Below are 572577 nucleotides of genomic sequence, written 5' to 3'. Positions count from 1 at the left end.
TCGCAACAAAAAAGCATGCAAAACTGACCGTGAGAGGCCTGGTCACAATTGTGGTGAAGGTGTTATTTACACATTGCAGTTGTCTTGTGGCCATTAGTACGTACATTGGGCATACATGCATATGCGTAAACAGCAGGTTAAAGGAACATGAATACAATGTTAATGAGAGCGAACAGGACCACCTAAGCCTGCACTGTTTTCAGTGTGGGACCCAATCTAGGCGATGGTGCCGTCCAAAACTGCGTCCCTTGTTTGAACAAAGTCAAATTATCATTGACCGCCACAAAGACGAGCAGGTTAGGAAGATTATCAAGGCTATGAATATTGCCCGTGCAGGTAACAATGACGTGTATGAGCTTGGCATCAATGGCACTATCAAAAAAAAAAACTCGAGTTCTGTCGAAAGGCTGAGTTGTATCAGTATGTATCAGCCGCGAATCCTATATTGTTCGTTTGTTGATTCTTCAAAGCTGCTGGCATGCCGCTTTATCGCTTTTTTTATGATGCGAGACGCGACCAGATTAATCTCGATTGATCGCATCCAGGCGGAGCCGATTCTACGCTGTTCCAGAATGTTCTAGTAACTTTGCACGCTTTATCTCGAAAGTTCACGGTCAGCTATAAATTGAGCACGGCCGAGACTGGCGGGTATTCTGTTGCCACAAAGATGAGCAGATTAGGGAGATTATCGAGGCTATGAATACTGTCCATGCAGATAATACAAGTGTGTGAGCGTGGCATCACTGGCATTATCAGGTAAAAAAATTCAGGGGGCACTTTGGCTCTCTAAAGTGCTGCAAGGCGAAAGCGTTTCCTGGCGCAGTGTTTATTTATTTATTTATTTTATTTATTTTTATTTTTCATATATATCTTTTTTTATTTTTGCTCCTTTTATTAATTTTGTTTTTATTTTCATATCTTATTTTTATTTGTTCTTGTTTATTTTCTTATTTTCATTTTTTATTTTTCCTTCAGTTTATTCCCTTTATGTTATTTATGAAACCCATGCATTCACTAGATGCGCCTTTGCCGCCGCGGTGGCTCAGTGGCTATGGTGCTCGGCTGCTGACCCAAAGGACGCGGGTTCGATCCCGGCCGCGGCGGCTGGAATTTCTTTGGAGGAGAAATTCTAGACGCCCGTGTACTGTGCGATGTCAGTGCACGTTAAAGAACCCCAGGTGGTCGAAATTTCCGGAGCCCTCCACTACGGCGTCTCTCATGGCCTTAGTCGCTTTGGGACGTTAAACCCCATAAACTAAACCAAACCAGATGCGCCTTTATTCATGCTCGAACCTTGAGCCTTCGTGGCGGAGTGGTAGCGTCTCCGCTTCAAATGCCAAAGGCTCTGGTTCGATTCCCACCCTCGGCGCAGTTTCTTTTTAACGTGCACTGACATCGCACAGCACACGGGCGCCTCTTGCGTTTCGCCTCCATCGAAACGCGGCCGCCGCGGTCGGGTTCGAACCCGGGTACTCCGGCTCGGAGTACCGAGGTCGGGTTCGAACCCGGGTACTCCGAGCCGGAGTACCCGAACCCGGCTACTCCGAGCCGGAGCGTTTCGATGGAGGCGAAACGCAAGAGGCGCCCGTGTGCTGTGCGATGTCAGTGCACGTTAAAGATCCCCAGGTGGTCTAAAATTATGCCGGAGACCTCCACTACGGCAACCCTTTCTCTCTTCTTTCACTCCCACCTTCTTCCCTTTCCTTACGGCGCGGTTCAGGTGTCCGCCGAGATATGTGAGACAGATACTGCGCCATTTCCTTTCCTCAAAAACCAATTTACCTCTTTGTCTTTCTTCTTTCACTCCCACTGCTTCCCTTCCTGTACGGTGCGGTTCAGGTGTCCACCGCGACGGTTGCTAGGCAGCGGCTCTTGCAACCTCAACAACAACAGCGCGATTCAGGCGTCCACTGACCCAGGGAGCCAGTTATGAACGCTTCCTTTCCTTAAAATTATCGGAGTGTAAAAGGGGCCGTAGTGAAGAAAATGACAATTCTATTTGAGGACAGGAAATTACCGAGGAGGTTGCGCTGCTGCGCGGAGGCGACGCCACACTTGGCACGATTCCAGCGCAAGGGCGGACACCCAACACCTTGGGACACCGCGAGCATGGACGGACTCCGCGAGCATGAACGGACGCCGCGAGCATGGACGGACACCGCGAGCATGAGCCATTAAAGGCTTTCGCCTTAAAATAAGCAGTTGATTGACATGACAGCGCTCGGGCACTCGAGGACTCGAACTCGAGTACAGTCGTCGTGTGTTCCTTCTTTGTCCCGTCTTGTTACCCGCTGCTTTACCATTCACTTTATAATTTAAAAAAACAGACATTAAGTATTATAGCTGTCCATATAAATAAATGCGATTCGATGTTTATGCTCCAAAAGGAAAAAAAAGGCACGCAAAACTGTGTGCAAAACAAAATCACTCACATGGTCAATGCAAGCCGTCGTAAGTCAAGCACAGCCAGAGTCGAGCCAGGAGTCGGTGTGTACGGTGTGTACGCCCACACAGCTACAGAGCGAAACCGCAGAACTGCAACTTTTGGGACCATGACTACGTTGGATATTCGGTTGAAGAAAGTGAACAAGGTGTATCACGAAGGTGTAAGTGAGCACAAAATTGGTGCATACCTCAATGGTTTGCTGCACAATCTTGGCCTTCTGCCCTACTTAGTTATCGCGGAGTTGTGATCGTCCGCTGCCTTCTCGAAAAAGTGCGACAGGACCGTCTATCCGCCGCCAAGTGCATGTGCGACGCGATTTTAGGGGCACAATTACTGAAAGCATTTCAAGACATATTGAGATGTAGCCTACCTGATAACGGGAACACGAAGATATAGTAATATATACGCCAGCTCTCTGCGTGATCTTCCACAGATCATATCGTTCGCGGCTTTTCAGAGAGCTAGCGTATTTTTCAATTTTTTCTTCTTTAATTGCTCCTCAGATAATGTGGAGGCCAAGGATAAGAGCCTGACGAGGTCCTTTAAAGTTGCAAAATAGTTCCTGTGCCTTATTGGTCGAGCCTCAGAGTAGGTTTCATTTACGGTTTTATGACTGCTCTGTATTTTATATGTTTTTGTTCTGCACGCTAGTTATTATGGCCCGGCTTCCGAGAGACACAGCGCGTGTTCAGGCGACGGGAGCATGATTGTTTCGGTGTGTTCTTCTCACCTGCACTAGGTGCATGCCCCGTCAGTGTACAACAAATGCATTAAAACGGAGTGGAAACGTGGCGACACTGGCAATGTTTTCATTGTTTCGAAAGACTGAACTCTTCTTGCTGTTGCGTAAATGCTTGTACACCAGCGCAAAAACCGCAAGCACCAGCGGGTGGGTAATACGTAATTATGTTGTTCATTTGAGTAACCGGAATATACAGTGTAGACAATGGATCAGAAAAACACGGGACTAACAGTGTACCAATTCTATTCTACTTATGCAGGTATTTAACGAACAGATAACAGAAAAGGCTAGCCAAGACATGCAGTACAAAGAGTTGCTAGAAGTCAGACTGATTATTCTCTGAATTATTGCACTTTTAAAATCTTGTTCGCATCAGTTCTAAAAAGCTGTTCATATGACACGATACTGTTTCATATTGTTCAGTACCGTAACCGTCATGTTAGCGATTTTGATTGGCTAGTGAGTTAACTTTCAAAGTCACGAACAAGGACCTAAAAGCAGGTTTGTGAATCTGTTGTCTGATCATCAGGATGGCTGTCATTGTGATCAAGTAAAGTGACAGTGGAAAACCTTCTCAGTTAAAGTGACGTGTGAACTATTTACCTTTTATTCTTACTAGTTTCATGTGTAATTAGAACACTATTGCTCTTTAGTAGATTGTTCCCTGTGTTGAACCTCCGCTTTTGTTCATGTTTGAATGTGTTCGAGCTCAGGCCTGTGTGTTTGTTGAGTGTTGTTTTCATGCTTCATGTCTGTATTGTGATAAGGTTGGCGCTACCCTTTACTCCAGGAGATTGTGGCTGGTGTGGTGGTGGTGGAGAGCAAAACTGAAGTCAAGCATGAAGGCCTCACACTGTGGCTGGAAGGCAGTGCCAGCATGCAGCTCAGTGCCAAGAACGTGGGCATCTTTGAAGCCTTTTACTCGTCCGCCAAGCCTGTGCAGCTCATTGGCTACTCGCTTGAGATTGCCAAGGCTGGCCGCCTGCCCGCTGGCCGCACAGAGCTGCCCTTTGAGCTTCCCTTGAAACCTCGGCCTGGCCGGACTCTGTACGAGACCTACCACGGGGTCTTCATCAACATCCAGGTTACCTGTTACTGTCATTGCGCCGTCTTGTGCCCATTTTCTAAGTTAAATTCCTCAAGGGTCTCATTTCTCAAAGCAGCAACTAGTTGACTGAAGTGTATGTAGTACTCAGCTGCAACAGAGTGTGCTGCTGAACCAGCTGCCAAGGTAGTGAAGCACACATCGCCATCAAAACCCGATGAATTGAGGGGCTGTACTCCTTGCTTCATGTCCTCTAACACTGCAGATGTGTCTGTGATATCAGCTTTCTGTATATCGTAATGAGCCCCTGGTTTCCTTACTCTTATATGCTTAACAGTCTCAAATGCCTGCCATTTCTGAAGCAAATTATCTGTTGTAAGAGCAACTCGGATGCACTCAAAAGCAGCAACCAAAAATGGTTTATTGTGCTTGCTAATGAGCAAAAATATTTGAGATGTATTTTATCAGGACGATGATGATGGTGATTATTCAAAGTAAATAGTTTTCTTCTTGAGTGCGATGTGCTTTGACCCGGAGAAACAGCTTATGGAGCGGCAGCAAAATTGGAGCTTTCTGTACCCATGATTGCAGATGTTGCAACTAGTCCAACTGTATCACTGCACTTTTGGATTTGCTTGTGGACTTATTAATATGCCGTCATCTGATATGCTTGGTCAAAGTGTGTTGAATTTCGAGTGCGAGTAAGAAAGTTGAGCAGTTATCATTCATTTCATTCATTTTGTTTGTTCATACTATTAGCCCTGCTCAAGGGCTCTTAGAACAGTGTATGTTCAATTACGGCACAAAAATCAACAAGAAAATGTAGCAAACATTGAAACCAGCATTAAATTCCATACAAACAGTGTTCACTACTTATACAGAAAAAAACACTCCGATGGAAATCAAGTGGAAAATAAAACATTGCATAGCTTATCAATAAATTCTCTAAGTGACCGAAATGTGACAACAGAGTTTGGTAGCAGGCTCCATTCTAAATGGTTCTCGGGAAAAAACTAAATTTAAGGCGACCATTTTAAGCAGTCGCACGTACTGAGCTGCGGTTCAAAGAAGTGTGCAGGGAACCTAGTGGTGATATTTTAGTTTTTTTTTTTTTTTTTCATTTTTCAATACACCAACTGTAGTAAATGCATTGTATGCATTCATTATCAGGCGATTAATAATGCATTGTTGCTGTTTATATCTGTTACCAAGATTGCTTGCCTGCCATTCAAGTTGTGCGCTTACTTGAAGCTTTTCTCTTGCAGTACCTGTTGCGGTGTGAGATGAAACGGTCGCTGCTCAGCAAGGATGTCCAGAAGACACTTGAATTCATCGTCGAGCTGCAGGTTAGCATCCCTGCTCTTTCTCCCAGTCTTTCTTCTTTAATTTTTTGTACATGTTTCTAGGAAAAGCTTGTTGCTGCTAAAATATAAATAAGATAAATCAAAGAAGCTATATTATAGAGTATTAAGGCGGTGCATCTTGTCTTTGTACTGTAATTGTGCACAAGCAAATAACCTCATGACACTGTCCGACCTGATAGCGCCTACTGCACCGTGGTGCTTCTCGTGGTCCTTGCTTTCTCTATGGCTTTGAACTGTGTACATTGTCATATTATGTTGTGTTGTATTCTGCTGTATGGTACCGTATTTTCCGGTGTATAAGACGCACCCTTGTATAAGACGCACCCGCCATATATGAAGGCTCTCATTGAAAAAGTTGGTATATAAGACGCACCCGTGTATAAGACGCACCCCAATTTACCCACTTAGTCTAGTGAGGGTTAATTAAACACGCTTGCTCGACCATCGCGAAATGAACCATGGATGGACTCCTCTGATCGCATAAAAGCTCCGTAGCTCCGTAGGCCCGCAGCCCGATTTCCGTTTTCGGTAGCATACTCGACCGCATATAATTTGAACTTTGCGGTGTAGCTCTTGCGCAACTTCGGTGGCATACTATAGTAAGACCGAGCACGACAGGTGTAGGTAGTGGAAAACACACGCCGAAGTCACCAACACAGACGTAATACGTACACGGTTGCGAAGTTGCAAAGAATGACTAAAAAATAACGCCGGCTTGGCTTGTTTTGACAATGGCGAGAAGCGCGACTGTCGCCATCTTTTGGAATTTCACATTACTTTTGCTTGCGCCTCCGAAACGACCGTGTGTGATTCTAGAAGTCGTCATCCCCGCCGTTTCATGATAAAGTTCATCTAAAAAAAGTTGCGCACGGCGGTCCCCGTATTGAAGTATTAACCGTGTTACTACCGCATCATTGGTAGTGATATTTTTTCGGTGAAAAAAGCTTGAGCACGAACCTGAGTAATTTCTGAATTCGCGAAAAAAAAATGAAAAATTCGCATATAAGACGCACCCTTGTATAGGACGCACCAGCAAGATTTTTGACAAAAAACTGCGTCTTATACACCGGAAAATACGGTATTTTGGTTCTATGCAGGAGGGTGCTGAGAAAGCAACGCCAGTGCCAGTTAACATCAACATCACACCAGAGTCTTTGCAGAATGTCCGAGATGTGAGTGTTGGGACTGCTTTGCCCCAGCAGTGTGTGTTGTTGCCTTGGTGAAAGCGGAAGCATGAACCAGTGGAGGAGAGAGCGCGGCTTGACAATGTCCTGTAGTGGTATTAGTCATGTCAGCCTGTGCCTTTTGTACTGTTTTGTTCTTTGGTGTTCTGTGTTCTTTTCACTTTCACACCGACGCATTGGGCTATATACTGTGCCTCTGTTTCGGCTTTGGGCATGCTCTTGATATCAAGCTGTAGAATTTCTTTAGCAGTCACCATTATGTCACCTTGAAAATTACACTAGGAACAATTTTGAGTGCTCAATGCAAGTTTTGTGTTGAAGGAAAGGGAAAGTCGTAGTTATGAAGGTGTATGTACTACTTCACATAATAAATAGCAAATTTGCCTGGAAGCCTGTCATGCGTAATTTGAAATTGTTTAAACAAGAACCTGGGTGCAAGGAAGATTAATTAACCCAAGTTAATTACTTTATTTTGCTGCTGTTCTTTTTGCTTTGGTCCTCATCAAATATTTCAAAGGATCAGGTGGTGATAAGCATTGCCGAATGCGACTGTGCAGCATTCCCGAGTCCCGCGTTTCCTGATCAAGGGGCGCATTGACAGTACCTGCTGCTGCATCACCAAGCCCTTCACTGGAGTGGTGAGAGCCATCTCTTCTTCACATCGTCTTATCTTCAGCAGATGAAACATACAGAGTTGGTCCTTATTCATTACAATAATCCACCTTCTTGAACTGTGTTCACTCTTCCTAAGAGCAGTACAGAAAATGCTAACAGTAATGTGATTCGCAAGAAATTTTCATTACTGGGAAGTGCAAGAATGCATCACGGAACAAAACTTCAATTTGATACGACAGGAAATGCAAGTAGCGAACTGGCTGTTTGTTTAGTACTTCGAGGTTTTTCTGGGCCTTGTTGCCCAGGTACCAGTTCCATACTCAGTGAAACGGCCATGTCTTTGCATTTTTTGCGTTATTTTGCAACTTTTTTAGGCCGCCTGCCATGGTGAGAATGGAGGAATAGACAATCGGAGAGAGAGAGACAGAACATTTACGCACTGCTGCCATGGTCTTTGGAGTCTATGTGGGTGGAGTGCCTAGTCTAGGTCTCTTGCGGCGGCTGCGGAAGGTGGCTGGCACAGGAAGACCCCGGAGGGTGGCTAGCAGCGTAACATGTCATCTTCCAGCTGTGGCAGTGGCCATGTGAAGAGCTGCTGTCAAATTTCGTGTTACCGACTATCGTAATCTTCCGTCCATTTTTTTTCATGCTGGTTAAGTTTTGTGCAGTTATAAGTTACAAGGCATCACTTAGTACTCTGGTTGCTTGGTGATGTGAGTGCACAACTAGAGAATATCATTTCTTCATTGAGGGTAGCTTTCTTTTTCACCTGGATCCCTCATGTTCACTACTCATGCGTTTCTTGCCACCAGCTGTCAGTGGAGAGCTGTGACTCGGCCATCCGGTCCATTGAGCTCCAGCTGGTGCGGGTGGAGACGTGCGGCTGCGCTGAAGGCTATGCCCGTGATGGTTCGTATCTCAGGTTTGATGGCAGGGCTTTAAATTTCACTAAAGCACACCTTGCACCTTCAAAGCATAGTTTGTACCGTATTTTCTGGTGTATAAGACGCGGCTTTTATTCAAAAATCTTGCTGGTGCGTCCTATACAGGGGTGCATCTTATATGCGAATTTTTCGGCTTTTTTTTTTTTGTGGCGAGTTCAGAAATTACTCAGGTTCATGTTCAAGCTTTTTTCATCGGAAAAATATCGCTACCAATAGCGTGGTTGTAAACGGCTATAATACGGGGACCGCCATGCGCAACTTTTTTCGGTGAACTTTATCATGAAACAGCGGGGATGATGACTTCCGGGATCATAAACACGCGGCCGTTTCAGAGCCCCAAGCAAAAGTAATGTGAAATGCCAAAAGATGGCGACAATCACGCTTTTTGCTATTGTCAAGACAAGCCGGCATTTTTTTTTAGTCTCCCTTTGCAACTTTGTTTGCTCTATGTATGTGGTACGTACATTGTGCAAAGAGAATGTTTCAGCTGCATTGCCTCCAGAAATGGGCAAACTTTTTGATAGCGCATCTGAAGATGAAGACTTCGAAGGTTTTAAGTAAAAATAAAATGTTATGGACATAAGGAGAGTTCTTTCGTATCTTTATTTTTTTTGCTAAAACATGGGCGGGTATCAATCACTTAGCGTTGCTTAAGAACTCACAGGTACGGTGCATTTCATGATGGTCACACAAGCATGTTTAATTAAGCCTCGCTAGCCTAACTGGGTAAATTGGGGTGCGTCTTATACACGGGTGCGTCTTATATACCAACTTTTTCAATGACAGCCTGCATATATGGCAGGTGCGTCTTATACAAGGGTGCGTCTTATACACCGGAAAATACGGTAGGTTTATTTTGACATTTTTGCTGACATGCACGCTCACAGTACCTTAGTCAGATGTGAGTCGTGTGCGTGTTTGTGTCACTCTGAAATGAGAGACTGTTTGTTCACCCTTTGTTCATGTAGGGAAAAGAAAAAGGACTGCATGACATTGGCTGTAGATTCATGATCTCCACTTAGATATCCTTGGCGTCTTGAGCCAAGTGATGCACTATTGTAGCTGTTAAGGGTACAATGAACACAAATTTAATTTCAACAGTATCGATAGATTACTGCATTGTAATGACAGCGACGCTAATTTTACTGAAAGCAGAACTTTTATAAGCTGACGCAAACAATGGTGCATCAAGACAGTTTTTTGTGTGGGGGCCACAGAACGAAGGCTAAACCAACTTCCAAATGATGGTCATGGAGTCCTTTTCGCTCTTGATGTCACAAATTTAAATCGAGTGGTCGGAAAATTGTAATTTCAATTCCCTCAGCAACAAATGCCTCCTTTTATGTTGTACAGTTATCAATACACCAAGAAATTGGCACAGAATCAATTTTTACTGTTAGCAAACGTGAGCGGAAGTGTGATGTTGTCATTTGTGTGTCTTTAATGAAGCAGTGCATTTTTTTTTTCAGTGCATACTATAGCAGCTTTCAAGACTTAGCTGACATCACTGGACACATTGTAAATGCAATCAGAGGAGTGTAATAGTAGCTATTAGAATTAATATATTAATTAAAATTTCTGCGACACAGTGAATGAAACTATCACAAGGAGCAGGCACTAAATATTCATCTACATAGCGAAATATATTCGTGGACAGACCATTCAGATAAGGTCAATGTTTTCATCGATTTGACTGAGAGAAATGATCATTTCACTTACTTCATTATAGATATTTTAAAGGTTTTCAAACAGCATGGACAAGGTCTAAACTTCACTTTTAATTACGAGATCATAGTTCCCTACAGCTTTTAGGCTTTTTGCCTCATTTTCATACTAAACATGTCTGTTGGCACTACCACCCTGGGTCAACCAAACCATTACTTAACTTCCGTCTTGGCCACATGAAAGTCATAAAAAATGCAATAGGTGTCTCTTGTCAGCACTTGGTTCTTTTAAGGTCATGTAAGGACCACATGCGTGCAAGCTTTCTAGAGCAAATGGCTAGACTTACCAGTGCTGGCTATCCGGTATCGGTGGTTAGCGATGAGTGATCAGTAGCAGATGTGATAAACTTCTACGTTGGATGAAAGGTTAAGATGCCAAGAAGCTATTGTCGCCTGCCAACAAAAATTCATTGTTCTGCCTTACCTACATTGTTTTTTGCGTGGGTTGCTTAATGTTGCTAATATCAATGGTCATGTCTGCTTCTATAAAGGTGTCCAATTCATGAGGATTGCTTCTGTAAGAGGAGATGCTTTACAGAGTTCAAGCTGCTGTAACATCAAACATAAATCTAGGTTAGTTCTGTGCAGCACAGAAGTAATCCATGAGATTCCACTTTCTTGTAGAAAATACTATGTTTACCAGTCTGGCCATCATTTTTCTAAACACTGTGCAAAGTGCAAATGCCAACTGGTCTTCAGCGAAACTCTCATGATTAACAAGGGACTTGGCCAGCACACGAGGGAAATTATCGAAGCCTCCTTCATAACTAAGGGTGGTGACAGCTGCGTGAGTGATAACTATCACTTTGACCAAAAGAGAGCTTGCGTATTTTGATACAGCAGAGAAGTTCTGTCTTGTAAGCTTTTTTGGTGTTATTTTTTTAATCTTATTGCACATGTGTTCTTACCCAAATTTTTTGGTGGCACGTTCTTTTAAGCTGCATATTTTATTGCCTTCACAGGAAGGAAACTAGTTGTAAGACAGTCCTCATGTGTGGGCTCTTCCTTGCATCTTTTTTCGCGCTGAATTCTAGCTGTGAAGCCACTCCAGTTCGTCCAGTTCAGCATCCTCTTGCAGTATCTTATGATAGGCAGTGGTTAGTTCCGAAGAACCGTTCGCTGTGGCTTCCATGCAAAGCAGGCTAGGCATAGTAACTCCTAGCAGGTATACTCCGTTTCATACATAGCTGTCAACGCAGCCAAGGCTACGGCGCCTGTTCGCGCTCCTCGTCCGCATCGTAATGTAGTGCGTCGAAAGTGAAAAGAGTAATGAACTCAAAATTAAAGTAAATGTTGGTTGATATTGCAGTATAATGATAATGGTGTTTTATTTTGCAAAAAGATTGCTTTTTCTTTAATGTTCTTCAAAACAGAGTGCCTTAGTTTTCTGGGTTTTTTTCGGCTCCTCCTGTATCAGGTTTTCGCAGCTAAGCCGGCCGGCGATGTCGTCTGCTTTCGTCTTTCGGTTTCCGAGTATGCGAAAATGGCACCGCTATCGCCTACTCGCTTGTTTTCTTCGCCCACTGCGGCTTCAAAAACATCTCCTGCTCGCCTGTTCTCCAAGCTGAAGTCTCCGAAAATTTCGAAAGACTCCAAGCATGTTATTGTCAACGTTTACTCTAGCGTAAGGAAGCGCTTCCCGGAGAAGAATGTGCGTGAAGTTCTCGAAACTGTGGGCGAGATGACCGGGGTGAGCCCTCGGACAGTTGCGAGGTTCAAGAAGGAAGGTTTCGCTACTGGAATAAGATCACCGCAAAAACGACCTAGCAAGGTGACCATATCTAGCTCTTGCAATGTTAATTATGACAGCTTTGCAGTCAACGCCATCCGACTCAAGTTACATCGTATGTATGCCGTACACTACAGTGCCTTTTCCCTTCGAGACAAGTAAACAGTGCTGTGTTTTTCAAAGTAGGTATTAGAGTTCGACAGTTTCGAGTTTTTACCTAATGAATCTTTTAAGAAAAATAAAAAATAATAATAAAAAAATCACCCGAGCCGGGAGTCGAACCAAAGGCCCTTTGTAAAATGAACACACAGGCGCGCACTTCGTACCACTCAGCCACGATGCGAGGCAGACGGATACATTTTGCTTGTTTTTTGCAGCGGACTACTTCCGTACCTTTGGCAGCGTTGACAGCTGTGTATGAAACGGAGTATAGTGTGCTTCCTGCCCGTCAGCAGGAGGCTTGTCACTGCAACAAGCGCTGCACTAATGTGGATGAAATGTAGTGTTACTTCTAGGTTGCGGATTAGCTTGTCTACTGCAATTTGTTATTTATCGATATATCGAACTGTTTTGCAATCCCCGCATTGTTCCATATGTCTGGGTTCAACTGTAGTACTATGAAATGGTTGCAACCAGCCTTTACTAAAGAAAGACGCATAGCAATGTATAAAGTGTGCAGCTCATTACTAGCAACAAGATAATAGCCAAAACTGACTCGTACAGTGGGCAGTTAGATGATTTAATGCACCTGTGTAGCACATAATTCAAGATATTTGTTTTTACTTGCTCATAATATAAAGGAACATTTTTACCTGCTAGAAATAATTCAGTCGCTGCTGCATGCAGTGGTACCTAGTACAGATCACTGTTGACAGTAACTACTAATTGTATTATAAATATATGAAGCATCACTCGTAGAGTTTTTAATGAGAGTGGATATTGTTCCACATTGCAATCACTGGGATGCTGAGCAGCTTTTACATGATCATAATTAGCATCTACTAAATCTAGTATTAGTCCCTGATATGCATCCTGGCACTCATCATGTCTCTGTAGAAATGTGTCATTGCTCCCAATAAAAGTGCTTTATCGCAGGGAGGCCAGGTTGTAGCAGTGGGAGGGCATCGCTCTTCTGAAGGGCACACTTGCCGTGATTTCGCATGCAGCCACGGAGATCCAGAACATCCAGATTGGGGAGGGTGATGTGTGCCGGGGCATCGACATCCCAATCTACATGGTCTTTCCCAGGCTGTTCACCTGCCCCACGCTCATCACCAACAATTTCAAAATCGGTGAGTGCATTGTTGCCTGCCAGTGGCCCTGTATTCCTGTCTCAAGAGCACATTCAGCATTCATTAAGCCACTGAGTGTAGTGGGCCACTTACATGTAAAACCATACAGTAGTTTTTTATATGCACTACAATACTGTGTATTGCCATTATTAGCCACTTGCAGCAAGAACTTTAGGGTTGCCGTCGTTAGCTATTTCTTATGTAGATTGCGCCATTCCAAGGGGAAATTTCCATCTTGCAGTAGCCACTGCTCAAGTTAGTAAATTTTAGCTTTACATGCTGTTCACTTGTTTTCTGAATTTTAGAAGCAGTGCATTATGGAAAAAATGGTGGAATTATTTGCTTACTGGAGCTGCTACTGTCATATTTGTCATCGATTTGCATAATGCAGATCTGTAGGGACAAGAACAGTCGAAACAAAAAATGAAGTGTAGGAGTTTTAATCTGGGCATTTTTTTGTTAGGGCAGTGATTGAAGGAAAAGTTATCCTAATCTGCATAGTGCAGTTTGAGACTCTGCTTTTATCTGCACTTGTTCGGCCACCTGTGGTACTCACGTGCTTTTGCTATACCCACAGTTCAAATCGGTACGAACTAATCCATTTGCCATGTCGTCATTCCTGTGCTTTTTTTCTCCTTTTTTTTTTTCACCTTTACAGAGTTCGAAGTCAACATTGTGGTGGTGTTTGAAGATGACCATCTGATGACAGAAAATTACCCAATAAAGCTCACAAGGTTTTAAGGTGAAAAAGCTTGTTTGTAATAGCTGATGATGGACTGGGTCTTGGATGATTCTTCTGGAGGATTCTACCAGACACCAGAGAGATCGACAGTTGATTTTTAAGGGACCATAATTTTTCTGGCACGATGGAAAGCTTGGTGTCCAATTGCCTTGTTCCTTAATAGTTGAATTAGAACTGTAGTAACAAATTTCTAAGAATAATTCTTCTATAAATAAAGACATTTGTATGGGTCTCACTGGTGGAAGCGATGATCAGCAAACACAGTGGTGATGGCATTGCCAGTAAAAGTGACAAACTGGAAACAACTGGAAGGACTTGTAGGTCTGCCTCGAGGAAAAGTCATTTCTACGGATGAATTAAAGGGACAGTGAGGAGAGCACTACTGACATTTTTTTTATAGCAAAATACGATAGTTCGGCATGTCATGGCTTTGTTGCCACTTGGCCAGCAGCGAAAGATGCATTTATTTCTAAGAAATTTGGATTCGAAGTTGAAAAAGTTTTTCCCGCCGCTCTGATTCAAACTTGGGATTCTCCTATGACGACACAGGACTAAGTGACGTGAAACATGACGTGAACATGAGGTAACGCAGACTCCGTGATTTCTGGAGGCCAGCAGTGCGGCCCAGCAGCAGCCGAAACGAAAGCTACCGCCGGCCGCACGTTGAAGGCATGTATCGGCTATTGCGGCCGTCGCTACAGTCGCTTCGCTTACGTTTGCACTGGCATTTTGCCAGCGTTACGATGGATCTCGTTCTCGAAGTCGTCAACGAAGTTCTCGCAAATAGACACCTTTAGCATACCGTGTACCTTGTTACCGCTAGCGGAATACCGGGAGCCCCCCTAACGCCGGCGAGCAGGCGCTGATTGGCCCTGATGCTTCAGGCGCGCGCGTAGCTGCCGGGCACGTGGCGCCATCTGGCGACGTCAAGAAGATTTGCGCATGCATTGGCTGCGCCTCAGTGATTTGTGGCTTCTCGGGTCCTAGCGTTGCTGGAGCGATTGGTTCTAGCAACACTGCTTTGTCCTATGACGTCATCACGCTTGTACTTGCGAGTTTGGCCTGTGGCGGCGATACCTGTATTTTGGTTCTTGCTCTTTTCTACGTTACAAGAGCTTTGTTGTCAGTATGAGTGGTGTTTTTGTAATCAGGAGCTGGTATTCTGTCGATACAAGCGAACTTCAATTTCTCCTCAGTGTCCCTTTAACCTTTTCTGTCAAACAAGCCAATTCAGATATGAAGTTTACTCTGCCCAGCATTTCTGTGGTGGGCGAACTGGCGCAACACCAGTTTTCTCCATATGCACTGACTTGACTTGCACCCTGTTCACACTTCTCCTTCACCTCTCATAATTCCTAGCATGCTTGAAGGTTTGTTTCAAGGCTTCAGAAGAAGGCTTCAACACAGACATGCGATTTGTTTTCTCATTTTTACTTTGCTGCACTACCAACATCCAAACGTACAACTTGGGTGTGCGAGCACACTCATGGCAAAGAGCAACAGCAAGTTGGTCCAACAGCAGGTTGTCGTCTTGCAAAAACTTCTGGTTTCTCTGTAATGAAATTGTTTGATTGGTCGAGAGGGCTGTGACGCCATCAGCACCTCCAAATTTGAAAATCTGGACTAGAATCTTTGAATACCTTTCATGGAATTATAATATGGGATTATATTAACTAGACGTACTCTACCACATTAATCTGTTTAATCCACAAACTAATCCTCCAATTAATTCACGTACAAATTCCCACTAATCCGCATTAATCCATTTTCTGGGGTTGGCCTACTTCCACAATTTGGGAGGTCCTTTGGAATATTTGGTGGTATGCCAACTTCCAAATGCAATCGCATTTTTTTTTAATAATTTGGTTAAGAAGGCTCCAAGTTTTTATTTTTCTTCCTTTTTCCTCCTTTATTGCTTATTTTTCTCATTCTCTTTTTCTTCCTTTTCTTCTTTCTTTGCATCCAGGCAGCCTTGCTTGAGATGCAGTGATTTGTGCACTCAGAATTACGCCTCATTCCTTTTTATGGAATTCAGTTTTTTTTTTTTAAGTTTTACATTCTAATAAAACTCTGCGGATGACCTCTTGCAGAGGTGTGGCTGATCAAGTGCCCGCAAACGTGTTGCAGATAGCAGTTAACGCAGGGCAACTAGTATAAGGCAGGAAAAAAGTTTGAGGAGGGTCAGCAGACCGAAGGTTAATCGAAGTGCTGCTACGGCCTTATATCATCATCTTTGCCATGGAAAAAAACTTGCTCTGTCGTGGTACCTTGAATGTGAGCTGCTACACATCCTACAAGCAGCAGCAAACAGTAATGCAGCCTCTATACTTGAAATCTTGAACTGTGAGTCACCAGCTGCTCCTGTATTTTTTGGCATTCTCTCGAAACACTATGGTTGAGTTCACAGTGGTTCAGCCAGCACCTGCTATACTATGTACATTTCTTTTGACTGCATAGATCAGTCGCACATTGCATAGATCTCAGAGGACTAGTAAGGCATCCATATGAGATGTGGACATGCAAGTGATTATTGAATCAGTTGAAATAATTTCCTTTTGGCCCTCAGCGCTTCGCCGATTGGCGCCTGACAGGACCCGCAAGTTGAACCTCTCGTGTCTGCCATCCTTCTCCCGTGCTTTCAGTAAAGCTTATTTGCTTGCAGCCTCTTGACCCTTTGTGCAACAGCAGAACATGTGTCCAACTTGCTTCTAGTGCCGGCAAATGGAAAACTATGTACCTACACATCATATTTTTGCTTGTGGAATACTACCGAACTTTCAAGCAAGCCATTCACTGTGTTTTTATATTTCAGTATTATGTCTCCTTGGTTTTCTGTGTGTTTTTATAAGTGCGGGTGTACCCCATCCTGGTGAGGAAAAAATGTTTAAAAAAATGTATAGCTTTTGAGCCTTTTCTTCATAATCTTCGTAAAACTTCATATACAAGTTGTCTACCACGTCCAAAAGGCTGAGGTAAGGATACCACATGCGAGATCCTTTTACGAAGTCATTGGTACAACTGTGTACATCTTTCTTTTTATTATATATATAAAACCAGAAGTCGAAACGGCTAGAAAGTGATATCATTAAATTCTTAAGAGCATTCTGAGTGCAGTTTCATCATTATATGCATGATGCATGCACACAGCTTGCCTTTTATAAAGGGATAAAATTGGCCCTCTACGGGTGGAGCAGAACGGTAGGTCTTAAAATAGGCATGCAGAAAAGCAAAGTTATGTTCAATAGTCTCACAAGGGAACGGCAGTTCACTATTGGTAGCGAGGTGCCGGAAGTGGTTAGGGAATATGGTTAGGTAATGCATGGCAGGAATAGCAGCAGGTAGTGGCTTCTGATCTGGATCATGAAAGGGAAATAACTAGAACAACAATAGGTTGGAGCGCATATGGCAGGTTCTCTCAGATCATGAATGGCAGTTTACCAATATCCCTCAAGAGAAAAGTCTACAGCAGCTGCATCTTACCGGTACTCGGCTATGGGGCAGAAACGTAAAGGCTCATGAAAAGGTTTCAGCATAAGTTAAGGACAACGCAGCGAGTGATGGAAAGAAAAATGTTAAGAGACTGGAAGCGGGCAGAGTGGGTGAGCGAACAAGCGCAGGTTAATGACGGCATAGTCGAAATCAAGAGGAAGAAATGGGCTTGGGCGTGGCATGTAATGCGAAGGCAAGATATCTGCCGGTCATTACGTGTAATGGAGTGGATTCCAAGCAAAGACAAGTGTAGCAGGGGGCGGCAGAAAGTTAGGTGGGTGAATGAGATTAAGAAGTTTGCTGGGTTATGGTGGCCGCAGCTTGCAAAGAACAGGGTTAATTGGAGAGACATGGTAGAGGCCTTTGCCCTGCAGCCTGATTATGATGATGAAGTGGTATGTCATTTTAGGACGCTGTCCTTGCGCCTGTTTAATGTGCGTTGCTTATAACAGCTGTTTGACTGTGTGGAACAAAACACTGAATTCCTCTGCGTAGCTCTCATTTCCGAGTAACAATCCTCCTTACTTCTCTCCGACATTTGAGATGGGCCCCTACCTTTCTTGACCATCAGTGCCAGCGCCTGAATGGTACTATTTTCTAGTCGAGGTCATTTTACCGGTACAGTTCTTCCTAATCGCAGTAATTGCTCGCGTTTCTGAGGGGTGCGAAGGAGGTAAACTTTATTGAAGAAGAGATTCTAGGCGCAGGTTCTGGTGGTGTTCTCCCCACGGTGGGCGCCTCTTCTAGGCCGGACGCCAGGCAGCGACAATGTCGTTCGGCATTTCGGCGACCTCTTCGGCCCGCTCCGTGACTCGAGTTGAACCTCCGGTCCGAGCTGAGCAGCGCGGCCTCCCACTGCGATTGGGTAGAGAGCTGCAGACTCTTCGATGGCTTGTCTTGATTACATGAGTATAGAATGTGTGGTGTGTCTGCCTTTTGGTGCCTGCAGAAAGAACAGACGGAGCTGAACTGCTCTGGGAACCATGCATTTGGAGTGGCCATGTATGGATTAAAGAAAGTGAATTGATTGCAAAACATTTTATTCGCCTGAAAGAGCATGGTTAGAGGTCGCGTTATGTGGTCGAGAGTACATAGCTCACGACGATAAGTCGCGAATTGGGGTGACGCGTCCCCGACGGCTGGAGGGGAACACTCTCCTGTGCAGGTAGGTAGAAAACAAACCAATGAAACAAATATTCAGGGGGCACTTTGACTCTCTAAAAAGCTGCAAGGCGAAAGCGTTTCCTGGCGCACTGTTTTTATTTACTTTTTATTTTTCATATATTGTTTTCTTTTATTTTTGCTCCTTTTATTTCTAGTTTTTTATTTTTATTTTCATATCTTATTTTTATTTTGTTTTGATTCTTGTTTATTTACTTATTTTTATTTTTTAGTTTTCCTGTTCTTTACTTTATTCTTTTTATTTTATTTATGAAACCCATGCATTCACTAGATGCGCCTTTATTCATGCTCGAACCTTGAGCCTTCGTGGCGGAGTGGTAGCGTCTCCGCTTCAAATGCCAAAGGCCCTGGTTCGATTCCCACCCTCGCGCAGTTCCTTTTTAAGCAGTGACGCCGAAAGGCGGACAAATCAGCCGACACGGCTGCCGACGCGTCTGCTAACGACAGTATGAGAAAGGCTTTCGCCTTAAAACAAAACGAAGCCGTGTTTATACTATAAAAGAAGCTAGCCAATAAAGAAAACGAAAACACCAAGAAAAACACACATTATAGATACGCGTAAAACACTAAAGGCAAAAAGGAGAGTTTTCACCGGATACAAAGCGTCGGAGCGGGAATATGCCTTGCAGGCAGCCGCAGGCAGCACAGACGCGGGTTGACTACTTGCGATGCGTCGCTGCCATTGCGTCCAGGGAAGCGCGGTGGAGCACCAGGAGATGAACGGAGTTGAACACGGGAAACGCTCTGATGAACTGACAGCCGCCCCCAAGAACTTGGCAGCTGCAGCAGGAAAACCGTAGCATTAAGTCCCGTCGACGGCGTTCCAAAACATGTAGCCTATCCAAGGAAGCCTCGGCAGCACCTCAATCCATCTGCTGCCACTTCCGAACTCGAAAGGGACGCAGTAGGCATGCGTCATTGATTCAAGGGAAGTCCACGGCAGCACAGACGCGAAGTCTGACGGCTGCCACCTCCACGCTTGAATGACCGCACCACTTGTGTTGCGGTGTCTTCCTCTATACCTCGGTTTGCTGACCTCTCCGGTCCTCGTGCCTGCCTCGCGCACACCATTCGCACGCGCGCACACGCGCAACGCGGGGCTGGCACGCACGGCGCTCCACTGTCCGACGCACCACTGCCGACACGCCGCGTTCCAAAAATCCCTCGATGGTTTGGTGTGCACATCTCCACCGCCAAAACGTTCTGGGGTCAGAGCTAGCCAGCACCGTCTCCCACCGCTCGAGAGAAGGAGTGGTAACTAGATCACCTGGAGGAGGCTCTATTTCGCAATCCTAGAGGACATGATCGTAGTTGGCTCGTTGGCCGCAGTGTTTACTGTTCGGGTTGTATAAATCCGTATATGCATGTGCGCGAGGAGTGAGTATCGATCTCGTCTATATCGACGCCATGTAACCACTTGTTTTTTAGTCAGGCTTTTGTCCGGAGGGGGGGAAGTTCACCTTTCTGGTTTAAAATTATTGGTGAGATCATATGTGATTGTGGAATCCTTCATGAAATTCAGGGAGCCAGACTCATCCACTGCCCGGTCGACGAAACCTTGGGTTTATTGTGTGCTGCCGCGTTCCTCGGATTCCCCGAATGGGCTGGGACCCATATCAGTTCGGAATAACTTGGTGAGAATTTGGTGACGTTAAGGATTCTAAAGGGGATGTTTTAGTCGCTGAGAATGACGTCCGCTCTCTAGGGTATGCGCTAGGGCCTCAGATGATTTCGTTTTGATTGTTGCCGAGACGATGTGGTCACCATTACCAAGGCATTCGTATGTTTGTATTCTGCCACATCTACATAAATTGTTCCAGTGCACTGTCCGTATTTATTATGTAAGACTTTGGTTCGTAAACAGGTCGATTTGATCACTTTTAAAAAAACGCGCTCCTTGTGTGATATGTGACGTCATTGATGCGTCGAGCAGAGCGGCTGTAAACTTTTCTTGTAACCTCAATTTTTCACATTTCAACGCAGAAAGTACGTCGAAATTCAGAATTTATTAATTGCTGAGCCGCCTATTCTCTCCTGCCACTTTAACAACTTCCGTTACACTTTCGATATGCTGTGGGAGTGGGATGCCAGTCAGCTTCCGCTGGGTTTCCCTCCAGCTTTGCTGCGTCTGTAGATTGGCGTTGTGCTTGTGTTGTGATGTTGCTCGTTGTGGCTGTTCTGCTGGTGTCATGAACCTTGCCACATTCCTTCGTTTAGCATTCTCGTGCCGTCTTCGCCTTTTGATGGGTTCTGCATGTAAACTCCAATAAGTCACGGTACGCTCTCTGGACGATCACGTGACTACGGCGACGGCTATCACTGGACTGTTTTTGTGTACAAACCATGCGGCGTGAGGAAAGCCCTCATTACTGGAGTCGACAGCTAGTGACCTGCTGAATCATACAGCTTAGGCCGCGCCAACTACGCTTGAAGCTGAAGTCGCACAGTGTTTATATTTGTGTGCATTTGAAATTTATGACGATGAATAAGCAGGTGTAATTACAGTGATGGATACCAGTTTACTAGGTAAGTGTTGGCCAACACTTTTGTTTGTTGGGTGTGTTGCACGCACTTGCGATATACGCTTACTTATTGCGCCGCGAATGATATAAATCAGCTGTGGGAGCAAAGCATGTGAAAGCACAATGTCCAACGAAAATTTTCGTTCCACAATGTTATCGCTGCTGTTGTCCTACGTACTATCGCGTCTTCGGTGTAATTTGTGTCCACTGTGGGTACGCAGTGCGGATTCCTTTAATGCAGCGTTCTCGGGCTGTGCTAATAATGTATACCCAGGCCTTTTCGTTGGTTAATCAGCAGTAGTTGTCTTTCGCAATGCTTTGTTCTTTACTGAACGAGGTGATTATTTCCTGTGCATTTCAGCGCTCAGTAGCACGTATAGAAGAGCAGAATAGCTCGCAGTATTGTGCTACACCTGTACGGTAGGTCTAGTCGTTAACTGCATCCACTGCGTGACCTGTTGTGCGAGACATATGGCTGAGCCCTCCAGAGCATGCTTTAGCGTGTTTTGACTGCTGTCAAGCCGAAGAGTTTTGTTTGCGTCCTAATCAGGTTTAGCCTTGTCGGAGGCCTTGTGTCTGTGTTGTGTTGTGTTTGTGTGCGTGTGTGTGTGTGTGTAATCAAAGGAGAGGGAAAAAATTGTAGAAGTTTCATATCAGGAGCAAACATTCAGTGAGGGAGGGTTTTTCTTACGTACATACTATCAGCAATGAATGAAATGCGAACAAGACGGTTCAGACACAAACAGAAAAATGAGAAAATTTTTGAATGGGGAAGCTAAATGCAAGCGCAGGTTCAGTTCACTTCTAAACCGCGAAGACTGTCATTCAGAAGTGTTAATCAACCTAACTTGTGTTTCCTGTCAAGGAACTTATATGTTCGTTCTTTTATGTTAGCATTTGATTTCTGTTGTTCGTTTCATTTGTTGCTGATAGTGCACTTGTTTCTGCACACGTATATATAAATCCTTGCAGCAGACCAGTACATGAAGACAGCAAAATATAAATATGGTAAAGGACGGTGAAAAGCAATCATCATCAAAAGAAAGATGGCAGAAAGCCCTCAATGAGCCTACCACGCCAGAAAAAGTAGTTATTTGTCTGCCAAATTAATAGAAGTGCTCACACATCACCCGTGCATGCTATTACTGCTGCTTTGATTATGTTCAGATCCCAGTTCCAGGTCATGCTGAGATTGTGCTTCATTTATGTACTTGCGGTCTTGATGTCTACCGCTACCATTTCTGGTGGTAATTAATTTTTATGGCTCAAAAAGGGCGGCTTAGGCAAAGCATGTCATGACACAAGGTGTTTTGCTTTACACAAGGTGGAGCCGCCGCGGTGTCTCAGTGGTTATGGTACTCGGCCGCTGACCCGAAAGACGCGGGTTCAAACCTGGCCACGGCGGTTGAATTTCGATGGAGGCGAAATTCTAGAGGATCGTGTACTGTGGGATGTCAGTGCATGTCAAAGAACCGCAGGTGGTCGAAATTTCCGGAACCCTTCACTACGGCGTCTCCCATAGTCTGTTGCATTGGGACGTTAAACCCCATAAAACATACCAAACCAAACCAAGTACTCATTTTCCAAGCATTTCACCCCAAAAAAGTCTAGCACTAGGTCAAGGGATAGCTTGTGCCCGATGGAAACTGATGGGCAGCCGGTAGTACTGGGGATTCACTCTCAGTTCCGACATGCCCCAAAGGCGCATTCGCAAAGAATCCTAATCTTAACTATGGCTACTCCATCAGAACAAATGATCCAGAATCATAGTAGAACTGCTTTAGTATCAGGGAGGCTGGCTATTGCTGTGATTGGCCGCAGTTACTTTTGCAGCTAACTTTTTTTCACTTCTGTAAGCCTAGGAAGAATTAAGGAGGGTGTCTTGTCTGCAGCTAAATTTTGGACTGGATGCGGAGCTCTACACTGTACTCGAAAATAAGGGAATGAGCATCATCTTGAACAAAAACTGCTTTAATTAACTTCTTTCTCATTAAGAACCAACTTCACTTTTTAAACTTGAGCCCAACTGGGCAAGAAAAAGCAAACAGCTCAGTGCATAATTTACGGGTTTCCATGTAATGACTGCCAAGCTATGTTCGCTTCAGTGGAAAAAATTTAGTGCAAGTGACTGAAAACCAGCTGGATGGAAAAATTAAAAGAATTATTTGTAAGCGGTGACTTCCACTGAACCTTCTACACGACGGAGGAATGGGGAAGGCATGGCATTCATGTTATTGGTGTTTTCGTGAACCGCAGTGCCGTGATTGGAGATTATTTAGCACCAGTCATCAACCAACCCCAAGAAGTCTCAGTAGTTGTCGATCTGATGTACTCAGACTCGCAACTACCGGAGGCTCTTACTTGCCTCGTGGTATGTTCAGCAGCTTCAAAGCAGCAGAATCAGGCAGCACCAATTTTAAAGTAATTGTTCTGCAGTAATAAGGAATTGCTGCAGTAGGTTCAGTGCTTACCAAAGAAAATGAAATGAAAATGCAGTACTAAAGCAGATGCTGATGAGGTGACCGCCAGCAAACAACAGTCACCATAATCAGCTCAGTTATGCATACTGCAGGACTGGGGCCTCTCCCGTTAATCTCAAATCAGCCCTATCCTGCACCAGCTGTGGACACCCTATCCCCACAGAATTTCTCATATCATCTGCCCACCTTATTCTTAGAGCCAGCGAAAAGCGTCATAATGTCTTTCACTTCCATGAGAGATGCATTGGCAAGTCTTTGCAGACATTTCCCGCTGACATTGATTCATCGCACACATTCATAGAATGCGGCTGGCTACATTATGCCACTATTTCATTTCCATTGAAATGACTTCCATAGTTTGTTTGGCTGAAGACATTTGATTTTGCACTTGAGACTGAAAGGGCACTTCGAGAGCTGTCAGAATGGCCATCCGAAATTGAGTGAGTCGACCTACACACACAGCCGCCATATTTGCGGGGTGACTTTTTCTCTTGTAAGCGCAGGGTGAGGAGGAGAGGCAAGTAGTGTAGATTGCCAGGTGTAAATGCTCATGATCTATCATATAGGAAGGGCACAAACGCTTCTGTAACGTGATTAGTTTTGGCGTACACTGTTCGTCACATAGTGTGCTGCCTCTAGGTCCTATATTAACAATGAAGCCATATTGTACACCCCCCCTATTGTCTACTGGCTGTTTATTGTCACTGTCCTGTAGTAGAAAGAACGGTCACCTTTTATAAACACCTGTCTTGGAGGCCGTGTCTGTGTTGTGCATGTCTTACTCAGTTGCGTACATAGAAAAATAGGAAGAAACGTATGGTCGTTGGATAATGCTGTATCAATCAGTTAACATCTGACCCAACCATTGTTTTGTTTCTTCTCATTGCATGTACACAATGGTTTTATGCGTAGCTATTGTTTGCTGCTTTTGTCATATCGACTCGCTCTCTGCTGTGGGTTTTGACTTATGGGATGTGTGAATAATAGCAGCTTATAGCAAATGTAGAAAAATTTGGAAAAACCTATGGGGATTAGCAAAATTATAAATGTAGTCTGTAGTAGCATTTTCTTTGCATTGCCAGTAATTCACATTTTTATGTTTGAAGACTGCGTTTTTCTAAGCCTGCAGTGTAAAATGTGAACCTTGTGTGTATGTTGATGCCTGACGCTGTGCATAATTTTATTTTTATTTTTTCAGGTTTTGACTCTATAGATTCACTTTCTAGCCATCATGCCAGCAATGGCCTTAGAGCGGCTAATTCGGACAACTCTCAAACATGCTCAAAGAAGTACAGGTACGTTATGTTGGCACAGCAGTCAGTTTTCTTGTTTTTTACTAACTTCAGGATAACATTTAGTGTCAAAGGGCTCGTAAAAGTATTTGTGGGATACCGGCCAAGTATCAGAATAACGTGCTTTTCGGCATTTTAGTGACTGAATACTTTGGGCTGTTGTGCAAAGAAGTTGCGTGGGAACTCATGGCTCAAGTCTTTATCTTAAAGAAACAAGCTTGGCTTCAAGCACATATCTGGGTGATAAAAAATACTGATCAAGAAAGTTCGCAGGGAGGCAGCAAAGCGCGTTAATCAAAGCACAAGCTTACAGTAATGTCTGACTCTGCGGATTCTACCTGAATGCTAGGAAATCGTTATATACCAGACAATGTCTGCAAATGTGGATTTAATATAAGTCTGCTCAAGTCTGAAAAAAATCTTGTGTGACCCATTCTATAATCACTTCCAAGAGGTCTGCTGATGATGTTTTATGCACTAAATAATTTTCCCTTTTTCCAGACCTAGTTGGTACTTCAAGGGGATAAGGTTTGCAAATATGCTATTTGGCTTCCAGGTTGCTTATACAAGCTCTCTCCCGTCACTACAGAGCAGTAATGAATTTTCGTGGAGTAAATTTTGCACAAGAGGTGGCTACACAATATGTCTGGGTACGCTAAGAATGGTGGTAAAATGTGGCCGACAGTTGTATCTTGGTTTGTAACTCTCTGTGCACTTTCCAAATTGCTCTTTGTTGTGGTAGTAATACCTGTGGCCCTTTGTTGTTGCATGTTCTTTTACTGATTCTTCAGTGAGGAGTGGTTCTCACTGTTTGAGAGAGGAGAGATCTCAAGAAGGCTGAAAGAGAGGGCTCTCAGACTGGAACTTGCAGATTGCAGATTCAGGAGCATATGTTGGAAGGCAAGTGGCGTCAGTATGGTTGCATGTCTTGCTGAGAATTTTTATGCCTCCTTGCAGTTGTTGCATGTACGTAAAATTTCAAGAGGAGTCAGACCCAGAAACCGACATGAACAGTTATTACTTAGATGACTCGGAACACAAAACTGTACTTTTAGCACTGTCGTGGACCTGAATGGAAAAAGGAATGTTGCAGAATGTTTGCTGTGGCGCATGAAAGTGAGGAATTATGAGCAATTGAAAATATATTTGAAAAAGATTTCTCTGTGCTGTTTTGTGCCTTGCTATGATGTTTCACTTGATTTCTCAATTCAACAAGCATCATTATTTTTTTATCCTCTTTGGTGTGAAACATGACCAGAATAACTTACATTTTAAAATGTTTTCCAAAAAGCCCTTTTTTCTTCCCTAGGAACAGCATGAAAGATTGTGCTCATTTTTAAGGCGGAAACCTTTAATGCCTCATCGTTGTAAGCAGGAGTTGTCGACAGAAATGTCACGCTTTTCAATTAGCCGAAATGGCCGTGGCGTCACGGTGTGCGAATTTCAAACGGGGCAAATTGTACTTTGGCTAGTAACCATGCAACCAATTAAAGGGATCGTATAGTGATGCTCCAAGTAAGTGGGACCGAGTTTAGTTAATTGATCAATCACCCAATTAGCCTAATTAACCTTTCTTGTCAGGCCAGGTAAATAAATAAAACCGAGTAAGCAATTGGTCAAGTTCGGGAATCGAACCCCGGTCTTCGGAGTGCGAGACGAGCGTGCTAACCACTCCTCCATGCCAGCTCGATGGTTTGGAACGAACAAAGGCGCATCTAGTGAATACGGTGGGTGACTTCCTTCACTCCCATCTTCCTCCCTTCCCCTTACAGCGAGGTTTAGGTGTCCACCGAGATATGAGAGACATACATTTCCTTTCCTCAAAAGCCAATTTACCGATGAGCAAGGTGTAGAACCGAACGGGGGATGGAGTTCTATGGACTCCCTGGCAGCGTTGCAAGACGCTGTTGTGTTTCACTCTCAGAGGCGAAGCCTAACATCTTAACAACGCATCAGTGACACAAATAGCAACACCACGCTTAAGGCTTTCGCCTCACTGCACTTTAGGTTAACAAAGTGCCCCCCTGAATTTTTACCATATACTATTCATGAAAATTTCTGGAAGGCTAAAATTACTTGCCTTAATCATGTTCCTAATTGGTGGCACAGAGCATAGTATTGTGATTGTGAGTAAGTTTGAGGCACACAATCTGGAAGTGTGTCTCTTCTCATCAAGCTGTCTTTTGGGGAAGCAAGTATGCCTGCATTACTTTTTTACGTCTCATCACAAGGCTTTTCACAGCACCAACATAATGCTGTGGTTTTTCCAAGGTTATTGCTTTGAAAATTTTGATTTGTTCATTTTGGGCTGGATCACCTAAAGGTGGAGTTCCACAGGATTCAAGGAGTGAAAATAGGTTGAAACAAGATGGACTTCATTATGCAACTAGGCTGTGGGCTCTCCTTGATTCTTCCGAGTCTCAGCCGCCGCGGTGGCTCAGTGGCTATGGTGCTCGGCTGCTGACCCGAAAGACGCGGGTTCGATCCCGGCCGCGGCGGCTGGAATTTCTTTGGAGGAGAAATTCTAGAGGCCCGTGTACTGTGCGATGTCAGTGCACGTTAAAGAACCCCAGGTGGTCGAAATTTCCGGAGCCCTTCACTACGGCGTCTCTCATAGCCTCAGTCGCTTTGGGACGTTAAACCCCATAAAACCAAACCAATCTTCCGAGTCTCACGAAAGAGGGCTGTGAGTGGCATGGTCAAATCAGTGGCTTGAACATTTTAAACTCATTGAAAGACATTTGGAACATTTGAAAAATATTAAGTGGTGGAATCAAAGAGCAGTGAATGCATGACAGGCCTTATAGACACACATTCCTTGTGGCCTCAAATCTGGTGTGGCCAAGTTCCTACGCATGGCAGCATGTAGCAGTACATTAGGCATTACCCGCTGCCTGGTGCTGTTCACGTATTCATGCTCTCAATAATGAGACAGATGGTCAGTTCTGTTGGCGAGAAGCTTTCTACAAGGACTGAATCAGGGTTTTTTTTTTTTTTTTTTAAACACTGCAGGTATTTTTAGAATGCCTTCCAGACTCCAGGAGTGACTGGATCATTGCAACCAGGGCTATGAGGCACAAGTATGAGTCAATGCTTGCCAAGGTAGGTCAGTCTTACTGGTGGTGTTGCGTTGTTTTTTCTTTGTGTATGTGTGCGAAATCTCACAGACATGACGCAAAGTTTTGTGTCACCTTGTCACAGACCCGGATGTTTAGCTGTTCAGCTTATTCTCCTGTGACAGGTGGAGGTAAAGTGAAAATAGGAATAGTTAACTAAAAAAAACATTGAATAGCGTATTCAAGAAACAAAGTGAGATATGCGCTTCTTGGGAAGATTGAGTCTTGGCCTTCTTGACCCTCGTTCGTTAGTGATGAAAAATCCTCGGACGGTGGCCATAGTGGTCATAGACCTGCCAAGAACTGTTTAGCCTCCTGAGGTCATTGTGCCTGGGTGCTAGGTTGTGGCTTTGCACTGCACACATTCTTATTTGGGATCCTTCATCTTTAATTCGCTCCTGTGTTATCCTGTCCCTTTATATCCCATTCTCCTTTTTTCCGCCATTTAGGGTAGTGAACTGGAACCATCTTCTCCTCAACCTCTTCGCCTTTCCTTTGCCCTTCCTTCCTTTCTCTCTCTCTCTGCCCGTGATATCGTGCTCATTGTCCATGTCTTTTTTGCATACAGGTTTTGAGTGAGTGATGCTGGTGTATGTACAGTCGCGAGCAAAAAATATTAGCACAGATCACTGGCGATCAGAATTCGTATATCTCACTACGCGGCGCTGCGGTACACAGACCTGCTTATCGGGCCGTTTCCATGTTTTGCAGCCTAGGGGGGGGGGGACGGCAGGAAGTAAGCTTTATCAAGTGCGCACCGCCCAAGCGTTGAAGTGCCGACCCTACATGACTGTGCATGCTGCATTTATTTTGGCTCTGTTATCAAGCAAAGATGGCTTCTTTCTATTACTGTTTTTTTTATGTCCGCGATGGTTTGTCAAAAGGAACTGGCGGGAACAATAGCTGATAGCGCTACTTTTAGCCAGTAATTTTGCTGGTCCATGGCAGTCCACTGAACCCCCCCTAATACTGTAGAATGGGAACGGCCCGGCACTCTCGTTATCAGCCTCTTCGCCACCGGCAGCGCCACGCATTGTCATTCCGGCGCTCTGGTGTTCCGTCTCGTGTGCTAATTTTTTTTACCCGCGACTGTACACCAGCTTTAATTTTAGTTTTTGTGGTTTGCATAACTGGACCTACCAGCTATCAAAAAGTATAGCCGCTCCAAAAATGGAAAAATATTTTTAACTTGTGGTTAAGTTGTGGTCTTTGACATTACTTGTCACATATGAAATAATGTCGGACTTCCATCTCATTTTTATTGCTTTGTGCTTGCTGTGGTTTTATACTAGCTCATTTCTTGGCTTTATTTGTCATCTAATTTATGTTTGTGCAGCTTGTGTCATGATTTGTTCTGTCTCCAAGATTTAATTTTCTGCTATGCTGTGCTGAAATTCTGTTTTAGGATGGTAGTGTCACTGAACAAAAATAATGATGTAAAAAAAAAAAAGGAACAGCTGTGCATATATTCTGGATCCGTGTTGTGGTAAGGCTAGGCTTTTTGTTGCTGGTGAAGCCTAGGGATGCTTTTTTGTCTCAGCAGTGCAGCGTCACAACAGCTGCCTGCTCGGTCCATATCTTATCTCTGTCAGTGCAGCACAAGCAGAGGTTGAAAAACATGCTTGAGGAGAGAGCATTCACTTGCGTTCTTGTTTCATAGACATGTCACAATCCAAGGGTTGAAGTGGAGGACCTTGATCTGGCTTACAACAACCCCCTGTCACAAGAGGAAAGAAGCCCTTGGAACAGATACTTTGAGGACAGCGAGCTGCGAATAATGATCAAGCAGGATGTGATAAGGACGTGCGTTCATGCTTGCTGTGCTTTCTCATCATTCTGCTTCTTTTTCATAATTATTATAATATTGTGTGAACCAGTTGCAAACCAGCACACCTGTAGTCCTGAATTGTTACTGTCTGTTCTACTGCATTAAAAAATTGTGCTGTCTGGGTGGTATCTTACCCATTGTTCATTGCTTAAAAAAGTTTCTGTTCATTGCAGGATGTAACTAACGAACCTGTAATAGAAAGGAAATCTGGAAATCTTTATAAGCATTCATTTCATCTCTTTTTAATACTCATCTTTTTTAGTACCTCTTAATGCTGTGATGCTATGGACATGTCTGCAGTTTACATCTCGACTGCATGCTCGAATCCACATTTCTGCCACACATTCTCATGCATCAGCTTTCACTGGTCTCTCTCAAGAGGCTTTGTAATAGACTAATTGTAATGTTTTTTTTTCAAGAACAGTAATAAATTAGTATGTTGCTTTGTAATCCAGTTAGTTTGATTTTCTGAATATAGTTTTAGGCCTGTCTAACTTTCAAGGAAAACTTGAGGTTAATTTTACTGCCAGTAGTGAGAACTGTACTTGCAGCTCATGCAAGGTTCCGTGCTTGGTAAAAACGGCCGTCTTTGTTTTCGCAGGTTTCCAGAGATAGAGTTTTTCCAGACTTCAGATGTCCAGGCGATGATGGTGAACGTATTGTTCTACTACGCGAGGCAGCACCCTCAAATTTCATACCGGCAGGTTTGTACCGGCTCCAAAGGGATTATCAGTGGTTGGGATTTCTGTGGAATTGAATAAAAATCCAGAATGAACACTAACTGTCAGTCAGGTTTGTGCAAACTGACACTATTTTTTTTTTTTTTCAATTTTTAACTTTTCTAGAAGTGAAGTTTAGCACAGAATTGATTCTGGGATATAAATTTGGTGCTCTGTGCGGTAGCCTCATTTGCCGAGGTGTGTTTTTTGCAGGTTTTGCAGAGCAAATTCAGTGAAACTGAGACAGATCATTTAGTGTAACTCATTATTTTGCTTGTCAGCATGTCTATGAAAGACCCACTATATGGCAGGTTTGGAGCAGTGCCAATAAACTGGCACTGTGCATATTGGGAACTTGATATATTGCACAGTTTAGATACAGAGAGGTTGGAAGTGTGAAGTCTATAATGCCATAATATGCGATGAGTTAGTTTTATTGATCAATACCAAGGTGGCGCCAAGATACCAACTGCAAAGTTTTGTAGTGTAGTGCTAAGCAGCAAGATTCTTTTTTTCTTTTCCCTTGGCCATTTGCAACTCTTTGAGATCTCGGTGTGACATTCGAGTGCTTTGTTTCTTTCTCGAAGGGCATGCATGAACTCCTGGCACCCATCATCTTCGTGCTGCACAATGACCAGCAGGCATTTCTGCATGCCTTGGAGCTGGACTATATTAGGTAAGTGCATGTTTCATGCTCATCATGTTGTAGTTGAAGGAAAGATTAATTTTGTGACTTGCAGTGATGGTTCGAGCATTAGGACAAGGCATGGCTTTTGAATTGGTAGTGTTGAAGGTGCATTTAGAATGCTCTTTCTTTCTGTGTATTCAATAAGACATGCTTTGAGGTCCAATCAGCTGATCATTTGTACTTGAGACCATTAGAAATGTCTTGGCATTGAGATGTAGTACTTGGTTTAGGGTTCCATTTTTAGTGTGATCAAATTAACCTTATCTGATTGTTGTTTTCTGCCGTAAAACATAAATTTGAGCTACTTGGTATGTCATATTTGTAGAAACAGTGCGAAAGACATTGACAAGCATATAGACGGGACGAGAGCTGTCCCATCTACGTGCTTGTATATTTCTTTCATGCTGTTTCTACAGATATGTTTCTACAAATTATTTTTTGCTGTTGGATTGCTCTCTTTGTCTGTTGTGTTAAAAGAATAGAGAAGCCATAGTTTAAGGGCACAAAAAGCTTGCCAAATGATTGCTGTGTGTCCCAGAGGCACACAGGTAAATATCAAAGGCGAGCAATCCATCGAACAGATTTATTTCGATTTTAAAGTGCATATGCACAATCAAGCTTGACTGACTTTCAGAGCCTGTTACAAGTTGCATCAGTGTGGTAGAGGAAATAGCGTTTAGAAAAGACTTCTTTTTTTATTTATTTATTCAGGAACACCCCGCATTGCTCGGAGCGCATTAACAAGGGAGTTCCAGCCTTGAAAGGAACAAACCTTCATTAGTACTGCACACTTGGCTACCAGACAGTCAGATCCACTCTGTTACGATTCACACAAGAAATTAGTTAGCATAAAGATTCATCTTTTTCTGATATTCTCTGATATTGAAGTCATGATCTGTTTGTTTATATATGTAATGCAATCGGTTTAAGTAAATGTTTTTGGTGATACTTTTGTTGTGAAATGATCAGAATAACAATTTCAGATGGGGTTTTCTTCTATGTGAGCAGGGTGCTTTCTGTTCCAACTCACTTTTTACTTTAATGCAACTTTCTCCTCGCTGATACCACCTTAGGATGAACCTTACTGCTCTATTCTGTATTTGCTCATTTCGCTCAGTTAGGGTTTTCTGGGATATGTCCCAAAACAGCATGCATACTCCAGAATCGCTCGAACGAAGGAAACATAGGCAGGTGCTCTTTTTTCTTCTCTTTTTGTGTTAAGAGGTGCAGATTTCAGGTTCCACTGAATGTAGTTTTGCGCTCTATCTGCCTTTACGACTGCAGCATTTACATGGGCATTTCATGAGCAATCAGCCTACTGTGGACGCAGTTCATAAAAGGTGTGATAACGTAAAGTAAAACGGATTTCCTGTCACTTTTTTGCATGATTAATGGTGACACTATCGCACAAGGGAGATGCACAAGCGATGGCTGTGATGTGCTTCTGCACTTCATTCCACTATGCCTAGCCCAGTTGTCAGTGTATCGCAGCTTTCCACCTGTTGTCTTCTCGCATATCTGAGCCATATTATCAAGAAGCATTTTTAATCATTGTGACAGAGTTTTCCTCTTTCGTGTACTGAGCATATCTGAGGCTATAACAGGTGCACGATAACCACTGCTTGCGTGCTCATTGTTTGAGATGCTTGATATCTTTAAAATCATTGATTTATCAAGGTGTTGCTATTGTTCTGTCTGTTTTTTAATGTAATTGATATCGGTATGGATTGTTCTTTTTCTACTTGTAGGGAGTTCCCAGACTCATTAAGGTAAGTGCCCTCCAAAGCCTCAATCCCATGTAATGTTGCTGTGTGGGTGCTGCTTTTTTTTTTTTTTATATATCCTATTCCAAAATTTTTTTCCAGGGATGACATAAGGGAGCTTCTGAACCCCGACTACACGGAACATGATGCATTGTAAGAATCCCTTTTTTATTATTTATCCCATTGTTAGGTACAATAACATAATTTCAAGTGGTGTCTATTCTCTCTTGAAAAACACTGGAAGATCAAATGCCATGCAAGGAATGGAGCATTAGGGCTACAAAACATGCTCCAAGAGATATATGTTGCAGCTGTTTGCATATATGTTATATGCTATGGCTGCAGTGATCAGAATTTTGTTTCTGTTTTTCTTAGTTTTCCAACATCTGTTGCAGTTCAACCTCATGCATAGTGCTACTTCAGAAGACAGAAAACAAGTAATTAGAATCTTGGCCTGAATGTGGCATTGGAAAGTTTGTGACAGGATGGTAACGGTGCTATCACCTGACACCTTTTACTTTCCAATTGCAATGGCAGTACATGTGGTACAGCTGTGATTAGATTTCCATATAACAAAATAGCAACTTAGTCTCGTATAGATTTGAGAAATTTTTTTTTTAATTTTCTTTATCACCACGTGGCACCTCATGCGCATTTCATTACAGAAAACTGTACAGTTCAACTTTTGTTGCAAAGTTCATAGGTAACCCTGTCATAAGAATGCATCCATTGCAAAACTGCGGCATTTCAGGCAGCATTCAAAGAGTTTTTGTCATTTTTACACAGAGCCAACAGGTGGCACATGGTGTAATTTTTTTTATGAAAGGCCGTAGCAGTCATGGAAGAACTGCATACTAATTAGCACTCGGCACTTTAAAAATCAAATGTGAGAGGAAATCACACCATCAAATCTCTTGCATTGTTGTTTCTCTGGAAAAAATGAAAGTGCCTGCCCAGTGCAGTTTTACTGGCAGTGCCAGTGGTAATTATGGAATCATTTTTTTACAGCTGGAAACCATTTGAAGGTGAATAAGTTTAGGCTTAGGCTACATGAATGAATTGTAGCTTGTATATTAGAGAGAAGGGGGAAATTGGATTTGTTTAGTGGCGCATCCTTTTTTTGTTGCATCCTGTGCGGGCTCTTTTTTTTCGGGAAAGTGGCTGACTGTTGCCCTAGGAAAGACTCCTAGTCGGCCTTGGTCAGCTCTCAACCAGTTATCATCACATAGACCCCAGACTCTACTAGCTTCTTACAACCTGCACTTTTTACTGGGACATAAGTGTGCAAATATGATTGGCAAAAGATAAGCTGGACTCTCTTTGAAAGCAAAGATTAAAGTTAGCCTCAGGCGAACAGATTTGCGAGAGCATATATCATAACAGCTCCACGCCATCACTCTGGGATCTTGGTGGTCCGAGGTCAAATTTTCGTTTTCAAGCTTCCAGTTGAATCATAGGAATTTTGAAGCTCTGGTTGGCGAATTACTGGTTAATTTCAATTGTGTGTTTATTCAGGTAAAGCTTTTGTATTTCCTGGCACAATGGTTTTGTGGAGGGAGAAACTTTGTGCTTTTCCTTTTCTTTTTCAGCTTCTTGTTCAGTCAAGTCATGGATGCAGTTGAATCTTGGTACTCCTGGAATGAAAATTACGTGAAAGTAAGTCGTGGGGACTTTCTCAGGGTTGAAAGCATTACTTTTCAAAATTTTGTTTTGCAATTGAGGCTAATGTTTCCTTTTCACTGATGCAGTTGCACATAGTAAAGGACACAAATTTATGACTTGAAGTTTACCTGGGGGCTGCTTGTGCTACTGTGTCATTTTAAGCCTGTGCAGATTAATATGGCAATAGCTTTGTTTCATTCGTAGTGATGGTAGTGAGCGGTAGTATAATTCCTATTTGCAGCTGCAGTCTGAAAGTGATGCTTCGAACAAAACTGCTGTACACAGATGTTCTGAGAACATGTTCTTTGTTAGTTCACTGTGATTGCTGCTGTCCCAGCAGCCATTTATCCGGAAGATGATTTTAACTTTGAACGTTAAAGTGAAATTTTTCAGTAAATAAGAGTCATCTTTTAGCCGTCATTAGCTATGCATAACACTGAAAGTCATATTTGCTGCCGTGATAATCAGCAGCAGCAGCAGCAGGTTTTATCCATTGTAGGACAAAGACCAGGGCTGCATACTCGGCGTTTAACCTGCAGTGTGCATTCTTGCTCAAGCCATGCAGATGTCCATGTTCGAACTAGCCATCTGTGACTCGGTTTAAAATAAACAGATCTAGATGTTACGCTGATTGATGTAATTGGTGGTACTTTGTGCATGAAAAAGCATCACTGAAAGCATTTGTGCGAGAGACCAATACAGGTGATCCAGATCTGTACGGCTTTTATCAACAAGGGAGGCACTGCAGCAGGCAGCATATACTATAATGTAGTTTGTCATCCTAGCAAAAAGTCAAGACGTAAAAATTGGCTCGTGTAGGATAGGATGCATGTAATGTAGAGAACAAATAACTGATGGCCTGATAGGCTAACACAGTGAAGCAAAACGCAAAGGCAAAATGTAGGTGTGGGCACTAGAGAGTTTTGTAAGGACATGAGATCTTGGAAATTCGCTACGGTAGTGTGCCCATGGCTGACATGCGAAAGAGCTAATTAGAGGTCATTGAAAGGGGCCTTTTCTCTCCCTGCAGTGGATGTAGTCAGGCTGATGATGGTGACAGCACAAACAAGTACTTGTGCTGAAACATAAATTGACTTTGTCTTGTTGTTTCGTGTACCTGTGCAGCTTGACCAGTTCAGCTTCATGCCGTTTGCCAAGACAAGCACGCTGGGCTTGCACAACGGCCTCGGTGTGAAGCTGTGCCGAATCAACCAGGCAATGCTGAAGGCACATGACCTTGCCATCTATACGCACCTGGAGAACATGGAGATCCCGCTGCATGTCTTCGGAATGTACGTTACGAAGTGAAGCTTATGATCAGTGGAAGTTGCATGAATTAACTCTGCAAGAACTGTGTCTGTACATTTTGGGGGCACGGTGCGTAATGTGCGACCCCTTCCCATGGATCTGTGGCAGAATGTTAGGGATTATAAATATCAGTTAATTTGAAGATTCTAGGGGGCCCTAAATGCTACCTGCATATTTGACCTGATAAATAACTTGCTCAAGTCCCATCCTATGGGGCTTCGAACTGGGGGAGACATGTGTTGGTCCTGTATTGCTTTAGTGATTTTTAGTTCCCAAGTCTGCTGCTGAAATTAATGATTCTGTTTCCAGCTTGCTACTATATGGTATGCTTATGCACCCTGCGGATTCGTCAGTTCCGGCTTACTTTGGCCTAACTAACTAACAGGGCCTGCATGTTGTGGTACGCTCATATTGCACGCTTAAGTCAAATCAGAGGATGCCAGAATGCAACATGGCAGTGCACAGTACCTTTTCCTTGCCTTAGACATTCTTACCATATCCTTTCACTGCTTCAGGCGAAGGAGAATGGCAGATTTCCGGGAGGAGAATGATCTGTCATTTTTTCTTGGTAACCTTTGCTCTCCATTGCAGACGCTGGCTCCGACTGTTGTTTGGGCGAGAATTCATCCTTCCTGAGCTGCTCATCCTGTGGGACGCCATTTTTGCCGACAGCTTGGCCTTCAACTTGGTTGACTACATATTTGTCTCCATGCTCATCTGCATTCGAAAACCTCGTAAGCAAGTTTATTGCGCTCGTGAAATATGGCAGACAGTTGGCTATGTAGGTCGTTGAAGAGTTCAGCTTGATTTGGTTGGTTGGTTCCGACTTTCCAAAGTTAGTCGAGCAGCAGTCTCTCGTCCTACATATGTTATCTACATTAGTTCAATAAATTCATCTCTAAGCATCCGTGAGCACAACCTCAAATATGTTGGTATATTTTAGTAAAAGAAAATAGCACATTGTCTGCAGGCTCTGAACTTGTCCCTAGATCTGTGCAAGTTGTCTTTTAAATAGATAAAAAAATCAACCAGGTGCCTTAATTCATGTAAAAATTATTCAGTAATTGTGTCAGGAGGGCTACATTAAAAATGTGGTTATTTCCTATGCTTTTTCTGCGCCTTCCATACCTCCACCATGAGAGGTGGCTCAGAGTCGTACTCACAGCCACTCACATTCACACTCGTCCAGTCACAACCACAGCTGCTCACTCACACTCACACTCATGTCCACCACTCTCACATCCACTCACTCGCACTCACACTCACGTCCACTCACAGATGTGAGAGTGAGTGAGTCGATATGAGTGCACTCATGAGTGAGTATGCCGACCTCTGGCACCTTCTCAAACATGCAAGCTTGAATGCAAAGTAGAACTTCACCGAACAGCACTACATTGCTGAATTTGCTCAGATCTGCATGTTTCACATCTCATATTTCATGCTTGATTGAGCTGTCCAGGTCTCGCTTTCATCATATATGAGCTGGGGCAAAATGTATGCTAGCTGCAGCGTTAACAAAACACAAGTCTGTTGGTCTTAGTAGCACACTGCCCCACAAGAAAAACTGAAAAGTTTTCTAATCGATCGCAGTGCTGAACTCCGACTACGCCAAGTGCCTGAGCTACTTGATGAAGTATCCTGCAGGTCGGAATGTCACCTACATTCTACAGTTGGCTCTTCACTTAAAGGACCCAAGGGTACGTTTACTGCACGCTTTTCTTCTCCTTTCCGACCAAGTGACCTTTTCTGTGACCTGTGAACATGATTAGAAACAAAAGCGCCAAGAGTTGCCTGCCAATGGAAGAGTCGATTGGAAAAAAAGATAGTTTGCACAGGTAGTTCATCAAATATAGTTGTTATTATGTTGTTGGCATGGCTGGAAAGGTTTTGCATTGCGAAATGACAAGTCTCCAAACTAAAATGTGACCGTATTGATTTTTTTTGTGTGTGTGTGTTTTGCTCATGTTTACACAGTGTCAGTCTAATAGGTGGGCCTTTCAAGTTGCCCTCCTCATTTTGAGTGGTGCGGAGATCATTAGTTGCATGTACCGTATTTACTCACATAATAGGCGCACTCGCATAATAGGCGCACTCGCATAATAGGCGCACCCCTAGTTTGGGCGCGAAAAATCTGATTTTTTTTATTTCCGCGCATAAAAGGCGCACCCCTAACTTGGCACTGTGATCAATACTGTATTTACACGATTGCAAGCCGACACCTCGCCACCCCCCGCTCCCCAATCTTTATTTTAACAAAGTTTTCGCTGAACTGACTACTAGTCCTCACTAGTGCTGCTGCGGACCCACAGCACGTACAACGACATCGCGTAGAACAGCCGCACACAGTTTTCAGGGATGCTCACTTTAAACGTCTGTTTGGAAAGCTTCATCTCTAGCCGGAAACGTTCCCGACTTAGGCCCGCGAAAACCTCTGCGCTTGGAGTGCGTACGAAAATTTAGGGACGCCTCAGTCGCAACTGCCGCACTTCTCGGTCACGTCGTATTTTCCGACCTGCCGCACGCTAGCCGTGTTCGAGAGCAAACTCCCAGCCGTGTAGCTGTTAAGGTGCTTGGCCGTCGAGCTAAAACAGCAACGCTCCGCGGCAAAGCCATAAACCACGATGAACTATCGCGCTACCGCAGATCCCGGCACTTGACAGCAACAAAAAACAAAACAAAAAAAAACGAGCTGGAGATGCTGATGGCGATATAGACCAGAATCCAGAGCCGCTCCTGGGCGCGGCCATTTTCCGCCGACTGGTGCGCCGCGGTGCGGGCGTTTCTTTGGGGACTGCGGGGCTGCGGCAGCTCCGCGGCCGCGCCTGCATATAGCCGCGCTTCGGGCGCTAAAAACACATTGCCGAGCATACTTCCGCAGCGTGGCTGTGTTGCAGGAAGTATTCACGCTATCAAAGGGAGCACATTGATGCGTTTTAATGACATTTAGTTTGACATTCACGTGAATTGAGCTGACGCTTAGAACGCGCTCGTGCTTATATCGCTACCGTCTTGGTGCTCCACTGCAAAAAAAAAAAAAAACGTTTTGTTTGATATCAAGTATTAGGTGTGCGGCTAGCATGCAGTTCCAATTTCTATGCACTCTTAACCCTTCGGCCATAAAGTGCCACGCACAAACAGGGCTTTCTTGTCGCATGCATGGTGCGCCAGTTTATCAACAAATTACCGCTCTGAGCTTAACTGAGTCGCAGCGCCAACAAAAAACAAAATTTCTCATGGTTTCTGCAACCTGGTGCATAAAAACGTACTTTTGCTCAAATTATCAAAGCTTGAATAGATATTAGCAGCGAATCCAGATTTCACGAATTCTGAGGTCCGATGTCGCGTTCATCGGTAGCTCTCGCCACGTGTGACAGCATTGCGTAGGCGTTTGGCTAAGTGTGAATGAATGTAAATCGCACATATTTTCCTATGATTAAGCTAGATAGCAAAAGCAGAGAGACACTACGGTAAACCCTTTATCCCCCCCCCCCCCCCCCTCTTGATCCCTATGACATGCGTGCGGAAAGAGCAACTGAAATCGGTAGCGGTCGTGCTTACAATCCTGTGCATGAAATGTGTTTAATGGGAACTAGAGCAAGCTCAGTGAAAGGAGGTACCGTATTTACTCGCATAATAGGCGCACTTTTTTTCCAGAAAATCCGGCTCAAAGTTCGGGGTGCGCCTATTACGCGGGGTAAAATTTCCGGAAATTTTTCGACTCGCAAAATTGAACACACCGCGTAAACGCACTCGTGTACGGGCCGCACCCCGTTTTCCCGAAGAAAATGTTAAAAAAAAAAGATCCGTGTAAGGGTTGCACCGAAACTTTCCACGACACACGCGGGAATAGCCTTAGGAATGCACGCGCCGAGGCCTCCGCGATCGGCTCCGGCTGCGCGCAACGGGCGCTTGATCGCGGAGGCCACACACGCGGGCAGGAGCTTCCAGACGCCGCCCAGGAGGGCGCCCAAGGCCAAGCTTATCATCATCATCATCGCGTTCCTCCGCCGCGAGCTTTCGCTATCTATATCGCCATCAGCATCTCCAGCTCGTTTTTTTTTTTTGTTGCTTTCAAGTGCCGGGATTTGCGGTAGCGCGATAGTTATCGTGGTTTATGGCTTTGCCGCGGAGAGCGTTGATGTTTTAGCTCGACGGGCAAGCACCTTAACAGCTACATGGCTGGGAGTTTGCTCTCGAACGCGGCAAGCGTGCGGCAGGTCGGAAAATACGACGTGGCCGAGAAGTGCGGCAGTTCAGCAAAAACTTTGTTAAAATAAAGATTGGGGAGCGGGGGGGTGGCGAGGCGTCGGCTTGCAATCGTGTAAATACAGTATTGATCACAGTGCCAAGTTCGGGGTGCGCCTATTATGCGCGGAAATAAAAAAATCTGATTTTTCGCGCCCTAACTAGGGGTGCGCCTATTATGCGAGTGCGCCTATTACGCGAGTAAATACGGTAATCGAAAACACGCGCTTTGTCGGGACACCTTCAGTCTGCAGCTCGCCTATCCAGGTACTACACCACTGAATCAAATCAATAAATCCACATTCCTGTGCCTAAAATTATCATAGATGATAAAGCACGTAAAAGACGGCAACAAACGACACGCCAGCGCAGAAATCTGCTTAGAAGTGCCGGTTTCCAGTCCGTACGCTACCTGGCCGACTACTCCGCGGGAAAAATCCTTGCTGTTCGCAATACTATTCCAGAATTTCCCTGAGCAGCGCCGCCGCACCAGCGGCTCGGTGGAGCAGCGTCGCCGCTGCGGTGCCAGCGTTTAGAATCCTGAGCCAGCAGAATATCATCATTGAAAAACGTAGCGCGAAAAACGAGACACAGAAAAGGTGAAGATAGGACGCGAGCGCTAATCATCAATATCATGGTGGGCACAAACAACGAGACAGATGCGCACTGCCTCGCCGCACTTGCATCCAAATAAACGGAAAAAAAAACTCGGCGATGTCACGTTAACGACTAATTGCGCGCAAGATAACCGCAGTACTGTCTAGTAGAGGGAAAATGTGAGTAGTGACGCACAGCACACACCCTCATACGTTATGATGAAGCACTACAACAACAGAAGCGAACACGTAAACATGCATTCTACGCGCGGCGCCGGTGCGTCCCGCAGTCCATCGGGCCGCGCGCGGCCGATAGATGGCGGCTGGTGTCGAGAGTAGGGGCGCGCCAGCAGCCTGCGTGTGAGGGTAAAAGAATTCCTACCCTCGACACCAGTAGCCATCTGTCGGCGCGCGCGGCCCGAGGGACTGCGGGACGCGCCGGCGCCGCGCGTAGAACGCATGTTTACGTGTTCACTTCTGCCGTTGTTGTGCTCTATCAGCTAACGTATGAGGGTGTGTGCTGTGCGTCACTACTCACATTTTCCCTCTTCCAGTCAGTACTGCGGTTATCTTGCGCGCAGTTACTCGTTAACGTGACGTTGAGGGTAGTCGACCAGGTAGTGTACCGGTTGCCTTCTAAGCAGATTTCGCTGTCGTGCCGATTGTTGTCGCCTTTTACGTGCGCTATCATCTATGATAATTTTATGCATCAGAATGAAGATCTATTGATTTGACTCAGTGGAGTAGTAACTGGGTAGGCGAGCTGCAGACTGAAGGTTGTCCCGACGGAGCGCGTGTTTTCGATCACCAGTACGTGTTCGGCATCTTTGCGCTGAGCTTGCTCTTGTTCCCATTAAACACATTTCATGCACAGGATTGTAAGCACGACCGCTACCAATTTCAGCTGTTTTTTCCGCACGCATGTCAGAGGGATCTGGGGGGGGGGGGGGGGGGGGGGGGTAAAGGTTTATCTATAGTACCTTTATGCTGTTGGTATCGACCTTAGTTTTGTTTGGTTAATTAAGGTTTTACGCCCCAAAGCGACTCAGGCTATGAGGGACGCCGTAGTGAAGGGCTCCGGAAATTTCGACCACCTGGGGTTCTTTAACGTGCACTGACATCGCACAGTACACGGGCCTCTAGAATTTTGCCTCCATCGATATTCGGCCGCCACGGTCGGGATCGAATCCGCGCCTTTCGGGCCAGCAGCCGAGAGCCGTAACCACTGAGCCACCGCGGCGGGGCGGTATCTACCTTAATCATAGAAAAATATGCGCGATTTCATTACATTTTCCACACTTAGCCAAACGGCTACGCAACGCTCTCACACGCGGCGAGAGCTCCTAAATAAAATAACGCGACTTCGGACCTCAGAGTTCGTGAAAGCTGGATTAGCTGCTCATATCTATTCAAGCTTTGATAAATTAAGCGAAAGTACGTTTTTATGCACCAGGTTGCATAAACCATGACAAAATTTGTTTTCTGTTGGCGCTGCGACTCAGTTGAGCTCACAGTGGTAATTTGTTGATAAACTGCCGCACCACGCACGCTACAATAAAGCCCTGTTTGTCGAAGGGGTGGCTTCATGGCCGGCAGGAAGGAATAAGAGCGCATGGGAATTGGAACTGCATGCTAGCCGCACACCTAATGCTTGATATTGAACAAAAAGTTTCTTTGCGGCGGAGCACCAAGACGGAAGCGATATAAGCACGAGCGCGTTCAAAGCGCCGGCTCAATTGACCTGAATGTCAAAATAAATGTCATAAAAACGCGTCAATGTTATCGCTTTGATAACGTAAATACTTCTTGCAACACAGCCACGCTGCGGAAGTATGCTCGTCAATGTTTTTTTAGCGCCCGAAGCGCGGCTATATGCAGGCGCGGCCGCGGAGCTGCCGCAGCCCCGCAGTCCCCAGAGAAACGCCCGCACCGCGGCGCGCCAGTTGGCGCAAAATGGCCGCGCCCAGGAGCGGCTCAAAATTCTGGTCTATAGATAGCGAAAGCTCGCGGCGGCGGAAGAAAACGTTGATGATGATGATAAGCTCTACCTCGGGCGCCCTCCGTGGGTGGCGTCTGGAAGCTCCTGTGCGCTCCACGATCACGCGCCCGTTGCGCGCAGCCGGAGCCGATCGCAGAGGCCTCGGCGCGTGCATTAAGTTTCGGTGCGGCCCTTACACGGATCTTTTTTTTTAATATTTTCTTCGGGAAAACGGGGTGCGGCCCGTACACGAGTGCGTTTACGCGGTGTGTTCAATTTTGAGAGTCGAAAAATTTCCGGAAATTTTACCCCGCGTAATAGGCGCACCCCGAACTTTGAGCCGGATTTTCTGGAAAAAAAGTGCGCCTATTATGCGAGTAAATACGGTAACTATCTCTTATAAGGTTTACATTTTTTGATAAATTCACTTGGTCTGTTACATAGAGAAATACAGTCGATCATTTACTATATACCGAACTAGAAGGGGATTGCGAAATATAGTTCAGTGTATCGATAATTTGATTTTAAAAAATTGTAACAGATAAGGTTATCAGTTACCCAGAAGCACGAATACGTTTGCACCAATGCTAGTGGCACACTTCCTAAAGCAGAACGTTGAGCCAGTTGGTGTAGCAACATACCGTAAAAACCCGCGTATAATACGAGGTTTTCTCCCATAATTAGCGTCCTAAATTTCCGCCTCGTACTATTTGCGGATCCGAACAAAAATTTTCAAAGTTGCTCGAAGTTTTGGTTTCGTTTTTGCGGCGTGGCTACGGCTTGGCTTCGCTATTGGCGCGTGGCTACGGCTTGGCTTCGTTACTCTCGACAAACGACGTCACGACGTCGTTTCTTTGTTTATCCGTTGGGTGCGCCGGGGGGTTGCGGTGCCCCGTATTATATTCGGGTTCGTATTATATGCGGGTTTTTACGGTATTCAGGAAAACTTTGTGCAGATTCACACAAGATGGGAGGGAGAAACCCCTGACTGTTTCATGCTTTCTCTGTTCAGCTCACTTCATGCATAATGCATATATATGCTGTATTTGCGATGAAGGAGGGCAAAAAGTTGGGCGTGTTGGAATAGATTCATAATGGATGCTAAAGCGCAATAAGGCAAGCACACAGAAGAAAAACCGCACACGACAAGCGCTTGTCCTGTGTGGCCCTTGTTCCATGTGCTTGTCTTTTTTTGTGCTTTAGTATCCATTATGAATCTATTTGTGATTATCCTCACACCACAATGTCATTTTATTTTTTGTTTTCATGTAACAGTATTTCGATACGCATAGCATGCATGCTCACATATGTTTTTTTTTTTTTCGGAGGCACTTCTGTTAAGATTAACTTCTGATCAGACGAACAAATTTTCTGATTCCTTCAAGTTCACCTTGTCTTAAAGGGATTCTACAGTATTTGGGATTGACTGTGTGAGCAGTTAGTTGACCACTGTTATTGAGTCTGCACCTGCAGGTTACACAGCCACTGGGGCATGTGCGGACGCAGTGGGGGACCAGAAGGGAGGGATGATAGTTAGAAGAGGTCACTGAAAACTGAAAGGGACTGATGGACCTTTAACTGCCTTTTCATGGCTGCTAAGCCGCTGTCTCGTGTGCTGATGCTAGTAACACTTCCCTACATGGCTAGATTCTAAGCACACTTTTCAAGTTTTCACTTAGCTGTGTAGGTTGGGTATGTAAACTAGACCCTAGTTAATATTCACTCCACTTTTGTAAGTCTTGCGGATTTCAATCATGCTAGTTGCATGAAGGCAAAAACGTAACCAGTTTTCGTTTGCCCAACCCAGAAATAAAAATGTAGGCAAGCACGTGTTCGCGTAATATGTCCGTCAAGCTCATAATTTTCTCGGCACTTTATTTTCTGTTTGAAAAAAGCACTATACTACTACTGCTGCTGGTAAGGCCGCAGCTGATTTCTATGCCTGCTGGCGTTACTTTTTTTTTTATTACTCATTGAAATATGTGCTCAATATGTTCTGTATGCATTTGATGTCTTACTCTTGTGTGTTTCAGAAATACTTGAAGCCTGTCGAACAAGAGTTTGATGTGTACAGCCCTAGCTTGGTCACAAAAATATCTGGAAGGGGTCTAGTGGCATCAGAAGCTACGAGGTCCTTTGGAAGGTAAGACGCTCGAAAGGAACTTTCGTATGTTTGACCTGAGGTCTTTTCAGCATCTCTGTTTTGTGTTTTTTCTCGCCTTGTTAAAAATTTTGACCAATGCTTATATACCTGGAAACAATAACTATTGTCAAAAAAAGTTTAAGCTTGACATGCATGTGTCCCCAGTTGTGTACCCAGTTGCCAAGTGATTTCAGTGAATGAAGAAACGCGGGGGTCGAGGTCAGTCTGGAGGTTTTTATTACAGCATGACCTCACAGACAAGGTCTAAGTTCACTGCATTAAACTACACTTTTTCTGCCATTTCTTTGCTTTCTGTAGGTCCTCAGGTCGACCCACCACATTAGGAATCCAGGCACCAAGTTCAAGAGCCAACAGTGAACCGACAACCTTAGAGTCTGGATCTGAAGTTTCTGACGGTGAGGGTAAGATGTTGTTAAAAAAATTATGAAAAAGAAGGATTAAGAGCTGGCATGTCTTCTTCAAAACATTATCTTTGCAATTCTGCTTTATATTGCACCATCGGATTTTTGAAAGTTTCTTGTGAAATGTGCCACATCGTATAAGGGGTATGCATTAAACCCACAGTCGGCGCCATTTTGGTTTACGTGGAGCATGGGAAAAAACTGTTTCCATGTCTAATCGGCTTATCAACATTCATTCTAGCCGGTATTGCTGAAGCCTCGAAAATGGCCCTCGTGACCTCTTGCTACTGCTGTTCACTGCCTGCGCTACACATGAGTTCGTAATTAATGTGAACATTTGGATGAGTTAGTGTGAGCCTATTGTGGAAAGTACAGAAAAGAACTTGAACAAAACAAGATGTGCACTACTCTAAACCAAATTTGTATTGAAGTAGAGTAATGGATTGATACTTAGGATGCCAGCTGTGAGAGTTTCTGTTTACTCAACCCTGTGGTAGGTAAATGAAAGCACACTGCACCTTTACCATTTCATTAGTTTCTGATGTTAGGCCTATGCTAGGCTAACTAACAAAGCAAACTGGCACTTTCCCGCTACGCTTGATTGCACATCATACAGTAGAACCCCACTATAGTAAACCCGGATGCGGTAAAGACTCAGATATATTAAACTGAAACTGTGGTCCCATTACGACTGCCATAGACTGAATATTTTTTTGGTTATAGTAAAACTTTTTTCAATGAAACATCTGTAGTGCGGAATAGCTGACTGCAGAGACTTACTTCGTATGGAATGATTGCAAAGTGTAGGATCGCAAGGCCAACATTCGGAGGTCAAAATTCAGAGGCAAATGGATAATGGATACCGAAGGAAATAAAACGGCACTTTTATATCCATGGCGAGGTATACGCTTCGTTAAAGGAAACATACTTATTTGACTTGGCGTTTCGATCGGAAGGCCAATCTTCAAGAGACACTCTTGAAGAAGATCAGTCTTCCAATCGAAATGTCGAGTCAAATAAGTATGTTTCCTTTAATGAAGCGTATACTTCGCTACATACTCCTTTAAGGGGGGATACTGGTCTTGAAAAGAAAATTTTATTAATTTAGTCATAGTTATTAAATTTTCAGGGCACATGTATTTTTGTGCGCTGATTCTAGATATGTCATTTAATTTCATGTAAAACAATTCCTTGAGCACTTATGCACTTTTTATGCAAGTATTTCGCAGAGATTTTTGAAGAAAATTTGCTGCAAGAAACTCGCTGAAATGTATGCCATTGGGCTCTCTTGACACCAAGGAATACAATAAGGGTAAAATTATCATCCTGGCTCTCATAGAACTTGAGTAATAGGGTACTGAAGCTGCCACTTCAGAAACAGGAATACACACTTTCCTTCTAATTTCTGAAGTGACAACTTCAAAACTCTATAACTCAAGTTCTATGATAGGCAGGAAGACAATTTCACCCTTATTGCATTCCTTGGTGTCAGGAGAACCCAATGGCATACATTTCAGCGAGTCTCCCGCAGCAAATTTTCTTCAAAGCTCTCAGCAAAATGCTAGCATAAAAAGTGCATAAGTGCTCAAGGAATTGTTTTACATAAAATTAAATGACATATTTAGAATCAGCACACAAAAATACATATTCCCTGAAGATTTCGTAACTGTGACTTCATTAATAAAAATTGTTTTTTCAAGACCAGTGTCCTCCCTTAAGCAGTCAAGTACTTAATGCTCTCGCAACCTATATATATATATATTTGTGTGTGCATGCATGCGCGTACGCACAAAGACAGACAGAGACACACAGACAGACAGAGAGAGATGGTTTCACCATCAAGCTCGAAAACCGCGAGGTGAAGCAAACACACGAGATGTTCCCATGAACATCTCGAGTGTTAAAAAGCCTCCTGTTATTTCAACTTCATATAATTCAAATCAGTTTTAATTCCCCCTTTTAGTTCGAAATCGAGAGTTGACTTTAGCTGTTACGAACGGTTGCATTGGGCATTAAAAGGCTAGCACTAAAAGCTGAAACTCCAATGAGGAAATTGTGCTGTTTACATCTTCTCTGATGGTCTTGGGAATGTTGTATTTTTTTACGCAGTGAAATTTGCTGCTTTTTTTGTTCTTGGTCTGAGTCACAAACCTCCGCACTCTGTTCACGTCTTCCTTGCCCTGTTGCAGAGGAGAGTGTGGCATCCAGAGGAGGCAAGGGACGCACACTGCAGCACCGGTCTCAGCCAAAGGCCAACAACCAGGTGTGGTCGTTTCGGGGCATCAAGAAAAATCCAATCACCCAGAGTCTCAACTTGCTGGCTGGCAATGGCGGCAGCGCTGGCGATCAGCACGCCAAAGAGATGGTGCAGCTCAACTCTGCTGTCGTCCCGCGTCATGGCAGCCTAGAGGGGAGTGAAGTCCCGCCCTGGCAAAGACACGACTCCCCGGTGGAATCTCAGGTAGTTCTCACTGGTTACTTAGTGCCGACACAAGTTTTAAGTGCGAAAGAATTTGCCAACGATTAACCACGCCTGTGTAACGCCACATCAGTAACAGCTGGCTACGCTGGTGAATGCACCGTTTGTAGTGTTACACGGGGCTGTCCTCACTGCTCAGAGGTGCATTGATGCAAGCAGTAGTTACTGCCGCTGCACACAAAAAGTGCCACAGAACCGTAGCGTGGCGAATGGCACCACTCACCTCTGCTTCGCATTGCTCCTCCATGTTATGCCCACGCCAGCCGGGACAGCTGTCGCTGTGAAAGGTAGCCAAACTCATTGGTACACACCAGACTCAGAAGAATTGGTACACTTCTGTACTCGGAAGAATTGTCTATTATGACTACTGGTCTGTTTTCTGAGTGCTATATGCCCTCCTTTCTTTTTTTTCTCTCACTCTTTATTCTTTCTTAGTTTCCTGGCTCACAAGAACTGCGTAGTTGACAGGGACAACAGGGGCTCTGTGCATTGGCTGGGTCTGGGGCCCCATGCTGTCGATATGTTATCAGGAAGCATGGGCAGTATATAATGCATAAAGAAGTTTCTGGTCTCATTGATTATAATAGAATAATCTATAATGTTCACATCTGTGCTGCAGCACACCCAATTATACAAGCAAGCTATGAAGTGACTGCGTAACTGTCTTATAGCCTGTATTTTATTTGACAATGTACAGAAGGTCCTTTGTAGTCCTCAGCTTTGAGTCTTGCCCTTGAGCTCTATCCTTTCTCTTATGCCGAGCACATTGAAGCAGCGCTGTTTTACACCTGCAGAAAATGCCGGCCGAAGAGGTGCAGCTGCTGCGCAAGCAGGTCTGCGACATGCAGCAGGTGATGGAATCGTGCTGCCGCCAAATGAGCGCCCACCTGGCACTGCTCCAGGAGTCGGTGCTGCTGCAGAAGCTGGAGAGGGAAGACGAAGTCATGCTGGCCATCGCACGTCTCAAGAGGGTCAGCACTCATGCATTCTGTCTCTGTGCCTCTCTCTCTCTCTCTTTTTTTTAAATGCAGTAGCACTACTAGGCACATTTTCCAGTTTTGGACATACATACATATGTGTCTGAAGCCAGCTTCGTGGCAAGTGGCTGATCTGCCCACCGTGTTGTGGGCAGCCTGCCATGTGTGTACACCTGGCATGCCTGGATGAAGGGTACACATGGGTGAAGGCCTTCAAAGTAAAGACCTTTAGGTCTAAGGCCTTTGTGGTAAAATACCTTCTGGGTGAGGGCCTTTGTGGTAAAGGCCTTTAGGCCAAATGCCTTCAAGACGTAAGGACCTTAGGTGCCCACTTCAACTAGTACTACTTACTACTGCATGATATTTCATGCTTGCCGTGCTAAACTCTCTTCTATTTTTCTTCTTTTCGAGTTTGCTGACATTCTTCCTGGTGTGAAAAATTCTGTTTTGCAAACATTTTTTTCTGACACGTGTAGCATAGACATCGTGCAGTAATAGTAAACGGTAGTCTTTAAATGCTGAGTAGGGAATTTAAAATCAATGCTATATATAAACTGCGGATTACACTCACTAGACTAAAAGGGGCAGATTTTACACCGTAAACGAATCAAGTTCTCTTAAAACTAACTTGCGGATATTGTAAGTGCGAAGGGTGCCCCACGTTTCTGGGGCTTTTAGTTCAAGGTTTAGAAGAAGGTGGCCTATGCATGATAGATTCAGACACATGAGATAGGTGAAATCTCTCACTGCATTCAACTTGTGCACTTTCTTAGGAGAGCATTGCCATTTGCTGCATATGCACCTTGTGGATAGGGGGTGCATTCTTTATGTTAGCACATTCATCGTGCGAGTAAATACTGTACATGATTCAATAGTCTAGTCAGTTCAAGCATACAGCTAGACAAGCCAGTCAATTCAATCACATCAAGGCTGTGCTTCGGAGTAGACCGGGGTGCTGTGTCCCTCCAGCATGCCATTCCCTGAACAAACAGAAATATGTGTGAGCCTATAGCTTATCTGCGCTCCTTTGCCTGCTTCCTTCCTGTCAGGCTAAAGAAGCTGCTGCAAAATTATAAAATGCAGTTGGTCAAACCAGCCCTGTTAGTGGCATTAACCAGAGGAAAAAATAGACGTGAGTTAGCTGGAGTAATCATTGACAGCGGTTACAAAAGTTAGCCGGGTGAGCCAACTAAGTCTTTGGCTACTAAGGGGCAAATTTAGTGCCAAAATTCTTCGATGTGCATTGGACAAGTGTTGAGAAGCAGGTTCATCAAGGCCTAAGGGATGTTGCCACAAAATTCATATTTGGCTTCCTCCCTTTCTGCTCAGATTTTCTCTGAGGGAGCTTAATTTTCAAACTGGGGAGTTTAAAGAAAGTAGCATGATCCTAGTTTTGCCCCTGTGCCCTTTCAGGTGCGGGACACCCTCAAAGGTGCCGTCGAGTGCATCGATGCTGGCCAAGAAGAGGACGAAGCTCAGGCTGAGTATGTGACTGAGGGCTGGACGCTGCTGTCCACTGACGACCCCTCTGGGCTGCTGGACCAGCAGCAGCAGGAACAGCAGCAGTCCAGTGTACGGGACGTTGATGGAGATTCGCTCGTTTCTTGGGACAGCCAGGAAAAGGTGAGGGAAGCTGACAGTGGCCACCACGCCCTCGAGGCCAAGAAGAAGCTCTTCCAGGCTCTGGTGGGGCAGAACAGCCAGAAGGCACCGATGGCTGCAGACAGGCAGGAAGAGGCCAGCACAGTGCCTGCAAAACTGCCCTCGCTGAGCTGATGGGGCGCGCTGCCTTTGTTGCGTGGAGCCAGTCCGCTTGTGAGGGGTGGTGTGCCTCTGTCAGCAGTTGTGCAAGTGAGGTTGTGACCCTTTGAAGCGCGATCTGGATGTTCCCTTTTCAAGGTGTAAACTAGAATCAGGATAGAAGGGTGGAGATCATGACATGTGCTTCAGCTAATCCAAAACTCTCTGAATCAGCCGGGCACAGCCTTCTTTCAGCTTCAGATAATGCAACCCGAGGTTATGTCTGCTTTGTGCATCTAAACAGAAGAGTGGTGTCATCTCTTGGTATGACAATTCATGCGTCCCAATGTGCTAATTGGCGAGGAGATTTACTTGGAAATGGAGGGCAGGCCACTGCTGATAAGGTATAGGGTGGGGTGCTCTGTGCTTGCGGAAGGCAGTGGCAGTTGGCACTTAACAAACAGGTACGCTCCGTGTCATTGCCAGAAACGACAAGCCTGTCTCTCGTATTTGACAACTCCAGCAAAAAGTGTGGCTGTTTCTTAATTTCTTCGTCGAAACGAAAAGCCTTGGTGGGCTACGACATGCATGCAAAGCATGTAGCACCGTAAAACTGGGAAAATTTTTTCTTGTTCAGTCAAGCATCGCTGGTGTAGCGTTGCTCATGAAGGTGATTTGTGCACAAGTAGGTCAGTGCTGCTAAAAGGACAAATATTTTGCATGTTTGTGCATGCTTCTTGTGACAATTAGTATGCATGACTCGCAGAAGTTTTGTTGAACATTGGTGGTGGGTTTGGGTATGCACAAAGCCTTTGGCAAAGCTGCCCATGTTCAACTGTGGCATGACTTGCAGAGCACTCTCGCTTTTCATTCGACTTCGCTCAGGTGCAACCTTGCCTCCTCCCGATTCGCAGGTCTGCTCTCCTGCTGGAAGAACCAAAGACCGTTGACGCTCTTTGCTCGGCCCCATTTTTGAATCCTGCGAATCTCTCGCGCCCCCCCCTTTTTTTTTACGATTCTTGCCACCGCCCAGTTCTTTGCGTATTTTAGAGTTCACTCTGCAGCTTTGTTTGAGCATCAAGAGTGCCTTTGTTTCCGTGTGACGGCTTTGAGTACTTTCATCGTCAGTCAGTTTTTTTTTCAGCATCAGGGGCTCATTTCGTGGTTCGAAAATTTCCTGCCTTGAAGTGGGAACAGTTTCAGCGATTAAAATATGCTAATTGTTAAAAGGTGCTATTTTTAAGGGGGGACCCTGGTCTCGAAAAAATGTTTTTATTAATCTAGATATAGTAATGAAATTTTCAGGCCACATGTGTTTTTGTGTGCTGATTTTAGATATGTCATTTAATTTTGTGTAAAACAATTTCTTGAGCACTTATGCAATTTTTATGCAAGTCTTTTGGAGAGAGCATATAAGAAAATTCGCTGCAGGAAACTCGCTGAAATGCATGCCATTGGGCTCTCTTGACACCAAAGAATGCAATAAGGGTAAAATTATCATCCTGGCTATCATAGAACTTGAGTTATAGGGTGTTGAAGCTGCCACTTCAGAAACAGGAATACACACTTTCCTTCTCATAGGCAGGAAGACATTTTCACCCTTATTGTATTCCTTGGTATCAAGAGAACATAATGGCATACATTTCAGCGAGTTTCCCACAGCAAATTTTCTTCAAAACTCTCCACAAAATATTAGCATAAAAAGTGCATAAGTGCTCAAGGAATTGTTTTACATGGAATTAAATGACATATTTAGAATCAGCACACAAAAATACATATTCCCTGAAGATTTCATAACTGTGGCTTCATTAATAAAAATTTTTTTTTCAAGACCAGTGTCCCCCCTTAAAATATGCTAACCTTCTGCTAAACCGTTAAAAGGTGCTATTTTTAAGAAAAGCAAGAGACAGGCAGAGCAGCATTGATAAACATGGCTGCTTTTAAGGGCCAATGCTAGGCCGTTTTTTGCTCTGTGTTTGTATTTCTAAAGTCTAATAACAGTCACCAGGTAAATGTGCAAGTATAACACAAGTGTTTGATATGCTACTAACGCTGTTGGGAGTGAAAGACGGTATGTCTTTCTGCAGCTGTTGGGTTGCAGGAAATGCTGGTTTCTGGTAGGACTGTTATTAGTGACTGTTTTTTTTATTAGCGGTTGGTTAGCGAATGTATTAGAACTTGTAAAACATATCTGGAGGCATGTGATTATCTCTGCTTTTGTTTTGTTCATAACTGCCCTGTAAGTAGCGTAGAATTTATGCACCGTCTTTCAATCCAGTTTTACTTTTTTTAAACATGCAATATTTTGCATCTTATAGAATGACTGTCTTGGATTCAGTTGTCAAAGCATCGCAGATTGGTTCCAGGAATTCAAAGCTACGTCATATGCGTATTATTTTTTTTTTTACATTACCTATGCTCTTATGGTGCGGCCTTGTGCGCGCACGGAAATAATGCCTCTTCGTTAAATTCGTAATTATGTGCATTTCTCAAAAAAAAAAAAATGAAGTAAGTGCTTTCCATAAATCTCAAGTGCAGATCCCTTAAAGGGTTGCACATAAAAGAAGGTAACCGTTAGCATTACTGTTTGTTCAACTTACCCCTTACTGCTTGCAGCGTTTAATAGTTTTCACACATTTTTGTGCTAATGATTAACTATACGATTCTTTATTTAAATGCTGCTTTCCTCTAGGTGGACACTGCTTTGAGCATGACGGTAGTTTGCAAGACTGCTAGGGTGTGAATTTCTTAATGGTGAAGTGCCTTTTTTTATTATTATTATTCTTGCTCCTGTCTGCTCATACTTGTTCATGCAGGGGTTGCGTAAACACATGAAACGTTTTATTTCTGTCCCTCGGAGCCTTCAATAAACTCGGATCAAAGGTTCGGGACCTTTCAACACTGCTTGCGTGCTTACATGGCACTGGGAAGCTATCTGGTCGCTTTTGCTCACGCTGTCGAAGTGGCTTATATGATCGTGTATTCTGGCTGCAGGTAGCAACTAATATGTTATAAATCAAAGTCTGCATTTGATTCTTGATTGAAGTTGGGTGATTGGATCTGTGTTCGTATACACTACATGCTCATTCGTGACGTAGACTTCGTAGACTTGCAAATGGAGTGGTACATGCTTTACTCAGAAGATGTTAGTGCTCTGTCTCTGCTTAGATTTGCTCTTGGTAGTTCCTGAACGCTGCACTTCAAAGCTTTTGCTGTGGGACACAATGCTGGGCTGGCAAGTGTGCCGAACTGTAGTGAAGGATGTTCAAAGTCTGGAAACGGCTGGTTACGTTTTTCCACATCTTTCTGCTGTTGTGTTCTTGTTCTCTTTGCGTTCCTTCTTCTACTTCGTTAAGAGAGAGTGATATTACAACTATGTACTATAAAGTTCCTTTACTCACATGCTAGATTGCTATAATTGAGCAGTGCTCTGTTTAAAGCACTGCATGTTTTGTTATGAGCTGTATGATTTTGACCAGTATTCCATTTTTTTGCTGCTGTTGCTGTACGGGTGCATAAACAACAGCTGCAATCTCACCAGCAGTATGTGGCCACAAGTTATTTTTTTGCTTTCTTGACAGTTGAAAGTTATGGATTGTATTGATGTGGGCCTATGTACAAATGGTGTGGGTGTGCATGTGCACGCTTATATGGAATGTGCATACTCTGCTGCTGACTCAACCTTTAACTCTATCCAGCCTAGGTGAATAAAATGTATAAACAGTTGGCATGCAGTTTCTTTTTCTGTGCTTACGCATCCTGTCCTCACACTGCAGCCTTGTTGCTGCGTTCTCTGCAGAGATGTGATGCTGCGGGTGAACCATGTTTTTATTAGTTGACATGAATGTGTTTGCAGCCGTACTGCTGCTCCTGGTGTGGTATATACATATCTGTACAGGCCTCGTTTGCTTCACTGGAGCAGCACTAGAGGACCGGCCTGCCGACTATGAATGCCGCTATTGATAAGGCGGCCAGCAGCGGCAGCTGCAGGCAGCCATCTGCCGACTTGGGAACTCCGCTGCCCGTGCGGTTCAGCGTCCGTTCTGGCTGTAGTGCAGCGGGGCTCGGCTTCGGTGTTTCCACTGGTGTCTCTTGTGCTATTGAGTTTTCTGAGACGACCTCCTCTTCCTCCTCCTCCTCAAGTTCAGTTTCTTCTTCCTCTTCTTCTTCTTCATCATCTTCATCGTCTTCCTGGGTTACTTCTGCTTGTGTTATATTCTTCTGCTCGGCAGGATCCCTGCAAGTTGTAGGGGTGGGTGCAAGCATATGGAGAGTTAATGGAGCATAGCAAAGTGTTGCAGTACCTGTTGCAGACAAATGATAGACATCACTTGGCATATGGGTTTGATGTTTGGCACACATTTCACTGGCATTTTTGTAGCTGTCAGTTCGTGAAAAATGCAGTAGCTGTTGCTCTCCGTATTGAGATTTTGGCATTGATATCATTTCTATAGCTTCACTGCCCAGTTGCTTTACTGACAAGACAAGCTTTTTATCTTTCAGGTGCAACACATCAACTACTGATGGCAAGCCGTGGGCTTAGTGGCCTCAAATTTTCTTCATAGGGCTTGCTCATGCAGATAGTAACCTATGGGTTCCTTGTGGAGTTTGAAACTCTTAAACTCTTAGCACTCTATCCAGACTCTAGGCACATCCATGCAGCTCGGTAATTGTGGGACAGGAGTTTAGATGATATTCATTCTGCTTTAGCGCATTTATTTTCCTATTGTACTTCCTTTTCTGCATCGGCGTTGTGTGCACTTGGTCATAGTGGCATTTATCTGTTAAGACCATTGAGCAGCATCTCAGTAATGTCACTGCTACAGGCCAAACTGCATTTAGGCACCGGAGCTGGAATTTGAATAGTAGATGGCATTTGATATGTCAGATGTATTTACTACACCTGCATAGAGCTCTCACTGAACGCCTGTGGATAATGTTGAGCATATGCCTGCCAGAAAGTAAAAGGGCTATCCCCATGCCTCGGAGCCTTTGCTGTATGCATGGCGTAGCCGTTTAATATGGAATAGGTGTCAGGTATAGGTTGTGTAAAACCAAAGCTGAATCCTACGCGGGCGCTTAGTCGAAGTCGTAGATGTCCTCGTCATCGTGTCCTTCGCTCTCGCCAGGTGTCAGAGTGAGCCGAATTTTGAGCGAGACAAGCACACACATGGTGGTCATCAGCGTCCTGGTAGTCTCTCTCCCCGAAGACGCGTGTTGGCCGTCCCGGTTGCAGCTGCTAAGGAGAAGGACGTCATGCGTTAGTGGCACATACTGCCGACCGCTGCCACCGGTTGGTCTCTAATTTGTACTAGTGTGTGTTTTCCAATAAGGGTTTGGGTGCAGCACTGTTTACTGTGACTTTCATATATTTGGGCCAACAAGATTCAAAAACGTGCGAAGTGCTTGCGGTGTCGCGTGAAGAGACTGTGATAGTGTATGCTGGTGACCTTCCTCTGTATTTTTCGGGATGGACTACTGTTATGTTTTCAATGACTGTACAGTGATGCACTATAGCTGCATCACCTTTGTGCTACTTGTGTCACCCCTGCAGCTAGCTAGGAACTGCTGGTCCTATATATCGCCGCAACGCTTTGGACAACTCGGTCGCATTCACACGGTTGATGCGCCTTCGCAGGTGCACATCCTCAATAAGCAACATGCATTGTTCAGACAGCTCTGCGACTGTCTTCTGCTCAACTCTGGCGAAGACTGCTGCTTGAACTGCCACAAATGCAGGACATTATAGCCTGATTCATAGAGTTTCGCCTGCATGCCCTGTCTTAATTCGTACGGTATAAATGCCTGCCAGCAAAACACAAAGCAGACTAGAACCGGTGTCATTATCTGTGTACATGGTGTGTACCTCTTGATGAGGAAGCGCCTCCAGACTTCGCAGACCTCTCGCCTTGGTCCCAGCCCTGTCGTGTGGCCATTCACCTTCAAGTTCACGAATTCTGGATGGGCGGACGTGTAGCGCGGCCAGCTGGCGTTGGAGAGTGGCACCGTGGGCGTCCTGGGGGAAACGAGCAAGATCAGCGGGTGCCAGTGCCATACACTTTTGAAGACTAACGGCTCTAGTCTTCATTTCATGTGTGCGCATTTCTTGCTTAACTTGCAGCACTGTGGGTCATGAAAATATTCTTGGCTGAACGGCACCACGGTCAGCTGCCGTCAAAGTGCCATTTACAATTGTAGTTCAATGCAGCTATTCAGAAATTGCTCAGCCAATTTCTTATATGGTTAGGAACTAATTTATCGTGCAGCTTAACGCGTCGTCTAATATCTGCATCTTAGCCAAACTCCAGTTCTGTTCGCAATTACATTAGCAGTCCTCTGGTGACTAATGCTTGCTGTCATGAAGCTTCAGACCATCACCTGAGGCCACTTCTTCAGGCAACCCGTAATTAGCGGCATTTGAAGCCTTTAAATAAGCCACAGGACTTGGCTGCCCCGGCTGCTCCCCAGCTTCAGGAGTTCTTGAATTGCTCTTATTATGTACTAGGCGAGCACACAGCGTGGCTCTCGAGTTCACCGCATACGACTGCTTGGGCATGTTGGAATGGTAAAGTTACCGGTTTTGGTGCAAAAAAATATGTCTGCCTTATTGGTCACCAAAAAGACATGTGCTCTTGAGCCTATGTGTTGGCACCTGTATGCTGGCCTTTGCGCTGGAATTCTGAGTAGTTTTCTATGAGAAACGCTGATGTGCACAAAACACATTGGCTCATGGAAGTAAGTCCCTGTAGAAACTGCTTTACACGATCACTACGCTTCTTAGCGATGCAAAGGCGGCTGGAAACAAAGAAAAACGTGCGCAGCAAACTTATTCACACTCTTTGGGGTGCTTTATTTGATGCCGCACCCGCACGCCCATCACACCCTTACGCTCCTAAAAAGGCATTTCATCCACAACAGAACACCCTTACAATGGATGATGTTCTTACTATAAACACCTATTTCGCTCATGATGTCTTGAGAGGAGCAAAATTTTACTTGCCATTATTGGGATTCATGCATTCAAAAAAAATAAAACGTGGCGTGACCTGTGTACTCCACATGCCAATTTCCATGTGCCCATTGGCACAAAGTACCCTAAACGCGCACCCGTATGCGTGCCTACTCCTATATGGGGCCCCGACTAGGCTCCACCTTCCTTCATCTCCACTGCCGCCAAATGCAACTTTTGGCGTACTAATCAATGTACGTGGCCATAACTGCTCATTCAAAGTGGCTCGGGACAATATTAGTTCCGTTTTATTTGGGGTCGTGTGCGGCACATTAGTATTCATTACAAACTCGATTGAAGGCGCCGCACTTCCCGCGCTACTTGTCGTTATTGTATGCTGGCAACTGTGGGGCCCCGTTTCACGACTGGGCCATAGAGTAACATAAAAGTAAAGAGCGGACACTCGGGCCCTTTCGCAGCGGAGTTCGGCGCTTCCCCGTTTCCGCCAGATGGCACTGAACGTGCAAATAAAAAAAAAAGAAAAAGAGTATGGTTCACTGCCGTAGTAGGTTCACTGCCGCTTGCCAAGCGCACGCGATGCGTGGCATAGGCCCATCTCCATGGACACATCCGAGGCGCACCAGCGCAGCGCCTACGCGTACCAGCGTACGCCGCAGCCGGACTGCGCATGCGCGACGCGCCGACGCGAGCCGGCGCTGGCGCTTGGCAAATATCTGTCCATGTCAGACATGTTTTCCTTCATGGAGGTATGTTTTCCTTCCTCCATGCGCGAATATGGTACGGCCCTTCGCCGCGCCGTTTGCTTCGCCAAGCCCAGCTGAACGCGGTAGCCGCGACAGGCCATCGAGTTGCATGTGTTTTTCGACGCTTGTCGCGGTGCGGCGCTGGGCGCGTAAGCGCTGCGCTGGTGCGCCTCCGATGTGTCCATGGAGATGGGCCTTTCTTTGCGGCTTGTGGGTGACGTGTTCGCCGCGGCGTCCAGGCAAGCGATCAAAGCCAAACGCTTTTGACGAGCGTTGCACGTCGAAACCTGGATAATCGTTGCGTGCTCCGTAATCGTCACGCTGGTGGCCGGCTGCTCAGCTGGGCAGTATGACACCGCCTCCTCCGCGAGAGTGGAGAACGCACAAGACGCAATGAAAGTAGAGCCTACAAGGTTCCTGTTGACTTCTATCATCTCTGAGGCCAGTGCGTTTCCCCGGGTCCGCTAGGTGCGCTGTGCACAAAAGTCGGCCGCTGGGGCCTACGGGAGTGTCCGCTCTTTACTTCTATATTACTCTATGACTGGGCGTCTTGCATAGGCTTTCCGGGCCTCCATGTTCCGGGCTCGTTCAGCCCGCTGTTACGAAGTCACGAAAGCTCGGCAATTTGCTCGCGCTCTTTTTTTTCGCGTGCAACTCACCGCAAACGCCTATTCCCGTCTCCGTTATTGCAACTGTTCAATGTTTTCACTTACTATGCCCTTTGGCGGTATTATGCGCGTCCTTTTTATTGACAGAAACAGTGAAGGTTCACTGATGGCTAACTTGGTCTACTAGTCTACCAGACTTTTAACTTATTTCTTCGACCCCCTCCCTTCCCCCCTTTGATATCCTGTTTCTCGCAACTTCATCACAGTTCACTAGAAGTGACGAGCTCAATGCAACGGCTTCCGTAAACATACGTACCGTTCTCCCCTGTTCTACGCCCTCTATTCTCGGTTCTACTTTCCACAGAGAGCCAGCGGACATCACCCATAAAACTCATTGTATTATGCCATCATCAACCTTCATTCGCACTTTTCCTTTCCTCCCCTTCCCTTTCCCCAGTGTGGAGTAGCAGGCCAGGGCCATGTTACCACCGGCCGACCTTTCCTCCTTTCCTCTGATTAAAATTTCTTTCTCTCAGTGCCGCCGTGCCAACGCAACAGGGCACGCTGTTGGTGCGGCGGCTCAGTAAACGAGATCAAAAATTCGCCCGCCTCCACTGAAACTCGGTGAAAATCTACGCTACGAATGAGCCGTGACCGCATCGGCGCTTCTGTTCGCCTCGGAGCCTGCGGCCGTGCTCGATCTTGGCGGTGCCACGGTCATCGCGATAGTGAGCGCGGGCAGCCTAATTCGCCCGGCGTAGCGTTTCAGTTCCTATTGCGAAATGAGTCGCTATCCTTCACCTTGCAACTGTTGCGCGTGTTTACTTTTGTCGGTGCGCGAACTGGATTTATCTTATGTATTCCCTATCGCAACTTGTTGACAGTGCAGCGAAAGCTACGAGCGCGAGGCGACCGCTTACAGACGGTGTGGTTAGCTCGTGAACGGGGGAGAACGGTACTTTTACGGAAGCCGTTGCGTTTAGCTCGTCACTTCTAGTGAAATGGGATGAAGTTGCAAGAAAGATGAGATCAAGGGGGTCGGGAAATACGTTGAAAGACTGGTAGACCAAGTTAGCCGTCAGTACACCTTCACTATTGTTATTAAGATTGGGTGATGTTAGTGGAGGTTACATTAATTCCTTAGTTATACGAGGTGATGTTCGATTAAGGCATTGGGAATCCACTTGAGGAACCATGAAAAACAGCCAATTCCATATCACCTAGATTTCGCCTAGATGTTTTCCTACTGACTGGTCTCCATATTCTTGTATTCGTATACTTGGACTCATTCCCGGGAGAGTTGGAAGCTTTTCTGCACAGGCGACACTATTCGGTGTGCGCTGTATGGTTTCGCATCTGACGATGGCCTAGCGCGATTTCGCTTGTCCTATTGTAATGCCATTATAGCTGGTTAAATCTTGAGCACACATTGCAGTGCCAAGTTCAACGGTGTAATAGACTTCGGGTGAAGGAGGGTAGTACAGTATATACAGTCGAACATCATTATAACGAAATAATGGTCAAAACGAAGGAATGACGATTCCCCTTGGAAGACCTGTCAACACGGGCTTAATTTTATCAGCGTTAGTTGGTTTTCGTCGTCGAATAGTAAGGCTGAGCAATAACAGGAAGTCCGCGTATGAGAGTCTGTCGGACTGGTTGGTTGGTTGGCCTCAAATAAAATGGCATATACCCACTACGGGGGAGTGGCCAAGACACAGGCGGTGAACTGCTGGAAAGAGGAGCATTTGTAGAGGAAAAGGAGTAGTAATAAGGTATAGGCTGACAGAGTGGACGACGCAACGACAGGGGTCCTGTTAGCTGGGAGATCGAAGACGGGACGATGGCTTTGTCTCTTTTGGACTGTTAGTTTATTTATATTGTATGAATAGAAACTCGGGCAGGACGGAAAATAAAATTCTGAAGGTGTAAGTTTATACGTACGGGAGACAAGGTCAACTAAAGCTGTGCACATATGGTATGCAAATGCTCCTTTTCGTGCTGGCGCACGCATTTGCGCCTTAAACAAATTCGTTTTTCGACGGTCTGCCTTGTCAGATACCCTTTTCTGATTAGACATTGTGACCCTAGTCAAACTACGAAAGAGCTAACAGGAGCGTTTCGTGCAGAGAGGCGACTTACGCATTACCCGTTCTGCGCGCTGAGCGTAAGGTCGGTTACCCCACCCGCAGTTATAAAGAAGAGAGTGTGCATTGGGTTATGGAGTTGTGATCTCTTCCAGTAAATGCTTAGTGGTATTAAGTGCGCTGTGCTGTCTCTTTTCATCCCTGTCTATATTCCTCGCGCTGAAGCTTCAAGATCTACCCGTACCGACATGCCCATCAGTCATCTTTGGTTACCCTGTCTTGGCGAAGGCGGCGATGGAGGCGACCATGGCCCGCATGAAGCGCTCCTCCTGCTCCGTGTACTCGACGGCCTCGTAGGTTGCACGTTCCGGCAGCACGGCGTCCGTGTAGCGGCTCGGGTCCTTGAAGAAAGGCAGAGAGCCCAGGACGTAGGGCACGTCGTCGCCGTGCGACGCGCCGAACGAGGCCGGCCAGAAGCTGTACGAGGGCCGGTGCGCGAACACGTAGCGGTACACGGGCAGCCCCTGGTCTGCCGCCATCTCGGCGAAGAAGTTGGAGGCGCACACGAAGAGACCGTCGCCTGCCGCATCTCTGAGTGTGTTCAGCACCTCTGTTTTGTCGACGCTGCTGTCGTCCTGGTCGTCTGGGAAGTACACCTTTGTCACCTCCTTGGACTGGCTGCTGGACACCTGCGCATGGCGTACGCGAGGTATTACAGCCAAAACTGACTTCAAAGCTGCCTTAGGAAGGAGTGAAAGAAGGGAGAGAGAAAGAGGGGCCTTATTCGGAGTCTGCGTGTTAATTTCAACCACATGGGATTATTTGACGGGTCTATTGAGATCGCACAGTACTCGGTTGCCTTTGTGCTCTGCGAAAATTACTTATGTGAGGAAAGGAGCATCATGCGCAGCAATTCAGCAGCACCGTGAGGGAAAATAAGAAAGATATACCCAGGGAGGCTAGGGTGTGTTACAACGACAGAAAAAGCGCACAAATTGTCTCACGCTGAACACCGGATCCGCTCTGGAAGCGATAAGACAGCTGAGTGAGCAGGAAAGCAAAGCGAACCGTAGTCCTATAATATCCTCCGTCGGTCCCTGAAGCGGCGAACCGCGGCAACATGCGACCTCTGCGCAAGTGAGTGAGTAAAAACTTCATTGACGAAAGAGTAGAGTGGTGGTCAGTATAGGTGATGTCCAGATCATGCAGGTCTCGAATTGCACAGGCCCATTGGACAGCCTTGAGTGTCTCGTCGCTGGCCCTTATTGAGAGCCACGCGTCAGGTGAGGGAGCAGTCATGACATCGGGGGGTGCAGGATGTGCTTTACAGTCTCAGATTATGTGGTCAAAAATAGCTTTTTCGCTGCACAAGCGGCAGTTCGGGCTAGAGATTTTAGTAAATACGTGCGAGTACACATTTGGGTTGGTGAAGGATCAGTCTGAAGTATTCTCCACGCTACCTGCTACTCCCTCGAGAGGAAATGGTGCGGCGGCGGGAAAACTGAGCAGGCAAACTGCTGTTAAATAGGCTAGCCACAGTATGAATCGCAGCGTTGCAGCACGGAAACGTCGGGGGAAAAAGCCTCGACCACTGTGTCTTTCTTTGTTCGAAGTGCAGACTATCAGTTCGGGAAGGCGAGAATGAAGGAATGGGGGAGGGTGAGAGAAGGGGAGGGCTCCGGATTGTCCACGTAGTGTTCAACGGGCACTGACATCGCACACCATTCGGGCATTTTTGGGATTCGATCCCGCAACTTCGTGCTTACAAACCGAACGTCACAGTGGCGGGTTGATGCTCAAAGTAAAGAGCTGTTGCTAGGTCGTGGGATCCCAAATGTAGTTCTATGGTTTATAGAACATTATGAATCACTGTGGCGCCAAAGTCGTCTCCTTCGATGCCCCGTTTTGGTCGCCAGGAACAGCGTGCAGTGACCACGAAAGGGGCGTCTATTTGCAAGCTATAGCAGTTTTGGCCAGTTCTTCCTCAGTATTAAGGCGCCAGCACACTTGGAATAAAGAACTCGGAAGCGGCACCGCAGAAAAGGAAACCGTAAAAAAAAACAAAAAAAAAAAACAAGATAGTCGAGGACAGTTTGGTTGGCAAACTGATTTCAAGACGAGGTCGTCTTCGGAAGAAACTGAATCGTTAGAGTGCCCAATGTGCGCCAAATTATTCTAGAGTCAGAGGCTTATGGTACGCGTCAAGGTAACGCTCTCGCAATTGGCGCGGTCTTCTTACCTTGAGCAGGGCGCTGAGGATCAGCGTGCAGGTGGTGCGGTGATCGATGTCGACGTAACTTCGTATGTTCGGCGCCAGGTGGAAGGCGTTGTACATGAAGAGGGAGCCCTCGTCCTCCATGGTTCCGACCATGATCTCCGTGCTGCGAATCTTGTTCCGCCAGGTGCTGACGTACGAGCAGTCGTTGGGCAGGTACTCGTCACCGCTAATGGGCGCGTAGATGGTCTTGCGCGGGTCCACGCCGTTCACCAGCTGCAGGAATTCCTCCTTGTCCACGCGGCGAAGGCAGTCCATGACTTCGGCCAAGTCTGTGGGCTTCCAGCTAGCGCAGCCCACGTGTCGCGCTAGACTCATGACGCTGTCAACGCCTTTGGACGCTATGGTGAAGACGACGTTAATCGGGCTCCCGCTCAACAGGATGATTCTCTTGCAGAGACCCTCACTGTACGGTGAAATTGTGTGGATAGCCGCCGAAATGGCGCCGGCGCTCTGGCCCAGGAGTGTCACCTGATTCGGATCACCGCCGAAGAACCGGATGTTCCTCTGGACCCATTTGAGGAGCACATTCTGATCCCACAAACCCAAATTACCTGGAACGTCCTTCGTGCCCGCGGAGAGGAACCCGAACACATTGAGCCTGTAGTTGAAGCTCACGAAGACTACGTTTGAGAGTGCAACGAAGTTCGCTCCGTCGTGGAAAAAGATGGCGGAGTCTCCCCACTGGAATGCTCCGCCGTGTATGAATATCACAACGGGTAAGTTCGCTTTGCAGGAGACTGTGCCGTTGCAAGCGGCGGTCGGTCTCCATACGTTCAGGTAGAGGCAGTCCTCCGAGTTGACCTCGTAGTAGAGCGTCAAGTTGTCGGTGTGGAAGTGGTTCGTCTGAGCGCATGGCGGAGGCTTGGTCGTCGCCATGAAAGTCCCGTTCCAGGACCCCACCGGCACGGGTTTGCGGAAGCGCAGGCCTCCCACAGGAGGCTCGGCGTACGGGATGCCGTAGAAAGCGTCTACTTGCCGCCCGCTCACATTCAGTGTCTGTCCGGAGACGAGTCCGTTCTCCGTGCGTACGATTGGTGCATCCTCCGGAAGCGCCTTCAACGTGGACGACACTAAGAGTAGCGAGAAGAGTCTAGCGGCTTGTGCCGCGCTGTCGAGGGCGTTCATCGCTCCCTGCCACCCAGCCTGCCGGTTCGTTGTGCTTCCTTGACTGCGCGTGTCTGTGTTTGGGTGCCAAGAAAGACGCGGGACCGTCTATAACCGCGCGCACTCGCCACTTTCTTGGCTCCGGTCTCGGGAAGCCTGACCGTGGGCGGCTGCTTTTCCGGGCAGCCTTCACCCGGAACTGGGTGGGAGAGGCGGTTTTACGTAACTCCGGGATCTCCCGGTGGCGCATACCGTTTAGCGCGAGTTTCTGCATAGATTGTGGTCGGCAGCAGCGGGTCAGTAGCGGGCGATGAGCGGTGGGGTGTTTGCCAAGTTGTTTGGTTATTTGTGCGCATATCTTTTCATCCGGTTGTGCGGCGGGCTACGCGATTAACAAAAGCAGGTAATCGTTATCGGTTCGCTCGATCGATTTCCCCTGAATACTAGTCGATCGGATGATGTAGTTACGGGCCTGTTTCTTTATCTTGAGAGATCTATTGGAAGGTTTGCCGTAAAAATGAAAAGCTGAAATGAAACGAAGCACAGTGCGAGTGCGCACGGTTTTAGAAAAAATGGGTCTCCTAAGTAACATGCATGCACGGCGCAAAGACGGAACGACATGGAAGCTAATGGCAAGTACGACTTGGCTGAAGTCAATGTTTGCTGTGCGGGGTCTCGCCGCAGTGTCAGCAGGGCTGATTGTTTGCGAGGAATCGCTGGCCCAGGCGTCATAGTTGTGGCTCACCAATTTGTGTGTGTGTGTGTTTGGGGGGGGGGGGGGGGGGATGAGGAAGAGATATCTGTGGGGGAGGGCTCCAGATTAATTTCCGCCGCCTGAGATTCTTGAATATGCATGACATCTGCACAGGACTCCGGAGTTTTACATCTCGCCGTTATCGAAATGCGGCTGCCCTGACCTGGATTCGAATTGCAAAGTGGGCAAAGGAATGAATCTTAAAAAGAATCGTTACTCAATAGTTATAGCCCTGGCTTCGTGGCTGCATCAGGCCGAGCAAGGTGAAGTTAATTTGTTTCTGTTTTTGTGCGCAAAGTATAGGACGCCATTGGTCACATTATTGCCGAAGTGAACTTCACATGTTGGTTGGTTGGTTTATGGGGTTTAACGTCCCAAAGCGACTAAGGCTGTGAGAGACGCCGTAGTGGAGGACTGCAGAAATTTCGACCACCTGTGGTTCTTTAACGTGCACTGACATCGCACAGTACACGGGCCTCTGGAATTTCTCCTCCAAAGAAATTCAACCGCCGCGGCCGGGATCGAACCCGCGTCTTTCGGGTCAGCAGCCGAACACCATAACTACTGAGCCACCGCGGCGGCTGGAACTTCACATGTCTTTGAATGCGCTGACCGCTGCGTTTGGCGGTGAGGCAGTCGGCTGCCAGAAGTAGCTAACGTGAACAGCCGGCGCGGCATTGTCAGTATGTCATTTGCACCTTTAGTTGTCGCTTGTATATTCTACGCTTCCCGTAGTTTTTATTTTTCGCGCGAATACACTTGAACCCGCCTCAGCAGATCAGTAAGGGTTAAGCAAAGCGTTTACTGTACCGAGAGTTTTACTGTATAGGAGGTGTCACCTGTCCAGGCAGCAATGTATTTCATCAGCCCATCAGCAAACATCAAACTGGTTACAGTATTTTGTTTCGTTAGTGTCTTGCCTTTTTCGTCCTCAGCAAGCACAGATTGCATGTCATTTTCTGATGCTACATGTTCAGAGCTCTCTTAGCAGTGGCCTGCGGCAGCGCTTCCCATTTCGACAGCCGTACTCGCAACATCCATACGCCGCTGTAAGCTGTTTGACTGGGACGGCCACACCTAGCGAGTAAGTTTTCACAGCACACGACAAGCGCCAGGAAGAGGCACGGGAAAGGAGCTACTAATACCAGGTTCATTTATTGGAAGAAACTCGTTTCGGAGCTCTCTGCTGCGCGTCTAACATATAGCCTGTGGACAGTTTTAGGACGTTAAACCCCACTTACCATATACCATAAGCAGGCAGCAACAACTTGATAGTTGCAGTAGAACGTCCCAGGTGGTCTAAAGGGCCGTAAAAACGATGAAATGAAAGTATGCTCAACAGGGGGATGGCCTAAGAGAGCTAAAGTGTAAAGACAATGCATTAAAAAGATAAAATAATGATTTAATCTTTGTTTTATATATATTTAACTGCATCCTAACTGCGTACAGAGCATAACAAAGGCGTTCCATAGATATCCAATTAACCCTTTCTTGCGCTTGCCGCGGCCACCGTATTTCAGTAGATTTCGTAATCTCATTCCTCCAAGATTGGATGTAAACGCGGCTAGATGTACAGGCGCGGACAAAAGTAAACGGAGCACGCAACTGTCTTCGAATATTTTTCACGCGTCACCTAATTGAAATTTCCAGCAGCGGTACTCACATACTGGTAGCGGAGGTTGATGGGCTTTCTTGTAGACAAACAACGCTTCTTCATTACCAATGCAGAAAGCGTGAAACTCAATAGCGGGCTCCGTTTACTTATGGCCGCGCCTGTACACGACGTACAGTCTTTGTCAAAGTTTAGAGCCCAGGGGGTTTACTTCTTAGCCTTGCAGTGGGACTCCTGAAGTATTCTGGGAAGTCCTACCCATTGAAGGAGGCAGAACCAGAAATCTTCTTACCCAGCGGAAATTTGGAGCGCTGTAGATGAATCACGAACCACACAGTAAGGCTCAGAAGCAAACCCCCTGGGCTCCAAACTTTTGACAAAGGCTGTACCTCATGGAGATAAAGAAATGACTTCGTAAAATGCGCCAGAAGACTTTTATTCATCATCGTATAGCGTCTAGCCCGGTTTTAGGTCCAATTTTAATGGAAATCCGAAAAGAAAGCATTCATAAGCTCGTTGCGTAACACCATACGGTTTCCTTGAGATCTACTCATGAAACCGGGCTAGATTGCCGTGTACACTTTAACGTCTAAAGGCAGAAGAACGAGTGCGGCGAACATCATCTTTAAGCAGCTATTTACGGAGCAGCATTTTCGCTTTTCTGATACTCAAAGCACGTAAAAAAGACAAAAAAAAAAACAAACGCGTATGCATAAGGATGCGACCAGAACACAGGATAACAGCGAAATACTCGGACAAAGCAGTCGAACTAACCATCAAGGATTAAAGTACTGGCCAGTGGAATATTTTAAGAACTGAATTGAATTGAAGCTAAATTGAAAGAACTGGGCCTCAGGCTCTTCAGAACGTTCTCACGTTTACTGACGATAGCTTCGACGTGGAAGGTATCACAGCCTGTTCCTTAGCCCGAAGTTGACGTGAACGTAGAATTTCATTGAGCATTAAGACATTTGTTCACGGAACATTGATTACTTAATAAACGAACCTTGAACCTTGAATTTGGTTACTCTGAATTCGGTGCATTTCATTTCAACGGCCAGCGTCCAGCGATAAAATGGTGCCAGACAGTACGCGTATGTTAGCCATGGAATTAAGCCATCGCAAGCACAACAATGGTCGGTGTTTAGGAGAACGAGAGGCTCGTGTAGTGTCTGTGCGCGGGTGTGACTTAATTCCGAATAAAATGTACCTCTTTCATCATTGAGCACTGCATCCCAGAATTTCTGAAAAAAAGGGCTCATTATGTGGGAGTTTCGCTAGCAACACGATCTCTTCAGAGAACAGTGGCGCTGATGGGCTCGCGGCTCTAGTGTTCCTGTATATGATACAAGAACACTACGCGGCTCAGCCCCGCAGCTCGGTCAGAATAGCACGGTGCTCGGAATACAAAGGTCGACTGTTCGACTGCTGGCTTGGCTAACATTGCGTTGTTTTCTTAGCTTTGATACCTGATGACTAGTGATGAGCGAGCCATATGTTGGGACAAGATCTTGAGAGACTCCCTAGGCCTTGCGAAAAGAGAGCTGCCGTTACCTGGTTACACGGACTATACTCACATCTGTTATGCTGCCTTTCCAGCTTAGAACTTGCGGAGTCTTACCGTAACTATACCGTAACCTAATGGCCTTCCGCTAGCACCTGCGAAGGAGCGCGAGGGGTTGGACACGGTAAGGTGAAGCAGCTGCAGAGCGATGCGAGGGACGCTGCACCACGTGGACCGTACAGCGGCGAGAGGATTCGAAGGGTGGGGAGGGCGAAAAGAAGCAGCTTGGAGCATTGTGGCATGCGCCGATTGCGCGATGATCACGTGAGCGGCTGCTTGGGCGACCCCGATGGAGTTGTAAGCGAGCGAGGGAGGGAGCGGGGATTAGAGAACTCTGCGCGCCGAGCTGCCATGTCTGTAGTGAGTCCTCCTCTCCTTAGCGTTGTTAGACGGTTGTGTGTGCGCGTTTTCGTACAGGCTGTGTTGGGTACAAAAACCGAGAAAGGACTCTAGTGTGGAGTAAATTGCGGATGTAATTTACTCCACACTAGAGCCACTTGAGCCAAAGGTGGCTGCCAGTTTTTTCTTTGATGGATTCGAATTGTTTTTATTGTTATGTTTACCTCCGTTTGTTTGGTCGGTCAAATGTTTAGGGGAATCCCCCAAGGTGGAGTAGATTTGTAATAAGGGAGTAATTACTCATTGACATCCACCCGAGCGCAGCTTTCTCAGAAACTTGGTAGTTAAAGAAAAAATTCGTCCTGGTCCGGGGTTCGAACCCGGGACCACCGCTTCACCGGAGCAGTCGCTCTACCAATTGAGCTAACCGGGACGGCAAGCTTATGGTAGGGCGAGAGCGAATTGATCAATAACCCGTTTGTTTGCAGCATGTCAAATTTTTAGGCTTTAAGTAGAGTTCAATTTAATATTCCTAAAGAGTTCCTTCTGTACATATCTCTGCTTTACCTATCTCCGGGCCATGTCCCTTAACCTTAATCTTCCGATTGTTTAGACAGGCCCGTTTCATATTGGAGTTCAGCTGAGTATGCAGTAAAGTTTGTTATTATTATTATTATTATTATTATTATTATTATTATTATTATTATTATTATTATTATTATTATTATTATTATTATTATTATTATAAGTAGTATTTGTTGCAGGACTAGTAGTATTACCCACTGCAATTATCCCGCACGGAGCAGAAAGCTGTTTGCTTTTTTTTAGCCAAGAAACTTGCGACTGAGCGAAAAATATCGTGGCGTTGAACATGACGTCACGAAACTGGCTCCATGATTCGACCTGCCGCGTGTGACAAGACAACTGCGATTTTTTCTCTTGTTGTTTCGGCTTTTTTGTTTTTTACTCTCCGCTGTTCGTTAACCAATTTAAAAGGCTGGCACAGGACACTAAAATATGTCGTTTTGTAGTTTGAAGTTTCCGCCATTTTCACCCTTAACATGCAAAGCCGTGTCTTCGGAGAGCCTGCGCATTTTGTATCGCTGAAACTAAATTTATCGATCTGGGCTGTCATTTTTCGGAGTTTGTAGTCGTTAACCTCTACCTACGAAAATTTCGTGCTATAGAAACGTAACCGCCTCGAATTTCAAGGGCTCGCAGCGCTCGCAGTAAGCCGGTGAGCTGTTAGTTAAACATTTGCGCATGCAACACCCTTGCCCACTTCTCGTGTGGAGGTTCTATTCTTCTTGCCGTGGCAGCCGGATCTCTGGCGGTGTTCTTTAGCTGTTTTGTAGCTGGCGGCGCTTTCAGCTGTTCTGGAAGACAAAGCGAAGAAGAAAAAGGCATGCAATCAGTAGGCTTTGTCATGGCGTCCCATGAACTGTGCAATGGAAACGGAGACAATGATCAGTCGAAAGAACGAAACCGTGTACTAATCCAATAACTTTCGCGCTTCTCAGGGCCGCACCCACTCCATATGCTTAGGCTTGCACACAAAGAGGAACTAGACGGTCATATGCTTTATCTGTTAGCATTGCCAGGGAGATCATTGAGGCTTTCTTTGTCGCCAACACACGGGAAGGTTGTGCCAGTACGCCTTCAATAGCGATGTCACAGCGTCAGATGGCGCTTGGTGGAAAACAGCTCACTCAGTTGTTGAAACAACTAAGCGACACGCGTGCGCACTGATGGCTCCCATCTCCTTTAATATGCCCATTTGCTGTCATCATTATTGCCAGCCTTAAAGTCCACGGCGGGACATACGCCTTTCCCAATGGCAAGTGTCCTGAGGCAGCTGCTGCTAACACGCGAATTTCCTAATCTCGCCGCTCCACTTGATACTCTGTTGTTCCGGACTCGCGTCCCCACTGTGTACGCTCTGCAAGTCTGGCAGGCTACTGGATGTCTGTCCCGCGCCTTATCTGTCGGGCCCTATTGTCACTTCGTCCTCTTGAATCCGCCTGGAATATCATGCTCTCGTGTGATCCTCTTTTGCTCTCTTATCTATGCTGATCGCTTTCTATAGCCTAAAGTTACGCCTACCACGCTCTTTTCTATTGCAGTGAGCTTATTACTTGGTCATAACTGTTGCCAATTGAAGTTTCGGACTTTTTGCAGAGGTTGCTTTAAACGGATCTTGAGACAACTTTTTTACTTTTTTGTTCTGAGTAAAATGCAATAGCTTGGCCACGCATGATTCTATGGACGCGTGTTCTTCTACAACAGGCGCTCGCACTGCTAAGAAACTTGGGCTTATAAAGTCGTAATGTCTTTCCCCTCATCCTTGTGAACTTAGAGTGACGTCGAGGTTCCTGGGTTTGCTTTAATTTTCCATGTTTAACTCCATTTCCTTCATTGAGCGACAGAAGTGTACCATTGGTTACGGAATAAAAGTTACCTTAAGATTTAACCTTGTAATGCTTCGTTTTTTTTTTTTTATGTTGATGAACAACAGAGAAGATAACTGCTGAAATTACCACAGATTAGGTGTACAAACCTTCTAACATTAACGGAAACTGCCTGTTTGGGCGGTACCTGTCCTTCACTGTTTATTAGCTGATAAAAGTCCCATTTTCAGTTAAGATAGCTTATCTGTCTCTAAAAATGGGTAATTCATCGGCCTCTAGGTCAACTTAAATTTTTCTTTAGGGGCCCCTAAATCTGTCTTGCAGTTTTTAAAGCAATTATGGCTGAAAATTCTACGAATAAGCCGGTTTAGTCCAACAACCTCACTAAACAAACGCCGGTCAATGCACAAGGTTTCCGTAAGACATAGCTTACCGTGGGCAGCCCATCCTAGAGATTCAGATGGTCCCTAATGACGATTCACAGTGGTAGGATGCGAACAGATGAGAGCCTACCAAGGCAGGGCCTGCCCTAGCCTTTCGCTGAGAACGGCCGCGAAGGTAATCGAACTCAGAGTCATGGCCTATCACAGAGGCTGACTGTGACCGCAAGCTATACGTGGACGGTTGTCTCTCTCGAAACCTTTCATTGCCATCAGTACAACGTTTCCTTTCCACTGGCGTTTTTGCCTTTGTGCGTGAAAACGTGGCTTGAAATGACCTTGGCCTCCTAAAGCACTCAGCCAAGTAGGGCAGCAGCGGCCTTGCATTGCGTAGCTTACGTCAAGATAAAGGCCATAGGGTTGGGAGCCGCTCTTTCCAGATTAACCACCGTCTGCTCTCACTCCATTAGTCAATAGCGGGGGCTTATCCGTCGAGTATCTGGCCCATTTCTGCTCGGCGATCACGCTTTCGATCGGGCTGTTCGAGCGATGCCCGGCGATATCCAACACGCTTCTTGTGCTGTCTGAACGTCGTCCAAGTAGGCTACGACCTATTTGGCACGACGACTCGTTCTTTCAGTCGTTCTTCTGTTTCTTCCGGCCTGCTGTTTTTCAGTCCAGCGGCTTTACATTTGCGCCCTCCGATTCTTGTCACCGGTGTATCGGCGCTTTCCGCAAATCTTCAAGTTCGATATATTTGCGCTCGGATCAGGGATATCTTTGTGCGCCGGCGCATATTCTTAGTTATTGCTAGCTAGCGAATCGCGGCCTCAAATGAACAGTTCCGAGTGGCTCGCAAGGTGCGGAGGCAAAATCACCTTTTTTTGATACCTATAGCTAACGAAGCATTCAATGTAAGCCAAAACAGGATAAAATGCGTGTAACTGCAGCACTTATTTCCTAAAATGAACGGCTAGCGCGCGCGGAGGTTGACTGTGGCCGACGTCCTTTTGTAGTTAGTCTCCCAGTGAGTAATGGTTAATCCTCTGAAGGAGTAATGATTGTGACAACGGAGTCACTACGAAACCACTGAACCCTATGGTACTTTCAGTCGTTTCATGCTTGCAGTGTTGAGCGGCAAACCCCTAATTATGCGTGATTTTGCACCACGTGGGCAAACTCTTCGTTTATTTGGTGTCACCTGTGCATTGTATAGAGAAAATTCGTACCACCAATCCTTAATGTAGTCTGTCGTTGGCGGATGCCCTGTAAGTAAACATGCACACAGGGTAGTGTATTCGAGGGTTGCTTTTAAAGTCGGAGAAGGAAGGATAGAGCAGGACATTAGAGACGCCATTTCTACCTGAGCCCGCATTTGCTTCTTCGTTTATGCTAAGGTTGATCAGCGCGGAGGCGTGGCCTGAAACGCACCCTGTCTTGGAGGTAATTGGCGGTGGGAGGGCGAGATATACGTCAGCGGCGACGTCATTTTTGTGACCTACATGGCAGGCGCAGTCACCTTATTTGCTGGCAGCAAGAGTGACTTTAACCTTTTTTTTTTTAATGAGTTTCAACTAGGTCAGAATCGAAAACCTCTCGGAGAGGCTGTTACTTTCAAAGTCCTTTTCATGCGAGAGAGTCACCGCGGCGGAGCCTCTAAGGTTACTTTTCCTGCGACAGTGTTCCATTGCCGGGTGTTTCATACCGTGATCTATGGACAGCTTTGCACAACTCAGTTGTACTCATTTCGTGCTCGATGTTTTCGGTGAGTGGCTCCTCCGTAAAGAGTGCGCGGAGGTTCCTTGGAAGCGCTTCCTGACCGTTTCAACACCCGAAGGGAACGTGTACCCACGATCTGCGACTGCATGGATATGTGGAGTGTATGACGTCCACACCGGTGCATGTAAAGACCGCTTAAGAACATGGCTACTTAGACCTTTGTTTCACTCTGCCGAAAGTGCTCGCGGATGACAGTGGGATCACAGGGGCGACTCATGGGGAAACTTGGATGTGCTTTGCAATGCAACGCTCTTCATTTTGACATCCGGACTTTATTTAAGGAACGAGGAACACTCGGAGAATCTGTAAGACATTTTATGGCTTAGCGGCCGATAAAGTCGGAATTGAAAATAATTTGTTCCTTGTAGATATATGCTGTTCGCATGGTGAGCTCAAGGTCGCTGGATCGAATCCTGACGGCGGCGGCGGCTGCGTATCGATGGAGGCGAACTGCAAACACGACGGTGCGCTGTGCTATGTCAGTTGTCAAAGTCAATACGGAGCCCTCCACTTCGGCGTCTCTCGTAGCCTGTGTACAGCTTCGGGACGTTAAAAATCACGTACACTTTCATACTAATATGCTAATGCTTAATATTTTTGCTTTCATTTGTGTAGGTTACTGTTTTAGTCGATGATTACGTGTGCAAATGATAGCGCAAAGAGGTCGTGTGTTAAATTTCAAACGCATTTAGCTCACGGAGTAGAAAACAATGAACCAGTGGCTGTTAGGCTAAGCAGCACCAAGAAGCCAACTTATTAAAAAATTAATGATGCAGTTTATTCCTCTTCATTCTAACGAAGCTCAATGAATCTAACATCAGTTTCGCAAAAAAATATGCAAAAAAAAACGTGTCGGGAAAAGCATTTTTCTACTTGTAGTCGAAACCTGTGAAACAACTTTTTCAGACCATAGCATGCTCTTGCGCAATGTGATCACTTCTCCTAACTCGATCTGGACTGCCTGTCTAAACAGGAAGAATTATTACAAATATGAATGATACCACGGTCCGAATTCGTACTGTAGTGCTTGGGATGCTTCCCCCCCCTCCTGTCTAAGTGGATTAAGGCAGCGGACTCCCTTGACCGGGGTGACCACGGTGGCAGCGGCGAAGGTCGAAGACCGGCGAAGGCCGAAGATGCGGCGAGGGCTGGCGAAGGCGGAAGCAGCGGCGGAAGCAGCGGCGACGATAGCGGCGTCAGGTGGCCGAGTCTACCCTCGGGTCGCCGGACGACGGAGTGGTACTACGCAAAGTCAAGCTGTTGCCGTTAATTGAAACACGGCTGTGTCCTCGACAGATGTCTCGTGTTTTGGACATCCGGCGGGGAAGTACGAGGACCTTCATTCGCTTGCTGGTAGACTGCGGGAAATTCATTTCCAGCAGTGTTTGATTACTCAGCCTCTACTCCTTCCCATCGACCGAGCTGCGAGAGAGCGGGACAGACCAGCACCGCCCTTGCCGTGGGTGGTACCAACAGTGTGATGGGACGCCGTTCTTCGAACCTTATTCCCCAGTCAGGGATCTGGGGAATACGAAGCCTATTTAACGGGGTGTATTTTTGTGACCGAGGCACTCCCGTTGACGAAGAAGGTCCCTTACACTGAGTTAGTTAGTTATATGGGGTTTTATGGCGCATAAGCAACTATGGCTATCATGCGCCAAGCACAACCCTTCCACTGAGAGTCACTCTCAGTTGCTCCTTTTGTAAATTATGTAAATAGCCTGTATAAAGTTTTCCTTTCCCTGTTCTCTTCTCGTAACCCCGTCTCCCGCATTCCTTGTCTCTTCTCCGGCCTGACCAAGCTGACGCGATCCTAATAGTACCGAATTCACTCGGCAAGCTACAACAGTAAGGAATCTGGGCTGGTGGAGCCGGTGTCGGTTTTAGTCGTCATGTTGAGAATTGCATATTATTGCTTCTATTTTTGGCACCCAGAAATCATAAAATTCAATTGACACAATCGTTGGGTCTCGTCCCTTTTTCTGTCCGCCTTGTGTTTGAAGGCTGCGTTGGCAACTCGCCGTTCTGCCGCAGAAAGTCTCTTCTTGGCGACGCCGTATTGGTCATCAGCCTTGTTGTTGTATGCGTGCCACAAAACTCAGTCTCTTGTCCTTCCAGGTCATGTGATACAGCTTCCGACCTATGAGACCAGAGCGTTGTAGTGTTGGCCTGCTGTCCAATAACAATATGTGGGCCATAGCGCCTTAAACCACTCGACAGTGGTCTTAAGTCTTTCTCACACATGATATAAGTATATTACAACGCCTCTGCGCAGAAGAGAGTCTCTGTCTCTATACACAGGCTATTTTAAAAGCGACCAACGAAACGACGTCGCAGCAGCCGTCATGCTGTCGAACCAAAAGCACTTCGAGAAGGTGCACGTTTCTATAATTCGCTATAGAAATCTGTTCTGGCTTGCACCGTAGAAGCTATGCGTGGTTCACCATCATGGCGCCCATCACTCACGTCAGGGGCAAGCTACTTATTGTGGAGGTCTAAGGAATAATTTAGACCATCCGGGGTTCCTTTACGTGCGGTGACAGCACGTGGGCGTTTTTGCATTTCGCCTACGTTTTATGTGGCTGCCGCGATCTTGAACTCGGTAGCCGAGCGCCAGAGCCACTCAGCCAGCACTGCGGATCACTTCTGGGATAGGTGGGCGCACTGACAACACGCAGGAGTGGTAAAAGGGGGCAGAAAGCAAAAGTGGTGCCGCCTATCGAATGATTCAAAGACGAAGGGTATATGCAAATTGTCATCATCATCATCTGCATACATCACCTTTCATGTCTCTACGTTTGCTCTGCGTTGACCTCCTTGGTTCTGTAGTATACGTCAATGTGCTCCGCAGCAGTAGTGCTGTAGCCGGATGATGAAGCCGTATGAAAGAATGGAGAGCTAGAAAGCGTCATGAAGATTTGGAACGCTTCGCGGGGTTGACGCCGCAGCAGAGAAGAGCTCGACTGTGTCGACAACGGGAGTTTCGTGAAGCCGCGCTCAAAGGCGGCTAAGGTGGCCGAAAAGGTGCATCTAAGCTGGATCCTGGGAAGTGGGTGAATGCGACTGCATGTCAAGCGGCTCAATAGGCGAAGGCGCCTGAGCCCACTTCTGAAGCACAAGAGAAGCTGGCGAAAGCGACGGCACTTTAAGCAGCGAAATCAGCGACGGAGGCCGAGCGGCGTGCTGCACAGTTCAGAAGGATGCGAGAATTTCATTCGTACGTTCTCTGTCAAGGTGATGCCATAATTGCGTGCCCGGTCAAGCGCACGCCCGTTTTTACATTTTGGCTCCGTCGAAATGGGACCGCCGAGGCTGAGATTCGATCCTACGACCTTGGACTACAGCCGAATGCGATGACTCCGTGCAGTCCCCGATGCCGCAAACGTATTTGTTCCTGGCAACAGTACTGCTATTCGCGCCGCGATCCTCGACACCAGCTGCCTATCCGTTCCGCAGTTTCAGTCTCTGCAGCTCACTGAGTGAGCGGACTTGCAAAATACACCCGAGGCTACAACGCGACGACCAGCTCCTCAATCACACGCAGGCGACAAAATGCTTGTTGGCAGGTAATTAGCCTTGCACGCCTTACTAAAACCGTGCAACGATGTGGGAGCCGTTGTCAGCTAATGAGGGTCCATAGAGCAGCTAGTACGTATATGAGAACGGCTCCCATTTGGCTGGCGTACAGTTGCATTGATATACCTGTTATTTGCCTCGTATCAGCGCTGGGTAACCACGAATAGTTCTTTCACGAACTGCTTTGCGAATTCAGGTCCACGAATAGCTACAGTGTGCTATGGATACCATATCACTGCACGCTATTCTAGCGATGTAAAACATAACTGGGGACGTAATTTGGACACACATTATTAAACAGTCCAGCTACCATGGCCGGTTTTGTTCTTTTTGCTCCATCGTGACGTTAATGCGATACATATCTGCGCGTGGATCGCACAGGAGATAAACGCACTCTGGCACGTGCTCACTTCCTTATATTCGCGTACGCAAGAAAAACAAGAGGAACGTTGCCGGCCATCGCGTGATGCTCGGTGTGGGGGAAAGGCAAATGTGGTTCAAGGTGGGGCGGATCTCCCTGGCGCTGTAAACATCGCTGGCTCGCATATGAGTCGGCAGTGAGCGCTGCGGGAGCTCTTTTCCTGGCAACATTACGTACACCGGCGTAACTCCAGCACCCCCCCCCCCCCCCCCCCCGCCACACACACACACACCTCCCCGCAAACCCCTTCGCGGCCTTCACGAATGGTAATGTTTTTACTCTGCTCCCTTGTCTTTCACTGAGAACGGGGTCAATAACGTACACCTTCGAAAGCCAAGTTTGTGATAAGAGGAAACCGAGAAATGCGGGTCTGCAGTGTATACGTATTTGGTACTAAAATTTCAGAAGAGCGGAACTGCGAACTTTGGAAGTCAGCGTTTTTGTTGGGTCCTTTCCTGTACCTGCTTACATTGAGCTGTTGGGTTTTTTGCGGGAAATTCCCTCGGCATTAAGATAACGCTCTTGGCTTACGTTCACCCCTTATATAGGCTTTGATCAGTGACAATATAGGAATAGGTGCTGCCCAGGGTGCGTTTCTGCAGTACGAACACCCAGCAAGTGCTTCACGTTGCCAAACTCTGTGGCGGTCTACGTGCACCTAACAGTATTTTTTACTTGATAAGCTTATTGTTCAATTGTGGTTCGTTTGCTTGCTTTTCAGAAGTTGGGGTTGTAGGAAATGTTTGAATCAGAATTTTCTAGAGCATTGAGAGAAGCACCAAAAATCGATTTACGCAACAGCTGTCTCTAATACCAAGCTTCATTTGCGGCGTTTTCAAACCGGGCGTTCTCATCGCCCACGTTTTATATTCGCGCGTTGTTCTGAGCGTTTCTTTATTTTCTCCTTTTTTGCTAAAAAAAGAAGGTCCTGTTCCGAAAACGGCACCGTTCGGGGTTTCTGGTTATACTGTCCAGTTGTCAAATTGAAAGTTCTCATGAGTCTTTCAGTGAATAAAGGTGGAAATAATTAAACTGAACTAATGCTCTATTTAACTGTGAAATTCAGCTTAAGTGCATAAGCTGAACTATACAGCAATGCTGCTTGAGGTTTGTTGCAACACCCAGTCCGTTTTGCAGCACTTCCCATGTAGCACAAATTTGGCTATGAAGTGAATCCCCCTGCAGGTCCAATGTGGGTAGCCCATGTGAGCCCCGGCGGTACCAACGTGGGGTTTGCAACGAGGGCCCCGGTCGGCCCACAGTGGGCTGCCCACATGCGCCCTTAGTAGGTCCCATTTGGAACCGATGCAGGTAGGCCTTGTGGGGCTGGCCCTATTCGTCCCACATCGCTTGATGTCAGTAGCCCACCGAGCTCCCCCATCGGTCCTATTTTGGTGAGATGTGGGTAGCCCCTGAGGGTGAGCGTTAAGTTTTCATCTCAGTAAGCCCCTCCAAAATCGGTGTGGGACCGATGCGGGTTCTAAATGGGCAAGCCCAATTGGGGCCAGCCCACATGGTGCCCACAAGGAGCCGATGTAGATGCTTTAGGGGCAGACCCACCCCAAACGCCTCCAATGTACCCTCAAGGCATAATATCATGCACTAATTTTTTTCAATGTCAGCCTGACCTAAGCTACCCGTCGAAATTTTCTTTGTACACAGGGGGGCAAATGGGCAATGTGGGCTGCCCACAATGAGTCCTTGTTGCACCTTGTCCAGGCAACGCACATTATTGTTGGGCGTTGCGCACGATTTTCGGAAATCATATTCATGTGATACCCAACTTGTCTGCTTCACTAACAAGCTTCACCTTATTTTAAACTGCGCGTCAGAGGCTGACTGTATTTTCCTCGACTTCTCTAAGCTTTCGACAAGGTATGTCATCGTTTATTACTTTTTGAACTAAACCAACAGAACATTTATCATAACGTTTTGAAATTGATCGAATACTTTCTTCACAACCGGTCACAGTTTGTTTCTGCTAACCACTACGATCCACGTTTCAATGATGTCTATTCGGGTCTGCCTCAAGGGCCAGTCATTGGACCGCTTCTCTTTCTCATTTACATCAATGATCTTCCTTCCAAAGTAACATCTAACATTTATCTGTTCGCTGATGACTGCGTTGTTTTTCGCGGAATAAAATCACCCGATGATGCTAACCTTCTTCAAAGCGACCTTACGTATATTTCTGCTTGGTTTAATGATTGGCTCATGGACCTAAACACTGACAAATGTAAAGTTATGCGAGTATCCCGACACGCTAATACTCCTTCCAGGTACTACTTAAATAACGTCCCCTAGAAGCTGTCACTGCATATGAATACTTGGGTGTCCACATTACTGCAGAGCTCTCCTGGTCTCATCACATCGAGTATATTATTAACAGTGCTAACCGCATGCTGGGATTAATACGCCGAAACTTTACGAAAGCCCCGTCTTCTCTTAAATTATTGCTTTATAAAACGCTAATGCGTTCAAAACTGGAATATGCTGCTGCTGTTTGGGATCCCCACCACGAAAAACTAATTACTTCTCTGGGGATGGTCCAAAATAATGCCGCGCGTTTTATTTTATCTAACTTTAATCGTGGCGCGAGCGTAACCAGCGTGAATACTTACCTTTCTTTACAGCCTTTAGCATGTAGCAGAAAAATAATTCGTCTCAGTCTTCTACATAAATTGTACCATCATTCCATTCTACGGAACGCACTCATTGCTCCTCCCCACTGCGTTTCAAGCCGCACCGATCATCGCCACAAGGTTGGAATTTCAACATTTAACACTTCATCAGCATTTCAGTCCTTCTTGCCTCGTGCTTCACGTGAATGGAATCACCTTCCAGCAAAAATCGTCGATATCAAAGATAACCAGCATTTTCGCAATGCATTAGCTAACATTGTATAAATAGCAGAAAAATTTTGAAACTTATTTTTTTTGTCTATGTGTTTCTTTTTTTGTATTTTTGTAACCACACCTCTCTTTAATGCCTATGGCGCTGGGGGTTCAATAATAATCAAATGAAAAAGATAAAGGAGGGCGTGAAGGAAGAAAGGAAGGAAGGGGTGCCGTAGTGTAGGGCTCCGGAATAATTTCGGCCACCTGGGGATTTTTAGCGTGCGCTGACATCGCACAGCACACGGGCGCCTTCTGCGATCCGCCTCCATCGAAATGCGGCCGCCGCGGTCGAAACCGAACCCGGGTAGCCCGGCTCAGCAGCCGATCGCTCTAACCACTGAGCCATCGCGCCGAGTCCGATGTGGGCTAGATGTAGGAATGTGGCATGATGTAGCTCTAGCAACACCGATATGGGAGCCATATAGAATCAACAGGGGCAAGCCCAATTTGGGCTGGTCCACGTATTACCCACAGGGGGGGGGGGGGGGGGCGAAGTAGGTGCTACAGCGGCCCCAGCCGCACTTATCCATGTGGGACCCACTATAGGGTTCCCCATTGTGTGCTACTTGGGTTGCATTAATATTACGTAAAACACCTTCAGTATCCGTGTCAAGTGCTCGCGGAGTAAAAACGAAGGGACAAAAATGAGAACGAACAAGACATAAATAAAAATAATAAAGGTTGCATTCCGGTCTCGCATAACTCTTTATGGTCCCCAAATGCGTAATATCACCTTGTAGCGGCGCTCATGCAACCCAGTGGGCCTACGTCTCGTTGATACTGTACAAGCTCGAACTCTTGGATTTCGAAGTGTTCAAATTCCCAGTTTACGCTGGTGATACCCCGCTTGGTTTCTGCAACGTACAATGTAGCATTTATCTTTTCCAATGGGTTTTAAAAATGCATTTTGTAGTTATGTTGCGAACTTGCGGTGAAGCAGAACGCGGCGTCTTTCAGTTACACTGCCAATGATGAAACTCAACACGCAGTTTCCTTCTACAGCCGACGCATTGCTGGAATTTCACTTCCTCAGAGTCTTGCGGCAGCGTGGTGGGGAAAAAAAAAAAAAAACGTGCTCAATGACTCGTTCATTATTGTTGCAAATGATGGTCAGATGTGGCTTCGGCTGTTTAGATTGCGTTACGTTGCACACGGGCTTCAGAGACGTGTTACGTACTTGAGAAGCGTGAGCGCAGTCGTCTGAAAGAGCGATGGCTGCCAGACTTGCTTTCGCGTCTTTTGTGCTGCCCTTATAAGCCCTCACAAGCAGGCTATGCCTGTAGTTGTTGGCACGCTGTGAGAACGTTAGTTATGAAAGCATAGAAACGGACGACACTGCAACCACGACTGGCATCGGCTGTTTACACAAAACGTGGTGAAACACCACCGTAGCAGCAGCAGTAGCCGCTGCCGCCGCCGCTGCCGCCACTGGCCTATGAGAGGACACCGGCGGCCCATCGCGGCATCGAACACTGATACCCACGGGCTCCTACATGCCTAGCAGAGGGTCATTGCAAAACGGCACGTGCTAACCTCGGAGTAGTTGAGGGTTGTCTTGCCCACCTATTTTTTTTTTTTCAAGGGAGAAATCTGTCTTTCGTCGCCGTACCCTTTCCGGCAGTTATCTGGTAACCTATAGAGTCCTCGAAAGGCGTCTGTTAACGGCCCATTAGGCAAAAATAAAGAAATCGTTAGAACGATACTATCTTTAAAAACAAGTGTATTGTGACGTAGCAGTCGATTGAGACTAAGATAAGTAGGCGCTGAATCTAAATATATCAAAGGTTAAACCGTCTGCGATCGCTACAAGATACCTTAAGATGCGCGTCCAGGACAAGTGCAGACCGTTCATATAAGGGCATCGGGCAGCATTCTGCGCAGGTTGAAGGCCGTTTGGGACACAAGCCGCAGGGTAGTGCTTGAGGCGTTGGGCTATGACCGCAGGGGTGGGCAAATTCCTTCTTTTTCGCCTTTCGTCCCTCACCCTCGCCAATAAACCTTTGCCCCCCTCACGCTAATTTTGTACAATTCTATGGCCCTCCTCGCCCTCACCCTCACTTATCGGCCCTCCCTCGCACTCACCAATCAGCAGTCAGCGGCTCTAAGCTTAGCACTCCGAAGCTCTCAGTAGCCAAGAATGGACCCAAGAAATAACAGAGAAGTGCTGCGCTGATGCTGCTGGTACGTACTCCCGGCAGCGGCTAAAATGAACTTTGATTGGAGCATGACGTGGTTTATGCAGAAAGCGTACTGGCACTAAAAGACGGAGACAACACGCACGAGACAGGACTGGCGCCAACTTCCAGCGAAGTTTATTCATGAAAAAAAAAAAAAAACACTTAATAACAACACGAGGAGGCGAAAAGATAAAGCAAAACAGATACAAGGGGTGATTTAACAAAGGCACACGTGCCTGCTAAATAAAGAGAAGATCGCATGCATAGGCGAACTGTCATTTCGGGACGAAACCGGTATTAGCTGTGACGATTTCTTAACACTTTTAGAATTTTACCTTTCATCGACTGAAGTTTCTTTTTAACCATCAGTTTTATATTCAGCGCGATGGAGTTTGTGTATCTATATTGAGTGACATATATATATCGTGTGTTGAAAAACGTGTTAGTGACCGGCTTTTATTGACTTCTAACGTTGTCAGGGTATTCAGATATGTGGATGACTACCTAATTGTGCTAACCGAACACGTGGGTTCTGAACCAAGCGCCATCCTTGAAGACATTTTCACCATTTTCATCAGTGAATCTAAGGCTCTTCTTTTCACGCAAGAAGTTCCCCACAACAATAGCTTGCAGTTTCTCGACTTGAGACTTGTGTTTAACCAGGACAGACATGTTTGTTGGTCCTACAACCCCAGATCGTGCAAAGAGCTACTGTTGCCTTTGAGTAGTGCACATTCCAAGCTTATCAAGCGGGCAATAGTTGCGACATGCCTGAATGCAGCATTGGAAAAATCTTGTGAGCATGGGATGGCACAGAGCTTTGATGAGCAAACTAACTCATTCACCAAGCCGGGTGCCCAAAACAACTCATCACGAGTATTAGCGAGAACCTGGTCAAGAAGCGCAAGCGGACGTCGAAGGGTGAGCAGGGTAAAAAAGAAAAAAAAGAACAAGGATAACGAAAAACAACCGACGGTGGTGATCCCCTATATTTATCTGCTTTCGCACAATCTGAAGAAAGTGGCCAACAGGTATAAGATGGTGTTTTCTGCTCCTTGCAAGCTGTCGCGCGTTTGCACCCTGAACAAAGTAAGAATGGTTATAGGCAGTGCAAGAAGAATCACCAAATCCGCACCACTGAATACACGGCTGATGTTGTGTACGTTGTGCCTCTAAGCTGCGGTCAGGAATATATCGGCCAGACAAGTCAGTTTTAATGAAAGAGTGAGGCAGCACAAAATTGCTATAAAAAATGGTTATGGCATCCACATGGCCACTCTCTGCAAAAGCTGCAAATGCCATCCCGGTTCTGAAAACACTAGATTCGTTGCAAGGTCTAAAGACAGATTAGAGCGTGAAATAATAGAAGCGTATTACATCAAGCAGAGGGGCCATATCTGCATAAGCAAGCCATGTGTGTCGCCGTCAGATGAAAAGATTAGTTTTCTTAGTGGGTCTTTGTCAGCGTTTTAATCATTGCTCTGGTCCTTTTGGCACGTGTGCCTTTGTTAAATCACCCCTTGTATCTGTTTTGCTTTATCTTTTTGCCTGCTCGTGTGGTTATTAAGCGGCTTTTTCCATGAATAACCTTAGTTCGAAGTTTGCGCCATTCCTTTCCTGTGTGTGTTGTCTCCGTCTTTTAGCGCAAGTAGGCTTTTTGCGTAAACCATGTCATGCTACAACCAACTTAGCTCAAATCAAAGTCTTGCTGTGCTGGGAGAATCGGGGCCCTGAAGAACGCAGAAGACTTTTTCGCGACGACCTTTCGGAGTACCCCAGAGCCCCTCTTCCCGCAGATGGATCTCGAAGGTACACGTGGCGGCCGCTGCCTGACGCTCGATGCGTGACAATTAAGTCTGTAGTGCCCTGCGTATCTGCCTTCGTAACGCTGGTATCGTAAAATACAAAATAATCTTCAGCAGAGCTAGCAGAGACAGCCTTAGTGATATTGGCAATGAACACACAGAAGATAATGGAGGCAATGATTTTTGTAATTCGTCTAAGCAGCAACTTGCGCGTGTATGCAGTCCCTAGGAAGAAACCCCAGAGGCTTTGGACGGCAGGCGGTGTGTGCAGTTACCTGTAAGTTTTGGTGCTCGTTGCAACTTATACCCCTGTCAAGCGGGCAAGTTAAAGGGGCTGCGAAACACTGCCTGGGGGAATACCGGCTATACTTCAGGTGGGTTCTTTATGTCACACAGATGCTGGCTTAAAAATAATTACAGGAATCGATGCACAGGAACGGGAGTTATTCAGTGTAGAAATTTCAAAATACAAGCAAACAAAACGCTGCCCTCAACTCGATTTTGGCGGGGCTTCCCACTCCTATTTCGCTCTCCCAATGACGGCACCTGGCGCAACCAATCAAAACAGCCAGCCAGAGCACGTCGCGGAAGTTTGTACTCCATGGTTGCCTGCTCTCTGTGAGACTGGCAGCGTTGTTTCCATGCCAGAGCGCCCCTGGTGGTGTATTTTTATTTTACTTGCTTTGCAGGGCTTTTATCTAAGGCAAACAAATTGTTTTTGTTGATCTAATATAAAACGCAGACAGGTGACAAAATGTGTCTCTATTTATTCACACAATTTGCAGTATATTTACTGTTTGTCCGGTCATCAAGCTCGCGCCAGGTGATGTCATATCCGCTGCTAAAAACCCGCCACTGTGTGGCGACACCATCAGAGCCATGAAGTAGTTTTTGGGAGGACATTAAAATATTAAAAAAACGGAATGTACGCGGTATTACCGACGCTAATAGCACCATTATAACTCACTGTATGCAATCAACAGGCAAAACAGTTAACTAAGATTGTGTTTCTGGGCCCCTTTAAGTGCACTCACGGGGAGTGCGCTTCGGCATCCCGAGTGACACTTTGGGCAACGCGGTGCTAAACGGGAAAGCAAAGTGCACTCATCGTAAAAAAAAAAATGGCGACAGAAAATGAGCGGAATTTCTGAACAGGACGATGGAAAAGAAAGAAAGGCTCATAATATTTGATTGGTTAACGTGATAGCGCAAATAAAACTACGTTCAACAGTTTTTAGCGATGAAAAAAATGAAAATAGAAGAAAAGCCAAGACCAGCCAAGACGATCCAGAATTTCGACAACAAACAAGATGGCGGCGGGCAGCGATCACAGAGTTAATCACGTTTACTCACGTTTACTTGTTTTGTTGCTTCGCTTGTAGCTATAACCAAGGAACTTTTTTTCTGAAAACAGTGTTATAGCACATAAAATAAAGTTGTAAGTACTTTTTATGCGCTATAAATTTTGTACCATTGGAACCGCTGGCGTCGAGGCTACGCACTCGACCAGCAAAGTGTGGTCCGTGAACGCACTCTCAGCGGAGTGCACTCTTCCGCGAGTGACACTCCACTTGCGTCGTTTAGATGCGCCAAAGTGTACTTACGGCGAAGTACAGGGGTATTATCCTTCCAAGTCCGGCGGCGCGGGGGAAAAAAATGCAGCACTCAATTTTCTATGCGCGCCCCTCAGAGAGAAACATACTTACGTTGTGTTTCTCTATGCGCCCCTTATTAAGGCTATCTTGTGGCATGACTAAAGACATAGTAGGAGATCCGGAATTCAAGCGAAGCCGCCGCGGTGGCTCAGTGGCTATGGTGCTCGGCTGCTGGCCCGAAAGACGCGGGTTCGATCCCGGCCGCGGCGGTTGAATTTCTTTGGAGGAGAAATTCGAGGCCCGTGTACTGTGCGATGTCAGTGCACGTTAAAGAACCCCAGGTGGTCGAAATTTCCGGAGCCCTCCACTACGGCGTCTCTCATAGCCTTAGTCGCTTTGGGACGTTAAACCCCATAAACCAACCAACCAATTCAAGCGCAACAGAGACAGTAGAGAAGAAAGGAGAACGACAGCACATGCGTTTCACACAGTCCCGCGTGAATTGATAGGGGCGCACCAAATTAGAAAGATAAGTTTTTAGACATGTTATAGTTTCCGCTTATTCACCTGTGTCCCCTCTTTTGCCGCCTTCTAGGTCGCGCGCATGAGCAGTCGCCTGTTGTTTCCGCCCTCCCGCAGGCTATTCAAGCAGCTGTTTGATGTTGCAGGCAGAGCATGTCCCGTCGTTCTCCGTTCTGTGTGCTGTCTTTGTTGCGCTTGAATTTTGGAAGCTGTGCACCAACTTGCCCCGCTAAGTGCATGTTTTACTGGCAGCAGGAGATGACTCACAAAGAGAGGGGACTGCTGAGGGGGATGCGTCTCCCGACATTTTGTCATTTAGACTGCGAGACTGGCACGTCTTGCTTTGTGGAAGCGCGCAGCTTGCGCATTTCTTCGCTTGTGTTCTCCGCTAGGTTTGCTCGGAAAGACCTGCGAAGTAAAGTTATGCTTTTCCTTCGGTCTGTTCTCTTGTTTGTTTGTTTTTTTCATGCAAGCTACAGCCTTTCTTACAAAACTAAAGTCGATTCCTTTGTGTCGACCGCTAATCGAATCGTAAGACTTGATTACCATCCTTACCTAAACAACATATTCGCAGCAAAAAATCTCAAGCATTGTTTAAAAGGTAATGCATTCAAAAAGGACAGTTTTCACTATAATAACGGAACAAGAAGTAAGATCATGAAGCGCAGATTCGTCAGACAAAGTTCGCATTTGTAGACTGGTCGGATGTTTCGCTTTTTTTCATTCGGCGTGAAATCATCTGTAATAAAAAATTTCGAAAAATGGCCAACTTAGACGGGGTTTCAAGAAAGCTATCATCGGTGATTTCCTTTAAAGTATTCCTGAAAGATCTTTAGTAGCAAGTAACCCTAGATAAACAGAAAATGTTCCAATGTATTGTTTTGAACAATAAAATTAAAAGTCTAATTCAGACCATAGTTCCTTCAGTTACCATAACTAGTTAAAAGAGTAACGTTCGCGATAAAATTCGTTTAAAAGATCGTTTAGCGCTTATGCGTGCGCATAAACGAAATAACCGTAAACTAGATAAATAAAAAAGGTAACTATAGTCGGCTACTGCGCGAGAACGAAGCCACAGGTGCGCCTGAATGGAGGCCCCCCAGCTAATTTCTCCGACCGATTTTGATGACATCGCGGTTAATCCGATTGAGCCGTCCAACTGAAGGCATGTGGTTGAGTGCTGGCATATTGGAATCGCCACAGATAACACCTTGTAAGCATGTTTTTGTTTGTTAGCCCCGTTTTTATTACGTTCAGCGTTAATAAGTTTCATATTTCGTGCAATTTCTCCAGGTCTCGCTAATGCGAAAAAAAAAAACAAATCTTCTGTCCTTCCTAACTTGAATGTCATAATGGTATTTTGTTGTTTAGTTATTTCCAGTATTGTTTAATTAATACGTTTCTCTATTTGTCCTTTACTGAATCTTACACTCCCGCTGACTCCCCGTAGAAGTTAATATTTATGCATTTAATACAGCGACTCTTTCGAAAGTGAATATGAATATCTCGGTGTGAAAAGGCACTTCTAACCTGTCAGTTAATTTAAACTGAAGTACACGCCGGAGCGGGCTCAGATATTACTTCCTAGTGTTTCTTTGCCCAGGGCGTTGGCAGCGAGCATTAGCCCACTAGTGGGCAGTGTTGTACGGTCACCCGCCGCAGCGGTGAAGGGACGAGACTCCTCCGCTAAGCGCTCTCACGTTCCCACTCCGTTTATGCTGCACAGGCACTTTGGTCAGCGCGCGCCATGTTTAATTCGATTTAGACAATGCTTATATTGCCTACACCACCACTTTGGAGTGGAATCAGCTCTGGACTAGTTTACGGTCCTGTGCGGAGTGATTCGTTGTGGAAATGCGACATGAATGGCTCCACTTTATTTGGTATTACAGCTCACCGAAACGGAGTCATGCGAAGTTATGCATGGTGCCAGAAATGGGACATGGCCTCAAACAAAGAAAAAACAAAATTCTTTCGCGTGACACGTAAAAAAAAAATGACCACAGGTATCATCTCGGGCAACACCACTGCAGGAAGTTTCCAGTTTTAAATACCGAGGTGTAACATTAACAAACAATCTGTCCTGGAATTCACACGTGGAAAATATCTGTTCGTCCACCTTTAGCAAACTATGTTTTTTAAGAAATAAACTTTCCAAAGCCACCGCTCAGGTTAAACTTCTCGCGTTTAACTCACTAATCAGGCCTAAGCTCGAATATGCATGCGTGGTGTGGGATCCTTATACTAATACCAATACATTAAGAAAATTGAAAGAATCCAATGAAAAGCCGTAAGATTTATAAGTTCTAAATTTTCACCTTTTGATTCTCTGTCTGAGCTAATGAAATCTAACCGTATACAACCTCTTGAGGCAAGACCAAAAAATATTCGACGAGAATTTCTTTCCTTGCTCATAAATAACAAATTGGCGCTTTTTTTGGCGTTTTTTGCTACACGCATCACGCGTCACCGTCATCCCGGTTCACTTATCCCGCGAAGCTACTAGGCAGAGCAACGGGCCCGTCTTTTTCTTTCTGTTTACTTCAGTCCGTCCCCAGCAGTACCCAGCTCTGATCCTCCCTAGAATTCTCCGTCCCTAGGAACATTTGTTTGTGTTGTTTCTCCAGTTTAAATAAATATTCTTGATACGACTGCAATACAAAACTTATGCATTTTATAATCAAGTTTTTTTATGTTCTTGTTTCTATATGAAATGAATTTGTTGGCGCGTTGGTATTACTTGTATCCCATCACCTGACTACTTTGGTTTCGCAGGCGCAGGCGGTCACGCTGTCAACGGTCGTGAGCTCCGTGAGCCCTGAATGCTGTCCAGCGTACCTGCTCTTTTAGATAGTTTTCTAGCTGTTGCGTTCATTGGTGTACTGTAGAGTAATTTTATTGTCTTGTTTTGGCGTCGTTGTATCGCTGCTTCATTGCGCTTTCTGACCTTAACTCGAGTTTACCGTTGTCTGTTCATGTCTGTTACCCGAGGCTACTAACATCACCTCGGCTACATAAGGACAATGGGTTAGGACATCGCCGTTAATTGCGCTTGCGGGGCTCGGGGATTTTTTTCTCGCTGTTGCGCTAATTTCACCTTTCCCCGTACTTTGCTAGAACTGACACTTTCAAATTTTCCTTCTTCCCGCGTACCATCAGTAGACACCCTACCATCAGCGAGTGGAATTCTCTGACACGATGAATATCAGCGCATAGTCATCCTGCATGCCTTTTTATTTTTAGTTTTTCTTTTTATTTTTACTTGTTGCCCTCCTATCTGTAATATCTAATGTGTATTTGTTCTGCTTGGATCTGTAACATGATGTGCAGTATGAAATAAATAAATCAAATAAAACAACGGCCCTTATGGTACCTGACATGCCGGAGAGAGAGAGAGAGAGAGAGAGAGAGAGAGAGATGACTTTATTCTCACTGACATGGACCTCGGGGCAGGGTATCAGTCAGAGGGAGGGTCTGTAGTAGCATAGAGCTAATGTAGTAGGACTGTGACCACGGTGGAAGATATATAGGTGAGTACACAGCGGCCCGCGCCGCTCTCAGATAAAGTGCCCTAGTTTCCAGAAGTGCCACGAGATGGCTGTTCGCTCGGCGGCCCGGGACGTAGTGAGAGGCAATGCTTTTCTATGGGGAATGCGCGTTTTGTGAATGCCATTTTCCCGAAACCTGTTGCCGATGAAAAGAAGAAAACCCTTTTGCCGCTTTATTTCAGTACCGCTTCGTCGCCAAGAGCAGTTTTATGAAGCAGCGGCTTCGCGCTGTTTTAGTTGAAGGCGAAGAAGGCGATGAGTTCTGGCGGGTTTTTTGAACCTGCTTCAAGAATAAGTGCCGGTGCCCTGATAGCCGAGCATGTAACCATCGCTCGTCTTTTTTGTTCGCTTGACCTTTGGCTCGTTGGCTCGTGCATTAGTTGGCCCGTTCATTCGTTCGCCTGCTGCGCGCGCTGCTCGTTAATTCGCTAGTTAGTTCGTTTCTTAAATCATTGTAGTATTTGCTATAGCTTTCGTGCGCGCAGCTCGTTCGTACTTCCATGCGCTTGCTTATTATAACGTTCGTTTACTCAGTCGTTTGCTTGCTCTTGATTTGTCCGCTCATTTGGATGTGTTTTGTTCGACTTTCTCCAGATAGCGCACTCAAGCACGCACATGTTTTACGGCATGCTTTTAGCAGTCCCCTTTATTTAATTTACGCTCACTAAAAGCGCAACAACTATGTTTCCAGAGCGCCTAGTGCAAAATAACCATGACTAAATTGTTGGGTGATATGCTCCTCACTACAATTGCAACATCAAGCGCAACATTAAACTTCTCCTCACTGCGCTGTAAGGCGTATGGAATGATTAACCTTAACAGTATTAACACGCCAATTATAAATTAATCTGGTCTTCGCTTGTGCCACTCATGCGGGTGCTGTCAAACTTTGACTGTGCCACAGTTTGAACTGAAACGAGATCAATGAATGAATTTCAGTTACTTTTTGCTACACATTTCATTCGCACCGCACTTTATTGCGCGTCACTTTTCCGTTACTGAATTTTGCTTGTCTTGCCTTTGCAACCCATGCCACTAACTCGTCGCACTGCATTTAAGTATTTTTTCTTATACTTACAAAGGCAATGAAATCGCTAACACCTTATTGGCCGATGCTTGTGGACGGCAACTCCGAAAGACTTTTTTTCGTAATCATGAGCGATTGCTAACAATGTAAGGGATCAGAACAGTTACATTGTACAGTTTACGAAATCGTTTGCTCATTGTCGCTCAGTAAGTAGTGGTTTCAGTGAGTTTAAGCAAAACATTGAAAATAAAACACCGTGATTGCACTGAAAGATGCTGATGCACTGAAAGCCACTCTTGCAGTTTTCAACAAAGCACTTGCGGCCCATTGCTGCAGTTTACCGACCACCACCGTGGACCGCTCTCAGCTTGCTTAAAGTGCCACGGCGATGCTGCTGGTGACAGCGCAAGTTCATGCCATGCGAACAGCTCTTGCGACGGAAACGAACCGTGCGATAACTGCATGGTTGCTATCGCAACGAGATAGTTCATTTATGTTTTCTTTCTTCGGGCGAAATTTCACCGCTTCATCGACGCTGGCGCTGCGATCAGCGTCCCGGTTCGGATGACGCAAAAGTACTTGATGCAGGGCTTGTTGGTTCATGCTACAAAATATTTTCACGGCGCAAAAAGGCACACCACAGGAAAAGACAGAAAGAAATGGACAGAAAGAGCGCCAACTACCAGTTTATTGCGGAAAACAGCTTCTTTTATACGCCAGTACATTATCATTACAGGAAAACAACATAGTCACGATTTATCTAAAGGCCAGTTCATTATCACACCCAGCACAAGTCACATATTTCAGAACATGAAAAGCCTAATACATAGCTTGCACCGACGTAACATCCGGTGGCCGTCGGCTGCTAGTCGGCCATGCTGCCGAACCACCGCCAGACCGCCTCTAGCTTACCGCTGCCTATGTTAGCTCGCATCGTGTTGGTTCTCGTCCATCCGTAGATTCGGTATGGTTTTGTGTCCCACCCTTGGCTTCTCCGACCGTAGCGACAGGTCCAGGTGAAACAAGAAGCCGATTAACACGAACTTCATCTGCATTCGTCAGATAATCGCAGGCATGCAAGTGCGAGCGCTCGATCACTCACTAGGAATCTGCGCGAGCTGTGGCTGGCTCGCATTACGCGCGACAATTTGGACCCCGATAACTCAAATTTACTTGTGTGCGGAGCGCACTTCGTGACAGGTAAGAGGCTTGCGTTGTCAACTAAATGTTTGCAAAAACGTGGGAAGCAATGGTTACACCCTGAAGTGAATGTTGTTCTTTTGATTGACCCCATATCCGATTTGTCTGACAACACAAACCCAGACTGGGTCCCGCGTCGCTGCATCCTAGCTACCGCACTACGCAAGCCGGTTCGGATCGCCACGACCGCAGCGAGCAATCACGGCAGAGAAAGCGGCACGCGGAGGCCGAGCTTTTCGTCTCGTAGGCGCATCGCAGACAGGCTTCTCACCTACCTACTGTAGAAATCGTTGTGTGCCTCCATTGATTAGAAGGCTTTCATTTCTTCCAATTTCACAAAGCTGGAAAGAGTACACGATATCCCCCTGGGTCACTTCAGGGGCACACCAACGCCCATCGTCGCGTCGACTCCCGGTCGCAGCGTGTACGGACCTATATCGTCGCAAATTTTCACTTTGTGTGCGTAGCGTACGCGCGCCGATCGAATAAGTTCAGAGCAGTAGCCTGCGCTGATTGGTTCATTCGTCTGTGGAGTAGGCATCGCGCCCGAAAGATGAGAAAATGATCCAAAGCGTCCGAGGAGTGGTCGGGCGTCGCAGGGCGTACGGGCGGAGACGGCCGAATGGTTCGGCAGCATGGCCGCAAGCGCTTGATGGAGGCGGAAGTGACGTCACGTGCAAGCTATGTATATCTAATATGACAATCTACACATGTCCGTCTAAAAAATCCAGTTCCCGGGCGCTGAGCTTTACCGACGAAGTGCTAATGCACGTGGCCCCAACTTTCTCTACGTGATAAGCCTCGACAATCTCTCTTTCAACGCACTCTCTGCCTTTTCCGATAAACTCCGTCCTTTCCAGCACAGGTGCACATCCTTTACACTCTCTGCAGTGATCTGGGAGGTTCCCCCACGCCCTGTTTATTATCGTCCTTTTGTGCTCGCCAGCTCTTTCGTTGAAACACCGGCCAGTCTGGTACTTTATCTAGTACTTTATCTGGTCGCTTGCGGCCAGTGCGCCGCCCGCACAGTGACTCTGACATGCCAGTAGGCTATCACATTGTCCTTATTCGAACCGCGCGCCTAAGCAGTCGAAGCGGAGCTCACAGTCGATTGGTGCTGCTCTCTTTTGACCATGACAACAACAACCTGTGCCAATACGTGGCCTCCTCGGCGCGCTGTTGCGGGAGCCGATCGCGGAGGCCACGGGCAATAATCACCTGACAAAAACACATTCGTCGCATGGGACACGGCATGGACAGCATGGACTCTGGTCTGTCGTCAAGAGGAGGCGTATCACAAGGAACACATTGAATGCATACTCGCCACCATGTGGGCTGTTGTATCATTGGCCTTGACTGGAGTTGGGCAACATCCTCGAACGAGGAGCCCGTGCTGCTCGTACCGCTTCTCTAGGGCGTCTGTCCTGTCGGCAGTGTCGTCTTCATTTACGACAACATGGTCACTTTAACACTCACAGACCATATCGGATACCGAGAAGCAGCGTTTTGTGCTGTGTTCTTAATCACGGTTCTTTACATGTGAGTACCCACTTCTCTAATTAGCCTGTGCAGATGTTGTAAAGTCTAGTTGGTTCTCGTAAACAGTGTTAATTTCGCGCCCTTGTTTCTGAGTATGAAGTTGAAAACAGGGACGTATGATAGACATCGCTTCAGAAAGTTCCGAGGCTGGTGGGGGCCGGGTTTAAAAAAATTCCTATGCAAAATCTACTACCCCATTCGAGCTGAAATAACGTTCACAGAGTATCAAAATGTGGTCTACGTTATCTGATAAGTGATTCAACATCGGTACTTGCCTAGATTTTCCGTAACGGACAGAAAACTGCTCTCAGCGGCGTGCACAACTTTCGCAGAAGCGAGTCGAGAAGCTACGTTGACTGGTGCGCCATCTGTCGAGTGGCAACCGCCATCTGCGGCAAGGCCGTTGGCGCGCATGCTTCCAAGGTGCGGATCGTCTGCTCGTTGAAAATAGCTGTGCCGCTCTATACGTGACCAGCCAAACCAGGCGCAGCCAGGGCTATTGCTTTCGCAACTTACCGGGCTTGAACAAGCTAAGCTTCTGCCATTTTTTTTTTTTTTTGAGGGAAGAAAATGGCGCAGTATCTGTCTCGCATATCTCGGCGGACACCTGATCCGCACGGTTAGGGAAGGGAGGAAGGTGGGAGTGAAAGAAGAAAGAGAGAAAGAGGTGCCATAGTGGAGGTCTCCGGAATAATTTCGACCACCTGGGGATCTTTAACGTGCACTGACATCGCACAGCACACGGGCGCCTCTTGCGTTTAATTCGCCTACATCAAAACGCTCGGTAGACGAGCGCCTTACCTCTGAGCCACCGCGGCGGGCCCATACTCAGATCCCTCGTTCCTTTTTGGATGAACCCCTGGTGTGAAATGCCGCATCAGATTTTGAACAGCACCATTACTTGTCATAGCATGTACGGTCCGTGGTTTGATACCCTTTTTACCTAAAGTAATTAAGTCTGGTTTAGTTATGTTAGGTTTGCTGTCACAGAACTCTTAGTGGCAGTTGCCGTTATTTCTGAACACAACTTCAAGTGCGGCTAATTAATTTTTTTTTTTTTAGAATGCCTTGCGCTCCACCCAGGCGAAACTATTTTGCTAGAGTTCTGTCCAAATATATACTTGTGCATACCCAGGTGAAAATATTTCCCAGCTCAACTGGTTTATGGAACAATTTCCAGTTTGTTCCAGTTGGAACCAAGTGGAACCCAGTTGGTTCCAACTGGAACCTTCTGGAAATTGTTCCATAAACCATTTGGGCTGGGAGAGATTTTCGCCATAGCTTCACAAAATGTGCAAGTATCTGTTCCTTCATGGTTTTATTTTGGTTTGGTTTGTTGTCATTAGGGAATTTAAGTGACAGTCACTGTTTCATGTGGACCTAACTGAGAGTGATTTTTGTTACACCTGGATGGAATTTCAGCAGCAATTGTTGCATCTGGACGGAACTCTAGCCACAGCTAAACTAGTTTAATGTTGTGTTTGGGTCATCTTGAAGCTTACATATGAGCCGCTAATTTGAATAAATGTTTCATTTTTCTCAAGGACCGATGTTTTTTTTGGCTGTGGTGTATCAAAGACTGAGTAGCTTGCAGCTTATCAAAAAGCGATGTAAATATGAACTGCTCAATAATCATCTTGACAAAGTTACTTTCACAGTTGTGCGATAAATGGTTGTAGTCGTGCTCAAAATTGTTCCGGGCAGAGGGTATAAACCTATAGGTCAGTGAAAAGAAAGAGTGGTTGTCACAGATGTTCACAGGTCTTTCCACTAGAGGGGGCTGACATTCATCTTGAAGTCTCCTGGGTAGCAGGGAACAAGAGGTGACAAACTTCGCGCCTCCCTCCCTGATGACTGTTGGCGGGGCCACTGCTCCCTTTATACCTCCGTTCACGGTAATGTCGTTGTCGTTAATGTAGCATGCACCATTTCATCTCCTTTTCAGTAAGCATCTTCGCAGATACAAGGATTACTGGAAAAAGCAAAATGTTCCTCATGAGGAGTTTGACCTTTTCTGGAAACCAATGTCAAGACTTCTTAATAAGGTATGCATACGCCATATTAATTCATTATGAATGCACCTTTTCTCCTCAAAAGTTTGCAGTTTAGAGGTTGCAATCATTACTGTGAGTAATTGATAGTTTGGCTACCAAATAGCAAGTGCGTCTATTTTGGTAGTGCAACTCCCCATTTTCATCATGCACTTTACACTTCTGTTTAATGACATTCATTTTTCAAGACAGTGGAATTAAGTCTGGAGAAAGAAAAATACATTGACCATTTCACCAAAGGAGTGCCTTGTATGTACCTGCCTTCTATCCAGAACTTTACACAATACATTAAAAGTAACTGATTACTTATAATCAATTACATTATTTTGTTACTTTATGATTAATCGATTACATTTTGAAATGGTAGCATTCTGGGTAATTCAATTACTTTTTATGTAATTGATTACTGGTAATCAGTTACTTTTTCCAAAACAAGTAGCAACCAATGGTACAGCTTTGAGAACCTGAACTGATGATAAACACTGCTGCTAGCGAGGATATTTCTTTCATGCCAGAGCGACACCAGACTGGCTCCTGAGAAGCATCACGCCGTGATCATATCCAGAGCACAACTGGACCCTCGCCGTCTTGCACGGCAGTTCTCGTCCTAAGAAATGTCGTGTGACCGCTATGTGGGGACCTCCTATCCTCTCAGATGGTGCCGCAACTTACCTCCCACTACACCCAGCTCAGAGGCTTCCACACAAAGCATGGTGCAACAGTGAAGCATGGCGCTTCATAGAGGACTTGCACACTAGTATCAAAACATTGCGCTACTACAAGCTGGTGCTAACAGTGTTCAAACATTATAAATACCACTCTTCCCTCCAGCACGTACATTGAGAAAGTGTTCATTGTAACTGCTGATCTCTACACAAGGAAACGTGGTAAATTAGTGACAACTTCAAAAAACAACTCTGTTAAAAAGATCTGCAACAAATTATCAAGCAAGCTGCTATAGTTCATTGAAGTCTGAGTAAATTTGTGTTATGGCAATAAAATTTGGAAGGAAAATAACACAATAGTAGTTGATTACCCTTCTGTAATTGTCCACTTACTTTTCTGGGGCTGTAATTGACAGCTGTAGTTTGCTACATTTCAGATGGATTAATTGTAATTGTAATTGGTTGCTTATTTCCTGTAACATGTGCAAGACTGCTGCTATCCTACCACTTTCTCTTAGATTTTTCTATGTGCATGCCTTGGCAGTATCATTACTCACCGAACTTTTGATAAATAGTAGCGCTTTATGTTCACAAAAGTTCATGTCAGCAGTTTGAAATGAGCTAGCACTCAAGGGTAGTTAATTGCATTCTTGCAGTCTGTTTTCCTTCATTTTTCAGCCAATTCACGAAATCGATATGGATAGACAAAAGAAATACGGAAAGGTTTTTGGGTGAGTAAGGTTACGACACATATTTACTTATCTCAGTATGTGTGAAAACATAAGAAACACTAAAAAAATATAGCTGGTGTGCACCTAAATTACATCTAAATATACACTTCTGTGTGGTATATAGCCACTCATGCTGGTGCATATTTCTAAGGTGACAACGATTTTTACGGTTTATCGCAGTGCCTTTGAAGGACCGATGCCTACGCTCATTGTTACTGATCCTGATTTGGTGAAACTTGTGCTGGTGAAGCATTTCCAAAGCTTTCCCAATAGAAGAGTAAGTACTTGATACGATTGTAAGCAGCAAGACATTTTTCAGCTGCTGCGCAAAATTCCTCCAAGAATGTTTGCATGGCAACAGAAAAATGTTCTATGTGTGCTGACATAGAAAACGTTACGAAGAAAGATGGAATGCATCGTTTTCTTTTGGAAGAAGTTTCTTTGCCAGGTGAAATTCCGAAAAATTCTGTTAAAATATTTTTTTTTCATTACCTTCAGTTTATTATTTCTAATATGGTGTAAAAGCCAAGTTTGTTTCTTTATTTTGGGAAATGCACTGGAAGGGGTTTTTAATAGCTTTATTTATTAGCTTATATTATTAGCTTCTCTTTCCTATTTTAGAGACATGCTATACGATTGGAGTTCAATTTCTTGCATTTCACTGTGACCTTGAATTGTCTAGTGCAAGAAAAGCCATGTCATTTGTTAGCAATGATTAACAAACCAAAGAGAACCTGAAGTTCGACATTTCAAGAAATGTCATTAATGCACACACGTTTTCAGCACTGACTAGCCCAACAAGAAATTTTGGTCAAACAGTGTAAATGTACTGCCTTTCATTGAGGAACCTCAGGTTGTCTGTTCTTCTTTCCAAACTTGCACTTTTTACTTTCCCGATGACTTCATGACTTTTTTATTACAGCTTGTGAAACTGAATGACCCAATTTTGGACAATATGATGAGTCTTGTTGCTGCAGATCGTTGGAGGAAAATACGTCCTGCCGCCAGTCCAGCATTCACCACTGGCAAGCTTCGTAAGGTAGCTAACCCTTGCAAACAGCACAGGTTAGATTGTGCTCACAGTTAGCTTTCACTTGGCTATGCTTTCACCTCAGATGAACGAGCTCATTCAAGACTGTGCTGGAGTCTCGATACAACACCTGCTTCAGGCTGCTAAAGATGAAAACGAGGTGAATGCCAAAGAGTAAGTGTTTTGATGGTTTCCTTATTTGATAGTATTTGTCTTTGTAAATAGTTCTATTGAAACGTTGCAATATTCTTGCTTCTACAGGTTCTTTGGGCATTATACCCTGGATGTCATTGCAAGGTGTGTCTTTGGGACGAAATTGGACTCCCACTCAGACCAGGCAAACCAGTTTGTTTCCAAAGCACGATCAGCATTCACTTTGAAGCCCACATTACCTGTTCTCTTCACTTGTGAGTTCACTTATCACTAATGCCCGGGTCAGTGGACACAAAACAAATATAAACTGTATTGTGTTGTCTTCCAGTTTTCATCATTGGACTGTTTCCGTTTTTGGCAAAGCTGCTGAGACTGCGTGCCTTCGGCTCAGATGCCTTTGCATTTTTTAAAAATGTTTGTTTAGATATAATTGAAAAAAGGAAGCGGTCTTCCACGGTGAGTGTTGGTTAACGCCATACATTTATCAGTATGTACTGTGTGAAATCATTCGATGGTTATCTTCACTTTGTCATTTCACTGCTGTGTGTTTTACATTTGGATGCATCTAGTTAATCCTTGACTGCTGTGGATTGAAGAATATTTTTGGAATTTGCAGGCATATAATTCAACGATACTGCGACTTAATGATGTAAAACTTTGCATATGCAGTGATAATGCTTGTATACTTCACTTACTGCTGTGTCCGCTTGTGTCAACGAGCCTAACTATTGTCCTAACCATTGAGCTCCCACATAAGTTTTTTAGTCTGAATTGCCTTAATTTTGTAATGAACGTCTAATTTCTGGTAGTAAAGCTAGCAGTGATGTATACCTATAGATAGTGACTGTTGTGTTCTTTTGCAGAGCATAATTTACAGGATCGGACTTATGTTGCAGTAACTGCATTTCAATGGGGTTTGAATGAAAAAACTCCGACACATTGAAGTAATGGTGCTAAGTAAAAGTACTCAAATGGAACCTTTCATTTTACCATGCCTTTAAGCCAGGTATAGCTATGCTGCATGAAAATACATTTTGTTGGATATAGTTGGGGGCTGTGGTTGCTTTTGAAACAGTGTGGTTGTTGGTGGTTTGTGAGAAAAAAATTTAAAATATTTTATTTGGGCAGTAAATTATTCTCACTTGTTAACAGCATGTGGATTTTTGGGCACAAATGAAATCGAATGTTCCTAGCGCTAGGCTTCCAGTTTCTGTTGCTCAACTCTAAGAACCTGAATTTTGAAAAAGAAATCTTTAGTGCACTTTTACAAGTCCTTTTAACAGAGCAATATGTTACCTTTGTTCACTGCAGAAGCATCAAGATTTCTTGCAGCTGATGGTTGATGCTCAAGATGGCAGACTCCAGGCTGGTCCTGAGGGACCAGAAGATGCTGAAGACAAGCTGTTTAATTTGGGCACAAAACAAGCAACTGAACAAACTGCTGATTCCAAAGGTGAGCAATCTGTCTAACCAGGAAGATTGCAAAATTGCTTTTCAATGCTTGGTTTCGTCTTTTACATTAAGTTCGGTTATGTGAGTGCAGTGATGCTGCACCTCCTTGGTCAACATAAATGCAGCTGTGCTATTTGCACTCGTGCGGGCATTATTGGCACAGCAAGAGGATTTGTGACATTAGTGCGGTCTTTAAGTCAGAAGTCCTTTTGTTTTTTCATTATTATCATTGTCAGCTCAGTTGCATCCCCTTCAGGACGAAGGCCTCTCCCATGGACCTCCAATCAGCCCTGTCCCATGCCAGCTGTAGCCACCGTATCCCTTCAGATTTCTTGCCCTCCCCGCCAGACTCTACCATCCCTTGCTACGTTCACCTTCCCTTGGTATCCACTCCGTCACCCAAGTAGACTCTTGGTCATCTGTTCACTGTATTATACGGCCTGTCCTTGTCGGACCTTTCTTCTTGACTTTAGCTAAGATATCATTAACCTGTATTTGTTCCCTAACCCTTAATGCCCTCTTCCTGCATCTTAATGTCACCCCTGTAATTTTTCTCTATATAGTAGTTTATTTATTTATTTATTTATTTAACAATACTGTCAACCCTCGTGTGAGGGTCCTTACAGAGAGGGTATAAAAATTTCATAGAAAAACAGCACTATTCACAAGCATTGAATACATCAGCATGACACGGTACATCATTCAGTCAAGCATCAAATGGCACTTTCAAGCAGGTGGTTATCCAGAGATCGTTCGAATGCATGCACATCACTCTGTTCCACAACACTCATTGGCAAATCATTCCACATTTCAACTGCATGAGGGAAGAAGGAATGTTTGAAAGTTTCACTACGGGCGTTGTAAGGCTGAATTATCCGACCATGATTTGTTCTAGAACTGCGTTTGCCTGGTGCTTGTATGTATGTTTCCTTCTGAATATTTATCTGTCCTTGGAGCATCTGGAACAATAACTTCAGCCGATTTTTTTGTCGTCGTGTTTCTAATAAATCCAGGTTACAGAAAGAGAGCATATCCGCAACTGAGTCTGTCCTTCGATATCGGCAGCAAATAAAGCGTACTGCGTACCTCATATAGGGTTCACTTCCAAATTCTTTCAACGTACACTTCTGAAAACTTTCAACAGCACTCGCTAAAAGTTAGGTAAATTGCTTTAAACAACCCTGCTCGTTTTTGCCCTGCCAGTTGGAGTAAAAATTTCTGGGCAGTTGGTGCCTGCAGCAGTTTGTGCTTGTGTGTATTCACTCTTTCTGATTGCTCTTATCACACAGCACTCACAGAAGATGAAGCCCTGTCCCAATGCGTCGTGTTCTTCATTGCCGGCCAAGACACAACTTCCTCTGTGATTGCGCTCACTGCCTACCTGTTGGCTGTGCACCCAGACATTCAGCAAAGACTCAGGGAGGAAGTGGACGACTGGGTTAAAAAACATGTGAGTCTTTGTCAAGAGAAAAAGAATGATGGACGATTTGGCATGGTTAGGACATGTGTGAGTTAGGTGCGCTAGCACTTTGATTTTCTCTGCGGTTTCCGTTCGAGGCCCGGTTTTCAAAGTAAAGCAGGCTTCAGACAAAGATTGGCAAAATCAGTAAGTTAGGGCCTTAGCACTAGCACACTAAAACTAGAGGTGACACTTAAGCTTCGCCTTAAGGACATGACGTGATAGTGGTAATGGGTTATGACGCTCATATATGCGGAATCGGTCATTCTCTACTTTACATTCATGGATGGCGGCAAGTACATATGCCACTTCTAGTGCAGTGGTGCAGCGGTTAAATGACGTGCCACTGCCCTGCAATGGTAGGGCTTGTGAGATGCAGTTTGCTCTTCCCAAGTCATTGGCAACCAACCAATGACGCGCGCTGCCAGACACAGTGGTGAAATTGTTGAGTGCCGAATGGATCCGGAGAAGATGCACTTTCACTTTCACTTGCTAATCTATTCCAGATCCTGATTAGCTCCCGCTAGCCTCATTTGTGCACAGAGAGTTCTTCGTGAGGCTGCCTATAATACACGCAAACCTGCTGCTGTTGTCTGAGAAATTAATCCTTTCCTCTTGTGGTTCCTTTTTACTCTCCTTATTTTGTTGTCAGCGGTTGTTTGTTAACTCCGGATGCGGTAACTATGCAAAACAGTGTCGTACTGATAGATTGCGGTGAATCCTCACTCCACTACCAGTGCAGTGGTGCAGCAGTTAACCCTTTGAGGGTCGAATTATTTTGAAGAAAACTTTCCCAGGTGGTCAAATTACTTTATTGCGGATCTTGAATCTACAAAATGTATATAATCGAGAATAAATAGTAAAAAAAAATTAGGAACAGTACTTTGGTGACAGCATCACTCACAACTGGAAAATGTTCAATAGAATAGAATAGCAACGGCGATAAGCAAGCTAAGAGCAGCACCAATAAAGATAGAAATCAGCTTTCGCCGCCTCTGCAAAACAGTGCCCACAAAGAGAAAACACGTTTCGCGCGACTCCGTTGCGATCCCGCGGCGGAATCGAAACCGCGTAGGCGCGTTGCCACAGAGGGCGAGAATACCTCGCGAGAAACGGTGATAAGCAAGCTAAGAGCAGCGCCAATAAAGATAGAAATCAACTTCGGCAGCCCCTGCAAGATAGTGCTGACAAAAAGAAAACTCAAATTTCGCGCGACTCCGTTGCGATCACACGGCGAAACCAAAGCTACAAAAGGGGTGTTGCCGCAGTCTGTGCCGCCGTGCTAAAGCTAGACATAAGTTCTGCTTATCTCCGTAAGAAGGCAGCACAAAATTCAAACACTTCTTGTAAGTCCTAAGAGGTGGCAGCACCCCCCAGTGAGCACGCATTGTTCTTTTGGCGCAAAATTTCAAACGGAAGATCGAAACCGTACCCGTACGGCAAAGACCTTGCGGGACAGAAAACCGCCGCCGTACAGATACGGCAAAAACCTTCAAAGGGTTAAGCTATGTGCCAGTGCACCTCCAGGTGACTGTTTCATACACAGTCGTTGATGGGGCTTGTGAGGCCCGTGTCGCTCTTCCCAGTCTGTGTGGAGAAGAAATAGCTCCTGCAAGCCTCATTTTTGCAGCGATAATTCTTCGGGAGGGCGTCTATTTTGCACATAAGCCTGCTGTTGTCCCAGCCATTTTCTTTTTGGTCATTTTTATTTTTGCTGAGTCATCCTTAGTTCTGTGTGTCTCTCTCCTTCCCCTATAAGTGGAAAGGTGGAGGGGGACGATTGGCAGGGGGCAAGTGTAGAGAAGGACGTATCCCCAAATGCACTGTGTCAAACAAAGTGTTCAGCTCTGTATTTTTCAGGGTCTCACTTGAAACAGAAGAAAGGCCGTGTGCCTACAAGCTATATCAAGATGTGAAGATGTTTAATCAGTTCACTCTCATTGTTTTCTTTCTTCAAGGGAGAAGAGCCCAGCCTTGATGATATTTCCAAGTTGAAATACCTTCACTGTGTCATATCGGAGAGTTTGAGGCTCTACCCACCAGCTATATTGTAAGTGCATTATGTTTTACGCAGTTTTTATGCACCAGTGCACAAGTATTAGTGAACGCGTGCATTGTGGACACATTTTTGTGGCATCTAAGTGGGCATTCAGTTTGCATAAAGTGCACCATGCACAAAGTAGTGAGAACAATCTACCTTGTGTAAGTCGTCTGTGCTTATGGAGAAGGTCTCGTGACCAACCTTTTAACATTTTTATTCAGGTGGGTTGTTTGGGCTTATATTTTTTTAAGGCGCAGGTTTTTCAAAGTGCATCCGGAGATAAATCAGGATAGAAGTGCTACCTTCCTTGGAGCTTTTGTTCAGTAGGAGATGGGGCAAGAACGGCTCTGCTGATGTTTGAGACACATTTTAGGTCACCTTCCAATTGTGTTTTGGGTCTTTTTGGGTTAAGGCATGCGTTACGGTTGCATCATGTTAAGATACCTGTGGGCGGTGAAAATGCGAGCTAGATCGGAGCAGTGGGTAAAAATGCGAGCTAGATCGGAGCAATGGTACACAGCCAAAGTTCTTTGTGAAAATGTGTAGCAGCGCATTTGACAAGTGAGCCAGATTTCATGAATAGATTGACCACTCACAGTGATTCTCCCTTTGTCTTTGTAGCATAGTGTAGTCTGCTTCAGTCTTAGCACTTCATTTCATGGAAGCTTGCTTGAATATATTGAGAAAAAAATCATAGCTTATTGTTGGCTTTAACCCTCAAGAAATAGTTTGCCAGTAGTTCCTTTACTGCAGTGCTAAACAGCAAATTAAGAGCTTCATTGTGACGTTCCCTAGTCACTTAAGGATGACTTGTGCACGTGCATGATGAGGTTGCCACTTCATAAATATCCTTTGTGACAGTAACACACCAATGGTTATTTCAGTAGCTGTCAAAAAATTCTGGCTGGAAAACAAATACCACTAGCCCAAAATTCATTATGGAGCCCAGCTTTGTAAACGTTTACTGTGAAAGCAGTGCTAGTACTTGCCCTGGAAACCTGCTGGGGTGGTGGCACATCATTTAATCGCTGCACCTTTGCCTCTGGGCTGCACCAGTAGTAGCATGAGGGCTCCCTGTGATCTATGAATGTGACACTTTTTAAATTAATTTTGCCAAAAAGCAAACAGTGGTCGAGCAGGAATTCAACCGCTGCCCTTTTACTCATGAGTCAGGCACGCAGGTACACCGCTTAGGAGCATTCGTTCAATGTAAACTAAAATAAAGTGAAGCAGTACTTGTGTGGAAGGGATCTCAAGTGCTTTCACATTGAACTCATCAGGGCAGCGCGGTCGCAAGTTTTGTTTTATTCAGTTTTTTTTTCTTATCAAGGGAATAAAGTGACTAAGGTTTTAGAATTCGTGGTACAGTGAAAGTGTTTGTGATTTTTTTGTCTATTACTATTTTTCAAAAAGTGTTGATAGGACAGCCTGTGAAGACTTCACGCTTGGTGACACTGGGTTCAAGGTCCCGAAAAACTGTGTTGTGCGGGTTCCAGTTTATGCAATGCATCATGATCCTGAATACTTTGAGGACCCCGAGAAGTTTGACCCTGAAAGGTAAGTTACTGAAATGCACATAGTACAGCTGTCATGCTCTCAGTACTGGAGATAGCAATATCTCAACTCATTTTTTAGAACTGTCATCATAGCTGTGCTTGATTTTAAGACAGCTGGCATATGGCTGAAAACATGAAAAAAAAAGGGGGGGGGGGGGGGGCACAATTCACTTAAATGGCCGTATATTGCACTGATTCGCTGGAGCTATTCGTACAATTTTAACGAGTCAGGAAGGAATAAAAACAGAAATAAAAGCAATAAAAGCTTTTTTTTTTGCAATTCAATTCATTTCTTTATTATTATCATTTCTTCAACACAATACATAACATCACGCATTGAGTTTTGGTTTTTTATATGAGAACTATTGCTAGCATAAGATGGTAGCTCTTTATTTACATAAAACATGGACTGGATGAAATAATTCTCTCTGTTCGAGTCATGCTGGCTAGTGTCAAGATAACCGTGAACTTACCTGCTTTTACTTTTGTTCAGCGTGTTAGTGTTTTTTTCTCTTAACAACTAGCCTTGCTGTAAATTCTGATCAAATTACAGGTTCAGTGAAGAGAATGTTGGCTTGATTCGACCGTATTCTTACCTGCCATTTGGGGCTGGGCCAAGGAACTGCATCGGAATGAGATTTGCCCTGCAGGTTGTGAAGCTCGGCATGTTCCATGTCATTCGCAGTGTTGAGCTGCTTCGGACACCAAACACACAGGTCAGCAACACGTACTACTGCAGCTGTGTTTTTCTGTGCAAAATGGCCTAGTTTGAGTCATTAATGCAGATGGAATTGAAGGCCTGCGTCAGTTGCATCTGCGGTCTGTACACTGCTGCCTTAGCAATCTACATATAAGGACAGTTTCAGCATGAAACTTCTTTGTACTGTGCAGACAAGGGAGAGGCCTTTGTCCTGTCACATAGAGCGTAGTCAGGCTAATGATGATGATGCTGGTACCTAGAAAGGTTGCAAAAAAGAAATAAGTTCTCAACCATTCTAGGGGTGAAGGAATATCCCTGGTGAAAATCATTCCCAGCCCAAGTTGTTTATGGAACAATTTCCAGCTGGTTCCAGTTGGAACCAACTGGAACCCTGATGGTTCCAACTGGAAACCACTGGAAATTGTTCCATAAACCAGTTGGGCTGGAAAAGATTTTCGTGTTGCTTACGACTGACAGAGCGTTGCACGCAGTTGAGAAAGAGAATGCAGAATTGAGGAAGTGTGTTGCAAGGCCCCTTTGAGGAACACGTTAACCCATTTGCATTTGTATGGCAAAGGAACTGCATGTTGTTCAGTGTACACTGTTCTTTTTTTTTTTCACATAATTATGTCTAGTGCCATGTCTGCGTTATACTTTATACATTATATACTTCTGTTTTTTGGTTTCCTTTGTGAATTGTGATAGTGAGAGGCATCAGATAGGCAGCAACAAAAATTGTGAGAGTTTGCACAAGTAGATAAGGCATCGATTGTTGTGAGTCACCAGCGAGAGCCTGTGCTTTGTAAGGAATTGCACTAGAAGCTGGTCTTGTCAGTTTAGAGCTGTATGAATATCTGACTGACACATCATTCCTTATGCCTATGCACTAAGTGCCTGTGCACGAATTTGTGTGCAGTCTTTAGCTTTGCAATCTGGTTCTGGAGAATTGGCATATTGGCTCGCTCTTAATTTGTTGTTTTTTTTATTGTTTTTTAGTTTTTTGAATTGTTGAAAGTGCACATCTTTCTTGAAACCACTTCATTCTTTTATTTTATGCAACTGCATCTTTTCCTATATGCATTTACAGGTGCCCCTGAAGATCGTTAGAAGCCTTGGGCTGCTAAATACCGAGGATATAATCATCGGCGTGCGAAAAAGGAGGTTGTAAACTTGGTGATAGACGCAAGCAGCCTATACGATTTAAATTTGGAATTGTATGATTGAGTATGATTGAGCTATATCTTACCGGTACTCACCTATGGGGCGGAAATGGGGAGGCGAACAAAGAGGATTCAGCTTAAGTTAAGAACAGCGCAGCGAGTCATGGAAAGAAAAATGATACTAGGTGTAACGCTAAGAGATCGGAAGCGGGTGGAGTGGCTGAGGGAACAAACGCGGGTTAATGACATCCTAGTTGAAATCAAGAGGAAGAAATGGGCTTGGGCAGGGCATGTAATGCGAAGGCAGGATAACCGCTGGTCCTTAAGGGTAACGGAGTGGATTCCAAGAGAAAGCAAACGTAGCAGGGGACGGCAGAAAGTTAGGTGGGCGGATGAGATTAAGAAGTTTGCGGGGATACAGTGGCGGCAACTGACAAAGGACAGGGTTAATTAGAGAGACATGGGAGAAGCCTTTGCCCTGCGGTGGGCATAGTCAGGCTGATGATGATGATGATTGAGATCAGGCAATGCACAGTGGTAGATTTGCATATTGATGATTGACGACATCTGAAACCTTCTTTGTAGAGCTTGCCTGCTGTATACCAAAGCTGACTACCTCCCTTCTTTTTTCAACATTTTCTCCTTCCCACCTTAAAGTGCAAAACTGCTTGCCTTCCCCTTGAAGCGCCCGCAGTGCATGTTTAAACGGCCCCATAGCCAATCTGCTCTCAAGTATACTTTTGGTGAAACATCTACTTTCAAATCATCTCCATTGCCTCATGCTATTTTATTTTTGAATGATCTTCGCGATGCCATCTTCTTCTTCACTGATCATGAAGTTTTTTGTAGCACTTGTACGCACATCATGCTTAAGGTCCCTTACTTTCTGCAGCGAAAAATTTTTATTCTGTGAATTCAGAACAAAGAATCTGATATTTCAAGGCGGTGGGCTGGCATCATTGCATGCTTTTTGTTTTAGACATTGCTGAGATACCTACTCCAAATGTACATCAATTTAAATAAAAGATGGTTGTTGCAACCAAACGTGTAGTAATGCTTGTTAGACATTATTTCATTTGAATAATGACACTTGTTTGACATAATACCCCCACAGCAACTGAATAATCTCTCGGATGGTACCCCAGGACACAATGCTGCACCTGCTGTACCGACTGTCTGCAAGTGGGACTCAGCCCTACGAAAGTTGGGAACCTGATTGTAGCTAACTTTCGTTCTGGAGCAGCTCAGTACCGCGACAAGAGGAATCCCATAGAGAAAAGATGCTGAGCAATAGCATCACTCCAAACGAAAAACGTTTTCTTGCCGCTGCTAGTAATACTATTTCCAAAAGGGGCCAGTATCCCATAGATACTGTCGCACTAGTCATCACGCTTGATGCACAAGCTTTTTTGAGCAGATAGGAAAACAAGTTTGTTGAGGCGTCTGCAGAACTTCATTCATTATATATCAGATTTTTACTTTCAATAGAGTTCAGATGCTTGGCATGTTTGTACGAAGAACATTTTCCTCACCTCACTTATGTTATGCGTGGAACCAAGGTGCGAATATAATGTGGATTTTTTTTCCCCCGGCTCTTGCCTGCCACTAGGAGAGGCCAGTTTTTCATTAAAAAAACTCGACGCAAAGCAAACAGCGCGCATTGTGAGGAGCGGGTGGCAGTAAGTGTGGAAGGACGGAAGCACGCGCCCTTGACTAAGAGAAAGCACTGAAAGAGTTCTGAGGAGTTGGAGAAGGAAAGAAGAATGAACAGGCGCGGTAGTGGCAGTACAGAACAAGCAGCGTCGGCACGGCATTGACAATGGCTGCTACTGCGTGGGAGGCAGCGTGTGTTAAACGGCAACTGCAGAAGTTATATAATTTGACGAGCTTAAAGGGGTGTGAAAGCTGCAGCTAAAGCAAGGGAAGTCCTGTTCAGTTGGGATAGCATTTTAAATGGTGACGTAATCACCAATTATAATCGCGACGACATTCAAGGTTCTCTGCAGCGCACAGCATCAAGTGGGGTGCGCTTGATGACGTCGTCTACAGTACCGGTATATTTTCAATGCATAAACGCGTGTTTTTAAGGAAAAAAAAAAACCAAAGCCATTGCAGGCCAAGCCCGCCGAGCGTTGTTTGACAGCATCTAACGACGTACGGCTATGTGGCTGAGGCAGCGGAAATTTGAAATCTTGCCGTCCATGCATGATGACGCCACACAGAGCTTCTCCGCACTCCTCCTGTGCTGTGAGGAGAAGCCGAGAATTCAATCGTCGATTACGTCACCGTTTGAAACGCTGGCGCAGGAAAAACTTCGCATGATTTAACTCCCTGTTGATTTGAATCCTTGAATATCGCGGAATTCTCAAAAAGTGATGCAGCTACCGCGATGCCTCTCTGGTTTATGGCGCTAGGCTGCTGACCCGAAAGACGCGGGTTCGATCCCGGCCGCGGCGGTCGCATTTCGATGGAGGCGAAATTGTAGTGGCCCGTGTACTGTGCGATGTCAGTGCACGTTAAAGAACCCCAGGGGGTCGAAATTTCCGAAGCCCTTCACTACGGCGTCTCTCAGAGCCTGAGTCGTTTTGGGACAAACTGCCATTAACAAAACCTGAACCAACCCAAAAAGTAGCACAGCTGCCCTTAATTTTCGTTATTTTACAGGACAACGTAATGAGGGTCCCGACCTGCAGAAAATCCGGCGTTAGCGTTGTTGAGACCGAAAAATCTGGTTTGGTCGTAAAGGTGGTTACGTCACACCTGGGGCGGCGGATTTGAAAACCGATTAAACGCTAAAAAACGTAATTAGAAGCTCGAAACTTGACTTTAATGTCATTAGGACTTCTAAGTATATAATTAAAATGAACTGCGCTGAAAAGAAGAATGGAGAAACTTGTAGTCGAATCTGTGACCTATGGGCTGCCAGGCAGAAACGCTACCGCTACACCACGCAGCATTTCTTTTATTTAGACTTTTTATTTTTATTTAGTGCTTTATGTGTAAAACGTGTGGCCTTTCATATATTGACTGTGGTTGTAAAAGGAAACTGTCTGCGTGGGCAACAGTAACCGCTGTCGCGTCATACCTCTAATGGCGGAGCTTAATCCTGCGTGGCGTAGCGGTAGCGTGTCTGACTTGCAACCATGGAGTTATTATAACTTGCAACCCTAGGGTGAGGAGCTTTCAATGCGCTGCTGATGTGGCTGGCGCCACCTATGGGAGCATCTTATAACACCTTTTCGACGAGTCCGGATTTGTTCCGTCACGCCGACAGCAACGCTGATACTTCTGCGTAAAAATTTTCAGCCTAATCCGCGCTGCATTCAGATTACCCCACTGCAGGAATGCAGTGGGGTAATCCCAGCGATGGCAAGAAAAATATGGCGACGTCATCAAGCGACCGTATGGCGCATACAGCAAGCCGAGCACCGCCGCTTCAGACAATCGTATACACGTCATTCGTCTGCATATACCCACCAATGGCCGACCTACATGTGTCGCCATTCATTTGGTGACATATGCAACGAAATTGTGACGCAACAGTTTGTCGTACAGCGTTCCGGGTGGTGTCATACGATTTCTGGTTGCAAATATGGCTTACATGTGCTAGTCAAATTGGAGGCTAGCTTGCGACAGGGATTCGAACCGATCACATATACACCTTCAATGCATGCCTTCCCAGGCTTCCACAGTGGTGTAGCTCTGGCTAAACCTGGAGGATTGCGAAAGCAACGAGGAGAGAGAGAGGCGATGGAGAGCGCGCGGCAGCGGCGGCGGCCCCGGCACGCTAGCTATGCGTCGCTACTGCGTATGCGCAACTGGCGAGCGCGGCGGCGGCACCTCTGATCCGCGCAGCGACGGCGGCGGCGCACCAGCTGTGCGCCGTGTGACGTCACTGCTCCTCGCGCATGTGCAGTATGGCCTTGCCTCAGCTCCGCGAAATGGCTCGGCGACTCGCGTAGTGTTGCTTTCGCAACGAAAAAAACTGATCGCCTGAAATAATCATTTCGCAAACCGCAACCAACCGTCTACATCTTGCGTCCATGGCATTCTTTCGCATTCCCACACGTAAGCAGTCTGGAGTGTGTCTGCCGCATTTGTTTCCCGCAGTAATGCTCCCCGCCTCCGCCGTCATTTGTCTCAGCCCCTCCCGATAAAACCACATGGCTACGAGCCAGTCGTGTTTTATCGAAGGCAGAAATCAATTACTCGACAACCGAAAAAGAATGCCTCGCAGTAATTTGGGCGATCACAAAGTTCCGACCCTATCTGTACGGACGCCCATTCCAGGTGGTCACAGACCATCACTCCCTGTGTTGGTTGACCAATCTAAGGGACCCTGCAGGCCGACTTGCGCGGTGGGCTCTCAGACTGCAAGAATTCGACGTTATGATCGTCTACAAATCTGGTCGCCGACACACTGATGCTGACTGCCTGTCCCGCGCTCCCGTCGAATCTGCGCCTACTGATACGGACGACTTTGACATCTTCCTAGGTACTCTAAGTCCTGTAGATCTGGCTGCGCGGCAGCGACTCGACCCCGAACTTCGCGCCGTGATCTCACATTTGGAGGGTCAAGGAGGCGTAGTTCCACGTCCTTTTGTGCGCGTACTGCCTCATTTATGCCTCCGAGACAACATTCTTTATAAGAAGAACTTTGCCGAGAGCCCGAGGTCATGGCTTTTGGTTGTGCCCACTGATCTACGCGACGAAATTATGGAAGCGTCTCATGATGACCCCTCCTCAGGACATTTCGGGTTCAGTCGAACGCTCGCGCGAATACGGTCGAAGTATTATTGGCCACAACTTGACAAGACAGTTCGCCATTACACAAGAACCTGCCGCGAGTGTCAACGGCGCAAGACCCCACCCATGAAGCCTGCGGGACTCCTTCACCCCATCACACCACCGCTCAGTCCGTTCCAGCAAATTGGTATGGACCTACTCGGACCTTTTCCTCAGTCGCGATCGGGGAACCGCTGGATCGCAGTTGCGACGGACTACCTTACGAGGTATGCCGAATCACGTGCTCTGCCGTCATCAACGGCTTCGGATGTGGCAAAGTTTTTCGTCGAGTCAGTTGTTCTTCGGCACGGTGCCCCAGAGGTCCTTATCACTGATCGTGGTGCCGCGTTTGTGTCCGAACTTCTTTCCCAGATACTGAGCTTAAGCCATACCGCTCACCGCAAAACTACCGCATACCACCCGCAAACAAACGGGCTGACCGAGCGCCTTAACAAGACCTTGGCTGACATGCTCTCAATGTATGTAGACATCGAGCACCGCACCTGGGACGAGGTGTTACCTTACGTCACTTTTGCGTATAACACCGCGGTTCAAGAAACTACCGGATTTTCACCATTTCGCCTGGTGCACGGCAGGGAAGTCACTACCATGCTCGACGCTATGCTGCCCCACCAGCCTGACGTCTACACTCACGCCGATGCTCAACTCGTCGCCCAACATGCGGAAGAAGCCCGACAGCTGGCCCGCCTTCGCATCCAAGCCCGCCAGCAAGTCGATGCTCGGCAATACAACCAAGGCCATCGGGATGTTCAATTCAATCCTGGTGATCGCGTGTGGGTGTGGACTCCAATTCGACGCCGTGGCCTTAGCGAAAAGCTGCTCAAAAGGTACTTTGGCCCGTACGAAGTGATTCGCCGTATTGGCGAGTTAAATTACGAAGTGCTGCCGATAGTAACGCGTGCGTCCCGCCGCCCGCCTGCCTCCGAGGTTGTTCACGTCGCTCGCCTCAAACCGTACTGTGACCGCTCGGAGCACGTGGCCTAACTCTTCGCGCCTTACGCGTTTTTCAGCGTTAATTTTGCTTCTCTGCGCATCGGGACGATGCGCCTTTCGGGAGGAGAGCAATGTCATGTGTGTTATTTTCAACTTAACGTCATCTTCAACCAGCGGGGAGCCGATCGCCGGCAAAGAGGAAGAGGCTCGGTGGGAAATCGTTCGTGAGCCCGGCCGCGACCGCTTGGACTGCTTGGACTGTCCCTGGCGCCTACTCTCCTGTGGTCTCTAGCGTCCCCACGACCCGCGTCGTTTGAAAGACCCGTGACAATATAACGTGTACATGCATGCTTAGAATCGCCTTTATCGGCGTCTCGGCGCAAGCATGTTTTAAAATTTGCCCCTTGTTTCGTGTACTCGTGCACTGAAAAAGTAAAAAGCGTCGAAGGCAGCTAACGGTCCCCTTCGAAGTAAACGACCGTGAAGCGAGGTAAATTATGTAACCTCGGCAAGGCAACAGTCCATGCGAGAACCCTTCCGTGCACAGATTTTTACCACCTCGAAAAAACAATGAGAAGCCATCTTGTGGCTTGCTGTAACCCACAAACCTGCAATGCCTTCTTTTTTTTAGGGCCGCAGTACTTGTTTCGTTTATGATTTCTTCGTTAACAAGGCAAACCTATACATGCAAGCACATAAAAAGCGGCTTTGTGAGGAGCGCATGAAAAAGGTTGGTATGTTGACAACTCCACAAATGTATGCACTATACTTCCTGACCACAGCGCACGCTAGAGAAGTATATCTTAAATCTGTCATTTTTCTGGGCATTTCAAACCGATATTTGCTGTGTCGTTAACACACGCACTCCATCGATAACGCAAGCATGCGTATAGCAATAGTCAAATGTCAATGTTGACTTGCAGCCTAAAAGCGAACGCTAATTGTGTACCTATAGACCGGTAAAGTGTAATAGAGTTGCATTGATTGGTGAACGCTTCTTAAGGTGCAAAGAGCGACACGAAAATAGAATTAACAGATTGAACAAATCACCCCAACAGATCACAGAGCGTGCAGTTAATTTAGAAAGTTCTAAGCTGCAGGTCACACACCACACACGAAAAAAAACCTTAAATTTGTGCCTTTTCTTCACCGTCGAACCGAATATCTTTCAACACATGTTTGCTTGTATCGAAAACCTGAAAAACAATTGATAGGTTCGCTGTCTTCATACGTCATCACAGTCGAACGGTCCAGTTTCTTCGCATAAACAACAAATAAACTGCAAGTTGGCGCCGACAGGCAAGCTGCTACAAAGGGCAGTTGCTCCCCTTGAAGGAGGACTTCGTGTGGCACTCGAAAGCTACGCTGAACTCTTCCATGCTGTACAGAGGCAGGAGGCAGCTCTCTCTGCCAGTCTGGTCGTTAAAGCCAGTGCAGAACAGCAGGCAGAACCGAGTGAAGAAAGTTCTCATAGCCTCATTCCACTGAGAGTCGAACACGTTGTTTTGCGTGACAGCCTCAAAACTCTGGCGCATGGCTTGGAATGCGAGCCGAAGGCTCAGCGCCTTGGTCATCGTGGCGTCTATTTCGTTCTCATCGGCTTCCGGCATGCGGCTACGGAAGCCTAGCTCCCAGCGGAGTTGGAGCAGGCAGCCGATTGTGTCGTTGGAACGCTCGGGTTCCAGGTCACTCCACCAAGGTTCTCGGCGTCCGTCTGCCGTAGTGTGGGCAGCAGTCGAGCCGAAAGCCACCACAATTGCATTCGCCAGACGGGCGCCCACTGTGCCGTAATTGAAGTAGGCGGGAACGCGCTGCGAATAGAAGAGATGCGACGTCTGGTATACGCTGGGCACGACGACTGCCCGGAAAGAAGGAACGTATAGCATCTCGTTTTTATATTCCTTCTTCTCCAGCAACAAATCCTCTGTCGAAGGCGGGTTGCTCATTCGAAAGGCGTGATCTGCCATCACGCCCTTGAGAAACACGCCAATGAACGAGGTGCCGCCACCAGCGTAAATGCCCCCGGCGTCATCGATATCAGTTGCTGCACTGGCGATACGCGGCTGGCTGTGGGCACTGATCAGTGCAGTCTTGGCGACTTCTTCAGCAGCCTTCAAGTTACCGCCGTCGCTGGTCCAGGACATGACAGGACTCTCAGTCAGCGCCTTTTTGATGGAAACAAACATTTCGTCGAGAGCTCGGTATTTACTCGTCGGAATCAGCACCTCAGCCACGATGTGTGGCCACGAATAGGTCGTGCAAACCTTTGTCATAACCAGACAATATTCGGGCACTGCAAAGTACGATCTTATCTGTGGCTTCAAATACTCAACTAATATGATTTGCGTCTCCAAGTTGGCCACAAGGTATTCAACCGCGTTCTGAAAGAGAGACGCCACTAGGACTCCAAGCGCTTCCCTAACGAGGGTCATACCGCGGGCGATGATGATGTCGATCATTCGGACGCGAGTGAGCTTCGGCACCACCTTGTTCACGGCGATGATCCAGTCGATAGCTGTGAGGCCCGGAATGGTGCCTCGGACAAAACTGTCGAGCGACCCTCGTTCCTCGACCAGGCCTTCGCTCGTGCCCGGCGTCAATGCTTCGCTGACATTCAGGTCGATGCCGAGGACTGTTTCCGTAGACGGGCCGAAGGCGTCGCGCGTGATCTTCGGGAAATCTTCGGCGGTGACTGTGGGGTGGAGTTTCTGTCGTATTGACGCGCCAGACGAGATCTGCAGCAGCGCTCGGCCTTTCTCGCGCACGAAGCGGACGGAGAAGACAGTGCTGAAGCCCACCTCTAGCGACAAACGTATCAGAAACTGAAGCACTTCGTTCCAGTTTTCGGCCCTGCGTAGGCTGGTGAACCTGATGATCTCGTCGGCGGCTCGTATCGTGTCATCGAGGCGCGTGTTGGAAGCGGCGTATTTGTAGCAGCTCTGGTAGACTGCCCTGGCATGCTTTACCTGCATGCGTGAAGGTGAAACGAAGCGGTAATTTATTCATTTGTCAATGCTGTAAAAAATTTGAGGTTCATCAGGGTGTGAGAAAGAACATGTGTACTACATACACTTAAAAACATGTACACACGTTATAGCGGAAGAGCTGCTATCAGACACGTATCAAAGTAGGGGAGAAATATGGCATTTACACCCCCCCCCTCCCCCCTGGTACGCTTGGCAGTGCTCTTTTTGCTGCTCATGTACCGCCCAGCACACCCCCTTCCCTAGCTCGATGCGAAAAGTTACCTTGGGACCTACCAATCAAAAGAGTGCGCTTTGTACACATGCCTGTAATATTCAGCAAATTTAGGCTTGATGCACTGCTTATAGCAACGAACACAGAAAGCATCATATGACGAATATTTTAACAGTATTCTGCATAACTAAACAGCGTCATAATTTTCTGAGCGAGTGGACCTGTCTAATTACACCAACGCGGCAGCCTGCTTCCATTTTTATAATGCCACCGGACGGTGGCAAAACCTCTACGGCCGAATTTGAGCAAGCAATTCGTCGTTTTCTTCCTTTTTTTTTTTTTTGCTGCAACTACCTCTATACCTTCTCAGGTCCACCGTGTAAACAACCCTGGAAGCTTTCGCTGGGCCGTGCTCCACGGACCACGTAGATGTACGCTCGGTTTTCACTAATCTGCGATTGCGTGCGCCTTTGGAACACGCCGTGTGACACTGTCCTGCGCTCCTTCGATGGAACTTCTTTGAATTTCACTGTCCTCTTATAACATGGTATAAAATGGTTACGGAAGTAATTCCACAACTGAACTGAATTGACTTGTTTATTGAAGTAATTATACCAGGCAGAATCCATTCAAACGTCCTTCACGAGCGCTAATAGATGGAGTCAAACAGCACAACATTTTGGTCATGCGTACGCAGACAAGAAGAAAAACATACATTGTTTCAGAACCAAGAGGAGCATGTTATGACTCGCGATGAATCATGCAATAGAATGGTGCAACATACTGTGTTCCCGTGAGTTGCGCGTATACGCCTAGGGCGCTCAGCACAGCAACAAGCCCAACACGTTACTGTAAACTTCTCCCGCAGGTGCATTACCAAAACGATACATCGTGGGTCCTCACCTGAGCAGACGCGTCAACACTGCTCGCAACAAGAAGGCTGCTGTTGAGGCGCGCTGTAGCTTCCTCGACCATCTCTTGCAGGAAGGAGGTCTTTTTGTAGGTCCAGGAGCTGCATACGCGCTCGTAGAAGTCTTCGCACGCGTCGTACCTGGTCAGTCAGCGGAGAGAAAAGAAAAGTTATAATAATGAGGAAGGGGCGGGGTAATGAATCTCTAGGGAACTACAACGCAGCAGGGAACGGCAGGCATGTGTAGGTACATGAGGCTGGGAAATCTGCGTGGATAGCAAGGGCGTCCGCAGAACTTTTTCCAGAGAAAGGGGGGGGGGCACCCGATGTCCGTGGATGGGGGAGGTGGTAGGTTTGCAGTTGTTTTCTACTAGGGCATAAATAATATCCGTAATTCTAGGAGGGGGCGGGGGGGGGGGGGGGGCAACCGCTTCCCCTTGGCCCCCCTTCCGGACGCCCATGGTGGATAGATGGCCGCAAGTGGCGCAGGCAGGACGGGCTTATTGGGGACCAGCGGGACAATGCCTTGGTCCGGGCACGTACCCATGAAACGCTCGGTACATGAATAATCTCTGCCCTCTTTGCATAATGAGAAGCATAAATTTCCCCAGCAGACACCGAGGTATTTTTTCCCCTGCGCAGCTGCTTTTTTTGCCGTGTTCACAGCGCTGCTTCACCGGGAATACCCCGAATACTGCCTTCGTTAGCGTTATACCTGTCGGCAGCTAATTAGGCGATGCTCACTATTCCGGGTATGGACTAGGCATACCTCAAATCAGTAATTATTGATTATCGTCCAATTAAAGTAGTGATGTGACTAAAAGCATGCTGCACAGCTTGCTGAAAATCTCTCCACTTTAAAAAGAAAAATTGCTGTCGCCGCGGGCTCGACCCGGGAGCGACATCTTGCCCGGAGCATTTTCTCTGGGAGGTCGGGCTGAACGGTGAAAGGCTGGACTTGGTAAAGGTCAGTTTATTGCATTGGGGACATAGGTACGGTGTAGAATGAGACCTCATCTGCCGGGACGGGAGAGAGCCCGCTCATAAGGATTCTTGGGTTTGGGCCATGTTTACAGTAGGGCTGCCGTGCTCGCATGATGAAGATGTCGCTGCTAATGCGCCAGGGAACACAGGAAGTAGCATGGGGGGGTGGGAGGTGAGGGGGTACCTTCCACCTGTACCTTCAAAACTAACCAGGGCGACTGACAGATGACCGGCTGAGACCCAGTGGATTAACGACGTGAAGCAGGAACAACGATAGTCCCATGTATTCAGGGGAATTCCCCTCAGCGGAATAATTTCATTTAAGGGAGCGATTGCCTATTAGAAGCAGGGGTACTCATGTCTCCTTTGCAAAGCTACTGGCCTCGACAGGTGGTGGTGCCTGGTTCGAGATTTCTACAAGGGGAAATCTTTTTGATGCGAAGATTCTGAAAAGGCTGAGGAGCTTTTGGATCGATTTAGTGGAAAAGACCAGCGCCATATACAGTGATAGGACTAGCAAGATTCCGCATGTCGCTTTCGTGAAGTGCATGCGCGTATGCGCTCCTATCCTATTAGACAAGTTGAAAAAGGATTCGTTGTTGCAGAGAACCAAATTTTTTCCGTCCCTTGTGCCTTATACGCCCTGCTGCTGCATTTTCACTTCTCTTTGTCCGAAGATTTTTGTCCTCCCGTCCGTCCACACAACTTGAAAATTCGAGAAATAAAACGCTTGTGAAAGCAATAGATTTGAGAGGGATTCGAACCCACGCCTTTTAAGTGCCAGCACGGCGAGCGACAACGCGGCATGCTGAGACCGCTGGCGCCGACACGAGCGAACAGTGCTATAGTACTACTTTCACCTGGTATGCAGTTCGTATAAGCTTATTCCAAGCGGCATCCGCTCACGTAATAGCTTGCAATTAGTGCAACGAGTAACAGCGTTGCTAAAAACGGCGCTCAATTCTTAGGCAGCGAAGCACAAGGAGGAAAGCAAAAAAGTTATTAAAGGATACCGTACGAGGGATAAATGTTATTTGCTTATTAATGCATAATATCCTCAAGAGATATGCTTGGTCCAAAGCTATAGCATCCCCGTTCCTTACATCCGCCAGGTGACCCCACCTGGAGCGCGTGACGCTATTGGAAAGTAAACGAGAAAAAAAATTACCTGCGCCGAGGCGCCAAAAACAAGCGAAAATTCTAAGAAAGCATGTCATACTCTTACGTCATCGCTGCTGCCACGTGGGTACTTACCAGTGACATTACGAAAAGAATGCACAAAGGTTTCTTTGTAACAACATCCCTTGTGTTGGTCTTTGTGAACGCAAGAAGTTAAAAGACTGAACAGCACGCATGTCTTCCTGCAGTGCGGTAATCTAAGCGTAGCTCGGATTTCGCATCTTTTTTTTTCTGTCTGGTATGATATGGCATGTAGTATGGTATGGTATGGTATGGTATGGTATGGTATGGTATGGTACGGTACGGTACGGTACGGTACGGTACGGTACGGTACGGTACGGCACGGTATGATATGGTATGTGGAGTTTTGAGTCTCGAAGCTGCACTTGAGTTATTAAGATGACGTAATGAATTAAATAAATAGATTATGATATATCGAAGCTTGTTTGGATTAAACAATTTCTAGCCCATGGCTCCTAGGTATACTGTAGTTTCTCGTCGTAAGTGATAAAATTCTAGAACAGCACATCCATGTTCTTTAATGACTATCGACCATGGACTTATACAGCTGCTAGCACCTAGTCGGTGCTTCCTCAGTAGACTAACGGCAGTGAACGCCGTCATAAAAAAAGCCAATGAACACGTGATGTGGTTCAACGGCAAAGCTTCCGCGCTGATCCCATTGTTGACTTCAGTGCCTGCCGCCTATAGTGCATGCCCGAAAGGCGTGGCGTACTTGATGTTGATGAGTCCGTTGAGGTAGCGCTTGGCGCTGAGGCACTCGTCGGTGCAGGCGGAGGTGACGGGGTCCTTCTTGCGGACGAACAGCGCGTACAGGAGGCCCGCGAACACCAGCACCAAGACAAACAGCAGCGTGCCGACGGCGATGTCTGCGGCGCCCTGGTGCTTCGCGTTCATCTCGCTTTGAGAGGCCAACCTCATGAGAGGACTTCCTGCGAAGAGATTGCCAGAAAACTTACACTTCTAACTCGGCAGCGTGAGGTATCCTTTTATACTTTGTTGCATTTTCGTATCCCCATTTTCTCTTTTCCTCCATTCGCATTAACCCTTTTTATTGCGAAAGCAATACTACGCCAGGTCTAACAGCTCGTCGCGTGGTCCATGGCCCGTGGACCCCCTGCTTTCAAAAACGAGTTGGCCAACAGGAGTCGCACATTCTCTACCGGTGGCTGTGATAGGAACAGCCACCTGCCAGTGCAGTGGTGCATCATTTAACCTCTGCGCCACTGGGATGGTAGTGGTACGAAGACTCGCCGCATCTATGAATGCTAAGTAGAGAATGAACACCGGCTTTCGCACATCTGCTCCGTTTAGCTACGTTAAACCCCTACCAATTTTTTGTTCTTCGCCCGCCTTCATCGACTTTTCTGGTGCCTTATTTTTATTATGATTTTTATTATTATGTTTATGATCTGGTGGTACGAAACGTTCTCTTTAGCCTGCTGAAACCCCGTCTGTCCATCTTGTCATTCAAAGTAGCGGTGTCAACCACGGAGAGCTTTCTCCATTGCTGAGGCTCCTCACACACCACTTTTATATGTTCACAGCCAAATCGGTGACGCTTAGCTACCTTCCGACTCCGACTGCAAATCGACAGAAAACTGCGATTAAATAGCGGTGGGTACAATAATGGAGCCCTATAGCTGAATCACCTTTTTTTTCAGACCACGAGAAACGCCAAGCCTGATATCAGTAGGGCGGCTTAGGACGGCCTTAGCCTACAGAAAAAATTTTTCCCGAACAAGAGCGCAGAAATACAATGAAAATATTAGTTTTTACCGCTTCCCTCACCTCCAATTACCTCCTCCATTTTCCTCGATTTGCGTCTCCAGGATCGACGCTCAGGCAACCAAACCCGCGTCTGGTCATCATTACCTGAGTGCAGTGCTCTCGGCTTTCACCATTATCCTGGCGCTGGCGTAAGTGCACACGAATGCCGCCATTAATATCACATGGCGGCTGCTCCGAGAACAGAATAAAAAAGCCAGCTCTAATCAACGAGAATGGCTTGGTTTGTTGTGCTTGCAAGTGCGCTACTTGGTGCGTAGAATGAAGTGCATTGGCTGAGACTTTCTTTGCTACACATGCTCTTCTTGATTAATTAATTAAATTAACTCTTCCGGCGCAGAACTAGTTCCAAGCCACATTGACAAGTTCCCCAATGCTCTATAGCTCCGTGAAATGCAGTTACATTGCAACTTGCTGAGTGATAAGCACCACGATGGCTTTTACGAAAAAGCTAAATGCACGCTTTTGTCTTTAAAAGATACATAAAACAGAAAATTCAGGCTCTATCTCATTTGCACCCGGATATTCGTGAGGTGCGCCAAACAAACGAAGTGAGGAACGCCTGACTGTTTAGTGTAAATTGATGTCACGTTTCCTAGAAACATTTCTGTTAGAAAAATGTATGTGTGTCGCTACAGCATCTGCATCTGCAGTATTCATGCCTGTTAGCCTTCAAGACCTACTGACGAACCTGCTTCAAACTGCACGCGGCAGTCCACAGATCTATGACCCTTGTCCATTGCTCTTAGTCCATTCGCTCATAGTTTCTTGAAAGTTAGTAACGCACTGGCGTAAGTTTTTGGCTCCACCATGCGTCGTGTACAGCTATGCTGCGTTTGCAGTGAAAACTGCAATGATACTTTAGCCAGCTGCCCACCCGCGGCCAGCAGACACTCTCTACCTCACTTTGAGCGAGCCTCCTCTCCTTCCATTCCCTCCTCGAAATTTTTCTCTCCCGCTCCTCGTCGAGTAGGCTCGGCAAGGCAAAATCACCCCTTCCTTCTCCGGTGTAAGCCGGAGGCGTGGTGTCTGTGGAGTGCGTCACAGGGCGACGTCATGGCCCCGCCTTCAATAGAATTCTTTTCTTGGTTTTTGCATTTTCTCCGCACACTGAACGATCGAGAGGCGCGATCGGCTCGACCACCTAGACTTGTTAGCGAGCGCATCCTTTCATACATCTGTTTGTCATTCCCAGTTAACGAGCCACCTTTTCATTTTCTTTTAGGCGTCCCCACCGTTTCACGAGCGGAGGGGCGGAAGTCGGTTGTGTTCGAAACACACGGCGAAGCGCGGACCCGGCAACCGCCCGTTTGCTTTTCTCCATGCGTGTTTGTGTTCTGTGTGTTTGTGTCTTTTCTCCGCTCCAAAGCATATGTCATTCATTGGAGTCAAGGCGTACGCAAGATGCACGAAAGATAAGCGGTATGTGTGCGGAGCGGTAAAGTGGGCGAGCGAGGGAAAGGCTCTGCTGCACTACTAATTAAAACCTTGTTTTGGGGGGCTCGCATAGAAGAAAAGAAACTGAGAAGGGAGCGCGCACGCAGAGCGTCTCGTGACGGGATCACGGCGGGGGGGGGGGAGGGGGGGGGGGCGAGCCAACTCCCTCAGTTTTACTGTTTTTTTACTTTTTATGGCTAGGGTTCAAGGCTGTCGCCGCACGCTCCCTCCGCAGTTTTTTTTTTTTTTTGTTCCTTCATGCGGGTTTGTAGGCATGAGCCAGAACAGAAGGCGCTGCGGAAAGCGTTGTGCAGACGACGCGACGCCAAGGCTACGCCCAACCTTCTCCCGTCAGTAAGAACGATGCACCAATGGAGTGCCTTTAGCGAAAGTAGCCCCCCTTGACGTCAGCGGGGTGCAGAGTAGTGGGCCGGGCCCGTTTTTGAAGGAAGGAAAGAACGAACTGGCTTTGATTTGAATTTTCGCAGCTTTTCGGGGCGCGCATGGCTCTAGTATTTTGCAGAGGTTATCTTCGATGCCTCATCTATGCAGTGGGCTTGTTTTTCAGAAATGTCCGGACCCTGGTCAGTGGCCCTTTAAGGCTGCTTATACCCTTACAAAAATTGCTTTTGTGATTCTTTAGAAAGTCTTTCAAACTTACTCATTAAAATGTAATGAGTTTCTTTTAGATCTGTATGGAATTTTTGTCCAGAGTTTCAATAACTAATTGGCCACCGCATTGTTATAGGAACACGGCTAACGTCCTTTAAAAGAAAAACTGTAATGAGTTGCTTTAGAAACTCCTTGAGGAGTCTCTTTAGAAACCCTTTTGAGCGCACTCATTTCATTGTAATGTGCTGCTTTTGAATCTGAATAGAATTTGGCTACAGTGTTTCAATAACTAATTGGCCACCGCATTGCTATAGAAATGTGGCTAATGTCCTTTAAAAGAAATTCTGTAATCACTTGCTTTAGAAACTCCTTGAGAAATTGTTTAGAAATTCTTTTGAGTGTACTCATTTCATTGTAATGTGCTGCTTTTGAATTTGTATAGAATTTGGGTACAGTGTTTCAATAACTAATTGGCCACCGCATTGTTATAGGAACATGGCTAACATCCTTTAAAAGAAATACTGTAACAACTTTCTTTTGAAACTAGTTATATGAATTTTACGTAAATCCATTGGAATGCATTTATTTCATTGCAATGTGATGCTTTTGACACTGTATAAGATCTGAGTAATGAGTTCCAATAACTAATTGGCCACCACATTCCTATAGAAGCCCAGCATGTACAATGTAACATAAATGATGTAACCACTGATTGCTGTAAGCATGCAAGAAATCATACAGAGCAACAGCACACGACATACAATCAACTAACTTTATTTCACTTAGGAACTTTTACAGCAGCTTATGGAATTGAACGTTTGCAGCTCCTGGCGAGCCTTAGTAATTAGTAGCATTTATGATGAAACTGATAGGAGACATGGCACACGAACAGTACGAGCACATTTTATTTTGAGACAATCAAGTAATTTTAGATTCATTTTCTGCGCCACATGTGCAACGAAGAACACACCTCAAAGAGAGTATGTTTTCACGAAAAAACAGTGGAGTAGCGACTCAAACAAATACTGCCTATCCTTCTACCTTCAACAGCTCTGAGTATATGTCTGCCTTAATTTTATTCACTTATGCCCTACATAAGGTACACAATGCTAGTCGGAGCCACAGCAAAAGGCTAGCTGCATGTTCATTCTGTGAGAATTAAAAGTTAGAAAGCACTGTATACCTTATGTAGTATTCTGAAAGGATATCATTTACAGCTGTCCCAAGGATTGCGTGCACAGCAGAGTGAACATGATGGAGTCACAATTGTTTTGAAGAGGACACGTGAGATCTACTTTCCAGAATTAAACTGCCTCTTGTTAAAACAGTACACGCACCTAATTTTGGTGGCATGCTTTCTTCTCCACAGTAATGTGGAAGACACTACTACGCATGGATCACCGGGTGGTATTCAGCTGCAAACTATAAATAATTTATAATTGAATTTTTCTCTCATGCTGTTACGGTTTCAACATCCGAACAACGACTGTAACGTTAACGTGCCCTTATAGGTCACATGAGGCATGAAAAAACAGCAAATTGCTGCTTATTCATTTGTTGTCATTCCGGCTGTTGAGACTGCTTGGCTTTAGCATTGTAGCAAATTAAAAGGACAAAGCAGTGATTATATCAGTTTCTTCATGTCTCCTAGACCTGTAAGCACACTTTGATGTCACAGTGATCGTTCGGCTGTTGAAACCGAAACAGCATGAGAAAGAAATTGAACTGTAAATTATTTAGCGGGCATACTAGAATACCACATAATAATCCATGCCTTACGAATCATTACAAAGCAGAAAACATGCACCCAAAAGTTAGGTGTCTGTGCTCCTTTGAGCAGGAATAAATTCTTAATTCAAGCAAGACGCGAAGTACAAGAATGACAAAACAAAGTACATTATTCATTTCTACTCTACATGACTAAAAATCATCCCATGAGGATGCAAATTTCAAGGAGTACTTTATGTCTGATACTGAGCAATAATGAATCAGATAGCCATCCTGCATATTACCGTTTGCTACAAGGACGCGCCTTTGTTGGCATTTTAATTCAGACTGGTTTGCACTACTCGCTATTAACCACAAAAAAGCTGTACATCAAATCTCTGACTGTGCCAACAAAAGAACTGGTTTCTTTCATTACATATATGTAACTTGTGTTTTCCTACATTGCTTCACATGTACAGTCAGGCCGGAATGAAACGCGAACACGCATATGTCATACATTTCTGCTTTGCAGCGAGATATTTCTTTACAACCTATTTTCGATTATGCATTTCAGTAGGCCCTTTGCCCAGGCACATGAATCAGGCTAGCTGTACACTTCAGCTGAAAGTAGGCAGGTAAAATATCTTCTTTTCTTGACATGCTCTGTTCGCGTTTCATTCCGGCCTGACTGTACAAATTGATCCAACCATAGGGAATACAGGGCGGCCAGAATAGGATGCTTGACAGTTGGCTGCTCAATAATCCTTGTTAGGTGACAACATAAGCTGTGAATGTCATCTGTTACAGCCCCCTTTCTTCACTCAACTGCTGCTGTCCACAGGCAACTAATACTGTACCTATGCATATGCTTTCCTGAGCTGAGTTTAAGTGTTGCCTGGATTCACAATGGTCAGCTTGCCCAACAATCTAAGAGACCATCATAAGCAGGCTGCAAAATTCACTGCTAAAGAAAGCTATGATATGCTGCAGTAATCAAGTGAACTGAACAAAAAGAAAAATGAGAAGAAAAGCTGTATTCGGTTTAGAGGAGAAACAAAACAAATATTTCGAAAACCAATCTATTTCATTCCTTTGTAGTAAATAGTAAGGAGGATAAATGTGCTGGGATATTAACAACCAACTGAAAGCACACATTTAAAATATGCAAATGCTTGATACAAGATCTGACTTCCTAACTATGCTGGTATAGACATATTTAGCTTAGAATTCATATCTTTTAATTGAGTGCATTATTCTGAAAATAAAAATTGGTCAAAAGGAGGCACTGTTGGTTCATATCGGCACTTCCATCTATTCTTTGGATGTGATCTTCATTGTGCATATCCCACAGTACAATAATTCAATTGCATAGATACCAGCATTTCCATTCATAAACTGTGCTGATCACTTGCAGTAAGCCAATGATGTGACATGGCCGGTAGATTATTAGGTGCATCATTGTTGTCTGTGCAGAGACGAGGAGGTGTCAGGTAGGCACCACCCATGCTTGCCAGTCTGAAGTACCCAGATGTCTGCGTATAGGCCAAAGAAAAAAAAATCAGTCAGTGAGACCTAGCACACAACTGCTTTCACACTAATGCAAACAAAAGCATCAATCAGATCAGAATCTACAAGCAGTAGTACTCTAGTGATCTAGCTTTGAAGAGTACTAACAGCACAATACAGAAAGTATATGATTTCAAAATAAATGGCATGTACACTTCGAAAAGAACTATAAACACCACCCAGCTGTGACTGATACTGCTGCCAGACTAGAACATTTCATAAGAATGAATAACCATTACATTAGCCTGTAACAGTATTCATCTAATACATATTTATTGCCACTATAATGCAGTGACAATCACAATCACTTTTTTTAGAGAACTAATTCACCTGTCTTCTGTGTTTTACAAGTGACTGATTAATTGCAGTAAGTAAATTAGGTGCAGTGAAAACTGAGAACAGCTGTAACTCAACCTCAGTAGCTCACAGGCAGCACAAAGCGTCTACATCTGAGTCTCTGGGAATGGCTACTCAAACACAGTAATTGCACTCACTAAACATCTGACAAGATGGTGATGCCGACGACCCCCTCGTTAAGCAAAGGGATGGATTCTGATCCTGCTGCATTTAGAAAACTTTTCACTTCCCTGCTCCACTAATGCTGGATTGACACTGCTGAAATAGTTGTAGAAAGATATTAAGTGCGTTAACAATGTCACATAACTATTTTAAACTGCTAGCCAGTATAATCCATTGCATCCATATAAATGACTCCATTCAGTTACATAAATTAAAAACACGATATCTCTAGCACTCTGGTAGCGAGATCAATAAAGCTATATTCCAGTTGCTGCAGAAAAGCAGTGAGATTACAGCCAGGCAAATGAATCAGCACCAATACCACAGACATAACAAAACACAATATAAAATAATAAGCTTTTTACGGCATGACACTACGGTGCAAGTGGGAACATCTCGGCCAAATCCAAGTCTCAGTACTTCTCTCTTTGATAAACTCTGGAGAAACCGCATGCGTCACCATAAATTCCTTCGAAATAAAATTATTTCAAAGCATAGTCGAAAACATCATGCGCAGTTTGCGATGGTACAGCCGTAACTGTGCAATTCACCAGTACGAAGTATGCTTGAAATGCCAAAAAAAAAAACCAAAGTCAGTGCCCACAAACACTCTCTATGAGCGAATAACGCCGGAAAGAGATTACCAAAAGTTATTTTCGCGGCGAAACTCATCCGCAACATTCCTCTTGCATTTGACGTGCGCAACTCTAGTCGGTTGTAGCTACATCGTCATTCCACTTCTAGGCACTGAACGGCCTGAGTACTGTGAGCATTTGTAACGTGGACTCGGCAGACCATGTTTTGTTCAGCTTGGAATTATACCCTGTACACACGCACACATACAAGCACGAAAAAACTAAACGCCGGGAACTACTGCCACTGAGAAGCATACGTCGTTCCAACACAGTGCTTTCCGCTCGTTGGTCCCAATCATCGCAATAATGAGCACAACGATATCATGAGAGTAAAAACATGCAACTGTACTCCATGTCACAACTTCGTCGCTGCGGAGAGGAAGTTATAGGCGCGAAGCGACGGTTTCCGTGGCTGTGTGACAGGTTCGCGGTCACGTGCAAACAGCGCACTTGCGGAAGCCGTTGCATCGAACTCAAACTTCTACTGCACTCCGAAGAAGTTGTCAGACAACACCCAGCAGATTTTACAGCACTTCACGCACCCCAGTACAACATTTTGGCAGATAATTTCAAGAACTGTACTCACATTCGTAAGCAATCACACAAGGTCGTTCGTTCTTCCACGTTGATGCCGGCATTGTCACGGCGTGGTGCAGGGCGCAATACGACGTCCAATATCTTGAGAAGAACTTCAGGTGCTTCAGAAGGTCTTTCGAAGCGCGCAGGTCACGCACTAGTTTTGTAGCACATTCGAAAACCACAGCACGAAAACACCACACAAGGCGCAACAGCAACAAAAAAAAACTACGCCCGAAACGCCACCCGGCCGGCCGGCAACAAAAGGAAAATGGCGCCGCTGCTGACGACTTTGGGATTGGACTGGATTGGCTTCGGTGTGACTTTTTTTTATTTTTTGCCGCTGCTCGTGGTCGGAGTTTCGGTTTCTGTTTCCTTGGGAGAGCCGGTAACTCTGTGGTGCGAAATTCATTCTGTGTGGCAGGACTCATAATTAGAAGTGATGGCATTTCTACCAACGTGGTTCTAGACGCATCTCCCTCCCTTGAGAAGGCAACGCCTGGTTCAGCGTCCTTGAGTCGAGGATCGACTATTAGACTGCGCGGTAGGCGTCCGCATGAAGCGCGCGCACATCTGCTCGGACTAGAAAAGCCAGCATTGCACGTAACATATAGTTAATATGCACCTAACGACTAAATACTCAAGGTGGGGCCATGCCAGCATGGTAAAGGAATTTTCGTCACACAGTGAAGTTGAATTGTAGGCCTGATAGCTGGTCTGTTGCAAAATGTGGGAAGCGCTTAAAACCAACGATATTTATTAATTTATGTCTACAGATACTAGCGAAGATAAAAAAAAAAGCACGTTAGGAACATAATCTTAATAATGGGCCTGTTTACTGTAGCGGCTGCCCGTCTCAACTACAGGTTTACTCTTTTGCAAAACTCGCGAAGTCAGCCTCTCTTTACAGCGGAAGGGGTCTTTACCATTGAGGTCATTTTTTTTAAGAGGGGGGGGGGGGTGGCAGAAATCGGGTGCAGCGCTGGAGAAATATATTGTCCGAAAAATGTCGCGCGCCTCTTGTGCACGCTTCTGCCTTGTGTTGTTGCGGCGATAAAGGAATTAGGCGCAACTCTGTCAAGCCGTCAAATGAACCGTCACCACGCTGCAGTCGCGACGGAACGGTGAAACGCAGCTTTGCCAGGCCTCAGTGCTGCACCCAACTCCCGACCCTCGCGAGCCGCAACGCCATGGTAAAAGTGTTTTTGCGATGCTGGAAAGGTGACTTACGAAGTTTTGGAGAGGTTCTGCTAATACTGCACCGAATTACTGTCGCACAGTGCGTCGTGTGCTTGGTCGGCAAACATTGCTCGTGGTAGAGCACGTGCGCAGCGTTTATGCTATAGACAGGACGCTACGGGAAGAAGGCCCATTTTTTCGCCAAAAAAAAGGAAACAACTGGTGCAGACACAAATCAACAAGAACTCGAAAAAAGGCGAATGCAATGACAACGATGTACAAGGCTACTCCTATTCATGCTCATTAGTCAGTAGTGAGAGCTGATCGTATTTTGTCTTTCAATGAGGAAAAAAATATTCGTTACAGGTATTTGTACGCTTTGTTGATCCAGTTTCTGGAGATTTCGAGTGATCGTAACGGCGGTGAGGTTGTTTTTTTACTCAAGAAAGCAAACGAATACATTGCCGCTGTGTTCTGCCAAATTTTTCTTGAGATCGGTCGTCGATTCAGAGGTGCTGCCGCTGTGTTCTGCCAAATTTTTCTTGAGATCGGTCGTCGATTCAGAGGTGCCTTTCGAAAATTTAATGTTATATGCTTGCGTTGAATTATTTCTAGCTTGCTGATGTGCAGTTTGATTTAAAGTTTTACCGCCTTTTAGAGCGAATTGATATAGTGAAAACTGCGAACAATATCTATAAAATTTGGCTTAAGAAGTCTTACGAAGAGAATGCAACAGATTCTGTTTTGACTGCGAAAGGAACGAATTCATTTAGCGAAGGCACGAAACAAGCTCTAAAAAATTTGACTCATTTTGAAGCGATACCAAGCCATTTCTATAGAAGTTATTTTGACTGCCAACGAAGCGAGTTCATATAGCGAAGGCACAAAACAAGCTCTGTAAAATTGGACTCATTATAAAGTCTTACGGAGGAAATTCTATTTAATTTGTTTTGACTGCGAAAGGAGCGAGTTCATATAGCGAAGGCACAAAACAAGATCTATAAAATTCGACTCATTATAAAGTCTTACGGAGGAAATTCTATTTAATTTGTTTTGACTGCGAAAGGAGCGAGTTCATATAGCGAAGGCACAAAACAAGATCTATAAAATTCGACTCATTATAAAGTCTTACGGAGGAAATTCTATTGAATTTGTTTTGAACGCGAACGGTGCGACTTCATATAGTGAAGGCACGAAAGAAGTTCTATAAAATTTGGCTCATTATGATGTCTTACTGAGGAAATTCTATTGAATTTGTTTTGACTGTGAACGGAGCGAGTTCATATAGCGAAGGCACAAAACACGATCTATAAAATTCGACTCATTATAAAGTCTTACGGAGGAAATTCTATTGAATTTGTTTTGACTGCGAACGGAGCGAGTTCATATAGTGAGGGCACGAAAGAAATACTATAAAATTTGACTCATTATGAACTCTTATAGAACCAATTCTAAAGAATCTCTGTTGACTGCATACAGAGCAAAATCTTATAGTTAGGTCTCGTTAAAGAGTAAATAGACTACTTAATGAGCTGACTCGATAGACAGCGAGTTTCTATAGAGATCCTTTAGAATCATTAGGCTCTCCATACATGTTCAAAAGAAACTCGACATCCATTTTTGTAAGGGTATCCTGTCTTCTTCATTTGTGCCTTTTCTATTAGCACAGTCCTCCACACCCCATATTGGTTTTCTTTTTTTCCTTTTTTACTTGTGAGTACTTTGCCAATACAGGCATGATTTTTTAAAGCAGGAATTATCTGATACAGGGGGGGGGGGGGGGGGTATGTCCTGTTGACCTCGTTGTGGGCTGATCTCCAGCATGCATAACGCATGACATTTGCACCGTGGACCCTAATACTACAAGGTCAGGTTAAAATGCTGATTCCCTTTCACAGGCGTTCCTGCAGAGACCCATTTCATGCAATCTTCTCGCCTAGCTCTCTGTGCTTCATAGAAACCTAAGTGTTGCAAAGCGTGACTTACGACTTCTTTTTCTGAACAGCTTCGATGCGGTGAAGTCTATCGCCTTCTTTGCCTTGGTAGCATCGCGCGTTGATTGGACGACAATTGCGGGGCGTCGGCTAAGCGTGGACAGTGCTCTCCTCGAGTGGCCGGAATTACGCCCCACGTCCTCCCTCCCGCGGTCCTTATCCGGCGTGCCCGGTGCGGTGGCTTCAAGATCCTTGCCCATAGAGGCGCTGCCAGATATCTTCCCGCTCGCTTCCTTGGCACCACGTGGCCTCTCCGAATGGTTCACGACGCTTGTCTCGGCTGTCTCGTCGCTCCGATGGTCGACTCCGAGTTGTCCTTCCGGATCATCCTCGGACTCCGTTTGTTCTTCGCTTTGCTTTGGAAGGGCGACGCGTACAACGCTGAGCTGGCGGCATTTTCCACTCAGGCTTCCACAACATTGCGGGTTCGGATAGGCGCTCCTCAATGCGGACGTTTCGGACCTCGTTGTTGTTGGTTTTGTCCAAGCAGATGGCGTCGACGACCAGGAAGAACTGCGTTCGCTCGTTGAGGTATTTGCCGCCTTCTGACTAGGCTTGCGGGTCTTCTTCTGCGTCGGCAAATCGGAGGATTCGAGCGCTACATCAAGACCGCGCTTGCCTGGTAGTTTTCTCGGCGCGTCTAACTCAAGCCTCGGGGCGTGGACGCGTACGAGTTCCTCGCAGCTGCCAAGTGCCTGAAGACCACGCACCAGCTGCCTAGACAGCTTGGTTTTGCAGGGCTGGCGGACACGTCGGACCTTGCGAGCGGCTTCCATCATGGGATCTTCTTCTTCGTCGTCGTCTTTCGCGATTGGTGGGGCATTAGCCTGGCCAATGGAGCGAACTAACTCGGTCGTAAACAAGACACGCGAATGTCATAAAAGAGAAGAAATTCAAAATGCAGACTGTAAAGTACCGCAAATCAAATCGGCCACCGTTTCATGTTTCTTGTTCGGTTTATTTTTCATCTGTCTAATTTCAATCTTACCTTTGATCTGTTTCTTGCGATGCCAGACTAGCACAACTCAGTCGCGCCTTTTTATGTTCTTCTCTATTAATCGGTGTTTTCTTGCTGATTCTTCCTTTTTAATATTGTGTTTGAGAATATTCCGCACGCAAAAAAAAAAAAAAACGCGAACCGAGTTGACGCGACCGTATCGCTCCAGAAAGCAAAATAAGTCTTCCTCATATGTCACATAGTACAAAGTGAAGAAGCCGAAAACCAGGCAAAAAATTATCTCCATTTATAGTCTCTAAATGTATCAAAGATGCCTTGGGCCCCGGTTTCAAGTTGTCAAAAATGGCTAGCGGTAACTTGCTCCTAGAGATGCGTGACAAATTTCAAGAATCTAAACTTCCAACCATTGTGCCATTTTGGGGCATTCGCGTCTCCCATTACGCCCAGAGCCCGCGGTGCAATCTCCGAAATTGATTTTCTGCATCTCACCGAGGAGGAAATGTAGAATGGTCTGTTGCGGCCAAAGTTGCATGGACAGGATCGGATCAGGAACGGGGCGACAGAAGACGGAGTAGCGAGAGCCTGAAGGTGTTGAAGAAGGCTGTATAGTTTGTTTTACATATTTACAGCATATTAATTGCCAAAGGCTGCCAGTTAGTCATACAAACAGTGCTGAAAATATAAATGTTGGTGAGTACACATATAATACCCATATGAGGTTTCCTTTTGATGTCAGCTGTACGTCTCAGAGCGGGCTTATGGAAAGTGAATAAAAGAAAAAAATACAAGTACAACCGTATATATAGTATACATTTTTTCCCTCAAATCACAAAATAGTACTCTGTACCATATTAACATGCGTAATAAACTTGATCGCATATTGAATGCATCCTCGACTTTGGCTGTAAAAAAGTATGATTTTTTTTCCTTTGCGTTACAAACGCCCTCCTTTCCTTTCGTGCGTAGTCTGCTGATGATGACAGTGAATCCAAGCAGGCGCCCCTTTTTTAAACGCCGAAACAACTACGCAATCTACAAAGCGCTGCTTCTCGAATGTCAAAAGCACATACCTCATCTATACGGGTGTGTGCTGCAGGTGAAGGTCAGAACAAGGTGTTTTGTTGGCATTTCTTTATTATATCCTTCCTTATTTTGATTCTTTGGACCTTGCTCATATTTTGTTAGGCGAACCCTGTTATGATCGGGGAGCGACCTCAAGCTCGAGTGGATTTCCACGCGAACTCTCCGGTCGACTGACGTAAGTCTTCTTGTTCTTATTCTTCTGATTGTTCTTCTTGCTGCTATTCTTCTTGTTCTTCCTGCGATCTTTGGTCTGCGAGACGGCCCCGCTAACCGCATAAGCCACGAAGGCTCGTTGGTTCAAGCTGAATCAAGGTGGACCTAGTGCACTTCGTTGTGGTCTTTGACTTAATGAAGTGTTTTAGAGATATGTACTGAAGTGTACTTGAGTAATTGTAGGTATTGTAATTAGGAATAACGGAACTGTGTGAAATTGAAAGCTGTCACGTTCTACTCGTAAAGGCGAGGCTTCCCCCGTAACCGGGGAGAAAGGGGGGGGGGGGGGGCACGTAAACAATGAAATAAAGTTGTACAATGCTTAGTGCTGCTTTGTTGTTCATGATTAGTGCAAAGTTTGCCGTGGAGAGCAGCCTCTGACCATACACACAATCGACGAATTGGCTGCGTTTGTTCTCGGCTCGCGTGCGGCTTTTTCCGCCTTTCACGAGGCTGGTCGGGCTATCGTACAGAGAACATATAACACCAACGAAGGCTGTTAGCGCCGTTCACTGTGGCTTAAAAGCTGGTACGGGAACATCCCGAGTGTCCTGAGCTGTAGTCAGCTGTGCAAGTAGTCACAGGCGGCCAGACTTGTATGCGAGGACTTTAAATTTCGTGCCGCGAGCTGATTTCTGATGGTTTAAATGCGGGGCCTGCTATTTAGCTCGCAGATCCCGCGCTGTGGTTCAACAGTGTATAGTTACCACGTATGGCTTGCTCTAGGCGACTGTTTGGCACCCATTCCGAGAGTCCCTCCTCTAGCAAGCCGGAGAGAAGCGAAGCAGAGCACATTGGAAAAAATCGAGGGTCTCCTGCTGGTACCTGACTTCATTCCTAGCACCTCCTGCTGTTCACGCGAATGATCTGACGGTCGAGCAATGTTCTGGTGGATTTTCACATCAAAGGAGGTATATCGTCGGTGCTATGTAAAATATCGCCCGCTAGAGTCGAGAACGGAGTGCTTGATTCGCACGCGCTCGGAGAAGAAAATGCGGCTGGCAGAGAACATCATCAACGCCACCATCATCATCATCGGCCTGATTATGTCCAGTGTAGGAAAAAGGCCTCTGGCCTACAGTTAATTCTGTCCTGAAACTTCCTAACACCATCTGTCCACCTGAGCCTTCCCGCCGCTGCTACATTCAAGGTGCACATTAAATGAGCATGAAGATTTTTGAAATGCATGGTGACGAATATGGCAATAAACATCTTAGAATCCCCCCCCCCCCCGTAACCCCTTGGGGATTTAGGACAATTAATATATCTAGTTTTCTTTCTAGATATAATTACGTTAGCGGCGTCAAATCAAGACTGCACCGCATAGACAGGATAAAATTAGCTCTGTCCCTGTGTACAACCCACTCATGTCAGAGCAACTGCGTACGTTCGTCCTTGCTGATACCGGAAGTGTACATTCGTTAGGCGGGAGACTCAATTAAAAAATAAAATTGACCATCCCACACTGCCTACCGACAGCAGGCAAGTGTTGTGTGAGGTTTTGAAAATAACAAAAACAAAATGCCTTTGCACCTGCAATGAAGAATGAAATGTGAATTCTTATTTATTTATTCACACTGTTAGCGAACGCCAAGGCTGAAGTTGCCGTTATATACGGTATTGTGCGTTTTTATCGGGAATATTTTCAAAACTTTTCCCGCCTCAACCGCTAGGTCGCTTGCGGTGAAACTGCACACAAATCTTGCGTATTATGGTAACTTTTGTGTCGCAGCAAGTTTTACAACGGTACTTATACCCGTGCCACACGCGCACAAGAAATGGCAGTAAATGCTTAAGGCCTCAAGTTTGTTAATGCCATTATTTACGGAGTTGGTGCTACACGTCCACATTTATCGAAAGTGACAATGACGATAACGCTTGCAAGGTAGTCAAAAGTTTCATCTGAATATAAACATTCCTAATGACCACAATATATCGGGATGTTGTTCAAATGCAATGTAAAAACGATTTTTCAGAAAATACGGCTGTTCCTGCTTTACAAATCGAAAAAGTAGCCATAAACTCGCATGTCAGCACATAAGCCGAGAGTACCCGTCTATAAGGCTGGTTAAAATGGCGCTCTTCGCATCGAAAATGAGGTATAGATGCCTCATCTGACTGAAAGTAAAAAATTAACCATTTCATACTCAATAGGAAGTTGTTACTAACAAAGCTGCATGCTTTTCTGCGTGTGGAATGCGAACGAGAGTACGCATTGCGCGGGCGAATGAGTTGTGGCGAACTCAGTAGGTCGCGAATGGCAGTAAGTCTAATGCCATTAAATTTATATGTGTGGCACCGCACGAATGCCATTAAAACTTAAGGCAGTAAGCACTTAATGCCATTAAATCTGTCCGTGTGGCACGGGTATTACTTAGTTGAGCCGCGCATGATGCGAAAACGTAGTCGTCTGCGCAGAGATCGGTGAACCAAAACCCACAAACGCAGTTTTTTCGCTGAAGGGCGACAGTGGCGCCATCTCTTTTCTGCAGTTTAAAGCGTCACGACCGCCGAGGTGAGCGTTGCAAACAATATCCTTTGAATGGTAAAGACTCGTTAAATCAGTTGTTATGATATTTTTTTCTGCACAGTTAGCCGAAAATGTTGGAAGCGCTACAGTTGAAACGGACGCAAATGCCGAAACGGCATATTCAAAGGGTCCGCGCATCTTGCAACGTTCGCCTCGGCGCCTTGTCGTGACGCTTTCCACTGCAGGAAACAGATAACGCCACTGTCGCCCTTCAGCGAAAAAACTGCGTTTGCGGGTTTTGGTTCACCGATCTCTGCGCAGACAATTACGTTTTCGCATCATGCACTGCTCAACTAAGTAAGTACCGTTGTAAAACTTACTATGATACAATAGTTACCATAATACGCAAGCGCTGTGTGCAGTTTCACCGCAAACGAGCTAGCGGTTGAGGCGGTAAAAATTTTGAAAATATTCACGGTAAAAACACACAATACTGTATATCTAAAAAAATACAAACAATAATAAGCGACACTGCAGCTGTGCATAAGCTTTTCGCATGGTTAAACAGTGCGTTGCATACCAATAAGAACAAAAAGACACTATCAAAATGCGAAAAACCTTATTCACACCTGCCAAAAATATCAAGATTGCGAACGTCACCGTAGTACTCAAAATACTGGTTGAAGTAATTGAAAACAATTTAAAACGGATGGAGTAACAGCAACCGACACAGAAAACCAAAATAGCAATATGTGAAATGATGAGAAAATAAAATTCTAATAATTTGCAAATCTTTTATAAGAGCCTTTTGAAAAGCTTGTATATCAGCACACCCTACGGTATACTTTGTTGAGGTTTATGGTTTATAATTGTCTAACGTCCCAAAGCGACTCCGGCTATGAGGGACACCGTAGTGAAGGGCTCCGGAAATTTCGACCACCTGGGGTTCTCTAACGTGCACTGACACCGCACAGTACACGGGCCTCTAGAATTTCGTCTCCCTCGAAATTCGACCACCGCGGTCGGGATTGGTGTTCCATGCCTCGAACCAAAAATAAGTCTTTGAAAGATTCTGTTTTAAAATTCAGTGGTGTTATGTGCTTCAAATGTTTCGTTCTGGTGGTAGAAGGACCCTTAATGTAATGTATCTTTGTAAATCGACCTTATAATCACCGTTCAAAACATGAAAAAAGAACTGAAGACTATTAAGTTGCCTTTTCCGCTTCAGCGTCATGAATCGAGCTTTACTTCTAAGTTAGTCAGTGACTTAGTTCTCGCATACTTGTTGAAAACAAACATCAAGGGCTTATTTTGTACCCCCACACATTTCAGTATATTTTCTTGTGTGCGGCCCCCAAATGTGACTTGCGTAAGTCATCACTGGAAGTACAATATTTTTATGCTCTTATTTTTACCCCTGAGACGCTGCTCTCGTAGCCACAGTAAGCGTATGCTAAGCCAACATGGCAGCATTTTTATTCGCCTGGTGCTTACCTGTGTTCCCATTGTTTGTCCACAAGAGATGAGATAAGTGGAATGTTCAGTGAATTTAACCGTCGCTCTACGATCCGATAAAACCATCCTGTCTTGATTACCTCCATATTTCTTCAACCATAACTGAACTAAGTGAAAAGGACTTATGCAAGCGCCTTCTTTTGATGGACAACGTATGCAAAGCCAACATTTCTCTCCATGTTAGGCTGGAACAACGCCCCATGAAATCACCTACGGCCAGCTCCCAAAATTAACTAAAACATTGTGCACCTTGAAGACTCTTCTTACCGTCGCTTACTGTTCGATTCGGCAAACAGCTTGCCACTGCAACAGCAAGAGACTCTCAAAAGAGCTCTCCGTGCATACAAGACACAGAAGCACCACTTAGAGCTCCCAAGTCGCAGATGAGATTTGGTTACTGAAAGGATCTCGGCCGCCGGGACGAAAGGTTCTTGGAATTCGGGGCGCCGTACGCCACCACTGACAGCACTTTGCGTATATGCACGGCGGCTTTTGAAGGAGGCTCAGACGGACAGAGACAAGAAGCATCCCTGTGCACGTGTCACGCCAGAGCAAAAGGGTCCGCCGTCCAGTCTGAGGACGCGGTGATAGGCTGTCCAGATCCGAAGCCGTGTCTGAGTGTGGCGGAGAGGTGCAGCAGAAGAGCTGAAGGCGGCGAAAAGAAAAATGGAGCAAGTAGACATTATCGGATCATCCATTTCGACACGCTGACTACACCAGAGGCACAGGTAACTCAGCGCACTCGTATAGCGCTCGCACATCCATTTCTACTCATCCAGCACAGGGCGTCGGCGAGCTAAACCAAGATCGAGTATGTTTGCTTCTAATAATGCTTTTCTAATAATGCGCCAAACCATTTTTGATAACTATTGTTTGCATTTTGGGATGCTACTTGTGTGGAACATTTATATGTTACCTGCTGCCCTACTATGTAGGGGCCGAGGGGCACGTCAAGCCACAATTTCTGGCTTTTTTCCCTCGGCCCTCACCACGTGTACATGAGAAAACTAATTGAAATTGAAATTGAAACATGTCCAATGTCGGACTCCTCGCAGAAAGGCTTGAAGCAGTCGGGTAAGGACGAATCGGCTATTTTAGTAAGATCTACATTTTGTTGGACGACCTACTCTTGTGGCACTCTTGGCACGCGGCAGCAACGCAGCAGAGAGTAGACGCGCAGTGAGTCAGCATCTCGTCAGTGGGTAATCCGGATCCTTGTGCAGCAAGCTCATGCCTGTTGGCAGCCCCACTGACAAGCGAGAATCTGGAGGTTGTTTTTTTTGTTTTTTGCTCCTATTGCTAAGCCGAATTTCGAAGCTTGACGAGCATTTCAGGAATAAATAAATAAATAAATTATTAAATAAATAAGTCCAGTCGTATGCTCGCACTAAGAAAATGTCCTCATACAATGGACACGTTCGAGAGTGAGATTGTATGGGCCAATCGGTATCGCTTCTCAGCGAAATTATCATGCACAGCGAATGCCTGCGTCACCGTCCTGTGCTCTTTTAAGCGACAGCACACCCGGTTAAAAGCTACGTTCGTTTTTTGTACGCGGAATGTCTGGGAGCATTGCAATCGCGGCGTGGAAGCGGCCATGTCATGTGGTATTTTCTTTTAATTCGCGGGCATCTGGAGTGAGCGGAGAAAGCTAATACGTAAAGGACAGAAAGCTAGAAACTGTTCAACCGCATGTTTTGCTGCTCGTTCAACAACTTTTCAATTGAGGTTTTTGCCCAACTTCGTTGCTCGCAGAGTTGGTAAATTAACATTCACTAATTATGCAATTAAGCCGGATACAGAAAATATATATATATATATATATATATATATATATATATATATATATATATATATATATATATATATATAATGGTTTTAAAATATGACTGAGCAATCTAAGATGACGCGACCAAATTCATGTGGTAGGCTATTGTGTAGAGCAAGTCACACTATTTTGCGGCATAGTAATATATATATATAAATATAAATATATTGTCACGTGCTTCAGAAGGAGTTCCACTAGAGTGCGACGCTCGGTTGTGGGAAGAGCCTGATTAACCATAGTCTTAACTTGGGTCTCCATATCTCTTTTCACGTGCTGCTCACTGACAGAGTTGGTTAACGTCGCGACGGAACCTGACACACCTTCCTCGAAACGGGCGAGTTTGAGGCCCCGGGGCAACACAGCTGGCTCTTCAGAGTGGTTCACTGTCCACAGCTCGGTACGGCCTCCCACCACGGGAACGACGCAACGAGGCACGACGATACTCTTCTTAGAGCAGGCGAGTGTCGTAGGCTCTGCCACAGCTTCAAAAGATTCGCACTGATTGTGAACAGAGGAAACCCGCACGAATGCTGCGGAGAAAGCTGGTACAATAGTGTCTTCTTCCACCGCAAATGCTCCAAAATCCGGTGTCGAGTTATCCACAAGAGCTGAAAGTAGTGAAGAATTCAAAGAAATTTCTCCCGTACGACAGTCTAAAGTTGCACCACACTCTTGCAGAAAATCAATCCCAAGAATCACATCATGCGTTGACCGTGGTAGCACTGCGAATTCTGTTCTAAACGTTAGACCACCAATAACAACATCCGAAGCACACACACCAAGTGGAACCAAAGGTTCACCACCGACACCACGGAATAACGCTGCACGGTCACCACTAAACATCACTTTCCTACCTAAACGGTTCTTAAACCTCAAACTCATAACGGATACGGTAGCACCAGTGTCCACAAGAGCCATTGTTTTCACACCATCAATAAACACTTCCAGTTTGTTCTTCAACATAAACACGGGCAGAGGTATATTGGACGTCATCGACTCGCCGGCGGCCTCACCTCCATCGGCCGCGCCTCCTAGTTTCCCGGAGGCGGAGGGGATGCACGACGTCGAGGAGAAGGTGACCGCCGTTGGCGCTGAGGTGGCGGCGTCACACTGCGGTCAGATGCAGGTGATGAACTCCGCAAAGTGCTCGGACGGTACGGGTCCCAAGCGGACGTTGGGGGTCGCTGCTGCGCGGTGTGCAGTTGTCCGTAAGTAGGCGCCGGGGGTTGGCAGTCTTGAGAAGTCGGGAAACGACGGCGGCAATATCTAGCGATATGCCCTGCAATACCACACCGGTAGCACAAAGGTTGAGAGCGCCAGCGACCGCCATAAAAGTCCTGGCGAACAAAGTCGCGACGTTGGCTGGAGCCAGGATCTCGCTGCTGACGAACCACGTCTTCTGGGTAAGTGGGCCTCCTTTCCGTCGGCTGGTGGCCATAACGTTGGGCAATGTTCCGATCTTCCATGGGCAAAGTGCCGTTAGGTTGAGCCCACGGAGTCGACAGGGCGGCAACATCGTCCTCCGGTGCAGAACTGTGCCGCGGATATTCTGTGCGGCAGAAGGTGTCCCGGGATCTTGACAATTCCTCGCGCACAATCTCTCGAATCATATCAGCCATAGAATTTGGAGGACAGGCTTCAACACTGGCTATAGAGGTGACATTGGCCAATCTTCCGAATTTAGGGGTGATTCGACGCAGCTTAAGAGCTTCAAATGTTCTGCAATGTTTTATAACGTCAGCGGTGGTGCTCAGGCTCTCTTTACTAATCAGGAAATTGTAAACATCTTCCGCAATTCCTTTTAGAAGGTGGCCGACTTTATCTTCTTCAAGCATACTGGAGTTAACTAGCTTGCATAACTTTAAGATGGCTTCGATGTATGCCGTGCAAGTTTCTCCGGGTACTTGCGCGCGGTGAAGCAATGTCTGTTCCGCACGCTTCTTCTTAGCCGATTCATCCCCAAAATTTTTCTTGACCTCGGTCGTAAATGTAGCCCATGAACTCAGTGTATCCTCATGATTGTCGAACCAGTCAAGGGCCGTGGCGGCAAGGAAAAACACTACGTTAGCCAGTTTAGTAGCAGCGTTCCAGCGATTGTATTTGCTCACCCGCTCGTAGTGTTTCAGCCACTCGTCAACGTCCTCTTCAGGTTTACCAAAAAAAGTTGAAGCACGTGTTCGTGTTCGACTTTGCCAAAGACGATTCTACACCACCGCCTACCAGTCGTATTCATCACACGATCAACACCGGCTCCGCACCTCCTATACGCCAGAAACCCTATCGAGTCTCAGCCACTGAACGTAAGTTAATAGATGACCAAGTTCAAGAGATGCTAAAGCGAGGCATAATTCGAGAGTCTTCCAGTCCTTGGGCAGCTCCAGTTATCCTTGTTAAGAAAAAAGATGGCACATGGAGGTTCTGTGTTGACTACCGTCGCTTAAATACGGCCACGAAGAAGGACGTCTACCCGCTTCCACGTATAGATGACGCAATTGATTGTCTGCACTCCGCTTCGTACTTTTCTTCTATTGATTTGAGATCCGGCTACTGGCAAATCCCCATGCACGCTGCAGATAGGGAAAAAACGGCATTCATAACACCAGACGGACTTTACGAGTTTAACGTCATGCCTTTCGGATTATGTAATGCACCTGCAACATTCGAGCGGTTCATGGATACAATCCTGCGTGGCCTCAAGTGGCAAATTTGTTTATGTTATTTGGACGACGTTGTAATTTTTGGCAAAACGTTTAGTGAGCACAACAGCCGCCTGGATATTGTGCTTGATTGCATGGAACGAGCTGGCCTTATCCTCAATTCCAAGAAATGTCATTTTGGGAACCGCGAAACAATTGTTCTTGGTCATTTAGTTGATAAAGAAGGTGTTCGACCAGATCCAAAGAAAATTGAAGCTGTCAAAAGTTTTACGGTGCCTCAATCAGTGAAAGAGCTGCAGAGTTTTTTAGGGCTCTGCTCGTACTTTCGACGCTTTATAGCTAGGTTTGCGGACATCGCTTACCCACTCACGTGTTTGCTGCATAAAGATGCACCGTTCCATTGGACCAGCGAATGTGACGCAGCTTTCCGACATCTGAAATTTCTTTTGACCTCGGGCCCCATCCTACGCCACTTCTGCCCATCTGCACCAATTGAAGTGCACACTGATGCAAGTGGTATCGGTATCGGCGCTGTACTTATACAACGCCATGGTCACGATCAGCACGTGGTAGCATATGCCAGCCGTTCATTGGGTAAGAGCGAAAGAAATTACACGGTTACTGAGCAAGAATGTCTCGCCGTTGTTTTCGCTGTCCAGCGCTTCCGCTCCTATCTGTACGGGAATGCTTTCACCGTCGTAACCGACCACCACTCGCTTTGCTGGCTAGTGAGTCTTCGTGACCCCTGTGGCCGGCTTGCTCGATGGGCTTTGCGCCTACAAGAATTTAATTTCACTGTGGTGCATAAAAGCGGCCGTAAACACTCAGATGCCGATTGTCTTTCCCGCTTGCCGCTTCAAACGACTGATGACGACGCAGACAACTTTGATGAATACTTGGCGTCACTTTCACAAGCCTTCCCCGATCTTGAAGTTTTCCGAACTGAGCAACGCAAAGACCAAACATTAACCTCTTTGTTTGATGCCGCTCAAGATTCTGTAAAGAATACTTTTTGCATTCGCGACGGTTTGCTTTATAAGAAGAATTTCGCTTCTGGAGGAGCACGCATGCTTCTTGTCGTACCCGAAAACCTACGCATCACAGTTCTTGAAATGATGCACGACGACGCCACGTCTGGGCACTTGGGAGTGACACGCACACTCCACCGCACGCAACAACGATTTTACTGGCCTAACATACGTTCAACCATCCAGCACTATGTAGCCAGCTGTGTGCAATGCCAGCGCTTTAAGCTGCCGACTTCAAGTCCACCGGGCAAACTGCGGCCAATCACACCTCCAACAGCCCCGTTTGAGCAAGTTGGCATTGACCTCCTTGGACCTTTCCCACGGTCCTCGAAAGGAAATCGATGGATTCTTGTGTGCGTAGACCACTTAACCCGTTATTGTGAGACAGCCGCGATACCAGCTGCTACTGCGTCTGAAGTATCTAACTTCTTACTTCGATTCGTCATTCTTCGGCACGGCCCTCCTGCAGTTCTCATTAGCGACCGTGGACGCCAATTTACAGCGGACGTTGTTGAAGAACTTCTCCGCCTCAGCAGCTGCAGTTTTCGCCACTCCACGCCATATCATCCCCAAACGAACGGGGTGGTAGAACGCACTAATCGGACGCTCACCACCATGCTCGCTATGTACGTCGCTGCAGATCATAAGGACTGGGATGGCGTCCTCCCGTTCATTACTCATGCATACAACACAGCGCAACATGAGACAACAGGCTACAGCCCCTTTTACCTGCTCTATGCTCGCTCACCTCGCTGCGGCCTTGACACCATTCTACCATTTTTCATCCACGACGAACCTTCTCTTGCGACCACACTCTGCAGAGCTGAAGAAGCTCGCCAGCTTGCCCGCGTTCGAATTTTATCTTCTCAAGAGCGTTCCAAGAACCGCTACGACGTCCAACACCAAGAAGTTTCTTATGTTCCTGGTGACATTGTGTGGTTGTGGACCCCTCTACGCAAGCGTGGTCTGTGTCAGAAACTGCTGTCCCACTACACTGGACCGTTTGTTGTGTTGGAGTGCGTAAGTGACGTTAATTACGTTATATCACGACTAACTGCTAGTGGTCGACGGTCACGCCAGTCTCAGGTGGTGCATGTAGCCCGTCTCAAGCGATTCCATCCCAGACGGTCTACGTAACTCGCCCGACGGGCTCCGTCTGCGAGGAGGGAAATGTCACGTGCTTCCACAGAATCTCGACGGAAGAAGCAGAAGATGAAGGACTGACCGGCAGGGAGAAAGGAAGAAAAAGAGCTGAGGGACGCTGGTAGGCTGCCTGCTTCCATCCTGCTCCGACCGATCCCCTCTGTGAATAAACCCCCGTGCGTGCTAAGCACGTAACAATATATATATATATATATATATATATATATATATATATATATATATATATATATATATATATATATATATATATATATATATATATATATATATTACTATGCCGCAAAAAGTTTTTTAAAAATTAGTGATCACCTTCCTCTTCGAAAAGATCGGTTCTCCGATTGAAACATCGAGTCCAATATATATATATATATATATATATATATATATATATATATATATATATGACAGAAGCCAACAGCCACAAAAACCAAGGGGCACAGGGGATTTTTTTTTATTAATTTATTTATTTTGTGGTGTTCATCAATTTAGAATATTACTGAATATGTTATAGCTTAAAGCTAATTGATTAGAAAAGCAGAAGAAAAAACAACCACATGCCGCCGGTGGGATCCGAACCCACGACCTCCGAATTACGCGTCCGGTGCTCTACCTCTGAGCTACGGCGACGGCTGTCAAATTTTCTGCTTTCGGGGGTATTTATGTTTACAAGTAACCTAACCTTGAGAGTGTTCATCAGCGCCACCCACGTTCATAAGCGGCGGACGTAGAACGTCCGGAGTTACCGCAGGTGGGACGTAGAACGTCATCGAACGGAGAGGGTGGAAGCTGTGTGAGAACCCTCTTATGCTTCCTATGGCATCATAGAACGTCATCGAACGGAGAGGGTGGAATAGAACGTCATCGAACGGAGAGGGTGGAATAGAACGTCATCGAACGGAGAGGGTGGACGTTCTACGTCACACCTGCGGTAACTCCGGACGTTCTACGTCCGCCGCTTATGAACGTGGGTGGCGCTGATGAACACTCTCAAGGTTAGGTTACTTGTAAACATAAATACCCCCGAAAGCAGAAAATTTGACAGCCGTCGCCGTAGCTCAGAGGTAGAGCACCGGACGCGCAATTCGGAGGTCGTGGGTTCGGATCCCACCGGCGGCATGTGGTTGTTTTTTCTTCTGCTTTTCTAATCAATTAGCTTTAAGCGATAACATATTCAGTAATATTCTAAATTGATCAACACCACAAAATAAATAAATTAATAAAAAAAAATCCCCTGTGCCCCTTGGTTTTTGTGGCTGTTGGCTTCTGTCATATTTATAACGAGCCCCTCATTCCCCTTCCCTTGTTTGCTTAATTGCTTAGCGAGGGCCTCGGTTCCGGCAGCCTTGATGCCATAGGAAGCATAAGAGGGTTCTCACACAGCTTCCACCCTCTCCGTTCGATGACGTTCTACGTCACACCTGCGGTAACTCCGGACGTTCTACGTCCGCCGCTTATGAACGTGGGTGGCGCTGATGAACACTCTCAAGGTTAGGTTACTTGTAAACAGAAATACCCCCGAAAGCAGAAAATTTGACAGCCGTCGCCGTAGCTCAGAGGTAGAGCACCGGACGCGTAATTCGGAGGTCGTGGGTTCGGATCCCACCGGCGGCATGTAGTTGTTTTTTCTTCTGCTTTTCTAATCAATTAGCTTTAAGCGATAACATATTCAGTAATATTCTAAATTGATCAACACCACAAAATAAATAAATTAATAAAAAAAAATCCCCTGTGCCCCTTGGTTTTTGTGGCTGTTGGCTTCTGTCATATTTATAACGAGCCCCTCATTCCCCTTCCCATATATATATATATATATATATTGGACTCGATGTTTCAATCGGAGAACCGATCTTTTCGAAGAGGGAGGTGATCACGCAGGCGCATTATGCTAAACAAACAGTAAAGTGATACACTAAATTTTAATACCTAACTTTTTAACTATTACAGATTGGCGTCTGATGGCAATTAAACATTTGCAACTGGCCGTTAGTAATAGCCATATCAGTTATTAGAATATCTAAAACGCGATTAATGTCGGTGCTGTTGCTCTACAAAATTTGGCTATCTCGACTATAGTTAGGAGCACTGGAGGGCTATAGTTGCTTTGCCTGCATGCTTCGAAAGCGAAAGCGCATGTATTTCGGCACGATGTAGCCAGAAGTTGGGCGGGAGACGCCGCTCTAAACCGGATGCCGTTCGCCGGTATGATCTCCCCGGTATCTCTCCGGTGCCGGAAGAGGGCGCGCGGTGGCGACACCGTCCGCTAAAGTTGCGAATAGGTACTTCATTTAGGGCGGAAAAGCCTCTCGTTGTAGTCTGAAGGCTGCACGGGCCGGCACACCGGGGTAACAAGAAATCAACAGTGCAAGAGCGCTGCCAAATGAAATTAAAAATTAAATTCCAGTGCTCATGTAGATGGAAAATCGGTGCTAACAGTGCCTCTAGCAAACCGCGCTCGGTTCACTGCAACAGGAACCGTAAGCACAAACGTGCCGAGGCCTAGCGGCAGCGCCGTGCGCCGCGGACAGATAAATAATGGGCACATCGCGGATGGCTTAAAACAATTTCTCCTTCAACATTTCTCTCTTGTATGACTCGAAGGCTTGCCGCTTGCTGCTACCGCTGTAACTTTAAAAAAACCCTAATTAATTAACGAATTACTTCATTTCTATTTTGTTTCATTTTAGCTGTTTTATACTGGTTACAGAAACCGGTACCGAAAAATTCATTCATTCATTCATTCATTCATTCATTCATTCATTCATTCATTCATTCATTCATTCATTCATTCAACTTTACTGTTCTAACATGGCCGGGGAAAGATACGCAAGCAGGAAGCCAGAGCAGGGTCGAAAGTCAGCCTTTATTGAAGGCCACCTCTGCTTATTTAGCCCTTATTACGGCGGCCTATGTCATGACCATGTGCTTGAACTGATAACAGATATCACATTACTCGTTTCTTACTGAAAAAAAGAATTTTCATTTTCTATTCACTCCTCTTCCTGATGTGTACTATGTATCTCTCGGGTGGCTTTCGCACACGGGTGCTTCGTGACTGGTTGCCCGTAGGAGTAGGCTCCTCATCAGTGATTGGGTAGGGCGCGGTCTTGTTAAGCTCCGGATTCCCTCTTCCTTCCACTGTTGATATGTCTTGCGGCGGTCTTGTTGGTAGCGCCTGAGGGTTTGTTCGTTCTTTGACCCTTCACTCTGGTGAAGTTGCCCGCGTGGGTTCGAGTTCCATCCTCGTCACCAGTTCTATCGTGACCGGGCAGAGACGCGTACGCAGGAAGCCAGGGATAGAATGAAAGTGAACCTCTATTCAAGAACGCCTATGCTTATACAGCACGTATCAGGGTGGTCTTACGTCAAGATCACGTTCTTCATCTGATGCGTATATCACAGTTGCCACACTCCGGGTCACGGAGTCCGTTGAATGTGTGCCTACACAGCTTTGACGTATTAGTCTGCTTCCTGACTGTACTATAGCAACTACGTGGAGCCGGCCTTGTATAGACGTGATTCTTGAAAATGAAATGCACAGTGAGGTCTACTTTTAACTTTTCATTGCATTTTATCGACCATATAAGCACGCCTAACTGTACACACAATCTACTAACGGCGACTTATGTATCGCAAAAAGAGCTCTCATTGAATGTTGCATCTCACTTGCGGCACAAAGGCTATTAGTCTGACTACCACAAGTATATCAGTTCGTTTGTTAGGCAAGGAACTTTTCTTCTTGATTCAAGTAAAGCAGCTTAGTGCAACACTATTTTTTCAGTGCGACTTCACGACATAACATAACGGGATAAAAAGTAGCTGGCTCCCAAGCAGGACGCCGCAGTCTAAATATTTAAATCACTTCTAAAAACAAACAATAAGATAAAGTAAAAAAAAATTCTACCATGCCCTTCCTGAAGTGGTTCGAAAGCAAGAGCACTGCAGAGGAGTTCGTACAGAGAGAAAGTACCGGTTATTGAAAAGAAGAAATACGCAGTCACTTTCTTGCAGTATGTTCTCTCGCTAAATGATACTTCGATGGAGAGCGACGTGGGAAGCATGCACCTTGCGAGACGTGCGCGTCGTGTCTTCGCAGTTTCTTCCGGCGCCAGACAGATGGCGCGTTTTCCTCGCCCGAAACGCGGCAAGTGGAAGGCGAGGCGAGCTGCCGTCCCGGTTCGCGCAACGGGCCGAGGCGCGAAGGGAGGAGCAGCGAGGCACGGGCCGATCAGTGCCGTGCTCGGAGCGTCTCCTCAGACGCGCGATCGCCAGCGCGGGAGTGACGAAGGTGTCAGCCTGCTTTCTGCCGGTCGTGTCGCCGCCGCTACGCGTGCGATGATAAGAGCAGCGACAGCTACGTTTCGACGTTGCCGTCGGCGGCGGTGTTGGTGTTGAGTGTGCGCGGTATTCGGTCTACTCTCTGTGTGTGTCTGCGTGTGCCTGTGGAGCGAGTGAGGAGTGAGTGAGGAGTGCGGAGTATACATACGCGCTGTCCACCCAGCCCGCAACGCTTGGTGCACTGTCGCGTTGAGTGTCCCCGGGATAACAAGAGACGTCGGACGCTGTCACATCGATGGCCGACTCCTGACCCGAGCTGTTGTTGTCGAGGGGAGACAGGCGGGAAGTCGTCACCATGCAGAGCTCTACAGGTGGGTTCACCCTGCGGGAGATCTGGAGCAGAGCAGACTCCGCAAATTTTTCTTAAAAAAAAAAGAAAAACGCGTTAACGTTAGCTCGCGGACCAACTTTACCAACCGAATGTGTATAATTCGTCGCCGCGTTAATTCGTAAACTTGCATGTGTCTTCGAGGACACCTGACGACGGAGTTACCGAAATCATCGCCTGGAGATCTGAGGCTTCATGGCGTCATGGAGACCAGTTCGGGACACCCGGCGATGACCACACACCTGGATAATGGCCTGGCAATTCGAGGCAAAGTTAATGCATTAATGTGTTTGCTCGGGTGTCGTGGATTCGTAATTAGCTGCTACGAGGAATTCCGAAAACAAACGCTGCGTAGATGAGAGATAGCGCGTGTGAAGTTTTGCTCGCTTAGAAAGCAGAGAGCAAGTGGAATCGGATTCTACCGTTGTATTCGTCTCTAGGTGATTTTCTTTATATCGCCGCCGCCAGCTCCGTCTCACAAGCTGTCCATGCTACGTGGGTTGTCAGCATTGGTCCCGTTTCCTCTTTGGTCTGAAACCAAGTCCGCCACATCAGGTTACAAAGAACTGCTAAAAGTCGCTTGCCAAAAGTCATTTTTCGCAGCATCCTAAGATGACAAAAAGTGTTTCTCTAACAAGTTGTGTATTTTTGTATAGCAGGTGTCTGTGCAGTGCTGTGAATTGTGTTGCGTTTTCATGCTCTCTTGTATGCTCGAAGAGGCTTGTTCATTCTTGCGCATTTATGCATTTTTCCCTTAATTTTTCCTTCCTGTAATGACCCTCAAATGAGGGTTGGCAGTATTCATAAATAAATAAAGTAAAAATAAAAAAGGTGCACGTGCTGCAACCAGCTTATTATAGAGTACACATTCATCAGGGACTCCGGAAATTCTCTTTGAAGGGGTTGTCAGGACTTCAAGTTTGTTTTTGTCATTCATTCATTCATTCATTCATTCATTCATTCATTCATTCATTCATTCATTCATTCATTCATTCATTCATTCATTTCATCTTTCGTTTGCATATTGCATTTTGTATTTTTTGTTTATATTTGCTCACAAGCTCTTCACAGCAGTGGTTGTTGTATAAAAACTTGAAAATGACAACTTTATAAAGGTGTACAAACAAAGAGTGATCGGCGTAGTCTGTTTTAATTCGGCTCATCATGCTCATGAACGGGGGTCAGACAATCAACAACTTCTCCTGGGACATGATTAGTTAATGTTACTCAGAATAAATGCTTTACGACTGACTACGAAACCAATCCAGCTCAGCCCCAAGGTGTTTTACGTTATTAACGTCCTAGAATTGTAGCGTCTGTCAGAAATCCGATCTGAGTGCCAGCGGTTGGAGACGACTCAGGGGGGGGTAACTTTTTCCTCTGTAGAAATGTTAGGAGGCCCCGCGCACTCACCCTCCCGTTCCGGAGCCCCCGGCATCCATGCAGCGAAGTTGAACATCGAGGCACCCCGGCTTCTTTAGGTCAGCGGCGCTTGCTTTGGTGGCGTGTACTGCAGCGTTGCAGTGTCTTAGAACATTTCGACCAGGATGACGTCAGGGAAACTGAATAAACACAAGCACTGCCGAAGGCGTGCCATCACGCAGTGGTCTATTTTTCTTTGGTTGCTAGGTTCATGATTCAAACTCCTTTATTAACTTAAGCAATCTCAAAGCTGTAGGTGTCAGCCTGTCAGCTAGCGACCTTCAGCAATGCTTGATTTATCAGTACACATTGCGGCCCGTGATTTAATGATATACAGCAGTACAGGACAGACACTATACTGTCCGTGGTGCGAATAGCCAAAAAATAAACGAAGCGTAGAAAACACGGCGTAAAACAGGGCGTAAAGCAACAACAACAAAAAAAGCAAGCTACCTGAGGTGGAATGGCTTCCAAAAATAATCAACAGCTCCGTTTGGTATGCACGTGTTCCGCTGCAGAGCCCAAGGTCATGGGAGCTAGTGCCGGCCACGGCGGCTGCATTATGATAGAGACGATATATGCGAAAGCGCCCCTGCTGTGCCGGTGCAGGTTGTAAAAAGACCAAGTGATCGCACGGCGTCTACCTCATAATCCACGCGCAGCTTCGGGACGTTACACCCCACATACCGATCCGCGTTCACTGGCGTGTTTACAGTGTTGGAACACGGCGACGGTTTTTAAAACACAACACAAAGTTAAAACAGGTCGCGAACGGCGCGCGTGTCGGAATCTGCGAAAGTAAACGTAAAGGCTGCAGTACATAGCACCTGCACACTTTTTTTCCTTGTATTGCGTACTTGCACCGCTTCTTAACTGAAGCAGCGATGTTTTTTGGCGGCGCACGAAGTTCCTCTTATTTTTTTTTTTTTGGTGCCAAACATACGGTTCGTTTCCACCACACATCTTGTAGTGCACCGTGGTCTTTCGCTGTGCGTTAGAAAACTTGCGGCAGATAAGTGTATAATTCCTAATTTCAGATGTTTTATTGCACTTGCACTAAGTCTTCCAATCTCAAAAAATAAAGTGATCTGTTTAGGTGTCTGAAGACAGCTAGGCCTGCAGAAATCAAATAAATATGGCCGCGACTGCGAAGCGCATGGGTTTCGAACCCGCGGCGGCGGCAACAGATCAGCTTCGCTGGCCAGTGCACGATAGCACTACGTTATCGCTGCAACCGATCTCCTTTCGTGTGTAACTGCCACTCTCTCGCGCTGTGCATTGCATGTTGTCCGTCACAAACTTCCAGCCGTGCCCAGTGGATCCAGAACACACTATCGCAGTGCCCTCATTAGGTTCATTAATCCGTACCAAAATTGTACGGCGCGCTACCGCTAAGGTCCCCAGTCACCGATTTCGCCGATCTTTGTCTGAAGCCTGACCATGGAACCATAGCCTCGAACCGAAAGCGAAAGGAAGCGCGACTTTCTAGCGCACATACTATTGCACATAGGGCGCATACTAATGCACATAGCGCACATACTAGGTAGCCGGCGCCTTCTGCGCATTGCAACAAACAACCCTATAACATAATGATAATAGCAACACTAATAATAAACAGCCGTCAAGAGAGGGAACATCTAAAACCATTTCACGGCTGCAGATGCACGCGCGAAACGAAAATTGCGTTTCGACTTTGTTTTCTGCACGAGCGAAAAGCAAAAACTCGCCACCTAAATTGACGGCGTAACAGCGTACTCCTTGAGGTCTTCAGTAAACGTACGACAGAAGGCAACCAATTGCGATAAGGAGCAAAGCACTTCACAGAAAGCCCCCCTTATTTTCTTCAGCACAAAATAGTATCAAAGGCACAATGGCACATTTGACGTCACGCATGACGCAAAGCTAAGGGCAGTGATGAACGCCAGAATGATAGCACCGTTATCTCAAGAGCCCCCGAGTCACCAACTTCTATTCACGCTCTGCGGAGAACTCCCGTAAGAAGTGGTCATCGAGACGGCGCGTGCGAATGCTGAATGCACAGCCCTAGCAGCGAAGGGTGTCTTGGGCAGTGAGCCACTGATAAAAGTAATCGGACAGTAATGTTGCCCTCTTCTTGGCGCTTATCGGTTGCATTCTTCGATTCCTATTGTTGAAGAAACCAGGTTGGTATTCTTCGCCCGCCTGCCGCAGTTCTCGGCAGCGTCCGTCTGGTAAGATTCTTCGAACGAGTTGAAAGAGTTCGCGCGCTGCCTGCTCGATCAGTACTGGAATCACGGCACGAAACGAAACTCGTGAAACATTCATGGCACGCTAGTTTGGATCTGGCGCTGCAGCTTGTCCGGATTTCGTTATCTAGAGTGCCACCGTGCGCAAGCGCCAAAGGGCGAATGATCGGCGATGTAGAAAGAAACTGCGCCTATTCTCGGAAACATCGAAAGAGAGGCTCACCGATTTGGTAATGCCTCGATGTTGACGCGCGCATTATTTATTCGGACGTTTTCGGGATCGAAGATGAGGATCGCATAACAAAGTGCATATCTAAAAGGTTGGTTGGTTTATTGGGGTTTAACGTCCCAAAGCGACTGAGGCTATGAGAGACGCCGCAGTGAAGGTCTCCGGAAATTTCGACCACCTGGGGTTCTTTAACGTGCACTGACATCGCACAGCACACGGGCCTCTAGAATTTCGCCTTCAAGAAATTCAGCCGCCGCGGCCGGGATCGAACCCGCATCTTTCGGGTCAGCAGCCGAGCGCCGTAACCACTGAGCCACCGCGGCGGGGCATATCTAAAAGGAAAGTTACGCTGTGGATAGCCGAGCAGAGAGAAAAGCACAAGTGTGAGAAATGCGAAAGTGGTCAGTCAGTACGTGGTGACACCGTTGCCATTAGCGGTTTTTGTGTTTTCGTGTCCTTTAGAATGCGCTACTCCTGTACTGCGAGCGGTGGAATATATATATATATATATATATTTTTTTTTTTTTTCAGAGTTGATACGTTTTCACACCTAAACAGTCTATCTTGCCTAGGAATTACACAGTTCGATGCACAGTGCAAACACGGAACGTAAAGGAACGGAAGGCATCCGAACATTCCCCACATTCTTGTAGCTCCCCTTCCTTTGATATGCATTCGCCATGCTCTGAACTTTTTGTGTACCCGCCTGCAGGGCACTGGACTTCTCCGCAAACTTTATAGCTTTTCGGCATTACCCTTTGACATATATTCACTCTAATTCAATGACCGCATATTGTTACTCGTTTTTAATTATTTTGCTCAACTATTTTCCACTTCCTTCTGTTTCCAGCGCTGTTCGAACGCCGGCTAAATTCTCTACAATTCATTAAAGAGCTTCTCCCTCTCTCACTCTCTCTCGCCCGACTCTCTTTTATCTTTTAGTTACTTGCCCGACATTTTTGAATGGGTTTCATGAGTCTGACCAGCAGAAAGCGACGGGATACATCTCGAGTGTGCTCAAGACCTGAATTTCTCGGGCATGAGGGAAAGCTGCAGGTACCCCTGGAACGAGCGGCACAAACCTACAATCTATTGCAAAATACACTGCAGCCGACCACGAAGCTGAGATGTTTCTGGAAATTAAACTTTCCCATTCCCCTGGCTAATAAAGTAATGATTAGTTTAGTCACTGTTGAACATGAAGACAAATCGCTGATTCTATGGCGAAAAGTTAACTTAAACCGAGATGAGACAGGTGCTTTTTCCAACACATCAGAATGTTTTTTTTTTGTCAAAAAGTAATTAAGTTCGTTGTTTTACTTTATGACAGTTGTTTTGCTAAAAAACTGACACAATGAGGTCCGTTATCTTGGAAACCTAATGGTGAAATGTATAGTAATTTTTAGCGGAATTTAGCGTCAACACTGCGTCTTTGCTGTTTATGAGTTGTCAATAGCGTACGATGGCCCTTACGCCGCACTGTTTACTCGGCTAAACCGACACCCTTCACGTCCACTCTTACACGTCGATTATGGCGAGGAATGCTTAGGCTGCAGACTTCGACATGCGCACGCTAGTCAATGATTGCGTTTTCTTCATTATCTTCCTTTCTTAATGCTAATTCCTGACAATGCTTGAGTCAGCGCTAAATGGAGTCCCGAAGCAAGCGCACTCGGAATAGGCAGTTGCAAGGCGACGTTGATCCACGAACTTTAAACCTATCAAACTTCTAAGTTGTTTTCCATTGGGTATCCGCATCCTTGCTACCTTCAGGCCGCCGTGGTAGCACAGTGCCTATAGCGCTCGGCTGCCGACTCGAAAGACGCGGGTTCTATCCCGGCCGCGGCGGTTGGATTTTGTTGGAGGCGAAATCCCAGAGGCCCGTGTACTTTGCGATGTCAGTGCACGTTAAAAAAACCCAGGGGGTCGAAATTTACGGTGCGAGCCCTTCAATACGGCGTCCCTCATAGCCTGAGTCGCTTTGGGACCTTAAACACCCATGAACCTTATTACCTTCGTTTTCACGTGGCATTGGGAGGAGAGAAGCTTTTCGTTTTTCTCTTTCTGTTAAGTGCAAACACTTTTTGTCGGCGAGCAGAAGCAATGCATCTTTGAAGCTGTGGAGATCGGTTTGGTTGGTTTATTGTTGTTTAACGTCCCAAAGCGACTCGGGCTATGAGGGACGCCGTATTGAAGGGCTCCGGATAATTTAGACCACCTGGGGTTCTTTAACGTGCACTGACATCGCACAGTACATGGGCCTCTAGAATTTCGCTTCCATCGAAACTCGACAGATCGTAAGCACGCTCCGTTCCGTTTTACGTATTCCCGTGGTGCATTGAGCCTACTAAATGGAATTCCCACGTTCCGCGTCAGCTCGCTGCCTTATGCAATACACTCGTTTGGCGTTAATTAAGCTCCCAGGCTCGGAAAAATTCCCGCAGAGCTCCCAGCCGGGCCAGAAATTGATTGCGACGGGCAACCAACTCATTCCCCCATGAGTCGCTAAGTGCGTTTCACGCGGTGCTGCGAGGCGTCAGTGCGCTGCAGCTCTTTGCTATGATGGCTGCACTGATTTCAGGCAGCATAAAGGGGAGTGCGCCGCTCGAAGTAAAAGTTACCACGTAGAACAGGGGCAAAGAACGGTCGCTATCAGAAATCCGCTTCTTTCAGCCGAGGCAACCTGTTTCGACAAGGAAATCCGGCGCGTGACGCCTGACCGAGAGAGAGAGTGACCATGTAGGCTTCTTGGTACTCTTACGAATCGCTGACGCTAACTGGGAGGGGGACAGGATATGTGTACTGTGAAACTGGACGGGAGTTGGAAGGTCTTTGACCCTGTCTGCGCAGCTCGTCGCTCTGCTATCGCACTGAAACTAGGGGCGCGCGACGACGACAACGTGGTTCAGGATTCGCAGTGCAAGCCTAAATTTTTGGCTCGCGGGTTGAATTTCGCTGTGGTTGCTAATTTGGCGAGTAAAAAAGAAAGGCAAGAAAGATTGAGACTTTTCTCCCGCCGTTGGAGCGAAGAAGCGGCAGGGTGGCTCTATACCGCTCATCCGCCCTCATTGCACCTGTACGCGGTCACTTTCAGGCGCGCCTCAGCCACGCGGTCATACGTGAGGATGATGTGAGGTGACACATCGTAGGGAGCGCCCTCTCTCTGATCCACATTTCCTGCACAGCTGGGCCCTACCTGGACACAGTTCCTGGTCATCAGAGAAGTGTAGCGGAGGCAGGCTGCTAGGCATAGGCGTATTACAACAGTTCTATGCCCGATGTATTCCTTTTCGCCCTTCGCTGGCTGAAGCACTGCTATGCTCACGTTTTCATCGGTGATGATGATGATGGTGGTGGATTTTCATGGCGCAAGGGCATGACGGTCAAAGTGCGCCATGGCACAGCGTATTTGTTTTTCTACTCAAGGTTGGGTCGAAGACCCCTTTTTCCCAAGCATTTTACCCCAAATAAGCCGAGCATCAGACCAGGGGAAAGCTTACACCCGTTGTGTCACCGGTGGGTACCCGGCGGCACTGGGGATCGAACCTCGCACCTCTCGCATGCTAGGCGGATGCTCAGAAAACTCGGCCGCCGTTGCAGTCCGTTGTCATCGGGGCCAGCCTTCTGGCACAGCGGATGATTGCAGTGGAATGGAATAGGGTAAAATATTTGTACGCTATACAGGACCCTGATTTTATTCCTCCTGAAAAAAAAAAAAACAGCGCAAAGAGACAACGGACGCTGAAAGAACTACCCCACAAACGCTGGGATGGAAAATTCGCAGTGATGAAAGAGCTCATGGTACTGAAATTGAGAAATACCGGCACTTGAGCTAGTTGGTTCAGCATCGTGGAAAGCGCTTGTGGTGTCTATTCTTCCTGCGTTCGTTGCTTTTTGCTCTATTTTTTTTAAGATGCTTTACCAATTATCTCAAATGTCACTATTACTTATGGTTCTATTATCGAGCGCCTTTTATTAATTCACGTTGGTCCGATCGTCCCAGCAAATAACTTTATTTCATTTTTCTTACACTAAGCAAAACTTAATTCGTTCATCTTGTCTAGTTTTCATTTTTTTTTTTGCCTCCAAGGGTCACCCTTGCTCTCATGTTATTTTCAATTGCAGTTTGTTATCTTTCGGTCGCGTGCAAACACAGCAGATGTTACTCATGTCTTCCCGCCCACTTTTCGAACGTATATATATGTTGCTCCACAATAAAATAATCAGTTGAAGTCAGCGCTGTATCGTCTTGCCTTTCTTTGTCCGTGTCTTGGGAGTGCGCTGTGTTTTTCCTCAAGATCTTTCCACCAAAAGGTCTGTTTCTGACATGTTGGCACTCTTGTTCAGTTACGACTACTACTTCTCCTGTTAGTACAATGAAGTCTATTAAGGTGGCAGCTTGGGCTTGTTGGTAACACATGTCAACAAAAATAGCGACAAGCAAGGAGAATGAAAAGGCAGCGCAAAAAGGAAAGTAAAAGCTTTGGCGTTACCACAAATCTGAAACAGATAATGTCAATCCTTTCCAGCCCCTCGGAACGAATAATGTCTTGCACAAAAGATACAACATTCACGACAAGTTTCAAGAGCGTATAAAAAAAAAGTCCTAATGTGCAAGGCGATGATAATAAAACTCTATACACGCATCCAAGACCTATGCAACCATGACAGGTAGTACAGTATACAGACCCCTCTTTATGTGTGTGCGTTAACTGATTCCGTCCGCCTTGCAAGAATGACCTAATCGGCCTGGACTTGCTTGCCTTTTTTTCCTTAACCCCGCTCACAACAGCACTGCTAAAAGCGCTGGGTAGGGACACGGTGGTTGAACAAGGCAGGGTGAGCTCGGCGTTGCCATGGCAACATCATATTCAATTATGTCTCCCCCCCCCCCCCCAAACTTGGATCGCGGCGGCGGATGTCAATTAAGACGGTGCCCTTTTCCAGCATCAGACACAGGAACCGCAAAAGTGCGCCAGTCAATTACATTGCGGAAGGCATTCCCGTCTCCGCTGTGTTTGCAGCGAAAATGGCATTGTCTACAGATTGAGGCTGAGGTAAAACAGCGTCTTTGGCAATTCCTGTACGTCAAAAAAAAAAAAAAAAAAAGAAACTGTTCCGAAACTTAAACCTCTCAATATCTTTTAAACAGATCTTTTTCTTGCTCATTTTATCAATCGCCTGCTAGCGATATGTACCAACATCCCCACGATTAATTTTCTCGATACCGTTAAACGCGCGCCTTTCAGAAAACGAGGGAAAAGTTGCTTTCTACCGCAGTGTTGCGCGCGATTCAAAATGGCGCCAAAGCGCAGAGTGATTCCTCGCCTGTGGAGTCACAGTATGAGAATCTAAGGAGTGAGTGCATTGCAGATTGCTATGTTTTCAAAGGCTGACCTTACAGTTCCTGTAGAAATCTGTAAACAGGAACCGCTGCGTTCTAAACTAAATTACAAAGTCAAAGCGGAGTGAAGAACTATGCTATCTGCAGGCTGTTCACAACATAGGCAGCCTTCTCTAGAAAGGAAGTGCTTCCCGTCTCTTCAGAAACAGGAAACAGCTCTGACATTGTATATTTATTTCAGCTTTCCCCTCGGTCTTTCTTTGCCTCTCAAGCCGATCCAGCGGCCGTGTTTGACCGGAAGCATTCGACTTGGATGTGTAAATAGCATTTTATTTATACGACAACGTGGCTAATTATCGTTCAATAACGCATCAGGCCAAAGCTACGTTCCTTTGGACACGTCACAGAGCAGAACTCTGGATTAATTTCAGTCACAGTGGTTTCTATGACATGCCCCGAAATCTTAGCAAACGTTTTTTTTTTTTTCGCATTTTATCTCCGTCGAAATGGGGTCGCTACCGCCAGGATCGAACCGACGAGCTCGTGCTCAGCAATCCAGCCTCATGACGGAATCATGACGTAATCATGACGTAAGGAAGGCTTGCTTGCGTGTGCTTGCGTGTGCTTGCGTGTGCGAGCAAGTACAAATGCTAACACATGCACGCGCGCCACGATTTGATGGGCTACCTCGAAAAAATTAGAACGAACGAGACAAAGCTAGACAAAAAGCTGAGGTGCCACCTTGTGTGAGGCGGAAATAACGAGAAGGTGCGATCTCGCTAAGGCAAGGCGCACTGCGTAGCCAAAAGCAACCGCTCCTCCACAAACTACTAAGTGAACGTCCTTTTCGTACTCGCACCTGTATAGTTGAATCACTTGCCCGTAGTGGTGCGTACTGCTGCTGCGTCACTCCTCAAGCAACGTCCGGGCCCATGAATAGCACTTATTAAATGGCTGCGCAGTTCTCTCGTTTATTAAGCAGCGCTAAGTATAGCACCCGTCTGCTTCTCTTTAAACTAGTAGCTCGAAATTCTGTACCAGTTCCGGTTATCGTGGCAATTATGTGGGGCGGCCACCTCCTCCGACGCAGTGTTCGACTCACTGAAGTGTCATGCCTGAACGCTGGAGATAGCCTACACTCTTGGGACTTCCCGAAGCGTGAGCACTACGCATCTCAGCCGTCGGTATTCACCAGCTGCGCCGAAGGCGCCTAGCGTGCGTAGAATGTTAAACAGGCCAATGCGTCGTTTTTCTTTTCACTCGGATTTTACGGCCATCTTGCCTTTGCCCCAGCTCGCCGCGTGCCAGAGTTGGACTGGCGCCACGCTGAGTGCCGGTAAATAGCTGCGTTCCAATTGCGAGTTCATGGAAACAAAGTCCTGCTCCGGCAGTTGCACGCGTCCCTTGCATATTAGGCTTCGCCAATCGAGTCTGCGTTTACGTCGAAATTTAATGCGCTACCGGATGTGTTGCAGACTAATTTGAAATGCAAACTGAACGGGGTTTATGATCTGATATGAAAACGCTCTCGAGCGACGACGTGTGTGTCTCGCTTGACAAGTAACTTGTGGATCATCACACGCTCTTGAGAAACGTAGCATTTATGTTCTTGAGATAGAATTAAGCGGGTGAACTGCAAAATGCTGGCTTTTATTCAGGACAGTACATCAGGACACAACTGCTGGACATCATATCTACGAAGGAAGCTTTGCTGCAATGGATACTTAGTTTCAGGCAGCACCTCACAGTGCCGCTTTGTGTTTTGTCCAAAGTTTCACACAGGACGGACGCTTCGGTTGTTGACCTGATAGCAGGAGTCAAATTAGAGTGAATCTGAGACAGGTACCTTGAACTCGGATGCTTTCGAAATGAAAGAAGAGATGAAAAGATGAAGACGCCCTTCACGCTGTCTTGACATATAGTCGTCTGCGCAACGAAGTCGAGGAGGCGTGTGAACGCACCCCAAGTTTAATTTGAAACCTCTCAGTTTGTTTTCTCAGAATCGTCGGCGCTGGGTTCCCCAGGCAGCGACGTATTCTGAGAAAATATAGAGCATGGGTGCGCGAAAAATTTTACGAACCTGCTCCGTCCATCCGCGCTCCTCCGACATGTTTGCTTTGCGGAACGTTTGTTCACGTTTGTGGCACGTTTGTTCAGAAACGCTGGGCCTTTGTCGGCGAGCGGTAAAAAGGAGAAGTTGAATTTACAACGACCTCATTGCTGTGTGCTTGCGATCGAGACTAAATGAGAGTGGGAGAATGTTGAACTTTTGTAATAAAAGCGAGCCTCAAAATAGTGTTTGGTGTTGACTTTTGATGGTTCAAGTGAGAGGTCTTGCATCTAGCGATGGACCTTGAAACTAGTGATGGATCTTGTAATCGCAGAACAAACCGCAGTACCACGAAATTTTAACTCCTTCACATAAATTCTAGTGATTCAGTCACCAGTTCATTTAAAGCGCAATGTTTTCGATGTAGTACCCAGTACCGTAGAAGGAAAATCCTCTTTTAAAAAGCCGCTGTTCTTGGAAAATTTCTCGCCTTGTTTTCTGATCAAACGTCGATCATTAAGGCATCCGTGTAAAACTGATTTCTACCAGGAATTCAACAGTTCGACGTCTCCGAGACCGTGTAGGCCCCTACACAAACACTAAGATCGCGGAATCCACGAAAGAGTTTGATTTCTTAGCTGCCTAAAGGCGCGGCATGACATCAAGGGATGCACTGGGAAGGCCGCATAGGGGGCTCACAAAGCGCACACTTCAGTTTATGACTACACGCCGAAACTGCCAGGAGATTAAAGTTATTCGCAGCATCTGCGTTCTGAAAACTTATGCAAGCACTGTTGCGTACACGGTATATGAAAAGTTATCAGATCGCGAGGTCTACTTTTTATCGGGATAGTCTGTCACTTAAGACTGAAGCTACAAAAGAGTCGAAATTTCCGGAGCCCTCCACTATGGCGTCTCTCATACCCTTAGTCGCTTTGGGACGTTAAACCCCATAAACCATGAACCATAAACCACAAAAGAGTTCAGAAGTGAGAATTATTCTTCTTCTACTCCTTACAGAGAATTTGAGGCTCAACGTTATCATGATTGCCTAATTACAGGACCAAAATGTAGACATGACCTGGGAACGTTTGGAGCGACCTGTACATGTGACTGGCCGAGAAACGCTGGGTGTGAACATTTAAACCTGGTTTATGTGACGTAATTTGATCATGGATACTAAAAGTGTGCCTCTAATATTAGCACATATTATGCTAATATTCCAGAGTGAGCGCTTTATACGGGACATCTAGAGATACGGAGACTGTGTTATTGGAAGACGTCTGAAAGGCTGTTGTGTTTTTTATACGCGTGCCTAATTTCATTGGTAAAGAGGAGCAGCTTTTCTTAACAACCCCAAAGACGACGAAGACAACAACAACGAGAATAGTTCCGCATAAAAGTATCTTCTCACTCATTAGGCTGGACGACGACAAATTTCGTGATTGAGTGCGCTACGATCGCGTTGCTTCGCGTACAGGCCGCATAAGGCAGAAAGAAAGAAAAATGATTCCCGCTCGGGCTATAGGAAATGGCGCATGAGGGCGCGTTCTGTTTGTCGTCGGATGTTGGTGCTGCTCTCGTGAATGACCCGCGGCAACGGTGGACGCCGCGAGCTCGCCACGGTATCCCTAGATTGGGCCTCAGATTTATGGCTGTGGTCGCCTTCGATTAGCGACAACGCCCGACCCTGCTCTGACCTTTGCCTCAGTGGCTTTCACTTTCGAATAAGCTGCAGCTGACCTCTCGGAATGCACACACCGCTTATCTCGGCCTCGTGCTGGCTATGCGAGCCGTCCGCGGACGTCGGTTTTGTCCAATGGCAGTGCTTGTCTAAAGTGACTTTTAGCGCGAATCGAAAACGAGAACGTCGTTGCTGGAGCATTTATATCCTTGTCATGATTAGACAATCTGTAGGCGTCTTGTTTAGACAATCATATTTAGTCAAACAGATATTGTTCGTTTTTTGACCTCTCTCACTTGGCGTGTCTTTGTCACGTGCGACTTTGGCATCGTAAAAGACGCGTGTGCAAGCTTCGCTCGAACAAGACGGGTTCCGGTTGAAGTTTATTTTCTTGAGATAAATGACACGTAGTACGTGTATACATTATTGATCATACAAAGAGAGGTCCGAGAACAATATTCTGTAATGGAACCTCATAATAAAATTGTTCAACTAATGACATTTGTTGGCAGTAGGAACCGCGACAGCGATGCTTTTAAGTATATGAGGTAAATATTAAGATATATTTGATCAAAAATACGTATTGAAACATAAAAGAGATGCAACCAACAGGGGAAACGCAACGAAACAAGTAGACAAACAAAAAGAACTAAAAACGTAGCATAGTAGCAGTCAGAAATAAACGTATTAAGTTGGCGTTTATTAAATGACGATGAAGGCGAAGCTATTTTGCGTCGCTTTCAACGTTATTTCTTTCTCCTACGCACTTTGTTGGTACTGACACCGATAATTGCGGCCTGGTCCTTTTCGCCTGTAATTTAAAGATGACAGATTAAAAATAGCACGTTAAATGAGAAACGTGAACCAGATTCAAATCCTGTCCATATGTTTGTAGATCGCGAACTACTGCCGGGAGAACGACGGCTCCTGAGCGCGCTTGAAACGCTTGAAGCGAGTTCAAGTAGCCTATCTCCGTGTGTACTGAGCAGCATCGACTATCTGCGCCGCCCACTCCGATAACGATGTCGTTCAAACTTTGGCCTTAGACCAGAAGCTCAACGAAAAAAAAAACAGGTCTCTCTTTCCGCGGGATTCGCGTCAGGAGTCGCGCTTTAGCTTTGTGTGTTGTTGTTGTGTTGGGTTTAATGGCACATAGGCATCTAAGGCCATCATGCGCCAAACACAAGGTAATAGGGAATGTTTTCTGTGTGATTTAATAAAAATGTGGTGTAAAGGGCCTAAAAATTTTAACTAGCTAGTAATAACAGACAAAACGAGATTTAAGAATGGCTAATGGTAAAAGCTTGCTTTAAAAAAAGGTCAGGCAACCTCAGCGGCCATCCTTGGCTGGCCAAGGATGTCGAGGATCCCAACCAATCAAATAAAAGCCTCAGCCTTCTTCTCAGGAATTAGAAAGCGGCTGAGGTGTATGATGCAATAAAGCGAGCCAGTGGTTCAATGTTTACAGTTTTTCGAGTAAGCCTGCTTCTTTTAAAAAGTTAAAAATAGAAGGTATGTTAACAATGGCATTATCATGTAAGAGCAGTGTTGGATGGAAAGGAATGCATTCTTTATAAAATTGACTGAAGTACTTTCTTCTTAGTTTTTCAAGTTTAACACAAGAGATTAAAATATGGTTAACCGTAAGTTCGTCTCCGCATTCTTCGCAAACAGGTTTGTCTTGTTTGGTCAGTAGAAAGTTGTGCGTAAGGTGCGTGTGTCCAATACGTAAACGACATAAAATAACTTCAAAGAAGCGTTCCTGATGAGCCTTCTCCGGTTCTTTATGTTCTTTGTTTTGCAGCAGATGCCACTATCGATGACTACTACTAATACAACGCTCCTGGTGTGCATGCAGATTTCTTTCTCCCCATTCCTTTCTGAGGTTATGACATATCGCCATTTACTTCGCAGTTTTGATCGAGGAGCTCATTTTAGTCTTGACCTCACAACTTTGAGTTGAACGGCGGGAAAACTTTGGACAATTTGTAAATCCAGTTTCATCAACAATCAGTGCATCGTTTGCTGCTGAACAGGCGTGGACATAGCCACAGAGAACCAAACGATCGGTTTTTACTGAGAACACAAATCGTATGGAGCTGTCCCAAGTGACCCTTTAAGTTTTTATTGTAACCTTGCCTTATTTCCGATTCACTTTGTTTGTATTGTGGTTAGAGTTGAAATGTAGTGGCATGGATGACTCGACTAATGGCTATGGCGTTAAGCTGCTGAACACAAGTTCGCCGCTTGGATCCCTGCCGCGGCGGCCTCGTTTGAATGGAAGGCACATTTAAAAGCATTTCTGCGCTGAGATTTTGGTGCCTGTCAAATCAGCACAGGTTGTCGAAATAAGCCTGCAGCCCTGCACTACTGCGTGCATAATTTCAAACATTCTTGTTCTGGAACGAGGAAATCAGTCAGTTTGGCAATCAATTAGTCAGCTGATTAATGGCGAGGGCAAACGTTAACAGATCCTCGTGTGCAGAAGGTGCAATCAGGCTGAAAAGGTAATCGCGAGAACAAAAAACAAAACGAACAAAGGGAGAAAATGAACCGATAACATATGTATACAATCGAGGACAAAAGAAACTAACTCCCCAATTCACCGATATCTATACTCGGAGTGCATCGTCACGTGGCGCCTGTATGCCTGTATGTAGTGCGGCACGGTCCAGAACTTAGAGGAGGGGGGGGGGGGGGGGGGGTTACTTTTGACACCTACAGTAAGTACAGGTGTGGATAAAGTAAACGGGGCATGCTATTGCGTTCCAGCTGCAACCATGCCTTCCATATAGGAAATAAAGAAACATTGTTCACGATAAAGCCACTAGCATCCACTACCAGTATGCACATACCTTAGCTGGCAATTTCAATAAGGCAAAGCACGGAAAATATTAGAAGCCAATAGCGTATTGCGTTTACTTTCGTCCGCACCTGTGCATCGGCTGAAAGTCCGGTATTTGTGCGCTGGAAACCTGAAACGGAAAAAAAGAAAAGATTTAAAGCTTATAGAGTTATGCCTAGCACCACTTCACCTTGCGGTCTACTTGCCCCGGAAGCCGTAATAAACGCAGAGGGCAGGGTCACCTAGTAAAGCGCTGACACAGAAGTATTACGAGAGAGCGCATCGTATAGTTCGCACCCCGCAGGTAATTTTCTTCGTACTAAGCCTCACCTAAGGAACGCAAGTGGCAAGTAAATTTAGCTGAACATAAAATTTTAGTTATAAAGCTTTCAGAACTTAGGTGGTACTTTTCTACATCTCTCTGCTGTCGACTTCCTCGGAGTCCACGGACTCAACCTAGAGTTTTCGATCAACATTGTTCCTGAGGCGCACTCCGCTGAGTATAAAATCGAATTACTTACGACTCACCGACTTCTCACGTCCCCGGGAAACTGTATTATTCCCCTTGACCCCACTTAAACTTTTCTTTTTCTATTCGAAACGTGGAGGGGTATGGGGAGTAAAGGGGAAGCAAGCAAGACTGCCGCGCGCAGAAGTATTTACGGAGGTAATAACGGAGTCACCAGGCAGCCTACAGTTCAATTCGTTTTCGTTTTCAAGCTAGACCAAAACAAAATAAAATGAAAGGATCGGAAAAGAGGAGCCGCAGTGCATTGCTGGCGTGCAAGTACATTATTGCTTTTGCCGGGCGTTCTCGGTGATTGGGGCTCATAAAGTGACCGTCGTGCCCTGTCGTCTTTCCGCATGCGGCTTTATGGCCGCCGCAGTGACCGCGTAGCGAAGCGCATCCGTCGTGGTGAGGAATAAAGCCGGGCTCCCGACAGTCCTGCCCTCTGTGGTGATATACAGTAAGAAAGCGGCTCAATGCCGTGATCGCGGGATCACTGAGCGACCCATCTCAAACATCATTCAAAATAGGGTACGTGGCGCTTGATAGAGTCTCTTCTTATGGCCGACGTTCACGGGCAGAGGTTCGCGAAGCCTAAATGCCGTATCACTTGGGTAAAAAAAAAAAAAAAAAGGCGCAGAAATATGGCTTGGCAATATGCGGAAAACGGAGACTTTCTGGTTTAGGTGGTTTATTGGGGTTTAACGTCCCGAAGCAACTCAGGCTATGAGGGACGCCGTAGTGAAGGGCTCCGGAAATTTCGACCACCTGGGGTTCTTTAACGCACAGTACACGAACCTCTAGAATTTCGCCTCCATCGAAATGCGACCTCCGCGGCCGGGATCGATCTCGGGCGCGGCGGTCACATGTGCATACTCTTATTACGTCATAAAATTTGTAGTAAACTGTTTTCTCTGTAAAGTTGAAGCCCACTTAGCAGAAGATGGTAAGGCTGGAGAGCTTGCCAGGTGGTTAAACCAAGCGAGTCAAAGATACGGCTTGCCATGTACTAGGCAGCGTATGCAACTTATCTGCTTCGCCGATTCTACAGCATGTGGTCCACACCCAGCAGCCAAACAGTTAATTGGGTAGTTGGTGTGCGCCTGCCTTCGTGAACGGGGGGCAATGGACTCCTGAGCATACCGACACCGTGCGTGTTAAGATCCCTTCGCAACGCGTGACAGCGGTAGGAAGTGCGTGTAACTCCTCGCAACCTTTTTTTTACCTAACATGAGTGTATGAACAGCCTTGAGCAACGCTAACACAAAATAACCTTGTGAATGCTCTAACGCCTGTTAATGCATTTGTTCTGTTTTTAGTTTTCCTCCTTTCGCTGGGTTCGAGAGGGGTGGGGGGTGGGGGGGTGGGGGGGTGGGGGGCTCGCGCGCTGCTCTCATAAACAAGTCCGTCTGAAGACGGACTGATTCTCGGGACTAAAATAAATGCGAGTTTTTTTTAAGCGGCTTTCCCCGTCTGAGATGCAGACCGAGTAGCTCTTCTGCTGAGATCAGCTTGTCTGCGCGGCTAGGTTGCTTGCCTGTCGCTCTGACGGCTCGAGAACCCGTGTGAGAACGCGGAAGAAGTAATTATAGCGCCCCCAGATCAGTTCTACTCAAAAACGTAAACATTCGATTCATGCATCGTTCTTCTTACGAAGAAGACGTTTGTGTAAGCAGTTTTTTTTTTTTTTTACTATCAGCGACCGTGATTAACGGTTGACCGAACCTCATCATACGATGCGTTAGAGAAGACGTTTCGGCAAAAAAAAAAAAAAAAAAAAATCACATTTGAAACGGCGCGAAGAATGAAGTAGTGTTAACTGTTCACGGGCAGCCCTAATGTGAAGACAGAGTAAATGTGAACCATGCGTGAAATTGAAGCCAATTTAAGGAAACCCAATCCACGGCATGGATGTAAGTATAGCACGCTGCGAAAACATTAATCGGACGTGTCTTTTCTTAGGCACGGTGTTTATGCCGAAAAAACACGTGATGAAAAGCATTGGCACTAACACGAGTAGCTCCCGAAGAAGAACGCTGGGAGAATTTCCTGAAGCGATTTTCTAGACGTACCAGCATTTACAAACGAGTGCTGAATAAACGGGTGAGTCACTGGTTGCTCAGCGTCATTTATAATGTGCCGTTTTATTATAGTTCAATTTTGCTTAAAAGAAATACAAACAGCTCGTCATCGAGCATCGGTTTTAAAAGCAGGTACTGGTTGGATACCACCACCTAATTCATCATCATCATCAGCCTGACTGCGCCCACTGCAGGGCAAAGGCCTCTCCATATCTTTCCAATTAACCCAGTCCTTTCCCAGTTGCGGCCATCCTGTCCCCACCAACTTCTTAATCTCATCCGTCCACCTAACCTTCTGCCGCCCCCTGCTACGCTCGCCTTGTCTTGGAATCCACCCAATTACCCTAAGGACCAGCGGTTATCTTGCTTTCGCATTACATGCCCTGCCCAAGCCCACTTCTTCTTCTAGATTTTGACTAGGATGTCATTAAACCGCGTTCGTTTCCTCACCCACTCCGCCCGCTTCCGATCTCTTAACTTTACACCTATCATTTTTCTTTTCATAGCTCCCTGCGTGGTCCTCAACTTAAGCTGAACTTTTTTCGTTAGCCTGCACGTTTCTGCCCCAGAAGTGAGTACCGGTAAGATACATTTGTTGTGTACTTTTCTCTTGAGGGATATAGGTAAACTGCCATTCATGATCTGGGAGACTCGACCTGCCATATGTGCTCCACCTAATTATGAGAACGCAAACATCGATGTCTATTGCGTCCCTCGGATCAAATTTGAAATCCAGTGTGACGTAGTCAGTGAACCCACTCTTACGTTAATCTGTGGATGCTCTTTCTGTATCGCTCGGACTCCGTTCTCCACGCCTCATTTCGCTTCTGCAGATACAGTTGGGTTCGCATCTGCATGGTCTGGCTACTGTTGCGATACTGCAGCAATAAAGTGAAGAGAGTTGGCATGCTCTGTACCTGCGTGCTGCACTGCCATATAGCAGAGTGTACGGGCGCGCCTGATCGGGCGCGTTGCGTATGCTATCGCTTCTGCTCCCGCTGTAAAATCCATTGGGCTGACTTTTTTTTTTGTCTTTGCTCTTCTCGCTTGACTAGCTGTCAATAAAACATTCGAGTTTGCTACCCGCGAAATGTCTTATCCCTGCGCCTGCACAACTACAGTTGCAAGACGTGTTCAATGGCAACTGTAACTGCTGCGTTTGACTAGGTCAGTGGGGCAGTTCTTTTTTTTTTCTCTTGATCAGCCTAGGCACCCCGAAGATGTTGCGTATGCTGCTCCGTTTGGAAAAGGTTTCGCTCGGCTTATGACATTTCGGGTCAACTGCTTCTATAAGAGGTCAAAACGCGCGATGCAGATGTGTAGGGTGGGCTCTCGTAGAGGCAGAAGGCCTTGAAAGCTTGGGTTATCTCTTTGCGACGTATGAGTTTCAATGGCTGAAGCTTCTGTGAAGGAGGGGCACTGACATTTCCCCGCCGTTTCGTCTACCTTCTGCTTTTTAAGCCCTGTGCTTTGTACACGTTGTACTTCGTGTTCTGTCGCTCTGCCGAGCATTTCACACACGTTCGCGTTCACGTAATACTAGAGGGCGACTTGGTCGTTGCCTTGTGTTACGTCAATGTGTGCGTACACCTTAGAGGGGTGCTGGCTTAGAACAAAGTTTTGTTACTGTAGTGGGGCCTATCAACTCGAAAGTGCCCTCGGTTCAGACTTATCTGTTAGCTGATCCGTGTCGTTTAGAGCCTAAGCATATTGCGCAGCACTGTTCCTGGATAAAAAGCACAGAACGAGAAAACGATGTCTGGAGCGTGGAGTCTCTCGAATCAATAAGAAATGGAGAGAAATAAAGCGTGATAAAGTAGTATTGTACTGTTACAGACATCTTCCTGAATGATGGTATGTGCTAACGTATGTTGGCCTTTGATGGCGGCCCATAAACTTTAGTCAAAGTTTCAGAGGTGATTTTGACTGGCCCAGTTTCCTTTAATTTGGCACCACCAAAACAATGTGCTTCCATGTAGTGTATGGCCTCGATTTTGGTAGAATTCGCATGTGCCATGGTCCCATGTTCAGCTCGGGCAGCTAGCGTCGTGCGCCCAGTGCAGCCGCGAAAAAGGCCAAGCATCGAAGAAACCAGAGGCTCACGCTATTGTGGAAAGTAGCGAAACGAAGGTCCACGAAGTTTCGGACGGCGTCAGTCTGACAGAAGGCTCAGGATTACGGGCGCCTCCGAGGGCGGTGACCTCGATTTCCCTAAATCCCAACTGGGAGAAAAGCCGGCTCTTTCGCGGCGAGATTTTCGATGCGCGTTTTTTGGATGCTCGTAAAGCTGACTTTTACGGCTGTGCGGAATGATTAATGACTTATTGGCTGCGATTCCACGCTTTACGAGCGTAAATAACGGCCACGTCTGGGCTTCTGGTGAATGGTAACTATAGCATGCTGTGGGCGGCCGCATGCGACCTACATCCTCTCGGACGCCTTGGCCGTTTGTTTACAAGCCTCCTGCAAACAATGAAGTTCGGTGTTGTTTCCCAATCGAAAAATGGGCAGTGAAGTTATTACCCTTCTCCTTCCTTTTATTTCCCGCCCTTTTCAACAATAATGAAACACTGTTTAGTCACTTTACTTTTCACAGCCTTTTTAATAATAAAAATAGTAATCATGATACAAATATTAAAAACTCTTTGGCGATCCTCGATGTATCGGTTGAATGCGTTAGCATGTTCCGTTCATATGTCTTTATTTCGTTATATCCGAGGTTGACACACTGAAGTTCTTTATATCCGAGGTTATACACCCAAATTTGTTATATTCAACGTGACATACTAAGGTTAGTTATATCCGATGTAGTGTACTAACATTCGTTATATCCGAGTTAGCCACGTCTGACGGCGGTCACTGCTACCGCTTGCACTTACCCCTGTAATGCTAACGCATTAATGTTAATAATAATATCAATGCCTATTAGCAATAATATGTGGCAGCCCACACGCATATAATAATACCGAAGTAGGTCCCAAAATTCAGGGATGTAGTTGGACCTCCTGTTAGTGAATATATTACAGAAATAAAAGTATATCGGCAGAGCAAATGTAACTAAAAAGGTAACATACATGCAAAATCAAAAGAGTACAAGAGGAAAAACGTGCCACCAAATGTGCACAACTCACAACGCAACCTGTAATCTACAAAGCTCCGCCCTCCCCACTGTCGCCGCTTGAGCATTGAGATATTATCCGTATTATGTGTTCCGCTCTCCATTTATTGTCTGCAAACGAGATAGGGGTAACTTGCCCAAAACCTACGGAGTGGCACCGTCATGCCACAGTCGCACGAAGCGAAATAGCATAAACAAGGGAGCTGAATACGGAGCATTGGAACGCGCCGACTGGAATATAGCTCTCCCATTGAAAGCAAATAACTATAAGCGGAGAGCATGGGTGCCATTGCTGTCTGCAGTTCAGAGACCCGACCGTCGCATGCGACTCCAATAAGCAAAACTGAAAGTAGTTCGGACGGCGCGAAAACAACAAAGACAAAGGAGACACGAACACAACAGGACGGGCGCCAACTTGCAACTGAAGTTTATTGCACCAGACCCCTACATTTTATGCATCACCCCAGCCATATCTCGCAAGCCTATCACACAACAAAACGAAATTGTCATCAAAAGTCCTAACACCGGAAGTAGGCGCAACTATTACAGACAGATATGCGTTCTGCACTATACACATGATAACATTTTCCTTATTTTATAAGTCTCAAGATAAGAAGAGCGCGCAACCCACATGAAAGCAATTCATTCCCAAAATAAATACACACGCTTGAACAAGGCAACCAGAGCGCAAACTCAACAATCCTGATTTAACACAAATTGTGATAAAGAAAGAAAGACCAACAACAAACGCGGAAAATTTTTGGTGGACATGAAACTTAAACCTTCGGGGAAACCTCCCAGCGTCAAAGAACTATTTCTAGCGTCAAAATCATTGAGAAAACCTCCCAGCGTCAAAGAGAAACGTTAAAATCTAAAGACAGCCTTCGAGAAAAGCCACCTCAGCGTCACTAATTGAAATTGAAGGCCTACTCACGCATGCGCTTCCCGCTTTCTTAATAAAAAATGCCTCCACTACTTCCCGCTCAAATCTGTCTTTACCGCTCTTCAAAAAAACTGTTTTGCTCAATTCCGGACTACACCCTTTGCAAGTCTTGCAGTGGTCAGCAAGGAAACTTCCATGTTGTTGGCGCACATTCCGCATGTGTTCGCTGGCACGTTCATTAAAACATTCATTAAAAGCTGGCACGTTCGTGTCTCCTTTGTCTTTGTTGTTTTCGCGCCGTCCGAACTACTTTCAAGATATGAACCAACTAGCCCAAATCAAAGTACTTCTTAAGCAAAACTGGCTGAAATTGGGCGTCAGATGGCAGATCGTGTTTGCCAGTGCGCACCGCTGGTCCGCACACTACTACCGCATTTGCTCGGCGTAACCTGCTTGCTAGAGTAGGGGAACGCTGAGCATGTTTTCAGTGACGGAGTCTGAACCTTCTGCTACTTATACACTACTGCTACTTACTGCTTACTGCCACTTAGGCGTGTATAATATGCCTTCTAGCCCTCCTGTGCATTGTTTGAAAAGCGCAAAAACCTCTTAGTCTTCCTTTTTTTTCTCGCAGTCGAGCATGATTATATTACTTTGCTACACTCATAAATTATACATTTTTTTTCTTCTCTTTCAGAGCTCAAGACAAGCGTTCGACGCTTGTTATATATTGTTGCGCTGAGCCTACAAGCATGGCAATGTCAAGGTAAGTTCCTCGTATCTATTGCCAGTTGTCAACGGGATGTATATGATTGTAAAAGTTAATCAGGCGGCGCTTTTCGCTTTTAACAAATTGCTGTCAGATGAAATCGAAAAGGTCCACAAAATACTAGCAGAACTCGAACAGTACTCAAGGGTCATTAATATGGAAATAAAGGGAGTTCTTGTGACTAAAGACGAGGATGTTAGAAAAGTTCTGGCGAGCATCGGTGATGTCAATGAGTTTCCTATCAACTCCGCTGACCTTGACCTCGTCCATCGTGTTGCCACCAAAACGAAGAATGAAAAAAAAAAAACAATCACTGATCGCTCATTGTGTCGAGGAAAGAAAAAAAGAAAGAAAAATACAGCTAACCCCTCTCCCCGGGATCGCGCACCTGTTCTTTATATATTTATTCTTTCCATGATGTCTCGATAGGGGGTCCCAACTTTGCTTTCCACAATAGCTATCTTTGCTGCTGGTTTTGTTTGCCTACGAAGTGCTCCGAATAGTCCAATATGACGGTTTTATTGTCCTTGTTCTACTTGCTGCCAAGATTTCCTCACATCTTGAGTGATAACGTTGATTAAAGGCAGCGAATCCGGGATCGGTTGCAACGCGGGAATGCTTTATTCATTCCAGCAAAAAAAAAATGGAATGCGTACTGCGCGTGATTACGAATCGGATCAAACCTAATCGGAGCAAATCATGTGCGTGAATAAAGTCGTTGCAACAATAACGAACACTGCACACAAGTAACTTGCAATAGTTTCCCGGCAAGCGATGTGACTAGTCGTTATAATGGTCATTATAGTGTTACGAACTAAACGCAGTAGAATACTGAAAATTAACAAAAAACAAGAACACACTTTCGTCAGGTCTTCAGGAAACGGAAGCGAACGCGTTGTTTAACGCGTGGACGGACAGACGTATAACGACGTCCTGAGCGAAGCGGAGGAAGGACACTTCGGATTAAAAAAAAATAATAATAACGACTGGCCGAGAAACTAGATAACTTAGGGCGATGGACGCACACAGCAAGAGCTTTTGGTATAAGAAGCGCTGGGCAGTGATGCCCTAATCCTTGCCGTCGTAGAGTCCTTATCCTCCTGCTTGCTTTTTAGACGACAGCCTATTCGTTGTTCCGCCGGGGCTCATTACACGACCGGATATTTGGTCGTTTGGGCCCAGTGTGGCGTGCTCGAGCTCCTTAAGCCCTGACCTTTCCTATACCTATTCCGACTTTCTTTGGACAACGCTTACTCGGCTCGAGCAATCGGAGTGTCACCTTTGGTATTAGTTCGTAAAAGCCTCTGCGCATGCTCCTAGTGTGGAAACTATCTTGGGTCCGAACTTTCGTTCTTACAGCTGTGCCTGTGCTGCATATTCGCAGGAGACATGCGCTAGAGTTCAAAGGGACAGTGAGGAGAAACTGAAGGTGGATGTGAGACTGTAAAGGATTTTCAGAAGTTGGTTGTACAACAGTTGTAATAAGAGGTATGGCTATAAAATTTGCATAAAATCTCAAAGTTAGTCGCAGCTTGCATTAGAGCACAAAACTAGACTAAACTCTTGTCCAGAATTTTTTGTTTTTTTTTTGTACTACTGTACCTTTTTCTTTAAATCTAATATCCACAGATTGCTGAAATTTTTGTACGAGAGTAGCAACCAATGCTTTGCACAGCAGGTACAAAAATGGTATTCTTGAAACAAAAAACTACATCTATTATGTTTTTTTCTTTGCCGGTGCAATGAAGTTTCCACCGATGAGGGCTTTTTTTTAGCCAGAAAAATACACAAGAGCTTGGCTGTTAATTCTGGCACTAGTTATACAAATGGCATTGATTAACATCTCTGAAAAATGTTGTTTGCTTATGCCTCATAGTTCCCAAGGAAAAGTTGCACAAACATCCAAAAGTATTTTGAGAAAAAAACGCCAGTAAAGTCTCTGAAAACCGTTTCATTCATCAAAACTTCCCCTGACCGAAGAGCTACAGAAGGAGCCTTAGTGGCTGAAAAGTATACTAAGAACAAGTCCAAATTCCAAAAAACAGCCAGAGCTTGTGTTTCTGATAAAAAAGCTTTAAAGCAACGAATTTTTGCAGATATCCGAAACGAAGAAGCCATGTCGAGACGCACTCACTTTTCCGGTCTGCGTGACGACAAGAAAAGAGGACCAAAATCATTTTAGAAGTCGCGAACACTCAAGCGTAAAATGTTTTCTGAAAGACGAAGAAACTCTCTTTCAGATGATCCCAAAATCTCAATATTGAATTCTTTGGCAAAACAAAGCCTCACCCCACCTGGAGTTGACCAGTATACGAGGGGGTACCCAAAAGAAACCGGACTAAATTTTTTGGTCGGCAAAGCTTCTGTGGTACCGCGTTTTGCCACTAGGAGCGCATAGAACGAACATTCCAGAGTCAGTAAGCCGAGTGCCGTCGTTGAAGGAGGTCTGACTAGCTTAGGCAGAGTTTTAGAGTGACGACTGTTTTGTGTGAATGTCGTTTTTGCAATGGCTGATTTTCGTGAACAGCGTGCGCCGGTGAAATTCTGATTTTTGCTCGGAAAAAGTTGAATGGAAACTTCTGAAATATTACGACGTACAAGGACGATGCTATGGGGACAACTCATGTGGCCCTGAATCGAATCCTGAATCAAAGCAACAATCATGCAAATGGAAAACTTCAAATTCACCTCGCTTCAAGAAAGCTCGTCAGGTGAAACCAAACCTCAAAACAATGCTGATTTGTTTATTCGACCTGAGAGGAGTCGTCCATTGAGAATTTGTTCCGCAGGGTCAGACAGTTAGCCAGGCTTTCTGCTTGGATGTTTTGAAAAGATTGGGCAACAGTGTGCGGTGGAAGCGGCCAGATTTGTGGCGGTCGGGTGACTGGTTTTTCCATCATGGCAATGCCCCTGCTCACACAGCCATGTCTCTACGACAATTTTGGACCAAAAATGGCATAACCCCTATTGCTCAACCCTCATACTCTCCCGACCTTGCCCCGTGCTACTTTCTTTGTGTCCTAGAATGAAAAAATAGGTGAATGGAAACCGTTTCGCAGATGTTGCTGAGGTGAAGAAAAAAACGACGGAGGCACTGTGAAGCATCACAAAAGATGAATTTAAACAATGTTTTGAAAAATGGAATGAAAGATTCGACAAGCGTATCATTGCAAGTGGGGAATACTTTGAAGGACATTGAAGGTCTGTGCTTAAAATGTGAACGAATAAGTTCAAACAAAAATAAGTCCGGTTTCTTTTGGGTACCCCCTCGTAGATAGATAACAGCGTTCTAATCGCAAAAAGAACTCTTACCGAAAATTGATCTTTATACGATAGAAAAGGCCAAAATAAATAATAAATATATAAAGGTGCCGCCGTCACCGGCTGACTTCCCAAGTATACTGCGGTGCGTCGAGACAGTTTTTCCGGCGCGGACCATTTTACTGTTTGCAGCATGATTGAGCGCACGTGCGTGGTAGATTGTGCAGCGCATGCGAAGTAGATGCCTGTATAAAATCCGGCAGTCAGAACGCTGCTGGCATAGCACTGTCGAAATATGGCTGTGCTGAAAAAGGCAACGTGAAAAAGTGCACTACTGTTCATTTCGAAACGGGGGATCGCGGAGTCCTACTTGGCGAGGACGTCTCGAGTTTGAATAGAAAAGCGACAAAAACTTAGAAATCAAATTTTCCGAGCATTACATGTGTCTTTTGTTTCCGGACAAACATCAAAGTGCCCAGAAAGAGCGGTTGAATCGATAGTTTTGAAAACAACAATTCAAGTTAGCCTGCAGTGTCTCATCTGTCGGTGTGTTTCATCTGTACTTCTTTCTCTGAACAGGCTAGACTTCCTTGAAGATTCTCTAGCGCCACTAAACGCTACATTAGAATCAAAGATGATATTTAATGCTTTCTTTTTTTGTGATTCGGTTGCAACGCGAGACCACGGGTATTTTTTTTTTTTTACACCCATGGCAGCTGCAGCTTCTTTCTTGTCAGAGTACTTTTGACGTGTTGTTATTCTTATGCAACGCGTCTTCGCGTTTGTAATGTTATCAGCTTACTTACTTAGTTTAATGTCGTTGATGCGGCAGTGTTGGATCAAGGGACTTTAGTAAACTTATTTCATCCTCATGAAGGCAAAACTAAAACTGCTTGCATCAAATTGACTGGCGACATTTTTTTCCCCGCGGTAATTTCCCTCATGTTGAAGAGCATGCGAGCGTAAATTATGTTTACAGAGTCATAACCTTTGGCACAGTCCTGTGTCGTGGCTCATCAAAGCATGTGACGTCACACACAACGTGCGCACGGTAGGTTGCGGAGCGTAGGACAACGCAGCACGCCAAAAATTTTTAGACGTCCCAGGAAGGCAAAGCTAATTAAAGTTCTGTGTGTCCTCTGGATTAGCTGCCTCTAAGATTTAGTTTCTCTTTTTTTGCGCATACAACCACTGCATGCAAATTTTGCGCGTGCGAAGACAAAGGCGGATGTTTCATCCGGGCCGCAGATTCTTCTTCCTGAGATGTTTTTTTCCAGCAGGCATCACCAGGTTTCTGGGAATGAACTTCTACTGCAGAACCTACAATCGCCAGCGATATGGCTGAAGAGGTGCTTCAGGAATCTATTCGGGTTTTTTTCGCAGATTTCGTTTCGTGGCGACAACCAACCCTCAGAGCAATGCCTTCCCAGTACGGACTTGACAGCGTGCCGCGGTGATATCAGCGGATCCAAAACGTTTTCACATTCAGCGTGGGTGTGAACACGTTAGCACAGATGTGAGAGTGCTTTACTGCTTGGTCAACTACTGCCCGCCAGCCGCGGCTTTTTTTTTTGCAGAATTCAGATTTCTCTGCAAAAACCTAACTTGACCAGATTCCCTGAACTTTCGCTTGTGTAAGCATCGGCAAATGTTTCCCCGTGAAAACACTAGAAACAGACACCTATTGAAACGATTTCTCGTTTATCGAAGCTTTGGCCTGCTACCAAAACCACATTTCTTTCAAAGGCGACCTTTTGCAAAAAAAAAAAAAAAAAATATCTCAGAGGAAAGCATCTCAGGACGTTGATGCAACTTTTTAGTGCGTAGGCGCGAATTTAACATGTAATATATAAAAATACTGCGTGCAATTTCCGTCGGTGCTGTACTTGCATGCACGGGTAGCAATAGTACTGAGGAATCTTAGAACTTAGTGTGAGAGAAGCGCAAGAAGCAGGCTGGGATTACCACGTGTATCTTGTAGCGAAGGCGAATTCCCGGAGGACGTGAATGTCAGTGGTAGAAAGCTAAACACAATAAAAAAGCAATGGTAGGTTCGACGCCTGGATACGTGAAACCGTATACGTATCAATAAGCTAAAAGGGTTGTGTTGAGGTTGTGCAATTCTCGTCTCCCACGCTGGCGGCGTATCGGCAGGGCGAAAGGTTGCAAATCTGTTTGCCAAGCATTCCGAAAAGGAGTGAGCTTACTATTACGCAGAGTACAAAGTCTCACTTGTTACAGCAACGGCTTCGTAATCTACCCATTGCTTTTTTCGCCAACAAAGTTATTCGAGATTTCGTTTTGTGGTCAAATTCCCAAATATTTCTCGGACACTGTTTAATGGGTTTGACAGAAGCATTGTTGATAACCAAAGGCGCATACTTATGGTATTGCTAGTGAGGCTGCTGGTAATGAGCATAAGTGGTTTTTGCTTTATTTATACATGCTAACGATACACGCCAAATTTCCACAAAGAGATTATATCCAAACAACTCTCTAAGCAAGAATACCTTTTGATGTTCGAATTTCGTCAATGGACGGCGTTCGTTGACTTTTGAAAACACTGTCTTAATAGCGAAAATTTGGTTAGCTACAGTGGTGTCTGTCACCTTTCTCGAGGCAATCGCAATTACCAGAAATTCTAGTCAATTGCCTTCTGCACTTTTGTTATTCAGTTCTCTAGCTATTGTTTTCCATTCGCATGACCGACTTTCTTAGGGTTTTCACGCTCCCTGAGGTTGTGAAAACTTCTTCAGGCCTTCCATGCACGCGTTGTCAGATGTAATGTCGCAGATGTATTTTTTTTTTCTTTTTAGCACATTTGCCGGCTCAGTGAAAGTGCCACTTGAGTCACGAAGGGACATAAGTCAGTCGTCACTGGCTACGGGGAGACGGTGGTATGGATACAGAGCGGACATTTCATTCAATTTTGTTTCACACGTATTCTCTGAGCCGACTCGCAGATTCCGGCGAAAACGAGAGCTGGTCGTCGCTTGTTCCAATGACGACGCGCGAAAAGAATGCACATTAAGCTGAATTTGAATAGAATTGTCATAGTTTCATGGCCTGCAGTTACTTTCCCGTAACGCCCTCGTATCAGTCGCCTCGCGCTCACAGTCAGAAGCCGCAATCGAAACGCCAAGGAAGATAAGCTGTGATCGATATTCGAACGTTTCTCTTCGGGCGTGTTCCTTGATTCGCGTGACGTGTATTGTGCTCGTGTAACGCGTCCGTTTTAGGGCATACGCTTGTTCTGTACACGTTTAGACGCAGCAAACGGCATTCACCACGGATTCGCTCAAGGTCAGTTTCGCCATTGTGCCGCTGCGCGCCAGTTTTCGATTATAGGTAGAGCAAAAAAAGATTTTAGTCGCGAACTGCCTCGCGCGCATTGTCTCAAGCACTTTTTTTTTGTCCCGGGTTTGAATGCCTTCCCTATTCTTCTCTAGAAGACGTTGTGAGTAAAAGCGAGGGTGGGTCGCGGCTCTGAACTCTGTATTATGGTTTATTGTTGCATGCCGCGTCACGTGCTGGGTTCTTTGTCTCGGCCCAGCCTCCCTGGACTCGTATTTGTACCAGGTGTTTCAGGGAAGCCCGCCACTTACTTTTAAAACCAGGATTTCGGAGATAGAGAAAGCTTTTTTTAGCGTCATAGTAATGCCAGTGTTGGTGGACGTCAAAAAACATGCGAATCATGTTAGCTAGCAAAGTGATTAACTGTTACCAATATGTACGTGATTGCCATATCAACCTTTTAGTGCTGAATGTTCCGAGTAGAAAGTTGCGGAAATCGACTCGTTATTTTGTACCGCGGATTTTAACGAGGTGTGGAAGTTCAAAACCCTGCGCGTATGTGCCCGAAATCGTTAATGAAGTGCCTGATGAATTTCGGAAGTGACCTCTTTGCACAACCTGAAGATACACTTGAAAGCTCTATGTTGATCTTTTTGTTTATCACGAAGATGCACTTGATTCTGTTTTTATATGTTTCCTTTTTCCGTAGCCTTTAACTTGGTGCTCGATTCGCCAATTCTGTATTCATTTAGCTTTAGTTGCACTTTGTAGCGACTAGTGTTTTCCATTGTTTCCCTGCCAATTTGTCGCTTTGCTTTGACTCCGGCAAGCCTCTTGTTGGCTTTGACGGGCCTGATCCTCATTTGCACTGTATACAAAGCTGCAATAAAGATTATTATTATTATTATTATTATTATTATTATTATTATTATTATTATTATTATTATTATTATTATTATTATTATTATTATTATTATTATTATTATTACTACTACTACTACTTTGATAGCGACCTCTCATGGCATAGTCACATGGCTTACGTTTGTGGCAGATTGCGTAGAACGGCATGGTTACTGTTTACAGTTAAATCTTTCCTTCCTTTATCGGTAAAAAAGACAATCATGCATGCACTTGCATACAGTGTTATAAAATATGGCATCACAGTGTTTGCGCACTCTTCGCACTCTTCGCAAAGAGTCAGGGCTTGCCTAAAGTTGCCTCAGAGCTGCAGTCAGCGAACTTCTAGCAAACATTTCTGCTCAAAGTTGTCAACTTGTCGAAAAACTGTCAAAGGTAAAAAAAAAAAAAAAACTGAGAACCCTATGAAAAGCCTATATCTCCATTCAGTGACTATACAGACTCGGAAGTGCGTTTTTGTGGGGGTGAAATCATTCGTCCTGGAACAAGTCCACTACACCCTCACCAACTTTACTTATTACTTGCTCAACCGTGCCCCGTTATAGTTCTACAGAAGTACATAACATGCTGTCAGACCGTAGACAGTACACTATTTACCTACTCTTCGTGGTATACTTAATGTGCAGTTTCTTCTATTTTGAACCGTTCTTAGACGTTTTGATTATCTTTATTGACTTAAAGACGCTGCTGCCTTCTTTGAACGGTTTCCATTCGAGGAGTTAAAAATCAGTACACCGAAAATGAAAGGGCCTGCCTGAAGCCGCGCACGAAACGAGAAAATTTTGTGGCACCGATCACTTAATTCATGGACCACGGCTTCATTTCAATAGTCCATGAAAGGGCAATGCTCGGAACGGTTGTGCTAATGCAAGCTATATTAAACGCCAAAGGACAAACAGTTTTGATATCGTAGGCTGCGGGATGGTGAAAGGCTAAAGCAGTAGCGCAGAGCAATACTCTGTAAAGGTTTCCAAGTATGAGAGGTTTTTTTTGGCGGTGAAAGAATGTAGAAAAATCTCCTAAAAGGAAGTAACTATATGGACGCGCTGAAATTAAAGGGTAAGGGGAAGAGGAGGGCTCGGTTTCCCTTGACTCTCCCCCTTACCACGCCAACTTCCTAGCGCCGCGACCTTTCCTCCCCTGACTCTACTTTCTACTGTACTCCTCGGTATGCAGCGTGGGAAACTAGCGTGTCAGCATAATACCGCTCGTCCTCACGTAATCCAGGGCTTAGCGCATCGAACGGCGTGCAGAAGAGAACGATGGCGAAACACGACAGAAAATGCCTCGGCTGTGCTTCATATGTAGGAAGCGAGGCCTGGCAGACACGCGCTCTCTGCAGCTCTAATATTCATTCTCTTCAAAACCTTTCTTTACACTTTCTTTACTCTTCTTCATTCTTTTTTTTTTATTACTGCTTCTTTCATCGCATAGCTTGATCGCTAAGCAAACCGCCTCAGGGCGGTTTTTCTTCACTTCCTTGTATACGTATTTCCCAACTGCAACCGGGCCCGCACTTCAACAGAAAAAAAAAGAAATGAGGGGAGCTTTGACGCACCTACTAACGTAAGCCATCAATTATTGAGCCAGATGAGGCGGTTAGCCGAACAGAACCAGGAAGAAGCAAGCTTCGGTAACGAAGTCCACGAATGAAGTTTCGTTGGCCTCTAAATGCCGTAACAGCACGCGTCTTTTTTTTTTTTTACGTATGTACAGTCGTGTACAAAAGCTTACGGCACGCGAGTTCGTGGAAGAGGTGTTTATTTCCGCGTTCAGCCAGCCAGCTGGTATTTGTTCCAGCTTATAGCACATGCATTTTACTTCTTGCTTACAGGCTTCTAAGTGTATTGGTTTGCCTGGCCGAGCGGAAATATACATTTTTCTCCGTTAACCCGCATCCCCGAAACTTTTTCGTGGTGGCTTTTTCCCGGGCAAATATATATATATATATATATATATATATATATATATATATATCACATAAATCCTCTCTGGAGCCGTCAGGGTTTATAAGCATGCTGAAAATTAAAAAAAAAAAGTGGTATTGCAATTTTATGGTAGTCTGCATTTAGAGAGAGAAAGTGGTGTGGTGAGGAAAGGAAAATTGACTGGCGCACGTGACTTCACTGAGCTAAGTGGTATCACCGCAACTGCGCCAGGCTGGTGGGGTAGGGAAGATGGGGATAAAAGAAGAGAAAGGGCAAGCGAAGATTAGGGAGACAGAGAATTGCGGCGCGTGGATGACCGGGGAGAAGAAGTTAGGGGAAAGAGAGAGAGAGAGAGAGAAGGGATTAGGGGATGATGGATTTAAAGAGTAGAAAAGTGGAAGATGGGGAAATAGGAAGAAGGCAGAGGAGGGGGGGAAGGGGGGATGGCAGCGGTTCTGTGCCACGAATACGATATATTGCAAGCTAAACTGTTTTCGGAACTTCCTAGAAAGGAAGCTTTGAAAGGGAAAAAAAATATTCCTGCGAAGTGAGCTCAACGGTTGCCACGATTTTCCAGAGTCGCCCCATATTACCTCTGCTCAGTTTGCTGGGGAAATTGAATTCTCTGGATTAGACGTGTTTTGTATTAGATTAGCATCGCTCGCTTTCTGTCATTTTCCCTGCGTTACCATTTTACTTACTCTTTACTTTCATAATGGTTATGTTACTTTCTTTCTCAACGGGGGAAAAAATAACTTGTTCCATTTGAACGGCTCCTTTCGTTCGTGATAAACTCGCGTTTCCCGCAGAGCTTACTACGTGTGGTTGGTTCAGCGCCTTCGCTTTTGAATTATTAAAGGAAACCTAATCACTGCGTGAACGCAGAGCGCAGGAAGAACGAAGGGGGGGGGGGGAGGGTCGTAATAAAATGGGGCTTTGAGTCTCCTCTGAATTACTAACACTTTAACACCCAATAATGAAAAAGTCTTGCCTGAATAATCGATAACCCTGAAGAAGACAAGCGCACGACGCGAAGATAGGTCGTACTTTTTTTTTTCCTTAGAGGGGGTGGGGGGGGTGGGCTTAAGCATGACGAAAAAACAAATTAGAAAAGAAAGGCGTATCGTCCGTGTCTTCCCCCTTTTTATCTGTCTCGCCGTAACTCATTGCTCAATTCGCAAGCGGGGCGTCTTCTTACACATCGTCGCGGCACCGCCGGCATATCATAGTCCAGCTCCTCCTGTGGGACAAGTTCTGTCACTTCAGCGGGTGTGAATTTATTTGTAAATCGAGAAATAAGTTTCGAGCAGGCTAGCCTAAGAAAAAGAGAAGTTACGTGCTGTCTATGGAAAGACAAAAATGAAAGTGGCATAAGTATCTGTTGTGATAAGAGCAGCAACTCGGCTGAGTGTGCAAGTCGGACTCTGTAACGCGAGCCAACGGAGGCATTTGAGTTATATAATAAAGCGTCAGACTGTAAACTCTGCGCGGATGGTACTTGAAACGACGCGCCTGCCATGGGAAAACAATGCAGCTGCTTGTCAGCTGAGAAGAGTGTAGAATATTCAGGTCCCTAACTCCCGTCAGAAAGTCTACTATTCCATTACAGTGACTTACGGAACGTTGCTTTCTAATTTGCACTCTGTATGTCAGGTCACAAGGCTTATTTTATTTTTTTTTATTTGGGCCGCCCACCTAGCTGCTGTCTTGTCGTTGCAGTTTTTGGGCATGTTTTTAAGGCTTGTCTACAACAAAGTTCTGAACGCTTGTACGAAACAATGGCGCGAGAGTCATATTCGACTCGCTTAAGAGTCCTGTTTCGCCGATATTCGCTCTGAAGCATTCCGTTCATTCTGGCATGAATCAACATGTTACGCCAAAGCTGAAAAGCAGACTTGCGTTTTTCACACATTTTACGCGTTACTACCCACGCACGGCAAACTTCCCTTTTTAAAGCACTTGTTGCAGTCTGTTCAATACTTCTCGCTGTCACTAAAGTAAACACATGTGGACGTGGCGCCGGTTAATTTTAATGATATCAAGTGACTGGCTCTAAGGAGGGGAAGGCAGCGCTTTCTTCTGCAGAAGTGTGATGCATGCCCTTTAACTGCGCCATAATGACGTCCAGGCAGCGCCGATTGCGCCATCTGGCGACGAACGAGCCTGAATAAACAGCCCCTGTCGACGCTCATCCGTCCTTATAACGAGGCTGATTGCGTGACGGGCTTACCAGGCCGTCATTTGCGGCCGCGTCGTTCCCTGCGCTTGACGAAGAAAATCGCTAGGATCGTGAAGGCTGTAATTAAGTCCGTCCGGAAAACTAAGCTCGGATTCGCTTCGCCTTCTCCGCTGGATGGATCAGGCGGCTTACGAGCCAAAGTCCCGAAGCCCGTGGTCCTGGCCCACACGCGCTCAGCGTGGGAGCCCAGACCGGGTGTGCGTGACGCCTTGAGCGGCATCTCGTGTTGCTTGTTATTCCTTGTGCATGACTGCTGCAGCGGCGTACTGTGCAGAACGGCGATCGACAAGCGCATGCAATCGCACATGGTCTGCTTTCGTTGGTGGATCTGTCATAAGGAAACCTTGAAAGGGGAGTGTTTAGCACAGGTGTGCCTTTAACGGCTGCGTTGAAGAATTAAAATCTTCGTGATGCCCTTAGAATACTAGGTGCGTACCTATGTGCGTTATTACAGCAACGCAAGCAAATATTTGGCGCGAACATGGTCTCGATGTTCACCAGTAACCTATTCTCTAGAACCGCTCTTTCGTTCTCTGAACCCGTAAACCTATGGTCGAGCCTAACTTCAGGGCTAGACGAATTGTTTTTTTCCTTTTTTTTTGCTGCGCATCTTAGGTTAAATAACCTTGCGGAAACTAACCCGCATGGTGAGCATCTGGGGGGAGACGCGTGCTTAAGCTACTTCCGCAAGGGCCACGCTCCTCGAACAAATGGTGCAGTGAGGTTGGACACGTTCTTTCTCTTGACTGGACCGACGCGCTGCGCGACACCGTGGAAACATATGAACGAAAGAGCCTACGCCCTTGCGACTGCCGGTTATTTATTAACAGTCAGCTCATCATACGGTATCATATAAGCGCCTACCTTGCGCTTTGCTCCGAAGCCTGGAAAGGGTGGCGTTGCCACGTGACACCGTTGCTGGCTCATAGTAACAAAGGAAACAACGCGTGTGCCCAAAACAGTTTCCTAACTACCCCGACGCCACTGGTCGTATGAGATCTCCATTGCTAAGCAAGCGTTGACAGTGGCCTGAAAAGTGCTCTCTCAAAGCATAAGTAGTCAAATGACCATGACCTTGCATCTATGTTTGAAGCCTTCCTTCACGACGTATCTTGTGACCGAGTTCGCGCTCATCAAAGCGCTGGTAGTTGCTTCCGGAGGAGAGCGAATGGGCAGCACAGCCAGTTTGATACTGAGCTGGTACGCCAATCGGGCAGACAAGCGACGGATTCGAAATAGCGCAGCCAAGTTGCCATGGGCGAGGCAGCGCGCCTACGGCAACGATTGTCAGAGCTGCGCAATACACGGCAGGCCCGGGTCCCTCTGTGGACACGATCCCGAAACGCGAGGGCGAGACGAGGGAGACCCGCCGCTGGGACCAATAACGGGAGCATAACGGGAGGAAATGTACCGCGCGTACAGTACCGTTTACTCGCCTCGGAGGAAACGCGAGCCGAGGAGACGGAGTGTGCTTACTGCCTGCCGCGCAGGAGCCGATGTGATCCGCTTTATTTCCGCCAGCCTCACTGTTGTGAGAGGAAACCGTTCTGTGTTTTCTGTGCGTGCGTAAGTCTATTGCAACTATGTGAGCATGTACTTCTGTGTTCTCTGCGCGCCTACTTTCATTATCAGGCAGCGCAGTTATCGCATGCTTGTCGAAATGTTTGTACGAGTATTTCGCAAGAATCACGCAGCGTTTTGTGTTACATTATGGAGCCTATATCGGCTAGCACAGAATAAATGAAGGTGAAAGAGTGGCGCTCCTACTGGAAAAAAACAAATATGAAACGCGAGAATAAAGGATGCTAGGAATAGTGAAGAAACCATGAAGGAAATCGCGCGAATTTGGTTTGGTTTGGTTTGGTTTATTCGGTTTAACGTCCCAAAGCAACTTAGGCTATGAGAGACGCCGTAGTGAAGGGCTCCGGAAATTTCGACCACCTGGGGTTCTTTAACGTGCACTGACATCGCACAGCACACGGGCCTCTAGAATTTCGCCTTCAAGAAATTCAGCCGCCGCGGCCGGGATCGAACCCGCGTCTTTCGGGTCAGCAGCCGAGCGCCGTAACCACTGAGCCACCGCGGCGGGGTAAATCGCGCGAATTTGTGGGTTTCCGAAAAATTTCCGTGTTTGGCCCTCTGGCCCAGAGGTGAATGAAGAAGTGAATAAAATGAAGACGATCGGGAAAATAACGTGAGATAAATATAGCATGAAATGTGAAAACATAAGCGCTATTTCTCCCATCAAAACTTAATTTACAGAAATTAAATAGTAGTTCAAGCAAATTGTATGGTTACCGCTCAAGCGTGCACATGAAGGGCTGTTCGTTCGTAGTAATTTTTTATTCATACTTTCCTCTTTTTTGTTATTTGTCGGTCTCGCATTTGATACCAGAGCCTACGAATGACTTTGTTGGATACTGTCAGCACTTACCTTACAGTTTGTTAGACCTCTGGTAGGGGTGCGATAAAACGATTTGCGAAAAAATCGTTACAAATACGGTCGCAGAAATACAAATAAAAAAACATTGCTTTCAGGGGTGTGATTGCTGCGTTCCCGGTTCTTTCAACGCGCAAACAAGTATAGAAAATGAACACAGTAAACACAGTAGAGGAGGAGGAAAATATTCCCGAATTGTTGCGCATCAAAAGACAAGTAAGAGATGGAGGCACATAAATGGACACACAGTTGATGCACCACAACTCAGAAACATGAACCAACAAGCCCAAGGGTCGAAGTTACTGAGAAAAATATGTGGGCTGTGCTTTGAACTATCCATGAAAATCAGGGTTCGAATACAATACTTGTTCCGTTGAGGATATTTAGTCAGAGGTGCCTGAAAACAAGCCGCCACAACCTGGCGTACCAAACCGGCGTGCACTCCAAAGCGATCCACGACTGCGAGATGCAGCTAGAAAGCGTCGACTCGGCGCAACTTTCCTTTTGACTTGTGTACACTAGCTGAGGCTTCTCGCGACCCCGCGTTGTTGTGGCGGCTAGCGAGGCCGTCTGCGGTCGGCCGGGCGGCGGCGTAAATCATGCATATTCGTTATCTGCCATGTGACGAGGTGGCTGCGTCTCGCGACCAGCAATTACGCCGAATGAGCGGCTGTCTCAGGACTTGCATCACACCCAGACGTCTTTGTGCCCTTTTCCGCGACGCGACATGTTGATGCCTAATTTAGGGAGGCGAGGAAAAATTTTCTATCACGCGAAAAAGCTCAGCCTCGCCGATGGATATGCGCGTCGTCATGTAATACCTCCCAGTGTTAATATTCTGTGCTGCATACACACACGCACCCGTTCTCGTATTGCTCCGGTGCCTTCCGTGGCTGAGGGTTATGAATGACGTTATGAAAGGGTTATTAGCGTTGAACTTGTCTGACCTTCTGGGAGAGGGAAGGGCGCGCGCGGGGGGCTGAATTTCTCATAAGCGGAGGTGTTGCGCACTCTGTTGGCTCGAGGTATTGACTGTGCGGATGGCAAATAAATGAGAGGAAACGAAAGCCATTCCTATAATTGGTGGTCGAATGGGGAGTGCAGCGCAGGATTAGAAGTTCAAGGCCACTTTTTTTGTTTGCCTCGCAGTTATTTCATAGCAGACGACCAAAACAGTGCAAGTAACAATGGTTCGCTTTTATCCACCCGGAAAATTGCGCCGACGAAGCAAAAAAAAAAAGGCAAAGAGATCCATTCTTTCATTCTTCCGGAACGAAGGCCGAAATGGCGGAGAATTTACGCGTTCTTATAAACGCCCTGAGCCCCTCGACACGTTTGGGCTATGCTCGTCGTGTAGACGTATACACATGGCTGAATGGAGCCCTGATCTCCACCCCGAAGCCAGCTCGCATATATAAACACGAGCATGGGTGAGGCGTAGTTCGAAATTCTCGTCAGCGCTGTCGTGTTTGTCTGAAAACGGTGCGGCGTATCAAAGTAAAAAAGGAGTTAGAAGCTACTCACGTGAAGTGACAAAGGAACCACGCAGGAGCGCAGCGAATCCGACTGCGTGAAAGCCGTATCGTTGTTTTTTAAACTTTGTTTAGGATTACTTACCGAGTTCAATTGATCAGTGACCTAGTTTTTGTTGTTATGATGCGCCCCGACCAGACGGGCTTCTGTGATTTTGTAAACAGCGTGGAGAACAGATTCGGCAGAGTGAACTTTCTCGTTTAAAGAGCACAGCAACAGTTCAAACGTTTACGTTTCAGAACGTCAAATACTAGATCCATTTCCTTTACTTTGTTCCCTTTTATTGAGGTTGAGTGTTTCGAAAACGTCATGAAGCGTTTGCCCTGGAAAGGGCGACTTTTATATTCTTGCTCAGCGCCGGTTGAGATCCGTGCTGGGCAGCTGACACAAGGAAAGCCGTATGTCAGGTTAGGCTTTGCCTGTGGCAGAAATCCTCTCTTTCTGTCTGCCCGGTTCAGCATCAGCGATGTTCGCAACAGGAACAATAAAATAGAATGCATGGCGAACGATGGCCGAAACTGTAGCGCGGTCGATGGGGGAACTCGGGCGGAAAACATGGCACGTGTATAAGCGCTCCCGTAGTGACCTGTCAAGCGCTCCTGGCTCTGGGGGACGTCACGAGTGGTTCTCTCAGCGACGTGTCTGTAGTGTTTGCTTTCACATTCACGGGTCCATTGCGAGGGGAAAAGGCGGGCTAACTCAGACGTCATCTATGCACTTCTCCTCCGTCTTCTTGCTTGCGCTGTTGTTGAGGCGCCTCGGTTTTGCTCTGTTGTCGGTGCCTCCTTTTTCACACGCCTCCTCCGACGCAAAGCTCGCGCTGCTTTTCTGTCAGCGCGGGCGATTCGGCCTATACGTCTTGCGTACGTGCAGCAGCTGCAAAGGGCGCAGCTGGATGTGGAAGAAACAGTTCCTACGTCCATCTCTTGGTGCGTGCGCATTGCGGTATTTGCGCGTTTCTTCTCGGCACCTTTGCAGTGGAACAAACGCGAAAAGCCCGTCTGTCTTCGTGGTTCTTCTGCTTGTTCGCGCATGCGCCGCTTGCTTCTTTATACTCGGATATACCCGAGTTTGTGAGCTTGCTGTGCGCTGATATTTCTGTGAAAGATTGACTTACGCTACTTCTATATACTTTTCTCGTGGTTTCGGTAACGTTAGTTTCGATGACAATCGAGTTCAGAAGAAAAAGCGGTGCGAAAAAAAAAAACAGACGTATCATGTGTTACAGAGTAATGCATAAACAAGAACAGATAATTACCGCTGGGTGTTCAGTTGCAGTCATTTTATATAGTTCGAAACACATTACCTGTACGCGTTCGGTGTCATATATCGAAAAGCGGTTATAATAGGTGGATATTAGGGACAGCGTTTAGGCTCGTCTACGACGAAAGGGATGTCGATTCGTCTGGCGCATTGTCCTCGTTTTACGACTGCAAAAGCGCCTGCCGCCTGCGATAACTTTTACAGATGTGTATCAGGGTGCTGAGGTCGGCTTCGTCTCTATTGTAGTTAAGTGCTCATCCTTCTTGTGCGATGTATGCGCGTGATAGCTTGTGAATTCAAGTCTGTTGGGTCAGCGAGAGAACGGCCTCCACGACCTCCTCTAGCTTATCTACATCGTCATCTTATACCACATGGCAAGTCCTCGAAAAAAATTTAAAAAATCTGTGCTGGTCGTAATGGTTTGATTTTTTATTGCTTTTATGCGATATTTTAAACTAGGTTGCTCAATAATCCAACTCATCCATACTTTAACGCAAAGTCTTTGGTGAGCTTCCGTTACCTTCGACCCTCGCGTGAGTAAGCCCTGTGTACACAACGAACTCCCTTTAAAATAGGGTAAATAAAATAGGGCAGATAGAAACAAGTAAGGAATATCAAGTAACGGTGAAGACACCTGAAAATTATCAGTGTGTAAACGGGACACTCCAGCTCATCTGATTTTGTATTAAGCTCGTCTTCCCAGGTAATGGGGTGTTTGATGTCATCTAAGATAACAGTGCGCTGTCTGCTTCCAACTGACCGAGCCCCGTCGTCGTTCATGCGCAGGCCACCTGAACCGGAGCAACTGCAACGACCTGTGGGTGCACCACAAGGTTCGCACGTCGGGCACCTACCAGATCGACGTGGACGGCGAGGGTCCCCTGAGGCCCATCTGGGTCGACTGCGAGATGGGAGACGGCCGCGAGCTGTTCCAGGTGCTCACCATCGTGCACCACAACCTGGAGGAGACGCTGCAGGTGCGCGGCAAGGAGCCGCCGGGCTCCTACTCGCGCAACGTCACCTACGGGGACGCCAGCGAGCGCCACCTGACGCGCCTCATCGACAGCATGTTCTCCTGCCAGCAGCTCGTCCGCTGGGACTGCAAGGGCGCCATGTTCGGATTCTGGTACCCGCCCGGGCTCGACAGCTGGTGCGTACACCCAACACCGTCCACCAGAGGTCTGAGATTAGCGCTTCTGAGCGACTGAGGGATAAAGGAAGGGATAGGGTTTCGATGGTTAAGCGCCAAGCAGGGAATCCTATGGCCTGCCTCCTGTGGTAATGTTGAGGTTTATTGATGACCGTGAAGGGGTACGTTCCAAACCACCAGTGGCCCCATTTTACATTACAGGTCGGCAGCTTGGAGCCAGGTTTTGCACAGATTCCTTAGCGTGAATCTTCATACATAACCGCCGTTGACTAATATCCATCCGTAACTGCACGTGAATGTCACCCCTTATAGGAGTTACTACAGTCGCGGCTATGGCGTGAATCCAGGCTGCCACTGACTTGACCTTCACGTCGTCGCTCGCGTAAAGGCCCGTTGGCAACCCCGTGCAGGTGGGTGGGCCGCAACTGGCAGGACCAGTTCTACTGGGGCGGTGCGGAGACGGACAGCCGCAGCTGCGGCTGCCACCCGTACTGCCTGCGCACCCGGCGAAACTCGACGTGCAACTGCGACGCCAACATCAAGCAGGTGTGGCTGGAGGACGCTGGCCTCCTGCTGGACGCCCGGCGGCTGCCCGTGCTGCAGCTGCGCTTCGGCGACACCGGCGAGGCCAACGAGGCCGGCAAGCACACGCTCGGGCCGCTCGTCTGCCGCGCCAAGGGACACGTGGGTGAGCGGATTGATTGATTGATTGATTGATTGATTGATTGATTGATTGATTGATTGATTGATTGATTGATTGATTGATTGATTGATTGATTGATTGATTGATTGATTGATTGATTGATTGATTGGTTGATTGATTGATTGATTGACACGAAAACCACCGGACAGTGGGCAAAAAGTCTACGTACGGAAACATCGACAAAAGGTTTATGGTTTATTCGGGTTTGACGTCCCAAAGCGACTAGGCTATCATGGACGCCGTAGTGAAGGGCTTCGGAAATTTTGACCACTGGGGGTTCTTTAACGTGCTCTGACATCGCACAGTGCACGGGCCTCTATAATTTCGCCTCCACCGAAATTCGACCGCTGCGGCCGGGATCAAACCCGCGTCTTTCGGGTCAGCAGCCGAGCGCCATAACCGCTGAGCCACCACGGCGGCATCAAGCATAAAAGAGATATACAAAATGTTTAAAACGTATTCATATTTTATGCCACCTTTTTTTTACAGCGTTAATCTCCCGATGGAAATATTCAATAGAAGCTTGCATGGGGCAAATAAGAACTGTACGCGGAAGCTCCCATCCTTCTGCAACTTAAATCTATACAGATGTGATTTGTAGCTAATCGACAGCACAAACTTATTCTCTTTTAAACTGTTGTTCTGATTATTAAATGCCTGGAGTAGATTATAAGAGAAAGAACCGCCTCCACACCTTGTCCTTGTAGCTCTGTTGTGAAAGTTTGCATCATAACTCGCGAACTAACTACAGCCAGGAATGAAAACAAAACTTGCTTTGAACTAGCTCTGAAACTTACTTTGAGCATAGCTTCTGTACTTTTTTGTGAAGTTAATCCGCCCCACCTAATCTGGTTCCAGTTTAATACGGGTGTGTCTTCTTTCTGCACTTGCAAGAGGAGCATCCCTTTAAGTGGGCTAAACAGCTCTCCTTATCCTAATAAGGTTTTTCTCTTTTGTTATTTTTTGTTACTTTGACTATCTCTCCTTTCCGATTAAATACTTCCTTAGAAATTACGTCACTAAGAGTTGATTTTGACGTTTTGCAGGTGTTAAGTTAGAGCCTTACCCTTGTGTCCTGCTATCAACGAGATTAACTATCGTTGTTTTGTATTCATTTAGGAACTGAAATCTTCATGCTTACATTTAGCGGCTTCTTAAGACCCTAACTTCGTTTTAATAGCAACGTGTTTGTGTGTCTTTTATTAATGATTGACACTGGTTATCTCGGACACCCTCATAAAGATACGAAGGAGCGGCCTTGGCTCGGAGCTGTATTGCGGAACGTCCGTGACGCCGTGGTATCTTATTTTGTCTCTGCTCGTCGCGCTCTGACGAGGACAAAAATTGGACCTCCCGCTGAGGCCGGAAATTGAGCCCGTGACATAGAATCGGAGGCCTAACTCCGCGAGTGTTGTTTCAGCAAGGTAAAACCGCTTCCTATCCTTCCTATACACCGCCTCACTAAAACCATGCAGTGCTGAGTAAAGCATATCCGCTGTCCGCTATCGGGGACCGAATTCAGACAGCATTTCGCATGCGACAGCAGGCCGTGATTGGCTGATGCCGGTAGGCTAGCCACTTGTGATCGTCAGCGCTACGGCACCTAAGGAGAGTCTAATCAGAAACCGGTTTCAGTCGCAACAGGCTTTGTGAATCCGGCGTCTGATTGGCTGACAGTTGGAGTATATCTTGCACAATGCAGCACGGTTTAGTGAAACTGTACGTTTAATGTGTTCAGACACGGGGCAGGGGGCAGGGCAGGGGAGGGGGGCGAATACCTCCAGCTGCACTGCTCATAGCTGAAAGCGTTTCTCTTGCACTGTCAGCGGGTGCAAACGTGACGGATACGCGTGGCCATTACACAAGCCTATACAAAAGGCAACACTTCCTCAGTGCTTCGTCAAGGTACGTAGCTATAGCGCTGGCACTACTGGCGTCTGCTCCTTTACATATGTCTTCTATAGCATCTTTCTCGGCGTCCGGAACTGGAAATGCGCACCCCCGCTAGTTCAACATCTGCGCCTGTCGCAAACCCCGTCCATCTTATACGGGGGCGGCACTGTGAAGCCCGCTGAACCCGCGCACATTTCTTTTCTGCTCGCGCGCCGCATCCCGAACCTTGCGTTCAGGCCATCGATCTTAGTGGGGCACAAAAGAGGCGTCCTGTCCATCGCCGTTTTTTGCTGCGGCGACCTCTATATCGTGTTTGCCGCCGGGGTCTGCGGATATGAATTCCACGAATCTGGCCCGCTCGCTCTGTTGGGTACCGCTCGGCACTCTCCGAGGGCACGCTGGATCGGCGACATAGCGCCCTCTTGCGCCCGTCGAGCGCGGAACGGCTAACGGAGCGGAACTGTTCGCGCGTGCTCGAGAGCGTGTATGCGTGGTCTTGTATGCGCAGATCGGATCATTAATAAACACGCCCAGAGAGAGGCACGTAGCAGCATGCAAGAAATGGTCCTCGTTGTGCTCCTATTCGTGTTGTTCTCCTTGGTAGACGGGAGCACTTAGTGGGGCTGGAATCGGCGTGGGTGTACGCTTGCGACCTACGCATACAATTTCTTTGAACATGTCAAGTGTATCGCGATGCCTATGAAAACGGCGATAATGGGATTTTCGTAAGAAAGATCATATCATAAAATGCGGGCCAGAAAAAACCGTTGTCTACGGTGCAGACAATCCTCTGATCGTTTTTCTAGGGATAGGAGGCACACTGGTGCGACTGAAGGAAGCAAGATGTGATCAAGTACGGTAAAGGCACAGGTCGGGCTATAGGTAGAAAAGGCTATTATATCGGAGACACTCTGAAGATTGCACGTCGAGAATCTTAGGACTCCGTGGGGGATAATTCTCAACGGCTTTCCCTAACGGCTTGAGGACATTAGAGCGGTCTTCCAATTTTTTTCTTCTTCTTCACCTCTTTATAATGGCACATACCTACGTGGGGGGATTGGCCAAGGTGTAGTGGTATACATAAGAAAATTTCCAATTTTCTATACGAGGAGCACTTCGTCTTTCTCTAATTCTTGGTTCTTGAAGACATCTGGGCGCATTTATACGTGTAAGCGTACACTGTCCACGTAACATTCTTTGTACGAAGTTGCAGGTACCCGTATTATGATGGTGCATACTTGCTTCGCACTCAAGGACCGAAATCATTTTTCCTTACGCCCCGAACTCGAACATACGTTACAGGGATTATGGAGTCCGGAGTAAAGCTAGCTTTAAAAAGTAAAACGCATGCTTTGCACTCATAATTTGGGAGTACTCGTCGAGTGCGAGATAGGAAATTGTTCGCTTTCGTATTGCTTCTGCTTTTCCTGTCGCCATGATGCTGGCAACATCTATGGACCTGGTAATATGCCCTAGATCTTTTCGTCGTCGCTGAAGAAACAATGGCCCCCGATAAGTGGGCGGCCTGAATCTTAATACATATCATTTCAAATGTCGGCAGAGTCTCGTCGTATTTTTTTTTTTGTAAGCTCTTATGTGCGTTTTGTTCCCTTTCTACTCATTCTGAACAAAGGTGAACACTACTCCATATCGATCAATACATAGCAATTATTTCTACAACTCTTTCGTAGGGGGAGGAGGCGGGCCTGGTAAACGTGCGGGGCGGCGCGCCCCCTCCACCTTTCTCTGTCGATGTCAAGCTGCTCCAGAGAATGTCTTATGTGCAGTATATAGAGCCCAAGGAGTTAGCGTCCAAGTCATGTAGTGTTGCTCTTCAGCACACTTGGCAGTCCTAAGCTTGGGAGGATTGAGGACTTAAGTTCCTCCCACCTTCGTGATATTAGGGACCGTGAGCATGCAGGTGGAGCCGCGCTGCAGGGCACAGAAGCAAACTCCTTGGGCTGTATAGACAAAGACTGTACATTGGATGCGATTCAACTGTAGTATACGATCACCTTAAACCCCGAACGAAAGCAGCCCAACAAGACACGCATTGCGTATGCCGAGTCTCTGGTTTGTTAAATAACACTGGTACTAAATATTGCAATTATAGCACTGTGCTTTATGAAGCGAATGATTCTACAAAAATAAAGCGCTTTTGTGGGGCAGTTGTGAAGCATTATGAAAACAAGCTTGCTGTGCGCGCGCGAGCACGTGTGTGCCGTTGTGTGTCTGTTATTTTAGGTTTTCTTTTTTTTTTTTTTTCAATGTGCAGCATGTTATTGTACAAAGCAAAACGCACCCTGTCGAAAAAGCCCACTGAACCGTATCAAAAAAAAACAACGAAATGTTTTGTAGTTTTGTTGCAACGACAATTTTTTTAAAGTATTTTTGTGTGTTAATGTAGTTTTTTTCTTGAATACTTTTCTCTACTCTGTAGCTCTTTAGTGATTTTCTGCTGTAACTACTTAGAATTCTGTTGTTACTACAAGTTTTTGGTAAAAAGGATTACAGAAAACGTGACTGACTATTCCAGTCTGCTACCCTGTTGTTTTGTTCGCCTCCTCGTCACTTTTGTTCCTTTGTCTTCATTATATGAGTCGATTCCCAGTGGAAAGAAACGACTGATTCGTGCCCAAAATTACAACAAAAAGTTTTGTCGTTCACTTATAACGACAGATTTTTCTGTAGTATTGCAGTACATTTGTGTATTAGTGTAGTATTTTTCTGTATTTTATCGCTACGGCAAGGAACAGCGCAATACTACATACCATTCCATCATCGCTACAAAAATTGCTTTTTTTTTTACGACAACTTCAGTCCCAAAATACTGCAAAACATCTGTTGTGATGACAGAAAATTTTCTGCTCTGTTTTTCGAATTGGAGTTACATTGTTCGAACCACAGTGCACCAGAAGAAGACACAGCGATGAACGGCGCACAAACTCCCTTTGCTAAGTTTATGGCCTTAATGGCATAAAATGGCTTCGCGGATTATTTTCCGGCTTGACCCGGGGGGCCTAGGTCTGCAGCTGGAATGCCTAATAATCCGGGAACAATAAGGGATGAGCTTGTGGCGGAAGAGAAGACGGTCTATAGGTTCGTGCCTTATAGCGTACTTTGGGCAGAGGGGCAGCTCTTTCGTGTATCCTGATTTACGGACGCCATTACGACGTCGGCAAACTGTGCGCTAAGGAGCTATTTGGAGTGCCTGTCACGTCTGCGCGGTACAGATGGTTTCTATCGCCATTTTCAAAATGTGAGACTGGATCACGAGGTTGGGGAGCGGAGCCTATCAGTAACTTGCTTCGGCCAGGAAGCCAGTGCGCCCAGTGTCAAATGCACGTTTGTCACGGCCGCAGTTCTTGTCGGTCACATATCTGGCGCAGTTGGAGGACACGCCACATTTCAGCCCTTTTTCTAGGAGAACGGGAAAGGCTTACGATATGAAAACTTTTTGTGTCGTCTGCTTAATAGGGCGTGCTTGAATGTGGCGCAGGTCGGGGCTAATTGGAGGTCAGTAGGAAGGGTCATTGCCTTTCGTGGGCCTAACCTCGCTGCTGCTGATGATGATGATGACGATGATAATAACTGTGGGTGGGATGATGATAATTTTTTTAGTATATAGGAGTGTAAGTCAAGACTAATGAGTCTTTGAAGAATCCTCAGATCATTAGTTCCCTTGTCCATCGTAATTATTAATTCGCTCGATAAAGTACAATTTCTAAGAGTGAAAACGGCATGCCGGTAAGATTCGCAATGAGAATAGATTGTAGTTACCGCGACACCATGTTTTCATGAAAAGTAAACGGGTCGTTGCTTTTGTTCATAGCACGCGTCACTCTTTAAAGTACACGACAATGCATCATGGTGATGGTGATGATGATGATGGCCAAATGATTTTCTGTTTTCCTAATCAAAATAAAAAAAACTCTCCGCGTAAAGTGTGCCTACTTGCGAAAACAAGGTTTTCTAGTCCTTGCAAAACGAAGCAAGCCACACGGAAGTATTGGTGTTGACGAAATAAAATTTCGCTTGCAACGTTACAGGGGTACACGCTTTAATGCAGCACTGTCCTACTTTCACGTTAACGAAGAACTGTGTTGTGCCCCCCGCTTTTCTGTGTCCACCGCTGTGCCCACTGCTGTGCCGTGCCGTGCTCACTGCCGTATCATGCCCACTGCCGTATCGTGGCCACTGGCGCTACAGCTTCATAACGGCGGGATTCAGCTGTACGGCTTTACCGCAGGCACGTTTACGCCAGCATTGCATCTGTCGTTTAATAATGCGCACGCACTCGGCCAGTGCAATACTATTCGATTGGACACCGCAGACGTGTTCCGGGGCAGCTTCGTGGCGCCGGTGACGATCACGAGCTCTGGCTACCCGTCGTCGTACCCGCCGCCGTTCCACCGCTACCTGTGGACGGTGACGGTGGAGGCCGGCGGCGCGATGGAGCTGGTGTTCCTCGAGTACGACGTGCTCCACTGGGGCGCGTACACCGCGGTGCCCGGGTGCCGCAGCGTGGTGCGCGTCTCCGCGTGGCGCGAGTCCGACGGCCGCCTGTTCGGCATCGACCGCCAGGACACGGCGCCGCCCTACTTCATCACCGACGGCTCGCACACGCGCATCAACCTGACGCTCACTACCTGCAACCAGATCATGAAGAAGCAGCTCACCAAGAGGGGGTTCATGGCCGAATTCCGGAGGGCCGGTGGGTGCGCATTTCATTCATCCACTGCTTGGTCAATCACCTGGCCAGTTTATTAATTGCCTGATTGGTTAGTTCAGTGATAAGGGAGTAATTACTCACTGGCATCCACCCGAGCGCAGCCATACGGCTACAAAGGAAATATATACAGCTTTCTCAGAAACTTCGCAGGTAACGAAAAATTCGTCCTGGTCCGGGGTTCGAACCCAGGACCACCGCTTCACCGGAGCAGTCGCTCTACCAATTGAGCTAACCGGGATCGCAAGCTTATGGTAGGGCGAGAGCGAATTGATCAATAACTCGAAGTGGGAACAGTGTTGGCCAAATGTTTTAGGGGAATCCCCCAAGGTGGAGTAGATTTGTAATAAGGGAGTAATTACTCACTGACATCCACCCGAGCGCAGCCATACAGCTACAAAGGAAAGCTAAACAGCTTTCTCAGGAACTTCGTAGTTTAAGAAAAATTCACACATATACACGAAAACAAGTTCATAGTTGCACTGCTGCAATATGTGATTTCTGAATATTTCAATCACTGAGGACTGAGTTATTGTACCCTTTAATAACAGAGCGCGCGAAGCGTTGTATTTTATTAGCAGCTCTGTTTTAAACGGCTACTTTCAGCCAGCACCGTACAATTCTTTCTTTCTGTTTTGCTTACGCTGGCGAGAAGAGAGATGGCTGTCCTTTTTTTTACTTTTTTTTCTTAGCGAGTGCGTTTGTAGTGACGATTTTCTCGCTGTGTCCTCGAGCGAGTTTTGTGCTCTACACGCTCTGTCGGAGATATCGGCGATAACTCCGCCGTGGCGCTGTCCCTTGTTTGCGTCTGCGTATCACCGGTCGCTGCCTTCGGCCACTGCACTTGGCTCCATGGAGGATTTTGTCCTCGATATGCCGGGGGCGGTGTATTGAAGACAGAGCCCGCTCGTGAACAGCGCATGTTATACATTTTCTGTCAGGTTAAGTATAGCAGCAGGATCGAACAATGAGGCTGTAGGTTTTTTCCGCCATTGTATCGCTGCGAGATCGCTTGCGACGTATTGAGCACGCGTGTGTGCATTGGCGTCTGCGCAGTCGTGTACGTAAGCGGAAAAGCGCGAGCAGTTAGAACATGATGGATGCCAATTTACCAACACCTGCTATCCAGTTACTCGATAGTGCCTGTTGCCGGGCTAGTTCGTGGTCGTTCATGATGGCTGCATGGCGCCAAAAATTAAAACAAACACCGACAGAAGAATGGGATAAGTCGCCTCCCGTCTTTCTGTTCATTTTAATCACTTTTGCGGCACTGTTCTTTCATGAACAAACAGCAACGTCAGCTTAAAATCTAGCTTCTAGAAAGAGCAAACTCGGCGACGATGAACGCGAAGCGCGCCTGTCTGCTACGAGACTGAACACAAAGAATCGGAACTGAACCGTTGCTTGCTCAGCAACAGTCGGCCCACAGTGGACCGAGGTCCCTTTTTCTAAATAAAGTACTGAGTGTGAAGCAAATGCGTCGCATTAGCGCCCTTGAGCGTGAACGTGAGAGAGGAACATGTGGTGTTAAGCGACTTCTCTCGATTCCCTATTCGTTTACGTTGATGGTGTTTTTTTTTTCTATACTTATTAGTCCTTATTAACCAAAACCTGCGGAATTCTCTGGAGCAGAGAGCGTCGTATGAATGCCCTTTTTGTGTAGGTCTTTAAAGAACGTCAGTGTCATGAGGCCAGTCATAACTCTTGAGTTCTGTCTCCAAAACCTAAAGGAAGCTTTAATGAAGTTTCATCTCACTTAGAACCTTCAAGCTCTCGACATCGCGTTAAATATCGGAACGCCGTCGGCGACGTTCTACCCTGGGAACAGTTGTTTTGGAAATTTAACACAGTCGCCGGCTGCCTCCGCTGTTAGCGCCCTCGTTCAAGGGCAGTCTGCGATTCCCATCTTGTTTGTGCCTCAAGCATTGTTATCTTGTTGTTGCTGTTTTTTTGCTTTATTTCTTGGCCTTTTTTTTTTTAAGTAGTGCGGCCAGATTATAAATGATTCATCAAGGTGGCTGGCTCTTGCAGAGTGCGCTGGATGCGAGGCCGGCTTCGGAGTCAACGGCTCACAAACGGTCTGCAATGCTCCGTGCGGCGTCATCTCTTCGTACGGGTATGCACACGACGAGGCCATGTTTTTGTTGCCTTTTCTTTTTTCTCTTGGATACGGCAGCCACTTAACGGACGGGCGAGGAGCCTCACGTGGGCTTCCCGCGAGAGGACAATGGTGTCTACCAATCAGCTGCATTTATCTCGCCGATCAGAGACAGCCTTCGCTGTGTGCACTTCGGCAGACGCCGAGATTACTAAGGCAAACAGCCCCGTCCTCTTTCAACCTCGCACACTCCAGATTTCCGTTCGCTGTTTCCAACAACAACAACGACTGCAAAGACGCCTAAATAATGCTTTAGCCTTGCTTACACCTCACCACCTCGAAGCTTTTGCACAAACTAACGAAGGCAAGGCCTTCTTCTTGCACTCGGGTAGTGAAGCCTTATGCCTCTACATCTAACAAAAAGGACAGACGAAAAAAACAATGTGCTGTGGAAGCAGCTATCAGGTAGCGAAAAACCTCTCTCTCCTGTTCTCGCCTATGTGGAGCCTACAACAAGTAGAACGTACACGCACCGCTGAAATAGAGCCCTACTACGATGTAACGTAAACAACACGCCTGTGCTTGGAAGCAAATATACCCTCACGCGTACTGCCGACCTAGTTCTCCATTCAAATCAACAGCTTGCAAAGTCAATGTGCGAATTGCTGGCCTTGCTGGGCTTCCGGTTAAGGAACAATCGGCTCGTCTTTTATATTTGAACTTGCCTACACTGACGGATCACAGCAGGCTGCAATCTTCACCTTTCATGCAATGATATAAAAGAATGTTAGCTCTTTCTACGTACTGACACTTTGGCTCATTGTTCGAGATATAATATCCGCAGATAAACAAAGGAAACTTGCAAGAATCCTTACCGCATGCACTGCAGCACTGCGGTGGATGAAAAAGGTGTGTAAGAGCATGGTCTGTCACGAGAGTTTGAATTAATCCTAAACAGAACTGCAGCTACAACGCATGATTTTAATATAGCAACCTTCAATGCTAAATACTTTCTGTGAAGATTGCAGTACCGTATAAATGTACCTTAAATACAGGCTGATCTCACTGACCCTCAAAAGAGTCGCACTCAGGTACACACGTATAGCCCTCTATTAGGTAGAAAGAGAAACTAACATATGCGCAGTAGGTCACTGGTGACAATATTGCGTTCCATACGAACAGCTGGTTATAGCAGTGCTGCCAGCGCTACTTTTAATGCACGCCGCTTAAGCAGCCAAGAGTTGCATCGAGTGCATGGCTGCGGGCAGAAATCCGACACAATAGTGCAGACCTCGACGACGCTTTCGCAGTGCCTCGGCTTGCAGTTACCCCGCAACTCGAGATCGTTGTCGTGCAAAGCAGCCATCCATCGTGCGCAGGTACCCGTACCCGCCAGTCTCCTACGAACCCGCGGGTCCCTACGACCACACGTGGATCTTGCGCGTGTCGCTCGGACGTGTGGTCCGGCTGCAGTTCAATGACTTCGACGTGGCCCCCAGCCCGGGCTCGCGCACTTGCGGCGCCGACTGGGGTCTGGTGTCCATCTACAGCGGCGACAACACCAGCGACACGTCCAGCCTGGTGGGCGCCTACTGCAACCTCAATCGTCAAGGCGTCGTCTTCTCCGAGACCAACGTCATGAGTGTCGTCTTCCACGAGCGCTTCCGCAAGATCGGCAATTCCAGGGGATTCCATGCCACCTACCGGGAGTTCCTGCCTTCGCTGGCGCCAAAGAAAGGTTCGCACTGGATAGCTGTCGCGCAAGACTTATCTATAAATGCTCCTGAGACTCAATGAGAAAAGCATCCCGAGTCGTTACATATACGACGTACTCGCTCTGCGGAGAATTTAGGAAATAGCTTAGTGCGTAACCTATAACAAGGGTTCGGTACTTCCGCGCCCGGTGCACGCTGCAGCGAGACGCGCGTGACATTGCTGCCTTTCTTCCGGCGCGCAGGCGACCCCTCGCGGCTGCGAAACGTCGCGCAGGGCAAGCCCGCGCAGCAGAACACCACGTACGAGCACTACGAAGCGCAGCTGGCGGTGGACGGCAACGAGAATCCCTCGTTCTCGGCCGGCTCCTGCGTCTCCACCGAGGTCATCAAGGACCCCTGGTGGCAGGTGAACCTGCAGAAAGAGCACCTGGTGCACGCCGTCGAGATACACAACATCCTCGAGAACGGGCCGCCGGTGCGTTCCCTCTCTCTGCTTGGTACAGTCGCGTTCAGCATTACCTGCAACGCGCCGGCGGTTACCACACTGTGGCACGCGCCTTATGCCGAACGAGTGCCTCCTGATGCACGAAGCATGCCTGGACACTGCACGAAATCCCATTCTTTAGGAATAATGCAAAAGCACAACTTTTCAGCGCTGTCATGCCCGTGCATTGTCATGATGAGGGCTCCGGCTCGACCATGTATGACATGCCCTAGGTCATGCTCAGCGACTGTATTATCATCACGACGTGGAAGGATGGAAGATTATTATTATTATTGTTATTGTTATTATTATTATTATTATTTTTTTTTTTTTTTTCGAAACCCTTAGAGTTGTCGTCACATCAAAACCCCGCCGATGTCCGGTGTCACAAAATTCGCTGATTGGTCGAAAGAGGTCACGTCACCTTGTGACGTCATCGTAGCCTGTATACCATGGGAGGTGGTAATTAAATTTATGATTGTTCTGGAGAGCTCACGTGACTTTGTGACGTCATCATAACCTTTCCACCGTGTTGTGAGCAACCTAGTTTATAGACAGCAACCGAGCTCATAATTGAAATCAGAAGTCTAGGAAATACTGCGATATATGCAAATGTCGCCACCGTCGCAGCATAGCGGATACCTGCTACTGCAGCCAGCACTCCGAATATGGCAGTAGTCAGGCTGATGATGATGATGATGGACTGACAATAGCAAAGAAACTGACACACACACACACGCTGAAGCTACAACGGATGCTGCGACAAAGGTGAAATTTGATGCTATCGCATTCCAATCTTGAGGTGACGTAAGCGTCCTCATAGTTTTTTAATATTTTGCTGATTTTTAATGCTCAAATAGCGTGCCGCAGTTTGCACTTAACAAAGAGCTTAACAACGCCCATCATAGCCTCAAACAAGGCGTACGCATAGAAAGAAAAATTGCGACATAGTGCGGCGGAGTTCAAGATTTCTCTACACTTCGCCGAAGAGAAGTAATAGAGGTGGCGAAAGCGCATGGAAAGGCCCATAGGCTTTGAGCCGGACACACAAAGCGTAACAGAGAGATAATCGATTTTATAAGCAGATGTAAAGGACATGTTATAATTCCTGAGCTTTTTCATACCCCAGGATTTAGGTCTATTTGCACTGAAACGTTTCTAGCGCCGCTCATGCTTGTTTCTACAAGACGTTACCAGAGAAGTGAAAGCTGTTGCACTCTATGAGACAAAAAACTTGATCGGAACGCTGCAGTTGTGCTCTGTCGCTGATGTTGTGTCTTGATATATAAAACGTGGACGAAGGCAATGCTACGTGGACGAAGGCAATGCTACGAAAAAGAAAGGAAATGTCTCTCTTCCGATTTCCTCCCACTGTCGAGTTCTTTTTTTTTTTTTCATTGACATGTATTAAGGAAACGAATTCGAAAAACATCTGCTAATATGCCGCCAGTCGCGAAAAATTTCGACGAACGCAGAGAATGACTCACCGAGAGCGAGAGAGAAAGAAAGGATTAATTAGTTTTCCGTTCCTGCTAGCGGCATTGATCAAAGCGTAAAAAAATAATAATACCTGAATGCAAAAAATGCATACCGAGCTTCACAAAAGCGCCAGTCACGGAGAAATAGAGGAGAATGTCTTATCCGGACACACGCCGGAAACAGGCGGCCAAAATCAATATGCTTCAGTCATTCCAAGAGGGCCCTCCTATACCGTATACCGGAGGAGTGTCGACTAAACGAAGCACAGCTTTCATTTATCCCCCGTTGTAGCCGTGTGCCCAAGAAAACTTCCCTCCCCTTATAAAAATGGTCTCTAGACAGTCTATAGACTTCTTATTGACTCTGTTGACTCCTTATGGATATTGCTTTTTGTCTATTCATAGTGTAGACTGTCTATAGACAAAAGTCAACTAAAAGTGTATGGCCATAAATTTATAGATTGTTTATAGACTGTCTTTGGCATTTGTATTGCTTATAGACTTTTGTCTATAGACACTCTATAAACTGTCTAAAACTTTTTTGTAAGGGTCGGCTCGATGCGTGTCGCAGGATTCGCCGACAGCGTGGCCACCCGGCGCGTACGCCCTGCCGATGCCGGTGTCGGGCTGTCCCACTTCCTCGGGCTTCGCGTGGTACACGGGGTGCCGCTTCCACGACATCTTCTACGACGTCATCGAGGACGACAAGATACGCCACTGGAGCGACGGCATGAAGCTCGAAGGTGCGCGAAGCCGGGCCTCTCTCTACGCTGTGCGGGCGCTTCTACGAACTTCGCGCGTGTGCGATGAGCGAGCGGGGTGTGTTCGTTCCTGTTTATTTACGTTTTAATGCGTTAGCATTCGAGCCCACACTGGAGCAAATTCTGACCTGCTGTCGTCCGTTTTAAGCCTCGGGGGAGAACTGTTGTCTGAAATGTATGCAGAAAAATATTATTATTATTATTATTATTATTATTAGTAGTAGTAGTAGTAGTAGTAGTAGTGGCAGTAGTAATGGTAATTAGTACTCAGTAGTAGTAATTAGTAGCAGTAACGAGTAATCATTAGTAGTAACTGGTCGCAGTAATGGATGAAAATAGCGATACTAATGGTTAGCGAGAGCCAGTAAGTTAGTGACGGTTAGTGATAATTAGTAATAGCTGGTTACATTTACTAAAAGTTTGCGGTAGTGATAGTAAAATATGTGTGATGCTCACGCATTTCTGCCGCATCAATTACATTAATTATCCCCATAATTCTTTAGTATTATAGTGTCCAAAGAGCGATGTGGGACGAGACTGAATCAGAAGAGAACGCCAAAAGAGCTTTATGAAAAGAAAGGAAGAGATTGGTCGGCCGCATGTCGCTGTAGCCTGATAAGAAAGACAAAACGTGTGCACGTAAACTGAACGCTGAAACTATTTTCTTTTTTTGTTCGCACAGTATCATTACTGACTCACAAGTTATGAGCACGCAACAGGAATCGACACGATAGTGCAAAGATGCTAGTACTGCGGCACATTGATGGCGGTTGTAGGCTGATAGGACAATGATAGAGCAATTCCGTCGTCTAGATGTGGTGTGGAAGAAACGCAGACACAGAGCTTCACTATCCTTGTAAACCTCTAACGAATCCGTGTTTGGGGCCACAAGTTGCACACAGAACACGGGCCCTGTCAAGCTGTGGTGCGCTACCGAAAGCGCTGGACACCTTAGTTAGCTTGAAATCACTTTAGCACTGTTGTACATGTAGCCCCAGACCTTTAACTATTTATGCACCGGCCTAACTTAAGCCTCATAACAAGACACAAATAAAGAAAAGAAGGTGCTGTTTTTGTTGTCTGTCCATCGCATGTGAGCAGTTGTCTATTCTGAGCCGATAAGAAACAAAGAGCCGTTAATGCGCCCTGTGCCTTTCTCGTTCTGCATCGCCCCGTCTGTGTTTTTGCGCCGTTAAAAGGCTACATGCAGTAACTAGCCTAGCAGTACGCCTTAACCATCTCAATCCTATCCACGTGCCGCATAATTCTGGGGCGACTGCAAAAGAAGCCAGAATTAAGCGGTGGTCGACGCAGCCTAAGCACACCGCCATCCGTTTATAAAGCTGAATCGGAAACCTGCTGGCGACGCGTTCTGTATTGGAGGGAGGGTCAGCGGGCTGTAATTTCCGCGACTGCTGAATTCTAACGTGTTTTGATCAGTTCGAGGCTTTGCCGAGAAGAAAGGTCTCTGAAGATCTGTCAAGCATTTCCGTCAGTAGGAGCGCGCGTGTTATTGAAAATAAGCAACTTCCGGAAACGAAGGGAAGCCACGTTTCATCACGACTGACTTCGGAAATTCGCCACGTGTGCGTGAAGCTAACAGATGTAGAAACAGGACGGAAGCCCGAAGCACCCATGTAGCGTTCGTCGGTGTATCACTGGATTATGTACTGACGTCGTTTGAATAGGACGGAAAGACGTCAAAGCTGCCAGTGCCCTATAACAGTAACACCAATATCGTCCTCATAGCGACATCAGAACGTCTCTTTGGCATTAAAACTCTGGGATTACAAACACTGCTCGCTTTGTTTTATCAGAGCTTGAAATGGAGGCGTAAAATGCGCAAAGCGTGCTTGCCCTCTACAGAACATCACATTCAGAAATATACCGTTCTGCGTTTTGAGCATTTCTTCAGCGAAACCTGCATTAGCTCTATAGAAAAGGCAGCTTGGGCTTGAAGGCACGTCGGGACGGCCGCTCAAGAACACGTGTTTGCGCGACTGGTCACAGCTGTCATTCACCGTTATTTCTGCTTTCCGGGTCCATAGTTGTATTTTCATAGGGTTGATATTCAGGCCATCCCATTCGCGTTTCCGACCCACTGTAGAGTTTCGCCCTATCTAATCTCCTCGCCGTTGCGTATCCCGCGTTCCCTACGCTTCTCCGCAGGAGGCCTGCAGGAGGACGGTGGTGTCAAGCAGTGCTTCTGCGTGAAGAAGGAAGACGCGCCACCCAACAGCAACGCCACTGCGTGGCCGCCGGGGAACTACTGCATCCTGCAGGTTGGCCAGCCATCCTTGCCGAGAATGAATGAATGAATGAATGAATGAATGAATGAATGAATGAATGAATGAATGAATGAATGAATGAATGAATGAATGAATGAATGAATGAATGAATGAATGAATGAATGAATGAATGAATGAATGAATCGATCGCGCTCTCTTGCACCAGAGGGCGACTATGCGTCGACTGTGCGCTATACGATGGTGGCTCTATACGAGGGAAGGAAATACGCGTACAGTTTAGGCGCCCTGTGGTGCAGGAAACGTCGGCGTGATTCCTCGTACAGTAGCACGAGCACGTGTATAGCGCTAACGCATACATCGAGCATTCCATATTCGCCTGATAGAGGCCCTTAGATGCCGTCAGCTGAGAAAATTGCAACGTGAAAAAAATGAACTAGAAATGGGGCGAAACTGTCTGGGGAATTTCTCAGCATGCAAAAGAGGAGTTTGAACGGAAAAAATATAGGGCTGTCTTGAACGCCAGAGAAATCTTTCTGCAAAGTCAGAGGTTGTAACAAAGGCTTTGCTGCTAAAGGCTGTGAGTGTTTTATTTTTATTTATTTCATTACAATGACCCTAATAAAGTGCATATAGCTGTGTAAACTTGTGCCAGCAGTTACAACCGGTTGAATTGTAGTGTTCCGCGGAAAGGTATTCACGTCTGCCTCACAACAGCCACCGTTCATGCCCTGAGGCATGCGGTTTGAGCAAGGTTTGAGAACCCTGACGATAGCTCTTTTGTCAGTTTACGTCAAAGAGCGCCAATTGGATGAGATTAATCAGGAGCCTTCAGAACGGCGCCTCTTTAGCGTTCTTTTAAACTCTTCTTTCGTCCCTTCCCTCAAGGATAAGTTCCAAGGTTTACCATGAGTGAGACAGTTGCTGCGATCGTCGTTTCCTCATAATCACACGACATCACACATTGCCTGCGTGAGGTGGAGTGCGGTGTGGTATTTGTATATTCGCATTTGTCTGCTATCTCTACGTGAACTTTAGATTTCTCACTACTCGAGCGGTTTCAGACTGTCCGCGAATCTGGCAAAGGTATACCCTGCGGCCTCGTTACAGCGCCTCCTCGAGCGCTTGTGACCGTCTCGGGGCCTGAAACCATAATCCTGAACGCGCATGCGCAGGTGGGCGACACGTGTCCCGAGGGCTTCCAGGGTGGCGGCTACGTCACCTGGATCGACCGGCGGCCCTCAGACCCGGAGGCGCGCAATCGCGCTGAGGGCACGCTGCCGCGGGGCCGCTACACGCCGCACAACACGACGCTGTACTTCTGCTGCCGCAGCGACGGCAGCGTGGACGTCGCCGTGCGCCTGCCCACCGACCTGCCCTTTTACCTTCTGCAGTGCGTATACACTAGCCATTGTTTTGTTTATCTCGCTTCGCCCCTGTATAGGCCGCCCCTGCATGGGAGTAAGGGAACGCTTGGTTTGGGAAATGCACGTAAACAGAAAGGAGTAAAAAAGGAGTAAACTGTCCTCCAGTGCACACCTTTTTTATCAAAGGATGTGTGCTAGAAGATACCTTACGCCCTTTTCACTATCATATATTCGTATTCGTGTTTACAGTACACGGAAGTACCTGTACCTGCTGAATGTCTTTTGTATGGTTTCCATGTGCGCTCTTTGTTGTTTTAGGAAGTTTTCCTAGTGTTGCGCATGGCGCCGTACGCAGTCGGTGTGTATTCCGACCTTTCCTTATTTGGTCTCCGCACAGCCTGCAGAGATCCTTCACGCCTCGAATGAAAAGTCCGCAAAGCGTGAGGAATCCACCTGTGATCCCATGAGAGACGCACAGAAGACAGGCAGATTTAATGGAATCGTCCCACGCAGCATTTCACTTACGGTTGTTCTTATCGATCTCGAAATAAATTTCTCAGCAAGAGTATTATAGTACTACGGCCCTAGTCCTCTCTGCTATAGCGAAAGGCTTGATCTGGTTGCTCAAAATATGCTGTCTTGCAAAAGGTTACAGTCCAAAGTGCCGTTCGGATGAAGGCGCGGGTGAACAGTTCACTTTTCGCAAGATAGGCCACCTCTTTAAGGACTTCATTTGTAAAGTATGCGTCACCTTTAAAGATCCTTTAACACAACTACTGGTGCAGGTTAAAAAAAGGAACAAAGAGCGGAATTAAAAGATCGGTTGGTGATAACCGCCACTAACTATTCCAAAATCTAATGCTGAAGGCTAAAAAAGGACGGAGATGCACACGTCACCCGTCGCCATTAGCGCCACCTCCTGCTCGTTGCAGGTACGACGCAGGGGCGTGCCAGAAGGTGCAGGGCATGTCCGTGTTCGAACAGTCCTTCCACTTCATGGAGGACGAGTTGGGAGCCCGTATGACGGCCGAAGCGGACCTGCACGGAGGCGTGCACAAGTTCCGCGAGGGACACCCGCGCGTCGACTCCACGCTGTTCGACCGAGGCCTCGTGCTCTACTACTGCTACTACGACGTAGGTCCGTATTCCCCTTAGCCTACTGCGGGGCCAGTGTCGGTGTGCCTCTTGGACCTTCCACATAGAGCCTGATTGCGGGCTTGTCATAAAACTCCAAACCAGGGTCCACCTCATATTTCTAGGTACCTGATCGCACCTATCCTCACAAAATGGGGAACGGAGCAGGTCTAAACGAAATAAGACGAGCAGCCTTTTCGTGCCTGTGCACGTTTATGTATTGCAAGGCTGTACGTTCGTCCAAATATTGTTCAAACCAAGATAAAGCGACCATTCAGGCACCAAGCGCTTGTGAATAGGTTTCGAGCAAGAGGCAAGCTAGCCGCATTCAGCTATTTCGCTTTAGTTTGCTGCATTTGCTACGACTTTCAGATACGTAACCGTGCCCGCGGGCACGCATTAGCAGTGATTTCGTTCCCACTTCGAGTTACTGATCAATTCGCTCTCGCTCTACCATTAGCTTGCCGTCCCGGTTAGCTCAATTGGTAGAGTGACTGCTCCGGTGAAGCGGTGGTACCGGGTTCGAACCCCGGACCAGGACGAATTTTTCTTTAACTACGAAGTTTCTGAGAAAGCTGTTTCCTTTGTAGCCGTATGGCTGCGCTCGGGTGGATGTCAATGAGTAATTACTCCCTTATTACAAATCTACTCCACCTTGGGGGATTCCCCTAAAAATTTGACCAATTAATGAATATCTATATACATGAGATACCTAACCTGTATATCTTCAGAGCTCTTGGTGCCCTTCTACTCCACCTTGGGGGATTCCCCTAAAAATTTGACCAATTAATGAATATCTATATACATGAGATACCTAACCTGTATATCTTCAGAGCTCTTGGTGCCCTTCGCTCCGTGCACTAAACACACGATTAGTTTACCGTGGGATGATATGTAGCGCTGTAAGTCGCTGATCGTTACCAGCTAGAACATGCCTATAAATATCGGAGCAATCAGTGACGCCGACCTATCGGGCGCAGCCGAGAGTCTGCGCGGCTTCCGCGTGATGGTGGACAACACGGGCCTGGTGTCCACTTTCGACCGGTACTACGACGAGAAGAACTACGGCATCCCTCACGCCATCGAGGAGGACTTCCTGCACGCGTTCACGTGCGCCATCTACCCCATCACAAAGCCAAATTTCCGCGTACTGCGCCTCAACTGCAGCCAGCCTGTGCTCGGACAGTACGTGACGCTACAGATATTCGGCCGACAGGACACACTGAGATTCTGCGAGTTCAAGGTGTTCGCCGAAGGTGAGTGCTTCCCCTCCTGTCCTACTCCCCCTTCTGGGAATGTAATCCAAGTATCATTTAAGAAGATCAACGGATCTATGAAAAGGATCAGATGAAAATTTGCCCATTAGACAATCAGGTCACATATTCCAAACAGGTCACATATTCTTTCTTTTTTGAAGTTACGAAGGCATCCACGATGTTCTGAAGGGCTCACGTTAATATCAGGACCGTTCCCTTCATTGCAACAACATGCAGTTATATTCGTGTCCCAGTGGAAGAACGCTTTGCTCGTGAAAACCAGCGCTTCCGGATGCCTTCATTGACGTGCGAGTGTGTCAAAATTCACCCCTTCTCTCCTGGCTCCTTCCCTGCGCTGTGGCCGCATTGTCGGGGCGTACAGAGTCCTGCGGCCAACCCCTGGGCATGGCCTCGGAGGAGATATTCGACACGCAGCTGCACGCCTCGTCGGTGGACGACTCGGGTCACTACCACTTCACCAACGCGCGGCTCAACGCCGAGCACGGCTGGTGCGCATCGCCCGCCGACAACCAGAAGTACATACAGGTATACTCCCCATACCCTTGTGGACACCTCGACGAGGCAGATGTTTCTCTCATGACCACAGCTGTACCAGAAGAATTCATCTCAACAACTGCTAGACGGTTTACAAAATTTTGCAGCGAAAACTGTATATGTGACTCTTAATGAAACAAATGACGAAACTCCACTGTCGGAGCTGCCACAGTATAGTACGAGGGGGTACCCAAAAGAAACCGTACTTATTTTTGTTTGAACTTACTTGTTCATATTTTAAGCACAAACCTTCAATCTTCTTCAAAGTATTCTCCTCTTGCAATGATACGCTTGTCGAATCTTTCATTCCATTTCTCAAAACATTGTTTAAATTCATCTTTTGTGATGCTTGACAGTGCCTCCGTCGTTTTTTTCTTCACCTCAGCAACATCAGCGAAACGCTTTCCATTCACCTGTCTTTTCATTCTAGGAAACAAAGAAAGTAGCACGGGGCAAGGTCGGGTGAGCATGAGGGTTGAGGAACAGGGGTTATGCCATTTTTGGTCCAAAATTGTCTTAGAGACAGGGCTGTGTGAGCAGGGGCATTGCCATGATGAAAAAACCAGTCACCCGACTGCCACAAATCAGGCCGCTTCCACCGCACACTGTCGCCCAATCTTTTCAAAACATCCAAGTAGAAAGCCTGTTTAACTGTCTGACCCTGCGGAACAAATTCTGAATGGACGACTCCTCTCACATCGAAAAAACAAATCAGCATTGTTTTGAGGTTTGGTTTTACCTGACGAGCTTTCTTGAGGCGAGGTGAATCTGAAGTTTTCCGTTGGCATGATTGTTGCTTTGATTCAGGATTTGATTCAGGAACACTTGAGTTGTCCCCATAGCATCGTCCTTGTACGTCTTTCTTAATGTTTCAAGAGTTTCTATTCCACTTTTTCTGAGAAAAAAATCAGAATTTCACCGGCGTACGCTGTTCACGAAAATCAGCCATTGCAAAAACGACATTCACACAAAACAGTCGTCACTCTAAAACTCTGCCTAAACTAGTCTGACCACCTTCAGCGACGGCACTCGGCTAATTGACTCTGGAATGTTCGTTCTATACGCTCCTAGTGGCAAAACGCGGTACCACTGAAGCTTTGCCGACCAAAAAATTTGGTTCGGATTCTTTTGGTTACCCCCTCGTACGCTGTATGTAGTGTGTGTCTTTAGAACGACAGACAACTCTGTCGAGGCACGCAGTCTGTCGCGCGGCAACTCTCTCTGTCGTACAACAGGACCTGCGACAGGAACCTGTCGCGCGACAAACCTGCGGCAGGCACCTTCTTCGCTTGGCAAAATACAGGAAAGGTGTCTGTCGTGCAACAGAACCTACTGCAAACACCTTTGTCGCGCAAAAGAACCCACGACACGAACCTCTGTCGCAGGGCACAATGCACGACAGGAAAGCTTGCCTCGCGACACAAAATTCTGTTGCGCGACAGAAAATTCTGTCTTACGTTTTGATCGTATTAATACATCGCAAGCGAAAACATCTGCCTGGAGTGGAGTTCGGCACAAGTACCTATGTCGCGTCGACCAAATTGATCCCAAAATGTTTGCGAGTTTTTCCCTGTGAGCCAAGCAGATACGGAGTCCGTAATATTTTAAAACGATGAATTTGGTTACAGTAACGACGAAATAGGCCCTAAAACATATCAGGTAATGCAACGCCAGGGCCTTCTCTTTTTTATTCTTGCATTAGGTTTGGTACAGCAACAATACAATCAGCTTTTTTTCCACGTTGGCTGGGAAAAAAATAGCGTAACGTAACATGACATAACGTAGCGGTTACTGGGCGGTAACGTAATCGTGCCTCATTTGTGTCCACCGAAGCGCCGTGTACAGATTATCGCTGTCACCGGCGCAAAATGCTTCCAAGAAACTACCGCCGAGCAAATTACGTCGTCTTCAGTGTCTCCGTGTAATTTCCTTCCCTCGGACGCTTGAAAACGAAGATGCGAGGCGAGCTTCGCATTTGTTTTGCAAGCTCCCGGCACGAACTTCTTGCGCGAGAAGAAAATGCTGCAGTTAATGCACGCGTGTGCATGTGTGTGCGTATATGCGTGCGTTTGTGTGTATGTGTTTCTGGCGGTTGAGCCGCTATGCATAGTAGCAGATTTCGCTTTACGAAGATGGCCTTTTATGATTACGTAAGATTCCCTCCACAATCTCGTCGTCAGAAATAATGGAAGAAAAGTCCGCAGTGGGAGGACCACTTTAATTTATTTATTCGTGAATATTGCGACTTTTTATATTTAGCATGTTTAATTTGTAAGTTTATTTTATGAGGGGTTTAACGTCCCAAAGCGACTCAGGCTATGAGAGGCGGCGTAGTGAAGGACTCCGGAAATTCCGACCACCTGGGGTTCCTTAACGTGCACTGACATCGCACAGTACACGGGCCTCTAGAATTTCGCCTCCATCGCAATTCAACCGCCGCTGCCGGGATCGAACCCGCGTCTTTCCGTTCAGCAGCCGAGCGCCATAACCATGAGCCAACGCGGCGGCCCGCAGACAGGTTTGACGCGTTGGTTTGAATATGCAAAGTGCTGATGGCAGCAACATGAACATTTCAGACATCACACAACGTACAGACTAAATTGGGCAGCAATTCTGAGCAAAAGAGCTCTCGAAATGAAACTAAACGAGCAGCGTTGTAAGAGCAAAACAAAGCTGTAAAAACGATGCGTTCTAGTTTCATGAAGCGTTTCGGACAAGCACATCATTGCGCCAAGCTCGCCGCAGAACATTAATTTTCTCCGGGCTGAGTCTTGTCCATTTGCTGCTAATGATGAAAGGTGTTGCAAGGCACATTCGGCGATTTCGTGCGTAGCAGCATTTCGCAACGCTCTACGCTCCGTCCGTGCTTACGCGTAATCTCCTGTAATTTATCTGATTGTTTGCTTGCTCCCTTCTGATAAAAACAAGATGCGAAGGTATACGGCTGGTTGCCCTCTCTCTTTCCCTGTGTCTCCACTCCTAAATGCGTTGTACGAAGAAGCGTCTTTTGTTCTTCTTTTGTCGCGCAGATCGACCTGCAGAACCACACGCACATCACGGGCGTCGTCCTGCAGGGCATGAACACGCCCGTCAAGAGCGGCTACATCATGGCCTTCCACCTGACCTTCAGCAACGACAGCATCTACTGGACGTCCGAGGAGCAGCCCGTGGGACACAGGAAGGTGGGGAGGGGGGGACTGCTGAGAACCTCTGGCCTGGTGTACAGACGTGTACGGTGTCGGAGGGGACACTCATTTCTTTCTCAATTACACATATTTACTTGCACCTCTGCATCGAACTCGACATACAATTTTTGAAAGAATCATGTCGCCAGATGAAAAGTACAGAGGAAATAAGCTGTAGTGGCGTTCATTCCTGTATAATGTTACAAGAGTTACATCCTGAGATGCATAAGTGAGGTGCAGGATTTGGAAGAAAGACTGTGTTGGGTACAGGAGGTGTGTTCAGTCACATGGCTCATTAACGTGACCAATGGATCATGTGACCTGCCGATGTGACTTGTAACAATAGGTCACGTGACCTTGCTAAGCGGTGACATCATGGCATGCGGACGACAGCCACGTGAGGAGGTTCTGGCTGCACCAGCTGCTGGTGTAAAGGAAAAATTTGTGTTCTTTACTGTTACTTGGGGAGTAGTCGCTTAGTACGAGCTGTAACAACGCTTCGACCTCTGGCGGTGGCTTCTGAAAGGAAAGATGGCTAACGGTGGTTGTTTCTGGATCGGCTGTTTACAGACTGCATTCTCAGGATGCATGAAAATTGAGTTAGACTGGTTAGGTCACTAAATGGGCAGGGTCTTTCGACGCGGGTTTCTCGACAAGGGCGGAGCGCGGGCTTTCATAACAGCTTGTAAGCATGTGAGTTACATTAGGTAACAGTAGCGAGCCGGGATGTTTTCGGTGAGTTCTTCGCGTACTCCTCTTCATTCATGCAGGTAGGCGCGATGTCGGTGTCGCCAGCCGAATTGCCTTCCGGTTGTGCAGCGTCTGTGCATAGTCAGGGCACATTTGCCACGACGTAGCTTTCAGAGGCTGAAAATATGAGCACATTCGCATCACCGAATTGCGTAGCGCAATACACGCGACCGCCACACCACCTGAGGATAAAGCTTCTGATGCTGCTGGTTAAGCGGATGCAATAGCAATCTTAATTTCTCACGCGATGGGAAGAACAAGCCGCACTTGTGTTAAATACATATAGTGAACAGTAAGATTGTATGCAGCGCAGTTCCTTCCTCCACGCCACACCCGACATGCTCCATTCCCCGTGGCAGGTGTACGAGTGTCGCCAGTGCGAGCTGTCGACGTTCAACGCGGACCAGGCGGTGCGCTACAACCTGCTGCGTGGAATCGTCACGCGCTACGTCAAGCTGCAGGTGCTTCGCTGGAAGAGGGCGCCATGTCTTCGCCTAGAGCTCGTCGGGTGCCGCTCGCAGGGTGAGCTTCACCTCCACGCCGCACCTTTTCCTTGGAACACTCTTGGAGCCCTTCAGCTCGCAGGTCGAAGGTAGACTTACCAAACGACTGACCGTGAGATTCGGTGCATGCCGGAAACTCGGTTAACAACGTATCTATGGAATTTTAAACCCTCAAGCTGCAGTGTAAGGCTATATACTTCACAAGCGAATCCGGCCTTTTACGACCCATGGAACTCCGGCTGCCGGCCGTGGCTAGGTAAACTGGTACCGAGCTTCTATGACAGACTTGCGCTCACCCCTCCTTTATCTCCATCACTGTCTGCCATTAAGACCTCTCTTCATTCCTTTTCTCAAAGCCAAGCGGGCTGTATAGGGTAAAGTAATCTGCGTCAAGGCAACCTTCCTTGCTTTCAAAAGGCTAAGTTTTCTTTCGTTTATTCTTCATTTTCTGCCCCTCTATCTACAAAAAGACAGCCTGTAAGAACCACCTCGCTCGCCAAGACATGCGGCAGTTTAGTCCGAGACGCTCAAAACGTCGTTCTTTTCAGTGTAATGGCCGCAATCTGGAGGTTCAAACTGAATGAGGCGTTGTTCTTGAAATAGGACTCCTCTTCCATTATTCCGCCACTCGGCGAGAGTGAGAAGTGCGCAGCTTTTGCAGCGGCGGCGATAGCTTGCAACTCTGTTTTTTCTTTTTTCACCATGTTTGTTTTCAGCTGTAAAACGTTATCGAAAGAAGTCGTTCGGAGTAGCGTTGGTTCGGGCAACATGCTGCGGCGCGGAACTTCTCATGCTTTCCAAGTGTGTTTTCTGAAGTTCACGGAAAATATTCCGCTAAGCAGCGGATTCTTGTTCTTCAGTCGTTGACATGGTGTTTATAAAGCTCATCACATAGCTTGTCAGCGAAAGTGTTGTGATGTGTGCAGAGTCTTTAAGGCGCTTAATGGGGGGTCACACAATACCATTTCGTAAGGCGTTCGAGGCTTACTCGACCGCTCGGGAGAAAAAAAAATTGTGGTAAAAAAAAAGTTGATGAGAACATGAAGAGAGCCTAGGAAGTGAGTAAAAGCTGCATCGATCTGCCTGCGGCCAGCTTTTGGAGATCGTTGTTACCTTTGAAATTGAGTAAAAAAAAACATGCCGCACCCTTGTCGCGAGTGAACAGGGTACAGGCAAACCTCTGGCCGGTCAGCTAGCGCACTGACATTATTAATTAAGCGCGGCCCTCGGACGCATGTAGTGACCGGATGTGATAGTTAGCCACAGCAAACTGTTTGCTTGCGTGACCGTCGCAGATTATATTGAACTAGAGGAAGTCCCGGGTGGAGGCGAGGATCGCGGAGAACGCCGCGCGAGCGAGGCGTAAAGAAAAAATGCAACCCGCCGCGCCTTGAGGCCTTGCCTGTCCGGTTCAAGGCTAACTTGCACTGCCGCCGCCCGTCGCGGCCGTGAAAAAAGAGACAGCTGCCGGATGCTCTTGCAAGGCGTGAGCGGAGGCGCGGCACTTTTTTATTGCTTGGTGCAGCGTGTCGTCTCTGAAGTAACGCTTATAGACACTCCGAGTTACATTGACCGTTCGCCGAGCGAGCCATGTCCACGGAGTCGTCACATGGATTCATTTTTACGGGTGGTGGCATTCAGCTTGCGCAAAATGTCTGCTCAGAGAAGGACGCAGAGCGAGAGAGTGGTCGCCCGCTAACTTACCGATTTTTGAGACGCTGAAAGCCGATTTTATGTTTCCTGAGGGAATTGGCTTGCCTGACCATTTTCGCGCTCTGAAACCTCCGCCTGCTATGAGGCTTAATGCGCTCCTGCTCCAGTGTGCGCGCATTTAAATGCCATCGGCATTTTAAAAATTGCTGAACTCCTAGAGAGCCGATGGTTAGTTTCTCTTCTCGATACCTTTTCAGTGGTGCTTATTATAAACTTTTACCTGCGTAAATAAATCACTGATGACCCTCTCATCGATCTCTAATGCGTCCGGCTCAAGCAGTTAAGAATCATGGCTGCCAGACTAATTAATAAGTCTACTGCCACTTTAACGACTCATATTACTATAACTCTACCCGTTACGTACATGTCTTGCCCACTTATAATCACGGGTGCTAGGGACACATGGCACACTTTGCAGCTATGGCGCTTATTCTGCCACTGAGAACACATCCAGTCGGGGGCAGGCAGTAATAGAATCGCGCACCTAAAAGCCGTGGAGTGCAGTGCGCACATTAAACTATTCTCGTCGTTAGCTGCATCTCCGTGAACGTGCGGCACCTCTAGCTCTGGTGGAGGCCTGATTTTATTTTGATATTAGCCCGTACTAAGGTTGAGATGCACATTTAAGCGCTTTTAATTTTCAACGAGAAAAGGAACTATGGTGGAAACCTGCTTATCCGGCTGGTTGACAAAGGTCAAGGGCTATTTGAAGGTGGCATGTGCAGCAGCGTTCAGAGCTAAGTACAACAGCTTCCAGTCGAGTACGCAATCTTGTTGCCATTGGAAATGAAAGCAGAGAATATGGATATTTAAGTGCAACAGTTGTGCAGCACATAATAAAAAAAAAGTGTGAGTAACAATACGAAACAACCGAAAACAGAATGAGCAACAGCAAGAATAGAAGATGATGTATAAGCTCTGGACAGCTGGTAATAATCTTCGATAGCTTGGAGTTGATTCATAAGCGCTGGACTGTCCGCTTTCATCCCATTCACCTTTCGTCCTCATGTCCCACTTCGGACTCCATCTTTACTGTCGTGCCCGTCCGCTGGCACCCTCGCAGTGAACTGTGGCGCCGTGCTGGAGGCTCCCGAGGGCTCGATCGCGTCGCCCAACCACCCGTTCTACTACGGCCAGGACAAGAGCTGCCGGTGGAAGATCCTGCCGCCGCCGGGGAAGCACGTCTGGCTCAGCTTCATCATCTTCGACCTGGCCCAGAGGGAGGCCTCGTCCCGAGCCGGACAGTGCCAGGTGTGCCAGCGCGCTAACTCCCACTCTGTGTTATAGCCCTGTGTGCTTGGCGGAATTATCTCCAATGTGGAGCGGATTTCAAACAAGAAGTTAGTTGTAATTAGAGTCCATCTCTGAGCATCTAATAGTTTCGGGGTTCAAAACAACTTTGTAACGGGGTGGTCGCATTATCAAAAGATAGTTTGGTTTGGTTTATTGGGGTTTAACGTCCCAAAGCAACTCAGGCTATGAGGGACGCCGTAGTGAAGGGCTCCGGAAATTTTGACCACCTGGGGTTCTTTAATAAGCACTGACATCGCACAGTACACGGGCTTCTGGAATTTCGCTTTCATCGAAATCCAGCCACCGCGGCCGGTATGGAACCCGCGTCTTTCGGGTCAGCAGCCAAGCGCCGCAACCACTGAGCCACCGCGACGGGGCTCTTACCTGACCAAAAGAGCGTAAGAGAGCCGGGAGCCAAGCTTCGAGCGCATAAGAACATTCCAGGTTTGGCGGTGATTTTCATGTATCCACCAACTCGGGAGACTGTGCGGTTAAAAAAGATGCGTCTCTGGCGCCGTGTTTTTAGGTAGAATCGAGGCGAACGAATCCGAAAAATATGGAGCCTTCCGTCGCAGACCAGCAGCTCTCAAAGACTGGCATAAACGAAGAGCCACGCACAAGAATAAAAAATACCGCGATAACACGGCGTTTACTTTCCATCTGTGATCGCCTCGCGATGTTCAGCCAGCCGTCCCAGCGAGTAACTCGGTGATATGTCATGCAACGAAGCGTTCGATCACAGGAAACGAACCGTTCGTTTCAATTCGCCATGCGCCTCGAGAAAAGGGTTGAGTCTGAAAAAAAAAGTGGCACCAACGCGGAGCGTATACGACGTCTGGAAAAACTCTCCCCATCAAGGTTCTGCGTCAGCGGCAAATTGTATGGCAGGCTGGTGGTTTTACAGCGCATGGGGTATAACTCGCTCACGTTCACTCCTCAGCACACATACACGCGCACAAGATGCGGCGCTAGATAAACTGGACCTTCCTGTTCGCCGCGAGGTCGAGTTTATCTGGGTCTCCTAGAGCAATATACGCAATGACCCTTCCTTTTGTGTTCGCTCTGTCGTCCCTCCTTCGGCTCCCAGGCACATCGTCTACCTAATGTCCACTGCCCGACAAAGGAAGGCGTCCCCGCAGACGACAAAAGTGGAGAATTGCGCGGTCTTATATTGCTGTCTGGACGAAATGCGGAAGAACTGCGTATGCACTCCGAGTGGTCGTGCTTTCTTTTTTGCGAACGATGAAGTGTGCGCTAAGGTGCCGGCTTTATTTCACAGCAGTAACGGCAGCGGAAACGTGCAGCGGAAAAAAACGTCGCGTTTCGTGAAAACGCTTAGAGTTTTTCAATGCGGAACAATGAAGACAACCCTATGGCTTTCGGCTATTCTGCGCCGTCAGAAGCAAGGACAGAATAACTGCACAACTGACGTCGGCGTATCGGATGTTTATCTTTTTTACGCGCTTTAAACCAGTCTTCGAGAGACCTATAACTCAGCAACTATATAAATTTCTTTAAGGCATCATCAACGAGATGAAAATGTTTCACCTTTTCATCTGGCGTGCAGTTGAATAGTTTTTTCTTACGTACCATAAAAATTTCAAACGCCTTTTTGTGGAGTTCCTCGCGCTATACTTTTGAAGAGATTATGAATTTATTTTTCTTATTTATTTATTACTTAACTGCGTCGACATGCAGGGCACTACAAAAAGAGGGGATTTTCAAGTGTTAATGTCTGAAAAAGAACAAATTAATCAAAGCATGGAACAAATCGCTTTTCAAGGAAGTATAAACGATGCTTGACGGCAAACTGTTCCAACATCGGAGAGTGCGAACAAAAAATAATAATAACATTAACGTGCGTCCCTAAAAGAAAATTCCTTTCATCTTCGAATGGTGGTGCAGCCGATTCGGTATGTAATTTGGCGGCTGAAGATATCTTTCATTGTTTATGCCGGTTCTGAAGTAGCAAAAGCTCTGAAAGAATTTTAATCTAAGATTTCTTCTGTGGTCTCTTAGCTCTTCCCGTTTCATACCCAGCCATTCTGGACAAAAGCATTTTTGAGCAGGAAACCGTTTATGAACGCGATTTTTTCATATAATGAAAGATTTCAATATAACCATCAATACATCCACGAATCACCGGACGGCAGTCTTACATTTTTTTTTTTTCCTAATAACGTTTTTGCTATCGTCAGGAACGTTCCCCATTGGTTTTCTAGGGCAGTCTTGACTCTTCGATGCGATCGATGCAAACACTTTAAAAGAAAGAATTTGCTACATATGAGAAGAATGGACCATTACCGTCAATATTTCTGTAACAGTTTCTTACAATTTTTTCATTTTCAAAATTTTTATCGCAGAAAATTGGACATGCGGTTTGCGTTTGCTCTTAGTCATGCCGAGTTCCTGGCTCTAATTTCGTGCTAAAAATCTTACTGGCCCGATCTGAATTTTTTCCTCATTTTGTTATAAGCAGTAGTGTTGTATGCAGCTGCCAACAAACGCTTCTATACTCAAGTATTGAACGCACGTGGTCAAAATACACCTGTTTTTTTTTTTAATACTTAGCGAACGACCAAAATTCCGCCATAAGAAAGTCTAAACCCATGCTGCCTTCTTCCCAATGAAATTAACGCGCTTATTCCATCACAGGAAAGAAGCAAAAAAGGCGCCAAAGTATTTAAATTCCGTGCGTGTACTTAAAGTGATACCATTAATTCTATTCCTATGCAAACGGTTTCGGTGCTTTCTTGTAAAAGTGACGTAAACACTTTATATTTATTTGCAGCTCCCAACGTGTACACCAGTCAGCTATGGTGTCCAAATTGCGTTCGTACTTCGTGCTTCTTTTTTCCCCTCCTGTCACAGCGGCATGGGAGGCTGCATCGTGTAAAATAACTAAATTAAATAAAGAAAGACTGCGTTTCAAGCAAACGCACATTGACAGTTCCCCTGCGCTCCCCATCACCTTCATTTTCGCGCGCTAACAAGATTTCCTTTTCCTTGCGCTGTCGCCTTTGTTCCTCTTTTCCTTCCATGAACTTCAATGGACCAGCGTAGCATCCAGTTTCCAAGCCAGTTCAAAGCCTTCCTTGTCACTGTCGTGTTTTAAGCCAAGTGATTACTCAATCTTCGTTCGGATGCCCTCGCCGCTGTTGTGGCGCTCTTTCTGCAACTTTCATCTCTTTTCTTTTCTTTTTTCTTCGGAGGGAGCAGGACCAGCTCCTGCTGTACCCGGGCCGTGACCTGAACAGCAACTGCTCGGACTCCATCCTGTCGCCGAACGGCCAGACTTTCCCCAAGGAGATCATCTCCAACGGCCCCATGGAGATACACCTCAAGACCTGCTTCCGCTACTCGCTCAGCAGGTTCAGCGGCTTCTACGCCACGTACAAGTTCACCGGTACGCTTCGCAGCACGCCATTTCACTTTGAGCGTCTTGGCGGTTTGACGCGCTGCGCTGTGCCGTCTGCCTCCATACATGAAGGCACATTGATAGATTACGGTAATCGATGTTATTTCCATTAGTCTTGTGCCGTTGCCTAGCAATCCGAGTTGCTACCCGAGCTTACCAGGGTTACTCGGGTAAGCTCGGGTAAGCTTCGGTAGTAACTCGGGTAAGCTCGGGTAGTAACATGGGTAAGCTCGGGTAAATTCCGAGGAGCGTCGCGCGTGCTGCGCGAGAGGCTGCTCGAGAAGAGCAGCATGGGCTGCACAAGCCCTACCGGTGGCTGTGATAGAAACACCCAGCTGCCAGTGCAGTGGTGCACCACTTAACCGCTGCGCCACTGCGCTGGTAGTGGTATGAGGACTCCCCACCATCTATGAATGTTAAGTGGAGAATGAGCAATTCTACATGTATGGGCATTAACCCACTAAAGATATCGTGTCATGCCCTTAAAGTGGAGCTTAAGTCTCCCCTGAAACTGAAGAATGAACCTCTGGTTTCGGTCGTCTACTCTGTTTAACTATGTTAAACACGTATCAATTTTTTAGCGAGATGCACAGATATACCTCGGTGCGCGGTTGACTATGCAGCAAGCGTTGCTTTGTCTAAAAACGCGTGTTATTAGACTGTTGTGCACTTCTCCAAAGTTTGGCAAATTCTATGAATTCCGGTCTCTGGAGGTCATTTGCCAAACTGGCACTCAGTGTGGTCACACGCGTTTAGCTTCCCTTGATCGCTGACGGCACAGGGGGGATGATGTCATGGAGGTGACTGTATTCTCTGTCAGACTGCCCCGGCTGCGGCATGGGCGACTACCACTGCTCGGCGCTGCACGTGTGCGACGCGCACTGCGGCCACATCTTCTCCATCGACTACCCCAAGCCGTACGTGAACAACCACCGGTGCGCGTGGCTCATCGTGGCGCCGCCGTCGCACTACATCAACGTCACTTTCGAGGACTTCGACCTGCCCAGCGCCGAGCACTGCGCCACCGACTACCTCGAGTTCTACGACGGCCGGGACCAGGAGCAGGAGAACCTTATAGGCGAGTGCAGTGCATTTGGTGCAATCCGCGGCCGCTTGCGGTGCAGATGCATGGCTTCTGTGGTGGTGGTGGTTGTGGTGGAAAGCTATTATTATTATGAATAAAAGAAATAAAGCCGGTGGAGCGTGGAGCCCCTATTCCAGGGCCCCAGCTGCCCGGTCTGCCCGGACGGTTAGCCCTAGTAAAAATGGTCTGTAGGCTGTTTATAGACTTCTTATAGACTCTATTGACTTCTTATGGATATTTCCTTTTGTCTGTTCATAGTGTACAGACTGCCTATAGACAAAAGTATACTGAAATTTTATGGCCACAAATCTGTAGACTGTTTATACACTTTCTATAGGATTTGTATTGTCTTTATACTAATCAATAGGAGTTGTCTTTAGAAACGCTGTAAACTTTATTAACAAAAGTGTATGGACAGTCCATAGACTGTGGAGAGAAATTTTTGAAGGGGACACCCACCAGCTCACGCTGGGAGGCCAGACCCGAGAGGCCAGTTCCTGCATCCACCGATCCTGGAAGGGATAGTGGTGGGGTGGGGGCCTGGGGCTCTCCCAGGTGGTATGAAATAGGATGGGTGGGCTGCTACACAATGTGCAGGTGGCGGGTACAAGGTGGGATGGACCTTGCAGGGGATTGATATGGAGAGTATGGTGTTTGGCTGTGCATCCTGAATGACCGCATGCATTGCACTGCGGGGATGTCTTACAGACCAGCTTATTCTGCAAGAGCGCGCTTAGCTAGCGCAGCCAAGTTCAGTGATATATGTCAGAATTTCTTCTTAACAGCACAGCGTTTTTATGATAATCGGCCCGTCAACGGAAGCGGGGACAGTCTGTACGAGGTATGTGTCACTAGTCGGCACATGCGCATCTATTAATTATAGCAGTAATTACTGTTATCGTTAATTATGACGTCTGTTCATCTGCTCTTGTACCCGCCGTGGTGGCTCGTGTAGTTGTGGTGCTCGGCTGCTGACCGACAGACGCGGGTTCGATCTCGGCCGCTGCGGTCGCATTTCGATGGAGGCAAAATATTAGAGGCCCGTGTGCTGTACGAACCCCAGGTGTTCGAAATTATCTGGACCCCCCCCCCCCCCCCCCCCCGTGCCAGAGTCGGTGGCACCTAATTGTACATCGATTCAGATGCTTTAATTATTTAATAAGCATGGAAGAGTGTAACAACGCATTTGGCGACCATAATTCGTTCGAGATTTAGGCACAAACCATGTGAAATCAGCACGGGTGGTGTACTTCAGTTCGGGACGTTAAACCCCATAAATCCATCTGCTCTTGCGCTGTAAATTCTGTTGAAACTGATTACCTTGACACGGATTACGTTGTTTCATAAGCCACTCACGGATAGTGTTTATATGGAGCACGCGCGACCTTAATCTGTAGATTATAACGCTGCCGGATTTTGTTAATTTTTTACAAGCTCTGCACCGCTAAATGATAGGGCGCTAACGCTGAAATATTTCATGGGAAAACAAAACAAAAAGATAGAGGGCGTGACGTGTCATATAAAATTGAAGTCGCGCATCGTTCTTGGCGTCGTCCCTTTCTCTGCCTCCGTTCATTATTCATATATTTCGAGGGATATGCTTCCTAATGCGAAAAACCTTTCAAGAAAAAAGAAAAGAGTATTTTTTTTTGTTGCTAGTTCCTTTCCGCCTTTTGGGTCGGATGTCAGTGATGAATTTCTCGCGGATAAAATAGGAATAAAATATTTCCCTAATCCCGGTGGTCGTGTTCTTCCGGGTGCCGTCGCTTTAGAATCTCCTCAGAGCTTTCCAGGCAGCGAAAAACTAATTCAGTTTCTCTGCCGTTTCGTTCAGCTCTTGTGTACTGAGCGCATTGGCAAGCCCTTTCTGGCATTCCAGAAGACGTCCATGGTAGCGTAATGGAGGACGAATGCAGGACGAATACTTTTTTTTTTTTCGGTGGCAGGAAGGGTGTGGGGGGAGGCTATTTGCAAGTCGGAGAAGATTTCGTCGCCATTTGTTGTCTGCTTCTTGTATGTGTGCTTTTTTTTATTTGTTTTGTGTATGAGTTCAGACAAGTTCCAACCATCTCCGCAGTGCCGACTCGGAAAAGCCGAAACGGCGGCGGGATTCAATTCAGTACGCGCCCATGTACCATTTATGCTGGCAGTAGCCACGTGTAATGAGCATAAGACGTTAACTGCAGGCGTTAACCCGTTAACTCTTACGGATAACGTCGTCTGCGAGTAACGCGACGCAGTCATGCGGTACTTGTGCTTATCTCTGCCGTATGTGACCTCCTTGCATAATGTTTACAATCGCTGTATACTTAACCCAAAGCAAAAAATATCCGGTGTCAGTTCAAACTGCCGTAACTTCTCCTATTCGCGTGGAGGTTTATGAAACAACATGCTAGGAACATTCGTGACAGGGACAACGTCGTCTTACGTACTTTTTTTTTATCTGATAGTGATCGGTGAGATTTGAACAAGAGCTATCGATGCAGCAGCTCTGAGGTCAGTCAATGCACCTACCTTAACTATGCCGCTTTATGAAAGTGTGTCGGGTGCGGAAGCAACAATTCTCTTTTTGAGTTCACATCGTTTTCTTTATTTGATACTGCCTGTAAGCCGGTGAACGCTGAACAACTGACGAGTGAATTGCTCGTAGTACATACCAGTACAGCGCTACTAAGTTGTGGAAGATGTCGTGTAGTTTAGCAGAAACCGCAGAAATAATATATTATAGAACACATAAAGAAAGGAGATAAAGGCGGTTGAATAGAAATAGCAGCCCTATTTTTTTTAAAAATGCGCAGGTGATCACATGATGTGGAGCGATAAATTTGTATTAGCAGTATTGGCTGTGTTGGACTTAGGTGGGTGGAGGCTCGTAGGTGGGAGATAGGTTTTTACCGATGCGTGCCCGCAGGTGCACCCGCCGGAGCATTCCGCTCCGATCCGCTAGGGGCGCTGGGAGGTGACCGCTGACAAAAAATAATAATAAAGAAAAGCTGAGCATGGTGGCAATTGCCACCACCCCGTTTCAAAGGGGGCGCTCCTATCCATCCATCCATCCATCCATTCACACGGAGATACTGACTGCGGCTATTTGCAGAAATAGGACTGCTGCTAGCTCAATTAAAATAAAATGTCCAGAGTTCCAAATGCCTGCCGGCCAACGTATATATCCTACAATGCAGCTCTGCAAACACGTGCCAACATGCTCAAAGTGACATGCCTCGTCCTTAGAACAGCATTGCTTTACCGGGCCTGATGAACACTCAAGTGAAGTGATGCAGTGCGTAACAATGAGTACCTGCTAGGAATTCCACTGCAACTCGTAATTAGCGGGGTCATTCTTTTATTAAAGCTTTCCTACCGTGCAGCTCTAATTCATGAAAAAAAAAATTGGCAGTGGCTTAGCTCAGCTATGCCAGGTTATACGTAGCGAGAGGTACGGTATATCTCTCCTTGGCCGGAGGCCAGCGGCGTCTGTTCCGCGGTCGGCGCGCCGCGCCGGCTGCTGCGCGGATCTGACGCCAGTCGGCTCCTCGCGCATGCGCAGAACTGGTGACCGACAGCCACAGCGAAACGGCGAGACTGCGGGTAATGTAGCTCTCGCTAGAAAGAATAAACTTCATTCTCTCGTCACTACAGCTTACAGACTGTCTCAAAACTGTATTGTTCTTTGCCGTTATCGCAAAACCTCTTTAGTGGGCGTAGCCGGTATGCATAGTAGGCCGCGCGCGCGCTTTCTCATACCGGCCCCCCGCCTGTGCTGCCCCACAGGCCGCTACTGCAACAACTCGATGCCCCCACGCAACGTGGTCTCCAGCTGGAACACGCTCTCCATCGTGTTCTCCACCGACGGCAAGGGCGCCGGGCGCGGGTTTGCCTTGTCTTACAAGTCGCTCAGCTTCCAGCTGCCGCCGGACCTGAACCAGCTGTACTTCGACAGTGAGTACGGCATCGCAACATTTCAAGACAGACGCGACAAAATAATTTTTTCTCCAGCGTTGTTCGACAATTAATGAATAACATAACCAAGCATCATGAGTTATGTCAGACTTCACTCTAACTGCTAGCGATTGCACCAATATATAAGTACATTGTTTCTTGTGCGGTGTTTTTTTTTTTTTTGCATAACAGTATGAGTTTATACGAATACATGGACACGTGAACACTTGCACTGAGCCTTGTAATAATAATTACTTTACCTGTTTTTATCAGCTCCAAAGAAATGTAAAAACCACTCTGCGAACAAAGTGGCAAAGCAACAAAAGCCTTCCAGATCAATCACATGCCCATTTCTTGGTCAGTCTGTGTACCAATCTCATCGGGAAACGGGTGGAACGCGGCAGTATTTAGTAACGACATACTACGCCCATGATAACAGCAATGCCGATTATCCCAAAGAAAATGTCATATGCCGATATCACCGTACAAAGAAACACATGTTGGCCCAAGGTTTCACAGCGCAGCAGCGCAGATGTAAATCTGCCTCAATCAAGCGAGTGCATTTTCCCTTTTTGGGGTAGACCCCCAGGAGTGCCCTCAGCAGTGGAAGTTCTACCAGGACCACTGCTACAACATGTACGAGGAGCCGGACCCGCTGCAGTGGTACGAGGCCGAGACCAAGTGCGCCGAATGGGGCAAGGGCCGCTCGGGCCACCTGGTGAGCATCCTGGACGAGCGCGAGATGGCCATCATCCACTACTTCCTCACCGACATCTGGAAGGCGCACCGAAAGTCGCTCTACATCGGTGCGTACTCAGGAGCGCCCTTTACAAAAGCTACACTAGATGTGGGTCCATTCCGGCGTAATTTTGTTGTAGCCCACTCTGTGGCAGCTGTACGTCTACACTCACCACTTCCCCTCTCCCCACCGTCTTCTACCCTTGGGCTTCTAGTGGGGAGGCGAGATGAGTCAGTGCATGCTCAGTTTTTTTTATTAGTATATCTTAACCTTGTACGGCTGTAAAAGTGTTCTCAAATTTCCAGTGAACCTTTTTTAAGACGCACGCATGCAAATAATTCTATATGGACCCAACATTCATCAGCCGCTCAGAGACGCAAACTGATTTCTTGGGACGAGAGTGCAGGCAAACCTTAGCATAGCTCGCCGTGGTGTCGAACGACACGAAAATTGTAAATCAGCACCCTGTGCAGTAGACAGCTGGCAGTGATCGTTTTCGCATCGAGTTTTTCCGATATTTCACGATAGACGCTGTTTCCTATCTTTGCAGCCGGCAATGGCGTCGCTGGAAAGCTTCGTTTTTGCCTTTTAGCGTGGTGCCTCTCTGTGACGCCCTCTTGCGTTTTGTTTTTTCTTCTTTGTCTGCAGGTCTAACCGACGCCGCGGGCGAAGGTTTCTACCGCTGGAGCGACGGTAACCCCATGAGTTATTCAGACTGGTATGTTAGGTACGGCCATTTTGCATGTACACACAGTGCATGCCACACATCTCTCTCCCCATCTCTCCTCTCGTGCACGCGCGCGAACGGGTCCCGCCGCCCAACCGCGGTGAGACGACGTCTGCTCTCTCTGCATATTTTGGCTTCCGCCACTCGAAATATTCTTCTCCGATGTGGCTTAGGACACAAATTTCCCGTTTGCTTTCGTTTCTGCTCACGTTCACACAAAAGGAAATGTGTTTAGTACTGTTGTTTTCATGGCAGTAAGTATATGTCAACTATCCAAGCTTCTTACCGGAGTACAGGAGGGCGTACCAGGATGGTAAAGAGCACCCTCGAACGCTGCAACCAGTGACAGTGTTGGTCATATATTTAGCGGAATCCCACAAGGTGGCGTAAACTTGTAATAAGGGAGTAATTACTCATTGGCATCCACCCAGATGTGTCAAATATTTAGGGGACTCCCACAAGGTGGAGTAGATTTGTAATAAGGGAGTAATTACTCATTGGCATCCACCCAGGTGTGTCAAATATTTAGGGTACTCCCACAAGGTGGAGTAGATTTCTAATGAGGGAGTAATTACTCATTGGCATCAGCCCAAGTGTGTCAACTATTCAGAACCCCACAAGGTATAGTAGATTAATAATAAGGGAGTAAGTACTCATTGGCATTCACCCAAGCGCGTGAAATATTTAGGATAACACAAGGTGGGGTAGATTTGTAATAGGGGAGTAATTACTCGTCACTTGCCCAAGTGTGTCAGATATTTAGAGCCCCAAAAGGTGGAGCAGATTTGTAATGAGGTAGTAATTACTCATTGGCATGCACCCAGGTGTGCAAAATATTTAGGGGACTCCCACAAGGTGGAGAAGATTTGTAATAAGGGAGTAATTACTCATCCACCCAGCTGTGCCAACTATTCAGAACCCCACAAGGTGGAGTAGATTTATTATAATGGAGCAATCACTCATTGGCATCCACCCAAGTGTGTGAAATATTTAGGAGAACACTTGGTGGAGTAGATTTGTAGTAATTGAGTAATAACTCATTGGCATCTGCCCAAGTGTGTCAGATATTTAGACCCTCAAAAGGTCGAGTAGGTTTGTATTAAGGGAGCAATTACTCATTGGCATTCACCCAAGTGTGTCCGCCGCGCCCACTGTTGCGCCACCGCGCTGAGCACCGACCGTGTACTGTAATTACCAAAGCTTCTACCTTAGCGAAAACTGGTGCTTAGGCTTAGCTTGAGTGAAATGTGCGGGAACGAAATCAGGGAATATTTTTTTCCGGCTGCTTATTCACGATGTTCTCTATTTCAAGTCCCGATGAATACGCTGCTTTAAACATCCTAGCATGGAAGATCAAAACAAAATTCACTTTGGATATAGTAACTTGAGATTGACTTTGGATCAAACTAAGCTCATCCTAAGTTCGGTCCGCAGTGAACATCATTTGGTATATCATTCAGTTTTCTACTTTTCTCTAACATACTTGGCCTCTTTGCGCTAAATATCTATCAGCTCTGACTAAACTGTTTGGTTTTCCAGTCCATTCGCACTGAATCCGGTTCGGCTGTTGCTTATTCTACTTTTATAATGGACATTAGAATTCACTATCAAGACAAACATACTGAATTAATACCAGGGCACCATTACTAGTGCAGTAAGTGCTCTAAAATGAAATTAATGAAGTTACCCACGTGATGTTTGCGGCATCCTGCAGACGTTTACAGCACAAATCATACAGTCTAGGTTTGCAGCTACAACCCACAGTGAAAATTAACTTACCTTGCACAGCACAGTTCTTATTTTAACGTCACAGCCTTGGAAGTTCATTTCACGAGAAAAGCCGGCGTACGTCCGTCTGTGCCACGAAAAAGCAGGCGGTGGACCTGCCCACCCTGCCCACCGGGTTGTGGGCAACCTGCCTACCATAGCAGGTGATAATAAAATTAATTCAAATAAATTCAATGCAATTGGCCACCTCCCTGCCTTGCCACTACGCATTAGCTTATTGGTAGAGATATAGACAGCATCCCGAAGTACTATCTGTGCCAAATCGAGCCTTATGGGAACTCGTGAAGAGAAACATGGGCCCCACAAGCCCCACTGGTGGCTGTGTTTGAAACAGCCCCCTACCGGGCCGCCAGTGTCGCAATTGTTTAACCGCTGCACCACTGCTCCAGTAGTGGTATGAGGACTCAGCGATCTGTGAATCTGTGAAAGAGAAGGAGTACTTGCACGGGAGGAATATCTAATACTACCGCATTGTATATTCTTAAGGGTAGGTTGAGCGTCGTCCAGGTTTTTTTTTTTTTTATACTAAACTAGCCAGTTAATCTGATGAATGTGGGCAGGTGCAGCTGCACGCATGAGAGAGAAGATAAACCTACGGCTAGAGCTTACTAGCTGCCGAGAACGCAGCTAAGACCACAATACACATGTATAACAGTGGCAGCACTTCAGCGAAATAACGCAACAGTTTCCCGAAGCCTGGAAGCAGCAGTCTGCGACAGGCGTACCGCTAGTCGCTGCAATGAAGAAAATTCGGCAGACACACTTAAGACTACTTACGCGGGAGAATTCTGAAGCATTACAGTGCTGAGTCATGATGCTTTGCAGAATGATTATGAGTCAGACTACGGCTACGAATCATGATTTTCATAGGTTATAGTACGTTAGGCTGCATTATTCATAACTATACGTGCTTGCTTGTATGTGTTGTGACAACGTACACCGGTGTATACTTCACCCGAATTTCGTGCCGTGGACGGTGGCGGACGGCTTTTGTTCAACAGTCTAGCAAGGGAACAGCAGTTCACCATTGGTAGCCAGGTGCTGGAAGTAGTAAGAGAATATGTCTATTTAAGGCAGGTAGTGACAGCTGATCCGGATCATGAGAGGGAAATAACTAGAAGAATAAGAATGGGGTGGATCGCATAAGGCAGGTTCTCTCAGATCATGAATGGCAGTTTACCAATATCCCTCAAAAAAAAAAAAAAAATACAACAGCTGTATCTTACTGGTACTCACCTATGGGGCAGAAACGTGGAGGCTAACAAAGAGGGTTCAGCTTAAGTTAAGGACAACGCAGAGAGCTATGGAAAGAAAAATGATAGGGGTAACGTTAAGAGATCGGAATCGGGCCGAGTGGGTGAGAGAACAAACGCGCGTTAATGATATCCTAGTTGAAATCAAGAGGAAGAAGTGGGCTTGGGCAGGGCATGTAATGCGAAGGCAAGATAACCGCTGGTCCTTAAGGGTAACGGAGTAGATTCCAAGAGAAGGCAAGCGTAACAGGGGGCGGCAGAAAGTTAGGTGGGCGGATGAGATTAAGAAATTTGTGGGAATACGGTGGCCGCAACTGGCGAAGGACAGGGTTAATTGGAGAGACATAGGAGAGGCCTTTTCCCTGCAGTGGGCGTAGTCAGGCTGCTGCTGATGATGATGATGATTTCGCATTTAAACAGAACACAACGCTCACGTAAAACTCAGCTCTTCCGTGGCAGTAATTATGCGCTCAGCGAACCCTCGGCGCACTTCCGAGTCGTCAAGCGTCAGCGCGGGAGCGCCATCTCGAGATGACGATTCCGCGCTGACCACGTGACACAGGTCGTGAGACACTAAAGCCGCTTTCGTCGTCCGGCGTCGCGCTTGGACGCGTCGTCTCGCAGGGCGTACGCGGGCCACGGCCTGTCCTCGCAGCCCGACTGGGTGGCGTACGAGGACTGCACCATGCTTCGCGTGGACAGCGGCCACTCGACCGCCCACTGGCACGACATCCCTTGCTCGCTGGGCAAGCACTCGTTGGGCCCTCTGGGACGCGCGGCCGCCGCCGAAGCTGGGGGCTCCGCGTCGCTGGGCGGGTGGCGCGCGCTCGACGAGCTGCCCATCACCACCATCAGCGCCTACATCTGCAAGATGAGCAGCCATAAGGCCGGTGCGCTTCGCCTTCCTCCCGCCTCCTCTCCTTTTTCACGTATCCCCGATCTGTACACTGTCCTACACGCTCCCAAAGAGACTTCGAAGGAAGAACAGCAAAATGAGCGATAATTGCGATTAAGTGCTGATCAGCACAACCGCATGGGCACGAAAAAATTTGCACTTTTTCGAATATTTTTATTGTTTACGATAAATCTTCAGACCAGCGCAAGTTTTTCTTGTTTATTTTCACCAGCTAAGGTTTGGTTTGGTTTGGTTTATGGGGTTTAACGTCCCAAAGCGACTCAGGCTATGAGAGACGCCGTAGTGGAGGGCTCCGGAAATTTCGACCACCTGGGGTTCTTTAACGTGCACTGACATCGCACAGTACACGGGTCTCTAGGTTTCAAAGCTCTGCAGCTTTCTAATGTAACCAAGTAAATTCTGCGACGTGGCACTTAATTAACTTTTCATCTCTAGGTACGCGCTTAGATCGTCTAGTTTTCTTCATTTTTTTTTCGGCAGAGAACTTCAACCCGTGTATTGAGAACTGATTGTCTCCAGAGGTCTGGTTCGAGAGCTCGAGTTCCGGTGTATTAGCTTCGTACCACAACGGCTGCTTGTGCCACGCGGGAATTCGGTTGTCAAGGGTGGGCCGAGTCACTAGCTTCTTTGAGTTCGGAATCAGAACCGGACAGGCTGGGATAGAAGCAGAGCGACAAACGCTGGGGTTCCTAAAAGGATGACTATCTCTCTGTGTGCTCAGCCTTTGGGGCATGTCCGAGAACGCTTAGTCCTTCAGAGCGGCTTTCCCACAACCCGGCGTGCTCTTTCCGGAGGTTGCCGAAGCTTCCTTCTAGACCGAGCGGATCCTTCGACGACACGTGTTTCATGCGTATAATGTACACCGTGTGACTTGTCTTTGCAGACAACGCCCCTGGTCCCCCTCCACTGTACCGACACATGAAGATGTACGTGAGCGAGGTGCATGTGGCGCCGGAGAAGTACTTCGTGTGCCGCAACAAGGAGGTCATCTCGGTCGTCAATGTCTGCGACGGGGTCTACGACTGCCGCGACAAGTCGGACGAGAGCGACTGCGGTACGCTTTCGGCGCACGGACAAAACAATGAGTGCCTTGTCTTGCCTAAAATCAATAATTTATTTTGTCGTCCTATCGTGACGCCCGAGTCCTCTTAGTGCAGAGGCCACCATAAGACAAGAGGCCGTTCAACAGATCGTTTGTTATCTATGTTGGTTTTATTGGCGCATAAGCATATAAAGTAATCATGCGTAAAAAAAAAGGACTAAACGTCCCGGCATGCACTCTGCAAAGCACATCTTAACGCTTCTCTCTGTTTCTTGTCCACAAACATGACTTTTCTGCCGTAGGATTCATATGGCACCACAGTATAGCTGGTATCTCCTATCGCTGATGAATACTGCTTGTAGATTTATCTGGAAATCTTACTATTTCTAGTGCTGGCACAAATGAAAATGCAACTAAAGGACGAAACCAGTGGCGTTAGAAAAAAAATACAGGTATAATAAAGTTGTCGTAAGCATATCTTTGACCGTTTAGTGCTGAAAATGCTTGCATAACAGCAAATTATGGACCGTACAGGCGCGGCCATAAGTAAACGGAGCACGCTGTTGCGTTCTAAGTGCAATCACGTTTTCTCCATTGGTAATGAAGAAGCTTTGTTTGTCCACAAGAAAGCCCACCAACCTCCGCTACCAGCATGCGAGTACCGCTGCTGGAAAAATTCGCTTAGGTGATGCGTTAAAAATATTCGAAGACAGTTGCGTGCTCCGTTTACTTTTGTCCGCGCCTGTACCTAGTGTAATAAAGAAGTTCCTACAAGGCGCTGCGTCGCGAACAACTAGCGGTGCAGTCCAGATCCAAACCAGCGGCGGCGATCAGTCCGGAGCACACATGAGCGTTGGAGCGGTCAGCGCTTGTCGTCGTCCTGTTTCTTAAGCGCCAGCCACTGAAGGTTCCGGAGTCGAAGGCCTTTCTTACACTAGACATTTTGTGCTATGAAAACGTCAAAGCCGAAGCGCAGATTCTTAAAAATGCGATTGCAAGCAAACTGCTTCTTCTGATCTTCCCTCCAGCATTTATTTCACAGTAATGTGTGAATAATCTTGAGAAGAGCGCGTTATCTAGTTTTTCACTGTGTTTTAAAATCTGGAAGAATTGGAGTGGTTTGTTTTAGGTACACCTCAATTGGAACTTTTCATAAGCTTTGAAATAATACGTTAATGTAAGGTTACCTGGAATCATACAAATTTAAGCCACACATTGCGTCATTCCCTAGACGTTTCTAGTTTTCACGTACCTTTCGTTGCCAGTTGTGAAAGCATCGAGCATATGCAAGAATAGCAACTTTACCACATTTGAATGTAGTTTACTTTCGCTAAACTCACAGCATTTCGTCTGAATTTTCGGAAGGGCCAACGAGCTTTGTCGCTTTGTTTTTATCTCCCCCTTCTTTTGCTGCTCAAATAGGAGTGACCTGCCCGGACGGCAGTTTTCGCTGTGCAAGCGGAAAGTGCGTTTCCATAGGCGCTTTCTGCGACTTCAAGGACGACTGCGGTGACTCTTCGGACGAAAGCCAGTGCGGTGAGATGTCGGCATGTTGTTTGGCAGAAATCTTTGCAGTTCTTGGTGGGGCTAGTTTTACCTTTTTGTTTAGTTCGGATAAAACAATACAAAGCTCCTGCTTGCTTATCTTTTATCCTTGAAACTTGCATATTTCTCTTCATGTCACCGTTATGCAACTCAATCATCCTCGCTCTCTGTCGATTCGACCAGCGACAAACCGGAATCTTCTCACATTTCGAAACAAATGTTGAAACTCCGTTTTCCTTTGATGTTTACCCTGTGTGTCCTTTGTATGTAATTCTCTTAAGCCCGCTTTCCGAGACAAAAACCTGACACCTCTCGCTTGTTTATGGCCGGCGGCGGCTCCCCTCGGGCGACGGGACTCTGGGAACCCGAGGGGAGACGGGCCAAAGGTTGAAACAGGCGGAGAGCTGCTCCATCTAGACGGGCTATGGAAAAGGACAGAACGAGCGGGGAGTCCCAACGATGAGCTCGAGCTCTTGCTCCCCTCCTAACGAACAGTTTCATTGTTTCTTGTTTCTTGCAATAAACGAAGTTACATAAACGATAAGAGTCTACTGTCTTCAACGGAGAGCTAAATCAGTTCAGTTTCTACAACAAATGTTTAAGAACCGAGAAAATCACAGTATATGCTTCTAAAATAAAAAGTATCTATAACATCTTTTCTTTCCCAAATAAATAAATAAATAAATAAATAAATAAATAAATGTTGCAGGAACCAACGCTAGAGCTTAATAATGTGATGCGCATGGTACACAGCATAACCAAACATTGTATAATTGTTATTCATTGGTGTATTAAGCTCTTCACGCATACGTAAGAAATATCCCAACAGCTACGAACGTGCTGACTAATTTCAATATTTTAACATGGAGATATTAAAATTGCGATGCTTAGCACGGAGACTGAAGTCAAACCGCTCCTTTCTTCGCTCTGGTTTGTCCTGTAGACTACATCGAGTGCAACAGAACTGAATTCCGGTGCAAGAACGGCCAGTGCATCTCTATGGCTCACAGATGCGACCTGCTGTCGGACTGCCACGACAATTCAGACGAGCTGGACTGTCTCGGTGAGTGCGCCGATGGCTCGCTCGCCACGCTTGTGAATAGGTTCTCCGCCGCGCTAACCAGGTGCTGATGCTCACAGTCGAGCATTGACCTCACCCCTTAATCACAAGTTAATTGAATCCATAATTAAATCCTTAATTAAACCCAAGAAGCGCTGTGGTACTCTGTCCTTACTATAGTCATTGGGCAACACTGGTGCAGCGAAATGCATTTTGAGAGCAAAGTAATGGGCGTTATGAACGAAGTAAATGGATGTGCCTATCACGTCATCTAACTTTATTATTCTTCTGTAAAGAATGCTTTTCCGCGTGCCCATACAAGGTAGGGAGAAGCCCACTTCCTGGTGAAGGCGGCGTACACATCACAGCGTTTTACTGCGGAGGAAGTTACAATGCAGGTAGAGCTGCAAGAAAGGCCACCTAGCGTTTATAAAAGCCCTGCATGGTCACTGAGGCCGGAAGGAAAGTCTCAATCGGCAGCGTATCATTCCACTACTGCACAAATGAAAGTTTTATGGCTATTATTAATTATGTTGTTACGGGGATTGGTTTATTTACAAGATGAGCTGGAAAATGGGTGAGAACAGGGAACGGCCAGCGTGAGGCTAACCACAGCCCGAGTTGTTGTTGTTAGCCTTACAAAAGAAGGTACGTACCCACACTGGGGGATCGGCCAAGAAACGGGAGGCAGAGGTTGCTATTCACCTGTACATAATAGAGGCAAAAGAAACGCATGCGGGAGAACAACACCGGTGAATTCTGCCTGAAGTAGGGCAGGGACTGAAAAGATTATGATTATGACGATGATGATGATGATGATGAAAGGCATAAGAGTTCTAGCGCTTCAACCTAGTTCTCTTCTACCCTGCGCACAGTGCCCGCAACGCAGCGTACTCGGCGTAACAATATTTATCTTGATTGTAGCAACCAGCGCCGAGACAGGGACGAAAAAAATTTGGACAACACACATGTTCATTGGTATTTATCACTTCTTCATTCTAAATTGATTTTTATAAACCTTGGCGCTTTTTTTATTTACAGTCTATAAGCGTCGCTTTTGAAAACACTGTATGCACATAAATGAAGCAAATGCTGACGCCAAGGCTAGAAGGGGCTCCTGGAATTTCATATGAGTAAACTTGCGATCGTGCAATAGTAGTCAATAGCAGTTTCCTTTCTGGTCATCTTCCTAAATTGAAGTTACTTCAAGTGTGCTGCAGCAGTGCCAGGACTTTTTCTCTTAGCGGTAGTGGCAGTTTTGGGAACTCTCCTTCGGATACTTTTTTCCTTTAAACTTTTTCCTTTGAACTGAGATTCCTTAGCATTGCTGAGCCTTGTCGCAGGTTCTACCACATCTAGATCTTAACAGAAGCTTTTGTTTGATGTCATAGAAATAAATACGCGTGTGCCCTCAGTCGAGCGCTAGGCAGGTTGCGCTCGACGCACGTTTCACAACCTTTTCGTTAAGGAATTTTTTATTACTTTGCTGCCGGCATTGGAATTAAATATTCCTTGGCCGATATTCGCCATTCTCTTTTAAGTGCTCAATTTGGTGCGCGCGGGCATTATCAGAAAACTTCTCTGCATTTAGTGGTACTAAGTTACCGCGCTTGTGTACGCGGAAAGAAATAGCATCTGCGAGACATTTTTTGCATTGATCGTAGTTATTGCCTGCCCGACGATACTATGTGACAGTTTGCAAACAAACTGTGGATTAACTTATTATACAGCAGATACATTGATTAGAATGATCTGTTGCCGCTATAGAATTATTATAATTTTAAATTTATCCCCAGTTTTGGGCTTCTTTTTTCTATTCAGCGCAGATTTCGTCCTTGCGCTTGATATCCTAGTCGGCAGAAAGTTTGCGTGGAAATTCCAAGTCATCAGGCTTGTATATAACCATCACGGTTCTGCTTTTTTCTCTCTTTCTCTTCCTCTCCTTTTTTTTTCGCCACTTCCAGGACAGTGCAACGTTAATGTGACATTCCAGTGCTACGACGGCACTTGCATTCCCAAGAACGCCGTCTGCGATGGCCACCGAGACTGCCCGGGAAAATACCACGAGGACGAGCAGGACGGATGCCGTGGGTGCATTCCGTTTGTTTTTGCATGTTTCATAGCTTGCTTGCTTCCCTGCTTATTCCTTGCTGCCTAGCTTCCTTTCTGATTGTATCTTTATACTTGCTTTGTTGTGTGTGCGCGCGCGTGTGTATGAGAGAGATTAACGGCGATTAGCACAAAATATTTCACGCGCTTATAGTGACAAAACGCGCTCTCCTATATGGCAGTACTGAATAAACGATGTTCCACTTATTTGTTTACTTTCTTTTCAGACTTGGTGAAAGAAGAAGACCGACAGGGCCTTGAGGAAGAGAAGAAGAAATGCGACAACAAACGTGCGTTATTGTGTCTTTATATAATAACGACACATTATTATGTAACGGCTAGCTGTCACTTTCACGCTTTAACACTCGTGAAAGCTAATAAACAAAGTCTGCTTCCTGTTATAGCCGACACAGCTAATGTTAATGTGCACCGTTCATCCGTTAGCGGATCGAGCTTATTAAGGTGAAACGCTTTTAGGTGCAGTCTCCAGAGCCCAGTCCACGCGCTGCAAGGCAGTCACCGTTCGCTTATTCTTCACTGAACTGAGAGAAACTTTGAATGCTGAATTAAAGAAGCCTCAACATTGGTACACGTAAAGCAGAGTGAAGGCCAAAGCCTCTTAATAAAAGCTACAGTATAAATGCACCGACGTTGAACGTTGTTTCCAAACGTATAAGAAATTTCTACAATCTGATGCTTTCGGGCGCTGAAGGAAATACAAGCGGCGAAGTGAAATTCCCCCTTTTCTCAAAATCATCATAATCAGCCTGACTACTCCCACTGCAGGGCAAAGGCCTCTCCCATGTCTCTCCAATTAAACCTGTCCTTTTCCGGTTTCGGCCACCGTATCCCCGCAAACTTCTTAATCTCATCCGCCCACCTAACTTTCTGCCGCCCTCTGCTACGTTGGCCTTCTCTTATAATCTACTCCGTTACCCATAAGGACAAGCGGTTATCTCGCCTTCGCATTACATGCCCTGCCCAAGCCCATTTCTTCCTCTTGATTTCGACTAGGATGTCATTAACCCGCGTTTGTTCCCTCTCCCACTCTGCCCGCTTCCGATCTCTTAACGTTACACCTATCATTTTTCTTTCCATAGCTCGCTGCGTTGTCCTTAACTGCGTTGTCCTTGTTAGCCTCCACTTTTGTGCTCCCTCTTGATTTCCTCCCTCTTCTTTTTCCGCAGCGCGCAAGACGTGCGAGGACCTGTTCGTGCAGGACGGCATCCGCCACAGCGGCCACTACCTGATCGACGCGGACGGCGCCGAGGGCCCCATCTTGCCGTTCCGCGTGCACTGCATCATGGGCAGCACGGTGGAGGACGTGCGCACGCTGGTGCACCACGACTCCGAGCAGAGGATCTACGTCCGCTCGGGCGTCGAGGGCGCCTACGCGCGCCCCATCACCTACGACGTGGGCTGGCTGCAGATGCGCGCGCTGATCGGCGTCTCGCAGCGCTGCAGGCAGTACGTCAAGTGGGAGTGCAGCGGCGTGGGCGCGGGCTTCGGCTACTCGGACGCCGAGCGGGGCCCCCTCTCCTGGTGGGAGAGCGTGGACGGCGAGCCGCAGTTCTACTGGGGCGGCGCCTCCCAGAACCTCACGTGCGCCTGCTACCCGGAGTGCTTCGGGCCCGACCAGCGCTGCAACTGCGACTCGGTCAGCGAGTTCCACTGGCTCGAGGACCAGGGGTACATCTCGGACAAGGAGAAGCTGCCCATCCGAAAGGCACGCACGTCTTCTTCGGTCGCACTCGCGGTGTCGTTTTTCAAGGTCGGGTCCGCGATTTGCGCAACAGGCTAATAGCGCAGGTCCTACCAACCGCTTTCACCTTACATGACATGGCAGTCTCTATTGCATCGGGGTGGTGAAGTGGTTTGGTCTCTTTCGTATAGCTTCCTCAACAATTCCAGTAGACCGAAATGAAAACGCTGGTTCCGTTAATAACTAGAATTGTGTTTGTTTGTTTTTTAAAAAAAAGCGCTACCATTTCCTGAGAGTGGCCCAGAAACACTTTCTAAGGATTACTTGGCTCATGGGTGGCGTCCACGGAAAGTGTGGACAGAAAGTGTAAGCAGAAAGTTTTAACAGAAAAACACCAGAGTTACTCGGTAACTGGTAGTAACTCGGTAGAGCACTGGGCTATCGTCGCAGCAAATCACGCCTTGTGTTAAACTGCAACTCACGCTGGCGCTGTGCATTGCATTATGTCGTCTTCATCAACTATCAAACCGATATTCGCGCTTTGAGCAATGTGGCGGTATTGACAGAGAGATGTGCGGTGCATGCCATGGCATGGACAACGTTCTGGCAGAAACACAGCACTAGAGCAATGCGCTTTGTCGTTGACTACATTGGTGCAGAAACGCGGCAATGGAGCATAGGCCGCCGGCGCACATTGCGTAAATTGGCACTGACGGTGATAAAGTTGAAGACGCGCATACTGGATCACTAGGTCAGTAGACACTTCAGTCGCGCTTTCAGGTACGTGGCGGTGGTGTCCACCTGCAAGAAACTGTGATTTCGCTCAATATTTCGTGCTTTTCTATGCTAAAACTCGATCCATTTTCGTTTCTGGCAAACGTAAAGTGATTACCGCGGCTCAAGCGTGCGGCTCGTCGCGTTCGCTTGACCTGCTTTCTCGACCACTCTGCCTTCGCTTGACACCTGTCATCCGCGGAGCTGACGGAAACAGCTAATGGCTGCCATCTGCCCATCATGGTGGGCTAAGAGTATAAATGGAGTTATATTAGTGCGGATAAAAGAGCGACGGGTATGAGCTAGCCGAGGGAGGTTACAAACAGTGTTCGGAGCGATAGTGGATAGTGCTTTTCTGTGCGTAGAGCATCTATATTTCCTTTAGATAATCAGTTTCATGTGGTCAGTATTTTATGGCCCATTTATTATAAAGCGTATCTGAGATAATAAGTGGCTGCCGCATACAATCAAGAAGTTACAATGAAAACATGTGGCGTAGTGGTAGAGCTTCTCGATCGTCTGTCGCAGCCGCTTTTTTTTTGTAGCGAAAGCTACACAGGGCTAGTCAGCGGCGCATTTCGGGCGGTCTTCGCAAGCCAGTATTGCGTATACGCTGTAACCATGGCAACCGTTTGTCATGGCTGTTATGCAACTATGGCAACCTTGGAAACCATGGCAACCGGTTGCCATGATTGTTAAGCGCCGAGCATGTTATCCTCGGCGCCTAACGTACCTTTTGCTATGTATATCCTGGCCTAGCTGAGCTAAGCCACAGCAATTTTTTTTAGTCCCATCAGCCGTCTTTCAGCATGGTGCTCTGCTGTCCTACTGAAAAAACACTTAGACAGACAAATATTCCGCCCTGTGTTCCCGACAGAATAGGTTTGATTGCTGTTATTTTTAACAAAATTGTGCCTTAATGGGGCAGCAATTGCAAAAAAAAAAAAGAAAACGGCATTTTTGTCTCACTTTATCTGCTCAGAGCACTAGGCGATAATATGGTAAAACCTCTAACGCTGAGCAGTATATCCCTCCACTTATGAATTCGGTCAAGAACCGATTAGGTTCAAAGTGGAAAAATGTTATGTGTAGGGAGCAAACACGGTATATAAGGTGAACCGAAATATTGAAAATTTGAAGTTCGCACTAATTGATTGCTTCTTTATCTTATTATTTTTATCAGTAATGGACGTTCTTAATATCGCTTCTTAATACAAACCCGTTTCATATTCGTACGCTTGTAAACTCTGTTCGTAACCGTTTCACGTAAGAGTATGCATGCAATTCTCTGCAGCTGCGCTTCGGCAACACTTACAAGACTGGTCAGGCTGGCTACCACACCATCGGCCCCCTGGAATGCTTCAAGCAAGGCATGCGTATTTTCTTGACTGTATTACGTCGCAGGAGATTATATTAGGAGAAAATAAAATGGCATGCATGCTATATGCGTAACTGTATCTTACTCGATTAAGAATCGATGTGTGCCGATAACATAATAGTGATGTGATAAATTACCCGAGCCTGGCCTCGCCCTCAAGCCGCGTTCATGACGCGCGATCTCTCGCAGTCTCATCGATGGAGGAATGCGATTCCTCGCAGAACTACTTGCGCTGCAGGACGGGCCACTTCGTCAACATCAGCACCAAGTGCCTCTACGGCTTCGACCAGTTCGGCTTCCAGGCTGGCTGCCGGGACGTGTCCCACCTGCGGGGATGCGGTTGGTGGAACTGTGTTGTTTATCTTTCTGACACCTATGTTGGCGGCGGCGCAAAAAAAAAAAAAAAGAAAACACAAGTCGCATTTGTGTTTCCTTGGAGTATTGCCAAGGTGACTTGCAAAAAAGCACATCATTCTACAAGTGGCTTATTACCTGTAAAAGTCCCGCAGAAGTTTCTTTTATTTGTGATAGCTTTCTGTAATATGTGCTTTCTTCTACAACCCCAGCGGTTCATCCTTGAGAGATAACCGCGAACAACCTTTGGCAATTGCTCCACTAGAACATTGTGCGCCAAGCTCTCCGTCCTCTCACCATGCAGGTGCAGTCATGGAGAAAAGTTTGCGTGATGCGGAATCCCCGCTGAAAAAAAAAAAAGAAAAAATTCTGCATTACCTCGACAGCCAGTCAGCTGGTATTTATTCTAACGAATCCCGGTGTGGATGAAGTACGCATGTATCCTAATGTATCTATGCTTTTCATTGACCTGCTTCGGCTGACCGGGCAGAAATAATTTTTTTTTTTATCACGGATCCGCATCCCTCAAACTTTTTATCCATGTACTACAAGCAGAGCGAAAGAGAACACTGCCTAAGAACCGAGTTTTTTCTTACTTCTTCGTCCAACCCTAATAAAGCACTGCCGAGACATCCGTTTAGAGCAGAACCACTAAGAAAGAAGAAATAAGTAAGTGTGTGCTTCTCGCTCATGCTTCTGGAGTGTTCGTTGGCTGCATACCGGTAAGGTGTTCCCCTTGGTGTTGCTTTCATTTGCACTGGCTTCGGCACAATAGGGAAGTTTTCTCTTCTAGCTCGAATCGACTCTGGTTGACGGTGTATTTTTTTCGCCGGTGTGTTGCAGACAACGTGATCTGCCCGGAGGACTACGTCAAGTGCACGAATTCGTACTGCATTCCGTCACACTTCCTGTGCGATGGAAAGTGGGACTGCATTGGCGGCGAAGACGAGATCGAGTGCAGTGAGTATACACGACGCGAATTCAGAGGTTCACAGGCGCCGCTCGTTTATTTGTATAGAGTATAGAAGATGCGGTCATGTACTATACTTTTTCAAGTCCCTAATGACGCAGTATACATAGAGCATTTTTACTTGCAAACGATGAGTGTGTATCGCTAGCAGCAAGCTTGAAAACCCTACCGGTGGTAATGGCTTCAACTTTCCGGAACTGCCAGAGAGATTTAGTTGCAGGAAGCAGCCCACTGACCCCAGTCTTACCAGTGCTTCTAAGAGTAGGTGAGAACGAGAGTGGCAGAAAGAGCTTGAATTTACCTGTCATTTCTTGGAAAAGAACAACAACAAAAAGAGCTACTGTGTAATGGCAGCGACTACGTAAATTTGATAAGCGTACCCAGCGGTCGGTTGGCTGCTATCCTGGTCGGACGTATGCCTGCAACTGCGTCTGCAGTGCTCTCGGGGAATCTCGTTCTCAATAGCCCTCCGCTGCTCAGTGCTTACAATCTTCGCTACAAACCGTACAAGGTACACCTTCGTTGAGACTTTTTCGCGTACTTTTCGTTTTTCTCCTTTCCTTCAGAATCCGCGTCACCGAAGCCTTTTTCTTTCTCTCTCTCTCTCTCTCTCTCTCTTTTCCCTCCTTGGCAGACAAGTACACGTGCCCGGGTCGCTACAAGTGCCGCAACCAGAGTTCCTGTGTGGCCCTACACCAGCTCTGCGACGGAACCCGCCAGTGCAAGCACGGCGACGACGAGCACCTGTGTGGTACGCGCCTCGCAACTTGGCTTCAGCGTTCGCTGGCTTCATGGCTTCAGCGTCCGTGCACCATGCACCTGCTTGCTTCTCATTCAGTGCGCTCTCTGACGAAAGCGCCACACCCGGGGAAAACGTCCTGTCACCCCGTATGCGCAAAACCACTCAGAACCTGTTCCTCGAATTTTTCCTTCCTCCCACCGGCAGTCATTTCGGGCTCGGTTTTCCGCGCAGAACGTGCTGTCTCTATAGCTTCCTGCAGACCCAGCAGATACCGCAGGCTTCACTAAACGTATTGCAGTCCGCTGCGCAGCTTTGTAGATGGTTCTGGGGATCGCTGTCTGCACATCGAATTTGTAGTGAAACATCGCAACGTCGCCAGGCCACAGGAAGAGAAAGGACGAGACGCAGCACGTAGTGCCGTTGCTCGGTTGCACTGCAAATTATGTCTGACCGACGTACCCGTCAGCTCATGTTGTGCACATCGAAGTTGGGCAGTTAACGACGGTTGCCTTCGTTACAAGTACAGTGTAAAGTCTGTTGTTTAATCATCATCATCACGCTGATTACGCCCACTGCAAAGCAAAGGCCTCTCCCGTGTCCCTCCAATTAACCCTGTCCTTTGCCAGCTGTAGCCACCGTATCCCCGCAAACTTCTTAATCTCATCCGCCCACCTAACTTTTTGGCGCCCCCTGCTACGCTTGCCTTCTCTTGATATTGCCTTCGCATTAGATGCCCTGCCCAAGCCCATTTCGTCATCTTTATTCCGTTGTTTCAAGAGCAATAAAAATCAAGCGAGACAAGCAGAGTTGTATCCGGTTGCTTGTCCTGCGCTAATGCAGGAGGTACAGGAAAAAGAAAATTAAATTACAATAAAAACAGGTTTCATATAATGCGCATTTCAACATAATAGTAAAGATATGCCTTGCCATTGCCGTTTTTTTCACAGACCTGAAATGTCCGTCAGCATGCGAGTGCAGAGGTCATTTTGTCAAATGCATCGAGAAGAACTTGATCGCGCTACCAGACGACCTGTCTCACCTCGTGAGGAAACTGTAAGTCGTGTTCGCCACACTGAATGCCGTTTTGAGGCACCAAAGACCGAGATAAATAAGGTAGGTTTTTGTTTTTCAGGAACTTCAGTTTCAATCGCCTCGATATCCTGAAGTCCAATTTCTCGCCTTTCAAGAGACTAGGCGAATTGTAAGTAAGAATAGATTAACGTTATCGTGATTATCGCAAAGAAAGATCGGGTTACAGCTCACTGAATGCCTGCATATCTTGGCGCATACACAGGATACTGCAGTACAACGGGCTCACAGTTCTGCCGTCCAACAAGTTCATCGAGTTGAAAAACCTGTACCTCCTGTAAGTTCCGGCTCTCTTCGCTTTTCTAGTTTTTATTGCCACATACGGCGTTAAGCTTATAGCAGTTCATTTTCTTTGATATTCCAGGGACTTGAGGAATAACAGAATTGTGCAGATAGAAACTGCCGCTTTTGCTGGCCTGAAGAACGTGAGATTTCTGTGAGTTCTGAATGTGATACCTGTCACTAGTCACGCACTATGGTTAACAAGTTTTCATGCTTGTATTTTCGCCCTTAGTTTTTTCAATCTTTGTCTGTTTGTTGCCTCTTTCTTTTTCTATCACGGTTTTTTTTTTCTCGGAAATAACTGAAGCATTTTCAGAAGTCATTTTCTTTGCGCATTTCAATCTTCCGTTCACAAATCTACGTTTCACATGCAGGCACTTGGAGAACAACCCAATTCTGTCGGAGGTTAAAGCTGGCGCATTTGTTGGCTTGAACAAACTGACATTCTTGTAAGTACCCCAACTTCCGTGAAGGATATGAGCTCATTCCGTAAATTGCGAAGTGAGATGACATTATGGCTCTTGTAACGCTCATTTTACTGCCCAGGCTGAGAGTCCTGTCTTTTCTTCGTTTTCTTGTGTTTAAGCGCCTTTTACGATCTCAGGACGTGCGCATGCTTTGAACAGGATGACGTCAAAGAACACCACGCATCATGTCGGTCTTCAAGCCTGAAATTTAGGGGCATAAAATTTTACGTTCCCGCCACAGCTGTATGTATTGATATAGAACGAGTAAAGTGGACAAAAATGTTTATGCAGCCTGAGCTGGTTATATTGGTTCCGTGAGGCGAAAAACACAAGGGCAGGACCCAAAGAGCAACATGAACCGACGTTTTTGCATGTCGTTCTTTATATCTCTTCCTTGTGTGTTTCGCGCCGTGTAGCCAGTATGACAGTAGACCAACCAGCCCGAACCATCCTTCTCTTGCAAAAGAACAGAAGAATATATACGCTTTATGTTCTTCCTAAGCCCTCGTAATAGCGGGCGCCCTTGAGTGTACGTGCGTTAGCACGAAGAAAACATTTATGTGGGTAGAATTATTGTCGTCCGTACATGCAATGCCATTTTTGTTGCACAGACTACTTTGAACTTGAAGGCATTGCAAACAGAGAAGAAAGTGGGGCGTAGTAGACCAAATATTAAGTGTCCCAGTAATTGTACGAGCAAATCGCGATTTACTACAGTGATCGAATGCTCCCGTTTTCGGCGCCCGAGCATGATTCAACAGAATTCGCCGTTCGCGAAATGCGACGCATCTCGTGATGCTTTTAATGCAGTTTGACCTGTATATTCTGGCTCTTGCCAGCGGCGCATCGCATAATTTTCTGAAGAGGCAAAGAGTTACATTTGATGTAAACAATATTTCGTTAATTTTTTATTAATCAAATCAGTTTATCGTGCACATGCGTAACAAGGGTAAGCATACACATTATTTTGCAAGATAGGGTCTCACTGGGATTTCAGATTATGAACTACAAAAACAAAATACAATTGCAGCAACAGGGTGTCTCTAGTTTTTGTTTTTTTAAGCGATATTGATTGCCTCAAGGCTTAAATCGGTATGTAATGATGGATGACGAGGATGCTTAAATAAATGAGAAAAGGTTCGCTGATCTAATGAAATCGAGGAGTGAACGATGTACATATGACGTTTAGAAATATTGGTGTTTTGCAAGGAAAGCCATGAAAAAAAAAATTCGGGACCTTCTTCACCACATTCTTACACAAGAAAATGTGATGACATTAAGGTTGCCTGCTGTCGTATCTACAGTGAGTGTCTAATGTTTTTGCGATTTTCAAGCCAAAACTATGGTTGGATACGTGCCTGCCGATGAGGCTTTTAATGATGACGCATGAAAAACTGCTAAAAGGAGAAATGCTAATGTTGTAGCTTTATGTCCCCGTGACGTAGAGTATCAACGATATGTTTCCTTTCTTTTTACACTCTACGTCGGACCAGAAACCTAAGCGGCATGGCTCTCTCGGGGCTCAAGAAAAACACCTTCGTCGGTCTAGACCAAGTGACGACGCTGTGAGTTTGTGGTGAATTTGTTTGCTTGCTGGCTTGTCCTTTGTCGCCTTTTACTAGGTTTAGTGCGACGAGAACTTAGCATGCACTTCACGCCGGCGTTGCTTAGCGCCGCGGACGTGAACTCAGAGTGCTTTGATTTTCAGGAATTTACGAAACAACAAGCTGCAGTACGTGGAAGACGGGGCGTTTCAGGGACTAAAAAGCGTGACCAGCCTGTAAGTCTCGCGGGCGTATCGGGGCCTCGAAACCGCCATCAGCGTGCTCTCTTCAATCTTTGCAGCGACATACAAGGCAACGACATCCAGCATTTCTCTCACGAGATGTTTCATGGTCTGCACTCTCTGGAGTCCCTGTGAGTGGAAGTAGCATTTTGTGTCCTTTTTGCCAAATTTCAAAGCATAGGGCGAAAACAGTGATCTTGTAAACTCACAGAATATTCGGTTGTAGCTGGTGTAACGGCTTACCCCCACTTCGCTAAACGCAATATCTTCGATTAACTGGAGGGCCACACGCGCCAAGGCAAACTAGACAGTTTTAACATAGCAGAGATGTGCATTTTTGGTAAAAACACTTAAGGTCATATGTTTTGCCTTTCAGCCGTGTATTGGAGTGCTTATGACGCCTCTCAATCTCGACACACCCCCTCCCCGTAAAAGGAGAACCTTTGTACAGCCCTTTCAGGACCTTGTAATCGTTAGAGGTGCCATAAGTATTCCGCTCTAAAGCTCAAATGTAAACCTCGTCGTCCGGGGAATTTGATCGAAGCTGCATGTACTTTCGCTCACTTACGTATGACCTGCCGGGCGCCTGCTGCGCATACGTAGTATGTGCGCAGCCATACTTGACTTTTTCTACGGAGCACTCATCGCAGCCCCAGAAACCCGCTAGCAACCGCTTCCTTTCAAGTTGCGAAAGAGGGGGTGCAGGGAAAAGCGCAGAGGAAACGGGAAAGTGTTTTCTGAAAGCCGCCAACGCAGGCCTCAGTGTGTGCTTCCCGCTGTAAGCCACTCGATCCTCGGCGACGGACGCACGCAGGTTCAGCGACTCGTTCAAGTTCTGCTGCCTGGCGTCTCCGCAAGTGTCCTTCGACTACTGCCTGCCGCCGGCGGACGAGATCTCGTCGTGCGAGGACCTCATGAGCAGCCCCGTGCAGCGCTCCTTCCTCTGGGTGCTGGGCGTGGTGGCGCTGCTGGGAAACCTGTTCGTCATCGCGTGGCGCCTCAAGACCAAGAACTCGAACCCGGTCAGCTCGACGCTCATCCTGTCTCTGGGCTGCGCCGACCTGCTCATGGGCGTCTACCTCATCGTCATCGCCAGCGTGGACATCTACTACCGCGGCCGATACATCCAGAACTCGGACGTGTGGCGCGCCAGCGCCCTCTGCAAGCTGTGCGGCTTCCTCTCGACGGTGTCCAGCGAAAGCTCCATCTTCACCCTCGTGCTCATCACGGCCGACCGGCTCATCTGCATCTCCTTCCCCTTCTCCATGGTGCGCTTCGGCCTGAGGCGCACCTACCAGCTCATCGCGGCCGCGTGGGCCACGGCCATCGCCATCGCGGCGCTACCGCTCGTCATCCAGCCTTACTTCCAGGTGAGCATTCCATTTCTCATAGTTTTCTCGAGAAGTGGGTATAGGCCTTTCACAAAGACCTGCACATTATAGGCTTAGCGAGGACCAGGTAACTCGCGTAGCGCTTCATGTCACAATTAAACAAGACTAAAAGCACGCTCCTGGCGATTGACATGGTTAAGGAAGCTTATACTGTGCTTCAAGGCACAACGCTATAAAACAACATGCTTATTTCTACCACAATACCCCACAGCCGTTGTTGTCGCTATTGAACAAAGATATGAACGCCGGCCAGCTGAACTAAAGAGATGACGTTGGAACTCCCAGCAAGAGAGCTTTTTTGTTGTGAACAAAGCCCCCGCGCTGGGAACCGAAACATCATCTCAAATCAGCTGGTCGGCGTCCGTGTTTCTTCCAACGTATCCATCAGTTCAAACGGGATCCCATCATACCCTCAACTTCATCAATCGTTGTTTTCATGCACATTGCGGTTTCCGCAAATTCCCGATTAATTCTTCGAGCGTAAGAGACACGGTTGAGATTTTTTTTTTATTTGATCGACATGACATTCTCACGTTGTCTGCTTCCAATTGTCCCAGGGCGAGTTTTACGCGCGCTCGGGCGTGTGCCTGGCGCTGCACATCACGAACCAGAAGCCATCCGGCTGGGAGTACTCTGTGGCCGTGTTCTTCTGCGTCAACTTCTTCGCCTTCGCAAGCATCGTGGCCGCCTACGCCTACATGTACCTTAGCATCCGGCGCTCCAAGACGGCCGTCAAGCGCCACTCTGCAAGACCGCCCCAGGCGGACAGCTTGGTCGGTCGACAGATGGCGCTCATCATCTTCACCAACTCGCTCTGCTGGTTCCCCATGATCGTCATGGGGCTCATGGCCATGTCCGGCGTCCGGATACCCGGTAACGCGTCCCATACGCCGTTCCTTCTACACCAAGGGTCAGTTAAAACTGGGATAGATTCTGGAGTCTCGCACATAGCAGCGCCGGCCTGAAAAAGCTTAGCTCAAAGAATCCACTGAAGGTCCCTTTAAGCAAGTGTATCAGCTATATAAGTATGTGATACGAGTACATAAGTATATGATACAGCCAGCGATGGTGTTGAGGTAGAGCATCCGCCTCGCATGCAAGAGGACCAGGGTTCGAATCACGGTGAATTCCGGTTCCAATCGCGGTGCATGCTGGTAATGCAGCGGAGGGTGCTGAGAATCTCTGGCTCTGGACAGGCCGCCATTAAAAACTGAACCTGGCAACGTTTAACGCTCGAGGACAGGGTTACTTGGAGAGATATGGAGGCCTTTATACTGCAGTGGGCGTAATCAGGCTGAAGATGATGAACTAAAATGTCTATAGCTTGTCCTTTCTTTTTTGTTTACTCGCGGTAAGCCTTCTTTCTTTCAAGAGCGAGATCGTCTTTCAAGACGATCTCGCTCTCTGTGTACTACGGTCGCATTGTTCACCTTCTGGACTGCAGGCTGCTCTTTTCTGAGAGGTTCTTCCACCATGCTTTAGAAGTGCCAGAAAAAGGTTGAGGGGATTATAGGCTAGACTAACGAGAAACGGGGCTTCAAGTTAGCCCTGATATTCGCCTCTGGTGACGAAGGGGTCATACGGTTCGCCCAACCTGACTTGTGCGTCTCACTTTGCCAGAATGATGTCATGATCATCGCTAGAAGCCTATTTCCACTGAAGGACAGATTCCTCTCCTATATCCCTCCAATTAACCTAGGATGATGTACAGGGTCGTCCACTCTTGGGTGAACACGCTTGTGCTCGACCGCGCTCTTCGGAGCGCCAGTGTTCTCGACACGGTCGCGCATGGAAGCGAAGTGACGCAGTATAAGAGGGACCTGGAAGTGGTGTTTCGCGTGTCCTGCCTTTTAACTTTGATGAGCGGCTTGGACGGACGCACTGGCGCTCCAGTGAGCACTGCCAAGCACTCGCGTGTTCACCCTAAGAGTGGGCGACACTGTACTTAAGTGCAAATCGATACAGTGCAGACAACACGAGAGTCTTAACCTTTAACTGCCATGCCCTTAGCATGGCTCGCACAGAAGCAGCTACAGAAGTGTATTTCTCCCATAACTTGCGTTCCTCTTTGACCTTATCGAAACAGGCGTTTCATTAGCGTTTCCCCACCACGTGACTTTCTGAAAGTCACATGACTCGCCTTGCAGCTCGACCAACTACCGAGAAGACTGCGAAAAGTTCTGCACCGAATCCAGGCACTAAAAGAAAACGTTTTAGTAACCAGTAGTGACTGAATTAAAATGCGTTTACTTATTCTCTTTTGCTGCGAACGCACTCCGATGGCGTATATACCCAGGGCCCTTCGTTTTCGGGTAAAAGTCGATTTTACCCCATTCTTGCACCCCGAACTTATTTCTTAAAAATCGGGTTATACCTGATTTTTCCCTAAAATGAGCCTTCTGGGCAATGTTGGTTTTCCATTTCATAGAGCTGAAGACATCGCAAGAAAAATTTGTGGTTATCTAGTGGTTATTCCAGAGAGATGTGTTAGGTCAACTGGACACCTTAAACTTCTTTTAAAGCTCGTTTTCATTATGCGGATGGATTTGAGGATAAATTAGAAAAGGGCGATTTGGAAGCTAGAGGGCAAAATATGGCTACCGACAAGACGTCTTGTCACAATTGTACTAAGCGCTGCCCGCGCTATTGACACCTTGATCCAAGGACCTTGCGGGTTTAATATGGTTGTTCTGGTGTTTACGTACTGTAAGGTGTTTACGTACTGTTTACGTACTGCCATGCCGGTCTTGCTCAGATGCGGAAGCGCTCCGTAGGAGATTTGTAACGTAGTCCAAGAAATATTTATTTATCTATGTATTTATTAGTTACCTGCATCGCCCCGCAGGGCATTACAGCAGGGGGTACAACAGACTTCATTAGAGGTATAAAACAATTATTGCAGTGCATGGAAAAATGCATCATTAGATGTGATTACAATGCTCGATGGCAAACTGTTCCAGTCGCGAACAGTTCTTACAAAAAAATAATAACGCAAGACGTCACCCTTGCAAGAAAATTCCCTGGCCTTCAAGCAGTGGTCCAGTCGCTTTGAGATATAATGAGGTGCCTGTATATATTAGATTAGGGAAAAAAAAACGTGGCAAACAATTTTTAGTGAAGCGCGCGATTTCTATGTTGCACGTGACAAAACGAGCAAAATATAGGTCACCTTATGCCTAGCAGGAAAACTAACTGTTATGATAAACTCTCTTGTGCTCAAAAATGCCACACAAAACAATGAACAGTGGATTTTTTTTCTTGAATAACCCGGTTTGTACCCCAATTTCTAGCTCGAAAATTGTCGCCATATTTGTGCCCCCCTCTCTCAAATCCTGGAGAAAATAAAACTCGAAAACGAAGGGCCCTATACAGTGGTACACCCTGTCCGATCGCCGCCTATGATCGACGCAGGAGAGGCGTACGCGTGGACGGCCGTGTTCGTGCTGCCGGCCAACTCGGCGGCCAACCCGCTCATCTACACCATCGCCTCGCTCCGGTTCCGGCTGTTCCTGCTGCGCATCGGCCTGGCGAGGAAGAAGCACTCACTCTCCTTCAGCAAAGCGCTCACACGTGAGTCGGATCGCCTGGTGCACTTCGTTCGCCGCTTCAGAGGCAAACCGCGGGTGTTTGCGTTAGATTCGATATTCAATGTCTAGCTCATTTCTGCCACCAGTGCGCCAATTAGGTATACTCACTCATCTCTTATTCCTCTCTTTTCTAAAGTATGAATTAAGCAGACAGTTACAGTTCTGACTCAGCACTGCACCTGCTACCTGGATCATGCTGGTTGCGGAAATACCCCACTGACCACGATTTCAAAAACACTCCAGGAAAACTCGCACTGCATGATTTTTCAACCCTTATAAAAATGGTCTATCGACAGTCTATAGACTTCTTGTAGACTCTATTGCCTTCATATAGATATTTATTTTTGTGTATTCATATTCTATAGACAGTCTACTAAAAGTGTATGGCCATAAACCTATAGAGTGTCTATAGACAGTCTGTACCATTTGTATTCCCTTTAGGCTGTTCTCCAGGATTTGTTTATAGAGAGTCTATAGACTTTATTGCAGAAGTCTACAGCGCCTGAAAGCAAGGACCTCATCATCGTTCACTGCTCGATTTCATTAGATCAGCGAAACTTTTCTCACTGATTTAACATCCTCATCTATCATTACATACCGTCTTATGCCCTGAGGCAATCAACATCGCATTAAAAAAAAAGTCTAGAGTATACCTAAAACATTTTGTTAGGGAAGGGCAACAAGGTGGTTAGATAGTGGATAATAAAGGGTTTTGTGGATTTTCGCGTCATTTACGAGCAAGCTGCCTGCTACATACGAGTATACTTGGCATTGCGCGAGCCTGCACACTTCGGATGTGGATGGCCGAATCTTCCATCGGAACCGGTATCGCTGAAGAGTTTCGTTCGGGACCATCGTGCCAGTGCCCATCCCGGCGTCAAAATTTAAGCGGTCAACAATCCACGATGCACAAAGCACTGCAGATGACAGGCGGTCTTGATCTTGACCTTGATCTTGAATATTCTTGATCTTGTATATTCTATTTTACTAATCAAAAGTGGAAAGGAACAGAAAAAAAGACGAAAGTGCTTCTTTCATTTATAAAGGCGATTCCCAACTGCTTAAGTTTGTTAAATCGACTGTTGGCCCCTTTTGTTTGTTCGCTCAGAGGTACTCCACAACTTTTTTTGACGGTACAGTTGCTTTGTCTGTGACGTTTTCCGTCTACCCCGACCACTGCAAGAGAAATGGGTGGCACAGGGGAAACGCATAGTCGGCAGCCAATGATGTGGGTCAATGAGCTACGCCTTTTTCATCACCTTCCCGAAAAGTGCGATCGTGAATGTGCTTTCTTCTTCTCTGGTACAGGGAAGCCAGCCAGTAGTAGCCTTTCATTATCACTGACGCAGCATGTGCTAGCCATCGTGACAAGCCCTGCCCATTCCAAGGCCGAGGGACTACGGGCCTGCTCCGTGACCCCGAATGGCGTATTCTCAATGGCGGGAAGGTGGACAGGACAATGATGCTCATTCTCATTGATCAGATGGTACGGCGATGACGCCAGGAGCCGTTACCATCATAAAGCCTACCTAATATCGCCCTGTCGCGCTGCTCAAACGCGAGTCCGAGTCAACAAGAGCTCATCAAGGTGGTAACTATATGGGCTGGGAAGTAGACGATGACGGCACTGATAGCTGCTGTCAACTTCTTTTGTCTTTGCCGTTAGCGCTGTTCGCGCTGATGGAGGAATGGAATTAATTAATGATAAATCCCTTTTTGACAGTGCCCTCTTCATCTCTTTACTGTTTGCTCTTCACCGCAGACACGAGCAACGGAGTCGCCCGGCGGGACCACGACCGGGCGGGGCACACATTCCGCGCCCCGCACGGCTACGTGCCGCTCATGCACTTCCTGCGCTCCGAGCCCCGCGTGACGCCTCACCAGCTGCTGCAGGTCGCCGTGGGCGTGTGCGAGGTGCTGTGCGAGCTGCACGCGCAGAACTACGCGCTCGGGGGCATCAACATTGACTGTGTCTTCGTCACCGCCGGGGTAAATGCGCTTCGCCACTCACGCACGAATGGGAAGCGACGCCATGCTTTGCTGGTTCGCAAGCGCCGGAGGGAGCAGTTGGCTTGCCCCAACAGAACGAGCAGTGTCACGTTAAGATCTGATGAGAATTCGCGATTGTGACCCAGGCTGTTTCCAAGCGGTCAGCTGTTCCTCTTCCGCAGGCGCACATGCATCAAAACTCTGGCGCGCTCCCGAAATTCATACTCAGTCGCCGGTAATGGTCTTGAACGCAGAATATGTCGAGGACCAACCACATTTGAAGCATGAAATGCTTTTAGCTCCCGTTGACGGCGCGCCGTCGGTGACCCTGGCGCCGAAACGGAAAGAGAACATGGCGGCAAACGGAAGGCCGAAGGAAGAACACGGAGGTGAACCTATGTGAACTTTAGCGTAACTTTCAGTCCCCCCCCCCCCCGGTTCCTACGTGCTGCGCTGCCGCCGGAGCAGCACATGCGTGAGCAACAGCGTCTCTAGAATTTGCTACGACGGTTACTACGCGTACGTGGGCCGCGCAGCTTGTCGCAGCGTTGGATTGAAAAGATTTCTGTTACACTTAAGCTTCGCATTTAAGAGTATCAGGCAATAGCGTTGATGGCTCCCTTCAGCGGTTTCTCGTCGCGTACAGTCACTATTCTTTGTTGACATTCACATATTTATCATAACACAGTTTCCACATTATTGTCTTTGAACTCTTCCACATTGGAATTTCTGCACAGGAGAATAGGATATGAGCATAGTTGGTTGATTGGTTGGTAAACATTTATTAAAACAGTCAAGGGGCCGAAGGCCTGGATCTAGGGGTCGGCCAAGACTCCTTGGAATCTGGCAGCCTCTAGAGCGAGACCGATAAGCGCTCGTTGGTCGTCCAGGGTAGAGCTGCGTAGACGAGCCTCCCAGGTATGTTGTGTGGGTGTTGGCATGTGTTGTCGTGGACAAGTCCAGACCATATGAGGTCTGCTGGGATATTGCAGTGTTTACACATCGGCATATACCGTTCAGTAAATATATTATGGAATCTTTTGGGATTGGGGAAAGTGTCCGTCTGGAGTTGGCGCCATATGACGGCCTCTGTCTTTGTAAGTTCTTGGTGCGGACCTGGATAGAGTTGGCGAGAAAGACGATAGTGCTGGAGCAGGTCGCGTGAAGTGATTACGGTGTCCTTCCTGACCAAGGCGGGCATGTTGGGGCGGGGTGATAAGCTGCTCGGAAAGTGAGCCCTCGAGCTAGCTCATGTGCTCCCTCATCACCCTTGAGATCCATGTGGGCTGGAGCCCATATCAGGAGGGTCAGGTGTTTAGGAGGATTTGATATGAGTACGCGAAACGCTTCGACTGAAATACGGCCATGAGTAAAATTAAGAATGGCGCGCTCTGAGTCACTTATGACTCTAGCTTTAGAAGTGGAGAGCGCGAGAGCAACAGCTACTTCCTCCGCTGTAGTCATATGTGAAGTACGTACGGAGCAGGAGGCATGAAGAGTCATACTCTCATCTGTGGCAACCGCTGTTGCAGTAGTCCGAGTAGGATGGCCTGCCGCCTCTGTGTCGGCCAGCATATCGCTGCTGGAGTGACGCGGCCCGAGCTTCTCTGCGATCTTGATGAGTTGGATGCATATTGCGGGGGAGAGGGGAGTATTAATATTGGCCCTGATGGAAGGTGGGAGATTGACCACCGGCTATTTCCGCCACCCTTGGGCTCTGCGATGTCAGTGCACGTTAAAGACCCCAGGTGGTCGAAATTATTCTGGAGACCTCCACGACGGCACCTCTTTCTTCTTTCACTCCAGACTTCATCCCATCCCTTAGGGCGCAATTCGGGTGTCCACCGAGATATGTGCGAAAGATACTGCGCCAATTCCCTTTCCTCAAAAATCAATTTACCAATTTATTTTTACAAGAGCAGCTGTCGTTTACTTGGTACCCAACAGCAGGTCATGGAACGCTGTCTACGCGCCGCAGCCGTACCGCACTGCGCTTGTGGATAGAGCGCGAGATCTCTCCATGAGCTGTCGACCGTTAACGGTCAGCAACAGTGATTGATTGATAACATTATCCCAAAAGGGAAAGGGGCAGCCAATATTAGAGTCCCAGCAGTGTCTTCTCCCAAGGCTCCTGCAAGTTGCAACTTCTGTAAGTTTAGGTCAATAGGTCTAACTTTCGAGTGCGTTTGACATCTGCGGAGGCTCCATCCAATTTTTTCTTTGTAAAAATAGACTCTGTGGCCCTTTCTGGCTATGTTGAAGCTTATAAGGCAGAAACAACCAAATTTACTGCTGCAAAAATTGCATTCAAAAATAACTGTCATCAAAAACTCCATGACCACTATTTTTAAGTGAACTGCGATGCAGTCTAGCCTCTGGAATCTGCGCACTGCAAGTAAACTTGCCACAGTCTACTTGCAAAATCGGCTGGTGATGACACTTTCTTTTCTAGCTTATGAAAGCCATTTTCAGTGAAAGCAACATCTGTTGTTTGAATGTAGTGCTTTATCGATACAATTACAAATAGTGCTCAGTGCCCTTTCAAGGTACTAACAGCATAAAATGCCATCTTTACTCGTGTAATGAACCAACTTTTCCAGAAAAGTTGACATCACTTTTGGGTATGCAGAGGAAAAAAAAATTTTTTTTAGTCTAAATTTCATACCATACGCCCGCTCACCCGCCAATCCTGCATCAAAAGCACATGATCAGCCACGTCCATGTCGCCGGTGCTTCAAAAATTGTTCACTGTATCACATCGCAATCTCACAATAGGTTTGGTTTGGTTTATGGTGTTTAACGTCCCAAAGCGACTAAGGCTATGAGAGACGCTGTAGTGGAGGGCTCCGGAAATTTCGACCACCTGGGGTTCTTTTACGTGCACTGACATCGCACAGTACACGGGTCTCTAGAATTTCTCCTCCAAAGAAATTCAGCCGCCGCGGCCGGGATCGAACCCGCGTCTTTCGGGTCAGCAGCCAAGCACCATAACCACTGAGCCACCGCGGCGGCGCAATCTCACAATACTGTGGTGGTCCACAGCACTGGCCAATCGTGGAAAGACAAACCAACACACTCTGCGTGTGTACTGGCCCTGAAGGTTAGGAGCACTTTTTTTTTTATCAGAGGTTAAAGCTCACAGCATGGTTAATAGTGTGTAATGCAAATGCTTAAGCGTTAGCTGTGGTGCAACAGCGGTTAGGCACTCCCATCTTGCCAAATCGCTGGGGGTCTGAAGGTCCTCTAGACCTTCATAGCATTTCTGTGTAGCATTTCTTTTATAGCAATCTGCCAAGTTTGCCGAGCATGCCACCCCTGCACGAGCTCCCTTAACACCATGATGCTATCGGCACGCAACATTTTGGCCCGCTGTGAAGGTCTGCACTGCAGACAGTAGGAAAATGAGGAATGCACCAAGACGAGTAAATGCTTCTCAAAAAAAAAAAAAATTTCTCAATGATAAAAGTGGAAGGGTGGGTTCATTAAGCAAGCAAGCACGGTATTTTCTAGGGAGCATACATGATCTGCAATACCATAAATGCTTTTGGGTAAAGTTTGCTACTAATGAACTATATTCCAGAATCTCCTTACTTGTAGCCTTGTTTAGCAGCAGAGAGAATCCCACCAGCTGTCAAAGGTGCTGAACAACTCCGATGCCTTTGCCTCTATTCCATCCTGCCCGACATCCATGCTCAAATCCCCGCATTCAACAATATCTTCCATAACTGTGCCCTTGAGCATGGGGCACCAGTGACCCATAGATATTGTGTGGCATTTCTAAGCTACCAGTCCTCTCTCCAACTAATTATGCTATCAGTTATACAGCCTAATTAGTCAGCTTTCATATTGGAGAGAGTTATCAACTTTGCAGTGAAGCAGTTGTGGTGCGGGACTAAGAGCGCTGTACGCATTTTTTTTTTTTTTGGCACGCATGGCAAACTACTCAGCCCTATGGCTGATAACTGGACCCTCTTGCAAACGACCTCTTCTCTAGGCTTTTTTGGCCTTTTGCTTTTGTAATGCCAATAGCAGCAGTGAACCTCTGGATTGTTTGACTCGTTAATTTCTGTGAAGTAATAAAGTGAGCATAAAACATTTTCTCACAGTAAGATGTTTTTAAAACAGACTGCAGAGTGAAATAGGCTACAATTACAGTATGTTGATACTTGAAACTAAGTGCCTGAAGAAGAGGTGGAGGCAATCAAAGAACCAAACAGTTCTGCAGAATCATTTAAGAATGCCTGCTTTAGACACTGCAGTCTCCATCTACAATAGATGCCTCAATTGTGCAGGACGGTGAGAAGTTGCACGTCTACCTACCAGACATCAATGCCTACCGCATTGACTCGAACAGCTACAGCAACCATGAAACAGCAGCTGACATGGAAGAGTTCGGAGGCCTTGTAAAGAAGATGCTCCGTGCCTACCACGTGTCACAACGCACGAGAGAGTCATCAAGCCAGTGACAAATCGCACCACACCATCATTGTACATCAAGTCATGAGACACCAGCCCCTTGTTGCTTTGTACAGTTTTAATAAAAGAAAGTTTCTTAGGCATGTGCATACTCTCCAGTAACAATGGGTAATAAACAGTGTGCATGAGGATAACATGGAGCAAAAAAAAAAAAAAGTCTGCTCACCCACGTTTTAGTACAATGCAAATACGGTTTACTCCAATTAAAAAATACCAGACTCAGGCCCATAGAGTCTGCACACTACTCCATAGGTCCAAATAAATAGGGTGGAGTTTCAACATAAGATCAGAGTGCAGCAGCTAAATATATTACAACTAACTCATGTTCAGACAAAGGCTCACACATACACAAAAAAAAATGGTACTGGCCTATCGAGATGTGCGAAGGAGTTTCTCACATCAGAGACACTGCACAGCGTCCAACATGTTCACAAGCCCGCCTGCTCAGCCACGGTTAACACAAGCCCAGCCGGGGCATGCTGGGGGGGAGGGGAGGACAAGAAGGGGTTGGCATGTTCCTTTGAAAAGGCTGTCCACAAAGTCTCTCTCGCCAAAGGCTTCCTTCCACAGCTGCCCCTCTAATGCGTCTGGCACTGCACACCACCACGTGGATGGAAGTGGTCATCGTCTTCTTCGTAGGCCTCCCGGTGCTGACGGTGGCGCCGTGCCTCCTGCTCAGGATCCAGGTCTTGCAGGATCACCTGGGAGGGGAGGCACAATGCAAGCACAGTTAGAGCCAAAGCTCCTAACGCACAAAAAAGCACAAAAGAGCCAAAGCCAAAGCTACCCAGCATCACTACACATGTGCCTGTTTGCAGCCCACTGCTTGGGCACACTGAAACAAATGTGCCAAGTGCAGGGCCAACTTTACGCAGAGGCTAACTTGAAAGAGGGCCATCATTTTCTTTCGTGCACATATGAAGTTTGTATAGAGGGTGGAGATAGTAAAACTCCTGCACTTATGGGTTCGTTAGCTACATGGTAGCACCCTTCCAATTACTCTGAATGAATGGCAATAAGCACCTTCCCACTACACTCAAGCCCCGATACATCGAACTGATATTTCAAATTATTGGCAATATGAAACGCAGACTACCTTGAATATTGTGCAAAAGGATAGGAAAGTCACGTTGTACATGGAACTAATTCCACCGGTCTACCGAGATACTAAACGACATGCCGTGCCCCTGCAAGTGGGACTTCAAATGGCGCTCTTAGACCACTTTTCACGCATGGAGACAGGTCGGCTTTGTGGCCTTGAGACCCTGCTAGCAGCAGTTGTTTCTAGGTGAACATGGTATATGTGCCTGCAGGTGCCCTTCAGTTTCTTGCACTCATTTCGCACGCCACACCACTGTCTTGTGGCGAAGCCAACCTGGCAAACGCGTTGCAAAAACAGAACTTGTCTTAACTTTGGTGAGAGTTTTGTTCAGAAGTGTACTGGTCACCGATGCGAAGCAGGTTAGGCTGGCAACACCTAGCAAGTGGTGCAGTGTCAGCACACCGGCGGGAGACACTTTGCTACAATAAGCGCATCACTATCTCCGGTGCAATGTGCAAGGGCATATAAAGGCCGCACCCGTGTACAGCCCTGTTTTCCCGAAGGAAATATCGAAAAAAAAAAAAATCCATGTAAGGGCCGCACCCAAACTTTCCACAACCTACACAGGAATAGCCTTCTAAATGCGTGCGCGTGCAAAGGAGCTTCCAGGTGCCACCCACAGATGGCACCCGACGCCATGGGTCATCATAGTCTTCAACGTTTTCCTCAGTCGCGAGCTCCCGCTATCCATATCAGCATCAGTATCACCAGCTACAGCTTTTTGTGGCTATCAAAGGCTGATGGGCAAGCATCTCAATAGCTTTACGGCTGGGAGTTTGCTCTCGAGATCAGGAAGCATGCGGCGAGAAGGAAATTCGCTACGGCTGAGAAGTGCGTCAGACGATGGTGCAACCAAAAGGATGCATTGAGGAACACAAGCTGCAAAAAGCACGCTTTCAGAGGTAAGCCGTGAAATTTTCTGAACTGGAAAAAGAGCTGCTTCCTATGTGATGGAAGTGCAGAACAAAGGCTACGCGTTGACAGCGGACATGCTGCGCGACCTCTTGTGGGATGAGCATGCACCAGAGCACAGCACCAGCTTGGAGTCTGAAGGCTCCACGCATGACGCTCATTCCCCGATTGGCATGTCTATACTTAAGAAAAAATTTTTCGCACGTCGCGTGTACAGGCCGCACCTCGAAAACTGGCCCTGGAACTTGGGAAAAAAAGAAAAGAATGTGGCCCTTACACGCATTTATACAGTATACTTGCTCCTATGCTGCAGATAAGGTCATCTGTGTCATTTTTCACATATCGGATTATTGACACACGAAACTATTTTGGAATCCTCTTCAGAGTGACACATCGGGGGTTCAACCACACCAGAATTCATTTGCAGCACAAGGTGCACAACTGCCATAATCCATGCTGTTTAAGGGGGGACACTGGTCTTGAAAAGAAAATTTTATTAATTCAGTCATAATTATGAAATTTTCAGGGCACATGTATTTTTGTGCGCTGATTTTAGATATGTCATTTAATTTCATGTAAAACAATTCCTTGAGCACTTATGCACTTTTTATGCAAGTATTTTGCAGAGAGTTTTGAAGAAAATTTGCTGCAGGAAACTCGCTGAAATGTATGCCATTGGGTTCTCTTGACACCAAAGAATACAATAAGGGTAAAATTATCATCCTGGCTCTCATAGAACATGAGTTATAGGGTACTGAAGCTGCCACTTCAGAAACAGGAATACACACTTTCCTTCTCATTTCTGAAGCGACAACTTCAAAACTCTATAAGTTAAGTTCTATGATAGGCAGGAAGACAATTTCACCCTTATTGTATTCCTTGGTGTCAAGAGAACCCAATGGCATACATTTCAGCGAGTTTCCTGCAGCAAATTTTCTTCAAAACTCTCTGCAAAATACTTGCATAAAAAGTGCATAAGTGCTCAAGGAATTGTTTAACATGAAATTAAATGACATATTTAGAATCGGCACACAAAAATACATATTCCCTGAAGATTTCGTAACTGTGACTTCATTAATAAAAATTTCTTTTTCAAGACCAGTGTCCCCCCTTAAGGGCACAGGGTAAGGTAAAATTAGAAAAAAATTGTTTTTTTTCCTTTTGCAATTTGAGAAGTTCAATTCATTCTACATATGTTCCATGAGCATACTTTCCTCAGGAAGCCATATTTCGGGCTGAAAAATGCTTTTTCCGAAACCAACCACGCCCCCTTTCCTGATACCCTCCACATTTATCGCCAATTTTTTCAACCAAAAAGTCCACCACCTCGTCTCGAGCGCTACAGTTTTTCATCATGAGCAACCAACTCGCCCAAACATCCACCCTGATTTCAAAGCTTGTCTGAAATCAGCTACATATAGAAAATTGTTTGGCAACTATTGTTCAGCTGTCTTTTTTAGCCAAAACAATTCTGAGACGGTGCGCACGTTTTTTGCACGTTTCTGCAACCTTCATGCAGCTGCGTCCGAGTGCTTTCCCTTCCGATGAGTATTGTACTTTGTGCCGGTGTAGGTTGTTGTTGATAAGTTGAGATGCCCAGGGCAGAGAAGGCCATCGTCAGGCGTGAATTTCTCGGCGACCGTTACACTCATCGTGAAAAAGCAAAAGGATGTCCACGACCTAATGAGAGGCCGAACGCCCAACGCGCCAGCTCCTCGTCACCGAAGCTTTCAAGATTTTTTGCGTGCTTCGAGGAAGAGCATGTGCCACAGAGCGCCACCAAATATGCCTTAATGGACATAGACGGCATTTGTGCCGCAATTACACAGAGTTGTGTGTGTAGACAGTGCGGTGGAAGTGTTGAGCTCATCGAAATTGTGGCAAAGCGCGCGTGTTTGTTAGGTTTCGGACCCTAAGGATGGTAGCACTGGACGCTGTTATTTCATTTAATGATAGTAGCATTGCCCGGGACAATGTTTTGAAGGCGTGTGGATTGAAGCCAGGGCGCAACCCCATCAAGTGGCTGAGGGAAGCTTTGCTTGCACTTTGCTCACCGAGCAACATAACAGCTCACAAAAGAGGCCCGGCAAGCAAAGCGACAAGCCCAAAGGGAAAAAATTGACTGCGACATTGACTACGAAGCAGGGGGCTATTAAGGGGAGACGCGGGTCTTAGAACAGTCAAAAATGGTCAAAAAATCGATTTTGAGCAAAACTCATTTTCGGAAAGTTTAACCTTTCGAGCACCTATTCTCAAATTATTAACGCTAAATTCGGCCGGGAAATGCGATAAAATCTGCTTTCAATATACCAAGGCAGCCACGAAATGCCCTCAAAAGGGCGAAATTTGTTCGAACTTCCCGCGCGCGCCACGGACGCAGCAGCCAGCCGATCGCCGCCATCTTGGGCTTGATTTGAAGCTGTTTTCTTTGTGCGCGATTCGCGACTTCTCAAAATGGCGTCGCTCAAGCCAAACGGCTGCCCTGGCCGGTTTTCCGAAGGCCGTTTCCGGGTCGCTGATTGGCTCGCGCACGGCGCGCTTTTCAAGCGCGCCGTTCCGCGCCTGCCATTGGCTGGCGTGACCGGCGCGTGACCGGCGCGTCATTTTTTTTTTCTTTCTCTTTTGCGTTCGCTGCCGTGGCTGCCGCTTCGTGCGCGTCTGCTTTTGCGCTTGTTTTTTCTCTTCGCGCCGCATTTCTGCTTTGTGCCTGGAGTTTTTCCATGCGAGCGAGATGACGGGAGACAGCCGACTTAAACCGTGCACGCAACGAGCTTTTGGAAGCCGTAAGAAGCGAGCGTGGAACAAAAAGCCGAAGGCGTCGGCCACATGTGCGCCGTCGGGACCTGCGTTGGAGCCGGTGCCGGACTCGCTCGATCTGCCGGGAACGTCAGCCACGCTGCTAGCTGATGACACCGCGGGACCAAGTTCCACCACGAACTGCATCCCGGATCACGGTACAGTTCGTGTTGATGCCGCGTACTACTCAGCGGCGGAGCAGGCGCAGCTTGCTGAGCGATCGGCGCACGCGAAGTCCGCGCTGTCGGAAAAGTCAGCGACCCAGCGCAAGTTCGAACTTCTTGGTGTCAGCGCGGAGTGCCAGACCGGTGATGCTGGTACTGAGTTTGTGATTGTGGATATGAAAGTTTTGAACAACTTTTTCGCGCAATCGAAGTGCGGAACCTGCGGCACTGCAAGTCTGACTTTGAGCAAGGCATCAGACAAGGAGTACGGCTTAGCTGTAAAGCTCCAGCTCGTCTGCGGCAGTTGCAACTTCGAGAAGAAGCAGTTTTCTTCCCCACGAGTAAGTGGAACTGCCAACATTACTCCCTTCGAAGTAAACATGAGGGCCATGAAGGGCATACAGACGATAGGCAAAGGCGTGACTGCCCTTGCCGACTTTTGCGCCTCTATGAACCTGTCGCACCGAGGTCTGCACCACAAGACCTTTCAGGGACACCTGAAAACTTTCGTGAAAGCCTGCGAGAGCACAGCGACTGCAAGCGAAGCTGCCAGTGTGGCAGTCATCAAGGATCTATATAGAGATTTCTTGAACCCAGTTGGGAATATTGACGTTATTTTTGATGGCTCTTGGATGACCCGAGGTCGTAGCTCCCACATAAGTGTGGGCTGCATTGTTGAGCTCTACACTGGTCTGGTGATCGACCACGTTGTTTATTCAAACTTTTGCCTCGGATGTGCCGTGGGACCACAGCCACAAGATGATGGGTACTGTGACTGGCTCGCCACCCACGAGTGCCAGCGAAACATTGACTGCAACTCTGGCCGCATGGAAGTGGAGGCTGCGCTGACCATGTTTCAGAGGTCTCTGGCTAAGCATGGTCTGCGCTACACGACCGTCCTCTCTGATGGAGACAGCCGTACTTTTCATGCTTTATCAGAAGCAGAAGTGTATGGCTTCATAAAGGTTGAAAAGAAAGATTGTATCAACCACGTCCATAAGCGAATGGGGACTGCTCTGCGGAACCTGGTTGACAAAAAGAAGGCTCAAGGTGAGTCTCTTGGTGGAAGAGGCCGGCTGACACAGGACAAGATCAAGAAGATCACAAACTACTACGGCTATGCCCTGAGGAGCAACAGCAATGATGTTCCAGGCATGAAGAAGGCAGTGGACGCTATACTCCTACACATGATGTCTACAGATGATGTCCCAAACCATTCCAAGTGCCCTGAGGGTGCTGACTCTTGGTGCAAGTTTAATAGAGCCTTGGCCAATGGTGAGCTTCCACCTCCACACAAGAGTGCCCTCCCGGCTTGTGTTGGGGCTGCTCTGGAGCCAGTGTTTGCAAGGCTCAGCGATGAGAACTTGTTGGCACGCTGCAGTGAGGGAAGGACGCAGAATGCGAGTGAAAGCCTACACTCTCTCATTTGGACACAAGCTTCCAAGAATGGGAATGCTTCATTGAAAAGTGTGAAGCGGGCCGCTGCTGAGGCTGTTGCCATCTATAACCAAGGAAGGAGGGCAACCAATCAGTCCATCACTGCAAGTCTGGGCTACACTGCTGGTGGCTGCCTTGTTCGGCGAAGCCTAGAGAAAGACGCCCTGCGTTTGCGCAAGGCAAATGGGTCTCATCAAAAGAGCACTGATATGAAAGAGACTCTGACAAGGCGGCACAAAACAGGAGCAACTAAAGATTATAGTCCTGGACTGCTATAGAGACGTTCTGCAGAGGCACAGGACAGCGTGCTGCCTAACATCCAGGTGGTTCTTCTCGAAGACAGAGCAGACGTGCTGAACGTCACACCCAACGGTCCTTCTCAGGACCACCTAACTGCTTGCCATGGTGGGGGCTCGGATCTCCTTGGCTCCGGACTGCTGGGTCTCTCAAAAAACAGTTTTCAGGGTTCAAAATATTGTCTTTAGAGCTCAACACCGCAGCCCTACACTCCATTGTCTCGTAAAAAAAATTTCTCATGAAGTTATCGGTAGATTTTTTTTAAACTTCATCACGCTTACACCTTTGACATTTTTTTTATTAATGTTTCCTTGGATGGAATAAGACGCTTTTTGTTTTGCTTTGTAGAGAAATAGATAGGGAACATCTAAATAAAATCCGTTGTTGAAGATTCCTCACAAAATTTTCTGTAGTCAGTGTCAAAACTTTAAATGCGATTTTCTCAGCTTCACGTTTTTTGCCAATGTCACTAGCCTTACGGAACTTTTCATTATGTTTTTGTGGTCCAATTTTAATAAATTTTACACCGTTGAATTCAGAAAGAATTGAACTGTGGAGCTATGCTATTTCTATGTTTCTAAGTCGAACATATCAAATTTTGCAGACAATAATACCAGCTAATTATATTCCAGAATTGTGATGCATCGACATAATTGAATATTTTTATATGATGATGTACCTTAATAACAATATAAATAGCATAGCTCCACATGGCAGATCTTTGGCTACAGCTACATTTCAATCAGAACCAAAAAATATTGAGGGAAAGTATCTTAATGACCCGTAAGAAATTACCTAATTAGGCTTCAGTTATTTTCCCATAAGTTGAGAACTAATTGAGATAGGCAGAAACTAATTACATTTTTGAAAACAGGAGGAAGAAATACATATGCACACCTAATTTCATTACAATATCTCTAATAATAAAAATTTTCATTTTAAGACCAGTGTCTCCCCTTAAGCCAATTACTATTAATGTGTTTGTGCGAATAAAAAATTGTTTTTCAGATCTTTCTTCACTATAGCCTCAATTATCTCAGAACTGTGTTTTTTCTTACAAAGGTACCATTATTTCCAATGTCTCTCAAGACAGACAGCTGATTTTCTTTTGAAACCATCTACATAACTGTTGGCAACTACTGAACTAGAATTAACAAATTTCCCTCAGGATTTTTTCCATTATGAATTTTCAAATGCCCTAAGAAAGCCGAAATTTATGTACTACAGGTAGAAATTTCATTAAAAATCAAACTTCTAACACATTTCAATGCTTCTAGTTCAGTAAAAAGTGTAGGAAAATTGGAACAAAATGATATATATATTATAACGGTACTCCTATTAGTTTTTGAGAAACTTGTACCTGAACATGGCCTAAAATGCATGGGAAGTATAGGGCTTACCCTGTGCCCTTAAGGCTGGAAGCCTAGCAGCAAACAAACAAGGCAGTCATGCCACTGTTGCAAAACAACGCGTGCATCACACCATTGGCAATCTGCTAGATCGCTCACCTCCTCTGCATTGTCAGGAATCATGCACTCCTGCCTGGGCGGTAGCAATGCCTCAAGCCTGCCAACGATGGCTGGGTCGATGCGCTCGGGGAAGTTCACCACAAAGTGGATGATGAGCTTCCCCTTCTCGAAGGGGCTGCGGTACTGAGGCATGCCCTCATTGAGGATACACTTGATGGAACCGTTCTTGATGACCTCTCCTGCAAGGGACAATGTGTGACCATCAGACACGCAATATGCACAGATCAGCACTCATCAAAATTAAGCAAAGTTATGCTTCTCAGCACACGAACGCATTGCCTTGTCAACAGTGCCAGCTTCATTTGTCTGCAGTGGTAGCAGCTGGCATAGGATGCGAGTGCCTCTATGCCACGAGCTTCATGTGAATAACTTTCTCAACAACGAACTGATGTATTAGACAGAGTTTAAGCTAAAAGTCATTTGCAAGGAAAGTAAACAGAAAACCTAAACAATAAAAACTGCACAATCTGGAACAACAACAATACCCTGAAACAACAATGCATCTTTTTAAGTCCGATTACATGTCGGCACTTGACACTATGCACACGAAACAATTAATAATCGCTCTTTTTCCTTGAAAAGTAGTGAACCCGGCCCAGTCAAATGGCACCATACCTGGTAGGTTAGTGATGACCAAAGTGCGGTTGTCTAGTGTGGTGATGGTCTTCTGGAAGCCACACAGGGCCTCTGTCAGGGTCAGGTCCATGCGCATCATCAGGTCTGTGCGGTTGCGCTTGAACACCTCGTGCTCCCGCTCGTCAAGCACAACGATGATGTCACCAGGCTCCAGGCCAGGCTCTTGGTCACCCTCACCGCTGAAGGTGATCTTCTGCCCATCCTCCATGCCTGGTGAAAGGGATGGCCATACGAGCAAGCAACACTGAGCCAAACAAGCACAGCACGAGGACACAGAAATGCACCACCAGTAAGCAATACAAGAGACTCTCTCCAACCTGCACACTGGGGACAAGGAATGAAGGTGTTCACACTGTCTAGTGGAGTTCTGGCTAGGGAATCCAGCAGCTTAGCCGGCAGCAAGCTGCAAGCTCACTTCTTGACTCCAGCAGACTTCATACTTCGAACAGTTACCGTATTTTCCGGTGTATAAAACGCACCCTTGTATAAGACGCACCCTCCATATCTGAAGGCTCTCATTGAAAAAGTTGGTATATAAGACGTACCCGTGTATAAGACGCACCCCAATTTACCCACTTAGTCTAGTGAGGGTTAATTAAACACGCTTGCTCGACCATCGCGAAATAAACCATGGATGGACTCATCTGATCGCATAAAAGCTCCTTAGCTCCGTAGGCCCGCAGCCAGATTTCCGTTTTCGGTAGCATACTCGACCGCAGATAATTTGAACTTTGCGGTGTAGCTCTTTTGCGCAACTTCGGTGGCATACTGTAGTAAGACCGAGCACGACAGGTGTAGGTAGGAGAAAACACACGCCGAAGTCACCAGCACAGACGTAATACGTACACGGTTGCGAAGTTGCAAAGAATGACTAAAAAAGAACGCCGGCTTGGCTTGTTTTGACAATGGCGAGAAGCGCGACTGTCGCCATCTTTTGGAATTTCACATTACTTTTGCTTGCTCCTCCGAAACAACCGCGTGTTTGCGATTCTGGAAGTTGTCATCCCCGCCGTTTCATGATAAAGTTCACCTAAAAAAAGTTGCGCACGGCGGTCCCCGTATTGAAGTATTAACCGTGTTACTACCGCATCATTGGTAGTGATAGTTTTTCGGTGAAAAAAGCTTGAGCATGAATGTGAGTAATTTCTGAACTCAAAAAAAAAAAAAAAAAAAAACGAAAAATTCGCATATAAGACGCACCCTTGTATAGGACGCACCACCAAGATTTTTTACAAAAAACCGCGTCTTATACACCGGAAAATACGGTAGTATGAATAAAAAAGTAGAGGAGGGCGTGAGCTTTCAAGGAGGGCACAGCCACTTTCAAGGGCGTACAGCCCGACAGATCTACCAGAGTTTAGCAGTGGGCGCGGTTATCACCAGCCACTTCTTTGCCCCAGGAAACGGTCAAGCACTGAAGTGACCTCGCAGAGTGCAGCACTTCAGCACTGCATCGTACAGGCGGGGCAGCCTGCTCTGAAATCATCATCATCATCATTTACTGACCCTTAAGGGGGGACACTGGTCTTTGAGACCAAAAAATGACCAAAGAAACGGTTTTCAAAAAATGACATTTGTGGAATTTATAGCTATCATTTTCCAACTGTACCACTTTTTTCCTTTAAGAAGTCATCATTTTGACCGTAATATTAAATTCAGATCGTGTGGGCTGAATTTATGCAGGCGCTGACAACTTAACAGCATGAAAATTTTGGACATCTGGCTATCTTAGTACGTCGATATCTCAACATCTAGGACAGATAGAGATGTTGTATTAGTTGCTAAGGGAAGCTGAAGGCACAGTGTGTGCAATAATCGAAGCAGATTTGTTCAATCACACTTCAAAAATTTATAATTTTGCGAAGTTTACCGATGCACTACATTCACACCTTGAACACTGATATTCCAAGTGCTGTAAAATTACTAATGAGGGTAAAACGGAAAAACTGCTTTGATTATTGCACTCTTTACTCACCATACTATGCAGCCGTGGATTAAAAATGATTTTTTATAGAGCAGTTTTTTTTGCAGCGAGGTACTAATGAATGACTAATTAAAATTAATTATCTTGGGAACCAACTAATTTATGAGAAAGATAATTGCATTGTTGAAATCAGTATAAAAAACTGAGCAAGATAGTACAGTTTTATTAGGATTGGGCTAAAAATAAGGAAAATAGGTCTAAGACCAGTGTCCCCCGCCCCTGGGTGGTGGGGCATTACATAAGGGGGAGGCGTTACATAACAAAAATACACCAGGTCACAATCAGTGCTATATACATGTACTGGCAGGATACAAAGAAAAATGCGCACCTTTGTCGATGTGCACCTCGATGATCTTGCGCTCGCGCACCACCTTCTTGGCGTTGCAGTTCTTGCAGCGGTCCTTGGGGTTGATGCGCTCCCCCTCGCCCATGCACTCCTGGCAGGTGGTCTGGATGTGCTGCACCATGCCGGGCACCAGCTGCTGGATGCGCACATTCATGCCCGTGCCCCGGCAGCTGGGGCACCGCTCCACCGCCCCCTTCTTGCCGCCCCGACCTGCACACACGCACAGAGGCGGCTGAGAGGGCAGGACTTGAAACGGGAGGATGGAAAACATACTTTGGTACAGCGCAACGCAAGTGAGGGGGCCCATTTGGAGGCCACAAGAAGCTGAGTAGCTCAACAAAAGTGAGTAAACGATAGCTGAAATCGAGGACAAAATGGACATGGACAGGGCATATGTCGCAGAGAACTTAAGCGGATTTCAGGGTAATACTGCGAATTGAAGGGAAATTCCTTTTATCCCAAGATTTGCGGGTGGCTCTTCAAGGGAGTGGTCCTATTTGCACACTGTATTGCTCAAACTTTTCCATCTATAAAATTGAGTTTTTCATGGTTCTTTTTTTTTTTTTTACAGAAAACTTCTTAGTGAAGGGGGCACAAAGGGAACGTCCCCTGCCTAAATGTGCCCTTGCCGAACTGTAGACAAAGGGGGGGGGGGGGTTAAGAGTCAGGTTGTCAATGGACGAGATTGGGAAAGAAACGAGAACGCGGCGGCTGCACGCTCCGCTGTTCGAATTTCTTTCCTGCATGCTTTTACCTGGGTGGTATGAAAAAGACTGCAGAGTTGTCCTAGAAGATATCATGGATGAGTCTAGCATCTTTTTCCTATCACCAAAGTAAAAGCGCGATCAAAAGCAATTCAAACAGTGGAGGGTGTAAGCGCTGCATTGCTCACGTTTCTTTCCATCGTGATAGTACACCTTACACCAGAGTACACTGCTGCCTTCATGCTTGTGATAAAAAAAAAGGTTGGGGGAAGGGAAGGGAAGGGAAGGAAAAAAATAGCCCACCTTCACACTTATCGCAGATGGTGCACCTCTGCACAGAGAGCTTCCTGGTGGCACCATTGTAGAGTTCCTCGAGGGAAACACCCAACTGGTGCACAGTGTTCTTGCCCCTGTTCTCACGCCGCCGGCCCATGCCCCCACCAAAGAACATGTCAAACAAGTCCATGGGCGCAGAGAACCCGCCTCCACCAGTGCCCACCCCTTCCTTGATTGCCTGCTCCCCACCCTGGTCATAGATGCGCCGCTTGTCCGGATTGGCAAGCACTTCATAGGCCTGAGAGATCTGCTTGAACTGAAAATAAAAGCAAGCAAAGCATACATAAGTAAATGCACAATCTTTATGCTAGCGCGCTTCCTCAAACCTGCCACAGGATAGCTGTATGCAAATCAAATCAGGTTGGCCCCAACTATGCGACGTATTTGGAACACACAATACCTTTAAAACCGTCTGAAGTTAGAGTACAAAAAATTTCTTTCACGCTTATTGCAATCTTTTAAGCTGCAATATTTTTGAAGTACCCCAAGATGGCGGCCTGTAACCTCATCCAGAAGCTGCCACCATGTCATCTGACCACAGAGACATACACTGCGTGCCACTTTTATGTGCAAAGAGCGATTGCACAATGAAAAAGCACAGCTGCTTAACCGCCTTAAATCAAATTTCCCCAAATATCATGCAGTTGTCCACGCACACAGCTGGCAGCAAGCCTAGAGAGGACCCAGTTTAAATTAACTGCCAGTGTAAGCACCGCCAAGGAGGTAAAGCGCAAAAAAAGACCTCACTACCAGAACTGCACGCCAAAAAGTGCCGAAAGTCGTGCGCTCTCGCAAGCGCTACTGTGCCAATGCGCAGCGTTGGGCACAGCGGCGTCATAGGTTGCATTGTCTGCCGAGCATGTGCAAGCCAAATAAAGGGGGGGGGGGGGGGGGGGGGGGGGCCTTCTCGACCGGCTTAAAAAAATTTGACGCAACAGCCTCTCCCAAATTCGTTCCTTCCTCCATGGCACCATCAACTTCAAATCCACATTGGTGCCTCCAGCATTACTGGTAAAACTTGAAGGAAGACTGTGGACATCTTGTTGGGATTCAAATGAACCAATGTCAACACGTTCGCACTTGAAATTTCAAGTTCGACCCAAAAAAGTTATCCGCTTAACATTATAGCTGCAGTGACATCAATGTCCATTAGTGACTGCGACATTGCAACTAGCGTGGAAAGCACAAGGACAGCGACAAAAGGAACCGACGGGACAGCACGCTAGACTTGTTTTAATGCACACATAACAGATTTTTACACTTCTATTCGGCGCATGCTCAGGAGACTGTACCCCCGCCCCCTTCTCTTTATCACGAAGCAGGTTGTCATAACAAAGAGCAAACATTTAAACCAAATTGACGCGCATTGGCCGCACATTGCCGGAAATGCATAGTAAAAACAACAGGCGGTAATGAAGAAAAATGCGTTTAGCCACACGAGAGTGCTGAGGCAGCTTCATAGGCAGGGTGATAGGGAGATATTTGAAGCATTTTGCATTGATAAGGCAGGGGACAAGTGCGTGAGCACACCCTCAGTAGCCCTCAGGAAAAAAAGAGAATCTATCTGTCAAAAAACTTGCAGGTCAATTTGGTTTAAATGTTTACTCTTTGTTATGACAACCTGCTTCGTGATAAAGAGAAGGGAGCGGGGGTGCAGTCTCCTGAGCATGCGCCGAATAGAAGTGTAAAAATCTGTTATGTGTGCATTAAAACATCAGTTGAAGTCTGGCGTGCTGTCCCGTCGGTTCCTTTTGTCGCTGTCCTTGTGCTTTCCACGCTAGTTGCAATGTCGCAGTCACTAACGAATTCACACCAACTAGCCCAACTGTCTTCCATGATCAATGTCCATTACTGTCTCGGAGAAAAACATCTTAGATATTCTTCTGAGAGCAAGGACAAGACAATACAGCATGGCTGAGATAAAGCACATAACGTGTCACATGTTGCTCACAAGCATGAGGCTAGTATTGCAGCATGCTTAAAAAGAAAAAGGCTTCCATATAGGACACAAATGCTACATAGTTCTGTATTTAGAACTATGAAAGAAGATAAGCCTTGCATGACTGGTATAGGCACTTTCATTCAGTGCATGAAAGGGAGAAGCGCTGAAAAAATTATACACGCAATAAATGCTTCAACTAAAGGATACCAGTAGGTTATTAATACCACAATAGACGTTGCTGGCCTGGGTAATGAACAAAAGAATTGCACGCACACCAACACCTATTTAGATACACTAATTAAAGTTGAAAAGACCACTCTGGTCACCAGGGCACTAATGCCACAACAGTTGGCAAAGTGCTACATACGAGGTGGTTGCCAGAGTTCTCACAGAATGACACCGCCACCTCCTATCACGTGCCTCAGCTAATTATCAACTTCACAGCGGCAACTTAAATGCAATTTCGCTTTCAACAATGACGAAAAAAAATGGTCACAAGCAGGAGGCTATGAAGAGTGCGATGCGACGCTAACGTGCGTCCCCCGACTACAAACCTACCCCTCGCCTATGCACGGATTATTTACTCGTTCTCTGCAATGAAACTCACCCGTATGAATTTGGCAGCTATACAAAGTTAACAGCTACCATGGTAACCGCCTCATCGTGCCACTCTTCAATGCGCCCGGGTAACATAAGGCAGTGGATAGCTAATGCGTGCACTTAGTGGAGACAACGCATGAGGAAAAGAAAAGGGCCTTGGAGATGCTACCCGTCGGTCGTTAGCCGAACATGACCTGCCGAAAACGTGGCAGTGAACTCTAGATATCTGACAACGGTGACACCGCGAGCCATCTCGCTTTTTCGGAGATAACACGACAGCCGATTTCCGAGCAGCGTCTACTTTAAACGCTAATGGGTGCTGTTGGAGGCCACCACAATGCCCTAGCACAATAAGCACATCCCCCCCATGAGATTTCTTCAATCGAAGTAGGCATAGCCAGCGGTATTCGCACGGCCCGCCTCACATGGTAGCAGACAAATTGCGCAAGCAAAGCGTATGCGCTGCCGATTTCGGGAATCGTGATAGCACGAGTGCATGATGCATGAGGATACCAAGGCCGTGCGCAGACTTACCCGTTCTCCTTCCGCTGGATTCTTATCCGGGTGATATTTTAATGCTAGTTTTCGGTACGCTCTCTTCAGCTCATCTTGCGAGCAGTTGGGTTTCACGCCGAGCACATCGTAGTAGCCGGTTTCCTTGACCATTGTAACGGTACCTAGACACAAAGAAAACGGGTCGCTTTAATACAAGAACCGAGCCGCGACCTCGTGGTTAACAACGAGCCCATGGTGACACAGGAAAGAAATACCCAAAGCCGGCATAACGCACTCGGCACAGAAGCGCTGTACAAATAATGTTCAATAAGTATTGCCCCACACCCACATCTCAAATTACTAGCTGACCCCACATATTACAAATAAATGAAGCACCCGTGAATGCTCTCGCGTCTCGTCTGGTTTGGCGACGCAGACAAATATCGCTGCTAAATTCCCAGATAAAGGCGTAACAAGAGCCCGAAATCCAATTCTACATCGCTGTAGCAATACTCACTTTATATTATTCTATGCGAAGTGGTGTCCACTGGTCACACACGAACGTTTTACAGCAGAAATCAGCAACGCGACTGCAAGCGGCCTCGCAGCAATGAATGACGAATCCTGACGGAAGAAGTCTAGAAAGTTCCAGACGGTCTGGACAAGCCTTGTCTTATATGAGAGATGTGCGCATGCGCACCACTGCGTCACAGCAGCAGCTGATCACGTGCCTTGTGACGTTTAAATATAAAAAAAAAATTGAACATAACATTGTTTTTTTTTTTTGTCCTTTGTAAACACAAACGAAGTATAAATTTGCAGTAAACTGTACATGCATACTAATACTATGGTAGCGAATCTTGATCTAAAGCATTATGAGTTATCGATGCATTTTTGTGCTGCTTTGTCCGCTCGTGCTTGCATTCACTGCGGTCCTTTTATTGCGCATGCATTCCTGCCACGGCGCGTTTGTGATCTCGCGGCCTGCTTGAATCGCTCCGTGTAGGAAAAATTGTCCTGACGCGTTGTGAACGCGGGCCTTTTTTCTCTCGAAATGTCCGTTGAATATGCGTTGAAAGCTCCGCCTCGAATGCACGGAAAACACCCTGCACAGTCGGCTTCAGTGCCCACGTTTCGAACTCTCTACAAAGAACAGTGCGACAACTTATATGTGTGCAGTCGACGCGCGCTGTTATCGAAAATTCCCGATGATGCATCACTCGATCTTTCTGTGGATATAATACGGGCTGATGAGTGGAAGCCGGTCTTGCAGGCGTTGCGCTTGGACAGAAGCCTAGAGGCTATCTCATTCAGGTCGTCTTTTCTGAGCAACTACCCCGAGCTTATTGGTATGTGTTATTCCAAGCCGATGTTTTTGTGACTTCAGTTCGGAGCCGTTTGCACCGTGGCATGTTGGACTCATCACCTGAGCGGAAATTTCACTTGGCAATTCGTAACTGACCAAGCGCGAAACGAGCAGAGGCGCAAACAAAAAGGAAATTGAACATACCTTCGGTGCAAACAGTTTTATTTTTAGTTATCGAAGCGCACTGTGATGTATGACCGAGATTGCTGCATCATGTTACTGTACTATGGGCTAGAATCATCTTAAAACTTATCTGCGCCGTGGTTTTTCGCGTATCAAATATTCTACACTAATTTATACTTGCAGTTCATTCCTGAGGAACGAAAACGTACATCGCAATGCTCGCCATGGAAAACAAGTAAAGAACATGACAGCATTGATTCAGTCTTCGAGGTCATAGTATTTGTTATTGTCTGTCTTGAGAAATGTTGAATTCACAGCCTTGAAAGCCTCGATGTTTAAAACATTCAACATGGCTAACATAGCAGAAACATACCACTTCTGAACAACTGTTTTACAACATTCAACACAGTTAACAAGGCAGAAACATATCCCTTCCGAACAACTGCCAGGCTGAAATTAAAAACTCCAGAGGTTCAATAATATGCCATGAGGTCTGGTGCCTGCTTTGTAAAGAATCGTTAGTCCACTTGCCTTCTCTGGACACTTTTCAGTGTTCATATCACTTGTTGCTACAGCTACAGTGGCGTGAATTAGTAGTTGAATTCAAGAAGTGATAATGGTGGCTGTTACCATAATTCATCGACTGTTAAATGTCATTCTTACTAAAAAGAGTTAGCTGAATAGGCATTTGAGAGTGACACTGCTTGCATATGTGAACTCAGCCTTAACACTATCAAATCTCGCCTGTACAAGGTACAGTTTCTTTTGAAATGTGCAGAAGTCTGAAAAAGCTTGTGTAGAAAGGTACCTGGTCACAAATGCAAAATGAATGTAGAATCAGATTTTTGTTTTTAATGGATGGCTCTGTTTCTCGGTAGCTCTGGTAAGGCTCCGGTGTGTGTCCGGTGCTTGTCTGGCAAGCATAACTGCTTTGAAGTGCTTCAGAACTTGTTGACTTGCTTGCAGCGACTTATCATGACGGGAATGGGTCAAAAGAAGTATAACTGAGACCTTGAAAATTGTGCTCAATCACAATGTGGATATGGGAGAACCCTACCGAAATTGCATAATGAATCATCGGGCAAGCTTGGAATTCTTTGTCCGGAATCCTGGCATGCTCCGTATAAAAATCTGACATTATGAAATAACGTTCAGCAAGGCAGAAATTTGGGCGAGTTGGTACGTATTCATGATATTGTTCACAGCGCAACAATAACGGGAAAAAACGAAAGACGAAAGAGTAACACAAACAAGCGCTGACTATCAACTAGTTTTTATTGAAGAACAAAAGGGGTATATATAGAAACACTTATCAAGCACACAGGCGTTTTCTGGAAGGCACGTGGGAGTTCAGATATCTCAACTCCCTCTCGGATAAGGCAATCGAAGGGCTGCTGATACATAGACTGCCTTTCTGATGAATATAAAAGGCCTCCATTATCTCTCGTGTGACCTTATTTGTTCTTCAATAAAAACTAGTTGATAGTCAGTGCTTGTTTGTGTTACTCTTCCGTCTTTCGTTTTTTCCCGTTATTGTTGCGCTGTGAACAATATCATGACACTATGAAAATTTATCCCCCAGTGTATTTTGCTTGCTTTGCTTTGTCTCCACTCAGTCACATTACAGATGATTTTGTCATTCTCTGTGCAGCTGATGTTGGCCGTTTGCAACTAGTGCAGAAAATGCAACAGATCATCCATGTGCCGCCACTTTTCACACCAGAGAGCTTGAAGGCATTTTGCTCTGTCCTGTCGGAGCACTTGAAGAACAATGCCAGGCTTCGATCCCTAGAGCTAATTGGGTTTCCTTTCTCGCTGGCTCATCTGCAGGACCTATCACTGGTACGGTGCCATCAGTCTGAATTATGCCGCAGCTTTTTTTACCTAGTTCAATGCTTCTCAGTTTAGCCAAGATATTTTACCATCTCTTGCAGACGTTGCTTGCCATGTCTGTCATCTGTTCATATATGCATGTGAACAGATGGCATACATTTAGACAGTTTGACCTGCATTATAACGAGCTATACAAGTTAAGCTACTTTAGTTTTTTTTCTTTTGAACACTACGTTTTTGTAAGGCTGCTCGAGTACCTAAGATTTCAGGTCTAAATCTAGTATTTGTTATTATTCAGTTTGAGAACTTGAACTTGAGCGTCTGAATTTCCTCTTGTATGATTTCCTCTTGTATGAGTATGATCAAGATGTTGGGGGAGCGGAAACCACCTTCACATGGGCCTGCATTTTTTTTTTTTTTATAGATACAGTTACAGATACAAATACCAAGCTTTCTTAGGCATGTATGACTGCTTTGTTCTGGGTTGGCAATCTTGAATCAGCTTTAAAGAAAGCAATCCAAATGGTGTGAACTCCAGATTCATAACAGTGAGGTGAAAGTTGTAAGTCCCAATACCATGTGCTCATTTGTGGAATACTACATTTACTTGCAGCACCTTTATGTGAAAAAAATTCAATATAAATAACATCCGTGCAATACAGTTGGCATATGTAACGTAGGCGCTGTATATTGCTGCACTTCTTTTGTCAAGGTCAGGAATCCCACTGTCCCCACCGTGGTGGCTCAGTGGTTATGGTGCTCGGCTGCTGACCTCAAAGATGCAGGCTCGATCTCGCCCGCGGCAGTCAATTTCGATGGAGGCGAAATTCTAGAGGCCCGTGTACTGTGCGGTGTCAGTGCACGTTAAAGAACCCCAGGTGGCCGAAATTTCCGGAGCCCTTCACTATGGCGTCTCTCACAGCTTGAATCACTTTGGGACATTAAACCCCATACACCACCAAACACCAGGAATCCCGCTGTGTGCTACGTGAATATAGAAACTGACTTCACTGAGAAAAACAACTTTAAGAACATGAATAACTGTCTTATATGGCAGCAGCCCATTGAGGCAAGTGACCTTCTTTTCTCTTCTTTCTAACAGGGCATCCAGGCTTCGACTTCCCTTACATCCCTCAGTTTTGATGGCAGTTCTCTCGGAAGGCAAAGTCTGGAAGGTGAGGTGTGATTGTAGGGAAAAAGAAAATTACAAAGAAGAGCAGCACCGGTGGCAGATTCACTCTCCTCAAATCTAATTACGGTTGTATGCTTGCCACAGACATTATTTCTGTGATAATTGTTCCAGCTTCAAATGGATCACTTGTACAAGTATCCCATCACTTGCTTATACTCTCGTTAATTGGACAGTGATCAAACGCTTAAATGCGTGCAGTTGCTCACTCTTTTACTTCTACCTGCTGTGGTGACTCAGTGGCCCTGGCCATTGGCTGCTGGTCCCAAGGTCACGGTATCAAATCCCGGCCACAACGGCTGTATGTCGATTGAGGCTGCCCATGTGTGTGTCGTTTTGGTACATTAAACCCTACATGCCACCATTGTTTTTTTACTCCTGTATGTACTGTGTATGTACTTAAGGGGAAGCCAGTCAAACAGATGAAGCACGACAAAAAAGGAATGCATAGAGCGATGACTGGACTAATTAACTGTGCTTTATTGAAAATATATCCCCAGGCAGGCAAGATTAACAGGTCATGCCAGCAGCCAGCAGTTGTCACCCGACTATGAAGGCAGGAAGATAGACAGCAAATCTATCGCCAGTGATTGGCGATAGATTACTGATTATCTCCCCTCTGTCAGTGTTAACAGGGCAGGCAAAGCACAGGCCTGTTAACTTTGCTGCCGGACTTATTTTCTTCGATAAAGCACTGTTGATAGTCCAGTCATTGTGTGCATTCCTTTCTTCTTGTCTTTTGTCTGTTTGACTGGTACCAATAGCTCAGATTTCAACTCTCCTACTGTGTGTGTATTCTGCTGTGTGTATAATATGTAAATAGTGTCTAGTTCCTATCTCCTTTGCCTCCACTTCAGGCCTTTTTTTTCTTTCTTGTCTATCACTCTATCTCTTTTAATTCCACCGGCCGCTGTTCATGTGACTGTCCGGAATGTGGAAGTTTCTGTGGTTAAATCTTCCTTTTTACCTTCTTGCTCTTCAAAAAGAAACCGCTGCCATCACAGCAGCGCAAATGGCATGAAGTTTCATGCTGAAGGCACTGGCATTCTTCTTTGCTACTGTTGCAAAGCAATAGCATGATGCAGTGGTCTTGTAGACCATCTTATTTCATCTCCTGCAGTGTTTCAACAAAGGTCTGGCATTGGTGAAAGCTAGATATACTTATTTTTCACTTGTCTTCGAATGGCAAGAATTCCTCGGAACACACTTCTTTTGTACCCCCACCCTCTTGCAGCATTGTGCCATGCCCTTCGGGAGAAGGAGAGTGTCCGCCAGCTCAGCCTTTGTGACTGCCGCCTGGGTAGCAACGAGGTCAAGCTGCTGGCCTGGCTTCTGCAGCAGCAGAGCTTGGGCCGCCAGGGAGCACTGTGGCAAGGTGTGCTGCGACAGAGGGCGCTGCCGCTTGACTCACTTCGTGGGCTGCGGCGGCTGAGCCTGTGTCGGAACCCTCTTGGAGACCAGGGCGTCTGTACATTAGTTGAAGCACTGGTGGACAACTTCTGCCTTCAAGGTACGTGGCTAGGTATTGTAACTCATGACGTAAATGTGAGGTCGTAGGAGGCAGGCCTCTCACTTATACCACTTACTTTGTAATGTCAGAAAAGTATCACACGCTGACCAAACATCAAAACAGAAAGAGACGTTTTGGCCCCGCTGCGAGGGCCCCACTATGGACACATTCCTGACGGTACATATTTCCATCAAACCCTCGATTACTTAGTAATAGTTTCATCTTCTTTACGGCAATCCAAGAAAGCACAGAAGGAGAAATAGCGCTCTCTGGTATGATACAGTTGCATCACAGATTCCTTAAGCAGTGTGGAGCCAGCCACTAGCTAGCAACACCTGAAATGTATGACAGTTATCTGAGCTGCACCTGTCATGCGTTTTTTTTTTTTTTTTTTCGCATTTATTTAACATTCTCAAGTTTGCACAGAAACTTTTCAGTGTGCCTTGTCGTCCATCTTGTGATATCTCCCATAATGAACTACATTGCATGACTTGCAGTTGACCATTGGCCACCGTTGCAACCATCTTCTCTGCCCCCACTTCCTTTTTGTGTGGCATCATCTGGTTGCCTGCGCACACTTGCACCAGTTCGCCGCGGTGGCTCAGTGGTTACGGCGCTCGGCTGCTGACCCGAAAGACGCGGGTTCAATCCCGGCCGCGGCGGCTGAATTTCTTGAAGGCGAAATTCTAGAGGCCCGTGTGCTGTGCGATGTCAGTGCACGTTAAAGAACCCCAGGTGGTCGAAATTTCCGGAGCCCTTCACTACTGCGTCTCTCATAGCCTCAGTCGCTTTGGGACGTTAAACCCCAATAAACCAAACCAAACCAATCGAATTAGTGATATTCAACTGCAGAGCAGTCTGAAACAGGAAACTGTCCATGAAATGCTGAAACTGTTCGCAAGTTTTTCAAGCCAGTGATTTCGTCCAGGGAGCGTCGACTTACGCTGCTCTAACCTGTGCTCCAGAGTCTGTCCTCTTCTTTTCTTCCTTTTCTCTTTTTTCACGAGGATTAATTCCAACCGAGCTGGTTGGAGGCCATTCATCTGTGAGAGGCTGAGTAGGAAGTATGCTTACCGCAAATTTTTGTCCTCCTGACAGCACTTGACCTTCAGTGCTGCAACGTCGGCAGTGCTGGTGCCAGAGCCTTGCTCGATCTTCTGGCCAACAATGTTGTACTGGAGGTGGTTGACATCCGGCAAAACCCGAATGTTGGTAAGGTCCCAATATTCAGTATTGCTGGTAGTCAGTAGGCAGAAGTCAGTGTGCTGTGTTCTGTATTTAGGAACCAGCATTCAGCAGCACAGTTCATTCTCCTGTACATGCATCTGTGCACATGTTTGTGAAAAGTAGTTTCTGATCATTGCTTAGAAACACATGGGCCAAAGACGGTGCATTATTACAGAAACTAGGCTCGCTGACATAAATAGGAACTGATTCAGGCATGACTGGCACTGAAATATGACATCATGAAAACTTGGGCATGAACGGCTGCAGAAGCTGAAAATGTCCTTTGTGCAGGGCCTATTTATGTGGTGAGTCAGTTTCACCTTAAGTTGTGTTTTATTTAGTGTCAGATAATTCATGGTTCTGATAGCTGCTAGGATTTTGAATTAATACAAGTCTGCTGTACCAAATTTTTCTTTCCATGGCCCCTCCTAGGGGGTGTCTAGTGCAACAGGAGTGGTTGTTTTTTTATGGAGGCATTTTCCACTTGCAGCATCTTTCTTTTATTTTTCCTCAGTGTTAGACTAATCAGGAAATTAAAGTTATCAGATATGCCACAGGACAAGAGCATCATATGTACCTGGGTGTAGTAGAGGCGAAAATCGGTGAATTGCTCAGATCTTACCTATTGTGCTTCCTGTTTTTAGTGTAGATTACCGAACAGTCTACAGCTTAGATCACTTCACTGTATTTCGCGAAAGAGCACGCACTAAAGTGATTTACACTGAAATACACTGCAGTGTATATGACGAGACTGTAATGCGCAGTAAAATACCTTATGTGTGTGTATTCCTATTGCTGGGTCCTTTCAAGCATTGAAGGGATGCAGTTTACAACTACATTTCATGTTGAGGAAACTCGAACTGAGCCTTGTGTCTCAATGTTGCACCTCCTTTTGTAGAAAGTGACCTTGCCAAGAACTTAGCTGAGAAGGTGGCATCAAATCGACATGGAAGACACTGTGAGGTGAGTGTGCTGTGCTGCCTCGCTGCTTGATTGCAAAGTGAGTTGCAGAGAACATTATGATGAGATGGAGAGGCCTTTGTTTCAGTAAACTGCATTATACAATGAAACCTTGTTCATACGGACCCAATTCATACAATTTCCCGGCTCTGAAAATTGCGGGCAAAACAAGTGTCCCATAAGTTATAAGGGAGTAATTACTCATTGACGTCCACCCGAGCGCAGCCATACGGCTACAAAGGAAACTTTCTCAGAAACTTCGTAGTTAAATAAAAATTCGTCCTGGTCCGGGGTTCGAACCCAGGACCACCGCTTCACCGGAGCAGTCGCTCTACCAATTGAGCTAACCAGGACGGCAAGCTTATGGTAGGGCGAGAGCGAATTGAACAACAACTCGAAGTGGGAACAGTTTTGACCAAATGTTTAGGGGAATGCCCCAAGGGGAATGCCCCACCTTGGGGCATTCCCCTAAACATTTGGTCAACCCATAAGTTACACTTTCTTTTTTTTTTTTTCAGTTAATATGTTCCTGAATAACTCAATTTCTCAGCTACTACGTTCAAAACTTCAGCAAATTCTGGTCGTATAATATGTTCGGTTGTCAACTGCACCTGCGAGTGGGCCAAACTCGGAAGCATGCAAGATGAAAAGCTGTAATGGAGTGGCAGTCACCCACCTTTGGTGCTTCCCTGCAATGCCTAGCTCCATAAAAAAATGAAATCAAATGCATTTAAAGGATGAGGACATTTAAAAGGAGATTTCAGCTGAAAGCTATTGCTTCGCATTGCCTAAGGGCAACGGGGCAAAGCGTCTGAGAAATACATCGATGTGCTTACATATGAGCGTACTGGGTCTGGGGAATAGAGCATGGAGAGCCAGTCAGCTGTTGCGATGGCTTCCTTACAATGCATTAATGAGAGGGGATGAAGCATCCAAAACTGGCGAGGAAGAGATTTCAGCTACTTGTACTATTGCTGCTGACCGACTGGATTTGTTGAGAAGTGTTTTCCGCGCTTAAGGCAATGCCGCACGGACTGAATTCTGCGAGTGCCAAGAAAGGAACTGTACAGACCTTGTCCAGAAATAAATGATTTTGTACTTCACTCAGCAGTTACATTGTTCAGAATTAGGTGGTTTGGACAATGTTTTCCTGGATAATACATTTGTCCCCATACTCTTTTTGAAATGTATCGGTGAGGTTTGTGGGGTTTAAATTGGGGGAGATAAATCCGTTCTCCCCGTTTAAGCGCGGCTGACACAGTTCAAAACCGCGCTTACCCCACCCCGTGGTCGCATACGCTACCGAGCGCACGCCGACCACGGCGGGCCGTGCTCTGCGAGAACAAAGGAACGACACACTGGCTGACACAAACAAGGCATTTATTGCTATAACAACAATAACGCCAGCTAGCAACAAAATACACTGAGGAATCGAGGATGTCCGACTCACCAGCACGGTTACGAGCGAACGTTCGCCCACGGTAGAGCAAAGGGATAAACTCCGAGGCCCGACGGGACGAGCTCGGCGGGAGCAAGTTCCGACCAAGAGGCGCCCGCGGCGAAGAGCGGAGTGGCGCGCGGAAACGTCCGCTTACGTTCCCGGTGCTGAGCAGAAGAGAGCCAGCTATCCCTCGCGCGCGCACAGCAAAACGCCATCCGTGGCGCTGGTGTCGCTGCGACGCGAGCACCCTCCCCTGTTAGTTAAAAGTAACCGAACCGAGAGGAGTGCTTTTCGGGGGGAGCTAACAACAGTGGGGTGTGCAATGCGGGAAAGCGAACGCAGGGGACGAAGGCGTCCCCACAGGTTTTACTGTATATCATCATTACCTTCTGCACATGCATAGTTTCACAGCAGCATAAAAATGAAATCAAATGCATCTAAAGGATGTTAACATTGAAAAGGAGATTTCAGTTGAAGGCTCTTCATTATCTGCTTTATCATCCCAGGGGCAGCATGCGTACCATGGAGCTGCATAAGCTCTGTTCCCCCAGTTTCACATCATTGTTGTCATTCATTTGCATGCCCCATTCCACAGAAAAAAGAACAGCAGCTACATATGCATGTTGCTGGCTTGGGGGCATGGCTACTCTGCCCTGGTCTCTGCCCTCTGGTGAAGGACACCTTGGGCAGTCAAATAATTCCAGCTGGGAGTCCCAAGCCAGACTGTTACGAGCACCAACTTCCCCTTGGCCACTAAACTGCCCAGTCGTTCATAGAATACTGTGGCTGTTTGTTCAGTGACAGTGTCAGTCATGCGTAGTATCATCATTGTGTTAATCACTTTGCAACCAACTAACGGTGATCAGTCTTCATACCCTGTAAGTAAGCAGCTGTTTTTTTTTTCATTGAGGCATTTATCAGCATTTGCATACCACTGATGTTGTGGAGACTTTGGGAGCTTATTTATGCCTGCTTTCTCTTTAACACTGCACATACAGCAAATCCTTTGCCAGCGGTTTTCAGCTAACAAGCTGAGAATCTGTTCTGTGTGTGCAGTATGACCTGCTTCCTCTGGGTAAGAGCCAGCCAGTGCACGAACAGCCAGCCACTCACCACCGAAGAAGCCAATCAGTGGGGCGACCTGTGGAGGCAAGTGATCGGTTGGTTCATTGGGTTTCAACGTCCCAAAGCGACTCAGGCTACGAGGGAAGCTGTAGTGAAGGGCTGCAGGAATTTCGACCAGCTGGGGTTCTTTAACGTGCACTGACGTCGCAAGTGAGCACGAGTCCTTGTTCCAAATGCTTTCGCCAGAGTGCTTTTGGCTGTGGCAAGAAGTTGCGTATATCTTGAGGGCAAGATCTGCATCGTATGTCTGCATGTGTTATACCTAGGAGCAAGCATTCTCAGACACTGTGAAGAGGGCGAAAGTTTCACAATTGACTACTCGCTTAGTGAATGTGCTTGCATAATAAATAAACACATTTCCTGATTCTTCAGTAAAACTCGGAAAAATTTTAATTTACCGCAGTGTAAATTTTATCCTATGGAATTAATGTAGCTTCCTAGCTAACCTAACAGTTTTTTTTTTTTTTTTTGCTAAAACTGCATTTAATATGCAAGTAGTAAATATGATGCATATTCTTAATTGGAGAGGTAGGGCTGACATGGGCACTCGCCAGTTGATTTTTCAGGTTGTGAACAGACAGACACCTTGAATAATATTCAGACAGCTTTATGGAACTATCCGTAATGCCGCGCAGTTATCAGAGGGTTTCATTTTTCTCGGACAGCTTGATTATTTTCACTTTTTTTTCCCCGTCTCCTACAAATCCGAAAAATTGGTCAGTGACTGTGTTGCCCATTTTTTTTTTTTTTTTTCCTGAAGGAAAGCAGAAATTCTTGGAGTTTCTCATTTGCACTTGCCATGAGCAACAAGTTTGGCCGTTATTTTCTTTTTTTTTTCATGCTTCCGTTTGAATTGTCCGTTTTCTCTATTTGTGTTTATTTTTACGTATGCTTATGCGTTCCGTCCTCCGTCAGGCGAAGACTACACAGGGCAAATGGAAGCGCCGCTCGTCATCTCTGGGCAGGGCTGCCAACTCAAAGACACGCAAAGCTGGCGCTAGGTCTCCATCTCCGGACAGATCAAATAAACCGTGCCGTCCCTCTCGTGAACAGGCCGGAAGACAAGCCTTGAAACATGTTGAGGTGAGTCCATTTTGCAGTTCACTTGGCTATGACCAGTTTGTGCCTGAGTGTAGGGAGGTAAACAGCAAGCCGAATAATGTGAAGTCCTGAGTATTAGCCTTGCAGTATGTCTGTCTGGAGTAAAAAGGAAAAAAGGATTCACATTGACCATGCCTGAGATGCAGCACAGGTCCTGTACATCGAAATTGAAGTGTAAGAGGAAAGGGTGATATGATTCGGTGATAGGATGTGCAGCAGTAGTAGCGTTGTCCAGAGAACAAAGCAAATTTGTCTTAACGAGACTCTAAAGGCACCTTGAAGTTGGCCCATATTGATTGATTACTGCGTTCTAATGATGAAGAGGCTACTTTCACTGCAAATAAAGCTTTTGTGAACTACAAAAGGTTGAAAAATGAAATACTGGTATGGCCACCATTGGCGACTTTCACATGCAAACTGAGGTGATGGCAAGTGATTATTGTTTGCAAAGGGGAACGCTAATGTTGTGAATTGTGCAACGCAATGGCAAACTTTGTATATTAACATCTCAGTTTTGCAGAAGCCAGTTGCTGAAAGGTGAACAGTGTATGCCTTGGTTTTATCATAATCCAGAAAGTAACACCAAACTGGAGTGCTTTTCTAAACTCTCTCTTTGCCTGTTCATTTTTGTGCTACCAAAGGAGGATCTTCGTCAATGCAAGGAAAATTTGAGGAAAGAGCAAGAAGTGAGGCAAGCTGCTGAACGGAAACTCCTTGAGGTTAGTTTTGAATCGTTATAAGCTGTATTAACTTTGAGCACATAATTGCTGTGGTTGTAATGGTTTTTTATATGGCACTTGGTTTAACAATGAAGGTGGGACACTGGTCATAAACGAAAAGTTGTGGAAAAACCGATTTTTCAGTTTTGTCACAGTCAGATTCACGAGGTTCTTTTCCACTCACAAGTGAATTTTGGTGGTCGATACTCGCATAATTTTCGAAAAATTGGCGGATTAATGTGCCTTTGCGGTGCAGAGACTCGCAAAAATGCGTTAAACTACACTTATTCTCTGTGTCTGCAAATTTTGAAACCAGCTGCCGTAGTACATTCTTTGGTCTTGTTTGAAAGAGCAGTTCTTTGGTTGTCAGTTGCGCCAGTGCAGAACTCCATGTGCTGCTTAAAAGCCGAGAAAAATGCCGAAATTAAAAAAAACGCGACATGGCCTTGCAGTTGGCTTCTTGGTGTCACGTAACAAATCCAGCACTTTTTATCCTGCTTCCTTGAGCTTCCCGCCACTCCCGGTCGCCACCATTCTGAAAAATTATCAGCGTGTACACTTGCCGATTTGAACCTGGTTCCCGCAGCATTGATAAATCCACAAAAAATAGGTAGCAGCATGAAGGAAAATTATATGTGGTCATTGGTGCCGATGACGAGCGATAGTGTAGCTCATATTGGACCCTGTACCATGGCCTCATGTGCAGCTACACTATCGCTCATGACGAGCGATAGTGTAGCTCATATCGGACCCTGTACCATGGCCTCATGTGCAGCTACACTATCACTCATGACGAGCGATAGTGTAGCTCATATCGGACCCTGTACCATGGCCTCATGTACATTAGTAATGGGCAGCATCGAGCATGGATCTTTGCAGCTTTCACCAGCGGTGCTTGAAAAGCTGACGGTTTATTGGCAGCACACATGAGCGAACGAGAGGTGTGGACAGTACGCCAATCAAGCGCGACGACATGGATTGGGTGATGCAGGCCGTCAGCAGTGGCTGCTGTTGATAGTATTGGGGGTTGTTGATGTTGTCAGTGATGTGTGAAACCTTCAGAAAGACGGCTTGGCTGATTTTGTGTGGAGGTGCCTTTGACTAGGAATGCGGCACCGAGGTTAAATTTTGGCTTCAATACAGTAACCGCGAAACTTAATTATAATTATATATGTAATTATTGGAAATATCTTAAAATCAAATGCATATTTGAAATCAGCCCGAAAAACTGCATAAGGCTGTGCAGTTTCATGAAGTCTGTTCATAAACAAGGAAGTTAGCATTAATCGAAGCGGTATGTAGCTTTAAAGATGTACTGAGAAAGATCAGCACCAGCTCGTGGCATCTGACGAGAAGCACGCAGGTTCTGAAAAGTTCTGCCAGGCCAGGAAAAAGAAGCTCGTTGAGGAATACATCTGTGATTATGTGTCCTGTGGATTTTAGTGCCAGATAAGCTTGCTTTTATGCCTTAATTTGCCAGAAATAAATTGAAAATATGTTTCGAAACTTCGAGGATGCTTTCTTTTTTTTACCATGTTATGTGCTGCTGCCCACAGTATCTCTTGATCTAACGGTCGGATTTGGGTAACTTTTGTGCATATGAAAGCGTGCACATTCTTCTATGCAAAAAGATGAAAAAAAAAAACAGTTTCATTGTAGACATTTAATTAATTTAGCACCTTAACTTAGGAATATTTCGGTCAATTTTGAAGCATTATAGAAAAGGTTGTAATCTTTACACTAGAGCTGTTAAAGTTAAGGTGATGGTATGGTCGCTGTCTATGGTTAATGAACAATGCATAAGCATCAGATTTTTGCCAGTCTTTGATTTGGAAATTGTAAAAAACTAGGCTGCAGTAATTTGCCATAAAATAATAAAAAAATCTGGGATGCCAAAATACACTAGACAAGAAAATTAACAAATTTGGTCGAAGACCAGTATGTCTCCCTAGTTGTCTGTAGTCGCGATTATGTACAAAGACATCGTTCTATGTGGCCTTGCAGCTCTTTGAGGAAAACCGACAGCTGCGTTCTCAGCAGTGCAAGAATTGCACGCAGCCTGGGTATTCGCTGGTTCCAGATTCTCTGCTGAAAGAGATAGAGAACATCTTTATCAAATTCCATCAATTCCTGGCTGCTGAACCCACCACAAGGAGGTTAGTTCATTTCTTATGTGATAGGAAAGGTCTTCATGTTGTTTTAAGGGCCGAAGGCCAGCAGTGATTTTTTGCACCTCATGCCTATATTCTTGCTTGTATCATGCATGTATCCAAGACAGGAAAAGGAGCAACCATTTGTTTTGTCTTCCTTTTTATCTGTTTCCATCCTAGAAATTATACAGAGACTGTCCAGAAGGCTCCAGAGCAGCCCAAGAATGCTGTTCCACACAGTTCAGCACCGGGACAGCTGCATCAAGCCCCACCAAAGGATACAAGTGTCCATGCTGGTTCGACTGATGTGCGCGATTCCACAAAAGATCGTGCCAAGGACCCAGGTGCACAAGTTCACATGCTGTCCACACACGGTTCAGCATCCATGCAAGCAACCGCTACATCGAAACCGCCCGTGCCTTTTGATAAGAAGCTGCTTCAAAACTTTGTTCAAAGCAAAGCCAAGAAAATAATCTCCGAGATAAAAAGTAGGAGCACTAGTATGGCTGAACCAAGTCTGACAGGTGCCTCATTTGTTGCTCAGAATCACAGCAATGAGAGCTACAAGAAAATCTCTACACCAATCGCATCAATGATAAACCCTGGTGCCTCGCAGGTCCCTAGACCAAGCAGAGAGTTGAGTGACTCACTAGCTGACTTGTCTCCACTGGAGTCTTCGAAACGCCTCTCAGAGATACTTGGCATTGATCAAGTGCCTTCCAAGCTCGTACAAAGCAAGCTGGATTCAGCAGAGTTTTTCCCTTTGGAGAGCGAAAGTGGTTCGACAAAATACAAGTCTGACTTTACGAGCAGCGCATCAATGGCATCAGCCTTTTCAGAAGCAGAAAAAAGAGGGCCTGTAACGAAAAATTATATACCCTCTAGCTCAGCCTCAAAGCCTGGAAAAGGTCAGTCACAGAAACGTGACTCGAAGTCATCTACCCAAACCTCAAAGTCCTCCCACAACACCACCCTGGTATCCTCTATCCAGGAGGAGTTAGCATCAAATAGTTCTGTTCCATCGAGTTACAAACGCCAGCCAGGAGCTTCAGGTGCTGCACAGCATGCCACCAACAGTGGCGTGAAAAAGCTCTCTGAGGCGCAGCAAGACCACCAGCTGTCTCTCTCTGACGCAATATCTCTGTCCCTTTCACAAATGCCGAGCAGGTCTTTCGACATGGACACAGCCGACATCACACTCAGCAGCATCCGCAGTCTTGGGAAGTACAGGGACAGGTCAAAGAGCTCGGCCAGAGACTTATCGCAGCGGCATAGCACTCCAACACTTTCCCACAGTGCTCAGCAAGGCATGTTTGATGTTATCGCAACGCCATCCAACGTCAGTTTGTCCCAAAACCAGTCTGAAGTGTCAACACCTTCCACTCCAGACACCATGACTCCACCTCAGTTGGCTGGAAGTGATTTTGATGGGTTTTAGAGTATTTCTTGCTCACAGATCAGTGACTTATGCATGAACTGTATCTCCCTGCACAAAGGCATCGTGCTTCCCTTTTTCTCTGGAGACTTCAGTGAGAGATACATGCGTCATCATTCCATAGCTGATAATGATGTACAAATGACAGGATACTCTGTGGCTGCCTTTAAACTCAAAGACCTGTCTCATTTTTATGTTTAATTTATCTTGTTTGGTGACAGTTAGAGATGTCATCTTAACTCTGAAGGCGTGTAAAAATATGCGTGTTTCTTGCTTGTATAAATATGTGCATGGAAAGCATCTGAGCTAGTGCGTTTTATTACTAAATCACTTCAACAGTGTGCAAGTGAATTTATTTGCCATCTGTGCAGGTTTTGGTATGCCAAATGAGATTTCATAAGTGCACATGCACTTTGGCTTTCTGTTTGTCAGCATTTTCCAGTCGCACAAATGTTTAATCGGATTGCTTCTAGTGGATTGTTTCTCCATTATAAATGCAATCCATCACTTTCACGAGGACCTGCCATGTGTCATTTGTCATAACCATATTGCTGCAATGGCAACCCTTTGTTTGGGCTGTATATAAATTTTGTGTTTGTCTGAATATTTATTTTTAGATACTACATAAACATTTAAAAGTTCCCCTTCTTTGTCACTTTCTTGTTCACAGTTCCATATGTGTGTGCTTGCTATAACACCACAGAAGGTATGCTTTCCTCTCTCCTTCCCTTTCTCTCTCTCTTTCGCGCACCTTTTTTTTTTTTTGGTAACTGGTAGGTGAGAGTTCCGAGCATTACACACTTGTTGATGGGCCTTGTGGGCAGTTTGGTCATTTTTTCTTTATGAGTCGTAGGTAACATTACGGCTTTCCTGTGGGCCGCATTCGTGCTTTGGCTGCTTTGTGTATAGGTATACGCATGCATGCGGTAGAGCACGCGTAATAAAGTTTACTGTGTGGCGTATTATTGAGTGCAGATGTCTGCTCGAATGCACCACAGTCTTTGGATTCATTTGGATCAAAATTCTTTGGAGAGAGAAACTGAGAACAAGGTTGCACGTAACCAGCTCCGCAAGCTTTGCACGTCGGCAAATGCGAAGACATGCAACCTGTTTAATTGTTTATAATTGTTTATATTCCTTATGACCTCGAGCCTACCAGAAGCTTGGCAGAACACTAACGTTACCTTAATTCATAAGCAAGGAGACATCAAGGCCTTGAAAAATTACTGACCAATCAGCTTACTGTCTGTTGCCTACAAGGTATTCGCTAAGGTAATCACAAATAAAATCGGGACAACCTTAGAATTCAATAAGCCAAATTATCAGGCAGACTTTCGTTAAGGATACTCGACAATAGACCATATTTACACTATCAGTCAGATGATATAAAAATGCGCAGGATATAATCAACCTCTGTATACAGTGTTCATTGATTACGAGAAAGCATTGGATTCAGTTAAAACCTTATTAGTTATGCAGGCATTGTGGGATCGGGATTGGAAGAGTCTTATGTGAAGATACTGGAAGATATCTATAACGACTGCACAGCTACCTTAGCACTTCATAAAGTCGACGATAAAATTCCAATAAGGAAGGGTGTCGGGCAGGGAGACACGATCTCACCAATGCTATTCACCGCCTGTTTACAGCAGGTGTTCCAAGGCCTGGATTGGGAACAGTTGGGGATAAGAGTTAATGGAGAATACGTAAGTAATTTGCAATTCGCTGGTGACATTGCCTTGCTAAGTCACTCAGGAGATGAACTGCAAAACATGATCAATGAGTTACACAGGCAGAGCAGAATGGTAGGTCTTAAAATTAACATGCAGAAAACCAAAGTAATGTTCATCAGTCTAGCAAGGAAACAGCAGTTCACAATTGGATGTGGAGTGCTGGAAGTGGTAAGGGAATACATCTACTTAGGGCAGGTGATGGCCACTGATCCGGTTCATTAGAAGGAAATAAGTAGAAAAATAAGAATGGGGTCGAATGCATGTCATAGATTCTCTCAGATCATGAATCGCAGTTTGCCAATAACCCTCAAGAGAAAAGTATACAATGGCTATATCTTACGGTACTCGCCTACGGGGCAGAAACTTGGAGGCTAACAAAAAGGGTTCAGCTTAAGTTGAGGACGACATAGCGAGCTATAGAAAGAAAAATTATTGGTGTAATGTTAAGAGATCGGAAGCGGGCGGAGTGGGTGAGAGAACAAACGTGGGTTAATGACATCCTAGTTGAAATCAAGAGGAAGTAGTGGGCTTGGGCAGGGCATGTAATGCGAAGGCAAGATAACCGCTGGTCCTTAAGGGTAACGGAGTGGATTCCAAGAGAAGGCAAGCATAGCAGGAGGCGGCAGAAAGTTAGGTGGGCGGATGAGGTTAAGAAGTTTGCGCGGATACGGTGGCCATAGCTGGCAAAGGACAGATTTCATTGGAGAGACATGGGAGAGGCCTTCTCCCTGCAGTGGGCGTTGTCAGGCTGATGATGAAAGCCAGGAAGCTTCCATCCTTATGTCTGATTATCATCAAGATAGGAAGGCCAGCTGGTTACTGTCACAAGAAGGCAGTGACAAAGTAACAGTGTAAAGTCAACGAATGAAACTTTAATGCGAGCGTGTGGCCTTCGAGCATCCTTGTAGCATGATGAAGCGGACATGTAGTGGAAAACCCTTGGAAACATGCGAAAGCTTTAAAGCCCCTAAACATGACACTGCACTATAGATGAAGATGCTGTTGAGGACGGAGGGGCCCTGGAGTTGGGTGGGTTGTTCAGAACCGCAGGTCCTGGCTCCGAAGACGATGGCAAACTCCATTAAGGAGGAAACTGTACAGAAGGTTTATTTTACGTATCTACAGTCGAGATGGGAGTGCTCTGGTCACCAAAAAAACATCCCGTTAAATAAGGTTCGTATTCCCCAGATCCCTGACTGTGGAATAAAGTTCGAAGGACACTGTCCAGTCGGATGAGCAGTTGAGGACGCTGGTGGTACCACCCACAGCAGGGACGGTGCTGTGCTCTCTCGCTGTCTCGCAGCTCGGCGCATGAGATCAAACATTGCGCATGAGTCATCTAACATTGATGGGTCACTTTGATCACTGCGCCAAGTGTTCTGCTCGTTGCCTCCCAGCAGTTGAACGAACGTCGTCAATACTTTCCCGCCGGATGTCCGAAGCACGAGACCTCTGTCGAGGATACAGCCGCCTTTCAATTAGCAGCAACAACTCGACCTTGCGCAGCCCCACCCTGTTGTCTGGCGACCTGGGGGTAGACTCAGCCACTGGACGCTGCTGCCGCATCTTGATTCACGATGACTCACGTCTGGAAGTAATTCTTCCCAGGCCCGTGTACTCCGATCATAACAGCGCTCAGAGTAGCTTTGGTGTCGTTTCACGCAGTGACCGTTAAACACAACCCCTCCGAGACAAAAAGTAGTCCGCTGCTAAAGCTTTTCTTGTTAACTAACCATCAGGTAACCATCGGACGAAATTACAAGCTCAAGATTTTGATGCCTCTGGTTTACATGGTGTAGTCAAACATGTAAAAATAGGCTGGAGTTTAACGTGGCTTTGTACGAGCGAAAGCTCTGTTAAGCATGGTCTCCACTGTCTCAAATCAAATGTCAAGGTAAGGTATCCAATGATCATAATCATATGATCACGTGCCATACCACCACACAGTTAAGTTTGGTGTGCCCTTGTGAGGCATTGAAGGTCATTGAGTCGTCCACGTCAAAATCGTAAGTTGTACTCCGAGGAGTAGAGCTCTCGCTCTAAAAAGCTGATTTCGTTTACTGTTGTGATTTTTCAGCGGTGTACAGGACGCCGCTTTGCCGTGCACCTTTACCCATTGTTATCAACTGCTTTTTTTTTTTTTTTTAAGAAGGCGGGAATGGTTGTACCTGGTTGTACCACACTGTTTTAATGCTCGGCTGCAAAGGCGAAAAATCTCGCCCTACTCTAATGAGGTCAACTGCAAAAGCTAAAAATTTATTCGTTTGTTTTTGCTTGCCTCTCATATTTTCTGCAGCTGAACGAAAAACCACGTTCTTCAGTGCAGCTGTTGCTTTTCAGTGAGAAAAGCTTGAGATGTGAAGCAGTACTTGGCATCATCTTAATTTCACCTTGAAAGTTGCAAACAGGAGCATTAATGTACGTTAACCCAGGCATCGGAAAACCTCCTCTTCTGTGATACGCGCATCCTTTGTGCAAGCATTGGTTTCAGCACGTGCTCGATACGAAACTGCGGACCGGCTATTGCCGCACCTGCTCCTTCGCATGACGCCCGATCAGGTGCAATCCCCTAAGCGGTAAAGTGTTCAGAGTAGAAAAAAAAAAGTTTCAGTTTATGTAAATTCCAATCCTAGCTAGCGTTAAGCGCAAAAGCTACAGACTCCTCGATTATGTGTCGCACAAGAACGGGACAGTGTCATCATCAGTGTTGATGGATTGGATTAGGCAACTCCAGTACGGCCTGGAGTTTCATCTCTCTTCGGCCGCGTTGTTTTCTAAACTGCGCTTTCAAAATCCGTCTTCATGTGCGTTCTCGGCGTTTTTGGAGTGCGCCGGTCTGGTCGGCCGACTGGCCCAGCGGCGCCTGTAGCCTGCTGCATCCTGGGTGAGTGTTTGTCGCACGACGTCATATGGACTTCTGGGTTGACGAAGTCTCCTGCTGTGCGGGGCCCAGTGAGTAATCCTTGACCATCAAAAACTGCGTAAACTAAATACCGCTCTTACTTGCTTTATTTGCTCTGATCCTGGGTGCGAAAGGAAAAACAAGCGATCATATCTCTTAACTGTGTGCACACTGGAGCTGCTGATACAAGGTTAGCGCCTTCGCTGTTGGTGATATTGGTGTCACCCATATTGCTGTTGTGCCTCGCAGCTTGGAAAGGACACTATATAGTTTGTCCAAAGAAAAGGCTGCACGCATCTACGGTCCCACAAAGTCATGGTAATAATCGGTCGACGCCATTGATCGGAGGGCATCCTTAGGGGGACATCTGTCACCTAGTTCCCGAGTTCTATCAACGCCTTGTAGCTCCCTTCTCTTACTGTGTCCGGTACGCGTACACTGGGCTGCCTCGTCAGCAGTTAACATTCCGGATCATGTCACGTACGTTTTGCTCAGTGCCTGAAAACTACAGAGGTAAAAATTGGTGCATGTCTTGAGAAAACCGGGACGCGACCTCTGCACCTTTTCTCAACAAAAACAATGTATTTTGTCATCTGCGTTTACCTTTTGGAAACGTTTTCTGACGGAAAAACGCAGGTATCGAGGCGCATGCGTGCTTTCTGTGAGGAGCTTCGTAGTATACGAGAAATTTGTTTTCTTTAACGTGCACCAAAATAATCACCAGCCGAGCGTTCTTTGCATTTCATCCGCCTCACCTCCTCCCTTTAAAGGACTATAGACTCCAAACTTTTGCTTGCGTATTTTCTTTTTCCAAACGATGCGTTAGACATTCGTATACATGGAGCACCCTGTGATATTCGTGTACGACCGCTGAATAATTTATTGTTGTGTCCCCTTATTGCTTTTGAGTGTGTGCGCCCCCGCATCCTCCTCCTAACGACCACTCGCATCCTCCTCCTAACGACCACTCGCATCCTCCTCCTAACGACCACTTGCCCTTCGTCGCACGCTGTCGCCAGATGCCCCCCCCATGGTGCGCCCCCGTGCGCCCCCGCATCCTCCTCCTGTTTTGGGAAGCCACTCCCTCCCGTGGACGCTTCTCCGCTCCCTCCTTTCTTCGGGCGGCCAGTTCGGCTCCTGCCTCGGTCGACGCTGGTCGCACCCTCATCGGCTTTAAATAAACGAAGTCTTAAAGTACCGTGTGCGTCTTTCGCTGCATTCAACACAGCGACCGGACACGACAGTGGCGACGAGAAAGTGGATTCGACCCGCGCTACGCAACGCTATTGACAAGCCATGGCTACGCGAGGGTTTCCCAATCAGATACCAGAGTTCAACGGCTCATCGTGGTCATCGTGGGTTGGACGCCTTCAGTTCTACTTTGAAGCTAACAACATCACAGACCCAGCCTTGAAGAGGGCCAACCTGCTGACGCTGTGCGGGGAGCAGACCTACGATACTGTCTGCGCCCTTATTCAGCCAAGCACACCAGCGGCAGTGTCTTACGACGACATCGTAAAAGCGCTGCAAAAGCACTACGACCCAAGGCCATCCGAGGTCTACAGCCGGGCTCGCTTCCAACGACGAGATCAACTGGGAGGAGAAACTGTGAGCGCCTACGTAGCCGCGCTCAAGAAGCTCGCTGCCGACTGCAATTTTGGAACGCTGTCGACAACAGCTACCGGGCAGGAGGGAGACGCAGCTTCTTCTGCTAACACCACCATGCTTCCCTTGGACGTGATGTTACGCGACAGATTTGTGTGCGGACTGAGTGACGAGTCACTGCAGCAGCGCCTGTTCGCTGAGAAGGACCTCACATTCAGCAAAGCTTACGACATCGCCGTTCGAGCGGAGAGCGCCGGTCACCAGCAGAGAGGGATTCGCCGGAACACCGAGCCGGTACACCAGACAAGCAACCAGGTGCGCAAGCCTTCTGTTGTTGTAAAATCGGTCAAAAAGGCACAACGCTGCTGGCGGTGTGACGACCAACACAACCCCCAGGGATGTCGATTCCAGTCAGCCACGTGTAATTTTTGCCACAAGCGAGGGCATATCGAAAGAGCATGCATTACGAAACGGAGACTTGCCAAGATAAAGTCACCTTCCCAGCCTAATCACAGCGTCAACGCCTCAGAGAATACGCCGCTATCTGATCTCCATGGAACAACCCAAGCAACCACAGATATCCGTCGGACGTACGAGCTAGATCCGAACGTCCTTTGCCGAGATCGGACGTCCATCGGACATACGAACACAATCCGATTTCGGATATCCGTATTCATACATCCGCCGGACGTACAGACACTATCCGCTTTTGTATATCCGCATTGGAGACAAGGTGTACGTCCGAGGGATGTACGGTGGAGTATATTCTCCGGATATGAGTATAGAATTTTTTTCTAATTTTTCACACAGAAAAGTCGCGCCGTTCGAGTATGTATACTGTAGAGTTCGCTTTTTTAACCTAGAAAATTTTATTCGCGAAGGAAATTTTGTCAGTTTTATTGGCTAGTGGGCGAGAAATTGCGTTAATATCTGCATATTTGCTTTGGAGAAATTATTTCCATGAGCTACAGGGTTTGACTTGAGGACTTTTGTAAATTCGCGCAATTCCCTAGTCATATACTTGCAGTGCAAGGGCCACTGCTGAACTAAATTTATTTAAGGGTAGGAGCGAGTGCTACACAAAATTACAGTAAATCAATTACTAATTTACATCTAGAAAACATCTAAAAATCAGTAGCGACATCGTGTCCGCCGTTGTAAATCGCGATTGAAACCACTTGTATATTCAAAACTCCCGCCGAACTCCGCTATCATCATCATCCTAAATGCAGCTTGCAGTCAGCCCAATCCAATCCATCAGCCACAGAGTGCAGCGGCATAATGGCGGCGTTGCTAGTTTGGTGCGTAGCGTGGTGCCCCTTTTGAGCTCTGTTACTAGAATGTGTGGCTTTTTTTAGTCTGCGGACGAAAGTGGTGTGTAACTTGAACAATCCGAAGGATGCGGCAAGTGCCTGAAGCCATCCTGGAACGCTGGAATATCGTACTACACCGACTTTGGATGAAAGAAGGCCTAGTGTGATTGCCTACGGCATGGCCTACGGAGGTAAGTGCAGTACACTGCTTGGGAATTACTTTTATGACAATGGAGCAAGATCTGTAACATTCTCTCGCGGGAGAGTTGGAGTTATGTTATGGCTATACTGTGGTGTGGGCTACAGATGGGTTGAGACTTGTGCTACGTCTCTTGCCTCTTTGTGCCGTTGTGGTCTTCATTAACTTGAATAGCATTGACGAAGTTGCCGAACATTCTTGAAGTTATCATGTTCTCTTGCAATTTGGCACAGGCATAATCTTTTTGTTAGCAGTCCTGACACTGGTTATTGCTTGAGTCTAGGGAAAGGAGAGCAGAACTTCTCTGAAATTAGAGACTGCATGTAACAGGTGGGTTGTAGGGCGCGTGCCATCATGAAAAATGCTCAATTTCCTAGCTCTTGGCCCCTTTCAAGCATAGAATACCTTCTGGTGTCAAGGATGATGACTATGTCGGTGCGTCTCTCACCTCTGTGTTATTTTGGGCTTTATTAACGTGAATACCAATAACAAAGTTGCCAAGCATTTTTGAATTTATCATGGTCTACTGAGATTTGGCGTCGGCTTGATTCCTAACCTTTTTCTTTTCATTTTTTGCAGAAAGCTGTTCGCTTCCGCTTCATCATGGAAGTAGGAAGATGGATGTGCGCTCGAAGTTTTACGTCTTATTGAGGAGTTACACACTTCACAGTAACTCAGGCCTGTGCTGATGTACAATCACAATAAAATATTCTCGCTGTACTTTCAGTTGCGTTTTCATTTTATTGCTCCGCGGACACGATGAAAGTATGCATGTGCCATATATGCAAACATCCGAGAAAGATCCGGGAACGGACGTCCGAAATCGATGTCCGTTGGCCAGACAAACATGTCCCTTTGGACGCCTACAGGACGGCCGACGGACGTCCACCGGCTGTTCGCGGACGTCCGCCGGCCGTCCGGAACATCCGAAACGGACGGCCAACGGCCGGCCGATGGATATCTGTGGTTGCTTGGGAACATCAGCAACACCATCTGTGTTGTACGACCTGAACACCATGAATCTCGGCACGCGACCGAAGATTTTTACAGAAGTAAGCGTACATCACCAGCTGATTAAGTTCGAGGTGGACTCCGGCGCAGCCTGTACTCTGATCAGTGAGGACACGTTCCGAACTTCATGGCCATCTGACGCACCCGCCCTGCAACAAGACGACACGCACCTGCGAACGTGGTCAGGACAGAATCTGCCACTATTGGGCTCTGCCAACGTGCAGGTTAACTACAACGGCCAGACCCATACGCTACCTCTGCTTGTTGTGAAGGGCACAGGATCAAGCCTTCTAGGGAGAAACTGGTTTTCTCCACTAGGCGTGATGATATGCGGCATACACCAGACGCCGAGCCAGAACATGGTTGAGCAACTGCAAGAGAAATACGAAAGAGTATTCTCGGAAGAGATTCCAGGAAACGAAGGGCCCCCGGTCACACTGGAGTTGTTGGACAACGCGCAACCCAAATTTCTGAAGGCCAGGCCGGTGCCGTTTGCTCTCCGAGATTCAGTTGAAAAAGAGTTGGACAAACTGGAGCAGCAAGGTGTCATCGAGCCGACGCAGCATTCAGAATGGGCCACACCACTTGTCGTAGTTCGCAAGAAGAACGGAACCATACGCCTCTGCGGAGACTACCGGAGCACCGTCAATCTTGCGACTAAAGCGTCCTCTTACCCGCTACCGACACCTGAAGAAGTATTCAGTGTACTGCGTGGCGCAAGAGTCTTCAGCACATTGGACCTCACCCAGGCGTATCAGCAGCTGAAGGTGAGCGAGTCAACTGCTGAATTATTGGCAATTAACACACTGAAAGGCTTGTACAAAGTCAAGCGACTGCCTTTTGGCGTAGCTGCAGCCCCGGCCATATTTCAAAAATTCATGGAGACAGTGCTTCAGGGCATCCCAGGAGTTTGTGTCTACCTTGACGATGTCATCATCAGTGGCACTTCCACTGAAGAGCATGCAGTGCGCCTAGAGCTCGTTCTCGAAAGGCTAGCAAACGCTAATTTGTGCATAAGCAAATCGAAGTGCTGTTTTGCGGTGCCAGAGGTGCAATTTCTGGGACACCGAATTAATGCGGAAGGCATTCACCCTACCGAGGACAAAGTGCGAGCGATCACAGAAGCACGAGCTCCAACAAACAAGCAGGAGCTACAGGCTTTTCTCGGACTCTTGACGTTCTACGACCGGTTCTTGGAACAAAGAGCTACCGTGGCCAACGACTTATACCAACTCCTTCGGAAAGATGTGACATGGACATGGTCGCCACGCCATCAGCGGTCATTCGATGCCCTGAAAGACCTGATTCGAAGATGTACACGGTCGTCCACTTCTAGTTTGAACACGGCTCCGGGCGGCCGGCGCTCCGCGCAGCGCCTCTCTCGGTCGCCTGGGTAACTAGCGCGCAGGCGCACTGGAATCCATAGGCGCGGCTTTCGCCGCGTCGTCTGCTACAGCGCGCCAGCGTCGCCGGGTTAATCTCGCCTTGCAGTGAAGAGCACTTTCGCACTGAGCGCGCAATGCGCCCGGATGATTACTGTTTCCGACGCAGCAGCTTAGAAGCACAGCACCTGCGCGTGGTCGAGAGATTCATCCCCAGTGGCTACGGCTTTTCCTTATCGTTCCTTCTTGCAATCAACACGTATCATTAAGCTGATACGGTGAAAGACATCGTCCAAGTGGGAGTTTAAGCGGTTTACTCTGAGGCCACCACCATTACTTAGCTGCAATATTTTACCATTTGAAGCTATTCGTCCACAGCAGCCAGAATAAGTTGGCGGCCCACGGGTGCTTTCATCCACTCAAATTGCCATTCTGCAATGTCGGTACTATATCTATGGCGCACTACCGTGGAGGGATATTAATACAAAACCAGTAGGAACACCAGCACTGCAGGGTAGGAATCGTGAAAAAGAATGAACGAATGAAAAACATGGCAATGTTTTGCTGATATGCCCAGAAGCGGGGTTGCATATGAGCAGCAACCAAGGCCTGTGTAGAGACCATTGACAATCATTTCCAGACGAGTGCATCGGTGTGCGAAATGTTCAGGCGTTACTTTAACAAATTCCGGAAAATCCCTAGCAACTTAGCCCCTTCTGTGTTAAGCTAAAGAACCGAATAAGAAAATTTCCCCTAACCTGCACCTGTATTGCCAGTTAACAATTTAGCACTGGCAACGTACTGCAGTGCGGCACTTGAGCGGATGAAAGCACCCGTGAGCCGCCGGCCTTTTCTGGCTGCTGTGGACGAATAGCTTCAAATGATAAAATATTGCAGCTAATAATGGTGATGGCCTCAGAGTAAACCGCTTAAACTCCCACTTGGACGATGTCTTTCACCGTATCAGCTTAATGATACGTGTTGATTGCAAGAAGGAACGATAAGGAAAAGCCCTAGCCACCGGGGATGAAGCTCTCGACGATGCGCAGGTGCTGTGCTTCTAAGCTGCTGCGTCGAAAACAGTAATCATCCGGGCGCATTCCGCGCTCAGTGCGAAAGTGCTCTTCACTGCAAGGCGAGATTAACCCGGCGACGCTGGCGCGCTGTAGCAGACGACGCGGTGAAAGCCACGCCTATGGATACCACTGAGCCTGCGCGCTAGTTACCCAGGCGACCGAGAGAGGCGCTGCGCGGAGCGCCGGCCGCCCGGAGCCGTGTTCAAACTAGAAGTGGACGACCGGTACAGTCCTCCGCCACTACGACGAAAGGAAGCCTCTGCTTTTGGCTTGCGACGCATCACCGTACGGAGTCGGCGCGGTTCTATCGCAAACTGACGAGCAAGGAAGGGAAGCTCCCATCGCCTTCGCCTCACGTACGTTGTCGCAAGCAGAACGCAACTACGCGCAACTTGACAAAGAAGGGCTAGCCATCGTCTACGCGGCGACACATTTTCACCAGTACATTGCCGGCCGGAAGGTGACCTTTATAACCGATCACCGACCGCTATTGGGCATTCTGGGACCACAAAGGCCTATGCCACCAACTTTGTCTCCGCGAATGACACGTTGGTGCATCAAACTCTCAGCGTACGACTACGCTCTGGTCTACCGCAATGGGAGTAAACATCAAAACGCCGATGCGCTAAGCCGTCTGCCACTAGACGCAACTGTTGACGAACCATTTCCACCAGGAGACGTTCTGATGTTCGAAGCACTGCCAGAACCTCCGCTTACAGCAGGCACAGTTGCAGCATCTACGCAGAAGTGCGCAGCTCTCCGGCTTGTTTACACAGCTGTTCAACAAGGCAACGTGCATACACTCAAAGGGGACAACTTCGACGCTTACCGCAGGCGAGCTACAGAGTTGAGCACCCATCGCGGCTGCATCATATTTAGGTCCCGAGTTGTGATGCCGAGAGAACTACGCGCACAAGCTATGTCTCTCATCCACGCCGGACATCGGGGCATCGTTGCAATGAAAAAGTGTGCCAGAAGCTACATGTGGTGGCCTGGCATTGACAACGACATCGAAACAGTGGTGCGAGAATGCAAGCCTTGCCAGAGCAGCCGGAGCGCCCCGCCGAAAGCTCCTGTCCCAGAATGGGAAAAGCCAGACACACCATGGCACACACTGCACATTGATTTTGCAGGACCAATTGAGGGCTGCACTTTCCTTGTGGTCGTAGATGCCTACACAAAGTGGCTTGAGATAAGGCAAATGGGACAGACGACTTCGGCAGCAGTCATTGACAACCTCCGATCACTATTTGCAACGTTCGGCCTGCCGCGCAAGGTAGTGTCGGACAACGGAACACCGTTTGTGTCTGCGGAGATCCTCAAGTTTTATCGCGACAACGGGATCTCATCAGTTACATCGGCCCCCTACCACCCAGCGACAAACGGACAAGCCGAGCGCTACGTAGCCGAGCTAAAACGCGCCCTTGAAAGAGATCAGACAGGCTCGCTGCAGCGCCGCCTTGCGCGCTTTCTCTTCAAGCAGCACACGACGGTTCAGAGCACAACAGGCGAGACCCCCTCGAAAATGATGTTCGAGCGTGAAATGCGAACCCAGCTCACAGCCATCCTCCCCGAGCCAAAGGCAGAGACGTTCCGGGAAGAAAAAGCAATTCCGCGCTGCGGCACGCTTAATGAGGGGCAGCGCGTCCTCGCCCGACAGTTTCTGAAAAAGCCACGCTGGGAGGAAGCTACAATTGTCAGACGCATAGGCCTGCGCTCTTGGCTCGTCAACATACATGGCACAGTAGCACGCCGACATCTCAACCAGCTGCGTAGATTTACGACGCCGTCTGAGAGCTGTCCGCCAGCGGAGAGAGCACGTGCACCATCTTCCCACATAGCCTGGCACCTCTTCCCGGAAGAAGAGACTTCGCCCAGGACAGACCTAGGAGACACAGCGAACAACAGCCAGCCTACAAGTGTTTCTCCCCCGAGCGCACAAAGCCAGCGCGCCTCCACGCGTGAGCGCCGACCCCCTGCACGATGCCAGGCAACTTTCTAAGGGGGAAGGAAGTGTTGTGTCCCCTTATTGCTTTTGTGTGTGTGCGCCCCCGCATCCTCCTCCTAACGACCACTCGCATCCTCCTCCTAACGACCACTCGCATCCTCCTCCTAACGACCACTTGCCCTTCGTCGCACGCTGTCGCCAGATGCCCCCCCATGGTGCGCCCCCGTGCGCCCCCGCATCCTCCTCCTGTTTTGGGAAGCCACTCCCTCCCGTGGACGCTTCTCCGCTCCCTCCTTTCTTCGGGCGGCCAGTTCGGCTCCTGCCTCGGTCGACGCTGGTCGCACCCTCATCGGCTTTAAATAAACGAAGTCTTAAAGTACCGTGTGCGTCTTTCGCTGCATTCAACACAGCGACCGGACACGACATTTATAATTGAATTTCTTCTTGACGCTGTTTCGGTTTCATCAGTCGAACGATGACTGTGATGCGTAGTTGGTGTTTAGGTCACAACAAGCATAAAAAAATTCAGGGGGGCACTTTGTTGATCTAAAGTGCGGTGAGGCGAAAGCCCGGTGTTGCTGCTTGTGTCACTGATGGAACGCGACTGCGTCTTGCAACGCTGCCAGGGAGTCCACAGAACGCCATCGCCCGTTCGGCTGTATGCCTTGCTCGTCGGTAAATTGGTTTTTGAGGAAAGGAAATGTATCTGCCTCGCATATCTCGATGGACACCTGAACCGTGCCGTAAGGGAAGGGAGGAAGATGGGAGTGAACGAAGACACCGTATTCACTAGACGCGCCTTTGTTTGTTCATTCCAAACCATCGAGCTGGCATGGCGTAGTGTTTAGCGTCCTCGTCTCGCACTCCGGAGGCCCTGGTTCGATTTCTCAACTCGACCAATTTCCTGCTCGGTTTTATTTATTTATCTGGTCTTACTATAAAGGTTAATTGGGCTATTTGGTTAATTAACGAATTAACTAAACTCAGTCCCACTTACTGGAGCATCACTATACCACCCCTTTAACTGGTTTCATGGTTACTAGCCAAAGTGCAATTCGCCCCATTTGATATTCGCGCACTGTGACGTCATGACCATTTCGACAAATTGAAAAGCGTAACATTTCTGTCGACAACTCCTGCTTACAACGATGAGGCATTAAAGGCTTTCGCCTTAATAAAATTAGGTGTCTATAGTCCTTTAAAGGGACCCTGAAATGTTCCAACTTAACTTGCTGAAAACTTAGTTTGGCCAAGCTAAGTTTTCTGTGACCATTAAAATACCAGTTGAAAGAGCGTCTTCAAAACTCCCGAACCTCGCTCCATTGCTGAATCTTCACGGCCAACAAACGAGATGGCGCCACCGGTGCGATCGCCGACAGAGTGGCTTAATTTCCTTCGTCGTCGCCGCAGACGATGTGAATATCCGACTTATTCTGTTCGAATCAGGTAAGTACCCCAAGCAAACGTGGTATAAAACAATTCTGCCGACCAAATGCCACTTCTCTGCGAAATTTCAGCTCGAACAATGCGCCCGTTTAGCTGGGAGAAGCATTCTACCGCGCGCGTTTATTTGCGCAACATGCGATACATCGAGAATTCAGAGTCGGCCACCAATGGCTGTCGCTGGCCCTTTGGTTCCGCCGCAGCCGGTCGCTGAGCGGAGGCAGGCGGTCGTAAGAAAGGGGCCAAGGGGGCCGCGCGGCCGTTCCGACGGGTTCCACCATGAGCACGAGCAGCGACACGTCCTCCGAGACGACGTCCAGCTCGACGTCGGACTACTTCGACTCTACGAGCACCACGTCGACGTCCTTCTCGGACCAGGAGGACGGCTCCTTGCTGGTGGCCGCTGCGCGGTTCGTCAACCGCAGCTTGCTAAGCAACAACCGACCGCCGAGGCGCGTGCGCCAGGGGCCCGACCCGGATGCCAGCCTCACCGTGCTGGAGGCTAGCGCACTTTCTACCCACTACTTTGTTCTTTTTAGTTCTCCCGATCTCAAGCAGTGAAAAGCGGGAGGTTTCTAAAGAGAACACCGCAGACACAGAAGGACGAATGGAGTAGACAAGACAGGCGCTGCATGGCTGCATACTCCGTTCTTTCTACCTGCGCCGTTCCCTTTAGAAATGGCGCACTAACTAGCTTAACTTTGCTTTCCGTTTTAGTTCCTTTATTGTACAGCAAAGCAGTTTGTTTGTTTGTTTGTTTGTTTTTTGTTTTGTTGCTCCGGAAGCGAGTCGCCACACTTTGGAATTCTTTGGCGGTTATAGGGACAACCGTTAGCACTCATGTTGTAGATAAATCGCAAACCGCTTATAGTCGTATTCGCTAAATTAAAATATTCGCTCCATTAGTGAAGTATAATAGACACGCTCCTATATAGCTTCCGGCAGGCTGTATCAGTGACGACATAAGAGAGGCAGGGTAGCCTCAGGATCAATGAAAGCGACAACGACAGGCCTCCATTAGAATCGCGCGACAGACCGCATCGCTGTTTTTAGTCCTGCCGCCGCAGTTAGTCTCGGAGGGGTCACGCGACACTTTGGCCGCGGATCAAAGCAGCTGTCTATCGATCGGCCGGTCATGCGGGTCCATTCTAATGAGAGATAGCACCCCCCACCCCACTTTCCCCCACGCATCGTGAAGTAAAAAGAAAAAAAAAAGTTATGACATGCAAAAGGTCGCATTGTGAGGGGAATAAATGCAAATGTGCAAATTGCGCAAATGGCGCTGCTGATGCGGGGATATAAACGCAGTACTAATTGGGCGGGTAATTGAAGCTAGGCGCCAACCGGGCAGGCCCCGAATCACGCGGTTCCCCGCAGCGCAGTGCGCCTTAACATGAGGGCATACTTCGCCGGTACTGGTAATTTCAAATAGCTTTTTTTTTTCGCGCACAATTCAGCAATGGAACTTAATTCCTAGAGAACCCATTGAACTCATTCTTAATAGAAATTAATGCCACATGATTTTATGTATTTTGTGGTGCTTACAGTGTATCGCTTCCATTTCTTTCATGTTACTGTAACTGTGTTCATTTGCGGTACTCTGCCGTGCTTCATGTGCATTCTTTTTTTATTGTTTGTTTTTGCATAAGTGTATTGATGATTTGTTTAGCCCACTCATACAATAGCCCCATTAGGGGCTGCAGTATGTATAAATAAATAAACAATTTTGACAGGATGGTTACTACTGGTTAATGCGAGATTCAGCGGCAGCTGTTAAGGCATTTATATTTGCGATATATATGACGTGGTAGAGAATATGAAAGCAATCTCACACCTGTATAGTTCTAGGGCGCTGTTTTTAGTTTTCCACACATTAGGCTGGTTCACATGCAAGCGACTGAGCGATTCAGCGGTGCGCCACAGCGAAAATTTCCAACTTGTTGCAACCTCATCGCTCATCGCAGCGATGACTCATAAAAGGTTTTTCCGCCGCGGCGGCAGGACTCGCTAGCATTTTCGCTTGCATGTGAAACAGGCTCTATAGTAGTTTTCGTCTAGGTCTTCTCACCAGTCCGCCGCTCTCAGGGCATCGACGCCAACGATCCTCTCCTCGGGCGGCGCGTTTTGCAGCAGCTGCCGCAGATCGACTGTGCCACATTCCTCCGTTCTCACCGTACCCTCCCTCCCCGTCCACGGTAACCCTCTTCGTCGTTCCAGGGTAACTACCTCCCTGGTGGTTTCCGTGACAACCACTGGCCGGTTGCGCCTTCTTACGCTCTCACCATACGCTCCCCCCTTCCAGGGTAACCATCCTCCGGTTGGAGGTTCCTTCGCTCTCGCCCCATAGTCTTCCTTCCGTGGTAACCACCTTCCGGTTGCACCTGCCTAAGCTGTCACCATAAAGCTTCCTTCTATGGTAACTCTCCTCGTCTTTCCACGGTTACTACCTTCCAGGCGAAGTTCTAGAGGCCCGTGTACTGTGCGGTGTCAGTGCACGTTAAAGAACCCCAGGTGGTCGAAATTTCCGGAGCCTTTCACTACGGCGTCCTTCATAGCCTCCAACAGGAAAATGGCGCAAAAGACGTGGACAAAAGAGACAAACACGACAGGACCAGCGCCAACTTACAACTGAATTTTATTTCGCACCAAACCCGCCTTTATGTAGGCCAACACGCCCTAGCATCCGTGTAATCACGCACAGGCAGTAGAAAGGATAACTGTAAGATATCTAGCACATGAAGCGCAATAGCAACCACGTAACATACTATCATGGCTAAAAAAAAAAAAAAAAAAAAAAAAAACCCAACAAAAGTATAGCAAACAACACTAAAACGGTCATGACCAAGCAACTCTTCAACACCAAAAACGATACACACTCATGAGTGATACCAGATGACCAACAAGAAACGTGGAAAAAAGGTGAAGAATGAAGCGTTAAGACCAAAACAGTGTCAAAGGTAAAAAAAGGTTGAAATGGATGAAGAGTGCAAACCTTAAAAATTGGAAACCAAAAACCAGCAGCCACATGAAAGATGACCGATGACCAACCAGAAAAAAGATGGACGCGAAGCTGAGACCAAAGTCGGCGTCAAAAGTATAAAAACGAGAAAAAAATTGGAAACGAACAACCAGCAGCCATACGAATGATAACCGATGACCAACAAGAAACATGAAAAAGGATGAATGCGGAGCTCAGACCAAGGTCAGCGTCAAAGGTGTGAAAAAAAGGTGTAAAAAACGAGAACAAAAACCTGCGCAAAAACCGCACATCGTCAAAGAAATCGTCAAAAATTGCAACCAATGCCAAAGGAAAGCGTGCACAACAAAACAAAACGAAGCGCCTACAGAAAACTTTCTAGAAAAGTGTACTCCTCGTTGCTAAGCGTAATGGATGGCTTGCTGACGCATCTGCTCCCTTCTTTCCTGATGTAAAAGGCTTCGACCACCTCTCTCTCAAATCTGTCCTTCCCACTCCTCAAAAAAATAGTTTTCTCGAACTCCGGACGGCAACCCCTGCAGGCTTTGCAATGATCCACTAGAAAGCTTCCTTCGTTATTACGCAGATTCCGGCAGTGCTCGCTGGCTCGCTCATTAAAACATCGACCGGTTTGGCCAATGTAGCTGAGCCCGCAACTTAATGGAATCTGGTAAACAACCCGCGTCCTGCACCGTGTGAACTTGTTTTGATGTTTCACAGTACAAGCCGGTTGTTTTTTCCCGTTAGTCATTGCGCAAAGCTTAGAAAGTTTGCAGGGGGCTGAGAATGCGACCTGAACGTTATGTCTGCCTGCTACTTTTTTAAGGTTGTGTGAAACCTTGTGGATATACGGTATTACTGCCACACGGTTGCGTGAAACCGGATCTTTGCTTTTAGGACCTTGCTTCAGCTTCTGCAGTATGGCTTCACACACGGAAGTAACCATACAAGAGGGGTATCCTGCTACTTTTAACCGCTGAACTTGAGCACTGAAACTGGACGAGACCATATGGGGGCATGATTTGTTCAAAGACGCTTGCAAGGAGTTCGAAACAATTGCCCGCTTCACAAGCTTCGAATGAGCACTGTCAAAGGGGAGCAAACCTTTCTTTGAACGCGGATTATACATCCAACACAAGCCATCTTTGCAAAACCGTATTCTAAGGTCCAAGAACTGAAGTTCGCCATTTGTCGGGACCTCCTTAGTAAAACTGAGGCCTTGGCTGTGTTCTGAAAACACGGACATAGTCCTTGCGACCGCAGCGTCTAGCTCATGCTCAGAAGTGTCTTTAAGAATAACTAAGAAATCGTCAACATACCTATGTACAGAGACTACGTGCGGATCAACAAGGTGGCATCTGATGTCAGCTCCTACAATGGAGAGAAAAATATCACAAAGGGCGGGAGCTACAGACGAGCCAATGCATATTCCCTTCTTCTGAACAAAGAATTTTCCATCAAACAAAACAGCAGTCGAACTTAGGTAAAATTCTAACAAAGAAATGAAATTGTCAACGCTTACTCCTGCTGCATTTTGAAAAGGGACTTCGCCGGTGGACTGGATGGTTTCCCTGACAGCCTTTAAAAGTCCTTGATGGGGAACGGAATAAAACAGCTCTTCAATGTCGATGGAAAACCCTGTGTAGTGCTTCTTCATAGCCTCAGTCGCTTTGGGACGTTAAACCCCCCATAAATCAATCAAACTACTACCTTCCGGGTGGTCTCCGTGGCAACCACCGACCAGTTGAGCCTTCTTATGCTCTCAACGTACCCCCACCCTTCTTAGGTAACCATCCTCCGGTTGGAGATTCCTTCGCTATCGCCACGTCGTCGTCCTTCCGCGGTAACCACCCTCTGGTTGCACCTTTCTACGCTGTCGCCATAAAGCCTCCTTCCATGGTAACTTTCCTTGTCTTTCCACGGTTACTATTTTCCGGGTCGTTTCCGTGGCAACCACCGACTGGTTGCGCCTTCTTATGCTCTCACCATACCCTCACCCTTCTTAGGTAACCATCCTCCGGTTGGAGATTCCTTCGCTATCGCCACATCGTCGTCCTTCCGCGGTAACCTTCCTAAGCTGTCACCATAAAGCCTCCTTCCATGGTAACTTTCCTCGTCCTTCCAGGGTAACTGTCTCCCTGGTGGCTTCCGTGGCAACCATATGCCGGTTGCGCCTTCTTACGCTCTCGCATGCGCTCCTCCTTCCACAGCAAGAATCCTCCAGTTGGGGATTCCTCCGCTCTCTAGGTACCCTCCCCCTTCGACGATAACCATCCTCCTGATGGTTCCTGTGGTAACCACCCACTGGTTACGCATTTCTCCGCTCACGTCATACCTTCGTCCTCGCATGGTAACCACCTCCCGAGTGTTTCCTATGGCAACGCACCCACTGCTTACGCCAGCGACTACGACGTACTACGACATACTTCTACTACTATGGCGCGAAACCCATGAACGGGCGTTTAACAGCTATCGCTGTAAAGTAAATAAATAAATAAATCCGCCGTTCAGAGATCTCAGATGGCGAGCAGAACCTTGGCCAACCTTGCCTGGTTACTGACGTCATCTAGGCGCCGTCGCGAACGAATGCGAATTTCTTTTTTATTTCTCTTTTTAAAGCTCTAGCTGTGAAATAAATTCTTTCTCATTGCAGGAGTCATCTATTTACGAACGCTCAAGGAATTCTTAGCCTAACGTACACACCGTGTAAACGTACGCCGTTTACGTAATGCCGCGTCGTCTATGCGTGTGCCGCAGGCTCTCGAAGATGAGGACGAAGACGAAGAAAGCTCCGGGACGCCCAAGGAGAAGTGCAGCATCTGCCTGATGTCATACCGCCAGACGGACACGCTCAAGTATTGACGCCTCGCTGTGTACCCTTAATCGATCACTCGGGATGAACGTGTAATTAGGAAAAAAAATTGTTACGAGGCATTGATGCTGTGTATAACGTATTCTCGCGCCACACAGGCAACAATAGGTAACACACTCGAGCAGGGCTTGCGCAGTTACATACGGGCAGGGTGGCGTGATGGGGCTCGTACGTTTGATTTCGGCCAATCCAATCGTCACGTACTCCTGGCCCAGTGCTGCTTCGTTCAGAACAAATGAGTTCCACTGACTGCAGACGGAAGCATATCAGAAACAGTAGTGTTATCATATCTTGATAACACTACTGTGTGCTACTTATCGCGACGGTGAGCTGGGCAACTGCAATGGGTTTTTGTTAGCATAATCCGATAGGTGGGCTTTTAGTCACTCTGTTGAAGTTTGTTCGGTGTCAGAGTTGTCATATTTTCCCTGCTACTCTGATTCAAACTCGCCACGTTGGTGACATGGCGTCGGCGTTCGTGGATTTGTTTCGTTTTGAACGCTTAGATTTTGTTTTTGTTTTTGCCGTCCTTGTGCAATAAAAGTGCAATAGTAGCTGCGAAACAGAAGTTACCAGGGGCGCGTAATCTTTCATTTTCTTCTCCGTGCAACAAAAAGAATTTAACAACGATTGCGATTGTCGGTAATACGAATAAACAAGAGAGCCGAGTAGGGATATTTCGTTGACACGTGTGGTATTTTGCCTTTGGCCGGCGATTGAAGCTTGACGCATATACACGAAACTAGATCAAGTCACTACCCTCTGTCTGTTGGACATTAAAAGTTTTCCTATCCTATCCTATCCGCCAACTACGCGAACGACACTTGTAGGGTGCTATCTGTTCAGTCGGAGCCACTCCCCCTTGCGCTTCGTCATTCCTCCTCTCCATATTCTTGCCTTCGCTTCTCTCGTCATCCTCTGAGTCTTCAATGACGGTCGTCGCTCAGGATGAACCACAGACAAGTGCAAGTGCACTGTAGAAGAACGGCGGCTGAGAAAAATCAAATGTCTCGCGTTGTTGCGTTTGTGTACTTCACGCGGCTGGGCCTCTTGATATTCGTGTCGACGTGCTTTTGCAGATGCGCAAATATGGCAGGGTACATACATCAGTACTATATCAGTAAGCTGTTGTATGTGTTAGGTGTGGATCCCATAAGCTTTTGCTGTGCAATCAGAGCTAAAGCTCCTCTATTTTTTTAAAGGTAGCGACAACTACACGCCCCACTCTCGTGGGTTCCTGAGAACAGCGCTTGCAGGCGACACGTGACCATTTTGCCATCGCACTCCGCCTCAAGGGCCGAGAGTTATCGCGGCAGCTGCATCAAACTGCTGGCCACTTTTGAAAAATGAGGGCCTTTGATCCGAGCCGCTTTCTTCGCGCCTGCCGCCTCGCCGTTACCCTCCTCCTCACTGTTCTCCCGCTTTCCTCTTCATGGTCATCCGGTCACATCACCACACAACGCCTCTCAACCCAGAAACGGTCGGCCCATTACCAGCCGCGCTGTAAAGACTCCCTTGACGCTACCAAAGGAGTAGAGAGACCAAATTTTTGTTGTGTTATTTCTTTGGAATGATGCGCAAGATGACATAAAAGGTGCACTGAAAAGAAATCTGAACTCGTATTTTTACCGCTGGAACTTGATCTACACGCTCCGAGCGCTCTTAGAAACTTCGAATTAATGCCCTGTGCCGCCGATTTCCCTAATTTAAATCTGATTAAACATCCCGGCTCCCGCCTTTTTTTTTCTCAAAAATTCCCTGCAGACGGTGGGAGGAGTCAACCAACCTTTCAACCAGTCCCGCGGCGGCTTGCTGCTCTGCCATCGGCGAAGTGATACGTAGTGATCGGCGAAAGCAAAGAGTCCACGCGTATTTTTATTTCCGTGGGCCTAATTTGCAGCTATGTAGTCTCTGACTCGATCTATTTATTCACGGAAACCTAAAAAACAAAATAAAAGCGAAATCAAAGCCTGCACGCGACTCCCTGAAAGGTACTCCAAGCGTTGGTTGACTCCTCCCACCGTTAGCGGGGAATTCAGAAAAAAAAAGCGGGAGCCGGACGTTAATCGTATTTAAATTAAGGAAATCGGCCGCACAGGGCAATAATTCTGAGTTTCTAAGAATGCTCGGAACGCGTAGATCGAGTTCCCGCGGCACAGATTCCTCTTCAGTCGCCTTATGGAACCCACCTGAGCACGGTAAATAGCTTGGAATTCATTTTTTTTTCTTACGTTGTTTCGATTTCAGCAGAAAACATTCAATTGAGGCATTCAGATTTGGGGATGCATTAGCGGTTTGTTCACTTGCTGTCATTACAGCTCTTGAAGAAGGCCGGTGTAAGATGAGAATGGAATTTAACCCTTACCGGACACTTTTTTTTTTCTCAGAAATTGTACTAAAATGGTCATTTATTTCCCGTGCTGCCATCTGTCGGCAAATCAAGTTTTTTCGACGAGTGCCAGCAAAGCTGGACTCATCATGAGCCATAAATTACTGAGTAATGGGACTTGCGCTTGTGGTGTGGGTCGTTTTGTCCACTTCTATATTGTCTCCTGAGCACGTACATTCCGTCATGACCAACCAACTGCCCGCTAGGTTGCTCTTATATCGCGTTAAAAAATCCGGGCATTCCGTTTCAAAGGGGGTACTCCTAACTTTCGTCCATCCATCCAACCATCGATCCGTCCGTCCGTCCGGTAGTCCTCTTCGATCACTTTCAGCGCGTGGAAACGGTATGGTGGGGTGGCTACCCCTCCATACCATAGACGGGTCGGCTGCGGGGCTTTCGGCACCTACTGGCAACGCTGCCGCTGTGAAACCGCGTGACGACGTGCACGTATTATAGGCTCTGCTTGAGGGTGCCCTTCGTTCTCTTGCACTCATTTTCCACGCCACATCGGTGTCATGCGGTGAAGCCAGCCTAACTAACGACGGCCCTCGCGTGGCGTGGTTCGTTGAGGAGTCGTTGAGGTGTCCAAGTGTGCCTAAATTTTAATGAGCGGTAATTACGCTTGGTAACATGATTAGAAATCTTATATTAGGCAGTGACTGGCTCCAAAGCGCCCTCCGCAGCGGCTTCGGTGCGAAAGACCTCGCAACGAGCGGTTGGCTGCCAGTACACCGGCGGGAGGCACGTCGCTGCATCAAGCGCGTCAATGGCGTAGATGCAACGCATTATCGCTTTTAAGTTACAAAAAGCCTTATCTGTAGCCATTTTTTGTACATGTCGAATTCTCGATATATCGAACTATTTCGGGATTCTATTTGAGTTCGATATATCCGCGGGTTCAATGTAGTCAAACATTAAAGAGGTGATATGGTTATTTGTGGCAATTTGTTAGCGGAAGAATGCAGGCTACCGTTGACCATGGCTCTTCGTTACCAAACTGCTGTGTTTTAAAGTTCTATCCTGATGTAAGTGTCGCTGCGGCGGAACAATTGCCAGCAGAATAATCTAGTGGCGAATCCCGCCTGTAGGTTCACACAACCTCCATTCAACTTTCAACCCAGTTAACCTTGTCTCAGCTCGACTGTGACCTCATGGCCATCGTTTGGTGGCTGGAACCGAAACAGTTTGTGAGAAAATTATTAAGCGGACGCAGACAAATTCCACGTGGTGATCGCTGCATAGCAACGTTGTTCGTTCGGTGGAAGTACTCATTGCCCCCCCCCCCCCCCCCCCCCCCTCCTTTTGTGGCGCGAAATATGACTTCCGTGCTCTGAAGGAGAGTTTTCTTCGTTTTGTTTTGCTCATTATCATCGCCATAATGCTTACTCTAGTACAGGATACAAATTTTTTTAATAAAGACCGGAAGTTGGTAACAGTGGGCCATATGGTGCTCGGCGTCTTGCATTACTCCGCTGGCCAATCACAACGATGAACAGGCCCGTGTGCTGTGCGATGTCAGTGTACGTTAAAGAACCCCAGGTGGTCGAAATTTCCGGAGCCCTCCACTACGGCGTCCCTCACAGCCTGAGTTGCTTTGGGACGTTAAACCCCAATAAACCAAACCAAACCAAAATAAGCTTTTTAATGTTTGTCTGTATCAAACAAACCAAAGGCATCGAAATTCTTGAACTTATGATTTCGTCTCGTGATAGCTTCTTATTTACGTAGGTTACGAGAAATGCTCAACAACGGTGTACCTTTTGTCTCGAAGGGATTCTGTTCGGCGGTCCCGAATGTGGGCGGAGCTTCACTGCAGACTTAACATGCATCCGACTGTAACACTACCAGTAAATTGTTCGGAGTTGCTGGTAACTTCCTCATTCGGCAACGCGTTTTGCTGCAACATTCAGACATGCGTTTAGCCGCGTTGCCGCGAGTTTTTATTGCTGAGTGGTGTCAGGCAGTGGATATGTTTAATTGTAGTGTATTTTTTGTTGTTGTCATGCTAGGTCTTTAAAGACTATAATCGATCTGGCCTTACCCGGTCCTGACCTTTGGATGCCTGTCGAATGAAGTGTGCGTATTAGTATGTCTGAATTGTCCGAAAATAGGTTAGCAGTTACGCTGTCACGCTACTAACCAGCCGAAATCATTGTCAGCCTCCGGAACTCAGGCTGTATGACTAGCTCAAACACTTCCCCAAATATTTTCGCGACACTAACAGCCTTAATAAGTTCATTTTCTTTGCAACTATACAGTAACTATCACCATTACCTGCAACGCGTCGATGACAACTATGAATTTGCGTTGGCAGCGCGAAAACTCGTGCAACAGTACAGTGCGGTGGCACTAGTTCTAATCATTAAGCCAACAGCCATGGAAACCAAGGAGCATAGGGGATGCCTTTTCTGTAGTTTTTATCAATGGGAGATTAATAAAAGCAGAAAAAAAACAGCCACATGCCGCCGGTGGGATCCGAACCGACGACCTCCGAATTTCGAGTCCGGTATACGTGCTTTTTAATTCGGATCCCACCGGCGGCATGTGGTTGTTCTTTTCTAATTTTATTAATCTCCCATTGATAAAAACTACAAAAAAAGACATCCCCTATGCTTCTTGGTTTCGGTGGCGGTTGGCTTTTGTCATCTATGTCACACGAGCACCTTTTTTCATTCCCTTGTCGTCTGAATAGTTCTAATCTTGGTCCATCATGTCGGTCCTCCAGGAGCGTGATGCCTTGTGTAATGCAATCTCAACGTACACAGCCCGTCCATGCGACTTGTTCGCGTTACCACAATCTCGATCTTTTATATTTCTGATAAAAAATACGGGCGGTCCCGACTTATGCTTGCCGACGCTGAAAACGGTCACGGACACAGTTAGGGGAAAGCAAAAACATCTCATGAGCGCCTCATCTGTGATGGCTATGAATGGCGTCATAGCGGCCGCCATGTTAGTGAACCATAACCTCACATATCGCCTGCTGCTGGTATATGTGCCCCAATGGAAACTCTGCGCGGTCAACCACATTGTGCCCCTGACGTCACGTGCAAGCAATGCATGAATATCAGCTGCAACCGTTGTGTTAGCCCGTTATACATGCTCAAAATGTGAGCTACGTAAGGTTCCGCCGCGTATAATTCCCCGCAATTGTTCAGCCGAGGCGCGTGTAGAGGATGCCACCTTCGGCGATACTCATAGATAATAACGTACACGCGCAGGCAGCTGGCCTGCGGTCACGTGTTCCACGACAGCTGCGTGTCGCAGTGGCTCCAGTGGAACAACATCTGCCCCGTGTGCCGTACGCGCCTGGTCACCCCTCCGTCGTCTCCGCGGAGGCGTCGCCGCCGAAGGAGGGCCGCCGCTCGACAGGCGGCGCCACCGGCGGCGCAGCACTGAACTTGTGCGCTCTCACCGTGGCCTCCGCGATATAGAAGCGCCGGCGGAGCCAATCTCGGAGGTCACGCTCTCACCTTGATCGAACAAGGTGTTATCGATGCTGAGCGCTGGGCACATCTACCACCAATCCACGACGCTGTAGACTGTGTTTTGGCCCATGCTGCGCCCCCAGGACTCAAACTGTATACACTCCAGGAGGACTGGCGCGTGCGACTGAGACAAAATGAAAAAATATGGTATTTCTGCACTGCAGTATGCACTCAGTTGCCTTGTTTCCTCGTCTTCACGCCTGGTACGTCGGATAGATCCAAGCCAAACGCGACTTTCTGAATATTGAAACCATGCTGTCTGTCCGCGCCAAGACGGCCTGTAGTGCATCAAATTTTGTGACCTCGCTTATTGGATGGAGTCGAATACGACAAACTAACATCGCCTTTTATCCAAGTGCATGTGGGAGTAGAGCAAAGGTGACGTTTTTACTAATAACTCGTGACTGACGTCAACATATGCATTTGACAACGGACTGCGGCAGGCACGCGCTCGAGGGACATGCAGAGTTCCCAAAAGCTAGCGGTTGTTGCAACCCTGACGCCATGTGTGCGCAAGTTGTCACGGCTTGCAGTTATACCGTAATCCAGCAAGTCTTTGATTTGAGCTAGTTGGTTGTGGCATGACATGGTTTACGCAAAAAGCGTACAGCGCTAAAAGTTAGCCAGACAGGTCAGTGCTGAAAGAGTGAGGCAGCACAAGATTGCTATAAAAGATGGCTATGGCAGCCACGTGCACTCACTGCAAAAGCTGCAAATGCCGTCCCGGTTTTGAAAACATTAAATTCATTGCAAGGTCTAAAGACAGATTAGAGGGTGAAATAATAGAAGCATATTACATCAAGCAGATAGGCCGTATCTGCATAAGCAAGCCATCTGTGCCCAGTCAAAAAAAAAACAAACAAATTGGAACCAATTGGAAATTCCCATTGTTTTGGACACCCGACCAATTGGACCCAACTGGACTAGCCAATTGTACCCACTAGACCAGGCAGTTATTTCACCCTGAAAATATTCACAAAATATGTTATGTTCATTGAGAGAGGTAGCTAAATGTTTGTAAATATTACGCCCTAGAATCTTGGATAAATATTTCTACAACTTAACATATTATAGTGTGCAAACAAAAGGAAAACTGATATATGAGGACTGCAGGGAGATGCTGTGCCTAGTGCCAGTCAACATTTTTCTACAGAATTTTAATTAACATGCTTTTATGGAAATCAAAGCCAACAGACACGCATACATCACACTCAAGAAACACTGCACATTCAGGCACTAGTGGCATATATTAGCTCAATATGTACATCCAGAGAACACACTTCTGCTCCAACTTATATACCCAATTTATGAGGCTCTCATGCTCAGTGGCGCTTGCCCACTGAGCGCAGTTATTTAATTTAATTTCAGCTGCAGTGGTGATGCAGATGATGAATACAATTTAGTAGGTTAAGCTGCTGATAGCTCTTATTATAAGAACCATATTAGTTCTACCTTGTTTGTCAAATATGCAAACATTCATTGGAGAAATTGGGTGCAGTTGGGCGGTCCGTTGGATGCAATGGGTAAGACCAATTGGGCTCACTAATTGGAAACAACTGGTCCAATTGGATAGTCCATTTGGACCATCCAATTGGAACAGCATTCCAATTGGAGCCAATTGGAAACAACTGGATCCTTTTGGAACCAGTTGGAAATCCATTTGGTTCCAATGCTTTCTTTTTTTGTCTGGGTGTCGCTGTCAGATGAAGAGATTAATTTTCTTAGTGGGTCTTTGTCAGTGTTATAATCATTGCTTTGGTCCTTTTGACATGTGTGTCTTTGTTAAATCACCCCTTGTATCTGTTATGCTTTTTTCTGTTATCTTTTGCCTGCTTGTGTGGTTATAAGTGGTTTTTCCATGAATAAACTTAGTTTGAAGTTGGCGCCAGTCCTGTCTTGTGTGTGTATTGTCTCCGTCTTTTAGCACCTGTACGCTTTTTGCGTAAACCATGCCATACCGTAATCGTTCGCCTCGCGCACCGATGCCGCCCTATATCGCGTGTTGCGCAAATAAACGCGCGCGGTAGAATGCTTCTCCCAGCTAAACGGGCGCATTGTTCGAGCTGAAATTTCGCAGAGAAGTGGCATCTGGTCGGCAGAATTGTTTTATACCACGTTTGCTTGGGGTACTTACCTGATTCGAACAAAATAATCCGGATAGTCACATCGTCTGCGGCGACGACGAAGGAAATCAAGCTGTTCTGTCGGCGATCACACCGGTGGCGCCATCTCGTTTGTTGGCCGTGAAGATTCAGCAATGGAGCGAGGTTCGGGAGGTTTGAAGACGCTCTTTCAACTGATCTTTTAATGGTCACAGAAAACTTAACTTGCTGAATTTAGTTTGGCCAAGCTAAGTTTTCTGTGACCATTAAAAAACCAGTTGAAAGAGTGTCTCCAAACCTCCCGAGACCCCTCCTTTGCCGAATCTTCACCACCAACACGCGAGATGGCGCCACCTGTGCGATCGTGACAGAGCGGCTTCGCCGCAGACGATGTGAATATCCGACTTATTCTGTTCGAATCAGGTAAGTTCGAATCAGGTAAAGACATAACATCTTATTATAAGGATAGGCACCGCGTGTACCCAGCCCCTGCAAAGGGACTGGGGAAAGCAAACGAACGCGTTCTACTTAGACTATTCACTAATACAATGCTGTGCCCGGCAGTATTAAAACATTTCGATCCCGCGTTCACTGGCAGGTGCAAACACTGTGGCGAGGTGGCTGACACCTACCACATGGTTTGGGCTTGCCAGCGCAACTCAGCTCTCCCCCCCCACCCCAACCCTACCAGAGAGGAATGGGAGGCGGCCCTGCTTGGCTGCTCGGACCTTCAGGCCCAAAAGGCTTTGGTCAAGAGGGCTAAGCTGGCGGCTTCGACCAATGGGGTCCCGGAATAGGGACTCCACCCATTGCGGGGCTCTTTAAGAAAGCCTCACCTCTTTTATTAAATAAAGGCTTTTCATCATCATCATCCACTTCTCTGCGAAATTTCAGCTCGAACAATGCGCCCGTTTAGCTGGGAGAAGCATTCTACCGCGCGCGTTTATTTGCGCAACACGCGATAGAGAAAGCGAGCTGTTAAATCGCTGTTTGTTGCCCTTTCCAACACGCGCACTTGCTGCCGCAGGGAGAGGACGCTTCTTGGTACGCAAACGTGGCCTTACTCGGATATTTTCAAAAGCCAAGAAATGCGCCTCAAGAAACTGCGCGCGCATATCTGTGCTTAGCATCTGCGATTTGTTCAGGCCATTTCACATTTTCCCCGTCATCTCGGTCAAGTTTCTGCACGTCTGGTTTTTTCGATAATCTCAGACGGCCGTTTTGTTACACTTATTATGAAGAAAATCCACGACAAATCACGCGCAGTAAAAGCTGGAATCAGTTTACGTTTCCGGCTGTGACATCCCCTGAAGAATATGCGATAAAAAATTACCGACGATTACGTTACTTCCTAATGCGAAATTTGAGCGCAGCAAATAAGCTGTTTCACCTTTTCGATAGATTGAGGCAAAGAAATCGAGCAACACATGTATGCGCTGTCACAGAATTTTTTTTTTATTTTTCACACGTATTCCTTTAACAAAGACTCCACTAACAGTTCTTGACAGTCATGAAGGAAGCTTTGTGGTCGGAGAAATAGACTGATATATGTTCGACTTGGTACACCAATGCTTGATTCTCAAAGACGAGATCTATACAAGTGCCTCGCGAGGTTGTCACAGCCGTGGGACGCGTTACGAGCGAGAGGAACGGGATGTTCTCCCGCATAAGTGTTAGGAAATTGCTGTTTGTCTTTATGTCAACATTAAAGTCCCCCACTACTAACATCGGTGTGGATCGATGGACGGTTAATGCGAGTTGCAGGAAGTTCACGACGTCTTTCGTGAGTGCGGTAGGGGCGAAGTAGGCAGCTACTACCAGCAAGCCGTTGGGCAACTTTGCGGCGCACAGTTCGCCAACTTCATGTGACGTGGCAAACATTTCGACTGGTATTGCAGAGAGACCTGTGCGCAAGTAGATAGCGACTCCCGCCGCTCTGTTGTGGTCTCTGCGAGCACCAGAGCAGTATAGGAAATCTATGATTTCGAGAGGCTCTTCGGGATCCATCCAGGTTTCAGCAAAGCAATGTACAGAGGAATGGCGCAGAATGTGATCGTGGTGTACGTCCTTGGCATGTGCGGCAAGGGAGCGTACGTTATGAATGTGGTTGTGAATGATGAATCAAGTGCTGCCAGCGAATGACGCGTCCATTGGCTGTCTGCGTGTGTTACTGATGTGTGGTTAACATGTTAAGCTTCGCCTGTAAGAGTGGAACGCGACAGCGTCTTGCAACGCTGCCAGGGAGTCCACAGAACGCCATCGCCAATTCGGCTGTACGCCTTGCTGGACGGTAATTTTTTTTTTGAGGAAAGGAAATGTATCTCTCTCGCATATCTGGGGGGACACCTGCACATCGCCGTAAGGGAAAGGGGGAAGATGGGAGTGAACGAAGACGCCGTATTAGCTAGACGCGCCTTTGTTCATTCCAAACCATTCAGCTGGCATTACGGAGTGGCTAGCGTGCTCGTATCTCACTCCGGAGACCCTGGTTCGATTCCCCAACTCGACCAATTTCGTTCTCGGTTTTATTGATTTATGCGGTCTAACTAGAAAGGTTAATTAGGCTATTTCATATTTATATTATTGCATTTCTATCCATCGTGTTCTGTCATTAACCTGTCAATTGTTGGAACTGTCTAGGATGTTCGACACAACGTATATGAAACGAGCAACGTCTTACTGAATGGGGAAGTGCGTGGTGGTGGAGGGAACGCGGCTTCGTACTTATCTGTTTTTTTCAGCAGCGTCTTCTTCCGCGGACGCTGTTGTCGCTGCGGCGCGCGTCTTTTCTTCTGACCTCTTCATTCTCCTCTATATTAATTAGGCTAATTTATTAATTAAGCAATTAACTAAACTCAGTCCAACTTAGTTGCAGCATCACTATACGATCCCTTTGATTGGTTGCATGGTTACTAGCCAAAGTACAATTGGCCCCATTTGAAATTCGCGCACTGTGACGTCACGAGCATTTCGACCAATTGAAAAGCGTGACATTGGGGGCGGAGCTGGTTACGAGGCCGACGCCGACGCCGACGCAAAACCCAGGAACGGACGCCAAAGAGCTGCGCTCTAAAAGCGAGGCGCACTTGAAGCGACGCCTTTTCTGACGACCTCAGTGTTCGAGACAGAGAGCATAAACAGATAATGCCTCCAGCCTGCAGACCTTGCTAAAGCACCGCGGACACGCTGCTTCGAAATGCGGGGAAATTTTGCGAACGCTCGCGACATGTACCGCAAGTCCGTAACGGGTTGCGGCGGTCTAGGCGACGCGCTACCTGCTGCGAAAAAAAAAAAGAAAATGTAGAAAGGCGCAGGGATGGTTTCCGAGAACGACGACAGGTGCCGCCACCGTTGTTCAGGAGAGGAAAGTGCGCATCGGAACGATTGCGTCCGCCTAAAAACGTCGCCTGCTGGAATGACCCTGCGATCTGCTCAGTTGCACAGTACAGTGAAACGAAATACAGCGGACGTGGCGATAGAAGCAGCGTTGCGCGCGTTACGCACCTCCTCACGTGCTGGCCCTCTGCAGTGAAACGGAGAAATCGAAACTTGTCACTGCAATTGCGGCTTCTGAGCAGCGTTCGTGACAATAAATTAACATAATAATAACTGCACAGCTGTGACATGTGTGTTTTCTGCAAATAAAACATACTGTATTGTAGAATTGTTTTGTCGGCAACATGAATAATAAGGAAGTATAAACAAAAACAGGGGGGTGCGCGTGCTTGACAGAATGGCTAGAACAGCCGCCACGCCATCGTCTGCCGCCAAAGGCGTTGTTTGAATCCGTTCTAGGCTAAATCTTGGCAAGGGCATTTTCTCTGCTTTCATGGACTGGAATCGACGAGTTTAGTGTTTTTTTCTGCGCGAAAATAACGCTGTGGCAAAATTTTAGCACCTGTGGGGAAGCAGCGGGGAGGGTAGGCGGCGCTGTTGGGGGCGAGCGGCGGTGAAAGGAAGAGCCTCGAGAACTCCGCCAATGGGGATAGCGTTTCTAGGAGGGGGACCCAAGCAAATGACGCCATACGCCGTAGAGAAATTTTTTTGTTGTCTGCGAGCTTGAGATTCAGGAAAATGTCCGCCATTCCTAGTGTTCACTAATGTTTTGTGCGCGTTGAGCGCGAGTCCGTGCAGCGAATGTGGATGTGATACCAGGGGTCGTGAAGATGGTGTTCTATTCGTCGTGGCGCTGCGGCGAGGCCAGGCCCCGGGGTTATTCGATATGCGGTGCTTTGTGGTTCGCTTCGTCGTAGGCATCGAGCGCTGGATGGCAACCTAACTGCGGTTGAAAGGGACGTGTCTGTCACGTGGTTGGCGTTTTTCTTTGTTTGCCCTTCCCGGCGGATCTGGTTTGTAGCTCGCGTCCGCACCTGGATGTGGAAAACCGCTGGATGTGCTTTCTGGATGTTCGTCGGCCCACACCTGTGAGATGGAACCGATCTGGAACGGGTGAGTCCGCAAGAAGGCCCGCCGCGGCGGCGCTCCGTCGAGCCTCTCGCCCCGTGGTGCGCCGGCGGCTCGCGTCTTTCGTTTGGGGCGACCCGGTGGTGCGTGTTGCCGCCCGAACCTCGCGTGTGCGGGCCCCGCGGCGCGCGACCCCGCAGGATTGATCGCGCCGGGGACCGCATGGGATCGCCGCCTGCATGTTGTCGCCGGTGCCGTTCAGGATATGTTGCATAGCAGCGATGGCCCCCGCCCTGACGGAAGCGGCTAGCCAAGCGGAGAGCTTCAGTCTGCCCCACTCGCCGGCTTCGTCGAGCGTGTGCGGCCACCCCGTTTCGCCGCCTTCCGAGCGGCTCGTGCACAAGGTGCGCAGTGGAAAGTTCAGAGACCACCACCTCTGGGACAGCGTGAGCCTCGCGGCGCTCGCCAATGTCAAGCTGCTCCGGCTGCGCGAGCAGGCGCCGGCCCACTGCGCCGCCCATGCCGCGGCGGCCATGAACCGCGTCATGGGCCTCACCAACGGCAGCGCGGCCGCGCCGCTGCTGCCGGGAGAAGACCGCGCCGAGCCGGCCACGCCGCCGCCGGCCCGGGTGCCGCCGCGGCCCCACGAGCTCCAGGACGACGCGGCGACGCCGAGCGAGCCCGGACGCCAGCCGGGCAGCCTCGAGCTGCTGGAGCTGACGCGGACGCGGCGCGGTCTGCTCGAGCGGCGTGCCGAACGACTCGAGAGGCGGCTTCGGCGGCTGCAGCTGCGGCAGGCGGTCCAGCACTCCGCCGGCCAGATGGCCGCCTTCTTCGAGCATCAGCAGACCTCGCTGGGCCTGCCCTGCCTGATGCCTCAGAGGCTGCTGCACCGCAAGCTGCGCGACAGCGCCGACATCAAGGCCGAGCTTCTGCTGCAGAGCGAGGACGTGAAGAACCTGTCGACCGCCGCGCTCGTCAGCCTGGTGCGCAAGCTCGAAGAGTCCCACGGCAGCGCGCCCACGGACCTGCGGCTGAGCGCCGAGGACCGGGTCGAAGGGGACCGCGTCTCCGGAACCCTGCGCGCGACGCTCGCGCACCAGGAGCGCGCCATCGACTCCGACGCCACCGAAAGCAGCTCGGGCGGCGAGAGCGGCGACGACGAGCTGCCGCCGACGCCCTACGCGGCCCGGAACCTTCCCCCCCTGCATGGATTGCCGCCACAGCAGCCGTTACCGACGAACACAGCGGAAAACAGCCCGGCGTTACCCGCCGCGACGCCAACGACGCCGGGAGGCACCTCCGTCGAGCGCAAGCCGTCCATGTGAGTACTGGGTTCTTCCTATCCTTTGTGTGCCCGGCGCTTTCGCCGTTGCGATCGGCGCTCCGCGCGAAGCTAACCGCCGACTTTTGCATTGAGGGCTGTGTGTCGCCTGATGCCACTGCTCAGTTTTTATCGAGAGCCTCATGCGCCTTGGTTTCACCTTCGCTACATGACGCTGTTTCAAAACGACTGTGTTACGTAAACACGATCTCTTTGGATTTGTATCTGTGCTTGGCAGTGTTTTCGGCCCGTCTCTGTAATGATGGGGATTTCATTTTCATGTTGTTCGTGGAACGACACGGCTTCTCTTTATCGCGGGCCTTGGGAGGGCAGCTGTTTACTGCGCTCTGCGAAGCAGATCGATCAGCCAAGTGAGCCGGCAGCGGTTGGTTTGCAAGCATATGCTACCCAAATTGTGGATCGTTCTCGGGAACTTGCGCACGCTGGAAACGCGTGCGCATATTGCCACTGCGTCAGTTTTTCTTTAAAAGTACCGCGCAAATCTCCTGTGTTTCACGGTGAAATTTATTTGGGTCCTGTATTTTCGTCACCCGCCGCGAAACGGGTTTCAACGCACATTTCCGCGTGACATTAAAATAATAAAAGCTGTCCTGGGCAGGTCTTAAATAACATTGACGTCATTTTGTGGTGACCTGCGTGACGTGAAGGCTAAAGCTTAAATATTCGCACTCGTTTTCTCGCTTCGAAGAATTGGCGGGACGGCGTCAGTATGCGAAGGATCTTTTGCGCAGTCGTTGCATGCTCGCTCTCTGGGTCGCCGTTGAAGGTTAGCGGAGGTGAGCGGCGGCGGGCGCCTTTTGTGTCGTCCTTGCCGGCCGGCCTGCTTTTTGTTTTTTTGTACTTTCGGATTTTTTTTTTCTTCCTGGTGTAGCCGCCGCTTCCTCAAAAAAATGTTTCCGGCTGCTATGGTTGGGCGCAGGAATTTTCGTCGTGCTTTTTTCTTGGCATTAGGTTTTGCGATGACGCGTATGTCGGGGCACACGTAAAGAAACATGATCGCCGGTGGTCTTGTGAACGGGAATCGCGAATTGTTTCCCGATGAACGCACTTCTGAGGGCTGTGTCGTTTTCTACGACGTTTACAGGCGGTTTTGACCTTCAGCGATGTTGTTTTAGAGGCGCGGTACGTTTTGCGCTGTTGGCCACAAGCGGAATCCCATTTGTGAGTCACTGGCATAAGTTATTGGTCGTTTTCTTTTTCTGAAAAATTTGTTGCCAAGCCATATTTGCGTCATCGTCTTGAACCCAGGCTGAAATTTAGCCGGGATCCGTGCATTTAAGTTCATGTAACAATGAATTTCTGGCATAGCAAAAATTATATGTATAAATACATAAGGGTCAAATGCACATAATTTTGTAATAATTAAAATCTCTTCTAGTACCGACACTACAAAAGGGGGTGTGGCATTTCTTACGAAGCTACTCATTGTGTGTTGTGCCTGGGTTGTGTGATGTAACAGGCCGCATGGCCGTCGATATTCACTCGTGTTTGCTGAAGGATAAAATTTTGAGCTGGCTTTTGGTCACTTCAGACAAGTAATGACCCAAACTCTGTTACACTCGGCAGTTTATCCAATCAATGCGTACACGACAGGTTTTATGGCAGTATCTGTAACATCATAAGATGTCTATTGTTTCTTTAAAACCTGGTTTCAGTTTCTTGTTGTTTTTTTTGTCATCTTTTTCAACACTTGCTTTGTATTTAGAGAAACTCTTTTGTACTGAGGCAATTGGACTTTAAGGAATTTGATATGATTATCAACTCAAACTGTTCAAGAACCCTCGGAATAGACCTTTAAATGTTAAAACCTTATTCTGTGTGAACTATACGGTAGTTCTTTTTTTCTAAATATCTTACTATAATATGTCAACTCAGTTCTCACTGTCATGGCAGTTAATATCGCACATCTGCCTGCAACCTCAGCCACCGCAATGGCTCAGTAGTTAAAGCATTGGGCTGCTAATCCGAAAGACATGGCGGCCGCATTTCGAAGCCAAAATGCTAGGGGCTTGTGTACTGTGCGATGTCAGTGCATGTTGATGAACCTTGAGCTCATCACTACGGCGTTCCTCATAGGCTGAGTCGCTTTGGAACATAAAACCGATACAACCAAACCAAACCAATCCTCGCTACAGCCCACATTAAAAAAATACGGCACACTGATCATTGGTGATTGACATCGTAAGGCATGCGCTCAGCCTGGCTGATAACATAATGGCGAACACAACATGCTGACGTATGTTTCTCCGCTGTGAATCCGTGTTACCGATGGAGCCTAAAGGCATATTTCAAGCAGAGAGAGTGAAGATTCCAAAAATGAGCCTTTTGTCAATATTGAAAAGATGGACCTGCTTTGCACTAACACCCTAAATAATGCCGATCATGACTGGTTGTAAGAGAGTGTAATTTTTGTGTAATTTTTTCTGTTCATTGGGAAGGAAAAACATACTTGCCAAAGAAATTTCAAAAAAACATATTTTGCTGCCCATGTGACTTGCAGACTGCACTTAGTCTCTGCAGATGATTATGTACTGAGTGCGGACAGTCTAATTAAAGCTTGTTTTTCAACAAGTATCGAGCCCTGACGACTGTATGCCGGGTGTGTGCGATAATGAAAGTTACGGTATATGGCTGTGAATGATTGAGTTTATGAAAACAATAGTCTGGAATCTAACACGGAAGAATGAGAGTAAGCATGTTAGTCCGGTGTTTTGGGCTGTGTGGTTGTGTGATGATTCAATGGTGTTAGCTAGAATGATTGCTGTGGTTACCAAATCGCTGATGCATATTCGAGTTTTGGCTTGTGAAGGGCTCAGTAAGGTAATAAATTTTATGGAGAAGGGAGCTAGCTTTAAATTGCGGCGAAGAAAGTGAAATCACCAGTTTGTGTCGTTGGCAGCACGCATGTGATCAGATCAAAAAAGGTTTCGTAATCACGTGTCCTTAGTCTACTCTCTGCCTGCCCGTTTTACATTTCCCTTTGCTTGGAGTCTTTTCTGTTGCTCTAACTCATGGTTGGTTATCTTTTCTTTGTATCACCATGTCCTGCTCATTTTCAAGGTAGACCAAACACCTCGTGTAGAAGGAAGGAGTTTGAAATCTCAAAGCTGCCACAAATCTTCACTCATTAAAAGAGGGGGTGGGATGTCGGAATTGTGTACAACCAGGCAAGGGTTCTGCATGGTCTTGATGAACAGTGCCGAGGTACCAGTGTGTCTCTCCTAGACAGAGTGAAGCATTGAAGCAAAAATGCGTCCCCTTACCAGAACTGTATTAAAGCTACCCAGGCGTAGTAGTAGTTTTCCATTTTTCATTTTAATCTAGCTGATAAACTTCTGGTGCTTCATGCGACTAATTCACATGCAATGCATTTCAGCCCTCATAGGCATGCTCCTTGCTTTCATATTCGTGGATAGTATGTATTGTTAATGTTGGGCAACAGTGGTGAGGTACTTTCCTCAGTGCCTTGGATTTCTTCCCTCTTTCCACTGAACCAGCTTATCACATCGAGGATGCCTGATGTTGAGCATTTCAGTACAATAGGGCTTGCGAACTTACTCTGGAGTGCTGAGAAATGATGATGATGATGGTGGTGGATTTTTATAGCACAAGGGCATCTGTGGCCAAAGAATGCCATGGCACAAGGTATTTTTGTCTTCTCAAGGTGGGGTCAAGGACCCATTTCCAAAGCATTTCACCCTAAGGAAGCCGAGCACCAGGCCAGGGGAAAGCTTGTACCCATTATATCGCCAGTGGGTACCTAGCGGCACTGGGGATCAAACCCCGCACTTCCCGCATGCGAGGCGGATGCTCAAACGACTAGGCCACCGCTGCGGTCCAAAGTGCTCAGAAGTGCTGAGAAATGACTAGACATATTGCCATTAAAGGGACATCAACGACAAATAGAAGTTGGCCTCTGCTGATAGCTTACCGTGTTCTGATGACAAAGAGGGTACTTCCTCTGAAAACTGTGCATCCATGCGCCTTTCTGGCAGTGCTCGTATCCCTCATAAGTAAGGCACTGACCAGCCTTGTGACTATCATCGAGCTCTCGGCCATCAGGTCCCATTTGCTGTGCTGCAGTTCAAGGCGTGTAAAGTATTGTGAATAGCTTCCGCTATGCACTCCTCTCTCCACGTGTTTCTTCCTCCTCACTCTGTCCCTCCTTTCTCCTTTACCACCAGTATTCTGGTGCCAGCCCTGAGGTTGGCAGTTATAGTGCGACCGGCTCCTTTCGGTTTCTTTGTCACCATCCATTTTTTGCGTTCAAGCTGAGGTGTGTCAGGACATTAATTGTGTGGATCTGTCAGACGAGGCCGCACTGCCATTCACTTGCATGCAGTGAACATGCAGTGTTTCTTGGTCTGGGTGTCCGGAGTTCTAATCAAGTGTCAGAAAATTTTTGAATTAAACTCTCTGGCCGATAAATGCATTTTTTCCTGCCAGACATAATGTGCGTAGCTAGAAAAAGGCACGAGATCAATTTTTGTTAGCAACAAAATTGGGAAGAAGTTTCCATCAGCGGCCCGTTAACAACAAAGTTACAGGCCACAACACAAAATGTACTGAACACCTAATGGAATTGCTAATAATGGCTATACATGCTTGTGTGGTGAGATCTGCAGCCCTGTTCTGAATTTTTGATGTTTGCATGTTTTCTTTTTCAGATGATGCGTTAGACATTAGTATACATGGATCATACCATGGTGTTAGCCTACGACTGCTGCATAATTTATAATTGAATTTTTCTTTGGTGCTGTTTCGGTGTCGTTTTCATCAGCCGAGCGATGGCTGTGACGTGTAGTTGGTGCTTAGGTTACTTGAGGTATGTGAAAGAATGGCAGTATAACTGCTGATAATGGTGGCTCAGTAGCTATGGCGCTCGGTTGCTGACTGGAAAGACGCGGGTTCGATCCCAGCCGCGGCGTTCGAATTTCGATGAAGGCGAAATTCTAGAGGCCCACGTGTACTGTGCGATGTCAGTGCATGTTAAAGAACCCCAGGTGGTCGAAAATTTCACAGCCCTTCACTACGGCCCTCATAGCCAGAGTAGCCTTGGAATGCTAAACCCCGATAATCCATGGATCAAGTTTATTCTATTCACTTATAGCAAAGGGGAAAAATGAATGCTTGAGGGTGTCAGTTGGTGTATGTGCATGCTTATGCTGCTATTTCCTTGACTAAGAAATAAACGCCTATTTATATTTTCTTGTGCAACAATTGGTGCAAAAACTTACCGGATATTCTGTCACTATCGATGATAGTGATGGCAGGCCATATGATGCTGCAAGTTTGGTAGGGAGTCAGTAGGTTTGTATTTGTTATGGATGAACCTCAGTGTTTTTTGTTGCACTCTCCCAAGCAGAGTGATGTTGGAGATAGATTGTGGGAACCGAACAGTGCTTGCATATTCTAAAATCGGTCTAACAAGGGTAGTGTGGGCAAAAGCTTTCATACTTTGTAATCTTGTAATCGATCATTTAATCTATCTTGTAAGGAAGAGCAGCGCAAGGTTGCCGAGATGACATAAGCGATGTGTGCATCCAATCAAAGGTCAGACGTTAGAGTTAAGCCTTAATTTTAACGTCATTAAGCTCGTCCTTCGCGAACAGCATTAAAGGTTAAGGCTTTGTGCACTGAATATTTTTTTTTTCGGCGTGTCATGGATGTCGCACCTGGCCTTGACCTGTTGACCTGTGGGCAATGTTTACCTTTCCCGTGAGGACCGGCGTTTTCTTTTTTTTTTTTTTTTTTGTCGTCGCGTTCATGTCAGCAGCGTGCGTTCAAAAATCTCGCTTCGGAATGCCATTTATTGCGCGAGGGTAGCGTGTTGTCGCTCGTTGTGCGGGGGGCGGCGATGTGTTTCTCGTTCGCCGTTCTCGAAACGCGGCCCTTTCTTGTCCCAATCCGCTTCATGTTTCCTTCGCGTCAGTTTTTTTCTTTTTTTCTTTCTCGCTGCTGGGCGTCGCGAGGTGTGGGACGACGCGTCGGGTTCTTCCCATTCCAGGCGGCTATTGATCAAGCGGCAGACGGCGCATTGTGCCGACGACGGAGCGACCGCCTTTTGTCTGAGCGCATTGATTACTGCGCGAGCCCCGCCGCTTCCCGAGCGCGCTCGCTGGGTGCTCGCTTCGTCGCAATTGCCGCAGCCGGTGTTTGGTTACGCGTTCTTATTTCTTTTGTCCTCCGGGTGCCCTCCCTAATTGCGCCAGGAAGGCCGGCGGCGTGCGCGTTAGATGCAGTCGAGCCCCGCACGTCCCAGAGGGTTTCAGGCACTGTTGGATAACTTTTTTTTTTTACTTTTTTTTTAAGCTGACGTTGACCCTGAATGCCCCTTGTCAGCCCTTTCCGGTGTTTGTCTTCAATCAACGTTTCTGGCTTCTCCTGCGTTGAGACCCACCCCCGTGTTGTATCGCTGGTTCCAGGATCCGTTCACGGGCGCATGATGGAAAATGAAAGTATTTCGTCCTAGGTGGATTATTGGCTCGGGTTATGGGGAATGTTTTGCACGCTGCAGCGGTGCTCTCTCTCCTCCCGTCCCCTGCCCCGCCCAACCCAACCCCTGCTTCATCCGTACATGTTTACATTTACAAAGTGTCGATCAGAGCTGTCGCCCTTGTCGATTGAAAGACGAGCTAAGGCGTCCGTTGAAGGTCGACCTACTAGGTGGTGTGTGTGTGTGTGGGGGGGGGGGGGGGGGGGGGTTGGAGTCTAAGTGCATCCCCGCAAAATTACGCAGTTGTGTGGCGTTTTGTTTCTGCGCAAACGAATTTCAAAGGCCAATGTCATGAACGCAGTTTATTCGATCTGTACGGGCAACACTTCGTTTTCGACGCCAAGAGCATTAATCGCGAGGTTTTGCACCTGGCTCTACAACGGCTATGCCTCCCCCCTCCCACCGCTGTCATCTGTTATTTTGTAGAGTGATTTGTCGTAAAGGAGAGGGAACTGTAAAAGAGAAGGGAGATGCGAGTATAAGCTTAAATTGTTGGAAAAAAAGAAATGTTGTCCTCTAAAGAAAACAAAGAAGAAACTTGATGCTTTGCTAGCGTTAACTTTCGTTAGGACGCGGCCCCCATGTTGCGCGATTGCGCCATAAGGATCTTCAGCAGTCATGGGAATTTTCCGTGTCGCACGAGCCTCTCGACGTGCGTTTCCTGCCCGTGCGCGAAGCGATGCTGCGCCTATCTACGCAGCAGCGGCGAATGGTTTTGCTTTTGCCGGTCGCCGCCCGGGAGCCCAGTGAGCCCCTTTCCGCCGATCTTGCGTTGCGCGTAGTTGATGTCAGGACGGCGCGAAAGGAATAAGTACGAGAGAAGCACAAGAACACAACAGGGCAGGCGCCAACTTGCAGCTGAGGTTTATTCGCCCGAGCATGCATGCGCGTGCGTGCTCGCGTTTCGCGTCGGCCAGCGCAGCTTAATCGCTCGTCACGTCGCGGTGACCGACCAACAGCGAGAGGCATGAGCTTTCTGACGTCACAGATAGCTTCAGAATTCGGCGGGCCTGTGCTACTAGAGCAGGACAAGGGGAAATAGCACGGCCTGCAGCGAGGCTCACTCATTAGGTTGCGTAAGTAACAGCATCATTTTTACTGGGTATTCCGCAGCTACGTGTTGTCTTTGAGCGACCTTTGCGTTGTCCTGTCATTTTATAATGGGCGAGGTCTTTGGCGAAAGTGCCCAAGTTATTTTTGATGAGTTTGTGCGAAGGGAGGGACGTGTGGTTGAAATGGGTTATACAAGCACTGCTGACCCAATTGGATGGCTGTTGAGTGTGACGTCCCTTTCAATCATTTCTGTAGAGTGACTTTTGGCTTCAACTTTGAGAGAGGGGGGTGTGCTTATCCGTGGTTGCGATTTTTCCCATTGACCCCCGCGGTGGCTGCGGTGTTAGGTTCCTGAGCAAGTCCGCCGGCTCGATTTCGGTAGCGGCATCCTCATTCTGATGGGAGGCGAGGTGCAAAAAACAACCGCAGAGTGAGACTTGGGTGCATGTTTAAGAATCTCACCTGATCAAAATTAATCGGGATACCTTTACTATGGCGTGTTTCATTTGCATGTGTTGCTTTGGCACGTAAACATCCGTTGGTCGTTAAAATTTTTGATAGATCTGTGGAGACGAATCGTGGGCACCAGTCATCGTCAGGTCTCCACAAATATATTCGGCTGGACGCGCTCAGCCAGGCTGGGATGGAACTGCGCCGGACATGCAGTTAAGCAGCCATGAAAATCCAGTCTGCGCGTGCTTGGCAGGCGTACTGGGACAGTCGTCGTCTTCGGCTGCCGGACCACGATGACACGCTACAGATCTAACTGGGGAGGAAGGGTTGGCGTGCTAGAAAAGAAGTTGCTGAGAAGGGTAAGAGGTTAATTCACAATGCGGTTGGTTGTGCAGTTGAGGCTGCTGTTTTGTCGGGTTAGGTTAGGTGTGGTTGTAAGCGGATCAGTTTTCGCTGTTGCGTTCCGCGTCTCAAAACGCAGCTGTTTCACAATCGGGCTGCGTCAGCTACACTGAAATTTCAGCTCGCGTGTCGTGCTGGGAAACGCCAGTGGAATTTGTGCCGTCCTGGAACCTCGCTCCGAGATGCTATCGCACTTGCGCGTTGGAATTAAGTGTGCACGATATAATGGGCGGAGGAAACGCACTGGGACGAATGGCTTCTGCCTGAACGGAACCTGCACGCAGTTGATACCGCCGGAGCTGAGCCGCACTTGTGACTATAAGATTTCGGGGCCTATCGATCGGAAAGGGACCTGACGCAATTCTCCGAGACGTTGCTGTTCGAGTGTCCAGCCCCATGAACGTTTCCCGGCTGCTCTTGTCAAGTCTCTCTTTATGACCGCCGCGAGCTCAAAGGTTCTCTTCTTGCCTTGGCTTTGTGCCAAGCGCGCCGCATCCCTCGCTCATTGAGCGCGCCGTGTCTCAACGGCCGTGCGACGACTCCCTCCGGAGACCCTTTTTTCCACTGCGCCCGTTTTTATAGCTTTTTTTTTCTTTCGTCCTTTCACTCCACTCTTGGCGACCACAGTTGCCGTAAAGACCCGCGTATTATTCCCCAACAATAATGCGAGAAGTTAACTTTTCGATTTTATATCCCGGAAAATTCCTAAACAGAAAAAAAGAAGATATCGCGCGTATGTGGTTTATTTTCGCTGCTCGTGCTTCACGTAGGCCTCTCCGAAACATGTTGGCAGTCCGCTGTGTGTAGCTTTTCCTTGGAAGCCCGCACTGACGCAATGGCGTGAAAACCTTCACTGTGGCTGACTCACGAGTGTGTGATCCGCACTCGGAACCTCCGACGTGAAACAGCTGGATGGGGCGTTGTCAGCCGCGCTTTCGCCGTCGTCTTTTGTTCTGCGCTAAGTTCTGGGGGCGCTTTTTTTTTTTTTGTCTTCCTTTTTTCATCCCCCATCGCGGTGTTCACGATTTGTTAGAAATGGCGCCGCCGTCGCCTTCCTGTGGATCCGATCTTGGAGCTCGAGTTGAGAGCGCGCTACCTACCCTCTCCCGGAGGCCTGTTAAATTCTATTGTGCCGGCCGAAGGTTGAAATTTGTTATTTCATCTGGGGGAACACGTTTTTGTTTCTAGCCTTCACTGTAGTGTGCGGAGAACCTCTGTAGTAAGGAGACTGTACATTCCTTCCACGTTTCGGGTTGCCTACGCGAGTACGTTGTTGGAGACGGAGGGGCAGTTAAGTTGGCTGACTTGTTCAGCCCCGCAGGTCCCGGCTCCGAAGGACGATGTCAAACTCTGTTATGAAGGAGACTGTACTGTAGGTTTATTTATACATATTTACAGTCGAGAAAGGAGTGTCTCGGTCACGAAACAAATCCTGTTAAATACGCTTCGTCCCAGATCCCTGACTGGGGAATAAAGTTCGGAAAACGATGTCCAGTCAGGTGGACAGTTGTGGACACCTGTGGTTCCACCCACGGCCGGGGGCTGTGCTGATGCTCGCTCGCAGCTCGGTCGATGGAAAGCGGTAGAGACAGACTGAGTCATCAAACACTCATGTGTCAATTTGACCACTGCGGCAAGTGTTCTGTTCGTTGCCTCCGTGGGAAAGGAATTTCCCGTAGTCTTCCAGCAGGAGAATGAACTTCCTCGTTCTCCCCCGCCGGATGTCCGGAACACGAGACCTCTGTCGAGGACTCACAGCCGTCTTTCAATTAACAGGGACAGCTTGACCTTTCGCGATATCACTCCTTCCGTCGACCCGAGGGCAGACTCGGCCACTTGACGCCGCTGCTGCTGCAGTCGTCGCCAGTCCTCGCCGCATCTTTGCTTCATGATGACTCATGTCTGCTAGGAATTCCTCCGAGTTTGCCAATCTTAACAACGTACAGGGCACAGGGAGCATGGAAAGAGGCGCTTCTTCGGCGTGTATTTAACAATTACTCCGCTGGTATGACCGAGAAGCCCATTACTACATCACTACAGTGTCCCTCATAGTCATAGCCCCCATGTATCGCTTCTGGCTGTTGAACCCAATTCATAAAAAGCACGCCTCTATGACCTGCGGTTTCAGAACGCAATATTTCCCAACTCCAATTTCCGCACGACTGTTTTTGTTATCCGCGTGATCTTTGGGTGTAGTTTTTGTAGCGTAGATCTCCATTCACTGCTTCTTTTTCCTTGTGACAGCTATCGGCAGTGGTTACGTGAAATTTTGTTCCGTTTGTACGCTGCACAGTTTACGTTGCCAAAGTACCGGCAGGACATTTAGCTCCTCTTCTTTGGCGCACTGATTCCCATAACTTGAAAGAACTCGAACAGGCCAAGCAGTCGAGGCCATGCATAAAAACTCTATGCCGTATTTTGTGTACAGGTAATCTCGTGACTCTGCCGCCAAACACATTTTACACAAATATCGTACGTACGAAAACGTGGTTTAGTGCATTCACTCTCTAATGTATAGCGCAACCGTTGCACAGCACGGTAAGAAGCTCTGCACAGCTTTTAACTGCGTAGCGGCGATCAAGCGGGAAAAAGAAAGTTGCATGGACAGGCGACCAACTGATCACAGCCCCGTAACGTATCTTCTCGCGAAGTTAGAATGCGGGTTTTGCTTCGTCCAGCCGTGGGTTTTGCACCGCTTATGCTCCGTCGCTTCAATGCTCAACTAGTGTGCGATATATTTGCCCGGAAGCGAAAGGGGAATGGTCGAAGAAAAGGCGAAAAAAAAAAGATGCGACCCGTCCTCTAGCCTCTAGGAATTAATGAGTGGTCGTCGACGTGTTCATCCGTATATATTTTTTTTTGTTTTTTTTTTATCCACGCGAAGACGGAGTAACTCCTTCGTCCTCTAGGCATACACCTCTAATCCCCGACAGGCTCCATCAGCTGCTCCGATTTTGGTTGGTTGGCCCGTACAGGGATAGTTGTCGGAATTGGGAGGTCAAAGATTAGGTTGTCGACACGGCCACCTGTGCATGGCTCTTTAGTTGCTTTATTTGCTTTATACCCTTGCTCTGCAGCCATGACCGTGTATGCGTGTGAGCTTTGCCGGAGCTTGGCTGCATACCTGGTCGTCGTCGCTCGTAGTAAGCGTTTCAGGCTTTGCGTTAAGCCTGCGCGGTCGTAGCGCCGCGTTTAAATGGGGCCCTCTGTACCGCGGCTTCCGGTGCCTCGACTCGACTCGAGTCGAGCCGCGGCGCATTGCAGCGTCGCGATTCCGCGAAAATCGAATCTCCTCTTGCGAGCGCTGGGCCAGTGCAAACAGGAAGCGCCGCCGAGGGTGAGGAGGAGTCCTTCCTCTCTGCTTCCTCCTCGCCTCCGGAGGAAGGAGTAGCGCGCGCAAGCTGCAACGATGGAGAGGGATTGCCTAATCTTTTTTGTAGTGCTTCCGCGGCGCCAGGTGGCGGCACAGTCCGACTTGGCGGCGCGTTTTCTTTTTATTTTCGTTTCTGCCGCGCCCTTTGTATTCCTCAGCCCCCGCTAACGTCAGCCAACCCGCACTCATTCGTCGTACTGTGCGGTCGCCTCTTAGCGTGAAGGAGAGCACAGGTTGCGGACAGAGTAGGTTTTGTCATATCACTACACAATGGGTTTTAGCGCTTGCTTCCAAGATTCTAGCGTGGTTTGGGAAACGTTGACCTCAGCCGGAAGGGAAAGGACTAAGAACTAATCACTCCCTTTTCATTGAAACTGGGACCCGTCCGCGTGTTTCGACATCCCTGGACACCTTTCTTGAGGAGCTGTGGCGTCTATTCGGTTGTATTTCTTTTTTTATTGCCCATTACAACGTATTGCTTCGCACAGCTTATCAACTTTGTCGTAAGAAGGTCATCACCCGCTGTGAAGAGAACTGCATGACGAAGTGCATGGGCACGGTTGCTTCACAGTGTTTTCCGTCTTAGCAACGATTGGTTTAGGTGAAATCTGCATACCTGACATCCGTGAAAGTAACCTTTCGCTCTTTGCTGGCTCCGTTTTATGGCGTTGTGTTATTATGTAGCCCCTTTAAGGTTCGGCAGTTCGTCCCTTTCGTCGGATCGCCTCTGGCCATATGCCTAGCATGTGGTGACTGAACTGCCCTGATGCGCGGCACGGGAGGTCGCGAAGTGCTTGCACGCCTGAGTGGCTCGAGAACCGAAGGCTGAGGCTGATGGTAGAGCACAGCGGAGACCGGCTTCTGAGCATGCGCAGTAGGTGCCCCGCTACTCTGTTACGTGTCCGCAACGTCTGAACATGGACGACTCTGCTGTTTATTTATTTATTTATTTATTTACAAATACTGCAGGCCCTTCTCGGTCCCATGCAGGAGTGGATACAAAGGAGACAATACAGGGGAAGACGATTCCTCCGGTCTCCAGTCTCGTACTCTCCTATCCGTCCATATGATTGAGCGCCTCCAGTGGTGGGTCCTATCGCTGCCCCAACGGTGCTGCCCCTTTGCTTCCGATGCTCGGAGCCGGAGGGAAAACCGGTTTGCGGTGCGCCACGCCGCCTCGACCAATGTGTCTGCACCCGGATCATCGCGGCGTCTCTGTTGCGAAGGCCTGCTGCATGCGCGGTTGTTCTCCCACCTCGGGCTGCTTTCGGTTCATTAGCTGCGGCGGCGTCGAGAAGCGGCACGCGCCAGGCCGCTGTCGGCGCGCGGCGTGTCCGCGCCTAATTTTTCTTTCTTTTTTGTTCTGGCCGAAACCTCCCCTCATCGTAGCGCGCGCGCGCGCGTGTGTGCAAATTGATCTCAGACGGGCGAGTACGCGGTAGCACCCGAGTCCTCTTTGTCTTCTCTCGCAACGCCGCTTGGAGGAGCGGTGCGTCATCGGATGTTGCTATTTGCCCGCGCTCGCGAATGCGGCTTGCTCGAGTTTAGTGGCGTGGTGACTTTTCCTCGCAGGGCGTCAGCATTTTCTGTCCTCTTCCGTTTCTGACCTCTAGGAGCATCACTCCACGGCAGATCGGAACGTGCCGTTTTTGGAGAGGTTTTTCTCCACCGGTTGCATTTCACCCACTGCGCTCGATGTCCGTGGTGCCGCATACGCGCTTCAGATTTCGTCCTCTGTATCGAGTTCGTGTCTGCTGCATTCGGCGGCGCCTGCAGGCTTGGTGCTAGGTACTGCACTCCGATACGGGAGGAGGGTAGTCGCACTAAGCAGCTGAAATGAACTTGCTTCTTCTCGAGATGCACCGTGCAACGATGACGTTTAGTTACGCTCCCTTTGTGTTAGCCCCCTGCCGCGGTGTTTTTAGGGAGCGCGCGATGGAAAATGTGGAAAGGCGCTTATTTTTATTTATTTAGGAAAGGAAATGGCGCAGTATCTGTCTCACATATCTCGGCGGACACCTGAACCGCACCGTGAAGGAAGGGTGGAAGGCTAGGGTGAAAGAAGAAAGAGAGAAAGAGGTGCCGGAATTGAGGGCTCCGGAACAATTTCGACCACCTGGGGATCGTTGACGTGTACTGACATCGCACAGCACACGGGCGCCTTTTGCGTTTCGCCTCCATTGAAACGCGGCCGCCGCGGTCGAGTTAGGACCCGGGTACTCCAGCTCGATAGACGAGCGCCTTAACCACTGAGGGTCCGAGCCCTTTTGTAATGGGCGCCTTAGAGTCGGGACTCGCGAAGGCCCCTGCCGGGGCCAGACAGCGATGGCAGGCGACCTCTGGGTGTTGCCACCGTTTCGAGCACTAGCGGGGTATGCGCTGAGGCTTCAGGCCTGCCGATTGGTGGCTCCTCTCCTGGGCGCACACACTAGGGTGCCGCGATGTCCGCACGCCCCCGCAACGCTGGCCATCGTGGCACCCTAGCGCTCACGAAATCAGTTCTAGGGGCTGGTTAAAACCGAGATGGAGAAAAAAAGAAAATGTCCGGCTCTTTCTTGCTTATAGTTCATGTCCCTGGCGCTGTGCGCTTTTCCATATGGCGCCGTACCAGCTCGCCCAGTGGTCTGTCTTGTGCGGACAAGGAAAGTGCGGTTGTGGGGCGCCCCGGGCTAGTGACACGTGCGCCCATGCTGGCGCGTTGTTTGCCGCGGCGGATGGTCATTTTCGCGGTCCATGCGCGGTTCCGGGCCGCTGGAAGCCGGTGCGGGGCGGACAGCGTGTGTGCGTGTTTTTCTTATTGCCTGCGGCTCCGTGTTACGCAAGGAGGGTACTGTGCGGTTTTCAGATTGGCTGCTGCGGCGGCCCGCGGGGAAACGGAGAAGAGACAATGGAGTCGTTCGCGGGAACACGTACTACGCGGCTGTCGGCCGGCTCTCTTCCTGCTTCTGCCGCGGTGGCGCGTTTCGTAAGCGCGGGCGTTTTGCCTGTTCCGCCCCGGCTGCTGCTGCTCTCCTTGGCGGCGCAGGGTCGTGACCGACAGCGGACGTATTTATGGAACGCTCTCGTGGCAGCAACGTGCTGCTGCCTGCGGGCCTCGATTGGAGTGCCGCCCGAGGGAGAACATTGAATTGCTGCGGAATGTGCTAGCTAGCGCGTTAGACAAGCGACGAAGAATAGTTTAACGTAATTGTTGATTTAAAAAAAAAAGACATCGGGCTAGACCCGGAAAGACAAGTTGGTCTTTTTTTTTTTTTTTTAAACATTTCTGTTGCCTGCGGTGTCGACAGCGCCGCTGCGTAGCGTAAATCGAGGAAAGAGGCGAAACAGTTGGACTTATCGCCTTACAAAGCTTCATTTTCGCGACAAACCGGCCAGAGGAGATTGAGATTACCGCGGATTCGCGATGTTTTCCGCCGGGTCTCCAACAAGCGGGGCGGGTAACGAAGCAAGGACGCACTGCGGCTTGCCTATGCTTTCGTAACGAGTAGACTCCTCTTCTCAACCCTCTACTTGCACCTGCGCAAACACGGTGATTACCAACTGGAGGTTATCCACCGGAAAGTCATCAAGCGGGCTCTCGATCTCCCGGTCGCCACGTCCAACCAGAGACGTCTGTCTTTGGGCGTGGTGAACACATTCCGGGAGCTTCGAGAAGCCCACTTAGTCAAACAATACACGCGTCTTGCACAGACCACGTCCGGTCGCCGCCTCTTGGACTGGCTACACATAAAACACGACTACCACATTGAGGAAAGGGAGAGTGCCAGAACCCTGGAGACGCGCCCTCCGGGTCCGACCCCTTCCCCGCAACATGTCCAGAGAAGACCATAGCGGTCGTTGCCAGGCGCGCGCAACAGCGTTGGCGCGATACTGTAGTAACCAACAACACGTGTATTACGGGGACGTTGCCGGCCCACACCACGGGGGGTGGTACACGCCGCAGTCGTACACAACACAAACACAGTTAACGGGCTCATTTTCAAAGCCTACAGCGCAACACACGCGGAGGAGATTACCATTGCTCTGGCTCTCGCTAATCCCAAGTCGAAACACATCATCACCGACTCGCGAGGGGCCTGTCGGTACTATGAGCTGGGCTGGACTCCCGCGCTTGCCTGGCGCATACTGCAATATAGCTGCCGATGCGAAGATCGAACTCCACGCAACCTGATTTTGGCCCCCGGTCACCAGGGACTCCAGGGAAACGAACAGGCCGATCAGGTCGCCCGCGCATTCTCTCCTCGGGCTATCTCCCTGTCCTTGGAAGGGTACTCCCAATCAGACAATCTGGCCCTTACATTCAAACAAATCACCGATTACTACAAGGAGGAGCACCGGCGATACCCGGCCCCTTGTAAGGGTCTGGATCGCGCTGACGAGCGCCTCCTCATCAAAACTCCTCATCAAACGCTAACACTGTACTCTGCCCGGCGGTGCTTAAACATTTCAATACATCCTTTGATGGCGCGTGCCAGTTCTGTGGGGAGGTGGCTGACACCTTCCACATGGTTTGGGCGTGTCAATCAAACCTATCTATCCCCCCCGACCCCACCAGAGAGGACTGGGAGGCGGCCCTGCTCGACTTTCAAGACCTAAAAACCCAAAAGGCCTTGGTTCAACGGACGCGGGCGGCGTTGCTTGCCAATGGGGCCCCGGAATAGGGGCTCCACCTAGTATTGTGAGGGGAAATGGTCAGTAGGGTCCTACCCCAATCACCTTTCTGTAAAAATTTAATTGACGATAAATGTTTTTCATCATCGCCACCACCACCACCATCGAGGCGTATCCGGGCTCCGTGAGGGACACCGCAGTGTAGGAGCGTCGCCTCTGGCACTCGAGGTTCTTTTTGACTGGCCCCGAAATGTCGACGCGATAGCGCGTTCACATTTCGCCTGCGCTGAATTAAGGCGGGATTGAAGGGGCGAACTCGCCCTCAAGAAGCAAACGCGGGCACCGGGCCTCCGCGGCGGGGTTCCATTTCTTCGCTTCGAGAGTCCGGCGCAACGAGTCAGGCCCTTGAGGCAAACGGTGGTGGCTGCTGTCGGTCGGCCGAAGGAGCGCATTTTCCACTCGTCGGGTGGCTCACGTGCGTGCAAGTTTATCCCTTGCGGCACACTGCCTTTTGGATCTCGCATCCCGGCGCTTGGAGCGTGACTGTTTGCTCCAGCAGCAGATTCTTATTTCACGACCGTACGGGGTTGAACAGTCGTGCTCACGGCGGCTACTGGAGCCGGTCGTAATCGAGTTACGGCTGCAATCACCCGACTGACTGGTCGGCGGTCGGTTTCCGTCGGCAAGCCCCTAAGTGGCCGCCAAGAATCTTGTAGACCACAGGGCCCCCTTTCATCGGGAAGCCCGAAGCAATCTCGGGGAAGCTCGTGATCGGGGATGGTTATCTTTTCGCCGATTGCGGTATTATATCGTGGGGGACTACTGCAGCGTGTGCCGACGGGCGGCCTTCGGCTGGCGGGCCGTCGTACCGCGCTCCTCGATTTCTTGATCGCCGTTTAGGTTAACGCCACTGCGTGCGTCCGTGCTGTAGCGTCATTACGTCCGCGGGCGAAAGCTAAGCGGAAGCTGGGTGCGAACGTTGGCACGTGCTGCCTTTTCAGGCCCTTCGCAATCGTTTTGTTGCGAAACTTTTACTGCAGGGTGATGTATACAAACATGTGGGCTGTCCGGATACGACGTACAGATTGACGTAATCATCTCTAAAAATGAAAAAAAAAAGTTTCATAGCCTTACCTCCGTGCATTCTACAGTAGTTATATGTGCAGCCTAATTGTGGCTGTGCGATTTAGTAGACCTCTGATTCGCAAGCAATATGCTTTGGATGTCAAAAAAGGAATGACGGGCGGTTTAGCGTGGTTAGGCCAATGCGAATTAGGTGCGCCTGCACTTAGGTTTTCGCTTCAGTTTCGGTTCAGGGCTCAGTTTTAAGAGGGCAGTGCGGTAGCGATGTGTGTTCTGTATCCATTGCGCACGGATGGTAGTTGACGAAGACGACGACATAGTAAGGAGAGTGCGATAGACCGGCATTTAAACAGGCGGGATTTTCGGCTGCGTCGGTGACGTAGTGGTCTACCGATGTATTCGCGCCGCCGCGGTTTCGAAACCCACTCGATGCCATAGTGTTTTGCCGTAAAGCCTGCTGGCAGGTTGCCCACCTACTTTAGTAAATTGGGCGTCTCCCATAGGCTTCAGACAAACATCGGTGAAATGTGAAGATTGGGGGATTTAGTGCTACCTCACAGATAATTAAATATTTTCGACGGAAACGGCTTCGTCAACTTCGACGGTGGGTGTACGTGCAAGTAGCGGCTGTGCTGGAGAAGCGCTGTAGCTGAATTCCCTCACTTGGGCTTTATGTAGGCCAGGAGTGGATCACCTAGCTGGGTACAGTGAACACGAAATCGAGTTCGCGTTTACCCGGGGGCTTGGCTGTTTCCCAGCTTTTGATTTCACTCGTATGACGACTCTTTTTATTTTGAGGTCTCGAGCTCGGGTACCTGGGCAACCGTGATTCCATTCGCTGCATGAAGATTCACTCAAAACCGTTACGGCGTTCCAGCTGAGAGCGCCCAGTGCATTTTAACTCTTCCACTGTCCACGACTCCTTGTCCAGGCGCCCCGCTGTTTTTCGCAGAACAACAGCAGGTTAATGTCGAACCTGAACGAATAATCCTGCTTTGACAGGCTCGACCTGACAGCCGTGCTACGGCGTGGAGTACGCGTTCTCCCGCGGGCGTCGTCGTGTGATCGCAAGCAGCGGGCCGTCGCAGTGCAGTGCGCGGCCGTGTTCTGTGCTGCGGCTCGCTGCCGCCGGCGACCCGGTTTCCGCTGGCGTGAGAGTGGCCGCGCTTCGTGTGCGTGCTGCTCGCCGCTGGCTATCTGCGCGTCAGAGGGGGGAGGAGAGATGATGGGCGGAGGGAACCGAAAGCTTCTTTTCGCCGGGCGAGGGGGTGGGTTGCCGCCGGCCTCGAGTCGATTTGGCCGCTCAGATCGATAGCGAGAGACCAGGCCAGCGAAGGAGCCACTCGAGCGGGTGGCGGGAGGGATGCCGGCAGCAGCAGCCAGGGGCGCCCACCGAGGCCCGCACCTCGCGTGCTGTCCGTCGTGGCCCCCGGCTCGAGCCGCGCTCTGGCAAACCGGAGCTCCTCCATGCGAATACGGGCTGGCGCAGTTGCTTGTTTCGGCGAGGCCGGTCGTTTTCCGTGCGGTTGTTAGTCTGGCCGGTTGGCGTGGCTTCGTATCGATCTTCGGCTTTGTGTCTGCGTACGTCTCCGTAACCGGAACTGGAGGGAGCGTGTGAAAGCTTGCGGCATTTGGCGCCTTCGGCCACCGCTCGGTGTTCTTGTAACGGCCCCCTGCCGTCTCTCGGTCGCCATTGGAGTCGGTTCTGATGGTGCCGTCTTCCTACATCAGCTTAGATCCTCGCCCTTACGGGGGTGTTAGCTTGCCGGTGTCGTTTGTGAGGTTGCATCTACCCCTGTTCGGTCTGTTTCAAAGGCCGTGGTCGTAGTTCTTCAGTAGTAGTTTTTAGCATACCGGAGACGTATTAGTGTAGACGTATACCTGTTTACCGTACGCCGGCCGCGCTCGTGCAGTGACCCCGCCTGGCCGCATCCGTGCCACTGCGCATGCGTAGGAGGCGTCCCGTAAACCGGACGCTTATACGTCTCCGGTATGCTAAAAGAGTCCGTGTGCACCAATGAAGTACTTAAGTTCTCCTGTGCGCTTTAGTGACCTCGGATGCATAATGACGTTTCCAACTCTCTGCTGTCCCTCGTGACGGGTTTTGAACGTTGTTGGAAAGAGGGAGAGAAAAAAAAAAAACCTCTGCAGTTCAGTGTGTATGGAAACTCGAGAGCGCGTCACCCATCTTCTTGTTTAGAGCAGTAGCTGACGTCAGGCGCACTAATAGACGCGTTTACCTTCTTTCCGCTGCTCCCATTGCGCACTCGCAAGCGTTTCTGGCGTGTGTGCCTCTGCTTAGCTCGGAACGTAGGCCACGTACCTATCGTGCTCCCTTTCATATCGCACCGGATGCGAGCGTAAACAAATTTGGGAAGTTAAATGCTGATGTTTGATGCAGTTAGGTGAACAGGCTACTGCCGGAGACGAGGGAAAAGACATCGGGGTATTGGGGTAGGTTTTGCTGTGTAGTAGTGTAATTGTAAACCAGCAAAAGTCTGGAGGTTTCGTCAGCAGTTTGTTCTGGAATCGACAGAGAAAGTGAGGACAGAGCTGACTGTAGTGTTCCGTTGCCTTCAAAGTTTGCCGCTGGGCTGGTCGCCTGCAGTAAGTATGTACTACGTGTTACTAAGTGTAAAAAAAAATAACAAAACATTGTGGTATTTAACATTCCGAAGCGGCACATGGGCCATGAGGGACGCGCCGCAGTAGAATGCCTGGGATTAATTTATGCCACCTGGGGTTTTTTTTTAACGTGCGCTGAGATAGCACAGCACCCGGGCGGCGTTTTTGTTCCACCTCTGTAGATAAGCAGCAGCTGCGGCCGGATCAGTAGCCGAGCGCTCTAACCACCGAGCCACCCGCGGAATAGGACTGAGCGCGATAGGCAGTGGGTTACTTGGGCTGCAGCAAACTTCAGGTCCTTTTTTCTTTTCTTGCCGCCCCTTTAGTCCATCGGCTGTCGGCTCGACACGCATTGTTCGTGTTTTGGAACGGTAGAGTTTCCAGGTGTCGTCGTAACTTCCGGCGGCGCATGCACCCATTATCTGTGCAAGGTTTTTGCGTTCCGCGAACGGTAGTCAGCGGTGCAGATCGTGCCGCCTCCAGCGACTGACCCTTAGCCTCGGGAAGCGTGCGTGGATATACTCGGAACCGGACACTCGACCTTGCGTGGACGGAGACCAGTATGGAGGAATCAACGCCCCTTAGCAACCGCCGCGCCGAGTTGTGCAACGCGCGTTTTCTGAGGCGGAAAGAACCGCGGAAAAACGACCGCTACGAGCAGCGTTTGCCGATGTGATTGTTTTTAGTGGAGAACTGAAGCAGCCAGGTCTTCGAAATAATTCCTTGAAACCTTGCATCCGCTTGCGGAGAGGCCGTGGAAGGGGGGAGCACAGAATCATTGCCCCTGCCTTTAGGATGGCGAAATGAGTTTTTTTTTCTTCTTTTTATGCAGCCTTCATAAACCGACCAAGGAAACCAGGATTCCTGCAGTCTTCCACCCATAAATGTCATTGTTTCCTCGCTAAAGCTGCTTTGTTCTAATCTGACGAAACCGCGGGGTAATGGGTGAAATGTCATTCATGTTTCGAAAGTGCTTCAGCCTAACCATTTTTTTTACTCTTTCTTTCTTTCTTTCTTTCTTTCTTTCTTTCTTTCTTTCTTTCTTTCTTTCTTTCTTTCTTTCTTTCTTTCTTTCTTTCTTTCTTTCTTTCTTTCTTTCTTTCCACTCATCACCGCAACCAGTACGCGGACAGCCGACTCCCTTGACGATCGTCGCTTAGTGAAGAACTCATCTGGGTGGTAGAGCTGTGTTCAGTGTACTACAGAGTCAACCACTCCTAGCCTGAACACTCTAGTGGTGCGGCTGCGCTCTTCGGATGCCTAGTGCGTCGTATACAGCCACGCATCGAAGCGAAGTGGCGTAGGCGTCGAAGGACCTACACCTGGTGCTTTTCGCCCTCTGCCATTTCGCTTTGATGCGCACCTGAAGCGGACGACACACTGGCGCTCTGAAGAGGAGCCATGCCGTTGCATATAGAGTACAAACGAGATGCAGTACTTAATGAGACGTTATACGCTACTGCATGCCCAATAAATTCGAGTGTGTGAGCCGACATGCACATGTCATCGTCGTGTAACGAGCGTTTGGGCGGGTTTGTACCGCTTTAAAGTGTATCACGGCCGCTGTACCGCAGACCGCACTTCTGGGTAAGTCTCCCGCGTGTATCGGCAAGCCTGTTACTCTCCGTTATGTGTGCGCAGCAGCACGACTGTATCATTACCTTGTGGCCGTTACTTCTACGAAATTATAACATTCGTGCTTGTATCCGTCGTGGCCGAGGCGGTGTGACATTTGCGTTCCGACTTTTCGCGTTGCCAGTAATATCGGCTTGGTAGGCGGCATTTGGCCTGCACTTCTGAGACAGGGGTCGAGGAGGGTTTTCCTTGTCGAAAGGAAAAAAACAAAGTGGGCTATCGCCGCTGCTGTCATTATCGCTGAAAGCGTCGACGCCGTGTGTGCCGCTCGCTGGCTTGTTGTAGATACGTGGAGCTTATCTCGTCCGCCCCATCCACTTGTCGACCAACTGGCGAAGGTGTTGACCCCGTTTTTGCTTTCGCCGCGCGGCCGCCGCTGCAGCGGGGATTCCTTTTTCCTCGGCCGGGATTTGATCTCCCGATCTTCGCCTAATGCCGCGTAGGAGTTTCTAGGGGGCCTGGGACGACCTTTTCGAGAAAAATCGCTCCGAGTGCGTGAATAATAAAAAGAGCGCATGAGATGGAGTGGGAGCGAACGTGTGGCGCCGCGTATCCCGCGTGGCCGCCGCCAAAAAACTTCCGGTTTTCGTTTCGGAATCTTGGTATTATTGTAAGAATGGCGTTTTGCGAGCTGGCGGTAGCCCCCTGCCGATTTGCCGAAGAAGATGCGGGTGTCTATTGGAGACCGACATTTTCCTTTTTTTTTTCCTCTACATTTTGACCGGCTTCGATTTCTCAGGCATTCAGTGCGAAGTCGGGAGCTGATGGCGACGCGCAGACCTCCATTCGTTTCTCTCTGCTCTTTAAGCAGGAGTGGGTGCCTTTACTCGTGGTTATGCCTTACTTAGCGCGTCTCGCAGGGTCTGCAAGAGTGACGTAAGGTCTGCTGGCACGTTTTGTGACGTCATTCGCTAACTCTGGTCCCGCTACGTTCGATTTTGTAGTCCGGAAGCTGGCTTTTGACGGCAGTATGATTGCGGCGTGAGCTGCATCCCTTACGGGGGGTCTCCTGGGTCGAATCAGTGAGGCACTGGAGTCACTGCAGCCCCACTGCTAGAGGGGGCAACACCCTCTTGATGGTCGATGGATGAAAATCGATGTGATACACTTCGTCATGACGAGCAAGTAATGTGACGCCGCCAAACCGGAAGCGACGACCAGAAGTGAGGTTGGCGAACCGAACTCCACTCGAAGGGCCGGCCAGGGCGTAGCTACAGCGTTGCCGCGCTGGAAAAAGGGGCGATCGTCATCATCATCATCATCCCACCCTGTCACCGCGGGTTGGTCGGAGAGGGGCGACGGTCTGTCGCACCGAGGGCGTGGAATCCGTCGGCCGAGCCCGTAACCTGAGGCGCTTGGGCACCCGTACCGCCCTGCGGGCGCTTATGGCTTCGCGAATTGCACTGCTTCGTTGCTATGGGAGACAGAGCAAAGCCGCCGTCTGCGTTCCCCGCTTGTCTGCTGACGAACATGAGGCAGCAGTACTGGTGCTTTTTACCACTCCAGCCAATCAGCTCACGCTGATTTAAGCTTAGCTTCACAAGCTTCTCTTTCTGTTAATTGAAGAAGAGCTCACTGAACTATGATTCTACGTTTCTCTCATTCATTGCGATAGACATTGAAGACGTTGCAGTTTTATACGCTAAGAACACGCTTGCCACATCTTATGTCGGACTTGCCAGTCATAACGTATCGGATTCTTCCCTGGAATCTCAGACGCTGTGGTGTATATGTCGGTATGATATGAACTGTAAGTTGCTGATAGTGGTGAGCTATTTCGCTCCTATCATTCTAGATAGGAAATTGCAGTCGAGTTTCAGGCTTCCATGCCCTTTGACAACGTGTGGATTGGGGCTAGTAGATACTCCATTGCATCAGGTGACGAGACAGCGAGAGGGACAAATGGCGTTGCGTGCTTTAGTGCGCGGCATTAGTTTCATGGGGAGAAGTTGTACTCTTTGACGTCATCGTGGCCTGGATCGCGTGTTTGCATCCGAAACTTGCTCGCAGCGGAGGGAAAGCTGCGAGGCCACAGTTGCGTCGCCTGCGAGTTTGGCTAACGAACTCGTCGGAACAGCAAACTCATGGCAATCGTCGTAGCATACGTTAGGCCGCGAGCAAGTTGTGTAAGAAACCGTATTTCCTTTTGCGTTCTGAATCTCGCGTTTTTTTTTGTTTTTTTTCCAGCAGAGGTTTGTGGATACATTTTACCACAGTATTTTCTTCAGAAGCAGAGTCCTTCGCAATTCGTGTGTTTACATTTCTCTTCTTGATGTCCTTGTGGTTGTCGCGCTGCCCTGATGCAATCGCGCCAACCCCCCTCCCCGTACGCACGCACGCACGCACTTTTTTATTTCTCTGGATGCAGCTGTACGGAAAGACAGCTGCATCGCATCGCTTTCGATGCAATCACAAAGGGTGCACTCGTCAGAAGGCCGCACTACGCGATTGCGACGCTCCGCTAAACATTTGTGCAGTGGCGTCGTTCTGCCGAGCCGAGGTCGCGGTTGTGAACCCGGCCGCGTTTTGGTGGATATTTCCGCGTACTCGCTTGTCGCCGGTAGCTCGTAGCTGAACTGTCGCGTCGTGAAGGTTCGCTGTGCACGGCGTATGCGGGAGGCTGCTGCCCGCGTGTTGTCGGGACAGAGCGGAGACTGAGGTGATGACGGTGCGGAACGCTCCGCTGGGCGCGCGCCACTTGGCGCGGGTGGCAGATGCCGGCGGTTGGGCGGTGGCGGCAAAACTGGAGCAGCCAGCGCATCTGAACGGTGCAGCGTTTTCGAAAGCGAACGTCGGCTACATAGTTCCGAATTCATTAATCCAGTTTACACTCAGTCGCGATATGCCTCGCAGTACGAAGTGTGGGAGCTAGCAGAAGTAAAAGATCCAAGCGCACTAAATGAAGAAAGTAATGAAAACACGTTTTACTCCGATCTCGCACGGAAGGAAGTCGTTAACCTTTGCGTTTCGTGTTTTTTTTTTTTTGCGTTTTGCGTGTCGATGTCTTCGCCGGCGACTGTAAAATTTGGTACCGCGTCCGTTAATTGCTGTATCGCCTGCGCGCGCTTTCGGCACTCGGTCCGCTTTTCGCTCGGCAAGTCGGCGAGTTTGCGAAATCGCGCCGGGTGACCAGGACGAAAAGTTGACCAGTGAGAGCGGATTGAACGGCGCCGCCCTGCCATCGATTCGTGCTCGTTTGCGAGGGCGCCGCAGCGTCGTTGCTCACTGAACGACCCTGGCATTGCGCGGCCGGGAGAATTGAATCGACGGAAGGCCTCCTTTGTTGGTCAGGAGGCAGGAAAAAAAAAAAAAGCTGGTCCCGACTTGCGGACGGCGTCAGCTCTCGACGCGCGTGGCGAGGCTCGTTTCGGGCTGACCTTTGCCTTGCGGCGAACCAGAAAATGGCGCTCGTCGTGAAGTTTTTATCCTAGGGGATCACGTGTTTCAGCGGACAGTCGTTGAAGACGGTATAGTGGAGTGATTGAAGTCCGGAGAGCCGAACACGATTGGGAAGAGCCGCGCTCTTACTTTCTGTGCGTCATTTCGCTCTGGATCTGTTGTTCTCACGCGTGCTTTTGTGCTGCGGGTTCAGAGTGCTCGACAAATGTGGCTTCACGCGGGCGCGGCCGTGTGGTGGGATTCTCGTGGTTGTTTACGACCCTCGTAAAAAGAGAACCGCCGCCGGAGAGACGAAAGCGCTGAACGTATGAACGTAAATCCGAGTAGCTGTCTGGCGGTGGAGTCAGCAGTTTCGTACGAAATATTGGTCGCCGGCTAAACACGTGCGTTGGTCCGTGTACTGACCGCTGAGTCGACATGATCTTATTCTCCGTCATTGGTGTTTTAATAATAAAAAAAAATCAGCCGCTTCTTACATATCCGCTGAGGTTTCAACACAATATACGGCGATGCTCATTGTGTGCCGCAGCAAGAATTTCGACGAATGCCTCTCCGGTGTTCAGCTCGTGTGGTAACTTGCAGTGGCCATAGCGGCGTTTACATGAATACTACAAGGCCGATTTGAGTCGAATTTTCTGGTAGAAAACCATTTTACTGGGTTCATGTAAACGCTGCCGCCACGAGAGTCTCGTTCGGATCGAGTTCATATAAACAGATAGTAGTCGAGTTATGCTGTGCGTGCTCAGGTCGATCTCCCGACTCGACCCGCCATTATCTGGTTCATGTAAACAAAGCTTATAAGTGAGTTTAAGGGATGCGTAGCGCGAAAAAAGACAGGGACGAGAGAGAGACAAGACACAGGACCAGCGCTGGTCCTGTGTCTCTCTCGTCCCTGTCTTTTTTCGCGCTACGCCTCCCTTAAACATGCTTTACCAACTGGCTCAGAACACCACTCTGCTCAAGCTTATAAGTGAGTTTCCGACACGCGTGCTTACTCTTATTTCAGTTCCGTTATTGAAATCGGATGCTCGTTACTGTAGCTTTGTTCGCTTGGCCACTCCAGATCCCTGAGTCCTATTTTCTATGTCGTCAAGGCGTGGCGCTTTCCACCGCGCAACCCGTGGTGCTGTTAAGTTTGAAATATAGCATCGCTTCCTTTGTTGCGATGTCATCCGAGTCGTCATCCGCTTAGTAGATCATTGTTTGCGTCATTGCTTGCGTGTTTGGTGCAGGCGCGCTCGACTCTCTCGGCTGCCTCACTTAGCGGCCGTCGCAGCGTTTGTCCGCTGGCAAGCGATGTCGTGTACTACAGCGCGCCGCCTCCGATCCCGGCGTGGCCGTCCCCTTGTATAAGCGCGGCGAGACTCGAGAACACGGAGCGCGTTCTTCGTTCGCCGCTTGTTGCCCGAGTCGTCTTTGTTCTGCGCGCGTCGAAGGACAAAGGAAAGACGGCGTCGTATTCTCAAAGGCCACTGGTCTCTCTCTCCTGTTTCTCCTTTTGTTTTTTATTTGCTGGCCGTGGTTCTGACTCCGCTTTATTCGATGCGATACCACCGCCCGCCTGGCCGTTTCGTTCGAGACTTGTACCGTCGAGTTGGTTGTTCTCGGGGTTTATGGGCGAGGCTCCGCGTAGTGCATTGGATGAGCTGCATTGTGAAGTGTGGGAGGACCTTTCGCGCGGCACTCCAGCGAAAATTGGTTTCGGAAGGGTGCTGCTTTCGGTGTGCAAAACTTGTTTCGCTCATTGCTAACCCGTATAACCATGCGTTACGCGCGTTGACCCCCTGTCATGTTAATGGGTGTTGCAGCATATTGCAGATACATCGATGATATGGGTTACCTCGTTGTCATTTTTGTTTCGGCAGCCTAATTTCTCTGTCTCTCTCTCTCTCTCTCTGTGTGTGTGTGTGCGTGTGTGTGCGCGTGCGTGCGTGCGTGCGTGCGCGCTGTGAAGTTCACGACGCTCGATAGATTACCGCCAGATCCGTTTCCTCTTTCCGTGCGTTTCAGGCTAGCCTCAACGACTACGCGTGATCGCTTAGCGCTCTCACGACGGTGCCGAAGGCCCCTCGTGTGTCTGACGCCTGTAGCCTGCTCTGCGGAGGTGTGTAAAGGAGGGAGTGAGAATGGCCGCAGTTTTGAGCGTCCCTTGAAATATCCGAGGTCGCCGTGTGACGAGCGTCGGTGCGTTTCGCAACGCGACCTTGGCGCCCCGCTGCCGCCATTGCAGCCGCAGCTGCGCGAGAGCAGCTGCGACGCCGTGGCCCTGGACTCTCCTGGTCGTCGGATCTGATAGCCTTGCGGGGAAGGGACGCGGGAACTCTTGCGCTGCTCGGGAGTTTGTTCCGCTCATGGGTCGGGCCCACTTGCGAGAAGACACGGCGGCGCTCAACTGGAGCTTTCGGAAAGCGCTTGGAAGTGAGTCAGTCTGGCCATGTGTTGTCGGATCCGCGAGGGCGCGCGTCGCCTGCGCTGCTTGACCCGCTGGCGCGGCGCGTTTCGGCGTGACCTGCATGCGTAGCGTTGTTTGCTGACGTCCTTTTGGATCCGCTCGCCGTTTCCGAGGAGGCTATTTCGCGAGCGTCGATAGAAGGCGCACTCTTTTGAATTGAGTTTGTAGGCGCCGTCACGACAGGTTTCCTCTTCTTTTTCACCCGCCGTTATTTTGTCTTCTATTAGAGGAAATGGCGCAGGCTAGTAGGGGCGCCTGTTGTGCGCGGCGTTTCCGAGTGGCATCTGCGTCGCTTACGTGAGGCTGATCACATAATGGGAAGAGAGGGTTCCTCTACAGCCCAGGTCGCGGAGCCGAGTAGAAGTTGAAGTCTTGGCGCTTCCCCGCTGATGGTGCCAGGGTGCGAGGCTAAGTGGGTTGGTTCGAGCGCGCAGCGACAAAAACGGCTCAGAAACAGGACGGCAGCACCCGTGTCTTGTATTCGCGCTCTCTCCGCTAGGCGAGGATGGCACTTTTGCCGGTCTGTGGCAATCCTCATTTCCTTCCCGGTGTTCGTCGCGTTTCTCGCGAGCGGCGGCTATCGCACCTTTCGTTGAGTCGTCGGTCGGTGTGGGGGCGGCGCCCTCGGCCCGTTGCTTACACGGCAGGCGGCGCGCGTAAAATTAGGCAGCCTCGCGTGTTTCCACCGCCCCTCTTTCCTTCGCCTCCTTTTTGTATTGCTCATCTCTTTCGCTCCCCTCGCTGGGTGCCGCCAATTTTAGATGGCTGCTTCTCGGGGCAGCTGCGGAATATCTGCCGGCCGGTCAGTGGGAGCAGCGGCGCTGATCCCGGTGCCCCGACCTCCTCTGCGTGCCGCTGGGAGCTGTGTAACCTTTGGCGCATATCGCATCGACGAGCGCGCGCCAGAGGAAACGTCCTGCTGGGATAGCTGGTCCTATTGTTCTTTGTCGATAGTCATGTGCGGTGCCTTCGAGATCCACGCAAAGGATACACAGGGACACTAGGTACTTGCGCGAGTCCTCTCCGTATGTCTTTTATTTGTCTTGTCATGTGACACCTCTCGGATCATGGTACACCTGAGCTGTTTTTTTTTTAACCCCGACACCCGAAAGGCAGCACTGATGTGGGTAGTTTTGTTACGAGTGTAACTTTGTTCCTCAAGGCAGTACTGTTCTAATTACAAAGCGTGTGCGAGTCAAAGCAATCCTACTGTAAGAGGTTCATCCACTCGGGTTAGCCTACGACCGTGGTAACGTTTTTAAACAGGTGCAGTAATGAGCACAGTGGAGGAGATTTGCGTGGAATCGTGGGCAGTGAGGACGCAGCGTCTGCGACAGGTGTCTGTAAAGCTGCCGCGGAGTTTCAACTTCGTTTTTCGCGGCTCCAGTGTCCCTGTCCCCCATGCTAGTGTCGGGAAGCGCTCGCTGTTTGAATCTTCCTTTAACTTGCCGCCCGTTTTGTCACAGACGGCGACAGATGCGAGGGGGGAAATTGTGTTGAGCGCTCGACCGCAAAAGCGGATGCGATCCCTTACATTGGCAGCGCGCTTAGCTTGTTTCGTGGCAAGACAATGGCGCGCTTCTTCTGATCCGCTGACTCGTTTTCGCACCTCGGGGTGATGACCTCCGCCGTGGACGTGGCTTAAGGTCGGAGATGTAACAAGTCGGAGGCCGCGTATAAAAACTGTAATAAATAGTTATGGTTGTAAATTTCAGTTTATCTGACGGAGCTCGTTTTATTTACGTTATCGAATTATTTAAAATGTAAACTACGGTTCAGTTAATATTATAAGTTTTGATTGTGAAAAAAAAAAAATGTTCAAATCGCTAGCCGCGCCAGCAGTGATAAGTAATAAACTCTGGAATCTCGAAATAAAGGAGCCTTTGGCGTTTAAATATTACATGTGCAATCTTGAAGGAACTGAACGAAGTGAACAGAATGACCAAATTTGATTACACTTTTTTAAACAGTGAGCTGCAATGTCAGAACGTTAGCATTGATTTTATTGATCCCAGTTCATTGCATGTCCCTGTAGGTTAGGAATCGGCACACAAAATTTGAATTAAAAATACTTATTTACAGAAAAGTTATAAATGCTCGCGTAACGCAGCAAAAAACTGTTTTGAGAAGAACGAAGATAGAGCTGTGTTTTTGAGAAGAACGAAGATAGAGCTGTGAAACTAAATTCTAGAGGCCCGTGTACTGTGCGATGTCAGTGCACGTTAAAGAACCCCAGGTGGTCGAAATTTCCGGAGCCCTTCACTACGGCGTCTCATAGCCTGAGTCGCTTTGGGAGGTTAAACCCCATAAACCAAACCAAACCAAACCAGAGCTGTGAAACTATAGATATGTGAACGATATAGAAATAATGACGTTGAAGAATGAAATGCACGGTACTCATAGCTGGGACATCCCTAGGACACAGTGAGGTCGTCTTTTGCTTTCGTTACTCGGCTTCTGGCCCGAAAGACGCGGGTTCGATCCCGGCCTCGGCGGTTGAATTTCTTTGGAGGATAAATTCTATAGGCCCGTGTACTGTGCGATGTGAGTGCACGTTAAAGAACCCCAGGTGGTCGAAATTTCCGGAGCCCTCCACTACGGCGTCTTTCATAGCCTTAGTCGCTTTGGGACGTTAAACCTCATAAACCATAAACCATTTTGCTTTCGTTATTGCTCGTCTGTTCTTGGCTGTTTTAGTTAGTTACCTGATAGGCGCTAGGCCCTTTGTATCCATTCGTAATCTTTGGTGATGCAAGCCTTCTTGATTAATACCGTAGCTGTACAGTCGGGGACAAAAGTCTCTGGATCACGTGTTTCGTAAACGAAGCCGAGAGCTCAATTATAAGCCTCCGTCTGAAGACCGCACTTCTGGAGGTGAAAATTAGAAATCATGTTCTGTCGCCTGCACAAGGGTAGTCGTCGGCGGGCGGCTAATAACAGGGATGTCATCTTCCTTGACGGAACATATGGTCCGGAGACTTTTGTCCCCGACTGTACGACAGCGCGTGCTCTGCGCTATCCGTGCTATGCCCGCTTCCAATATCAAAGGGACCAAAAGCATCTTGCAGTTTGGCAGTTTGCTAAATAATTTCATTGAAGACCTTACTTGCATGCCGTATGTTGCCATCTAAACGCTTAGACAGGAGTTCATCTGAGCTCGGATCACTGACTAGAGCTTTGGCATTTTGGGAGGCCTGTTTTCTGTGCATAGCTCCCTCAAATGCTTAAGATCCGCATGAAGCATTTGAACATGGTGGCGCAAGCCGTGCCTTTGATGCTCGTGTGTTAGGGAGGTACAGTGAATGCGACTCGTTGGTGTGGCTTGTTTGTTTCTTCAAATGTCTCCCATGCGAGTTCGTATGGCGATGCAGTAGCAGATGTGTAGCCGACCAACCGTGGCGTCAGTCAACGCTCCTTTTCAGTTGGGTTTGCATGCTGTCCTCAAGCTTCTCACATTCCTTTTGTTGCCGTTATTAGGTGGTATATGTACGTAACCGAGCGTGAGGGTAACATTTGAAATGGAAAACGTTAAATATATACCAGGTGTCCCAGCTAAATGTAACCAAGCTTTTAAAAAACATGGGGTGTCCTAGCCGTCCGAAACCAAATGTGGGTTGTTTAGGGTCGCGTGGCCTAGTCTGCAGTATTTTTTTCGTTCTTCAAGGTTAGCTAATTAGTCAAGTTTAACTAACTTTTTAATTATTGACTAGAGGAATAAAGTGTCAATGGAAAAGTTGTAGATCGCTTTGAGAAACAGCTTACTGGCACATTTGCAGCAAAGTAATATTTACGTAAAGTAGTCTTTACCGGCCTTTAACCACAACCCACACAATACGAAAAAGCTTCTACATGACAACTGTGCCACTTCAACGTCCCAAGACGCGCCTTAAAGAATAAAATCCGTTTTTTCTGAAGTCCTCTCTTCGATGAGACTTTGGGTGAACATTGGGGCAGAGAAGTGAGCGACCAGCTGGTCACGTGACAACTTTATTTTAAGGCCAATAAATGAAGCTACGTAAATCATAACTTGACGGAAACAGCACTACTAGCGGTTTTTCGAGGTGATCTAAAACTTTTGCAGAGACACTTTCTTCCTGAAGTTAATAATTAAAAAGTTAGCTAATTAAACTTCACTAATTAATTAACTTTGAAGAGCGAAAAAAATACTCAAGACTAGGCCACGCGACTTGAACAACCCTGAGTTGGTTTCACTGGAATAGGACACTTCGCCTTTTTTAAAAGTTTGGTTACATTTAGCTGGGACACCCGGTATATAACATTAGGAGAAATATATTTACTACAGCAACATTAAACTGCCATCATTAGACAAAAGCAACTTTGTTTCGGTTTCAGAATATAGGTATAAAGGTTGTACAACTGGTCGTAACTTCCATATGAAGCGAAGTACGGATATAATTTATTTTTCAATACATTTCAAAATGTTTGGGGATGTTTAAAACACAAAGTATAATATCATTATTTTGATTTAAAAAAGTTTTGAACCTGGCCTTCCCACTTTAACAGTTAGCGGAAAATGCGCCGTTCCACGCACGGTCTACATGTTTATACGAGAGTCTGGAGGGGCTTACTGTTGCTGCGCGTCTTGGCGTCTGGACGAAGGATCGTCTGGCCACGATCCCAAGTGGCGCTGGGTTCTGGGAACTCAGTGGTTGTGGGTGTACTGCGGGAGGAGAGAGTTTTCTCTCGAGAGAGCGGGTGCTCGAGAAAACCACTGTCTTTTTTTTTTTTATCTGGGGTTGTGTAGCCAAACTAACGAGGTAGTTAGTTGTGTCTTCGTCCGCAACCTGCACCTCGCAGAGGGGTTTGGTAACCGTCGCAGCTGCGAGACTGCGCAGGCAACGATCGAATGACGGTGCCCGACAAATTACCGCTGCTCCCGGCGAGCCACTGATGCCTTCTCTTTCCCTGCTGTCGTCGTCGGCACCGTCCGTAATGGGTGCCGCACGGAGTGGCGCGAATCGGCCGGCGTTGTGTAAGCCACGGGCGCTTGCTTCGTGTTCGCCGCCCGTCTTCAGCAGCGCTGTGCGCGGGCCCACGCACATACACAAGTCGGAGTCGATCTGCGCGACGCAGATTGCCCTCCCGCGGAGTGGGCGAACCCGGCGTGCTGTGTTGCCGCTTCCGTCGTTCGGGATCATGTTCCCATATTTCCTGTTTTGTGTGTGTGTGTGTGTGTGTGTGTGTGTGTGTGTGTGTGTGTGTGTGTGTGTGTGTGTGTGTGTGTGTGTGTGTGTGTGTGTGTGTGTGTGTGTGTGTGTGTGTGTGTGTGTGTGTGTGTGTTTTGCTGCCTGTCGACGGAGCGTTTCCCATCACGATACTAGAGAGTTTTAGTATAGCGTACGTAGACATACGCAAAGGAATAGCATACGCTAAAATAGCTTCAGTCGTACTGTGCATGCGCCAAACGCTATTTCTAACCGATGGCTTACGTACGTTCGCGTTATGTACGCTATTTATCGAATTTAGCGTGCGTGCTCTTGCGCACGCCAGGAAAAATAGCGTTGTCAACATGGCGGCGCCTAAGTCCCCGCTTCGGAGAGAAAATGTCATGTTATTGGGTTTTTAGGCATATTCATTGCCCTTATATGGAGCGTATGATATTCGCTTTGCCTCATCTCGCCGACAGCAGCACGATTGAGAAATAAACTTGCCCTAGTTTGGATTCTGTGTAACGATTCCGCCGTTCCTAACCCTAAAAAAACGCCGCCGACTGTGGATTGGCTTGATTTGGATTTTTATGCTAGGGTAGCCATAGCCTCGCCAAAAGTAGCCGTTTCGGCTGTAGGGCAGTACAACGTTTATAGGGGCAGTAGGGGTCCGAAAGAATGCTAGTACGTACCATGACGTTCTTAAAAAACCTTGCTCGTTCGGTTACCTAAAAAAAAATTGAAAAAAGCTAGACCCTGCCCTGACTGCGCAGTGCGCGACTCATCGGGGACGCCATGCAACCGGCTATCTACGCGATACGACTTGGATCAGCTTGCCTGATGCCTTGGCTATAGTGCCTAGAATATACTGACACTATACCTTGGCTAAGCGCGAAAAATACGACACAAAATGTTTTGACATTATAACACCAGATGGCGCCACTACGGCCTTAGCTATCGTTGCGTTCTGGCGGTTGTACGGTAAACTAAAAGTGCTCTTGCGACTTCCACAGTAACCTCCCGCTAAATGCTTGCGTATAGCGTACGTAAGCGCTCATACGCTATACTAAAACTCTCTACTCATGCCTCGCGCGTTTTCCGTGCCTACGAAGATCTGCGTATGAGCGTGCTGCTAGGAATGCGAGTACTGTCAGGTCGGCACCGTTTTAAGCATGGAATGCTTTTAGCTCCCGTTGTAGGCAGTGTGGTGACGTCACGCCGAGACCGAGAGCAAACATCCGGGCACTGAATTCCACTCATCCGGGCACTGAAACGAGAGCATCCGGGCACCGTACGAGATTTAACGAGACTCTCTAGGCTTTGAGAGAGGGCCGCTTAGAGCAAGAGGGGATCTCCAGGGCGAGAAGGGCTTTGGACGGAAGAACTGCTTCCGCGCCGTCCCCAAGGATGGCGCTGCGGTGCCACACTCACGCATGTAAAAGACCGGCCGCTTGGCCTTCAGCTCATGACGTTTCCCCCCTTTGGCAGGCAGATGCATACACGCTCGCGGAGTATTCGAACGCGCTGCATATACATTCTTGTCAGGCCTGCGCCTCTCCGTGTCCGCGTACGCTTCTGCATCGTCCTGCATTTCAATGCCGCCACCGTCACAGCTACTTAAGCCGAGCAATGGAGCCTGATGAAAGGAGAGGTAGGAAGCGTCTTGCGGAAGGCGATCGCTTTGCGAGTGATACGCCACAGCAGAAGACTGCTCGCCCCTGCCGACAACGCCATGATTATGCGGCCGCTCACAGGAAACGATTGCGTCCACATGGACGAGTGCACAGTATGTGTGGTGTGGTGTGTTGAACACTAGACCCATTTCAAGATTTTGACTAGTACCATCTACAACCAATGTGTCATGCCCGTAAACATTTCATGCTTACTCTACTCTCGGTTAAGGGAGGGGCAGAGATTTTTTGCTTCATTAAGGAGTAGCCTCGGCAACAGCCGCCCAGCCTCGGGAATTTGCCCCGTCCCGTATACTTTCCCCTTTCTATCGGCGCTCATCTCTTAATCAGGCGTGCCCTCTCCGCCCGCCCCCTTCCCTCGTGTTATTGTCATCGTCATCACTTTCCCCTGTTCTCCGGACTTGCTACATCTTGTTCCTTTAATGTCCTAGAATTCATCGGCGCTGCGGTACTTTATTTTATACTTTCATTGAAAGGCTCACCGATCAATCTCGTCGTCCTCTACGCGCGACTTGCGTGCTGGCAAGCGACGAGCGCACAGATCCACCCTTCGGCGCGTCCTCCGGCCGGCCGGCGCCCGGGAATTCCGCGGTCGTGCTTTGATTACGCGGTAGCCGCGAGGAAAGCCGTAGATCCAACTGTGGCGTTCCAGCATACATTCGTGGGAGCTCTCAAGCGCTGCTCTCAAGCAGCCCGAATCACAGATTGGATCGCAATTTTTGCTTGTGAACGGGCGAGTCAAGTGATTACCTCTCCTGTTGTGAGAAATTACAGTCGGACTCGGAGGTTTTGCAGTTAACTGCGAAAAGCCGTGCCTAACCGCAATCTCTATGCGGAGTACTCCCGCCGCTGAGAAGAAAGAGAGAAGATAACTGAGCTTTTAAAGTTGGGCAAAAGTAACAAAAAAGTCTCGTCCGGAAAACGTGGATGGATTCCCCTGTGCGGACCAGGATGCCACCGAAGAGTAGTGGCTTTCATTTATTCCGCGCGTTGTTGTGATTAACGTGGCAGGGTTGAAATCGAAGTTTCCGCTCATCAATTCTGAGCACATGTCGGCGTTAGGCAGTTTTAGCGCGGCGTTTTGTCCCTTGACCGCTTTAGCGAAGCGCTACGCGCTGCTAAACGCAAGACTGTGGCGCCATCTAGGAAACAGACTGGAGATTGCTTGACTGCTCAAGCAAGGATTTCTTTGTTCCCTCTGTGCGTGCCATTCCATACAGTGCTTGAAGTGCTTTTGTGAATTTCCAGTGGCAAGGCAAAGTAATAAATGCGCGAAACGCCGCAGCGAGGCGGAAAGCGTATTTTACGTTCTGGGCGTTTTCATTAGATATGGAGGCCGCGTCCTCCGAAAGGTCTGTAGAGAGCCATAGTCGAGGGCGTGTCGGATAAAAAAAAAAAAAAAAAAACGGTGATCTGTACACCTTGTACTGCGTCTTCGAAGCGTGGCGTGAAACTCTGCTTTCGGTCTTTCGTCAGGCATTGCGTAACCTGTTTAATTAGCTCTCGTGTAGCGGCGGTCGTTTATTTGTGCGGTTCGCCTAAATAGCAGCAAATGTTTGCGCGAGCGGGGAGGCCTCTGTCGGCCGTTCCTGGAGCTCACAGGACTGACCGCGTCCACCCGTTGACTCTTTTGTGTTCCCTTTGATTTTTTGTGTTTTCCCGTTTCATTCTCCGAAGGAAAGCCGATTTCACCGCACCTTCGGTTTACTCTCTGCTCACCGCGCCGATTGAAATCGTTCAGTTTGAACGATGGCGTAAAATATGCCCCATTCTTAGCAATCCGTCCTGGCTGCTTGTTTCAAAAGAACTCTAGCTTTGCAAAGTTTTTTTTTTTTTTTTTCAGTCGTAAGAGTGTGATTTTAAGCTTCGCACGAAATCTGTCAACACGGAGCGATCGAGCAAGCATAGTGGCGTCCTCTTCTCGCACTGACCCAGCTCAGCAGCGACAGTGTTCTTTCGATTTCGCGACATCGACATGTGACTCTTTAAGTGCAAGCGACAGGTTTGTGCGAAAAAATGACGTCCATTCGTATTATTTTAATTTGGGCAGAGGTGACTGTTCCTCCCAGCCCGGACTATCGACAGATGCTCCTCTGTAGCTTTCGTTTCCGCCCTTGCCGAGGATGTTAACAGCTTTCAGGCCCTCGTTGAAGGTTCCGGCCACGTTCTGAACGATTCCGTGTCACCAGAGGCGTAGCGACTCGCTTTTAAATACTTGGGATTTTTAAACAGCAGCGCGTGGCTCGCTGTGTAGCTGTGCACGACGCAACGCAGCTGCGAGCTGCGCTACGCCGAGTCGTGCGGATCTGCCGGGCGTCGTCATCTTGTGTGTGCCCTCTCCCTCGCGCATGCGTGCAGCAGCCTTACCCTCCTCTTTACTCCGGGCTGGAAAACTGGGTCGCGCACCGTGGCTCCGGAGGTCGTTGCTCCTCGACCCTTTCGGACCGCCGCTCTCGCTCTCTCAGGGGGCCTTCCTTGGCTTTTGTTCTGGCCGGAACCCCCCTTTCCCTGCGCGTATGCTTTGTGTGTGTCTGTCTCTCTCCCTTTCTCTACTCCACCTCCTTGGCTGCTTTGGAAAAGCAGAGGGCGAAGTGCACGCTTGCAAACAACCGCAGACTACTACGGCACGACGCTTTCTGCTCCCGGTGCTTGGCGTCCGTCACGCGTCACTCCGTCAATCGCTGTGCCTCCTTTCCCATTTTCATTCACGCTGGCCTCTTAGCTGCTATTCTCTCTCTCTGTGCATAGCTGTGTGGCTGTGGGGATTAGGGCGCCATGATAAGGATCATGTAAGGTACCTGGGCAAATGCGCGAACCAGGTGCTATGGGGGAGGGGGGGGGGGGGACTATTGGATTACGGTAGGCGATTCAGGGCTGCATCTTTTCGCCTTCGTGCTGCGCTATTCAAATTCACATGTGGGCCGCGAACTCCGTGTGAAAGAATAAGTGACCACACCTGCGGAGGTTCATGCAGTTTTCCTTTGCTGTTTGTTGTTTATTCCGGCTAATGCTAACTTTAGGACGCTACAGCAGAACGGAAGAAAAACGGCGCTGTCTTGAAGGCCGGTCCCCCCAAGCGGTCGAAGCTTATCCGCAGCAGTAATCCGACCTCCATTACGTCGTGCCTACGCCACATGTGCCCGGATGAAGATCTGGCCGCGTAGAGATTGTTCTCTTGCCATCTCCCGTTTCCGCTCAGGCCTCTTGGAACTCGGCAAAGAACGCGGCTGTGCGGATCGCCCGTACACTGCAGGATCGCGGAACAGCCGTGAGTCTAGCGCCGGAAGCGCCTCGGCGGGCATTGTTCCTGGTCCCGCAGGGGCGAACGGGGCTTGAAGCGGTGTCGGCGTGGGCAGACACGAACGCGAAGCGTCTTCGTGCTTTGTCTCGACGTCGTATAGCGAAGAGCGACGGCAGCGTCCGCGCTGGAGCGTGGCCAGCGTGAATCGGGCGGTAGCTGCCGCCGCCGCTGCATCATTCTGGCAGCGTCATCGACGTATGCCCCCTTCTCTACGGGGGGGCCCGTGGTCGCCCCGTTCGCGTACGCCTCCTCCTGTTTTCGCGTGCGCGCCCCCCATGTTTGCCTCTTGCATAGGGTGCGCGCAGGCCGGTCGGCTGCATCGCGACGCTGGTCCAGGAATAGCCTCCCTCTCCGCCGCCGTCTCTGGAATGGGCTCGCACCCACGTGTGGCGGGATCCCAGTGAGGATCTTAGATTGCTTCGCGAAGTTTTGAGGTGCATAGGGTATAATGTAGCCATGTAGAATATAATGTTAACAGCCTCCGCGCCATGGTGTGGTAAAAGGCATGCTGCATGCGTAACGTTTCTGCGAAGAGTCTGTGCAGACACGAAGGCGACACGGCAGCTGTGCTTAACATTTTAATCCCCGCTGCGCAGGCCATAGAGTTGGCGGGCCAAACTTTTGGTACTCCGGTGTGTGGTGGGAGCGTTTGGTGTGAAGGTGTGAAAACTCGACGTGCGCTGGACTGAAATGCATCGCTGCACTTGTAGCTTTCGATACCCAGTGCCCTTGAAAGAAAGTACTTGATCGTCGTCGAGTTGTGTTTTGCGACCGCATTTAGTCGCAGCTCTATGCAAGAAGTGGTTCGAACCCAGGCCCTGTGCGTGGCAGGCGGGCACGCAACGCATACGCCACGAAGGGTCGTTGGTTCCGCTTCATCGCTTTGCATTTGAGTGGCTTCGATCGAGCCAGCGGCTCTACTACGTACCGAGGGTGTCGTAGTCTGTCTGCTACGACGAAAGACGAAGATCATTCATTGTACACACCGCTCCACAAAACTGATGTCTGAGGGGAAGGGCGACTGGAGAAGGCGATCGTAGCGGCGGCGCGCTTGATACCGCGGAGGCCGCGGATCTCGGTTGCTGCGGCAGGACGCTGGAGCGTGCGTCCTAATGACCGATTGAAGCGAATGAAGAAAAAAAAAAAAGAAAAGGGACTGTGGAAGGGGAGAGGCGGTCCACGGGTGGCTGGCTCGCCGGCGTTCGTTGTCCGCGGTTTTTTTTTTTTTTTTGCGTTGTACCGCGCGCGCGGAACCGCGTCGTTCGTGGCTCGCTTTCACTGCGGCGCGCGCGGACTCGCCGCGGCGTTTCCTTCCTTTCGTCGCTGTCCGGTCGCCCGTCGCGTTTTGCATTCGTTTCTTTCGTTTGTTCGTGTGTGGGTGTGCGTGTGGGTGTGCGTGCGCGTGTGCGTGTGTGTGCGTGCGTGTGTGTGTGTGTGTGAGAGAGGGGGGGGGGAGAGAGCTGGCTTTGTTTTGTGGCGGTGACCGCAGACGCGGCGAATGCAAGGCTGGTCGTTTAATACACGCCCCGTGACCGAAGTGTTTTTTTCTGGACCAGAACTCCAACTCGTGATCTGGTAGCGCTGTCCCATAGCTTATTACAAGACGCGCGAAGCGGATGACACCGAGGCGAAGCATAGTTTCGCCCTTGCCGACAACCCGAAGCATGTGAGCTTGAGGTGCTGTGCATTTAGGGACATTGGTGTCGGGTTTGCAGTAACGTTACTCGCTTCCTTGTTACGCACCGCTATGGACTGTTGTGTAGGTGACGCGGCCTGGCCTTTGATGTCGACGTCTGTCATTGGCACTGCCTCCACTCGTTTTCGCGGTAGCAGTAGTTGTAATAAACTTCATTATTTGGCTGCGAAGTTAAGCGCCAAGGAGGTCGACGGCTTGTCGGACCAGGGCCACGAGAGGGGGTGAGGGCAATACGGGAACTGAATGCAACGATAAAATGCGTGCGTCATTGCGGGTGTCTAGACGGAAGTGTAATCGTTATTGAAGCCTCTGCGGAAGAGTTGCTTTCTTTTTTTTATAGTCGATAACTTCGCTGTGCTATGTGGTGACATTTGTGGAGCGCAGTTTATTTTTTTTTTTTTTCATTACTTCGAAGAGTTCGCTCTTCATCGTGGCGCCAGCGTAAACGTAAAGGGCAGCTCGGGACGAGAGTCGTGTTTTGCAATCGCACGCGCCCGTTTGCGGCGTGTGTGCATTGTTAAGAGGCCCCTGTTCGCGGGAAAACAAAGGGGGCCGATCGCGCTGTGTGTTATCCCGCTTGTTGCGATGTGATGGCGCTGCGGCGAGGCTTTTCGTGGCATTGTGCAATGCTGAGCACCACCGGCGCTTGGTGTTTTCCTCGGGCGCCTGCTGAGGTCCGTGCGTGTGGCGTCGTGCACAATGGCATGCCCGTGTGCGTCTGCGTTGTGTGCTTGGGAGAGGGGGAGCTCATTCTGGGCGGAACGATGAGCGCCGGAGGTGATTGACTCCCGAGCGATGCTTGTGCCGCTGTTTTGTGCGTGCGGGAGATTGAGAGAGGGAGGGAGCGCTGGAGCCATTCTGCTGTTTTTTGCCGCGGTGCTGAGCCGGCGAGACGACCTTGGATTTGTTTTTTGGGACGCAGAAGGTGGCGAGAAGGAGAGCGGGTGTAGAGGAGGGTCTCGGCGGGCGAGCGATGCTAATAGGGTTAGCGTCTCTTCCGCTGCACGCTTTGGTGGCGCTGCGTACGTTACTGCGGCGTCTGCAGGGCCCAAGAGTTGCGTGGCCATGGGGGCTTACTTTTAGCTCTGCCCGTTTCTTCCGACAGGTAGCACTCTGGCCCATTTTTACTCAAGGAGAGAACATGTCGTGGCGGTTGAATGTTTGAAACGAGGTCTTTTTGAGACGGCATTCTAGACGTAGCTGCGGCTAAAATGGGGCCTTGCTAGAGTCATCGAGGTTGTATTCAAGGGTGCTCAAAGAGGATGACATGCCCTGTCTGGAGAGCAGCTTGTAATGCTAACTTTTTCGTCAACCCCTGAAACTTCAAACGTAATGCACATGAAGTGGTGCAAAGCCCAGATAGATATCATTAGGTTTGGCGAGTGCACGCGGTCCAATTTGAAATGGGACGAACGCGTGCTTGATTTTAGTTCGATCCGAGTTTCTGGTTGCAACGGGCGCACTGAACATTGTTTGGTGCTCTAAGCCGCAATTTTTGTTTCTATTTGTTTGTTCTGTTCTCTGTTCTGTTTGTTTGTTTCCTACACTCGGGTTCATTTGGCGGTGCACAACTGAGCGCATTTGTAAGAAACTATTAGAACAACTGGATGAGAGTTAAACTTCGCTGAAGTGGAGCTTGTTTTCGAGCCTCAAGTGAACGAAATGTCCAGCGTTTTTTTTTTTTTCTTTCCCTATCCTCTGCAGTACTTCAGCACACTGATAACGAGAAAATAGACGGTCCCAGCGACTACGCGGAGATGCCGAAATCATCATTACTTATGTCCGCTCACTGCCATCCGTTTGTATTTTCAGATCGGGCCTGTTTTCGTTGATATCTCGTCTGGCCCCATTACCACGCTACGGGAATGTCAGTAATGCGCTGTAACCCGTCTGCGAACTCTCACTGATCTCGGGCGGCGGAATAAGTTGAGCTTAGTTACCGATTAATACGAGAGCGAACATATGCAAGTACGTATTTTTTTAAACTGCTGACCACCCCCCTTCTGGTCAGTCGGGGAACCTTGCTGACGTCGCGGCGTGGTTTAGAGACTACCGCCGCTCCGAAAATTCACTCGTACATTCCGAGCCTTTATTATGCCGCATTGATCGAGATCCTCTCGATCAATGCTTAGTTACGTAATGCATGTGCGTTTATGGCTGAGAGTCGAGGACATTGAAAAAGGAACCTTTGCTTTTTTTTTTTTTTACTTAGAGCAGCTTGTGCCAGCTGCGTTCATGGCGTGTTGTGGGCGGTTTCACTGACGCAACCCGTGGCGCGGTACGTTGTTTGATAACACACCTGTGGCCTCGTCAGACGTGTTTCCGCGAGCTGTGCACCGAGCGCTGGCTTCTCAACTTCATTTCTGTCACCTGGTGGGAAAAACGTGAACAGTGCGGCGGAATGGGAAAGCGGCTGTACATTCCGTTGATTAAACATTCTTGATTGCTGTGCACAAGCGTCGGAGCTTTTCGAACTGAAAGCTTGCAGCATTTCGCTTCGGCGTCGGTCGCAGCCATCCGTGTCGGTTTAGGATGGTTACGGTTAGGATGGCCGCTCCGACTACGTCGAAATATCACGCGAGAGCCCTGCATCGAGAGTGGATTATCCGATCGCTTGACATCTGGCGTGTCTGCAGCTTACCCTTTGCGCGCTTATTTCCGTCGGCATACGCGGTTGCACCGAGCTGACACGTCTGATGGATAAGGGCCGATGTGTGCGTCGTTGATGCACTTTTCGTGCTATCGGAAGTCAGTCTGGCCGCCAGGCTTTTCTCCTGCAGAGATTGCCAGCGGGCCATGATTGCAGTGATTCTGCATATTCGAAGGTTACTGTTTGCGTGGCAAGTGGGCCAGCCTTCCCTTGCCAGTAGACGGTGGCACGCTTTCCCGTGAACTCGGGGACTCTGCTGCACTGGCGTATTTCTCTCCCATTTTGCGGGAATGGGCCACCGCTCAGCGTTTTGAGAGTGCGGTTCGGTTGATCTTTCGGCAGATCTCCATCACGTGAGCCGGGAAGGTGTGCGCAGTGCCCGGGATGCTGCGGTGGAAAATGCTGCCGAAAGTTCGCACGAAGCGATCAGGAAGACGGCGCGTGTGAACGGTTTAAGAGATGTGCAAGAAACAGTATCGCGTGTAAGGAACGCGGTCGCCCTGCAGTGTATACGCAACAGTGCATCGCAGCAGCACGCGTGTACGCGTACGCCTTCCCGGACCCATGCAGAGATGCTGCGCAAGCGTCCGCGCTCGTTAGTGGCATTTCGAAATTGCTCACTCGGCTCCTCTGATGTCGGCGCTGCGGCTAACGGTGCTGCCTGCCCGATGTTCGGCACGTATACCATTTACTCTGCGCGCGCGCTTTTCCGCCCGTAATGCGATGCGGCGACCCTCGCCACGCTGCTGCGCACGCGCTACGCGATGCGGAGGCAAATTAAGGTCACCGGGCGCGTTTCCCGCTTGTTTTAGGCGCAGGAAGGAGGAGGAGGAGCCGGTCTCTTAGCGGAGGGGGCTCCTCGTTCGAGAACAAAGGCGGCGGCGGATCCTATTGCGCCGAACGCGTGTTTAGCGCGAGCTTTGTCCTACAGGGCTCGGCATTTGTTGTAGAGGTCGGCGCGAAGTCGAGGTCGGCTGGAAGTCGTCCTTTGACCGCCTTCGCGCCGCAGGTCGACGGCACTCTCGTGCTGCCGTAACCCGACCGCCGTGAAAATTTCATTAGCAGCAAGATTAACAGAACTCGTTCCGTGTTAGTAGTACCCGCAGCAGGCCTTTACTGGATGTTCGCAACGTTAAGTTGGCGTCATGCTTACGAGCGCGTCACTCGCGCAGCTAACGCAGGGCAGAGCTCAAGGCGTGACGCGGGCTGCAGCCGCTGACGCGCTCAAGAAACGCTAAAGGTTTGGTTTGGTTTATGGGGTTTAACGTCCCAAAGCGACTAAGGCTATGAGAGACGCCGTAGTGGAGGGCTCCGGAAATTTCGACCACCTGGGGTTCTTTAACGTGCACTGACATCGCACAGTACACGGGCCTGTAGAATTTCTCCTCCAAAGAAATTCCGGCCGCGGCGGCTGGAATTTCTTTGGAGGAGAAATTCTAGAGGCCCGTGTACTGTGCGATGTCAGTGCACGTTAAAGAACCCCAGGTGGTCGAAATTTCCGGAGCCCTCCACTACGGCGTCTCTCATAGCCTTAGTCGCTTTGGGACGTTAAACCCCATAAACCAAACCAAACCTTTAGCGTTTCTTGAGCGCGTCAGCGGCTGCAGCCCGCGTCACGCCTTGAGCTCTGCCCTGCGTTAGCTGCGCGAGTGACGCGCTCGTAAGTACGTATCTCTGCACCGGTATTGCTTTTACTGCTCCGGTTCTTGGTGAGGCGGAAAGATGGAGGCGTGCGAAGTTCGAATGCCGTGTAAAACATCTCTTCGACCGGTATTGAGGCGTAATCGCAAAAAATATGCGCCTGCCTTTTGTCAACATGATGTGACGTGTTCGGTCATTCTTCGTGAAACTGTTTTGCGAGCAGGGGCTTCGTAGCATCTGCAGCGAAGTGAAACGGAGCTGTCGCCCACGATGTTAGTGTAATAATAGCAGTTCAGCTGTCTCCCACGCGGTGGTTTAAGTGGTTTGGGCATTCCACTTGTTGAGTCCGAGGACGCGGGTTGTTTCCGGCCGCGGTGGCCGCGTTTCGATGCTAATCGCTGTGTGCTGCGCTCGCTAAAGAACCCCAAGTCGTCTAAATTAATCCGGAGCCCATCACTACTGTTCTCCTTGCAGCTGATGTGTCAATGGGGCATTCAACCTCATATATCTTACCATTAAATAGCCCTGCCAAACGTGAGCCCGGAAGAATTTTGGGATTAGGCTCATTTTGTTTCATCAAAGGCGCACGATGCGCTGTCGTATATACGGCCAAAGGGCCTCGGAAATGAATGTATTCTTAGGATCCCGAAGGGTTTGCGTCAGGTAACTTGAGAGCGTTTTATAAACAAAACAGAAAGCGGTGTTCTTTTCCACCAGCGATGTCATCGCCAAGCTCTATGACGGCCGCGTACCGCATTTCCGGTTGTGTAAGCCGGCATTTTATTTTTCGATCTAGTTCGTCAGTAACAGTGGTTGAATCAGGTAGCTGTATTTCTGAAGCTCTTGCAGTCGACACCTTCGGACAGAGAGTGGCAGTGAGCATTCATTTGTTCGACCTTTGGGCGGCACGGTCCGGTTTCAGTGGAACTACACGTCTTCGCCGGAAAGACTTGTGGCTGTGTGTGCTGTTTTCTTAAATTTTTCCTGTAATGTTTTCGAAACTGTATGCGGAGGGAGGGCCTCGTCAGGCTAGTAGCCTTTAGCTCTCCCTTCGCTTTTTCCTTGTATTGGAAAGAAACCAATAAACAAACAAGTACCGTGTGTCCGGGGCGTATAAAAGCAGGGGTTACACTTTACGATGTTTATATTTACTTATTTCGGCGGATTGTTATTGGCTGGTATCGGTTTTATTTTTTTTTTGAGTGATATATATGTCCCCCCCTCTCCCCCCGGTCAAAAGTCACGTGTGGTTTAATTTTGCTTGTTTGCTTGCGAGAGCAGTTGACACACCAGTAATCAACGCATAAATAAGCTGTCGTGAATAGAACAATGTAATTTGGAACACTGTTGCCGTAAAGAAATGCAACATTGCAGAAGTTGAATGCTCGGGCGTAGGACAAAACTGTAAATATATACCTTTTTTAAAAACTGTGTGCACGGCAGTACCCGGTTACCAAAGGGCGAGGTATGAAGGCATGATATATATAAAGAGAGGTTGTCCCAACACGTGTCTCGCCTAATCTTGCAGTTCGTTCTGTTCTAGAGGCCCGTGTACTGTGCGATGTCAGTGCACGTTAAAGAATCCCAGATGATCGAAATTTCCGGAGCCCTTCATTACGGTGTCCCCATAGCCTGAGTCGCTTTGGGACGTTAAACCCCAATAAACCAAACCAAACCTAAGCTCCTTCACGTGTATAAGGCTCCCAAGCATGTCAAACAGTGCCTGCCGCCTTGGTTTCGCTGGTCCTGCGTGAGCTTTGCTGCTTGTTCAGTTGGATTGAATGCCTGCAATCACTGGGACATTGCTCGACCACTCGACCAGAACATCGGGTGATATTTCGTGCCGTGTTTTATTGCAAAGACAGGCGCTGTTATTTCCACTGTAAAGTAGAGCGAGAATGGACACAACTGCGCCGTCAGCGCAGTTTTGACCATTCTCTGCCGTTCGCAGCGCCAGAATGTGTTCCAAACATGAAACGCTTTTTTTTTATCTCCCGTTGTCGTCGACCTTGAAGGGGCGTCAAGCCAAAAGCGAGAGCCAACATACGGGTACCGGTTTCCCGTCATCCGGGCACCGGTTTCCCGCAATCCGGGCACCGGTTTCCCGCAATCCGGGAGCCGAAACGGTATCATCTGGTCACGAGATTCGGGAACGAGATTTAACGAGACGAGTTCTGCGCTCTCTAAGCCGTCGTACAGGACCGGCTTACAACCGCTCATATGCAAACGCTAGGTGCTGCCGATGAGAGGTGCGCAGCTCGGAACAACGAACGCCTTCCGCGCCACCTTCAAGGACTGCGCCACGGTCCCACAAACTCACGCACGTAGAAGACCGCCCGGCGCCGGCGGTCGAGTGCTATGCCCGTAACCATTCATGCTTACATCTGCTCACGAATGTGAAGATGCTTTGATGTAGAAAGCTCGTCCAGCCTTCTTGAGTGCGGAACGTTACGATAATACGGAACGGGTAACTCAGCTAGGCAGAAAACCGTTGCCTTCCGCCTTTGCCTGAGCATCTTTTGCCATGGGTCTTTCTGCTGGAAGCGTGTGCCGTGTTAATCTTCGGGCATTCCTGCAAGCTCATACCACGCCGCCGCGGTGGCTCATTGGTTATGGCGCTTGGCTGCTGATCCGAAAGACGCGGGTTCGATCCCGGAAGCGGCGGTCGCATTTCGATGGAGGCGAAATTCTGGAGACTTGAGTACTGTGCGATGTCAGTGCACGTTAAAGAACTCCAGGTGGTCGTAAGTTCCTTCACTACGGCGACCCTCATAGCCCGAGTCGCTTTGCGACGTTAAAACCCCATAAACCATAAGCCGTTTCTGTTTTTGTTTGTTTCGTGCCAACAGCCGGCAGAGCGCAGCGTGGCGGTGGTCCCTGGACCGGGCCGCGGTGGCTTCCCGCTGGACCTGGCTGCAGGCGCAGGTCGCCGACCTCGAGTTCCGCATCCGCCAGCAGACGGACCTGTGCCGCCAGCTGCGGAGGGCCAAGGGAGCCGTGCGCGTGGAAGGGGACGACCCGTCCGCCGCCCTGCAGCCCGACACACCTTCGCCACCCGCGCTCAATGGCACGGTCGTCCTCAACGGGGACGCGGACCATGAGCGCGACAAGGCCCTGGCCGACTCCTCCCTCGACGCGGCAGTCCACGAGGGCTGCTCCGCCGGGGCGCTCCCCGCCGCGCCGCCGCCGACGGCCAAGCCCAACGGCCTGGTGCTGTCCACGCCCGACCTGGTGCCAGGCGGCGGCTGCGCACGGACTCGGGCGCTGGCGGCTGGCTTCCGCAAGCGCAAAGTGGTGGTTGCCGCGTCGGCGCTCGCCTCCGCGCGCAAGTCGGCCCGCCTGTCGGCCACCGTGCAGTGTCCGTGTCGTTCCGTGTGCGGCCCCACGTCGCCCGGCGCCGCGGCCGCCGGCTGGGGCTCGGACTTGGCCGCCACGGCGCCGACGCCGGCCCCCGCGCCTCCGCTGCTGGCTGCGGCGCCCGTCGGCTCGCCGTCTGCCGCCGTGACGACGCTGCCAGCTCCTCCCCCCGCGGTGCCGCCGTGCCCGGCCCCGTCGCCCTCCCCGGCCGCCGTCGGTGGGTCGGGCGTGGAGGCCCCGGGTGTGAGCCTTCCGCCCCTGTCGCCGTGCCTGGTGTGCGGCGGCCGCTACAACAGTGTGCGGCCGCTGGACGCCGAGCTCATGACGCGCCAGGAGAAGGCGGCGCTGCTCGACCCGGGCTTCCACGCGGTGCTCTCGTTCCCCTCCGGTGAGTACGAGGCCTATCGCCGCTTTGCCGCAGACGCGTCGAGGCGCTGTGCTGGTGGTGCGCGTGCACCAGCTGGTGCCAAGTCATGGTGCAAGACATGATCAGTACTGTGATTCGTGCGCCGCTTGTGGCACACCCCAGCGTCTCAACATACTACCCCCTCTGACCAGCCCCAGACTGTAGCCAAGTGTGCTTGCCCTAACGGCTCTTACTTTGGTGCTCTTATGTGACGCTGCCATGAAGAACGCTTGTTTTTTTCTTTGCCCCTTTCTTTCACGGTGTTCTTTGTGCCAAACTGAATGCTTTGTGCAGGGATAGCGAGACATTTGTGTGGTGCTGCAGCTTGTATATATCAGCGAGTAAAGCATTTTACCATACTGTTAAAAGCCCAAACCACGAAGCAGCACTTGCTCAAAGTGTCTACCGCTGCCAGCAGTAGAGGGTGGCCAAACACTTGGGTGCTTATGAGCTGACGTCTCCAAATGCAGGCATGATGAGATTGTGAATGTTCGGGATCTCCAGCATGTAGCTAATAGCCCTATTCAGCCTACTACAGGAGCAAAGTGAAGAGCCTCCTCAGGGCGATTTTGCCTTGCAGTAGTGGACCATGCGTGTGGCGGTGGCACAGTAGCGCTGATTAACTTTTTTGCTTACCGCGCAAAAATTTGGGTGTATTGAAAGAAATTTGTTTTATTAGAACCTCCAAACACATCGCACATTGGAATACATGATAGTGTGGCTTATTAGTTGCACTTTCGAATGCAAAAATTGCTAGAGTTGTACGTGCAAAACTTTTCAGACATTTATTGGTTAAACATGCCGGTAACACACATAAAAAAATACTAGCTAAACAAAAATAAGTAACTGCAATGAGCCAGAACTTTATTAAAAAGAAATTAAAATATGCAAAACGTTGTACATGCTCTTAGCTACTATTCTTTTGATTTTCAGCTGTGTACATAATAATCTTGCGATTTTCAGCTGCGTACATAATACAGTGCACTTACCGTGGCCTTTCAAGTTAGGCAGTATGACTGCTATGCCACTAAAGGAAGCAGTAGCATAAGGACACGAAACAGAGGTAGATGTGGGATGTGCTGCACATTTCGCTTGTTCAGAGTTCTGTTGTATTTTTTTTTATAGCAGTGCTTGCAGTTCCTATTTTTTTCCATTCTTTTTTTGCTTGGTAGGAACAAAAAGCAATAAGAAGAGTGAGAAATTCCTAAAAGCTCGTGGCCTTCCTTGACATCGTCATAATTAAAAACATGCGGGCACATTTGATAAAATGTCTTGGCAGTGTGTTGCAAAGACCCTAAAGCACCAAACAAAATCACCCTCATCATTTGCAAATCAGGCACACTACATAAAATACGTGAGCGTCAAAACGGAACACAAGCAGGTGCTTGCTGTCACGAACCTCTGAGATGAAGTCCGACCATTCCATGTGGTTGCCCAACTCGCCACTACTGCTCTAAAGAAGAAAAAAAAAGACTGCATAAGGACATACCAAAGTGCTCAGTGGAGAGTCTTTTGCCTGTGAGTAGCGCGCAGCGTAACGGACACCATGATTGGCAACCAGTAGGCTATGTCTGGTCAATGTTTCATTTTTCACGTCGGCTCCTCGCGTTAGGCAATGGAAAAACAGAACTGAAATCAAAGAAATGGTGGTATAGAAGCAAACTAGATGGCACAACTTGTACAGGAGCTTCACCTTGAATTTTTGGTGGCAGGTCGAAAACGTGGGTCATATATGACTCGTGGCCTATGGCACGGTAAGGGAACAGTTAATCCTGAAGTTGATGCCCATACATAGCTTTTCATTGGCGGCCGTTGCCCCCCACCTGCGATGCATTTCCGGCGCATGCGAGATATGAAATTGCCATATCTTAGCACAGACCGCAAGGCGTTCTGTCGTTCAGAGGTATACTACCTTTCATCTGGTGGCAGAAAAATCTGGAAAAGATGGCTCAGCAGACAAAGGATCGATGATTTATGCCCACACTGGGTCTCTTGAGCTCCATTTGTAACTGCTGTTGGCCTCTTATCTGTATTGAGTGGTTTGATTGGTGGCAGCTGCTACAGCACAGGTTCTTCCACTCATGTCGTGTGCAGCCATTTCATCTGAGGTGCTATCATGTGTTTATGTGGCCGATTACTGAGTTCAATGCATACTGTCTCTGAAGACCTCAGTGATCGGCTGTAGGACTGTCATGATGGAACAGCAGAGCAGCATGCGCACATCGTGCTCACCAGTGCTGCCGCTTCTTTGCATAGTTTAATGGTGGTTTTCTTCCGGGGTCACTCGCTGTCCATGGAGTGTACTCCAGCTCCCTTTGGTGCAAATGCGTCGAGCGCTGCTTGCGTGGATGTGAGATTCGCAGCAGATGTTGATGGAGGAGCATGACGTGGGGCCTTCTTGATAAGCTTGGGCGAGCTGGTGGCAGGCTTTCCTGCTGAGACTAGTGCTAGTGGAGTTGCTGAATAGAGGCCACCGCCGTGATAAGGACCGGCCTTAAAGGCGCGTTGTAGCCGAGATGTCCATGCATTTGCTGACAACGTGCTCCCTAAGAGTTCTAGTGCGCAGTAGTGATCGCTCGATGTGAAATGTGTTTAGAAGACAGCACGCAGTAGCGGGTTTGTTTCGTGGTTTGTGGTTGGGAATGGGAACCCCGCTTGTCCGCGTCGGCCGTGGTCTTGCTGCGCTGCGAGAAGGGCGGAGCGGAGGGTCATAGCGAGGCGCGGGTACGCGTGCCTCGGACGACCTCCGTGTCGAACTCTGCGCGACCCTAGTCGATCGAACTGTCTTCCCTTGGAATGGCGCCGACTGTCGTCGCATGCGCCGCCTCTGTTCTCGTGCATCTTTCGCGTACTCTCCCGCGGCGTAGTAATTACTCTCTAGTGCGCATAACGGTGGTGTGACCTTGATCGCACAAAAGCAGCAACGAGATGGAGAGAAACGTACGCGAGGACGCGCATAGCTGGACGCGTGGCGCGCTGTCGGCTCTGTTGACGCCGCCAGGCTTAGCGCTCGCTAGAGTCACTGGAGCAGTTTTCACAGCACCGCGATCCTTTTCCGCCTCCACTGGCCTTGGAAGTGTGGGATGTGGTGAAGGTGTCGAATGACGAGGCGAACGCCTGGTGTCCAGAGGAGAGAGATCGGCGTTGGTCCCCTTTCGAAGTCCCTCGTCGCGTACACCACGCCTCGTACGAAGATTGAGTTATAGGTGCACTGAAGAGAATTCTGAACTTGTCTTTTTGCCCCGGGAACTAGATCTACACGTTCCTAGCATTCTTAGAAAGAGTGACTTATTGCCCTGTGTGGCCGATTTCCCCGATTAAATCGAATTAACGTCCGGCTCCCGCCTTTTTTTTTTTTTTTTAATTCTCCCTCGTACGGTTGGCGGAGTCGACCAACGCGTGGAGCGCCTTTCACCCAGTCCCGTGGAGGCTTTGCTTTCGCTTTATTTTGTTTTTTAGGTTTCCATGAATAAATAGTTTCATTCGCAGATAATATGCCCGCAAAATAAGCCCGCAGAAATAAAAATACGCGCGGACTATTTGCTACTACGGACTACTACGTACTACTCCGCCGATGGCAGGGCGGCAAGCCGCCACGGGACTGGGTGAAAGGCGCTCCACGCGTTGGTCGACTCCGCCCATCGTGCGAGGGAGAATTAAAGAAAAAAGGCAGGAGCCGGACGTTAATTCGATTTAATTAGGGAAATCGGCCACACAGGGCAGTAAGTCGCAGTTTCTAAGAATGCTGGGAACGTGTAGATCGAGTTCCCGCGGCAAAAAGACAAGTTCAGATTCCTCTTCAGTGCACCTTTAAGCCGCAAGCGGCGCCACTGACACTACAGAAAGCTTCATGGTAGTCGTCGTTCAATGTTGCCTGCACTACGTGCTGCGTATCCTCAAGTCTTGCTGCAGTGACTCTACTGAAGACTGACCCCCGTATTCACAAACGCACCTTACACTTATCTTTTCTCTTCATTCACTTAAGAGGGCCCTATCGTGTTTCACAATCAAAACTTATACTTAAACTGAGCAGTTTTGCGGCCTTAACTTATGGGTAAGTGGGCATTTTTCAAGGTAGGCTGGGAGCTACCTTAACGCGCTTCTTATCACATCCAAGATGGCTACCCACTATGAAAGCTTCTCTGCGCAAGTCGACTTCGTCGCCTTGAGAAGAGAAATGGAAAGCCGGGAAGGTCGACCATATGGGAATACATTACGGCGCATACTTCGGGACCGCATCAACCCAATGGAACATTACGAAGACAGGGAATTTCTCTCCCGGTCCGTTGTGGGAGGCAATTCTTTACTATGGGATCAGCGGCCCGGTTCGGATGACGCGGCTGTGTTACGTTCTGTGCGAGCCGAGTGAGACGCGCGCCGGCGTTCTGGGCCAGCGGAGTGAGACGCGCGCCGGCGTTCTGGGCCAGCCGAGTGAGACGCGCGCCGGCGTTAAACAGAAAATATATACAAAAAACAAAACCGAAGCAACTGTTTTCAGGGAGAGAAAAAGAAAAAAGCAGCTCCGAATAACGCACGAGCAAAAGCTGCGAACGCACGCACACATATACACAACAGTTAGGACTGGATTGGATCTGAACGACCGCATCTGTGGCCAGACTGAAAACGACGATCGGCTGAAAAGAGCATTTCCGCTCTTACGTTTGCATTAAGCTTCGCGAACACAAGAATCAGAACTTAATTTTCGTTTATAGTCACTAGCAGCATGTTATTTTTTAAAAAAACGTGCAATTAAGCGCTAAAATAGTTGGTAGCCTCGTTCTCAGGCATACTTTTCTGAACGATAAGTGGCCCTTTCATAAGGCGTCCTTTTGGTGCGTTAAGGCGGGTTTTGGAGTCGAACTTAAGCTTTCCCTCAATCTTGTACTTTCTGTGTCCTTATGAAAGTTGCGCTTTTGCCATAAGTGTAAGGCTGGTTTGCGAATACGGGGGTAAGCGAGCGGTAGCTTTCCAGTGAAACGCACGCATACGTTGGCATTCGGGCCATGAGGGACGCCGTGATGAAGGGCTCCGGGAAATTTAGACTAAACGTACCACAGTACACGGGCCTCTAGCATATCGCCTCCATCGAATCGCGGTGAGGCTGCGGGCAGCGTTTGCGCTTTTCACACCAGGCGGCTGCGTGGTGCCAAGGCTGGCGCACTTGTATCGTTTCGCCCCCGTCTCTCTGTGCCCGACGGCGGCGTCCGTCGCTGACAGCCGCTCTCCATTCCTCCCTGCCTTCACTCGTGAGGCGTGTACTCTGGAAAAGCGGACCAGGGCTGCTGCCTGCCTCGAATCTCGTGGATTGTGCGCAGTTTTATCTCACCGGTGCTGACGTTTAGAATATGCCTCACCGCTCAAAGCGAGCGAACCTATGTGATGTGCGTCATTTTGCAACAAACGACCTTTCTGTTCTGGAGATTTGTCGCATCTTGGCTGCGAATAAAGTAGGCTTTTTTTTTTTCTTTTCGTATCATTCCGGGTCACGCGTAGGCGAGGGCACGGCACGCTGGGCAGGGTGTAATGCCCTCGCCTTCGGAGAGGTAGTAAGGTTGCAAACGAGGGCTCGTATTCTACAAGAGTGAATTTGTCCACGCTGTCCGTTTAGTCCTGTGGCATTGTTTGGTGACATAGCCGCAGCTTTCAATCGTCTGTGGGAAGCGACCGCAGTAGTGGCCGGTTGGCAGCAGGAACTCGTAACAGGCTGAAATCGCATCCAGTGGTGGTGAATTTTTCTTTATTTTTATTTCGTGCTTTTTAATGTACTTTATCTTTATTTCATATTTCATTTTACTTTTTGGGGCGCGGGGGGGGGGGGGGGGGGAGGGGATGACGCACTCGCCACCGTCGACGTAGACCCGTTACGTTTTGACTTCTCTGGTTGGCCGTGTGTCGTTTTCGTCTGATGCTACCGCCGCACGGACGTCACGCCTAATGGAACGGACAAATGGATCCTTATGCGGTTTCAAGGAGACGTAAGCTCGCCACTCTCTCGGGGAGTTTGTGCTACGAATTGTTAGGCGCGACGCATCATCGCCCACAAGTCACATTTACCGGCCGCCTTTCTCGTAATGTCATTTCGGTAAGGCGCTACAGTGACGGCACTGAAGAATCCCAAATGGAGGAAATTAATCTCCTCCGCTTCGGCGTGCCTCATCGGCCACAACGGCATTTGGCTGGCTGTCTCGCTCTTCCACTGACCACGTGACTTACTGGGCTGCGCGTGCGCAGACATCTTTCGAAGCGCATCGGCCCCACTATCGCTGTGTAGAAAAGCCAGGGTGTTTCAGCGAAGCCCGCTAGCAATTTCTAATGCTGTTCATTTCGAGGTAATAATGATGGCTTTGAGACAACTCACACCTTCGCTGTTACATTAGGCATCGGTCGCGAGCTATGCAGCATAGTTTTGATTTTACTGCGGCAGCATTCCATCCGAATTATGTTTAATGGTTGTTTAACGCCCCAAAGGGACTCAGGCTATGAGGGACGCCGTAGTGAATGAAGCGCTCCGGAAATTTCGACCACCTGGGGTTCTTTAACGTGCACTGACATCGCACAGTACACGAGCCTCTAGAATTTGGTAAATTGGTTTTTGAGGAAAGGAAATGGCGCAGTATCTGTCTCGCATATCTCGGCGGACACCTGAACCGCGCCGTAAGAGAACGGAGGAAGGTAGGACTGAAAGAAGAGAGAAAGAGGTGCCGTAGTGGAGGTCTCCGGAATAATTTCGACCACCTGGGGATCTTTAACGTGCACTGACATTGCACAGCACACGGGCGCCTCTTGCGTTTCGCCTCCATCCAAACGCGGCCGCCGCGGTCGGGTTCGAACACGGGTACTCCGGCTCGGTAGACGGGCGCCTTACCACTGAGCCACCGCGGCGGGTCTCTAGAATTTCGCCTCCGCCGAATTTCGACCGCCGCAGCCGGGATCGAACTTGCGTCTGTCGGGTCACGAGCCGAGCGCCATAACCATTGAGCCACCGCGGCTGTTTCATCAGAATGAGACAAACGCGAAGTCGTTCTTCCTCCTCCCCCTCTCTTTTACAGCCAGTTTACAAGCGCTGCGGACATTTTATTTTTCCACGTCGTTCAGGGTTAACTACAGCATTCCTCCCAGCGCTGGTTCCGACTGGGTACAGTTGTTGCAAGCTTTGTGCCGCCCAGCGTCTGTGTGCCATTTCCCCTGTCGCGCTTCTTCCACCGTCGCGCGCGGTAACAAAGTATCCGAGCCGTCCCTTCCGCGATTGAGACGAATCTAAACGGACCCCCCCTCCTCTCTTTTATGGGCGAGATGCAATGTTTGTCGGTTGCGCACTCGTCGTCGCCGCGCGTCTATTAACAGCTGCGCGCCGTCGGCCCATAATCGTCGCCGGGGTTGCGCCACGGACGCCGCCTCGTTGTGAATGCCGGTCGGGTGTGTGTCTTCCTGCGACGTTGCCAACGGCTTCGAATCGCCGTCGACGGGGGCGACCTTGCGGGGGCTTCTCTCCCATCTCCCTGATTGTGTTGAGAGAGTGGGTCTGAGTTGGGCAGGGTGAGGAGGAGGCTGTTCCGTGATACGTGGTCGCATCCGCCTTTATCCACGCACCGTGCTCCCCGCTTTTCGTTTCTTTTTCCTTTTTTTTTTTACTGCACCGCGGGCCACCTTTTACCAGGTGAATGGGGCGTCGTTTTTTACGTAGCAGGTGTGTTATGGTTACGCTCTGCCGTGGGTTCGTACTCTGGTGTGTGCGGCCCAGTGTGTCGCGCGTTTTCCTTTTTTCTTTATTCGGGATGCTCTACCCGAGTGATTGTTGCTGCGCCACCGTGGGTTCGTTCTGCTTTCGTCGCGAGTGAAAGCGCCCCCTACCTGCCCCTCCTCCTCAGACTTGCCACCCCACCTGCCCTTTTGTCCCCTCGTCATGCCGATATCAGCTCAGCGCGCGTTGTTAGCATTGTGTGGGCCCCGGATTTTTCTCCGCCTCTTACCTAACACTCAGCGATGCAACAGGTGTTTGCGCGTCCTCCCGTTTTTCGCTCGCGATGTGTACACCTTGCTCCAGCAGGCCCATACACCTGGTGTGTGGGTTAGCGCCCTTACAAAAATATTTTAGTCTATAGACTCTCATAGAATTCATAGATCTATGACCCTACAGTTTTGGTAGACTTGTCTATAGACAGCCTATAGACCATGAATAGACAAAAGGAAAAAGACACCTCTGGTGGATGCTGTCATTTCCATTGCTCTGTGTTGACATGACTCTCCTTCCCTGATGCTCCGGCTGTTTTTTGGTTATTTGTATTTTAATAGAAGTTCATTTTAGGGCAGGTAACAAACGCGAGCTCACTGAAATCAAAAGTAGGAAATAGACTTGACCAGAGCGCGTCAATGGGATTAACCACGATGTCATGAGAGTCAGTCGAAGCCATTGGTTGGAGGGCGTCCTTTGATAAGTACTTACCACCGTGTTCTTCGAGTTGTACAGGACCAGCTCCAGCTGGGGCAAGGTACGTTTAATTGGTGATGAATGGGAGACGCCCCTCTCCTGCACTTGATGTAGTTGTGCTAATGATGATGATGGGTGATCAAGACCCATTAAATTGCAAGAGGAGCCACAAGGATTAGTGGAAACTCAGTAGAGGGCCTACATATTAGGGCTTTAAGAGCCAAGTTAATTGTATGTGCATGGGGTTTGGTCGGTCGTCCTTGATGGTGAGAACTGATGCCGTTCTGGTGGATGGTTTGATGTTGCCCAGCGGCGTATTTCATGAATAGGTGTGGCATCTTTCCTACTCAACCGTGTACACTTTGTCAACATGGGAATCCGCAAACTGACCAGTCTACACGCTCTGTCAGCCTTGTGGATTTCAGCTAGCGCTAAACCTTGCTCTGCCTTCTAGCTCTTCGTGCCACCATTAGAGGCAAGCTTCTGTTAGATCTTACGCTCTCTCAGAGAATGCAGATAGTCCACTCCTAACGTGTCTGGGCAGTGTCCTGTGTGCAAACCCCAGGTGTCTCAGTGTGGCAGTTCCCCCCCCCCCCCTCCCCCCCCCCCCCCCACACGCGCACACACGAGGAGGAGGAGGTCATCGAGCCCGGTTGCAGCAGGCCGGAAATGTCTGGTTTTATATCTGGTTTGATAAAGGGTCTGTGCTGAGACATCGTAGCTTCCTTGGGCCTTGTCCAACGATTTTTACTTTAGCGTCTTGGTGTATTCCAACGGACTCTCTTGATCGCGAGACAGGCCTCGGGATCGGTAGGACGCCGTACGCGCAATGCCGTTCCGAGGAATCTTTTTTTAAACGCGTGACGGGAACGAAGAAATTAACTGAGCGTTATTTAGCTATGGCGGATTCACTGAACACCGGAATTTTCTGCCGCGTTTCGACGCCGGGAGCGAAGCCCCGCCTACTCGGACCACCGCGGCTGTTCGCCGTCCCTTGCTCTGTGACGACTGAAATGGCACGGAAAAGCTGTTGTGAGAAATGACACAAACCTTCGTGTTTCGTTTGTGAGCGTTACGCATCTCTATGGTACTTGGGAGAGGTAGTACAGCTTGGCCATTTGCGCCGGCTGCACTCGAGATACGGCCCCTGTCCCCTTTAATGCCGTTTCGGTGCCTGCTTCTGCAATGCATTGCTACGGAATTGCCTGGTCACCCCAGCCTTTGCTTTCTGAATTGCGAAAGCGTGCCCTGCAGCATATCGCATGCGAAAGGCGAATGCGGGCCAGCTGTTGGGTTCCTGGAGGTCAGCCAGGAGTGGGCTGTGTGCAGGCTTTGAGTTCCTAGTGGGGCTCACGCTTCAGCGGCAGTGCTGTTGGTGGTTGGCACATTTTTAGTACTGTTTTGCTTTGTATCTTTTTTTCAGTGTGGGCTGGGAAGCATGGCAAAAATTGGCTGGTCATTATTTTCTTCGTGCTTGCAGCCGCTGTTTTTCTGTTCCGGATTCGTGAAACGTACACACACCGACGTGACGCGGCAATCTTTCGCGCGTGCAGCCGGGTCGGCAGCAGTGCTGTAGCGACAAGATATATCAGAGCTACGGTGGCTGGCCGGAAGTACAGCCTTTGTCAAAAGTTTGGAGCCCAGGTGGTTTGCTTCTGAAGCGCGTTGTCTGGTTCGTATTGCATCTCCAGCGCTCCAAATTTTCTGAAGGTAAGAAGATTTCTGGTCCTTCCTCCTCCAATGGGTAGGACTTCTACGAATGATACAGGAGTCCCACTGCGAGGCTTAGAATCAAACCCCCTGGGCTCTAAACTTTTGACAAAGACTGTACGTCATGCTGGATTGGTAGAACTGCTCTACGCGCTACTCTTCGCGCTCCGTCACAACTTGCCCGCCAAATTGTGAGCAAAGTGCCCGCTTTGGCAGGTGACAAATTACTGATTGGTCACGAGAGGTTAGCAACGTGGGTCGCCCAAGCCCCATCGATGGCAACACCTGCCTCAGGAGTGGTGTGAAGACTCCCAGTATCTGTGAATGTAGAGAACGACCCCTTCACCCATAACGCTATGGCGTCATACCCTTAAACCGGAGCTTAGATGTCCTCTACATTTTTTTTTTAATACCATAAGCGGAGGGATAGCATAAGCTACAAATGGCTATTTCATGGCGCGCATGTACCAAACGTTGTTTCAAATCAAACCTTAACATACGCTCGTGTCATGTGCGCTTTATTTTCCGGGTTTAGCATGCGTGGCTTTTGAGTAGGCCAAGCGAGAGAGCGACAGTATTAGTTGTGCATCCGCAAAAGCTTTGCGGCTCAACGGGCGCACGTTACGGTGTACTGCGGCGCGTTTTGTCAACTGCAGTTTTATTTGAGCGCCGCGAACGCATCGCCCGAGAAGCGCAACATACTGTGGCGCCATCTAGTGGCAGTAAGTCAAAGCGCTTCAGCTTTGGGCTGAGTTAACTATTTCCTTGCAGCGACGTGCACCGAGGGTAGGTTGGTCGGTTTATGGGGTTTAACGTCCCAAAGCGACTCAGGCTATGAGAGACGCCGTAGTGAAGGGCTGCGGACATTTCGACCACCTGGGGTTCTTTAACGTGCACTCACATCGCACAGTACACGGGCCTCTAGAATTTCTCCTCCAAAGACATTCAACCGCCGCGGCCGGGATCGAACCCGCGTCTTTCGGGTCAGCAGCCGAGCACCATAACCACTGAGCCACCGCACCGAGGGTAAGAAAAGCGAGACAGGTATTTAATTAATCGTCATCCTTTTCTCTGATTCATACTTTGCATGCACAAAAGTAAAATATTTGATTTTTTTGTGAATTTTTTAGTGAGACCAACTTTTTTACTCCTTTGAGAAATTCGAAAGGGCGAGAAAATTTTTTTCGCCAAAGTTATTGAGAGGCATTACTTTAGCCGGTTCAATATATTAGCCGAAACTTTTATCGAGAAGGAAAGAGGTCGAGCGCAAACTCTGGTACGCTTATTTATCTGAAAAATCTACTAGTTATCCTCTGTAACTTCACGTGTGTATCAGAGTGCATGAATTGAAAGCGTGTGCAATCATTTATAGCGAAGTATTGCGTCAAGTAACGCGCGCCGCCAAGTTGCCAGCGTTATCCCCGTTACCGCCGCAAGGGCCGCACCGCAAACTCCGCGGGCTCGCGTGTGTGTACGTAAGACGCAGGGCTCGCGTCAGCGTTCTGCGCAAGCTCTTCCCCGCAAGCCCCTTGAAAGATCCCCAAGTGGCCGGAAATTATTCCTCACTTCTCCGCTACGGCGCTTCTTTCTCTCTGCCTTCTTTCAGTTTTTCCTTCGTCCCTTCCCTCACGGTGCTGGAGGACTCGGCTGCGTTTTGACGGAAGTGCTTTTATGTACTTTCATTTTCAGTTTTTCACTAGCAATAAATGGGGCATCGCGCTTTCGCTTCGTCTCATCTCGCCTAGAGCATAATGTATGAGCGATACATTTGCTCTGTTTATTATTTCGTTTGACGATTATGCCGTTCCTGTTAAAGGCGAAACGAAAAGCGTTGTTTACGGCCACTCGCACGCGCCGATGAAGTTGGCCATGGCCAGTCTCTTGGGGAGCGCGTTTTGAAAACGAGATGGCGCCACTGTGGCCAAAGGTATCGTTGTGTCTTCGCTTGCATACGCCGAACTAAATGTGCGGTCGTGGCACAGCTAACGTCCTGCGAAGTGCTTTCGTTTAGCGTACGTAAGCGTGTATGCGCTATTCTCAACTGTTTACTGAGCTTCCTAGAGCCGCTTTTTTGTAGTAACGTGGCGGTGTCCGTCGAATAGGGGGCCGCCCGCTTCATCACATATCCGTCGCCGTCGCTAGCGTTTCAAGCTCGCGGCAAATGAAAGGCACACGAAGCTTTTGCCTAGTCTGGCGATGACCGCGTCACAAATATTTAGCGATAGAACGTGGCGTATTTGAAGTTCGCTTCGTTACGTCGCTCCGGAGATGCGTCAAAAGCACGCGACGTTCAAAGGTTGTTTTCAGGTCAAGAACGAAAGGGGGGGTCAGAAATTATGGAATGTCGGTTACTTTGGTGTTTATTATGCACGACTGATGTTTTTCTCTTATGCAGGCGTAAACAAAACCGTAAGTGAAATTTACGAGACTGGAAATTCAGTGTTTCTGTTTACGACCTAAATGGCGCCGCGAGTGGCTGACGCAGTCCAAACAGCCGCCAGCTCTGTCACACATACTAGGCAAAGAAAGCTGCCACACGCAATGCAAGTAGGGGTTTGCAAAGTTTGAGCCTCTTATTGTGTGTTTCTGTAGCTCGCATTGAAAAAGGCGGGCACCCCGGCGGCTCCGCTGTGACCGAGCGGTGCGTTGACACGGGCTACATTGTTTTTCGGGCACCCTGCCGCCGTCGCGCCCCAGTCGCCTGGTCGCACCGGAGAAGCGCAGCGTCACTAATAATCTTGGGCCACGTCGCCTAGCGGTGGCCGCCGCTGACGTTCCGGAACGCAAACAGCTTGCGCAATGGCTGCGGGGCTGTAGTCTCTGCCACCGCCGCTCGCTCCTCCGCTGCCCTTTGCATCGCAGCCCTGGGCTGCCGGTTTCGCAACCGTCTGGGGACGCTGTCGGCGCCTCGCAGCTTTTCGGGCCGGGGACCCTGTGCAGAATGCCGAGGGTTAACGTCGCGCTTCTCTCGGTTCGAGTAGGGGTGTTCGGGAAAAGCGGGCAAAATCCGTTCGTCTTTGTCAGTTTGGTCATGGTTGGGAATAGCGCTGTGTATTGACACGTGCCGAATGTTGACGTTAACGAAATTTAAATTACGGAGTAATTTCGATGTCTAGGTTTTATTTGTTACGACGGTAGGGCGTGTATTAGAATGCAGGAGTTATGGCTGACGTGGATTTTTTTGTCGTGAGTTGCACCTCGCCTTGCTAGAGGTCGAAGTGTCGCGTGCCTAGCGTAAGAATTACAGCGAAGCATGTGTTGTGGTTTTCCTCTCTGCGTATGATATCCTAAGGTTGTTTTCAAATCTGGCAGAGGCATGACCGAGAAATTCGTCTTTTTATGCGTACCGGTTGCTGTTCCCTTTGAACGGCTTTTGTACACTTGTCGACTGGAAGTCTTGGTGGTGGTCGTAGTCATATGAGAGCACACTTTAGACTTTACCCTTGTGAGGCAAGTTCGTCTGTTTCCAAACCGTTTCTAGTATATGCAGGGATGTCAGGTTCATCGTTTCGATCTCGCTCGCTCCCCTTAATTGAAAACGCCGGTGCTGTGGTGCAGTTTAGTCGGAGCTCGCGTGGTGTGCGCCACTCACACATCCGCGTCCTTGCCGCTTTCGAAAATTGCGTGCGTTTGAACGGTCGATGCTGTGCACGCTGCTGAGGTCGGCCGGCCGGTCACGGCGAGGCCCGGTCTCGGCAGCGAGTTCGGAGCGCAGCCTTCTGCGCGAGCGCATTCCACCCGAATGCTAATTTTGTTGAGGCTCACCGGTCGTTGCGAAATGCGCGCGCGAGATAGCGGGGCGACTGAGACGGGAGCGCCGTCGGTGCTTATGGGACAAGATGTGTAGCCACTGGAGCGATAAGTGGGCCGCCGGAGCTTCACACGAGGACCTGCCGTGCCGCGATAAGACTGCCGCGTCTCTTCAGAGCCTCAGCCGCGTCAGTGCGACAGTCAGTTTAGTGTGAGTGCTATTTGCTTAGCTACGCGCCGAGTCTCGGCGACGTGACGTGGCTTGGTCGTTCGATGGGGAATTCAGTGAGTCATGTATGGCTGGCCTGACATCATCCGAGGAGAGAGAGTTGAATTTATAAAAAACTGCGGCTTCCAAAAAAGTTTCGGAAACGGCTTTGGTGAAATTCCTGTGCCGTCCGCTGGAGTCATAAAACTTGCAGGCATTCATAGTTTTTCTTTTAGCGTACGCCGCCGCGTTTGTTTTCGGAGTTTAACAGTTGTGTTCGATTGAGCCAGATTGGTGCGGTTCTGGAGTGAGTTTCGCTCGCGTAGAAGCGAGTAGGTGCTTATTCCCACCCTCGACATGGTGAATCGACGTGCTGAATCCCCATTTGAGGTCTTATGGTGCGGCGGTGGCATTGACAGACCGGCCATTGGCGCATCCAAATTCCTCTGGCCGACCTCCGGGTGCTCCAGTTGTACCTAGGTGTTTTATACAGCTGCCGCAGTGCGATGTGTTGGAAGACCGCAGCGAGGGAGAGTTCAAACTCTGTGGAAAACGTTGCCCAGCGCGCATAGCGTGTGCCGTCGCGCTGCACCAACGGGGTCGCCCCGGCGTTCCACCTGGTACGTGCACCGCGAGGTCGACGGCGCTATCAAAGAACGGGGACATTGGGCAGGTACAGGGTCGAATGCACGGGTTCCCCTGCGTGCACCCAGCACCGTTCCGTATTCGTGCCGTGTCATCGATCGAGGGGGGCCGTTTCTGGAAGCCCGGGTGGGCAGTGGTGGTGGTGGGGCCGGGTGGGGAAAGAAAGGTTTCGGAGGGGAGCCCTTGGGAGGAGGAAGCTCAGGGAGCGCGCGGCTTCCCGGGAGGGAGGAAAACGAGGTCGACGAACCTCCGCCGCCTCGGCGTGGCGTCCCGACCACGGCAGTGCGGCTGGTGGGGCCGCCGCGCTGCGCCGCTCCTGCTGCGCCTGCGTCGTCGCACGACCTCCCTGCCGCCGGCCGTGACGACGCGCCACTCGCGAGCTGCCAGCGCTCGGGGTAGGCGTCGGTCGCGTGTGACGACGCCGCGCTCTGCCGCCGGCCGGCTTCTTGCCGAGCGTACGGCGGCTTCCGCTCTCCGGCGGTTGGGTCCCCGGGGCGTGTCGGGTAGCACGCGCCGCAGTGGCGATGCCATTGATCAATACCTCGCCAATGTGCTGTCAGGAACGACTCATTTCCCGAGTTGGACTGGCCGACTGCTGGCTTTCCTCACAAAACGAGATCGCCCACCTAGTAACTGTAGGAGTGGGATGATGAGGGGCGTGACCATGCTTGTGCTGCTTTCGTGTTTCTCGGCTATGTCCCGAAGGTTGCGCGATTCGTTGCTGTGCGGAACGTACAGTCTTTGTCGAAGGTTTAGAGCCCAGGGGGTTTACTCCTTAGCCTTGCAGTGGGATTCCTGAAGCATTCTGGGAAGTCCTACCCATTGAAGGAGACAGAACCAGAAATCTTCTCACTCAGAGGAAATTTGGAGCGCTGGAGATGCATCACGAACCACACAGTGAAGCTCAGAAGCAAAACCCCTGGGCTCCAAACTTTTGACAAAGGCTGTACCATATGCCACAAGTTGGCGTTGCCGTAAGTCCCTTTAATTACGTGGCTTCACCCGGCACGGCCTTTGAAAAGTGACACCGACGACCGGGCGAACTAGCCGGCACACTACTAGGTCAACAACGGCGCTGACACGACGACCTGATGTGGTCGCAGTGTGACAGGCTTTCAGGTCGGTGAATTCAACTGATCCATTCTGCTGACCGCCGACACAGGTGTGTTCAGTAGATAAGGGTAGCTTTGGGACGCGTTGGTATACCATGACGAAAAATGTATCGCTCGAAACAGCACAAAACGAAAAGGACACCACATGCGTTGAAAGTTAGTGCATTTGGTGTGTCCTCTTCGTTTCGTGCTGTGTTTCGAGCTACATTTTTAGTAATATATTAAGGCGAAAGCATTTAATGGCTCATACTGTCCTAACCAAGACGTGTTAAAATAATTAGGCCGCGTTTCAGATTGGTCGAAATGGTCGTGACGTCACTGCGCGCGAATTATGACGGGTGTCCACCGAAATATGTGAGACAGTTACTGTGTAGTTTCCTTTCCTCAAATACAATTTTCATTTTCTTCATTACGACCCCTCTTTCTCTTTCTTCTTTCACTCCACTTCCTCCCTTCCTGTACGGTGCGGTTCAGGTGTCCACCGAGATGACAGCGAATTACAGCGCCATTTCCTTTCCTCAACAAGCGTTGCGTTCAAAGGGCAACGCATCGCGCCGAACGTGTGGCGGCGTTCCGTGGACTCCCTGGCAGCGCTACAACACGCTGTCGCGTTCCACTCCTAAAGGCAAAGCGTCATTAATTGGCAGTTAATTAATGCATCAACAGAATGTGAAGTGAACAATCGCGTAGCAGAATGCAGCACTCAGGCTTTCGCCTTTCACCACTTTAGCCGCTAAAGTCCCTCGTAATTTTTCAGTAGGTCGGCCGCCCGTCGAATATGCGTCCACCAGCAAGGATTCCAATTGTAGATGCGCTCAGGTTAGAGCTGGAAAAGCAAAATCGGTTTCGCTTAATTGTTGCATGGCCAGAAGACTAGCGCTTCTCGAGATGGCCTTTTGCTGCTTTTCTGTATGCGGTGCCCCGCTGCCTTTCATAGCGGGAGAGGGGAAAGGGGAGAAAGAGGAGTTTTATGCTGGCGAACGGGTTCCGAGTGCATCGCTGTGGCACGGGATTGCGCGTGGCTTCAGATTTCCCTTTCTTCTGGCCCGGCCGCCAGGCGCCCGCGGCACGCCGCTTTTCTGGGAATCCGGATGCCCGTGTTCTCGCCTGGTTGTCAGCAGTCCCGCTGTTGAGGACCCCTCCCGAGTCCGAACTTGGAGGGCGATACGGGCGGTTCTTTTCGGAGCGAGCTGTTCTCTAGAGGTCTTTTCGATTTGGCTGGACTTTCTGCACCAGTTCAAGGAATGCATCGCGCGCGCTGCGCTGCACTGCACTTCCATCTTCGTTCTGAAAAAGCGCCAGCCTAGTACAACTAGCACGAGTTTTTGGCTGGCTCGCACTCTCCGAAGTCGAAGTGGAGCTGTAGTGCGCCAATATGGCGGCGCCCATGTGTGGGTCGGAGCAGCGAAGAAGAAGATATGACAGTAGTCGCTTAATGAAATGATGACAGTTCTTTCTTGAAAGGAGGAGATGAGAAACTGGTTTGGTTTATTGGGGTTTAACGTCGCAAAGCAACTCAGGCTATGAGGACGCCGTAGTGAAGGGCTCCGGAAATTTCGACCACCCGAGATTCTTTAACGTGCACTGACGGGCCTCTAGAATTTCGCCTTCATCGAAATTCGGCCGCCGCGGCCGGGATCGAACCCGCGTCTTTCGGGTCAGCAGCCGAGCGTCATAACCACTGAGCCACCGCGGCGGGGCAGGTGAGAAACTGTTTGTGGTAGTATAATTGTAAACCTAAGCGGTCAAGTTGAGCCTCGCGGGCGGCATTTCAACGGCTATTCGTGTTTTATTGCGAAAGCAATACTACTTGCACTTTCACGCCGTTGCCGTGCCGCGGCCAGTGACCACCATCGTGCCGCGGCGGTGACCACCATTGACCTTCATTTGACCTTGATTGCATTACATTAGATTCGATTACATTGGATTGGATAGGAGTGGATTGGATTACATTAGATTGGAGTGGATTGGATTGCATGTGATTGGATTGGTTTGGATTATATAACCGATGCATCACCACAAGTCTAACCACAAGCACCACCACCAGCTACACTACCAGCTGTACCATGGCGTACGTACGGATATTGCTTTCGCAATTACCGGGCTTAAACAAGCTAAGCCACAGCGAATTTTTTTTGTGTAGACATGCAACGACTTTTTTCTTCCGTGAAACGACGATTTTCTGGGGCTGATTCGTTCTTGTAAATGCTTCACGTGGTTGGGAATTTTGGCGCAAGTATCGGCGGCGGCACGCAGTTGGCTGCAGTTTGGTGGCGACGCCAAGACTAGCAGACGACCAGGCCTGCACTCGACCATCTGCTTTGGAAGCAGCCAGTGCTAAGCTGCACGTGAGCCGCCGCGGAACTTTACGGAACTAGTGCGGCGAGCGCAGCCAGTTCGATAAAAACCTTTATGTAGGCGCAGCGACTGCCTGCTGACACTCGCGTGCGCGCTCAAACCCCACACAGCTAACGGCGTTCCGTAGGTTTCGAGCGCCTGACGTCGCGCACCGACGTGTCGGCTCCAACATCTTTCTTGATCCGGTTCTGCCCTCCCGTATCGGTCGTCGTTTGTCGCGAGGAAACGCAGAGAGCCGCCTGCGCGTGCGGCCGTTTCGGTGGTCGGCGCACTTCCAGGTATTGCATCACGCGGCGGCCGCCTGTTCGCCAAAGAGCAAAAGCGGAGGAGACGCCTCTTCCGCATGGCGCGCACGCACACGCGTGCTGGCTGCTGGCGCTTGCACCAGTGCCGGCGGGTGCGCGTCGGAAGCCTGGCAGGCCGCTGCTTTGCTCGTTCCCTTCTCGGGCCCTGGTCTCGCGCGGCACCATGGCAGTTCACTTCTAGCGCTTGGTTTCAGCGGTGTGTGTACTGCGTGCGTGCGAAGCCTCTGAGTAGCAAGTGTAACTGGCTCACGGGTCAGTGGACACCTCAGTCGCGCTGCGAGTAGTCGGTGGCGTCCACCTGCAAACTGAGGCAGTTGTGCGCATTTCTTTTTTTCGAAACCAGCGGAAGGTTTAGGCTCTGTTGATTGTGAGTAAAGGAGAGGCGCATAACTGGCTCCCTGGGTCAGTGGACACCTCAATCGCGCTTTGAGGCGCGTGGCGGTGGCATCCGCCTGCAGAAAAGCGCGCTTTCGCACATTATTAAGGCGGAAGCCTTTAATGCCTCATCGTTGTAAGCACGAGTTGTCGACAGAAATGTCACGCTTTTAAATTGATCGAAATGGTCATGACGTCACAGTGCGCGAATTTCAAACGCGGCCAATTGTATTTTGGCTAGTAACCATGCTACCAATTAAAGGGATGGTATATATAGTGATGCTCGAAGTAAGTGAGACTGGGTTAGTCCCACTTCAATTAACTTAAGTAACCTTTCTAGTAAGACCAGAAAGATAAATAAAACGAGTAGGAAATTTGTCGAGTTGGGGAATCGAACCAGGGTCTCCGGAGCGCGAGACAAGCACGCTAACCACTCCGCCATGGCAGCACGATGGTTTGGAAAGAACAAAGGCGCGTCTAGTGAATACGGTGTCTTTGTTCACTCCCATCTTCCTCCCTTCTCTTACGGCGAGGTTCAGGTGTCCACCGAGATATGCGAGACAGATATATTTCCTTTCCTCAAAAACCAATTTACCGACGAGCAAGGCGTAGAGCCGAACGGGCCATGGCGTTCTGTGGACTCCCTGGCAGTGTTACAAAACGCTGTCGCGTTCCACTCGTAGAGGCGAAGCTTAACATCTTAACCACATATCAGTGAGACAAGCAGTAACACCGCGCTTAAGGCTTCCGCTTCACCTCACTTTAGGTCAACAAAGTGCCCCCCCCCCCCCCCCCCCCCTTGAATTTTTTCGTGCTTAGGAATGCTCAATCGCCAGACATTTTTTTTTCCTTCCGCCCGTCTTGCTGCGCTTCCCTGTCTGCGCAGCAGTCCGCTCAGGCTGCTCAGCCGGCGACCTTGGGGCCATGTTGGCGCCCGGCGGTCGCCCTGTTTTGCGCGAAAAGTACGAGGACCCGCAGCCATGTGTGAATGTAGAGAGTGACCAATTCCGCGCGTATGGGCATTAACGCTATGGCGTCATACCGCCCCCTTAAGTTTTTTCTAACATCACTTAAGTGGCATAACTGTGGGTCTTAAATCGGGCAGGCAGGTTTAAGAGGTGGCTTGGAATATGCTCTAGAAGCTACTGGGCAGAGGCGAGGACGCCAACGGGAGTAGACAAGGGTGGCCGACTGCGCGTTGTGATGTCTCCCCTGTGCCGCGTCGCTCGACGAGCGCTGCCAAGTTCCCATGCCAGACCGCAAGCATTGCGACGCTGCTACTGCTTCCGTTTCTCGGGGAGGGGCCGCGCGTACCGTACTTGGTTCTTGCGTGCGGGACCCAACGACGAGTTCCTTTTGCCCCTGTGTTCGCGTACAGTAAGTACAGCGCCGTCCTCGCGAGTCGGCGCGTCGTCGTCGTCATGAGCGGCCGCCTGAGCGTGCTTCTGCGGAGGGCGGGTGAGACGGACAGATGTTCCCGTTCACCCACCTCGTCCAGGGTCCGTCGCCGGCCTGCGGAGCCGCTTCACTGCTGTTCTTGTTTTGTTTGCCTTTTTCCGCCTGCATCTCTCCGGCTGTGTGCGCGGGCCGGACCCGATAAAAGACGCCCCCGGCCCTCCTTTCGAAGGCGCGCCGTCGATGACGTCGGATGCCGGAACCGCTGGAGTGACTAAAAATCGCCCCCGCCGCTCGGTACCTAGCCTCGTGAGACGCGCGTCGAAATCCGGGCATTGTTTCGCTTTTGCTCCACGTACATACGTCGAGCTCGGAATGGCACTCATCTCCTGTGTATCTAGCTAAACAAGTTGCTATTCGCCTTCTGCCGCTGCTGTGGGCGCTTAGTTCGTTGAGACCGTCAGGTAGGCTCTCCCATCTGCCTCGTCTGCTGCATGGCGGTATTCTTCACCCCGTTACCTCTTGATTAGTTAACGCAGAGTTCGTGCGACTTGCTTTCGCGACGTGGCGCAGCGACACTAGAAGAGAAAGCAAAATGTTTTCCAGCAGTTGCTTTTGACAGAATAAGCGCTTGTCGCATATTTCACATCTCTCTGTATATTTTCTGCCGCGCTCCTGTCACGCCGGGGTGATCGAGTCGGGAGGGGTAGCGTCGCCCACCACTTGCGAAACTTGGTGAGGGGGAGAAGAAAGATGTCGTGTGCCTGGCGGCGATTCTAGAGGGGGCACAATCGCTCCCGTCTCTCCCGAAGCATCGCCCTTTTCCTTTTATACTCACTTGCGCGTGCGACCCGCGCTGTTTTTTTTTTTTTTTTTTTCAGTTGTGTGTGTCGTGCGGAACCCGCATTGCGTTTTACTGCGGTATCGCTCTCCTCTTTCTTTCCACCTCTCTGCCCCTTTTATTTTCACCTGCCGCAGCTCAGGTCAGATGCCGCGGCTAGCAGCGTCTTCTCCGTCGTTTCCGCGGTGGCTCAGTGGTTATGGTGCTCGGCTGCTGACCCGAAAGACGCGGGTCCGAACCCGGCCGCGGCGGTTGAATTTCTTTGGAGGAGAAATTCCAGAGGCTCGTGTACTGTGCGATGTCAGTGCACGTTAAAGAACCCCAGGTGGTCGAAATTTCCGGAGCCCTCCACTACGGCGTCTCTCATAGCCTTAGTCGCTTTGGGACGTTAAACCCCACAAACCAAACCAAACCAAACCGTTTTCGTTTCATTGTGAATGAGCCACTAATAATTTTACCATGGCATCTTTGCTCGTGTCAAGTCCCATTAAAGGTACAGCCTTTGTCAAAAGTTTGGAGCCCAGGGGGTTTTCTCTTGAGCCACACTGTGTGGCTCGTAATGCACCTCCAGCGCTGCAAATTTCATGAAGCTAAGAAGATTTCTGGTCCTGCCTAAGCAAACCCCCTGAGCTCTAAAATTTCTGACAAATGCGATACGCTGAGGACAAAAATTGAAGTCAGCCTGCATCGATGGGGTACTGCTTTCTAACTAGTATGGAGAGACCACTCTCACCGGAAACGGAAAAGACCCGAAAACGAAACACAGGTGTCGCCATCGCCGTCCGTTTTTGCCAGTAAAATTCATGCGTCGACACCGTTTTGTCACGAATCACAGAGGCTACGCTATGCCTCCATTTACTTAAAAATGGCAACAACCTGTCCTTTACGGCGAGGACGTCACGAGTTTGAATCGACTGGCGGGAAGATTTTTAAATCCAATTTTCTGGGCGATAAATGCCTCTTTTGCTGCCAGACAAACGTCACGAAACACGGCAAGAGCAGAGAATCCATTTTTTTGCTGAGAGGAGGAGGAGGAAGAACATTTATTTCCGCCGAATATGGCGCGGCAGCCACCTCCGGGTCCGCACGCAGGCGTCCGGGGAGGCAGAATAATTTCATGGAGTTGTCCTCTATGCCCCTGTAAGCTCTGGCTTCTTGTCTCAAGTCTTAATGCCGGTGTAGGTAGCTATTACTTTAGCATGTCAGTCACGCTTGCTACTTTCCGTTCTTCTGTTTAGTTTTTGAACTCGAGTGGTCGTATGAAGCGAGGATTGTACCCAAATAGTGGACACAATGTCGCCCAATGTCCTGAAGAGTGATTCTTCATCTAAACACCTGATCGGGAGATAACGGAAGACCTTTAACAGTGGGGCTGCAAGCTCACGCTGAAGTCAGCATGCTTTGCGGTTTGCTGTAATGCCCACTGTGTCATTTCGCTCCTTGTGCACAGGAGGTTATAAAATGTGAGTGCCGCGAAAAATCTTGTTTCCCACCATATTCTACAGGTAAACAGCTAGATAATGTATGTACCGCCTGTGCGTCGGATGGCTTACTGCGAAACCTAAGCCTAGCGGCTAAGCATCCCCAAAATTTTAGCGGCCGAACTGCTGAAGTAGTGGGCTAAATCGAAATCGAACGGTTCGTTGCTTTGCAGCGAGCACCAGAGCATATTCACACACTTTCTGTGTTGAATCTTAACTCCGCCATTATTTTTTATTATTTGCAGTTACGCGGTCGGTTACTAAGCAACAAGCGGCAAGACGTTCGAAATCGAACTGTTCGATCGGCAGTTATGGTACGGGTGGTATTGAACCACGTATTTAACTGCTACTCGAACGGTTTTGTCTACGACTCGGGCCTCCTTGATGCGAGCCCGCTATGTCGTACTTGGTCGCTTTCCAGACAGGAAGGGTAAGCGTCGCGATTCCTCAGCGATCACCGAGCGGAATTGCGACATTCCGCGTAAGTGGCCTCGTTCCATCTGTTTCTTTTTGTATCAAACGTATTCCTTTCTCTCGCTTCGCTTCTTCCGTTTGCAAACTTTAGGCGGGAGTAACGCGTCATGCACGCATTCGTTGTTGGAACGTGTGCGCGCTGTCGGGGAGGGTGAGCTCATTCGGGTGCTTCTTTCACCGTGCCGCATTTATCTGCTTGCGGAAGCAAATCACACCTGTTTCCGGGAGCCGACGTTGCGCAAAGCCAGCTGTAGTAACCAGTGTTCAGGTATCGGCAGTGGCGCAGCTGCATAATGGTTGCCTGAATGACAGACATTGCGTAGGACGCGACGCGCGCTGGTTTTCGGACCGTTTACTGACCGCTTTGCGAACAGCCGATGTGCCGCACTCGGCTGGCCTGCTGTGAGAAAGCTGCACATATCGAAACGGTCGTTAACGTAATATCGATAAAGCACCCCGCGCGCGCGCGCGCGCACGCGGCAGCGCTCCGTCCGCTTGCGTCTTTGCGGATAAACTATTCTTATATATTTTCCATTCCCAGCGCAGAAAGCGAAACAAGTTTGACAGCTGGCCTCCACTGGGCAGCACTGTCCTACTTGAGGTTGAATAGGCATTTACATCCCTGGGTTGCATCATTAGTTGAGCGAATGCAGAAGCCTTTGATCGCCACTTTGTAGTGAGCAGCGCGTACAGCGGCCACCGCCTTTTAACCCGCCGTCTGTTTGGTCTGGCGTCGCGTGTTTTAGGTGGGTGTCTTGTCGCCGTCGCGAACAAAGCACGCCAGCTTTGACGAACTGCGACTCTCCCGCCATCTGGTGGCTGTGTCGCGAGGCGTCTGGTGGCGCGCGTTGAATGGCGGCGGGTTGGAAAAAAAAAAATGGCGGGAGGAAAAGCGCGCGCTCGTGCTTTGTCGTCATCGGCTCTGTTGGAGGTCATGAGAAAGTGGAGGAGACTGAGAAGGCGCGGCGGCTGTTCCGCGGAGCGGACTGCACCCCGCGGCCTTCCCGAAGTCCTCTCCCGCGCCCTCTCGGCGCTGCTCCGTGATGTGCGGCGGCATGCCTGTGCCTGTTGGGGCTGTGTGTGGGCATATCGAGCGGTGCCACTGCGTTCGCACTTGCGCCGTGCGCTCATGCCTGAGAGTACCCCAGAGCTGGCATGAAGGCTGGTACGCAGCGGGCCCGACAGCAATAAACCCACCTTCCGTCGCTGCTTGCGTGTTTATTGCGCGTATGTGTTGTAAAACGCAAGTGGTGCGTCAATTTTCGTCTGAGCATGTGGGGGCAAGTTAGCACAATCCCACCTGTCACAGAGGTGTGCATTTGTCTTATGTAAACATTCCGTATGCCAAAGCAGTCTGGCATGTTAATGATGGACCGCCTTTCTTCTATTCTTTGCACTTGATAACATCATTTTAAATGCTGTTAACAGGGCCAGTCTTAGCACTTTTCAGGTGTCTGGAGCTGTCTTCCCAGAGTGCCATGTTGTCACTCAGGTGGGCGCATAAGTAGTAGCCGACAAAAAGAGAAAAAAAAAAATGATTACCGTGACAGAATACAGGGGTCTTATGGAAGTTGCACAAGAAATAAAAGCTTCATAGTATACTGTGGGGCGTCCTGTTCTCATAAATGTCAGTTTTTTTCATTTGCTCCTATAATTCTATGGTAATGCCTCTGTGCAGTCCCCTTTGTAGGCACAGTTCCCAAAGGCCCTGGCAATACCAAGAATTTTTGTCTCTTGTCCATATCTCTTAGTGCAGCACCCCGTTTCAAAGAAGTGCACCATCTAGCCCAGCTTGCCACTCTACTACATTTAGAGCAGCTTTGAGATGTGCTGAAGAGACAACCTGCTTTGTTTGTTGTTATATGTGCATACTGTCTGTGCACATTAAAGAACCCCATAAGGTAGCTATACTCCTTTACGTTAGCTTTGTGTGGCAGGAGCTCTGTGGCAGCAAGGCCTTCTTTGTTCGTGCCCGTAGTAAAAAAAGGTTAAAACAAGGTCTAAAAAATTAGGTGCGGTTCAACTACTGCTGAACCTGGTTAGCGAGCAAACACTATGTCGTATCAGGCAGCTATACGCGGCTTGGCGTCTGTAACATTGAGTGTGTTCCGGACACTGGATAGGCAGCGTGCCCACCCTGCCATCCTGGCAGGTGGCAGTTAATGGTTCATCGTGAGAGTTTGCTCACCCTATGAATACTGCAGCCTATTGCTACAGTGCTGTGTGTCTGCCACAACGTTGTCAGCACTAACGCATGCAGCCTACATCTCCCTCTAACCACCCCACGTGCCTCAAAGCATCACCAATTCAGGCGTCTACTGACCCAGGGAGCCAGTACACACGCTTCCTTTTCTTAAAATCGGAGTCTAAAATGTTGGCAACACTTACGTCAGTGAACACAATGAATGCCGACAGCCTATGGCTTCAGTGCCATGTTTCTGCCACAACGTAGTCAATGCCAAGGCATGCAGCGCACATCTGTCACTACGGCCACATAGCTTAAAGCACCACTGAGGTGTCCACTGTACCAGGGGGCCAGTTACGCGCCTTTCGTTTGCTTTGAAGTCGCTCTTCATCAGTTTCATAGCTTAAAGCGCAACTAAGGTGTCCACTGTCCCTGGGGCCAGTTATGAATGCACCTTTCCTTTATCTGAAGGTCAAATGAAGGTGAAATCTCCATAGACGGTGACCTTGGCTTTATTTAGTGTAGTGGAGCTTTAGCCTCAGAACTGAATTCTATTGCAGTCTGGTTAGTAGTTCACATGTAAAACTGAGCGCGTTAGAGCATGATCTAAAAGCTGTCTAAAATGTTAACGGCAACATTATGCTGATTGTCATTGCATAAAACATTCAAAAGTACTAAAGGTCACGTACATAGTCACACGGGTCATATTCAATGTTTCACGAAGTAATGTGTCAAAACGGGCCTAATAAATGTAGGTTAAGATCACATCTTTGGGACATGCATGTCACCATCAAAATTCAATCATCGTCGAAGATAGGTAGGCCGTGACAAGTTCTAAAAAGACCCGCCCATGGAATAGAACTTCTGACAGCCCATCTTCGGCAATGTTTCGACGAGCAGTACGATATCTGGGTTATTTTATCTAATATGCAATTGAGCAAAGATGGCCCAAGTCATTTTGTGTGCTAAGCAGTAAATTTATTAAAGTTTTATTCCTGAAGTTTTATTGATGTGCCTTCATCATGCGTACATGCGTGCAATTCCTCAGTGGAACTAATGTGTGGTTTTCTGTATTCTTTGTTGTGTTTTGCAGATATACCACTGAACCTGCATTTCGAAATGCTTCTTCGGACTGGAGAACTCCAAAAGCTTGCCCTGAGAGCATCTGCAACACTAAGGAAGTATGTGTGCACCGTGCTTCTGTGTAATCATTGGCACGCTCTTGCTAGCATCTTTTATTCTGGTGCAGTTTGTAGCAGCCTGCTCTCTATTTGCATGTAAAGAAAGTCAACCACAAACATGTGGCTGTCTGAAAAGCTGAGCAAAAAGACATTCTCGCTGCATTGCTCATCTACTCTCTCATTGCAACATGCTCATATTGTTTGTTGTGCTTGTGTTATAGCCTTAAATTATGGCTGTAGTGACTTGCTGTCCCCTGTAAGGGCCATTAGGTATGCCAAGGACGCCTGCATTCAGTGCTTTCAGGGAAAACTGTTTTGCTACCATCTTTGTCAGCTGCATGCCAAATGCACTGTTAGGACACTAGTTTGCTTACCACCCCCAGCTCTGAATGGTCTGGCTGTGGAACCTGGCAAGTAAGGTTTTATCTGCAATGTGTGATGCTTATCTTGAAAGGAAGCATAATGGTAATTTATTGTATGCTGTGAAGTTGGCAGTACTGCCTTCCTTAACTTAACTCGCTTTGTGTACAAAGGTGCATTCTTCAAATTCACTGGCTGCCTAGTCACTGCTGCTATACAGCTGCATCTGTGGGGCATGTTTTGAATAATGGCAGTTGTGTGCTTAATGCAGTGTCACACAATTTTCCAGCTTGCCATTTGTAAAAAAAAAATAAGGCAATCCTTTTGCTGCACAGAGTCGACAGGTGTAACAGAGGCTTGTCGTTTTGAGAATGTGCATTTGGCAGGGCGTGACTTCCGTGTTCTTTGCAGGCTTGGTCTGCTGATCGTGTGAAAGCCACTTCTGTAGCTCTAGATCTTGTTACCTCGAACAAAGCATGAGTCGGTCACTTTTTTAGAAGGCAAGGCTTTGGAGGGTTGGCATAGGTTAGGAAAAATGTCAAGCGGCACAGTAAGCATTTTCAAAATCGCATTTTTCTGACACATAAGGCCATTACATGAAAAAACAACAACAAAAACAGTGCATTGAAGCTTTGTCAAGCTTATTGGAGCTGTGTCGACTTTCTGCATACATCTGAAATTGGGGGAGGGGTCGACCTACATGCGGTGGCTATGTATTTCTAAGGCGTGAGACCCGTGTGTGGGGCCTCTGACTGCTTCTCTTAATTGCAGGTGTCATTGTGCAGCCGTTACTTTTAAGCGGTGACTCCATGACAATGTTACGTATGTGCCACGCGGGCAACACCACCCTGCGTCAGGTGTCGGAAAAGGGCACACATCTCCACGCGTCTCATGCTAGCTGTCTTTCGTGCTCGCGCAGTCGGGCATTGTTAGCAAATTTCATGCGGACAAGAGCGGTTGCGGCAGCTACGGTCAGCTAGGACTCGCATACAGAGGGGTACGCGGGTTGTATGCCAAGGAAGTGCCCATGGAGTGAGGCAGTGACTGCACACACACTGTGGTACCATCCCGGAGGAGGTACGCTGATCTGAAACCACACGCAGCAAGCGTTCCAGGAGTGTTCATCGTTGGAGAGGAATACTTCGACCTATTTCGAATACCAAACATTTGGGCCTCATCGAATCTCGAATACTTTACTATCAGACCGAATGCCTGAAGTTATTGAATATTTGCACGCCCCAACTTTCTTTCCTTAGTTGCAGCCAGTGCTGGTCATGTTGTTGGCAAGTCTTTTCATGCCTTGTGCTTTGTGATGCAGGAAGTCTCGCTTGGCACAAGTCACAGGCATCACCGCCGTGGACCAGGCGCGGAAAAAGAGCAGAAAGCTTGCCCACAATGCTGCCCAGACACTTCTGTCGTCTGCAAGTGAGTTACGCACTTGTATTAATAACCGTGCTTCTCGATTGTGGTGCAGGAGGCATGGTTGCTCAGAACTGGTTACTAAAGGGCTAAGAATATGCAGCAGTCTGATGGTTGCCACAGAAACAAACATATTTCACTGTTGTTTCCCCAAATGAAAAAGCTTCACTTGTAATAACATCACTTTTTTATGGATTGAGCTGGTTATAGGCAGACCTCATGATTGTCGTCTGCATAAAATTGTCATCACATAGCAAGGTTGTGCGTGTTGTCATTGGTCACATGACCAATGAATCGTGTGACCCATCCCACGTTTTGGCCGCCGCGGTGGCTCAGTGGTTATGGTGCTCGGCTGCTGACCCGAAAGACGCGGGTTCGATCCCGGCCGCGGCGGTTGAATTTCTTTGGAGGAGAAATTCTAGAGGCCCGTGTACTGTGCGATGTCAGTGCACGTTAAAGAACCGCAGGTGGTCGAAATTTCCGGAGCCCTCCACTACGGCGTCTCTCATAGCCTTAGTCGCTTTGGGACGTTAAACCCCATAAAACCAAACCAAACCATCCCACATCCCCATTTGCTATTTTTTTCTTCCATTTGCCGCTCCCACATACAGTTGGCACTGAAACTTGGGTCACATTACTTGAATGCCTGTTCGGCTTTACTGCTATCACTTAACAGGAGAAACCACCCCAGATCCATGGCATGGGCGTATACATCCGTACAGCAAAGCAGGTAGGAGTGTGGTGGTGAAGTGTAGGAGAGAGGCATATGGGGAAAAAAATGGCAGGTGCGATCCGGCAGGGTGTGGACTGGTGCAATGCAGCAGGTGGGAATGACGGACAGAGAGAGCGAGGGAGAATGCAGAGGGTGAGGGTCCACAGCTACGACACACCATAGTGGGCGAGGATGAGGTGCCAGGGCATGACACAAGAGGGCATTGCACTGGTGGCACGGCAAGGGAGGGGGGGAGTCGCAAAGCACAGTTTATCCAGTGGCTATTGCTGGGTTCTTGCATTGCGTACCTTTGCATAAGCATTTTTTGTCATTGTCATTTGCAGAAGAGCTAAAGCAGCTGGTAAAGAAAGAAAATACGGTAGAACCCCGGTCATACTTTTTTTCACCGGACCGAGAAAAAAAAAACTTAACAGCCGGGAAAACGCAACAGTGAGGACAGCTCCAGAAATGAATGAAAACAGTGCAGCTTTGACTTGAAACAATTTATTTCTGCAAAGTGACCTTAGGACTTTAAAAAATCCAGAATGGTGGATTGCAGTTTCTTTTGCTCACTGGAAGGCACCACGTGTTTCTCAATAGCCTGGAAGGCCGCATTGCTGTCAGCATCGCTTTGCAGTGCGACGCACATGCCTGCAAAAAAGGTCGAGAGCCGCGACGGCTTCTCCAAAAATCGGATCTGCCAACTCTAGGAATCATGCGGCTCGTGCTCCTCATCGTCACCGCAGTCAGCGGCTTCACGCAGTACCGAGTTCGCAACGATCTCGGCGATGCCTTGGCACCCTGACGTCACGGCAGCAGCATCCATGGCAACATGGTCGCCACATGTGATTCCCGAGGCACCCAGCGCAATCCATAGCCTCAGTTAGCTCTTGATCACAAGAGCCTGCTTACTACCCTTTATCTTCCATGGCAGTTTCCTCTTCCATGCGAAAGCCACACCGCGCGCAGCAGTGCTGTGCAGTTGACGCGCTCACTGCAGTCCTCACTGAAGCGACGGAGTGCACAGCGTCAAGCATTGAAATGATCATAGGCTGCTCTACGCGCTGCTCCGCGTAGGCTGCGCTGGCTGCCTGTCGACTGTGTTTAGTAGGTCCAGCTTTTTCTCGAGGGGAAACGCCTTTCGCTTGTGAGACGCCATCAAAGCATGATAAATGCGGTTTACAACTTCGACGTTCACGAGGCGGATGGCCATCTAGTGGCGGCCTCTCCAACTCGCATGTGGCTTCTTGCAGCCAGTTTCGTAGCCAAGCCCGGCCAAGACTTGTCAAAAATAAAAATGGCGGTTGGCAGGCGTTGCCCGGGCGGGTTCGGCATGCCCGGTTGCGACGTATTATGCGGGAACGTTTCCTCAGCTACAATGTAGCAGCGGGGTTCCCAATACATTGGACCCTATGGAACCTATGCTGGGACCTGAAGAAAACGACGTAGCTGCCGGGAAAACGCAGCATTGAGGAACGTAACAGCAGGGTTCTACTGTATATTTATAGGCATGCTTCAAGCCAAAATGTGCTTTTGTTATGAATTTGAGTGAGGAGAGAGTCACTGTTTAGCGGTAAGCATTTTCGATTATACAAAAGCAGCTAGTTATCACCTAGAGTTGTGCTAAGCTTTCTTGGCACGATTCATTCCCCTATTTGCAGAAATGAGGAGACATCATGGCGACAAGAAACGGCCTTATCGTCGACACCTGGATGGAGAAGTGACTACAAACGAGTCCTGCTACGATGGCTCTTTCAGACGTGCGGATGGTTCTTACAGTTTAAGTGAGTGTTGTAATTTGCCTCTGCTTTTGCCTGTTGGCTGGTAAACAAATGTTGTGTAAAGAATGGCATTTAATCGTATGTGCTTAGTGATAGCTTGGAATGTAGGCAGGCTTAGAGTTTTGCAGATTTTCCTTGTGAGTTTCCTCTAATATAAAATGAGCTTCTATAATGGGGGGTGCACCAGATTGCAAGTTGGTGCATTGCACTGAATGAAGCACGAGCAGTGTAGGAAGGGCTGTTGCATTAGGTACTTGCTCTATTTCTGTGTGTGTGTTCAAGGAAGTAATAAAGACTGTGACACTTCCTGGCTTCCAAGAACCAGCAAATAATGCAAGAATAAAATCTGTGTTTTACCCATGGACTGTTCGAATGCAGTGCACACTACTGTCTTCTTAACTATTGGACTGCTAATTGCCCTCAGTACACTCGTGGCCATTAGAGTGTGTTTGTGCAGATCATAAACGTGTAAGATTTTCTTGCTTTGTGATTTGTTGCTGTAGTTTGGTTGGCAGGAAGGGAAGATTAGCGCACTGTTTACGCTGCTTGCTTGCGTCGGCAGTCCCTTTCCCACACGAACAGTTGCGAGAACAAATTGCCGGTAAGCTCTGGTGCATGTTGCAATTGAAAAACCGAACAGCTTGCTGTTCGCTTTTTCGCTAGTCAGCCGGGCTGCATGCAAGAGCACAGTTCCACTGTTGACGACAGATTTCTCAGACTCTAGGAACAGCAAAGTCCGAAAAATCGGGCAAACCAAAATAATATTTCACCATAAAAATAACTGTACGTCAACTTCTAATTGCCAGTGTGGTGGAGGAAGGGGTCAGCAGTTTTGTGAACAAACTGACACTTCACAACTGATGCACATTATGCACACAGGTGATTGGCAGCAGCCGATTTCATGAGCGTGGCATTTGATGGTAGCCATCAGCATATTGTGGACGAACAGGTCAACTGGGCCAATTCAAAACACGAAAACAAATCCGCCTCTATGGAAACTGCATTGCACGCACTGTACGGGGGACACGTGAAACATAACATAAAGGCAAAGATTGTGATAAAGGTCTGACAAACAGCTGAAATAAGCGCTCTATCAGCACGGGCGTCCGTAATTAGGCCTAGTGACTAAGCCGAATACCAGTTCCGAAACCGGTGGCATATACTTTATTATATGCACTTTGCTGTGGTGTGCGTATAATGAAAGGCGTTTTGATGGTATTGTGATAGAACGGTTGGAGATGTGGTGCATTTCCTGGCAGGTATGAGCTCCTTGCTTTGAAAAGCAGCGCCATTTTCTTCTGCTAGCAGTCTCTGTGAAGCCGTGCACCTTCCATGTGCTTCGCTACTGCATCTTTGTGTGTTCAGGATGAAAGAACTCTGCCCAGATCATTTTCGTGAACTTTGACTGCTATTCAAGTTTTAGCAGTGGACAACATCCGAGAACACTACCAGCTTGCAGCGATGTATGCACGATGTGAGGACTTGCAGACAATATGAGCCCCGCCATTGAGGAGGCTTTCTTTTTTGCTTGAATTCTGCTTTATTCTATCAAGTTTTCAACGCCTCTTGAAGTCCGCAATTTTAGTTAACCCTTTGAGTGTTGAATATTCTCTAAAAAAATTCGCCCCCAGTGTCAAATTTTTTTATTGACGATTCACAGCATGAATGAAAACGACGAAAATTTTCAATACTACATAGGGCCCTTGACGAACAAACAAAAATGGCAAAGTCCAGATAAAGAGGTGAGAAATATACAGTGAGAGTATTTATCACCAATATAGACGACAAAAATTTTCAGTAATTCTGAAGTGTATGAAGTCCTTGGAGAACAAAAAAAAATTTGAAAATATATGAGTGAATTGACATCAACAAAAACGACAAAAATGTTCAGTAGTTCATAAGCGTATGATAGTCCATGAAGCAAGGATCAATGCACATTGCCTTGTCGCAAACTTTGCACATAAAATGAGTGTCTGCTCTTCGCTTGGGTCGCCGAGTCGTGTTGGCACAAACGTGGCACCGTCGCTGGGTGCGGCTACCTTGGGCGGAGGTCTGAGGCACCTTCTCGGGAAAGTCACATTCTGTCAGTTGCGCAGGGTTATTATCCAAGCTGCGTCTTCCACGCTTTGGTCTCTGGATGTGAGGCTGGTACTCTTCAGGTAGTTGGGCCACAACTCTCTTTCTAAATTCGACATGCTTCAACGTGGCGCCAGTGCTCTCACGGAACAGAATGAACGCGTGGAGCACTGATAGGTCAAGCAGATGGAAAAAAAATTTCTTGTTCCATTTGATTGTTTTCCTAATGCTCTCTCTGAAGCTTAGCTGCATATCAACTCTGTCCACCAGTCCCATTTTTTTTGTATATTCTAGGACACGTACAGGTTTTTTCTTCTTTTCTCCTGTTGCCGTATCCATCCACCTTGTCCAAATCTAGCATTTGGGGTCCATGCATTGAGGTAAGCATGGTTACCTCACGCTTGTCACACCTTTTCAGGGCATGTAAGCTGCTGGTGTGAAAGCTTTCTACCTCACCCTTCTTCATTTTCTTCTTGAAAGAGGGTAGCCCCTTCCTGTTAATGTGCACTGTTCCGCAGGCATTCGTCTTGTTTGCTTGCAAAAATTCGAACAGCACTGGACTTGTGTATCAGTTATCGACGAACAAGGAGTGCCCTTTCCCCAGAAAACCTTCCATCAGGTCAGCCACCACAGAGCCTGCATAACCAAGTTCATTTCTTTTGGGGGACTAGACGTAGCTCCTGTGTAGACTGTAAAGCGAAGCACATAGCCTATCTTCACGTCGCACATAAGAAACATCTTCACACCGCAGTGATGTCTTTTTGATGGAATGTACTGCCGGAACGAAAGCCGGCCTTTCCAAGGTATCAGGGAGTCGTCAATGCACAAGTCTTGGAATGGGAGGAAAAGGTTTGAAAATTTGTCTTGAACTGCTTCCATGATCGGTCTGATGGCTCTTAGGCGGCCAGATCGGTCTGTAATTGAACTGAAGTGAAGCACTCTCAAAAGTAGTAGGACCCGGTTCACAGAAAAAACACTGCGAAAAAACTGGGTCTGCACCATCGCGTCGGTTGTCCAATAATCACTCAGGCTGCTTTTCCACACCACTCCCATCAGCAGCACTAGCGCTAAAAAGCAGTAAATCTCCGGGAGGTCCACGAGTGCCCAGGCTCTTAGCCCCGATGCGCGGGAGAGACGCGCGCCTGACTTATCGCTGGCATGCTTGTTCGTTTCTGTGACGATCAACGACAGAACACAGTCGTCAAAAAACAGCCTGAAGTAGTCGACCTCTTTTGCATCCGCTGGTAACACAGAGGCCGAGACTTGCCCAGATTGGGAGTCATGAAAGGAAAAAAGGGACTGAGAAAAAATCACCTTTGTTCCATTGGAGGCCGTGGCTTCTCGCCCGGGTACACCGAGGTCGGAGATGTCGGAGCTCAAACTGCTCAAATCCTCATTATCTGCTGAGGAGCTGACCTCCTCTGACTCAGAATCAGTTGATGGAACGTGCTCAGTGTCGGAGGAGTCATCACTGTCTCTGTCCAAAGAGAATGCAGCCTGTGCGGCCATAACGCAGTGCTGTTGGGCACCCAAACCGCCACAAGCTAACTAAACTGGAGAGCAGTGACACTCCGTGAGGGTTGATAAACTGAGAGAGTCTCAACAAAGATAAACATCAGTGTCCGCGGGCCTCCGGAAGGGTTTCGGCAAAGATAGAAATCAACTTTCGCGTTTCCGTTGCGATCCCACGGAGGATCCGAAAGTATGCGGGCGAGCTGAAGGTCACAATAGGAATTTTTTTTCCCCATAAAATTGTAGCATAAGCAATTTTGTAACATTTTTTATAAGTTGCTAAAGGTGGCAGCAGCACCTCCAAGAAAGAACTAGTCCCAACAGAGACGAAAGTCAAATTTCGCGCTTCTGTTGCGATTGCGAAAAGAGAAACTGAAACCACGAAGTCGCGCTCCCACGGCGTGTGGTTGCGCCGTTGCAATCCACGGCCAACAGCGATAGTCACAGGTAGTTTGCTTTTTTGCTGGAAGATGGTAACATAAGCAGTATCTTGGCACTTCTTGTACTTTTCAGAAGATGGCAGCACATCCCAGGGTGCGCATCTTTTCGTAAGGGCGGGAAATTTCAAACGAGCGCTCAGCGCAGTACCCGAACGGCAAAAACGTCACGAGATGGAATGCGGCCGTAGTACCTGAACAGCAAAAGCAGGCAAAGGGTTAATGGGGTTTAATGTCCCAAAGTGACTCGGACTATGAGGGGCGCCGCTGTAGAGAGCTCCGGACTATTTCGACCACCTGGGGTTCTTTAACATGCACTGACATCGCACGGTACACGTGCCTCTAGCATTTCACCTCCATCGAAATGTGACCGCCACGGCTGGGATCGAACTCGCATTTTTCGTGCCAGCAGCCAAGCACCATAACCACTGAGACACCGCCGCAGCTTCAACCGAAATTTCAGCACTCTTATACGTTGGCTCTGTGGGGCACATCGTGGAGCCACGAAAAAGTTCAGAGAAACAAGTGTGTTCAAAAGCATGTTCGAAAAATCAGGGGTCCACATTTTACCCTGACTATTATTTCCCATGGAAGAGGTAGTTTTCTTGGTTGCTATTTTTTCTCTGGTGTTTTTTTTCTGCAGCGAAAAAAAAAATTGGGTCTTTAAAATTGAGTTATTGGTTTCTTTAATTTTTGTGGCGAAGTGAGTTGAATATATGCTATCATATTTAAACAGCCAGGGCCTACTCGTTTCTCCCGTTAACCTGTTTGCGCAATATAGATGCCATGGTGCGTATGCGTGTGCTGTCTCGAAGCCTGGCATTTTGGTTGTTTGTTCTCTGACATGGCACTCTCTGATCCGTCTTCCAGTGTCCATGAAACAGCGAGAGCGGCAGCGCACCTTCTCAACTGCGTCCAGCGGCAGTTCCAAGGCAGCCTCTCCTGTGCCCTCCCCTGCACCATCGCTGGGTGACTCATCCAGCTCCCAGCTGCTTCCTGGTAATTTCACTTTTGACATCATGGCCAATCATGGCTGGCCAACTCTTGCTGTCCCACCAGTTTTTCTTTCTTTTTCTTTTTTTCTGTTGATGAGTGGCATCCGTCAAAAGGCTCTCCTTGTCTTGTTCGTGCTTAGTATTGTAAAAGTTTGGCCAAGTTTGCTAAGTGTTCTTTCATGTTCTTTATGCTGACAGTGTCCATGTGGCTTCAGGCCATGGAGACTTGTTTTGTGACTGCGCTCGCTGTGCCCGAGAGCAGTTCATCCTTCCTTGCACATGCTTGCTCTATGTTGGGTGCACTTTGCTGCACTGGTTCGCAGCGCTGTGAAGGCTGCGGCGATCTGAGCCAATCAGAACGGTGTTCACTGCACAATGTTTTCCTCCGTGCCCCTCACCCCATGACTGGTGGCTCCGTTATGTGAAGGAAAGAGCACCAGTGTCCATCTGCTGCTCGCAGGAGACACTGCTGACTCGGCGGACGCCGTGTTTACGAATGGTGGCAGGCCTCCAGAGTGCTGTGTTCATGCGGACTTCTGCTGAAATAACCATGGAATGAAATGCTTGTTGTACTTTCAAAACAGCATCCTGAACTACCTTTTCAATTACTGCAGTAATTGTTCGAAAAATAGTCGCAACATGGTTCGGATGTTTCAAGGACTGTTTGTTGCCTTCCTTGGCTCTGATTGGACTAGAGAGCTCTACCTTTCAGAGTGCTGCAAAGAGATCAAGTATACTCATCTTCAGGGAAGGCTTTGTAATGTTGACTGGTGAGCTTGTTTTCTGTGCAGAAATGCTGAAGTGCTATTGGGCATTCTTGAAGCTCTTCACTGGTTTGTTATTCCTCCTTTCTGTATTAAATTACTACCAATATTTTTTCTCTTGTTTCTTTGTCATCTTTTTGTGCTGTTGGGCAAGCTTGATGTACAGCTGCCGACTGATTTTTCGGACCCTGAAAATTCGGGCATGCTTGATTATTCAGACTGCTTCAAGCACTGCCACTCTGCGGTGTTAAATATACCGCAGTGACAGTGGCGAAAAAGATCACCATTGTTCAACTGCAGAACGGCCAGTCTCAGAGTACAGTTGCCCAGGAATTTTGAGGCAAACAGTCTTGGATTATATGAAAAACAGGACCACGATTCTCGGCGAAGCAACCGAGTCTTTCTCCATATTGGAAAGAAAAAAAATTTGAGACGGCAACCACCAGGAGTTTGAAGCTATGGCCACAAAGCGGATTACTGCATCTGGAGATCCTCTAAAGCAGAAGGCAGAGACTTTTGCCCTCCGGATGAACATAGAGGGCTTCGTGTTTAGTGACTGGTGGCTCCGCAGTTTCAAGAAAAGGTCTGACCTCGCTTTCAAAAGGATGTGTGGCCTGAGAGGTGGCGTCGACCGGACCCTTGTAACAAATTACTGCTCCGACACTCTGGAGTCACTGTTGTGCCAGTTTTCGCCAGATTATTTATTTACCGTATTTACTCGCATAATAGGCGCACTCACATAATAGGCGCACCCCCAGTTTGGTCGCGAAAAATTAGATTTTTTTTTATTTCCGCGCATAATAGGCGCACCCCGAACTTGGCATTGTGATCAATACTGTATTTACACGATTGCAAGCCGACGCGTGGCCCCCGCCCCCACCCCCCAATCTTTATTTTAACAAAGTTTTTTGCTGAACTGACTACTAGTCCTCACTAGTGCTGCTGCCGTTACAGCTGCTGCGGACCCACAGCACGTACAATGACATCACATGGAACAGCCGCACACGATTTTCAGGGATGCTCACTTTAAATGTCTGTTTCGAAAGCCTCATCTCCAGGCGGAAACGTTCCCGACTTAGGCCCACAAAAACCTCGGTGCTTGGAGTAGCGTTCGAAAATTTAGGCACGGCGCAGTCGCAACTGCCGCACTTCTCAGCCACATCGAATTTCCAACCTGCCGCACGCTTGCCGTGTTCGAAAGCAAACTCCCAGCCATGTAGCTATTAAGATGCTTGCTTGCTCGTCGTGCTAAAACAGCAACGCTCAGCGGCAAAGCCACAACTACGATGAACACGCTACCACAGGCCCCGGCACTTTGACAGCCACAAAAAAAACTGGAGCGGGTGATGTTGATGCCGATATGGATAGCGAAAACTCGCGGAGGAAAATGATGATGATGATGAGCTTGGCCTCGGGCGCCTTCCTTGGGCGCCGCCTGGAAGCTCCTGTGCACGTGTGTAGCCTCCATGATGAAGCGCCCGTTGCCCGTGGAGGCCACGGCGTGTGCATTTCAAAGGCTATTCCCACGTGGGTCGTGGAAAGTTTCGGTGAGGCCCTTACACGGATCTTTTTTTTTTATATTTCCTTCAGGAAAACAGGGTGCGGACCGTACACGCGTGCGTTTGTGGTATGTTCAATTTCGCGGGTCGAAAAATTTCAGGAAATTTTACCCGCATAATAGGTGCACCCCGAACTTTGAGCCGGATTTTCTGGAAAGAAAACTGCGCCTATTATGCGAATAAATATGGTATTTATTTATTTACCTGAAAATACTGCAGGCCAATATATTGGCCCATGCAGGAGTGGGCTATACAAGGCATTTAAAATAACAAAAGCCAAATGAAATACATTGGGGTCGTAATCAATGAGCAAAACAACGAAATACAACTCTCATTCACTCAAGAAAATGCTTCTCGAGAGCTTTACTGAAATTGGAGGACTGAAAAATGGCCTCGGGAAGTGAGTTCCAGTCGGAAACAGTCCGTGGAAAAAAAAAACTGCTTGAAAGAATCAGTCCTTGCAAAAATGGGTTCGAGCAAATGAATACGTGAATGGTGTGTTCGGCGCGATAATTGTTTGAGAATTGCGGGGCGGGGCATGGTTAATTTATGGGATAAAAGGTTATGCATTAACAACAGACGGGAAATTTTTCTGTGTACTTCAAGTAGTGGAATGTGGTTGGTTTTCATTAGTGTTGTAGGTGAGTCTAGCCTCCTATATTTGTTACAAATAAACCTAACCGCTTTCCTCTGCACCATCTCTATCTGGTATATGTCTTTCTTAATGAATGGATCCCATAAAACTGCAGCGAACTCTAATTTGGAACTAATAAATGTTGAGTATGCAAGGAGTTCGACTTTATTTGGGGCATCTTTAAGCTTCCGCCTTAAGTAGCAGAGCTTAGAAAAAGACAAGCAAATGTTTGCAGTGTGAGAAGACCAGCATGTGTTAACGTTACCCCTAAATATTTATGATGTGTAACCTCATGGAATAAATGGTTCAGCAGGCTGTAAGAGAAAGGACTAAAATTTTTTTTATGCGAAATTCTCAAGAGAACAGTTCTATCAAGGTTTAATTGCATATCCCATTTTACACACCACTGATGAGCAGCTAAAAGTGCATTTTGCAAGATGTAGTGATCATTCTGATTATTTATGGTCTTAAAAAGTATGCAATCATCTGCAAAAAGCTTTAACGCCACATTCTCAGGGATAGAAACAAACGGGTCATTTATATAGATAAAAAAAAGCAACGGCCCCAAGATGTTATCTTGGGGTACACCTGAAGTAACTACAAGCTCATTAGATCTGCAGCCATTAACGTCTATGTATTATTTCCTGTGTTTGAAATAGGCATGAATCCAATTGACAATGTAAGTAGGGACGCCAATACTATCTAATTTGTAAATGAGTTTACTATGGGAAACTGTCAAAAGCCTTCCAAGGCCTTAAAAAATAACATGAACCTGCCCTGATTTATCAAGAACAACTTGGAATTCATTAACCGTAGTAACTGACTGCGTCACAGTGGACATACCCTTTCTGAAGCCATGTTGAAAAGGGGATAAAATGTTATTTTCAGCTAGAAACGAATTAAGGTAACCAGAGACTATGTGTTCTTTTAACTTACAACAAGAAGTGATTGATATTGATCAGTAGTTGGAAATAGCTTATCTCCTTTTTTATGACTTGGTACAATGCGGGCCATTTTCCAGCCCTCCGGTACTTCACGAGAAAGTAAAGAAACTTGAAATATCTGCGTCAAAAACTCGGATAACTGTGCTGCAAAATGTTTAAGAAAAGCATTTGCAAGCCCATCAGGACCAGAACATTTTTTATCAAGTTTACTCAGCATGGATAAAACACCATTCACAGAAATAGCCGGTATGTTACCAGGATCTTCATAGCGAATTTTAGCTCTGGTTGCCTTCTCCGTCAAAAACACGCTTTGAAAGTACAAGTTAAAACCTTCTGCTATCATTGTGCAGTTGGTCGAAACATCACCGTTAATTCTAACTTTACTCAGCTGTTCATTCCTTCGACCTAAAAAATTCCAAAATTTTTGGGGATCACTTCTTATGAATTCGGGGAGCATCGTGTTAAAATAACGAAACTTCGCTGATTCTAACTTTGAGGCAAGTTTCTGTTTCAATAGTTGGAACTGTTGTAAGGAAGATATCTTTTTCTTCCTACATTGCTTCACTTTGCATTTCTGTTGAACAATTTCTCTACTTATCCAAGGATTGCGACGGTTGGTGTGAACTTTTCGAAGTGGAATAAAATGTTCAGTGCAGTACTGCACTGCATTCTTAACTCTTTCCTTACCACGGGAAAAACGACCATTTTTCACATGTCTCAGACAAAATGCATAACAATTCAGATAGAATGCGCTTTATAATGAAATTTATTTGAACACATATTCTGCTTGAAATGCTGTGAAAAAAAATCAGTAAACACAACAAAAAGTAAAAAAGAAGAAAAGTTTTGTGTTTATATGACAATAACTTTCCAAACACTTGTACTAAAAAAATTCTAGAAACTACAAAACAATTCAAATTCTTTCTAAAACATGGCATTAAAGTTTGAAAATTATAACTTGAATAGTTTTCGAGCTAGAATTTTTTTTCTTCATGCCTCTTGAAAAGGCTCGTTTGAGAGTGCCCTTTATATGATTTTTACAGTCCAACAAAAAAAAATTGGAAGTGTAATGTTATGCGCCAAACGAAAGCTTGGTAAGCGTGGTTTAAAAAATACAAATCAAAACTTATTTAATTTACGTCAAAAATTAAAAAAAATATATAAAACACAACAAGTATAGGTGTGATATTGCGATATATAGTATGCGTTAAGTATAGCTGCGATGTAGCTGCAGAATCGAAATCCGACGTTACAACATCTTCGTCCGAGTCACTGCTGCTTGGAGGATCTTGAAAATCAGCTGCAGAGGCTGGAGAATCACGTGCAGCGGGACTCTTCCGAGCGCGCGAAGCGCCCGACCTCGACGCGACGCCATCCTCACCGCGTATTATGTCGCAATAAGCCTATGCTCCAAGGGCACTTCAAAAATGCACGACTGGCGGGGCAATTACGAACTAGGCCGAAAATGGAACTAACCGTCTGAACAACAAACCAGATGCGCCCGCACAAGCGGACAGGAAAAAGAAAGCGAAACTATCAGGCCAACGTTCCGGGATCGGTTTGCGCAGTTACAGCGTCTGAACCAAAATCCGACAATGCAACATCGTCACCAGAGACTCTACTACTCGTAGCATAGATAATAATTGCAGTCAACGCAGTAGAATTGCGCGCAGCAAGGTTTTTCCGAGCGCGCGCCGTCTGCGCGCCCGACGCCATGCACGGAGCGTCCGCGCCGTACCCTCCGCTTCAAGGGCGTTTCAAAAATTTGCGCATCGTGGGAAAATTGCTCTCTACGCAGAAACCGAAACTGTAGTCTCTGGAGAACAACTTAGATGGCGCCACATCACCGTAACGGCTACAATGAGGAGCTTCGGTTCGCACAAACAGACCGGAACGAGGAATCTGAACGCACAGGCGAGCATTCTGGGCTCTCGTTGCCCAGTTTGGGCTTCGAAACAATACCTGACGATGCAGCATCGTCATCAGGGTCCGTGGTAATCGATACATCAAAAATATGTGGTGCAAACGCAGCGGAATTGAGTGGAACGGGGTTTTTTCGAGCAAGCGCCATTCCCGATGATGACGGCTTGTTCGGAGCGCCCGACGCCGCACACCCAACTTCAAGCGCGTCTCAAAAATTGCCGCTTTTTGGCAAAAATATAAACTAAACAGGAAGTTGAAGTTTAATGTGTGAACAACAAACCGAATGACTCAGCAAGTCCGTAGCGGCCGCGGTCGCGCTGCCGTAGCGCTTCGAGTTTTTCGATCACCGGTGATCGAAGCACAGTGGCGTGGTAACGAAAGAGTTAAAGAGATGCCATAAACTATGAATGTCATTCTCGCATGGGCTGCTTAACAGCGATTGTAAGGCGTCGATAACTGCATTATCATCCGCATGAACATAGTCCCTTATCATTTTAACTGGACGCATCCCGGAAGCAGCAGGCGAAGCACAACAAAAGTATAAAAGACGATGCGACGAAACTGCACTCTCTTCTAAGATGCTGCCCATAAAGACCCTTTCCGTGTTAGGCAATCCGTCCCACATCAGGAAGCACAGAAAAGAGCGCGTTGCGGTAATGCTAGGCAACAACATGCTGGGAACGAAGAAGCTGTGCTATTACATGGGATTTGCGAGGAAATGTTGTGGCTGTTTGATATGAACAGTGAGTAATTCATTATATCCAGAATCAACTGTTCTGGACTGGTGCACAACAAGCAAATGCTCCACTGTCTCTTCTTTGTTACTTCCACTTGAGCAGATGTTCCGAAGAGCGCTGCAGTGTGCTTTCCAAGGGCAGCACTAATGGAAAGTACTAATATGCTCAGTAGTGACGGACAACTTTAGGTTCCCGTGTAGCTAAGTGTATGAAGCAGAGGGCCAGTGCAAACTGGCTGCAGTACAGCTTCACTGAATGCACATGCATGTACAATGAGTGTGGTGCGCTTGGCCCAACTGTTCCTTTCACCATCAGCCGCCACAATGGCTTAGTGGTTATGGTGCACAGCTGGTGACCCAAAAGACGCGGGTTCGATCCCGGTCACGGCAGTCGCATTTCGATGGAGGCGAAATGTTAGAGGTCCGTGTACTGTGCAGTGTCAGTGCAAGTAAGTTGAAGAACTCCAGGTGGTCAAAATTATCCGGAGCCCTCCACTATGGCATCCCTCATAGCCAGAGTCATTTTGGGACGTTGAATCCCATTGATCGTTAACCTTTCACAGTCATTTATGTCCTTGTGATGTGTTTTCTTTCAGGTGCAGCACAAAACCGGTCCATTCTCCAGGAGGTTTTACGGAGGCGCCGAGGCGAGAATGCATTTGACATCAACAACATTGTGATCCCCTACAGCATCGCTTCGGCCACAAGAGTAGAAAGGCTGCCCTACAAGGAGATCCTTACACCTAAGTCAGTTTCGTTGCCTTGCCTTGCCTTATCATATTCGCATGTTCCATTGTATAACATATATGACATAACAAAATTTTTCTTTTCAAAATTTCTCTTGTTCTTTTTCTGATTCCAAAAGTTACGGGGCTGGTCTGTATGACATATCAACCAGCATGCTAGTGAAAAAAGTACTCTTATTATTACTTGGTGACAGATTCCATTGGGACTTGAAAACTCTGCGACACTTGTTGCGACTTATCTGATGATGACATGGGCATAGTATGATTGGTTGACACTTCACGAGAGCTTGGAGATACTGCAACACCATTTTGTGCTTTAAAAGCTGACATTTGATTCTCTCTACTCCAGTGAATTATAAAAGAGAGGTGCACGACAGTTATTGTTCTTATCATCCGAGCAGCTGCCATGTGTTTGAGCACTGTCCCACCTCCCGCAGATCTCAGGCTTGCCGATGGCACTGGAATTTTTGTTTGTTTGTTTCAGGTGGCGTGCACTGTCCGAAGAAGAGCTCAGCGGAGTTCCTCAAGATACTGGCGATGCAAAGGAGGAAGTAAGATATTACCACGTATCATTGTAGTGTTTGTTTGTTCACGCTCAAGGCTGCAGGAAAGGGCTTTATCATTTTTGTTCGTGACGCGAGAAGTGACCAGTCTAATCTCGATTGATCACAGCCATGAAAGGCTGCATCTAGGTTTTTCCAGATTACTGTAGATGATCTTGTCCTGCTATCTGGAAGTTTCCTTGCCGGCTTTAAATTGAACGATGCCGCGAGCAGCGGGGATTCGTAGATCGACGATTGATGAGCACGCTTGTTGCTTACGCCGCCACCGAGTGATCCAGTTCTTTTGCGGGCGCAAGTCAGCCCAAATAAAGAGCTTCGTTTGCAAGTATTTCTGGTGTGTTCCTGACCGCTGGACTGCCGTCACTACAACGTGACAATATTGATGCTTTCTTGATGAAAACACCAGTGACACAGCAGCCAGTGTTTGAAACAATGCTCAGCTTGGTTAGGTTGGCTGGCTGATGCTGGCTGGTCAAGCCGCCGTCGCTGCTATCTGGTGCGAAGCTCAGGAAAGTGAAAGTGAAACTATGCGGTCGGTCCATTCTTGGGGATGGGGCCGTCCTTTCGTCACTACGCCTGTACTCTGCAGCATGGAACTAAGGATTTAAGTAGGGCTATTTCAGTGATCTCTTCTCACGCCCGTCATACCTGACGTGGCCTGCCTTTGGGAACCCGTTCGAATTAGCCAGCACCTGACACCGTAGACTTACGTGGGCATTGGCCGGGGCGGAGCCAGGGTTTCAGAATTTCCGAATTAACGAGCTTTTACTGAATATTCTGCTCAGATGCTGACTTCAGAGCAATCTTGCCGTGTTCCAAAAATTGTTCTTGGTGCTGTTAGTCGTTTAGAACTTGGAAATTTTTAAGTTAAATTAGAATTGACATGCACATCAGCAGACAGGTTGGTGCTGTAATATATTTTTCTTTCTTTCTAAAAGCATGGTGGTTAGTGCAGAGTGACAGGCAGTCGTTAGAGTTTATAAAAGACTTTTCTCTTTCACAAAGCTCGCCAAACTTAATTCTGTAGAACCCGTGCGTTTAGTTTATTTCCTCTTATTCAGTTTTCTGCAAGTGCCTGCATTGATGCGTGCAGCACCCTCTTGCCTTGTTTTCTTCACTGCAGCGCTGCTAGACATGCATTGTCATTACTGCAAAAACTGGCTAGACTAACGAGGATGCTGTTCATTTATCCTTGTGTATACACCATATAATCTCTTCCCTGTTTTGGACCAGAAAAATAAGAAAAAAAGGTTTTACATTTTTTTTTTCATGTATGGGCCGCACATTCAAAATTCAAACCTGAATTTAAAAAAGAAGTGTGGCCCTTACACGAGTTTATATGGCATCTTGTCGTAATAGTGGCGCGTATATGTCGGGGCTGTACACCTGTACCCTTTGCTTGGTTGCAGGTCGAGGACATGAGCGATGAAGCTTTTGAGACTCGTCACCGAGTGTGCGAGGAGGAAGAAAAGCGGCGCTTTGCGGGACTCCTGTCAAAGGCTGTCCAGAGTGCCAGCGGCCAGGGCAAAGCGCAGCCACCGAACAGCAGCGGGAAGGGAGCCCAGGCACAGCACCACCACCGGCAACAGCCGTGCGACTCGGTGGCGTACGACTCGTCAATGTCTCCGCCCCCCGCAGGGGTGATGATGCCCCCCTGCTGGGCCCCCTGCGAAGTGGATCCCTACGAGCGGCGCCAGTTCCCGCTCTCCACCGAAGAGTACGAGGCCATGCTGGCCGACTCTCCACATCTGCTGCCTTCTTCGCCTCCCGGTTCCCCACCACCTCACCACGACTGCTCTCCTCCGGCCGAGGCACCACCCCCGGAAGAGCTGTCGGAGGAACCGAAGCCAACGGCCGAGTCAGACCCAATGTCGGAACCCGATAAGGAAGCAGTGGGGGAAGCAGGGCTTGAGATGGTGGACCTTGGGACTCTTGGGTCGCCGCTGACCGAGCCCCAGTGCATTGCGCCCACCATGCCCGACGATCCTGAGTGGACAGTGGTGACGTCTGAGCGAAAGGAGAACTTGGTTCTCAAGCTGACCAAGCGATAGACCAAAGCGGTTACTCTTTCTTGATTGTTTCCTGAAGGGCATGGAGAGGGCGCGCTTGTGCTGGCAACTCTAAGCCTCGCCCTACCCCCTTTCTCTATTTGACGTGTGATGGGAACTCGTGGTTCAGTTGGAGTGCAAAGAATTGCTGTTGCTCGTGTGTGTGTGTGTGCGTGTGTGTGGAAAAAGAGAGATGTCGCGAGGTTTGTGGCATGTGCAGAAACCATGCAGTCCATGTGCGTGGCTGCAACGTGAAGCCGAGTGTTGAGGACATTGATGGAAACATTTTCCTGGCTTGTTTTGTTTTGTTGTATCTGGTACTTTTTTCCCGTAGTGTGAGTGGGTGCATGTGTGTATATGATCTGTACATATATAATATATATACACACAATCATGATGATGTACCATAGACTTGTTTGCCTGTGACAGATTAGGCACGTGCTTTTCTTCCTTTCGCTTGCCTCTGGACCACCTTCCAGCCTAAGTTAGAAAAAAAAAATATAAGAAATACACTGTTCAGGAATGTGTGTAGACATTATACAAGCTGTACAAAGCCAGGAGCGTGCACAAGTGTTGCCTAGGAGATTGTAGTCTTTTTTTCTAAAGTCTCCAAAAAATTTTATGGCTGGAGGGAAGTTGTCACTTGGGTGGGGTTGGGCTAGGTTTGCAAATCTCACAGACCACAGCATTGACTTCTTTTACTTCTCTGTCCTCTATGAGTAGCTTGTAAAAAGGATTCTTACAGCATTGAAGACCAGCACCTGCGTTATTACATTTGTACATATATGCTTGAAGGCTGTAATTTTCAGAGGTCCAAGTTTGGAAACGGCACTTAGTGATTCATGTTTTGCATTTTTTTTCCCTCTCTCCTTATGGAACACTGTTATGCAATAGTAGGTATGAGTTATGGCAGGGAAATTTAAATTGTCTTTTGTGCCATTGCAACTCAATTTTTCTTTCTTTCCTTTTGTTACATGGTTGCGGCCAAAATTTTGTACTCTAAAGCCGAAACAAGTGTATTTGGTGTTCTTTGCTTCAAGGGGAAAGCCTTCTTGGCGTGAATCATTCATTTCTATGCTAGTCATGTCTGGCAAAGGATGCTAGCTGTAAATCTTCTTCACACCCCATTATAGCAGTTTGTTCTGTTTAAGGTTCTGTATGCGTAGCTCATGCACTAAAAAGTTGGCATTTATATTGACTGTTGCTTAAATGCAGGCACAACTGCGATTTTGCCAAAGCATGTGTAAAAATCTGGCGACTTTGAAAAACCACTGATGGTACGCACAGAAAGAGTGTGTGGTGTACTTTGAAGCCACATGGGTCCCCTGCAAGGTTTTTGTAAAAAAAAAAATGTGCAGTGGTAGTTTTGTGAAAGCAAAAGTTTGTGTTTCTTTTGTACAATTTGCACACCATCACTCAGGTATACAGGGCGCTTCACATAACCTGAACCAAAGTTTTTCAAAGGAGTGGTTTTCAAGAATAAAATATAATCGTATTCTTGGTAGTTGCTGCACTTACATTTTCTTATTCCTTAGCCTTAACTTCAGTAATTGGCAAAGAACAGTCAGCGAAATTTTTATCTTTCGAAGATACAAAAAGTCAATTGGATCAGAAGCATCACAAGAGGACCTCGCGCTCATTCTCCTAGCAGGCACTTTATAAAAACTAGATAACCTTTCTCCATACTAAGAATAAATTGTGCTGTTGGGCATTTTGCCAATTGTATAACAATTCGAGAAATCCAGAAGTTAAAAAAATTGACATCTAAATTTAGGGTTGAAGTCAGTGCATATTATTCCTTTGGTTCGCGTAAGGTGGAAGCACCTTGTATAAAAAGGGGGGATAAATATAAAGTGGTGTGAAACTACAGGCATTTGTATATAGCAAGATAGGCATCAGAGTGATGGAGAGCTAAGTGTTAGGAATGTGTACATTACTGTTTAAGCATCAAGTACAGACTCTTCCTCATTATGCCTGGCCTCTTCTCTCTTTCACTTCGTAAATATTTTTGGATGCTCTTCAAATGTGGAGAGCGTTTGGTTTTTGGCTGATATTCAGCAGTGATCTATAGGAAAGGAAAAAAAAAATGTGACCATAGTTTCTCTAGATTGGTCAAGAAAAAAAAAATAAAGAGGGTGAGCCACTTTTTTTACAGTGTCATAGTTAGCGGAGTTTCTTTTTTTTCCCCCTGGCCCATATTCTCTCTTTTTTTTTTTTTTAAGGAAGCTGGCACAACAGCGTGATCCTCAAGACTGCTGACCGAAAACATTAATATGGAAATTTGTGAACAATGCTGATTATGGTTGTATAGTTGAACAACTCTTGTGTGCTGTGCATTTGGCAAGTAAAAATGGAGCAAATGAAAGAAACAGGTCCTGTGGCTGTGCTGTGCACTTTTTTTTTTTTTATCATCTCTATGCCATTGAAGAGGGCTGCATACTCGGTGACACCATGTTTTGGCAATGAAGAGAAAGATACAGGGGTGGTACGTCTGTAACTGAGTCACTCTGCCAATATTTCAGCCACAGGACACCATCTACAGAAGTTTTATGTGACTGGACATACCCGAAATTTCACAAAAGCACTTTTGCTGAGACTCTCCCACATCAAAAATGTGTAGTTATGTTAGAAATATGCCTTAAAATAACGAATGTTGCCAGTACACAGTTTCAAGAGGAAATTATTAACTGCAGCCAGGGGCTATATGGGGGCTATATTCCATTGCACAGGACAAAAGGGCACGTTTCAGCTATGTAGCTTTCGCTTCATTGCCAAGAAAAGTTGTTGCAGAGTATAGCTGAACAGACGATATAAGTCCTGTCAACCACAATGCAGTTGTAAAGTCAACACTAGGTATAAACCTGTGGGCAGCAGACATGACTGCAAGCATGTAGCCATTAATTTTTTTCTTGAAGAGGCCCAACATAAACATAACATTTCGTACGAGGGGGGACTAAAAAAAAAAAAAACGGAATTGAGAGCACGCTGCCATTCGTAGACGCAGTACAGACCTTCACGAAACAGCTGTGCAGACAGCATCAGTTTGTAGGTAAACATTTGAGCATAGTATTGTGTTTTGCTTGGTGTTATTTTGTTCCGCCTGCGAAATCTTTATGGTAAATTTAAAAGAACAAAGAGTGTGTTTGAAGTTTTGTTTCCTGCTTGAAAAATCGGCAATGGAAGCTTACAAAATGTTGCAACAGAAGATGCTATGAGCCGCATGAGACCATGCTCGTTCTGAGCGTCCCTCAACGTCTCAAAACGATGAAAAAAATCCGTCAAAAAATCAACGAAGATGTCGTTTCACGGTCGACCAAATTTCAGAAGAGACAGGTGTAGTTTGAAGCTTGTGTCAGGGGATTTTGACTGAGCAGTTGCAAATGAGATGTGTTTCCGCTAACTTTGTTCCTCGCCTTCTCACACAGGATCAAAAGAACATTCGATTGAATTTGAGCCGGGACTTAAAAAAAGAGATCGAAAGTGATCCAAACTTTTTGACCAAAGTCATTACAGGTGATGAGAGTTGGTGTTATGGGTATGAACCAGAAACTAAGTAAGCGTCAAGCCAGTGGAAGTCTCCCAACTCTCCCAGACCAAAAAAAAGCAAGACAGTTGAAGTCGAATGTGAAGACTGTGATCGTTGCCTTTTTTTGATGTTCGTGGAATTGTGCATCAAGAATTTGTTCCCCCTGGCCAGACTGTTAACCAGCACTTTTATTTCGAAGTTTTAAGACGTCTGCGAGAGGATGTGCGGAGGAAACGCCCGGAACTTTGGTGATCAGGTGACTGGTTCCTTCATCACAACGCCCCCGCACACACGGCCTTACGAGTGACCCACTGTTTGGCCTCTCTGGGATGGCCTGTTATTTCCCACCCTCCATATTCACCAGACCTAGCCCCGTGCGACTTTTTTCTCTTTCCGAGAATGAAGAAAAATCTAAAAGGGAAGCGTTTTGGTGATGTAGAGGCCGTACAAACAGCTTCGCAAAGGGCACTGGACGATATCAAAGTTGAGAGTTCCAGAGATGCTTCAAACAGTGGGATAAAAGACTTGACAAATGCATCACATTTCATGGAAAGTACTTTGAAGGTGACTGAAGGAATTTTGAGCAGAAGTTAATAAACAAAGTGTTTATACAAAAAAAAAAAAATTTTTTCGGTCCCCCCCCTCGTATCAAATGGGAGAGGGAGGAGGGCTGCTGAGTAGTACCAAAGCCACCTAGACAATTTAAGGCCTGCGCGCCTGCTATTAAATTGCATTGGGCTAAAATGAAGAAACGTATGCGTAGAATGGGTGGGTTTTCATCATACTTAATAAAGGGGATTGCTGGAAACTTTTAGCACTATGTGTTTCGTGTAGCATATCTAGATTTGAAACTTCCGTAAAAGAAACGCCAGAGATCAAAAGGAACGGTGGCCACAAGACTTTATTCACATTTACAAATTATACACATATTTACAAATGGAGAAGCTTTTTCCGTTAGTGCGCCAGCCCACACAATTCTATTTTAAGGTTTTCAGCTTCCTTTTCTGTGTTTTTGCTGCTGACAACCCAGTTCTCAAGTTGTCGGTTTTTACCAGTACGTAGTTTTTTCAACAATGTGATCGCAACAGTGCGCAAGATGTTCTCCAGCACAATGTCAGGATGGTGCCCATTGCTACAAATATCTAAATCTTCACTGTCTGAAAGCAGTCGCTTTGTCAGGGCAACAACTATGTGTCTTTGGTTGCCTGCGGCTTGAAACCTGGCGGAGTTCTCTTTAGTTGTCAGTTTTTCAAGTACTAGTTGTGCATGCAAGACAGCGTTGACGACAACTGGCTGTGGGAACTTGAGAGGCAACTCTGGTCAAGTTTTTTATGACGACATTTGCCTCCAGTTCTCTGTCTTGTGTTGTTAAGCTGTCAGCGCAGGCTTCGCACGGTAGCTTCTTCAGTGCAGCATGGGCACAGAATCCGGCAATATACGTCCGTTTTCACTGGAATCACGACCTCATCTTTGGAGAGCTTGATTTTTTTCCAAAAGGCTGTGATTTCCATGAGGTCATTGACAACTACAGAACGCTCAACCTCCGATGGCCCTGCAGTGGCACCAACGTGCACAAATGGGACACACTTTTCACCTTTTGTTATTGTCCAGAAGTCGGAAATTTGAAAATCTTGCAGTCATGATGGTAGGTGGTTGACACGCTCCTCTTCTTCTTGCGCAGAAATCGAAAGCTGTATGGCTTCTTGTAACTGAACTTGTTCTAGGCGCTTGCTTTTTTCCTCCGGCTCCTCATGCACTGGCTTTCTGTCCGACAGGTTCGCAGGACTGTTTGGAAAAATCGTGGGTACTGCGTCTGGAGTCAACCTTGTGAGGCCCAAGGCTGCTTCTATTGTATTGCCAGCAGCGTCTGTGTACACGGACTTGTTCCTGAGATACTCGGGTTTGAAGTGTAGCTCGCACACCTGAAAAGCACCGGAGGAAAAAAGTCCTTCAGGAACCAAAATAATGCCCTTTCTGTTCCCTTTTTTTTTTTATTTCAAGTTTGAACCAAGTTTAGTGCAGCTACTTGTATGCTAGACTGCACACCCATGTCATAGATGCCTCTATTCATTGTGCAAATGCATAGAATAGCTTCAATTACCTAAATATACTGAGAATTCCTTAGCCAAAACACTATGCTCACTAAATATAGTTGTAACATTGAACCAAGATGTAAGAATACATCTTGTTAACGTATATATACTTTCTGCAAAATTCGATGGTATTGATTTGATTTTATCTCCATTTAAAGAAAATGGTGGAAACTGATGCAAAAGCTGCATAAAGCAGCTTCAAAGGCCCTCAGTCTCGGTACAATGGCAGCAGCAGAGGAAACACATGCACAGTGTCTTATTACACTGTTACCAGATAATATGAGTCAGCTTAATAAGTTAGACAACCTGATAAATTAGCAAATACTTGATAAATTTAAACAACGATTGATCGCACACACATTGGAAGATATTGGTATATGATTTTGTGGGTGTTCCGCAAACATATATAACAAACAACGCATACATACAGAAGCCTTTTGCAGAAATCTCTCAAGAGGGAAAAAAAAATAATTCAATGAGTGCAAGAGTTTATAAGTTTCTTACAGTCAGTCAGTGAGAGATTACAGATGCTCATGCCTTGTGCGAGATATGAATTCAGTAGCCTCGGAAGTGTATTACACAGCATGTGATGTCCATAGTTAGTTCGAGAAAGAGGAACATTATAGATTTCTGGAGAGCGAGTGATGTACGCTAGAATGTTTTCACGCAGATTTGCAATTTTTCTTAGAGTTGTGCTGTTTTGCCTAGAGGCATATTTAATTAACCAAGACATGAACGCCCACACTGAACTTGAAAAATTGTATCTATTCAACCACACAAGAACACTGCCTGGTACATATGAGAAAAAGATATATTTACTGATACCAGCAGTCTAGGGCAAATTTCACGTTCCATGAATTTTAAAACTGCACCTTGTCCATATTTTAGCACCGTGATAAATTATTAGTCTTCAACGATAGCTTCGATGCGCAGATACAACATACCTTAGGATCTCGCAGAGTCCGTGTGTCGACGTCGTCGCAGCGAACAGCACGCTCCCACGTAATCCTACGGGCATCTTTTGGGAACGAAAACACGTGCACTTTTGGCCCGTTGTCATAGTTTCCTTTGCAGTTGGGCACGCAGCAGCGACCCATCGTTTCCTCAGCAGGTGCAGGACACTCAAAGATTTAGATATCACGATCACAAGCAATTTCCTAGCCAGCACTCAAGAACGCAACAGCAATGGAACGCAGCAGCGCACGCTGACACGTCCGGCTACACGACTACGGAAGGGTACAGGACTGGTTGAGGGAAGAAAGGAGACGTCTCCGTGTCGGAGGAATGCGGAGGGGTCAGCGATCAAAGTGGCTGACGTCAGAGCGGGGGGAAAGGAAAGCGCCCAGGCCTTGAGAATTCAAGATGGTGCTGGTAGTACACGCCCACAAGGAGCACTGCCAAGAAAATGGGGGTTGGGGAGGGGTGCTCAGCCCCTCTTGGATTCATGCCTGCGTGACTGTTTCTTAATGCACCACAGCATCACTGTACCTAGAGGCCATGAATAAAAAAAACTGCAGTATTCAGCATGGCTGACTAGAAGCAAAGAATGTATTTTGAAAAATGTTTCACATATGTCAGTGCAGTAGTAAAAGTAAAGTTCTGCTGGCACATGTTTCAGCATACCTCTGTTCATGCTCACGAAAGAAATGTTAGCACAGTTATTCCCAACTAATACAATGGCTTTGCACATGAGAAGTCGTGTCAAATGTCTGCAGAGAAACAACAAACAAAACATAGGCCTGTCCTAACAAATTCAACTTTCATCCACAGCAAAGTCAATGCTTCATGAAAAGAGCTTGTGCTGCCTTCCGATTCACACGGGGCCTGTGCATGCGAACATTGGAATTTGACAGATCCTCTTGACAGTGCACGTTAAAGAACCCCAGGTGGTCGAAATTTCCGGAGCCCTTCACTACGGCGTCCCTCATAGCCTGAGTCGCTTTGGGACGTAAAACCTCAATAAACCAAACCAAACAAGCGTGTTTTTGTTTGTTTTTCAAAGTAATAACAGTGTTGGCAGGTGTCGGAAGAGTGAATCTTGTTACTAAGCTGGTTAACTAATCCTAGAAGTTCACTTTTTCACTTGCAGATAGGAACCTAGTTGCAACTAGAGTTAGTAGCTGACGATTAGTAATAGCCATATCTGTTTTTAGAATTTCGAAAACGCTACAACCGTTGGTGCTATGGCTCAACAGATTGGTCTAGACACTTCCACATGACCTCTGTCTCACCCACACTGCGCTGCTTGCTGCTCTTTGCTGCTCCTGCCGAGGCAAGCACAAGAAGGTCGCTCACTACTCTCTACACACATCGCCAATAGGACTCCCATCGGAAGGCACGTCCCTTCCTGCCAACGTTACTAGAAAAAGTTCTAGTACAATTGCTCCCTACTACGATTTGATCCAAAATTACAGCACCCCCTCCCTAAAAACATGCACGCAGAAAGGGACGGGAACTGCAGAACAATCAGGGCGTAAGCCTTGCACAGACAATTTGGAGAAGACCCCACTGTAGCCTATGTTGATCCGGCCATGGCAACCCTGACAATCCGTCACCCTTATATGAACACCTGCGCATGCAAGCCCTCGAGGTAACAAGGAGGCTCACTCCCTGGCCCGAAGTCTCACTTTCTGGGCTGGGGAGAAACGGCCTTCCTCGGATGCTGGACAGTGCCTGCTGTCCTTTTGCGACATCCTTACCTATTACCGCGACAATAGGAGAGCTTATGCTCCCCCTGCCCCAACCCTCGCAATCAGCCGCCCACTGGAGCAGGCTACAAACATGCACAACCCCATACCCCACCCTCCTCTATGCCTGCTTTCCTGATCAATTTGCCTCCACCTGCAAGCTCTGTACAGTGGCGGTCCTAAGGGAGGGGGGGGGGGGGGAGGCGACCGCCCCCTCCACCCACCCCAAAAGCCTTCACACACTCATAGGACGAGATGTGATTTCTGACGTAGAAATGGAAAGCTTTTTCTTCTGTGATGCGTCAAGTAGTCCCCTACTCTGACGTTCACCGTGTTAGCCGCTGCCTTATTCCACACAATTATACGTTCTACAGGTTTATTTATTTATTTATTTATTTTAGCGCCTCAAGGACCCCAAACAAGGGGCCTTACATGAGGGGTGGGTTGTACAGAAATATCAACAAAAAACGAACATATTCTGTACAATGCCAATATCAAGGTTCAAGATACAAATGAAACAGGCAAACAGCTCAGAAAATCAAAATGCAAAATGCTCAAATGCTTTCGAATACAAAAGAAAAAAAACAAGACAAGAATAAAAGACAGGAAGAGGCGCTGAACGGTGGGTAAGAATTCAATAACGGTTTGGAGAACAGTAAAAACTGCATAGTAAAACAAAGTGCAGTAGGTCAACGTTAAAGGGGAAAGGTACACGAGAAACTAAAATGTGTCTAAAGATTCAAGCTTATCTTTGAATGCAAGCGTGTCTTCTATTATTACAGCTGCATCGGGAAGGCCGTTCCAATCTTTTGCTGTTGAGGTGAAGAAAGACTGCGCAAATGTTTGTGTTTTTGGGCAAGGGTGTGACCACTGTTGACTGTTTTTGTGACGAGCTGAAAACAAGGAGTGTTTTGTGACGTAGGTGCTTAACGGAAATGAATAGTAGAAACGATGAAAAAAGGACTAAACTGGCTAGTTTCTGGCGGTGCTTTAATAATGGCAAGCTGGATCGGTTCTTCAGATCGGTTACACTTGTGTAGAATGCATATTCGGAATGAACAAATCTAATGGCATGATTTTGATCGTTTCTATGCTCTCAGAAAGGTATTCCTCATATGGGTTCTAAATTTCAGCCGCATATTCTAATTTTGGGCGCAATAATGTGGTGTAGGCTAGTAATTTTACATGTGCTGGGGCAAACTTCATTGAGCGTTGACGATAGCCAAAGGATCGGCTCGATGCTGCAGTGATGTGGTTGATATGCGTTGACCACGTAACGTCGTCAGACAGGTGTAATCCAAGATATTTGTATGCTTTAGTAGCATGTAAACGAGAACTGCAGATGAAGTAGCTATGTGGTATTACATGACCTTACACTTATCAATATTTGAAGTCACTTGCCATTTTTCCACACCACTTTCCTATTGCGAGTAAGTCACATTGTAAGCTAATACTGTCTTACAACAGTATTAGTTATACGATAGGTTGGTAGTTATACAACTTCAATTCGTACGTGATTGTCAAGGTATCGTGGTCCTGCCGTGCCCCCACAGTTACTTTTGCGCTTCATGACTGGCACTATCATTCAATTTGAAATATTGTGAGATAAATATATCTGCTTTGTTTGTCTGTTTTATGGGGGTTTAACGCCCCAAAGCGACTCGAGCTATGAGGGACACCGTAACGAAGGGCTCCAGAAATTTCGACTGCCTGGGGTTCCTCGATCGAAATTCGACCGCCGCGTAAATATGTATGAATTATATAAGTTAACGGTTATGGGAGCAATATTCATAAATAAATCATAAATAGATATGAATTACATATGAATGTTGTTCACGTAACTGTTAGCATTCAAATCATGTATGAGTTATGGTATAACATCTTATCGTTCGCCATTGATTTTTCAACAACAAAGTGCACAAAAATTGTTGTACAAATAGAGTGTAAATAAAAAATTGTTGTTTCTATTTTTTGGGGGGGTATACGGAAGTCAGTCCTCCCACCCTAGAACCAACTGCTGGGACCGCCACTGGCTCTGTGGCAAACCTGGAGACTCACCTGACCCTCATTCCCACATCCCCAAGCGCCAGAGGTGGCCCTGGATTACTGGGAACGCCTACTCGCTTGTACTTCCAATCGGAACCAGCGCAAGATCATTACTATAGAGCTATGCGCCGTCTAGGCAATTTGCGCATGCGCATTGGCTGCGGGCGGGCTCCCGGTACTCCGGTACCGGTAACGGTGGCACGGTATGCTAAAGGTGTCAATTTGCAATAAATGTTTCCATCACCGCCAAGAACGTCACGTGAAACGTGCGCCGCGCGGTGGGCATCGCTTTGCGCGCTACGCGGGCGCATAACTCTAGAATTATGCGAAAAATGGCCAAATTTTGGTGAGCCACAGCGCTGCATGAAGGTAATCGCGTTCATGAAACTATTGTTACTGTTGTTACCTTTATATATCTTAACCAGATGCCTATCTGCAATAGTTAAGACATTCCGTTTATGGGGTTTAACGTCCCAAAGTGCGGGCTATGAGAGATGGCCTATAGTGGAGGGCTCCGGATAGTTTCGACCATCTGCCGACCACATGCTGACCATAAGAATTTGCTTAATCGGTCCACTAGTTAACAGGATACACTACTTTTCTGACGTCCTCTAACACTATTCCGCAAAAGCCATCTTCGTATCTTTAAAGGCCTGTTCTTAAAAATTAGTGGTGAGCTTCCGCGAAATGTGCATCCTGACAAGTGCCTATTGTTTCGCCTTGTGAACCTTAAGTTTGAAGAAATAAGTTAGTGTTCATGGCGTGGGCTATTTCAGCTTCATGCAACTACTGCAGCAACCTTCAAAATAATATTTGCTAATTATCTCTCTTGCTACTGAAGCTGCAGACTGGCTGTGAACTTAGCGCTGGGCAGCTCATGAACAGCCATTTTTTTTTTTTTTTTAAAGAAAGCCCACGTAACAACTGGAGATGGTAGAGAAATCAAGGCCTTCACCTGACGGCAGACTTTTGCTGAACCCTGGACAAGACAAAGAGGGTATGGTGCAGCTAGCCCTGCAGCCTTCATGACACAGCTAGGGGACCAGACATCCGGAAATGTGAACAATATTCGGATCGGAAGTTTGTATGTTTCAGTTCGGAGTGATCAACAAAAGGCAGTAATAATAATAATTGAAAGTAGGTCAGTTAGAACTAGCTTAAAAGCATAAAACTCCGCTGAATTTTGCATAATCCAGCAAATTGTACTATGAAAAGAACCTCCACGCATGTATACGTATACATTCAACGCTCCTTTGGCATGCAGTGCATACACACGGTACGTATGATCCCAAAGTGCGAATTAGGAATTCTAACCAAGTGCACATCGAATAGGAATTCGCTACATGTTGGCACACCGTAGGTGTTCATGTGCTCGTTAACCACATGCGTCAAGACTCACTACTGAACCTGAAACCAAGTAAAATCGGCTGAATGACTGCTATGCAGTTTACTTAGCGAGTAAGCAGTTGCCGGCGTTAGCAGGCTCCTCCTGATCTACAGAACTTGCTCTGACTGAAGCGTCTAGGAAAGGCCCGTGTTTTGCATAAAGATAATGGGCTTTGAACTACGCTTCAACCGAGCGCGCATAGGTGTCAGCTGCTTTTCGCTGCCTGCTCCTAAAGGCAAGATGCTAAAGGCAACAAGTAAAGAAAAGGTGACTCTCACGGCTCTGAAGACTTCAAGACGTTGAGAAATCAAGGTGATCAGGCGTCGGTGTAAGGACAAGAGAGAAATCACTGTAACGCACGTATCACATGAACCACACGAACACACTACGCGCGCTGCCGCCACTACCGCCGAACTGAATAGAAACGAAACTGAAAAAAAAAAATCGCTGGAACATTTATGTAAATTTTTTAGGAATATGAGTGCGATTTTTTAAATGTTTATGTTGAGCGTTTAAAAGTTATAATTGTTGGAAAGCAGCACGAGAAATGAATCATTTATACGGATGAACTTGCGGCTTGTGGCACGGCACAGACGAGAATGATCAAGCCTTGCGGCTTGCGCAGTTGGGGTGATGGCGCTGTAGTCATTCAATGCCGGTGGGCTTATCGTCTCCAGATGAAACCAGACGATTCAACGAAATTTTGCTTAACTTAGCGCTATTTATTTAACGGGATTGCCTGAAGAATCAAGCATAACGCGCCTTTTACTGAAGCTTAGGTACGGTGGCGACCATGCTTTCTATGAGCCACGGTGTGAGCTTGCAAGGTCAGGTGGGTAAAACTTTGCATTCGCTGTTACGCGGTCCCCCAGAATGATTGTAGATTGATTGTAAACGACATTAAAAGCTGTCTACACTTCCATGGTGTGCCTTGCAATCGATGAGCTGACAGTACCCAAAGCGACTGTTCTGCAGGAGTTTGCCCCTTAGATACACTCGCAGTTGCGGAACTACCAGCGCAGTGCAATTTGGAAGGCTAGTTACCTCAGCGAAACAGCCGTCAGTCATGAAAAGGAAGAAGAATGTTGTGTACTACACTAGGCGACTTGGTTACTACAGTTTGATGTGGCTGGCCGTGTTCAAAGCGTCACTTTGAAATAACCTTTAACGAACCATAGTAGCGATGCATCGGCATAATTAGTCGTGCACGTGCGTGGAGTTAGTGCGATCGTGGCTTACTCGCGACGGATACATTTGGAGGCTTAAACGGCGTGGCGTTTTGCATCGATAAATGCTCGGCATGTGAAAGCATTAGCGCTAATAAGCCCTTTTGCGCTCTTTATTGCTCGGACACTGCGGTTTAAGTCTGCTAATCACCTAACTTTCGTGGTGATCACTTGTGTGCGGGTCACGGCACCAGTTTCGCGCTAAGTAACAGACCTAAGGCCGTTGAAAATGTCTGTAAAATGCAGCGCATGAGTTTTCTCCCCAGTCATCGACCGCGCAGTACAGAGGTATAGTGCCAGGCAAAATTTGTGCTTATTCGCTGATGCTCTCCTGTGGACATCAGTGAGAAAAAAGGTCTTGATACATTACCAGAACACCGGTGCTGGTGGATAGTTGTCAAAACGTTATAGTTATTCTGGGTTTTTTGCGCAAAAGACACGACACAAAAGAAACGAGGTAGACAGGACAAGCGCTTACTAACAACTCAGGTGTTTATTGACGGAACATTTGCTTAAATACAGCAGCTGCTCTTATCAAACATGAAGAGGGAAAGAAGAGACTTCGCATACTTATATATCTCAGATCAGCACAGATCCCATCATCGCACGAGTGAATGCATGTTTTGAGCTCTAATTTTGCGCAAGATAACTGATTTCTTTTTTTTGAGAGCAAAATTGAAGGATTGCTGACACACGAGTTACCCGATTTTCCTATCTCATTAGCCTCAATTATCTCTCTTCCAAGTTGTGTCTTGCACCGGCGCAGTACTGACGTTTTTTCGAGCGCGGGAGTGCAGTTGCGGCAATTCCGAATATGGTCAATCATTTTGCTACCTGACTTGTTCTTGACATCTCTTGCATGCTCCCTCAGCCTTTCATTAAGGCACCTGCCAGTTTGGCCAATGTACTGCTTACCACAGGCAAGTGGTATCGTCGTCAACTCGTGCGTCAATTCTAATGGTGCTAGGCACTCTGAATTGACGCACGAGTTACCGGAAGATAATTACATCAGGTTTTTAGATATAGGGCTTCATTTTTCAAGTGAACACGTATGTTGGGCCTTTGAGCCCAGAGGCAACAAGCCCCTGCTTCCCTTCAGCTCGGCACACTCCAAAGCCGTAAAACGAGGCATTGTGAAATCGTTCCTTTCCAACGCTCTGAGCAAGTCCTGCCTGCATTTGGTAGGACGCAGCTTTGACATCCAGTTGCAGCGCCTTTCGAGCGCAGGCTGCCAGCCAGCATACCCGATCAAATTGACCGGAAGAAAGTGGCGGTTATTCCGTACATTCACGGAATCTCGCATAATATTAAGAAGATCGGTGCTAGGGCTGGTGTTAGAGTGGTTTTTAACGCTCCTGAAAAACTCTCCAGGATATGCAAGAGACTGAATGCAGAGGATGCGGCCGTCGCTTGTTCGAAGCGGCACCAGCAGCGTTTCGTGGCCTGTAAAAAGAGCGTTGTGTACTCGATACCACTTGCCTGTGGTAAGCAGTACATTGGCCAAACTGGCAGGTGCCTTAATGAAAGGCTGAGGGAGCACGCAAGAGATGTCAAGAACAAGTCAGGTAGGAAAATGATTGACCATATTCGGAATTGCCGCAACTGCACTCCCGCGCTCGAAAAAACGTCAGTACTGCGCCGGTGCAAGACACAACTTGGAAGAGAGATAATTGAGGCTGTAACTCGTGTGTAAGCAATCCTTCAATTTTGCTCTCAAAAAAAGAAATCAGTTATCTTGCGCAAAATTAGAGCTCAAAACATGCATTCACTCGTGCGATGATGGGATCTGTGCTGATCTGAGATATATACGTATGCGAAGTCTCTTCTTTCCCTCTGCCGCCGCGGTGGCTCAGCGGTTACGGTGCTCGGCTGCTGTCCCGAAAGACGCGGGTTCGATCCCGGCCGCGGCGGCTAGAATTTCTTTGGAGGAGAAATTCTAGAGGCCCGTGTACTGTGCGATGTCAGTGCACGTTAAAGAACCCCAGGTGGTCGAAATTTCCGGAACCCTCCACTACGGCGTCTCTCATAGCCTTAGTCGCTTTGGGACGTTAAACCCCATAAACCAAACCATCTTCTTTCCCTGTTAATGTTTGATAAGAGCAGCTGCTGTATTTAAGCAAATGTTCCGTCAATAAACACCTGAGTTGTTAGTAAGCGCTTGTCCTGTCTACCTCGTTTCTTTTGTGCCGTGTCTTTTGCGCAAAAAACCCAGAATGCTTAGGCACCAACTAGCCTGCAAAAACATACTCGCACGTTATAGTTAATTAATCATTTTATAGTATTCACCCTCACTGAATATCTGCTGCTTATTTTTTCACTGCCAGGGATTTAGAGCCATTGGGTTTTGCATACTTGGTTAGTACTGCAAATATAGAATTAAGCAGTAAAAACAATCTTGTCCTGTTTGCATACCTGTTTAAAAAGGACCAAGTATTGACCTTCAGAGTGCGTCATAGTTGCAATATTGCTGTTCCTTTAAAAATGCAATTGCTATGCCAGCGTGTCCTTAGTGTTGAATGTAGTTATTTTTCCCACAAAACATTGTGGCACTAGTCACTTTAGCTTTTTTTAATTGTCACCATAAAAGTAGCAAAATGTGAATTAATCTTTATGGAGAAAGTTCGAAATGTTTACCTGATTAAAAAAAAGGAGGCAAAAAATGCCAAATTTAAATGTAAACTGCACCAGTCAGTTATCTTGTATGTCATGTATGAACTATATGAACTTGGTTTTTCTGTAATGTGCTTAATAATTTGCATGAACTCTTGGTATTCCCGGCACTTCCTGCTTTGCTGTAGCTAAGCCGTAATATGTGTACCTTGTATGTTTGTATACATTATTTTAGACTGGTGTTCTGGAATTGCTTTCCGAAAATTCCTGCTATGTTTTCTTTGTTTGATTTGTCCTCATTTAGCTGACTACTATAAGTCTGTCTAGCATAGTACTTTGCCTCATTTCAATGAACTTACTTCGACTTGGCTTGAAAACAACCTTGCAGGATAAGATCCGAGTACTTCCAGTGTTAGTGTGGAAAGCATGGTTGCATGCTCAGTGTGCTGCTGTGTGACTTATCTAAACCGCATTAGCTAGACTGTGTTGCTGTGTGATACTTTGAATAATTTGGATCAGCATTACGGAGATAACTGACTTATCTTCACTGAAAATGAAATTGAAAGTCGTCAGGTTTTAGGTTCTTGCAAATGCCACTCTTCATGTACTCAAGAAATTGTTGCCATGAGTGGGTCATGTTTTTCTAAGAGGTAAAGTGCAATTACAAATAAAGTAAATTGGTTTTTGAGGAAAGGAAATGGCGCATTATCTGTCTCACATATCTTGGTGGACACCTGAACTATGCTATAAGGGAAAGGAGGAAGGTGGGAGTGAGAGAAGAAATAGGTGCCTTAGTGGAGGTTTCCAGAATAATTTGGACCACCTAGGGATCTTTAACAGCACACGGACGCCTTTTGTGTTCCACCTCCATTGAAACGTGGCCGCCATGGTCAGGTTCGAACCCGAGTACTCCATTTCCTTTGAAACATGGCCGCCATTGTCGGGTTCGAACCCGAGTACTTCGGCTCGGTAGACGAGCGCCTTAACCACTGAGCCACCGCGGCGGGTTTTTACAACTTTGCCATTTGCATTTTCAGGTACTGTTCCCATTGAGCCATGTCGCATCACTGGTAGCAAACAAACGCACAAGTCGTACCACCCACAGTGCCAAGGCTTGCCAGCAGCAGGGCAGGCATTCTCAGGAGCTTGATGTCCTGTGCTCAGAAAGCTTTGGCAATGTAAGTTCTTTCTTTGAATAATTTCTTTTCATCCCACTACTTTGAAAAACTTGTCACCTGTAATAGGACATAACTGCAATAAAAAGCAGAAAACGAACTGGGTTTTGACCGACACATGATGTCATAGATACTAACAAAAATATGATGCAAACAGTATCAGCAGAACTATTGTGCATGCATCGAATGGCTGAAGTGATAGTGAAATGTCTTATATGATCTAAAACAAGGCGACATACATTTTCGAGTTCAGCCAGCATGGTGTGAATGTCTACTCGTAAGTAGCTCATGATGTCGCAAACACTGAATTGGCCATAGAAACATCTGACCCATTTCTAATTGCCCCAATCTAGGTCATGAAATGGGAACCATTTGTGACTGGGAAAGTTGCTTGAAAAGATCAGGAGGCTGAAGAGAGCCTTTCGTAAAAGTGTCAATAAAAAATTCAGGGGGGGGCACTTTGTTGACCTAAAGTGCGATGAGGCCTTTAGCGCGGTGTTGCTGCTTGTGTCACTGATGTGTGGTTAAGATGTTAATTGAGTACACAATTGTTTGCGAATCTTAAATGCTGGAGACACTGGAGGGCGTTTGGAAGGCATCCGTCTGATTCGACGCCTTTCTGCAAACACTCTCCAGCGTCCTAGACAAGGAGAACTACATATGCATTGGCAGGAAGTAGCGTAGCCATTAGCACGCTTAGCTGCGGAACGGAAGGATGGTGGTTCGAATCCCATCGTGCAGAAAGATTTTTTTTCTGGTCTGACTAGAAAAGCGTGACACCTCTGCTGACAACCTTCTGCTGACAACCTTCTGTCGACAACCTTGTGCCAACAGCGGTGAGGCATTAAAGGCTTTCACCTTAAAATGCATGAATCTCAGAAAACCTGGAGTTGTAGTTAGCTCCAGTGGCATGTGTTTGCACTCACGGTGCACAGTTCTGTTGAACTGATATGACAGGAGTGCCAACACTTTAAAGGGACACTGAGGAGAAATTGAAGTTGACTTGCATCGACAGAATACCAGCTCCTGATTACAAAAACGCCATTCATACTGACAACAAAGCTCCTGTAACATAGAAAAGAGCAAGAACCAAAATACAGGTATCGCCGCCACAGGCCAAACTCGCAAGTACAAGCTTCATGGCGTCATAGGACAAAACAGTGTTGCTAGAACCAATAGTTCTAGCAACACTAGGACACGAGAAGCTACGAATCACTGAGGCGCAGCAAATGCATGCGCAAATCTCCTTGACGTCGCCAGATGGCGCCACGTACCCGATAGCTACGCGCGCTCCTGCAGCGCCGGGACCAATCAGCGCTTGCTCTCAGCGGTATGGGGGCTCCCGGTATTCCGCTAACGGTAACAAGGTACACAGTATGCTAAAGGCGTCTATTTGCGAGAACTTCGTTGACGACTTCGAGAATGGGATCCATTGTAACGCTGGCAAAACGCCGGTGCAAATGTAACCGAAGCGACGGCCGCAATAGCCGATAGATGCCTTCAACGTGCGGCCGGCGGTAGCTTTCTTTTCGGCTGCTGCTGGGCCGCACTGCTGGCCGCCAGAAATCACGGAGTCTGCGTTACATCATGTGAATGTCATGTTTCACGTCACTTAGTTCTGTGTCGTCATAGCAGAATCCCAAGTTTGAATCAGAGCGGCGGGAAAAACTATTTCAACTTTGAATCCAAATTTCTTAGAAATAAATGCATCTTTCGCTGCCGGCCAAGTGGCAACAAAGCCATGAAATGCCGAACTATCGGATTTTTCTATAAAAAAAATATTAATAGAGCTCTCCTCAGTGTCCCTTTAATGTTACTAACTGCAGTCCATAGTTTGAGAACTCTGTGTGCTGCTAATCATGGTCTCCAAGGTGTTGGCAAGTTTTAGAGACATTGACTGAGCAGGGTACACATTGACATCAGTGGCCCACATTGCTGATGCCAAAAGCGCTTATCTGGTGCATATCCAGATGCGAAACTTTGGTGAGGTTTTAGTATGTCCTTCATGCGTATTTTCCCAGAGGCAGTACTCTGCTGCAGAGGTGCCTTTTTTTTTTTTTTTACTTCCGCCTCACATGAGGTTGTGACACACTGTCTTGGACTCTTACAGTGTTTCTCACAGTAGGCCACATTGATTTTAATGTTATGCTTAAGTTTGTAACTGTTCGCTGTATTCTCGCCAAACCACATTTCATGTATGCTTTTTTCTTTTTGAGCAGCAGCGTGCTCTTGCCCTATTCTGTGAGCTTAGCGGCATGCTGTGGTGAAAACTTGGAGGCCTTTAGAAAGGTTTGTGACTTTGCACTTTCATGACAAGGTGAAACACAAAACAGTAGGTTATCATGCAGTGTTCATTGTGAAACCTACAACCGGCAGGACTCTGCTTTTTCCATGGACATCGTTTTTAAAATTTTTTACATGGTTTGGTCATTGCCTGCATAGTGAATGAAATATGCGTGCATTTGTAATAATTGCCTGTTGCTTCGCATATAAAGGAAATGTCTCTCCTTTTGTTTTCTCTATCTAGGTGCTGTCTTGGCTCTCCAAGTCTAGCCTGCAGGAAGTTGCAAGGCTTCCTCTGTCTGAAGCACAGCTGAAACGGTTGGCACTCTCCAGCATAGGATTTAGGCACAAGAGGCGCAGATCTCCTTGGCTTGTTTCTTGGTGTTCCACGGATTCATTCTTCGAGAACAAGAATGGCAAGTCCCTTGTCTCTCTGGATTGCTGCTTTATTGTGCTCTTGCTGGTTTGTTGTGTCAGCCCTGGGTTTGCAGCCCAGTGTAGTGTTGATGTTCCTTGTTCTGGGTTACAGCACTTACTCATGTATGTTACATCCACCACAACAGCTAAGCGGATGGGGCGCTCGGCGACTGAGCCACAGGACTTGGGTTCAGTTCCGGCCACGGCAGCTACGTTTCGATGGAGGCGAATTGAAGAAGGTGCCCATGTGCTGTGTGATATCAGCGCACGGTAAAGAACCCTAGGTGGTCCAAATTAATCCAGAGTCCTCCACTGCAGTGGCACCCCTCATGGCCCGTGTGTCGCTTTGGGACTTCAAACCACACAATGTACAGTTTCTTTATTTATGTTATCCAAGGCCAGGGCATTGCAAAGGAGTGCGGGTGAAATATTGCGAGATGCAAGATTACATGTTTACCCCTTGGTGTGAGAGAGAAAGAGAAAAACTTTTTTTTTTTGAAATTTTGTTTGTGCATGGGTGGAGCCCTTAGTTCAGGGCCCCTGCAACTGCTGCGGCGATCTTGGCCTGGTCAGTCAGCTTTAGCTGATCTTTCAAGCTCTTGCTGTTTCCCACTACTACTCTGTTGTAGTATTCTGTATTTTGGGCACCGCCATTATATTTTGGCAGTCCCATGCAGTATGATATAGGGTTGGTTTGTCCCTGCACGGGAGGCATAGTTTTGATATTGTGTGGGGCAAAAATTGTTTGGAATGTGGAGATTCGGAAGCGCACTTTGGTGTGTTTAACACATCCTCGATGCTTGGTGTACCATTGGAGTAGTTTTTTCTTTGGACAAAGAAGTGGCAAGAAAATGCAATACAGTTTCAGTTTATTCACTTTGAATGAAGGTTATACAAACAGGGTGATAAAAGCATCTGGGCCCTTAGCAAACTGCTAGTTCGGGCCCATGCAATAAGTGCACAAAATAGCATACCAAGGCGTCAACATAAGAAAAAAAAATGTACATTTTATATGAATAGAAGATGTTACACAAAACTACAATCAACTGAAGCAAGCATATGCAACCAGTGAATGAAAGAAAAGACAACAGAGGACGTTCGTTACAAGCATTGAATAATACATAAATACAGATTAAAGAGTATTAGCTCATTCTATACAAACCAAGTAATACACTTTTTAGTAGACTACATTTCTGCTAGAGATTGAAAGTTATTTTTATAGATAATGTCCTTTACCAAGCGAGAGAAATTTGGACTTCTTTTAACCATTATTGGAAGAGCGTTCCAGATTTTTGTACCAGTATATGTTAATAATCGCCTGCTGTATGTGTTGTAAACGGCGGGTAAGTTAAAATTATAATGATCCTCACTTCGTTCCTCACTTCGTGTGTGCCTTTTTGGGGGTATAAAGATGGTGCAGGGAAACGGGTTATTGCTTGGCAGAATTTTATGCACAGCACAAGCTGTTTTGTAATCCCGTGCAACTGTGAATGGCATAGTCTGCAGTTCGGGAAATAGTGCTGCAGTGTGTTCTCTGTAACATGAAAAGGTTAGAATGCGCAGAGCACGTTTCTGGAGAATGATGAGTGGCTCTAGATATGAAGGATAGGTATAGCCCCATGATTAAACGCAGTATGTGAGATGAGAGTGAAAAATTGCGAAGTATATTGCTCTGAGCGTTTTTAGGGGAATGTACTGTCGGGCTTGAAAAAGTACAAAACATGCATGGCTTAGTTTCTTGCAGACGTTGCTGATGTGCTCCTTAAAATGCAATGACGAGTCCAGCATAGATAGGCCAGAGTAGATGACAATGTCCTGGATTTTTGGAACACCAGCAGTGTCCATATTCCAAAGTATTTTTGGCAGCTGCAGCTCTGCTCTCCTGGAAGGACATATATAAGAATAATCCCAACATGTGAACTGGACCATAGTTGGTGCTATGTCACTGTATGTCACTGTTTGGCAGGTTATGTAATGTGGTCGGGAGGACTGTTGAAAATTCATTGCCAGGCTCACACTCGGCCCGTTTTGCTCTCGCTCAGGTTTCTCACAAGAGCAGCTGAGAAGTAGTGCTCCGTTGCTGTCCTGTCTGTTGCTGGGTGGAAGTGCCTGTTCATCCAAATTTGCGTCACCTCTGCTGCCAAGGCCACGTGAGTACTCTGCTTCGCTCTACTCAAGTTCTACTCTTGTTGATCATCGTTAGCAAAAAGTGTTGATGAGCTGAACATTCTTTTGTTTCCTTTCTTTTTAACCTGTGAACCACTGCGTGTTGAATGCCTAGCCTGCTGTTCTAGAAAGTACACAGAGCAAGGAGCTACTTAAAAATGAGGAAGGTACTACGACATGGTACTGTGACATACGAGGTGACAAGGTTTTCATTATTGTGCAAAAAATTATTAAGTGTGACATTTAATAAGTCCCAGGCGGTGAATTTAGCGAAACTAGGGCAAACTTGGGCGATAAAACATGACACGGATCTGTAACCATTGCTATCTAGGTTGTGCCAAGGAAAATTGAGTCACAGAGAAGTGCAGCTGCAAGAAATGGGATTGGAGTACAACATTGACATCACAGGTTACACCTGGGTTTTCCTTCTGGACTTGCTGTTTACAGCAAGATGTCAAAGCTTGTGCCATCTGTTCAATGCAGTCTTAATTTTGTATGGAAAAACATTTTTTTTTTCTGTAGGCTCTTATCTGATATACACTTGACAACAGCATTTCCTGGCATTGAAGGGAATGTTACCGGGGCAGAGCATCCTTAACTGTCTCATACTTAGCAGATTTGTTCTAATCAAGGAAACTGTTTTTACCTTGACTTTCTAACACTGAAAGTTGGCATTTGTGTTTGAAATATAATGAATATTGACAATGTACCGTGTTTTAAGAGGAAACTGCAAGCAGGTACGTAGGAAGAAAGGGTGTATTTCGGCTCCGTAGCCTTTGCTCCACTGCCAGAAGAAGTTGTTGTGGAGTATAGTTCCTTTTTATAGCACCAGAGGGCACCAAGCTACCTACTGCAGGCACTTACACAAAAGCACGTATTCAGCTGCAACATAATGTATAGAATCTCAGTGCTGCAGTCTCTGAAGATACGAACTTTGACTTGACACGAATTCACAAAAGTCCCTGACTGAAATGTATTATGTACAGTGCACAGACTCAAGTGTTCGAACACTCTCCTCTGTCACTACAGTTTATATGGATGTTGTAGCAGTAACCGCACACTGCCGACACCGCTGTTGCCAGTCTTGCAGTACATGTTGCGAGCGCTGAGCAGTGGTGCGTGGCCGCAAATATATCTCACCATCCTCGAACATACTTGCGTTGATGCATTTCTCATGTTTCAGCATACAGATTTGTTATTTGGCAATGAGAATTTCGTCTGTTACAAATATTTTCTACAACCTCACGAGCTTCATATCATTGAGATTCTACAACACTCCTCATCCCGGTCCTGAAAAGAATTTAAAATTTAGTTGTTGTCTTTGGGCTGCTTTGTTTTGCAGTGCACATGCCATACCAAATTCGGGGGTTCAAGACGAGAAGCAGGCAGACTATGGATGTCCACCCAACCCTTGTGATGAAGGCGCCCGACTTTAATGAGCGGTTTTTAGGTCTCAGGGCAAGAAAGGACAAGGTACGCATCTGCAAAGCTGAATTGACCTTCTTTAATGCAGTGTTGTCTTTCTTGCAAAAATATGTCAGCCCAGCTGACTTTATTCAATGCATTGCGCATCTGTCTATAGGAGCTGGTCCTGATTTCAGTGTTTCTATCTAGCTGAAAGAGGGAATGAAATGACTAGAGTACTCTTGGAGATTTCACATTATCTTCCCTGATCCTCAGCAGCTGTATGGGAACGAAAAGAAAGCAAGCTGACGACAGCTCTTCCCACTGAAGCCTTACTTTTGCTCTTGTCTATTAGTGTTTTTATTCTTCCTTTTCTTAATCTTTTCCGATGACCGCTCCTTTTTTTTCATGTAGGACAAGCAGAAAGTGTACTCGGAAGCTGAGCAAAATGAGCGTCTCAAAACTATCCTGTCTGATGAAAATCTCACTCCGGAGGAGCAGCAAAGGCTCAGGGTGAGCACTTTTCCATGCCCCTTGAGTTTGCACTCTAACATTGCTCCCTTGATAAAGGCTCCTTAATGTGGTTAGCCTAGCAAGCTAAGCAAATGACACTGAAAAGAAAAGAAAAAACTGCCAGCCGAAGTTCTAAAGTGGGAAGTGCATTAGCTGATTTTGGTTTATGGGACTTACAGAGTTGGTTTAAGAGACAGGGAGAGCAGAGCAGGTTAGAACTAATGGCACCTTAGGGTAACAGAGTGGGTTTTAGGGGAAGGTAAAAACAGCAAGGGGGTAATGGTGAGTTGAGCAAGCAGATGAGATGAGGAAGCTTGGGGGGCACGATTCTATTCTTTCAATGGTACAGTCCCACAGATAGTGGTAATGATGCTCAGGGCCACTGCCTCCTAAAGCTTCTTTAACCTTGACAGCTTCTGGTTAAGCGGGATCGGCTGGCCGCAAATGGGAAAAGTTTGATGAAAACAAATGAGCATAATTAGCGGGACTTATTTCCTTTGGTTCTGTGGCACACTGGTTTAGAGCTGAGTTTTTATATGCATAAAGCAGCAGCTGAATCCTCGTGCTCAAGAAAGAAAAACTGTCTCATCCTTTTCCCTTAACAGCTCGCAAATCATTTATACAATCCCTCCTGACGTGTGTTACCCTCTAGGTTGCGCTTTGAGGTGCTTTTGAGCCAAACTTGGCATTTAAAAATCATGTAACATAGGACAGGAGAGGAGGTGAAACTGGAAATTGGGGCAGTGTACCGTTGAGAGAATGGAATTACTCAGCGTGTGAGTGGGTGGGATGGGTGCAGCTCACATTAAGGACAAGATTAGTTGGAAATCAACAGAGGAGGCCTCCGCCTTTAGTGGATGTAGCTGGTCTGATGATAATGATTACGGGGTTGAGATGAGTCATCAGTGCCTGAAGTGAGTGGGAGTAGACTTACTTCTGCTTATGGCGTGGGCAGGTTGCATTTGCCGAAGGCTACCTGGCCTGCGATCCCAAGGCTCGGACGAGCACCAAGCTTCGGGTGTTCAACATCTTCCGTGATCTGCTGGGCATCATTCTGATCCTGGCGATCCTTTTCTCCTTCATGGGTGAGCTCTCTGGTACCAGGAAACGCTTTTTTTCTTTCTTTTCTTTTGCCACTTTGACCTTCCTTTGATTTTGCAGACTCTAAAGATGCAGAGTGTTGTAGCAGAAAAACAAAACCTGTTGTGCCAGTTTGGTTTGGTTTTGAGTTGCTGGACTTTTTTTTTTTTTTCTGGGGTTTCTAGAAGAGATGCTAGAGTGGAGTTCAGTTTTGACCCTGTGCTATAGAAAAGACTGCATGAGACAGTATTAAAGCATTTGGCTGTGCTGTAGAGATTTTTTTTTTTTTTTTTGCAAAATGTAAAAATAAAGAAAAGTTCCTGGTGATGCCGTAGACTCTTATGTGAACTACAGCAGAATCTCGATGATGCGAACTCGGTGGTGCGAATTTTGGGCTGATAATTTGTAAAATTCCTCTGCCGTAGTGCATAGCATACAGTCCGCAGAATTTCAGGTGTTCTGAACACTCGCACTACTATGGTTGGTGCAGACATGTTAACCACAACCGCACCGTCAACCACTAAGCACTGCACGTACATTTGTGATGCTAGTCGTGCGGTACGCACTGTAATCACTGTGTGACAGTGCGCGGCCTGCATATCGCCGATGTCACAATTGCCAACCGCTTTGTTTACACCGCGAGTGGTGAGCTGTGGCTGCGAGGCCATAAATAAACCCCGTCAGCAGTAAACAGATCTGCATGAATTTTGGATGATACGAATTTAGTTGCGACGTCTTGAGAATCACATTAGCGAGATTCTACTGCACTCGCATGGCTCAGTATTTATAGACTGCATGTGATTTATGTAATGTTGCCTCGACCAGTGGCCCAAGCTTTTGGGTAAATGGGCATGATGAAATTAAGCTATGCAGATGGCAGCTGACGCATTCGTTAGGGTTGGAGATAAAAAGAAAAGAAAAGCAGTAATGGCCTTCCTGCATCACTGATGTAATTGTCACAGTACGTGGCATCCAAAACTTGCCTTTAGGTTTCTACAGTGACGTTATGAATGAAATCACATATCATATTAGAGTGCAGGAAACTGAGGCCTTATCAAAGGTGTTTTCCTTTTTGGAAGTGAGGAGCTGGTATATGAAGTTGTTTCTACTTCTGTGATTTTTGAAAACCACTAGGGTTTCTGGTTGTGCTATGCATGCTCACATATAAATCAAGACATATTCATCATCCATTTCCCTCTGGGATTTATTATGCCTCTTTTTTACTGCTACACATAGTGATTTATGACTTGTGGTGCTGGGAGCCATTGGGGAAGTCAATGTTTAGAAAAGCATGCAATGAGATTACACTTTTTTTTCCATTTATATCAGCTGCCTGCTGCAAGCCTTCTTTTATGTAATCTTTTCATTTGTAGTTTGCCTCTGGTTGTGTTCCAGTGGCACTTTCAGGCAGAAGTTGGTGTACTTGTGATGAAATCAGTGCACTTATGTTATCGGTGTTAGTTCACACTACTATGCTTAGTTGTGATAGTGTAAATGGGTTAATGCCCCTATATGCTGAATTGGTCATTCTGAACTTTATGTTCATAGATGCCTAGGAGTCCTCATACCATTCCACTTTGTCATGAAATTTCCTCTTTTCCAGGTGGTCCTTTCAGAAGAGTTCTCATAGGGACCACAAATGAAGTGATGCCAGAGGACATTGATGTAACATTCGATGACGTCAAAGGGGTGAGTGCTGATAACTAGAGAGCACTATAAAGTTAAAACTAAATTGCATCGTGTGCTTGGAACAGACTTAAAGTCGGTGCATTGTATGTTGAACACAGCCGAACTGGCTAGAACCACCATGTCAGTGCATGCAGCAGGTGTTAATTACAGCTTTAAAAATGTAGTTGTTTTAATGGACCTCTTAGATCTCCTTGTGCAGATTTGGAACTGTTGCAGCCCCAGAGAGCACATTTTGTTAAGCTTTTGACGCTGTATCACTGCTGTTCACTCCTCTACTGTGGTTTTGCTCTTGGCTAACTCGACATTGTTTTTCTTTTTTTTTTGCAAAGAAATCAAAGAGTGTAATCTCTCTGTTTTTAATACCTATGGAAAGCCTCATTACCGCATAGAAGTGTCTTCACTTTCTTCATTCAACACTTGCTGGTCTCTCTGCCTTAAAGCAGGCCTCAAACTGGATTTATGTGCTTTTTATTTTTCAATGTCTCTCTTCTTTTCAGGTTGACGAGGCCAAGCAGGAACTGCAAGAAATTGTGGAGTTCCTGAGAAACCCGGAGAAATTCTCCTCCCTTGGGGGCAAGCTGCCCAAAGGTATGCGTGTCAATTTTTTTGTGAGGTTTGTTAAATTGCTGCACTGCAGTGCGTCAAATGCAAAAGCTGATGGTGCGCTGTAAAAATTACTAATAAAGAGATGTGCATATATATAGAAGAATAGCCAAGGCACTTCATTTCTTCTCAAGTCATTTCACTTTAGTGTTGTTGCTGGTGATTGAGAAACATGCGCCTTGCCCGCAGGTGTGCTGCTGGTGGGGCCGCCTGGCACAGGCAAGACCCTGCTGGCACGAGCTGTTGCTGGCGAGGCAAACGTCCCCTTCTTTCACGCGGCAGGCCCCGAGTTTGATGAGATCTTGGTCGGCCAGGGGGCCCGGAGGGTCAGGGATCTCTTCAGTGAGTGCTAGCCAGCATTGGCTACATTGTTGCAGCAGCCTCAGTGCCTACTGTTTCTTGTTCTAGTGTGTCGAAGCAAATCAAATCAGTTTGTTTAGCTTCAGCTGGTAGAGAAACCTCTATTTAATCTGAGCACAGAGGGCTTGTTAAGTGCCCAGGCATCCAGGTGGATCATCATCATACTGTATGTACTGTCAGTGACAAATGAAATGCAAACGCAATGAATGAAACACGAGTAAGGCAATTGAAACGTTAGCAACGTAATGAGATCTTAGTGGAGTGAAACTGAATGCCCTATTGCATTTGATTTCCACTTCAAAGGTGTGAAGACCGCTCTTTGCAAGTTTTACTCAAGACAACCTGTATTTCTTCTTCAGCAGCTAATATTTTTTTTCTTGTGTTGACGTTTCAGTTAGTACTCTGTTTTCATTCAATTTGGCGCTGATGTTACATGCGAAATTCTCCGCAAATACAGAAATGAGCAGATGCATAGGTTAATGTGCATCGATGCAGATTGTTTGTACCATTACGTGCTGGTACAGTGTACTCATATAATTTGGACAACTAGTTTATTCAAACTGATGCAGCCTCGTCAACATTAAGATCTTGAATCCACATAAATCAACAGAAATTTTCGGTTTTCTTCTGAGTTCTAATCGCCTATTGTGCACACAAAATACAATTCGTACCATATGAACGAAGACTGTATGTTGTATGTGTCTTTTTTTGGTTGTTGCACTATGCTGTTACAGCTGCTTTTTTGACAACAGCATTTTGACATATCTCTGGTGCTGTCCGATGGGGCTGGTGCTGGCATGTATACACACTCTCCGGTGTCTTTAAGGCTGTTTGGTACTAATAGCGGTTGTAATCTTGGTTCCAGGCACGGCAAAAATGAGGGCTCCTTGTGTGGTGTTCATAGACGAAATTGACTCGGTGGGAGCGAAAAGAACCAACTCGGTGCTGCACCCGTATGCGAATCAGACCATCAACCAGCTGCTCACAGAAATGGATGGGTATGATATGCAGGATATCAGTTGTGTGTGTGCTTTTCTTGGCTGATTTTAGTGTCTTATATGAGAAAAAACTTGCATCTTTTTCTTTGTTTTAATTCTGCAAAATCCTTGTCGTGTAGTGGTTATATTATACATTTGAACTTAGATAATATCATTGATTTGGCTGGGGGCTAGTCTTCAACACCTTAAAGCACTAATAGCACACAAAATGAAATGGGACGGAAAGAAGTGGTTCACGTAAGCTCTTGTTTTCATTCAAGTGGCATTTGCTAAAGCATGAAAAGAAGGGAAACGCGACAAAGTTAAGCTGCTCGGCAAATGCTAGTTGAATGGGTGTGTCACTTCCTCTCCGTCAGTGTTTCTTCTTGTGCTAATAATGTCATTCCTTCTTTTCGCTTCCTTTTATTTAAACACACTTGCCATGTTCTCACTTCTCTTTTTCTTTTATGTGCAGTTTCAGGCAGAATGAGGGAGTGATTGTTCTTGGCGCCACTAACCGAAGGGACGACCTTGACAAGTGAGTATGGCATTGCATTGCTTGCTGTTTTGTGAAGTAGTATTTCTTTCTTCTGCTTCACAACAAAATCATTAAAAGGCTCTCAGGTGTGGATTTGGAAAGGCGTTCTGTGTGCAAATTTTTTTGTATGTGCCAATGGCGCTGTGCCTCATTTTGGCAAGGATCCCACTTTTCTCTCTTGTGGCACCGCCCTTGTTTGTTCTCCACTGCAATGTAGAGTGACAAAACCACAGCAACAGCAATTTTCTAATGCAGTCAAAGTAGTGAAGGTGAAGTGATGTGAATGGTTGCAGTGCACTGCCCGTGCGATGGATCAAGGTGGCTTCCAAGAAGGACATTGAGTGGCAACTTCGGCTGTGATATGGACCGCAGGTGTCCCTTGTATGTTCCCTCACCATGAGTGCCCAAAGCTCCCATCAATGTTGTGTTTGTACCAGAATCAGCTATGTGAATGTTTGGTTTTAATGCAACAGCATTAGAGCTGATGTTCAGAGGAAAAGCCATGCACTTTATCACACTAATTCGGGATTCGTTGGCAGAGCTCATGACGTCACACCACAGTCAACCAGTGAGAGTGAGGTTTGACATCAAATGCAGAGAGTCAAGGAGCTGGTGGGGTGACAGCTAGGCAGCAGTCGCAACGTGTGGAAAGTTTTCACTGCTCTGTAGTTGGCACATTGAGTCATGTGACAGGGTGCATGACGTGGCTGTTGGGCAGAGGAGTGGCAAAGGAGCGCTTCTGAAAAAGAAAGGGGCTCCAAAACAGATGCTTGCGTACCATAATTGTGCTTGTGGAGTTGCAAAGGAGGGCTAAGTGACTTTTAACACTATTGCACTTGGGTTCCTGAGGGTTATTTAAGAGTTATTTCAATTTTTTCTGCACAGCTAATTTCTCGGAGATCTGCGTTAAGGCATTCCTCGTAGCTGACGTGCTGCTTTGGGACGTTAAACCTGATAAACCACCATCTCGACTGCAGTGACATTGCGTGCCATGCATTTAAAGGTTATTGCAAACAGGAGGTAGTGCACTGCGATGCCAAGGTCAAGTCTGATTTGATCAAGTAAGGAGCTGTGACAAAGGACCTTGGCATCATTATTGTGGAGTGTGTAGTACATATTGCCTTTTGTATGAAGCTGTAAACTAGATTTCAGTTACGCTCTTTGCTGTACTAGTGAAGGCCAGGACTGTTCAACCTCAGTGATTGTGAGCACACCTGTGCTTGCTTTTTCAAAGCATCTGTGGCCTGGAGGGTCTTTGGAGCTGCCTTTGAAGCTGCCTTTGAAAGGCTGCAAGTCGGTGTGCTTGATTGTCCAGGGCATTGTTGAGGCCTGGTCGCTTCGACGTAGAAGTCCAGGTGCCCGTGCCGGACTTGGCAGGTCGCAAGGAGATCCTGCAGCTTTACCTGGGCAAGGTCAAGCTTGCACCCGATGTGTCGATTGATGTCCTCGCGCGTGGGACGACGGGTTTCACCGGTGCTGACCTTGAGAACGTAGTGAACCAGGCTGCCCTGAGGGCGGCCATTGACGCCGCTCCAGCCGTCTCCATGCGCTACCTCGAGAATGCCCGGGATAAAGTACTCATGGGTACGTACTATGCCTTCATCTTTGCTGTAGCCTACAAGGTACTGTTGCTTGACTATTGTGTGGAACTTATGGGTTTATCCCCTTCGGGCCTGCTTCATCATTTGTGGATGCAACTTGAACATTATGAAATCTTCTATACAAGTTAGTGTTTACAAATGTGGGTGCATTTAAAACGGGCTTAAATCTGAAAAATCTTGGTTAGAACCATCTCCAGGCAGGCATGCGAAATGAATGCAAAAAAATTGTTTTTAAAATGAATGGGTTTGCATTTTATGCTAGCTCTGGTTAGATTGCAGTGTGTGTGTGTGTGTGTTTTTTTTGTTTGCTTGTTTTTCAAGCATGACTGCTTTTAAAATGTGAAAAATGTGCCGATTTGTTCACATAAAGGCTCTGTGCCAGGAGCGAATCAAAAGAGATATCATTGTTGCTGAAGTGGTTGTAATGGGGCTTGTATATAGTCTGTATGTACAGTCTGCATCACACTTGATTAGCGTGTGCGAGTGGCTTGTTACCCAGCCATCAAACTAGCATCTTCCTGCAGCTGCTAGGTTGTAGACGTAATGCTTCCATCGAAGTAGTTATACATACCTGTTATGCATGTATAAGCATGTTACCCAAAAACCCCAGCTGCTCTCTAATACCAGTTTTTATTGTCTGGTGCGCACTGGTCAAGCTCTGTACAGAAGGGTGACGCAGACTGTTGTACAGCTAGGTTAGAGGTGGTGTTTGCTGGAAAGGAGCGAAGCTTACGGCATTTTACTTGAATCTGAACAGGCAGTGCATGTTGTGATGTATCACAGGGCCCGAGCGCAAGTCACGCATTCCGGACGAAGAGGCCAACCTGATCACGGCGTACCACGAAGGTGGCCACGCACTGGTGGCACACTACTCAAAGGAGGCCCACCCGCTGCACAAGGTCACCATCATCCCCAGGGGCCCCTCGCTGGGACACGTGAGTGCCCTCTCAGTGCACTGCAGTGGTTCAGCGGCTGTGGCTGTCTGGCACTCTGTGTGGGATCATAGGTTCAACACCTTAGTGTGGCGACTGTGTCTCATCTGGGTAGAGTGGACATATTGATGGTCATTAAAGAATGCTGGGCGACCAGTGTTATTCGAGAGCCTTTGATTACAACCGAGCTCTGCAAGAACCCTTTGGTTCCTTGGGAGTGCTTTTTGGGCTCCTCAGAACCCAGTATCCTTTACCCAGTTTATTTTGGGGCTAATCATACTGTTATTGCTCATAGCAAAGGGCTCTAGTTTCCTGCAATTCCACAAAAAAAAATTGCGGATTTAAGGATTTTTCACAGAATTTGTGCTGACAGCCTTATTCTCATTTTTTGAGACAGTTGTTGTTAGGGGCATCATCAGGAACAACAGAACACTGGGGAGGGATTCTGAAACCTCAGGAAAATTTTTAATGTATATTATTACGGTTTATAACAATACCCAACGCTTCAGGCCGACCATAGCCAAAGAAGGATCTGCTGCAGGTCAGGTTTCCACCAGATGAAAGGTCTAAGTTTTGCCTGGACTTAGTCAGGAATCACCAGTCTTAGGTTCCGGGTTCTGCTGCTAGCGATTTGAAGTCCAGTTACAGACACCTCGCACAGTTTCTAAGCAGGATGAACAAGGTGAAGATTTCGACATTCTGTCTGTCTTGGCCAGAATGGAAGAAGTGTCTCTCAAATCTTTGTCAATCACAATCAACTTTGTTGACACGCAGAGGGATCATTCAGATGTTATGGAGATCTAGTATCAAACAAGTGCCATTCTTGAGTGAAAATAAGCGGAGAAATTTCTCGATGCTGAGTTAAAACAGCCACCTTCAATTTTAAAAGAGGGATCTCTGCAGCACTTAAATTAACCCTTTGAAGGTCGAATTATTTTGAAGAAAACTTTCCCAGGTGGTCAGATTACTTTATTGCGGATCTTGAATCTACAAAATGTATATAATCGAGAATAAATAGTAAAAAAAAAATTAGGAACAGTACTTTGGTGACAGCATCACTCACAACTGGAAAATGTTCAATAGAATAGAATAGCAATGGTGATAAGCAAGCTAAGAGCAGCACCAATAAAGATAGAAATCAACTTTCGCCGCCTCTGCAAAACAGTGCCCACATAGAGAAAACACGTTTCGCGCGACTCCGTTGCGATCCCGCTGCGATCCCGCGGCGGAATCGAAACCGCGCAGGCGCGTTGCCACAGAGGGCGAGAATACCTCGCGAGCAACGGTGATAAGCAAGCTAAGAGCAGCGCCAATAAAGATAGAAATCAACTTCGGCAGCCCCTGCAAGATAGTGCTGAAAAAAAGAAAACTCAAATTTCGCGAGACTCCGTTGCGATCACGCGGCGAAACCAAAACTACAAAAGGGGTGTTGCCGCAGTCTGTGCCGCCGCGCTAAAGCTAGACATAAGTTCTGCTTATCTCTGTAAGAAGGCAGCACAAGATTCAAACACTTCTTGTAAGTCCTAAGAGGTGGCAGCACCCCCCAGTGAGCACGCATTGCTCTTTTGGCGCAAAATTTCAAACGGAAGATCGAAACCGTACCCGTACGGCAAAGACCTTGCGGGACAGAAAACCGCCGCCGTGCATATACGGCAAAAACCTTCAAAGGGTTAAGGCATGTGCTCAGAATACAAACTTGCATGTTTCTTTCATGCATGTTGTGCTTCCCGCAAAATTTCACAGGTTTTTAATTCTGCATCCACGGAACTCAATATTTTCCATCGCAGAAAGTTAGGGGCCTTATTCATTTCACTATGCATTCACTCATTATTAGCAGTTAAATCTGGGGATTTCTTGAGGTCTTCGCTGGACAGTGCAGCCTCCCGCTGCTCTGGTGTGGGATTCGGTATGTGTGACGGTGCTGTTATTTTCTGACAGCTTCTTGTCGTGTGGTGCAGTGTTGGTGTGTCTCTGCACCAGGGACTTGTGTCTCGGTGTAGTAGGGCTGACACTTGAGACCTTGGTGACTCATTCACATCTCACACCCATGCAGACAGCATACATTCCCGAGAAGGAGCACTACCACGTCACCAAGGCCCAAATGATGGCAACAATGGATACGCTCATGGGGGGCAGGGCTGCTGAGGAGCTGGTGTTCGGGACGGAGAAGGTCACTTCAGGTGAGGATTGTTGCACTGCAAAGTCCGGAGAAAAGCCTCCACATTAGCTGTGTGATCTTGCAGACAAGTGAGGGGAGTTGAGTCAAATTGGGATTGCAGAGTTTGTTGTTTTGGTTACCCAGGAGCAACTTCTGACACCTGCAAAATAACAGCCAGCTTCTGTGACTGTTTTTCCTAGTGGACTTTGATGACTAGCAAATTTATTTGGATGATGAGTGCACTTTTACTCCTCAAAAAATATTGCGTGTTGCGGAAATAAACGCGCGCCGTAAAAGGCTTCTCTCAGCTAAATGGGCGCATTGTTCGAGCTCAGATTTCGCACAGAAATGGCATTTGGTCAGCAGAATTGTTTTATACCACGTTTGCTTGGGGTACTTACCTGATTCGAACAGAATAAGTCGGATATTCACATCGTCTGCGGCGACGACGAAAGAAATCAAGCTGCTCGGTCAGCGATCGCACCAGTGCCGCCATCTCGCGTGGTGCTTGTGAAGATTCAGCAATGGAGCGAGGTTCGGGAGGTTTGAAGACGCTCTTTCAACTGGTTTTTTAATGGTTACAGAAAACTTAGCTTGGCAAAACTAAGTTTTCAGCAAGCTAAGTTTTCTGTGACCATTAAAAGATCAGTTGAAAAAGCGTCTTCAAACCTCCCAAACCTCGCTCCATTGCTGAATCTTCACGACCAACATGCGAGATGGTGCCACCAGTGCGATCGCTGACAGAACAGCTTGATTTCCTTCGTCGTCGCCGCAGGCGATGTGACTATCCGACTCATTCTGCTCAAATCAGGTAAGTACCCCAAGCAAACGTGGTATAAAACAATTCTGCTGACCAAATGCTACTTCTCTGCGAAATTTCAGCTCGAACAATGCGCCCGTTTAGCTGGGAGAAGTATTCTACCGCACGCGTTTATTTGCGCAACACGCGATACACAAATACTTGGAGAAGTGCATTCAGTGTGTCGGGTAATCCACGTTTATTGCTTTAAGTTGCACACGTGCCATCATGCCATCGTGTGGGTAAATGCATAACGTGGGTTTAGGGCGGGGCTGGGCGGTGGGGTATGCGTTGACTTATACTTGAAGTCAACTCTTTTTTTTTGGCCAGCGTGGGGCATGAGTTGTGGGCCTGACTTAAACACAGTGATATACCATCTACATTCCATGTTATGACGTTTGTAGAGGTTTTTAAGACGTGTTCACGAAATCACCGTGTAATTTGCACACCTCTCTTTTGAAGCCTTAATTTGAGGGGAAAATGTGCAAATTGCGCAAATAACTGCGGTATTTCAAAAAGTTAGTGCAATATGTGATGTTACTATACTAAATTATTTTATCCTCAAGAAAGCAGCTTCAACAGTAGGCGGTGCAATTTTTTTTTTAGTGTGAAAGCAGTTCTAGCCGCACTGCTTGAGTTTCAGCAGTGTGTGCTTGTGCATGTGTGTGAAGCCTCTGAGTAGGGAGTGTAACTGGGTCACTGGGTCAGTGGACACCTCAATCACACTGCGAGTAGGGGGTGGTGTCCACCAACAAACTGAGGCAGTTGTGTGCCTTTCATTTGCTCAAAACCAGTGGAAGGTTACTGGCTCCCTGGGTCAGTGGCTCACTCGCGCTTTGAGGTGTGTGGCGATGGTGTCCACCTGCAAAAAACGGTGCTTTAGCACATTATTTCATGCTTAGCAATGCTTAATCACCATCCATTTTTTTCCTGCATGTGGTGGAGGAAAAACTGTAATCTTGTGTGTCTGTAGCATGCACCTTTATTGTTGTAGCTATTGTGGCACATGGACACTAAACGTCATTAGGTGCTAGTAATTATCTTGTGAACAGATCCTAAACAAGGAACAATTATAGCACTCCGTTAATGATAACCAGTTCAGACCCAGGTGGGCCCTTGAAGGACTGGCTGATGTGGCCCTGTCATGTGCTTTATTCTCGGAACTGAGGTGGAATGGACTGCATCAGACTCAGCAGAGATGCATTAGAAAGGAGATAGTGGGAGTATGGATATGAGATTTGCGGCAGAAAACTTGTTAATGCCATGCTGCCAGCCAATTTCTTTTGAAGACATTTCATGGATCAATATGTCAACCCCTAAGACATCAATACACTGAGCGCATGTTGAGCTTGCTCTTGGTGTTTCAAGGGACCAGGTCTAGAAGTGCAGTTCTGTCACCTGCTCCTATACCACGGTATTCAGTCTGCCTGCCAAGTGGAGGAGACAGCATCTCGTAAAGATTGCACATTATGTTGAGCATGCCCACTGAAGTCTTAGCATCACTGATTTTCATTGCCCTTCCTACAAAAGTGTGAGCTAATTAAGTCAGAGTGGGGAGCTAAATGTTTTTTCCATCTCTGCTGAGTATATTAATCTTATTGATCTCAAGTTTAAACAATCTGTGGTAGCTCATTCAGTAACATGTGGAAATGTAGGGATAGTATTCATGGTCAGTGGTATACTGAAGCATAGCATTGCACTATTGTTTTTGGACCCCTGCAACTCTTACTCTGGGTTGTGTTATGTCAAGTGCTGCCAAGAGATTCTTAACACAGCGTGCACTGTGCTCTCTTGCATGTCCCTTCCATGCCAGGTGCATCAAGCGACCTGAAGCAGGCAACTGCCCTCGCTACCAACATGGTGAAAGAGTGGGGCATGTCAGAAAAGGTGCGCCATGTCAAAGTCTGCTACGCCTTGTGAAAATACCAGTGTCTAGTCATGCATGCCTCTAATTAGAGGGGTACTGAGGACGACTCCATCCAGTTTTTGCTTTTAGTAAAATTCATTAGCCTGTCTTTTTGGGGCTTTGTTTACATTTGTCCATCAGCAAAAGACATTTGTTGTGAAGAAATTTGCAGTTTATATTGGATCATTTTTTTCTTGTCACTCACTTCCTTGCTGCAAAATTGTGCTATTGATGATGATGGTGATGATAACGGATTTAGTGTGCTCCATGATCACTGGCAGGAAGTGGATGGCCTTGTGGTCGGGGCTCAGATATCCACAAGCAAAAAACATTTTCGATGCTATCTCACTTTTCTTATAAAAATGGCTTGTGATGGCGACACCTGCATTTTAATTTTTGGCGCTTTCTAGCATGTGAAAACTTTTTCTGTGTTTTCTGTGAAAGTAGCATCTTTATCATTAGAACACGATGCTAATCATTTGATATAGGCCAACTTCAATTTGTCCCAAGTGTGCAAAGTAGGGCTTGTTGGTGTAAGGTCATTTTTTAAAAAAGCATGAAGGGTGGTGCGAAAGAAAAGAGGACAATGCTCAGTGCTCGTGTTGTCTATCTCTGTTTCATCCCATCCTTCACGTTTCTTTCATGAATAATTTGTCCTCAGCGTTTCATTATCTTTTCGGATAGACTGAAGTTACTGCGGTGCTTGCTATGAATTGGAGCAGTAACTTTTCTCTGTAGGGCCAAGTTCCCGCTCTAAATGTTGCGGATTGCCCACTGTGGTGGCCAAGTGGAATGATGTTCAGCTGCTGAGCGCAGTTCCACATGGCTTGTCGAGCTACAGTGGCTGATGCGGAGGAGGCAAAATGCAAAAATATATTCCTGTTCTGATGTTTTGGTGCACATTAGAAGACGCTACGCTCTGTTTCAAACATAAGGTGCAACGGTGTGGATGGTACAGAAGTAGTCCGCCGGAAAAAGTAAAGCGAGGTGTGTTATTCCGCGCTTGTTTGTGGCTGAGTGGTCTAAGGCACCATAAGGCGACAGCAGGGCATCCATAAAAAGAGCGCATTTAATCAGGTTCATTACAAATGTATCATGTAGTAAGCCTGCAAGCAAAGCATTTGCTGTTTTTCGCTCACTACAAGGAATGCACTACTATTCGATCGCAGATGGGGGCAGCGAAAACAAGAGCACTAGCTTTGATGGCATTGCACCGTATGACGGCGTTGCACCTTATGAACGAAATGGAGTATGGAGCAACAGAATCAATCCAGAACCTTCTACTGCAGTGCACTTTGCACCATAGTCCATGCCATAGTTCTGGCTTTTGAAAAATGTCTTATCAATCATTAATTCGTTTTAAATTGCGAACCGAGAGCCCTGTGGCTGCAATATGCCATTGGAGCAAGCAAAAGGGGCTGCTATTGTAGCTACCGTCATCTTGCAACGGTGAGACCTAAGCATTTGAGACCGATCATGTGGCTGTGACCTTTCTGCTCTTTTACTTTTCTCTTTAAGTGCCTGCGTTGTTATCTATCTGTTGCTCCCCTCAAATGGCTTTGTGTCTTGGCCATTCTTGTCTTCCAGGTGGGGGTGAGGACATTTGACGAGGATCGCAGCTCGCTGATTGTTGTCAACGAGCTAGCACCAAACACAGCTGAAGTTATTGACACGGAGATAAAGCGGCTCCTGCATGTGAGTTTTGCAGTGCACACCTGCATTTGTAAACATCACACTGTACAAACTGGTTCTGGTAAATCTCGGGGCTGAATTGAAAAGCTTCAGAATGTACTATACAGAGCAGTACCTAATTTGGTGGCATGCAGAGCACTTGTGCATGGGTGAATATATGGCCAGCACTTAGAGGGACTGGTTGGGAGGGACAGTCCTGCTTGCACAATGCATTTTTCGAACTTTCTCCATCATAAAAAAATAGGGCCAATGCGGTTTTCCCACAGTAAATCTCTCCCTTTCTTTGAGGGGTTACTGTATGCCACTGATGTTAGAGGACGGCACTCGACAAATATCCTCTAGGAAGAATTTCTTTGATGCACTTTGTAGAAGCTGAGTTATCTGTAGTCAAAATTTGAATTTCAGCTTCTCGCTTCCTCTCCTCTAATCACTTTTTTCACACTGAAAGGTTGGCGCCCCTCCGCTGGCCCCATTGCCAGGGGTGGAGCTTGCTGACCTGCTGGAGCTATGCCACTTATTGGCTGTGGCCACGGTAGCTGACGTCTGAAAGAATCTAACCAAATAGCCACCTGTTAACTGTCATACGCAGGAGCAGTGTGTCTGAGGATGGTGCAAGCATGAAAAAATCGCCAGAAAGGGCTCACCAAGTTTCGCGCGTGATTATTGGTTCTCTGCTGCGTGTAGAAGTGTATTGTTTGGCTCAGGTGTTCATGATAACACAATTCAGTGATTGAGCGAGTTGATGTGCTCTCCTCGGAAGGTGATTCAGAGCCTCTTTAAGCCTGCTCCTACCCTTGTGCTCTTGTGTACTCCAAAAGCGATATGAATTTAGGGGCACAACACTCACGGTATGTACTATTGCATAACTTGTTTAACAGTTGGTAGTTTGCTGAATTACTTTCTTCTGTGGAGTAAGATAGGCAGGTACACCAACTTCCATCACTTGACAGTGCATTTTCTGTGCTCCTTCTGTGTGGTAGCAAGGTTGTGTGCCTCCTTGTTCACAGCACATCTCAACTGCTTTTCCTCTCCACCACACGCTTTTGCTTGTCTCTTCCCAAACTGCCCATGACCTGCCATTCAGCATGTCTTCCGTTCGGCAGTGTGACAGGTCAAGATGTCAGCATCTGTTGCAGTAGCTGAAGTAGACAACAAAGTGTACATTATAAATGTGTGATGAATGCCAGAAGCATAAAATATGCCTCCCTTAGAGGTATCGTACGTCGCCATCTGTATGACAAGTGACAAAACTGCCATCACTGTAACAAAAATTGAATGTTGTTTTTGACTACTGTCGTACTTCATGCTCATTCTTTTTTTTACGAATGACTAGGCACCAAAGCAAGATACTTTATCCAGAAACTGTATCAGCAGCAGTGGTTTGTTTGATAGTTAAACGTTCAAATGTCGCATGTTTCCTAGTTTCAGGTTAGCTCTGTATAGCATGTTAGTCTTTCTGTGATTCTCACATTCACTTCTGTCACTTTCTGGCCTTTCTCTGCACTGCAGGAGTCCTACGAAAGAGCCAAGGCAATCTTGAAAACCCACCAGAAAGAGCACAAGCTTCTGGCAGAGGCACTGTTAAAGTACGAAACTCTCGATGCCGAAGACGTCAGGCAGCTGCTTAGTGGGAAGGACCTGTCCCAGATTCGCAAAAGGTAACCCTCCTTGCTTAGTCCTGTTGGTATCTCCGATACGAGCAGTTCACACGAGACACGCTATAGGGCTGACAGGATGCCAGTGGCTCGTTTCATTTGGCGTAGTTCACTAGGGTAGATGCTGGGTGACACCTCTGCCGTCTCATTAGCTGGTGTCTTATCCGAAAACATGTGGTTCACTGAGGGCTATGTGTGCCTATTGAGAAGTGGGGAGATATGCTTAGATAGTTGTGAGAAGGGTAGCCAGCCTCTTGTCATTGTCAGTGCTCACAGTAAGGTTGAAAAAGGTGAATGATAAATTGGGCTTAATGCCTTGCTAAACCACAGTTGCTGCTGGTTGCATATTGTACATTCTCTACGGCAAGGGCTTTTGCAGGCCCGTTTCTTGCACCCCAGCAGTTTGGTTTGACCATGTCTGAAGTGATTCTGATGTTGATGTTTGGGTGTTTGTGCCAAGTCACTTGTCCTTTTACACACGTGCTGTACATTGGTTACTGTGGTTACTGAATGAGATTCATGTACTTCACCTGAATTTACTACGATGAAGGTGAGGTTAAGACAAGACTGTTGTGACTCAATTCGTTACCCAAGTCATTGTATGATTTCTGTACAAGGAACATATGGTGTGATGTTTGTCATGACCTGCAATGGAAAGTTGTGGTTCAGTGTGTGTGAAAATGGTTGCACATGTTTCAGAGTAAATAAACCATTTTACGAAAGGTACAGACTTCGGGGCAAGGTTGTCTTGTGCAATTCAGTAAGCGTTTTGCTCGTTTCCCAGAGTCATAGCTTTTGGTGTTTCTTTGGCAGGAAGAGAAGGCTTTGTCTAGGTGAAATTGTAATTGTACTGTACTTTGCATACAATTGAATCGTTTTTCAAAGCTGGAGGGCAGCTTTTGCTGCATATGTTGTACACCAGTGAGGCTTATGTCTAGCAGATCAGTGGTCACGTTTGCAGCGAGACACATAATTTGTGCGTGGCGAAAGGCGCCGTAAGCACTCATTTTGTGGCAGCAAACTAGCTGCAGCATTCAGTTAAGCAGGTGTGCCCAGCTGTTTTAGGTATTGTGGGAGCAGCACGACTTAATGCTTTGCGAGAAGTGTGTGTAGAATGTGCAAATTAATCTGATGCAACATGGATGAGTGGCGAGTGTAGATGAGGACACCGCAATGTGGAACGGAGATTCTTCTCACAGTGCATTGGATGAAAAAAATAAACAAAAAAAGCACTGTATTCATAAAACTGAGAATAAGCTTCCAGTCCTGCTTTTTGAAAGAGTCGTTATTAGAGGTGTGCAAATCGCATCGTATATTTTAGAATATAAGTACAGGTAGTTCAAAATAAAGTAAAACGCTATGAAAGAAACAGATACTGCTAACAGATCTTGTTTTCATCCACTTAATTTGTTACTCCTGCAAGGCCTACCAGGCGTTACATAAGAAAGCAGGAATTATGTAGTATAGTAATAGCAATAAATTATTTTTTATAGACTAATACCTTGTTTACAATTCTTTGGACAACAATTAGAGACAGCAAAAAAAAAGTTTGGGGTGATCATTTGGAACGATGAGTAGGAAATTATGTTTCTTTCATTTGCCAATCTATTCCAATTCTGATTCTATTCTACTCGTAATCACCTCCTTCATTCATTTTTGCCGAGTCATTCTTGCTACACCTGTCCCTCCTCTCTCCTACAAGTGGATTGGGGGTTTTCCAGTTCTCCAGCTGTGGCAGGTACAGAGAGGGAAATCCCCCTAAACACCCCCTGACACGGTTGGCAGGTGCAGACACGACGCCAATGCCAGACAGTTTCCTCTTTCATGACCCTCCTAATGCTATCACGTAAAAATATATCGCAGTTTGACTTAATACTTGCGTGACCGAGGAGCTTACTGAATGCTGTCATGAAGCATTGAAAAGTGGCCAGATACCCTTTCAGAACGAGTGACATCAGCGGTTGATTAACAGCGAGACCATCCCGTCCAAGCACCTTCGCGATGCCTGAAGACAAAGTGCCGGTTGTGCAATGCTGCTTGAAATGTAGCACTCGTAAGGACATGTAGCCCGTTTAGCCCTCGCATACCAGTTTCACTGACTGCAAGTCCCTTAATGGTCCTGAACCACACGAACACTGTTACGAACCACGAAGGCATGACAATGAAACCAAGCAAATACTATTCGCAAACTGTTTGAAATTTCAAATATTTGCACACACCCCGTATCATAGATTATCTGATATACTTACCCGTAGTAAAGTAGTGCTTATGTGAGACATCCCAAGCTTTTTTTTTTTCGCTGCTGTAACTGTCATTCTCAGGGAAACACCCGCAGTAAAGTAACACAGAGTCCAGGGACATTTGTTAATGTTTATTCAGTTCTTTAGACTTGTTAGTGCTCTATTATTACACGCGAGCTTAATAAATTGTCAATGGATCCTGTAACAAAGAGGCAAACAGTCCTTTGATTTTTTTTTTTCAAATGCAATAGTCTATTTTATATTTTTACCTCCCAAAACATACTTCTATGTACAGGTTATTTTCTTAACAGCATTATTGGGTAGTATGCGAACTCTGCAGACATGTTCTCAGTTTGCAGAAGATAAATAACATACAATATTAATAGGTTTATCAGATGTGTTTCGTTAAACATTGTTTTCATACCACAGCGATCCTTTTATTTTTGCAAGTATAAGGCATTGTAGTTTACAGTGAACATTCTTTCCTCTGGCTCAGAGAAAGGCTTTTGCGTTTCTATTATATATATTCCATCAAGCTGGCATTACCTTTATGTACATTAATCAGAGTGAGCTCTTATTTACAACTAGCACCCGTGTTATATCTCTTGCTTTACACGTCTAGCTACGTACTAGCTTTCTTTCGACACTTGCACTGCCCACACAAATAGTTATTTCCCCAGCGCTTTAACGTTGCGAGCGCTTGCGTAAGGAACCAAGACAAACAGTAGCAGCTTTCACAATTATCGGAAAGGCAGAGAGAAGCAATGCTTTTGCTGTCTGCAGCAATGTCTCCCACAGAATCAACTTTCCAGACTGGCTGCATGCACAAAGTCCATCCACGCTATTCTGTTCCTTTCCATGCAAGCAGTCACAGTCACTTTGTCAGATTCTTCTCTCGTTTGTTTGTCAAACGTTCAACAGAGATTGTCAAGGCAAAATAAAAGCAAAGAGCCCTGGGCTACACAGTCGTTGCAAAAGGGAGCCTTGGAAGAAGGCTTGTGGGAGTGCAGGCTCTGTTTTATGTACAGCTCGTGTAGAAATCTTCGCTCTGTGCTGCGCCTACTGCACGGCCCGGCTCTGTCTTGGGCTTCTGGAATGGACGGCTTTCGGCAGCGTGGGCCGGCACATGCACTGTCAGGGGTCATCGGCGTCTGCGATGCTGTGGTCATTTCTTGCGGTTGAGGACTTTCTCAGTGATGCTGATGAGTGCCTGCTTCTCGGGGGAATCGACCCACGGTGCCAAGTGCCGCACAGCTTCACTGCAGTGCTTCTGTGCCAACAGCCGCGTGTGCTCCAGGCCGTCGCTCTGAAAAGCAGTTTGGTTATGAGATCAGTGGCTTTTTGCAGCATTTGCACTGTTGGCGAAACTAGTGTTCTGGAACGCTCCCAGTAGCAGAAACTTCTCATCGCATTCCTCGTATTTAACATGTTCGGACATCGCACTAATTCTAGGCTGACTGCGTTGAGTTAAGTTGCTTACCTTTAGAACTGCCTCATAAGCCCTCTCGACATCTCCAGGCTCCGAGAAGCGCCGCATGATCATTGCATTCAGCTCTGGGTACTGGAAGAGAGCAAAATGTTTATTGACAGCGTAATGCTGGGTTCAAGGGATGGCACTAGTCACAACATGTAGAAGAGCGAGGCCTTCAAGTTATGCAAGGCTAAAATGCAAGACAAAGGATGAGGGGTCTTCACCTACTATAGTGAGACTATTTTTTGCTAGAATGTAGCCAAGTGGGAGTTGCATGTCTGGTTTGATGAACGACCGTTAGAAGTTTAACGTACGTACCTTGTCGCAGGCAAAGAGGACAGGTGCAGTTGCAAGTCCTAGCCTAAGGTCAGCAGCAGCAGGCTTGCCCAGGTCAGACTGACTGGATACAAAATCTAGGAGGTCGTCAACCAGCTGAAAAAGCCACACATCCACACACAAGTTGGTGTTAGCTATGAGTCACCGCAACAATGTCACTTCACTGCTCACCTGAAATGCAATGCCAACGTTTCACTGCAACAATGTCACTTCACTGCTCACCTGAAATGCAATGCCAACGTTTCTGCCATACTGATATGCTGCCTCCTGGATTTTCTCATCTCCACCACCAAGTATGGACACCTAACAGGCAAAATGGAAATACAAATGGACTTTCAAGCAGCCTGTCCCTCATCTTTACCTTGTTTAATTGCAGCATGAAGTGCGTATCATTTCTGAGCTGGAAGGTCAGAGGCTTGTTGCACAGCACTGCACCGCACAGCAAACCCACATCTCAAGAAAGTGTCAAAAAATAGTACTGAAGTAGCAGAACCATATTTTTACTCGGGGCTAAATTTCATACAGGATAATCACATGTCGATAACGGAGCTTAACACTCCACCAGCTGTATGTGTGTGGCTATCAAGGCACGAGCAGCACCAGTACAGTTAATCCTCCCACACACACTTGACAGCTTGCGAGCTTCATTGTACTGGTACTATCCTTTAGCCAGTTTCTGAAAGGTCTCCACCTCGGCATGTGTGAAGCACTCACCGATCTGCAAGCGAAAGCTATGAGGCTGGCAGTCTTCTTGAATGTCTTCTGTATGTAGTGAGAGAATCTTTCTCCCTCATCTTCTTTGGAACCCAGCTGCATGAATTCTCCTTGAACTAAATCCACGAGAACCTGTTAAAACAAGTGCACCTGAGTGAGCCCGTACAGTTCTCAGTGCAGCCATACTTGCTGCTGTGTCTCAAGATAGTGCAATACACTGGCCAACAAAACTGCTGCTCAACAGAATCATCTGGGTCATCATGACTCAGAGAAGTGGAATGTGCCTTTTTTGCCTTTTTTTTTTATGTCCACAGCAGATTTTTTTCAAATGACATGTGCTGTCAGAACACTCCTGATTTTCTTTTTCCTACACCTGTAATCTTTGCAGGCATTGGAAGCAGTGAGAAAACATGCGTGGGATCACTGGGAGGGCATGGAAAAGAAGCAACCATTCTGAAACATGTTTACAAGGTAGAATCTCCACATATTCTGGCTTGTAAAACTGCTTTCAGAATGCCTTTACACAAATGTATGAGCACTCGAAAGAAAAAGTCTAGTTCAGAAAAAGCAGTTGAGCAGGGATGCAAAAATGGCTGAATGAATAATCACTGCACTGCGACAGCGTCAAGGAAACCGCTCACCTGAGACAGGAAACTGTTGACGTCGTTGCTCCCGATCTTGGCAAGCAACTGGGCTGTCCGGGAGAGCACAAAGTCTCCTGCTAGAATAGCCTGTAAATATATACCGGGCTCCAATGTTGTGAAATGTTTCATGGCAAAAGAAAATAAGAAAGATTAAAAACTTTTCTGTGTGCTGTCTGTGTTTAAGCCTACACTATTTTGTGGTCACATCTGTGAACTCGTCTCCATGTGTATGTGTTTTTGCACGCAAGGCAGGAAGGCCCTGACAAACAGTCTCTACTTCAGCATTAGGCAGTTCATGTGGTCTGCAACATTGATGATGTGGTATGGAGTCTATGCATCTGTTTCTGCATGCAATAGCAGAAATACATGCATCTTGTTGGAACAGAGGCTTCCGTGCACAGATCTCACTTGACTATACTTCCGGTCAACTTCCCGAGGCTCTGCAGCCAAGGCTAGGCAGGAAAGAAAAACAGAGAGGCCTTTTTCTCCTGACGGCTGGAGTACTGAAGCGCACGTATTATTCCATAGTAGAATATAATATATGTCCTGAAGACGACGGGGATGAGACCAGCAAGTTCACGCAAAATAATCTGTCCCTCTCTCACGTTTAAACAATTAAATAAATGCCCTGCCCCTTGCAATAATGGCAAAAAATATTTTTGTACAGTAACTGCCGATTGTGGTACTTCTCCTTGTTTACTGGCCGGACTATTCACAGCACGGTCACAAAAGCCCGTCTCCTTCCCTTTTCTGCCTAGCCTTGGCTGCAGAGCCACAGAAAGTTGACTGAGAGTGTAGTGCTGTAGTCCAACATGATGCTGGTTCTGCAGCCACATTGATGCACTGCAGATCACACCTAGGGCAGCTGTGCGTCAAGCATGCACATACATCACTCACCTTTTTCTGCCCCCATAACACATTGACGCTGGGCTTTCCTCGCCGTGTGTCTGAAGTGTCGATGACGTCGTCGTGGACAAGGCTGGCAGTGTGGATCATTTCACACAGTAATGCCACTTTCTTTTGAAAATCTAAGAGTCTGTGCAAAAAAAAAAGAAAAAGCGATTTAGGCAGTTATGAGAAAAGTGTGAAAATACATAGCCACTTTTACAGTACTCGCATGCTGTACAAAAAATACTGAAAGATTTAAAATATGATGCACTAAGACATCATATATAAATTCTGTCCATGCAACTTCAAGCAGCGCTTAGCATTTGCATGCACTTTCTTGGTGCTGTTGGCAGTATCTTTCATCACTTGCAACACTGAAACGCATGAACCCTCCTCTCTGCTCCTTGCACATCAATGCGCAGTCACTTACACATTTCTATTGTGCACATGAATGTTCACGGCTCTGGACATCAAGGTGCAGATCATGGGGCGAAAAGCTTTTCCCTGGCCATCAAAGTAGTAGCTGGCAATTTCATTCAGCTGTGGCTTCGACACCCAAAGTTCCTGCAAGAAGGAAAGAAACTGATCTATATCAGGGTATCCGCACAATACGGCTGTTGAATCAGTTCACAAGCAGTAAGTGTGCTGTTTATTTTTTTTTATTTATTTATTGATACTGCAGGCCAATAAACTGGCCCTAGCAGGAGGGGCAATACAGTAAAAAGTGTGACAATGCAAAACAACAACAAACACTAACGAAAAATAATGCTGGATGTAGCAGTGTTATTCAATGAATACATTCTGGCACCAGCACAATAACTAACAAAACATGAAGAGTGGCACATGTGAAATAACAAACAGGCGGGCAATTTTTACTCAAAACAACAGAACTGTTTCTGGGGGAAAAAAAAAAGGCATGACAGAGTGAAGGAGTTAGGAAAACAACAGATTGTGAACACTTTTGTTTCAGTTAGTTTATGGAAGAAAGATGTTTTTCTAGCTCTTCTGCAAAGTTTTGTGACTGCAATACCTCGACAGGTATAGAATTCCATTCATGAATAGTACGCGGAAAGAAACTATTCATATGGGATTTTGTTTTAGAAAATATTGGCGTAAGTGAAAGGTTATGTCTGTGTCTTGTCTGGCGTGAACTTAGAGGTTTTACGCAATGAGGCCGCTGAAGTGGTCAAGTGGTCTGCCCAAGTAGTCACAAGTCTACTTTCAGGCAAGCAGGTCATTATGGTAGTAGAAGCAAGCTATGCCACAGCATGGCACAAGAAAAAAGCATTCTGTTTTTTTTGTTTTTTTTTTTTGTGCTGTGGCATGTTGGTCGAGCTCATCACTCTCGACGGTGCTTTGGACCAGGATTTTGGATTTGACTCATTGTCACGTACTGCTGCTGTAACTGCATGCAAACCACGACGTCGGTAAAACACTTCATGACAAACAGCACGGTCAAACCAAACTGCCTGGCACTCACCATGTTTGCTATCCCTAAGCTCTCCAGACAAATTCCAGCATCTTCAGTCTCTGCTCCAGCTCCACCCTTTTATGCTATCCTTCACTTGCCTTTTTCAGCTCCCCTCTAAGGGTATTTATTGGTATGCCAATGCATGTGGTACAAGAGCATGAAAACAAAATGGGAAAAATTGACAACCATAGCTCCTTGTCCAGAAAAAGTAATGCACAGCAACTGCTCATTGCCAGCAGTGCTGTAGCAGTTGCCAAGAATCCAGGTTCCGGAAAGACTTCCCTGTTATCTGTGCAGTCATGACTACTGAAAATGTTCACTGCTTCTTCTGATGGTAAAGGGAGCCTTGTAAAAAAAAACTTTGCCCATGTTATGGCTGCGGAGATACTTTAGGCGCTTCTGTGAAAAGTTTAGAGTATACTGGTGTTCGTTTGTTTCTTTTTTTTGTGTGTGTGTGTGTGCTGCTTGAGCATTGTATGTTGTGCTGCATGCAACTTTCTTGCTTTGCACTTGCATGCTGTCTTGTTCGTCTTGTGAGTCCTCTTCAGAAATTGAGAAAGGGCAGAGTATGATGTACATTGTAATTTTAAACTAGAAGCTCCAGCGATACAGATATGTTAACACCTGCTTCAACCCAACAGAGCATCAGGTATGATTCACAATTTCTGACGTGGCAGCTACCACAGTTAACATCCACCTGGGTGCACCCACGGAGCTAAGAAAGAAAGGAAGGCCTCGAGCCAAGACCAATATTTCTTTCAGCACGAAAAGTTGCTTTTTTGCATTCGTTTTAGCAAGGTGACTAAGTTCAGCTAGATTTTAAAAAAAATTTTTTTAACCAAAGCTTTCCTTTTGGTTTGTTTAATGACATGCTCAGAGTTGTCTTTCAACGACGTGCTTCTGAACTTTTTCAAACGGCACGAAAGCTACCCCAATGCAACAAAGTCCACGAAACGTGGCAGCCATTCAAAAGACTTGGAAAAGAGAGTGAGCTTAAGCATTAACTCCAGTGCCGTAGACAAAAGGACCCCCGAACCTTTTTAATGGCATCGTAGATGTCAGCCAGGTCCTGTTTGGACAGCTCGAATGGGTCTGTGCTGGTCTCGGGCAAACTGCCTGGCTGCTGAACCAGGGGTGCCTGAGACCAGGAGGCCGTCGTCACGAACGTCCGGTGCGGGGTGAACTGGGATGTCGCTGTAACACTGCCTCCTCCGCCATGCCTGCTGCAGCTGCAGCAGCTCCGCGCACCTTGGCTGCTGCCACCAAGGGGGTGCTGCAACCTCCTGTCCTGTGTCAGGGGATACAAAGCATGTTGGCGTTACAGTGACACATGCCGTTAGCACTGCTGACTCATCCATGAAAGCACACGAGTGAAATCTCATCCAAATCAAACATTTCCTTTTAACCCACATATATTGCTGTACAGGATGAGGGGCCTGCAAATGATTGAAGGCAAAGCAAAAGCCATCGAGCGAGATCCTGAGTACTAAGATGTGATACTGTGATCTGCTGAAACTGCCCATATGGCAGTTCATTTTTTAGAGGACACGCGTGGATGAGTTTCCTGTAAACATCCTAATGTCTTCTTGTACCAAGCTCTTCAGGGCAAACTTGTCAGCACAACGTGCATTTAACAATAATTTATTTACATTACCTTTCGCTCATTACAAAAATATGGTTACACTTATTGATTGACAAAGATCATGCCCATTTATGTGAAAAGGTGAAGAAATTTGTCAGACTGTGTTTGATGCATAGCACCAAAATAAGCCATGTACTCTAATGAGACTGAGACTACACTATCTATTAGAGACATGTAAGAGGCCACAAGAATGCACAGTGCTGACTTGATTAACATCCACTTACAGCTTCATGAGTGCAGTGCTAGATTGTCGTGCATGAACATGAACGAGCTTGCTGAGCAAGAACAGGCAGACTGCCACATTAACAACTGATCTCTTTCAGTGTTACCATATCGCTGTCCTATACTGCTGTGTACATATGCGGCAAGCATGGAGACAGTGGTAGCATGAGCCCCCTGCATGCCAACATGGTGCAATCTGCATATAGAAAGTTGTGACAAAAGAAAAGCCCTGTGCAGTTTTTTGTGTCTCATCTTCATCCCTAACCACAGCTTATGCCATGCTTTCTTGCCACCAACAAGCCCAACAGTGCACCTTGACATGCGTGTGTGTAAAGGAGCCTTGGCAGTGAAACAAGGAAGTCATAAATAATCGGTGTTCACTAATGGACATTTCATGCAAGTGCTAAATGGCTAAAATCAGAGAAGCAACATGATTCTCTCAGTTTTACATGACTAGTCTAATCAGCTTGCAGGTTAGAGATCTCACCAGGAAAGTACAATGTTTTTTTTCTTATGAACATCTATTTCCTTATGAAGTACAGTGATCTTTTTTTTTTAATGTATAGCTATTAAAGGCTGACTGTTCTGGAGGCATCTATTATGAAATCTGCAATGTGCCTGCTCAAGTGCATCTGCTGTGCATGTTGTAGATCTTGGCGTGCACATATTTGTTTACATGCATGTTACTGTTTTCCAAACGTAAGGACAGTAGGGAAAACGGCAGTGGTCGTTTTTTTTCTTGCTGCACTCAATCAGTTAAGGCTCTCCTAGGCTGTCTCTTAAAGAGTGTGACTTACTACTTTTTTTCTTTCATTCACCAGAACAGGAGCCACAGGGCCAGTTTTTATGCATGTTGGCTCATGTTAGCTCTCTTCAAATAACTGTTTGGACTGTAACAAGTGCAAAAAAAAAAGTTAAAATTACAATACTGACTCCAGCATGCAGTGATAAAGAGCAACAACAGAACTTCGATGGATGATTGACTCACATTTGTACTAGTGCTATTTACTGCGAGACAGGCTTGCAAATCACATTCTTTCTTCGCTGATCAAAATTGTGTGCTTTACGTTAACGATTGAGAGTAACACATCTTTGTCTCACCCAACTCTCTCCACTTTTAGCACCCAGAATGTTTGGGATATAAAGAAAGAAGAGTTGGACATTATTTTACCAATCAGCTTCTTCAACTAGACCAACATGGGGCTGCAAGCAAGACTGTAAAATTTAAAATAAAGAACAATTGCGCAGGGACTCGCAGGGATGTCTTTAATGCCATAACTATGTGGCTAGCACAGCAGTGCTTATGATGTTTTCCTACAAATCCAGCAGAAGTTAATGCAGAAGTGCAGAGTTATCTAACAGTACTGCCAAATGATTTCAGGCATTGTGGACACCGGATGCAGTCCAAAAATGCAATTAAAAATTGGTAGGGATTTTAACGTAGTTAAACACAGTAGACGTGCGAAAGCATGTGTTTAGCCACTTTGGCTCGTGGTTCTGCTTGATCGTCGGCACATCTGGCGACGATATTGGATTCAGGTTAAGCCCTGATCGAGGTTAAGCTGATCTGATCAGTTTGCACCAATGGAGGACGATGTGCAATGCACAGTGCAAGAGTGTGTTGCAGTTTAAGATGAGGCTTGACCACACAGCAGACTGCAAAGCTGATCTGTTCATGCCACCACGGGTTCGACTCTGGTTGGTTTTTTATTTAATGTATGTACGCATGTAGGTGACAAGATTTTTGGTGTGTTGATGAGCATACGTAGCGTCAGCATTTATAAGGAAGCTGGGACTCTGGTTTGATACGTATCTCCTATCTCCGACATCTGCCTTTGGAGGTCACCTTTGGCTTGCAGACCATGGTAAAGCCACTAGCCACACACTGCCTGTACTCGGATTTTATTGCTGATGCAGCAACACAGCATCCCATGCAGACTGCAGACCTCCGGGTTCCCCGCTGGAATTGGCAAGCACGATTGGACACGTCCCCGTCAAGACTTCCTGGGGTAGCAGGCCTCGTTCTCACGAACAGGAGCGGGGAGGATTTTGTGCACCCTCGGGGGCGTCGGGGGTACATTTGGACGGGACAGCCTTCCCTCGGCGCTAGGGCGCTTAGCGGCACAAGGAAAAAACTTCAGGTCGCCGCACTCACGCGGAGAGAAAGGCATCGAGAGAGAGAGAGGGGGTGGGGGAGGGGGAGAAATCGCGCGAGGCAGGAGGCTGATGAGAGTGCGGAGGGAACAAACGTAATAAGACGGGAAAGCAAGTCCACACGCGCTAGAGGGTGAAGCAAACGTTTTCGTTCGGAGCAGGGGCTGGCGCGGACTTGACGCTTGTTCTCGCCTACTTCGTTGGATTGCCGGTGGTAGCCTCGAGGAAGCAGCATGCAGCAATGCTGTGCGTCGTGCGCTGGAAAACACGGCACATGCAATGGCGGCCGACGGCGACCGACATCTTTAAGGACCCTAAAGCGACGGCGCGCCTTATTATTTTTTCTGTTTTCCTCGTCCTGCCAGTCACGAGCGCTTGCGAGGAAGCTCCGCACGCCTCATTCCTACATGTCTTAATAGCAGCGGAGGGGCACAATGAATCACCTCGCGCACTCGGGCTCGAAATCTACCTCTGCTGAGACGTCGTTACATGTGAGCTGCCCGAACGGTAACCTCGCGACGCAGGCTGCTGGTGTGGTCTGCGACTACGAGCTGAAAACTCGAATGGGGAGGGGGACGATAACAACGCTTCGGAAGTGCACCCCCGCTTTACAAGAGCGTGGCAACAGTGATGCGAAAGGCAGCATAATATTTTATTATTTTTACGGCCCCAAGGCAAGCAAACTGGTGCGCGATACGTTAGATCCAAGCAGTGCGATTGGTTACCGGGAAATGAAAGACGCGGTAACATCTCACTCCTCGGAGGACACGTCAACCGCGCCGCGAGGAAAGGGAGGCAGTGAAGAAAGCGAGACAGAGCAGAGCCACTTAGAACTTCTAGATGGCGCTGGACAGAAGCGTCGTAGTGGAGGGCTCCGCAATCATTTCTTCAACGAGCACGGACACCGCACAGCACACAAGCGCTTCTTTTTCTGTGTGTGCGATATCGCTTATAGCGGCCATTCCCTGCATTGAGTCGTTGTGTGCGTGCCTGTGTTGGCTTGTTTGAAGCCTGCTTTTTTTCGCAGGCTTCCAACCTACCCACAGTGGTGGGTGGTGTAGTGACTGATCGCGAGAGGTTGCGCGGGATGAGCAACCTGGGTCTTAATTTCCCCACCTCTGGGAGCACCTGCCATCGCAGGGCAGTGGCGCGTCGCTGAACTGCTGCACCACTGCGACTCCTCCAAGACGAGCAGACCAATCCCGCATATGTGGGCATTCACACATTATCGCTATCCGAACACCGGAACAGAAGTGAAAATCAGAGTGCTAGCGGGCCTAATTTGCATATGGACTGGCGCTCGCGGCGACTGAGCCGGAGTTCCAGGTTCAAACCCGGCCGCGGCGGCCGCGTTTCAATGGAGGCGAAATGCAAAGGCGCCCGTGTGCTGTGCGATGTCCGTGCACGTTAAAGATCCCCAGGTGGTCGAAATTATTCCGGAGCTCTCCACTACGGCACTTTGTTCTCTCTTGTTTCACTCCCACCTTCCTCCCTTTCCGTACGGCGTGGTTAGTGTGTTCACCGGGATGTCAGACAATAGGTGAGGTGCGTTTCCGAAGTGAATGCAAACAACCATGGAAAAATCGTCTGCCAGCTACTTCCGGTTCAAAATTTCTCCCACGCACTGCCTTCTGCATAGCAATCGCCCTGCATTCGTGCATCGTTTATTCGCTAATATATTTGTGCTGCGACATTGCGTATTGCACAGCATCACCGTAAGATCAGCGCGGGCTGTGTATGAACGCGTCCTGAGCGCAGAAAATGACAATTACGAAAGGTACGAGTGTTTTCTCGTGGTTATAGTATTGCCAGCGTAGACTGGATGTTCTGCGTATGCACGGAATTGGGCTGTGTGCGCGATTGAACTAGTTTCACGCGTTGGTCAAGGCAACGAAGGCTGAGCTTGCAGTTTAGCAAACGATTGATGTATTTGCCTCAGAGCGTGTAAAAGCTGCCAGTGGGCTAGCAGACCATCCATACATGCAGGCGTGCGCACAGCGCGACTCAACACATCGCACTGCATACGTATTATTTTGGTTGTGAAAACACGCTACGAAGCAGAACAGAGTCGACGTATAGTTGGTCTTGCGATGATGCAATACAATCAGCGGTGTTGCAGTGGAAATAAATTAGTGGAAGAAGCAAATTAACACAGCGACTGGCGTGAAGCAAGCGAGCAGGGGGAGAAATTTGGAACCGGAAGTAGCGGTAGCAGACGACTTTCCCATGAGCCTTTGCGCTGAATCTGGAAACGCACCTCACCCATTACCGCGCCGTTTCTTTTCCTCAAAAACCAATCGCAAATCGGCCGCCAAAATGCTGCCTCCGCGGCAGAGATTCGATCTCGCGAAATGCTCGGCAGCCGAACATGTGATGACCACGGAGCGCAGCGTCGGAACGATTAGCGCGGATGTAGGCGAGAACCAGCCCTTCACTCGGCGCGTTCACGCCTTCTGTTCCCAGGCCACGGTGTATCCCAGGCTAATCCGCATTCGACAACTTCAGCGTTCCCCGGGCCACGCTTCTCGAGTCACCTCGCCCCAAACTCGCGCGCTCGCGCGTCGAGGGGAATCGTGCTGCTAACGGCTCCGCGGGCGGAGAAAAACAGCAAGAGACTCGAACAGGGGGAAGCAAAAAAGAAACTCGGCCATGAAACGCGCGGCGCGGCCTAGAAGAGCGGCGATTGGCCGGCTCGCGAGCGTCTGGCGATGATGCCGGCGGCTCGCAGGAGGGGCTTTCCTCCCCTGGACCGCTCTTCTTCCTCCTCCAGCGGACACCGCTAGCGATACCGTAACTCGCGGGGGCGAGGAGGGCGCAAGAAGAAGGCCGAGGGAGCCGCGCGCGCGCTGTCGCCCGCAGGCGCTGTCCTCTATTTTTCTTGCTTTGGCCGCAGCGCACGTTTCTCGGCCGAGCAGCACGAGGCGCCGCTGGGTCGACGTCCGCGAGTGACCTTGGCAGAAACAAAACGGAATGCGGCGATGCCGCCGGGGGCGTCCCGGAAGCTTCGCCGGGCCACCCCGCAGAGAGAGACGAAGAACGGCCGATTTCGTCCATCTCTTATTCTTCGACGAACCGCGGGGTGTCCTCTCTGCACTCGCCCGTCGTCGCCCGCTCGCTTTCGCCCGCTGCTGTGTCAAGACGCGACCGATATGGAGGGCACCCCCCTTCCCGCTCTGTGGCGACGGCCTCAGGTAGCGGTGTCCTGCTGCTGTTGGCGACGCGGGGCGCGACTTTCCCGGCTGCGGCGCACTGTTCGCCAGGAGTTCCACTTGTTGCACGACGACCGGTTCTAAAGGAATCCAGCTTCGATCCGAACGATGGCGAAAGGTCAGGCGAAGTCGCCGCTTTGCGTGAAAGCACCGCGCGTTATCCCTGGAGTCGTCTCGCCGCTCTTCAGTTCGTGGCACGTCAATCGGATAATGCTGTCAGCTAGGGGTGCGCGACTGTCGTCGAACACCAAGCTGGTCGCGATGGCTAAGCTGCTACGGTGTTGTGCTGCTGGGCACTAGTCCGTGCGTTCCGTACCCGAGAGAGGTGACCGTGTTATTACAGATCTGCCTCTGCACCAAGATCTTACAATACTCGTCTAAGAATCTCAAGTGACCTGAAGTAATAAAGCAGTAATCCGCAACGCGTTGCGGCCTCTCTCCCTCCACGAGAGATGGTAACAGCGCGAAATGACGGATTGATGATAGTGAGCTGGACAGCTAAAGAAAGACAGCTGCGAGTGGCTCAGAAACTTTAGGGAAAGGGTTCTCTTGCCCGTGTATCAGCGCCGGGGGAAACAAGGGAGGCGCGAAAAGCAGGCGGCAGCCGCAGAGGCGAGCTGTTATGAGCGTGGACAATGGCCTGACCGGATTCCGTCACGGGGGGAGCCGGTCATTGGGAGCGCATCAACGCCGGGTCGGCGCCGAAGGAGGCGGGCCGGGGGAGAGAGCGAGCGACGGCCAGCACGGCTTCCGCAACGCGCCGCACGGAAGCTGCGTCGAAATGGGGGAGAGAAATGCCGCGCGCTGCCTTCCTCCGGAAGCAATTTCGGTTTTTGCGTGCCTTCTCCAGCCACTCCTGCGGGCGACTGCCGCCTCACACTGCGCCTTGCGTTGAGCACGCTACGACCGCAACTATTTAATAGCGTGGCTACCGCTGGACTGCGTTTTCCAAAATCAGAGCTTCGGCTGTGAATGCAAGAAAGCACCCGCCGCGATTGCTCAAGTGTCTACGCAAGGTTGCCGGATGGCCGCGGCGGCCGCACCTCGATGGAAGCGAAATGCAGAAAAAAGATGCACTATTTAGCGTGGTTAGACCAGATGCGAATTAGGTGCGTTAGTTCGGTTTTCATTCTCTCATTGGTTATTCTCTACTTTGCATTCGGGAGTGCTCATACCACTCTTGACACAGTGGTGCAGCGGTTAAGCGGCTTTTTCAACCGTGGTCACCGGTGGGGCTTGTGAGCCCCTTGTTGCTCACAATCCGGTGGGCAGGTCGTGATGACGTCACAAGGTAACGTGCCCTAGGTGGCCTACCTGCACCTTGGACCTTGGTGGGTGCACCCAGCTTTTCAAAGTCGCAGAGGGACCGGACAAAAATCGGCGAGTGGGGGCTCTAGTGATAACTCACCAAAATCCCCACAGAACCAGCCCCGGCGGCAGGTGGGCCAGCTAGGTCACGTGGCCTTGCGACGTCACCACAACCTGCCCACACAGAAGGACCGCACAGACAGCGGCTGAGTAAAAACTCTAGTGAAAGGAAAGGGCCGCTGTGTGCTGTGCTGCGTCAATGCGCGCCAAATAGCACCAGGTGATCGACATTCATTCCGGAGCCCTCCACTATGGCGCCCCTCATAGCCCACGTGTCGTTTGGAGAGAAACCCCACATCAGTGCAAGAAAGCTGCGAACTCGGGAGGTGACATCACGAATGAAACTGTGGTGACTGCAATCGGTCAGCAGCTGTTTCGCACCGCGAAGGCCCAAAAGTAACTTAACACTCGAATGGAGGAAGGGTCGACTGGTTCAGTTTTCCTCCACCAGTTGATCAATCCCATCGCAGCTGGCGGCGCTGCGCACTTTTCTCCTCCATGACGCGCCGAAGAATCTAGGTCAAACCCACCACGAGTGTACTACGGCTACGTTTCACTGGCGCATAGAGTGTGGGCGGCACGTGCAGAGGGCCCCGTGGCCTTTGAATTGCGCCGTCTGCTTGCCTGCCTCGCAAACGGCCTTCGTCGGCGTCTCGCCACGTGCTTCGCAACCAAACGGACCGAACTGCACGCGCTACTGTGACGCACGGCATAACCGCAGTCCTGAAGGGTGAGACCCACTGGGCCGCTTTCGCCACAGCGGCGATTGCTCAAATGCGAAAGATCTCTGCCGGGGAAATCTACAAGGGCACAACGGGTTTCACAAGCTTCGAGAACGTCACTGAAACTGCGCATATCGGTTGGACGCTGAACGAAATATGCGCGAGTTCTAAACGCTGCACTTCTGCCGAAGTATTTCCTTTTTTTTTTTTTTGCAAAAGTATTACTTGTTATTCGCGTGTTTTCAAAGAAACCAGTCGAAATTCGACTCTGCGTATGCAAGCGTAACCTGTTGCCAGAATCTACTACGCAGTAGATACTACGCAGTAATCGCAGTATACTACGCAGTAATCGCGAAACCGGTAGGTGTAGCAATGCGCACCCGTAAGAAGCGAGGTCGATGGCGCAAGGTTCAGCACATTCGGAAAGAAATTACTCAGAGAAGTAATGACAAGTGGAGAAACACGTTACGGAAGAAGCTGCCGAAATTACGGAGGAAAGAGAAAGGTGGGGAGGTTAACCAGAAAAAAAAATGGGGGGGGAGGGGGGGGGGGGCATGAGGCCATGGAGGTTACAATTAGTGCATAGTCAGAGGCAAAACTGCTGAAGAATTGCAGCAACGGCGCTCACGATAAATAGGCAGACTGGGACAAAAAGAAAGAGGAAAGATAGCCACCAAGGTCATGCAATTTCTTTGTGAATACAAAACGGGACTAGTTACCAGGTAGGGTGCCGAAAAAACGATAACCTCTTATCAAAAGATAACGACAAAATACCGATATAAGAAAGAAAAGCGCCAATACTTCGGCGAGAGGAAGCCGAAAGGTAGCTATGAAGGCCAGGTGACCACTTTCTTTGGTACCTTTACTACAGGGCGGTAGTGCCCTTCGCTAGAGAATCTTATACTCCTGTCACACGGCATTTCTCCAAGACCTTTCCAACAAAGGCACCTCTTTTCACCAAAGGAGCGAATGCTCAAAGGAGCTACACGGCGCAGCCCAAAGGTTGAACAGTCGTTGAGGCTTGGCACCCGCTCCTGTGACAAATCTTTCGTATTTTTTAACCATGTATTGAAACACTGTTAGCTGCATGTTTTTTTTCTTTGCTTTTACTGTTTGACGTTGTACGGCACTGCGATCGCAGGTTCTCGAAGGCCGCGCCTTTGGGCTCCAAAGGTCTCGGACGGGCGCCTTCGCCTCAAAAGCCCTTAGCGGAAAATGCGCAACATTTGTGCTGTGTAGCTGCGCTCCTTACGCTTTTGCACATAAGGACCTGATTCGCAAAGGCCTTTGCTGTGCCCGTGTGAACAGGGATATAAGCCACCAAACGGGGAGGGTTCCGGAGCTCATCTTGTTGGCCCATCCCGTGTAAAAACCCCGATGTGTAGTATGGCTTGTAGAATGGCTGAACAAGAAACAAAAGACACGATCGATCGTTTCGAATACAGTTGCCGAGAATATGCGCATAATTTTGGAACCGGCTGGGTCGATCGGTCCTGCTCAGTTCTTGCGTCGTAGGCCTCGATTCGCTGTTCACAACTGCCGGACACGCGATAACAAAGGCCCAATGCAGGTCGCGCCGCATCTTGCAACACAATGACAGCAAGTTCTTGCTAGCGACGAGTGCTTAAGTAGAACAGAAAACTGGGCGAGTTGGTGAAGGTTCAACATTATGTACGTGCTTCGTACATTATGTAACATTATGTGCTTCGTTAATTCACGGTTTCTTCAACGCTAACACATGCACGTAACACGGACGAGAAATATCAGAAGAGCGCGACCATTGAGTCTGAACGACCCCTTCTTGAATGGCCCCGCAACGGTGGCTCAGTGGTTACGGCGCTCGGCTGCTGGCCCGAACGACGCGGGTTCGACCCCGGCCGCGGCGGCTGAATTTCGATGGAGGCGAAATTCTAGAGGCCCGTGTACTGTGCGATGTCAGTGCACGTTAAAGAACCCCATGCGGTCGAAATTTCCGGAGCCCTTCACTACGGCGTCCCTCATAGCCTGAGTCGCTTTGGGACGTTAAACCCCAACAAACCAAACCTTCTTGAATGCACGCAACCAACTAATCTGACACCTTCGTTGGTCTTTCTGCCTGTAGCCTGAGAAAAGTCACTGGCGCGATTAGCCGAGGGACGCACAATGTGTCCATCCTTGCAGCCTCCATAAGCGGCCGCCATTCTTCGCGCGAGACACGAAAGTGCCCATCCGGTGCTGTCGTGCGCTTTGATGCCACATCCGCCCTCAACAGTGCGACGAAGCGGCGCGGCCGACACAGCTCTCGCTCGGTCATGTGCCGCTGGCAACTCGTGCACGAAATTACGACGCAGCACGCTGTTCCTAGTAGGGGCGACAGCAGTGCCGTCCATACGCGACTGCACCGAAGCGCCGGCAAGCACACGCCGCGTGCAAGGAAAGCAGCTAGGTAGTAATTTTCACGAACGTCACGCAAAGCTCGCAGCGACGGCACTGCACAGTTCCAAGTCACTGGCCCGCCTTCGACGCCAGGCATGCGCGAACCAGACAGAAGGCGGCTTTCTACCGGATGTTTCAATCTTCTTGGAGCATACAAACGGCAAGAGAACATTTTCCTTCTTTCTTTTTTATTCACGATATACTTATAAAACAAGCCCGGACGGATATAGCTTTCGTTGAAACAGGGCTATAAGACAAGGCACGAGCAAGAAGACGGGACGATCGCTGTCCCTTGTCTTCTAGCGCTGTCTCTACGAACACGGCCTGCCCACTATGTTCTGAGCAACTATTAACCACACACGATAATGCTTGCACGCAAGAATGAGACCCGCACGCACGCGCTAAAAAAAAAAAAAAATGCGGGAACATCAGACATCTGGTTTGGTTTGGTTTGGTTTATGGGGTTTAACGTCCCAAAGCGACTCAGGCTATGAGAGACGCCGTAGTGGAGAGCTCCGGAAATTTCGACCACCTGGGGTTCTTTAACGTGCACTGACATCGCACAGTACACGGGCCTCTAGAATTTCTCCTCCAAAGAAATTCAACCGCCGCGGCCGGGATCGAACCCGCGTCTTTCGGGTCAGCAGCCGAGCACCATAACCACTGAGCCACCGCGGCGGCATCAGACATCTGATGCGACAAATCTGCGAAAGCCGTTGGATTTACCCTCGATGATTACTTTGACGCTTCTGCTCTAATGAATGCATTTACTCTAAGCTGATGATTCACCCACGAGAGAGAATTTTTCTGGAGGGTGGGCAGCCCGCTAGAGGACGCGGTACGGCAGTGACTATAGTGCTTCTGGATGGTGGAGGATTCTCTCTCAGAGGCAAGAGAAGCCGGAACTTCCGCACTGTGCCACTAGTACCGCTTACGCAGTAAAAAAAGAAACAGCGTCTTGTATGTGTCTTGAACGGCCCGGCTTCTGACGCAAGCGTCCTTGCTCGAGTAGTAACGCTGGTTTTCACACACGCCTGCACAAAGCCCAACACCCCGCAGCAAGCTCCAACGTCCGAGTGTGGCAGCTGCCGCATCGAAGTTACACCCACGAGTGCTCGCTGCACAATGACAACGTTTACGCCTAGTCGGCGATCAAGCATGACTGTTTATAAGAGGAGATCTTGCTACGGGCAAATGAAACAATCTCAAGCTGAACACTCCGCCCACCTGCCGCGTTGGCTTGGCTGGTGCGCCGAAGGTCGCGGGTTCGACTCCGGGCGCTTCGGATGCATTTATGTGTATGCGTTCAGAGATCTCGGAGTGCGTATGATATCCAGGTGGCCTAAATCAATCTGAAACTTTTTGGTATACGTCGTGCCTTATAAACCAGTGTTGACATGGTACGTAACAATCAATCAATCAATCATCTGACTCCCAAACTCTGTACGTGGGTCATTCCTGTATGCAAACCATTGTTTACATTCGCGTTACCCGACCTCAATATTCCTACCACTAGAGTATAGGGAATTATAATTTCGACAGATATATTATCCTGCTCCACCCAGACAAAGCTGACTCGACGTGCTGTCTAGACATCGCACCCTCTCACGCACACGCAAAGGGAGTTTGAGCAGTGGCGTCTTATCATTTCCCTGCTGCTAAATCTGCGACGTCTGCCGCTTAAATGGGTTGAGTCGTTGAGCGCGATAACGCGAGCATGAACTGTCTACTAAACTAGCGGTGATAAGGCCGCACGGACGACCGTAGACAACTGGGCAGTGCATTGGCTATGCCGTTATCTCATTTTCTGGGAGGCCTACTTTTAGTCACGTAACACAGCCGATAAGCAGTTGCAGATGCGATAACGCTGTCACTACGCGTGTACACAAAGGGAAAGACAGGCGTAGTACCCAGATTTGTAACCCAGCGCCGCCAGGTTAGCACTAACGCCCTCTAGCGTCAAGCACGGACAAGCTACAAAGTTTGCTTATGATGTTGCCGGCGCTCCGCCAGCAGTCGGTTTCCGCGTTCGTAGGTGGCTGGCTGGCCAGCGTTTTTAAATGACTGATCCTTATAATTGGCATATGAATACACCAATTACATTTCGCATACACTGCTTTCAGATATGATTTGATTTGATATGCCAAAAATACACTTCACTCCAGCTGTAGGATAGGCCGCAGTGGGGTGTTGAGGTTTAATTTCAGCAATCAGCGGGGTTTATCTAACGGCCGCAGAAACCTAGGCATTCCGTCTTTGCCAAAAGTATCCAGGCAACCAACTGGGTTTGGCTCCCAGCCGTATAGACGACCCTTACGGCATCCCTAAAGACCAAAAGCTCTTGCAAGGTGGGGAGAAGGGTTCTCTTTTCCTCACACAGATTTGAAGCTTAAGCTACTTTCGGAAAAGACGGTACAAATGTTTCTGTTTTTCGTCCCCGTCGGAATGCGGTCGGTTATCGAACCCGCGACCTCTTCCTACTCGCAAAACACCGCAACCGCAGAGCCACGCGTGCGTCTTCCTTCCTTGTTTTCGTTCGTAGGCTGTGTACAAGCAGTCTGGCCGCCAGGAAAAAAAAATAGCTTTGACGCGCTTATCGCAGCTCCTCGAAAGCGTTCTTTCCGTAAACACCGTCGCGACTGACAAATACAAGCTGCGCTGCAGACGTGCACTGTACAACGGGCGTCATGGGCGCTTTGCGCGGTGGTGGACAACTTCCGCGAGGGGAACATTTGTCCCTGTTGAGCAGCCCTCCTACGACAGCACTGGTAGAGCTCCTGAAGATGCTACACCTTCTTCTCTTCGATGGAGGCGAACTGCAAGACGCCCGTATACTGTGCGACTGCAGTGCACTTTGAAGAGCCCCAGGTGATCGGAAATAATCAAAGCCCCATGCTCAACACACCACACCACCTTCTCCTTCTGCAAGCCTCGCTCTACACACTGTCTGTTGAGCACCACGCGAGACGAATTTCATGACGATGAATTTTTACGGCGTAAGGGCAGCGTTGGTCAAAAAGCGCCATCATGGCACAAGGTATTTTCAATACACGAAGTGGGGTCAAAGACCCTCGGGCCAAAGACCCATTTCCAAGCATTCGCCATTCACTATTTGACCCATTTACCAGCACCGGGGAAAGCTTCTACACACTGTATCATCGGCGGCATTGGGGATCGAACTCTGCACGTCCCGCTTGCGAGGCGGATGCGTAACCACCAGGCCACCGCTGCAGTCAATATGCAATGTTGCTGTGACAACGTTACAGTTGCCATTCCCTCAGAGCACCCCTGTCCGCTGCGAGCCACGTTTTCGTATACCAAATTACGCGCATTTGTGAAGGAGCCGACTGTGCCACATCCATAACCACCAAAAGCCCGTCTCTTCAGTCGCAGAACGAGTTCAGAAAGGAAAGGGGACTAAATAGCCTTGCGCTCTCCTACGGGCCCTCTTACAGCACGAGTTTCAATACAGCAGAGCACACTGCTCAATATCTGAAATTCCAAGCTGAAATCGCATTTCGCTGCATATGTGCGCAGCTACCACCTGAACTTTCTCACAGCATAAATTCGCACGAGTTAATTGGCAAGCGCTTCTTGCATTCATTCGCATCACTTTCGCCCTATTTAATGATCACTCCTTCGGGTCGCAAGAATAGCGGCGTTTAGTTTCAGCCGGTTCAAAAGCCGAAACTCGCTTCCGAATGCCGCCACAACGCTTGCGGTTACTCAAACGTATTCCCGTCCCGGGACGTTCATCCCCCGTTCCCAGAACGACACGCAAGAACACCCTCACTTCCTCGTATACAGCCCCAATGATGCAAAACAATATCAGGTTATAAAGCGGCAACGAGTAATCATGACTGCAACTCGGGTAACCAACGATGGCTCCACAGAAACACGCAAGGTATTAACGAGAGCGATCAGACTGAAACCTATATACAATCGGTTCCGTGCTTTGCGACCCAATAAAATCATGGGGCTCCGCCCGTATATCGAGCCTCACGCTTCCTTGGTCGCGACGCGCTTCGTCCCACAGCTCCGCGTCACCTTCGCTATACCGCTGCAGCCAGCCGCGCTCTCGCTTGTTTTCACACGGCTCCTTCCTCGATGGAGAACGGCCGGACAGAAAAATAGCGGCGCGTAGACGGGGGCCGGACACCGAGACCGCAACGTGTGCGCAGGCCTTTTCCTTTGCTCCACGAAGAGAGAGGGGGTCCAGAGACGATTCTATCGCGACGCGGCGGAATGCCGTCTGGAAGAAGCGGGTCAGCCGGTTATAGTTGCGTCGGTGTGGCCAGATAAAATTGGACGAGGTAAAAGCATTCGCCGCGCGCCGGCCCTAATCACGCAGGCGGAGGGACGGCGAACGGTTACGCGTGCTAGCTAACCGGCACGAATCGTGTAATGGCGTTTTGTGCCGCAGCTATAACCGGAGGCAGGAAACGAACCCGAACCGCTTTTTATCTCTCCGCGGATGGGACACGCTGCGGCATAATACTTTCGCGCGGACGCGCGCTTGCCCTCGACGAAACTCTCCTGCAACCAGGAACCGCGCAGTCTGGGGGGGGCTTCCTCTTGTTTCTCTTCCTCCTCGTTTGCATAACGCCAGTGGCCGTTCGCGTAACTGGCCGCCGCGCTCCCGGCCCCTCCGCGCCTGTGGGCTGCTTGCTCGATGCTCACGCTGCTGTCTTAACTCTGCCGTACTTTCCGCCGTAGCCCCCTTTGCGTGGCTGCTTTGCATATCATTGCCAAAGGGAAACGAATCCCAGGTGCCATCGCTGTACATCATCCACCACCATGGCTTTCCCCCAGGACCAGAAAGTGATCACGGCACTGTCATCAATAACGCGATCCCAGAACGGCGGAGGCTTCGAGCTTTCTTTGAGGTCAATCGTACTAATACGACCACTGCGAGGACGCCTGGCGTCGTGAACAACCGGAGAACGTCCCCGGTACAGCCACTGTCGCAGAACAGACTCGCCTGTTAAAACGGAAATTCTCATTGCTGCTTTCGGCTACGTAAGCTAGCCACCACCGGTACACGAGGTTTGTCTAGGCTTATGCTGCAGTCACACGGGCACTTCCGATCCCGATTGTTCCGAGCACACTCGACGCCCAACGCTGCTACACGTTCTCACTCGACAGTGATAGACGAGCTGGCCTGCTACATATGCCAGATGGCGCCGCAGCTGCGAAGCACTGAACGAGTTTATTCCCAGCTTTCTACAGCGTGAAATGCACCAACAGTACGTACAACAGATCACACATCAACGCAACAGAGTACGCACAGCACAATTGTCTGCGTCGCCGTCTGGCGCTCCCGGCGAAACATCAACATGCCGTGTTGCTACCTGAGTCGCGGCAACGGTCGTGGACAAGTTTACGGGATGCAAGCTCGTGGAAAAAATATTTCTTTGCTCTATCTCGTTACACAGCCAGATCATATTCTTTCCAGTGGGGTGGGTGTGTACAAATGGCGGCATGCAAATGGGATCTGAACAGAAAACTTTGGGCCTTCTTGAACACATTCTTAAACAATAAAATGCGATAGCATCTAGAAGTCGGCCCACCTCGAAATATTCCAAAAGGCCCCACAAATTTTGGAAGTAGTAGGCCTACCCCAGAAAATGGATTAAGGTGGAAGACTGAGTCGGGTTAGTATAATCCCGTATGATTCAGTGGAAGGTACTCTAGCATTCTAGTCCTTGGATTTTCAAATTTGGCGATGCTGACAACGTTACAACCCTCTCGGCCAATCAAGGAATTTCGTTACGGTTAAACGGTGACAGTTTCGTTACGGAATGTTTTCGCATTGAAGCATCGCTGGCCGAAAGATCCTGTGGCTGTGACGCTGCTACACAACGAGTATCATAAAAAATGCACGCACGTGGGGGGAGGGGGGGCTGCTTCTGTTCACTACTGCGCAACCAGCTGCGTGGCATTGATACTGTTAGCACAATGTAAGATAGCAAGCCGCACTGAATATGATAAACAAGTAACTTTATACATTTTACAGAATGCATATGCGTATGTTTCACTACGCATTTGCGTTTCGCCTCCATCGAAACGCGGCCGCCGCGGCCGGGTTCGTACCCGGGAACTCCGGTTGCGCAGTAGTCGAGCGCCCTAACCACTGAGCCACCGCGGCGGATCTGAATATGGGCGCCGAACATACTTTTGACTAAAGCAGTTTAAAGGAAAATATCAGACGCATGAGAAAAAGCAGACACAGTGAGCGAGAAACGCCGATCCCACGCGGTGTCAAAAATGGCTGAGGCTTAACTTGGAACGCGAAGCATCATCGTGTCGCGTAATTTGGAGGCGCACAACCACAGCGACGGCGCGAGGTGGGCCCCCGTTTCTCCACTGTCGTGACGTCATCGTGTCACGTGGTGTGACGTCATGTATCACGTGATTTGGAGGCGCACAACCACAGCGACGGCGCGAGGTGGGCCCCCGTTTCTCTACTGTCGTGACGTCATCGTGTCACGTGGTGTGACGTCATGTATCACGTGATTTGGAGGCGCATAACCACGGTGAAGGGCTGAAGTGGTAGCTAAAGTAGTATGCTTCGCATAAAACCTGGGCTATGAAGCGTTCCCCAGGCTGGCGCTCGCATTCATCGCCGCTTCTTGCATGCAGAGTTACCGCACGGAGTTAAAAAAAAATTAGGAGTCACTTTGGCGACTAAAGTGGTGCAAGGCGAAAGCCTTAGTACAGCATTCTGTCACGAATGTGGTTGTGAATGATGAGTCAAGTGCTGCCAGCGAATGACGCGTCCATTGGCTGTCTGCGTGTGTTACTGATGTGTGGTTAACATGTTAAGCTTCGCCTGTAAGATTGGAACGCGACAGCGTCTTGCAACGCTGCCAGGGAGTCCACAGAACGCCATTGCCAATTCGGCTGTACGCCTTGCTGGACGGTAAATTTATTTTTTGAGGAAAGGAAATGTATCTCTCTCGCATATCTGGGTGGACACCTGCACCTCGCCGTAAGGGAAAGGGGGAAGATGGGAGTGAACGAAGACGCCGTATTAGCTAGACGCGCCTTTGTTCATTCCAAACCATTCAGCTGGCATTATGGAGTGGCTAGCGTGCTCGTATCGCACTCCGGAGACCCTGGTTCGATTCCCCAACTCGACCAATTTCGTTCTCGGTTTTATTGATTTATGCGGTCTAACTAGAAAGGTTAATTAGGCTATTTCATATTTATATTATTGTATTTCTATCCATCGTGTTCTGTCATTCACCTGTCAATTGTTGGAACTGTCTAGGATGTTCGACACAACGTATATGAAACGAGCAACGTCGAACTGAGTGGGGAAGTGCGTGGTGGTGGAGCGAACGCGGCTTCGTACTTATGTTTTTTTCAGCAGCGTCTTCTTCCGCGGACGCTGTTGTCGCTGCGGCGCGCGTCTTTCTTTTCTTTTCTTTTCCTCTTTCTTATGACCTCTTCATTCTCCTCTATCTTAATTAGGCTAATTGATTAATTATGCAATTAACTAAACTCAGTCCAACTTAGTTGGAGCATCACTATACGATCCCTTTGATTGGTTGCATGGTTACTAGCCAAAGTACAATTGGCCCCATTTGAAATTCGCGCACTGTGACGTCACGAGCATTTCGACCAATTGAAAAGCGTGACATTTTCTGTCGACAACTCCTGCTTACAACGATGAGGCATTAAAGGCTTCCGCCTTAATAAAGAAGAATTGGAAGGAACACTTAAGCTCCGCCTTATGGGCATGACACGAAAGCGTTAATGCGTCCCTTCAGCGTCCTCTTTCGCCTACAAGCCTATACGTGCAGAATTACTCAATCTGTACTTTACATTCATAGGTCCCTGGGAGTCGCCATATACCACTCCCGGCGCAGTGGTGCAGCGGTTAAGTGATGCTCCTCCACTGCCCCGGCATCAGCTGTTCCAACTACAACCACCGGTTGGGCTGTCCAGACTGCTAAGCCTCTCGCGACCAATCATTAAATTAACTGCCGCGGTGGGCAGTTTTCTCACAATCCAAATGGGAAGATTGCCGCCTGCTACGGTGGACGTCGCAAGGTCACGTGACCTAGGGTGGCCATCCTCTTCGCTCACAACACCGCCGACACGAACAACCGGCGCAAGAGAGAAGAAACTGTTTAACGTAAGCAGAAGCCAGCTTGCATTTCATGCCGAACGAACGCGCAGCTGCTGCCTGTGCTATGTATACACAAAAGTAGCTGCGAGGTGTAGTCACGGGCTCATTCCTAGTGGAATTACGTTCTCGCACGGTAAACGCCAAATCCTGTAGTATTATCTTTAAGCGCTAATTTATCCAGCACACGGGCTGTTTGCTAACCAAGCAACAGAAAAAAGCCAACAGTAGATATCGAAATCAGCGGCCACAGGATCAGTCCCGCGGCGCGGCTGCGCGGGCGGGGCGAAGAGAAGACAACAGCGGGTATTAAGGCGAAAGCCTTTAATGGCTTATACTCGCGGCGATGACTGTCCGTCCGTCCGTTACATCTGAAGTGAAGGTCATAACTAGTCATTACTAGTCACGTCATGACTAAGTAGTGATTAACCAGTCAACTAATTAGTCATGACTAGCCAATCCAATTCGCCTCATAACCGCCTCGTGTGTGCCTACAGTCGTCGTCGTTGGTGGCTCACTGCGCATGCGCTAAGGTGGCGCCACTATCGCGCGCACTGCTCCCTCTCTCTCTCTCTCGAAAGAAAGAAATAAAGAAAGAAAGAAAGAAAGAAAAGAAGAAAGAAAGAAAGAAAGAAAGAAAGAAAGAAAGAAAGGCTCTCGCCTCGCGCACTTCAGATCGTCAAAGTGCCCCCTGAATTTTGGTCGCTACGGACAGTGAGGCATCGTGTAGCTGTAATGTGACCAGGGGATCGGCCGACTGACGCGCTTTCGGCTACAGGCCGCCGACACAAACATCCGCCGAGCATCGGCGTCGGCATAGTGTGGTAAAGCTAGTCACAACACAGAAACAGCGTTGGCATACCCAGTATGTCGGCTGAGATCGGCCCAAGCGAGCCGTTCGGTTTCAGAACTCGGTGTCGTCTCTCGGTCGCTTGGCTTTTCGCAGCGTACCGCAGTGCCGACCAGGTATGCAGGCATTTCTAAAGGCGATGGCACGCACAGCATGTGTGCGAGAGCAGACGACGCAGCAGTCCGTGCGTCACTACTTTTGGAGCCCACGTGACCACGGCTACTGCTCTTCGCTGGTTGTCACGTCGTAGCACTCCCCGTCACTCAGATGCAGAAATCGCTCAGTATAAATAATGCAGTGATAAATTGTTTACCGCGCATAACTGAATCGCGGAGCCTGTATCACGCGTCCTGGGGCAACACGTATCGTTTGAAACAAACAACGCGCCGACCAGAAATTTGGTGTCTCCACCCCGTGAACTCGTGTTTGTTCCCTCGGCCATACTGCTGTACTCCTTCTCTCTGAACGTTACGCCTATCATATAAATGCCGCATTTAAATGCTCGAAAATCACTGCGTAGCCGCGTTACCAAGTGACAAAAGCCACACGACTACCTAATGGGAGGTTTATTTAACCACGCCACCACAGATGTTCTACTTGAGTCCTCCCCTCTTGCTTGTCAGTGCGCATCGAATGCATGGCCTAGTTGTCGCACGCTGTTGGTGCATAGTGACCACGCCCCACTGGATCCGCGCTTTTTTTTTCGAGATGTTTGCCATTAGACATAATGTAAAAGGGAAAGAAAGCACTTCTCGAGCGATGTCATGAGACGCTTCCGGGAAACCACGCGTGTGTCCGATTCCAATCGGCCTCTGTCTACAGGTGCCCCTGTTCGGACGGTCGAGCACTGCCCATCCATAAAACAAAGCTGAGCGCACACAGATACCTTGTTTCAGAAACGACTGCGCTACACAGTACAGGCCGCTGTGCATTCATTTATAGCACTACACTGTGCTGTGTAGTACAGTGCGGAAGACGACACACACACGCACACTAATATATGGAGAGCGATTGCGCTATGTTATGCAAAGTTAGCCCGTATTCTTGAAACATTATATAGTCGGTTCCCCACTGCGCGCCGCACATGATAACCGAACTGTGCAGATTCCCCTCCAAAAAACTGGTCTCCCCGGGTGTCGGCGACCGCTGGGGTGTATGTGTTCGAGCGCACGCACGCTCGGCCTATCGGGGTTCGCTCACGGCGAGGAGGAAGTGAAAATGTAGGAAGTGCCGCGGACAACCGCGGAGAGCGTTTATTTTCGGACGACGGCGGGCTTGTTCTCGAATACGTGGCACCAAATACGCGGCGCCCACAGCCAGATCTCTCTTCCTTTTCGTTCTTGTTTTTTTTCTTTTTCCCTCATCTTGCTCCCCGCGTCTTATAGCAGAGAACGATGTCGTCCCTCCGAGGCGCGGGATAAAGCGGTCGAGTACAGCTACGCTGTTTGAACACGCTCGGGTACGCGGCGATAGCGCGGAATCAAAACGAAAGCCCAGCGCCCGTTAGTACCTGTGCGGCGGCTGAGGAGGGGGGGAGGGGGGACACAGTTCGGAAACGGGACATCGTACCCGTACGAAGCCGGAGCGCTATAACACAGCCTCCGCGCACACATATGACAAGATTTTGGAATTGCTGTACGAAACTACCTAGTCGCGTCACCGTTTCTTTCTTCGTTTCTTTTTTTCTTTTCCAACGGCACCCATTTACGTTTTCTCTCTCTTATCTTTGTTCTCCCTTATACGCTATTCTGACAACTGCTCAGACCAGATCGGAAAGGTATGTACGCTTTTCTTTTTTCTTTTTAGCAAAAACTGAACGCGGCAAGCAGAAAATAGGAACTTAACAAATGGACCTTCCGAGTACCTATACTCCGTTTCATACATAGCAGGCAACGCTGCGGAGGTTGCTGAAGTAGTGCTTCCGCGAAACTATATTACTCCGCCACGTATCATTCGTTCCTCTCGAAACTCCGGTCATTGTTTGGACGAATACAAACAGCGGTATAAAACGATGTAGTAGCATTGAAAATGACGGTCGAAGCTGTGAGGCGCTCAGTGTTCGGGCTCTCAGGCCATAATTTTCGCGGAGTGTGAACTTTTTGGGCGCGGATTTAGTAGAAGCGAGTCGCCTTACCAACCGCGTATCATACCGCCACGTGTACTTTTTGCTTCTCGAAATCTCGGCGAGTCGCAGGACGAAAATGTTGCAAGAGGTAAAACGAAGTCCTGGAGGTGCCAGTCACGGTACTTAAGATTTGTCGCTACGAAATATGTTTGTGTTCGCTTTGGTTGTATGGCGAACTACTTTTTGCGTGCGGACTTAGCCTGCGCGAACAGGCGCGCTTGCTTTGGCAGCGTTGCCTGCTATGTATGAAACGGAGTATAAGGAAGGACACTGGGCGTGTGAACGTCACCGCAACGTTTAGCGCTGGATACTAACTGATCTTAATCCCCAAACAGCGCGGGAGCAAAGCGCGAAGGCACGCTGCATTGCAGGAATAGCCGCCCTGCAGGAGGTGCCTTTCGTCGCCTTGGCACGGCGCCAAGACGACAGTTCGCTTCTATTTTTTTTTTCCCTAGACAGTATGTGTTACGAAACAAAGCGAGCGGGGCATGCGACTCTTCGGAGCGGAGCCAACGTAAACAAGCCTCGTGGCATGCCTGTCCCGGCTTGTCCGTCACGTGAATAATGCGTGCAATTAATAGATACATGCGCGCACACTTAAGCGAGGTCCGCGTTTGAGCATGGAGTACATGCGATAACCACAGTGACGCCACGGTGTCGATGTATTACCTGCAGGAGGTTGGCGAGCAGCAGAACGCTTAAAAAATCCAAAGAAAATCGACAGCCTGTAGTCCCGCGACAATACGAGATTACCCAGTAGCGTTACAAGTGAAACCCGTGGACAAAACTGCAGCAAAGTGGCGCCTTGCAAAAACAGTGCCTTGGAATTCCCAGCATCGGAATCATGCAAACAAATCACTGCCAGTTGAAAATGAAGCGCTGACCAAGCGTTACAGAACTCGAGCAATACTCGAGAGTCAACCACGTTGAAATAATGGGAGTCATTGTGACGAAAGGCGAGGACTTTAAAGCAGTACTGGAGAGCACTGGTGGCGTCATCGAGTGCCCAATCGACTCTGCTGACTTGGACATCGTCCGTCGTGTCGGCACTATAAAAGAAGGACGAAAAAAAAAAATCACTGCTCGCTTTGTGTGTCGGGAAAAGAAAAATGAATCCGCGCGACAGGCTCGCCCCAAAACCGACCACATTGGTTTCATTCGCGATTCAATCGCATCATCATCATCAGCCTGAAACAAGAAATTGCTTGCCACAGCGCGGGTGCTCAAGAAGGAAAAGGAGTGACAGCATCTCTGGACAGACAAATGTCACATAAAAACGCGCAAGACAGACGACAGCACAGTTTTCCGCATAAGCTCTGAATGGCAGCTTCAGGTTTTCACTTAGATGGAGCTCATCCGCAGCCTCATACTCAGCTGAGACAGCGTTAAGCGTGTACCATTATGCCTCTTTTATCCCATGATCAGCTTCGTCACATCCTCACAAACAGTAATCATACCCTTAACAATTTCAATGCACATAGGTTCAGGGAAGTCAACGAATCTATCGATAACTAAACTTCACTTTCCTTTATTTGCGCATCGAAAAGTCTATAACATTATATTAAATTAAATTGATTTTCTGAGGAAAAGAAATGGCGCCGTACCTGCCTCGTATCTCGGCGGACACCCGAACTGCGCCGTAAGGGAAGGGGTAAACAAGGCAGTGAAAGAAGAAAGGAAGAAAGAGGTGCAGCAGTGGACGACTCCGGAATAATTTCGACCACATGGGGATCTTTAACGTGCACTGACATCGCACAGCACACGGGCGCCTTTTGCTTTCCGCCTCCATCGAAACGCGGCCGCCGCGGCCGGGTTCGAACCCAAGAACCATACCACTGAGCCACCGCGGCGGGTAAAAGTCCATAATAATTAAGAAAATTTTGCCTTAATTATTAAAATGAATAATCATTAAAAATAAAGTTGTAAATCTAATTATTTTACATGTTTTCAAGATTAAGCTGGAGGTCTCCCTGTTGCAAAACTGACGTTATTTTCTTTTGTTTTTGTATAATTTTAGTACCAATGTCATTATGATGTTCGACTGCGTTTCTGCGTGGTATTGCCCATACCTTGCTTCTTGTGTGCTGTAGCCAATGCGACGATTTTGCTGTTATTTCTTAATGTTATAACGATCAGTCGATAGTCCCCGTACATTCATTTAAATCTGGGACCCTCGCTTGCACACTTCACATGTTGTATAAATTCTGGAACCAATAAGCCTTGATCTTATCTGAAACGAGTAATTTACGGCAATCGCGGAAGGGCGAGAACCTGCTGTCGCAGAAATAGAAAAAAAAAAGGCAGTTGAAGGCCGATGTTCGCAAGCGGGTTTCATTCACTTTTTCAGGCAAACGCATTCAGAAAGCAAGACTGAAAATAAAGCGGGAAGGGCACTCTCAGTACAGCGCCAAAATTACTGCAGCCTTGTGCTTTCATTGCTGCGCCCCCAATAATAAGCGTTTCGCTACGTGAGTAGCAAGAGGAGACGTCTAAACAGTGGTACGGGTGCGGACTACCGATTTGTTCGAGAAAACAGTAGCGCGCGGTCGGTCGTATATTGGAGCTGCATGTGGCACTCGTATTGATCGAATTTCTATGGAGGCGAAATTCTAGAGGCCCGTGTACCGTGCGATGTCAGTGTACGCTAAAGAACCCCAGGTGGTCGACATTTCCGGAGCCCTTCACTACGGCGCATAGCCTGAGTCGCTTTGGGACGTTAAACCCCCATAAACCATCCATAAACCGAACCTTTGAGTTAATGAGCAACCAACCAAACAGAGAGAAAGAACCAATGCACGACCATAACTTTTTAACCCTATTAATTACGTAACCCCGCCTAAAAAGCTAGCCGTGACAGGAAGCCAGGTTTCAGGGATTAACAGACAGTGGCGCTACCTACGAACTAGGCAGTCAACTGTAGGCAGTCAACCTAACTTACGCGCTTTAAGAAGCACTGAGCAGCTCACCTGAACACCGCAAGCGTGGCGTGACAGTGTGAGAACTTCCCAGTTTCGGCCCAATCAGAGCACCACATTGATACGCTGTTTCTGTGGGTAGTTTCGCAACCATAGTGTAATCACGGCCCTGACAAGTGACGTCACCCCCACCAGGCGGATGATATATCTTCGAGTCGCGAGAGAAATATGCAGCCGCGCTTCCAAACGTGCAAAGCCTCCCAGCGTGTAAGCGCAACACAATCACGTTTCCCCAGCCTCTCGTATACGTAACATGTGCGTAGCAATCAAAATCAGGGGGCCTTCGAGGAACGAGAGACGCGCGGAGCTTTCGCAAATCGGTCCCGCTGGGCGACAGACTCCCGCTGCTTCCATTGGAGAGAATCGACGACCCGTGGCCTTGGCGGGAGACGACGACGGCAGAGGCCAACCAGCGCTATTCTGCCGACGTTTGCGACCGGGGACTGAGCGACAGACGTCGCGAGTCCGATGCTGGAAACGAGGTTATTGAGTGTGACAGCAACCTTCATGTAGCCAAAAATGAAAAATAAAGAAGGGGAGATGGGTACAGAGAAAGGCTTTTCAGTCGCCATCGTGTCCAAGATTTCGCACATACTCCGCTGGACCTTTTATCCTCGTCGCCGATCTCAGTGATCAACGTAACAGCATAGGCGACATTATGCTAACAAATTCTTTTTTGGAGAGAAACACAAGAAAGCCAGATTAAAACGACACAAGAGTTGATAAAATCACTAAAAGTGCATTCATAAAGTTAGCTAGTTCCACACTAACTGAGACATGATAAATGATGGTGTCACGACAAGGCTGGCTAAAGGTTTGGTTTATGGGGGTCTAACGTCCCAAAGCGACTCAGGCTATGGGGACGCCGTAGTGAAGGGCTCCGGAAGCTTCGACCACCTAGAGTTCTTTCGCCCAGTACACGGGCCTCTAGAATTTCGCCTCCATCGAAATTCGACCGCCGCGGCCGGAATCGAACCCGCGCACTTTGGGTCAGCATGTCGGGGCAAGGCGTCGATGCACCTCTTCGCTCCACGAAAATATTCCTGTCTATTTAAAGTTAAGCGTCTTCGTCAGACCGTCAATGCCCACCGACTCTGTTAGCGTTAAACACGGCCTTTTTACTTCTGTCATGAATTCGCCTTATCCTAAGTTCGGTTTTCTTCAGCGCTTTACTGCCGGCTTCCATGTCCGCACTTATCACGCCCATTACGATGACAGAAGAAAAAAAATTGTCACCAGATCGCACCCCGTTTGGTGTACGCCCCACTCAACCGTTCACGACACCACGGTTCTCACTTAAGGCTAAACACATTTTCCGCGAAAGAAAACGGGTACAGAAAAAAATGAAGCAAACAAAAAATGGCCATGTTACTTTCGACATTCCGCAGTTTTTTTTTTTTTTGCCTTTTTTTTCTCGTTCTCCGGGGTGGAAGCCAGACTTACTCCATATCGAGGTCACGAGTGCGATTTCCCGCTGCTCTGACCGAGTTTCGCTCGGAGCATGATACGAAGAGCAGCGCGATACACTGGAATTTCGCGCAGACGCGCCGAGTCCGCGCAAAACAGCTGAGGAGCTCACAAACGGCTCCATTCGGGCTGCATGTAATGGCCAAATGAGCGACGCCAGCAGCGCACTCGTATACACGGGCAGAAGGCATACGTACTGTCTTTTCTAAAGGTAACCAGGCTTCGTGGCTTTATTCTCAGTTGTATAATGAAGCATTTATGCCATCCTTAGAGCCCTAAATCTCTGTAATGCAGGGGGAGCCCTGGTCTTCATCATCATCATCATCAGCCTGACTACACCCAATGCAGGGCAAAGGCCTCTCCCATGTCTCTCCAATTAACCCTGTCCTTAGTCAGTTGCCGCCACTGTATCCCCGCAAACTTCTTAATCTCATCCGCCCACTTAACTTTCTGCCGTCCCCTGCTACGTTTGCTTTCTCTTGGAATTCACTCCGTTATTCTCCGTTACCCTGGTCTTCGCCGTTAAAAAATTCTGGCCTTTACGGAATCCGTAAAGATTCCACTACACGAGTGAGAAGCAAACCGCGAAGCCTGGTTACCTTTGGCAAACACCATACATACTAGGCGGCGGGGTGAACAGGCGTGGCAAGGTCGCGGAGTCGTCCACTCTAAAAGGCTGAACTATAACGGCGACCGAAGGAGCGTCAAAAACACTATTTCCCGCAACGTGGGGTATTCGTCGAGAATCTCCGAGCAGCATGGTTATTCAGTTGAAAGTTTTTGCGCTTAGATAATGCCTATGTCATTGCTGAAATTGTACAATATTATTCAAAGATCGTGTGCGTCCCTTTTTACAGGTCTTTTATTAACCCCCGCTCCCACGCACCTCCCACGGAAAACCATACTTAAAGGTGTATCCGTACCCGTGAGAATACTCAGCGAAGCTAGATCTCGAATCGACTACCTTCTATACTGTTTCATGCATAGCAGGCAACGCTGGGTAAGTTGCTGAAGTAGTGCGTCCGCGAAACTATATAACTCCGTCACGTATCATTCGTTCTCGATATTCCGTTCATTGTTTGGCGAATACAAAGAGCAGTATAAAACGATGTAGTAGCATTGAATGTCACGGTCATAGCTGTGAGGCGCTCAGTGTTCGGGCTTTCTGGCCATAATTTTCACGGAGTGTGAACTACTTTTGGGGCGCGGATTTAATAGAAGCGATTCGCCTTACCAACCGCGTATCATACCGCCACGTGTACTTTTTGCTTCTCGAAATCTCGACGAGTCGCAGGACGAAAATGTGGCAAGAGGTAAAACGAAAGTCCAGGAGGTGCCGGTCACGGCACTTAATGTTTGTCGCTAAGAAATATGTTTGTGTTCGCTTTGGTTGCATGGCGAACTACTTTTTGAGTGCGGACTTAGCCTGCGCGAACAGGCGCGCTAGCTTTGGCAGCGTTGCCTGCTATGTATGAAACGGAGTATAGGTACGTACATCCACCAACGTATTTAGATGGCTGAGGATGTGAAGAAGTTATGCATAGATTTTTAAAGACTCGTTATTCACTGGACGGATTCAATTTACACATACAGCTGAGACTGCTGCAATAAATCTCTTTCAGTTGCTGGTCAGCGCTGGTGTCTACTTGCCCCGCCAGTGCGCGGCTGACATTCTTAGCGCTCCAAAACAATATAAACGGGCCACTTTCCCTGGGGATTTTGAGCGCCGCAAATTCAAAAGGACGCAGCGGGAACCGTGAGGTGCAGCTCGACTACAAGCGAGCGGCGTGATTTTTGCCAAAAGCGCGACTACGGCGGGGAGGCAGGAAACGGGCGGATAGAGCGGTTTCCAAAGGTCCCAGTGGCGAAGCTATACGGCCCTTCGACTCTGGCAGACCGAGGACAGCGCGCGAAATGGGCAAGCGTCGGCACAACGAATACCCGAATCCTCCGGGCTCTTATGCAGAACACGCGACGAGAGGCCCGCCCGGAGAGCACGGCCGGAATGTGGAGGAGGCTCAACTGCTCTTCTTCGAAAGACGTGACGAAAATAGCGAGGAGGGGAAAACAAAAACGTAGCCCGAGTTTTTGTTATTTTCAAGGTCAAGCCAAACGGACGACGTTAAAGGGACTATGCAACGAATTAAAAGTCGCTTGTAAATGTTTTTCAGTGCTTAGAAATGATGCTAAGGAGCATTCACACCAAGTATGAGTCTTCGGAACTGAGCCGGCAATTTATTATGAATTTTTAAAAACCGTGTTTTTAAAAATTCGCGGGCTGATTGGTGTTTTCGTAATGACCGATTTTGAAACTAAAATGGGGAAAACAGACGTCACTAGTCCCGTGACGTCGGCAGGCCACCACACGCTGTCATTCGCTGGAGCCACGGCAGCCACGACGTCACGGGCACACTTCCGGTGGCCGTGAAAATCGTCTGTTCGTGCCGCCGCGCAACCCCCTAGGGCAAGCGCGAGCCAGAGCATTGCCTTCGCGCATATGGTTTCAGTTTACCTCTGCCGCCTCTTTCTGTCGGGAGTTCGGGAGCCACTCGCACTGCCTTTGTAGCAGTGACAAGCAAAGAAAGAAATCCGACGCGTGCCGCAATCCACGAAGGCGAAGAGAGAGAGAAGGCGAAGAGAGAGAAACCACGTGACGTGACGTCACGTAGTTTGGTGACGTCACGTCACCACCAAACCACGTGAAAAAAAGAAACAAAAAAAGACGCCTAAGCAGGGTGGCGGTTGCCACCGCCCCGTTTCAAAGGGGGCGCTCCTGTCCATCCATCCATCCATCCATACGTCACGGAGGAAAAGCTGCTGAGAAAATGAAGTGCCGCCAAGCAATACCTCGCGCAAAAAGACAGCGCAATATGCAACGCATTCTTGGCTTAACCAAGCTAAGCCTGGGCATCTTTTTTTGGTGCCCCGAGGGGGGAGAGGAGAAACGTAATTTTTAATCCTCTATAACTTCGTTGTTATTGATGCTAGCTCGAAAATTCTTGCGCGTGAGTGACGAGTGATGGAATGCCTGCCTCTCATCTGCTTCACGTAATCTCAATTAATTTATTGCATAGTCCCTTTAAAGGCAAACGAACAGCGCGACCAGAATACAGATAAATAGATAAAGAGCAAGCCGTCTCCGCCGAACCGTGCCGTAAGCGACCGCGACACAAACAGCCTGTGCTTCGCTAATGCTCCCGCCCGTGATAAGCAGTTTAGTAACAGGCTACTTGTACACCACGAACTGCTCAATAGCGCGTCGCACGTGGAACTTCATTCGGGCGCAGCGAAAGGACCCGTCGCTCACCGCTCGATGCAAGTGCGCCCCCGAGAAAGTGCCGAGGCTTTCAGTTATGGCACGACCGGGCCATCCATATTTACAGTGTTTCCCAAAGGCTCGCGCAGGGGCTATTTAACACCGAGACTGCATTAGCGAAAGGTTTGCCCATTTCAACTAGGAATGCCAACAGAGGTCTAACGACACTGCAGTGAATGTCGACAACCGTTCCTGTAAGGGTATGGCGGGCTCATGGCTTATCATGCGGAAACTTCACCCCGACATCGACCTATAACGCAAACTACTTTGCTCGCAGCGGCCAACAAGGTTGATTGATTTCTTGATGAATCCCTCAGTTCAAGAAGGGATCTCCTTATTCTCGATGGCTAATACCATTGTTACACGGGCAGAGTTAACTGCGGTTAGCGTAACTGCGGTTAGCGTAACTGCGGTTAGCGTAACCGCGGTCAAGCGTAACCGTGGTTAGCGTATGTTGCTACACCGTCGGCTTCGATGAACGCCGTAGTGGAAGGCATCGGATCAATATCAACCGGCCGGGGTTCCTCATAGAAGTGCTTCGGAGTCTCTCGGCGCGCGGGCTTTTCTTTGGCACCTCACCTCTGCCGAAGCGCGCGACTGAACATTGAACTTAAGACACTGCGCTCAGGAACAGGATGTCACGTCCACCAGGCTACCGCAGTGCCGGTGACCTGCGCGAAACCTGAACTTACTCCGTTCCCTGATCCTTTCCGCGTGCGCTGCGACAAGGAACCGAGCATCTGGGGGCGTCCGAATCCGCGGTCGTGTGTACGGGAAGAAGACACGCCCGTCGACAACCAAAACTGAATTTAGCGCCGCACTGAAACGTCGCTGGGCGACTGAATATGAATGAGCCCGAAGTACCGAGGACGAGCACAGCCGGCTAAGGAGAGAAAAAGAAATTACGTTCGGCAGTTTTCCCTGGAGCGTGATCGCAAGTGCGCCTCTGGGCTCTGCCCAGCCTGCAACCGCGATCACGCACCGAGGAGGCAGCCAGCGCTCATCCGAGAAGCACCCCGTTGGGGCGCAATCACGCCGCGTAGCTGCGCTGGAGGAAGCCAACGGCAGCCGCCGCCGAAGCATCTCCCTTCTCTCTCTCTCTCTCTCTCCCCCCCCCCCCCCCCCCCTCCTCCAGCTCGTGAACGTATTACTTTTCTGCTCCGCTTCTGGGCCTAGTCGCCGTCGTCGGCGTGAATAAAAGTGTGTCAGATAAGGAATGTCCTATTTTCCTGCAAGGAGGGGAGGGCGGGTTCCAAACCGCCGCGCGCGAGAAAAAAACAAAGAAAAAGCAGCTCCACTCCGAGGAGAGAGGCAGCCCGGTCGGACTCCGCAACGCGAGAAGCCCGCGGCGAAGAAGCGCGAGGTGCGCTCCGGACCGGAACGCGCGCACGGAAAGATCCGAGCCGCTCCGTTTCGCCGCCGCTCCGAGGCGTCAACAGCATCCGGGCCGACGCGCGGCCGGCGCCCACTTCCGAGGGGGCACATCTCTCTCTCTGATTCCCTCACTCCACGGCGGCAGCCGCCTATCAAACGCCCTCTCGTACGGTGTTGGTTCTCCAGCCCCTTTCCCATCATTAGCTGACCGAAGGACCAACGGATAACAACACGTGCGCATTCTACCACTCGTATAGAAAGCAAACAGCAGGGTCCAACATGCGGCGTGGGCCCTTTGCGACCTCGAGGCTGGAGGAAGTCTGGATTCGAACGCGCGACCATCAACGACTGGCACAGGAACGTCATAGGAATTGGCTTCCAGCAGGAAGCCGTCGCCTAAAAAATCATGGCGCCGAATACTCACAGCGTAGGAGTGACCGGCGAAGCGACTGCCAATAGAATCATTCTAAAACGCGAAATGCATAAATAATGGCGCGAAAGAAAGTATGGTTTAGGAATAGACTTCTGCCCCGCCTGTGTGGACCCGGAGAACAACGGCCGTCCGTAGTGACAGCACCGTACGCGGGGGCAGCACTATTTCCAGGAGAGCACTATTTCCAAACAAACGAACAAACGATACAGTAGGTACAAGGTATCGCCTAGCCTGGTGCTCGACTTGTCTCGAGTGAAATGCCTGGGAAATGTCTTTCACCCCACCTTGTATAGACGAGAACAACTTGTGCCGTGGCACTCTTAGGCCGTAGCTGCCCTTGCGCCATAAAAAAAAAAAAGAAAAGAAAACATCGCCAGACAAATGACAGCAGTCAATGCACTTTTCAGACGAACAGTATAAACAAAGCCCAGGGGACCGCATGAGCTTGCAACAGAAGCCGCGGACTTGGCGTCGTGCCTACCCAACCAGCGTGAAAAAGCTCAGTCGCATTGTGACGTAAGCGCTGGCTACTCTACGAGCAAGCCGGCCAGACAGTATTCATGAAACACTAGACGGGGCGGTCGACAAACGAACTGCCCCGTCAAATGGCCAACATGAGAGACGTGCGACTAGGTATGATGCATGGGGCTTAACCAATCAATCAATCAATCAAACTTCATTTTATTTTACAAATGTGCATACAGTCTTTAGGATGAGCCACAGGCCAAAAGCTAAAGAAAATAGCTTGAAAATGCCTGTGGCTCATCTAAGAGCCATTACAAAATAATAAAATAAACACATGCATACAACGGTGGCATATCGCATACGAGCACACTGTAGAAAGAATAGAAGGGGAATGAGAGAGGGGGTACAGCCAATCAACTCCTGGTCAACAACAGGCGCGCAGAAAATAGTTTTCCTTATTATACAGTTAAACTGTACAGTTAAACTGGTCAACAACAGGCGCGCAGAAAATAGTTTTCCTTATTATACAGTTAAACTGTATACAGTTTAACTGTACAGTTTAACTGTATAATAAGGAAAACTATTTTCTGCGCACCTGTTGTTGACCAGGAGTTGAATGGCCTCTCTCATTCCCCTTGTTCTTTTGCTGCGACTCTGACTATATAAGGCACTTTCACACAAATAAACCCAGTTGATAGTTTGCGCTCTGTCTGTCTCCTTGGCTTTTTCCTGTGGCTGTCTTTTTTTTAGCGCAACTTGGTTCCTTCAAAGCACAGTACGCGGGCGTCTTGCAATTCGCCTCCAACGAAACGCGGCTGCCGCTGCCGAGACTGAATCCGCGTCCTCGGGCTCTGGGGTCGAGCACCCTAATAACTCAGCCACCGCGGCGAGGCGTACGGGGAACCAAGAGGAACGTTGGGGGACATTCGACCTATTGCTGTTTCCGCGCCTTCACGTGCGATTAATTCTTTCTGAGGAAGGCCCTAAGTAACAGGTGATGAGGGCTTATCACTTTGCTGCAAGGTCAATGTAGCTACGCCAAATACACTGTTGTCATCAACACTCTTTCCACAGCAAGCACTGGGCGCACGGAAGTCAGACTAAATGATCGCATAACACGCACTCCCGTTTTGATTACGAGGTGCTCGACAGTGGACCGCCGACGTTCTTTGCGGGTTCAGCGCCAGCGGAAGCTGAGCTCAATGCGCCGTACGCTTCGTCCATTCAACACGGTGCGGGAGACCTGAATCGGGGATTGCGGCGCGAAAGGCGGCGATCACAACCTCGACGACCGACCCGTCTCTCCGTGCAGCGATCCACGCACTGCGGCGGTAGAACGCTGCCGGCCGCGTCCGTATCCGCTCGACCAACTGCGATCATGGCATCGTGCCCGGGCAAGACTTCGCAAGTCAGGAATTTCCCCCGCTTTGTCAGCCAAGAAAAAATACGGAGGACACTTCAGCCTACTTAACGTGTTTTGAATGCGAAAGCATTTTTCAAAATATTTATTTCCTTTTTTTTATTTATTTTTCTTCCTTTGTAATGACACACCTAATCGTTAGTGTATACAGTCGTAAGGCAACGCACATATATAGGTCCGCCTTTGTGAACCTATAGGTGTGTGCTATGCGAGCCGCACATTAAGCTGCGCGTCGTACGTAACGCCTTTCGGTTTACGACAAGACCGCGGCGCTAATTTCGCTCAACCCTGCATGCAATGCGCAGGAAATCAAAGTGACGAGTAAAAGCTACAGCATTTCGCTGTCACTCGCCCTTACACTGCAAAAATGAAGAGAACGAAGAGATTGATAAAAATTTTACTACTGTACAACTGAAATTAGCAAACCAGGGTCATTTCTGGACATCCAGGAGCGATAAAATTCCGATGACATGCTCATGCACGGGCAGTACATCGATCAATACATCAAAGTAGGTAGTACATCAACGTCAATATTCGCCTGCTGCTCTATCATGTACACCCGTTTGAGTTTCAGTCGTTTTAAGGGTAGGGTTAGCTTTTGCAATAGGTGATCTCACAAAGGCCCTTCCCGCACTCTGTGGCAGCTGATATCCTGACTATGTCTGGAGAAGTATGTTCGCAAATATCGTCCGAGCACTGCTGTGAGGATTTGAATTAGATCTGAGGGTCAGAAACGAACCACACGCCACTCCCGAGCTGTGCGCAAGGGCGCGACCTCCTTCGAGTTTCCTCTCAAGGGAAGCAATCAGCTCGTTTTCAATTCCTCCGTGTCTGGGGTCAGAGTAATTCAAGGTCTCTGCCGCGACACACGTGCTTCCGGTAGTAAGGACGCAGAGAAAGCGAAGATCTGATAACGAACGGCGACAATCGAAAAACCCTCTTTTTACGAGCTGTGCGCATATCGACGATTACACGATTAGCTCAACACCCGCGGCCGCGTGGAGACCGAGATAGGGCCCTTCACAGCCCCTGATACCGCAGTCAGAACCTAGCATGCCTAAAGCCGTGCAGGCTTAAGACCGCGGGTCGCTGAGTGCGGCTGTTAAAGAAAAGCCCGACGGACGCCATGTTTTATGTGAGCGTGTTCTCTCTGGTTTTGTACCCCTACACACGAACGTCCTCCAACGCCGTCTAAAGATCTGACTTGTGCAGCATTTAGTTGTTTTTTTTTTTTTATCACCACCAAATATTTCGGACGAATGAATTCTATGTAAGCAATCTCGCGCAATGTCAGAGGTTTGTGGCACAGACAGGATTTGGTTTGGTTATGAGGCTATGAGGGACGCCGTAGTGAAGGGCTCCGGAAATTTCGACCACCTGGGGTTCTTTAACCTGCACTGACATCGCACAGTACACGGGCCTCTAGAATTTCGCCTTCATCGAAATTCGACCGCCGCGGCCGGGATCGAACATGCGTCTTTCGGGCCAGCAGCCGAGCGCCGTAACCACTAAGCCACCGCGGCGGGCGCAGACAGGAGTGCGACCATTAGGTGCATTAGGCGCGTGCTTCGAATGCGAAAAGCCTTCACAGCTTAAACTGCATCGTTGCGTTTGTCAAAGTCAAAGCATGTGCCGGGGTCTTGGTTGCAACCTGTCTTCAGCGTTTCTTTCGAAGCGGGAATTTTTACGCAACCTTGTTGGCTACTTTAGGTCTGATACTGGCACACATTCTGAGTTGCCAGGGTTGGAATTAATAAACCGTAGACATACTCCTGGCTCGGTACTATACAGCACTGCTTAAACGCCGCCTGGCTGAAAGCCAGTGCCACAAATCTTTCGACGTTAGTATTCTAATAGCGACGCGTCGCGCATAGAATACTCGTCGTTATCTAGTGCCAAGGTGACCTCAGAAGTTGGTTAAAACGTAATGTCACGTTTTACTGACGTAACAAGACTTGGCTCGTTCAATTGAAGAGAAATGAGGCAGGAAAAGAGAGGAACAGCGCGGCTACAGGAAAAAGGTAAGTTCTATCGCAGACACAAAACCCACATCACCAAGCCAGTCGGGCAAGACAGCATGGTCGTCGTCTGGAATTATTCCTGAATAAAGAACACCCAATTTACAAACCCTAATTACTATTGCACATTTATGTGCTGCTTTCAAGAAGCACTTAGCAATTCTTCTGAAAACTCGCTTTTTTAGACGGACGAAAAACTAGTGATCGTTTAAAAGGCCATAGACGCCTAATTTTAGTACCCTGTTTTCTTCTTTCAAATGATGCTTTAGACAATAGAATACACAGACCACGTGGTATTCGCCCAATACCGCTGAATAATTTATAGCTGAATTTGGTTTGGTTTATGGGGTTTTAACGTCCCAAAGCGACTAAGGCTATGAGAGACGCCGTAGTGGAGGGCTCCGGAAATTTCGACCACCTGGGGTTCTTTAACGTGCACTGACATCGCACAGTACACGGGCCTCTAGAATTTCTCCTCCAAAGAAATTCCAGCCGCCGCAGCCGGGATCGAACCCGCGTCTTTTGGGTCAGCAGCCGAGCACCATAACCGCTAAGCCACCGCGGCGGCTTATAGCTGAATTTCTTTTTCGCTTTCAGGAACCGAACGATGGCGGAGAGGCGTTGGGTGTTTAGGCCAGGTGATGAACGAAAAACCTGCAATATAACCACTGATATGCAATTTGTTGTCACTCCAGCTCTTGAAGCAGACCAGTCTAACTGTTGCAGTGAATTGGATGGTTTATTGGGGTTTAACGTCCCAAAGCGATTTCGGCTATGAGGGCCGCCGTAGTGAAGGGCTCCGGAAATTTCGACCACCTGGGGTTCATACACTGACATAGCACAGCACACGGGCCTCTAGAATTTCGCCTCCATCGAAATTCGACCTCCGCGGCCGGGATCGAACCCGCCTCTTTCGGGTCAGCAGCCGAGCGCCATAACCACTGAGCCACAGCGGCGGCTTGCTGTTGTTGTAGCGAATTAAAGGTACGTATCAGCAACTATAATGCAGTTGTTTTCGTGCATCACGTGACCTAAACACTCCGAACGCGTCACAAGACACCGTTCGGCTTTGAAGCTTGAATTGGAAGCTGATCAACCGAACTGCAATGAACCGGACGGTGCCTCGAAGACTGGAACTATAGTGAACTAACTGTAACAATGCCGTGCTTCAATTCTCTCTTTTTACATTTCCTGCGGCGTCGCAAAACACCTGCCCGGAGTTAAACGGATCGGGGTAGCGTCGCCTCTCAAATCGCTTACCAGAGAACAGCACGCGAACTACAGGCAGATACAGGCAGGATCCTTCCCGCACCCTTACCTTCAACACAAGATGTACCCGGAAAGGTACCAGAAGGAATGTGATTTCTCCAAGACTGAGTTAGGCACGCTCCAACATGTTATTGGAGTATGCAACTTCATCAAGGAAATCCCCCCACCTCTTACCTGCCCCACTACCCCACCCCATCCCTCATCCTCCCTTACCGAGCGATGGGAGACCTTGCTAACCAGCCCCGCCGTGGAAGACCAGCTCGTCCTGATCTCCAGGGGCCAGGCGGCCAGGGATGCATATGGGTCCCGTGAAGAGGGAACCACTCCCATCGACGGCGTCTAAGCAGACGTATTTAGCTCGAGCAAATAAAGTTGTTTCTCTCTCTCTCTCTCGGAGTTAAAAGGAATTAGGACCTCTCACTTACGTAATATCTGCGCATACGCACTGCTGGCGCCCGAGCTGCCGGTGCTCCGGTAACGGCAACACGGTATGCTGAAGGTGTCTAATCCCCGAGGCAAGGGGCGACGATCTGGTGGCACGCCACCTCGGAAACGGCGCCTGGCCTCTGGCTACATCTGGCTGCCGCATAGATCCGTGTCGCCCAGCCGGTGAGGCGCTGGAGAACCAGGCAGTCCCGGCCTAACGAGCCAAGGAGACGCTGTCTCGCTGTCTCACGTGAATGCGATTCGCACCTGGCAGAACGCGCTTCCGCAATTACCGGCTAATCACGGGATGACTCGGTAACAAGTGTGGCACGGGCACGTGGAGGAACAGACATCCCTTCCTCCTGACCCGTCGTAAACAACAACAGGCGAGGAATGCGGAAAAAAAAAAAAAAACATGCGGAGGGGGTACTACAGGAGGTCACCGGGTGCGTCCGAGCGCAGTATGCGCGAATGCATTTGTTTTCCTTGATTTCCAAGTATAATAAATCCCGTTTCGTTTTGTTCTTGGAATCACTGTGGTGTGCAGAGCAACAGGTAGTACAAAGGCAAGACAGGTAACAACATATGCGTTGCGTTGTTGCAGACTGCATGTGTTATTGCCTGCCTTGTAATCTGTTCCTGCTTCGCTGCACACCACAGTCACGTCGAACTAGCTGGCGTGTCTAGGAGTTAATCCATCTATACAAGCAGGATAAGCCAACAGGCTGTTAACTCCGAAACAAAAATTAACCAGCGAGCCTCGACCAGCCACCAGTATTTTCTCTTTGAGAGGGTTAACTGCTGAGCTAGTTGGTTTTCAGACATAATAAAGGATTTTTAGCGCAACAAGGAAACACAACACAAGAAAGACGACAACACGGGACAACAAGCGCCCGTGTTGTCTTTCTTGTGTTGTGTTTCCTTGTTGCGCTAAAAATCCTTTATTTTCTCTTTGCCACACACTAGCTGCCATGGTTCGCGAGCAAAACGCCTGGGCAGCCTTTACCTTACAAGAAGGCGCAAAACATGGCGCAAGTACTGAGCGGCGCAATGCAGGGGCTATGACAACGAGAACGAGCCGGAGTTCGCGCCGGCACGTTCTTTGCGTTTGCGCTGCCACGGTCCAAGGTTCGGCGGGAGCCGGTGAGTGACAGCCGGCGTAGGCTACTACACGAAGCGACTGGGTTCCTATCCGAAGCAGTTGTCGAAGCGAAACTTCTATATTGCGATCGTCTCTGCGGGACGATAAACTATGGAAGACTTCTTAGTACTGTGCAGGAAAATTAGTGAAACAGGGCTCGACAACAAAACCGCGTTCCTCTTATGCTAATGTGTGCATATATTAACATAAGAGGAATTTTCGAATACGGCAAACTGGGCGGACGTTACATTAACGGGGATGTAAATGTGGGGGCTGTCGCTAAAAGCATAACTCTTTCTTCAGCAAGCCGGCAAGGCCGTCGTTGCCGGCACCTGTGTTGCTGCCTGTACACCGTCAAGGACGGTATCCACAGAGGAAAAACAGAGGCGCCAGCAAGCATGCGCAATGGCGCCCCGCTATTCACCTATACCCTAACCGATAAGGTCACCATATCCAAAAACTCGCTATTGGCTGGTGGGAATTCTTTCACGGGCATTCGCCGCCGCGTTCTTGTATCCAGCGGCGTAAGGACAGTGATTCACGTTGGCGGCCGACCGGTGACAAGTATCCACTTCTGCGCACTAAGGTGAAAGTGAAACCCCGCAGGCTTTGCACGTGCCAGCGCTCCGGATTTTAGGACATTGTACCTGCTCTGACGTAGCGGCAACTGGAAACCCATATCCAGAGAATCGCGCTGTTTTCTTTTGTTTGCCCCCCTCCTTTTTTTTTTCTTCACTTCTTATGCACACGACACTGGTTTGTCTGTTGAGTGACCGACAAGAGCTCGTGATGGTAATAGTTTTTTTTTTTTTTTCATGGCAAAGCACCATTACTGGCTGTGGCGATCGGTTACTGATCCCAAGGTCGCGGGCTTGAATCTCGGAGGCCGCATTTCGCTAGGGTCGAAATGCAAAAGCGGTCGTATGCTGTGCAATGTCAGTGCAGGTTAGCTAACCCAATGCAGTCGAAATTATTCCGGATCCCTCCACCAGTCTCTCATAGACCATGTGCAGGTTCGAGTCATTAAACCTCACATACCATACAACACCTTTTTTTTTCTACAACGGCAGCTAAGAAGAGCACGTTTCTGATTGGACAGCCTGCAATGGCGTCATGCATGAAGTCACCGCAACGTGCCACGATGATTGGTCTGAACATAGTGACGTCACACGCAACCTGGCAGAGATGATGACAAACAAAAGTAAATGAATGACATATTCACCACCGCGAACAGCAGTCGCTGAGCCTCGCTTTAACGGTGGTAACTGCGTAGTGAGGGTTTTTCCAACGCGAGAGGGTTAGTACCCTCATGGCGGAAAAAATTGTCCGGCGTCGGCGACGGTTTGAAGACTTGGGACACCCAGGTCACGTGAGCTTGTGGCGACATCACAACCTGCCCAACGGATTGTGAGCAAACTTACCACCTCGGCAGGTGGCAGTTAAATGAACGATTGGCCGCGAGCGGTTCCTTTGAAAGAGCAACCTGGGTCGCACATGTTGGAATGGAGGACAGATATCGTTATGGAATGTAGTTTACGGCACCACCGAGAGGAGAATTAAGCGATCCAGAGAAACGGATTAAAAATGTCATTTCTTGAAACCTGGCAGAACAGCAACGGTTTTCCCCCATCAGACCAAACCAGTGAAATGGCGGCGCGCCTGTTTCGAAAGCAGGCAAGGAATACAGGTGTGTCACAAGCCATCGCCAACCTTCGGGGCGCTTTATGCCTAGGTCGAAAGACCGCGCATCAAAGGGACGAGCTCTGCGTCCCGCCAGCTACCTCTGCGTGACCACGTGCGGAAATCTGTAAGTCAGCTTCTCCGCAAGGCTTGTTTTCAAACCAAAAGATCTCCGGTCACTCCGGAAGATCGCGCACTGCCTGCAGCAGAAGCTAGGAAGAAGGGAGACCGACCTTTGTCTTTCTGCGTACCGCCTGCACCACTGTGCTCTGTCGACAGCTCTCTCGGAGCCATCTTGCAGTCAACTGGCGACACTCCTGAGTTTACTCAGAAGGTCAAACCAACGTTGGAGAAACTGGATTCTTTTCGTTTTGACAAAGAATGCGGGAGAGTCGTCTGGGAACTAGACCCTTTGGTTGGAAATTCCACAAAGGCATTGCCAGCGCAGGAACGATGAACGCAGCTTCGACCGAGAGCGCAGTTGCTCAGCATTCCAAGGGCTCCGGACAACTTGCAAAACTGCAGGAAAGCTGACTTTCTCAGACCAAAAGCCCTCATTCACAGACCGAGCTTTCACTTCGTGCTCTGCTGACTGAAGGGGTTAGCGTGAGGGGAAATGAGTCAGTCCAGGGGATGTTGGTCAGTCGCTCTCCACTGTATCTTTCGAAAAGGTGAGGGGGTGGGGGGGGGGGGGGGGGCTGCTTTCTAATCTGCGTGAACCTGAAGCCGCGACGGTCAAAGACCAGCTTTAGAGAAGATAAAAGGGTAGCGATGATGATGATGATTAATTTTTTATGGCGCAAGGGTAACTGTGGCCAAAGAGAGCCGTGGCAAAAGGTGTTTTCGACTACTCAGGGTGGGGTCAAGGATCCATTTTCCGACCATTTCACCCAAGATAAGCAGAGCACCAGGCCAAGGGAAAGCTTGTAACCATTGTATCTCCGGTGGGTACCCGGGGGCAGTGGGGATCGAACCCCCCACCTCCCGCATGCGAGGCGGGTGTAAAGGGCAGTTGTCCAATGGTTACAATGATGCATTCCCTTGACAAGGGCCCGTCTAGACGCACCCTTCGCATTCGCGCCCCTACTCTATTGCGTCCTTTCAACAACTTCCCTCTCACACAGATAAAGGGGCATCTCTCCCCTCCCTTTTCGAACAAGAATGCGAGATTGCCGTATGCGAGCGAGGGTTTTCGGTTACAAAATTGTAGAGGGCGCTCGATGTTCTGCAAGTTGACAACTTGCAGAACATCCATTGGTTTTGAGAACGCCAGGGTGGTTGACACTGAACCCAACCCACTGAAGAGAAGGTTTTATACAGTCCTGATAAGACGCACCCGGAAACGCAAACATATCTCAAGTCTGCCTTCCATCAGCGATGCCGCGAAATCCGACTTGCGAACAAGCACTGTTCGCGCGTGACCCCGACGCACCCCCAATCAGTTGACTCGCACGGCGATCCCGTTCCCGGAACTGCGACACTGGACCGAAAGAAGGTTTTAAAAGCGCCTCTTTCTCCATTGACTCTATCCCACCCTGAAGCTGTTGGTTTCCGTCCTGAAGAAGGTAGTAGTTTGTTTTTACAAAATATAAAAAAGAAGGAACGGATGCTGCCAGCCGCAGAAATTAAATTGCTATATCTTAATCACCCGAGCTGTGGCCGGAGGAAATAAAGGGACAGGGAGCAAGAAGTACAGCGGGGAGTGATAGCGAGAAAGGTAGCTTGCAAGGGTGGAAGATCGGGCTAGTTGGTAGTTCATCTTGGGGGGAAAACACAGCGCACTCCTAAGACATGGACGAAGAAAGACAAGACGATACAGCGCTGAATCGTCTTGTCTTTCTTCGTCCGTGTCTTAGTTGTGCGCTGTGTTTTCCCCCCAAAGCGAGAAAGGTTGGTTTGGTTTATGGGGTTTAACGTCCCAAAGCGACTAAGGCTATGAGAGACGCCGTAGTGGAGGGCTCCGGAAATTTCGACCACCTGGGGTTCTTTAACGTGCACTGACATCGCACAGTACACGGGCCTCTAGAATTTCTCCTCCAAAGAAATTCTAGCCGCCGCGGCCGGGATCGAACCCGCGTCTTTTGGGTCAGCAGCCGAGCACCATAGCCACTGAGCCACCGCGGCGGCCCAAAGCGAGAAAGGACAGGGGAGACCTTTATAAATTAAACTCTGCTTACACTACTTACAAAAGGTGAACAAGTTTGCGCCGCTCGCTCGCAAGTGTCCAGGCACTGTAACAGCGCGCGAACGACCACGCAACGAAATCGCATGCGCGGCGCACTGCTCAAGCAGCCGGGGTGGGTAAAACCCTTTACGGTGGGGCGCCCGGCTACGTATCATAGTGAGTACAGAGTCGGCCCCGAAACGTCACTTCTCTCACAGAGTACCACGTCCATTTCCAAGCAGACGTTAAGCATGCTAGACCGCGCTTTTCATTTCATAACTGCAAGTGTAGCCCTGCAATAAAACTTTGAATGTGCTTTCGTGCTTCATTTGCATTTACCGTCAACAGCACATGAATTATGCAGGTTCCGCGCAAGCAAGCGATGAATTTTTTAAACTAAGGTTGTTGGTTAAGGTCCCCGTGGATGTGTTCGCTGCTGAAATATACGACACGAATGTGATCAATTTTCCTTTTTTTTTTTGTCCCCTACGCACATGTGTATCGACCACACTGTCCGACTTCCTCCGACGAAGTGTCGTTGTCCACATTAGCATATCAGCTCAACTTGTTTTGTGCCTTCGCATGCCAAAGCTTTCACCACAGTGTTTGCAGCGAATTCACTGTAATTCTCTGAAATACACTTGTCGTTTACCGTACTATCGCGCTCATTATGCGCTGGAAAGCACAATAAGTGACAGGTGCTCAGTTCACGAAGCAGTACGAACCAAGCTATGCTGAAAATTCCTTAATTTAGTCGTCGGTGTGAAATACCAACGTGGACTGAATTTGGTTTATGGAGCTTTAACGTCCCAAAGCGACTCGGGCTATCGAAGGACGCCGTAGTGAAGGGCTCCGGAAATTTCGACCACCTGGGGCTCTTTAACGTGCACTGACATCGCACAAAACACGGGCCTCTAGAATTTGGTTTTGGTTTTGTTTTTGTTTTTTTTTTTAGGAAAGGAAATGGCGCAGTATCTGTCTCACATATCTCGGCGGACACATCTGAACCGCGCCGTAAGGGAAGGGAGGAAGGTGGGAGTGAAAGAAGAAAGAGAGAAAGAGGTGCCGTATTGGAGGTCTCAGGAATAATTTCGACCACCTGGGGATCAGACATCGCACAGCACACGGGCGCCTCTTGCGTTTCGCCTCCATCGAAACGTGGCCGCCGCGGTCGGGTTCGAACCCACGTACTCCGGCTCGGTAGACGGGCGACTTACCACTGAGCCACCGGGGCGGGTCTCCAGAATTTCGCCTCCATAGAAATTCGGCCGCCGCGATTACTACAAAGCAGAAACCTCAGTTGATTCACTCCGGGAGCGTTGCAAGGCATCAAAAAACATAGCTAAACTAGGCCGGGGAAAATGGTACCGGAAACCGACGTTTCAAACAATCATTGCTACAGATACTCATCCGAGAACGCATTCCGCCATAAATGCACACACGTAGTACAAGCATCCCCGACGGCTGTGTCACACATTTAATAACTCTACGAAGCACAGCTGTCGGCCGCTATTCGTACAGCTGCTTATCGAGATACATTTGTAATAAGGGAGTAATTACTCATTGACGTCCACCCGAGCGCAGCCATACGGCCACAAAGGAAAGCTACGGCCACAAAGGAAAGCTACGGCCACAAAGGGATACATTTACGTGACAAGCTTGTGAGGTCCGTTCTTCGTGAAGCTTACGTTTTCTCGTCTGTTTAATTTGTACGGACGGAACGGAAATAAGAAACGAGATAGGTTGATGCCAGGTCAATCACACTATCAGCAGCGGAGCCTCGGTACAGCTTTCTGCGTACAAAAGGAACTGCGGCCACATTATACTGCTCTTTTCACTTAGCTGCAAGGAATGCATTCTGCGGACATAGCTCGGGCTGAACGGCACACAGTGGGCAGAATGCGGAACGCCTGTTGCGTCTCTGACACTAAGCAAGCACTGTGACGCCAGCCGAGGCAAGCCGTTCTCGCCGCGATAACTACGACCGCAGAGCAGACAAAAGTCAGAAGTGCGGCGATAAGACGCAGGCGCGAACTAAATCTCGCAAAAGCCGGAAGGAACGGACCGATTGACTGATCAGACTGGCTTCAAAAAGATTCGCGAATCAAAAGCATGGAAGATAGGCAGCATATCATAGATAGCTTTTGCTATCACTTAACGCCTAGGCGGTTGTAATCGAAAGGCGCGGGTTGAAAGTAGCGATCGCGGCACTGAGAACTTCGAAGAGGCTCAAGTAACACGAGGTAGCTGGAAGAGAGATAAAAACATAAATGCGATCGCGCTATCGTCACCACAAGAAATCCTTACTGAAGTGGTAAATTCACTGCATTGTTTAGATCCATGCAGCGCCATCTGAAAACACTTTGGCGCTAACTCTGCACGTGCTAGTCACGCGGCCAGCTGTCGGTACGACGGGACTCTACGGACAGCAGCAACACGCTTCGCTTTTATTTCCATAGTCCTGTACCCCCACTAGCGCCGTATAATGAGTGCTATCAATAAATCAATTATTTTTAACCATTTCTGCCACATGGAAAGGCTACGGGTAAAAACTGCACTCCTTTTACCGCGACTGGCCTCGAAGCAAACGACCAAGCGGTACAGAACTTTGAAATACACTTCACAGCGATCTCAGCGGTGACGGCGACGCCAAGAAAGCACACACAGGGCCTCTTACGTGGTATACACTGCAAGCACGCTTACGACGCTGCTGTTGAGCTGGTTGACCCCAGACCGCCTTCGCGAGATCAACACACGCGATCCTGGGCGAAAAGGAAACAGAACGAAGAGGTTTTACCGCACGTAAGTCGCCGAATTCAGGGGTCGTCTTCGCGCGCAAAAACCTACCACCTGAATAACCCGCGTACAATCAGGGGAGGGGGGGAGCCGCCAAAAGGCGCCTCAGCCAAAAAACAAGAAAAGAACCGAGCGCGTAGCGAGCGGCACAACTGACGCACGTGTTTCGCCGCCGTCTGATAGCGCAGCGGCGGAGCCTGCGGGCCAGCGCAAAACCGAGGCCTGGACGACGCGCGTTGCCAGTGCAAGGAGGGAAGGGAGACAAATGACACGTTTCTCGAAACGGGCCCGAGATCGCAGTCTTCCTGCACGGTGACCCGATTGCGGCCAGCCTGCAGTCGACAGCCTCTGAGCGGGCAACAAACGCTGCTACGGCGAGCCGGCAGGTGACCTTAGCTGCTGAGTGCGCTCGGCGGATGCGGCCAGCCTGTTAGTTGCGCCGCCTGACAAACTGCAATCGGCAGGCTGGTTACGAGAAAACGCGAGGCGTTTAACGCGCCGACCGAGTGCCTGCGTGGCCCCGAACTGCTTTTTGTGCTGGGCCATCGCCGTGGCAACGATCCGTGAACAAGTTCAAGTTCACAACGGGAAGAATCGTTCGCATCCTCCTCGCACGGCGTAGGCTTAATATGGATCGGCTCAACGTGGCGTACGCCGAATCGTTTGAAATAGGAGCTGTCTGCGTCGTTTCAGAAGCAAGGTCAGGCATCACCGAACTCCTGGGGCGCCAAACTACGCCGCGGTCGAGGCAGACACGCAGCCCTACTTACATGAATTAACCTGCTAGGCGCATCCGCATCACTTCGTGATATCCAGCTCGCTGCATTCTCGTGAACGGCCCCGAGAAAGGCGTTATAGACGCTGAGACTTACTTGTGCGTTGTACGAACAGGTTTAGGGCCACAGCGGGCACGCATAAGCCACATGCACAGTGAACGCGGCTGATCGAAGCTCCAAAGGTGAAACCACAAGAGCAGACGACGTCGAGAGGTAGGCTTAGCCCTCGCTGGTGTGGTACATGTGCAAAAAGAAGGACGATGCAAAGCCGCCCGGCGGAGCACTCCTACCTGCCGGAGAGCAAACCACGACGCATGTTGCCACCGCACGCTGTGTGAACTCAGTCTTGGCAAGCGCAAACACTTGGAACAATTGCTGAGCTTGTCCACAAACGCGGTTAACTTTGGAGCTGACCCTGCAGCCATAGCGGCTTTGCGAGAACTGGCATGGCAAAATATCGGCTGCCCTCTCTACTCGCGCGCCCTGCTGAAAGGCCCCGCCATCTCGCGGGCTCCGCAGGAAGCGTCTGGTGCGCTGGGCGGCTGGGAACGGCGCGCGTCACCGTTTTTGAAGCAGCCGCGGCTTTTTCCTGTTCCTGATTTCGCGACGAGTAAAAGTGGGCGCGCTCGTTTGGCCGTCACACGTAACAAAACGGATGGGCGACGCACACAGCTCTCTCGTGGGGCGGTCCTTTTTAGCGCCCAGTGCTGCGGCGACTGGGGCGGTGCTCGGAATGCGAAACCAATTCGCGTAGCCGCTCTGACATAAATACCATACGATCACCGTTCCCCCAAGCACGTAGAAGAAAGGTTCCGGTGTCAGCGTCCGATAAGACGAAAAGTTGAAGCTCGCTTCAAACCTAGAACTATACGTATAATGCAATCGCTGCTGCGAAATCGCCGCTAGCAGAAGTGACTGCTCCAATTCTCGCCGATGATGATGATGTCCTCAGGCTTAATGGCACAATTTCACCTTTGCTGTTTCCTTTTTGTTTTCTACTGCGGCGGCAGCTAGAACTAGAAAGCCACCTAGCCTACGTTTCTTTTCCTGGCATGCGCCTTATATACGCGAGATACCTTTGCAGCCGTATTGAACTCTCGTCATGCAAAAAGAAGGTGAAATGTCTGCTGCAGAAGAACATATTACAATGGCAAATTTGGAGGTACTTTTGTGCTGCTCCACAGAATATAATGAATTATTTTGCTGGAATAAAATAAATTAGTGCGTTTTCTTCTCTGTTCCTGCATTCCACTGAAAATTTAGGAACCTGCTGACGAAGGTCTTTATAACGTTTTTCGGAACTCCGTTCAGTGTGACACAAAACCAAAATGCAAAGGGATGATGAAGGCAAAATGCCGAGTCTTGTGTGCTGCGCAATGTTTTTCGTACCTCCACGGATTTTACTGAAACTTTTAGAGTAATTTCTCTGTAGTTTTCTGGTCACTAATTTTGCAGCCGGGCGACGTTTAATTGCAGCGGAAATAAATTTTAAAATGTTCCATGTAGTGGCCTCAGTCAGGGCGATTTCTACGGCATCCTTGCATGTGTGACGTCACAGGTTCGCACCCTCATTGATATTCGCTCTGCATTTGCTGAATGACAAAATTTCACGCTATCTCTAGCCACTTGAGGCAAATAATGACCCGAGCTGTCACTTAAGTCTGCAGGTTAGCCAATCAAAATGTTCACGATAAATTTTTGAACAGTGTCTGTGACGTCAAAGTTTAGGATTCGTGACGTCATAGCTGATGCCGAAACACAGTTTCGGTTTCCGGATTTCTGCTGTTTTAAAACACTTCTATTCGGTACCTCGAAAAACGCTATTTTTGTTCCGGAGAGAGGGAAGTAAGGAATGTTATGTGATTATTAACCAAAATATTTAAAAAAAACGGAGGTACCCATTGAAGAACCCCAGACGGTCGAAATTATCCGGAGCCCTATATAAGGTGTTCCTCATAATTTGGGCGTTAAACCCCTTAAACCAAACTAGCTATCAAGTGTTGGCTCTGGCCAATGTCCAGCTAGTGGCTTTTGTTTTGTTTTACTGGACAGTGGCGCTCTGTTCCCCAAAGCACTGTCATCTCACGCCTTCGCGCCTACAAATACTGTTGAAAGTGTTCGCAAGTCGTCGGTACCGGCTTGACAGTATTAGAGAGAAAGAGAGGGAAAATTGGAGTTGGTCTTTCCCCGGTGGATTTTCAAGGAGGGACCACACGGCCACCTCTAGTCCGACGTATCTGTGAAGTTGGCATGCCGACTGGTATATAAAAGCCAGAAGAGTTGGCAAAGAAGGCACAAGAACTGCTGCAATACTGAAATAGTTTATTCACGAATGTTCTTGCTACTATAGCGTGCAATGAGCAGGACGATAGATCACATGGTGTGATATCACGGTAGCATTCTGCGTACATCACTTGCTATACTGCTTGCGTCACAGCCTGCGCTTCCTGCACATCAGCACCCGGCGGTAATATCAGCGTCGCACAGGAGTGCCCGGGGGTAATAGTTATTCGCCAGACATTGCATGACATCTGCATTATTATCATCATCGTAATGAATTCAGTCCAGAACGAGGGTTCGATCTCTCCCTGTTATCGTTATCAGTGGCCGCCGTATATCTGATCTGCGACTTTACTATTCTCACCGCTCCACATAATTTTATGCGGCCTCCGATTCTGTTTTTCTTCTCTTAGCATACACTCTGTCACTAATAATTAATTAATGCAATGATGGTGATGATGATCATCGTATTTTTATTGTTGATGATGTGCTGCCATCTGTCGGCGCCGTGCGCAACTCACAGCCGGATGCCACGTTAGCCACGTTGAAGAGCAACCGTCAAAAGCGTTCATCGTAGTGGTCTCGTCAAAGCGTTCAGATTTTTACAAATCGGCGTCGAGTTTTGGACGAGGAATCTGCTACGCGGCAAATCCGGCTTCAGCAACGTTGGACAGGCACTAAAATCGGAGAACTGTAAACCACCTGGTATATAAATGAATAAATGGGCGTGCGATTTACACGTTACCTAAACGATGGTAATCGATTATAATTATAGCGCAATAAATTCCTTTGCAGTATGCTAGTATGGTGATCACACCGGTACTCTGCAAAAGTAATACGACGGTAGAGCATAATAAACGGCTCTTTTCACGAGAACAGATATTTCCCCCTTTGCTTTTGGTGTTCTCGGTTGTGTATGCCTGCTTAAAATATGCGGTACTTGGTTAATACCTGTTGCATTGAGGATTTAAGCACGCACATGCTTGCACAGTCAAAAACTGTTTACTCGATGGGATGGTTGGAAATAATGTAACCACTATCTAGAAGGGAAGTAGGACATTTAAGCCTTCAGAAAGTCGTTCCGCGGCGGAAAAAAACTTAACGAAATCTCCCCTCCTTCCTTAATTTTTCCCGTTAAGCGATATGATTACAACAATGCATGAAACAAACAGTTGGAAATTGCTGGCCGCCCCGCCTCCGTGGCGCAATCGGCTAGCGCGTTCGGCTGTTAACCGAAAGGTTGGAGGTTCGAGCCCTCCCGGGGGCGAGCAATTTTTTTTTCTACCGGCTTTGTTTTTCCTGACTCACTCTTTTCGTTTCAATTCTACGAGCCCTGTTTCCGCTGAGGTGTGTCCATTGCTTTCAAATTGACGACTGTTACCTGATCCTCTCAGAAATGTTTGCATTCCCGCGCTCATTGATGCCTATTCACCAGATCAGCAAACTGCATTACAAATACTAATGAAGCGACAGTCGCTAAAACGGTACATCAAGGAGCATCATTTATCCTGGAGATAACGCGCTAACTTATACAGATACCACATACACAGATCAGGTTCAGACAAAGCGCGTACTTTCAAATGATTTTACTGAATTTATTGGATAGGCTGTGGCGTTTTTGTACAGAAGCAGAAAGAGTGAAACAAGAGACAGTGAATGGTTTTTGCATCTCAAAAGGAACACTGTCACGCTTCTACCTATAATCTGGCCAAAGACTTCAACCGTTCCATTTCGCTATCTTAATTCGAGGGCTACTTACGGTGCGCTGATGCAATGTGTTCGGTCGTCGACACGTCTGGCGACGTTATCAGTTCGATAGTAGTAGTTGATAAAGGCGACTATGTGCAACGCACAGCGCGCGAGAATGTGTACATTATTTTGATATCAGTGTTCATACAAGTAAACGATATTAGTTCGATAGTAGTATTAGTTGATGAAGAAGGCGATGTAAGTACAATGCATAGCGCGCGAGAATAATTAGTCCGATAGCTTCATTAGTTGAAGAAGGCGCGCTTTTGTGCAGCGACCAGCGAAGTTGGTCTGTTCGCGGCGTTTGGATTTGAGTCGTGGCAGTTTTCTCATTTATTTACGGTTTAGTTCGGTTACGTCAGTGTTGCCGAATCGTGGGAAAAGCAAGCTACGAAGGAAAAACGGGAAATTTGTCTTTAGCAGGGCAGAATGGTGGGCCTGTTGGTATAGCATGTCAAGGGAGAAAACCAGCCAAAAAAGACGAAAACACAAGAAGAGGACGACACCAGCCGTTGTCCTGTGTCGTTCTCTTCTTGTGTTTTCGTCTTTTTTGGCTGGTTTTCTCCCTTGACATTTGCTTTTAATCCGTTAAAAATGTGGGAAATTTTCAGTGTCACTGAAAACTGCTGTTCCAAATGTGTTTTCTCGGGAAAATGTCTAGGGATACAGTGAGAATTAAGTCTTTCATCGTGACGGTGTGACCAGACTCGGGAGCATAAGTTTGTCCAGTCTTTTTCTTTTCGAGCCTTGCCTGCAGAACCACAGAAAGCTGTCCAGGAGTGTAAATAATCGCGGACGCCGCACGGCACGGGTACACTGCACGAGAGGACGAGATGGGACGCCCATGGCCGCTTTTGGGAACGTGGGGAGGGGACAGTTTTCTCATTTTCCTATAGTATATCCCTCCTCTTGCACACTGATTCCAGGGGTTCATTCAGATACCTTGAAAACTTTTTTAGGCAATGCAGCAGAGTCTAGGCAGGCTTTTTGTCTCCGCGCGGGAAGTGGGTTGATCGGCCACGGGGTGCGGAGGGGTGAAGGAGGTAAGTTCGAGAGAAGGTGTGCGGGGTCGCTAGGTCACTCCCTACGGTATGGTGCCCGAGGCACCCGGATTTCAATGGAAGATATACCAAAGACGCCCATCTGTTAGTTCTGAGAACTAACTGCATGGGAACTAACTGCATGAGCCCGAAAAAGGCCTGCAGTATGTGCAAATAAATAAATAAATAAATAAATAAATAAATAAATAAATAAATAAATAAATAAATAAATAAATAAATAAATAAATGAGAAGGCGGGGCCCCTTCGCTTCGGCTCGTTCAATCTCATTTCGCTTACTCGTTCACCCTTGCCCTCAAGCCGCAGAGGACATACGATGACTGTTGGCTTCCGTCATGTAACTGCGTTACAGTTGCTTAACGCCAGATACGGGAACTTGCAAATACAGGAACCTGTGGATTTCATCGGTGCGGGTAGAGCACTGCGAACACTTGTTTCGCAAAGGGGAAATTTTGAGCAGAACTGGGAAAAGTCAACTGGCCAATGCGGCAACACTGCAGGTTACATCGATAGCGGCCACGAATCGCAACTATAGCTCAACCACGAACGGGCGCTTCAGAGTTGCGCTCTAAGATCGTACAAAACGCAATTATTACAAGCAATCGATTAACGCGTTACGTACGACTCAAGTCCAGCTCCTGAGATTCTTAGCAGGAGAAAGAGCTAAGGACAAAAAGTCGGGGATGTTAACCGAAGGAGGCTGTTGAGGAAAGAGAAAGCCAGGGTAGGACGTTGCTTCGAATGACGCTCATATTTGGAAGGCAAATGCACCATCCGCAGAACAGCGCAAATGGCCTTTAGAGGCCCTGCCTCATCGTAAGGAGATAAATTAATAACAAAAGCCTAAGCCATTGTTATTGCCGTCAGTTACGGATTCCCTGTCACTGTTTGTTATCAGCGCTTCTGGCGTCAATGGCCGTGAAGCGTGAATAACAGGATTTGAATTGCGATTGACCGCCAGCACCTGTCGCTTGTACCGAATCTTCTGAAATATGAAACACGTGTACGCTTCAGATGGACTGACAAGAGCGCTGTCCACTCTAATACTCGGTGCACAAGAAGCGACCTCGTCGGCGAGAAACCCAATTCATGTAAATATGCATTCAGATCTAATCTACCGGGGGCCGCGCGTGGACGTCATCCGACAGCGGGATAACCAAGGTATGGATGCATAACCCTGTCGCAGTAAGAACGTCACAGAAGTGTTGAATATTTCAGTAAAGATCGAGGAAAGCAGGGCTCCCCTGTCAATCACAGCTACGGTTCTTGCCAGCACGTTTCTTGCCTCGGTAGTCACGTCCTTCAGCGACCGCTTTTTTCCTCTACGGAGATCAGTATGCCCCGAATGGCGGCCAGTATGCTGCACTGAGGTTCCAATCTGCTGCACTGAAATCAAATAGATTTCGATCGATTTTGATCAGTTTTTTGCAGCAGTACGCTGCATGCAGGCAATGATCAAGACTGCAGCAAGCGAAATGACGCAAGTTTGGTCGTTTTAAATAAATAACTGCAGTGCGTACGTCGGGTGGTTACGATCATATTTTCGCGCCGCGATGAATGGCACAAAGCCATGCGAAACCCATCCCGTTTTCTCTCTAGGAATGTGCAATCTCCTCGCCCATGCAGATGACGCGAAGGATACACCACGTGGTGTGTAAGGCCCAGAGAAGTTCATTAGTCGATAAGCGTGACTGACGGGTGATGTACTTTTCTGCAACTTTATCGCGAAGGACGGCGCATGGTTCCTAGAGGGAGGGCACTCTAAATGTGCTCCTGCAGTGCCCTGCACTGGTGCTGTGCCTATCGTGCTTTAGGATAATGGGGTGTCGGCGCACTTTGGAGGAGACATCCGACCCGGTTTCACGGCTTCACGTCGCCCATGTTTGTGAGAGCTTTGAGGAGGCCATGGGCTAGACGAGAGCCGAACGGGCGATGGCGTTGGACTGGCAGCGTTGCAAGACGCTATCACGTTCCACACATTTTTTTTACGGGAGATTTTTGTACAGCCGTTCTTCGTTCCCTTGGATTCTTCAAAAGTCCAGGGGGGCGAAATAAAACTTTTGGTCAGACGGAGGTCAGGAGTCACGCGGCAGTCCAACCAGGGCATGAGTTCAAAGTATGCAAAACGCCATGATTCTCATGAAATTCGGGCCGGTTTTAGAACGCAGCTTTCAGGCGCCTGTGCCTGGGGTTCGCGTCGTCGGCGTTGTCGGCGTAGCCGGTTGTTCAAGTAGCAGAGCGAAACGCCACCTGGAAGGTGACGATCTGCCACGGGAAGATCCCGGAGGGTGGCTTAGCAGCGAAACGTACACGCTACCTGCCAGCCGTGAAAAGATGCGTTCAAATTTCGCATTATCGGCTATCGTAATCGTCTGTCAATTTTTTTTTTAACGCTAGTCCACCCTTGACCTGCAGCTCCGTCTGCCACCCTGCCTACCACGAAGTGAAGTTCCAGCGAGATGGTGGTTGGAACTTCACTTCGTGGTAGGTAGGGTGGCAGACGGAGCTGCAGGTCAAGGATGGAGTAGCGTTAAAAAAAATTGGTAGACGATTACGATATCCGGTAATGCGAAATTTGACCTAGAAGGTTGGGAGATCGCGGTCTCTAGCTCCGAGCCGGCCTCACAGAAGAGGCTGGTGGAATGGGCGGAGAAGGTCGCCAGAAGTCATGGACTGATGGTCGCCAACCGGGATTAAGAACCAACCCAACCAAACTTCCCCTACTTGCTTCCCTTACTTGGTTCATCAATAAAGTTTTTACCTACCACCTACCATGAAGTGAAACAACTTTGCTCTGTCACCTGTGGCTTGGCATTCGATCCTAAACCTCTTACTAACCCACCTTATTACGGTGGAAGTAGCTGACTCCCCCCTGATCTAGCCTAATCACGTATTCAGTGTCTTGAATACTCGCATCAAACGTGTCATCGACGCTGATGGACTGGACACGTCGCCATGCGGCGCCCACATGGCGATGGGCGCATGCGCGCTGACGGCGCGCGTGCTCCGGGTACTCCGGTAACAAAAGGGTTAAAGCGCGATTATGCTGAGCTGGGCGAGTTCGAGCGGATGCATCTTGGATGGCGCAGCTAACCCTTTCAGGCGCTTTGTACACAAGTGTGTAAGCGGCAAACTTACAGCTTTTTCTGAGAAACTGGAGTGATTTCATTATTTCAGTCAAATTGTGCACCCTTCTTGATGCAAATAAGCTGCTTTTTTTGCATCATGTAGCGAATGCAGTAAATAATATTCACATAAGAGTGAGCTAGATAGCACTTTGTCCGCCGTTTTTGTGCAGACAGATTTTGCCATGAGTGAAGACATCGATTGTTTTTGCTCAATTTCGAGCGTAATGTGAATCTTCGAAACACAAAGCGATTCCACGATCTCTTGGGTGTTTACCTGACACACGAGAACATTTCGATGTTATTATTTCTAACAAATCTGACACTTTGTACGGAATTCTGCACATCGTTGTAAACACTTACCTGCTGGCCTTTGACGTTCGCAAACTAACAAATTCACTTTCTCGAGGCCTGAATATACTAGGCAGGTGAAAAAATAATTGATTTCAGTCAAAACAAAAAATGGCGCCTGAAAGGGCTAAGGGAGGGGCGCAAAGAGAGAAGATACAGACGAGCTCTATCTCACAACTGAATCTTTATTAGGGAGGCTACGGAATATATGGGAAGAAAAACGAAAAAAAGGTAAAAATTAAAGCGATGCACGGTTAGAAAAGCAAATCGCAAAAAAAAAGAGCCATACACGTGCAAGCATGGCTGATCACTCAAGAACTGATTCCAGGTAGGCAATTTCACTCTTGGATAGAGAGATAGGCGTGTCGCTTACACAGCTATCGCCACTTTTGAAGGCTTCGATAATTTACCTGGTGCGCTGGGTGCGCGCTTTACCAAGCACAACAGTCCCCTTTTTGAAGAGGCTGTTGTGCTTGGTAAAGCGCGCATCCAGCGCAGCAGGTAAATTATAGAAGTCTTCCAAATCTTCAAAAGTGGTATAACTGTGTAAGCGGCACTTCTATCTCTCTATCCTAGCTTACCTGGAATCAGTTGAAAAGTCATCAGACTTGCTTGCACGTGTTTGGCTCTGCTCCAGTCAACAAGCTGCGGGCCAACAAGCCCGTATGTAGTGGTGCCCCGCGGAAGTGGTTTTTGCCATAACTCTCTATTAACTTTATATTCTAGAAAGTTATAGAATACCTCGATCTGTGAACCGCGATCGAGTCGATATTTTACAGAAGGTGTGTAAATATCTCACAGCTATCGTTACAGAGTGCACCGCAGAAGAAGGTGGTAGGATGGTTCGACAGGATACCAGCAAGCTATCTCAGGAGACTAAAGATCTGATTAAGAAACGCCAAAGCATGAGGACGTCTAACTCCACATTCAGGATAGAACTAGCAGAGCTAACGAAGTTAATAAATAAGCACAAGGTAGCCGACATAAGAAAGTTTAACGTGGAGAAAATCGAGCATGCTCTAAGGAACGGAGGTAGCCTAAAATCAGTGAAGAGAAAACTCGGCATAGGTAAAAACCAGATGCGCTAAAAGACAAAGAGGGCAATGTCATTAGCAATATGGATAAGATAGTTAAAGTAGCCGAAGAGTTCTACACAAATCTATACAGTAGTGAATGTAATCATCAAGTTACTGAGAGAGGCACTCGAGCACAGCAATGGGACATCCCGCCAATAATGAAGGAGGAAGTAAAGAAAGCCTTAGGAACAATGCAAAAGGGGAAAGCAGCTGGTGAGGATCAGGTATAACAGCAGATTTGTTGAAGGACGGAGGAGAGATTTTGCTAGAAAAACTTGCCACCTTGTGTACGCGATGCCTTGTGACCTCGAGGGTACCAGAAGCTTGGAAGAACGCTAACATCATATATCATAATTCACAAGAAAGGAGACGTCAAGGACTTGAAGAATTACAGACCGATCAGCTTACTGTCCGTTGCCTAAAAGGTATTTACTAAGGTAATCGCTAATAGAGTAAGGACAACCTTAGACTTCAGTCAACCAAATGATCAGGCAGGCTTTCGTAAAGGATACTCGACAATAGACCACATTCACACGACCAATCAGGTGATAGAGAAGTGCGCAGAATATAACCAACCCCTATATACAGCCTTCATTGATTACGAGAAAGCATTTGACTCAGTGAAAACCTCAGCTGTCATGCAGGCACTGCGGAATAAGGGTGTGGAAGAGTGTTATGTGAAAATGTTAAAAGATATTTATAACGATTGCACAGCTACTATAGTTCTCCATAAAGTCAGCAATAAAATTCCAATACGGAAAGGTGTCAGGCAGGGAGACACGATCTCGCCAATGCCTGCCTACAGGACGCATTCCAGGGCCTGAAATGGGAAGAGTTGGGGATAAGAGTTAATGGAGAAGAGCTGCGTAATTTGCGATTCGCTGATGACATTGCCTTGCTAAGCCACTAAGACAAAAACTACAAAGCATGATCAATGAGTTAGACAGGCAGAGCAGAACGGTGGGGCTAAAAATTAAAGGTGCAGTGAAGAGGAATCTGAACTCTTCTTTTTGCCGCGGGAACTCAATCCACACGTTCCGAGCATTCTTAGAAACTTCGATTTATTGCCCTGTGTGGCCGATTTCCCTAATTAAATCGAATTAACGTCCGGCTCCCGCCTTTTTTTTTTTTTTTTGAATTCTCCTACGGTGGGTGGAGTCGACCAATGCTTTGAGTGCCTTTCACCCAGTCCCGTGGCGGCTTGCCGCTCTGCCATCGGCGGAGTAATACGTAGTAATTCGTAGAAGCAAATAGTCCACGCGTATCTTTATTTCCGTGGGCTTATTTTGCGGCTATATTATCTGCGAATGAAACTATCTTTTCACGGAAACCTAAAAAACAAAATGAAGCGAAAGCAAAACCTCCACGAAGCTGGCTGAAAGACACTCCACGCATTAGTCGACTCCGCCCACCGAACGGGGAGAATTCAAAAAATAAAGGCGGGAGCCAGACGTTAATTCGATTTAATTAGAGAAATCGGCCACACAGGGCAATGAGTCGAAGTTTCTAAGAATGCTCGGAACGTGTAAATCGAGTTCCCGCGGCAAAAAGACGAGTTGAGATTCCTCTTCAGTGCACCTTTAACATGCAGAAAACCAAAGTAATGTTCAACAACCTAGCAAGGGAACAGCAGTTCGCACTTGGTAGCGAGGTGCTGGAAGTAGTAAAAGAATGTCTACTTAAGGCAGGTAGTGACCGCAGATCCGGATCATGAGAGGGAAATAACTAGAAGAATAAGAATAGGGTGGAGCGCATATGACAGGTTCTCTCAGATCATGAATGGCAGTTTGCCAATATCCCTCAAGAGAAAAGTATACAACAGCTGTATCTTACCGGTACTCACCTATGGGGCAGAAACGTGGAGGCTAACAAAGAGGGTTCAGCTTAAGTTAAGGACAACGCAGCGAGCTATGGAAAGAAAAATGATAGGTGTAACGTTAAGAGATCGGAAGAGGGCGGAGTGGGTGAGGGAACAAACGTGGGTTAATGATATCCTAGTTGAAATCAAGAGGAAGAAATGGGCTTGGGCAGGGCATGTAATGCGAAGACAAAATAACCGCTGGTCCCTAATGGTAACGGAGTCGATTCCAAGAGAAGGCAAACGTAGCAGGGGACGGCAGAAAGTTAGGTGGGCGGATGAGATAAAGAAGTTTGCGGGGATACAATGGCCGCAACTGGCAAAGGACAGGGTTAATTGGAGAGACATGGGAGAGGCCTTTGCCCTGCAGTGGGTATAGTGAGGCTGCTGCTGATGATGATGATGTGTAAATATGGCCGAGTCCCACAGAGTCCACAAAAACGCCCACAGCGTCACGTCAGCGGCCACAAGCCGCTCTTGTGAACGTGCTGGAAGATCAGCGTCTTCAGTTGGGTCTGTAGGTGGGTGACGCTCCATTCAGTTAGTTCGACTGAGAAGAGGTAGGATGGTACACCTGGCCAAGCCAAACTACAACACCATTCGGCCAGAAGCAAGAATGTTTTTTGCAACAAAGCTTACGGAGGTATCTTGCAAGTGTGCACGCGATAGGTCTTGCGAGAAAAACGAACGCTAACAATCCGATGAACTTGTGGTGGCTGCCACTTGAGATCTTAAACAGGCCGGCTTCACACCATCTTCTAACGGTCTAACCAACATAGGAACACCAAGTGTCTATATCTCTTTGGCTTAACGGCAACCTTTCGATGGCAAATGAAGTCACGGTTGGCCAGCTCGTTCCACCCTTGCGTACATATTTCACGCGAGTTAGAACGGCATAAACAAAGGCTTTATCTTTCTAATAAACTGTGAACGTCGCATACAAAAGGGCTTGAAGTGCGCTAGACGACTCATGCAAGCTCACATGAGGTGACTGCGTTCCAGTGCACTTCGTTACGCATACTTGCGCCTAGGAATCTCTTCCGAAAAATCCCAGAGCAGCGTGGCACAGCTGAGGATTTTTGAAGACGGAATCCTGCGCGGAGGCTGAAGGACATCGTTGGCCTTTCCCGAGTCTCACAAAACAGGTTCGATATATTAGCCACGTGCCAGCTTTCAGAAGGCAGTTGTGGGAAACTAAAAAAGCATTGTTAGATTGCACGCTTTGCTTAAGGACATACCATACAAGCAAGCACCCTTGCGCACTAACAATATGAACACATCGTCACGAAGTCAAGACCACATGATGCCTCTTCAACGTTCCCTGCTGTCCAGGTGGAAGGACAGACAAGACGGAAAGAAACGTGGACCGCGGCAACGAATGTACACTTTGCAGACACATCAGGCTTGTTTCGAAGTGTTCCTCAGCACTCTTCCTCGGAGCATGGGGCGGGTCATGTGGAAGCGGTGCTCTGCCGCGCTGCCAGGGTCTTGAGGACGTGCCTGGCCGCGGCGGCCGCTCGCACACTGCCGCTAGTGGACGCGTTGAGCGCGGCCGACACACCGGCCACGAGCCGCATGAAGTAAGCGACCAGGCCGACGGCCACAAGTGCAGCGAAGAAGACCAGCGACGCGAGCGCGTACAGCCGGCTGCTGGTCAGAAGGAGCGCGATGCGGCGTCGCCGCCGGCCCACCTGGATGCGCACGCCGTTCTCAGCGGCGTCCATGGTGGTATGTCCCTCGCTGCCGGCGCTGAGTGAGGCGCTCTTACTGTCAAACGTCTCGCCTTCGTCGCTTGGCTCGCAGGTGCAGGCAACCGAACAAGCGACGCTGCCTTTCTTCTTCGTCGTCGTCCTCGAGCAGAGGCATCACCAAGGCCCCTCTACTTTGATATTGGTATTTTGTTTAAATTCAGACCATGAGCTCATTGCATATTCTTCATTATAGCCCAAGCGAAGACAGTGCGTTTCTACACGTCAAGTAATGACAATATATTTGGCTGTGGTTTCTCAGGGTAACTTTCGCATTCAAGACCCTTCTATGGCTATGGTGACCATATTCAGGCTCAAGATCCCCTCCCCGCATCCCGTAACATGGTCGGCGGCCGCGTATGCCTTGCGCATATATTGTTTTCAACAGGTTTTGAATTCATAAATCATGCAGTATTTCACGAGTTAATGCTTCAATAGCCTGTCGCAACATTGCAACCTCGATGAAATGCATGCATGGTAGTTTGCTGACCTGTGGGTGCTTCTTAACTATGTGGTCGAATTTGATTCGGAGGCGTATTACACTTATACTGCAATTTGGGAACATACAAATACAATATGGCTGAAAAATCGACACAGCAGATTATTGAGGTTCTGAGATTTTTGTTTAAAATTCTACCTTTCTGATGAGATCATACGGTTTGCCGCTGGCGCGTGAAATGTCTTGCCACTGGCTCAGACACAATTTTACAATTTTTCCTTTGATGCTGACACAAACATGCAATGTGACTCTCCACAACCCTCAACTTACCGACCTATGGAGACACCGGTGAACATGTCTCCATAGGTCTCTCTAACGTCTCTCGCTGCATACATAATGTTGCTTAAACTGCTTGAGGCGTCATAGCGATCGTCCTCTCTCCAGCAGCCTTCGCATACTGTGGCGGCGCGGTTAGAACGGGTGAAAAATGATGACAGAATCCAAAGCACAACGCGAGGGAATTTCATCATTGCGCCAGGGAGTCTCTTATGTTAGTTATAATTTTCAAAATTATTTCCTTTAACACAAGATTCAAACTCGTCTACCATAAATGAGTCATTGTTTCACAACTGTTTGAATGTTCAAGGTACACTGGTCAGTCCTCCACTGTGGTACAGAGGACAGCAACTACCACTTAAAACACGCAGTGCTAGAGGCTGGAGTGTTGGTCAAGTAGAAGCTTATTATTATGAAGATGATGAAAACACTTTTAATAGGACCTAAAATTCGTGGTCGGTCCACTTGTCCGCTTTTTTCAGAAGATGTGGCGCCCTCTGGGTAGTAACGAAAATTCGTCTGCTATTGCAAACAAATGCAGGTGGGAGAGGCACGGCTCTGGTTCCGCGAGGAGCCAGCTGCGCCTGCGAAATGGCGTAGCGTGTTCCGTATTTATCTGTCCCTGTTACAAAAAATTATCCTGCGCAAACTACTGGACTATACGGGCTCAAACGCCGACTACAAGGTAGCTTATGATAGTCTTCGTCTTTCGATAAGTAATTTAACATCTAAACTTGTCTGCATTTTCTGGAATCGGCGAAAAACTGCATTCGACTGCAGCAGAACTTTTCGTCCAGGCGAGCAAGCCAGTTTGACAGGCTGCGCCATCTGGCGAGCGGTGAGGCAACCGATGTCACGGCTTGTGCGAAATGCACTTCGTGCGGTTTCTTCGAATGTGCGTGTCGTCTGCTCCTTGAAATTAATACGATCGAAAAGGGATATCATTCTTCTTTCTAAAAATAACCCAGAACAATGCTTACAATAACATCCAAGACACTAATAAACGGGAGCTGGTCACTTCTGTTTTCTATCTTGTTTTCAATGCCGTCTGTTTTCGATGGTTCGGTCCGGACGTTACGGGAGCTTCGTTTTAGATGTGGTTTGTGTTCGTGCTGTGCCCCAGGGAACCGCGCTGCTGCGCAGGACACACACACACACACACACACACACACACACACACACACACACACACACACACACACACACACACACACACACACACACACACACACACACACACACACACACACACACACACACACACACACACACACACATACATACATACATACATACATACAGGAATTTTATTGCAAGATATATATACACAGTACATAGCGTGTGCCCGCAGAAGCGCAAGCACTTGTGGGCGGGCCACGGCAGTCACAACAGCATGCGGTGAATACAAAACGCTGAAAGTGCAAAATTTACAATCCATAAAGAAGAAAAAGAAGAGGAAAGAAGAAAAAATCAATAACACAAAGCCGAAATATTACATATAGTTCAGTCAACAAATTTAGCGATTGATAATTATGTAAAGCAAAGAAAATCTGCAGTTAATAAATGGAACACAAATTTAAAAACAAGATAGAAATTACAAAGCAACTCAGTATTTCCTTTCTTTGAAACTTTCAAACCACGCTTGCAGTCCAGATTTCACAGCCGTCAACGAATCACAACCAAACACCTTAGCAGGTAGTTTATTAAAATGGTAGGGTATATAGAACTGTCGTGTCCTTTTACCATAATGTGTGTAAACCCTGGGGACTTTATAACGCGCTATATGCCTAAGTGACTCTGGTTTTTTATCTGGCTGTTTAAACTGTGCTGAAAAGTAATTTCTCAGAACTACCACCTGCAAGTACAAGTCATGCAGAGGAATAACTCCTGCTTTAACCATTCTGGTGTTATGGTCGGACTTCTCGTGAGCAGTGCCATACAATAAATTAGTGGAGATTCTGTACAGGAAACTATCTACCTTCTTAATCTTACAAGGTACACAAGAACCATACACTGAAACGCCGTATCTAAGGATAGATTCTCCTAAAGATCTATACACAGTCTGACGCAAGTTTATAGGTGTAGTGTATTTTATACGATAAAGCTGGACAGAAAGAGCACGGAGTCGTTTTAATAAATAGTCAATTTGGGAAGACCAACACATGTTGGAATCAAGATATAGGCCAAGATATTTAACACTGCTCGAGTAGGGTAGTGGCAACATTCGCAATTGGCACAGTTGCTACCATGCAGTAGAACCGACTGGGTAAGATCAACATTCTTGTGCGGATTTCTGAAACATATTAACACAGTTTTGTTTATGTTTATGTATATTTGATTTCCAGATAGCCAGTCTGCTATTATATTGATATCGTACTGAAGTAATTTCAGTGCGAGTGGGCTAAATTCATGGGATATCTCTAAAGCTGTATCATCAGCATACTGAAATAATTTTGTATTTAATGTTAGGTTAACCATATCATTTACATAAATATTGAACAAAAAGGGTCCCAAAACAGAACCTTGTGGAACGCCGTACTGAATATCAGAAAAAGCACTAAATGATTCTTTAATTTTCACTACTTGCTTACGCTGCGACAGGTAACTTGCAAAAAATTGTTGGTATGGACCACGGAATCCAATACTTTCCAACTTACTTAACAAAACAGAGTGCTCCACGGTATCGAATGCTTTCGATAAATCCAAAAACAATCCAAAAACACATTGATTAACATCCAAGTTACCATTGATAAAATCACAGCATCGTAATAATTTCGTAATAATTTCAACGAGCTCGCGACACGCACCTTCGAAGCCATTCCCGCCCCAAGCCGTGACATCGGTTGCCTCACCACTCGCCAGATGGCGCAGCCTGTCAAACTGGCTTCTTTACTCGCCTGGACGAAAAGTTCCGCCGCAGTCGAATGCAGTTTTTCGCCGATTCCAGAAAATGCAGGCAAGTTTATATGTTAAATTACTTATCGAAAGACGAAGACTATCATAAGCTACCTTGTAGTCGGCGTTTGAGCCCATATAGTCCAGTAGTTTGCGCAGGAGAATTTTTGCTAACACGGACAGATAAATACGGAACAGTTGGTATGTATGTTTGACAGCTGCCGCCATCTGCCGCATGCGCCTGTCAGTAACTTGAACTACGCGTGGCCGCCGCGATGTGCTCCGGCGCCGCGCCAAAGGGTGCTTCAATCGCGGAGGCCACGAACTGCGCATGCGCAAAAGGAGTTCGTGATCTCTCTTCTCCTCCTAAGATGGCGCTCCTTCTCTCGGCTCCTCCCGGGTATAGTGAACTAGAATACTCTAAATAAAGTATTCTAGTTCACTATATCCCGGGTGCCGACGGCGGCGGCACCTAGGCGGAGGGAAGCTAGCAGACGCTCCCAACGCTAGCCATTTGGCGCGCAGTGCGCAGTAGACCGCGCTTGCGTTTTCTGCCTTGGCTTCGCTCGAAATGAGATCATGGCATGGGGGATTAAAAAAATTTGTTACACAAACAACTGCCCCGAGCAACGTTGCACTTCTTTATTGAAACTTTTTGTACTACGATCGATATAGCAATAAAAAAAGGCTTTTAACCGCTGCTTCGCGCGCAGCTAAAGCGCTGAATGACTCACTAGAATATTAGAGAAGGCAACAACCACAGAAACCAATGAGCGCAGGGGATTTTTTTTAATTAATTTACTTTTTTGTGATGTTGATCAAGTAAGAATATTACTGTCGCTTAAAAGCCAATTGATTAGAAAAGCAGAAGAAAAAACAACCACACGCCGCCGGTGGGATCCGAACCCACGACCTCCGAATTACGCGTCCGGTGCTCTACCTCTGAGCTACGGCGACGGCTGTCAAACCTTCTGCTTTCGGGGGTATTTATGTTTTACAAGTAACCTAACCTTGAGAGTGTTCATCAGCGCCACCCACGTTCGTAAGCGGCGGACGTGGAACGTCCTGAGTTACCGCTGGTGTGACGTAGAACGCCATCGAACGGCGAGGGTGGAAGCTGTGTGAGAACCCTCTTATGCTTCCTATGGCATCAAGGCTGCCAGAACCGAGGCCCTCGCTAAGCAATTAAGCAAACAAGGAAAGGGGAATGAGGGGCTCGTTATAAATATGAGAGAAGCCAACAGCCACAGAAACCAATGAGCACAGGGGATTTTTTTTTAATTAATTTACTTTTTTGTGATGTTGATCAAGTAAGAAGCCCCTCATTCCCCTTTCCTTGTTCACTAGAATATTGTTTGTTTAACTGATTTTGAACTGTTTAACTTGGGTCAGCATATGCAATGATGGCTTATAAGACGACATTTTCTTCATCATCACCGCCACGGTGTCTCAGTGGTTATGGCGCTCAGCTACTGACCCGAAAGACGCGGGTTCGATCTCCGCCTCGGCGGTCGAATTTCGATGGAGGCGAAATTCTATAGTGGGATACAACTTAAAAAAAAAAACAAACAGCAGTTGCTAACACTGGGCCGCGGTCCGCGGCGTCTTGTATTACTCCGCTGGCCATTCGCAACAGTAAACGAAATCTGCTTTTTAATGTTTGACTATATGAAACAATCTATGTATCAAAATTATAGAGCACATAATTTTTTTTCTTGTGGTAAGCTTCTTGTTTAGGTAATAAGAAACGTTTGAGCAGCGGACTACTTTTTCGTCGTGGAGGAATTCTGAGCTCAGAGGCTGAATGTGGGCGGAGCTTCACTGCAGACAATTGTATCCGACTACAGAGGCCCGTAAGACGGAAAGACAGAGAGGTTAACCAGGCGATTCCCAGTAGGCTACCCTACACTTGGGGAGCGGAACAAAGGGGAAAAAAGTAAGAAGAGCGGCAATGAAATGAGTTTTCCAAGTGTCCATCGACCACTATGTCACGGGGACATAGGGCGCGCACTGAAAACTTAAAAGATTATAGACGGGAATACAACCCTGAGTCCCTTAAGAATCTCAGGAGCGCTTTCACCGTTTTCCTTTGTGAGGAAGGTTCTGTCCGAGGCCCTAGAACATTGGGCTCTGTTAGAGGACACGAGTCCAAGCGGTACATACAGAGTAGCAGTCAGGAAACCGCGCTCTCGCTCAAAACGAGGGCAGTCACAGAGGAGGTGTCCGATCGTTTCATCACATCCGCACTGCTCACACGCTGGAGAGTCTGCGATGCTGGAATAGGCGTTTGTGAACGCCACTCCCAGCCACAGGCGGCACAGCAGCGTAGTATCACCACGGGGGAGGCCGAATGGTATATGGAGTTGAAGCAAGAGGTCGAAGCGGTGCGAGCGGAGTGTAGTAACGACCGAATTTGGCACGAACTTTGCCAGGACAAATACTGTCAGCAATGCGCGCAACATGAATGCTAGGCTTGCACCGCGAGCGGCGTGATCAGCGGGGGGTTTAAAAGCGAGAACCGCCCCCTTGGTATCGAGTTCGTGAACGAAGGGGTCCAACTGCAACAAATCAAATGCGTCCAGCGATGCGCGCAACATGGAAGCTAGATCTGCACCGCAAGCAGCGTAAAGGGGGGAGCTGAAAAAACATGAAGCGCAAGTTTTGAGTCGAGCCCACGAATGAGTCCGACCATAACCAAACCAATGCGCCACGTAATGCGCGCGACGTCAAAGCTACACCTGCAGAGCCTAGCAGAGCTGCAGCAGCGTGAACGGCGGGGCTAAGAGAACGAGAAGCACGGCTTTCGTGGGCCCGCGAGCGAACGAATCCATCCACAACAATGCCAAACAGCATTAACTGAGAAAAAAGATTACAGTCGCTCGCGCTTCACACCAAATCCTCAAAAAAAAAAAAAAAACGCGACTCACAACTGAAGAGCGGCCGCTCACATCGTAAAGACGGGAATCCAGCTCATTGTCAATGCTTTTCCGGCCGATCCTATGCAGCCGTACCTTTCGGCGAGCCGCATTGCTTTTTCCGGACGGAATGACGAAAAACCTTCTCCCACTGCCTCCCGTTGTTTCACCCGTAAGCGCAACAGAAGCTCGGCGTCCCCGCAGCGCGTGGACACCGTCAAAGCTGGAGAAACGCTTCCCGCCAAACTGTGTCGCGCCCCAAAAGAAAACGAAGCGCGATTGCTACCACCAACAATGGCGCCGGCGTCTGCTGCGGAGCGGAGCCAAAAAGCGCGCGCTAACACGTGACCACGGCGCCTCGGCCAATGAGAGGCTCGACTATCCGGTGGCGCCATGTGTGGCGCGCTACGAGAGGAGTAGGGCGGAAAGTTCAAAGCTTTTCGTTACTTTTGCTTCATTGAAAGGCTTTAACTGGAGCTGGAGGAGAAGAGGCCCGCATGAGCCTTGTGAAAAAGGCGATTCCGGGAGTCAGTTGGATCTTGCAGCCGCCCTTGTCATTTCGCTGTGCTCTTGCTTAACTTTTAAGTGTATGCTGAACATGATTTAGCGCAGAATCGTCGGTTCTTCTATCACAACGAAGCATCCCTGTTAGCGCCGCGGCTGGCTAGAATCTTGCTTTGGCTGAAGGAAGGAAGGAAGGAAGGAAGGAAGGAAGGAAGGAAGGAAGGAAGGAAGGAAGGAAGGAAGGAAGGAAGGAAGGAAGGAAGGAAGGAAGGAAGGAAGGAAGGAAGGAAGGAAGGAAGGAAGGAAGTTGTTTATTCCAAGAATGTGTATATACTTGAGGGGGAGTGCAAAAGGTATAGTAAGCCTGACGAGGCCCATCCCTCTGGTGCACCTGACACAGCAACACAGCGTGCTTAACAGTAATACAACATGTAAATTACCACACACGAATTACAATGGAAAATTGCCATAGGCACGTCAAGATGTGAAGCAAAAAAAAAACAAGACATTTACATCATTGATTGGGAACATTTTCACCAGCGCAAGTTTATGAGGATTCTACAAAAATCATTTCTGTTAATTTTCTCCTAAATAAGCGCTCATTCGTATATTTATGCATGCGATCTTTTATATGTTTTCCTCTGCTGGGTACCATTCTGACGGCACGTTGGGGAATATTTCGCTTAAGTTCGCCCTCAATGTCGACTTCAAATTCTCTCTAATGTTCGGGCGAAGGCGCGCCATGGTTTCCGGATCATGTTCGCTTTCACTGGCCGAGAATGGAAGCTGAACGGGTATCAGCGCTGTGTTGAGCAATATAGACCGCCGCAATCCTCTCCCTAAGAGAAAATGATCCTTTGTCGGTAGTCACACCGACGGGCAGGCCTAAAAGCATACAAGGGATTAACTGTTTCGGTCCCTGAGGGCGTCGTGCTTGTGCCTTCGGTTGGTTTTTGGCAGCACGCGCCTGATATCCTTGCTCCTCATCCCATCCCCGTCTTCGTATTAATCCCATATTCCCTTTCCCCCCAGTGCCTAGTAGCTAACGAGAACAACCTTCTGGTTACACTCCCTGACCTCCTATTCATCTCGCACTATACACTCGTTGCGTGGTGTATTGGTGGACCGCAGTTGAAATGCGACGCTGACCGTTCTGTTTTCTTATATCGCACGTCCTTAGCCCTCCTCGGGAGCGTTTCGATGAGGGCCGATACCGTTTGCGTCTCGAACCATACGGCACTGTTCGCCCTAGAGTTCGTAGAACCTGCGATCCGGCACCGCAGTGAAAGTAAGATTTAAGCGAAAGTTGTAGACTCGGGATCAATGTGATCAATCGCTTGGTGACTACGGCACAACATGTACTCGACGTTTAGTGCTGCGTCACAATTATAGAGCTCTCATCTCTCTCTCTCTGTTGAGTATAACGTACTCGTATGAAGTGTTCAGCCGCAGCTCCTTTCTGCCAGAAGGCCAATAAAAATAATACATATAGCAGGCGCCTTCGTCCCCAACTTTCGGTGTACGCTTAGGGGAAGTGATCGTCAAGCAAGAAAAGACCTGTTTCACGGCTAGAGGCTGGCAAGGGCCAATTTGTGGGATAAGACAGATATTCGCGACGTGCTTTCCTTAACTGTTTCTGCTTGATATTATGGTAACGTTCCAGGACACTTGATCAAGTGAACGCGATTTCGGCGGCGATAGCTAAATATACTCTCTTGCCCTCTGTCCTATCGGAATGAACAGGTGACGCAGAACTTGTACGCACCACCCTGAAAAAAGCTAAGCAGTCTAGCGCGATAGGGCGAGAGCCCAAAACCTGTTGTTGTTGTTGTGACTGAGAGAAGGATGAAAAGGAAATTGCACGGGCCTGCTACTGGCTCGAACCAAGCCACCACCGCTGCCACGTGCAGATAGAGGAGAGTTAAGAGATCAGAGGAAAGAGAAAAAAGAAAGAAAAGACGTGCGTCATAGCAACAACTGCGTCCGCCGGAGCGGACGCTGCTGAAAAAATCAGATAAGCGGCCGAAGCCGCGCTCGCCGAAGCGAGGACAGGTACTCCCTCTCTCTGTGCGACACAATGCGAACCGCCGCCTAAACAAAAAAAAAAAAACAAAAAAACGTGTTGCTATGGCCTCAGTTGGAACATGTGTGAAATAAGATTGAAAGTAAGGCCATCCGCTTCTTCTCAGCACGGCCTGCGAGAATGGGCGAGACTTGGGCTAAGCCTATAGACCGTTTACAGCGCGCAGTTCTTCCGTTTGAGACCAGATGGCGCCACGGGTGCGCTCGGAACACGGCGTCATTACTTGCCTCGTAAATCGCCGGCGTGTATGCCTCGACGCAGCAGTGGAAATGTGAAAAGAGAAAATACATGCTTTGTTGTGGGTTGCTAGAAGTGCGACAAACAGTTAAAGGGGCAGGATGCGATCGTTTGCGAGCTTCACGGAACCGAACTGCACAAGGACGTACTGCCCCTGTTCGCGCCCGTTGGACATCCACCCTTTCCGAGCGGGTGAACGCAACACACGTTCGCCAGCGCTAGACAGCGAGTATAGAAAGAAAGGTCTCGATCTTGGAAAATCTGCGAGGGTAAGTGCGCAACATAGCCGCATGAATAAGCTGTCCCGTCACCGATACGTCACAAAAAAAAAAAAAAACGACTTACGCTCTATACCGCTAGTGCATATTGTGCAGTGCATAGCCGTGCGAGCGGACAACGCTTACCGTCAGTTCGCGTATTACACACCGCCTTGGTGCTACTGTTGAACTTCGCTCCAAGTAGCGCGGTTTTTGTGGACCACTATCGGAATAAAGCATTTGTGTTACGGCTTCTGTGCTCTGCGGTTGTCACTTCCTCGCTGTCCGTGCGAGACAGTCACTAGAAGTGACACCGGCTGATTACTTACAACCAGCGAGACCTCGAGCATTTTCATGTCCGCATATCGAGTATGGAGTGTACCACAATTTTATACTATGTGAGGCTGACATAAATGTGAACTTCGTGTAGTGAGCGCTCTGCCATGCGCGCGTTATAACAATTATATCGCGGAATTCTTGTAAACGATTTCATGCAAACTTGTGAAGGCTGCTTGATGCATGGTACTGCTTACATGATTGGGTAACATTTGTTTGTTTACTTATTTTTGTCGGCTTCCTTTGTTTATCAAACCAACAGAAAATATTTTAGGCTTCCTAAGAACATTTAACAAGTTGTAAACAAATGAGTACGAAGTTGTAAACAAATGAGTACGATGTGCATGTGAGCGTTTTAGAGCAGTCTCCGCATGCATGTACACAATACGACAACGACCTGCGCAGCCGCAGGGTCATTAAACCTTGCTGTTTTAGATAACAATAAAAAAATATGAAGCAAAGCCTTCAGCGGCATTCAGGCGATCCACCCGTTGCCTCGAACAGGCGGAGAGCTCAGCGGCTCTTCGCGACATGAAGCCCGATCACGTTTTCACGCCTAAAGTGAACAAATAAGGGTTTTCACATGTCCTTCGAAGCTTCGAACCAACCACAGTGTCGTCTTCCCACTCCTTTACAACCGTATCAGCCGAAACACTGCCTGTCGGAACCGAAACATCAGACGCAGCAGCCGTCGCGACGAGGCGCGCGCCGAGCGGTCAGGAGGCGAGTAATGGCGGCGTGATCACGTGATCAAAGATGGCAGCCCCCATGATACGCCGCTGTAAAGCGTCTATATACCGGACAGCAACGATGCGGCGGCAGCATGGTTTCCCCGTTCAGTGGTGCTCAGTTGTCATTTTCTTAGCTATTCGTGACATCGTTCGAAAGCGACCTTGACTGAACGAACTAATGAAACCCTTCCCACTACCCTCCTCGAATTGTGACATTTACTGAAACCATTAGCTGCGGCTTTGGACCTGCCTTCAAGTTATAGCCTGACAGAAGTTCAAGAGGCCTGGATATTACTGGCGCCGCCTTACAATGACGTGTTCGTGCCAGCTGTTCACTTGTTCGTCACCAAACACGGTAAATCCCTCCTTTTATCTCGTAAGAACTCCTGCTAAAGTGTCACTGCTGCCAGCTTGTCATCGAAGTGCGGTGTTGTCGGTGTCGCCTCTACAAAGGGTGGAGGAGGAGGAGGAGAAAAGAATTTATTTAGTAATGTACAGAGAGGTGCTCGGGGAGAGGCCCCTAGTGGGTCTCACCCCTTACAATACTAGGCGGAGTCCCTCATTCAGGGATCCCGTTGGTCGAGACCGCTACACAAGTCCGCCGAACCAGGGCCTGCTGGGCCGATAATTCCTGGCAGCTGAGCAGGGCCGCCTCCCAGTCCTCTCGGGTAGGGGAAGGGGTGATTGGGGGGAGAGAAGGATTTTTTCTGCATGCTTAAACCATGTGGAAGGTGTCGGCCACCTCCCCACAGAATGAGCAGCGGCCGTCAAAAGAAGGATTAAAGTGCTTGAGAACCGCCGAGCACAGCAGGGTGTTTGTAAAGAGCCTGAGGAGAATTCGTTCGCCAGCTTTACCCAGTCCTTTCATAGGAATTGGGTATCGCCGGTGTTCGGCACGATAGTGCTCAGTAATTTCTTTAAAAGAAAGGAGAGGGCTGTGATCTGGGTTAAGCTCCTCCCAAGGGACGCCTGGTGCCCGGTGAGTGAGTGCGCGGGCTGCTTCATGGGCGGCTTCGTTACCTGGCATGCCTTGGTGACCGGGGACCCATATGATTGAGCGATGAGTTGGATCGCCGTCGCGAGTATTGCGGTGTAAAATTTGATGAGCGAGTGGAGTGATCCAACCGAACTCAAAGTTACGACAGGCTCCGCGAGAGTCTGTGAGGATGAATTTAGAGTCGGGATGGGAGGCTGCGAGGGCGATCGCCACCTCCTCCGCATGCGTTGAGTTGGGCGCTCTGAACGAGAGGCCGTCCACCTGTTTTCCCTCGTGTATGACTGCAGCCGTGTACCATTCCCCCCTGGAGCGGTAGGGGCCTGCAATGTCGACGTAGAAGACGTGTTTCCTTGAGCCATAGTGGCGGTGCAGGGCATTCGCCCGCGCCTGGCGCCGGCCATTATGGTCCTCCTTGTTCATCTTAGTCGGAAGGGGTCGAACGTAGAGGGCGCTTCTCCACAGTTCTGGCACTCGAACCCGTTCCATGGTATGGTGATCATGTCTGATATGTAACCGGTCCAAGAGGCGGCGACCGGACACGGTCTGGGCGAGACGCGTGTATTGGTTAACGAGATGCGCCTCGCGGAGTTCTCGATAGGTGTTCACCACCCCCAACGCGAGAAGTCGCGCGTTGGAAGTGGATATCGGGAGGTCGAGGGCTCTCTTGAAAATTTTGCGGAGTACAATCTCCAAGTGATCTTCGTCATGTTTCCGTAAGCGGAGGTAAGGAGTCGAGTACAGTACTCGACTTGTTACGAAGGCATGCGCGAGCCGCATCGCATCCTTCGGCCCACCTGGTCGCCTACTTTGCGAAGTTTGGCAAGAGTTGTGTCTGCCTTACGATGTTGATTAATGAAGAGACCGAGTATTCGTAGCTCCTTCGCTTCACGGATGGGGCCGCTTGCGAGAGAAAGCTGAACGGAGATTTTGCATTTCGGAGAAGATCGAATGTGCACAAATTCAGACTTGGACGGGGAGCACTGGAGGCCGCAGTACGTGGCATAGTGGTCAAATATGCTCGCCGCTGCTTGCAGGCATTCCTCCATCTCTCCTATGTTTCCCGTAGTGGCCCAGATGGTGATGTCATCGGCGTACAGCGCATGCTGAACACCGCCGACAGCCGCCAGCTGTGCCGGGAGATACATCATAGCAATGTTAAAGAGAAGCGGGGACAACACAGCGCCTTGTGGTGTGCCCCGCGTTCCCATCTCAAACGGGCCGTACTCGGTCTCTTGTATACGTATACAGGCCAAGCGGTCTGTTAAGAAATCTTTGATGTAATAGAATGTACGAGGACCACAGTTGATCTCGCTAAGGTGTTTTAGTATGACGCCGTGTTTAACATTGTCAAACGCACACTTGAGATTGAGTGCTAGGACTATTTTGTCGTTGTGTGGGTGTTCTATGGGTTCGAGAACCTCGTGATGAAGCTGTAAAAGGATGTCTTGTGCGGACTTACTGGGTCGGAAACCGAACATGGTGTCGGAAAAGGAGTTCTTGCTCTCGAGATATTCTGAGAGGCGGTCACGGACCATCGTTTCCATCAGTTTTCCTACGCATGAAGTGAGAGAGATGGGCCGGAGGTTGTCTGTGTTTACCGGTTTCCCCGCTTTTGGGATAAAGGTTACCAATGATGTCTTCCAATCCGGTGGCAACGAAGTGTCCCCGGTCCAAATAGCGTTAATATATTCGAGTAGGGTTTCGTATGCCCGATCAGGAAGGTTCGCCAATAATTTGACTGTGACCTTATCCCTCCCGGGCGCCGTCCCCCTGCGCATTTTGGCAAGAGCCGCGCGAAGGTCGTGAAGCTGGAAAAGTTGATCCAGTTCCGGATTATCGCAGCCTGCATACGAATAATCCTGCCCGCGCGGGTCTTGATCCTGATTGAGGTATTGTGAGCGCAAGGTGTTCGCTAGCTGCTTCGTGTTTCCTTGAAAGTTGTGTATCGCACGATTGATGTGCTTCTGCGTTTCCGAGCGTGTTTGTGTGGGGTCTATGAGAGTCATGAAGAGCCGCCAAGTGTTGCGGCTGGACATATGTCTTGCTGCGCTGTTGCATCGATCTACCCAGTTAGTGTCTGCGAGCTGGGCAGCATACTCGGCAGCTTGCTGGGTGAGGTCAGAGATGCGAGCGCGGAGTTTACGGTTGTGTTTCTGCCGCCGCCATCGCTTAGTGAGGCTGCGGCGAGCTTCCCAGAGGTGCATCAGGTGGTTATCCACGTCAGGTGCACGCTCCGTAAGCTGGATATGGTTTTCGTGCGAACGGAGTGTTTGCATGAGTCCGTGTGCCCAAGTGGAGTAGTCCTGTTTCATGAGAGAAGTTACTGGGAGGGCCTGGCGGAAAGCGTTCCAGTCGGGAAGTTTGGCTTGCGCTAGGGGGCGACGTAAGGGTCGAGTGTAAATGACAGTGTTCAGTATGCAGTGGTCGCTACCGAGGGTGTCCTCGGTGTTGATCCACTCTGCGTGTTGGATGTGTTTCACGAGGGTAAGGTCGGGGCAAGTGTCCCGAGTGACGGAGTTCCCTACACGTGTTGGGTGGACCGGGTCGGTTAGAAGAGTGATGCCCAGCGTAGATATAAGTTCCGCCAACTTACGACCACGCGTCTCTTCCTTGCAATAGCCCCACATGAGACAGGGCGCGTTAAAATCGCCCACTATCATGAGGGGGTCGCGACCCGCGATCCTTAGCGCTGCGCTAAAGATGTTAGAAAAAGTGATGTTTTTGAGTTTCGGGGGGCAGTAGATATTAAGTATATGTGCGGGGCTATCTGTTCACCGCAGGGGGAGGACAGAGACCATCACGTACGAATATTCCATATTTAGATCGAGATCGACCTCCTGCGCTGTGTAACCCTTATGGACTAGGATACAGGTGAACGGGTCTCGTTGAAAAGCGTTATAGCCCGTGAGCTTAACCGCATCTCCGGTTTCTTGCAACGCAAGGACTGCGGCGGGGTGTTCAAGGTTGTCAATGTACGCCCTTAAGGGGGCGCGTTTGGTCCTGTTTTTGAAACCCCGACAATTCCATTGCACAAGGGAAAAAACTTGCTGTCTTTGCGGGGGGCGGCGCCCTTTAGGGTGTTAGTTGGGAGGGGACGCAGCCATCTTGATTTGAAGGGAGACTGCCTTGGAGAGCCGGCACAGGTTCCGTCACCTGCGGCTGGATCGGTTCCGGCTCTTCCTTGAGTTCGGTTAGATCGATGGGGCGGTTGAATATTGATGGGCGGTTTGCGTCTTTGAGGGGCCCCATTCGGCGTAGAAGCCTGGGGTTTGACTCCAGCCACGTCTTAATATTGGCCGTCACGGTGGCCGTAACCGTGGCCGTGACTGACTTGAACAGGTTTTCTTGAATTTGGCCGAAATTTGACATCTGAGTCGCTAATGCGGCAAGGGCGTTTTCGAGGGCGGTGAAACGCGTGTCAGAGCTAGATGATGTCGGGTCCACCGGCACTTGTTGCATCGGTTCCGGAGCTACCTGGGCAATAGGCGGGGAGGACCGAGCCGTTTCTAGCGCATGAATTTTGGCCTGGAGTTGAGCATTTTGAGCCCGGAGAGTCTCGAGCTCACGGCGGAGGTCCGCAACCTCAGAGTTAAGGGGGGGGGGGGGGGAGGAGGAAGGGTTGGTGGGGAAGAAGGTAGGGGAGTGCGGGGGGACGGAGGAGGCCCGTCTCGGCTGCCTACCTTTGGCTGTGATGTCTTCTTTATTGTGCCAAGCGGACGGCCCTCGAGAGGCGGAAAATCTCCGTTCTGGAATACGGGTGCGCCTGGATCACGTGACGACTTTTGGCTTGTTGATGGAGGGGACTTGGAGACACGCCCGGGCAACGCGCCCGCCGGTGGCGCTGGTCCGGATGTGCCTTGCACCAGCTTGTTGCCAGGCGGGGGAACTTTTGGAGTGGTGTCAGCTGCTGGGGGCACTGCACACTGACGCTGCTTTCGTTGACCGGTTGGGTTTCCCGGTCGTTGCAGCCGCCGGAATTTCGCTTTGCAGTCTTGCGAGCCCGTAAGGTGGCAGCCACCGCAGACGATGCAGGAAGGGGTGCACTCGTGGGTCTCCAAGTTGCCGTCTTCGAGGACTGCGACCGTTTGGCCGCAGTGTCCGCAGCGATTGCGTTGAGGATCCGGGCATAAGTCCACACGGTGGCCGATGGTGCCGCATCGGAAACACGCGGGAATAGTCCGCTTGTATTCGCGTACCAAGGTCACCACACTGTTACAGTGCACGTAACGTGGCACTTTATGCCCCACGAAGGTGAGCAGGGCAATCGTCGACTTCCCCAGCTTGCGGATGAAGGCTATCTCTCCTCCGCGCCACTGGACTTTCGATTTCAGGGTGGTAGAAGTTTCCTGCTCATGGACGGTAATGATCCCCCTGCAGACTTCACCGTTGACTTTGGCGTGACCGACCATCGGGATGGAGCCTTTGGAAGCTTTCAGAGTAAATTCACGAGCGAGCGCGTTCGCCGCATTCACGTCTTGAGTGGTGGCGATAACGATATTCTTGTCCCAGATGGGCCAGATACTAAGAGTGTCCACCGAGGAGGCATTAACATAGGCGGAGAGCAAAGCACCAAGCTCACCGTTCTGCAGAACCGTCTTCAGGGAGACCGTCATTCTGGGCTTGATGACGATCGTGAAGTCTTCTTTGCGGAGTCGAGGCATAGCGGTAGGCCGCCATTTCGTCGATCCCGCTGTTTGCGAGAGCTGATGTTTTGAACTTGAAGTATTTTGATGCACAGAAGCAGGGGCACTCACGGAGGGTCCGTCCACTGCCGAGGTGTTCAGGCGCTGTTGGCGTTTGCGAAGTGCCACCAACGAGAAGAGGCCTTCATCCACGATCTCCTGCGTCGGAGTGGAGGTTTCAGGAGAAGACGGGGCTTCTGCGACGACTTCAGTCCATGCCATCGTCTCGGGATCGTACCCGCGGCGAGCGGAGGCCGCCATGGCGTCCGCGGAGAACGCTGGAGACAGGCTGCTTGGCTTTAGGCCTGGCTAGGGCTCCCACGGGATGAAGACATAAATTCAAATTCAAATTCAAATTCAAATTCAAATTTATTTAGCATCAACAATGATCTTACAGAACTCGTGATGCAACGGGGTGCTAGCAAAAAGCCTGTAACGGCTTGGCAAAGGCTAGCACCCCGTTCACAAAGCAATACAGCAGGGGACAAAAAGTGATAGCGATATAAAGAAAAGCAATATATATATGGCGACGGCTTTACATAATCATAAAAACATGTTAAGTGATAGGGCTAACATTGCGGGTTCATAATTGTAAGTGTTAATGTCTTGGAGGTGACTTGGAGGTGTTATCAGAAGAGTTAAGAGCATGTGGTAGTGTGTACATCAGCATTTGGCGGCCATAGTTAGTACGGGTGTGAGGAATCTTCCATGTCTGACTGCTTCGTGTGCTATATGCTTTCGCAAACGGAGACAGGGTCGCAAGGTTTTCAAGGAAAGGGTCATTATTTAGATGAAAGGCATGATGACGTTTTAACAGAAGTGCATTGAACAGGTTTGGTAATGGTTGTAATCTAAGGTCATCAAAAAGAGGTTTTGTGTGGGCGTCATTGGGTTCATTTGAAATAATTCTTACAGCTTTTTTCTGCAGTCGATAGATTTTGGACAAGTTTGTGTACGTTGTGGTGCCCCATATCAAGTAGCAATACGATAATGTGGATGTGAAAAGGGAGTTATACAAAAGTAATTTAATGTGCTTAGGAAGAAAGTTGCGAAAACGTGCAAGAATACCAACTATTCGGGATAGTTTGGAGTGAACGAGGTCAGTATGTGCGTTCCACTGCATATTCTCATGAAAAAGGACACCTAAGGTTTTTATTACTGGTACCACCTCTATGACTGAAAGACCAAGTTGCAGGACAATATTTGAATTAACTGGTTTATTTTTAGGGCGAAAAAGAACTGATTGTGTCTTCGAGACGTTTATAGTTAAGGAATTATTTAGACACCAAGTGTTCAATACATCAAGTACTGCATTCGCTTTCTTTACAAGCAGGGGTAAACTGTGATGGGAGAAAAATAAGCTTGTGTCATCGGCATAAATAACAAATGATGTATTTAAATCTATGTTAACAAGGTCATTAATATATAGGTTGAAAAGTAGTGGCCCGAGAATACTTCCTTGCGGAACGCCATGTAGCAATGGTTTGAAGCTGGAGCAAGAGTTACTTATGTGCACCCTTTGTTGACGGTATTGTAGGTAGGATTTAATAAGAGAAAGGAAACAGCCTCTGAAACCATAATATTCCAATTTTGTTAATAGTGTGACGTGATTTATTTTGTCAAATGCCTTTGAATAGTCTATGAAAATTTCAAGTGAATACAATTGGTGTTCAAAGGCGTTAAGAATGATTTCTTTTTGCACTAGCAAGGCGCTTTCTGTAGAGCGTTTTTTGGTGAACCCAAACTGATACGGTGTCATAATCTGATGCTTGGTTAAAAATGAGCTCATTCGTACGTGTATTAGCTTCTCAACGACCTTGGAGAATACAGGAAGTATTGAAATTGGCCTGTAGTTAGACATGTTACATTTCTCACCACCTTTAAATATGGCAGTAACTTTGGCCACTTGGAGCCGGCGAGGAAATTGGCCGCATGAAAATATTTGATTAATGATGTACTCTAAAACAGGGGCTATAATAGTAGCAACATGCTTAAGTGGCCGAATCTCCAAACCATCTACATCAGTACTGGTAGTATTGTTTAGAGATAAGATTGTAGACACAACGTCATCTGCAGTTACCGGGAATAAAAATGCAGTCTCTTCTGTTGGTTGGTGCATAAAGTTCATGCAGCTTGGGTCATGATGACTATTTCCCACAGATGTGAAGAAATCATTAAAAGCTTTAGCTAATTCTTCTCCTGCAAGAGTTGTGCCATTCATACTTATCTCCATCGGGCTATCAATTGCACCAGTGTGCCGATTTAGGAGTGTGTTTAATCTTTTCCAAATTATTTCCGGAGTTTGCTTCTTGTCCTGCATGAAAAGGTTTTCAAAGTATTCTTTTTTAATTCTCCGTAATAGGCTGTTTGTCCTGTTTCTGTGTTTTTTGAAGTCACCTAAATCGTTTTCGTTTCTGGATTTTAAAAACTTTTGATAAAGAACATTTTTCAGCTTTATAGCTTTGACACATTCAGCTGTAATCCAAGGTTTGCGTGCTTTTCGTGGCCGCTTACGTGTTTTGAAGGGAAAGCAATCATTATATACCTTTATAAATTTGTCTATGAAGATGTTATAAGCCTCCTCCGCATCAGCGCTTGAAAGAACACTCTCCCATGATATCCCTAAAACTAAATTATAGAAAGACCCCAGGGTATCTTCATTTATCTCCCGGAATGTACTTACAGTCGGTCTCGCGTCTTTTAATTGGAACTTTTTATGACTAAGCACTAAATATATAGGTAAATGGTCACTAATGTGTGTTTGAAGAACACCTGAACTGATGGGCACATTTGTAGCATTGGTGATAAAAATGTCAATGAGTGTAGATGTATCCCGCTCTATACGAGTTGGTTGTTCTATGAGATTAATAAAAGCATTAGTTTCTAAAGTGCAGCACAATTCTTCACTTTGTGGGGACGAGTGTAGGAGGTCAATGTTCAAGTCTCCACCTAGAATTAGTTTGTAGGCGTTTTCGTTGATCCAACCTAAGAAAGTGTCAAGAAATGAAAGAAAAGCTCTATTGCTACCTTTGGGCGGACGGTATGCCACAGAAAAAATGGTCATATTACATTGCAAAGTTAGCATTTCATAATCATCAGTTATTACAGAAAAAATGTCAACAATGTCGCATACAAATGTATCTTTCACTAATAACATTACGCCGCCGCCTGTCTTACCACTTCGATTCAAGTGGTAGGTTCGATAGCCGTGCACACGAAGCACTTCCGAGTCATCCCGGTACCAGGTTTCTGTTATCATCACTGCATCAAACTTAAAACCGTCAAAAAGTGTTGTTATTTCGTCTTCTTTGTTTCTGGCTGACTGAGCATTTATATGTAAGCAAGAAATGTTGTACTTCTCTGGAAAGAGCGGCAAGGTTGATACTTGTGGTGCCATCTGGTATACGATTAAGCGTGCTAAACAATCTTTTCAAGGTCACTGCTGCTCGTTATCTGAAGAACTCCGGATTTATCGGTTTTACGGGCAAATATTTTTCCGCCTTTCGTCCACGCATACAGCCAGCTCATCTCTTTTTTCCTTGCCACTGTCATACCGAGCAGCTTTTTTAACTGCGGACAGAGATGCTCGTTTACGTAGATGGGCCTAAAAGGCCCAAAAATTGGCCCACCCGGTCGAGAGCGATGTCTTCGGGTGCCGGGTGATGTTAACCGTCGAGTACAAGCAAAATTTTCGCGGTCGTAGGGAATTTTTCGGTAATCCGGACGAAAACTGTCGGAACCGAAATGAGGCGCGTCCGCTCGAGACGCGGCCGGCGATCGCTCTCCCACAAAGGGTGGATGCGGTTTGCATGGTCGAAGCCTTCCCAAAGCTTCATGCGCGACAGCAAGAACGGTAAGTGCGATTGCAGTCGGTCAGTTATGAAACTGGCACTGCTGAATTCGCGACTTTTGCAATACTTGAGCTCTTTTTAGCGTGGAAAATGCGTCGAACGCGCATACGAAGATACCGTAACGCCCTTTATTTACCTCAGGAGATTTTGTTGCGCCAATTGGGGAAGCACAGGTGCAAGCCATGATAGCAACACGTAGTCATGCATAGCTGAGGGGTGATCGCGTACTTGTTGCTGCTCTATAGGCACACCCCGACGCTATCTTCGCTGCTAGACAGCAAGGAGCGAAGTAAGCACCGAAGTTGTCGCTCAGCGAGTGCTGCAGGTTTGGCACTGTTCTTTCCGGTACCGCAGGGAAACAACCTTCGTGCCAATGGGCTCAAGCATTCCCCTTTAAGAAATAGAAAATGAAAGGTAGGGAGGTTAGCCTGGAGAGGATACCGGTACGTTGTCCTGCACAGGGGGGAATGGATGAGGGGATGTGAAGGTGTAGGAGAAACGGCGCTGTTTTCTAAAGAATTAAAAGCCGCTGCCCTTCACAACATGGGTGAAGCCTTCAATTTTTTGGTCAGTAGAAGGCACGCGATTAGCTCCAATCGGCATGCGTTCGCGTGCTCGGTCTTTCATATCGATTGACATGCATATGTTGAGGAGAAGGCCCAAAGTTTCACATGGCTTAAGCCTGCTCAAGTTGCACGAACACTTTTACACTATATATAGCGTGAACTGTGTGGAGGGCATTTTACTGCCTGCCTCTGCTTGATGTGGCATTCTGCATTCGCACCACTCAGCACGCACCGCTTCAATAAACCACAATTAGTGCGCAGACGAAAGAGATCATTCGCAATGGTTTCACAGGCCGTTGTTGTGAAATTCCCAACTGTTCATACAAGACCACTCCGCACAATTCGGCATTAACTTGCTGCGTTAGAAAACATTGTTGGGTTCTTTATATTTTTGATCCCTTGTGATCTGCCACATGAAGAAGCAAGACCATATTCATGCAAGCTATATCGTAGACGCGATGCGCTGCCAAGTTCCAACGCTATCGGGATTCATTCGGCTATCTAAGCGCTTTGTTGCGTTTATCTTTGCCCTCAGCATTCTTGTTCATCATCGCCGGCGCGCGTCCTTTGCATTGTCTTTTCGCCACTCCTCTCGCATGCGCGCCAGAAGTGATTAGAAGGCTGGAAGAATATTGAAGTTTTTCGCAGATGATTTCTCAATGCTCGAAACTGGCCGCGAATATGTAGCATGCAGGCCTTTGTAAAAAATACCGTATGTTTGGCCAAAGATGTTCTGCAATTTCTAAAAATGGGCATTTTGAGTTAAATGAGCACTTCTTTTGGCATAGCAGTGTCATCGGTATAGCGCATCAAAATAGAGCTGAGATGGGCTGACTTGTAGGCTGGGTAACTAATACTCATAGTTAACTTTCCAGTTATTACCCTTAGTCTCCTCATTTACTGAGAGGCGTGAAGCCCTGTGGGTATAATATCCATATCAGTTTTCATAATTTAGAAAACGCAGTTACCAGCAGCGAAGCCATTTGATGGAAATGCTTGCAGCCTCCACCACACGAGCACGGCGGTAACAGAAGAACGTGGCTGGCGACGTCTCTGTTAACGCCGTAGAATCGATTCCCACTGACGCGGTGAAAGTGGGAACTCAGTGGCGGCTGTTGTGACTGGCCACCCCACCGCTGCCACCAATGTTGTGACTTTGGGCATCCCACCGCTGCCTCCAATGTTGTGCCATAGAGGTGGTCCCGTTGCGCTCGCCACCCGTTTCGTGACTGAGCGTTGCCAGCTCTCTTAGCGGTAGCGAAGACTCCGAGTCAGGCGTCAGTGAGACTAAGAAAATGCTTTATACATTATGTACAGGGCATAATATAGTTCAACATCGGCACGGGGGCCGAGAGCTATACAACGCGACTGTTCTCGCACAGCGACGATCAGCGAAACACCAGCACGTCACACCATCCGACTCCACTCGTGAGCAGCACTCGACTCACGGTGGGTCGGTCACTCGGTCACTCCGTCACACACTTTCCAAGCTGTTGTTGTTGTTGTTGTGACTGAGAGAAGGATGAAGAGGAAATTGCACGGGCCTGCTACTGGCTCGAGGCAAGCCACCACCGCTGCCACGTGCAGATAGAGGAGAGTTAAAAGATCAGAGGAAAGAGAAAAAGGAAAGAAAAGACGCGCGTCGCAGCAACAACTGCGTCCGCCGGAGCGGACGCTGCTCAAAAAGAAGCGGCCGAAGCCGCGCTCGCCGAAGCGAGAACAGATACTCCTCGCGGCCGAAGCCGCCTACTTACTTTCCAAGCTGCAGCGGTGGGGCTTTTATAGCCTGAGGAACGGTGGCCCCTCAGAACTGGCCAATCCAAAGGCAGCACTCGACGGCAGTCCGAAAGGACCAACCAGCGACCGCGCCGGCCACCCGCTTCAAATTTTGCCGCGCGCGGTGACGCCCCGGGGAAAGGGAAACCGGCGCCTCGTAGTCTGGCACCCAGCGACGTGTCCAGGCACGCTGCTCGCCGATGCTTCTCCTTGAGACCCCGCTGACTTACGGCGCAGCATCGTGGCTTGTCAAGGGAGCATTAGGGCGCGTTGCCTTGCGGCGCAGCACCAGGGCTTGTCAAAGGGACGTTCCCAGCAGAAAGTTTGCGGCCTGCAGATTTGGAATCCGGGCGGGTTTCCCGGCATAACACGGCTAACATCCGAATGCCCATATGCTCGCTATTACACCAGAATCGAGAACGTGGACCTCATTACACAGCTCAGACTCGACCGGACTACTTAACCTCTCCTTCCCTCCATGCTCTCTTTCTCTCTTTCCACTCTCGTACAGGTATTCGGTGCTGTGAACTGCCATCGATAGCACGGAAGTTCAACGTGCAAGCTGCCGGAAGAAATACGTGCGGAAGTCACCCAGAGGATGGCAGCCTCGATTTCCCCAATGTTTCCCGCAGAGTGCAGAGTGGAATTCGTCGCTGTTGTCCGCTGACGAACGCCCTCCGCTGACGAACATCTGCCCACAGGAGGCGCACTCCCTCGGGACTACACCGCAGATCATGGCATGAAGTGTAATCATCGTTGTGAAGGAAATCGCACGTGGTGAAAGCAAATGCAGGTACATACACTATTCAGTGAATATCGTGGAATTCTTTGAGCACGCGTGCACATAGGGACCATTCGTTATTGATTGCCACAATAAAGGATATGGAGTATATATTGTCAGTGCCGCAATAAAGCTTTGTTTGAGCGCGGAAGTACAATCGGAGTTGCACTGGGCACTGCCAGTGACGCCGGTGACCAGATCGCGCTTAAAACAGCTTCATGTCCCCCTGCGGAGGAAAACAGCAGCCGATGACTACACCGGTAAGTTAAAAAAAGTGGGGAGTTGAGAACGGCGTCAGAAAGTCTCCTCCAGAAGCAGCCAGCTGCCGTATTCACCACCCGGAGAGGACCCGCGGATGTCATCGTCATCAGCCTGACTGCACCCACTGCAGGGCAAGGCCTCTCCAATATGTCTCCAATTAACCCTATCCTTTGCCAGCTCCGGCCACCATATCCCCGCAAACATCTTAATCTAATCCACCCACCTAACTTTCTGCCGCCCCCTGCTAGGCTTGCCTTCTCGTAATCCACTCCCTTACCCTCAAGGAACAGCGGTTATCTCGACATAACTTCAGCAGCGAAAGTACGGGACACCAGGAGAAGAACAACACAGGACAACGCTTGTCAGGACAGCGTTTTCCTGTGTTCTTCTTCTGCTGTCTCGTACTTTCGTTGGTGAAGTTACGTCTGATGTACACTAGCCCACATGGGTACCTTGTTACAGGTTATCTCGACTTCGCATTATTTATTTTCAAGTACTGCAGGCAGCAGCGCTGCCCAAGCAGGAGAGGGTTACATGTGTTGCAGTAACAGTTCCGCAAAGATTTTCGCATCGGACGATTCGATGTGAAAATGAATGAGGGCGAGATGGCTCAAGGCGATCTCATCCTCTTCGCTTCGACGGATATCATTCACCCGCGTTTGTTCCCTCATCCACTCTGCCCGCTTCCGGTGTGCACCTATCATTTTTCTTTCCATATCTCGCTGCGCTGTCCTTAATTTAAGCTGAACACTTTTCGTTAGCCTCCACGTTTCTGCCCCATAGGTCAGTACCGGTAAAATACAGCTGTTGATGGATATTCGTAAACTGGCATTCATGATCTGCCCAAGTGTCATATGTCTGCAATCATCCTGTTTTGCCGTGTCACAGTGCGGCTGTCCTCAACCCGAAAGAAACAGCTTGGGTACTAAATGGCCGAATTACCGGTGCGTCCTCACATGCCGAGCGGCGCCGCGAAGAGCAGGCGGGTGTTATTCGTAATTGCCGCAACGGTGTTTCGAGAGAAAGGTCCCGTTTATAGTTCTCTTGCGACGTGCCTGCCTCGCTCGTCGCGGGTAATGCAGCAGAAGTGTTGGCAACACTTGTCGTCCATCAGCTGGCCATTTAACATCACGTGGAGAGAGACCTGCTTCGACGGCATCGTCCTCTCCTTTAGGCTCAACACAAGTACAGGGATGCGAGATTCTGTGCAGAAGAGAACGGGACAGGGAACTCTCTCCGCAGCGAGGACGTCTCCTGTCTGTGGACTGGTGTATGTGAATGTGTATGTTGACTCACGCGACGCGACGTGACATGTAGGCTGACGTGACCGGCGCGCGATTGTGGGTGGGCTAAGTCCTGCGTGACTGAAAGCGTCGTGCGATTATGTGTCGCTGAGAGGACTCGCGCCACCTCACGCGGCCTTTTGGGTCCATCGAGCGACTGCAAGTCGGCTACGGGTCCCGCCAGGATACGGGCCGTCTACTGGTCCCGTCCGACTCCTAGTCCGTTAGGGAGCGCTGGGAGTTCAATCACGGGTCCTCTATAGCTCCCGCGCGGCTACGGGTCAGCTGCGGGTCCCGCGCGATTGCAGGTCAGCTATGGTTCCCGCGCGGCTACAGGTCGGGTCGGCTATAGGTCCCAGGAGCCTATGGGTCGGCTAGGGCTCCCGCGTAATTACGGGTCAGCGGTGGCTCCCGCGTGGCTACAGGTCGGTTGCGGGTCCCGCGAGACTACAGGTCGGCGATGGTTCCGGCGTGGCTACAGGTCCCGCGGGACTACGGGTCAGCAACGGCCCCGCAACGGCCCCGCGCGACTATGGGTCGTCGGAGTGTCCCGCGGGAGTTGAGTGTCAGGTTAGTGGCGGTGGCAATCTTGCGTGACGTCGTCCCTTCATTAATGATTTGTGGTTGGAACGTGTATTTCTCAAGTGTTTCTAGAAATTCGGCCGCGACGGCTAGGATTCGATCCCGCGGCCTTCGCCTCGGCAGCAGAATGCTTCTGCCACACCACCGCCACTGCGGAGGGTGCGCAAGCGGAGTGAAGAATGGAGCGGACAGGGTTCCCCAGGCGGTGTTACTACACCGCTGCTGTGGAAACGACAGATGCAAGTGTTCTTTTAGACGAGGAAGTCATAGCTTCGTGGTAGCTAGAGCACCCGCCTCGGCTTCGGGAGGTTGTAGATTTGACTCCCGCCATCGCCCGGGGACCCACCTGTTTTCTCAAAATGGGTACAAGCTATGCCTCGTCCTGGTGCTCGGCTTCCTAGGGTTGCATTGCTTGGGAAAGGAGCCTGCGCCTTCAAATCCCGTCACTGTGTGTTTCCCCGTTCAAGACTCGAACGGGGAGACACTTTTAGCACTTGGTCTGCTATCTGCGCATGCGCTGCGTTGCTATGGCGCGCGTCGTATGCATCTCACGGCGTCGCGGCCGCCGCGGTCCAAAAGCCGTTCGCGGTGCTAGCGTGCGCTGCAAGTTCAAGTGCTTGAGCATTCTACTTGAGCAATGTCAGAGGAGAAGGCTGCGAGAGTGGAGTCATCTGCTTCCATGGCGGCATTAACTCAATATGCACCTAGGTGGTGAGCGGTGCCGGATCGCATGGATGACTTTGTAGCAGCAGTGACGAAGGTCTACGCAGAGTCCTCCCCTCTTGGCGCCTGGGGGCGAGCATTTGTTTTGTTCTGATCTGCTTTCGTTTGCATTTCTTTGTGAAGGGCAAGACTTCGCCGCTCCTTTCTAGCACTACAAAGCCGCAAGGTCGTCCTATCGCTATATAATCGCACTTGTGACGCACTGTACGAGCAGCCGAGGTGGGACGCTCGGCTGCATATTGTCTGAAATACCACAAACGGAGCGTTAACGTCAAGCGCTCAATACCTGGTGATGAGCAAGCGGGGTGTTAAGCCTGCCTGCTTGATGAATGCACAGAGGCTCACAGCACACAGGAACACAGGCTCACGGGTGAGCACGCTGCTGCATCGCCACAGGGGCACCTAGAAACTGCGCCATGATGCCCAGCACCCCGTACTCCGCGAGCATCTCGCGACGCGGATCTGCAAAAGCGGCACAGCGCAGGAGCAGGAACTCCAATGCCTCGACTGCACCGCAATCACATGAACGCGTCGCCGAATGCAAGTCCCTGGCGACCGTCTTTCCCAGGGCGACACGCAGCCGACGCCCATTAGAAGGATAATCGCGCGCTGCAGACGAGGCGCTGGAGGGTGGGTGGTGGAAACATTTATTGCCAAGCAATGCAGAGGGGCAAACCCTGCCCCCCCCCTTACGTGGCACGAGGCAACCTTAGGGGGATGCCCTTAAAGGGCAAAGGACAGCCCTTGGAGGGCTATCCGCTTCAAGGCGTCGGTAATTATCCGGCTCCGGTCAGCAACAGCAGAGCTGGGCAGGAGTCTCCCCGTATGACTTCGCCGTGGTGAGGATGGAGGGTGTGGGAAGGCAGGGCATGTGAGGAAGATGTGAATAAAGTCTCCCGGTTTCCCGCACAGCTTACAGGAGGAGAGTAACTGATCGGGGTAACGGGCATGAAGAAGAATAGGGTAAGGAGCAGTACGGGTCTGGAGTTGGCTCCAATGGGAGGCCTGGGTTATGGTTAGAGGGGAGCCGGTGGTGTGTAGGAGCGCGCGCCGACGACGGAGATGCGTTCTCCTTGCACGATGCGTGAGTCCGGGCGCTTTTGATGCAGATGATCGTGGATCGCCGCACGGACGTCTTCCAGGGTGAGCGGAATGTCGCTATATAAAGCTGATGTCCAGCGCGGTGGCGACATCGTCGGCCTCCTTGTTGCCGGCGATGCCGCAGGGATCGAGTGCCCTCTGCGCACGCACAAATGCTGCATTCGTGCTCTACGAGGCGCACAATCTCGGACTTGCGGTTACAGGGTGTGTCGATTGTGTCGCGAGTCACGCGCTCCGTTTTAGCATTTCCTTTCATCGCGATGGTAACTTTGCTTCACAGTCACCAGATACCTCAAAGACTTTCGCGGTGCACGCCGTATCCTTATTTTCGCGCGTGCTTTAGAAGCTGACTCGACTATGCAATCACAATATGCCAAGAGACATGCAGTAGGGATAACAGGCATGCACGAACCTTGCTCAGTTATGGTGATGGAGGCGAGGTCCCGTCCAAGGTCCACAAACACCTCGCGAGATGTTGCATATCCAGCCTAAATGTTTCCTTGATTCTTTAAATCCTACAAATATCAACTGTTTATTCTTCAAATGCCGTTGACATGACGCCTGTCATATGGCGAGGAGCAGTGCTCACGTATGAAGCTTGCAACGCTTTAGCCGTACCGCCAGAGAAATGTGGAACGAATTCTTGGACTTGAAAGAATGCCAAGGGGCCGTGGGATAAAGACAACTACACTTTCGCAGCCTTCACCTCTGACGTTGCTCAAGTATCATTCTCAATCACTTGAACTTGCAGTGCGAGCTAGCACCGCGAACAGCTTTGGGCCGCGGCGACCGCGACGCCCTGAGAAGCAGACGACGCGCGCCTCCGTCGCCATAGCAACGCAGCGCATGCGCAGAGAACAGTGGGGGTGAGATCAAGTGCTAAAAGTGCATACCCGCTCGAGCGGAGTAGAGCGGAGTAGGGCGCCTGGATGCTGGCTCGCCCGCTGGCCATCGAGGCACCCTAGAGCGGAGCGCTCTTCTGCACCATTCATTGGTCAAAGTTAGAGTTAGCGTGAAATGAATTTAATCACGTTTGCTATTATTGTGCTACAACTGTTTGATAAAGGTAGATTTTGTCTTCAGCACGCTATTTGATATTTGCGATGTTTTGGATCAGCAGGGAGGGGGTTATGTCAGAAAAAGTTTGCCACTGCGACAGTCAAGACAAGCCTGAGACAGTCAAGTCAGGCCGAAAAGCAGTGTTTCCTTCCAGATGACTTCGCCAAGTTACCTTCGGAAGCTGCACCGAAGCGAGAGTGCGCGGTGCGAGCAGCAAAGCTGTCGGGGGCGCTCGAAGATAAGCCATGGCAGCTCTTTCGCGCTAGCACGGGCTATGTTTTAAGAAACTGCAGTGGCCGAACAGATTCCGCAGATGCTTCGCCAGTGAGAAAAAAAAAAAACGAACACAAACAATTAAAAGTTTCGTAGCGAGGGCTACATTACGCGCAAGTCTTGCCGTTTCGCCTTGACATCAGTTTCACCGCGGCATACCGTGACCTTGAGACGTTGCCTAGCAACCGTCGCAGCTGGCGGCCGCCGCTCGTCGCGCCATCTGGCGTGACGTCACAGGAGGAGCCGGTTCCGAGACGTGCCGGCGAAACCGAGTTGCAACAGCTCTGCGCCTGCGCCGTAGGAGGAGGGAGGTTGGTTTGGTTTATTGGAGTTTAACGTTGCAAAGCGACTCAGGCTATGAGGGACGGCGTAGTGAAGGGCTCCTGAAATTTCGACCACCTGGGGCTCTTTAACGTGCACTGACATCGCACAGTATACGGGCCTCTAGAATTTCGCCTCTATCGAAATTCCGCCGTCGCGGCCGGGATCGAACCCGCGTCTTTCGGGCCAGCAGCCGAGCGCCGTAACCACTGAGTCACCGCGGCGGGCGGAAGGAGGTTGGTGCAGCTGTATATATATAGAAGGCGGCTCGGTGAAGTCGTCGATAGATATGGATAGTGACTCGGAGAAACTGAAAGAAGCCAGGCTTCAACTACAAGACGAAGAACCGGAAATAAAATAAATGCGTTACACTTTGCTGCATAACAAATGTCCCACCTTTAATGTAGCCGCAATTAGACGCAACGGGGGGATAACGACCAAAGCTAAACATTGGACATAGCCGTAGAGAAACCAAGCTAAACGAAAGGTGTAGTCAAGTTTAAGTGTACTCTCGCTACGAATATCCTGGCCTAGCTGAGCTAAGCCATTTCCATTTTTTTTATCCATTTTGAAGCGAAAAGCTTCACTAGGCTCGTCAACACCGCGCTTCGCGTGAGCCACACTACAGATCTGACATTTCTGCGCATGCGCGACACCGAGTGACGTCGCGCACGGCGCAGACACTCGCCATGGAAGGAGAAAAAGAAGCAACAGTTGGACGGCGCAGAAACAGGCAGAAGTGCCAGTGCGACCAAGGTCTTCACGGCAGACTTTGTGATCAACCCGTTGGGCTACGTGTGTGACGTTTGTGAAAGACTATGGCATTTGCGGGATCTTAAGCCGGTAAGTGATGCCATGCGGCAGACACTGAACTTAGCATCTGTTCAAATGAGTGAAACCGTGGGTAGGGTGTGTGCCTCATGTAGGGCATTTTTAGTCAAAGAGAAAGACCCTCTGTTCAGCGTTTGACCTTTCGCCGCAGCCGTGCGCAGTGCGCATTTGAAAGGAGAGGTATAAAAGGCGCGCTTGCCCAACCTCCACCCCACTCGAGAGGACTGGGAAGCTGCCCTGCGCGGCTGCTCCGAACTCCATGCCCAACAGGCATTGGTAGCTAGAGCCCGGGCCGCTGCGGAAGCTACAGGGATCCCGGACTAGGGATCCCTCCTAGTGTTTGTAAGGGGCGGGCCCTTCCGGCTCGCCCCATCGACCTCTCACTGTAAATAGAAATAAAAGTTTTCCTCCTCCTCCTCCTCCCATAGAACAGGCGCAGACACTCGCCATGGAAGGAGAAGAAGAAGCAACAGTCGGACGGCGCAGAAACACCGATCCAGAAGTGGTAGCTTGGGAGTTGGCTGAAAAGCAGCGAGAGCTTTTCGCTTCGAGATATCCAGGCTTAACCTTAGCTAAGCCACAGCCAAGTTTTTTTTAGTTCGTTTTTTTTCACTGGCGAAGCACCCGCGGAATCTGTTCGGCCACTGCAGTGCTTAAAACACAGCCCGCGCTAGCGCGAAATAGTTGCCATGGCTTATCTTCGAGCGCCCCCGACAGCTTTGCTGCTCGCACCGCGCACTCTCGCTTCGGTGCAGCTTCCGAAGGTAACTTGGCGAAGTCATCTGGAAGGAAACACTGCTTTTCGGCCTGACTTGACTGTCTCAGGCTTGTCTTGACTGTCGCAGTGGCAAACTTTTTCTAACATAACCCCCTCACTACTGATCCAAAACACCGCAAATATCAAATGACGTACTGAAAACATGAAATCTACCTTTATCAAACAGTTGTAGCAAAATATTAGCAAGCGTAATTCATATTCATTTCACGCTAACTCGAACTTTGATCAATAGATGGGGCAAAAGAGCGGTCCGCTCTAGGGTGCCTCGATGGCCAGCGGGTGAGCCGGCATCCAGGTACCCTAGTCCGCTCCATAGAGTTAATCTCCGCTCTACTCCGCTCGAGCGGGTAGACACTTTTAGCTATAGTGCCTAGAATATACAGTATATTCTAGGCACTATACTTTTAGCACTCGATCTCACCCCCATTGCTCCCCGAGCATGCGCTGCGTTGCTATGGCGACGGAGGCGCGCGTCGTCTGCTTCTCGCGGCGTCGCAGCCTCCGCGGCCTCAAAGCCGTTCGCGGTGCTATAGCGCGCGCTGCAAGTTTATGTCAAGTGCTTGAACATTCTACTTGAGTAACGTCAGAGAACAAGGGTGCGAAAGTGGAGGAGTCGTCTGTTTCCCACAGCGCAGTGGCCTGCTTGCAAGTCCTGGCAACAAGCCATGCGCTATGCTCAATTTCTTTCAGGCTCCTTTTATGTGTTTGTTGCTAGTCCTTTCGTGAACCTTTCATTTCCATGCTTAGCTTCAAGCTGCAACGCTCAACAACTTGCTCTGCTGCGCACATAGGCCGCCGCGGTGGCTCAGTGGCTTGGCGTTCTGCTGCTGGCCCGAAAGATGCGGGTTCGGTCGCGGCGATGGAGGCGACATTCTAGATCTCCCCCACGCACAGCTTTCGCCGCTCTTGTCAAGTCACTGCCGCAGATATCACATGCCACATCTCGCGAGCAGTTCGGACATGCGCAGTTGTGCTCAACCCGCACGCACCTACATGATTGGAGTAGAGCGCGCGTCGTTTAAATGGCAAAGAAAGGGGCCGTAGAGACTCAGAGTTTATAGATACCATGGTGGAAAGAAAACAAAATGTTCTTTCCGTCTTCCATGATAGATACGGTTGGTGGCCAATCACGCATGCATGTACTGTCGGTGACAAAGGAAATACGAACGGAAAAATTTTAATTCAAGCTCGAAGCACAGAAATAATAACTGAAGAAAAGGAATTGCAAATGCGATGCGTAATCACTTGCAAGGAACAGTTATGACCCTTTCAAAGCGACGATTAGCCACGCAGGTGTTTAATCTTTTTGTTTTCATGTTCTCGCTTCAATTAGCCACACAGTGCATGTGAGTTCAATAATAAATGCTAGGGCATGGTGTGCCATCGCGCATAGAGCATAGTTTCTCGGAGACCAAAAGCTTTGCTTGGCCTCCGAAATCTGGGATTCTCAGAGGCTACGACGTGAGGCATGTGGTAATGAAGGCTTTTGTTAGGTGGCGTTGGAAGCCTGGTGAAGCGAGAGTTATATGCTACCAGAGGTAGCATATACAGCTGTTGTTGGGATTTTTCTAAAGTTACAGTACCATTTCTTTCGGTCGTCCTATTTGAATAATTAGTCAAGATAAATAATTTTTGTAAATATAGCTTGAAACATTCAGGCGTCAATAGGAAAGTTGTGGAGCTCCACAAATATTGCCCAACCCAGGCACCTCCAACGAGATAGAAAGATGTCGCACTGTCGCCCTTCAGCAAAAAAACTGCGTTTGCGGGTTTTGGTTCACCGATCTCTACGCAGACGATTACGTTTTCGCATCATGCACGGCTCAACTAAGTAAGTACCGTTGTAAAACTTGCTACGATAAAAATGTTACTATAATACGCAAGTTCTGTGTGCAGTTTCACCGCAAACGATCTAGCGGTTGAGGCGGGAAAATTTTGGAAAATATTCACGATAAAAACGCACAATACTATATATATATATATATATATATATATATATATATATATATATATATATATATATATATATATATATATATATATATATATAGAGAGAGAGAGAGAGAGAGAGAGAGCTGGTAGCATATATCTTAGTTCCCAGTCAGGAATCATTCATGTACTCATTTTGTTACCCATTTTTTGGTTATCTGGGACATTGTCGGAGCCTTGAAATACTGTTTCAGTAAAGTTTTCATTGAATGCTTCACAAATGTAGTTCAAACTTTTTACTGTAAACTTAATGAGCAGCTTTGTCTTCCCCTTGCGAAGAAAATAATTTGATTTTCAGGAATATCAAGTGTTGGCTTGTAGACAGCTTGCTTTTTGTTGGCTCACATCCGCAGAGAACATTTTAACACTTTGACGACTGAACTTTGTAAGGGTTGATACTTTGTTGACTTGATACACGCTCTCAACGAGTGAATAAGTGGTTCCATGAAACTAAGTGTGCATTTAGGTAAGATATTTGCTGATAATTTCGGCGAAGATATTTAAATACAGTTCATTTTCTAACCACACTGCCATTATCCGCCACTTAGCGCTCACAATAGGATTTTTTCTTTACAATCTGCTGCGTTGTCCTCCATTTATTTCCCAAATTTGGCTTTAGCACGAACTTCAATTGCGGTCACCTTCCGCGAATAGCGAACAGTGGCGCATGCCGATTAGCTTGTGGGGTTTAAATTGGGGAGATAAACACGTTCTCCCCGTTTAAGCGCGGCTGACACAGTTCAAAACCGCGCCCGTGGCCCCACCCCATGATCGCGAGCGCACGGCGACCACGGCGGGCCTTGCTCTGCGGGAACAAAGGAACGACACACTGGCTGACACAAACAATGCATTTATTGCTATAACAACAATAACGCCAGCTGGCAACAAAATACACTGAGGAATCGAGGATGTCCGACTCACCAGCACGGTTACGAGCGAACGTTCGCCCACGCTAGGGCAAAGGGAAGCTCCGAGGCCCGATGGGACAGGGTGGCGGGAGTAAGTTCCAACCACGAGGCACCCGCGGCGAAGAGCGGAGCCGCGAGCTAAACGTCCGCTCGCTATCCCGGTCCCAAGGAGAAGAGAGCCCGTCGCTCCCCGCGAGCGCGCAGCGAAGCGCCATCCTTGGCGCTGGTGTCGCTTAGGGTGCCTCGATGCGCGCCCTCTCCTCCGCTGGAGAGGGCGCGCGCATCGAGGCACCCTAGTGTCGCTGCGACGCGAGCGCCCTCTTCTGTTAGCTAAAGTAACCAAACTGAGAAGAGTGCGTTGCGGGGGAGCTAACTACAGGGAACTAGTTCGTTGCGGGAAAGCGAACGCACGGGACGAAGGCGTCCCCACAAGCTCCAGCAGTAATAAACGGTAGCGCTCTGCAAGTTTTTACCAGCGCTGAATAGTTCATATTAGTGTCACAGGTGACATGACAATCTGCTGGTAGATATAGAACTACTCACGAAGCCTTGCCTTGAAACGGTAAGTACCACAGCAGTATGACTAGATTTCGATCCGCTCAGTAAATAAGGGGTTTTCGTTGTGATGGTGTTCGGTACTGATAATGGAGCAAATGAATTATGTTCATTTCAGCCGAGTGAGCCTCGTGCCGGGAGTCAGATCAGACAGAGGTGGAGTGGTAACATGCACTTTTATTCAGATCAGCAATAAATAAATAGGTGAATTGTAGAACATCTTATATATCATTTGTTATTTACATATATCATTTCACACCGACATGTTCAGTTGGCGCGAGAACTATAACACGGTTTCATTACATACTGAAAAAATAAAAGACATAATAAAGATATAATAGTGTCATTGAACAACGGTCCGCGCGAGAAAGACGGTGAAAAACAGTTTAAACCACAGGTATACAGACCACTGCAGCAGATCAGGAAAAATAAAGCACGTGACAAGTTTGAGGTATGGGAAGTGCAGATGCATGGGCATAAATGTTGGCTTCACAGGCTTGCTTTAACAGCCGCCCTACATGAATCATTAGCGCTGCGCTGCCACTCCGGGTTCGCATTCCACTGTGGCAGCGGACGATGTGCCAGAGAATAATAGAAACACGAAACGCGTTAACATCACCGCGTTCCAAATGCATTTATCCGAGTAAAAGTACGCAGACTATGGGCGTATACAGAGTCCACAAACAACTACAAAGAGGGGGCTCTATGGGAAACGTGCGATATAGAACTCCCTCGTAATCAGTGAAAGCTTAACAACGCTACACGTGACGGATGAAAGACCGACAGAAGCACTTCTTGGCGGGAGAAAACTTGGTGCAAGACATGCTCCTTGTAGCTTTGCGGCTAACGAAAGCGGCGTGAGGTCTACTCTCCTTTTTCTTTTTTCCAGTAAAAAATGAGAGCACTGTGCACTACAAACAGTTATATTTTGCTGAAGCTTTTTCGCCTATGCCGGCTGCATCTTGGTGTGCTTAAGAAGCCGCTCTGCGAAAGACGAAGTTCACAGTATCCCGAGAAATACACGAGCGAGCGATTGTACAGCCACTGCCGCGAATTATTCCTCAAAATATAGCCGATAAGAACTGACAGCCAGTAGGGACTCTGGCATACTAAGTAAGCCGCCGAGGTGAGCCAACATTATCGAAAAATGTGAAGCCGCTTTGACGCCACTGTAGCTTTAAGCAGTTTGCCTATGCATGCGCAAATCTGCGATCGCGTTTTGTCAAGCGTGACATGTTGGGCCAGGAACAGCGATCGCAATCTGCGCGAAAGCATTCAAGGCGACCACGTTGCACGTCAATCGCGTGTTCCCAGGGTTTGTTTCTCGTTCAGCTTTAACGCCATCTGTGCTACATTACACGGACATCACAGGGGGCTACTACAGGCGGATGTACGGAGAGACTTCACAGAAAGCCGAATGCCGGGGGAGGCGGCGCGTCCGTATACAGTCGGGCCGACACGGGGGTGGTAACGTTGGGGACGCATGCGCGGTACGTTTGCAGACGAGCGACACGCTTTTGCACATTATAGGAAAGTATACACAGTACTGTGTGTACAGAATACCACTACGGCAGGTATGATCAAAGTAGCGCAACTTGTTTTTTTTTTCTCTTTGATAAACATTTATGTTGTGTATATATGTACCCTCGTACCTTTCGGAACGACAGAAATCGACAAGATACATGCAGTCGTCGGCGCGTAGTGCACACGTTCGTACGTGCAGAGTGTGAGTGCGTTGTTTGTCTATGTATATGTATGTACACTGACGATACACACGTACACAGAGCTATATATAAAATGTAAAAGAGCTGAGATAGTCGCGACTGTCGGGAGAATGTAGCGGTGCGGCGATGAACTGGGCATTATGTATGCGTGCCGAGAGAACACCTCTGTACTTGCGTGCCCGATAAGAGGACGCCAATAGTACCATAACTTTCAATGATACAGGGTTGGGAGCCGGAGAGATTCGAAGTTTCCGGCTGAATGTGCTGTTTTATATCTGCATAACTAGATAAGGAGCTGGCGGCCATCTAATACACATTGGGTGGCAGTCTCCAGTATTCTGCAATCAGCACGAAAAGCGCAATTTCGAGTGTTGCTAGAATTTGTAAAAGAACAATGACTCTACGCCAGCCTCATTCGAAAGGACGCAATTTCTGACGCAGGTGCGTTAAACTCAACTGTCCGATAGATACATAAAAGCAGTGTTTCCTCACATCCGAAAGGAGGTGCTGATAAATGGCTTACTACTAAACAAAGAAATAAGAAAAGTCAAAAGCGCTACGCTTCACATCACAGAGCTCACTAAAGCCCCGCGATTAGCACTGAAAAACAGTAATGCCTGTTCCTTATGAACGTGCGAAACATACAGCTTCGAGTGTTAAAGTCTGATAACTTCCACAAAACTGGTGCTGCACATAAAATGCCACCACACGACCGAGGTTTGTACCAATAAACGTACACGTCGCACTCTATTGACAGACACGATAAGTACAACGCATGTGTGCATGAATAAATATCAGTTTCTTATTCACTCTTTGTCTCATCGATAACGCTAATGACACTCGGCTCGTCTGTACCTCGCACAGTTAGAGTGAACGATAGAGGGCACCTCTGTACTAGAGATACGGGCTTGTTGCAACGCACACTGAGAATAACTAACGCAGGACCCATTTGATGCGAGATCCGGTATGGAGCGCTTGGATCAGACATTAACTTATGCGGGTTCTATATGACGTCATAATGATTCCCTTTCATACGGAGGTGGTTCCTTTCATTCGCCACAAGACAACATTGCAAATAAAAAGAACCAACGCGTTTGACCTCCGACACATACACATTCTCGTCGACATAGCGTGCAAATGACATGTTTATGCAAAACTATATATATGTGTGTATATATAATATATATATTTCTACAGACATGATATGATTTCTCGCTTATCGTCGCTGCTTGAAGTTTCACCGCACAAGCTGCTGTCATTGACGCATTGGAGCGCGATAAATATATGTTACACAATAGAAACGCTATATATATATGTGTGTATATATAAACACTTTTTCCCCCACAGTGAACATGCCTATGGACAACACTTTGTATGTAAATAAGTTAGCAACGTTGTGATTCAGAACAAGTTACAGCAACAACTACGCACCTCCAGTGGCCCTCCCGAGGAGTACACAATGACCTTACAAGAGAGCAATGAACAACGTGTTGCGTTTTTATAAGCGGGGGTCATGCCGCGAATCCAGAGCGCGAGACATCGCACGCACGCCGGCCCAGTCGCAAGACATTTCGAGGCCGAGCACTTCAGAAACTCAATGAGCGAGCTGCGTCCCCCGGAACAGGTTATAATCGCGCCTCTCATCCTTATCATCATAAGCCTGACTACGCCCACAGCAGGGCAAAGGCCTCTCCCATGTCTCTCCAATTAACCCTGTCCTTTGCCAGCTGCGGCCGCCGTATCCTCGCAAACTTCTTAATCTCATCCGCCAACCTAACTTTCTGCCGCCCCCTGCTACGCTTGCCTTCTCTTAGAATCCACTCCGTTTCCATTAAGGAACAGCGTTTATCCTGCCTTCGCATTACATGCCCTGTCCAAGCCCATTTCTTCCAACTGATTTCGACTATAGGATGTCATTAACCCGCGTTTGTTCCCATGCCCACTTTGCCCGCTTCCGGTCTCTTTTCAGACCGGAAGGAAACTTGTACGCGCTCGAATCATGCGCGAAACGTTCAATTTAATGTCGCTGAGGACCCAATCATCGCCTCCGCGAGTTTTCACACAGTAACGGCTTGCACAGTTTTCACACAGTAGAAAAAATTCAGTGCGCGCTGGATTCTGGTTAAGACCGAGATACAACCTTACATTCCTGGGTCGCGACGTCGCAGTGTCCCGCGTCTCTGGATGCGCTGCAATTGAGTGCGAAACAGTGACGTACAACAGAAGCAAAAAAAAAAAAGGACAAGTAGAGAACGAGACAAGCGGTGCAGTAAGCGAGAAAACTGTGAGACGGCAGCCGTCAGCAACCGTGGAGGAGCCTCTGAAACTGGCCTGCCTGCTTTTCGCTGCAAGCAAAAAATGTGGTCATTACATTATGCACTTCGAGTGTAGTTTAGTTAGAAGCGTAAAACACCGCTGGTGAGAGAACAGCGCTCAACAGGCTCCGTGGTGTATGTACAGTAACGGGTGAAAACTGCGCGGACGTGCAAAACTGTAGCGGTATACTAAAAATCAAAAAGTGCGAGCAGTGATCGCGTCCATGAACTGCCGGCTCCACTCGTCGCCGCTCTTGTCTCTGCGCAAAGCGCCTTCTAACTCGCCGTACTTTGTGAATGTCAGCTTTGTTTTTTTTTTTTCATCTCGCTTAGACCTATGAAGAAATGTTACGTACACAAAAGTAACTTCTCTTTTTCAAACCACCGCACGCCCAAATTTTCCTGTCTACTAACCACTTCTTTCCACTCCACGCCACAACACCGGCAAAACGATCTTCACGCGAATTGAGTTTCTCGTAAATATCGGCAGCTGGCTTCGTTAAATCCGTGAACACCTAATCTTCTCACACCTAGGACGGCTTCTTGTGTCGACAGCAGACTACAGAACTGAGCACCAATGATGTTGTACTTGTCCCTGGAGTCAATGCCAGAGAAAATACATAACTGACTGGCCTTATCGGTTTTCAACAACACAAAATGTCGGCGGAAACGAACGTTGTCATTGAAACCGGTGCGTTAGTACAATCTCGTCCAGAATGTATACACCTAAAGGACAGAATTCAAACATAAGCATTTACATGAGCACGTGGAGCTCAGCAGAGCAAAATAACGAGCGTAAAAAGGTTTTGTACGCACTTCCACTAAGGCACGATATATAAAGAAGCCAGCATAAGAAAGCCTTCCATATCAGAGATCCAAGGTATTGAGTACAAAGGGAGCGGACAACTACGCAGAGGTGATGCTATATTTCGGCTACGATCAGAATGAAAACGGCGTGTTCGTGGAGATGGTTTTTTTTTTCTCAAGAGCCGATATTTTGCTGAAGATAAAGTCACTGTTTCAGGCGCTGTTCTTAAGAATAGCTTGCCTTTGGCAGGGGCAACAAAACGAGTAATGATGAAGAAACACCAGGTAGGATTAACATGGTCGAGTGGCGCTGTCAGAACGGTGGCCGATTGTGGTAGGAGATAAAAAAAGCTGAGATTCACAAACTCATGCGCCAGGGACACGCGCGTACAGCCTCTTGAAGCGAGCGCATTCGTCAGAAGAGTTGGATATGTAGTGACACTCACATAAAAACTTTCGCACCTTGGTAACAGTGACGCATGTAGGAAAAAACGTCCACAGAAGAAATGTCCCCGGAAGGTACGTCCCCGGAAAAGAACGTCCCCAGAAAAGAACGTCCCCAGAAAAAATGTCCCCTGAGGAAGCACCCTCCAGGAAAAAAGGTCCCCAGGCGAAAAATCACCCAAAGATTGAATTCTTTGGGAATTAGACAAAGTAACCTGTCGCCAGTCGCTCCGCCTGAGTCACTGATCTAAATGATTGTGGCTATACCACTGTTTCATAAAGGCAGTGTTCTCTAAAAACTTAGAGTGATTGTGACACTGATCGCCGCTCATTTCGGGACCGCTCAGGGTTCTCGATGACAGCCATTAAGTTTGTCGCACAGCCATCGAATGTATGAACGCCCGGAATCTGTTCGTTGTTTAGTCACTTCCAAGCCGATGGGTGGAATCGCTGTAGCGCACAATCTGGCATTGTTGGTCCTGTTCCTTCATCAAGTGTGGCCAAGTGAATGTTTCACATTGCAGGGGGATAAGTAGGAGGCGTTCGCCGGAAAGTTACTATGTTTTAGGTCTGTTGGCCCGATTGTAGCTGCCGGAAACATACCATGTACCAAAGGAGTCTAGTATGTCTCAGGCAGCTTCTGGCATTAGTCTCTTGAGGAACGGTCCACAATTAACGCATTTCTGCAACCATTGCGTTTAGCACCGCGCCAGCAGGGTCAAGTATCCAGTTTAGAGCGCACTATATACCGCACTAGGCGAGGGGAAAGCTTGTGCCTATTTTAAAACCGGTGGGTAACTTGGCAGCACTGGGGATCTAACCCCCCACCTCCCGCGAGTTAGGCGGATGCTCAAATCACGGGGGGTTATGGGACGCTTGGTGAACCGTTTGGAGGGCATTTTTTCCTACTTCGAAAATGGGGACGTTTCTTCCAGGGATATTTTTTTCCAGGGACATTTTTTCCCGCGTACATTTTTTTCCCGCGTACATTTTTTTACCGGGGACATTTTTTTCCCGGGGACATTTTTTTCCCGGGGACATTTTTTTCCCGGGGACATTTTTTTCCCGGGGACATTTTTTTCCCGGGGACTTTTTATCCGGGGACTTTTTTCCCGGGGACTTTTTTCCCGGGGACTTTTTTCCCGGGGACTTTTTTCCCGGGGACTTTTTATCCGGGGACTTTTTATCCGGGAACGTTTCTTCTGAGGACATTTTTATCCGGGTACGTTTCTTCTGGTGACATTTTTTTCGGAGCCCAACAGTGACATATACAGGGCGACCAGTGGGACGTGCACCAAGCACTGACAACAAAGCGGTTTTCTGGTGGTTCAAGGCGTTACTTCGTTAGCATTGCTTGTGCATGCACTAAGTAGACACGATTTGCAGAATAACAAAGATCAAAATCCTTTTCACCAAGCTTTCTAGCTCAGGCATAAATTCACACACATGTTCGAATTGATCAGATATGGACAAAGCATGCGAACAAGCGTATGATATTCCTGTTTCCGGAAGCCGTGAAAATGCATGCTAGAAACAAATTATGTTATCCGGATTGAAACAGCCACTGTAATCATTTCGTAAGCGTGCACTTGGTTACGGCACCTAGTAAATTGAAGAAATACTTAGCAAATTAAAATCTACCGATAGACGCGCGACAGCCTCATCACCAAAAACGCATTCCTTGAATACACGTCAACTGAGTCAGTGAATGCTTGAAGCTTGGTGCACGCTACTTAGTGCACTCAGCTCACCTACGGCTCTACGTTCAATTGATGTCAAAACAATGCACACAACACCGCTTTTTCGTATTGAAACAAACACAGTAGTCGCGTCACACAAATGCACATGCGGCATCGTCTCCGTAGCTCAGCCTTTCGTGCAACAGGCGTTCACCGCACTTGAAACACACTTCCGCAGGTCCACAGTCCAACTTATCAAGCATCAAGAGCAGCAGTCGGGAAGTGCTCTTCTTACTAGAAACGTCACTCGGACTGAACCCTGGTCAAGAATGTAAAACACTGGCAAATGGCATTACCTATACAGATGTATGTACAAGATATATAAGTTAACTAAATGCAGTCTCTCCTTCGACGACAGTGGCACGAGAACAACGCGTAAATGCTGCAGTGTCACGAGCAACAACAACATCGACGGAGCTTGCTAGAAGCGCAGGTGGTGTCGGGGTGGGAGGAGGAGGCGCAGCGGCAACGCAGTAGCAGTAACGGGGTGCAGCCATTCCTCCTCTCCGGGTGGAATCACGACTTCCTGAAGGAGAAGAAGGGGAACCTGGACTTGTTCGTCGGAGCTGGCGCCATGAGCATAGGCATCTGGTTCTTGTGGGTTATTTGGATCTGCGAGAGAGGGAAGGAGAACGGGAAAAGAGAGAGAGGCTGCAGTTACTAACAGGAACTGCCGTCACTGCCATTCCTGTCATCATCAACCAGGCGAAGTCCACAGCTGGGAACCGAGCGCTTCCAGTGGTGTCTAAGTGCTCCCCTATCTAGTTATTTACTAACAGGTGTCGGCATCACATTCATCATTCTCATCGCCTGGAAGCGACACACGATATACAGAGCAACCCCGTGTTTAGCAGAGAGCAAGACAAATGATTAAAGTGAATACGAAACTATGTAAGCTCTTCCACTTACGTTAATGCCGTCATTCGGCACAACTACGCACTGCGCGGAGAAGCCAAATAACGGCATGAAATTCGTTTTGGATGCTCACTGAGCACGTTTTTAAGCGATCGAAAGCTACACGATATGTTCCGTTAAATGTAGAGAAACGCATGTATTCCTTCAAAGCAATGAAGCCTACTGGCCACGAACGCTATCCTTCAAGGAGACCGCAAATTACTTCTTGGGGAAGATGGAATGTTACGAAAATTATCGTAAAAAAAAATCGTCGATGCTTACCGTGCAGGGCGGCTGTACCCAAGGCTCGCCGTCTATCTGCATCGGGAACCTTTTTCTCGTACTGCAGGTTTTGCAAAGAAAGAAAAGTATGCATCAGTGAAAAGCCCATTGGAGAGCTCATTAGAACGCTGATCGGCCAGAGGCACGAGTGTCAGTGGGGGGTCCAAAAACAAAAAAAAAACAAGCGCTTGTGCAGACTCGTCATAAGCACATAAACGTTCTCGCATCTTGCGCTACACATCTCAGTTGTCTTCAGTCCACAGTTAGCGCCTCCAGAGGCAGGTTTGCTTGTATGCGCACACTGTGCACCAAAAGTGCACAGCTAACACATACATACATATACAATTCCTTTCTTGTTTAGCCAGCTAGTTTCGAATGTAGCCAGACCTTCGGTTTGAAAATTGAAAATTGTTTTTTTTTTTTGCGAAACTGAAATGGGGCAGTAATTGTCTCACATCTCGTTGGATACCTGAACAGCGCCATAAGGGAAGGGAGGAAGGTGGGAGTGAAAGAAGAAAGACAGAAAGAGGTGCCGTAGTGGAGGGCTCCAGAATAAGGTTTGTAATGTGTCCATCATTCACCATCCTGTGTCCACCATCCCGTGTCTACCATCTACCAACACGGTGGTCGCTATGACAGCGGTGCAAGCCAACTGTATGTGTGCGTTTGATTTAGAAATGAGTTTGAAGAAGTTCTATCTTCCACCTATGTCATCCGTCTTTTCTCTCAAAAATGCTGCGCTTCTGCGTGCAGTAGAATAACTCCTCACCGTATGACCACCGAAGAGCACTGCGCGAGCCTGCGGCCGGAGGCCCTGAGGCCGGCTTTGACTTGGCCCATGTGCATGCTGCTCTCCAGGCCAATCACCTCGATCAGCCGGTCGCCGATGTCTGCGCAGAAAGGAGGGAGAAGCTCGGCTACAGCGCTCATCGCCAGAGACGCAGGTGAAAACTAGCACCACCAACATGACGTGGTTGAGAGTAGGCAGTGCTGTGGCAAGGGTTCACAAACAAGAAAAATTAAATAAAAGAAAACGAACACGCACATTGGTTGGGTAGCAGCAACCATAGGTTTGGTTTGGTTTGGTTTATGGGGTTTAACGTCCCAAAGCGACTAAGGCTATGAGAGACGCCGTAGTGGAGGGCTCCGGAAATTTCGCGCAGCAACCATAGCATGATGAACATTGTATCGAATTCATTCCATTTTGATAAATGCGTACACTTCATGGTAGATTTAGAAAAAAAATTGTTCACGGCAACTTTACAGGACAGGAAGCGGTCGGATTTTGTGCTGTAGCGTTATGTGTATTATTATATTATGGGCATTAAGTTCATTACGAGTTGTAGCAACTGCTTACTGTGGAGCTTTTTTGTGTATTAACAGTCAATTTTTGATGCAGTTTTTCACAGTACTTTACGAATATTTTTCTCTAGTAAATGTTTGCGTAGCACCCCCTCCCCTTCCCATTTAACAGCCCCTAGATACCCCGAAGAGTGATATAAATAAATAAATAAATAAATAAATAAATAAATAAATAAATAAATAAATAAATAAATAACGCAAACAGCGACCGACATAATTCTAGTACAAATACAAAATGAAAAAAGAAAACAAAATGTATAACTGGTTTAATCTTAAGCCGTGAAGCAAAATTTGATAAAGGAGACAATGCACATCACTGCAGTTTGAAAAGCGCAAGTTGCCAGGCGAACAGCCTTGAGAGAAAAGCAGGGGCTGTTTCGGAGTAAAAATAAAAAGGAACTAGTTTTTCAGGCAGCAACTAGCATACAACCTTGGACGGCGCTGCTGAGGTCGACCGAGTTGAAGCTGTTGGTGGAGATGTCCCGGTCGTGCTTCTTGCGGCGCTTGGAGCGCGAGCGGCGCCGCGACGAGGCGTTGTCGCCCCATAGGTTGGAGCCGCCGTAGATGCTGGGTATGTTGAGCACCGCGATGCCCTGAAGCGACGGACCGTTGGACAGCTCCAGCGAAACGCCGTCGCACTGCGTGCATTGGGAAAGGAAGAAGAGGTGGCGATGAGCGATGCACTACGGCTACAAGCAAAGTACGCCTCAAGGTCAAGCACTGTTTACAGGGAAACCTGCTCGCGGGAGGCTTTTTGCAAAACGGCACGCGTAGCTGCGTCGCACCTGTAGACAACAGACCTGGGGTGGTGCGCACAAAACAAGTTAGCGATGCCAACACGGGATGGCGCTGCTTCATTGTTCGTTCACCCAGTTCAGGTCAGGGCGTGTGGCCGGAACAGTTTTGACGTGAAACAATATTCCCAAGCTTTTTGCCCTTGTACAGGGCGTAGAAGTGACAGTAGTGCCTCCTCGGGAAAAATTTCAACCCCTAAAGTTCTTTAACTTGTGCCGAAATCCTGGCACACGAACATTTTCATTTCGCCCCCACTGAAATGCGGCATCGGCAGCAACGCATGAACGCCATAGACACTTATCCATCGCACTAGGCCGAATACTTTTCGGGAATAGATTTGCACATTAATTTCGGATTTATCAAGCATTTCACCCTCTAAAAATATTGTGAGTCACTGAGTATTGGAGAGATAAAAACGCTGAGCACGAGCACCTTTGACCAGTTGTGAGGAGGCGCTTTACTCGTCCCTTGTGGTTCGTTTCCCCGCAATGCACCCTCAACTCGTCCCCTGTGGTTCGTTTCACCGCGATGCATCCTCCTTAGCTGTGTTAGTTACTTCAACTAACAAGGGAGGGCGCCGGCGTCGCGGATGGCATGTTTACTGCGCGCACGCGCGCGAATGTCTCGGGAACGGCGACTCGCGCTGACGTTCGGCGCGAGGCTCCGCTCTTCGCCGGCTGGCGCGAAGCCTCGTGGGGAGGAAGTTCCCCCATCTCGTCCTGTCCGTTCGCGGAGTATCCCTTGCCCTAACGTGGGCAGCGTATTTTGTTGCTAGCTGGCGTTCTTGTTGTTGTAGCAATAATTTCCTTGTTTGTGCCAGCCAGAGTGCCGTTCCCTTGTTCCCTCAGAGCAAGGCCTGCCGTAGTCGGCGTGCGCTCGGTAGCGTACGCGATCACGGGGTGTGGTCCGGCGGTTTTGAACTGGGTCAGCCGCGATTAATCGGAGGAGAACGTATTTATCCCCACAATTAAAACCCCACACAGTTCACAACGCAACGATTACGGCTGCCAATGGCTGGCCACCACACTAAGCATACACAATTGCTTCAATGAGCGCAATGTGAATGGAGGGCTGCGAATGCTTCTGACAGCTGCTGGCGCCCGTATGAACAGATTGTGAGGACAGTTCCGCACGAGTGCGCACGCGTACGCACACGTACACACAACAAGAGCTCAACGGGAAGCGAACCGCATAGGCAATGTACCTCGTGCTCGGCGTCTGAGCCTAGCATTAACGCAGCACGTGCTTTTCGTGCTAAGCCTCTCACTGCGATGCCCATCACAAGTCACAAAGAGCGACGTCGACTCAACGTTTTATTTTAAAGCGACGGTTCCACTCCATTGCGTCCACGCGGAGTAGACAAGCACGTTAAGTAAGGATATTGTCTGGCTCTTCCTGCATGATAGATGTTTATAAACTGCCTAGTAATGGTATATGTATTACTTGTTTTTGCTCCCAAAATAAAGCATACATGCATGCATGAATGAACGAAGTTTGCGTACATGTCTTTTTAGCCTCTCCACGATGCCACTTTGTTCCGTGGGTAAGGGTGCCTTCCTAGAGGTCTTCTAAAGGTCGTCTAAACGCGGCTCAACCTTTACTTTGACTTTTTCTTTCCTGAACATCACGAGAAGACACACTTTCAGTTGAGGTAAGGGTGAGGTCGTCTTGTAAGTACCGGAGTCCACGCGCTACCCTATAATCTACTCGCGTGGGTGTCTTAGACGTATGTCGACAGTGCAACTGACGGGGCGGCATCTCAAGCAGCGAGCACCGCTCATCAATTCAATATCTTCATCTCATATGCCTTGCTGCTGAGCATAATTTCATCGCAGCATAATTACGTTGAGCGCAACTTTTCTCTGTCTAATTTGCTCAGCGACTGCGAGAGAATCCGTCTGTTTTATTAAATGCAAAACGTTGTCGTAAAAGAGGCTACGAATTTTGCTCTTAAACGGAGGAGTTCAGCGATAAGAGACGCTGCAATGCTTGTGTTGTGTGAGCTGAATAACTAAATTTCTGTCCAGACATCTACACAATGTGGAAGCCACCTCTGTGTGAAAAGGGGGTATAAAAATATCGCCTTTATGATAACATCCTGTCGATCATTCCTGCACACAAGCTGGCACTCTCAGTTCTCATTTTCACTCGCTTTTGGGTATAAGCAGTTGTCACAACTTACGTTTGCCTTCAAAAGTGTAGGCGCATAAAATAAAAAAAACCTGGCGACACTTGTTACGCAAAAGCATAAGCTAGTGAATGATTCCTACAGCTTTTGTGAATGCATAGTGCGCTTCTGGTAAAAAATAAAGATAAAAGAACAGGAGTCCTTTTCTTAGATCTTAGTGGTTTCATGATGATTACGGTAGCATTGACAGCATATAGATGTCGTTAGGGTTAAACAATTAACCCGTAAGACTAAGACTGCTACTGCACTAAAAAGTTGTGCTAGTACGTTATAGCATTCACGTAATTTGCAGGCAATTAAGCATTTGAGCGTTAAGATAACAAGCTCAAATTAGCAGTTTCAATATGCTTGTTATGAAAGCGACTACTCACCATAATGTCAACGTCGTCGTGCAGGTTTTTACATGTTGCGAAGAACGTCTCAGATGTGGCGAATTCAAAATACCACATTTTGTTTTTCATCCTGCCAAAGACATAAAAAGTGAGAAAAGATAGCATTAGAGTGGAAAATCACGCTAAGAGAAGCACGTGACTTATGCTTTCCGACCACCGATGCTAATGACAGTGCGACCGCTGCGTTACGGCATTTATGTGCGCTCTTAATATGGCAGATATGTACACGCACGCGAATGAATGAAAACGAAACAATGGAACAAGAAAACCACATATGCTGCAAGTTTTTTTTTCATAGACGTACCTGCTGTTAAACTTTTCCGGGTGCTTTTCTCTTTCCAAATGAAACTTGATCGCTATTGATGCGTCCTGTGCGGAAATAAAACGAGGAAAAAAAAAGGAAAGATGAGATTTTTCACTCACAGAAAACACTGTCAGCAGGTACGGACCACGTCTGTGCTCCTGTGGAACATGACTTGCTGCGCGTTCCAACAAAATAGAAGTGGAATATCGTTAATTAGAACTCGCTTAATTCAAACTTCTGGATTATCTGACCTCACGTTTCAGTCCCGTCAACAAGATGTGCAATTCGAGCCCTGCATAATTATAACAGGTTTTCGGCCTTCTGCGAGTTCGATTTATTGACATTCCGCTGCATCAACACTCGAAAGGTCGATCATAACACGACTGACTTTTTAATACTTTCAAAGTGCATGTGTGCAGCTAATCACTTAAAAAGTGACGTCCCCAGTGTCTGCAAATTTTATCCGGAGGTTAAAACGAGCGTATTGCAAGCAATTTTAATCATCATGTTTAATAATAAAGTTTAATCATCATGTTGCCTGCGTTGTTAATAAAATACGTTTCGGAATAAGGGCTCTTATCAGAACAAGGCCGTTCTTTAGCTTACATACGTTGCTTTCAATCTATTACGCATTCATACACTCCCATATTAATTACTGTATCACCTCATGGGGTAGCACATACAGAATTCATCTTTCTGTGCTCATTTCTATGCAAAAACAAGCACTTCGAATCATCACTTTCTCTTCTTTAACCCAGCCGTCTGCACCTTTGTTCCATTCACTACATGTCCTGCCCCTTGAACATCTACACAAATTTCAGGTCCTGGTTTTTCTTTTCAAAGTCATCAATAAGTATATATGTGTTAATTTTGTCCCTGAAAATATAATTACTAATAATAATTCACGCGTTTTGCTTTGTCGAACAATTTATTGTTGCCAAAAGTACGGACTAATTATGGAAAGCAAATTACATCGTTCTTTGCCATCTCCACTTGGAATAATTTGCTCCCTTCACTGAAATCCCCAATGTCATTGTACAAATTCAAAAAAATGTTAAAACACCACTTGTTTGAATCCTTAGATGTTTAATAACGTTTTTGTGTTTGCAATCACTATGTAACATTCATTTGCTGTACAATTCTTTCCTTTTTGTCTCTTTTTGCCTTCTTTTTTTATTTTTTCTTTTTACCTCGGATTGTTGCGCATGCGCCGGTTTATGTATTCTGTTCATGTAGCCATAGGAGGCCCTATTTGCAGTCTCGACTTTTGGGCCTCCTGATGTATATACCCCATAACCATGTACTGTAAATATGAACTAAACTTGATTTGATTTGAAGCACTGACAACAAATTTGATTTTGTGCACCTCGTTAATGTTCAGTAGAGAAGGAACGTTCAAGTGCGAAATGCTAACGCTTCCTCTGGATAAATTTTTTATGTCCCAGCTGCAAGTTTAAGTCTCTCCTCTCGTATTCTAATTGCATGTGCATTCACCTCTGGTAAGAGCGGAATTTTGATTCGAATTACCATGACTGACAAAAAAAGAATGAAAAAACAGTTGCAATGCCCATGCGGCGATTGTGTGCGACACAGATGCGGCGACTCACCACGCCTATGGAGAAGTAGTTGTTGAAGATGTTGCAGGGAATGGGATCGCCACGTTCGTCCGAATTGGCTGTGTTGCTGATGTCGATTTTCCATCGGTCCATCATGACCGTCGTCGACT

General features: G+C 47.8%; 14 protein-coding genes, 3 long non-coding RNA genes and 2 other non-coding genes across 40 annotated transcripts in view; 11 read left to right on the top strand and 8 right to left on the bottom strand.

Moving 5' to 3' along the window:
- Positions 1-117, bottom strand: part of LOC149340194 (uncharacterized) — a 9020-nt gene extending 8903 nt beyond the window's left edge. The window contains exon 1 of the mRNA XM_089551065.1: positions 105-117. Within this exon, the coding sequence (XP_089407191.1) occupies positions 105-117 (13 nt within the window). The remainder of the gene's footprint in view (positions 1-104) is intronic.
- Positions 118-2479: 2362 nt separating this feature from the next.
- LOC149340193 (vacuolar protein sorting-associated protein 26C) lies at positions 2480-13854 on the top strand. 3 transcript variants are annotated; one of them, XM_089548966.1, is made up of 8 exons: positions 2480-2606; positions 3979-4272; positions 5499-5579; positions 6695-6769; positions 7339-7419; positions 8209-8305; positions 12960-13085; positions 13744-13854. In XM_089548966.1, the coding sequence occupies exons 1-8, from the start codon at positions 2553-2555 to the stop codon at positions 13824-13826; spliced, it is 891 nt and encodes a 296-aa protein (XP_089405092.1). In that variant the 5' UTR covers positions 2480-2552; the 3' UTR covers positions 13827-13854. The 3 variants fall into 3 exon arrangements, with proteins under 3 accessions (XP_089405092.1, XP_089405094.1, XP_089405093.1); XM_089548967.1 differs by lacking the exon at positions 2480-2606 and adding an exon at positions 2946-3034; XM_089548968.1 differs by lacking the exon at positions 13744-13854 and having other exon boundaries at positions 12889-13028.
- Positions 13855-20577: 6723 nt separating this feature from the next.
- Positions 20578-54184, top strand: TBC1D5 (TBC1 domain family member 5). 2 transcript variants are annotated; one of them, XM_089548964.1, is made up of 18 exons: positions 20578-21024; positions 24699-24795; positions 25584-25692; positions 27805-27894; positions 29569-29711; positions 30338-30440; positions 31043-31131; positions 32892-32912; positions 33009-33059; positions 34496-34562; positions 35694-35860; positions 36468-36610; positions 37467-37573; positions 44729-44838; positions 45157-45254; positions 47450-47721; positions 48534-48710; positions 50130-54184. In XM_089548964.1, exons 1-18 carry the CDS (start codon positions 21006-21008, stop codon positions 50490-50492), a joined length of 2226 nt encoding a protein of 741 aa, XP_089405090.1. In that variant the 5' UTR covers positions 20578-21005; the 3' UTR covers positions 50493-54184. The 2 variants fall into 2 exon arrangements, with proteins under 2 accessions (XP_089405090.1, XP_089405089.1); XM_089548963.1 differs by having other exon boundaries at positions 45157-45260.
- Positions 53949-64709, bottom strand: LOC149340191 (acetylcholinesterase-1-like). The gene is made up of 4 exons (XM_089548965.1): positions 63104-64709; positions 61138-61553; positions 56323-56472; positions 53949-54693 (listed from the first exon to the last, which is right to left on the bottom strand). Exons 1-4 carry the CDS (start codon positions 64265-64267, stop codon positions 54381-54383), a joined length of 2043 nt encoding a protein of 680 aa, XP_089405091.1. The 5' UTR covers positions 64268-64709; the 3' UTR covers positions 53949-54380.
- Positions 64710-93053: 28344 nt separating this feature from the next.
- Positions 93054-107441, top strand: LOC149340190 (cytochrome P450 3A41-like). Of its 3 annotated transcripts, none has more exons than XM_089548958.1 (14): positions 93054-93389; positions 95335-95434; positions 96784-96836; positions 97017-97113; positions 97759-97875; positions 97952-98040; positions 98128-98273; positions 98348-98475; positions 99331-99472; positions 100761-100921; positions 102889-102980; positions 104385-104528; positions 105081-105243; positions 106315-107441. In XM_089548958.1, the coding sequence occupies exons 1-14, from the start codon at positions 93307-93309 to the stop codon at positions 106393-106395; spliced, it is 1596 nt and encodes a 531-aa protein (XP_089405084.1). In that variant the 5' UTR covers positions 93054-93306; the 3' UTR covers positions 106396-107441. The 3 variants fall into 3 exon arrangements, with proteins under 3 accessions (XP_089405084.1, XP_089405087.1, XP_089405086.1); XM_089548960.1 differs by lacking the exon at positions 93054-93389 and adding an exon at positions 93796-93812; XM_089548961.1 differs by lacking the exon at positions 96784-96836 and having other exon boundaries at positions 93056-93389.
- Positions 107442-109704: 2263 nt separating this feature from the next.
- Positions 109705-158406, bottom strand: LOC149340187 (uncharacterized). The gene is made up of 4 exons (XM_089548957.1): positions 158090-158406; positions 119134-119350; positions 116228-116375; positions 109705-115092 (listed from the first exon to the last, which is right to left on the bottom strand). The coding sequence occupies exons 2-4, from the start codon at positions 119337-119339 to the stop codon at positions 113434-113436; spliced, it is 2013 nt and encodes a 670-aa protein (XP_089405083.1). The 5' UTR covers positions 119340-119350; positions 158090-158406; the 3' UTR covers positions 109705-113433.
- On the bottom strand, positions 123014-127678 carry LOC149340189 (uncharacterized). Its single transcript, XR_016283589.1, has 2 exons — positions 127269-127678; positions 123014-125494 (listed from the first exon to the last, which is right to left on the bottom strand). It is a non-coding gene; the product is annotated as an uncharacterized LOC149340189 (long non-coding RNA).
- TRNAA-CGC (transfer RNA alanine (anticodon CGC)) lies at positions 144392-144463 on the top strand. The gene has a single exon. It is a non-coding gene; the product is annotated as a tRNA-Ala (tRNA).
- Positions 147537-257747, top strand: LOC149340186 (uncharacterized). Of its 3 annotated transcripts, none has more exons than XM_089548955.1 (46): positions 147537-147993; positions 171097-171165; positions 188831-189194; positions 189605-189882; positions 196124-196504; positions 198551-198635; positions 199997-200355; positions 200575-200807; positions 202866-203037; positions 205225-205337; positions 206477-206694; positions 207601-207806; positions 208783-209058; positions 209441-209604; positions 212643-212795; positions 213908-214070; positions 216828-217015; positions 220277-220463; positions 221296-221553; positions 225331-225498; positions 226080-226304; positions 226886-226955; positions 230630-230895; positions 231805-231975; positions 233386-233499; positions 234452-234571; positions 236533-236655; positions 236905-236967; positions 237865-238403; positions 240448-240523; positions 240721-240870; positions 241729-241845; positions 242490-242606; positions 243545-243650; positions 243730-243798; positions 243892-243963; positions 244051-244122; positions 244343-244417; positions 245929-246000; positions 246144-246215; positions 246281-246352; positions 247036-247591; positions 248170-248485; positions 251024-251182; positions 252962-253188; positions 257481-257747. In XM_089548955.1, the coding sequence occupies exons 1-46, from the start codon at positions 147978-147980 to the stop codon at positions 257652-257654; spliced, it is 8244 nt and encodes a 2747-aa protein (XP_089405081.1). In that variant the 5' UTR covers positions 147537-147977; the 3' UTR covers positions 257655-257747. The 3 variants fall into 3 exon arrangements, with proteins under 3 accessions (XP_089405081.1, XP_089405080.1, XP_089405082.1); XM_089548954.1 differs by having other exon boundaries at positions 226886-226964; XM_089548956.1 differs by lacking the exon at positions 171097-171165 and having other exon boundaries at positions 226886-226964.
- Droj2 (DnaJ heat shock protein family (Hsp40) member A4-like) lies at positions 257705-273623 on the bottom strand. The gene is made up of 7 exons (XM_089548962.1): positions 273462-273623; positions 272984-273126; positions 269875-270163; positions 268850-269077; positions 266517-266747; positions 265881-266080; positions 257705-258365 (listed from the first exon to the last, which is right to left on the bottom strand). The coding sequence occupies exons 2-7, from the start codon at positions 273113-273115 to the stop codon at positions 258243-258245; spliced, it is 1203 nt and encodes a 400-aa protein (XP_089405088.1). The 5' UTR covers positions 273116-273126; positions 273462-273623; the 3' UTR covers positions 257705-258242.
- Positions 273624-273913: 290 nt separating this feature from the next.
- Positions 273914-290085, top strand: LOC149340184 (uncharacterized). Of its 3 annotated transcripts, none has more exons than XM_089548951.1 (11): positions 273914-274293; positions 276085-276275; positions 277369-277441; positions 278690-278965; positions 280064-280177; positions 281091-281155; positions 283650-283742; positions 284634-284801; positions 285461-285538; positions 287543-287694; positions 287869-290085. In XM_089548951.1, exons 1-11 carry the CDS (start codon positions 273999-274001, stop codon positions 289124-289126), a joined length of 2763 nt encoding a protein of 920 aa, XP_089405077.1. In that variant the 5' UTR covers positions 273914-273998; the 3' UTR covers positions 289127-290085. The 3 variants fall into 3 exon arrangements, with proteins under 3 accessions (XP_089405077.1, XP_089405079.1, XP_089405078.1); XM_089548953.1 differs by lacking the exon at positions 273914-274293 and adding an exon at positions 274304-274668; XM_089548952.1 differs by lacking the exon at positions 273914-274293 and adding an exon at positions 274685-275612.
- A 3470-nt stretch (positions 290086-293555) lies between these two features.
- Positions 293556-315500, top strand: LOC149340182 (uncharacterized). The gene is made up of 4 exons (XM_089550675.1): positions 293556-293740; positions 303939-304236; positions 309470-309567; positions 315241-315500. Exons 2-4 carry the CDS (start codon positions 304015-304017, stop codon positions 315449-315451), a joined length of 531 nt encoding a protein of 176 aa, XP_089406801.1. The 5' UTR covers positions 293556-293740; positions 303939-304014; the 3' UTR covers positions 315452-315500.
- LOC149340183 (uncharacterized) lies at positions 295841-297595 on the top strand. The gene is made up of 2 exons (XR_016283837.1): positions 295841-296867; positions 297455-297595. It is a non-coding gene; the product is annotated as an uncharacterized LOC149340183 (long non-coding RNA).
- Positions 315501-321537: 6037 nt separating the features above from the next.
- Positions 321538-418834, top strand: nsl1 (non-specific lethal 1). The gene is made up of 9 exons (XM_089548950.1): positions 321538-323291; positions 369891-370786; positions 397165-397252; positions 398931-399037; positions 401405-401527; positions 406420-406548; positions 413701-413851; positions 414335-414401; positions 415823-418834. Exons 1-9 carry the CDS (start codon positions 322207-322209, stop codon positions 416462-416464), a joined length of 3288 nt encoding a protein of 1095 aa, XP_089405076.1. The 5' UTR covers positions 321538-322206; the 3' UTR covers positions 416465-418834.
- Positions 418835-420663: 1829 nt separating this feature from the next.
- LOC149340180 (uncharacterized) lies at positions 420664-428596 on the bottom strand. Its single transcript, XR_016283588.1, has 3 exons — positions 428479-428596; positions 423025-423098; positions 420664-421909 (listed from the first exon to the last, which is right to left on the bottom strand). It is a non-coding gene; the product is annotated as an uncharacterized LOC149340180 (long non-coding RNA).
- A 207-nt stretch (positions 428597-428803) lies between these two features.
- Positions 428804-466863, top strand: YME1L (ATP-dependent zinc metalloprotease YME1L). Of its 6 annotated transcripts, XR_016283586.1 has the most exons (21): positions 428804-429032; positions 433074-433214; positions 435739-435910; positions 437954-438061; positions 439420-439550; positions 439896-439994; positions 440950-441091; positions 442678-442763; positions 443261-443351; positions 443556-443708; positions 444592-444724; positions 445179-445241; positions 446557-446825; positions 447626-447777; positions 449828-449954; positions 452545-452618; positions 454225-454332; positions 455839-455987; positions 460024-460154; positions 461134-461216; positions 466734-466863. XR_016283586.1 is itself a non-coding variant. In XM_089548943.1 (19 exons), the coding sequence occupies exons 1-19, from the start codon at positions 428994-428996 to the stop codon at positions 466801-466803; spliced, it is 2307 nt and encodes a 768-aa protein (XP_089405069.1). In that variant the 5' UTR covers positions 428804-428993; the 3' UTR covers positions 466804-466863. The 6 variants fall into 6 exon arrangements, 3 of the variants coding, with proteins under 3 accessions (XP_089405069.1, XP_089405071.1, XP_089405070.1); XR_016283587.1 differs by lacking the exon at positions 460024-460154; XR_016283585.1 differs by lacking the exon at positions 466734-466863 and having other exon boundaries at positions 461134-461559.
- Positions 458341-510784, bottom strand: qless (decaprenyl diphosphate synthase subunit 1 qless). Of its 3 annotated transcripts, none has more exons than XM_089548949.1 (11): positions 510600-510759; positions 509415-509499; positions 464785-465036; positions 462708-462841; positions 462287-462425; positions 461387-461476; positions 460746-460877; positions 460254-460334; positions 460014-460127; positions 459705-459785; positions 458341-459530 (listed from the first exon to the last, which is right to left on the bottom strand). In XM_089548949.1, the coding sequence occupies exons 1-11, from the start codon at positions 510623-510625 to the stop codon at positions 459390-459392; spliced, it is 1275 nt and encodes a 424-aa protein (XP_089405075.1). In that variant the 5' UTR covers positions 510626-510759; the 3' UTR covers positions 458341-459389. The 3 variants fall into 3 exon arrangements, with proteins under 3 accessions (XP_089405075.1, XP_089405072.1, XP_089405073.1); XM_089548946.1 differs by lacking the exon at positions 510600-510759 and adding an exon at positions 510406-510559; XM_089548947.1 differs by lacking the exon at positions 509415-509499 and having other exon boundaries at positions 510600-510784.
- Positions 510785-513782: 2998 nt separating this feature from the next.
- Positions 513783-513856, top strand: TRNAN-GUU (transfer RNA asparagine (anticodon GUU)). Its single transcript has one exon. It is a non-coding gene; the product is annotated as a tRNA-Asn (tRNA).
- A 43906-nt stretch (positions 513857-557762) lies between these two features.
- Dgk (diacyl glycerol kinase 1) overlaps positions 557763-572577 on the bottom strand; it is a 453430-nt gene continuing 438615 nt past the window's right edge. For all 6 annotated transcript variants that reach the window (XM_089548936.1, XM_089548938.1, XM_089548940.1 and 3 more), the window contains 7 exons: positions 572459-572577; positions 570852-570916; positions 570527-570617; positions 567603-567810; positions 566580-566700; positions 565811-565871; positions 557763-565246 (listed from right to left, as the gene is read on the bottom strand). The exon at positions 572459-572577 is cut by the window's right edge and continues 45 nt beyond it. In XM_089548936.1, the coding sequence (XP_089405062.1) occupies positions 565151-565246; positions 565811-565871; positions 566580-566700; positions 567603-567810; positions 570527-570617; positions 570852-570916; positions 572459-572577 (761 nt within the window). In that variant the 3' untranslated portion in view covers positions 557763-565150. The remainder of the gene's footprint in view (positions 565247-565810; positions 565872-566579; positions 566701-567602; positions 567811-570526; positions 570618-570851; positions 570917-572458) is intronic.

Source organism: Amblyomma mixtum, chromosome 6 (genome assembly GCF_055824585.1).
Source record: "Amblyomma mixtum isolate Tamu chromosome 6, ASM5582458v1, whole genome shotgun sequence".
Taxonomy (NCBI): domain Eukaryota; kingdom Metazoa; phylum Arthropoda; class Arachnida; order Ixodida; family Ixodidae; genus Amblyomma; species Amblyomma mixtum.
Note: the sequence above shows the minus strand (reverse complement) of the source record. Positions and strands in the feature narration are given on the sequence as shown.

What these genes read in the sequence shown, in the direction of transcription:
- LOC149340190 (XM_089548958.1), top strand. Translation starts at nt 93,307, where the DNA reads ATGGTCACTTTAACACTCACAGACCATATCGGATACCGAGAAGCAGCG. An exon ending in AAAGCTTTCCCAATAGAAGA is followed by an intron (nt 97,114 to 97,758) that starts GTAAGTACTTGA and finishes TTTTTATTACAG; the next exon opens with CTTGTGAAACTGAATGACCC. An exon ending in ACAAACTGCTGATTCCAAAG is followed by an intron (nt 99,473 to 100,760) that starts GTGAGCAATCTG and finishes CTTATCACACAG; the next exon opens with CACTCACAGAAGATGAAGCC.
- LOC149340184 (XM_089548951.1), top strand. Translation starts at nt 273,999, where the DNA reads ATGTCCGTTGAATATGCGTTGAAAGCTCCGCCTCGAATGCACGGAAAA. An exon ending in ATCTGCAGGACCTATCACTG is followed by an intron (nt 276,276 to 277,368) that starts GTACGGTGCCAT and finishes TCTTTCTAACAG; the next exon opens with GGCATCCAGGCTTCGACTTC. An exon ending in GCTGAACCCACCACAAGGAG is followed by an intron (nt 287,695 to 287,868) that starts GTTAGTTCATTT and finishes TTTCCATCCTAG; the next exon opens with AAATTATACAGAGACTGTCC.
- LOC149340193 (XM_089548966.1), top strand. Translation starts at nt 2,553, where the DNA reads ATGACTACGTTGGATATTCGGTTGAAGAAAGTGAACAAGGTGTATCAC. An exon ending in CCAAGCCCTTCACTGGAGTG is followed by an intron (nt 7,420 to 8,208) that starts GTGAGAGCCATC and finishes TCTTGCCACCAG; the next exon opens with CTGTCAGTGGAGAGCTGTGA. An exon ending in TGAAGGCTATGCCCGTGATG is followed by an intron (nt 8,306 to 12,959) that starts GTTCGTATCTCA and finishes TTTCGCATGCAG; the next exon opens with CCACGGAGATCCAGAACATC.
- LOC149340187 (XM_089548957.1), bottom strand. Translation starts at nt 119,339, where the DNA reads ATGAGGTTGGCCTCTCAAAGCGAGATGAACGCGAAGCACCAGGGCGCC. An exon ending in AACGGACTCATCAACATCAA is followed by an intron (nt 116,376 to 119,133) that starts GTACGCCACGCC and finishes CTGACTGACCAG; the next exon opens with GTACGACGCGTGCGAAGACT. An exon ending in GTGTTGACGCGTCTGCTCAG is followed by an intron (nt 115,093 to 116,227) that starts GTGAGGACCCAC and finishes TCACGCATGCAG; the next exon opens with GTAAAGCATGCCAGGGCAGT.
- Droj2 (XM_089548962.1), bottom strand. Translation starts at nt 273,115, where the DNA reads ATGGTCAAGGAAACCGGCTACTACGATGTGCTCGGCGTGAAACCCAAC. An exon ending in ATCCAGCGGAAGGAGAACGG is followed by an intron (nt 270,164 to 272,983) that starts GTAAGTCTGCGC and finishes TTTTATTTTCAG; the next exon opens with TTCAAGCAGATCTCTCAGGC. An exon ending in GGTCATCACTAACCTACCAG is followed by an intron (nt 266,081 to 266,516) that starts GTATGGTGCCAT and finishes TGTCCCTTGCAG; the next exon opens with GAGAGGTCATCAAGAACGGT.
- LOC149340186 (XM_089548954.1), top strand. An exon ending in TTCGCTGGCGCCAAAGAAAG is followed by an intron (nt 200,356 to 200,574) that starts GTTCGCACTGGA and finishes TCCGGCGCGCAG; the next exon opens with GCGACCCCTCGCGGCTGCGA. An exon ending in CTGAAGAACGTGAGATTTCT is followed by an intron (nt 244,123 to 244,342) that starts GTGAGTTCTGAA and finishes TTTCACATGCAG; the next exon opens with GCACTTGGAGAACAACCCAA.
- TBC1D5 (XM_089548963.1), top strand. An exon ending in CCGCTGCATGTCTTCGGAAT is followed by an intron (nt 35,861 to 36,467) that starts GTACGTTACGAA and finishes TCTCCATTGCAG; the next exon opens with ACGCTGGCTCCGACTGTTGT. An exon ending in TGAAGTTTCTGACGGTGAGG is followed by an intron (nt 45,261 to 47,449) that starts GTAAGATGTTGT and finishes GCCCTGTTGCAG; the next exon opens with AGGAGAGTGTGGCATCCAGA.
- LOC149340182 (XM_089550675.1), top strand. Translation starts at nt 304,015, where the DNA reads ATGAGCACGAGCAGCGACACGTCCTCCGAGACGACGTCCAGCTCGACG. An exon ending in CCAGCCTCACCGTGCTGGAG is followed by an intron (nt 304,237 to 309,469) that starts GCTAGCGCACTT and finishes CGTGTGCCGCAG; the next exon opens with GCTCTCGAAGATGAGGACGA. An exon ending in CGCCAGACGGACACGCTCAA is followed by an intron (nt 309,568 to 315,240) that starts GTATTGACGCCT and finishes TGCGTGTCGCAG; the next exon opens with TGGCTCCAGTGGAACAACAT.
- nsl1 (XM_089548950.1), top strand. Translation starts at nt 322,207, where the DNA reads ATGTTGTCGCCGGTGCCGTTCAGGATATGTTGCATAGCAGCGATGGCC. An exon ending in GTCGAGCGCAAGCCGTCCAT is followed by an intron (nt 323,292 to 369,890) that starts GTGAGTACTGGG and finishes TCGTGCCAACAG; the next exon opens with CCGGCAGAGCGCAGCGTGGC. An exon ending in CAGCTCCCAGCTGCTTCCTG is followed by an intron (nt 406,549 to 413,700) that starts GTAATTTCACTT and finishes GTTTTCTTTCAG; the next exon opens with GTGCAGCACAAAACCGGTCC.
- LOC149340191 (XM_089548965.1), bottom strand. Translation starts at nt 64,267, where the DNA reads ATGAACGCCCTCGACAGCGCGGCACAAGCCGCTAGACTCTTCTCGCTA. An exon ending in GCCGCCTTCGCCAAGACAGG is followed by an intron (nt 56,473 to 61,137) that starts GTAACCAAAGAT and finishes CGTTTCCCCCAG; the next exon opens with GACGCCCACGGTGCCACTCT. An exon ending in AGGCGCTTCCTCATCAAGAG is followed by an intron (nt 54,694 to 56,322) that starts GTACACACCATG and finishes TACAACTTGCAG; the next exon opens with GGATCCTGCCGAGCAGAAGA.
- qless (XM_089548946.1), bottom strand. Translation starts at nt 510,458, where the DNA reads ATGTGGCTTATGCGTGCCCGCTGTGGCCCTAAACCTGTTCGTACAACG. An exon ending in GTGCTTGCAGTGTATACCAC is followed by an intron (nt 465,037 to 509,414) that starts GTAAGAGGCCCT and finishes CCCCTGACACAG; the next exon opens with GACAGGAGGTTGCAGCACCC. An exon ending in TGTTATGGGGGCAGAAAAAG is followed by an intron (nt 461,477 to 462,286) that starts GTGAGTGATGTA and finishes ATATATTTACAG; the next exon opens with GCTATTCTAGCAGGAGACTT.
- YME1L (XM_089548943.1), top strand. Translation starts at nt 428,994, where the DNA reads ATGCTTTCTATGAGCCACGGTGTGAGCTTGCAAGGTCAG. An exon ending in TGGGGGCAAGCTGCCCAAAG is followed by an intron (nt 443,352 to 443,555) that starts GTATGCGTGTCA and finishes CCTTGCCCGCAG; the next exon opens with GTGTGCTGCTGGTGGGGCCG. An exon ending in CGAAGGGACGACCTTGACAA is followed by an intron (nt 445,242 to 446,556) that starts GTGAGTATGGCA and finishes TTGATTGTCCAG; the next exon opens with GGCATTGTTGAGGCCTGGTC.